Raw genomic sequence first — 573576 nt, 5'->3', positions numbered from 1 at the left:
ACTGATGCCCAATTCAATTGCTCACCACCTGTTGACTGATGCCCAGCCCATCATCGAGCAGCAAGTGGCAGCTCTCAGCCAACTCCCTTGGGTTTAAATATTAACCATGATGTTCTATAGTATGGAATATCCCTTTGGTCAGCTCAGGTCAACTGTCTTGGCCATGCTCCCCTCTTAGCTTCTTGTGCACCTGAGATACTGAAAAGTCCTTGACTCAGGGTAAGCACTGCTCGGCAACATCCAAAACGTGAGTCTGTTGTCAACATTTTTCTCATACTGAATCCAAACCACAGTTACTAAGAAAAACATTAACTCTATCCCAGCCAAAACCAACACAACTGCTTTTCTAGCAGAGGCATGTCTCTCTGTCCTGATGCTGAAGTTTGAATGCGAGCAACTGAATTCCATGTGCAGGTAATGGACTGCCTGCTCCACCTTCTAAAGGAGTGGAGCAGGTTGTGCCTAGGTTTCAGACAACATTCCACTTAGATTGTTACCTTGGACTGTGTTCACGTGTGCCTATTATGGGGCATTAAGGAAAGAGTGCCTGTAATCTTCTGGAGCAAGAAAAATGGAAAGAGAAGCACAGTAACAGTACTCATAATTTGCATCCTAAAGCCTTCCTCATTTGGTTTTCCTCTGCTTGTATTTAAGTTAGTATTTTTCAGTCTTTGACTCTGCTGCCTCTGTAAAAAGTGTGTGTCAATAATAGGTTCCTTGGCAGAATAAGTAGCTAGCAACCAGTACAGGTTAATATTTCAGTCTTGTTCTCTATATGCTTATTCTCAGGTTTATATTCCTTCTTTCTGGAGAAAGACAATCAGGATTCATTTTGAGGCTGAGTACTTCTTTGAGGCTGAAGGAAATGTAATTTCCTATTCAGAAGTGCTATTGGTACTTGACAGATAATAAGTTAAATCTTATAAAGCCACATGATGTAAATTACTTTCTAAAGATTCCTCAGCCTCCTACTGTGGCAGGAGGAGGGCAAGAGGGATGCCAAATGGAGGCAAATGTGCCTGAGAGCTTATTAATGCTGTTCTTTGGAAAGAGAATGTGTCAGTCGTCAATACTTGTGGAGGGGATTTTGGGAAGGAGCAAGAATAATTTCTTGTCACTTGGTTTTCTGGGGATGGGTTGTGATACAGAGCTTCCTAAACTGTGCTAGGGCTGAAAGGTGGGTGATTGTTTCAGTGTGATCCCTCACCCGAGTAGTGAGGAGGTCTAAAGGCAGAGTGTCTCACTTAAGGCAGGTCACAGGTCTTTGGTGTTCGCCCTGGCTTTGGGACATCAGCTAATTGTCCTCCCAGTAGCTACTGCTCTAAGGTGGAGTGTGGGCACTGCAACAGTTATCTCCAGCGTGACTCATCAAGTAGCTGGAGGTGAGGTGAGCCACTTTCTGATACAAGTATCTCAAGTGTTTCTTCCTGTCTTTTCTTGCTGTGGCAAACAGTTGAAATGCGTATGTTGGTTCCTGCAACAGAATATACATACACATTCCAGTAGTTACACATAGTGCCTAAAGATAGACACTAAGATGTTCAAAGTCATTACACCCCCAGATCTCCTTTGAAATCAAAAGAACTGCTTAAATACATGTCAGGATGTGATGGAGGTTCATATTCCTGCGCATGAGGGGTTCTCAAATCTCAAGCTGCAAATTCACAGCCAAAGACATCCCTGGCTAGCTGAGCCAATACCTCAGCTTCTCTAGTTTGTGAGCTCTTAATGTCTATTCCTCCTTTAAGAAGAGTGAAGCAGCTTGCAATGCAGGTGGTCAGTTTGCCTCCCAAATAGATAATATGGATAGGATTAGATTAAGCATTTCAATAATAGGACAGGAAGAAAAAAATCACTTGACTAAGAAATTGCAAGGCAAGTATACAGTTAGGGTTGTCACATAACTTAGCTACCCCACTCCAGTGTTAAAGCTGTTGTTAATTCTTTCTTCTGTGACACGGTTCAGTTTAAGTGAATGAACCCCCACTGTATGAACTTTAAGCTCACCCTGCAGCAAGAAAATGATGACATGAAACCAGAAGCCAAGCTCCAAGCATTTGTCAGGTATTGAAATAAAGCACATTATTTTTAGAGTTGGCTTTTTTTTTTTTTTTTTTTCCGGATAATGTGATGGTGTTAGTGCAAGCCGTAATTGCTGCTTAATATTCACTGCAGCAGCTGAACAGCGCTGCTCAGCATATTTCGTAACAACCATAGTAACCATATTAACAGACTGACATGCTGCTTTTGAAGGCATTATTTTTGTTCCATGAAATTAGCTAACTCCCTCCTACACGTTTTATCAAATGATAAAAGTCTCCAAATTTCTAACATGCACATGAATCATTATTTTATGATCCTATGCTCTAAGGAGAACCTCTCCTTCCCTGGAAAAGAAACAGTCCAAAAATCCCACTGTCTCTGATGTTAATGGGAACTTTATTAGACTGTAACCCACAGCAGTTCACTAGTCAGGTCAGTGACAGGAATGTTCTTCTCTGAGCTCTTGCCCGTCATCAACACAAGACAAATTCTATCTTAAAGATAAGAGCTTATTCACTTGGGAAGAAGAAAGAAATGCTGTACTTTACTTTTAAACAAAAGACCATTTTGAATTTCTGTTGGCTTTTGGAAAGTGCTTTGAGGACACAGAATGCTTCTGGGCTGTTTATGAGCCAATTTCTTATTTTTTGGCCATTCACACTCACATTTATCTCTCTGCAAACTCTGTCTCTTCCATTTCTACTGCCTTATATTTCTAATGAATAGTATCATTTTAGAATAATTTTCCCCCAATCAATTCCTCTCTGCTCCATTTACAGATGACCTGTTTGACACATGAAAAAGTTACTTTTTCCGATTGTGCTTCTTTTTTGTTTCATAACAAGTCTCTCTGTCCCAGGAAAAGTGCTTTTACTCACAGTTAGAGTTTGTGAGTTTAATGAGAGGGGAAAATAACCAATTTCAAACATTTAATGACCTTTTTTACAGTTAATTTTTGCTAGAAACTGATGATAAACACTATACCTGTAGCTAAAAGTATCTGTTTGTCTTTTCTGAAAAACTTCTATTTGCAATCCCTATATACATCAATAATTGCCCCATTTTTAGCTATATTTTTGTGCATAAACTACTATATATGCTTAATTTTCTTTTATCTGTTTTAATGTATTTCTGTGTCTAACTGTCCATGGTTTCCACCTAAACAAGTTTCTTTATACATGAAAACTAATGTTAACCTTAGGAATATATTTATATGCTTGTAGGACCAAATACAAATCTGGTAGTTTCATGAAGCTTTAAAAGAGAGACATTATTTTTGCCATTCATGTGACCAGATCTATTGAAACTAAAATGTTTAAGTGAAAAATGAGAAGTAAAAAATTAGGAAAAGAAAAAAAACCCCACCACCCTTGACCAGAGATTTTAAGAGTGACCCTTTGTTACATTTTTTTCTGCTAGAAGAGGAAATATGTCTAGATTATTGTACAGAACTGCAATGTAAGCAAGGCAACTTTTTCACCAAACTGGACTTTACCCAGGGAGTATTTATAATGTTCATCCTGCAAAGCCTGAGACAGCAGACTAACAAAGTACAGTTGTAACATTCAATAAACAGATTTGCAGTTATGATATTATCATCATCTCAGTAGAGAGTCAATGTCTGTCAAATTTTAGATTTAGGTTAATGATGCAGTATAACAAACCCCCAAGTGTTTAATGGATAATTTGTGTATGTGCAAAGTTCTCAGCCTCCAGTTATACCCCAAACCATTTTCTGAACATAAAAATATTGAACTTTAAGAAATAATGTGTAAAGCAGTGTCAGGTATAAAAAGTTTGAAAATGCTGACATGTTGCTTCACCAAAATTATTACTTTGAAGGGTGTGTTGGCAAAAGGCATTCAAAACCATTTAAAGTGATGCTGAAGAATCTGCTGTCTGGTACTTTCATCTTAAATTGCTTTGGAGTGAGTAGGTTCCTCTAGCCCTTGTTTCCTCTCCCCTCTTCCTCCTGTCTGTTTTTCCTTAAAGATGACCTAATAGGAACACCACTAACATAAAATACATTGTTACTGTTTGAATGACAAATGCTTTTCTGAAAAAAACACGTGTGGGGAATTCTGAGTGAGTGGATGAAAAAGTACTATATCATGCAAATGAAAAATGAGACAAAGAGAATTATGCAAGTGGCAAGGAAACTGAAAATTTGAAACGACTAAACCTCATCCTTTATTTTTAGTTTTCCTCCATGCTTTAGCACATGGTCACATAGCTCGGTATTATGTTTTAAAATATATACAGTCCTTTCTGTCAAAACAATATGCACAAAACCAACAGAATAAACCGCAGAATCCATCTTTTGATTTTCTGTAATCAAATTTTTGGAAGATTGTGTATTCTGTTTTTTTAACTCACTCCTATCTGGAAAATGACATGTACTCTTTTCCACCCCCTTTATTGTTCCTACAATGGCATTTTCTTGTGCAATTCCCATGCACTTTAGGTTTGTTTTCTAAAATAATATACATGGACTTCATTGATATATCGGATTCATTTTCAGCTGGTTATTGTTACGTGAGTCACTCCAAAATGAGATGCTCTTTCTGAAGCTACCATTCAGGACCTGGCACAGCACCTTTTTCTTCAGATTAGTCCCTTGTAAAGGCCCTTCTGGCTTGAGTGGGATATAAAGCACATAACCTGGTTTTGTCTGGGATAGAGTTAATTTCCGTCTTAGTAACTGTTACAGTGCTGTGGTTTGGATTCAGTATGAGAGTAATGTTGATAGCACACTGATGGTTTAGGTGTTGCTGAGCACTCCTTACTCTGAGCCAAGGACTTTTCAGTTTCCCATGCTCTGCCAGGGAGCAGGTGCACGAGGAGCTGGGAGGAAGCACGGCCAGGACAGCTGACCCGAACCGGCCAAAGGGATATTCCACAGCATGTAACGTCACGCCCGGGAGCCTGGGAGCCGCTGTCGGCGAGGCGCAGCTCAGGCTTCCAGGCGCTCCGCCTCTCCCGGGAAAGGCTGGGGAAGAGCTGGCGGGTCGGGCAGCCAGCCCCCTCTCCTGGGCAGCCCGGCGTGCTGCACCTCCTGCTCCCGCCAGCGCATCCCAGGAGGCAGAGATGGATTTCGGCGGTGTCAGCGCTGCTCCGGAGCATCCTCTCCGTACGCGGAGACACCGCTGTGTTCGTGGTACGAAGCGACCGTGACAGGCATCAACCTGTGGCCCAGCACAGCGATAAACACTGACTTACAAGAAAAAGCGGCCTCTCCCATCAAGCAAAAGATATCCTGGAAAGGATGGCAGTCAGAGATTCATTTATGCAGAAGCTGGATGCTGGAGGTGAGATGACTTACATAAGAACAGCACAAAAGGCCTTCAGATGTGTGAAATATCTTGTCAGCGTTTGTTTGGTTGTCATCCCAGATGAAACACTGCGCTATTCTTGTTCTTAGAGCTCAGCCTAGCAACCCCAAAACATTGAGCTATAAAGAGAAAGAAAAAAGAAATCTATGAAAATTTAAAAAATACTGTCTGACCCACAACAACTGTATTTGAGTTACCTCTTGTAGACGCTTTAAAAAAGAACAGGAAATATGGTTTCCAGGTTTTTGTCCAGGAGTATTTCCAGGAAATAATACACTGCAAGGGAAACCCCTAGTGTTACGCAGCCATCTTTTTATTAGAGGAGGTGTTTTCATCATTTGTGTCACAGTGGACTGCAATTTTCAGAAAACAGGGTTGTATGGAATCAAATCAAATTCACATGCATTACAGACATTAAAGGATTCTTAAGTTAGTGAAAACATATTGCATTTCACAATAATTTGTACCCATGTCGATTAATTTGGCTAAAGAAATTAACTAAACAGTCATTGAGAGCATAATCTTCTTCACTTAGGTATTAGAGAAAGATGATTCATATGTAAGTGTAGAGACCACATTTTATTCCCTTTTATTTTGTGGTTACATTCCACTGTAATTTATTTGCAGTAAACAGTCCTGCAATTTTAAAATCATACAGATTCTTATAGAGATGTATTTTGTATAATCTTATACAAATGATGCAATTGAGAATGCTATTTATATAGGCAATATATAGATAAGAGAATGCAAGTTAAAAAGGTAACAAGACTGTCAACTTCAAAAATCTAACCTTAGCTTTAGAAAATTAAGCTTTTCTATAGCTTAAGAAGATGGTGACATTAATTTGCATTTTTGACTAAGAATTCTTAAACCTGAGGAATTAAATTCCTAAAATAAACTACTTTGACATTAAGGAGACTATAAAGATAAAGCACTGACAGCTTGAGATTCTTTATGATAACGCTAATTATTTCAGTTGCAAAGTCATGTGCTTGGTGGAGCTACTTGAAAAGGAAGAGAGGCTGCTCTTCTATGCTGTATTGAACTCTGCTCCATACTACAGAAATGGGGAAGGAAATGCTTGGTTTTTTCAGCCTGTTATGGAAACATAGAACTGTCCTTGTAACAGTGGGAAATCCCATCTGTTAGGTAAAGGTCATAGAGCAGTGTAGGCAGCTGTGGGCTGCAACCTTTGTCATTGACTGTGGGAGCTGGATTTGATTTTTGAGGTATGTTTTGACTGGTAGCTCATTTAGGAAACACAGCTGATTCCCTTTCCAGCACACAGGAGAAACCCTTGAATCATCTCATGGTGTTGAGCTCACAAAACTACATCTCTTTTGGGGGGACAGGTTTTGATTTTGAACTTGATTGGAGTTGTTGCCGGGGTTGTGGCTTCATTTACAGCAGCCTCTTTTGCTCAGGAACACCTCACCAAACATCTCTTGAAACCCTCCTGCCTTGGGCAGTGTTACATCCTGCCACACACCTATAGGCCAGTGAGGATGTGATGGGCGCAGCACTCATAAAACAAGAGCTGATGGAAAAGATCTCTTCATCCTGAGTTCAGTGACTTCTTTCCTCTTGTTTACATTAGGATCATGCTGCAATTATGCATTTCCCAAGTGTGTTCACAGTTACTTCCACAATGGGAATGACTGTCTTGTTCTCTTTCAGCGATTGCCCTTGAGGGGAAGAAACGTGCAGGCAATTAATGGGTGGTTACTCAGCTCAAAGCTGGCACCTGCCGCTGCACAGTGGCTTTGACAACTTACACCTTTCCCACACCGTGCAGCAGCTCTGCCAAAAGCTGGGGTCTGACCACGTGTGGCAGCAGATGTTGCCTGTAAGAGTGTTGGGCACCTGGGTGCGTTACTAGCAAGCCTACAGCGTTCTGCAGATGTATTGGCTGGTGAAGAGGTGCAGAGGGTCCATCCATCATCGGCTCATTTCAGGTCTTGGGAAGCTTTGGAAAACATCCTCACCTCTGTTTTTTTTAATCACTGTGTTGGCAGAAAACATTCCCAGGACCTTCTTCAAAGGTACAGCATTTGAAAACCCCTATGCTGAGCTCCTTAAGATGCAGGCAAAGTTAACTTGTGTTTGAAGGTGGTAGCTAGATTTCAGGAGGGCTGGAACAGAGACTCTGAAGGGTGGATTTTTCTTGAACAATAATTCAACAAGTGAAGCATTAGTTGAAGAAAAGAATACTTAGCTTACTCTTGTACCAAATAAAATAATAAATTTGAAAGCTATATATGAAGATTGAAAAGTTAATAAGCCACACTTTGTGCAGCTCTGGGACAGAGACTGGGAGGCAGGGGAAGAAAGGCAGTTCAAGGTGATTAATGCAAAAAGGGGTTTAGACAAATGCATAGACTACAGCTCCATATACACATAGTAAATGTGATACTTAGATACTCTTTTATTCCCTTTCATGCAGAAGTTGCATTCAGCTGTAATTAATTTTTAAGTATCTTTAAGTATCTTACTGATTTTTATAGCAAGAATACTTAAAGGTCCATGAATGAAGAACTGCAGAAATGTGCATGCACTTCTTCTGGTAAATGCTTTCACAAATTTCCATAGATGTATTCCCATCAGGTGGTAGTAAAGAGCTCAAATCTGCAGCCAGCAGCAGTAGATCATGTTCTGAGAACCAGGTTACAGCCTTCAAAGAGATCTCAGCTTCCAAAGGAGAAATTCTCAGACAAAGTTTGTTTTAAAAGTATTATGTGCCTGACTCTCTATGTAGAAGAACTAGAGCTGATTTGTTTATTTTTTTCCCAGCCCTTGGGATCTAAGCCTACATGATTTTTTTTTTTTTTTTTTTTTTTTTTTTTTTTTTTTTTTTTTTTTTTTTTGCATGGTGCAGGGAATGGGTATAGTTCTGCTCTGGTTAAAGCTACTGTTTGTCCTTAGAAAGAGATTTCAGATGAATCAAAGAGTAACAAACATTGCAATATGAATGTATCAGGGCCAAAGTAAGCTTACTTAATGTTCCTTCAGCCTAAGCCACATGTGTAACCCAAACCTTTCCTCTTCTTATTTTGAAGATATAACTTATGACACCTTTAGGGATAATTAGAGAAACATTTTATTTCTTTAACTGGTGGTGAAGTATTAATGAACTCCCTTGTATTTTTATTTATGTTATCTAATTCTGAAAATCAGTGAGAACAACTCACTTGGCATGGACATGGCAATGCTGTTGCTTTTTGAAGGGGAACCAGACTGGCTCAGGTGTGCTGGTTATTCTGATATAAGAATGAAAGCATCACAGCAGTGAAGTAAATTTTTTATCTGTGCCCTAAATTCACAAGGCTAACAGATGCAGCTGAGGTACTGTTTAAGGATGGCAAGGCTGCCATAAGTACAAATAATAAAGCAACAAAGCTGTAGAGAAAAAAATTATAGTATGGGTAAATGGAAATGTATCAGAAACTTTCCTATTTAGTAGGTACCTTAGTAAAGAGGAGTTCAGCTAAGCATGTTTCATCAGACAGGCACCATACAGAAAGACAATCAGGAAAGAAAGCTTTAAAAGAGATGGGCAAGCCATAAAATGAGGTTCTATAGAATTAGGGCAGTGTTTTTATAGGTCCTTCTGCTTGAGAAAAAAACCCCAAAGCAGTAAGAACTTGAAAATTTTTGTTTTTATTGTTTGAAATCCTGTGTATTGGTCACTAGGAAAGAGTTACGGTAAGCCTGAACTTTTCACATCTCATTCACAAGTGATGGGACAGGATAGAAAGCTAAAGTTTCAGTTGTGGCTTGGTTCTACTCTATTGTGTTTTATTATAATTACCCTGGTTTGGGAGTGAAATTACTGATGAAGTGGTGCATGATTCCCATGTCAACATAAAACCTCTACAAACAAGGATTTGGTTGCTTAAATACACACATCACAACATACTATCCTATCATTTACATCTGACAAGACATATCCAGTATTTTGGTTGGCCATCAAATAAAAGGGAATAGCCAAGTTTCCAATAACTTCACTTTCCAAAGTTTAAATGAGACTTCAAAAGCTGTAGAAATGCAATACAGGATTAAGAAGTCCTATGAATACAATATCAAATCTTTCAAAAAGGAAGAACTGTGAGTGCAGTTGCTTGTTATACTGACTGACACAGTTTCTGGAAATTTCTTGGGATTTGGTACGAAGACTTTAAAAATCTTTTCCATCTGTTCTTTCTCTGGGTTATTTTAGAGTGAATTTAGAGAACTACATCACAATATATCATGGCCACAATACATAGTTAATATTTGGAACAGACATTTCTACTATAAAACTATGTTGAAAGTCATGGGGACATTGATTTCCCTAATTAGGTATCCAAAGTAATGCTAGGACTGAGAGTGACTGAAGAATCAGATGGATAATCGTGGCTAAATAACAGTCAGAGGAAAGAAACATTCACTTGGTCAATAGTTACAGAAGGCTGAACATTGTCTTCCTTTTCTGTGCAGATCTCAAGCCTGGGAAAGGACTGAGTTTTTCTTCACAGAGACATACTTGAGCAAAACAGGATCCCATCCATGGAAATACCCATCCTGCGAAAACTGATCATCTATCCCGCAAAAATTAGGAGGCTGCACATCCTGTGGTAGGAACAGGATAGTTATTACAGGTTAGTTATTAGCTAGCCAAGACGCTGACACTATGCAAAACACTCTCACTACAGTAAGTGAGATTAGTTAAGTATGGCTGTGGATTAGTTAAGTACATGTTTCCCTCATGCTGTCTTGATTACCCAAGAGATCAGGGACACCAGACCTTTTCTTCAGCTTCTTTTCAGGGCAGAAGTGTGATAGACATGTGGTGTCATACCCTTAAGAAATATCCACAGTAGAAGTGGCAGGTTGGCCAAACCTTCCTTAGTTTATGGAGAATGAACTTTGCTCCACTTGTCTGGAGGAATTCTACAAGCAAAGTAACAAAAAAATATAATCAGAAGGTGGTGGGATCTTTGAAAAAACCCAACACATTCTAGTCTACCAGAGTTTGTTTTTACAAGGATGTGTACACAAGGAAAGAGTTGTATTCCCTGGCTCCCTGCTCTTAGGCCTGGGACCATCATCTTCAAGCTATGGTGTGTAGCTACTCAGTTCCATGACAAACTTGCTCAGCCTCAGCTTCTTCTTGTCCTCCATCATCTGCAAATATACTGTCAAAAAAAATTGTTTTTTTCTTTTTAGACACCAGATGGAGATCCAGGCATGCAGCCAACTTCATGTATTCTTGAACAGAAATAATAAGATAGACTTTCTGGGAAGAGTAAGTGCCAAGTCCAAAGGGCAGATATGTTCCAGCTCCATTTATGTTATACTTACACAAGCCTCAGCACACACTACAAAACTTTAAAAAAAAATAAAATTGGAAAGTAAGATTAAGCCCAACTGCAGGTTGTTGGACTAGCAGCACGGAGAAGCAAATGGTTATCAATACACTAGTTGCCAAATAAATGTCAGTATCCATCATCTTTAGCCAGTCACGTTTACCAAAATATTTAGAGCATCATCATGTAGGGTGGAGGGTAATACCCCCAGGAGAAGCACCCAGGCCCAGCAAATGGCCCCCAGGCTGCTGAGTTCACTCCACCCCACTGCACTGTGAATAAATATCAGACATGGAGGGAAGGGAATGAAGAGCTTTATTTGCTCATGTGTGGGCTGTGAGGAAAAGCAGACATCTCTCTCTGCAAGAGAAACCCCATGGGACAGATGAGAACTAGACACTGCTGTTACAAATCTCTCTGAAGAAATGAAGTGCTCAGAGTATTGTTAATAAATTCCTGTTGGTTTGAACTGCTCATTGCTGAAACTGAGGGTGATAAAACTGCCTTTACTGAAGAATGTAGCAATCAAAATAACGCCTTTCATCTTTTTGTGCCAGCCTGGAACTTGCTGGTGGAATTTCCTAATGCATTTCCCAACCATCATTTATTTGTCCTTCTGTCGCATGCATCAGGGCGTTTGGTAGAATTTAGGGACATGGAGATACATGTGGGTGCTGAAGGGGCTGAAACAGATGTTTCGTGATGTCTGGATGAGAGGGAGGATAAACAAAGAACGTGGATCTGCAGATGAATAAGTTTGTGACCAGGTGGTTGTGGAGTACTGGGTAACAATGGGATAGTAACCATGTCTGCCTGGTCAGTGACAGGCTGACAAAGCAGTGGATATTGCAGTCACATGAGAGTTTGGTAGGCACCAAAGTAGTGTTGTTAGTAATAATTATTAGAGAGGTGCAGGGTAGCAAAGTCCCCGTTGCAACAGAAGAACTTGTTTTGATAATGATTTGAAAGAGCTTTTAGTTCCCTGCATTGCTGACCCCTCTCACTGCACCAAAAGGCTTAGTTCTGAGGTTCTCCTGGCCCACATCTTTGCTAGCACTTTACTGTCTGATTTATTCAGCTGGGCCTCAGAAGAGAAATATGCATGGAGAACCACAAGGCAATATAATTTGTGATATAAGCTGTGAGTCTGCTTAGTAGGAGGAGAAATACTGACCAGTTTTGGTGCACACAAAGTCAAATGATCAGAAGAGCACCCAACAGCAATCCACAGACACTTGCATCCTGCAGCATTGTTGTGCTCTATTCTGGAAGTAAATGGAATATTAGTGAGGCAACTGGCATGGCCACCATAAAAAAAAAGGTGACATTTGGGGATGTCTTTTGAACTAGGCTGTTCAAAATTTTGCAGCTTGGCTTCCACCATGATATGATCTCCATGGTCACAAAACTATGTCTTGTAAGACCCTGAACCAAAGATTAATACCATCACTGCAATAACACTCAAAGAGCAAGGTGTTTGTAGTTTTTTCTATACTGGAAGACACACACAGCTCACAGATCCACAGACAAAAAAGCACAAACCCATGAGCAGTGCATATTCCACATTAGATGTACTCCAAGTGATTAACACTGAATGCAGTACTCGCTTTGAATTTGTATCATGAGCATTGGGCAAGCACGTGTCAGGGTCTGTTGGTGTATTTGAGCTTGGATAGAATCTGTTTGAATTGAACCTTATTTATCATCCTGAAACTCAACTGTCCTTTACACATCAACATTACTACAAAGACCCATTTAAGTAACTGAAAATAATGTTTATTCATGCTGAATGATAACATTAACTGGAGACACTTGTCAGCCTATTTACTATTTCTCACTTGCAAAGCTTTGGCTGATATATTTATTGAACTCCAGATAGAAATTGTACTTACAGATCAGTGAGTCTGATGAAGGTCTAGTCAGTCTGGAGTGGTTTTACACTCACAAACATGATTAAGACACTCTGGGGCTGACCATCCTCTTTGTGGAGCAGACAGCTATGCTCCATGGCTCTCTATCTTTGGGCAGGTTCTTCAGTCACAAAGCAAGAGGACAGAATTGCAAAACAGTTTTGTGCCTCCCCAAGTCCTGAGGTCTTCCAGATCTGTCTGAGGTCTGGCAACTCCTATATGAAAGGATTAAGGGGAAGAGCAAGGTTTAGGAGTCTAAAAGGAGATCGAGGATATCAGCATTTATATTTCAGCAGTCAAGGTCTGTAGCGCCTTGTACTAGTTTGAAAACAAACCAGTGGGAGGCACCAAGTCAGAATAACAATTTAATGGAAATTAAAGAAAAGGAAAAGAAAGTAAAAGAAAACACTGACAGAGTCAAGATACAACCTGAGTCCCTGTTAGGCAGGGTGGTGGTAGCAGTCTGGTAGAATGGTGGCTGCAGTCCTCTGAAGCAGTGATCCTGTAGAAAAGGGTCTGCTCTTCCTCAGGAGGTCCAGTGGTGGCTGTGTAGCTCCTGTCCTCTGGAAATCCAGTGGAAAGGGTTGTCTCTGGTGTTCAGAGTCCCAGATTATATCCATGATGGGATGCTTGGTTCCTCCCTCTGGGTGGAGCATCTCACAATGGGGTAATGAGTCATGAGGCCAAGTGTTGATTAGGCTCATCAACAGAAGATAGTCCAGAGGGAGTTATCTCTGAGTCATGCGGCAGGACAATGATGGGCCATTAAACAGAAAGATAGTCTGGGGGGAGGAGGCAAGGAAACACTGCCCCACCTGATTTCCACAGCTCATGAGGATGGTAATAGAATACACCTCAACCCGGGACACGCCTGTTGTCCTTGACTGAGGACAATATTGTATTATGGGCTTCAGAGGCCCTCCAGTGATCTATTGAAGCAAGCCCATGACTAGTTTTAGGCTCCGTGAGTTTATTTTGACCCTTAGGTCCAATTTGAGAATGTTTATTCCTAAGCAATTTGATCAAAGAGTGCCTATGATGAATACTGAGGAATTAAATCCTTCCAAGTCTTCTTTTTCTTGTTACATCTCTGGTGCTGAAGAATCTGAATGACTTATTTCTATCAGCCACTTCTGTCTAGGCTTTAGAAACACCCATATTCAGATTTGTCAGTATTTTCATGACATGCCTGACTTTAGGAAGTTCTCCTGCTACCCATCCATTTGACAGAAGTTGATCATACCTTGTAATTTTTTAATGGGATCTTCTGTGCTTCAGATGTCTAAATAAATTTTGGCAGAAAACACATATGAAAGATCTGAATTCTGATGTGGAGTTTCAGTTTTGTCACTAAATCCTGCCCAACTGCTGAAGCTTTTAAGCCAGTTCTCCAGATGTCGCTTTCTATGCCCTTCCAGGCCAAGGATGCTGAAGTTGTCCATTGTCTCCACAGTTTGTTTGCTTTCTTGAATGCCTTGCATCTTTTTGGTTTGGGTAAGGAAACTGAGTTTTCCTCTTTGCTCAAGAAACCCTTGGGGCAAGTATTGCTGTTACACCTAAAGTTTGTTGGAACACATTTGAGATTTGTCCTAGCTAAATGAACTTAATCAGTTTTGTATATGAAAATATTTTAAATGCAAATTTATTCTTTGTCTTTAAAAGTGTATGTTACAGAACCTCAAATCCCTTCACTTAGAAAAATGTAATGCACAAATTTATGTAAATATGTGATAAAGTCAGGGACTATAAACATGGGAAATGTTACACCGAGGGCCACAGGATATTACCTCCAGGGTTTTGAATAAGGGTTTTGCGGTTTTGTATTTGGACAATATGTTTATAACTTCCATGAAGTGTAATTAACCAGACACTTCATTTATAATCTTTCCCTTAACCCTTTCAAGATTAACTATGCTTCATCCCATCATTTGCTATGGAGGAAACCAGAACAAAATATCATAATGTGGACATAGGGTCTTGTTACAACGATTAGGCATAAAATAAATCTATTTGTTTTCCAGTGGTCAAAGTGGGGTTGGAAACTTTATATTGGTTGTGGCAAAAAAATATTTCTGAGAGGCCTTTTGGTCACAAAGGGAGACTATGTACTCACATGGTTGGTATGGCCTGTGTATACAACACAGTGGGCAATAGAAGCTTTCCCTTAGCTTATTACAAAGTCTCAGGCATAAAATACATTAATATTTTTCAGTTTCATAAAATTTAAAAATTAAATGTAACTGAGAATGTTGAAGCCATTTTTCTTGTTAAATAGAATATAATGAATTTTTAGTACCTTTGTTCTACAAAGAATATACACCAGCAATGAAATACAATACTACGGGATTAAAAGAAATGGATTCTTTAACATTAAAAAACCAGTAAGAATTACTCTGATATTATGTTAAGTTTTGTACAATGGAAATTTTAATATGATTAGATGCAGAAATAAGAAAAGTGTTAAATGGGTTCATAGATGATACCTGTGCAATTGACCTATTAAAATAAGTGCCATGCTTGATAGACAGCAGCAGCCCAGGCAGCTGCTCCCACAGTTAGACATAAATCAGTACACCAGACAATTGCCGGGGAATTTTCTGAAATGACTCACTGGGAGAGCAGGGTGTTGAAGGATGAGGTCGGAAGACAGACAGCAGAGTCATCACTAAATTTGAAGCAAAAGGCAGATAAAATCCGTGAAATTGCTGGTCTTCAAAAATAATTGTAAACCCAGACTATTGAATAAATTGTTTTAATTAGAATAAGCAGCTCCATTTTCCCTGGAGTCAGCAACATGAATTGTCAGGCCAGGATTTTAGACCATATTCTGGCATGAACTGAAGGGAGACTTGAAACTCACTCAAGTGAAATTAAAATCCTAAACAAAGAAAGCATTAATGTAGCTGATTAATTATAATTATTTTTCTTTTAAAGATCTGTATTAGGTATCTTTATGAAGTACATTCTATGGACTGGCTATTGGGTTTTGACATCTTTGATCAGCCTTTGCTAAGGAAGTGATTGGTCAGACAGATTCCATGAAATTAGATTTCAAAGCCAGTGGTCTAACAAAACTGCTTTTCTAACAAAGTATTTTAAAAGGGTGTTCAGGAACTTGCTTGGATAGTCTTGTAATCAGTGGCATGGTATATGGTGTTTATTTCATGCACTGAACTTGCCATGTTTTCTTCCAGAAGGCACTTTTATTCAAAGTGTTCTCCTAATAACAAAACCCCTGTAATTTGAAAAAATAAATACTGTAACTGCAAAGCATCAGGGATAACAAGGAAGAGGTTCAGATTTGAAGCATACTACCACTGTTAGGAAAGGAACTAACAACCAAGAAATTGAAAGAACAGACAAATTTAGAAGATTCATAGCCTGTAACCACCAGAAGTTGAAAGACCAGACAGTGCAATGTAACAATGGACATAGGTTTGGTTTCTTTATGATCATCACAGGAACAGCCAATATCAAGTTCTTGGTGCAGAAAATGGAAAGAAAATATATTCCTCTGTGTTGCTGAGATGTATCAACTGAGTGGGCAAGGCTTACCTAGCCTGCATAGAAAATCACTGAACATGCCAGGCAGTGCTGCTGTGCTAGCAGCGGGAGATGAGAGGAGTTGGCACAGGAGAGGGCAGTGATTTCCTTTCCTTGGTGCTCAGGTAGAGCTGGAGGAGCAGATGCTGCTGACCCAAGCCTTGCCCATGAAGACATAGAACTGTCTCAATGGCAAGAAACATAAACCATGGAAAGGGGCATGAGAAGCAAAACACAAGCTCTTCCAAAACCACCAGAGAAGCATCAATGAATGTCCCAAGAGTAATGCCTTGTTGCACGTTTTACCTCCAATAAAGGTCTTGGTGACAACTGACCTACCCAGCGACGGTTCTCCAGAAAAATGCATCCTGCCCCATATGTCATCCCACACAGAAGATTGGTTGTGGAGGATATATGGCTGTAAATTTTTTTTTACCTCTTTGGTACTGTGGTGGGGAAAGAAGTCTGTCACAGGCCATAGAGACCTACTGTTACTGAGCTTTACTGCACCAAGGTTCCCCACTGGTTGTGCTTTTCACCGTGAAAGCCCATTTCCTGTGTTGCACATATTTGCATCTGTCTGGCTTGCTTGCTCTGCTCTTCTCTAGTTATTTCCCCTAGCCACGATGGTTGGGGTGGACCTTGTAGCAGTCCATGTCAGTCAGTGATTTCCTTAAAGTGGGTGCAGTGGCATGTGGGATCCACACAGAGTCCTTGCCACATAAAAAATGAAGGTTACCTGAATGGAGTCTTTTCCTTTCTTAAAAAAACCCTCTTTGCCCAATGTTTTGCTTATCTATGTCTTTAGCCTCTAATCAGGGTGGCCATTCAATCTGGGCATGTTGTGCACAGTGGACTTGCCTATGGTTTTCCCCACAGAGTAGTAAATACCCCACCTCTAGGAACCCAACGATTTTCTAGTGAAACATCCCAAAATACAGTAACTAGGGACATGAATTAGGTCTATGTAGGGCCACCCACTGGTCCATGTGCATTGGCTCTCCAAAGATTCCTCTGTGAGCCATCCAGCCAGACACCCTGGGCCCTCAGAGGGGAGCTGCTTTTGCCCCAGGCCATCAGCCAGACCTCTGCAAGGCAAAGGGTGATCGCTTAAGCTGGAAGTTCTGAGAACTACATGCTGGTGCTGGATGCAAAGAGTTTAAAAATATATAATTATATATTTACTTCTGCAAAATTTACAACAGCCATCACCAAGCTAAATTTCAGGTCGTAGAAGTAATGCAGCTCATGGCACTGCATGTTAATGGAACAGGAATTTCACCTTTTATAATGGTAGGGCATAGAGTGCGGGCCTCGGCGGATCGATGCCGCGTTTATCCCACGGTGTCCCTCGTGGACACGCTCAGGCAGCGCTCTCGTAGCACCCACGCGTGCACCGATCTCACCTTCGCAGGAGGTGGCGAGCAGCCGCTCACACCCACAGCCTGTGCACGAACCGGAGACAGAGAGGCGAGAGGGGCTCTCTGCTGCAGTTCCGAGGCGTTTAATGGCAGCAGCCCGAAGGGAACAGAGGCAGAAGAACCCTAAACCCAAACCCTGCGCCGGTTTTACCCCGAGAGCTCCCAAAGGCGGGCAGAGCATCCAAAACCAATGGTCTGAGGGCTAGGGGCAGAGGCAAGGTTGAGTGACATAACAGGGGCCAATGGGGAAAGGGATGGGAGGGGGAGAGCGCCAGTGACCAGCAGAATCTAGAGAAAGGGAGAACTTTCTAGCACAATGTTATAGAGAGAGACCACTTTTAGGGCAACTTGGGGGGTGTAAAGTGGACTTAGCCACTGTAACAGTAGAGGAAGTTTTCAAAGAACACTTACGGATATTATCTGAAGTCCTGCTGGATTTTTGTCTGCTGTTTCTAGGAACCATATGATAGCCAACCATAATCTTTAACAAGTTATCTTTCTTTAATGAATATTATCATGGCACATTCAGTGGATATTTTCACTGTATGAACCTGCACTGTGCTTTGCAATTCTCCCCAAAATCTCAGGGCTGCTTTTAAGCATACTCATAGGTTATGAAAGAATGTTTTCCTAGTCCCCTGTTCTTAGATTTTGGCCCTGATGTCCATATATGGCACTCTTAGATACACATCTGCAAAAACACACAAAAACATATATGCTCATATTTATATATGTATGCATATCTATATGCAGACACACAGATTAACTTGTTTCTCAAGAAAATAAAACATATCAGAGATCCTCTATCTCACTCTACTAGATATGCAGTCACTGACAATGGCCACATAGATCACTGTATTAGGACTAAAAAGTAAACCCATTCCTTTTGCACAGCAGAATAAAAAGTAAAGCCTTCAACCTTGAATCTAAACCTTTGGGTTACGATCTTTAGTCATAAATGCAGACACCCTAATGGTTACTATGATTTTCCTTTTGGGAGGTGGGGGAGGGGTGCACGTATTTAGAAAATTTCAAGGCTAATCTTAGAAATGCTTATTGTCTTAGTGACCAGTGTGGCTGCTTTTTTTGCTGTGTTTTTTGTTTTTGTAGAAGCTAAAAATAATTTAATTGGTTTGTGTTAGCAAGAAATGCTTGGGTTTTCTTCTGTGCTGCCATGTGGCATAGTCTGGGATGTGGGTTTTTAATGGCCTGAGTAGTTTGTGCTTTGTCCCCACAGTATCATCAACACCACATGCTCCAATGTACCCTCATGTTTGTACAAGGAAATGAAACCTCCAGGCACTGCAGTCTTTCTTTTAATATAACTGTTCCACCTGCCAGACCTGAGTCAAAGTTAGACTATACAGCTTTCTAGTGTTGTATAGTGCTTGGGCAGAAAGCAGAGTTTAAAAACAACTGGGGTTGGTCACAAATGTATTGGGTACTTGCCACAACCCTTTTTCGTTCTGTTTGCTATTAATATTTCAAAACTCCTCACACTGAACCTCAGAGATACTACCTTGACATGCTTAAAAATAATAATTAAAAGACATTCAGGTGGGGAACCATGTCTCAGTTTAAACAGGTTTATGGACAAAAGGAACTGTGCGACCTTGGTGCTGAGTTAGAATTCATTGCAGAAAAACTGAACTGCAGTTGCTTGCTTACACTGTTGTCTGGAAAACTTTTCAAACTTATTGCAGTAGTAGTTGAAATTATACGCTTGATTCTACAGGTGCCTAAATCAGCCAACCTCTTGGACCTGGGAAGGAAGAAAGGCAAGGATGGGGAGGAAAGAGGAAAGATCACTCACCCAGTAGTCATAAATTGCCTGGCATTTTTTTTCTGTTTAGTGTGAATCATCCTGTAGTAACTACGTCAGAATCTGAAGGATAAGGGTGGTTGTGTCTTATCCCAGAATATGTGAAGACCTTTATGCTATGCCACTGGTTCATGTTTCTTTTGATCAAGCCAGACAGTGCTTCATGTTTTAGTCTGTAAAATTCTGGCTTCCAGACTTGCTCAAGGAGCAGATTTCAGTTCAGGAAGGAAAGTGGGCAGTGTGACAGAGCCAGTTGTATTACTCAGCTCACTAGTGTGTCAGTCTGTTGTGTCAGGGCACTGTAGAAAAGTTATCTCTTGCAGATAATGATATATTGAAAAAAAAACTAATCTCTTCAGCTGTATTGTCTTTATACATTGTAGACAATTTAAATCCACAGAGTTTCTGAGCAGGAACTGTTTATGAAGATGAGATTAATTTTCTGCTTTCAGTTGCTGAACCTTCCTTCCCCCTCTAGCTCACAGTAAAACTGCCCTTGCACAAAAGATTTTGCTGCTGTCTGGCACTCTTAAAAGAGCCTGTGACTTATGCAGTTAAAGTTTTGTGTCAAGATTCATGCACTTACGGGCTTCCATTACACTCCAAATGAAAAGGCACAACGGCTTTTATTATGGTTGGTCCAACTGTGCTAAGTTTGCTTGCTCTTATATTAAATTCCTTTCATGTTTTCCACTTACAACTGGAAGAGCTCTAGTCACATCTTTTCAAGGAGCATTGTAAATCATATTCCACTGATTTTATTTGCTCATTTAATAAATATTACTAATTTGATAAATATTGTTTAAGATGTATCGTTTAATAAATATAAATCAATATTTTATTTGTGTATGGATTGATGAGTGATTTAAAACATTTCTTTACCATGAGGTTGTCCACTGATCAAAACTTAATTATCCCCATAAAAAATCTCAATTCATTACTCCTTAAATGAAAATGGAAATGATATCAAATGAATGATATTAAAAGTAACCCAATCTCTATCTCCTTTGAGTGTAGTGAAGCACAGATTTGTGTGTAAATGCTCAGGAGTGCAAGGAAGATTTTGCTTTCCTCTTTGTGCATTGCTCTCACCTGTTCCCAGTGAGGCGGCACAGCTATGGAGCTCCACTACTATCCCATGGCCAGACCATTTCTGTTAGGAAATAAATCATAGAATCTTTAAGGTTGGAAAAGACCTTCAAGATAGAGTCCAACCTTTGACCGAACACCACCATGCCAACTAAACCAAAGCCCCAAGTGCCATGTCCAGTCATTTCTTGAACACTTCTAAGGATGGTGACTCCACCATCTCCCTGGGTAGCCTGTTCCAATGCTTGACTGCCCTTTCTGTGAAGAAATTCCTCCTGATGTCCAACTTGAACTTGCCCTGATGCAGCTTGAGACTATCCCTTTGTCCTGTCACTGGTTGCCTGGGAGAAGATGCTGATCCTTGTTGTGCTACAAACTCCTTTCAGGTAGTGGTAGAGTAATAAGGTCTCCCCTGAGCCTCCTCTTCTCCTGATATGATATACTCTCTAGACCCTTCCCAAGCCTTGTTGTCCTCCTCTGGACATGCTCCAGCATCTCAATGTCTTTCCTGTAGTGAGGGACCCAGAACAGAACACAGGTTTTGAGGCATGGCCTCACCAATCCCAAGTACAGTGGGACAATCACTGCCCTTGTCCCACTGGCCACACTATTTTTTATACAAGCCAGGATGTCACTGGCCTTTTTGACCAGCTAGGAACATGCTGGCTCATATTCAGTCATTGACTAGCAACCCCAGGTTCTTTTCTGCTGGACTCCTTTCCAGTCAGTGGATGTGGATATTTAACAAACTCTTCCATTAACTTCCTGTGATTTTCCTGCAAAACTGTTGCTTTGTTGCAGTCTACCCAACACCTTAAAAGCTCATCTAATAACAATCTTAATTAAAGCACATATTTCTTCTAAGTCAGTCATTCACTACTATCCATGCTGAGTTTTCTCTGTGCTTACCCTAAGATTTGCTTTGGGGTTTTTTTTGGCATATGTATACAGTAACTGCAAGCAGACACAGGGTTGGCAAGGTACAGAAGAGCTGTAAAGGAAACATTACCACGATAAGACATGAACTATGGGTCTGACTCAGGGACCAAACTTATGAGTGAATGTTAGAATGTGGCTAGGAACTGGAGTACAAAAGCCACCATAACCAGCCAGTTAATGCCACTGTATGATGAAAACCATGCTAATTACATGCTTGTATTTGCCTTTACAGCCATAGGAAATTTGTGGTAAAGTACAAACTGAAAAGCCAGCACAAAAACACCATTAGTATCTCCAAATGTGTGTCAGATTTTTAGAAGAGCATAAATAAGTCATTTTTTAAAACTCTTTACCTTAATCTACTTTGCTGTCCTAAAGAATAGGAAGCCCAAAAGCTGTGGCTGTTAAGTCTGTGATCAGCCCTTAACATGCAATCCATATTGTCCTGCCCTAAGAGATGACGAACTGCTGTCAGAGCTGCTAATAGGGACCAAAAGGTCCCTGAAATTGCAGCCCGGGGCACCTTCTGCAGGCTGTGCTGAGACCTGAGTATCAGTAGCATCAGTATCAGCAGGAGCAGAAGGAGAGGGCAGCAGATGCATGTCCTGGAGGCAGCCCTGGAAGCAGGAGCTCACCTGCTCAGCCCTTCAAGGCAGAGTGCTAAGGCATGGCAGTCTTTTATGTTGTCCTGAAACCTTGACTAATCCTCCAAAGTTTCTGAAGTCAGACCATTTTCCAGGATTAGGCACCAAGAAGAAGGGCTACATACTGCTTCTTGAATTCTTTATAACCTTCCAGCTATATTCTTCAGCTACATAATGGTTTCTAGGGAAGAAACAGAAGAGAGTGTGTAGATTTTGCTGCACATCCTGGGCTTTGTCTGCAGCTTATTTTAGGGGTAGTCTTTGGTCATTTGCCTAGAGGCTAGTCCTTTTCAATAAATAGCAAAGGCTTGGGACATGTTTATAACTTTTCTAGAGATCCCCAACTTGATGTGAGCTCTGTTGTTTCAGGCGTCCCTTGGGAAGACCATGCAGCCAGAGTGGGAGGTGGTGAAGGCTGTCCAGCACTTGCTCTACTCCCTGTCAGCCATGTCTTTGCGGATCCAAAGGAGTTGTTGCAGTGATCAGGAAAACTCCCTAAAATACCTGTGGTTTTTGCAGACAGACTGTTACCTTTACAGCAGGCTGGGATCCTTCCCATAACATATTAAGATGCTTTTATAGGACCTGTCTCCCTTCAGCTCTCTGGGCTGGAAGTTGTTTTGTTACTCTGAGTTTGAAGCTTGGGGTGTGAAGACTGTGACCAGCGGCCCAAGGGATTCCCTGGGCTGCAGCCACAGCAGCAACCATTTGTTTTCTTTTGACAGCCTGTGGAGGCCCTGAAGGCAGCTCAAATCCACCAGTTGAGTACAAGCTACAAACCACAACCCCTCTCCACTGTTTTAGAGCATATACCTGACAGGAATACAAGCCCTGGAGGCCCTAGCTGTGCTTTTCCAACTGTTCTCTAGCATTTCACTGGCTTTTTACTTACCCAGGATTTGCCTAAAGGAGTTTGCTTGTATTTTGGCATCTCTAGAGCTCCAGCTGCAGACTTCCCCTCTGGGGACACTTAAGGGTGAGGTTTTCAGAGGGGTGGGAGGCCTTTGTACTTCTTTAAAGTAACTTGGGTGCCATAAAGGTCTACAGAAAATATGTTGTCCCTCTCTACAGCTGTCAAGAAAGTGTGCATGAACCAGGTTAGGAAATCACAGAAAGGATGGTTCATCCGTAAAGCTGTCTATGAGGTTGCTGTTTTCATGTCCAAGAACACTTCCTGGAAACTATGGCTAGAAGGAATTTTAGATAAAATTGAGGTGGAAGAAGGACATTTCTTCACTTTGTTCCATGTAAAATATTAGGCCCCAATGGTCTGTTCTGTCATCCCAGTATGTTCAAGCAGAGAAAGACTGATCAGGTTGCTAACACAGAGTTCATCACCACACAAGTGCCAAAAACTTGTTTTCCAAAACATGCAGGAAAAGCCTTGAAGGTCCTAGAAGATGCAGATAACTACTGTGGAGGTATGTTCTTGGAGTGATATTGGATAGATGCTGTAAACAAAGAAAACCCTCTTCCCACTCCCCAGTTTTAAGTAGATTCAAACCTTATTGATGACAAAGAAACAATAACAAAAAAAACCTCTGACCATATGCGTCATATATGAAGGTGGTCTGTAAAGCCCCAAACTTATTTATGGATATGGTCAGACATCATGGATCCTGCCACATCTTATGTCTGGCCTCTCAATCTCTCTGAAGATTGGGGGTTTTCCATAGTCTGCCTGTTAGTAATCTCCAAATTCAGCAGTCCAAAACCTGGCTCAGCAGCTGTTTGCCTGCTCTACTTAGCCTAAACAACCAGGCTGGAAGGATAGTTATTATTGCCCTGTGGTGTCTAGTAGGATGTCTTTTCAATCTGCTCCATGGTAAATTTACACAGAGGACCTTCGTTGTGGTGCACATCAACTTTTACTCTCAAACTCTCACAAAACTACTGAAGAGATCTAAACAGACCCGAACATCTTAAATAAATGGTGGCTATCCCACACTCAGTCTGCTGCTGCATGTTATAGTTAAGCCCTACTAAGGTCAGCAGAACATAGATCCTGCAGGGATGTGACCTAGACCTCAGTGAGGGGTTAAACACGCCGATCTCAGCAGGAAAAGAGAAAAAAGACGGTTGCTTATTGCTTGGGGCTTTGTTATAAACAGGTGTGTCTGAAAACCATTTTCTAGCAGTGCACAGCTACAAACACAGTATTATTTCTAGAAACCACCCATGGCCTCAGTGCTGAAAGATGCAGAGAGGCCTCAGCATTAGGAACGTCAAGTTCTCTTGTTCCAGACTGCGGTTTCCTTACACCTTTCCATTTTGGCATAAGTTTGCAAAGCCACTCTCCATTTTTAATATTTAAAGGTTAGCTGACGCACCCAGCATATTCTTGGGAAATGGAGTAGCTGCAGTTCCAATAGGCATAGCTGAAAGCAGGAGAAGTAACGTGGCTCTGTATCTCAAACAAATGGGGCGACAAGCGGCATGAGCCAGGAAATACATTTTTGCCTTGCCTAGGGAGTAAGTCTTAGTTTCTGCTTCAAACTGTAAAGATGATGGCTAAAATTAGATGATTCATGTTGATTCACTACAGGTTTAAAAACAAAAAGTCTCTCTGACCAAATTCTTCAGTGGGCAGGAGAGCCTTTTTTGTTAGAAACAAAAAAAATCCAAAAGGCAAAAAGCACAACACACATACACATTCACACATGCTTAAAAGTTACTGTTTTTTACCCTGGAAAATGTGGTTTCTGTAATTGAGGGTTGTAAAAAAGAAAAAAACCTTTTAAAGCATCCCACTCGATTAGTCATTCCAGGGTGGGTCAGTCTTATCATATCACGTGATGTCCAGTAATGGTGATGCAATAAAACAGATGCTGTCCGAATTTCGTGCCACCAGTCAGCAGCAAAACTATGCAAATCAAACCACTGTCCTTTTCTAGAAATTCCAAAACATCCCATCTTTTCCAGGCCCTGTGTTTAGTAGCCTCTGCCTTCCCAGACAAACTAAATACATGAGCATTTCTTCTTCGGCAGCACATGACAAGAATGATTTCCAGACTACTGGGAATACAACTCAGTAGAAATTCTCCTTGTGTACAGAGGGGTACTGTACTTTCTTGGAAAAAGAGGTGGGAAAAAATAATATTTCCATAAATTGATTACAGTCTGGTATTCTGTATACTTTTATACTACATATATATGTATTTATATATATATGTATTTGTACTTATATTGTGTGGCAAGAAGCACTGTACATAAAATCTCATCCTGAGACAGGATCAACCTGCTTAGTTCTTTCAAGGCACTGTATTGCCCCTGAAAGTTTTTACCCAACATAAAAGGATGATGACAAAGTGGTACCAATTCTGTTTCTATTTTGTGTATTTCTCATCTAACTGATATGTGGATACAGAGAAAGGAAAGGCAATGTGCTGTACAGTCAAAATTAATGGCTAATTTAGTTAAACAAATTTCTTTTAAGTAGAGGATGTGACTTTGAGTGACTAGCTATAATCAACTTCTATCCAAAAAATGAGAGAAAGCCCATTAAAAGGGCTACACACAAGATTTTATTGCCACAAAATGAGATAGTGTTAGGAACAGAGAAGTACAAGAGTGCCATCAGAATGGCTAGCAGCAAGCACAGCAGTGCCTATAAATCAGATTGTCTGAAAAAATGATAAGGTATGATTTTTACATTGAATCTGGTTTTACTTGAAGAAATGGTGGTATTTCTACCAGAACACGAAGCATGGAAATTATTTATGGCTGAACTTTTCTTCATTCTGTAGGTGAAAACAACAAATATACAGAAACACTGTCATCCCCCTTGAAACACTTGAGATACATGTCCTGCCAAGTTCTGGATAAGTTTTCTACCTTAAAAGTAAAGTTCTCTAAAAATCTCTGAAGCTACTTTGGGTATATAAGTAAAACTTAATGGGAATTTCCACAGTGGGAAAATGCACTCCGTTTCCTATTACACTTCTAAAATTTGTAGACATGACTTTTATACATTAAGAAGAGGTACCAGAGATTAATTTGATTGTGTGATAAATTCCTGAAGAATGAAAAGCAGAGTTTTCAAAATATGAACCCAGCTGCAGTGAAAAGACAGGATGTGATGGCAGCGGCCACATGCCAAATGCAGTTGGGCAAAGAGCCCATTACCATTGGCTTGCTACTGATCAGAACTGGCCAGTGCATGCAGAGAAGACACAACCATGGTCAATCGGTGCCTTCCTAAATTAAGCTCCAGAGAGGTATGTTGGTATTGGCCCCACAGGTTTGCTCAGCCACCATGGTATGTATATATCAGAGAAGTTGACTGAGCTGAATGCACAGCTGTGGCTGAACTGAATTGTCCCAGGACTTGAGTAGCTCCATGTTCTTTTTGCAATGGTGGACCTGTGAGGCTGAGGCATCAGAAGCTTGCTGTGAGACAGAGGTGTCCACTCCAGCATCCAATGAAGTCAGCATGTTGCTTGTGGGAAACAATTCAGGATTACAAGACATTTTGAGAGGTCTCTAAGTTCTAGCCCAGGAGTGGGGCTTGGGACTTACCCTGGAAAAGGCCTGGGGTAAGGTTTAGCAGTGGCTGATGAAATTGAGACTGAGGAAATAAAGTGTTTAGCCTTAGTAAGAGGAATAGGGATAATTCTGGCAGGTTTTTGATGGAGTAATGTTTGAAGAAGCTTGATTTGCAACAGAGTGTCAATAAAGTGAGTTTAAGGACTAAGGGCTGGTGAAGGAAACTGCAACAAAACCATTGCTTTTTACAGGATAACACCTTTTTTTAGTGTTGAAGTTTTCCCAGATCAAATATTCAAAAAGCTTCAGAAAGGCTTGCCAAAGACCCACAATGCCACCAGTTGTACCCTGCCACTGGGTTTCATGCTCAATCCTTTCTCTACCAGCACAACAATGATGTGTGAAGGCTGAGTCTGAGCGAGTAACAGCCTTGAGATGTTTAGGGAGTCATATATAGACTGGATAGCCAGGAAAGAGCTGCCAATATTGGGTCTTCTTGGCTAATAACTCAACCCCAAAAAATATCCTTCAGTGTCTGCAACCATGTGGTCCCAGATCCTGCATACAATAGATTTCCCCATCTCCTGTGTGATGCGGGATGCTCTAGCATGGCAACTTGGAGCAACTGAGCAGAAACCAGCAGTTTCCTGAGCTAGAGTGGAGGAATGCAAATGGTATTTGGAAGTGGAAGAGCAGGAGACCTGTCAAATGAAGATAGAAGGAGAATTGAAATATAAAGACAATTTCCCTCAAAACATGAACTTTGTACCAAATATTTCAATACAACTTATACAACAAATTGAGGCAACATTGCAGTCAGAAGTGGATATGCAATCTTTATGCATTCACAGGAATGTGAAAGGCTCAAAAGTGCCGTAATATTATAGTCTATGACCTTTATTGGAGACAGCCAGGACATGTAATGCTATGATGTTTAATTTGGGAAGGGAACACATTTTCTGGTTCTTTTGTACTTTTTCACTTACATTTTGATTGGGAGAAATAGTCTAGTTACATTTAGCATTTATGCCTTGTGAATTTACTCAAGTGAATTGTATGAAACCAATTCAGAAAAATGGATCACCCATTCTGCTTGGGACAGGCATTAGCATGAGAGTTCTGGAACAAACTGAAGGAGTGTGGCAAATGTACTGTGCTGCAGCAACATGCTTTGTCTTTTTATTAGCACGCTGTGTATTTAAGCAAGGGCCAATTTACATGCACTCTTAGGTTTTGCTGTCTGACTGCAAGAGCCAATACAATGAAGGAATTATTCTGGATAAATTTATTTTAAATGCCATCCTGTCAAAATGGTTAAATCACTTATCAGCTTCTGAACTGACCATGTAACAAGTGGGGTCAGCAATGGCAACACTTGTTGTAGTAATTTTCCTGCCTGCAACATTATGGGTGTAAAGAACTTTCTGGAGAAGTTGTGGAATCTAGAAACATTGTTGGGCAATTTGACAGTAAAAACAATAGTATTGCACAGAAATAAAATGCTTTCTAGGTTTAAAAATAGCCAGCATTAAACAGGTGATACTGCACAGATCTGTCACTTGGACAATATAGTCATAGAATTTATTACTGAACACTTGTATTCTGATGTTTCCATTTCCTAATAATTCAAAGCGCTTGTGAAACATAAGGAAACTTAAATTCCAAAGATGATCCGGTGCTATGCCAAAGAGGAGTCAATCATTTTCCAGTAGATGATATCCAGGAAATAGGCCTGCCAGAATCTCAGAATGAGGCACTGAAGTCTCTGTAACTGAAAACAGAGGCCAACTTATTTTACACAGCTCTTCAGCATGATTCAGTTTTCCAATACTCAGTATCTACTTTGACATAACCATGACTGTTTCATCTTGCTTTCTGTATTTGTAGTGTTGGATTATTTACCTTCCTTCATTTCCAGCTCTCAGTTGCAGAGCTTGTTAGCGGCTGACACTTGGGAATTTATATGCATGAAGGATGTTAGCCGTGAGCTGGTCATGGATTAGATCACCCATCTGTGTCTTCTGTGTGCACAGACTCCCAGAGTCGCTCAGGCAGGAAGGGATCTCTGCTCCAAGAAGGGTCAGAGCTGAGTTCAGATCATGTTGCACAAGCCTGTGACCTTTTGGGCCTTGAAGTCCTCCAAGGCGATTCCCTCTTCTTGGTAACCTTGTTCTGAACCCCAGGAGGCCACAGTGAGGTCCCACACCAAATCACCCTGCCAGGTTTGGCCTGAGGAGCCTGGTTGAGCAGTGCTGTACAGTGGAATGGTCAGGCAGCATTAGAACACAAACATTCACAGACTTCCTCTACTTTTGGGTCATGCCTTCACCATGTCTCATGTCACTGATGCTGCTCAGTGCCCTGGGGAAGGGCATTTCAAAGAGGGCTAGTGGAGACCTATGGATTCTCCCTACTGACCTAAAGAATTCTATTTAAGATTGGAAAGGCTCGGAGGAGTGCTAACACACACAATCATGATAGTAGCTTAGCACACGTGAACCCTGTGTGTGAGAAGAAAAGATTTCAAGGAGCCAGAAATAAGGACAAGTTCCATCATCCGTCTGCTAAAAGAGATTTTTCCTTGTTTTCCACTCTAAGAGCTGTGGACTTGGACAGGCAACAGAGGAAACCTTCCCTTCCCAGAAATTTTAACCAAGCTGAATGAATTTCTGCGAGAGCTGAAGTGGCTGACAATGACGGGAAAGATAATCAATGCTAGGTTGAATGCTTTGCTTCACTGACTCAGACATTGCTCAGTTAATGTTACATTCAGTACTTTCAAGATTCCGGCACAACCCTTGTGGCTTTCCCCATTGGTTTTCTTCACTGAATATCCATTCCTGGTAGGGCTGAAGTGGAAACAGGGGAAGAGAGGCATGCACCATCAGATGCAAGTAATATGGATCCCGACAACTGAGCATGTGCTCTTTGATAAAGTACAGCAAAAGATTATAAACTAGGCATGAATAAATTCAAGCTGGAAAGTAGGAGCTGTCTAGCTATTAGAGTAAGGGGATCTTGCAACACCCTATTCATAGGAGCAGCGGGAGGCAAAACAACATGAATATTTTTAAGATGGAGCAACCCTGTGCTTGTGAAAGGGGAGTGTAGTAATGCAATGACCTGGCCTTTGTGTTCCAAGAAATCCTAGTGCTCTCTTGATTGGTAGGAAAGGTGAGTTTAAGAAAGCTGCTTATTCACACAGAGAAAAACAAATTAATTTCCCTTTATTTTGTAGATGATTATAATGGATTCATGCAATGTGAGTCAGTGAGGAAACACTCGTAGCTTCAAATGTGGAATACTCCCACAAAACAAGGAATGCAGCTGCTCCATTTTTTTTAATTTGACTTGTGGTTAGTGAAGCCCTGGGAATATTTTCTTTGCCTAATTAAGCATCAGTTATAACCAAATGTTTGATGAGAAGTGTCATGTTTCTGGGCTCTTTGTTTTTTACAAAAAGTCCCAGCAACAAAATCTTTCAAAAGCAGATGTGTTACACTTATCTGCTATTGGGTAAACAATTCTTGGATTTTGGGGTTTGGGATTTCATGACCTGTTTGTGTCACAACAGCTACCAGTGTCCAAGACACGTCATGAGGTTTCAGTTTGGCTCATACACACATGTAAAATCCACAAATGTTAAAAATGTAACTGCCAGAGCACTTACCCTTGTCTCTCATACTGTCAGCCCTGGCCCAATCTAAGAAGGACCGCAACAATCTCCCCATATTTCTGTGTGAGTGTTCAACCAAACCTTCTTCATGTCTGGCAGACTTTCCCCTGAGGGTGGTCTGCAGGTGCTGGGCTGAAAATTGGTGATATGCTACTTATTTTCAGGGTGCATTTCTGGAAATTCAATTTATTTCCAATATGAAATACCAGTCAAAATGGTCCTTCTACAGAAGTCTAACAGGTTGCTGTTCACCACAACTGTTAATTACCTTTCTCTGCTCTTAGTTGTCTGTCAAGCCAATGTAATTTCCCATAGTCATAGATTTTGTGGGCAAAGCAAAAGCAGTAAGTGTCATATCTTAAACATAACACTCGTAAAGATGGTGGAGAAGCATGGTCAAGACAAACTGAAGATTCTGGGGTGAGCCAAAGCTTCTAGAAAACCACATCATCTGTGAAGTCAAATGGATGCAGTGAGCAGAGTTTCACAGGGATTTAATCTGAGTCTGATATAATGCAGTATTTCCAGGTCTGACCCAAGGATAGAATAAGGTATTGTACTAAATGTGCAAATGACACCAAGCTGGGGAGAAGTGCAAGGTTAGACCCCAATGAAATCTTGACATATTGGAAATACATCATGGAAACAAAATGAAACAAAGCATTTTTCCACAGGGACAAGTGTGGGGTGTGCAGATGCTGAGTGGAAACTAGGCAGCACACCAATAGGAAAGGGCCTACAAGCTGAACATGAGCCAACAAAGTTGTGGAGCTACAAGAAAAGCAAAAACTGGGCTCCATAGAGGATGGCCAATAAGACACATGGATGGAAGAGCCCAAGAACTGTGGCACAGCACAACCACAGCTGAAATTGTGTCTAGCTGGGGGGCTTGCACATTGAGAAGGACATAAGTACTTGGAAAGAGTACAGAGAAGAGTAATGACAAAGAGCATGAGCCTGGAAAATACAGTCTTGGAAGAAAGATTGGATTTATTTGTGTTTCTCCTGAAGAAGGAATGGCTAATCAGGGACATCACAGCCCTCATTTCCAAGCCATGAAAAACTGCTGATAAGGTGAAGAGAACAATAATTTTTCATACCCATAGGATAAGAAAATGTCTATGTGTTGAACATCAGCTAGGACTCTCCTAGGAGCACGGGAAGCAAAGAATGAGGTAAATGACCAGAGGAAGAATGTTTTGGAGACTTCTAGTCTGGTGAAATGCTGATCAGCAACGATGCAACTACGGCTGACCCAGCTGTGGGACAGCAGAGATGAGTTAGACAGCCTGCTGAGGTGGAAATCACTGACCTGGTAAAACAACATTTGGAAATAGGGATGACGGCTCAAAGCTATTTTAAAAATGAGCCCATGCCACTTCAAAGAAACTACAGCTTCAGAGCTCTTTTTCATGGCTGCCTGGAAACTCTGGGCAGTTATGCTCTGGGGAGATGGGGCTCTATGATGCCACTTGAGAGCAATTGACAGAAAGCATGGTTTAATGCTTGGCAATAAAAAGCTTCATTGTCTGGTTTAGTCACTCTCTTCTCACCATTGCAACATCACCAGGGCAGCATTAATCTCACAAGTCTTAGATTGCAGTATTTTACCTTAAGATAGAGAGAAACAGTAAAAGTGAGAGATGAACTTAGTTTGGATTGGTTTATGTTGCAGAGTACATGCAAAATACAGTACCTATGCCAAAAGGGCACTGAACTGCACAGAAAAATGCTTCTTAAATAACTTCAGAGGCTGCCATGACGCATTACCACCACTTTGGGTATGTTCAGTATGCTTGAGATCCTTTCAGGTTCCATTCAGGTCTCTCATAAAAATTGCAAGGCTTTGGGGGTTACAGGGGGAAAAGAGGTGCAGGATCAAGATCCTGAGGTCCACTGACCCAGGTAATCAAAGCTAGAGCTGCCCCCAGCAACACTTTCAGAAGTGGTGAGCTACTGTTCCCAAAGGTTTTGTTAGACAGGGCCCTCTCATGGTGTGAAAGGACCAAGAGTGGGGCATTTTCATTAGCCCCAGAAATGCATCTTTTATCACACGTTTATGTGATAAATGATATGTGACGTAGTGAAACACTGTGTCCCAGAAGAGCAAATGTGCACAATGATGTAACAGTGCAAGTTCTTACGGTGAAACAGCTTTTGATAATGACTTGGGACAAAAAGCAGTGTCAAAAAACTGGGAGCTGATGTGAAGAATAACACATCAATAACTTTTGGCTAAAAATACTGTGATGCTACATATACCCACTATTCTTTTATTCTATATTGTTGGCTTTACACATGAGATGTTTTTCTGAGGACTGGAATTGTGCCTTTGTTGAAAATTTATTATGAATATTTACTCATCAAGGTTTTACAAGGAATATCTTTGACATTTAACCTCCATAATGACTATAAAAAGTCCTGAAAAGACAGAATCCAATCTGAATGTCATCAAAGATCCAGCAACATGGAAGGATTGAGGTTAATCATGGAATTATATAGCCTCATGGTCTTCCTCATCCATTATACCAGGGCAGGATGCTGCAACAGAGATTAAAGAGATTTCCTGACTGGTACTAACTTCAGTGTCAGCAAAATCAGCAAACTACATCCTGCAGGGGAAAGTATTGCTGAAGTGGTCAAGATACTAAAGATCTAACAGATTTATAGAGCTGCATAAGCAGGTTTTTACATAAGATTTCTGGGCTGAGAAGATGTGCAAATTGCTGGAATGCTTTCATTGCAACCAGATGGTACACAAGACGGGAAATATCAAGTGTGAAACCATTAATAGAAGGAGGTCAAATATCAGCCATTGAGGTGGTAACATCTGGATGTTTAGTAAGTCTGTGTGGGAAGAAATTCAGCAGTCTGTTTGAGGCAATACTAAATTTCAATTTAAAGAAGTTCATAGGTGATGAAAAAACCCATTGACTTCTTTCACTAGCAAAATCAAGCAAGTTTTTTATTTTCTAAACAACAGTTTCTTTAATGAATAGCACCTTCTATATTTGAGTGTTGAAATTTTCCATCTCTTTGATGATTAACAGAATGAGGCTGATAAGTCTGTCTTTCAGCTCCACAATGCACTTTATCTCCAGACCTTAATGCAGTGGCCTCTTTTTCCCTCACTTCTTTCAGAATAGTGAAACCAGAAAATTATATTCAGTGTAGTGTCAGCACCAAGTTTAGTGTATTTAAAACTGTTAATGGAAAGAAACCTTATTCCACAGGGTTCTGTAAGAAGACGTTTGAGGTGATGTGAGTTATTCTGCTTGGGCATTTAAGCTAGTTTACATTGCTGCTAACAGCAATAATCCCTTGACTGCCCTCATTCAGTGCGTGGAACTTGAGAACATTTTCATGTATTACATGACAATTTCTGTTGACTTTATTCTCCAAACATCAAGGCATGATGAAAATTGTTTCATCAGCTTGAAATTTGTCATTAGTCTGAGTTTCAGACCAACAAAAACTGGAAAAGTGATGATCAAGAGTGCATAGTCTTCCAGGCACATCTGGCACTCTTCTATTTCATGTAACTTTTTGAACTTGCTGCAGTGCAGTTCCTTTGGGGAGCTCTTTATGTATGAAAGACTTATTTTCTTTTTCTTTTCTTTTATTTTGGAATAATAATAAAAACCTATTTGCGAAAAATATTGTCTGGTTTACAAACGGGGTGCTAAACCAGCAATCATTCACGTAATCTGCCACTGTAGATTTGGGAAGCCAAAAGGAGTCTGAGTCAGACAGGTCTCTGAGGTCCCAAATTGCATTTATTTTCCTAAATTCATGCTGAGCTCAAAAGGAACTTAGCTGCCTAAATAATTTTTCTTAATTTTTTTGGTAAAATCTCCAGACTTTTTAACAGTCATGTTCTAGATAATGGAAGAACTACAAACACATCTTTTTATATTAGCACGTAAAACCATCTGCAGATAACATGCTGGTGATTATTCAGATAGCAGTAACACTGTCAGACAATAAATCCTTTGTCGCAATTTCAGTTAAAATAATCCCCTTCTCCTAACCATTGCAAATGGTATTTTAAAAAGAAATAAATTGACCTTTGAGGAACAGTTTTAATGCCTTGCTTGGATATGCTACATTTCTCAACAGGAATCTGAAGGTGAAGCCCTTCCCTGTAATGGATGGAAACAAATAGAGATACAATGAACAGAACGACAAAACGAGAAAAGCTTCTCTAAGTAACTGGGAGGAGAAGGGTGTAGGGAGAAACTATTTTGTTGTCTTAAAGTTGGTTTGAAGCAGTTTTTGAAAATGTTTTATGCTTTAATAATATGGCTGGGGGAGTGGGGAGTTTTTGCCTAGAATAAAACTGGAAGAATGATTCACCACATGTCTGCAACTGTTCCTTGATCCCAGTTAAGTTTGACACCACTAACACCTATGAGTCAGCAGAGGCTCTTTGGGATGTGCTTTGCCTGCCCTGTTTTGAGACTGTTGCAGTAGGATCTTTACCCAAGGCTGGAAACTGTCTCCCAGCATTGCCTGTGTCAGTTTTTCCTACCCACTGTCAAATACCACCAGCCTCCACCAAGAGAAGGGATCTATTACTACATCTCATGATCTCTGCAGTACAGCTGTACTAGTCTATACTTTACTGTCTATGTCCAGGACCTCAGTACTGTTTATCATCTCTCTGTAGCCAAGATAACAGATGTTCCCATAGGGACTTTGCGACAGAGTGTTGAAGATGAACATCTGGAGTGGTCAACAAAGCCTAAAAAAGGACAGCTGTGATAACCAGCAGCCAAGCCATAGGAAGGTTTTGTGTGTCATGCTTGGAGGATCCTTTATTCTCCTTGAATTTTCATGTGCTCTGTGCTTAAGTGTAAAAAACAGTTCTGCTTCTAAAATGATGTGATGTAATTTGGAGATTTGACAAAGTAGAAAATAAGGGAGTTCTTCCATGTATGATGCCATCTTACAATCACATCTTGTATGTCTTTGTCTTGTTTGGTTCCAGGATTGCTCAATCTCTGAGCTGCTTCAGCTTTCTATCTGGACTTGGCCTACAATTCCTTAGACAACTGTTACCACATTTAGATTTTTGGCTAATGGACAGGCATCTATCTTCTGGAGCCATTTTCCGAAAAATGTCATGAGCAAATGGTAATGGGAATACTTGGAAGCACATTTGATTGTTTTGCTGGCTACATTTATGCCAAATTAGAATACTTTACAGTAGTTCTCATGATTTCTTTCAGTTGTATACCTACACCTAGTTGCTTGCTGATTTTGTTTTTTTTGTGAGGGTGAGATGGAGTTGTTAATGAACCTCTTACTAAACAGTCTTATCTATACTGCAGAGAATGTACTGCTGGCTGCTCTGCAAAACAAAATAATAAAAATAATTTCTGAGAGCCATTTTTCTCCAGATTTAAGTACCAGCCACAACCTACAATCAAAAATATATTTTATATATGGCACATGGTCTTCTTCTTGGAAGATAGATGTTAGAGAACAATATTACCAAATAATTCAATATATGTGGAAGCAAGATTTACCAACAGGCTCAGCAAGTCAACAACAGGTCTGGAACAGAAGGCATGGTTTTTATGCAAAGGCAAGTATGGATTCAAATTCCGGATTTCACCTCAGAGTACTCATTGTAATGTGAACTGATGGACAATGTTGACAAATAGTCCAGGCAACAAAGTTTTCAAATAAATCCTCATGTCTGTTGTGCTTGCTCTGTAGGTATTGATTGTAAGAAGTTGACGCTTAAACCACGACCGGCTTTGGGAATACAGAGAAAGGTGTTTAGGAGACATTTGGCAGATGCCTGAACAACTCAGCAAAGCTCTTCAGAGGGAAGGTTGTCTACTAAATTTTTCACTCTGAAAAAGCTGATGAGTAGTTTTCCATGTCAGTCAGTCTGAGTAAGCAATCTCTGGCAGTGATACCACCTGGAAAAGCAATGATTAAGGGGTTAGTTAGCATCCATGTCAGTCAGGTAAAATCATTGCTGTTGGTGATCACAGATCTCTAGTGCAGAGGAATGGTTTTCTTTCTCAGCTGTTTACTTTGGACTGATTTACTGTGATGCACTTCATTTACACCTGATGCTTTTCCTGAAGTGGAAGACAGCACAGGATTCAGGTTGCAGCTTGGTATGTAAGGCAACTTCTCATGGTACATCATGACCATCTGCTGGGAATCAAAACACTCATCTGCTGCAAATTCTGTAGAGTTTTGTCATATTGGGTTTAGTTTGTGAAGCCTTTAAAAGGGTTGTAATTATTTATCTTGGTCCCTGGCTCTTCCTGTGGCATTTTTTTTACAGTCATGGTCAGAACAGCGTTCCTGTTCACCGATAAAGGATACAGTTTTCTTGTGGAGACAGGGAAAAAATCCACTGGCATTTGGCTTTCTGGCTTTCCTGAAGGTACAGAGTAACTGTTGCATCTGACTTCAGGCTATACAGAAATGCTTTAGCTGCTGTTTCTTTGATTTATTACTGACTGAACAAAAACAGTGTCTCTAGAACAGATTATTTATTTTCAAAAAATCAGCACAAAACCCCCATGTTTTTGAAATGCTTATGTAAAGGATTTTTCTTTTTCTTTTCTGTTTTTAATTGACTTCAGAATTTACAATCTCAAAGACTGACATTGAGCACATCCTGCCCTGCCTGAGTTTACACTGCCCTTGAACTTCTACCATGTCTTAAAAAATGAGAGAAATGGACATCAATTCCTACAGTCATGCTCTCTTTCATTCAGCAACTTAAACAAAAAAATTTTTAAAAATGACAAACATATTGTCATTTTAAAAATAGGTACAACAATGATTACCATTTTGTCTGCTCACCACTTGTAGATTTAACACTCTTAACTTAAATTCTCCTTACAGTCTTCTGGAATTCTAACTGTGAAAGGTTAAATCTTTATCAAAGCATGGTTTTACAAGAAAAATTGAGATAAAATTAAAAAAACCCCTGGTTCCTGTAGTGCAGTCTGGGATTCTTGTACTTCTTCAAGCCCCATCTCCCATCTCTCTACTCTTCTAGAGCTTTGAGAGAAAAAGATTGAAGCACATGAAGCTATTACTTCGGGAAAAGTTCTTTTAACCTTTAAGGTAACTTTGCCAGTGCTGTAATTGCTGTTCTATGAGGTTGTACTATGTGATAATTAATTTGCAGGAAGTTTTGGATGTCTCAGTGTTAAAATATTGGTTTTGTTCCAACAAAAGACCTCATATGATTGCTAAATTTGCAGAACAAAAAGATTCAACAAACTGGTTTGTTTTCAAATAGTATGTAAAAATAAAGTTTAAATATTATCAAAAGGTTATTCGGGAGGAATTTCAAAATACTCCTGCCAAGAAAAATACATTTAGAAGCTGATGGCAAGGTCAATATTTACAGTTTTTATTCTTTAACTTTCTTAGCTGAGTCTTTTCAGAACAAAGATACCCTATAATTAGCCATCCCCTCGGACTGTCCTGTTGGATTTTCACTCTCATAATTCTGAAGAATGACCATAAGTCTTCATGAAGGAAGGCAACATTTTAATATGCCAAAAAATATATAAGCATGCTGGCGGTGAAATATTTATTCCATTAGGGGGTCCTATATTTTAAAAATAAATGGCCTTTTAAATGACGCACAAGAATTTCCCTTCAGACCGGTCTTGTGAAATGTAGTGGCTTTGTCTCTGTCGTGGTTTGGGTTGGAGGCCTTTTGGTAAATAATAAGTTTTTTTAGTTCTTGTCCAATTATTCCTTCAGATGCAAGTCTAATCTAGGGTTCCTTCTGGGGCAACAAGAATATTACAGTAAGTGCTCTGTCTTCAGAGCAGAAGGAGATGGATTTTAGGAAAAGACATTCAGCTACACCTAACTTTTGCTGTCAGCTGACCTGCAACTGTTTTTCTGTCCAGAGTGGGCCATTAAAAGGACTTCTAATTCAGCCTTTTATCAGTTCATAAGTCTCCTTATTATCCTGTTGACAAGTGCAGTCCTTGAAGGCATCCCCAATGGGCTGAGGATATGCATGTCATTGCCGGACCTTTGTGGCCAGGTTACAGACCAGCAGAGGAGAGGAAAAAGCAACCCTTCACGGGGTCATTAGAAAGTGCACATTGTCAGGGATGCTCAGCACTTCCCTTGTATTTTAAAATGGTGCATTAGTGGTGGTGCTGACAGCATAGACACTTCCTGCAAGGATCTGTATCATTCTTCCTATCTGGTGCAAGCTTTCTGAATCTGGGATGATAAATGCCCAAAGGCTTCACTGCAATTCTTTTATTGCTATCTGCAACCAAAGCTGCACAAATACCGTTGTTGCACTGAAGAGTTTGTGTTAGAAAATGTGGCTGTTTTGTACACAGGGACAAAAATTCACAGGCATGACCCTAAAGGTGCTCTTGATTTCTTGCCTGTCTGAGGATGACTGATCTACCCTGGCCAAGAAAGTTAGGGCTAGAGTTTATTGCCTTATATTGTACAGTATGGCAACTTGTACGTGGAAATTTCTTAGGTCGTTGGAGGAAGTGAAAATTAAATTTGAGGAGAATTCTTCATTTCCCTAATTATATACCCAGGTGCTTTACTTAGTTCTGAGGCGGAGGAACGCTTTACTTCAGCTAGAGTAACATATTTCCAAATCAAAGTATTGGTTATGAATTCAGAATTTACATCAGCCACTGAGGTTATGTTTGGAGAAGCTACTTAGGTTTAAAACTAAAATTTGCCTCACTTTTCCAAGTCTCTGTTCTCTATACTCCCAGGATTTATAACACGGGGTTTTTTTCTCTTTAAATTTATCCATCCATTTTGAATATTTTAATAAAAAACCCATAGCAGCTTTTACAGCTTTGATTTAGCCAATGCTCTCAGGTGATTGAGGAAAATCTGTAGAGACACTGAGAAGTGGAGCAGTTCACACCTGTGTATCTACCTTGGTGTTATGTTTCTGTGTCTGTCACTACAGAAGTAAAAGGCTTTCCTCAGTCTAAACCATAAACTTTTTTGCCTCGCTGAATCCAAAGTTGGAATATTTGCTGCAGAAAGTTGAAATTTCGGTTCAAGAGGATGTTGCTCAGTCTAAATGACAGTGAAAACAAGTCAAGTAAATTGAAATGATTTTCCTCTGTCTTCTGAAGGTGATCAGCTCTGATGGCTGCACTTGTGTTTTGTGATATTTTGAAAATGTCATTTGAATTTAGAAGACCTGAATTTTTACCAGTGTTTCTAAAAATGTAGCTGGTGCTGTTTAAGTTGTTTCCAGAGTAGTATTATTCATAAAGATCCTCCAATAAGAGACCATAAATTACTCCTCATTTTACAAAGTCTGTCTACTGGTTTACCACACTATGTCTGGGGACTTCATCTATTGCAGATGCCTCTTCATTCTTTTATGTGACAAAATAAGGTTCCCTTCTGTAATAGATCAACAGTTCCTTCCCAAATTCACTTGAAAATTAGACATCTTTGTTTCAAAGGGAAAATGGCAAATATTGTAAAATACTGATGAAAATATAAAAAAAGTCTTCAAATCTTCAGGTTTTTTGGTAATTAATTTGTCCTATCCTCCATTCTTTCAACTACCTCTTTAAACACACTTGAGGGATACTTAGAAGGGGACTAAGGTGCAGGATTCAATACCCAGACTTCGTAAACATCTGAAGGTCAGGTAGCAAGGTGGCAGAGACCAATATTTTGACACCCAAAAGAGGAAGGTGCTTCCAAGGATTTTGAGCTCTAGGAGCTTTTGGTGCATACCAGAGCCAGCAGTCTCCTTGAGTGGTGAGATCAAGAGCTACCTGGGCAGGCAATTGGTACCACTGACAAAGTGGTGATATCCTGTCTGAGCTGGCCCATGCAGCAGGCAAAGAAGGATGGTTGCTGTCCTTCACTCCCTGAAGTCTGGTTATAGAGTAGATGCAGCCAGGATCTCTGAGGTGCTCAGGGAAAGGTCAGAAAACAACGGCTGAGATTTGCAGCAAGGCAGAGGCTAGTTGGACATAAGGGGGGAAAGAATTCTCTGGGTGAGTGGTGCAGCCCTGAGTGAAAGAAAGCTTCATCCTTGGAGATGCATTCTTTGGAGAAGCTCAAGACGCACCTGGACATGGCCCGGAGCAACTTGAATTCCTTTTGGAGTTAGCCCTGAACCGAGCAAAGCTTGACTTGCAGGCCACCAGCAGTCACTTCCAGCCTCAGCTATCCCATGGGAAAATGACTTTTACATAAGACACCCAGGTAGGGTAGATGTGCAAAGGCTGAATAAAACATTCTCACACCCTTCAGAGAGATAAGGTGAAAGAAGAGAAATGGCTTCAGAAGCAAGCTTTAGAATAGAAGTCTTGTTCAGATACTGAGGTTATAGGAAATGCTCTGTAAAGTTCTCTCAAGGATGCACTTTTTGCAACATACAATGAGAAATCAGTTGTCTTCTGAAAGGATTTAGTTCAAATCCTTAAGTCAGCAGCAAGCATGACAATAGTACTGAGCAGCTGAAAACTGTTGGATATTCTGGAAGGTAATCCTCTTCCAATTCATTATGATATTGTGGGTTTCATTTTATTTAAGAGAAAGTTCTTGTTAGAAAACATTCACTGTGTCTGTAACAATGATATTCTAATAAGTTTAAATAAGTGGAATTTTTAAAAATCCTCAAAAATGTACTACCTTTTTTTCCTCTAAAAACTTTTTCCAAAAGCAGCTTTGCCTTTACTTTTGCTTTGTATGTTGTCTCCCTGAGAAATAAAAAGTCATTGTAGTGAAATAAGAAGACATAAATCCAGTTATAAGTCAAGTGATGAACATTTTAAGGCTGAAAATATTTTGACAACACAGGCAGTTCTCTCCTAAACTATAGTATAAATAAAGCTACCACAGTCTTCAAACCTAACACAAGGCTAGGCTTTATGAACATCAGTGGAGGCTTTCTAGTCCTCTGCTAGATATGCAAACATAAATTATCAGTTTTCTGAATTGAAAGTCCCACCTAGAAAGGAAGAAAAAGCTTGGAAAACTCATGACTTAAATGCAAATTAAAAACTTGATTCTATGAAAGAGTCCATGAGTAATGATTTTTTATACTGCTTAGGTTTAAAATTCCTCAGAAAGAGTGGTTAAAATGTTTTAAGTGCTAAATTACAAGTTAGCTTTCCAAACTAAATCAACTGGATGGTACAGAAGACTGCAAATCAAAGTTTGCATCTTTTCCTTGAGACACTGGTCCAAAGCCTGTTGAAGTTAACTGGAATCTTTCCAGTGAATTCACTCTGGACCTTGGAAGATAAACAATATGTAAGCACTTATGCCTTTTTAATCACCTTCTACTCCCATGCAGGATATGCAAAGAAATGGGAAACTAGAAAACGGATAAAAGCTTCTGAGTGTTGTGTCTGAGGGGCAGGGCAGTAGTGTTATGTGCTAAATATCCCATTTCAGGGCTCTGGCAATCAAAAGTTCACAAAATCCGCAGACAAGCATGGACAGCCACCTCTGCTGCTGTATGCACCGTCCACCCTTCCAGGCTGTAGATCTTACAGGGGCATTGGGTCATCCTTTGCAAGAGCAAAGTCTTTCCTGGCTCTGTCCCAAGCCTCCTGCAACCCCCTCACTCCCAAAATTAACATACCTGTAGGAGATACCTGAGATGTGCCCAGGGTTTACTTTCTCTTACTGGTACCTCTAGGTATCCATGTACTGAGTTTGACCTCTTTGCTTGGTGTGTTTGCACTGCTAAGCCTGGTCCCAATACTTCCAAGTCCTTAAAGTATAGTCCTACATCTCTCCATGGAGCATGACATTCTTAGTGCCATCTCATTCAACCACATGCAATGTGCTTTGAAGTCAAAAGGCTACCTGAAATTAAGATATTTTTGGTGCTCACCTGTCTTGTGGGTATTGGTATCATATGACAATTAGCCAGAGTTCCAATTCTTTTCTTTTTGCACCAACACAGATCAATTTTGCGCAGGCAAAATTCCAAAGCATGAAGGGAAGCAGGACAGAAGCTCGGGAGAAGCCAGATGCTGCTGCTGGGAGCAGGAAAGACAGGAGGGAGTGGGGCTTATTGCTTCTGGGAGATGTCCTCCCCATCCACAGCCCAGGCAATGCAACCCTCACCTCCTGACCAGCACTTTGTGTTTACACAGCATTTTACATAGGTGTGGAGCAGGGTTGAGTGTACTTTAGGTGGCAGGATCAGAACTTGGTGAAGAATTTCCATCAACTCCTGCCAGAACTTCTGCATTTGCTAATCACTACAACCTCATAGTGTTGAAAAGTGAATTAAATTGTTAAATATTTTTAAAGGACTGGAGGCTACCAGACCCCATGCCGGACATCTGTATCCTTTAATGGCAAAATCGCTAGTTTAAGACTCTGCTCCTGTCTGCTCTAGCTCCAAGTAATGATACACAGACATGATGTAACAATGGAAGGGTTTCCCAATAGAGTTCTGGGGATTTAGATCAAATTCAGTGGCAGTCTTGGTAATAGATGCTCTAATGTAGTTCAACAATTTTTGAAAACCTCTTCTGTGAAATGACTAGCTAAGGCACTGAAACGCACTCCTGATCATGCTTCTTTCTTAAGAAACACTTACACAGCAGGGCCTGAGCCCTCCCTGCCACCTGCTGCTGAGCTAGCTGCTACTTGGCCCCTGTGAAAAACTTCTCCCCTCTTCCTGAATACAAAATTGCTGGTTTGGCTCCTTTCCCCCACTTTGTTCTGCAGTTTAAACCAAGGGTTGGGGTGCAATCGCACAAGGTTCCCAGCACACATGCTCTCTAAGGCCAAAATTTTGGTGTAGTGCCATCTGATTATTATGCATGGTCTCTAAATATTAAATATGAGTCTTAGATCAAACGAGGTGTATTGTTTTGTTATCGTAGTTAACATTTTACTGTAGGAAACCTGAGCTTACTACCTCAGCTGCAATGAAAGGATGTTTATGGTAAAATTCCCTTCCCCAGTTTCCTAATTTACCCACTCCCTAAAAAGCCGAGGCCTTTACAGACTAATGCTTTTGTGCAGACCTGGACAAAAATTGTGAGTGTAAAGCAACCTACACAATGAAAAATATGTAATTTACAGGCTGAAACTAAAATTATGTTGCTTCAAACAACTATTTTCTATCTTAGCTGCTGGAGAGGCAGAGCTTCTAAAACTAACTACAGCCTAGTTTCCTAATATAAGAGGTTAAGGCATGAGACAGACACAAGACTAATGTGGAAAAGTGGGGCTGTAACTTTACTGGAACTAGAAAGCTGGCCATAGTCAAGATGCTCTCTGGGCATCATATGAGTTTCCTGTCTTTGGATAAAACAGCAAATCTAGATTAAAAGCTCCCCCTTGCTTCAGGAACACAGCCAGAGAGATTAGGCTGGGTGTCAGCACCTATTCCCAGCTGCTCATGCTGCTCAAGGGAGCCACGTGGCAAATGCTCTTCTGCTGTAGGGCAAGATCCAGAACTCTCTGTGTAGAGATCAGTCCTTGGCAGCGAGTCCTTGCTTAAATATTAGCTACCTGCCAGTCATACTCTTTGGAGCTGGCTTTTCAGGAAGATAAAAGCACCCAAAGCACCAAAGAAAAATCTACGCTCATTGACACTGGGCACATGGTCAGAGGAATGCTGTCTGGGCAAAATACAAAAGGCAGCAATAAAACATCCTGCTGCTGTGAAGCTTTCCTATCCAGCCTCATGGAAACCAGCCCAAAGCCAGAGAACCCTGTCTGTGAAGGAGGTGGAAAATTTCACAAAGTGAGAAAAACTTGAACCTTTGTGAAGAATCTGTGTTCACCCTCCCCAGCGCTGCAATAGGTGATAGCCCTGCACATGCTATGGGACCTTGTCTCGTCCCACTGGTGTGGACCATGGGGTATCTTGCAGCATCTTCACCACCCCACTTCCCTAGGCAAGCCTAAGGAAAGGAAAATCCCTTTGGGAAACTTGCCCTCATTGGCAGGGAGGAGTGTCTGACCATGAGTTGCAAAGAAACAATTGCATGTCCACTGACAATCTAACACACTGTAGATTTTGGGGCTTTAACCCACTCACTATATTTGGGAGCATTTTTCTTAACATTTGAATGTTCGGGGCTGGCAAAACAGCTTCAGTGGATGATATTTGGCGCTTCCTGGATTTTCCACGCAAGGTTAGCCAACAAGCCTGAAGCAGCTGGGTCTGGCCAAGTCCTCTTCCCTGTTGTGCAGGCTCATGATGTGCCAAGGAAGCTCCACAAGTGGAGGCTCAAAGGTGAGAAGGCATTGGGGGTAGACGAAACTTTGGCTGCCCATTTCACATCTCTTCAAATGACTCTTAACACCCAGGAAGAGAAAATACAGAGAAAATCTCTCCCTGCATGTGCAGGCTGGCAAACATGAGACCTTTCTACTGCAGCCCAGTATGTGATGGTCCTTTATTTGGATGCAACTTCTCTCCCACTCCCTCACTGTTGGTGACAAATACCCCCAGATTCGCCCCAGAGGTGTCATACCTGGCCATGTGGAAAAGGACAACTGTCTGTGGCAGAAAGAGCAGCAGATTGGGCTGTGGTTACTGATCCTGTCTGCAGCTGAGGGCTCGCTGGCGGAGGAGCCTACATCCAGCCTTTAGCGATACTCCTGCCTTCCAGAGGTGGCTGGCAGAGGTTGCTGATGTCTTTGGCTGCCCTGAGTGTCCCTCATGCAAGGTCCTGCATGGAATTCCTTCCTCTGCCAAGTGGTTAAAAAAAAATAAAAAGGAAAAAAGAAGAAAAAAAAAATTAGACTTACCATTTTTTACACTTAAAAAAACCAGTTTGGAAAATATGTTGCTTAAAATCAACCCCCATTTAAAAAAATTAGTTCAAGATGTTGTCACTTCCCGAGCCAGGAGACATTGGGAGCACAATGCAGGAAGCCTGTCCAGCCCCTGCACTGCTGTCGGACAGGGACAAGTTATTATAGTGTGGGTGAGATTAAAAAAGGTTCTGAGCACCCAGACAAAATTTTCCTTTGTCTCTGTGCAGTGTGCGTGTAACCCAGTCTGTGACCTGCGCTGACCAGGGGATGGAAAAGAGGTTCAAGAGTTTTACCTCTATGAAGTCATTTGTTTCAGACAAATTGCAAACAGCAACACAGATCCATCTGTGGTAAAGACTATTTCTGCCATGTTGTCAGTGGCATGTTGCTAAACAGGGCTGCCACAGACTCTTCACCCCACAGGTCGCCCTCAGGAGATCAAACTGTAGGACTGTCAGGGACAGATGCAGTAGGATGCTGATGCCAAGCAATCATAGAATCACAGAATGGTTTTAGGTTGGAGGGGACATTAAAGATCATCCAGTTCCAACCCCCTGCCTTGGCCAGGGACACCTTCCACTAGACCAGGTTGCTCAAAGTCCCATCCAACCCAGCCTTGAACACGTCCAGTGATGGGGTGTCCACAGCTTCTCTGGCAACTGATTCCAGTGTCCCACCACCCTCACAGTAAAGAATTTCTTCCTAATAACTGGTCTAAATCTACCCTTACCTAATGCAGGAGGACCATGAGTCAGCTATGAGAGATGTAGGAATAAGCAAATAATTTAAGTGAGCCAGAGCAGTGCTCTGTGTTTGTGTGTCTGTGCTTGTTAGGGCACGATACACACACCCAGAGCAATGAGGCATAAGGATGCCTGTTATCTGTTATTCTGTTACCACAATAGCTGTGTTCCAGCATGACCATGCAATCACATTCACAATTTATTTTAGAATTTGGGAAAGGAGAGGAGGAATAGCTTTTTTTCTCTTGAGCACTTCATGACCGGATCCAAATCTCTTTAAAATCAATGGGCACCTTTCCAATGCTTTCATTAGGTTTCAGCACATACCCTAGCTGCAGTAGAACAAACGGGGATCATTATTTAGGCATATAAACCTTCCATCACCTTTAACTAGCAGTAACTTTCAGTGTGACAGAGACATAACTTATATTTGAGAGTCAGTACATTGCTTGCCAACCCTCTAACAACACTGGGAGATACATGTTTTTGGAAGACTCCCTAGAACATCATTTCAAGGAGATACAAACTGGCATCTGCAGTGCATAAGCTGTTGCTTCCAGGAGCCCCTACTTTTTCTTCTCTTCTTTCTTTTTTTGTTCCTAATTTCCTTAGCTTCACCTTCTCCTTTCTTTGATTTATCCTACAGTCTTCACTTCAGTGATGCAATGCTCAATGTACAGAATATGAACTCCAATTTGAATTTCTTCATTTTAAGGCAACTCTAATTTGACCTTTCTCCATTTTTTTAGCTTCACAGCTCTTTTTAGCATCTTGTAAGTTAAAATACATGGTATTGTAGTGTGAAATAAAGATTTATAAGACACAAGAAAGAACCTAAAATTCCATTTTCAACTTATAGTAGGCAGAACCACTGACAGTGCTATGCTAATGGCTGGATGCAATAATCTGAAAGGTTTTTCCAGTCTAAACAATTCTAAACAATGAGTCTATGAGTAAGTTTAGTAAGTGTTTATTTTAATACAAAATTGTAATTTTTTATATCTGCAAGTAGAACTTACAGATTTTTTTTTCTAAGTATTATCTCTATACATTTCTGAAGAATAACAAAAATGAAGTTTAAGGGCTCTAAAACATAGTAACTTTCATGTATAGAATATTATAGCATTGAAGCTGGATGTCCCAGGATTGTCTGTAGAAAGGACTTTATTTCCTACTTTTAATTTTACCAAAGTCTCAACTTTAATATTTGAAAGTGAATGTCAGAAGTTATGTTTCAAGAGAATTTACTGGCAATTGAAATATTTATTTTTGGTTTTTTTTTTCAGGGGTTGAACATTTAATAAACCAGTCTTTGATAGTATCTTTAAAGTGCTTAAATATGAATTTAAGGAACTGAACTGTGAAAGATGAGTTGGTTTCATTTAACAATTTTTAAAAAAGATTGTTGCCTGTAAATTAAGATCCATACCTGCACACTGACAAGGTTTAATTTCCTACAGTGGTTTGAACAAACAGAAGTATTTTTCCCCTCTCTCTTAAAGGTAATACACTGCAGAAATTAGCAAATACATGTTATTTGCTTCCTCAGATTTTGCTAGAAGAGAAAACATTCGTTTTCTCAACAAAGTAATAGAAGTCTCATTTTATCATCAGCTGTAGGAGTATTTGCTCCATATTTAAGTAAATGAAAAGCATGGCTACAGACTTACAGGTTTGAATCTCAGATCAGTTGTTAACAATAATAATACCCCAAGAAATCAGTTACATGATAAAGGAGGATTAAAAAACAATCTAGGAAATTAATCACTTTGTGATATTTCTATCTCTATCTAAAGGAAAACTCATAGCAATTTTTGTTAAAATTTGCAGTATAAGGCAATAATACTTGCAACAACAACAACAACAACAACAACAATTTAGAAACCTGAATCTATGAATTTGGGTTTTTTTTTGTTTTACAGATACTGAGCTTAAAAATTCCTGAATAACTGAAATATTTTGTTTATTTTCATTAGAGAGATATGAAATGAGTCGCTTAATCTTTGACCTAAATGCCTGTTTGCTTGTGTATGATATCTCCAAAAGACAGAACAAGGTATTATTGGGCTATAGGTTATTTTTCAATGTGTGGGCTACTTTCAAAATTAAATATAAAAACACGTCCACTCGGTTATATATGTTCATTATCTAGTGCCACTTTGCTCTCTTTCATATGTACATTTCTCACATCAAAATAGGATTCACTCCTGTCCAAAATTTCTTCCTAAATTCTAAACATAAGAAAAGAAGGTCAGAAAATAAGAGGTTAACCATAACTTCTAACACTATAAATCCATTCGAGCCATAAATAGCAAGGTGATTTGGTTTCTTAATGTCTACCATGACTTTAAAATGAGTAGTAAAGAATCTCCAGTGCTGGAGAATTGAAGATTATTAAGGGTAATGAATTTCAACCAGAACTTAGATGTTAGAAAATGGGGCATAAAGCAGGCCAAAGCTGTGCTGGCTCTGAAGAAGTAAGGGTTAGGAGCAAGACTCACTGAGTTTATGCCAGAGAAATTCTCGTTTGAACAAAACATTCCACGAAATCCACTGTACCTTGTCTGTGTTCCAGCAGCTTTCACAAAGGCAAGGCATCACAGTGGGACATTTTCCTGCTCACCCCATGCAGTCTGGTGCTAAGCACTGATAAAGAGCAAACAGTGCTCATTTCAGACCTCCAGTTCAGACAGAGACATTGGATGTTGGGTGCCACAATGGCAAAAAAATGGACAGTCCTTGCCTGGGAAGGTAAAGCTTGATAGGGAGTTACCTTGATGGCCTTGGGTTAACTTTTGGGCTTGACTTCAAAAATGCCCACGTGCAGTGTTCCACTGAGGGTCTGGGTCTTGTTTTGAGTTCATTTACCTTGAACAGACAAGGAGCTCAGTGTTATGATGTCCTGGTGCTAGCACAGCATTACACTCTGGATTTTTGAGTAGATGACCTCAGTTTTGCACAGTTCTATTCACATCTCCTCTTGGCATCCTTGCAAAAATCCCTATGGCCTAAATTTGAGTAGTCTCAAGGAATTTCATCTAAGTGGAACTGCCTATCCAGATTATTAACAGAGGATGCCACAACCTACAGAACAGAAACTTCAAGCAAAAGGGACCTCTTGGAGTTGCACACATGCTTGTATGTGCATTACTGCTTGGGAGGCCCAACTTTTTCTGTTTGCCATGTCAGGATGACCTTTTGTGATGCTCCAGGTGCACTAAGGTTTGACCCATGGGCTCTGTGCACCAAACAGGACACCCAGGCAACATCACAGAGCCCATGAGCGACGCCGACAAGCGCTGAGTTGAGCATGAGTAAAGGAAATCCAATTTGTGCTGAGCACCAACACCAAGCCTTGACCTTATGAAAGGCACTTACTGGCAGAAGGCTGCTGTTTGCTTCCGCTTTCTTTTTTGCTGGAGCCAAGTCTTTAATCTCAGCAAGTGCCACCCCTGTGCAGTCTGGCATGTGCTCTTTGGGGGCTGCTGAGATCCCAGCAGACTCCTGCCAGAAGTTCATTAATTACAAGAACAGGAGCGCTGCCTGTGTGCTGTGCCAGCGTGTGGCTTCCAGGTCTTTGACGGTGTGTGTTTATGCAACTGCAGACAGTGCTGGCGTCTGCTGCACCTTGCAGGGTGACAGGGAAATGACAGTAAATTCAAGGGTGTGCTCGTTCATTGCTTATGTGAAAATATCCTGCCTTCATCATGCCGGAGAGGAGCCAATGTCAGCACTCAGCACTGTGAGGTCACTTCCCCCATATCATGTCACATATCCCCTGGGGCATTTGCATGGACAGACCAGCAAAGTCAAGGGAGTTCACATTTTGTTTCAGAGGCAGTTGACCATCTCTCCACTGCTGAGGTCAGTGGAAATGGAGACAAGACCAAGCCAGGCTGAGCCATGGAGCTCTCTGATATGGCCCTTGGAGCTGCCCAGCTCCAGAAGGGATGCCTTCCTGGATTTCACAGACAGAAAATAGTATGCAAGAGTCAGCCACTTGCATACTTTCCCAGAAGCCAGAGTAGCTTCACTGGATGCTGTGGACTGACACTGGTTTGCACTGCACAAAGATCTGGCACAAGGTCTTTTGTGCCTTCTGATTGCTGTGAGTCATCCAGATTCTAACTGATATGTAAACCCATTTTAAGACAGTTTAAAAATGTAAAATTAGTGCTTAGTTTCTTGCCTGCTAGCATCAAATCTTGCCAAGGCAGCTATCTGTAATTTTAGAATATATTAAGATTTATAGATCCCATGAAAACACTCTTTTCCATCTCCCTGGCAATTTAGCCTTCCACTTGCTTTTTAACTTCAGTCCATCTTTAGATCCTGTGGAAACAACACTAAAGCTAAACACAGAACAAAAATGAGCTCACACCATCTGGAAAAACTTCTTTCTTGGACAGGCCATGTTTAACTTAGGAAGACCCCTACCAGGATAGCAGGAGTTCCGATGAAAAGCTTTTTGTAATAAATGTATTTTAAGGGTTTATACAGTGGTACAGAGCACCACACTCTCTGGTAGCCTTGTCAGGATTTGCCACAAAGGAATATCAAAATAACAAAGAGTTTCATGAGCAGATGTCAACCCTTTTTAATGTTCGATTGAAACAAAGGGTTTGAGGTATAGGAACAGGAAAAGATGAATAAGACTGAAAAGGCTTAATATAATGGTTATAGGAGTGATGGAAACTTCCAAACATGCTGTTAAAACCATTGCATATAAGATGAACAGTAAACAACCACAGCAATAGCAACCACTGCTTTTGTGCCTGGTCAGTCACATATGTTAGTCTTCTACTGTACGTGTATGCATGACATACAACTGAATATAATACGGCATTAAGAGTCAGGGGTGAGGTTCTCAATTGCTGTCAGAAAAGGGATCAAGCATTTTAGTACCAAAGAAGAAATATTTATATATATATAATATACCTGGGAGTTTTACAATGCTCAATAAATGGAAGCAGCAGGATGGAGTAACTGGAAAAACAAAGTGGTATGAGAGAGCTTGGAGCAGAGGCCAGCCATAGGGCAGATCGAAGAGGAAGGACTTTGGACAGAAAAGTATAAGCTTAAACTTCAATGAGTGGCAGCTGAGCCCTGCAGCTACTGCAGATAACTTGAAATAAAATACTAGGAGCTATAGAGTGAACTGGCCTGTGCTCTTCCAAGAACTGCATAAATTACAGACACTAGTTTTCTTTCTTAGAGTTTTCCAGTCTTCCACTAAGAAATTTCACAAGAGGTATTAAAAAAATGCAATGAACAAATAAGGAGCCCAGGTCACTGTCATACTGGACCTGGAACCAAATGTATTTGATAGACTCTGTCATGATGCTCCTTCATGCCCAGCTACAGATTACAGAGCCGTTGATGCCCCTGCTACTGAGCATTGCAATACCAATCTTGAATTGTTTACTGGGATGTCTGCTTTCCTGTCACGCTTGCCAGAAAAATGTGGCTGAAAGTCTGATCTGAAGCTGAATACTTTATTTCTGTTATCTGATGCTGTGCAAAGGGTGAGAGTAATCTTTCATTGTCTGTCAGCAAAATAAGAAGTGGACTCTCTGAGTATATCTCCCAATGTCCTTGACTCCATACTGGCATAAACTCATAGAAAGTTTAGGCTTTCAGCTTTCTAAAAGATTTGGTGATGCAGTAGTCCAGATGCCCTTCATAGAAGGCTGTATTACAAGTATATTGTCATTACAACCAAGGAACAAGAACTTGTAGGCATTCTCAAGCACCCTTTTTGTAGTGCAGTTGGCCAATGATGCTACTTCAGCAAGTATGGTGATGGAACCAGGTGGTTTTATGCAGTAGAGCTTCCTGCTGACTGGAAGGCAGACAGTGTTATTCCAGTTTACAAGGGCATGAGGGATACTCTGGGAAACTACAGACCTGTTAGCCCAGCCTCAGTGCCTGGGAAACTTACAGAGAACATCATACTGGGTGCTACTGAAAGGCCTTTAGAGGAGAAGGCACAGACTACATAGTCCTGTATAACTTATTTAATATTCTTCTAGCATAAGGTCACCCACCTATTGGATAAAGGGAAGGCAGTGGAGGAAGCTTTTCTGGATTTCAGTTTATTAAGGCTTTTGTTTCTGTCCCTCACAACATTCTTCTAGACAAGCTGTCCAGCTGTGAAGTGAGCAGGTACACAGTTCAGTGGGTGAAGAATTGAGTGAAGAGCAGAGCTCAAAAGGTTGTAGGGAATCTGGCTTGGGGCCCGTCACCAACATTGTTCCTCGGGGCTCAGTTCTAGGGACAGTTCTGTTCAATATATTATCAATTATCTGGAGACAGGAGTTGGAAGTTTTCTGAAGATGCTAAACTGGGATGTGCTGTTGACTCAAGGGACAAGAGGCCTTGAAGAGGGATCTGGATAGGTTGGATCACTGGGCAATCATCAATGGCATGAAATTGAACAAGAACAAATGCTGGGATGAGAAATACTTTCCACAAGTATGAATTGGGAGAGGCATGGCTGGAGATCATCCCTGCAGAAAGGGGCCTGGGGGTGCAGGCTGACAGCAGGCTCAATATGGGTTGGCAGTCTCAGCACACATCAACTACACCACAACCAGCTGGTCAAAAGAGGTGATTGTCCTGCTGTATTTAGTGCTGGTGCAGGTTCATCTTGAATATTGTGTGTCCCAAAATTTAAAAAGGATGTGAAGGTCCTTGAATGTATCCAGAGGACGACAACAAAATGGTGAAAGAGCTGGAACCACATCCTCTGAGGAGCAGCTGAGGACAGGGGCCTGATCCAGTTTGGAGGGAAGGAGGCTGAGGCAACCTCACTTCTCTCTGCAGCTTCATGAGAAGGGGAAATGCAGAGGGTACCCAGTGTCAGCATGCATGGGAATGGCTCAAAGCTGCTTCCAACAGAAAGGATATCAGTGAAAACAGGGTTTTATTTTATTTTTCTTACTCTGTTTCAGAACAGATGTTCACAAGCATTATCACAATGTGCAGGTGTAGCCAGGAGCAGTCAATGCAATCCTCAGTTTAGCTTGAAAGTACATCATTTGAAGTCTGGCAAATTCAGAGTCAGAATTTTGCAAGTCTCCTACATCTTGTGGAGAGCCATTTGCTAGTGGGACTGCATGGGGAAAACAGATTTCTGTCTCACTCATGTGTCTCTTGTGGCAAGGAGTTAATGGCACGGTTTACATCCAACACAGTTGCTATGAACTCCACCTCTCCAGGCAAGTTTGCCCATAGAGTTTCTTGGAATATTATGAATTATGGGCTGTTTATCTTCCTGGTGAGTGTCCTTCACCCAGGCTCTCTCTGGAGAGAGTGAACATGATGGTCTGTAAACATCATTCCTTCATAAGACATACTTGTTTTGACCACACATCCTTCCTGGAGCCTGCCATATAGAATAACCCAAGCAGTGGGACTGCCTGGAGCCAAAAGAAGGGGTGCCAGGTGAACCCAGTCTCCTTCAAATCAGAGGCAGACACTGGGTCAACCCACAGATGATACAACAGTCTTGAAAATATGTAATTAATACTGAAAAACCCCTGAAAATTGTCTATAAAATATTAACCTTTACCAGAAACAGGAAAGTAGATAACTCACTGATGCACAAAGAAGGCTCTTTCCAGGAAAAAAAAACCTCAAAAGTTATAAAAATGTGATTTTCTCTGTTCAATAATGCATTTTTTATGTATGAATTTGTGTTTTGGCATTCAAAAAATCCAACCCCCAAACATTCCCCCACCTACTTTATATTTATTTTTTTCTCCTTTTAAAAATTATTTTGGTTTTTAGCCTTTGAGGAGGAAGAACAATAACCAATGTCATGTATTACTTTGGATGTAAAAGTTGAAACAATTTGGGTTTATGAACAGAGATGGAGTAGTCCCTGTTTCCTGAAGAGTGAGAATAAGGATTGGTAACAGTCACACACAAAAGGAGTAATGCTTGGTATTTTCCAAATTATGACACACCTTGATAACACAAAGCACACTTTTTGCCTTCCAAAACTTGCTCTGACATAGTTCTTGAGTAGTGATGCATGGAAAGCACTCCTGTGCCTGGCTGGTGCTTGTATTGCCCACATGGAGTGCTGAAAAGTGACATCTCCTCATGAGGGTGCAAGCCTGGAGCCAAGCACGGGCTGTTCTGCACAAGCAAGAACCCCTGGAGAAATGGAGCCAAGGGAAGAGCAGAGCTCACTCCTGCTCTAAGTTTGCAACGGGCCAGAGGGCCAGAGATAGCCAGGGCATGTGTACTGCCTTGGAGGCACAGGTGCAGCAGGCAGAACAGAGTTGAAAAGGCCCAGAGGAGCCCTGGTTAGGCACTGTGCTCAGTGACACACAGGACAGGAAGCAAACCCTGGGGGCCACCCTGGGAAAGTTGCCTTTGTCCAGGTGTGAGGTGCAAGAGTCACCTTTGGCAACCTGGTCAAAAGGGACCCTAGAAGCCCTGATCAGTGGTTATGCTTGATGCTGCAAAGGAAAGAAAAAAAGCCCAACTGTGGCAATCTGTCCTACAGGAAAATTCCTTCCTGATCTCAGCACTGGTACGGGCTATTCTCTAGGCATGTGAGTAAGACCTGTCTCATTGTCCCACAGATTGGTCACACCTCCCAGGAGATGTCCAAATCCTATTCTGCCTCAACCTGGAGCTGTCTCAGGGCCTTGTGAAAGTGGCCACACTCAAATGGATGCTGAACTAGCACATCCTGAAGCAATTAGCTCTGGCTGTACTATTTGGATTCCCATACTGTGCCGTATCTAGCAATAATCCAGACTGGAAGTAACAACTTCCTATATAATTGGCACTGAGTGCCACATCAAAATAAAATAAATAATCACATCTTTTAGCCACTGTAGGTGGAAATTTTTTTGGAAGTGCAAGTGAGACTTGATTTTTTTTAAGTTTATAACTATGGCCATTGATGGCCTGATCTGAGGTTTATGTCTCATCCCAAACATTTTCCTATGGCCTGCTGTTACATAGCAGGGCACTTTAGTGTGAGGGTTTTCAGTACAAAGCAAGTGCTGTTCACAGCACTGGAGTGCAGCAATTCTGCTCACGCCCTCGGGTTCAGGCGGCCAAAGTTCACTGTAGTGCTCAAGACACCTGACCAAACACACACCATGTATGTCTCCCTCCTCTACAGCCTTTGCCAGCCATGTTTCAGGCAGCTGCTGTAGAAATAAAGGAGGAAGCTTTAATGATGTATTGTGCTTGGCCATCCTTGCCTGGTGCTTTTGGCTGGCAGGGACATGTTTCACTGTCAAGGCAATATCCCACATTTCCTTCTGCTGTTTAAAAAGATCCTCTGGAGGGAGAGATTTTGTTAGTGAGCAACACATCTGACATCATGCTAGAGCTGCTCTAATATAGGCAACATTAGCCCCAGTCTTTGAAACACAATAATGCTTTGCTTCCTGTGGTTTAACTTTTGTGATTGCCCATTTCACAAGTCCAGTCGGGTGGCTCGGGAGAGGCAGCAGGTGTACAGGAACATGTCCTGCCTTGCTTCATTCTGGACTTCACCCTCTGATTATTACTCCCAATGCTTCCCACGGGGACCATCAGTTCTTTTCATCCACATCTGTAAGAGTGAGAGTGTTGGAACAAATAATCCTAAGGGCAATATCATTTTGGCAGTGTGAGCTAGCACAAGGTGGAAATTAAATGGAAGAGAATTGGGCGCTTTCAATGTCCAAATTCAGCAGCTCTGTTAAGAAAACTTTTCTTGGAAATGAAAGAACAGGGTCATAAGTGCCGACTGTTTATTTCCACCAGCTAGAGATTATTTCACGCCTAATCTATTCACTTCAGTGGGAGGTGCAAATGTTTGGTACTTCCCTGAAGCGAGCGTGAAAGGTCAAATCCATCCAAGGCCTCCTTCCTTCTGCAGGGCACCCAAAAGCCATGCACTGGTCCCTGCAGGGCCATCAGGCACTGAGTGACCAGCATCTGTGTGAGCAAAATCCATGAGTGCCCCGTCAGACTGGGCAGGTCTTTCAGGGATTTGTATCGCCCAAAAAGAAATGCTGATGTTTAGGAACCTTTGAATTTGGATTTGGTCCCCCATAATTAATGTCCTTTCTATAAACTGATAAAACAGGCTGAGAAGGGGTAGGCAAACATGGTTCTCCACCTTCTTCCTTTCTTTCTCCCCCCTGTTTTTTCTTTGGGGTGTGGTTGACTGGTTTTTTGGGCTACCACTCTGTTGGCATACTTTAATTTTGCCTTATCTAATTTTTTTTTTCACCCTGTTCTATTATTGCTGTTTTTTTCCCATTGTCACCTACACGAAACATGAACTTTACAGATTTCTGAATGAGATTTCCAATCTAGGATGTCCTGACAGGCTGGAAACAGGAAAAAGTATCTTCAGTTCAGGTAAGCTTTCTCCCATGGCAAGGGACACTGCCTGTTACTCACAGCCTGCTCTATGTTCAAGCAAGCGCATTTGACAAAACAAAAGATTCAGAACAGATCCTGTGCTGGCATAAAACATTGTATTTCTTTGGAAATCTGCAGAGTACCAAGCCAACACACAAGTAAAGAAACCCCACCACTTTGACAGGACAGGGTCTGCAGGAAGAGACAGTATCTTTAATTAGCTGAATTGGTATGGTTGCAAAAGCAGCCAGCTTTAGGCAAGAGCTCCTCTTCAAGCTTACAAGAGAAGCAGCTTCTTTCAAAGCTGAAAGCCAGTTGAGAGGGGTTATTCAGAGTTTAGTACTTCTGACAAGCTGCATTATTTATTTACTTTAAAGTAGAAGTTCTAAGGCTGAACATTTTTATATTAAAGCTTCAGATTGCTTTATAGATACAGCATTTTTTTCACGACAAATCTTTGGAACTTTCTACATACTATTTCTTTAATTCAAAAGTCAACTTTTCTGACAATAACTTTTACATAATTTCTGTAGAAGAATGCTGAGAGAAAATATCTGGTTTTCTGTCTCTCTATGAAGCAACTGCTCAAGAATGAGTTATGGTCATGCATACAGGATTTATTACAGGATCTATTACAGGATCTTACTTTAATAAAGTAAAAGCAATGTGGGCTGCCCAGCATAGTTCCCCATCTCCTTTGGAGATATGTGATGTGTTTCTTGGGGTTAAGTGTCTACAGACTCTGCAGATCCCAGAGTTTTAACACTGTCATCATAGTTGGTAGTCACTTGGGCCACTAGTAAGGGTATGTCTGCTGTCATTAGTCATCACTTTCAGCATTTCCGCTTCCTGTGCTCTTGCCAGTGCAAACTGCTGCCAACATCAAGAATGTCCTTCTTTATACAAGTCACTGAGGCATTGCAGCAATAAACAAGGGCTGCTACATGGCACCAAGGCTGTGGTAAAAAACCCCCAAACCTGACATGCATATGAAAAATTGCCCCATCAAATTACCAGCAGCAGCTCTCCTACAAAGAAAGGAAACAGGTGAAGAAACCAGGTAAAAAAATTCATTTCAAAGCAGCATGACAATGAAAAGACAGGAAGGGTTTTTCCCACAACTTTAAAAGCCCTGAGAAAGCAGAGAAGACCTGCCTGCCCTGTGTGTGGGTACAGCAAGGTCCCTGACAGACCTGGAGACTGAAGATGGGACAGTGGGGACAGGCTGTCACAGACTGCTGGACTGGGGCAGGCGGCATGAGGACAAACCTCCACCAGACAGGCTGGGACAGCAGTGGCAGAGGTGATGGGAGCGGGCACGCATTCTCCATGGAAAACAAAACTGAGTCACTGGCCTGGCCTGAAGGATAATTTTAGTGCAGAGGGTGAAATCCAACCCTCTCCTTCAGCATGACATGGGCTGTGACGTAGAGCTGGCAACTCAGCTGCTGCTGTTTCAGGAACGTCAAAGCTGTTTATCAGCCCTGAGCAAGCGTGGGAAAAACCTTGGCGGGGAGCAGGGTGAGCCCAGCAGGTTTTCCTTTCATTTCCTCTCCTTCCCTTTTGCTCACGAGCCCCTTGGCCTGGCGTCATGGAAGCCTGAGCTGAGCCCAATTAATGGTGATGGCCGGGTGCTGAGGGCATGAGCAACACCCTCGTGCATGGAGCGAGCACGCAGGGGCACAAAGGGTGAGCCCAGACGTGTAACACACACACGTAATTTTATTACACATTGCAAGGCGGGGGCTGGGAACCCTCCATGACATTGGTGCTACTGCATCAATGCCTCCAGGCCTCTGAGGGCCCCACTGGCTGAGGCCATGATGTTGGCCCAGAGTTACCACAATCAGGAAGGCAAGAGCAGGCGGAAAGCAGAATTGTTGTTCCCACCTTGCAGGGCAGGAAAGAAAGGACTCTGAAGTAGATTCCTATGGATGTAGCAGTGAGAAGATTAATTCTTCAGTCTTCAAAAGGAGCAGGGAGCACCCTTTTAAAGGCACACACATTCCTGTAGATAAACATGCAGCTCATCAGTCATGCACTCACGCCTGCAAAATGTGTAGTTCTGGGCTATTTGTTTCAAAGTATCATTCTGCAGCTATGTGAATCACTTCATTCAGTATGCAGTTTTGGGCTCTATGCTGAAATAGCCATACCGAACCACATGGATCTCTACCCTGGAGCATGTTAAACCAGTAGGCACTCAAGTAGTGTTTTGAAATTTACCCTAACATCTTCAGAGCAGCATCTTGTCCTACATTTCTGACAGTTTTCTGCGACTACTGATTGGATCAAAAGGTTTTTTCCTCACCCCTTACAAAGCAGTAAATGCTCAGGAGTGTTTAAAAAGCTTTTCAAGCTTGCTCCATTTGTTTCTATGCCTAAGTGCAAAGGTGAAGACTAAATCTGTATGTGTCCGAATCCATCCTGAACATGCAGCTTCCTGGAAAGGTACCTGATTGAGACCTCCAGATCTTTATAGTCAGGGACCTCTGTCTATTTGTGTAGGTGCCGTTTTGAAATCTTTATTCCTTATAGCTAGGGAGTAAGCTGCCGATGATCTCATGATGTGCCTTTCTGTCATGTGAGAACATCCTGCTGTTTGCCTCCTGCAGCAGTTTGTGGCCAAGGGTGCAGAAGATACAGGATGTGATACAACAGCCATGCCAAGACCTCTCATCAACTGGTATTTTGGGACAGCAGCAATTGCACATGAGCCAACACTGGTCTCTCTGTTGGACCCCCACATGTAGTTTAGCATGTGTTACTCATATCTACATATGGCTTGGACTTGAAACAGAACTGCTGGCAAAATAAAGGGGTCAAGTCCAGCTCAGATCCATCAGGTATTTAAATGCTCAACTCTGAAATACTGAAATAAATGCAATTGAGGGCTGCAAACACAGTTTGGAAGTGGACTCCATTGACATTAGGAAGCATAGGGTGGTGGGAAAAGAGATGCAAGTCTGCAAGGACTACATATTAGCACTAAAATGAACTTCAGGCTGAGAAATACATTGATTTTGTTATTGTCCCAAAATAAGAATATCGTATTGTTTAGAGGTTTCTTGACTAAAATTGACAATGGATTACTGTGTTTCTTCCTATGTTCTTCATGAAAGTTGGCATTCCCTGGTAAGTGGCAGCACTTCTATGGTGCGCAATATGGCTTGAGGCAGCAAAATCTGTCCCTAATAGTAGAGTTAAGCAAACTGTTAAAACAGGAACTGAACCAAATGCCCAGATCTCCTTCCCAAGCTCAAATGAAGCCTTTCTTTGAGGTTCAGGAATGTTTGGTTAACTTTAAATAAAACAATGTTCTGTTTCTACACATCCTGCTTTCAGCAAAGACTCCAAGCACAAACACAAAAATATGGCAGGCACATATATGTTTGCACTATTTCTGGCCCAGCTGAAACCAGGAAACACTGGAAATCTCACAAAATCAGCTTTGCCTCACCGACTATCCAGCTACCAGGTTCTGTTACTGTTACCCCACAGAATACAATATAACTCATGTACACACCAATTTATTATTAATTTTTCATCAAGTAAGTGTGATAAACAAGTTTCCCAGACTATCAGACATATGAACCCCCCCATTTTTATTCAAGTGTGGCAGCATACTATATAGTGACCTTATATCCCTTTTATGCTCCTTCTCATTGAGTCACTGGCGTAATTGCATGAAGACAAAATGTCTCTTGTGGTACACAACAACAAACCAAAGCACATCATAACAAAGATAACAAACCAGGCATACGCATGTTGTGCTTCATACTTGGTTTGTGGCTAATTTAAAATACGTAATCCTAAATTTTGCTGCTTGTTATCTCTTTGACAACTCTCTGCATTGGATTTATAGAGCATAAATATGAAGACAACAGCATTGTTTTAGAGGAACATATTTAGCTGTATAAAATTGTCCTGCATGTCAGGGGAAAATTTTTAAAGCACTTCTATGTACCAGGCTTTTGCAAATTTGCAAATTCATATTTAAAGGAACAACTAATGTTATTGCTAGAAACTATATCACTGTCAGCAAAACATAATACAGCCACCCTGATTACCCAGCTATATGCTTGACCGCACCGCAACAAAGCCATCCCAAACGATTCAGTACCACAGCTTCATGCTTGCTAGCCAGATTTATTATATTGTCCAGATTCTGACAAGACACATATTAAGAAATGCATGTTAATCATTGTCCTAATGAGAACAATATGCAGTTAGCATTTAGAGTGTCACACAAAAAATACAGAAGGCGAGTACTGAATAAATGCACTCTAAATTCAAGGAAACCAAACCCTTCTTTCCACTAGTGTGTTTCAGTGAAATGGCCCTCTCCAAGAGAAATTTTTAATGAACTAGCTAAATTTTAACCCGTACGTATATGTGCTTTCATTAGGCATGGGGCAAAGTAAAATGCCACTCTGACCACAACTGTGAAAGAAAAACAACCACTGTCCCACTTGCTTACGTACAAAAAGCTATGAGTATATAAAGCACTAAAAGCCTGCCCAGCATCTCTCCTCTGGAGACACCAAACTTCCCAGTGTTGCACTGTTTACAGCCAGACGAATTCTGGAGCAAACAACTACCCAACATGTGTAGGAGTTCAAGAATCTGTCTTTAAATTTATTTGCAAATAATAAATAAAATGCATATCTCACAGAATAAACCAGTTAATCTCATTTGGTAAAAGTGCAAAACCCATCACACTTCTGAGAGTCTCAAAGGTGCATGAAGGTTTGGTTTGAAATTTCTAACCCAAAATATGTGCACTTCCTGCGCTTTTTTGGTCATGTGGAGATAATAAGATTTAAGATGCTGATGAAACAGCAAATAAAAAAGGCATCAATGGAGTGGGTGCAAAAGAAAGCAAGATTGTCATGTCTGCTTAGACTGCAGTGCCTCACTGCCACACCGCACAGAGGACATCTAAAACCTGTGCCTCCCATTCCTCCCTCCTGCCTCCCTACACAGGTCACAGGCTCTGTCTTTCTCTCCATCCTGACCACCAGGCACTGTGTGAACACTGATCCAGCCTTTACTGACTGTGCACTAAGAACGGCTTTTCTTTTTTTCAAATCTCCCTGGAATTATGAAGGTGTTTCCACACCCTGAGTAAAGACTCTGAAAATAGTTAGAAAACATTAAAGCCGTTTAGAGTGCAGTACCTTTTAATCCCTTTGCATAGGTTAAAACTAGTATTGCCTTGAAAAGTGAGTGCTGAAGTAAAATGTGACTGAAAAATGTCTCATCACACCCTACTGGAAGCCTTCTCCAAAAGGGTAGTAAATGCACAAAAGCTTCGGCTTACTGTTTTTGAAGGTGTACCTCTCCCTCCTTCCCTTCCTTTCACACCATTCTTCCAAGAAAACAGAAAAGTACTTTCTGCTAGCGTTACATGAATAAAGCTACTCCAGTTTTTTTCAGAAAGAACAAAAATTAGCTTAATAATTGGACTACCAGCTTCCTGAAGAGCAGAAAGAAAAAAAAATCAACCAAAACAGAACACAAAGCAAAATAAAACCAAGAACAAATTTCCACAATTTTGATGCATATTGTTTAAAATGGCATTTTTCACTTAGGGATGAGGTTTTATGCAGGTCATCTTTCACTTCAAGTCTCCAGAAGTAACAACAAAATTCAGCTTTTTCTTCTAGACAGTACCATTGCTGCCATCTACTTATGCTTTGTCTTCCTGAAAAAATAAATAATGAAATCTTTGCAAACGGAAAATCAACCTTAAATAAATAGTATCTAGAAATATTATCTTAATGGTAACTATATCATACTGCAAGTGCATCACTGAACAGATTAAAGTGATTTAAAGAGATCTTTTGTGTTAAATATTTTACTCAGTTATATGCTTATGTTCTCTCTCAAGTGAAAACTTAAAAATTCCAAAAAGAGCAACAATTAGCTTGAAAAATCAGCTTAGATGTCAATAATTGACTACCAATAACCATCCTCTTGGCTAATATGTGTTTGCCCAGGGCAGCCAGTGTCCGTAATCAGCATTCATCTTTCATCCTCGTCAGCTGGGCTGTCTGGCAGGAGCTGGGTGGGGTGAACACGGAGGGGTCAGCGATGCCCAGATGGATGTCAAAGAAGCGAGTGGAGGTTGTCACGCTGTAGTTCTTGGTGTAGGTTTCCTGTACTGGGTAACAGTCTTTGACGGTGTAAACGCCGACCCAGGATTCCACTGCAACCAAGCAGAAATGTGACTACTTTAGGTGACAAAAACAGATGAATGTGTCATGATGATGTCAAGTCTCTTTTAACTCATTGCTTCTGTTTGACAGTGTCTATTCAGATCCTCATTATCCTGTTATTTTTTAAAAATTCCTATTCTTTTCAAACACTTCTAGCGGTTCATTATCTCAAGACTACACTCAACGATTATCTCCTTCAGGTATGTGATGTAGCAAGCCTGTCCCTTTTTTAACTTCAGTTTAATTCCACAATGTGTTAATCTCAGAGGTGTTCCCTTGCTCTCTTCCCCCCTTGTTCTCTGCTGCCATCACCTCTGCCTTCTCCACTATGCTATTTAGGCAGCGTCAGTAACATCACTGAAGAGCTTTCCTTTGAATAACCTTTGCTATTCTCTCTCTTTTATTAACCTCTGTGATCATTCTTTACCCCTTCAATCAAAAAACCTGTTGTTTTATGCATTTCAGACCTCGATAGCAGAAACTCATGATGTTAAAATTACCTACTGTGATCACAAACCAGTTCCTGTAACAAATTTTTCTAGTCCCAAGGACACTTATTTTCTCCCACCCAGCAGCATCCACACACATTTATTTTCTGTACTTCCAATTTTGTGTCATATGCTGTACCACAACCGCATTACCAGAAATAAATAAATGGTGAAACAAAACACACATATACTGTATCCAAAGAAAGGGTGGCAAGCTGAGTAATATTTGAACATACCTCTTCAGTGCATGCTAGTATAGCAAAAACATTCTGACCTAATTAATATGACCTTGAGTATACAGAAATGAAGGCACCTTTTACTCAACAAATCTCTCAGAATTTTGAATAAAAAATTATGGCAAAATATGATGCTACCAAAGTAGCCTGTATCTCCCCTGAAAGTTTGATAATTGTATAAGAAATATAACTTCTAGAATCCAAACCAGTATTAGCTGAAAGGTACATAGGTAGACACACAACTCTCAGACACTATGTTTATAAATGATCATATAGAAAAGCACTGGAGATACAAAATAATACAGGACATAAATCACACATAATTTATTGAACGTATCGGGATATAAAGTTCCACAAAAATTCCAAAAATATCAGCTCTGAAAAAAGAAATAATTCTTGGAGTGAGTGATAATTTGCCTCTTTCAGAATACTAGAGGATATATCGACCCAGTTACAGATGTCTAATGGTCTTATCCTTTATTCTCTACTTCATTTGTTCTGCTTTTATTCAAGAAAGAAGTATTTTCCTCTGGCTAAATGCTCAAGTTCATAACTAGCCTATATATTAGATGTCTATAACCATAAGCACTGCATTAGCTGAATAATCCCATAAATTTCACAGAGGTTTTAAAATTATTTTTATAGTTGTCTGGGTCATCAATAAACCATGGATGAAATTGAAGCCAAAGTGCTAATAAATTGCTATGCATTCAAAACTGACCATACTGTACCTCAGAAAAATTCACCTTCCTTCCTTTTACGGTGCAAGTGTTCAGCTGCCAAGTGCAGAACTAAGCCTTGCAAGCAGACATTTCTTGCCAGTATAGAGGATAACAAAATTTAAGCACATATTAAGGATTTCAGTGACTGCAGAACCATGTGTAGATAAACACTGACACCTGCTTTGTTTCTGTTTCGCAAACTCTAGTTTGAGTGTGCCCCTAATTATAGTACCAATTATTCTCTAAATAAATTTTGGATACAGGCTGCCAGATTCAGACATGAAATGATGCTTTTCCACACCAAACTCTGTATGATATGAAATACAATACAATCAAGTCCCTTGAACATTTTTAATCCTGCTGAGATATGAAACATTTTCCTAATAAAATGCATTGTTGTTAAAATGATAATCTGTGCACGGGGCATTTTCATTACTTCTTCCAGAGAATTTTATACAAATATGGAAACCTGGGGTGAAACACAAATAATTTTGTTTTTCCCTGTGCAGCAGAGACATTGATTATTATTAAAATAAAACAAGGGCATGAACGTACATTTCCTGGCTGGTTTTCTGTCAGACCATTCCTGTACCATAACTTCATCTCCAGGTCCCCCAATGTAGTACTGATCTTCATAAGTTGAATTGGCAGGAATATCATATGGATCCCATGGCTCTGTCAGAGCAATCTTCGAGCAAAGCTTTGTAACTTGTTCAATCTGAAACATCACTGCATCTTTGTAGAGCAATATATATTCAAAGAACCTGAAACATTAAGAAAAAGCAATTTATATATATATATATATATATATATATAGTATTTTTCTATCCTAAGCAAGGAACATTGCTGATATGTAAACTTGCCTTTGACTTCTCGGTATAAGAACATTTCCACTTGCATTAAACTTTGCCAAACTTTGAGAAATGCTAACCAGTTGGGCTGAAATTTCCCATGCTGAAAGTTTGTCTCAGCTGATTCTTTCCAAAATAAATAAATCAGGCTGAACTGGTTCAGCCATTTCTGAGAACAACAGAACAACTTTTCTGAGAACAACTGAGAGAAAAACATGTTATTATTCCTAGTTTTGTTTTGGTTTTTTTTTAATAACTGTTTCATTAAAAAGCTCTAGTGCTTCCATGTTTTGGAGAAAGGACTTAAAATTTTGGCAGGGGAAAAGTTTTTAATAAAAGTTGCCCAGATTTGGCTAAGTTATAAGCCTTTGAAAATATCTGCTTGCATAGCCTGGGTAGATTCACTTCTCCATGAATGTGGTAGAGCCGTTCTCTGTACTGGTTAAATGTATCTGCCATCCTCACAGATGTTCTTCCATGGCAACACACATAGCTTAAGTGGGACATGGTGGCAAAGGGGGAAGCACGTGGTCCCAAGTGCAGAACTGAGAGGTTCACCCTCCTAAAGGCACAGTTTCTCTCTGGAAGCCACCAGACCAAAGAAGTAGTGAAAGGAGAAAGCAGAGGAGCAAAACAGTAAGGCAGAGATAAGGAGAGGTGTGGAGCTCAATGAACTTGAGAGGCTAGAAGCTGAAGTCAACAAAATGGATCGTTAACAAGGCTTTAAAACCAATCTTCTATTGAGTATGAAGTGACCAAGCCATGCTCTGAGGAGAGACGATAAACATTTATATGGACACTTTCATCTGGTTACTGTTTACAGTGGTCTGGTCTGCCACCAACACTGTGACATTGCTTCCATACCTTTGCAGTCCTCACATTCTTTTGGGGAGGATGCAAAGTTTACATAAAATGGGGCTGAAACCAAAACAATTTACAGTTTTAATTCTTGCACTACACAATTGCAGCAATAACTTTGCCCACCACTGATACAGTGGCATTTAAAGGTTGCATAACGAGAAGTGTCTCAGCACGGTTAAGAGCATCTAAGCAACATTCCCATCACTTCTTGAGAGGATCATTTATCCAGCACGTGTTGAAACACAGGCAGGCTAAATGCCATTAGCCAAACTGAACGGAGTGAAAGAGAATATAAAATGAGACAAGGAAGCTGACATGATGTAAACTGGGAACCCTCTCTCACACACAACCTTGCAAAACATGGGACATAGCTGGTCCCACTTTCCACGTGGAAGTCAGTCACTGGGAACTTCCCCCACATTGACAAGACTCACATAAACAGGCTGATAAACTGCAAGGCCATGTATGACCTTCCCCAGGGTAAATCATTCTTCTGCCCATATCAAAATATTTCTGCTTCTGCCATGACTTTCACCAACCTAAACTTGCCTGCCATTTTCTTAAAGGTAAGGTTTCTGAAGTCATGGTGCACTACTGAAGAATTCAGTGTCTTTATATTTTCTTACATAAACCCAACCTGAGACCACATATGGACATACATAACTTTTATATCATATTTGGTCCAGAGAACATACAAGAACACTAAAATACATTTATGTGCTTTCAGTGAGAGTCTAGTGACCCAACTGCTCTCCAGCTGGCTGCCCATAAAAGTGGGATGAGAAATGCCTTACAGAGGAATCTATCACCATGTTTGAGACATCTGAGTGATAATTATATTGATTTTGTGAAAGAACAAAAAGTCCCAGTGTATTACAAACTGCTGAGAATAAAAATTCAACTATTACATTTCTTTTTTATTTTAAATCCTCACTTAAAACTTAATTCACACAGAAATTTTACTTGCATTTTTAACAATCTTGCAGACAGCAAGATGGGCATTATGAAACAACAAAGTAAATAAAAATGAGGAAAATCCAAACAAATCAAACTCAGCACCAATCATCTCTCTAGCACCCATTCCGCAGAATAAGAGGCTCCACCACATATATTTTTGGTTCTGGGAGAAGCACTGAACATATGTGTAAGAGCCACCAGTCCCACACCTCGATGTGCTGCTGGGATGAACTCTGCCTCTGTGGTGGCAGGCACATGAGAGGAGATCTGCAGAGTGTGGTTCTGCTCACATGTGCATTATGATCTCGCCCCTGGGTAAGCAGGGGCAAGATTTACACTGTCCTTGTTTAACCCAGATGTGCCTCACATCCAACTTTTATAGAGACTTGCTCTGTTGCACAGGATCTGAGTTTAACAGCATATGAAAGGTGAATGGTTAAGTTGTTGTTTTATAGAGAGAATTTACCAGCCAAAATTAATAGCAAAATGTGCACAAATAAAAAAATGATAACTTCAAAACAAAATATTTTAAAATAAGAAATATTTCCCCATTTTTGATTTTAACCAGCCAAGTCCTAAGTATACTGCCTCTATTTGTTTTAGGTGCCTGAGATTTCATTGGCTTTTTGAGGGGAAGCACAGAGTCCTGAAAATAGGTCTTGGCAAAGAAACAGGAGAGGAAATGATTTTTAATTAGTTTGTTTTTTCAGAAAAATGTAACATACTTGCAGCCTGCATCCACTTCTAATATTATTTTTATAATAATTACTTAAACTGTAACTCCAAGAAAGCCCAAACCTAAAACAAAGTGCCCCAACTAGGCCTCAATTAGGCAGCTTGAAACAGATATGAATAAGTTACTTGGACAATTATCCTATTTGCCTGACTGAGATTATTTCCCTTCCTTTCCTATCCTATTCCACCCTACCCTGTCCTATGCCTCACCCTCTTGTACACTATGGGACTCTCATGATCCTTAATGCTCCCTTTGTCTGTTCCTGAAAATGGATGAATTCCAGCATATAAAGACACATGTTTTTGCTCCTATGCTTTACAGAATCTCTTAACTCTGGACCACATCCTGCACAAATAATTCCATTGATTTTGCTGGAAGCAATCATGTCAGATAGGTGGGATACAGTCTGGGTTCAGTACTTTCTTCTCCCAAGCTAAGGAAAGTATTTTTCTGAATAAGAGACCAACTGAGTTTAATGGAAAGCCAGTACACCATGACCACACAATCACAAGGAGAAGCACTTGTGTTAAGGACATACTGCAAGGGGTGGGTGTGCGTCCAAATACTGTCCTGCCTCTGAGATTCCCCATGAAATCTGGGGACATAGTTAGAGGTCCCTCTCAGGACATAGCCCAGATAACATAAAGACCCACTCCTGGACCCCCATAAAGGCCTGAACCAATAAACTTGTCTTCTGAATGGGTTATTGTTTTGCATGTTAATAACACAATTCAGAACAGTGAACTATTTTTCAACATTTGTCAGAAAAAAACATCATTAATGTTAAGATCATGCTACCAGCTCCTTTTCAGGTGCTCAGTCTGCATCCTGTGCTGGGTCCTTCCCAGTCCTGAAGCACGCTAGCCTGCCCATCACCTAACATGTCTGCCTGACTCCCAGGGTTTACTTCTGCACTTCCAAGGGCTTTCTCATGAAAGCCAAGCTGACAAGAAAGGAGCTGCTTGCTGTCTGACTGCCTTTGTAGTGACTCAGAGGAGCTGAGGTCCTGTCAGTGGCATGGCAAGACCCCTGTGATGTACTGAAGAACATCAGACAAGGTCATTTGCTAGAGAGAAGCAAAATAATGATCTGAGATTGAGACTGGGTAATAGAAATTCCTTGTGTGCTGAATCTGGCTCTGCATCATTTTGCTCTGTGGGTTTGGACAAGCAACTTACAGTACAAGAGCCTTAAAATGCTGTTTGGTATTTTTCATTGATTGCTGTAGCACTGGAGAGACACAAATCAGTGATCACGAACCAGCTGTGTGAGGCATTGTAATAACAAAGAACAAAACCACAAATCCTGCCCCCAAAAAACGTTGAAACAATGGCAAACCAGACCCTCCTTTACTGCAAAGGTGTATTGGGGTTTCATGCACCTAGGATGTTAACCTGTTGATTCAGTTTTCCCAGCTGTAACTATTGTAACCTTAAAACTCTTACTCATGTTAGCCAGGATATATATATTACTTAGCAGTATAAAGCTATTGAAAAATGGAAGCAAAATTATATGTATTATTTGTATCTGAGATACTGTGTTACTCAGGAGGAAACAGTATTTGCTATTTAATACTTCAAGCTGAGGTCACTGCAATTATTTCCAAGCTAACTTTGCTTTCTCTTTTGTGATTAAATGAAAGCTTGAAGCATCTGTCTGCATTTGTGGTACTCTTTGCCAGTCCTGTTTGTAAAAAGACATTTTTTAACATTTTGAAAGAAGCTAAACCCACCTCTAACTAGAAGAAATTTCACTACAAATATCCCAAACAAATTCTCTGTTCTAATGTGCATGGATAGATACATCCATATACTTAATTCTTGAGTCATTTTGTATCCTCTAGATAAAATACCCCACAATGATACCACTCTTTTTTTACACATTTTTTACTGAAGATGGACTGGAAGAATGGGAACCTTTACTAGAAGTGTGACTACATAACCCCATCTTCTGAGGTCCTCAGATTAAGAATATTTCAACGGAGCAAAGCTGCCAAACAGATATGCAGACAGTTGATAAACACTCATCAGGTCAAGAACATTCATCTGCTTTTGGAAGGATCTGGCAAGCTCATTTCAAAAGGGAGAAGCATTCGTTTTTTAGTGTATTTCTGGGAACTCCTTTCCTCTTTCCCATGAAGTTTTCGGTAATTTCAGACTTGTGTTTTTCTTCTGGTATATCAGACCTCAACAACAACAGTAATTTACCATATTTGATCTCACATGTTTGGCAGTGGTGCAGGACTATGGTATATTGTACAAATACAGGACTGTGCAAATACATGTGACAGTAAATGTAATGTGATATTGTGTAAAAGCAGTATTTTTTTAGTCTGATTTAAATCACTCACAGATTGTAAAGGCTTTTTTTTTTTTTTTAATTTTCTAGCAGATCAGGCTCCCTATATCAGGTATCTAATTAGCAAGGTATATGAGGAACTTTGACCCCACTACCAGTTTCTGAAGCAGAGAGAATTAGCCAATTTAAGTCCTGTTAATTATGAAGTTTGTGTAGAAAGAAAACCTTAAATACAGGAATCAAAAGCTGCAAAGCCAAAGCTACAACAGCTAAAAGATGGCATATTTTTGTGACTTTAATTATGAAACTCAATAAAAAATTATGCAATTTCTTATTATTTTAGTTGTTTTCCCATAAATTAGTTATTTTGGCAAACACTAAGGGAAATTCAGCTCTTCAGCATGAAGGCTGTTTCCCCTGCTGTCCCTTTTTGGCTATTTGACACTTCTTAATAATCCACCAAGTCACACCCCTGAGAACAATGCACTGCAATTGAAGCTGAAATTCAGAAAAACAGTAATGCATTGTGTTTAAGGGAGTTGTGTTTTGCAAGGGGCTAAAAGATGCACTGCCCTTAATAGAGAGCATCTATGTTTTCATAAGTAACCATATATTCATAATTGGAGTCCTGTAGACAACAACACAGCTCAAAAGGAAAGGAATGGAAGATGTGGCCAGCATACCATAAAGCTTTCCAATGAATCAATGGAATCACCTCCTAGGGAATATGGTATATACTAGCAGAACCACATATCAAAATATACTTGAGGTCAGAGATTATTTTCCTGTTCTGGGTTTGTAAAAAAGTCTAGTACAATGACGCTTCCATGAATAAGTTAATAATAATAAAGGTTACTGGAAAATCACTGCAGGGCTTAGAGGAGACCCAAAAGAGGGGAAGGCCAGGACTCACCTCTCAATATACACAAAAGATCTTAGGAAAGATGAAATAATAGAGAGGGAAATGACAGAAGTACGTTATAATTTATTTATTTATTACATTTCTCACCCTCTTTGTGCCATATGCAGAAGGGCAGTAAATAACTCAATTGAAAGAATTGATGCTCCAAACTGAGACATGGAAACGCTCTTTTGAGAGGGCAATTATTTTAAGGCACTCTGTGAGCTTGTAAAGACGTAAGAAATAGGAAACAGAAATTTAACATGTAGCGAGAGCCAGAAAAAACACGGTTACAATGACTGAGAGTATCTCAAAAAGGAAAAAAATACATAACCAAACATAAAAGACATACCTGTGTCCTGTTTTTAATTTTACCTCTAGAGACCAGCCAGGAGCCTGCAGCTCGTGCCACAAGGGCTGGTGGGACCTGGGCAGGGCCAGGAGCAATGGTGGCCAAGCCCCCTATCACGTATAAATGGAGCCCACAGGGAGCAGCAAAAGCCAGGGCAGGCAAACAGGGTATGGGGCACCTCTTCCCGTGGAAGAGCGCTCAGCAAGGGTGCTGAACCTCTGGCAGCTTGACCAGGGAGCAACAGGATCCACCCAGCAGACAGGCACAGCCTCCCTAAGCTCTGCAGCTGCTACAACTGATGCAGCTGCCCAGACAGAGCTCTGATGGACCCAGGTGTTACCTGCAGGGGGGTCCCTGCTTGGATAGCAGCAGTGAGAATCCCTGTGGGAGCTGAGCCCAGGTCCAGGAACACCTCTGCTTAGTGACAGAGCTGTGGGAGCAGGAGAGTTGGCTGAGGAGTATCACAGACTGCAAAGACCTTTAAACTAGATTTGAAGTGAGAAAGAGAGAAAACCAGGCTTGCTAGAGATAAGCCAGGGGGTGGCACACCCATGTTTGAGAGATGGTGTGCTATCAAGGTCCTTTGGTCTGCCCTCTCAGTGGAGGAAGGGTATGGAGATCTACACTACAGCAAAGACACAAAGGTTATTGATGTGTTAGAAACCACAGAAATGCTTGAGAACAGTCACACAGGAATTTTTTCCCCTCACAAAATAGGTGGCAGGATCAACAGCCCAACTGAAGCACAGCTACACTGATGCACACGGCATAGGCAACAAACAGGAGGAGCTGGAAGCCACTCTGCAGCAGGAAAACTGATATAGTTTGAAAGACGGCAGGGTGACTTGCACAACTGGAGGGATGTAAAGGATGGCTTTAAATGCCTCAGATGGGACAGGAAAGGAAGGAGAGGTGGTGGAGTAGCCCTGTATGTTAGGGAGTGTTTTGTTTGTCTGGAGCTTAGTGACGGTGACAACAGGATTGAATGTTCATGGGTAAGAATCAGGGGGAAGGCCAGCAAGGCAGATGTCATGTTACAGACCACTCAACCAGGATGAAGGGGCAGATGAAATACTCTATAAGCAGCTGGGAGAAGTCTCACAATCACTGGCTCTTGTTCTCATGGGACACTTCAACATCCCAGATGTCAGCCAGAAATATAACACAGAAGAGAGGAAACAGTCTAGGAGGTTCCTGGACTGAGTGGAAGGTAACTTCCTGGCACAGCTGGTGAGGGAGCCAGCTAGGGAAGGTATCGTGCTGGACATGCTGTTTGTGAACAGCGATGAATTTGTGGGTGATGCAATGGTTGGAAGCCATCTTGGGCACAGTGATCACAAAATGACAGAGTTTTAAATTACCAGAGAAGTAAGGAGGGGGAGTTCAGGAGAACATCTTTCTTTGACTTCTGGAGGGCAGACTTTGGCCTGTTCAGGATGAGGAACTTACCCAGTTACTTATCCAGTACTTAATGCCTTCTTTGCCTCAGTCTTTCATGGTTAAGACTAATTGTTCTCTGGGTACCCTGAACTAGAAGACAAAGACAGGAAGAAGAATGAAGCCCCCACAATCCAAGGGGAAATGGTTAGTGACTTGCTACACGTGTTGTATTTGCGTGTGACACACAGAAGTCCACAGGGCTGGATGGGATCCACCCAAGAGTACTGAGGGAGCACATGGAACTGCTCACTGAGATAGTTTCCACCATTTGCTGACAGTCCTGGCTCACTCAGGAGGTCACTGTTCACTGGAAGTTAGCAATGTGATCTACAAGAACAGCAAGGAGGAGGACACAGGGAACTACAGGCCTGTCAGCCTGATGTCAGTGCTGTGAAAGGTCATGGAGCAGATCATCCTGAGTGGCATTATGAGGTATGTGAAGGATCGGTTATGAAAGGCAGATCCTGCTTGGCCAACCCAATCTCCTATGACTCAGTGGATGAGGGGAAGGATGCTGATGTTTACCTGGGCTTTAGTAAAGTCTTTGACACAGTGAGCCACAGTACTCTCCTGAAGGAACTGGCTGCCCATGGTTTATATGGGTGCACTGTTCACTGGGTTCAACACTGTCTGAAAAGCTAGGACCAGAGAGTGCTGGTGAATGGAGTTAAATACAGCTGGTGACTAGTCAGGAGTGGTGTTCCCAAGGGCTCAGTACTGGGGCTAGTCCTGTTTAGTATCTTTATGGACTCGATGACGGGATCAAGTGCCCCCTCACTAAGTCTGCAAATGACACAAAGTTGGGCAGGAGTGTTGATCTGCTGGAAGGTACAGTTGCTCTACAGAGGGATCTGGACAGGCTGGATCAGTGGGCTGAGGCTAATGGTATGAGGTCAACAAGGGCAAGAGCTGGGTCCTGCACTTGGGTCACAACAACCACAGGGAGTGCTTCAGGCTGGGGGAAGAGTGGCTGGAAAGCTGCCCAGTAGAAAAGGACCAGGGGTTGCTGGTCATCAACCAGCTGAACATGAGCCAGAGTGTGTCCAAGGGGCCAAGAAGGCCAATGGCATCCTAGCTTATACCCAGCCCTGGTGAGGCTGCACTTAAAACAGTGTTCAGTTCTGGGCCCCTCACTACAAGAAGGACACTGAGGTGCTGAAGTGTGTCCAGAGAAGGGCAACAGAACTGGGAAAAGGTCTGGAGCACAAGTCTGATGAGGAGCAGCTGAGGCAACTGGGGGGGTTTAACCTGGAGAAAAGGAGGCTCAGGGGAGACCTCATTGGTCTCTACAATTTCCTGAAAGGAGACTGTAGCCAGGTGGGTGCCAGTCTCTTCTCCCAAAAACAAGTGATAAGACAAGAGAAAATGGCCTGAAGTTGTGCCAGGGGAAGTTTAGATTGGATATTTGGAAAGATTCCTCCAAGCATTGTAGCAGGCTCAGCGGGGTGGTTGAGTCACCATCCCAGGAGGTATTTAAAAGACTGGAAGATGTGGTGCTTAGGGACATGGTTTAGTGGTGGCCTTTGTAGTGTTAATTTAACTCTTGGCTTCAATGACCCTAAAAGTCATTTGCAACCTAAATAATTTGATGATTATAATTGTCAGATTTATCTGGAGTTTTCACATCTTTCTCTTAATCAGGGTCTGAGACAGGACATTAAACTGGATGTTAGCTCTGCCCCCTATGAAAGTATCTATTTTACACATCAGAAAGGCACAGCAGAATGAGGTTCCTTAATTACAAATAACTAAATTTAAATACTCTTCCTTTTTCAGACACAACTTCAGAATAAAAGAATAATAAAATATAAAAACTTTTTTTTCAACTACAACTGGGTACTGCAGCTTCTTACACATCTTAACTTCTGTTTATAAACAGAGGAGGATCTTCATACACCATGAACAGGGATTACACGCAATTCAGGAGCCCTAGAATAATCTTCATCGAGATTGTAAATCCCATCATGCATATACTTGGCCAGTTAGTTGCTTTTCAATATGTGCTCCTGCAGAAGAAGTAATCATGAAGCAGTGTGAGGAACAGATTGCCCTTTGGAACAGATGGGGAAGAAGTTCCTATTCTGATAGAGCAAAATTTTCTTTCATGATGGAATATTCCCTGGAAAAATTTGTGAGGATATGCGCTCGTACCAGATTGCTGTCCCAAGATGTAATGATTTCCACCTTCCATCTGCAATGATTTCCTTAAGAGGGATGATTCAGGTCTATCTGATATCTGTCCAATATAAAAAATAAAAAGACTGTGTCTGTTTTCAAGGGAGTTTGGAAGTCAGTTTGGAAGTCAGGCCAGATAATCAGACGCAACGGTTTGGAAGCATCTTCAACTTTCTAACACCTCCATCTGAAGATCTGAGTATAGCTTACTGTTAAATAAACTTTGTAAAAGATGGAGATTCACTTCACTGGAAATAAATGCAACTGAACTATATTCTTCCTCCCCACCACCAATGTAAAAATAATTTCATTTCAACCAGTAGTCTTTGTGCAGGTCTTTTTCTTCTTCCTTCAGCAACTATCAATCAAAAGTAATATTGTTAGGTGAGTGCAAAAATTAATGACTGGATTCACATACAATGTGTCAGTGCATTAAAATTCCAGGTGGAACTGACTGAAAGTGTGAAAAATAGAAGAATTACGGGAAAGAATGGAATGTCTATTTGAAAGAAAACATATAATTAGGGAAGATGTTAATTGCACCATGGTTGTAAAGGAAGTGGCATTTTGAAGACAAATCCAAGTGGTGCACTACACAGTAATGATTTAGAAACGGAAGTTTACAGTTCTGGGTCCATTAGGGAGGTCATTTATTCTGCTCTGCTTAGTCCTGATGAGATCAGAATGCTGATGCTGCTTCCGGTTTTAGATGCCTCACTTAAGGGAACAGATAAACAGATAGGATATAGTCCAGAGAACAGCAAGGACTGTGGGATGTTTAAGAAACAGGACCTACGAAGAAACTGACCATGTTTAGTCTACAACAGCAAGACTGAGGTATGATGATAAGACAGCCAGCATATCAAAAGCTAAAAATTAATAGAAATTTTTCTCTATGGCACCTGAAGCAAGGAAGGCTTACTTAGGAGACATTCTGAAAATGTCTGTGTCTTCTTACAGTCCAGCTTTTACAAGAACTGGGAAGAAAATCAGGGATCAGAGACAATCCACGTAAAGCTTTTCTTCTCCAGGATGGAGGGACAGGTATGGTATATGGCAACTTGGAGACCTTCCCAGCCTTACACATAAGTGATTGGAGAACACCGACGGCTGCTGGTCTTTTTTTTGTAACAGACTAGCTCAGTCAGTAAGTCCTGATATTATAAGACCTAGATTCTTGTCACTGCTACCTTGCCAAAGATGTTGAACAACCTTTGGGGATGACTTCCTGAGACCTCCCAAATGCAACAGCAGCACTCTCTGAGGAGTCTCAGCAGAGGGCTCCATCTAATTTCACATGGGAATTGGAGAGATGGTACCATCCCCCGCACACTGATGACCTTCAGCTCTGTTTGCTTGCACAGTTAACCTAATTACACCTATCATACTATTTTCAGTGCCTGAATGAAGACAAATACTGTCTAAAAGCAGGATTTTAGACCCTGAGATAGGAGTCAAATGAAACATGTTCAGCATTCATAGGGAATAATTAAAAGGCTGAACTATCTGTTAAACTTCCTCTTCAGAAAACTGTTTTCCTTTGGTCCTCTTTGAGTTACTGTGCTTTTTATTATAACAAGAACTTTTCCACCTTTGGGGGGTGGGGAGTGGCTTTCAGCAGTCACCACATGCCTACTGCTTGTAGGAATCCTCCGCAAGCAATATCCATGATGCAGCACAAGAAAATGGCATGTCCTTAAAAATCAGCTGGGCTGAAAATACATAAATAATTAATAGATGAAAACTCATTTCAAAACCTTTGTCTTCAAGTTATTGAGTACTTGCTTTAGGGCACACAGTGTGTTTGACACAGAACTATTTCACAGGTTATCTGTTAGGCCATCACAGAAACAACAGTTGCTGAAGACACTGCAATCAGCTAAAGGAAGCATGATTAAGCACACATTTCTATTTTTAAGGATGTTTATAGCTGTATCAATTGTATTAAACCCCTGACATGTTTATTTTTCATTCAAGGACAGTTCTAAGAAGCAGTAGCAAAGAGGGCAAGATCTGTAAATAATATTGGTATAAATATACTACACTGGCACAGCTGAAAGTTTTCCATTACTCAGGAAAAGGTCACTAGACCTATTGAACATGTTTAGACTACCCATGCTGCTTAAAACATGACAGAAATAGCTTTACCATTTAGCATCTGACACAAATACAAACTGAAGTCTTTAGCAAACTGGTATGCTTACCTAATTTTGGGGTGTTTTCCTGACACAGAGCCCAGTGTCCTACACACACTGACAGGGAGCCACAGTTTTCTTTGAGCTTTGCTTAGTTATATGAATGTAGAACTTCTATGCATGCTAAAAGTCTTTTCCTTTATCATTCCTATAACCGTAACAGAAATTAAAGTAACAGTAATTAAACTATATATTTAATGGGCAAAATTTTCAAAACTGACCAGTGATTTTTAACAGCTTCCTATTTTGTTCATTCAACATGAAGGTACTTAAAAAAGGCAAATTTTCAGAGGGACAGCATTCAGTACTTTCTAAATTCAGTGTGTCAGAGTAATCATTGAAAAACTGAGGTGCCCAATTTTACTATACACTCTTTTTTGTATTCAAAGACTGCATAAGAAACTCCTGAATTTTTTCCCCAGAGAAAAATATGAGCAGAAATCACTTTCTGCCTGTCAGATTTTCTCTCTCATCTCTCAGGTTTCCCATTGTCGAGAGACAACTGTTCTCTCCACATCGTAAGAGCAGATCCTCATGTAGCTGCTGCTGTTTGCAACTTCCATCCATCAGCTATGTAATTAGAGAAAAAGTCTTCAAAATTATACATTAACCTGACCCAAAGTCTCGTGAAATCAGCCAGAGAAGTTTCACTGATTTTTACGGATGCTATATCAGGTGTTTATTAGCTGTTCCATTTATAAGAAAAAATAAGCTGAAAAATGTTTAAAACCTAACACAGCTATCAACTTATCTCAAATGGGCAACATAAGAAGATGCTGAAAGACAAACATAACATTTTATGCAATCTCAGCTACACAAAAATGTATTTCCACAAGTTTTATCTGACTTTTGCATATTCTTTTGTGATATTTCTTTTTCTTCTCCCTTATAGTGTTCTGGGCCTTGTTTTTAGGCAAAGTAATTAACATCTTTATATCCTTAACAGCAAACACTTAAATTATATGAAACATCTTTTTGTCATAAAAACTCCTGATTGGGAAGGTTTTTTATGTAGTCTCTTGCTACAGCTAACTGGACAAAAATCCTACAACTCTGAGAGTATGGAAACTCAGAAAAATGAATTTTATGAGAAATCTTTGGAGCATTTTCATTTCTCCATTTGTTCTCTGGTCTGCTGTATCACTTGGGGTACCTGATCTCCCACGTTCTCTGCATTGCATTAACCATGTAGTTGGACTCAACCAGGGAATGGGAAAGCGGTTTCTGAGGGAGGAAGGTACTACTGAAGCAATGAGGGCGAGAGAGGATGGAAGAAACTTTCTGCACCAAGCCTGATGTTACTGCCTGCCCCAGTGCTCTACACCATAGGTGTATCTCAAGGACATTGTGCCTGGAGGCTGCTATGATCAGGTCTCACAAAACTTAATTTCTACATGTGTTACTTCAGTATAAACAGTTTGGGTTATGATTTGAGCTGACTTCTTTCCTTATATTTGATGGTTGCTCATATACTGTACTAAGATCCTGGCAAACATTATACACATACTGTAATGATGAGAAGTTCTTTTACTTTTCATAATATTGTAAGGGACATTTTAAAAAATACAAAAATTATCTACAAAAATAATCTATGGAGTTTTACAGCCTGAAACTCCATTTACATATTTGGGGGGATGAATCAGGCTTGTAAGTTAATTTTTCCATTCTTTCAGAGGAAGAAAATTCAAAGAACCAAACTGTGTTTCAGACATGTTAGACTTCCAAAACACAGTAAGACAGAGGTCCCACTTGACCCACCAAGGATCCCTTTATCAGGCTCCAGCTAAGTAGCTGGAGGTGGTACCTCAAATATCATCTGACTGTACATCACTTTGACCTGGCTTGACTATGTTAGCACAACTTATGTGACAGACAGGATACTCCGGACATCTCCAAATTAAAAGTAATTTTGCCTTTCTCTCTAGTGAACAGCTGTTTTCTTCTTCTAATGACTTTAGGAATTTAGGAACTTACAATAACCTGGCTATGAGGTACATATGTTGTGAAGTCAGCTACTCTTACATTCAACGTAACTAAGCAAAAAATTATATAAATATGTCAATAAACAAAGCATACACATAAACGTATTGAGAATGAACATCTTCATGCTTACATTTGGTTTAGAGATAGGCAGAGCAGAAGTTAAAAAAATTAGCAATTTTTAATATTCTGTTAAGTTGAAGCAACTACATACAGGTCTCTTACATTTTCCCTCTTCAGTAACAAGGGAATAAACTTAATGCAATAGGGTGTCTCCACCCTCATACCCTTATCTCCTTTTACTCTCCTTAATTCTTTTTTTTATCTATAAAAAAAAGTACAAGAAATGCCTCACCTTCACACTTTATCAAGCACATTATCCAAATCTGTGCCTTCCACTATTTTCTGGAACAGACAGGGTAACAAACCAGTCTGACTTTGCAAATCCTGTGTGGTTTTGGGCACATGTATTTAAAATGATAAGGAAAATCAATGATACAAAATCATAGATTGGTTTGGGTTGGAAGGGACCTTCAAGATCACCTAGTTCCACTCCCTTGCCAGGGGCAGGGACATCTTCCATTAGACTAGGATGCTCAAAGTCCCCAGAAACTCTCAAAGATAAGAAAAAGAAATTATTTTCTCATACAGAAGATGTAAGTCAATAAATCTGGATCTAATTAAATAATGATACATTAATTTGGGAACTAATTATAGTAAGAATTCCTCATTCTGTACAGAATTCTCCTCCCCAAATACAAATCCTCTAATAATTACCATAACTGCACAGCATGAGTAAACTTTCCAGTGCTGGTTGCCTAAGTGTATGGCAGAATCTTAAGTTTCCTGGCAAGAAAAGTATTTGAAAATGATAAAACCACAGTTGCAAATAGTATTAGGAGATACTGAAAGAATGAAATCTTTCTTCATTGTGTTCACTGTGTTTAAAAGCCATTAGCATTGCCATGCACAAAACTGCCCTTGGAAAACTCTGGGGAAAATCTGGCCATTCCCCCTCAGAAACACGAATTTCTGAAACAAGAAGTATCCATACAAACAGTAGGTTTCCATGCAGGCAGACTACTTAAGGGGAAATTTCCAGCTGTTTAGCAGCTATACAGGTCTCACACCAGCTTTCTTGTGTAGGGGTTCACCAAAATAAATGGCAAAGCACGACACATTTTTAGGTGCCCTCGTACGTACTGATCCATCTGATTTTCAGATGAAGTAGCAACTGTGAATTCCCACAAAGAACTGAAAGAAGGACAGCAAATTAAGGCTTGCTAAGTCTGAAAGTACCAGAACTGACAGAGTAAGGGATGGGTAACATCAGATACCAAAATCTCAGTGGAAAGTCTTATTAGTGGTTTATCTTCATTGCTATCTTATACCACTTTTTTTTTTTTACTCCAATTGGTCCCATGCTCCAAATAAGAAGAGAGTAGAATGAAGACAGAGGTTTTTGTTTTTTATCTTGCTGATAAGAAGGATTGCATTATGTGGAGGTGTTTTGGGGGCCTTTTTATCTGACTCCACTAAATCCTTAAGAATATGCACATTAGAAAATGGTTTGTTCCAAATAGACAACCTGAAAAATTAATTACAGACATCACAAAACTTTTCCTGCTAAAGCAGTTGACTAGGTGTTTTGAACATAACACTCTAAAGTATGAAATAATATTTGGCAACAGCTATAAAGGAGCAGATACTGAAGAGCACGTTACTGCACTAGAAGTCAATCATTAAGGGTCAGTGAAGCCGGTTTTGGAATGATTTACTTGTGAACTATTCAACTGACCAAAAGGTAAATATGCAGGGTATTATTACAATGTTATTTTTTAAATTAAGTAAGAAGTAAGTAACCTTAATAAGAGATGTTGCAATACATGCAGTAATTTTGGTCTTCAGCATTGTTTGCTATCAGTCACATTATCACATTCCATTATGAACTGCCCTCAGGAAAAATAATACATATAGAAAATAAGGTAACTAGTACGTAGACAAAAGTACTTTCCATTTGAGAAGGGCAAATGAGTTTAATGAACTTAAGGATAAGCCTCTTTTTGGATGCTTCACATTAAAAAATAATTTGAACTGCAATGAAGACATTGTTTTTGTTTACAATTTAGGGAAGAGCTAGAGCAAAGAAAGTTTCAGACTTCTAATACCCAAAGAAGGCAGCAATTGAGATTTTTACTACTCTTCTAGAACTCAATAAACCTTATGTGCTCTTATACCTGTAGCTATTAGATCACTCTTTGGGGACAGTTGGGTTGAATCAGACAATTCTGCAGTTCTACATGTATTTCTATTAAAATTTGAAACATGTTTTTTTTTATTTGCCAAAAAAAATTAAAAATGCAGACAGAGCTCCAGAATCAGCATAATTTGGTATCTCTCAATGGTAACTGATAATCTAAATCTTCTTCACTGCCAGAATCTTACAGGTTACTTTTGTCAGACAAGAAATTAATAATGCCCCAAGATCCCTCTCTTTCATATGCAAAAGAAATAAGCTATACACATGCAGTGTGGCATCTGCACACATATTACCATGAATTTTCAATCACTCGTTCAATATGGCAGTGTATACCACTGACCCTCAGCCACAGGGGTGACTGACTGAGGTAATTTCCAACCTATGCATCCAGACCCTTCTGTTCCTCCAACATAGACACAGGGGCAGCAATTCAGAGGGATCTAAATTTCAGACAATCATTAAACCAACAAGGAGCTATTCAGTGGGGAAAGGCAGAAGGCTGGATGGAAGTTCCCTCTGGGCTGGATTTAGCCTACAAAACATAGTCTGGATGATGCCAGAATGGAAGGGTAAATTTCACAAGGAATGAAAGGGATAAAATAAGCTTTCATGGAATGAATAGGTAAGTAGCTCCCCAGACATATGAACTCTTAGTAGCCAAAGACTGAAAAATTGTAGTAACTACAGTGTGAGCACTGTACAAGAAGAAAATGCCTGCCAAGTTCATGTTCTGATGCCAGAAATTTTTAAAATCATGAAAATACATAAACAAAAATCTGTAAGAGCAAAATTACGGTCATTGCTAAGTTATGGGAACAACCCTACTGACTGTAGGAATGTTGCTATAAAATTCACAGAGTAAAAACAAGAATTGCAAACATTACCTTACCTTTTTGACTTTTTGTGATACAGGGGAAACATCCTTTAATAACTGAGTGGGACACAAAGCCAAATGTGTGCACATAACCCTCAAAACAATGATTAAACTGATTCTCAAATAAGTGTTTGCAAGGATCTTTATTTACAAAAGATGAAATAAAAAGCACGAGTTCAGATGAAAACAAGTGATTCCTTCTTTCTTACTACCACCTGTTATAAGTTAGGCTTTGGAAAAGGACCTTTAGGCTGCTGTTGGAAACCCTCAATTTACTCTTGGGTATGAAAGTATAAGAAGTACCAGCTCCAAAAATTAATACACTACTTAAAACAAAGACTGTCTCACATGCTGAACTGCCCGTGCTTTCACACATGGGAATAAACTCTTGGCAGAAAATCCTGTCCTTGGCCCATGAGGCAAGGGAGAATGACTATGATACAGGCAAAAAAGCATCCTTCGGAGCCTCGGGACGACACCAAAATTTCCCTGTGGAATCTAAGATCTCTAGTCAACATACATACATCTCCCCTGGGGCCAGGAAAGTGAGGCAGTAAACAAAAACAACTGAAAGAAACAGGGCTGCTTGGCAGAGGTGAGGAGAACCTTCACTGGCCACTGGTACCTTCATGTTATGCAATGCCATGCTGGGCATAATGCTCCTTATTCTAGAAGAGCCAAAATATTGCACAAAGTGGCCCTGTTTTGTCCAGACATCATCCCCTCCCCAGCACGTCAGACACTATACCATGCCTTGAAAACACTTTGGAGGAGAAAATAATTTCCCCTTTGAGTAAAGAAGAGCAACAGGTAAAAATACTTCATGAGAGAGAACTTGTCAAGTTGCTGAGCATGTGATGCCTTGCAAATCTACAGGTAAAGCTGAGATGAAACCTGTCTGAAGACAGGGATGAAGCAGACAAGGATGAGGTTCAGGAGTTGGATTGTTGCTGCTGCAGCTACACAGATTCACAGCTGGATGGCCTCAAGTCTGAATGGCTCAGTATTATTTATTATGCCATATCAAGCTTAGCCACCAGTTAGCTCAAAGCAAATGGGAGAGGATAGAAGGATACCTGAACCACACCTTTCAATTTTGCATCAACTAATGACTTGGCATGCCAATAAAGGCGCAATAAGGTACCATTTGACTGACCTCACTCATCTAGGAAAATGTCACCCAGTTGAAAACTTGACCCATGCAGTTAATAAATGGATAAGCCCGTTGACATGCAAAACAAATCAGGTCTCTATCTGGAAAACAAAACATTTTTTTTACCTCACAGAAGCCCTGTATCAGAAAATTCTGATTTATCCTTCCAAGGAGATACTTTTTCAGAATGGCCTTTGGTCCTGTGAGAATAGGTGTGATGTTGTCAGTTGTGACATCGGAATTGCATCAGGTCTCAAGCTGAATGGAGCCCAAATTAAGATCATGAATATAAAGATGTCTTTCATTGTGTTTGTTTAGCTGTGCAGTCACAGCACCATCAGCTGTCCGTGACCACAGAACACTGAATCTCTCTCTATTCATGTCCACTTTAAATCTCTACCAAAAAAACCCAAAAAACAAAAAAAACCCTGAGTAGAATTTGCAGTGATTTATCTTTTGAAAACACTGGTCCCCTGGTCTAAGTTACAGAGATGTAGGCCTATTATATTTTCAGTGCAGTCCTGGTTTTGCTTTACATTTTTTGCCACAATGTCCAACAGTACAAAATGAGCCATAAGTTTCAATGCAAACACATATTATTTCAAAAAATTCAAATAGACAAGGAAGAGATAATAAGAGGGAAGAACAAGTATTTCCCTAAATTTAGAGGGTTCAGATGGATAAGAGGCTTAAGCCAATATCCACTAGTATCAAGTACAATATGGTGTTAGTGACTACCATTTCACAATGTTTTTTAGAAAAACAAAACTTCTTAATGAAAACCTCTCTTTTTAAAGAACAGCCAGTAAAAAATATCTATAACTCATGTGGTAGTAATGACCCCAGTGAGTGTCTGACAGTGGTTTTTAAGTACAGCAACCAGCACTCCAGCAAATTATCAATTTGGGGTCACTGGACACTGTTTATCTACATTTTCTCTCTAGCTTTAAAAGGTTTTGTGGATTCTGCTATTTTGAATTTAAGAGCCAGTTTATTTTGTTCAGTTTGGATGTATGCTGTGTTTTGGTATTGTATGAAATGGCTCCAGAGTACTTAGCATAAACAATGGTTTCAAGAACACTACACTAAACAGAACAGCCATCTCAAAGCAATGGATTTACTTTATTCATACTCTGGTGTTTTTTTCTTTTTCTTTTTTCACAACTAACAAAGATGCTGTTGTTCAAGGAAGCATAGGACACAAGACAGGAAAAGCTTTGCTAAGCCAACAGTTCCCAACATCCTCTGATAGAGTCCACTTGCTTGTTACTGCTACAGTTCGATGGCTGAAGAACTCCAGCTGCCTCCCCTGAGCAGTGTTTTAATCTCTTCCCAACCAGCCCACCTGTAACAACAATAGCAATTAACTCCAGTGCTTTCTTGAACTGTATAGCCTGGCCGACTTCCAACAAGATCAAGAACTTGGAAAGGGAAATGATTGCTGCTGCCTGTGGGCAGAAACAAACAGAATGAACAGTTGGTGTGAGACAAGATGCTCCTCCACGCAGCCCTCTTGGACCACAGTTCCCTCTTTGTACAGTGCTCTCCTCCAAGGAACCAGCTGCCTTGGCAGAGAGCATCACTGGGGACTTAGTAAACTGACTTGTAAATGGGCTTATGATGGAAATGCATCAGAAATCAAGGCTTGTACAGCCAACCCTCCACACCCCACCACACGACTCACTAGGACAACTGAGGCTTGCTTCAGGCTATTGCCTGGCCTCTCTCTGCCAGTGTGCATCCAGCACAGCAGCTTTCCAAAGCCACCTTTCCAAACTCAGTCATTATCAGCAGCAGACACCTGAAACAACTTGACATCTATAGGAGGAAAGTAAGTGCAGGAGGTCTAAGTACCTTCCCTCAGTTCTTGTTCTGCGAAGTGAGTTACATACACAGCAGCTTATGAAGAATTTTAGATCCCAAGAACTCATGTTACATTTAAAGAAACTGCTGAAAATTCATTTCTGTTTCACTGCAAATTAAGGGTCTTACAAGTCTGCACACTCTACATAATCTTAAAAAATGGGGCTTGGGTTCCTGAGCAACTTGGCCAATTCTGAAAATTTTACCCGTGACAGTCTTTTATTCCCCAAAACATTAAACTCCAGAAACCACTCCCAAAACCAAGTCTGGGAAACAAATTTGCAGTTGCTCAGGGTAGCTCAATACTTAGGCTATTGAGTCACCACAATGACCACAGAACGGATGGATTATATGATTTTAATAGGTCAGACACCGCTGTTTTTTCCTTTACAATCACACATCCTAAAACAACTAAAAAGTAGTTGAGAGAAGTCAGACACACGTGCCCACACTCTGTTTATTTTGAAAAGTCATCACCTCTTCTCCAGATGAATGCTGTTATATTTGCACCTGACCTTATGCTGCTTCTCTTCAGTCAAGGACAGGGATTGACACACACAGGCAAAGAGCTTGCCAGAATAAGAGACTTATTTCTCTAAACATAGCTTTGTCACTCCTCTATCACACCAGCAGTTTGTGCTGCCCGGTGAGGAGTTCATCCTCCCCTTAACTGTCTCTATCTTTTGCAAATATGATTGAGCTAAAGGAATTTAACAACAGGCAGTTCTGTTTTTAAATTAACACCGATAGAATACCTCCTGATTGTTTTTCTGCTGTGCAGTTACAGTTTTTAAGACACCAACCCTAACAGTTTCAAATACACAAGCATCCTAATGTGCTGAGTACTGTACAATAGGCCAAGGAGGTTACTGTTGAAATACATGCATAGAAAAAAAAAAAAAAAAAGGCATTTTCTTCCTCCTACTGACTTTCTTGACCACATGGAAATTTTTTTTCTTCCCACCATCACATTTCTCATAGGACAATCTGTTACTGGGCTTTCCCTGAAAATCATTCTGCGGAAAAGAGTATGGAAGATAAGTGTGAAACTCTGTGAACACAGCACGTGGCAAGTAATACTCCAGCTCTCAAACATCACCTGCATTATTTCTGCTCTGCTCCTCACTTCATGCTTTTCTTTCTTCATAACTGAGCACTAACACCTGCTCAGTGGCTTCAGCAGTGCCAAACAGTACACCTCTTGCTCTGTTTCTCCAACAAAATGAGAGGTGATGTGTGACATGAAGTTCTGGTCACATTGCACTCAGTAGGATTTTTTGTTTGGACCTTTCTGTGCCAGCATTTCTCACCAGTTTGCAGTGATGCCATATTCAAATCTACACCATTGGAAATTACCTTAAAAAGAAACTTTTGCCCCAGCTGCAAACCTTGCTGGTGACTGCCACCCATTTTGTGAAGTGTCCCGAGACAGAGGCCAACAGAGGCCTGAACGAAAGTGAGTAAGGTTTAACATCCAGAGAGCCCAAAAGGAAGAAACTTCATGTAGTAGGCAACCAAGGATTAAAAAACACATTCTGTGTTTAACAGCATGAACACAGCTTTGCCTCAAGAGCTCTAGGGAGCTGTTTTAAGTGCTCCCCTTTCACATTGTATCTGGAATGACCTATTCCAAATGGGAAATGGTCAATAAACTCAGTGTTTGTTTTCTTTTCTCTTCTTCTGGTATCAGTATGAGCTGAGCACTACACAAAACCTTAAGATTGTCCCTGCCCACCTTGTCTATCCCCAAAAATTTGATCCTGAAGGGGAAAGAAGCAGCAGGGCAAGGCATGCTGAAGGAAACAAAAGAAGCAGAGTGTACCTAAGGCTGGGTCTGTAAAAGAAGTGAAAAAGAAAGCCCAGTAATGAATCCAACTGGAATAGGTTTTCCTCTAAAAATCTTAGCCTAGGATCACTGTTGGTAGTTTTTACAACTCCGAGCCAGAGTGTGGGAGCCAACTGTGTGACCTACAGAAACACCCACCCAACAAGCTGGCTGAAACAAGAGCTATGACTTCTCTAATGACTGAACTGGCTCTGTTGGTTGTCTGGCAAACGAGGTGTGTGCCCAGGTGGCAGGTGACACAGTTCAGCTGGACAATGGGGAGCAGGCAGTCTTTACCAACATGGTCACTGTATCTCAGGTAATCTCAAAACATCTGATGGGCAAAGAAGTGATGTCAACAAAGCAGCAATTGGGTGTTTACCCTAGGGCTACTTTTCTGGAGCTGAAGTAGGTATGTTTTACTGGATTGATGCAGGTATGAAAATGCCACATAGCAAATTACATGAATTTGAAACATATATCCACAATAAAACCTGAAAGTTTCACATTTTCCTGCAGTTATGAGCCTGCAAGCCATTCCACACAGGCAAATCTTTGTGTCCTTGATTAACCTCAGCCAATAACTCAAACAGGGCTGTCTCTGATTAAGGTCCACATTTGTAAGCTTCAGAAAATGCTTTGTAGAAAAATGTGGTTGTTGGCCAACCCTGATTGCTGCACATAAGTTACATCTGATAGGAGCAAAATGTGAGAATTTAGACTGAAATTTCCTTAGAGACCAGGGCAGCACTGTTTTTCTTGTTGATTTTGTACTTGCTGCCTCGGTGTAATTACCCCTTTCTTGTCAACATCAAAGCAGGGTGGGGAAGAGGTTATTTTTCAAAAGACAGGATAAATCCCTTTGCCTCCAACTTCTGAAGGCTTCAGTTCACAACTCACTGTGTCCACAGTGAAATGAAGTTGTGATCACAATTGTAGACCTGATCCAACACATACTGAAACCAATGGGAGACTTTCTGTTGACTCGAATGGAAGCTGGGTCATGCCCTGAGCAGACAATACTGCACATAAAACAAAACCCCTCTCCAATTTTGGATGGCAGAAAACATGGACAGCCTGGAAACAGTAAAGACCCCTAAGGTGAGAAATTGTCTGCAACAATAATCTAATACAGGAAAAATCAACAAGTGCACCTGCCTGCACTCTGCCTCTTTCTAGCCCTATCAACCCAGACAAAACTGCATCCAGAGCAGGTATTTATCAAAAATGTAAAAAGATAAGATCTTGGCAAAAGACAAAATCTGTACCAGAGTCTAAAAATGTAGAATAATTATTCAATCTTAAAATAAAGTTTTCAAATAAAATAAACATAAGCTTCAAGAAATGAGTGTAGTACAACTTAGAAGCTAGAAAAGACTCGCATCATGCTTTGTAACACAGTTTTTAAGCTTGTCAAACATGAAAGTCAACCTAGAACTTCAAAACAAGGGAAGCATGAGCACCCCGTGGCCAGTGTCAGACTCTTATGCTCTATGTCAGCAGACCACCAGCAAACACCTGTATGTTGTTTTTAACATTCTTCATATGGCTCCTAGGCAAAAAAAGTAATGAAAAAAGCTTACAATGAGGGAAAGCTAAGCCTGAAAATGAAACACACAAAACAGTTCTAAGAGTGTCAGGTGATTTGGAGAGAAAGGATCACAGAAGAGCATATGCTTTGGAAAGATTAAAACAATTACTGTGTGATGTTGGTATGGAATTGATTGTCAGGAAAAACAAGACAGCAGCAAAAAGGAATATTGATCTTGCAACATCAGAGACCACTTAGTTTGGATGATACAGCATTTGTAGGCTGGTCTTTACCTTGTCTCCACACATCCCCAGACTGACACACTGTTATTTGAACAATCTGTAGGTGGGAGAGGTGGAGGCATGGGCAGACTGGCTACCCTCACACTGGCAGGTGTTTTGACATGTTGTCTGAAAGTGACTGACACTCGGTGGCCAGAAATGTCTCACTCAGGAAGGCCTCTCTAGGCCGATCATTTCTTCCACCCAACCTGAGCTTGGCAGGCTGAGGAGAAAAAAGAGGCTCTTCTTCAGTCAGCTTTTTTTTTCACTTGTTTTTCAGCAAATCAAGGAACACACAATGACACAGGGATTTTTTGGGATTACTTATGGGTTTAACAGATACATCCTGTATAAATGAAGAACAGGGACGTCCTGCAGGGCTGTACAACAGGAATGAATACACTGTACCACAGGTAATGGATGCATCCTGAAACCCTGGCACTGACTTAGGACCAAGCACTGACAAGGACCCAGAGAACTTGTAAAACATAACGCAAACTTGTTAGCAAATTACTGAGCTAGAACCTCCTCCCTTACCCCATAACGTTATTCACGTTTGAGTATAACCTCTTCATTATACCTCATGATACCCATTATTCTGCACATTTTGGGCTGTATTTTTGCATTCGCTTCCAATTCCGTTTAAAAAGCAAAAGAGCTGGGGGCGGGGGGGGGAGGGGGGAATATCGCTGAAGATAAAAAGCTGACACTGTTGATCATAAATCTTTCGATATATATATACACATATATCTACGCGGAAGATTGATCCAAGCCATGCTGGGGACAGGCTTCCCAGCGCCAGTTGTTCCCAGTACGCCGGTGCCTCGCCTCCGCACTCCCCGCGCTCCCCCGGCTCACGCAGGGGAGGTGCCGCCGGCAGCGCAGGGCCCGAGGGAGACCCCCTCCGCCCGGCTTCGCATCACCCCACACCCCCGGGAGGCGCCTCCGGGCTCTGTGCCGACCCTCACCGCCCCGCCCGGCCCGGCCCCGCCGCCACCTACTTCTTGCAGGGGATGAGCGCCTTCCTCTCCTCCAGGATGCGGAGGCGCTGGTTGGGGCCGTCGTAGGAGACGGCGGCCCGCGTGTTGCGGCCCGAGCCGTGCTCGTAGAACACGGTGCGCCCTTCCCACTGCCGCGGCGCCTGGCACGGCTCGGCCCCCGCCGCCGCCGCCGCGCCACCGCGCAGCAGGAGGACGCCCAGCAGCAAGAGCAGCCGCAGCGGCAGCCCCGGCCCGGGGCGCAGCTGCCGCCCGGCCGCCGGCCGCGCCATGCTCCGCGCCGCGCTCCCTCCGCGCACGGCCGCCCCGCACGGCGCGCAGGCGGACGGGCAGGCTGTGCCGGGGGGCGGGGGCGGCCCGCCTCCAAACCCGCATGCATCACCTCGGCGGCGAGACGCGGCTGCCGCCACAGCGCCCGGACGCCAGCGGGACGCGAGGCAGCGCGGCGACAGGCGGCGAGGACCCTCGCCCTCCCATGCCTCCCTCCCTGCAGCCGGGAGGGTCGGGGCGCCCTGGCCGTGCCCACTGCTCCGTGGAGGTGCCCAGAGGGGCAACTGCGAGGTCCAAGCCTTGGGCACTCTGCGTGAGCTTAGGGAGCGAGGGGAAACGCGAACAAGAGGGACCTGCTGGGACAAACTGCTTTAATGTTGCCCTCGAGGGGGGAATTTTAGTGCCTCCCCACGGACAGACTGTGTCACTAAGCATTCCTTCACCACATGCATTCCTTCATCTCCCACTGCCCTCTTAAATTTATCAGCTGTTTCCTTCCCGCTCTGGGTGCGCTTTCCTCACCCACTAAGGGAGGGGGAGGCCTGTGCCCCACAGATGCTCCATCTCTGCAGCTCTGCTGCATCTTCAGGGGGTAACACTGGTACCTGGCCGGGACAGGCCCGGGAGCTGCTACCTCTGAGCCACGCTGGGGCTCTTTCGGGTCACTGGGATGACCTGGCATTGAGTTAATCTTAACTCAGCGGGTCCCCCAAAAACTGGGGAGCGGCACTTCCCACAGTGAAGAAAGGGCCCGGAGGTCATTCCGTGCATGGGGGAACAGAGGTGGCGTGTGAGGGAGCCCTTTGTCCCCTCGTGGGCACGCCACTCCGCTGCACCAGGGGCGCGTGGCCGTGGAGCACCAAGGAAAGAAAAAGAAAAAACAGCTTGGTAAAAGACTGAAATCCCTTCTTCCACTCGTGTGCAGAAGCGATTGGTGGGGGACAGAGGCGGGGGGAGCGGAGCGGCGGGCTGACTGCCCGCTCAGCAGCCCCACACCGGCCCCGCGCTGCCCCGGCCCCGCTGCCGTCTCTGCTCGGCCGCCGCCGCTTCCCTCGTCCCGAGCAAACGGGGCCACAAGCCACCACCCCGTCTGTCCGCCCGTCCGCTTCACGCCTTTCCCCATCCGTGCCGCTCATGGAGGGAATTCTGCAACCCCCTGCAGGTGTCGGGAACAGCCACCGGAGCTCCCTCAAAGCCGCAAAAAGTTTCTTCTCCCTTTAGGAAACGCGGCGTATAAAGTTCAGCCCCTCAAGGAGCCGTGGTCCCTCTCCCCGCGCCGGAGCGCAGAGCCCCGCGGCAGAACCGTGTGGTTTGGGTTTCCTTTTCCCCCGCTCCCCCTTCCACCTGAAGGAATTTATGACACAAATGAAAACTGAAACGGAGCTGGAGCGGCGGCCGAGAGACGCAGTGATGTCGCCGGGGGATTAAACGGGGTGGAGGTGATGTCACCGTGCCTGCACAGCAAAACGCACACATACGCGCACACCTCCCACCCCCCGGAGGAGCGGGGCTGCCAAGGGAGCGCGATCGGCCCCACGTCACTCGTGCCACTGGTATAAATGCGGTCCCGCGATGTCCATGGCTGTCGGCGCGGCGGCTCCCGCGACTTGACTGCAGCAGGGCTCCGGGAGGCAGCGCCGCTCCGCGCCCTTCGGCCGCCGGGACCCGCGGGGCGGCGGCGGGCGGCGGTGGACAAGGAGGAGAAGGAGGAGGAAGAGGATGCTGCGCGCCTTGGTGGCGGTGTCCCTGTGGCTGCGGGTGAGCCCGCGGGCGCAGGGCGCGCCGTGCGAGGCGGTGCGCATCCCCATGTGCCGCTCCATGCCTTGGAACATCACCCGCATGCCCAACCACCTCCACCACAGCACCCAGGAAAACGCCGTCCTCGCTATCGAACAGTACGAGGAGCTGGTGGCCACCGGCTGCAGCTCGGTCCTGCCCTTCTTCCTCTGCGCCATGTACGCCCCCATCTGCACTCTGGAGTTCCTCTACGACCCCATCAAGCCGTGCCGCTCCGTCTGCCAGCGTGCCCGCGACGGCTGCGAGCCCATCATGCGCCGCTACAACCACAGCTGGCCCGAGAGCCTGGCTTGCGACGACCTCCCCGTCTACGACCGCGGCGTCTGCATCTCCCCAGAGGCCATCGTCACCGACGTGCCGGAGGGTGAGAACCCTGGGGGCAGCGGGCGGTGGGAGGGAGGACTCCCTCCACCCCCGCGGGACGCCCCGTGGTGGGACGGGGGGGCTGCGGGACCCCCGCGCTCCAGTCCTGGAGCATCTACCGACAGTTTTCACTCCCTGACGCACCTCTGTTTGCAGATGTGAAGTGGACGGACTTCACACAGGGCTTTATGGTGCCGGACAGACCCCTGGAGCCTGACTGCAGGAGCCGCGGCCAGGGTGAGCCTTGGACGACCCCCCGCCTCCACCTCCCTGGAGACAGGGTCCCTCTGACACCCCTCAACCTTTCTCCCTTCTCTTCCTTTGAAGAGCGGTGCAGGTGCAAAAAGACAAAGCCTACGCTGTCAACCTACTTGGCCAAGAACTACAGCTACAGTAAGTGCAGGGGGGAAAATGCTTCACTTTGCCTGTACCACACCCTCCTTGTGTCCCTGCAAGTTGGGCAGCTCTTCGTGGGTGCCACCACACCAGGTCCCATCCAGCAAGTGTGGCAGGAAGAAGACTGCTCCAGCACAGCCCTTCCAAGTGGGGGTTTGCCTGGGGATACCTAGCTGTCCTCTTCCAAAATTCAGCTGTAGCACACATCCTGTGCAGGCAGTAGTAGTAATTGCACGGATGATGGTGTGTTTCTGACAAAAGCAGTGAACTGTCAGTAACGTGCACCGAAATCAACAGGTTGCTCTGCAGAAAGGGTGGTTGCTGCTGCAAGGGTCACTCTAGTAAAGGCAATTACGTTTAACGTGAGCGTGACCACTTGACCAGCTCCTGTTTTCATCCAGCAGGTAGAATAAACAGGGATTTGCTACCCAAATAAAACTTGTAAATGTGAACCAGCTGCAGCAAAGTAAAAAGTTTTTAGAAATTCATATATGCTTTTACGGTACTAGGCAGTGTTCTGTCTGGTGCAGAATTGTCAGAGATTAATGGCATTCAGTGACAATTTGCACCGTCCAGCCAAGGAGGTGGCTGATAGTTTTATTTTATGTTGCAGGACATATTGGCAATAAAAACATTCTTCCCCTTTGGCTTCCCTCTGCCTCAGTTTTCTGATGGTGTGAGTCAGGAAGAACTCTAATTAAGGTTAGATAAATGCCAGATTAAATGCCTCTGATGTCAATAGATACCTCTATTAACTATGGATTTAATATGCAGTATTGTTGCATTTTGCACTTTATGGGCATTTTCCCAGATGGCAGGTTTTTTTCAAGTCATTTATCCAGTTGTTCTGCAGTACTGTTATTATATCATTCAATCCCTATTTGTTTGATATCAAATGAAAGTACATTTGTAGTTACTTGCTTCTTTGTTAGCATGTTTGGTGGGAATAATCAAGCTGAGCATTTAACTTCGGTAATTGTACAATTATTTGTTCATGATAGCATTTTTATGCATTTGCATGACATATTCTTTTTATATAATTCCGTGATCTGTCTTGGTACAACATAGAGATACGTTTAGGTGGAACAATGAGCTTCCACAGTTGTCTGAAACATATGAAAAAGTAGTGATATCAAATGTTCCAAAATGAAATATGGGTGTTAGTCATGTAAATTCTGATTCCAGTGATTTCAGTGGGAGTGTTCCTTGAGTAAAACATCTATGTTTGGGTCCAAAACTCAAGATTTTGGTTTTGAGGTGTAAATTTTTATTCAGCACCCTCTGAGATGAATAGACCTGTTTATATGGAAAATGAATTGAGGGGTGAGATTTAATGAGTTAAAAATCAATATTTTTCTGAAAACCTTTAAAATAAGACATACAGCCAAACTGTACTTCTAGCTATCAGAACCAATCAGACTTGGAAATGGATTGTGAGTCTCCAAAACTGAAATTCCTCATGTGTTTTGTGTCTGTTATACATGTCCTGATAAAGGTAGCAGATAAGCCCCAGACCTCATTAAAAGTGCTGGTCTCCTGTTTTCTACATGTGAAATTTATTCCAAATGTTACGAGGTTCACTTGAAGGCTTTTGACCTGCTGGCTGGCAGAGGCAGGCTGATCATTCTGTGGTCCGTACACTTCTCATGCTTCTTTCACTGGAGAATTTTTGGACAGTAGAACCCTTTCTATTTTGACATTTCGTAGAGACAAAATCCTTTATGTAAAAATCGTACTTAATTTGTCAGGTTTGGTATTTCTCACAAGAGAGAAGGGATGAAATGCTGCAGTGGTAGGTAATACCAGGTTTTGCTGGTACAAATTTAGCCAGGGATCATTTCAGAGCCATCTACAGAATTTCACCTTCTTGCCTCCATGCAGACATGCAGTTTGCCTCAATGAAAGGTAAAGTACAAGTGGTTGTGTATTCAGAGTCAGAACAACCAGTTTCAGTGTCTGGTTTATATGTGGATCTCACAACTGGTAGAGAATCCAAAGGCAAAAGACAAAAAAAAGTATAGCTCAAGTAAATTATGGCAATCCTAAGATTCTTAGTTTTTTGACTATTGTTTCAAGCCTTCCCTTCTTTCTTATATTTGAGAAAAGGCTGTATTTCTTGGTTACAATCTACAGGAAATTATTTTATTATTGTAAAGACTGAATTAATGACAACTATCTGTGAGGTAAATTATTCATTACTTAATCAGAAATAGCCAGATGTGGCTGGAGAATGGGTCAGATTTACTCAAAGAGTTGTTCAAGTCTGAGTTGAAGGAGCTGTTTGTGTGTGTGATTCCAGGCAAGATTGGTTGGCCTGATCTGGCAAAGATTTAAGCACATGTTTAATTTCACAGTTGTCAACAGTCCTACTGAAAACCAAAGCGAGATCAGGCCTCTGTTATTCTAAGCCACTGTTTGTGCCCACACAAGCAGAAGTAGTTCTAGTTTCACAACCAAAACAACAGCTTCCAATTTAATATATTTTACTTAATTTTGAGATGTGTTTAAATTTCTAAGACTGTTTATTGTTCTCACTCCTCTTTTTTTCTATTTGCAGTTATTCACGCTAAAGTAAAAAGCATAGAAAGAGGGAACTGCAATGAGATAACGACTGTGGTTGAAGTCAAAGACATACTCAAGTCTTCAACACCAATTCCTCTGTCCCAAGTGCCTCTTCTTACAAATTCCTCCTGCCAGTGCCCACCTCTTCAACCAAAGCAGGATGTTCTCATCATGTGCTATGAGTGGCGCTCAAGGTGAGCCCTGACGATGTGGTGCAGAAAAGTGTTAGAGCTGGCTGTGATAGATGGGAAGGATGACCAGGAAAGCTCTCTTCCTTATCATAGGCTTCTTTTGCTGATAGTTTTTCTTAGGATAACTCATACATACACATACATGTTTCAATTACCTTCACAACTGACTTTCTCCATCAGCCTCAGCTCTGCACCATGATCTGGTGTGTACAAAACTTGGCTCACACAAAGAGCATAAAATCTGGTGGCATTAGGTGCTGACAGCATATTGATAAGGTGTCATGCAGCAGTCCAGGCACCTCCAGCTTGGGAGTGGCTTTTCTTAGGACCACTTCCCATAGGGATAAGTGCTTTGTGTGCAGCAAGCCCAGTGGTGGCTGTGGACGATGGTCTGTGTTGGCAGGACCACGTGGAAGGCATCGTTCTGTCTCACCAAGGGAGTGGGCAAGAGATGATACACATCTTCTGTCAGCAGAGCTGCTGGAGTCAGAGCTAGGCCTTTTCCACTGGCCTATCCATACTTTGGACCAGTGCCGTCAGCGAGATGTTTCTGATCCCACAGCTGTACCGGGACCAGCCAAAGCTGCAGCCGTTGGAGCTCCAGCTCCCGGATGGCAGATGAAAAGTAAATACTCTCAGAGCAGCTTGCCAGTCCTGCTGTATGATTAAATGAAAAAACAAAACAAAACTAACTTTACCCGACCGTTCATCTGGCAGTCAGCCTAGCCCCAGGCATGGAAGGAAATCCAGCATGCTGGTCTGGAGGGGAAGGAGTGATGAATCACAGCTCCCTTTTCTCCCTGGTTCCTTGAAGCAGAAGGGGACATCCCATCCCCATCAGCACCCCAAATGCACCAGTAGATGCCAGCAGGACAGGTTGTGGTGATGCCTTTTCCTGGTCTTAAAATCAAGAGTCAAACGCAGTTAGAAAGAAAAAAGGGATTTTACCTTTGTATTTATTTTAAGGATCCTTAGGTGCACCATGTCCAGGTGGAATGCACTTCAGTGCACACCGCAATGCACACCCCACAAAAGATCTGGTATCACATTGTAGGTCTTACTAATTAGAATATCTATCAAAGATTCCCCAGTGAGAGACTCGAGTGAGCCCCCTTCCTGAGGAACCTTCCCCTGGATGGTTCTATCTGAGTTTACAAAATGTGTTCATGAGAGGACCTTGGTGTCTGGGGCTTTCTGATCCCTAACTATGAAGCTTCTAAAATGTTTAGTCTTCTAGCTTGATAAACAAGTCCAAGAATGTAGGCTAAAAAACACTAAGAATACAGAAGTTATGAAAAGGTATAAAAGAAAAGGCAAAAAATCATCGTGGCATCAGTGGTGTTTTAGGTACTGTGTAGGCCTGTATTTTGTGGGTTGGAGGCAAGGCTGTCTGTAAAATGTGCAGGCTGGTTTTACATATGGTGAAGTTGCTGTTAGTTGGTCACTCACACTTGTAAGGACCACAGAACATCCATGTGTGGGACGTAATGGGCCGTATCCATATTTGTAATGAGTTTTGTGTTGATATTTTGAAAGCATTTTGTAGGTGTTTCTAAAATTTGCCATCTGATATCTTATTGCTTTAACTTATTGTTTTGGTGAGCTAGCAAGCACAGTGTTTTATTACTGCCCAGCACTTTGCCCCTCCAGGTCTGGAAGTATTTCACAAGTATTAATGTAGAGCACTCTATTTATGGTAGTCATTTTAGGGATACAAGCTCTGACTCATGTAGAAGGACCATGACCAAAATTGCAATGGAGGAGCTCTGGGTTGCAGGGCTTTGTTGGAGAGGATCCTCTGGAGGCTGTTAGAAAAGGGAGATTTTATAAGTCAAAGATCACAGTCTGCATCTCCGTTATTATGGAAGAACACACGATTCACTAATTATCTTGTGATGGGTTTTAAAGGTCATTGAGGTTTTTAATTTCATATAGTGTACTAAAATAGATTTGAAAAAGAAACATAAACTATTATATGTGCTTCCTGTTGAACTCAGTGGCATGCAAACAGAAGGTTTTGAGTTACAGCAGTTTTTTAAAATGACAGAGGCAAAATGGGTGGAAGCTGTACCTCCTCTACAGCCAATGGCAAAATACCTATTGCCTGTTGTTAGGGTTAGAGCCTCACTGGATAATTTGACCTGAACCAAAGCTGTGCCAGATGTACCCCATACTGTGGTTTCATTCATGGCAATGTGGCCCTGGCATCAGTCCTGTACATTCGTTCTCTAATCTCTCCTTGGAAAGAAAAGGAAATCTACAACATATTGGTCCTGATTCTCCAGGGTTTGCACTCACGTTAGGCCTTTTCTGTTTGGTCAAGCTGGATAAACAGTGGCTAATGACTACGAGAGGCAGGATTTTGTGCTGTGTTTGGGCTGCTAAGGGCAGCAATGCTATTCATAGAAGCTGGAGATCAGGCCCAGCTACCCTGTTCAAACTTCACCAGCCAGAACAGTGCTGTGTGATGTTGTGTGCATTTATAATGATATTTTGATATTTCCAGCCAACACTGATGTCTAAGTAAAAACCCCCAGAATTTTAGTGACATTTATATTAGGGCATATTAAGGCCTGGTATCTCAACCAACCAAACCTAAAGAACCCCAAAAAGTTGTCTCTAGGTTGGGACGTAGAAGATGTGACATCAGACTGCTTTAGAAGAAACTATTTTAGGAGCTGTTTAAGGCATATGCATTTAATAGTCACATTTTTGTTTTGTTAATTTCATAACACCTAGACTCAATGTTTTCATGCAGGAGCTAGCCAGATTTCATTGGTAGGCAAGTATCTCTAACCATACATCTTCCAAATTCACCTTAAAGCACTCATTAAGGAGTTAGGTGTAGGAAACACATAATGCCATCCTCATATATTTATAGGTAGAAATGGATACAATTGTAAGTGATCAGATAGTTATATTACTATTTTTCAGCTGAGCTGTATTAACTGGTGGATGTGAAACAGTTGCTTTTTTTTTTTAAATTCAGAAGTAAAATACATTAGTTTGATCTACTCGTCACATAAACACAGAGAAACATATGGCATGCCATCATTCCATACATAAAAACTGTCAGTGTTGGTACCTGTGGGTGCATTTCAACCTCAATCTATGTTAAATCATCAGGAATGGCATCTCAGGGATTAAAATCAGAAATATCTTTACCTTGTGCATATTTCTTAATTTTCAGGTTGATGCTTCTTGATGGATGTCTAGTTGAAAAATGGAAGGACCAACTAAATAGAAGATTTAAGGTAAATGCAACCAAAGAAAAGAATGCTGATATTCTTGATCAAAAGTTAAACACCTTTGTTTTACTTCAGTATTGATTAACTTTGATGACTTTCAGATATCTTTAACTCCTCTTGGTATCATTATTTCCACTTGAACATTTTCAGACCTCATAGTTACACAACTATAAGTGAAAATTTGAATATTTTAATCTTGTGTTTTAGGGTGTCTAAAATTTTATTTCTATTTAATTTTACATGGTGGGATGATCTTTGTGTGAACTCTGGCTTCTTACAATAACATCTCTAGGAATTTCTCTCATATCCCTGCTACCACAAGTAGTGATGATATGAAAGTGAAGGTGATATGTAGATGAGTATATAGCCCACATTAGATAAGAAAGGAAGTTAAAATCCTCCACACTGGATTAATGGTTTTTGCTGCATTAAATATTGTAGGCTGGAAACACACACTTCTCACCAGGTACTCCCTACAAAGACCCACTCAAAGGATTGGACATTGTCTCTGGATTCAGGAAACACTGGAAGGAAAAGTCTACAGTATAGAGACATGGGTGGCAGGCACAGCAGATGCCCCTGCTTTTTGGGGCTTCAGGATAGCATTTGATATCACTCTCTACTTGTAAACTCCTCGTTTTAGTGGAAAGAAAGGATGGATTGAGAGAAGGTCTTGTTCTTTCTCCCACTTTTAGGGATGGAAGAAAGTTATTATTGGAATTCAGAAAAGTTTTTAGAGCATTAAGGACACACATGTATGTTTCAGGGCGTACATGTATGTTTGTCTTGGTTATGAGTTGATTGGCAATTGATAGGAGGAAAAGAGATGTTGGAATCCATAAACACAAGCTTTTAGATTACAGACCAGCTTCTTTCAGGAAACTACATTCAGCGCTTCTGTCATACCCTTTTCACTTACTCATGTGAAACCCATGTGTGCAAAAGAAAACATGCTTTAAATCTTAAAAAAATAGATATTTGGCAACTTCAGAGGATACCATGTGGGATTTAGAAGAATATTGACATATGACTTGGACTCCTGAAATCCTTTAGTTGTCAACTTAATGGCCTGTTACTGGCACACAGTGTGTTTTATTCACCTCCTCACACTGTTTTGTCATTTCTAATTGTGTCTTGAAACATGTTTGGGCATTAGTTTCCAGATTGTCAAATAGATGCGTGACTGCCAAATAAAATACCCTTCAAAGCAGGTGTCATTTCCTCTCATATTAATAGTTTCATAAACTAAATCTCATTTAAACAAATTTGAGTGGGACATAACTGAATGTCTACAGATAGTTTTGGTTTTATAAAGATGCATAAAATGACTCTGACTACACAAAGCCAGTATAGAGGTATCACAGTGGCTTCATTTTGATGCCCATTGTTCATCTCTGAAGACTTGCATCCAAATTTTGTTGTGAGTTACCACTTAAAATGGATGTTTTGAGCTGTCTGTCAACCACAGAAGACAGTTGTTAACATAACCACAACATGGCTGGTCTTTTCTCTAGCCAGGACAAGAATCTGAGTTGCAACAGGGTCAGTGCAGATGTACTAAATTGGGAAGCTGGAGAGCACTTCTTTTGCTCTCATCACTGTGTAAATCCCCTGCCTTTAGGAGTTCCAGAAGAGAAGGATAATAGAGGGGAGAGATGAGACCCTTTCCAGGTTTTACTACCTACCTGTTTTCTTTAAAGTAGGTATTTCTGTTCCTAGAGGTGAAAGTCTGCAGTCTCAGTGGCTGTTTTATGGATCCCTCCATGTTTTGGAGACCTAGCCACTTAAACTCACTGTAAAAACCTGTTTTTTAACTAGTGCACTATTGGATTGGAAAATCTGACAGCTATTGTCTTTGGTGGGCTTGTTGATCTAATTGCTTTTCAAAATTTCTCAGGGATGCTACTGAATAAAGCTTCAGGTGCATTATTGAAACTATGCCATTGCAACTCTCAACACTGTGATTTCAGTCTGTCCGTAATATAAGCTGATTCATGCCCAGTCCTTTCCACCCCAGGGAAAAGCAGAAAGTAAATACCAGCTCCCCTTGTAGATGTGTGCTTAAATATATATTGTGAAAGGATAGTTTGATTCCTGCAGACTTTTCTGAGGCAAAGTCAAGCAGCACGTTCAGCAAGACAGCGAAGAAGGGCCTTGCGAAGGAGTTCCAGGGTGCTGATCCTGGCTTTTTGAATGTGTGATGCCAGCTCCCCCCCTGTTTCTGAAAAGACACTCACATGCAGCATGCACACGAGATGGGCATTTTTTTGTCATTTCCATCTGCTGGTGTTGTGGAAATTCCCTCTACCCAAGAACACATGGCAGGTTCTCCCTGCAAATAGCCATGCATGCTGACATCAATGGCCTTGCAATAGAGCACAAAACTGTTAAAGGCAGTACTAACATCAGTGGTCCAAGATAGCTTTGATTAAGATGTAATTATTTATGATTATGTCCTTCCCTAACTCATCCTCTTTGTCTTCTGCATTTCTACAGAGGTGGGAACAGAGACTGCAGGAACAAAAGCGGCGAACTGCCCGCAGTAAGAACCAGAATTCAGGACGCAGCGGTCAGAGTGGAGCCCTGAAACCGCAACCCAAGAACACCAGCCCACTGGTCAGTGGCCCCAAAAAGGCCATTAAAATGAGAAACGGCCAGAAAGAAATCAACCCTAAAAAAGTATGAGTGTGAAATTCCCAAAAGAAAGGACTTTCCCTGCACGACAAGGGTCACAACCTGGCTTGGTCAGCATGTTTTATTAATCTGGAGCTCATCAACTTAAAAAAATCATGTCAGTTTCTACATAGACCTTTTTGCTGCACTTTACTGTTAAAAGGTTTGCTTGTCCTTTCAAGTCACTACAAGCCATAGAGCATAGGTTTGCACTAATATGAGGTAGGCATATTCCAGCTGTCTGAGCTTTATCTTTGGGCTCTGATTTCCCATCTAGATAGAACTAGCCTTGCCTGCCAGAGGTTTTGACTCCTTGTACCAGTTGCCTGGTCTGCTTCCCTCCCACATGCTGGAGAGCTGCATGGAGTTTCTTTCCTCAGCTGGTGTAGTAGTCTGTGCCTTAGTCTGTGAATTAGCTGAGAGCTCACCAGACGCAGCAGCTGAAGAGCAGCAGAAGTATGGTAAACTCTGGCAGATATCTCGGGCAGCAATGACTGCCGCTGCTGGAGCTGAACCTATCTGCTGTTTGGAATCACAACCCTTGTTCAGAGTGTTCAAAAGCATAGTTTACCATTAAGCATCTGGGTATGCATTATGTGATTATTTTTGAATGTGCCGAAAATATGCTCATAGTGATAGTATTTGATCTTGGGGGTTTGTGTAGTAAAAATACATTCAAAGCAGACATTTAATTTTTTTTACTGTACTTCAGGCTGGCTTCTGTTGTTCTAATTTCAAATATATTTAAGCATCTAATTCAAAAATCAGTATTTTTCAAAAGGACAGATTAAAGTAAACAGATCTGTAGAATCCTTAAAAGTAACACATTTGCTGTAATATAGCTTTGCTATGAAAACTGGAATAGAGGCCTTATTCTAAAGATAACTGACAGCTCCTGTACAGTATTAAGGAGAAGATAGGGCTTCAAGTGGCTCAGTAATCATTTGGATAACTTTTTATCATTTGACACCGTATTTCTAACCTTTGTCTGAGACCAAATAAATAAATAAATAAATAAATAAATCAGCCTTGTCCCTATTAATGTGCTTCTCAAAGCAACTGGGTGTCTTCAGTTTTTCTTATCAGAAGGTAGCATTTACCTTGAAAAGGGTGAAGGAAAGCAGATGCTTTTGTTTATGTGGTGAGTTTACTGACTTAACATTTTCTGTCTGAGGTATTAAAACAGCAAAGGTGAGATAAATCTAATCAACATCCCTCCAAGATGGCATTTATGCTATTCCTTCCATGGTGTACTTGGATGAGGCAGCATAGATAACACATTCTGATTTCAATTTCATGTAACACACAAGAAGATCAACATTAAGATCAGAAGAGCTCATGATAGATGCCTGAAAGACCTTTCAGATTTCCTGCAGGAAGACTAAGGACTAGACTGGCCAATTCTGGTAAAATGAGGATTTTTATAATAGAGAAGTTCTATGTCAGAAAAAAAAAAAAGAGCTCTGTGTAGATTATTATAAGGAGCTACAATTGGTCATGTCAGTATGTTGATCTTTGCCATGACAAGAATTACAATGAAATTTGCATGAGTGAAATTCAAGGCAGACTATTCTGGAGTGATTTTAGTAGCAGTAGTTGTATACTTGGTAATTTGCTAACGCAAATTGGAGACATAGATGCCAAGTTACAGTGTTTAAAACAGATACAGGTGTTACAAGAAAATTGAATAATAGCATATAGAATAGTTCTATAGTTCTAAAAACCAACCTAAATGGTCACTGCTGAGCTTTGAGCAGTTAGTTAAAATATACAAAGGTCAGCATTTGAGTGTAGCCCTACTGGTAATTCTGGGCAGGTGCAGTACTTTGTTGACATGGAACACCTGCAGAATTAGATCTAAAGTTCATCCCAGGTGCCAGGAATGCCGAGCATGTATAGCATCTGTTGACTTTAGGAGAATGATGTGTATTTGACGAGTCTAAGAAAACAGACTACAAACTTAGATGCTTAAATACCGCCTATAGGTGGAACCTTAATCATGTTCAGCGAAATGGAAAAACTGAAATGGAAATCAAAGGAGACAGAGTTTCACTTGCAGGTGACTTACTTAGGTGAGTTTGAAAATGCTGATTTAAGTAAGCATGATCTAAAAGATCAGTATGATTGGAAAACTTCTGAAATAGTTTTATGTACTGTGTAGCTGGAGTTCTTAAGCTTTGATTACCTATTGATCCCAATTTAAAGTACCCCAATAAATATATATATGGTTAGCCATTAAAGAATGAGTGACAGTCATATCAATGTGATGTTAAAATAACAAATACTGAAGTCATGAGATATCACTTAAAGCAGTTTTATTGTGAACATAGTCAAGTGTGGTGTTTGTTAAATCAAAGTTTTGGAACAGCTACCTAAGACTCCACAGCAACATCACGTATTATTTTACAACTGTTAAAATCAAATTTTTTTCTTTTTGTCAGAGGAAAAAATTTACAAATTATTTTCTCCAGAGAATTGTCACCATTCCTTCTTCAAGTCGCTGTCATTAGATTGACCATTTCAGTATGCTGGAGTAAACATTGACGCACCAAGCCAGATGTTTCCAAACTCCTTGATGTTTTTGTGTATGCTTTATGCTGACTTTGATATGGTAAAAATATGGAAGAAGGAAAGGCAATACAACAAAAAAGCAGGGGATATGATAATACAAAGAACAGACGTGCAAGGGATAAATTAATAAGGTAGTGTGTTTTTCCAAACCCATTTTTTCCTATATTTTAAGAAGCCATGGGCTGATGAATTTAGCACTAATGCAAGTCATTCCATTTTGAAAATCCCCCCTACAAATATTAACTTCTTGTGACATCAAATGCCAGCTGAATCCAGACCCAGAACATCTGCACCCTCCAGCCAGATTTCCTTCCCTTCCCTTCCAAAGGCGTGAAATAGGTGTTGGAGCAGTGAGGGCTGTGAGAGCAGGCAAATTCCTCCCCACAGGGTCCACTCACCACCTCTGCTCCCTGGCATGTGGCAAAAGGTCAGACTCACCTCTTCTTATGCACATCCATGGCCAGATGTAGCCATTGCTCTGCTTGTTCACTCCAGCACTGGAGTTATCAAACCTAAATTCAGCAAAGGGGCAAATAGTTTGCTGCTGGATGAATGTAATTGCTGTAACTACTTAAAGATGAAAAATTAACAGGTCAAATCCTTAAAGTGTCAAATGTTTTTTTCCCAGTGTTACATCTGCCTTCTTACTGAGGGGCTTGGAATTTTTTTCATATAAAATAAAAATTGCCTGGAACACCAAGCATATGCTTCTAGTGAGTTTCTTACTACCTCCCACACACGTGTGCCCAGTTTAGTTAGAAGTGTCATTCAGTATTTTCACTGAATGTTCTAACCTCAGTTCCAAAAGAATGAAACCTGAAAAAATATTTACTCTACTTGTGAATGATTGGCACAATTTTAGAAGCTCACTGTAAATGCAAATCAGAGCTTCTTTATGAAACACATTTTTAAAAATCCCATAAACCCCCGTCCAACAAGATCCGAATGACCCGGTCACTTCAATTCAGTGTTGCAACTTTCGTCCAGTCAGTGCATATGACTGAGAAATACTTCCTAAGCAAATAAAAAGATTTTCCTGTCCAAAATACTCAAACAGCTCTTAAATTCTTTTATCCAGAATTGTAACCTAGATTCCAAATGAATTAAACCTGAAAAAATATTTACTCCAATTATGCACAACCGACACATGCTTTTTGGTTGCACTTAGCACTTGAATGTAAATGCACATCTGAAAACATTTCCTCAACCAGATTTTTCTGGTAAGCTACATCCGCTACAATTAACTTTGTAAATAAATATAATCCATCAATATGGGTCAACAAACATTCAAAATTATGTTTCCATATATAAATACCCCCTCGCCCCCAAATAACTTGCCAGTCTGTAATTTCTATAGAAGTTCATTACTTCTAATTAGAGCTAGCCAAGACTTTCTGTAAAAATTGCACTCAATTTCAACTGCTGACACTATATGTCATGTAACATCTCTGAAATTAATCAACAGCCTTATTGGAATGTAAAACAGGGTTTCAAACTTGCTTGCTGGATATGCAGTAAATTTGAGGGCTTCTAGGTAATCTATTAATATTAGATTGATTCCTGTTGCTGCCAAAAGGCTTGTGGATAAACCACTATGGAAATGAGCATAAAGGAAGGGCGGGCACACTCCTTTTCTCTAGATGAGGATACTAAGATCAAGCCCCAAAAGGACCTTAAATAGGTCAGGCAGTCTATACCCAGGCAGACGATTAATGGGTGTATCAGAGTGACCAAGAGATGCCCCAAACAGAACAACACCCTAAGTATTTTGATTCCTTGTGGTTACAATGTGATGAAAACTTCATGGTTTGTAGATACTCAGAGAACATCAGTACGTATTCTCTGAGCAAGGTAACCAGAAAGCTGATCATTTGCTCACAAAGAACTGTGGATAAACTGAACAGATACTTGCAAGGTCTGACTTGCCTGTGTAGTTCATTTAGCAGTCAGAGCAAAGGAAAAACAGTGCAAAAACAGTACAGAGCCACAGATTGGCTCCATCTTCTTGGCAGGGAAAAAAAGCTTTTTCTCCACTTGTCTTATTTTTTTATGTAGTAATTCAGTACAAAAACTCAGTACAATGAGACATACTTATTCTTCTAAAACAGTGTTTTGGGATTTATAACTCTCCTGTTTATCAGTCTAAACTGAAATAGATCTTTAATGTAGTCTTTAGTGTCAAGTTATGATTTCATTAAAGTTCCTAAACAAGGAAATATGTGGTCTGTGGTACAAATAAACATGCCCTGTGGTTCCATTTCTCTCCTGCTGGGAAAAAAATCAGAAGAATAATTATGTTATCTTTTGTTAGTGTTGGAAGAATTATAATCACATCTTTGCACCACCTAATTCTATGATGAACTACAAGATATTTTCTAAATAAACAGTTGTAAAGGCCATTCTCTTTTGAACTGGCATTTAGATATGAAATAAACGGACAGAGTCAGACTTTCTGTAAGTTTTGTACGCAGCAGAGTTGTGTAAATTTAATTGCAGGATGATTTTAATCTGTGAAACTCCATGGAGTTTATGTTGGAACAGAGTCCTTCTGACTCTATAAATCAAATGATTGCTGATCCCATCACAAATGTTCAAATTCTTAAAAATTGCATCTTTTTTTATGTCACAGTAATATAATTTTCAAAGAAGAATGGATGGCAATATAAATAATGTGTGCAATACCTACGGGGTGAGTTAACTTTTAAAGAGACAAAGAAATCTCTTAAAATACCGACAGTATTTTGATTGCCATTCTTTTGAATGCATATTTTGATAATTCTACAACGGTCTGTTTCTCAAAGATATAAAAGCTTTGCAAATCTGAATCTCTTCATCATCTAACTGAAACAGTTGTGTTTGATGTTTTAAGATGTATCTCCTTTCCAAAGCTGCTATTAGACTTTAAGATCAAGAACCTATTTAGGAGAAGAAAATGAGCATTAAAAAATGAAATGTTCTCACATTTCAATTTGAGTTTGGATACTCAGGCAACATGAAGAAAAAACTGTCATAGATCTATGCATAATATTTCAATGGAGTATACTGGATTGCTTTAACCAAGCACAAAGCAGGAATTGTAATTGACACACACAAATATGGGACCCCAAACAGACAAAATCCTTCAACATCCAATAGTGAAACCAAACTGACAAAAATGTTACATTGTTTAAGAATGATGTGATGCAGTATGAAGGATAATGGTTAAACAAGAGCAATAACTCAGTATACAAAGTTTTACCGCGCTTAAATTGGCAGAGGTGGAGCTACAGTACCCCCACAGCAAACTGAAATTTCTCAGACTAGAGCTAAGTGATTTCACAGTATTCATAACCCATTTATGATACTTATCAAGCTATTTGATTGTGAACTTCCACCAGACATGTTATGGGCTCTTAATAAGATGTAAATGCATTTTCAACATTTCTGCTCCTGTCAAAAAATAAACCCACCTAAACTTTCAGCACTGTATTTCTCCCACTGGTTTAGAAGACATTAACTCCAGCAAAGATCTGAGGAAATGACCTGGATTGATGTGTGTGAAATTGCTCTACTCAAGCAATGTGCTCTTTTCTGAGGCTGCTTCTTGGTTTAAAGTACAGTGTGCCAGGACCCAAAAGATCCAGAGTGGTTAAATAATGCCAGGAAGAACAGTTTTAATGAGTTTTTGAAGTAAAAAAGTAGCCAAAGAACATACAGCAATCCTGAATAATGTTTCTCAGAACTAACCTCAGTGAGGTGACATATAAATTCTGCACTAATTACAACCTCCTACAGGCTAGTGAACCTCAAGCTGAGTTTGTGGCAGTAAAGCAGTTGTAGGTGAAAATGGGCCACCAAGAGAATGCTCAGTCCAACTTCTGCTGGAGGAATGTCTATAATAACAAATGCCCCATCACAACAGAAATATTTGTCAGGAAGCTCTTTATAACAGCTAGTTGTATTAAATACAATAGGAACAATAAAGAAATTATGAGAAAGACTTCATTCTTTCTGGACTTCACACTTACAATCAACAACGTAAGTAAATTGCTTTAAGTGAATGCCAGTCTTTAGAATCTCAGCCTTCAACAGACTCAGACAGCAAAAGTGAGAATATATCAGCTACAGAATAATATTTGTGTTCTTCATGAAGGCCAGCCGAGTTATACTGGACAGGATATGAACTCGCTAGTTTGGCAAGGAGGTACATGTCAAGAATAGCTGTTATGTAAGAGCTGGCTTTGTATTTTAGTTCCTCTGATATATTTGAATTAAGTAAATTAACTGGAAAGGATCTTTTAGTTTATTATCCTACCTGTGACAGTAATCATTAGAAGATATTTAGGAAAAGGATAAATAAACAATGCCAATGTTTTTCAGGGCCCTGAGGGAACCAATAGGCCTTAAAAGCCCAGAGCAGTCTCACCAGGGATGCACACATATACAGTTGGTCAGTGGGCCCAGGAGCCCCATTTGGCTCACATTTGGAACTGCAGGACTCGATCCACATCACAGTGGATGTGCCATTAATAGTGTTGTAATCACCTTCCTTGACCCTTGTCCTTCCTTGCTCTTTTTAAGGTAGCTATACACAAAATGCTTTAGGATCCTGGAACTATTGGAAAGGCATAAATCTGTCAAAATGATAAAAGCAAAGGCATCTACTAAGCATATATATAGAAACCATTACTAATGTCAAACTTCTAGCAAGTCAAACTTGTTACATCGATATGTTTTGCAATATGGAAGACCTGATAACAAAAACTGCCCAACTAAAATTGGATGGAATATGAAGGAAAACAATTGTGTTTATGTAATCTTAAACAGAGTGGTTAGGTAGACAGATCCATCTAATTACATGAATATAAATTTTCAGAGATGGTATCTTAATTGTTTAGTCTGCATCAAGCTCTCCAAATGCGAACTTAATGCTTTTCAGTGCATGTTCTATATTAGATGAGCCATGAACAGCATTAGACAAAATATCATGTGCAAACTGAGCCCGAATTGATTCAGGAGAGGTCTTCTTTGCCTCTTCTGGATCGGTTGGACCCATTAGTTGCCTCCACTCTTCCACAGCATTTTCCTTTGATAAGACCATTATCACTGATGGACCCCTGTAAAATCAATATGAGGAAGCTCTTAGACTATTCTGAGCTTTCTGAGATGCAGAATTAGCTTTAATGTCAGAGGTACCATGAAGGGTTATAATAAGCATTGAACTATCTTAATTTTATTAAGTTGCTTAAATATTGAAATTTGTTTCTGAGTGTTTTGTTTAAGGAAATATCCCATAATTGAAATCCAAAGAAATTATGATGATCAGATATTTCGATTTGGACTTCTTGTCCTAAAAATATTCTCACCCAATAATTTCTGAAGCAAGACAACACATACTGTATTTATCAGCTATACTAATGATATTATGAGGAAGATATTTGTCCTGCATGAGGACAAAAAGGATTCCATTGGAAAGCAGTTCCTTTTTTAGAGAAAATAAAATCCAAAATAATACTACCCATAAGTTTGAGAAGTATTGTAAATCTCCCTTTTAAAGGAAGAGTACTCTGTGCTAGAAGCCACTAAATTTGCTAGAAAGAGTGACAGGTTGTAAAATCCTTGCACCACTTATGGTGTAACATGTTTTGTTGGCACTGTAGATGCAAAGTGTGATGTCTACTTACATACATCAGTACTGTAAACCAAGACACTTACTCAGTCATACAATTCACCAACTGTTCAAAAAAGGGTTTTCCTTCGTGATCCTTGTAAAACTGTGCAGCCATTTCACGAGTTAAAGCTTGTTCTTTTACCTTTGAGATGCTAAATCCAGCCTCTTTAACTTTTTTCATAATTTCATCTAGGAGGATAACAAACAAGCTTGTTTTTGATTGAAATGGTTTAGATGCAAAAAATACAAACTGCAAACACCCAAACTTTAAAAGTTTCGGAAAATACCAGATGCCCTTAAAAAAAAAATCTCCAACACCTATTGGAATTCTTCTTGCAAATATGAAACACCCATGGACAACATAAGAAACACTTCAACAGTCCTCTAAAATAGGCAGAAACCATTGTCAGTGCATTATTCATACCAATGCAGGTATCAAACCCAGACTGTAATTAACTATACCAATAGCATTCACTGTTGTTTCTCACATTGAACAGAAAGTGGACTGTAGTTGTAATGCTGTATCAAACATCAGCTGGCCAGCCAAAATCAATCTGGATTGTTACAAGAGGGGAAGAAAGACTCCCAAAAGCCAATGATGAATTAGCATTAGAAAGACTACTGAAATTTGTTAGAACAGAATAGAATAATGTTAAGTAAGGGGTCTAGATAGAGGCTTTTTAAAAAGTGGCAGCAAACATTCTTAGGGCAAGATTCCAAATTGTAAACAGTGCTCTTTTTACTTTTGACTTTTTCCTCCTTACTCCCTTAGTCTAACAGTAAGCTAAACTAAGGATGGGAATGCATCTAACTGAGCAATGACCCCTTTTGAGTCAGTAAATGTAACTGTCTGAAGTAAGTAATACAAGTTTGGCAAGTGTGTCTCTCCTTTGACTAATTAGGATGCTGGGCAGGTATTCTGCAGAAGTGCCTGGCTTTTAAAAGATTTAACTTAGCTAAGGACTCTCTTTCTTCAATTCACCAGTATTCTAATGAAGAAAAACCTATAGGCAGCTTTAGCAAAGAAAATGTCATATTTGAGATGTCAATCTGAATTATGCAAGCCCTGTAAAAGCATTTCTCTGCACAGAAAACATATTTCAGAGAATCAAAATAATGCATTTGAGGTGATTTACTGCAGTGTGCGTTGCTAATCTTTTGTAGAAATGCTTACATCACTAGATACAGCCCATACTTTCTGAAAGCCTTACCTTTATGATTCTTAGCAGCATCAGGCTTGATTAATGCAAAAGTTTGTTCCTCAGGGAAGAAGAACTCTAGTTCCTTCTGAGCATCGATGTGTGAAGAGCTGCCATGCAGCTGATTGATAGGTACGTTTTCAATCGCATACTGTGCACGCAAACTAGGAGTCATTAAAAGAGTGAAGTTACGTAAAAGCATAGCCATTTTGAGCTGTGAACTATGATTAGCCTTAACCCAGTGAATATAAATCAGTGGAAATCTGAAATATGAACACCCTCCCTCCCAACCCTCATCCTGTTGTATTTCCAAGAAATACCACTTCTTCCTTAATGAAACAGCACTTCTGTCAGCAGCAGGTAACATGATACCATGGCAGTTTCCTAGAGCAATGCGATAAGCAGGTAGAACTAAGGCGTCCGTTTATAAAATGTGTAGGAGAAACCTGGTCACAAATAAAATATTCTACTGATGCAAAGTTTTCAATAAGCTACAAGAAGAATCTCAGTGGTATTTCAAGAAAAGTAATGGTGGTATTTCAAGGAACCCCGCCTACTATTAAGAATATATATTACCAACACTTTTTCTCTGACTCAAGAATTCCCCTTTCATTACATTGCACTTCTTAAAACTCAGCTTTTAATTCTGTTTAGCAGCCTTTATATCTCAAAAAATTTTACAGTTTCTATGCATATTACACTACTACTTCCAAGAAAAAAACCTGCAGAATTGCATATTTGTTTCCAGATGATGGCACTATAGTTACACTAGTTGGAATGGGGAATGAGATGAGGAATGCGAAAGTAAGTTGGAAGCTGTTAATGATGGTTTACTTTTGTGACTATTACCTCTCTGGATTTTCCCTTGCCTCTTCAAGAGTCTTTGGGCCTAGTAAATCTCTCCAGTGTGATACAGCATTTTCTCGTGTTAGAGCCAATACAAGAGTTGGACCACTGTACAATAGGAAAAGTAGCATTAAAAAAAAAATTTAACTCTTGGTACTTTTAAAAAGCAATTTGATTATATATAGTCTGGACTAGCAAAATGAGCCCCAGTACTGGAGGACCTTAAAACTGATCTAATTGTTTAAACAGGTATAGTCTGATAAAACTTTATGGGGATTAAATATGAATTTGAATTGCAAAGTTACTGAGTTTTGTCACAATGGCAAGACAGAAATACTGATCATGCCCTAAATATGTCCCAACTTCATATGAATGGAATATCCAAACATGATTTATTTCTCTTCCCCTAGTATCCAGCACACAGCATGGTTGAAGATTTCAGAGTTCTCCTACAGACAACCTAAATGCAGCAAGTTCACACAAGTCAGTGAACTTGGCCGCTGAGACATCATACATACAGAGATACAGAGTAGCTACTAACTTTTAAAAGCTTGATTTATATATTTGTTGTACTTGGGAATTATTCCATTATCTGCCGTTATCTGATCCTGTTCTGTCTTTTACTAAACTTTTAGGTACATGTGTATCATGTATTATCCAGGAAGTGTTCAACACCAGTTTGGGTGGGACTCTGAGCAACCTGTCCAGGTGGAAGGTGTCCCTGCCCATGGCAGGGGGTTGGAACTAAATGGCCTCAATGATCCCCTCCAACCCAAACCCTTCTGTGAGTCTATTATTCAATAATTATTGTGAAAATGTCAGTCTTATCTGATCCAATATAGATTCTATAGATTCACTTTCTCCTTTTTCATTCAACATACCTGGTCATTTGCTCTAGAAGGACTGGGAAGTAGTCTTGATCTACATGTTCTTTGTAAAATGTACGTACTTGTTCCTCAGACAGAACTATTTCTTTCTGCATTGCTATTTTGAAGCCATCATCCTTTATCCTTTGCATGATAGACTCTGTTAAATATATTGAAATGATGCTAAACTGCCATCCATTCATTCCTTTGCACTCTTGTAGAGGAATGACATGGACTTTTCCATGATAATGTTAAATTTTTACAGGTGAATTTATTCCCTAACTAAAGAACAGAAAACTGATTTAAAGCAACTGCTAGAAGGCATCGCTAGTTGCCTGAACACTCCGAAAGCTGATCCTCATCTTCTTAAGGCTTTTTCTTGCTTCAGAAACCTCAGTAGGAATTCCTGACTGAGAAATATGATACGTGTTATTACCAGCAAAAGAAGGTCTAAGGGATTTGAATAGGTGAAATGTTTATTTAACTAAGTCTTACAAGACCACATGGGTAAGCGAGCAGTATTTGGCAGAAGTCAAAATTACCTACAAAATTAAGGTGTAATTACCTACACATGAACTGCAGAACTGTAGCTCTAAGCAACATGCTAGACAGCCATAATGAAAATAAATTCACAAGGAAAGATCAAAATTGTAGAGTTTCAGCTCTCTGCGTGTAATTTTGTTCAAGTACAGAGATTCTCAAGTTAGAAAGAAAAATGCTATCTGAAATCTAGCAAGAAATGCAAACGTATGACTGAGAAGAAAAGTAAACTTGTTTGGATTAAGGTTTATGTAATGGGGTAGATTTTTTTACTTGATCTGTGAAAATGCTGTCTGTTTAGACCTGCCCTTGAGCATCACTGCCTTATGCAGAATAGAACATCTTGGATTGCATATTTTTTCCTCTTGCATTGATCTATCTTGGGCCTGCTATTCAAGAATATCAGCTGCTTTACTATGGTGGGAGATCTAGTCCCCTATACTGCATTTGAAAATTCTAGCTTCTCTGAGAGGTCTTTTAGGAGCATTCCATCTACAGACTTTCTTGAAAAATTAACCAAAGGAACAAAATATCATTGACATTTGCATTCTCAATATATGAAAAACATTAACCTCATGACTTCATTCCAGACAAGATTACTGCTGGCCTGATGCTGGAGAAACAGTATAACCTAAAAACATTTCATTAATTGAGTTAGGATTTATAATTCAAAATTCAAAATAGGAGAATATTTATACATACTTGATAGAAAATATGGTTATTAACACTTACCTCGCCTTTCTTTTAAGAGACTAGGTCTAATTATCGCCAAAGTCTTTTCAACTTGTTTTGCCTTATTTACATTAAAATTTGGGAAAAAGAAGGCAAGTTGTCTGCTGGCATCTTCAACACTGTCTTGCACATCACATAAATTTACCAGACTCTCAGTTTCTGTGAGTCCTGGCAACCTGATGAAACATAAAGTAATACAGTATTTAAGTTACTGCTTAGTGTTAACAAACTGACTTTTTGAAGATGTACTTTCTTAAAATTTTGTGAAACATAAGGATAGAATGCAAAACGAAGTTTTTATTAAATTCAGATTCATGAGTAATATTTCTGAGAAGAGAATTATTAATCTTCTCAAAAAGTGCCTGATCACGTGCTCTGAAGGAGAAAGCTCAGCCAGGCTGCTTTAACAACTCCCCTCTAGGTTATCCAAAATAGTTTCTCTGTTTCATGAGACGGAATTACTACTTACAAATGTACAGTGTGTAATGAATGATCAGTAGAAGGCTTGTGCTTAATTCATGTACAGCATGATCATAAAAATGATAGCACTACAGAATTGCCTCTGACAGAGACACTTCTCATTTTTTCTGGTCTGTTTATTTAGCTATGTAAATAAAGCCCTTCTTGGCCACTTGTAGAAAATGCAGTATTCCTCAGCTGTACTAAATTAATGCAGACAGGGATGCAGAAGGCATTGACAAAAATGTCAGTTGTTAAAACAATCTCTTTTTTGGATGAAGTATTTAAGCTCACGTTGCTTTAAGTAAGTGTCTTGTCTAAATATAAAACTTGAGTTGATATTTGAATTTTTGTGAACACTCTATTGTCTGAGGCTGCATATACAACTATCATCCTTAAAATTCTCTACAAACCCTTGGCATAGAAGAAAAACACACATTTCAAGATATCATGGTTGTGAACAGCTAATCCTTACAATTTTTTTTGCATCTTGAAGTAGCATGGGGACACAACCCCCAATACCCTACCCCTTCTCTGCTGGCTTTTACAGTGTTAACTGGGAGAAGAGCATGCCTCAGGTGTGTCCTGGTCTGCCCTGGGCTTTATCTACAGCTTCCCAAGAAACATAGGGGTAAACATGGGAAAGAGCGCAACCTTCAACTGGCGGTGTGGGCAGTCCCTTGGTATGGGTGAACTCAAATTGCAAGGACTACATCAGCTTTGAAGTGTAGCATTGTTCCCCTCGTTCTGAGAACCCACTGAAGGTGAGTTCAAAGAGATCAATGACCTTTGCTTGTCATCTCTAACGAGGAAGCAAGGAATTTCTGAATTCCCATGGGAGCTGGGATTGCATCTCTAGTGGTGGTCCTGTGAAGGACTAGGTGATGAACTCTGCCTGCTCCCTGGACCCTGCACACATGGGCACATCTGCCTCTGTAGGAACATGCCTTGGTTTAAGGTGTGCTCTAAACACTGACTGAATCACAGAAACACATTTTCACTGGTACTTACTTGGCTGGCTGCTCAGGCTCACCAGACTCACTTTTTTTGCGTAGATCTGTCCATTGAGGAATAGCAGCAGTTGGTTCTTTTTTAGTGATTATCAAAACATGGCATGGTCCACTCATCATGAATTGAACAAATGCTTCAAAGTCAGGCTAAAAAACATAATTTTCCACTCTCTGAATTGCAGGAACTCTGAGTTTTTCATCAGTAATGAGACAATTATGCTTTTAAAGTAACTCATACATTCCTGTTCCAAACTGGCATTCACATACATTCCTCAGAACCCTGTTAGATTGTTTGGGAAGATTTTTGATCGATTATTTGAAACAACATTATCAAATGACTAAAAAAAAGCTAATTGAGATAAAGAAGGTCATATAACTACTTTAAACAAGTACTAGATGTTCTTCCTGGTTAAAATGCAAATAACAAGACTGAAGAAAACTATCTGGAAACTCAATGTGATCACTTTCTATGCTTGCAGTACAGCATGTAGTGTGACATAAGAAACTGCAATACAGTTTCATGAATAATTTTTGAAACGAAATTCATGTAGCTGGTTATAAATAGAACACAGAGCTATTTGCAAGACATTTGTAGGCTTTCCCTTCATTTGCTTTGCTATGTGCTTTTCACTTCTTCAGTTTCAACTTTCAATCCTATAAAAGTACATTTCCATCAGAAAAATAACTTTTGAAGCCTGTGGTGTGAGTTCTTAATCTCTTTTTTTTTTTGTGTGTGTATGTCACTTTTTTCTTGGGGATATCTATTCTCCTTTTAAATATTTGACTAAATCCTTACCAGTCAGCATCATGTTATTGCATATGATACTTTTTTCCTTTAGTAATACAAGGATGAAATATTCACATATAAGCTTTCAAATAATTGCTTTTCTCTTTCAATTATCTTCATATCTATGCATACACTTAACCAATTTCCCAAGATGAACAAACTCAAAAGAAACAAACTGAAGTACAAAAATGTTCAGTATGATGCAAAAAGGGTGTCTTTATACTGTGGTGGCTTCGAAAGTACTCTTCCTTATGTTAGAAGAACTACGTGTAACTGTTAATTTTGGCTGTCCTGGATCACCCAGCTTCATCATTAAAAAGAATCAATTTTTGCTTCCAGTTTAATCTGGAGGTCTATCGCCTTGAGTCCCCATTCCCTTGTAAAAGGCACACTCCAGGAATTCAGCAAGATTGTGGAGTATTAAATCAGGAGTAATTTTGTGCACTGAACACAAAGGAATCCATATGTTTTAACAAAATTATTTTTCAGCTTAAAATTAAACTTAAAGAATGCCAATTGATTGGCCTCTCAATATGCATAGGACTCTCTGGAGCCATATAGCTCATAGCAGTTTTATTATTTTCCTGTCCCAATGCTGGCAAGGATCTGCTATGGTGTAATAGTGTTGTTTTCCACTCTCCATGATATTTTAAAAGTCATGGCTGTCAGGTAAAGTCCCAGATGACTGAAAAAAAGAGAAACATTGTATGCCTCTTTTAAAAGGGTAGAAAGGAGGACCCCGGGAACTACCGGCCTATCAGCCTCACCTCTGTGCCTGGGAAGATCATGGAACAGATCCTCCTAGAATCTCTGCTAAGGCTCATGGAGGACAAGGAGATGATTTAGGACAGCCAGCACAGCTTCACCTAGGGCAAGTCCTGCCTGATCAATGCAGTGGCCTTCTACAATGGAGAGACTTCATCATGGACAAGGGAAGAGCTACAGATGTCATGTCTGGACTTCTGTAAAGCCCTTGACATGGTACCCCACAACATCCTTCTCTCTGAAGTGGAGAGAACTGTTTCTTATTGCTGCTCGGTGATAAGGAATTGGTTGGACTGTTGCACATCCAGAGGGTAGTGGTCAGAGGCTCAGAGTCCCAATGGACATCAGTGACAAGTGGTGTCCCCTGGGGTCCATACTGGGGACCAGTGCTGTTTAGTATCTTCATTAATGACATAGGTGAAGGGCTCGAGTGCAGCCTCAGCAAGTTTGCAGATGACACCAAGCTGACACACCCAAAGGACAGGATGCCATCCGGAGGAACCTGCACAAGCTCAAGAAGGGGGCCCATGGGAATCTCAGGAGCATTAAAAAGATTGAGTGCAAGGTGCTGTACATGGGTTGGGGCTACCTCTGGTATCAGCATAGGCCAGGGGATGAACAGATCGAGAGCAGCCCTGGGGAGGACCTGGGGGTGCTGGTGGATGAGAGGCTGGACATGATCCAGCAGTGTGCACTCACAGCCCAGAGAGCCAAACATGTCCTGGGCTGCATCCAAAGCAGCGTGGCCAGCAGGGTGAGGGAGGGGATTCTGCCCCTCTGCTCTGCTCTGGTGAGACTCCACCTGCAGTGCTGCATTCAGCTCTGGGATCCCAGCATGGGAAGGACAGAGACCTGTTGGAAAGAGTCTAGAGGACATTAGAAAGAAATTCTTTTTTGTGAAGGTGGTGAGTCACTGGAATTGGTTGCCCAGAGAAGTTGTGGATGCCTCAACCCTGGAGCCCTGCTCAAGGCCAGGCTGGATGGGGCTCTGAGCAACCTGTTCTAGTGGAAGGTGTCCCTGCCCTTGGAACCAGATGATCTTTAGGGTCCCTTCCAACCCAAGCCATTCTGTGATTCTATGATTCTATGATATATCAAACACTGTATGCTTTGTTTGTCTTTGTTCTTCTCATGTCTATCTCCACACTTAACTAGTCTCAAATTTGGCTGCTCTTCTCAGGAAGATGAGTTACTTTTACGTCTGTTTCAAATCTGCCTCTGTCAAAACTACAATCCCAGCTTTGCTAAAACCAAGCCCTTTATGGTTTCTTACAAGATCTCCCTGTTACTTGCTTTCTAAGCCATAATGCAGCTGCCTAGTGATTGCTATCAGTTTGGTTTTTTCTCTCTGACTTTAGTAGGAACCATCTCATCTCACTCTTATTCATTTGGAATGCCATAGGAACACCTTCCCACCTACTCCTTTAGATTAGGCTAACCCGTCCATTGGTCCCTCTAATAATATCAAACAAACTATTTGTCTGTATAAAATTCCAACCTCTATCTATCTTATGTATATAGCAGAAGGTACAAATGTTTGCTAAGAAACTTCATTTTTTGACCCAGATCCTTCTAAAGAGTTAATTTTAGCTATCACACTGCTGGAAAATATGACCATATCTTGGTGCTAGTTTGCTAGACCACTGCCATTTAATGGTGGACAGCCTAATTTAATTATTTTCTTGAACTTTATATCTGTCTTTAGCTATTTTTGTCCCCTACTGTAGGACAAGGCACAAAAAGTAGATTTCAACTGAGATGCTTTCCCTTTCTGCCTGTGCACATGCTTATTCCCAGAACTATCCCATGATAAAATCTGAAAAGAAATAAAAAAAATTAATATATTATATCACTTATTTTCTGGCTGGAAAAATAAATGTCAAATAGATACACACTGTCACATAGATGACACTGGATTTTGGGTTTGTGCCACATTTCAGCACCTAATAGGCAAGGTAGAGTAATTGCAGAAACAATCTATACAGGACTCTAATTTTCTTTCCTACAAAGGTCACTGGGCCTGTCATAACACATTTTAAAATCAGTATAATTTTAACTTGATAAATAGTGTTAGAAATTTAGCACCATGTCTAAGGATCATGCACATTTAGATAACAGAAAGAAGAACAAAATATTTTAATATTTAATTGGAGGTCAGTTTAATTTGGTTGGAATATTAGATTGCTACCTAGTGATATTTACATGAATCAGTGAAAGAAAAGGGAGAGAGAATACCTCTTTTTTATGTACTAAATCTACATTAATTCAGTTCTTCAATATACTTAAAATTGACCATACAGAGATTTGCAAGCACATCTGTTAACCATTGTAGATTTTACCTGTTCCTTTCACTTAGATTTTTAGTTTGTTTTTACCTGTTCTTTATTCCGGGCATAAAACACTCTGATTTGCTCTTCAGTAAGCATTCTCTCCTCTGCTGCTTTAATGTCAAATCCTGCATCTTTAATCTGCAATTATTCAGTTATTACTCAGGGAGCATTTGAAAATGGATACATACAAAATCATATGTTATTGTAAATCTAAAGATTGATTTATTTTGGAAGCTTTCTTAAGTTTAAAATTCTCCAAAATATTCTATCTTTGCCTAAACTGAACTTCCAGCCTTTCAAAACACCTCACTAAATTCAGGATTATAATACCTCTAAATTAATGTTTGTGAAAAAATACAGTGCAGTTCAATGTATGTAGTACATTCATTCAGTAGTTAATAATCCCTTTTATTTCACATTGAATAAACTCCTTTTGATCATTGTGACTGGTTAACATGCAACTTATGTTGCAAAATATTATAAATTTTATTATAATCATAGTAGTCACATAAATGTGCAATTGTCAACAATTGTTGTATTAAGCTAAACTATTTGGCTTTAGGAACAGCAAATAAGGAAAAATGAAATCTACTTTATGATTTTCTGTTTCAAACTCTGTTACTGCACCAAGTTCAAGTATTTGTGAGTGATGCACATTTGTATGACTTTCATCAAAGTTCATAGTCCATTGGTATGAGATTTGTACCATAAACTGATATTTTAACAACAAAGGCAGTACCCAGCCCCAGTACTGATGATACACCAATATTAATCTGTGTACCAGCACTCTGCTCTTTAAAAGCCCCTGTGGTGCTGCTGAGTGTTTTCAGACTGCCCCAACGAGGCTGACTGTGGACACAGTGTAGGAAAACACACCTCATAAGCCAAGTAGCAGCTGCTCCAGCTAAATTGTTTTCAAGCTCCGCCTATTTTTTTGCCTTTGCTGAGCTTCCTTCCTTTCCAGCTAAGGTAGAGCAATTGCAGAAACAACCTATATAGTGCTCTGACTTCCTTTCCTGCAAAGGTCACTGTCCCTCTCATAACGCTTTTAAAAATTCTTATATTTTCATCTTGACTTATATTGTTATGTGGCTTTTTTTTTTTTTTTGATAACAGAAACAATATCATTCAATGTCTAAACTCTTCTGCCATAGAATATTGATGCAACAGTATAAATTTGAATGTCATATTATTTCAGATAAAGATTATTGTACTTTTATCATCCTTAGCAGAGAAGCCTTATCAGATTCTGTTCTAAAGTCTGGGCATAAATTAGGATCTACTTACCCTTAAATTTTGCTATTATGTCCCTTAAATAAATAGAATGAATGACTATTTTAAAATTCTGTCTACCTTTTTTTTAATTTCTTCTATGCGTCCCGCTAAGACATCATCAGGTTTTATAATTCCAACTGAATAAGTGAGTACTTCTGAAAAAGGGATAAAATAATGCCCTAATTAACACATTCATCAAAATAAATGCACAACTAAATTTTCCATTACTTGGTTTCTCTAAGTAATTCTCCATTTTCATCTTGATATGGCCAAACAGTGGTCGCAAAAAAAAGACTCCTGCACTTAAAGCATGTCTTGGTGTGCAGGACCAACTTTTTCCTTCCCTGGAACCCACATTTCCCATGAACTACTGTTTTGAGGGGGGCTAATATGGTGGAGAAATGCAAACATGCAGCTGTGGTGGGAAAATATCAGTTTATGATGGAGCCCTTGTCTAGGGAGAGCTCTGTATGTACAATACTAGGAAAGTGAAAGGAATGAATTTTACTAATGAAAATTCACTAAGTGAAGATCTGTATGAATATTGGAGATTTCCAGTAGAACATATATTTCTCATCATAGTGAATGTTTGATTCCTTAGCTTTGTGAATGCTGAAGGCATTGGCAATCAGTATCTGTTGATGTCACACATGCTTGCTAGCACAATCTAATGTTTAAAACAGGGTGTTCCTTGCTGTAAAAGAGTAGACACAGTGTTACTACATCCATTGCATACAGGTCCCTGAAAATGGTCAGAAGGGAATAGCATCTTTACTGGACCTGAAGTTTACAGTGAAGCATTTGAATGCATATCAATCAGACCCCAAGACTGTAGAAGAATTTAAGATACGGATAATGAAAACAGCAGAGTACTGCTTGTTACCAATACTAGAAACACTTACAGGCAACTGCATATGTTAAGGAAAATATTACTGCCAAATGTTAGTGTATTACAGTGCCTGAGAGACCCCGTCTCCCGAAGCTGAGCTAAAGCTCTGTTTTCTGATTTTCTATCATGTTTAGGTTTTGGGGATTAGTGTGAAGTCTGTAGATAATTGCTAAATGATAATACTATACTAGTAAGTCTCACAGGGTTTATGAGAAAAAATAAAGGCTAAAGCTGAGGTCAGGAATATGTCAGTTGAACCATCCATTTGAAAAAAAGCATGAAGATGAAGGAAAAGGGGTGCCATAACTGTGATCTAATGCTTCTCACAGGGAAAAAAAGCAACATCCAGAACAAGGAGAGGATGGAGGAGTTTGTTCTATCTCAGTGGTGCAGAATGGCATTTTCTGCATATATGAAGCAGTAGGAACATTCAGTAGCTACAGATAACAATAAAAAAAGAAAAGATATAGGTCTCAGCTCATGAGAAACCTTAAATTAATCACAGACAGGACTTGCAAACAGGATGGTGCTTATTTTTCAACCTTTTTGGAAGCTTATCCTGCTACTGTGGATTTATGCTCTTATACAAATCTGTTCTTAAATCTAATCTGGTTGAAAGAGTTAATTAAAATAATCTGAGATAGAAGGCAGGCCATTGCTTCACAGATTAACTCTTCCAATCCTCTCAGGTTGACCCCATCTTAGTATTCCACCTAAACAGAAGTACACAGCTCACACAGGGACTGTGTAGAACTGACTTTCAGGCCTGAATTTTGCACAGCAGAATTCCCTGGCACATGTGACTTCTGTCTAAAGTCTGGAGGTTCTCAGTGTGGGGGTGAAAATATTGATCATGACAGTCCAATACATTAATTCCTTACAGAAGAAAGCTCAATCAAAACTTTCCATTAATTCAACCAAAGGAGAGCCTATTAGTGCTAAACATAGACAATTATTAATCAAAAGACATTTGTTCTCTTTCTTTCTGTTAGCATTTCTAAAATAAATCAAATATATTTACCCTCCTCTACAGCTCCCTCAGACCCTTCTGATGAATCCTCGTGGAAAACGAGTTCTTCTGCCTAAGGTAATTGCAAACGGAGTAAAAGAACATCAGCAGTACAAAGATAGAGTCACCAAAAACAGCTGTCGCATCTTCACAACACCTTTATCTTAATGTAAGAATGGACTTGCTACCCTGGAAAAAAAGCAATTCTAAGAAGGCCCTTTGGCCAGTCTGGTTTTCCCTAACTGACTTTCAGTTCGTTAAAAAGCTCTTTTTACTATAAGTGAAGTTCTTTCATCTCCATTTTAACAAAACAAGCTATGAGACATGACTATTTCCCATGTCTCTGTTTCATATGATGCAGTTACTAAGTTATATATTAAAAATACTTAGCCCTGAAAGAAAAAGGTTACTAAAACACTTATGATCTTGTGGCATTTTGTCCGTCTCTTCATTTCTTAAATCACTAGGCTAATCTGTAAATTTGTTAAGTTTTTATAAAGTACCGTAATGGAAATTTGGGGGTTCTGAGGAGAACAAGCAACAGGGGAGGATTAACTCTGCTACTACTGTGAATTCCAACAGTGGGATCTTTTGCAGTGCAGGCTACTGAGGTCAGACCAAGCTGTCCTTATGTCTTTATGTTACCTGGAAGTCAGGAGTGAAAGGTGATGGAATAAATTTTTTGAATGTCCTTTGTTTTTTGTAGCAAACTGGATTCATTAGGTACAGAGCAATCCCCATGGCTTTGGGCAACCTGATCTACTGAAAGATGTGACTGCCTGTGGCAGGAGGGGTTGGAGTAGATGATCTTGAAAAGTGTCTTACAACCCAGATAATTTTACTTGATTTCTAAAACAAAAGCGCATCATATATATGTCACTTTACTGTTAGGACAAAAATACAAAAAATTAAACATTATCTAAACACTATCACAGACATTTAGACAAATGGTGTAAGTGTAATAAAAATACACATTTATACATAAGTATCTTGTTTGTGAGTACCTCAGTGCGTTCCTTCTCTCCAGCTGCAATGTCCCTCTCTTCTTGCACTAGCTCTGTTACTGTCTTAGTTATAAGAGGAGCATTTACACCTTTCACTATTGCAAGAATTTTGCCATGCTGTCAAAGAGAAAATAACACTCTCAGTGAGTTTTCATCACTTAATTTACACATTTGCCTGAATTTTTGAAACCTGCAATATCTTGCTAATTTTTTCCAGCTACAGGGTCATTTCCTATGCCTGCTGAAGGGAATACGAAAGCTACTGCTGTGTCTGTTACTTCAGAATGAAACTTTTGTGCATTTATTTCCTTGCTTCCTTCTTTACCAAATTTTCCATGTTTATTTCTGGGCTCAGCACTAAGAGTATAGTTGGAAGCAAATGCAAATATGGATTTTACTTGTTCTTAATTTCTCTAACATGGAGTTTTCTGTCTTTTTGTGTGTGTGTGTGTGTGTGTGTGTGACTTCTCAGCGCATTCTTTACAACATTCAGGTGCATAGTAGTGAAACTAATGGTGACCAAAGTTACTGCTAACATCTCTAGGCAGCATTCAGATTCAAACCTGAAAGTGTCCTGAAAGTTTCATTATTCTTGGTCCCTACCTATGGAAATTCAAATCCTGGCTGCCTCAAGTTAAAAGAAACCCCACCTCTTCTTAAGTAAGCACTCTACAATGGTGTCCTAGGAGAACCAGCTTTCTATGTCCATCAGTGAGAGATAATAAGTATATGATGAATTGCTACAGTTCCTCAAGTGTGAAAAAATAATTTTATTTGTTATCTTAAAAATCTTATAATGCCAGGAAATGTAAACTCTCTTTCCCTGATGAAAAGTGGGCATAAAATAATAATTTCAGTGTAACCACATGTAGGCACTTTATGTAAGGCAAACCTCGAAAACTTACCTGGGTTTCTCAGTAACTACCAAAATAGTGACTACCACAATTCTTCTGTGGCTGTATGTGCAACAGCCACAACAAAAATGTGCTCAAGAACCACCAGACTCAGGCATAGGAAACAGCTCAAGCAAACAACATCTGATAGTACCATCCTACATACTTTAAAACGTAAAGATAGGATTTACACAGCCTCATAGCTATTTTATAATCTATTGAAATGTTAAGGCAAATGTAGGCAGCACATTAAAAGAAACTGCTGTGATGTACTTACAACACTAAAAAGAAATACAGGTTCACAGCTGTTCCTAAATGGTTTCAGACTTTCAATGCTGTCAGCCTCTGCCTGAATTCAGACAAAAAAGATTATTTGGTTACATGAGTGTGTATGCATATGCATATATGTATAAGGAAACCTTTTTACCCACAAGAAAACCCCACTATTACATACTTTGCTGTTGAAAACTCAAACTGCAGCCCTAAATACAACTAACAGGCCTTATAGTGATGAAGAAAGAACTGTTTGGATAACATGGGATTGTCTTCCCTTTGTATTACAGCAATTCATCATGGAAAAATATCTTCTCTTGATACTATTTTCTCATGTAGGTCATAATAACATATGTAAATGAAAAAGTAGCCCATGTAGTCTTGATGGAAGAGATTATCCAGTGTATTAAGTTCTTTGTGAACTGTGTTCAACTGCATGAAAGCACGTGAGATAACATCGGAACATAACTCCCTGCCTTTTTCACGTGTAAAAAATTCCTGTTTTTTTCTGAAAAGTCCTTTCATCATGGAATTTAAAGTTTTCACTAAAGTGAAAAAGGATGGACTTGGTCAACATCTTGGAGAAACTGAGTCTGTGAAACAAATTTATCTACTTTAAATATGAGATATAATACGTTCGTATATATATACTGCTAGTGTAAACAAATATTTTTACTACTACAGTTCTGTGATAGTTTTTTAAATTTCCCCCTTTTTGTTCTGTTAAAAATGAAATACCAGGTAGAATTTGCAAAAAAGATGCAACAGTTTTTCAGGGATGTAAGAATTTTAAATGCAATGGCCCATAATGCAGAGACTTAAAACCGAAAGTTGTATAGTCAGGCTTTTAAATATTTCTGCAATCTCATCAAGGAAAACAAAAATTGTGGGGTATCAGAGCTTTTTTTTTAATACAGCTTCTTACATATTTATTACCAGTTCTAATCTACTTCTAAACGAAGTCTTCTGAGGACATATGCAGGAAAAGCAACCAGGCCAAAATTATGGCAACTCAGTATCAGGACAGTAAAATGAAAGCTCTACATATGCAGATCAGAAGATATATTTAAACCAAAATGTAAATAAAGTCCCACACAGGATTTATGTCCTTACCATGGCAAAATGTAGCACATTGTCTTCACTAAACTCGTTCCTCAGTTTTCTGAATAAGTTCAGCACAGCTTTGCAAGGACCACACCAAGCTTGATACACATCTATTACTAAAATGTAATAGTTTGGGATTACAAACAGCTGACTTGTGGAACTTATAAAGTGAGACATTTATGTTTGGGTTGAAACAGCACTGGAAAGGCATTCACATGGATCTTTCAGTCCTCTTCTAGTCAATTAAAGTATCATGAATAAGTCAATGGATTCAGTGGCTATATTAATGGATACATACTCTTTTATTTAAATTACTTTTGACATTGAAAACCTACTTCAGAATACTATTTGAGATGATTAATTCAATAGGAACTTTTCTCTTATATTCCTTTTCCTTTTATTTTCTCTTCTTTTCCCCCTGTGATTTTTACCTCCCTGAGCCTTTGCCCATTACTATCCCTCTGCAGATATGATCCTGCTACAGATTTGTTCCTTTTACCAAAATACAATTCCTCAGAGACCTAGGAGACATGGTTACTGGATTAAGTGAACTGAAAATTGGGAATAATGCACATCATAGAACATGCACTCTCTAGAATGCTGCAGTATTAATTTAGTCTGGGCAAGATTTTACACACAGAAGTGTCCAACTCCCTACCATGGAGAATGCCATATTCGAAAGGTGTTTTCTAAACATTGGTGTATAGCAGTATATTAAAAATTAGGTAAGCATGATTTTGATGAGTATTTATCATATAACATACCGCATATTCATAATCTTAATATATGATCTTAAAAGTCTTTTACAACCTAAACAATTCTATGATTCAGTGACTCTGTGATATACATTTATAAATATATATAAATATATAGCCTTTCTTTAAAAGATATGGCACTAGTCTTCTAGAGTATCTATTAAAGATGATATATAAATATGGAAACCTGTACATATCTCCATGAGAGATTAAACAGAAAATATCAGCTGTTAGTACCTACTATACCGTTCCTCCGCAGCATTTCATCCCACTGGTTTTGATTGGTTATTACAGTCTGAAACAAAAATGAATGAACATTTTAACATTTTAAAAAGGCAGAAAAACCATCTGTTTCCCCGATAAAGTTGTTCCAGTAATTAGGATTTATACCTGGAGCTGGATTTCTTTCTTCTTGCCTGCCATTTCCCTGCGATTATAGGAAAAATATTAAAATCCAAAGCACTTTTGAAGTTTTTTAAAAGACCATGTGACATACAGAACTGATTTGTATAGTTCTCAAAATATCACTGCCTTCTGATTCCCTTAGTAATTAACTCAACTGAAGCCCCTACAACAATGATAGTTAATACTCCACTTCAGAATTTTGTGGAGCAATATACAACTTGTTTGCAAAACCCACACAGTATAAGAAACAGAAGAAAATATAGTTTGTTAGGGTGTTCAAAACTTTTGGCTTCAACAATTTTTCAAGCTTATAATTACTCTGCTCAGAATAGCCACAGGGACTTTGATGGGATGACAGCTGCCATAACACTGGACCATGTCAGAAAAGTATTGATTAAAGAGCTTCAACTCTGATAACATCAACTCAGTCTTCCTGTCTGCTGGGATACATAAAAAGCCATGACATACTTGTGCCCCATAACTAAACTCCCCAACTGAATCCTGATATATTCATCATTCTGTTGTTAATAAATTATGTCCTTTATTTATTTATTTATTTATTTATTTATTTATTGTAAATAGATAATTAACTGTGAACTAGGCAGAACAACAGTCTCAGTTAAGATGCATATGTGGATGAAGTTTGAGTTCAGCATGAGTGGCTTGAGTTTCTAGAGTTCTTGGTTAAGATGGTGGTCTTTGTCTTGGGGAAAATGAAAGTGCACCCATGAATGTGACCTCCTCTGGCACTGTTATTTGACAAGTCAAGCAAATATTTAACAGGATTTGAACTATCCTGATATACTCACCAAAGCTGCTCCCTTCAGATCACAGATTGAGGCATAGAAGCCAATATGAGAGCTCTTACCATCATGCTTGTTTCACATTTCATCTAAAAGTGTTGTTAAGGGTTAAAATTTTAAATGCAGGTTTTCTTCAAATCCTTTAAACCAGGTAGTGATACAAAGCATGGCATTCATTCCTATCCTTTAAAGACTAAGGAGATGATGCTGACTACTGACACTAGAGGCAACCAGCAGATGGAAATACACCATATTAGTAGGAAATCTTCAGCAAAAGAACCTATCTTTCATTGTTACCTTCTGTCACTGAGCAACAACAATCAATTCTTTGCAAGACTGGTTCTGCAAAACATAAAACCAATACATGACCATGGTCTGTACATCCCAGTTGTTCTACATATGCTCCCCAACTAAAAATATTCAGTCATACGCACTCAGATGGCAAAGCAGAGCACTGCAGAGTAGACGTGCTGCTGTGTGCAAATATACAAATGTGCACATTAGTCTGGCATAGCTGCTGTATGTTACAGACATGTGAAGCTACATGTAACATCTCTACTTTTAAACAAAATTTTCGCATAGCATTCTCTCAGTAAAGCAGTCAGTACTACACTGATAACACCTGAACAGACAAGCATGTCTTTTCCTTTATCTATGATATGGGCAACATGCTTCTCTAACCTTGACACAACTAACTCCCTGAGCATAAGCTCTTGTGTGTTAAAGTGGATCCTTGTGTGTTCCTAGGTGGCACTCTGATGGATCATCTGCCCACACACACACACATACACAGAGGAACATGTGTAAGTGAACAAATGCACAGACACACAGACCAGTTCAGGGCTGACAGTGCTCTACACCAGATGCCGTAACCAGGAAGAGCTCCCAGACACTCGTGCACCCCATGGTTTGACACACACCCTCCACACTAAGCACACCACAGCACAATGGGTTGGGTGCCACTCAGCCCTGAGGGGGGGCCCACTCAGGAGCAGACAGGCACCCCCAGCCCACCTGCACCTGTCCTGGAGTAGCCGCTCGCCTGGGGACACTCTGTGGCCACCCAACTGCCATCCCTCAACGGCTCTAACAGCCTTCCCCACCCTCTGCCCAGCCCCAGCCCCATCTCTTCTTGATCTCCAAGGGTCATTTTCCCTCCATCACCCTATTTTGTCAGTCTGGGGTAGACATGGCACAGGGAGCTGAGCTACAGGCATGCTGAGAGGGAAATGGGGACGGAGCTGGGGAGTGAAGGGGTGGGAGGAGGTGTCACCATTTCCTGCCCTGTTTCTCCTCTGTTTCCTTTAGCCTAGGGAGAGTCAACGTTATCCTTTTAACATGTGAGAAAATTAGTCTTGGCAGCTAATTAGTAATCTGCCTTCACTCTCTGTTACTTGCAAATTGTGAGAAAATGGAGACTCAAAGAGGAAGCTTTTAGTGGGTGTCCTGATGAACAAAAGAGGGTCTTGAAAGCTAAATAGTGGTGACTGCCCATGCTCATACGCTATCAGTGCGGGTTTGTCATCACACTGGTGCAGAACAAAGTTATCATTTTAAAGATGCACATTTGCATCTCAGCAGCCCCCAAAAAGTCACAGAAGATAGAGGCAAAGTTTATTTATACACATAGAAAGCACAATTGGTCCCGAGTACAGTGGGGCTATTTTAATGTGTTAACTCTTAAAGGCATTGCAACTGGTGGGAATTTCTTTGGGGAGGTACAGGCTTGAGAATATTCACAAATCAAATGCTAGTGTCTCTAAACTGCACAAATTTGATGAAATGTGAATTTCACATATGCACGTTGTTACAGAACTATAAATTGTCCGTGCATCCAACTTATTTTGAAAGCCTGCCCAGGCATACTATGTGCTATTATGTATATCTACCACATCTTAAGCAGATCTAGTTTCAGTGACTTGTTCCTTTTCTTAAGCTTTCTGGTACTGCTCACCAAAGCATGACTTGCAAAGCCCCAAAAGAAAAGTTCCTTTTATTTAATGAAAATAAAATGAAAAAAAGGTAGGGAAAACAAACTCTTAGAGGTGCTAGAACAGATGTTCTTCCTCGCAGTTAAATCTTCCCAAGTTGAAGGACATTCATTCTGCAGTAGTGGGAATGAGGCAGCGTTTCCACAGAGCTGCAGCAGTTTTCAATGCTGAGATTGTGCTATGTCCGAACAGCTTTGATTAGATCAACTAGGTGGCAAGACAGATTTTGTACTCAGATGGGAAAGAATGCATTTATATGGCCAACAAAAATTGCTTCCTACATTTTTTACTGGAAAACCCTAACATTGGAACTAGTACAAGCTCTGCATTGTCCTGCTTGGAAGTAGAGGAGTGCTCTTGAATAATCTTTATTTTCTTGCATGAAGAAGGAAAACAACTTTTGAAACCTTCATAGACATACAAAATTGGAAAGAACTACAAAAGATGAGATATTTAACCCAACCTCCATGTGGAAGTTAAAGACCCAAAGATTAAGCTAGCTTTTTGGGGTTTCCTTCACAAACTGCAAACTATTTTATGCAGACCACTTTCCTCGTGAACAGTCACTTTTTTACGTATTACAAAGAAACCCCAAAAAAGTCTTGAAGAGAAACACTAGAATGAGGTAATGCTCATGTACCGAATGTTAAAAGGCTGACACAGCCTATTTAACTGCTCTGTTGGAATGAATTATATGTATGCTTTGGATATCACAAAATAGTTAATGTAAAGGGATTTGGTATTTGAAAATGCTGAAAAATAAAAAAGAATATCCGTCTTTAAGTCAAAGAGTATAGTTCTATAACATTTTAAATTATTTTAATGATGACATACTTAGCTTATGCAGACCAGCATAGCTTTAATGGCCATTATAAAAGGCATCCAGAGAGAAGGGTTTAGGAGTTTATGGGGTTTTTCCCTGAACCAAAATGATTCAAGTTTTGTATAATGTATATGAAAAGTATAATGAAAATATGCAATGGATAAACCACAATGGATTGATGATGAATGACTGCATAATTTTTCTGAGTAACTTTTAAACTATTTCACTCCATTTTGTGCATATCACTTGATTTCAGGTCTGCTCTTTGTCACGAACTGTTAATGTCTGAAGTGACCTATTTTCAAATTACTAACATTGTTTTGCAAAGTAATGGAAAACATTTGTACACCCTGCTGAGACTTGTGACAAAAGTAGAGATGTGTTTTCCCTGCTAGTCAGTCTTTTTATGTGCCCTGGTACATGCTCAGAAGCCAGTGCCTGCGTAGCTCTGATGACTACCTGCTTGTAAACACAGTGGAAGCATTGATCACCTTAATTTATAACCTTTTGTGATCTCTTCTGTGGCTCTATAGTTCACATGCATACTGGTGCTACAGTGTATTCAATCTATGCCCTTTGCATGTTAGATTTCCTGCACATGCCCTGGTGTTCCTCCTGCCTCTCTGCCTGGATTCACTCTAGGATTGCTAGATGATGAGTGAACATCTTCGCAGCTCTTCTGCAGAGCTGTTCTTAGCCTGGCAGCGTAGCAGCCACTGTAACTTGAAGGCTCTGTATGTGCCTATTGGCTTTTTCTGCATCAGCCATAAGTAGACCAGGGATCTGATAGCAGTGGAAGACCTTTCTGATTTCTTGTATTTTTCTGGAAAACAGAAAGAAAGTATGTGAAATGGTGCACAATTTAATTTCTTGAAATCAAAAATAACTATTATGGTTGAAAAATGCAAAAACTAAAGAATATGATTTGTGCTGCTTCAAGTGCAGCTCTCTGTCACACAGTTGATGGTGGGATAATTCTGTGCAGTAGAACTGTTTTGGTAAATGAAAAAAGAGCATAAAATAAATAAATAAACAATTTTCTGTAAGGACTTACTGTGACACACCAGCTTGTGTGCTCCCAAGGTGAGAGAGACTGGAGGTGACTCCAAAACCAGGCAGTTCCTTTCTGAGTGGAAGCCCAAGACTACCACAAGTTCAAGTTGTGGATGTTTGAGAAGCAATCAGTTTTGCCCATAAGTGGTGACTGACACAAGGGATTTGACAGCTTGCTTTTAAAGAATGACCCAGCTCTGTCAGTGGTGGGTACGTTCCCCTAATTTGCCTTGCAGAAAACATGAATGGTAGCCCTAATGGAAGTTACTAATACATAAACTTTGCAGAGTTTGTACCATAAGAGAAGTTCCTGAATGTTAGTGTGGAATATATAGAAAATTAGCAGATGAAAAGGAACTGAGATAATTTAGTGATTAAGACATTTTTAGAAATATAGGCATTAATTCTTCCAAGTAATATGGCTATCACCTCTGGGTATCCTAGAGCAAGAAAAATCAGAGATGTTTTATTTTACCTTACCCTAGAATCTCAAAATTATGTGAATAACAGCATGGTTAGTAGTTGTGAATGTAGACATGATACTTTTATTTATTTTTACTTACAGCCTTTATTAAAGTTTTGAGTTTGGCAATCTGAGTATAAATATTTTCATAAATTCATTTTTTGTTATTCCTTATCTGTATATTGATTCATTTTTTGAGTGTATGAAACACATTCGACACCCTATATATTGATTTACAGAATATTAGAATGTAACTTTGAAAATATCCTTTGCAGCTATAGTGTGTGCAAACCCACAAACACAAGAGTTTAGTGAGACATAATGAGTGTTTCCCAACAGCTCAAGAAACTGGTAACTCTGATTTGGATCATACCTAAGCCACCTGAAAACAGACTAGTGGTTTGCTCTCTGGCAACATCAAATGCTGATTCACATACAGTTTTCCACTTGTTATGTGTACAGGCTAGCCCTCTCCTCAAAGAGAGATCGAGAAGACTGGTCTTTGCAATGGGATCTAGAAAGTGAAAGAAAATGAAGAAAAATATCTCCCTGTATATCAAAAAGCAAATCCCATGATATCAGGTAACAAAGGTGGATTGGAGTTCACATAAATATTTTTAATCAAAGTTGGCTGGTAAAGACACAACAGTGGTTTCTATTTTACCAAACCTGAAGATGTCCAGAGTCCCAGTTTAAGAACCTCCAGAATAGTTAAGATGGCTCAGTTGAACTCTGACCTCTCTGTATTTTAGGGATCCTCAGCTGGTAAAATCTTGTTGCATATTCCTGTTTTTACTGGGAGAACTTCATCTGCAGAGACAATCTGAACACACAAAAAGTATGTGTGAAAAGCTTGACTGTGTTAATGGTTTTAATTTCCAGCAGGACAGAAAAAACAGGGGGATCAAACAATTGAATCATCTTGATATATGAAGGTGAGCACCAAAATTTGCTTGAGGAAAGATTTAGGGGATTAGAGAGTACCAGGCCTGAAAATATGATGGAAAATTATGGGAATACTTGAATTGTGATATAGTCCAAGCAGAATAAACTGTTACACTCCTGTTCGTGGGACAGGTTAATCTGCACAGCTGTATTGGCTGGAAAATTCTGGAGTATGTTCCTTGCTAAGATAGGAGGGGAAATTAGCACAGTAAAAGAGCCACTAAAATCTTTGCCAGAGATTAATTGAGGTATGTTTATATGGACAAAATGAATAAAATAATCAAGCAATTGGAGCACACTTTGGCTTCTGTGAGTTTGTTTTGGTTTTGTATTTAAATTCCCTAGTAATTGGCACTATGTGGTCATTTAGAAGAAAAAGGTGGATAATGATTAGTTTATAAAGAAAAAGAGTGTACAAGGCAGAGACAGTTAAACAGATGACATTGAGAAGGCTAAATCTTAACAAAATTTTGTTAAAATATTCTGAGTCTAAAGAACATGCCAAAGGAATTGAAACTTTTCAAGTTGCATTCGTTCAAGCTTCTGCAGGAAAAATTACACTAAGTTCTTCTTTTTATTGACTCTTTCAGACTCTGATCCAATTCACACAAGTAAAAAAGACTATAAATTTCTAAACAATTTGTTGTATATCTGTTCTAAGTTAATAAAATTATTAGGGCCAGAAAACAGGTCTTGATACAATGTCTTCAGTCATCACAATATTTAGCCAACTGAAGATTTCAAAAATAAACCCCAGTCCTTAAAAGGCTGCTGGTTAGAAATGGTGAGTACTGGTGTGACATTCAGAAACATTTTTAATGCTGGATCCTGTTTCAGATGCCAGTTTCACATCCAAGGGTTTATGCTGGTTCAACTTGTTTAATTGATGCAGAATTTATCTGCATGTAACAGAGCTGCACAGGCCAGCAGCAGCCAAGCTTTACACCTGGCACAGGCCACCTTTTGTGCTAAGGGGATAAATTTGAGGGATAAATGTCATGTGCTTCCCCAGTATATGACAGAAGCATGAGATAAACCACAAGTGATCGTTTCTGTTGTATGTTCCTGTGGATGGGAAAAGAAAATCAGGAGTTTGGTCATGTAGTGAGCGCTCATACATCAAACAGGGTGGTCACTGGGACAGAGTGTAGTAGCCACTTGTGAGTAGGAATAGGACGTTTTTGTTCTGCTGGTGATGTATTTTTATCTATAGATGAAAGTCCCACTAGAAGAGGATGATACAGAGCAAGTCTGTGCCCAGATGACTCATCCTATTTGTGAGCTAAAGCTTGGGTTTCTCCCGGGGTTTCCAGGATAGCATGTACTAGAGGATCAGAAATCACCTCTGAGTCATCTCAAAAACAGATTTGCCTCTGCTGTTGTGGTTTCCTTCCTGTGTCTCTGCTGTGCACAGTGCATGTGTACATTTCATGTGCATAGGATGTGGTCCTGGCTGCAAGGATCCCTACTGCGCACGACTCCACTGCCAAACACCCTGCTAGTCCCAAGGGGTCATCATAGAGATTAGAGGTACAACAAACTTGTTTCCCCTGTACTCGTCTTGAATACAGATATGAAATACCTATATATCCCAATGAATTATCCTCACTGATCAAATTTGATGGACTTCAAGACAAATCTAATGAATTTCACTCTGGTGCCTAACTAAAAGTTTATAATCTTTTCTCTTTCCATGCATATTTTAGTTCCAGAGCTCTGTGTGTTACTGATAACACAGCATGTAAATATATAAATGTAATTATAAGGCCATCATACCTATCTGGGAGACTTTTGCTAATAATTTCTTTTAAACAATTCCTTCTCTTCTTCTACATAGACAAAGCCTCTATCATGTTGCCAGCAGCTATTTGATCCTTAAATGAGAGAGGTTTTATCTTTATTTCAATTATGGAAATAATTTTTATAGGCTATAAAAATGGTAATCTTGTTAGAAGTAAGTAAAGAGTCTCTCAGATATTAGTTTCAGTGCTTTTCTCTGTAAAACATTTCAATAGTGTTATACACGTTTCTAAATTCAGAATTTTATACCTACACAACAGGTCTATTTGTTTTATAGGAGTAGCTATAGATCTTCCTTCACTTTCAACTTTGAACACAAAGATAAAATAAGTTTTAAAATCTCATTGCACACATTTTTCACCTATATTTACTCAAAGCTCTCAATTATGCCCAGTTAATATATCTCATAACTGTCTCATATGCTTTCATTAACTAAAGCTCAGAAATTTGGTATTTTTGCGTGTCTCCTCCTAATGTCACTTTCACCACTTTGCCTGAAACCTTCAGCAACAGAAACACACAAAGAAGCAGAGAGTTACTTTAGTTACAAATGGCAGAAGTACATTTTTCACTTGTATAAAATTTATGACAGCTGTTTATTTTTAACCCAAGTCAATGGTTCTGTATAGCACAATGCAGTCATCAACACACCTAGAGTTTTAACCAACACATTTTATGAAGTCAGAAATTTTTTTTTTCAAACTCACTTGTAATTTTCACATTAAAATATAAATGCTGTATTCCAAAATAGTCACAATAAGAAATTTCATCTCCAGGCCCAGTGTCCTACCACATTGCTCAGCTTCAGTTGTTTTGTTTCCCTGTGTGATCTACATTAGACAGGAGTGGTGACAGCAACCTGATGGGTTCAACACACCTTAATCCTAGAAAGCTGTTTGAAAGAGAGTATTTGATATTAAAAACGACTGCCTAAGGAAGAATCTGAATTACAGAAATTTGTCTTTGTTGGATGCTTCCCCTGACTTGGCCATTTAGCTAGACCGAAACGTTCCATAAAACCTTTAAAATATTTTGTCTGTGTGTGTGTGGGAAATCTGGCAGTAAGGCCAAGCAAGTTACAGTCACACTGAGAGAAAACACCCAGAGATGTCTGCTCAAGCCAAGTGGAAGTTCTCAGATTTTCGTGTTTTCCTTTTAATGTCTGTCCACCATCCATTCTATATCATTATACTCCAGTTGCATTTATACTACTGAACCGAACCATGTGCAAGAACATTCCCTGGCACTGGGCTTGCTTACTAAACCTGTAAGCTCTTAGAATCATCTGCAAATGTGGTAAGTGGTCTCAGAAAAGCATTTAACCTGACAGCCAGCACTTTTCATGAATGTCTGCTCATGATGTGAAAGTTGCTGGGGCTCTAGGGACCCTGCTGTTTATTCCTATGGGTATGGCCACACTTGCTTGGATATGGTGCTCTGGCAATATCTTAGCAAGCCTTGGCCTGTGCTCTAGATTCTGCTGGACATACTAATATCATGCCATAAACACTCCTTTCTGCTTTTGACCTCAGGTTGAAGGAGGGCATGAGGGCATGGTGCTAGGAGGATGTCTGCCTTTCTCCTAACCAAAGAGGTCTGAAACGAGTCAGAAGAGTTCATCTCCATCTGGGACTCCCTGGGGACCACAGGAGCTCTGAGTATTGTGTCCTGTTTTCTCAAGACATGGAAAATGACAATAGTGATGTTCAGAAGAGCACAGAGTTGAAACCTCAGTCAGCCTCAGGTTGGTGTGTGTAAAGTCACTGTGTTGGTCTCCAGTAGGTCTTCAAATCTGAGGTCTGGTTTGGGAGGAGAGAGTCCCAAGCACACAGTCTTCAGCTTCTCTTTTGACTTTGTCACACTTCTCCAGTAGCATCATGTCAACCCCCAAGAAAAACCCGGGGGAGGGGCCTTTCTCTCACATGCTGACATCCTGCTCAGACCATCCTGCTCAACAATAGGATCTGGCCTGGGGCTTCCTCCAGTATAGGAAAATTGAGGTTTATACCTTAAATTTTCTCATGGGAGAGAGGGAGGCTGAATGCTGAGGAGGTTTAGAGACAGGTGCCTTTTTATGTGAGGCAAGATATGCAGAGGCAGGGAATGTGCTGTAGCAGACAGGAGGGTGGAAGAGGTGAAGTCAGCTGCTCCTCCTCAGCCAAGAGTCTCCTATGGCAACAGCAGCAGAGAAAATAGCAAAAACCAGAGCTTGCCTGCTGGCAAACAGCCGGGGTCCCCACTTGGACCTCTGCCCCCTATCATGCTTGGCACCTGATGGCAAGCACTTTAAATTGGTTACAGCTGCCAGCTGAGACTGACTTTGGCAGGCACGTGGAATGTGTCGGGGTACATGCTACCCCTGAGGGAGGAGCTTTCATAGTCTGCCCCTTCTTGATTTGCATGTGGGGCTTCCAGGGCTCTGCCACACTCTGGCACTCACCACAGACCACATCCTTGGTCATAAAAGGCATAAACAGACCAAGATGTAGCAAAATAAGGAATGCAGCCTGGCTTCATCTGTAGAGAAAAGCCTGGGGAGTGCCCGCCTGTTGTGCTGTGCTGAAGGACAGTTCCCAGGTGGAGGAGATGCAGGTACAGATCTGCACCTTGAGAAGGACTGTGTGTACAAGATCTTCTAAGGGGAAGAAGCAAACCTAACAATTTCCAAAAAGTGCAGGCAGGGTGGTTGCAAGGCTTTGGGGGTTCAGTGCAGTGATTTATTTGAGCTCTGTAGTGAACTAGGCCTAGCCTTGTACCAAAAGCACCTTCACGTTTGTGCAGCCAAGGAAGTGGCCTGCTGCACCCCTGAATTGCAGTCACCCCTTTCTCATGTCTTTCTTTTTTATCTGACTCTGAATACAGAGGAAACATAATTTTTTGTGGCATAGACAGCCATACCAGCAGCATCTTTAGCTTGCTTTTGATTAAATTTGCCAACAAGTTCTACAACAGTTTAAGAGGACCTGGAAACATCTAGCACTGGAGTCCCATATGATATGGTAATTATGTAAACCCTGCATTGCACATTTTAAAAAGGCAGATTATCCTGTTTCACTGGCAAGCAGCATATCTTTGGTTAAAACTGAGTGAAGATTCATTGTGAAATCTGTAGTGTATTATAGATGTAGTACTATTAATACAGAGAAAGGTTGCATATGGTATTTGTATACATGTGTACACAAACAGAATATAAACCTACAGGAAGGAAGCCATATTATTTTTCAACATTTGAACTTAATTCAGAAAATCAGCTTTGAATTTTCAGCATTTTTCAGTTGTCATGTTCTTCCTTCCTGTTGCTGATTTTTGTAGTTCATTCCCTCCACCATGTCCTTTGTTGGAGTTGAAATACAAATTATTGGTTTAGTGAAATCATTTATCCTGCACTGTTCACAAGTGCATTCTTTGAAATGAGTAGGGAAGTAAAATGTATACATTCAAAGTATATGAATGTACACATTCATATATTTTTGTATATGTATTTATACAAAATATATATACTTATATATATAAGTATATATACTTATATATATATACACTTAAATATATAAGTATAAATATATATACTTATATATAAGTATATATATTTTGTATAATATTCATCCTTATATTTAAGTATATTTATACAAAAATATACTTTTGTATTTATACAAAATATAAAAGCAGCTGCTAAAACATTGTCTCTTGAAAATAAAAAGGATAAACTTTCGAAAAAATGCTACAAATCCTAATATAGAAATAATTCTGAATTTCATAATGTAGCATCAATACGTGTATATCTTTAAGAAAAGCATCCTGGAAAACACATTTTCATATTTCAAACTATATGTATATAATATGCCAAAAGTAATTATCTTGAACTTATATAAATTAAATAGAATCTTTTGCAATCCATTTGATTAATTATAAATAGTGCCACCTGTAAATTTTCTTTGTGTGGAATCCATCAATCACTTTCGGATTGTCAAGATTTTCCTCAACGTAGTTTTCAACAGATGAAGTAAATAAACCACTTAAATGAGCCCGTTATGTCTCAGAATGCAGGTGGATATGTTTTGATTACCTGTTGCCACAACAGTTGCCAGGGCTGCTAGAGGTGCCTGGAGGCATCATGAGGCAATCCAGCTGTGCAATGTGTGAACCACAGGTGCAAAGATGACTTTTGGGGGCAGCTTTATGGGTACAGTGCTTACTAGCACTGCAAATTCATCACAAAGTTTGTCTGTATCACCACTAAATCATAAGGGCATGCTTGGAGAACACATCTTTTTCTTGGTCCTGAAATGTCATGTAGAAGTTCTAGAAGTGTCAGATTTATTAAGCTGTGTATGAGCTAAGCAGAGTTGTGTCATCCACAGAAAGAAAGTTTTTGCACCTGGAAATATATTGATGGATATTCTTTTCCTTTAAAGGGTAAATTTCTGTTTCTGGTATATATTCAGACATGAGCTCCTCAAAACACTTTCAAGCCAATCTGAGATTTTAATCTATTGAGTCCTTCCCCAGTATTGGGCACCCTGGCTTTTTGAGTTTTATTTCTATGGGGAGGAAGGTGAGAAGATTTATTCTACATATGCTATCCAGAATATTGAAAATTTCTAAACAAAAATATAATAACACTTTAAAAAATAAAATGAAGTGGTTTGGCTCTGACTGGTGTAGTTCATCCTGTCCTCTGTTTGTACTCTCTTTTTTTTTTTTAATTGTAAAAGTTCAAAACAGTAAGACAAGGGAGTTATGTGATGTGGTTAATGCCAGAGTCTTGTAGCTATGAATAATTTCAGAAGTTTTAAAAAAATTATATAATCTATCCTGAGCTGCTTGTAAATTGTGTTAGTACCTCAGCAGAATCGGATCCTGGAGAGAAATATGAATGGTGGAGGACTGGAGGGAGGAAATGGTGACAGCTGACAGAATGGTAGCAAGTTTGTACTAAAACTTCACACTTACTTTCTCCTGCTGTTCTGGAGTGATAGACATGTAATATCACATAAACACCCAAGCAGCAGTGCAGCTATAAGTGCTTCTCCTTTCCTGCAGTCAGATTCTTTCTTTAGAGATTCTTTGTCCTCAAAATAAGAACCAACTGGAAAAAGGAAGGAATAAACTGTTGAGTTTTTTTAATTTGAGAAGCTAGGTGGATTCTTCAGATACACCTCAGGTATCTTGTTAAAAAAAAAAAAAAAAGGTCTTTAATTAACATACACTTTGGAATAATTTCCTTAGTGGTACTTTTTCTAGAACTTTTTTGTTCTGTGATGCTTTCCTCTGTCATATTTTCCTACAAGAGTAGGAATTTTATACTAACACAACTAAGAAAACACTTGTACAATACTTATTTAATGCAAAACTACACTGCCTGCAAGTTGCCACTACACTGTGGTGTTGATATTTCCTGCCAGTCTGTCTATTTCGAGAACTGGTAGATGTTATATTGAAGTAATGTTTTGTGGTTAAGGTGGTGGGTTGTTTTTTTTTGGTTTTTTTTTTTTTTGAGCTTCAGTTTTATCATAATCTTAATTTCTAAATCTACTGAATTGAGTGGGATGCCCTGATCTTATTCTCTAGAGCTGAGTGCTTCATAGAAACCTGTACTGGCAGCAGGAAACCAGCAAGTGGCATTAACTGCATTGGAAGAGACTGGGAAAGGGTGAGCGGAGAGGCAGCAGCTCTGGGAACTGGAAATGGACATGCCTCAAAACCACACAGGTTGTGAGTAATGGTGGGACAGCAGTTTGATAATACCTGTGGATGCAACTCCCTTCTGTGGCAAATTTGAAATCACCCTTTAAACAAAAACCGCCAGAGTCAAAATTTAAGCGTCTTAATAGTAAGACTTGAGGAAGTTAATTTTTTTTTTTTCTGTTTGTTAAGGGAATCTCTTTATATATATCTTTCAGATGATAAGACAGTGATTTCGAGAATAACTATAAAACCAAAATAAAATAATGAACTGTGGCTACCATGTAAACTCATTCATGTCTTGTTCTTCCTTTTTCTGTCATGGAAGAAACTTCTTTACAAATGTTGTTTAAAAAGATGCCACAGAGTGGCAGTCTCTTTGTTTTTGTGGAGGAAATGTTTCTTCCTTTCTGCCTTTTTTCTCCAGTCTGTGTGTATGTTAAATTTTGCTTTTCTCTCTTTCTGTTGCTCTTTATCTTTTGAGTTTGGATAGTATTTTTATCGTCCTTTTATATCTTTCAGGTTCGAGAATCCATGCTGCCTCACTGGATTTCAAGCTGGATATTTTTGATTCATGTATGCGTATTTTTGTCTTCTGAAGTTTTCTTTTAAGTCAAAGTTCAGTTATAACTGAAAGAAGAGTTTGCTTTTTAAAGAAAATTGATTTATAGCCTGTGTTTAACCATGGGTTCTGGCTTGCCTTTAAGTCTTTATTCATGACTCATTGAAATGCTTATTTTACTTGTAACTTCCTTCTGCTTAACCAGGCTTTCTGTCATCAATCATATTGCCTTTTCAGCCAGAAGAGAAAAATGCAAAGAATGATAATATTACAGTAGCACTGATGTACATCTCCATAGCTTTAATAGGATAAGTGTCAGCACTGATGCACTTCAACATCATCTATTCCAACAATACCGAGAAGCGGAGGAAGAAGGCAGCCAAGCTGGTTGACATTTATGTGTGTATCTTATGCATGATCAACTTAGCATTTGCTCCCAATTGAAAGCAGGAGTGTATAAAGGAGAGGATTATGTAAAGTGAGGATTACTACTCCAACCACAGTGCTTACAAATGTAAAGCTATAGATGGAGGACTACCTTTCTATGAGAAAGGACAGAAAACCGAGGCAGACATGAGAATTCACTGTGTAGTTTTCTAGTGAAGAAACTTACCATTCTGAAGGAGAGATGGGGAGGGAAAAAAAATTCTTGAAGCATCTCAATGAAGCAAGTCAATTACAACTCATCTCAGATTCTCATCTCCTTGGCTTTGCTGACTACTTTTATTTTTAAATGTAGTGACTGATTTCAAGCATATCCTGCCTCTACCTGCTATGCAACTTGATTGTTGTGATTAGTGATTAATATTGAGGAAATTGAGATGGAATTCCATCTCTTCACCAGCTTCACTGTTATGTAAATAATACTACTTATAAATTCTTCATAGCTCCTTTCAAAGACCTCAGAGTTTAACAGGATTGCGCTGCCCACTGTAACTCACTGTAAACAATTCTGAAAGAATATAAAAAGGTATAATGAGGCCATGAATAGCAAATTTTAAAGCACTGGAAATTAGATCAGTTAGGCCATTTACAATAATTTGTGTAATGTGAAGGACAGAAGGCTTGAGTGTTTGATCTGGGAGTGTCAGAGGGATGGCCTCTGTTTGATTGTTAAATCCAAGAATGGATGGAGATTGGGTGGGCTCCAAAAGTTAGACGGAATAAGGCAAATATCTGGACTCTCTGAGTGGTGGTAATGACAGATTGGTGAGTTCAGATGTTAATTCTCCTATTTATCTGAAACATCTATTTTTGAAAGGGCTGGACTGCCTGCTGAAAGTACCCATCTCTTCAAGATAACTAGCTTAAACTACACAGATATCTTTTGGGTGGCCACAGCAGCAGTGAGTGACTTTGTGACGAACAGGAAGTTTAAACAGTGGAAAAACAGGGAGAGATAACACCAACCACAGAGTGATTCATTACAGCTGAATGGAAAAAAGATTTTGTAACCTTCTCTAATCTTTTTAAAAAACACTCTGTTAAATGTTATGCACTGGTGTTCTTTTTCACAGTGTGCTTTCTGACCAGTAGATTACTTGACATAATTAGTTTGCAGTAGCTCCACTGGTATGAGGGATACTCTATTCTGGGTGGGGGTTTTTGTGGTGTCTGTGAGGGATAGTGAAATGTAATCTGTTCAGAGGCCAGCTCCTCTTTAAAACCAAAATGTTGGAAGCATAGAAACTATCCAGGCAAGTTTGAGAATGTAGCTTGGTGGTTAGGCTACAGCTGAGGAAGAAACACATATAAACGCTTGTAAGATGCTTTCTGAGAAGCTGACAAGTGGGCAGATGCAACAGAACACAATGAAGAAGAAAGGGAAGACAGTGTTGATGAATAATCCCACTTGAGTATTTCATGGCACCAAAACCAACAAAAAATATCATGATACCGCCAAGTACCACAGTTCTGTTAAACAAGTTTGAAAATAATTATGTCAAAAAGGCTGCTAATGGTGTCACATTTTGAGTCACCTAATATAAATGATTATGATATCAAACATACAAAGCAGTTATTGAAAAATGTGTCTAAGTGACTTGAGTTAAAAATTGCATTTTTATAAAATTTCGTATTGTGGTGCTCTTCATGTTGTCATAGCTATTGCCTATGCACATACAACATTCTGGACAATAAAACTAGTGTGCCACTTAGTACAACAAAGCTGAAGACTTTTTTCTTTGTGACATTGCAGGAAAAACTACTTGATGAAACAGAAGTAAAATCAAAAGAAATAGTTATGTGGCTGGGTTCCCAGTTGCTGCAGTGCTTGTTACCTTTTTAATTAAAGAACGGGGGTCATTAGGTACTTAGAAGAAGGGCAGCTGCATGATGGACTACAAATAAATCCAGAACTGTTACACACACCCTGCTGCAGATTTGCTGCAGGGCAACAGATATTTCTTCACATACAAAATTATTCTGATGTGTGAGTTCATTGCTAGCTTTCTTCCTCACCAGAGAATCAAACTGTTAGCACCACTTCTGCATTACTTCCACCAGAATTTATATTGACAAGAATGAAACATTTTAAAATATAGCTGTGAGCTTCCAATTTACATCAATATTACCAGACTGCTCACATTTTCCTTAGACAAATTTTGGGTGTTTCAGCATCTGGTTGATCCAGCCACTCTCCAATCAAAAGCTGGTTAGCTGGATTTTCTCTTTTGTTTTGGATTTTTTCTTTTGTTGCTGTCAGAAGTTGCTTCAAAGGAGATGCAAAGGCAGTTTCTGACATGTCATCATTATATTGACAATTTTAGAGTCAGAGATAAGCTGTGTTCCTCTTAGAGTTCTGGTGCAGCCTTGCTGCTCTCGATCAGTTTTCACCGTTGGCACACTTTGCTGTGCAAAGTGAGGGGACACATCTGAGAAACACATAGCACATTCAGCATCTTCCACAGCGCCAACCTCAGCTGTGCCTGACTGAACTGCAAGGACATCTTGCCTTTTTCAGTCTAGGGCATCAATATTATAACAAATAGCCTTGAAAATCTTGACATCCCTTGTGCTCACCACTGCCTGTTGTTTCAATGCACAGTCACCTGGGGCTGATGCAAATCCTCTCTTGCTTGGCACATGGAGATTATACCAGTCCAAACAAGAGGTTCACCTACAGAATGTGCTTTTGGAGGTGATTGTTGATGTGGTCTGATGACATAGTCTACCCCACATTAGGATGTCCAAGAATGCTGCCAGGGATGCTCAGCAATCTCTTTCATCCTCACCACCATCACTTCTTTCCCAGTAATAAAAAAAATAATCAATCATCACTGCCACAAGTAGGTCTGTAGCTGCAGGCTGCTGTATGTGAAAACATGAAGCCAAAGTCAAAGACTGACAGGGCTACTGTGGCATTTCAGTTCCCACTGGGACTTTAATGGTAGATATTTCTCTGAAGTGCTCAAAAAGTTCGGAAATCATTCTTTCTCTGAAATGAAAATTGGGATTTTGTTCTTGCCAGTTAAAACTGTATCAATGTCTTAGTGATATAAGTGCTGTTAATACTTTGTGCCATTTAGTCTCTGCTGGCACCAGCACTCTTACCATGCAGACCTGCTGACTACTTCCTTCCTGATGCAGAGGACGTGAGGTCCAATACACCCAGCTTGCACCTGTGCTTTGGACGTAGTGAAAAACAGTCTTGCAAAATGTCTGCCTTCCCTGAACACACAGTGGGGAGTTGTTGGTGTATTGGCACACGATGGGTAAAGCTTCTCCGTCTCAGCACACACACCAGCCAAGTAATTTACTGACATCTCTTGCCTTACTCCTTTCCGGATACACGTATCATCTCCGAGATGCACCCCCTTCACATGTAGAGAATCTCTCCTGGCACTCTGATGGACAGGAAGAGGAAGTCTAAACATTAGATGGGAAAAACTAATTGCATCAGAATAGGACATGAATCATTCCTTGTCCCTTCTTCCCACTGCTGGAACAGAACAATCATGCAGCTAGAACTGCTCGGGCTGTGGTTCATACTGAGCCAGTCTGGAGGCTGTGCAAGGCAGAACACTGTGACAGCAGTACTGCACATATCCATACCTAATAGTATTAGTCTTCCTCAATATCATTTGGAAACAAACTACTCTCGTAACACTGTTACACAACACAAGAGAGTTTGGCAAGAGAAAAGGGGGAGTTCCTACAGCTCTGATGGATGGGAATAAGTGAAATTAATCCAGTAAAGAAGTCTGCGCTGTTAATTCCTTTGAGAGTCCTGAAAATCATTTTTCTGTGCATTTGCATGGTGCCCACTGGTTTGTCTGAGGACATGTAGTAGCATAGCCCCTTCAAGAGCAATAAATCACAGAGTGACAGGATGTTCTCATGGTATTGTGGTGTGGCACACTTACACTTCAGTTTTGAGGTTAATGAGTTCTTTCCTCTGAAAGCTTATACAGATTTCAGGAGGCATTCCCCAGAGCAGCTAACACGGTTGTTTAATGATTGCCAAACTGCGTGCTTGCGTCATTATCAGGTCTATTTAAGATATTTGCCAGTGCCTTTTCTAAATCTGTGTAGAAAGGGTTTCTCAGGTTACCTGAGAAATAACCTGAGGTTATTCTCATGGAGTAATGGTATATTTCAACTTCTTGAAGTCCTACCATATTTTTTTATATGCATTCACATATTTTTCTCACTGGCTAGAATCCATCTCATTTAATTCTCTGAAAGTGTGTTTTGTTGGTTCTGCTAGCTGCTTATACACTCATATTCCCACTGCCCTCCCTCCCAGGAACACATGCCCAGCTATGTTCCACTGGCCAGCTGGCAGCACCTCCTGAAATGCTCCTACTGCAAGGATATTGCTCACCAGAAAATAGAGGCAGGGGCTTACCCTTAGCAATAAGGAATGAGGGATATTTTCTTCTGGTTTTGCAGGCAGATTTGATGATCCAAGATTTGCTGGATTGCAGCTGTGTGTAGATTTTATAGGTGGGAAGCCCTGTGGACTCTCTGTTCTGACTTATAAACTCAGCAAAACACACCAAGCTCTAGCTATGTGCTAGAAGAGTGTTTCTAAAGTCCAAGGACTGTGACTTTACAGCCTGATGACTGGCATACCCTGCACCTATGAGGTGCTTAAGTCAGACTACCCCCTTACTCCTCCCTGGCTTCTCAAGTTGGTCCTGCACCGCAATCCCCCAGGCAGAGCGTGCCTGTGCTCCATGTCTGCATTACAGAGTGACACTGCTGGGGTGGAAGTGTCTCCATGCCACTTCAGCTGTAGCCTTCTCTGATGGCAGCTGCTCAGGGAAATGTCAGCACATGGAGAATGTTCAGGGTCTGTTACCTGCTGGCAGAAAACTTGAGATGCTTTGATCAGATCCCTGCTGGCTGATGCAGTGTGGGTGTGCAGGAACAAAGGTGAGCTGACAGCATTTTCCCAGGAGCTATTTCATGAGGAGCTCACCACTGCAGAAGTAGGTGTAGAGGATGTATTGCTTTCTTATTAGGTTATTATTCTCTCTGATCAGACAAGATCTGATTAAAAAGATTTTATTCCTTCTGATAATGAGAGAAAAGCATTCCTTTATAATTGAATTCCTTTTCAAGCTCTGTGAACGCCAGTAGGAGAAAAATTCTAGAAGAAAACTAATGGAATTTGTTATCATTATGCTTAATAATAGAGATATTCTGATTTCAGAGGTGATTTCAGAGGGCAATTCCACTCCTGCAAGGGCAATCCATGGGTTTGGTCTACTAAGACCCTCCTAAAAATGTCTTTTCCTAGTATTTCATCTTTCAGCCACCTCCATTTGTCTGAAAGCAATTGTTGCCTATTTTTGACTCCTCAGATTTTGTTAGCATACTTCAGAGACACATTTTAAGGTGCCTCTTTTGTCTTTTTTTGTCTTTTTGTCTATTTCTCTCTTGCTCTCTCTTAACTTCTTTGTCATTTTAAATAATAAACAAGTAAGTAGTTATGAGTTACACTATTCCTTCTTTTCTCATTCTCCCTTGCACTGTTTTATCTTGACCTTTAATGGCCTAAGTTTTATGATTGAACTGTTTCTCTTTTATAAAACCTAAGATATTGTTGGTTTTGTTGTCTCAATTTTGCAGACTTCTAAGGGCTCCTTCCTCTATGTGATTCTAATCTTTCTCTAATGCTTCACAAGAAGATACTGCTGTTGTGAGATTATTTTGTAAATTATTCTCATATTTATACAGAGTGTGCTGTCAGAGGAATCCACCACCAAGGCTGTTCAGGTATTTCAACAAAAGGCCCCTGCTTTGGCACAAAGACTATCTTTTGAGTCAGAGGGCTGGGTCCATTCCATATATATGGTATGGGTTTTAGAACAAAGCTTTTGAGTTGAGGTGGTTGCATGGTGGGAACCTTCTCACACTGCAGATGGCATGTCTGTGAGCAGATACCAGGTTGAGTAAAAGTATTTGTTACCCAAATAAACTTTAAAGCCGTATAAATCTTCTGGAAAATGATTGTAATCACACTGTAACTTTGGTTTAAGGCAATGGTTCTCAAACTTCATACTCTCCAGCTTCCTCCTGCCAGAACTTGACTGGCAACAAATCATGTAAGTCAAGCATTAGGGTAACCAGTAACAGACTAGCTCAAGTCTAGAAACCTGGAAAAATTACACTGAACTTCCTGGTGCTCGGTAAGTTAGTTTTCCCACCCACAAACATAAAACCAGTATTTCACCAAACAGATGAAAAGAAAACAGACAATGAGGAGATGAACCATGTGCCATATGATACCAAAGCACTCATCTTTAAAGGGAGTAAGAACTGCTTACAAAGGGTTCTTCATTCAGGTATTCTGAGGAACCACATGCTAAATCCATGTTTTCAGCTGGGATAGAGTAAATTTCCTTCTTAGTAGCTAATGCAGTGCTGTGTTTTGAATTTCGAATGAAAATAATGTTGATAACACAATGATGGTTTGGGTGTTGTGGAGCAGTGCTTACCTGAAGTCAAGGACTTTTCAGTGTCCCATTCTCTACCAGGTGCACAAGAAGGTGGGAGAGAGCATGGCCAAGACAGCTGACCTGAAATGGCCAAAGGGACATTCCACAACACAGACTGCCATACTCAGTACGTGCATAAGCTGGGGAAAGCTGGCTGGAAGTCCTCTGATTGCTGCTGAGGGGCAGGCTGGGCACTGATCAGCAGGTGGTGAGGTGAGCAATGTGTTGAGCATCGCTTGTTTTTCTTGGCTTTTACTTCCCTCTTTCCCTCTCTCTCTCTCTCCTTTTCATCACAATTATTGTTTTTATTATAATAATTGATATTATTGTTACTATTACTATATTTTATTTTATTTTAATTTTCAAACCATGTTTATCCCAACCCACAAGTTTTGCCTTTTTTCTAGTTCACCTCCCCATCCTGCTGGTGAGGGAAGGGGAGGAAGGGGAGGAAGGGGCTGTGCAGTACTTAGTTGCCATCTGGGGCTAAACCACACACACGGAATAAGTCATTAGATGTGATCATTTTTTACAAAGCAAAAGGTGGAACATAAGTTGCACAGAGAAATTTTGTTCATTAGCCTAAAATTTTAAAAACTTTTAACTTCTGCTGATGTTACTCTTCTCAGGGAGCTGGCGGGTAAAATGTCAAGGGAAGGGGGAAATTTGAGATTAAAAAACTGGCAGTTTTCACATGTCATTTGTCTGCAACTTTACTTCTCCTTTGAAAGGTTCTATGGGCTAGGGGGAAAGAAAAGGGCCTCCTTACAGATAGGAATGTTTTTAGGGTAACTGTAGAAGGTTGCAGTAGAGCTAAAGCAGGAAAGTGCCTGGTGACTGATGTTGCACAGCCTCGTTTATGGGACTGGCACCACCAGCATGAGCCCTGACGTTTCGTGCTTTCACAGCAGAGTCAAAGGACAGTGAGAGAGACACCAGGAGCAGGAGATGAGTCCATGTGTCATCTTGGTGTTCCTCATTGCGGAAAAACCTCTTTCCCAATTTGTTTCTTCATTTATTTTATCCAGGATACACAAGCCATCACCCGCTTAGGTTAAGTTTTGGAAAGGGGGCTGGAATGATTATGCCAATGGAAAAACAAAGCGTGGGGCTTGTGAAAATTCCCCTTTTCTTCCAGCTTTTTCCTAGTAGGGAGCCTTTTCACCTGCTGGTTTCCATATTGCAACATTTCAGAGGGGGTTTCCACAGATAGAGGATATGAAAGTGAGAGAGGAAGAATTGCTACAGGAAGTGGATTTATTAAAAAATGTGGCTGAAGGATTTTTTTATCACATCTTTGAGTAAACTGTGGTGGTGTGCTAATGTAAGATGCATCATTGGGTTTGATACTTCTGCCAAGCAGAGTATGAAAATAAAGCAGCATGTATTTTATGCTATTTTTTAAGATCATAGAAAGGTTCTACCTTTTCGTAGTGGTTTTTAAATTTTGTGACTCAAAAGATTAATGCAATTGATTTCCAAGGAGTTTTAGAACTTACAAGGTGTTTTATGCAGCAGTACTATGTCTTCAAAAGCACAGATCAGCCTTTCCAAATATTTGAGAGAAATCATGAATGAAAGAATCATCATGCAAGTCAATGCCTTCTAGTCTATATCCTGCAGCCTTCTTTCCTCTGACACATTCATCATCTCCGTCCTTGCCTGCCAGGACATAAAAGCAGACAGCTGTTCCTAGCACTACTCTCTTGCTAGCATTAAGGCACTGAGAACCCCCAACACATCTTTCCTTGTCAGAAAGAAAATTACTTCGTCTGGAGCCCAGCTTTCCCCTCTTCTGCTGTGTGCAAGTCTGCTTGTGTGTTTCTACATGTACCTCGGTGCTCCTGTGTGGTTTTCCATAAATGATTGTAAACAGGAGAGCTCCTGCAGGCAGGGATGCCACCTCAGTCCCAAGAGAGCTGGGTGCTGCAACTCTTTCATCGTGTACAACATCAGCATCCTCTTCCTGAGCTGTGGCTCTTGTCCTGTGATTGTCGATCTGATCACAAAATTTTTGGCTGATGAACGAGATGCTTCTGTACAACTTATGTGATACCCTTTGTGTGACAGCACATGGTCTTGACTTACCATGGATTTAGTATGTGGCTTCTCACTGACAGCTGAAAACAGTGTAGTAAAGAAGGCATGAAGAAATTGTAGGGGTTTTTTTGCTGGTCTTTTGTAGCTTTGATATTTTTTAAAATTATTTTTTTCATTATTTCTTTGGGTTTAGTTTTGTCTGATATTTATTCTTTGTGCAACAATCATTGCAACAAATGCTGCCCTCCTGTAGCTTTTCTGCGATGTTTTCACCCATGTGCTTATGGATAAAGCAATTTTCAATTTCTTTCATAGTGTTACCCACATGTAGTTCTGCTCTGTATGCCAGATAGCTGCTCTGTGGCTCATGGTGGCACTCAAAGCCCCAAACTGGAATGTATGTGATAAAAGGCAAGGACTGTAGTGTAGTTTTAGGTTTAGGGTTGACGCAGGAAAAAAAAGAGGTAGTTATGACAGTATCTGTTATTGTTAAGAGTGTCATTGCTTGAGGGAAGAAGAAACAAAAAGGGAGTGGGAGTGTGTCTTTGTTTATTTCCTAATGCATCTGTTCCTTCTGCTTGTTTGCAGAGGGGCATGTCCATCTGACAACGTCATCAGTATGACCTTTCTCTGTGAGGAGGCACAAGGAACAGATGAATCAGAAGGAAGATGTGAATTAAAACCAGATATGTCTCTTGTGCATCACCCTCAGCACTGTTGAAAAGGATATGCTCGAGTCAGGTAGGAACAGGCTACTAGTAGCAGTGTAGCTGTGACAGCAGTGAGCACAACCATTTGTGTGGTAAGAACCGCCTATAGCTTTCCATCAAACTAACTTAGGAAGTCAGGAATACAAAGGGGATTTTATTACAGCTGGATGATGGTGTCAGTGGCTCTGACCTAGGAAGAGGTGACCAGTCCGGGGAGATGGTCCCGAAAGGAATCGCCTTCCCGAGGCCCGGTGTCTTCCCTCAGCTGCTGGCAGGAGGGCCCATGCAGAGACTGTCAGCTCTTTAGTGATTGTCAGCTCATGATTTCAGCTCAGCTCTGCAGGGCAGCCTCCAGGCCAAGCCAGACCAGAGAGACATGAGAGGCCCGTGTGGCTGGTTCCGCACAGAGGTAGCTTTATTGTGGGTCCCCTCCGGCAAAGGGGAGAGCCAGGGACGAGAGCTCTCTCTGCACAGGGGCAGAGGGCTTAGCTTTTATAGGGATACAGGGGATGGGTGAAGACCAATGGGTTACAAAGGATCTGGGATGGGTAAAGGCCAATGGGTTACGAAGGATCTGCATAGGGTCTCCTAAAGGATTGTGGGTCTGTCTTTTCTCAAAGTGACCAAAGAAGTGGTTGCCTTTCCAGGGAGTCCTGCTGGGCGATTGCGAAATCTCTTATCTCAGCAGAGACCCCTCCAGGGCAGGGGCTGGGCATACCCCACAGGATTTTCGTTTTGGTCTGCTTGCCTGCTCTGTTTATACAGAACTTAATGCAGAGAACAACAATGGAAGATACCTAGAAGTTTGATATTCTTTTCTCCAGAATGTCTGAGGATTTTCCCAGTCTTCGTTGGATAACATTAAAAATGAGTGGGGTGACTAAATGGGTTACAATTTTACATGATCTCTTGATGTGAAAGCAATTATTAATGTCTATAATTATCTCCAGAATTACTTGGGTCCTGCAAATGGCATTAAAATCAACATTTTTAACTGTTTTCCAGGGTATGTCATTATATAATTCATAGTAAGTAATTGTACCCTGCAATCTGAGCTCAATATTACTGTTCTTTCAGAATTTAGTTCTCAGACCATCCTTCTAAAGAGTGGCCATTTTTTATTTTAACCAGTTTTTAAAGTGCTTTAAAGATCTCAGCAGGGGACTGGATATTGAATAGAGCTTATCTCCATCACTTTAATGTGAGTCTTAGATGTAACAACACTGACATCAATGCTTAATCCATTATCCTCTGAATTAAGAGGACCATAGTGAGATCTACACATTGCTTTCCTGTTGTCTTGTCTGCCCACAGCCTTACTGTGGGACAGAGTGGGAAAGAGAGAAAGCCTTGATGCTGTGCAAGTTGACTCCATTCCAGCCAGAGTTGGTGCTGCATGCAGCCCCATGGCACCCAGGCAGGGCAAGCAGGGCAGGCCCAGTGCCAGCCAGCAGCCAGTAGTTACCAGCCAGCTGTGATGGGCAACACAGCTTCAGCATCACACCAGGAAGTCAAGGCAGTGGGTCAGGGTTATTTCAGCAAGGTACACAGCCAGGCACAGGTAAAATATGTCAGGCAATAGCAAAGGCAAGGCCATCAAGGCATGATTTGTTCACATGGCTAAGGACATGCACGTAATTTCCCTTTTTCTCCCCCAGACTTGCACAGCATTATGGTGGACTGATAGATCATCAGCAGACTCACAAGCAAGGTCAGATGACTCTGATCTTTACTGGGTTGGTCACCTTAAAAACATTGGTCAGTGAGAATAGGCAGTGACACAGGACATTTCTTCAAGGAACAGATATTTTATTTAGCCCCAGCAGTACAGTAAGGGAAAAACCATTGTACTTGTTGCAAAACCTGCAGCTTTGCCAGTTTTTCTAAAGGCTTTGGTAGATCCAGCTTTAAAATCTGTCCCTTCACACTTCATCTCTCTGATACTGAACTCTAGGTCTACCTGCTGTCTTTGAAAATCATGATCTGATCAATCTATTGTTTGAGCAGGAGTGGACCTGGTAACCCTAGAGGAAGCCATAAGACCAGGATTCAGATTTCAGGACTTGCTGCTGGACCATGGACACCTCACACTTTTTAAAAGAGGCAGAAAGGATCCTGAAATGATCCGGAGTTTTCAACAAAGTTTTTTTATGGAAATGTTAAGGCAAAAACATTTATTCAGGATTGACAGAGTAGGTGTATGTTTTTTCATTCAAAGAAATGTCATCAATCTGAGGTATTAGTAGCATTACTTTTTAAGTGTACTTTATAATCCTCCCAAATCAAGCTTTAATCCATTTGAACCCAGGGATCATAGCACTTTCTGCAGCAGAGATTGCCAGACAAAAAATTATGGGAACTTACAGGGCTGTGAAGGAGGAAGTATAGCCTTGTGTGACTCCTAGAAGTCTGGGGTGGGAGAAATCTGGCCTCAAGCTGCTGGGATGCAGCAAACAACAGTGGGGTCTTCAGCAGAAGGGTTAGAGACTGTCTGCACTGAGCAGAGCAGGAAGAATGAATCATTAAAAAAACCTTTTAAATCATGAAGATAAAACAGATATTTCCAGAACGGATGTGATTCCCAAAGAGTATAATCTCTCTAATGGAGAAAAGATATACTTCAGAACAAATTTGTATATAAATGCACAAGAATATGCTGAACTGATTAGGCACTGTTCAGTAAGTTTATTCTAGGTCTGTTTTGTTACATGTGTAAATGGAAAAAATATGGCATCTGATAATAAATTACCAGACAACTGAAAGTGACGAGACATCAAAGGTTTTTGAAGGCTGATAAAATATTTCCCTGTCCTAGAGAGTGTCTGATCCTTCCCCTCAATTGAATTCCAGATCCAGTTATGGAACCACAGCAACTTTTTTGGCTGCAATGGACCTAAGAAATAACAATCAGATCCCATCCTGAGAGATATAAGAGAGTGATATAAGGCGGAAGTTTTGAATCCTGTTCTGCTTTCATTAACTCTAAATATATAATTATCACAATTCAGTGAGCTGTTTGTGGATTTGGAATGACACAAGTAAAGGTGAAGTTGTGATAATGATTAGTTTTCATATAATTTAGTTTAATATATACTTTGTATAAATTATACAAAGGGAGGTTGGACCAGATGACCCACTGTGGTCCCTTCCAACCTGACCCATTCTCTGATTCTGTGACTACTTCTCATTTGAATAGAGTTTATGTCCTTGCTACCTAAAATCTCTAGTACAAATATCCTGTAAAGGGATTTCCTTCTTCCATCTCTTCCCTTCAGTATCACAATAGCCAGAAGAAGTTGTTAGATCTTCAGAAAAGACAACTTCTTGGCCGCAGTGGGTTGTGGTTATTTTGAGACACTTTGAGGAAAAAAATACAAAGGAATGGATACTTGTGCTGTAATTGCTAGAGAAGGACAGTTGAGGAAAATCTTAATGAAGCTTCAGGGCATGACACTTGGGTCAAGACTAGAGTAAGACGCATGTGTGTGTCTGCCTTTTAGAGAGAAGATAAAAAAGAGTAGCTCGTGAAAGAAGAATCTTACTGGTCTGTAAAAACCAAACAATGCTGTAGACCTGTAGAGACATGTCATAAACTCACCAGTCCTCCTAGCTCAGGAAAATCCCAACACAGTTTTATTTCTTTCAAAATCCAGTATTGACACACTGCAGCTGGACTTCCTGGTAGTTCACAGTTCAGTGGGCTATTCCTGCTATGAAGCACAACATATCCAAGCAGCACATTGTTGTTAAAGCTAAAAAAGCCTCATTGTATAGGAGTAGTTTATGGTCTTTATCAAGGTTGTAGTTTTGGATATAATATACTCTGAATATATGATGAGGCATAAAGCAGACTAATGTTACCAAGATGAAGAAGAAACTCTTCGCCTGAGCCCTGAATTCCACATGAGAGTTAATGTCAGGCCAGTACTTCGCAGCTACTCTATAGATCACAGTCAGCTGGATTACAGTGAGCACAACACACACTGCCACCAAAATCCCAATCAGGCAGTAGTTTGCCATCACCATGTGAGCCTCTAGTAACTCCCTGTGGAACTGGAAGCATTCGGATGGCTTGTACGGCTTCGAGGTGCCATAGTATGAGAGAAGAACAGGAGCGATCACCAGCGCTCCCACCAGCCAGGCAGCCCCCACCCAGGCTGTCGTGTAGCACTTCCGAAACTCCAGGCGGAGGAGGCGGGTGACGATGATGGCCACGTAAAAGGCGAAGGTGGCATACATGTGCAGGTAGATGATGGCGCTCGCGAGCCTGCATGCAAACGTATCAAATTTCCACTCCCCCAGAACGTAATAGCTGAGGCGGAAGGGGATGCTGAGGAGCAGGAAGGTGTGCAGCACCAGGAGGCTGATGATCATAAGGGTCATCACAGATTGTGATCTCCTTTGAAACAGCTGTCGGGACATCATGATGACCCCGAGGGTGCCACCAGCCAGGCTGATGATGTACAGGACTATCAGAACAGCGTGGAGCTTCTCTGAGGAGTCCAGCGGTGTGTCGTTGGACGAATGGTTCTGTTGGGTTATGGAGCTATTAAGCATCATCATAAACTCCTCTTTTGAAGTTTACTGAGAAAGAAAAATAGGAGTTACACGTTTTCTTTGTTACTTCCATTATTATTAACTGGAATGTCATAGGTTCATGAAGAGACACGGTATTGTGTCTGAAATTATGTTATCCCATGTAGTATACAACTTTATAACTGTTGTCATACTGCATATGACAGCAGTAACCCATGCCTCTCAGTATTAAAACCATGTTTTATCTAAGTATGAATGAGATTTTGATTTACTAAACTGCATTCTAGGATTTTGTTTTTCAATTATTTGCCTCTAGGTTCAGCCATTTGAAATAATGAAGACACTGCTTGTTCATAAATTGTGCAAGTTTTATCTGCACTCATGTTATAAAGCTAAAATTGAAGGTGGGAAAATACTGAAATGTGAAATATTGTACCTATTGTGTGGCTACTCTATGATGACACCTGATCCACCTTTTTATCATCTTGCTGAGTGGGTACAGAATACTTATGAGGTAGCAACAGGTTTTTTTCTAGACATATGGATCAAATTAAAATAAAGTTCTGCAGATGAAAATTCAATATCTTCTGGCTTCATCTGCAAGTCTTTTTCCTACAGAAATTCCCTTGAGCTACCCTACCATGAAAAGTGAAGAAAAGCTAAAAATTACTTTAGGAATGATCTTCTGAAAGATATAATTCTTTTGGCACATGTTGAACATAGCCACGTATAGCTGCATTTTTATTTAGACTTAACTCAAGATGCAGACTTGCATACAGATTTCTGTACAAGTATACACGGATAGTATGCAGGGTAGAGACATAATTTTTCAATGAAATTTATCCTTATATTAAAAAGAGTTTTGAAAGAACAGCATAAGAGCTGAAAAATTATTTCTTAGAAAAGCAGCGTCATCTCTCTTGATTCCTTTAAAGTTTGAAATCAGTAACCTTGTTTTAATCAGCAATTCTTAATTCTTTGCACTCATCTGTAAAGTGATAGACTGCAACTGCAAAACATTCTCAGAGGAACTTTTTATTTATGAAGCATCAGGCAAAGCATCTTTAGAAAGTCAAGATCAGTATAAACCTTTCTGTTCATCTCCTTTTAAAATTCATGACCTTATAAATGTTTAAAATTGTTTACCTGTCTAATATTACAAGACAAGCACAAGAAGTATCCCAGAAACTTTGCTATACCAAAAATTTTACAAACCAATTAATTTTCCAACATATATTGTTAATATTTCAAAGTGGCTTTGAGAATGTACAAGTTTTAGTTGTTCTAAACAGCATAATTACAGTTTAATGCCAACATTTCATATCACTTGGAAATAGATTACAATTTTTTCACTATTCATAGCAATAAAATATTTGAATTTTACCTTGTAATCTCTTCTTTTTTGACTTCACCCTGAAATGTGCTATTTCATGCAGCTGTAGCATTTGCCGTACATAAGCAGAGTGAAAAAAACAGCCTTTGACCTGTTTGACCAAGATAACTGAGGGTTTTCTCAGCCCACACACAGGAAGGAACAAGCCTTTCTTTTTGCTTCACTGTGATAGCAATCTCATACGTGCAACTTCTAATGTCCTTTTCATCATCCAGAGAGAGCCACTGGAAAAGCTGCTGAGCTGTCAGGGACCATCAGTGTGCTGGGACAGGTAGAACAAACCCACAGATCTAGTCAGGACTATCTCTGACCACAATTTGGTCAGTCTTAAAGCCGAGATGGGCAGTGATTACCTGAGCTGTACAACTACCACCTGTTACTGGGATTCGCTACTAAACAGGTGAGAAGTGCCACTGATCAAGGAAAGAAATGTGCACCTGAGCACAGGTTTTTTTCCTTATACACACACTTTTCCCCAAACTTGCTTTATGTCTAATAATTAAGCTACATGTTCCAAAATAACAAAGGGTCTAGCAGAGTTAAAGGGATTTCACTCTAACATGTTATTGGATCATCAAGAACTCAGAGGAGATTTCTCACTGTTTAAATATTATAAGTAAAACAAGCCATAGGCATATGTGAAAAGCAACTTAAGAGTTCCCGCTGTTAAAAAAAGATGCAGAGAAGCCAGTGGGCCTTGGAAATTATTCCTGAACCAAAAGCATGAATGCAGGCCCTGAAGCATATCATTAGTACATGGCAGCTCCCTGAAAAGAGGAAGACTTTGAGTCACATCTCTTGTAGAGACATTCAAAAGCAGCTTCTTGACCAAAAATTAAACAGAAAAATGTTAGTCCAGTTTATTTTTCAACTACAGTTCTAGATTTCACTTGGAGTCATCCCTACTCAAACATGATAGGCAGCACATAAGGTTTTGTGAACAATAACATAAAAACCATATTCCAGCAGGGCTGAGCTAGCATTGCTCCTGCCATCAGTCAGCCACCTTCTGTTGTGGATGAGAGGATGGTACCCTTTGAGTGGCGTATCTCCTATTAAGAACAGTGCTAGGAAGAACAAGATATGAAAGAGAGCTACTAGAACTAAATAAATACAAAACTTAGAAAAATAAAAAGTCAGAAAGAGAAACAGGAAACTCTCAGGGTGAGCAAGAATGTGGAAACAGCAGTCTGGGAGACATTCTCAGGATAAACCCTGAAAGCTTTGAGAGAGCAGTTACCACTTCATCTAGACCAGGATTCAGAGTGGCAGGGATGCCCATTTTGGGCAGTGCAAATATTTGTGGGCTTGGGGTAAAAGAAATGTGTGATTGTTCCATCAGAGCACTGCTGGAGAACAGCTGCCTGGGTAATGGTACTCACCAGGTGTGGTTCCAGCATCACTTAATCCCACATAAGGACAGGCTGCTGCCCGACCCTGTAGTGGTGGTGGTTGGATGGCAAAATGATGATCAGCTGGTTCTGCAAAAATGCGCAGGAAGGTAATGAACAGCCTGGGTGTCAAACACTGATGGTTTTCATGAAACTAGAGCCTCAGCCTCTGGTTGAAGCAGGAAATGGCTGCTGCCTTCTCCACAGAGCTTGAAGGAATCCACAAACCTTGAACCACCAAGTAATAAAATCAGAACAGACATGAAGATATTGCATTCCTCAAGTAGCCGCTATATGACAGCCAGCACTCCAGAGAGTGCTGAATCAGACTCTGAGATCAAGAGCTTGGTGCACTGTTACCTTCTTGAGTCCAGTCTGAGCTCTTTGGATGTAAAGTGAGGCCAAAACCCAGCAAAGATGTTGCATGGATAATTCTCTTGTCACCTTGGGGACAGTGCTGTTGGCTGGCACCAAAACTGCGGAAGGTCAGAAACGGAACTTCTCCACTGATGTTTTCATACTTCTCAGTCTCTTCTTCCTTGAAACCTTCCTTGAAGCTTGTATGTTAATGCTGTTCAGTGTGCTAACCTTGTATCTTCATGTTCTTCTGATAAATAAAAGAAAAATTTAAAAAAATCACTCCACTCAGCTCTGTAATCTAGGTTTCAGTTTTTAGGTTAGTTTGTTATTTGAGTACAAGAGGAAATTGAGCCAGCACATAGCTTATCTTGACCAGTGGTGAGCATAAAGATTGAAAGAGGAATGCATCTATACACGACAGAGATCCAGGTCAAGATTAGAATTACAAATAGATTTTAAGGAAGGAAGAAACTGGGCATGTCTGATTCAACACTGGGGTAAACAGAAGACAAAGAAGAAGAGTGAAGGTTTCAATTACTGAGATGGAAAAATTAAACAGAAGAAGAAGAAGTAGCAGTTGAGAAAAGAGAAACAAGGCCTGTTGGATGTTTGAGGTGGGATGATTCTGTGTGGAAGTGTCACTGCTGGTGCCCATGAATGGGTGTAGAAGACTTCCTCTAAGCAGGGACTAGGTCCACAGTAGAACTCTAACTTCTCTATTTCATGCCTGCATGATTTCCTCTGCTTCTGTGTCAGTTTACAAACATATTATCTTTTCTGGTCAGTATAATAGCAACCAAGGTTTTACATGTGATTTCAAGAGCTCCTTTCTGTCTTGGAACAGGCGTAAAACTGTCCTGCCTTTTGCGACTGGATAGATTTTCAGTTTTAGCTACTTCCAAACTAGGGTGATAACAACTGATAATTTAAATGATTTATTAATATTAACCCTCTATTGCTAGCTGCTTACAAGAACTGAGCTACACATAGGTCATAAACAATGGTAAGAGGGAATACCTGTGTTATGCTTTAACGTACTGCTTTTTCTGGGATTGCAGATGAAATCACAGTTCTTGCTGTCTCACTCCCACCTTGTCAGACATGAGTCACAGGTACTGGATAGTGAACAAATCATACTCCATGGTTAGGGAACATACAGGATAATCCCTTTAATTTGCCAATCCCACCCACCCATGCATCATGACGAATTTAATAACTTCAGCCAGTAAATGCTCAACAAGTTTAGCAGAACTTTTCAGATCCTTGGACTACTCTTCTAATTATTTGATTACAGATTTCCTGAGAGATTTTATCAGGCTTTATCAGGATGAAAGAGGCTGTCTGACTTCTCTGTTTATTAGAAATTATACAATATAGTTGCCTTAGTCATACCTATTTAGTATGCCTCAAAAGTAGACATTATGCTTTATATAAATAGAAGTAATGCATCTTGGATTTCTGTGGAGGAATTTGGCAGAGTATATCACAGGCAGGCTATAACTTACCTTTTAAAACAAAGCTGTTATTTCTTTGGTTTGGTGCAAAGAGAAGTGATTTATTATTATAAATTCAGGAACTTGTCATTATTCTCCTGTCCTGGCACATACCAGTTTAGAAGTAAGTTAGAAGATTTATTAAATAGTTTTGTCCCACTATTTGGTCTAATTGCCTTCCAACACCTATAGTGGCAATTAAAGTTGTTGCTTTAGTTTACTGCAGAAAATTGGTATTACTGGCTATAAAGCCATTTTACTTGGAAACAGCTGCAGAAAACTGCATGCGAGTCAAGGATCTGGCACCAACAACATAAATTTTTCCTTATTCCAAATGTTTTCCTTTCTGCTTGATCATGCTTCTACTCACTGTTCTTTTCAAACTTCCCATTGTTTCAGTCTCACTGCCTTTCTCAGAAGTCTGTGTTTCAAAGAATAGCCCCACATAATGCTACTTCACCTCGTTTCTCATGTTCTGCTTGATAAATAAGGTCACAGCCACAGAGTCTGAATTCTTTCCTGATACTTATACACAGAATCAACAAGCCTCTCCAGGAATTAAATCCCTGAAACTAATTTTTGCTTGATACAGAGTTGGGCAAGGCTTAATCTTTAATAAAATAAAAAGCAGTTAGAAAGGAAGCACATAAACCAATTGACTCATTCAGGAAAGCATGATAACAGTTTTCAGCCAGTTACAGGAAGCATGGAGGGTGCCCAAAACACAAAGGTGGTGCTTTCAAGGTGGAGTGGAGAGGTTGTTTTTGGAATTGCTTGCCCTATTTACTCCCCTCTGGTGAGTACCCTGCTGGAATACTGCACCCAGTTCTGGGCCCCCAGCATAAGAAGGATGTGAACATGCTGGAGCAAGTCCAGAGGAGGCCACAAAATGATCAGAGGGGTAGAGCACCTCTCCTATGAAAAGGAGGAGCTGAGGAGAGTTGGGGTTGTTCATTGCAGAGAAGAGAAGGCTCTGGGGAGACTGAAGAGTGCTTTCCAAAGGGGACCTACAGGAAAGATAGAGGGGGACTTTTTACAAGGACAGGGAGGGGTAGGATAAGCATAATGGTAATGGCTTTAAAGTGAAAGAGGAGAGATTTAGATTAGATATGAGGAAGAAATTCTTTACTGTAAGGGTGGTGAGGCTTTGAACAGGTTATGCAAAGAAGCTGTGGATGCGCCATTTCTGGAGGTGTTCAAGTCTTTGATGGATGGGTCTTTGAGTAACATGGTCTAGTGGAAGGTGCTCCTGCTTATGGCAGGGATGCTGAACTTGATGGTAGTTGAGGTCCCTTCCAAACCAAGCCATTCTATGATTCCATGACTGGGTTTTGAATTTGGATTGTTTTCACAAATTCCCACTGATCTTAACCTCTCTGAGATCTTACAACTGTGTGTTTGTGACCATGTTTCACAAATATGAGCCTTATCTTCACTGAGGCAAGTTTCCCATTTTTCTGGAAGAAAAGCAAGTGCTCATGTTCTGAATGGGGCTGCAGAGAGAGCACTAGAAGACAGGGATGAGGACTCTGAATATGAAAAATGATTGAATTTGTCAGTGAATTAATTTATAATTTGATGAGTCTGGTGTCTAGAGGACTGTCACCCCAATTTCATCAAAATACACATCAAAAAAAGTCAGTTAATTAAAAAATAAGAGAAAAGAGGATTTCAAACTATTGAGAATTTGAAGTATCCTGTATCAGCTCCATAGGAATGAAACCTGGGCATGAATCAGAAAAATAGAATTAGCATTTATCCTTATGAGTGTTGGGTAGTAGGGAGTGGGAATGAATATCAATAGTGTGAATTCTAAGATACAAAGGAAATTAAATATATTAAATATCAGTACAAAATAGAAGACTTAGAGCACCTCCAAAATATAGTGATAATGTTTCATTCTGTTCTCAGTGGCAGAAAATGGACTGGTTGAGAAAGGAGAAAGTTTTTTAGATCCTTTCACTAAATAGAGGACAGAATACTAAAACTATGCTGCAAGCTATCAGACTTTTCTGATTTAATTTCCTGTGAGATATCCAAAGATGCCTAAAGAAGCAAAAGTGAATTTGAAATTTGAACATTTTGGCTAGTGGATGCTACTGCAGAAGTTGCTTCCTTCAAGACCTAGAAGAACAGGCAGGGTTAATCCTGCAAACAGAGAAAACTCTAAAGCTGAGGCCACTTGGCAGTGGATATAGTCCTGTATCTATAGAAACTGATGCTCTCAGCTTCAGAGGGCCTTGTCTGTAGGACGACCACCATTTGCAGAAAGTACAGCAGAGAAAAAAAGAGTTCTGCAACACTCGGCGATAGAAGTGGCTTAAAGCATTGTGCAGACAGGAATAATATTAAGGGATTTAAAAAGAAATGCTCACCATATATTTAAAGTGTACTTCCTCCCAATCCCTGCCTTGGAAAAGGTTCTGTTGACTCCTTCAGTGATGCCAATAGCAGCCAGGAGCAAACCTCTGTGCTGGTAAGTCCATCACCCATGGCTCCAGCAGAACAGTGTAATTTCTGCTGCCTTTTTTCCTAGTTGGGAAATCTCTATGCTTCCATTATACACACTGTTTACAGGAATGAAATGCAATGAATGCCACGTGTATGGCTGTTTATTGCCCATACTCTCAGCACATGGCAAAGAGAATATGTACAACCAACCAAAATGCTCTCACACTAAAATGATCATGATCCTAAGTACCATCAAACTGTCTATATAGATTCATTTAATAGCTTTCATGATTTCTTTGTTTCCTCAGTTCAAGCATTTGAACAATTACTGTAATTGTAAGAATATTTCTACATATAGAAGAGAGCGTAGATGGGCCATGCAGCTAATTAACATATTTTAGCCTAACTTTGTGAAAATGGAATATGTGATCGGTTCCAACTGAAGTGTTTATCAGAGTCGTGTTGAACTTATCTTTCCATTGTAACAAAAATAGATTGTAGAACAAAAGTATAGGATGGAGGGGAATATTTAAAATGGAGTGATTAACTTAACTGCTTTTTATTCAACCGCCAGTAGTTCCTAGAAATGAAGGGTGGGAGAAGCAATTAATTAATTTATTTATTGAACTTAAGACTGAGAGAGAGAAAAATTTGCCTTAAGTATGATTAATAATAATGTGATCTAAAGTGTAGATGAAAGCCAGGGAGGAAGATTACCTACGTTTCAAAGGTACACAGACTTATGTGCTCCAATTGTACATTTTCAGTGTACAAAATAACAGAAATAATTGTGTTAGAAACAAGCATCTTTAAACACATTATATTTAGCTGTAAACCTAAAGGCCTAATTAATCAAAAAATTCAAAATTTGGTTCCTTTACATCAGAAGATGCAAACGCTCAAAAATAAATCCTGGGATTATGTTCTCAGTTCAAAGGAGGACACTGAAAGGGACAATTAATTTTTGTCTTACTTTTTTTTTCCTTCTAAAAGAATGCTTACTAAGCATTCTTTTAGGCAAGACTGTCAAAACATTGTTAGCCAGCATAAACCAGTTGCTACCTACGAGAAGCTAAAGATTAATTAATTTAAAAGTTATTTTTTAGATCCTGCTGATATTTCAAAATCCTCCTGATTAAAGAATGAAAAAATAACAGGCTTCTCTGATTAGAGCCTTAGGAATTTTTTGCTTTGCACATTCAAATTTAACAATTTGAATAAAAATAAGATCATATTAAAGTCTAATTTTATTTTCTAAACTAAAGCTCTTTGGTACAACTCAAACCACAAGTTTAAGGAATTTCACAGTCTTTTAACACCTTCTTTTAAAATGTGGCTTAAATTCTGGCTGGCGGCTAAGCTAAGCCCTCACTCATTTCCCCCAGAGGGATGGGGAAGAGAATTGGAAGGGCAAAAGAGAGAAGAAAACTTTTGGGTCAAGATAAAGGCAGTTTAATGAGTGGAGTGGGATAAAGGGAAACATAAATTAAGCAATGCAAAAGCAATCATCACTCACCATCAGAAAACGATGCTCAACCAGTCTCTGAGCAACAGCTACTTTGGAAAAACTCCCCCTTCCCAGTTTTAGTGCTGAATGTGTTGTTATATGGGATGGAATATCCTTTTGGACAGTTTGGGTCAGCTGTCTCTGCTGTGTCGCCTCCCCACCTCTTGCCCACCCCAGCCCACAGGCCAGAGGAGCAGACTCATAAAAGAGAGAAGGTGTTGGTGCTATGAAAACCTGGATCAGCAAGGGCTAAACCATTGGTGTGTTATCAACACTGTTTTGCCACTAATCTAAAACACAGCACCATGTGGGCAGCTATGGAGAAAAATTGCTCCATCCCAGCCAGAGCCAGTACAGGAAAAGAAAAATACAATTGTGAAGAAAACAGTTTAAATATTGTGAATATGTAACAAAATATTAATAATTTCAAAATGTAAGCTTTTTTTTTTGGAACTGTTTTAAAAAGTAAGTTCACAATGTTTTTCTTGAATATGGGTTAATCCAGAAAAAAATCTTTCTAGGGTGAAACTTTCATCTGAATGAACCACTAATAAGGACAATACTTACTTAATATTTTCCTGAAAGCATCTGTCTCTAGTGACAAAACTCTCACTTGGTAGAAGAAGACAGGGACAGAGTGGGGTGTGTTAAAAGGGGTTTGGTCACTGGAAGATGGGGCATATCAGGTGAGCAAGGGCTTCAGTTGTGAGGGTCAAACATGGCACTGAAAGGCTTCCAAGAAAGAGCTGCCAGGCAAAGCTGGCAGTCATTTGAAAGCAAAGCTCCTCAGTGCTGGATCTGGTAACCTCCAGCATCCTGACCATGAGCCGTGTAACAGCACAGAGCTTTGTGGATAGCGTTGAGTAGGAGGAAGCAGCAACATGCTGGAAGGTGGGGCTGCTTTTCAGAGGGACCTCAGCAGGCTGGGGGAATGGTGGTCAGTCTCCTCCCATTGTAATTTAGTTAATTGTGCATTGGGGCAGCAAGCTGTGAGGTTGTTGGTAAAACATGCTTTGTAAATAAGAGAAAAGATAAGATTATGGAACCCCATGCATGTTGTTTGTCGGGTCACTTTATTCCTTCTTATTAAGGGCTTTGGGTACAATGAATAAAGTTTGGGTTGTGAACACTTAGAGGAAGCAGAAGGGCAGCACCAGTCTCTTCTCTCTTGTGACCAGCAATAGGGCCCAAGGGAATGGCTTCAAGCTCTCAGAGGAAGTTTAAGTTGGATATTAGGTAAAGGTTCTTCACCCACAGGGTAGTTGAGCATTGGAACAGACTTCCCAGGTAATGGTCATGCCCCAAGCTTGCCAGAGCTCAGGAAGCATTTGGACAACGCTCTCAGGCACGTGGTGTGATCCTTGGGGTTGTCCTATGCAGGGCTAGGAGTTAGACTTTGCATCCTGTGGGTCCTTTCCAGTTCAGAGTATTCTGTGACATGGCCTGAAGTTGTGTCAGGGAAGGTTTAGGTTGCATATTAGAAAAGGTTCCTCACCCAGAGGGTGGTTGGGCACTGGAACAGCTCCCCAGGGAAGTGGTCACAGCACCAGCCTGACCGAGTTCAAGAAGCATTTGTACAACACTCTCAGGTGCATGGTGTGACTCTTGGAGTGTCCGGTGTAGGAGCAGGGGTTGGACTTGACAATCCTTGAGGGTCCCTTCCAACTCAGCATATTCTATGATTCTGTGATTCTGTGATATTCGTAAAAATTTGAGAGTGGTGTAGCTGTGGATCAGGAGGCCCAGAGAAGGTGTTTGGATTCTCCATCCTTAAAGATTTTCAAAACACAGCTAGACAGTCCTGGGCAGCCTCATCTAACTTTGAGTTTAGCCATGCTTCAAGTAGAGGGTAGGAGTGGATGATTTCGACAGATCTCTTACTGTCCATTTTTGGCTGTGATTTTAACTCATCTCAACACTACAGAAGTGAATCTTCCTTCCACATCTTTATTTTGTGTTCACAAGTTTGGGAAGGTTCAAGTTCCTAAATTTGGTTACTAAATGTAGTTACTAACTGGCAGCAATTACTAATGTGGAACATTTCATAACACAAATTTAAGTTATCATTTGCTCCTACACACATCCTGACCTCCAGAACAAGATTTTGTCCTTGCTATTTTTTTATCATCTCAGGATTTTTCTGTTCTAGCAAAAATACCCCTTGACATTAAACTACATTAAACCACCTTGGTCCAACATAATTACTACTTTTGTCATCTTTACTTCACAAGTAACTGCAGTGGTTTCATACTCCTACACATTTTTGTAAAAGATGTTGTTATGGTGATACATTTCACATGCTGTATTTCTTCGTGTGTTTCTGCTACCACTCTTTTGTGTCCTTTGTGTATTTAAATATTCTCACAAGTGACCAGTTTGGGGTATTTAATCAAGGAACAGCTGAAGATTATTTTTTGTGTCACAGCTTGGCTTTACTTATTTCTGTGTGCACTAATGGCCTTGTCATGTGTTTTATTCGTTCTTGTAATTTTTCTGCTTCCTGTACTTCACATTCATTGGGGTGTTAAGTTTCCTGATGATGCTTGCCATCCTTGTTTATTGTCCCCACCCCACTGCTGCATTACAAAGAGCTCTAACTCTTCACAATCACTAGAGAAAGCTCAGCCTTTCAAACTTCTTAGTCAACTGAACATTAATACTGCCCAGTGAAACAGATATCAGCCCAGATTTACAGTCTCATATTAGTGGGAGACAGAATGAGAACTCCACTTTCAAGTGTGATTATTTTTCATTTTGTTATTTGTGAGTGAGTTTCCAGGTTGAATATGGTTGAGACAAAGCAAAGTGCACAAAAGTGTGCAACATCCATTCAGCAACCCAGAAAGGAGCATATTCTTGAATATCAGAGCAGTGCTACAGTAAATTGCCTCTTTATTATAACAGTGCATGCAGAGGAGATAACAGCAGAGCTAATGAGACTCTGCATATATATATGGGTTGCATTAGTAATGAGAAACAGCTCCGCTAATTAGCTCTGCTCCCTAATGAAATTAAATACATGATGTAAAAGACTTTTACAATTAAGTCAATACAAACCCAAAGTGTATCAGTTTCTAACTCCTTCACTATGACAAGGTGACATAAACAATATCATGATTTTGTATTGGCATGGAACAGTAAGCATTGTTGGTAGGCTGAAGTTGTTCCAGTTTCCTCAAAAAAATCCAATAGCTTCTTTTCCTCATCCCTTCCTTTCCTGCACTCACGCAGACTGGTAAATCAGTGAACTATTATTTCTCAGTTTTTAAGTTAATTTTTGAGAGAAACTTGATACATAAATTTGTCCATGTAAATTCATTAAAAGCAATATAAGCTCAAATTGTAAGCTTTAGTTTTCTTCCCAAGTGGTGAGCTGAATTCTTAGCAAACTTCACAAAGCATATTCACACCGACTGGTCCTACGAATTATCGTCTGCCTTCCACTCTGTGAGCATCTCCTTAATTTGCTGTTTGGATGTTCTTTCCTTCTAAAGTATCCTGGTTTTCCATGCTCGAAGCTGAGCTGAGACCACAAATACTTTAGTTTTTGCATTACTTGAGTAATGAATTATGTTCCATCATGACCCTGCAATACAAAAGGGTCTTCAAAAGCGAGAGAGATGTCAAGAAGCTGTAGAACCACCTCAGCTGCTTTTTTTGGTCATAAGTCGATGGAGAACACAAAATTTGGTGATGCACTCCTGTTGCCTCATCATCCACTTCAAACTGCCCAGACACATGGACAGCATATTGACAAAGTCAATTTACCCCATGATAAGTTCTCCTTGTTCAGAACAGACCAGTCAGAAAACCATTCCAAGCAGTGCCTTCTCTTTTCTTGACACACTACACAGAAGGACTTGAAGCGCTCAGCAGGATCTCTGGTGATGTTTACATACTCAGATGACAAGTGTTCCATGGCACAGTTGTGGCCACCATGGCCATATGTGCTTTTATGATTATATCATATGTATCCTTGATACTCACATAAAGGAGACTCCTCTTCTGTTTTCCTCCTCTCAATCAAATTCTCAGTGTGTCCACATGGAGAATTTCATATCTGAAATGAGGCAAATAGTGAGCAGTTTATTAGAAATAATTCTGTGTATCCAAACAGAGAAAGCAGTGACATATACACTCAGACTTAAAAAACCAGAGAGGGTGGGTTCTCCATCTTACTTTCTAAGCAGATGAATTCAAGGCTCAACTTTGACTTGGGATTCTGTGTTTCTTGTCTTTATTCCAACAATAGTTGCACAATACTCTCTCTTTGGGAGCATGTACCTGGAGCATTTCTTATTCTTTTTGTACAGTTGTTCTCTAAATTTAAGTTGAATGTCCTGGGGCAGTTTCAGGAATGATTACTTAGCAATTAGAGAGAAGTCTGATTCGACTCCCTCTGTTTATGAAGAACTGCTCTTGCATCAATTTCTGACATACGTTACGCTATATTGTGAAACCACACATTTTGTGAAATGAATACAATTTTCAATCATTTCTCAGAATGACTTCCAGTTATCTTGCAAAATGACAGAAAACAGTAGGTAGGTGTTATGCAAAATATCTAATCTCTAGCTTTTTGATCTTGTTGGTTTAAAAGATAACAGAAGGAGCTGTTTTCATTTTATTTCCCAGACTGTCTAAAACCCCAGGTATATTGCAGAGCAGACTACATATTACATTTTCTAAAAGAAAGAATCTTCTGAGGTGCACTTTACTTTGTAAAATTTACAGCTGTTATAAATGTTTTGTTCCACTGGATTGATATTTGACCTGACCTTCCTCACTAGAACACTAGTGATAAAAGGTGACATTTTGTGAGATGTTGGAAACCATTAGGTATTTCCGGTGATGACCAAGCAAAGGATGTGGTCCAGTGATGTAATAAAATGGCCATTATTTTCAGAAATACCTAAACGCAGTCGTATTATGTAGTTGAAACCGTCAGTTCATGAAAGAACAGCAAATTGCTAATATATATTTTTTTTAATAGCCACTTTCACAGATTCATGATATTTTATACAGATTGTCTGCTGTTCAGCTTTAAACTTCTGAAGGCCAGTTCACTGTACAGACAGTTTTATTCTTGCAAACTGAATTTAACTTATGAACCGCTTTTCCCGATGTGAAATTTTGTGATGCTATTTCTAGTGTATGGACACTTTTCATGTCTTGAGAGGATTCTCATTCAGCTGCTCCTTCTGTAGCAGAGGATAGGGACTGTGGTCTGTCTCCATGTATGTGAAATTTGCACCCATTTATGTTTCTCTCCATGCAGCCTCCAGAGAGGTGAAACTCTTCTCTCCAAGGGTATGATTGAAAGTTGTCTGTCACATATTTTCCCATTAATGCAGATAGAGTCTGCCCTTTTTTATATTCTCTCACATTTTTGTAGTTATCTTATTAGTGAAGTTTCTTTGAGGTCTTGCTGCACTTAGGAAAAGAACTGGGAAGACAAAGTCCTACGTGCAATTCTTACACGTCTCTGTTAGAGATCATGGTGCCACCACTCCATTAGTGTATGCCTCCCCCCTCAATCATTGGCTGGTTGTTGTGTTTTTCCATGCTGCAGACCTCTAAAGCAGATGAGAGGCTGTGAGCTCTTTTCCATGGGTCCCTCCCTCAGCGTGTGTCCCCTGTCGAGTGCAAGCCAGGGTCTTGCTTCCTACAGGTTCACATGAAGCATTTGGGATGCTATTAAATTTCTCTGCTAGCATCTGTCTTGCCTCCATTGCTGGCATTGGGCATGTGTCCTTTTCTGACTGTGACCCTGCTATGGGTGGGGTTGCCAGTGGATTTGATAACTGAGCCCCCAGCTGGTTGTGCATTACCCTTCCCAGCTATGGGACTGGCACCATTTCCATTAGCAAGACTTGTCTGAAGTTCAACAAAGGCAAACACAGGGTCTTGCACCTGGGGAAAAATGACCCACTGCACCAGCACAGGCTGGGGGCCAACCTGATGGAGAGCAGCTCTGCAGAAAAAGACCTGGAGGTCCTGGGTGTCCACGAGCCAGCAGTGCCTTTGTGGCCAAGATGGCCAGTGGTATCCTGGGGTGCATTGGGAAGAGCATTGCCAGCAGGTCAGGGGAGGTGATCCTGCCCCACTACTCAGCCCTGGTGAGGCCACACCTTGAGTGTTGTGTCCTGGGTACAAGAGAGACATGGGGCTCCTGGAGCAGGTCCAGTGAAGGGCTACAAAAATGAACACCTCTACAGTTCTACTGGAGCTTCTCTCTTATGAGGACAGGCTGAGAGAGCTGGGCCTGTTAAGACTGAGAAGAGTTGACTGAGAGGGGTCTTCATCAATGTCTGTCAGTATCTGAAGAGAGGGTGTCAAGAGGATGGAGCCAGGCTCTTTTCAGTGGTGCCAACCACTAGGACACAAGGCAGTGGGCAGGAACTGATGCACAGGAAGTTCCATTGGAATATGAAGAGGAACTTCTTTACTGTGCAGTGACCGTGTGCTGGAACGTAGTGCTCAGAGAGGTTGTGGAGTCTGTGTCACTGGAGATATCAAGGACCATCTGGATGCAATCCTGTGTTTTGTCCTCTAGGATGATTCTGCTTGAGCGTGGAGGTTGGATCAAATAAACCACTGTGGGCCCTTTTGACCTTACCCAGTCTTTGATTTTGTGATTCTGAGCCCCAATCACACGTGAATGACACACAACAGCTGCCAGAGCTCATGAGCAAAACCAGCCTGCCATTCTCAAACTGGAGGCATTATTGGGAAAGAGGGAAGTTACTGGTTGAGGGTGAAAGCAGCCAGCTGGCCTGTTTGCTGCCTGCTGAGAAAAAAGGACTATATATTACTTATGGTTAGCCTGCAGGGAATGGACATCGTATATTAGCTTTATTGGATTTTCTCTATTCAGCAAAAAATTTGGTTTATTAAGCAGCTGTTTGCAAGTGAAGAAGATTACTTCACTGAGTGCCAGAAACTTTAGTTCGATTTTCTGAAATTTCTTTCTGGGAAGTCAAGCTGGCGTTTTATTAATGACCCCTTGACTTTTGAAACCAGACCTTGCTTCCGATCAAGTCCTAGCCATAGGGTTTACTTACAGGGAAAATGCGTGCAAAGTTCTATTTCCCAGAAAATAGCAGAAATTAGTAACTTTATGGGTCAGAAATGTCCAAATCTGCAACTCTGTTGAGGCTTTTATTCAGGAACTGCTATCCCTGCTGCCTTCAGGGGTTGTCATGCCCATCTCTCTCCATCCCCGGAGAAAGCATCAAGTGCCTGAAATTCCCAAAACTGCTTTCTTGGCCTGCAGCTGTGGAGGGTACCTTCTTCCTCAACCAGCACCTTTAGTCTAAGGTACCCTGGTTATTTGGAATACATAGAAATGGAAATGTCAGGTGACACAGTCTGTGGAAAACTGCCTGTAAAGAAAAGATCTGCATCCTAAGGGGAATTAGACAAGTAAGATTACAGTCTGATAAAAGCCTCAAATCAGGATCGCTGCAAAAAGCAGTCTTGCTGTATCTGTCCTTGCCTTGACTTGATTTTCCATGATTCCCTGGTGAGCTAGAGAGGGAACTGCTGCAGCTGAAAGACATTCAGCAGGCAAATTCCAGTCATATGGAAAGAGTGATGCAGGAGAGGGAGCAAGGTGTGGCTGAGGGCAAGTTTGCTCCCATCAGTGAGAGTGCCACTTTTAGCAACTTCAAGGATTCAGTAAGTAACCTGAGATGAAGGCCAGAGGCACAGTCACATTGCCTTGTTGGTGTGTGGCAGAAATATGCTGATATTCTGCTCTCCTCTCCTCATTCCCAGTCATATTCTTCAGATCCTATCCCCTCTATGTCCTGTAATACTGTGTTTGTGTTCATGGTTGTCTCCTAGCCCAGAATGATCCTTTGTCATCCAGTCAGCAAAATAAGGGTCTCCTTCAGGACTGTGGTGCCTCTGACCAAGCAGATGATGGTAACTGGAAGTTCCCCTTTCTCTATTATTACAGCTGGATGATGGTGTCAGTGGCTCTGACCCAGGAAGAAGTGACCAGTCCGGGGAGATGGTCCCGAAAGGAATCGCCTTCCCGAGGCCCGGTGTCTTCCCTCAGCTGCTGGCAGGAGGGCCCATGCAGAGACTGTCAGCTCTTTAGTGATTATCAGCTCGTGATTCCAGCTCAGCTCTGCAGGGCAGCCTCCAGGCCAAGCCAGACCAGAGAGACATGAGAGGCTCGTGTGGCTGGTTCCGCACAGAGGTAGCTTTATTGTGGGTCCCCTCCGGCGAAGGGGAAAGCCAGGGACGAGAGCTCTCTCTGCACAGGGGCAGAGGGCTAGCTTTTATAGGGATACAGGGGATGGGTGAAGGCCAATGGGTTACGAAGGATCTGCATAGGGTCTCCTAAAGGATTGTGGGTCTGTCTTTTCTCAAAGTGACCAAAGAAGTGGTTGCCTTTCCAGGGAGTCCTGCTGGGTGATTGCGAAATCTCTTATCTCAGCAGAGACCCCTCCAGGGCAGGGGCTGGGCATACCCCACACTCTATAGTGGTCAATTCCTGGCAGAGTTAAGAGAAACTTCATTCTCTCAAGGCAAGGGAAGGCTTTCTCTGCCAGACGCTGACTCTCACAAAGCAAGACAAGTGGTAGACATAAAGTTTGCGTAGACAGTCCCATGACTTGATGCTGGATAATATCACCAACTTAAATAATGGAATTATGATCCCCTAATTTGCTTATTATCATGCTGAGTTAGTATTAACCTCATTAGCATCAATTTTTATTTGAGGAAAAAAGCCAGTACTGTTTTTTGTGATGCTATGGTGTAGGCTACTGTGAAAGTGTACATTTTTACAAGAATTAAATTGATAGGAATGAAATGGCCAATCAAAATTTATAAAGAAATGACATTTATTATGCGACCGAAATATCGGTTTCAAAAGCCACGATCGAGAAAAGCAGCTCCGAGCCCGGGGTCGGAGCTGGGTGAACACGCATAGATCTGATCTCTATCGCACCAGACCTCCCAAGTTCACGCCTGCTGCTTTGGCTGGTCCCTTCTTATACAGTTTTTGGGTGAAGTCCGAATTAATTCTATTCTTCTCGTATTCATGAAGTTTTCTTGTCCCGGAGTTGGGCTGCACAAAGCCTTTCCTGGGTCTGATGAATCGTCCATCCTGGGTGATGAGTGGGTCATTTCTGCTGATGGATGGGCCATCTCTGGTTCCTGGAACAGTTATTTTTAGTTCCCGGAAAGTCCAATTCCTTATCAGATGAGATGTAGATACCCGAAGGTGGTGATCAAAATCGTCATAGTGCAAATGTCCCGGTGATAAGATCCAACCCCACCTAGGTCGAATCCTCACTTATTGTGAGAGAACTTCTTTTGGTGTTGTGAAATTTTTCTCTCAGCCAAGCTGGTGGGGGGGGGGGGGGGGTTTGAAACTTTGTCTCTACATGGTCTGATTACATTCTAGTTTTATATATAATAGCACGAATTACATACTTTATTTATAACATAAATGACTTATGATTTTAACACAGGATGAACAAGATTAGTTGGGCTGTACGGTCAGGAGGTGCTGTTTGTAAAAACATGTTTTATGTTTCATTCCAGACTTGGATATAAAATACTTTTAATTTATGTGCATTTTTGTAGGAGGAACTTACTTTACTTTTTCAGCACATAGTCATTTTGTTTGTTAATAACTTTATTATAGTAGAAGGGTTATAATATAATGTTACAAAGCTATGCAGTGCCTACAGAATGCATGCAAGGCATTTTCTTTGACCAACCATGTTGCTATGGGAGGAAACAAAATTTTTGAGCCAATTTCCATCCTCTCCCACCACAAGGAGAAAAAAGACTTGTTTGTGTGGCTTTAAAACAAATCTAGATCACAGCAGTTTATTGCTTTCTTAATGACACACAGTTAACTAGTAGTGAACTACATATTCAAGTTGACTCCTTCTGTGTTTTGAAAGTCTGTAGTTCCTCAGCTACTGTTGAATCTGGCTGGTAGTTGTCATCCTTTTTACTGTGATCCCTTGGGAACAAACGCCTTCTTGGACAGATTTTTCTCAGATCCACACACACTGCAAGCTCTCACATTTCTTTCTTAACAGATGTGGTCCAGGCTTTTTGCCAAGGGTGAGCCATGAGAGCTGTCCCACATCTCACTTGTGTTGTGAACTTCAGTGATTTCCAACTTTTGGTGTGATACAGCATGACTCATACTCTGACCTGAAAATACCTTTTTATGATCAAACATCCTGATAGATATAAAGGACCTTGAAGCAAGAAGGAAGACAAGGTAGAAAGACTATAGAAGAGATGGGATCCTATAAAGTAACCATCTTGGTGGGACCAAAAGCAATGAGATTGCACAGGTACAACAAGATCAACCAATTGTTATTTTTTTGCTGTCTGATGTGCAAGAAATGCTGAAGGTGAGGCAGAAAGGAATGGAAAGGTTCAAAAGTGCGAAAAGGTGCATTTCAACAGCATCATGAGGAGAGACTGTCATGGAAATTGATCAGCTGATAACCTCTAATTAGTTAAATGATTAAATCATTATCCCACTAACTCTGGATAAAAAATGTGACCTTATGCAGATGGCAAGAAGAGGAAAGATATATTAGCCATTGGTGTCTTGAATTAGAGCAGCTGGAGATTTATATTTTTTGGGGGGGGTAGGTGTAAAGCAGCTGAGCTATGAAAGCCTGAATGTCTTTCACAGAAATATTTTACTGAATTTTCCATCCCTTTTAGTGGAATTTAATTCTGTCTTCAGAGACAGCAACTGATAATGCTTCACTGCAATATAATAAGCTTTTTAGCTACCCTGGGTCTATTAGCTTTTTCCATCCCTCCAATCCAAGAATTAGTATTTTCATTCTTTCTACCAGTACACGGTACAAAATTTATAGAATTGATTTCAAGCTAAAGATACTGTGAGTAACTAGTTATAAACTTCGTAACTGCACAAAATCAACATAAGACAAAAAAAGAGAAAGCATTGTTACCTTGGATACCCAAAATATTTGCCTTTTGAAGAGAAGGCAGCTTCTGTCTGAATGATCTAAATGAAATTGTTCTCATGGTAAAATATTTTTTAATTGCACAATTCTGTGAATAATAATACTGGCTTTTGTTTGAACTTGCAAAGTCCATTTCAGTAACAATGTATAATTTTTTTTAGACATATTTTCATAATGTGAGAAAGATAACAGAATTCTTTTGTTATATACCATCTCAAAAAGTGATTTTGAGAAAATATTTTAAGAAATAACTATCTATCACTGGTTTAGTTTTAAATAGGTGGTTTAATTGTTCAATTCACTTAGAAAGTTATGCTTCTCTTTACAGTAAAGAAGAAAGAAGTTGTTCTACTCAGGAAGAACCATATCTTCCCTGCTATTTTGAGAGCTTGTGGGGAATAAATAAGAAATGTATGGGAAAATGATACAGATCTTTAAATTTCAAAAATCTGTACCTTAGTCCATAAAAACCTTCTTCTCTCTTTGTGTTTCTACATTGCAGTTCTCAAGTCTCCTCTTAGTGCCTTTGACTTCACAAACCCTGATATAAAAACAGTAAGACAGAAGAGCCTATGGCCTTTCTTCCCTTTTCTCCAGGTCCATCCACAACTCACTGGGTAGCACCATGAGGAACTTGCTGAGGTCACCTTCACATTTGTCAGCTGAGACACTGGAGGCAGTTTGTTCCATTACTTCAGGAAGCTGATGTGCAGAGCCCTGTGCAAGTGTGTTGTACTGTTTCCAGGGCACACCTTGACTTGCTGAGGAGGAAGTTTGCCATGTCTGTTCATCACTGTCCTATCCCAGGTCCTGCACACACTGCAGGAGGCTGATGCTAGCAGCAAGGCGACCTCCTGTGGAGCATCCCCACACTTTGCATGAAGAAGCGGTTTCCACTGAGCACAAATGACAGCAGGTCGAGACAGCTCAGAGCTGTCAGGCTTAAGAAAACCTCATTGTAGCTTTCTAACTGGTCAAAATCACTCACATGCTGTATGTAGTAGGCTCTAAACAGGTGGTAGGGAAGGAACCAAATTATGATCACCCAGATGAAAATCAAGTTTTTTACCTGGGCCCAGAACTCTTGGTGTGAACAGAGGGAGGTGGAAAACTTTCTTGCCACTTTTACCAGGATAAAAATCTGCAGGCCTAAGAGGACACAAGAAATGAGAGCAACAGCTACAATTATGGTGTAGTTCAGGGCCTTCACGCTCTCCTGCTGTAGTTCTTTGTGGAACTTGAAGCATGTTGTATTATTGTATAAGCCTGAGCGTCCATACTCAAAGTACAAGAGCGGCAACCCAAAGACCATGGCAAAGACCCACACAGCAGCGCTTGCCACAATGGCGTGCAGCTTCCTGTAAAACTCCACCTTGTCCTTCCACTGAAAGAAGACGAGCCACCGGATCACCAGTGTGATCACATAAAATAGGAAGGTCAGGTACATGTGGATGTGCACCATGGCACTCACCATTTTGCAAAATGGCATATCAAATACCCACTTCTTTTTCACATAATAGTGGAGGCGGAAGGGCACCGTGAAGAGGAGGAGGCAGTGCACAACAACCAGGTTAATGATGGCAGTCGTGGTCACAGACAGACTGTTCATCTTAAGCAGCACAAACGCCATCATGATGGACCCCATTCCACCTCCAGCAAAGGCCACCGAGTAGACAGTAACCAGTATGGCACTCATGGTGCTGGTGTGTACAAAGGCAGAAGAGGAGTCACTGCTGTTCCTGGTCCCTTCAGTCACGTTCCTGAGATCTTCCTGGTACATATTCTAGAAATGAAAGAATACAGAAAGTCTAAGATAAGGTAGGAATGAGGGGGCCTACCTAAAAAGCCTGAAGGGCTTCCCACCTGGCTCTTGCTCAAGGAATAATCCTGAAACCTCACAGATGGTATCAGTAGCTGTAGCCTGTACTTTTATCCAAACATCCTCCAGCCTAGAGAAAAATGTATGAGAAAGCTGGGAAGATAGCTGCTCTAGTCCTTAAGACATTTCCAACCATACCCCTAAAAACAAGCATGAATCAATAACACGTTGGGAGAAATGATCCTTAGAGAAATTACATTATTGTGGTGTTTCTGTGCTGTGTTATGAGTTCTCCTCTCTTCTGAGCATCTGCATGCTTTTACAGTGAAGATGAGAGATATTTTTTGGATTCTGCTACTTATTCATCAATTTGTTTATTTGCAACACAAATCTGTTCTTCCCAGGCCCAGATAACAACCATATATTGTTCTATCTAAGCCACAAATTTTTGTTTGTTATCGAGAGCTGAGTTTTGCACACCTTACAGTCAACTTCTTCTCCATGGACAGTTTCTCTGAGCAAGGGATTAAACACCATGGATACCCAGACCCCATGAAAATCCTCCTTAGATCCTGCCAGGCAGAGTAGTGTGGGCAGTACCATCCTCGTACTCAGGGCCATTTCATATCTTACATGCAGTAACTGGGTGTTACAAACGGGCTGTTAGAAAACATTAGGAAAGGACATCCTGGGTGAGTGTAAATCATCCTGCCTGGCCCGAACAGAATTAGCAAGTTTAATAAGTATGCTATACATTTTTAATATACTACTCTCTAAAAGAGAGATTAAAAATAATTCTTATCAATCTAAAGGCAACTCCTGTTATGATTTTAAGTACTACAAGATCATATAGGAGGGGAAGAGTTCAGGTAGGATGTTATCCTGAAGCACTTTTACATCTATAAAAATGTCCAGAGGATGTTCACACTACAGTTACAGAAAAGAAATGAGGAAAACTGAACAGTACTGGGCTTTGTACTATCCCAGTTATACTGCTACTGCTACCTGAACTGTAATTTAAAACTGGCTCTAGTAAGTCATCCATTTCAGCAGTGAATCCCACAACATGAGAGGGAGTTTTCTCCCAGCTGAGTTTTTGTGATTTTTCATTTAATACTCAAATGCTTTTCGCTTCAGAAAGTAGTTCCTCAGTCTCTTAGTATGAATAGTGTTTCAGCTTTATTTTCATTTTTTTAGGTAGTACAAACTGCCAAAAGTTGGGAAGGGGAAAAGTTTTTTAGCAGTCCACTCACTTTATGGAAAAGAAGAAATGGTTATAACAATTTTATAAATTGATTTTGCTCATAGTGGGGAATGAATATCTGTTATGCACCTCAGGTGGTTTGTGTTGTTTCTTAGCAATATTTCTAAGCACTTACCCTTACAGTAATCCAGATCCCTTCATACATTGAAAAGTTATTCTCTAACTTCCCCAATGCATCCAAGACTTCAGATATCATATTATAATCAGTATAAATATAAGTGCCATATCTCAAATTGACATTACTGACCTTTTCTGTTTGATCTTGCGTTTCAGAGTTATGTGGACAACTAATTCCAGTACATTAAGAGAATTACAACGGGTTTCAGTGAAGGAGCTTTTCATCAAAGTCACTGCAGATTGGCACACTGCAGCTCTTGCATCAGAAATGGTGCAAGTTCCTGCCAGTTCTGTTCTTGTTTCTGAGACACTGCATTTCATCCTCATAAACATGCAAGTCAGAAGGGATTAGCAATAGCTCTTCATCAGTTTCTCCAGGTTGTTAAAATTCATGTTTGAAAAGATGTCTCTGAAAAGTGGAATTATCACACTGTTTTGATTTAAAATGCATTTTTAGAGTTTAAATATTTTAAAAGTGTCATAATGGGAAGGGTAGCACACTGGAAGTGTGGCTGCAGTTGGAGAGGAAGAACCCCTTGTTGTCACCCTTTGGAACCCAGCAGTGAAACTTGAACTGAAGGCAATAAGAACAGATAAGAAGTCAGGTAACTGATATTTTCCTTAGACATTCCGATGAAGGGGGCAGCAAGAGACCTATTTTTGTCTGCAAATGGGCAACAGAAATGCAGGTTTCTGCAGAATTTTGCAGTCATCGTTAAATCCCTACATACTAAGATTCTGCAGGAGTTGTAATTTTCATTAATCTTCCAAAAAAAAGTTACTAGCAGCTGCGATAGGAGATTATCAGCTCCCCAGTAGCACAGGCACCCCACTGAAATATCATTGCGTGATGAATACAGAGTACAGCATAACACAGGGTATGTTTCACAGAGGAAATGCTGCTTTCTGGTGAAATGAGATTACCTATCGTGCTGACATTCACAGAGCTATAACCTACTGACCTGAAATGCAACTAACAAGTCCTTTTGCCAGAATTTAGCAGGAGGCATGTGGAAAAAGAATTAACGTGGACCTTACACGACACAGCTGGTCTTGTTCCTGTGCCTTCCCACCCCCTCCAGCAACTGCCAGTTCAGTGATATTGCTCAAGTCTTGGAGCCAGGTTTGGTCTTCCTCTGTGTTAAGCCTCTCATGACTCGGCTGAACTTCTGCTGGACAGGAGCCTTGAGCAGCCATGAGGCAACGGTGGGCACCACTTCATTTGGATGCCACAGCAGCCACTGGTGCCAAGGGCTGGGGGACAGTTGCAAAAATAGCTGTTTCAGTTTGACAAAGGAGGTAGATTGCCAACAGGGTAGAGGCTGGTTTCTTCCAGAAATATGGTCAGCAAAAAGATTCTTGTGCATTCAAGGTTTGTCAGTTGTCAGTGTGGATACTGCCATCACACTCATTTCATGTGACTGCCTGTGCATCACAGTCTGCATGACTTTCCTGGACTGTTCTCTTCAGGACAGAAAAAGTCATAATGATCAGTCCCTGTCTGTGTTCAAGACCAGGTTGGATGGGTCTTTGAGCAGCCTGGTCTAGTGGGAGGTGTCCCTGCCCATAGCAGGGCTGTTGGAACTAGATGATCGTGAAGGCCTCTTTCATCCCAAACTATAGTGTGATTCTATGGTTTATGAAAACAATTTGAACTCTGTCAAAATTTTCCAACTCAAAAATATTCATTACAACCTTCAGGAACTTGTTTCTCTTTTATCTTACTGTTATCTATGTTACTACTTAAAAAAACCCCAACAACCTAAGAAAGAAAAAAAGATTAACCATACTTCTGGACAGAATTTGTACAATCTCAGATTCCAGGCATTTTATGTGCTTCTTGCTTTGTCTTTAGATTTAAAAACCTTTCGTCAAATTTTGACTTCCCCTGTCTCTGATATGGCACAGAAGATACTTCTGCTTTGATCCCAGACATACCTGTGGCTTCTCAGTGAACTGCCATTACTCTTGAACTTGTTTTTTAGATGAACAACTTTGCATTTGGCAGGAGTAAAATGCTTATTGCTAGTTTGAGCCTGATTTAGCAATCCAGATCAGCCTGTCACTGGCTTGTTCCCTTCATTGTATGCTATTTTCCCAACCAGGTCCATGAGTCACCATTATGTTACATCAACATTATATCAACTTATTAAAAAACCCACCTCATTTGTCAGAAATGATGACACTCTTACAATCTCTGTCAAACAGTGAGCTCTACTCTGTATAACAAGTGTTTGCAAAATTTATCCCCCCATACACGTCTGCTGAGAGACTGGCAGGCTTCACACTGATTTTCATGTCTTGTGACAGTTGGGTTCTGCAGAAGAAGCATTTGCTGCCTGCATGCACCCAACTGAGAAGTTTCATTTGAATTTGGAGGAGAAAAAAGTTCAATTCAAATGAAAGACTTCTATTTTCAACAGACTTAATAAATTGAAAAATGAGTGTTTGTCAGAACTGACACTTCTGCACTGAGCTAGACTAGGCTGGAGGCAGTGCAAAATACAAATATTTTTTAACAAAAGTCTGTTTAAAATCTCCATTTGTTTCACAGAGTCCTCATTTAGTCTCAAAGATGTTTTCTGTTGAGGGCATTGTAATTGCATTTCATTTTGTTCTAATTCCATGCTGTGTTATGGTAATGTAGGCTAAGCCACTAGAATAATTGCAGAATTCTTTTTATTTCAACATAACCACACACACCTGAAGCTTGAGGTATAAGAACCTGCTTAATGGAAAACATTACAAATAAAATAATATTAAATAGCAAGTGTGTTTTTACATTTAGGCATTGACTTTTTTCAAACAACTTTTCATGATTCCCCTAACTCATTCAGTAGCTCAATGGCTCATGTCTTGCAGGCTGTGTCAACATTATACTGGTATTTTGTGGTTTCAATTCAGTCCGTTGAAGAACAAATGGGACGGAAAAGCATGTTGAGTTAGTCCTCTTTCACTTGAGATTGTCACTATTTTCACACAAAAAAAATTGAAACCATGAAGTGTTCCTAAAAGTCATTATTTACCTCCTTATCTATATCATAACAGAGAGAACAAACCCTTCTGGTCCTTACAGAGACTGGGTGATATCAAACACACACACAAATATGGATGAAAGCAAAATGCACTGCCTCCCAATTTTAGAAGACAGTGTAAAACTACAGGGTAGCAATATGGAAAAGAATGAAGCAATGATGTCCTTTACTAGGAAATTACAAAACACAATGAAAAATCATTTGTGCAGAAAATGGGTTAAAAATAAAACAAACAGATCGCTGAATGCTTTCCCCCCACCCCCCCAAACTTGCAAGCATTCTTTTAAAAACTCTGCAAACCAAGGCTTTTTTTTTTCATTCTGTGTATACTTACAGATTAGAATTTCTCTCTACTCTTCAAGTGTTGTTTACTTGGATCTTCATTCTATGTCAGCTCTAAGAACAAAAAGCAAAAGACCTGATACTTTAAAGAGTCATTGCCTTACTTCCTTCTTTGAGCTTATGACAAAACAGTAACCTTGAGGCTGCGCTGTGTGAGGGTAGGGCTGCCCATGAGCACACAACCTTGGGAAGAATTTTAGTTGCATCACAGCATCCCTTACCTTGCAGCTACTTCTTAGCCATTAGAGGTCTTCAAATCCTCCCATTTCTGAACAGTACTTTATACTACTGCCTAAAATGACAAACTATACACACAGATGTGAGCCTCACAGTTCACAAAGACGCATTTGGAAAGGTTGTTCCCCAGAGTGGAGGGGATGATTTGAAAGAGTGTTTTGAGAAAACATGGCAGGACAAGAGCAAAATATGATCTAGATTGTAACTAAGTGTGGGTTTGGATGTGGCCAGAGACACCTAAGTGTGAGGGATGAAATAAAGCTCACTCTACAGCCCAGCACCATTTCTCATCTGCTTTCTGCCAAGATTTTAGCTCAGTATCTGGATCTCGAAGCATGATGCCATCGCTACAGCTGTACAGTGCTAGCAGGGGGAAACTAGGAGATTTAATTAAAAAATTATTAGCCATGCCAGTATCAAAGGCTCATCAAGCAATGATGGTTGCTGTGAGGTGTATGCATGGTAAATGATATTTTACTGTGGGACTGAGTCTCTGTAAGGAGTCTGTGCAAGGTCAGTTTTGCCCTCCTGTGGGCTTAACATGTTTCTGTCAGAACTCATGATTATATTTGAGTATACTAGTTTTGAAAGCAACAGTATAGGCATACAACTTTTAAATGTAATCCCACGTGAGAACATTTTAACTGACCGCATCCTGTTGCTTCACATTTGGTTAAAAAAGCACAAGGGAAGTCCTGTTCAGTGCTACTTCACAACAGACTGGTACGTGATGGAAATTGTCTTCTTGCATTTTGCAATTTTAACAGTTGCTGACAGCTAAAGAACTGTTTAGATAATATTAAAAGGTGATCGTAATAGTAATGCTTTGCTCTTCTCTAGTACCTTTCTGCAACCTGGTCTCAAAGCTCTGTTGAAAGGCATACAGCTAAAAAGCTGAAAACTTCATGGCAAAGCCATAACTAAAGCTAAGATATCCTTAAATCAAGACATGTGCCTTCTCAAGTTAGTAATTTTCTCTTGGCTTCCTCTACGTCTTGTTCTAGAATGAATGCATTCCAGTGGAGAGAAAGCTAAGGTACCTTTAAGACCTTCAGGTAGCATCTGTATGTGGGTTTTTAAATGATACAACATTTTTGATACATATAATAAGTTAATATATAGTTAAACGTAAGTTAAAACATAAGTAATGTTTTATTGTTTAATTTGGATATGTATTTTTGATGAAATATAATAATTACATAACATACAAGTTATATAATCTTGTTGATAAATAACAATGCCGTTTTCTCAAGCAGTCAAAATGAATTAGAGTTTTTCAGGTTGACTTCTTTCCGTATGTTTGCAGTTTGCAAATCTTCAGTCCTTTAATCCAGGAATAAACCAAATAGTGAAACACCAGAGTATGACCTGGGACAGACAGCCTCATTACCTTTGTTGGTCTCTAATTTGTAGTTAGCAACAAGATCTAGATAGGTATAGAGTGCTTAATATAAGTCATTGCAATTAATTTTCCCTGCTAAATTGATGCAATTTTGCCCAGGATTTACCAAAAGCATGTATAATGATTCCAGACTGGTATGTTTATATTTTCAACTGTAATGTACTGAGCTGGTGGCAGAATGTGATTATTTTAGAGCATCACTGGTTTTAAACACAAATATTAGAAATGCATGTAGTTTAGAAACATTAGAAGTTTTGAGTAATTGCTGGTAGTTTTAGCAATACCCTAAAAATCTAGAAGTGTGATAATGTCTTTTCATAGTGCTGTTGTATCATGTGGATTCAACCACCACCTACTTTGAGTTTGCATTACAGAAACAGTTTCAAGGGCTAGTTGATAAATCAGTTGTTTAATAATAGGTGAGAGTCTGGGCCAGATTTCAGGGACTACTTGTCCTGAGACTGATTAGCAACAAGGTACCTCTGCTCTCGATTGTGTGAAAGGTCCTTGAGGGAAGAGAACCATGCCCTTTATTGCTCAGGCTTAATACATGCTGTCAGTGATTTTTCAGCTGTTCCAGACTTAGAGTTGTACACAGAATAACCATGGCAACACAGGTGTTTTGTTTGTCTACATTTATTGTGCCAGGACTCAAGGATTTGGAGTGCTAATTCAGAAGGGGACTATATGGAGCTATGCAAGCATGGTGGTTGGGTCTTCTAGAAAAATATTCTTCTCCTTCACTTACATAAGTGGCAGAAAGCAAAAAATAAGATCCACCTGGAGACCATAAATTCACTGCAGGTAACCCGACTGTTAGTTAGTTGTGGGTAAAGCTTGAGTGATGGCCCTGACAACACTGAACTGATGTGGATTACATAAAGTCAGGGAGGGCATCATTCATAATAATTTGTGCTCCTTACAAAAAGTCTGCTTTTTGATCTGTTCAGAGTCCCTCCTAGTGCCAGCTGTGGTCCTGGGCCTAGTATGTAAGACTGGCTGATCAGTTATTAAGTTTCAGTTGTGACAGGTTATTTGCTGTTTCTTATTAAGTAAAAGATCAGCTGCTAATATGAAGAGCTGAAAGGTAGTATGTCATTTGAGTGACCAACTTATAGCTGTTACCAACAAAATCCTATTTTTGACTCATATTTCTAGTGTGCCTTACTCTTTCAAGCACCTGAATAGAAAGATATTAATTATCTACAAAACGAAAGACATTCAGTATCAATATCAGCCAAAAACATTTTATAGATTATAGGCTTCTTAAAATGATTCTATCTGGGCTCTGGATCAGTTGTGATTTGTGGCTGTCACCCAGGCAGTGCAAGGTGTCCTATGAGTGAGAAATACTGCCTGGGACATATCTGAAAGAACATTTTGGAAAAGTACAGGGAGTAAAATGTGACTTGCAATTCCTTGTTTCACACACCTTTGCATAGCAGAGACATAAATTCAAGCTCCTCTGAAAAACAGAAATACATCTGGAGGCCTCCTCCTAGTTTCTTTTCCTGATTTAGGGGAAAACATACCCACTTTGCAAGTTACTATCCTTGGGTATTATAACTCAAATTTGCTTAAGCATACCTGAGGCAAAGTGGTATGGATAAAGTCTGTTTCCCCTCCAGTATGTCTCACTACCTTTTCCTCCTACGGAAATGCCAAAATTGCACCATGTTGAAGTATAGCATATCAATAAAAACCCCTCAAATTTCTGTTCAGGTCTTACCAGAATCCAGATCTTTCAAAAGAGTACTGAAAACAAATCAAAACCTAAGTCCACATCAAAATCTGCAGTATTTCTTCTTTGATAGTATGGGAGAGATCCCAGATCTAGAAACCATCTGTTCTAATGCTAATAACACTATTTGTTATAGTGTTATTAGCACTTTCACCATACATTCTTCTCTTTTCTGCCAGACTCTGCTTTGGCCTCAGTGGTTGTCACCAAGGGTAGGAGGAGGAATCAGAACTGCATACAAAAAGTATCTGCTCAGCCTCCAGCCTAAGTGGACTTTTTGAGAAAGTGTCTTACTTACATTTAACAACTGCACCCTTCTAGCAGTCTATCACCAATTTTAATATTACCTTTTTTTGAAGAATTTTACTAGTTCATATCTGTTGCAAGCCAGTAGGTTTTTCAGAGGATGTGCCTTTCATCAGGAATCCAGCACAGCAATTCACTCACTTTGGGAGCTTGTTCTCACCAGGGTGAAGAAAAATGGAAGGGGAGCTGATTGACAAGGAGATGTATTACTCCTACCATAAAGATGACATTAGACTGCAGAGAAAGAAATAATATATGCAGCACCACGCCAATTCTCTAAGCATATATGCCTTTCTGAGAAGAAAAAATCCTTCCCCTCTCCTTGAAAAGACAGTGCTCATCCTAAAATTTGTTTGAACTTGGTACTAACCTCCCTAATTGCCTGCTGGGGTAGGCAGTGTGTTGTAAGGAAGAATATATTTTTTAAAAGGATTCCAGCACAAGTCTGTTGCTACTCACCTTCAAAATGTGTACTGCAACTACTAATACTGTTTTATTCCCAGATTGCTTATTTAATCTAATTTCTCACTGCAGAGGTAATGAAAACTCTATCATCAGGTGCATGGAAAAAATCATTTTACTAAAGATCACTTTTCTGCTGAATATATACATACAGATATTTATGAAACTTAGTATGCTGAAATGTGTTATCTGAGGAACAAACCTCCCTGCATTAGTATGAGTGTCTGCCTAAGAGCAGTACAGAAAGCAAAGCTTGCTGCCAACACTAATTGATAATGAAGATGATTTCCTACCTTAGCATAAACACAATTAAATACATAATGTTTTTGCTACAGTTGGGTTAGAGAGGAATTCAGGTTCCTCCTGTCATGTCAGAAAGGAGGAACTTACTGCAAGGGAATTTTTCCACACTGCATTCTAAAATGACACTGGTTTGCAAGAACCTTTCCTTAATGAGCACAGCTACACTCTGCATATTAGAGTGAGGCTCTGTGTGCATGTAAGTGCTCTGTTACATCAAATTGTTTGGGCTGAAATGATTCATTTTGCAGTTAAATCTGGAGGTTTCCATTCTGAACAAATGATAAGCAACTGTATTAAAGTAAGATCTTCAGTGCCAAACTGTGAAGCCAATTGTGTTGTCAATAATCTCAGTACCAATGCATTTTTAAAAACTTTTACCTATTTAAAGTTCAGTTTAAATATTTAAGAAAGCAGCTAGACAGCCCAGCCATAGGTGTAGAAACACTTATGGTAAGTGTTTCTGTTCTGGGCTGTGGACGAATACCCACACCTTCCCTTTGTCCCACTCTCCACCTAATATGCTTTCCCCTAGCTTCTCCCCATTTCATTGGCACAGGAGTCCACAGAAAATCTTGGGCCATGCTGCTTGTGGCCTTAATGATGTTTTGCCAGTCCAAATATTCTTATTCAGTTTTGGAGTGCCCTGTCCTATGGTGCTGCACTGGGCCCCTGTACTTGGTTGATCTTTAGAACTCTCTGTAGAAAAACAGAACAGAAACAAATGTTATGAAATAGCTTCCCTTTCTAACCTCCTTCTTTTGGTTTCATCCAGGCTATTTAATGCTCTGTACATCTTCTTTATCACTGAAAAGCATAAGAGCCCAATATTTTATGTCATTATTCACTGTAGCTCTAATGAAGCCTTAGGTGAAGACTGACAGACAGGAAATTCCTCTATGATACTATGAGCCCTACATGACAGATTAAAGAAAAAAAATCTAGTAAAATCCACATGGAGTCAATGAAGTGTGGTGGAGAGAAGACCCAAACAGCACCAACGTAAGCTGGTACAAAATGAATTGTGTAGGAGACACCCTGGTGCATTAGGTTTGTAAGGCCAGGTTTTGGTAGTGGGAGAGGCTACAGGGGTGGCTTCTGTGAGGAGCTGCCAGAACCTTCCTCCAAGTCTGTCAGAGCCAATGCCAGCCAGCTCCAGGATGGATGTGCCACTGGCCAAGACTGGGCCAGGTGGAAATGATGATAATGCCTCTATGATAAAATACTGAAGAAGAAGAAGTAGTAGCAGTACTACTACTACTAGTAGCAGTAGTAGTAGTAGTAGTAGTAGTAGTAGCAGTAGTAGTAGTAGCAGAAGAAGAAGGAGAAGGAGAAGAAGGAGAAGAAGGAGAAGGAGGAGGAGAAGGAGGAGGAGGAGGAGAAGGAGGAGGAGGAGAAGGAGAAGGAGAAGGAGAAGGAGAAGGAGAAGGAGAAGGAGAAGGAGAAGGAGAAGGAGAAGGAGAAGGAGAAGGAGAAGGAGAAGGAGAAGGAGAAGGAGAAGGAGAAGGAGAAGGAGAAGGAGAAGGAGAAGGAGAAGGAGAAGGAGAAGGAGAAGGAGAAGGAGGAGAAGGAGGAGAAGAAGGAGAAGAAGGAGAAGAAGGAGAAGGAAAAAAAGTTATTATGCAGTTTTGCTTGCTGCCAGAAAAGAGCGGGGTGGGAACATGCAACAAGGACAGCTCTGCAGACAGCAAGGTCCATGGAGAAGGAGGGGGAGGAGATGCTCCATGCACCAGAGCTGAGATTCCTCTGCAGCCTATGGTGAAGTCCATGGTGAAGCAGCTATTCCCCTGCAGCCCATGGAGGATCATGAAGATGCAGAGATCCACCTGCTGCCCATGGAGGAGACCCTTGCCAGAGCAGATCAAAGCCAGGAAGAGGCTGTGAACTTGTGGGAGGCCTGTGCTGGAACAGGTTCCTGGCAGGGATCTGCAGACCCATGGAGAGAGGAGCCCACGCTGGAGCAGGATTCCTGCTAGGACTTGTGACCCCATGGGGAACCCATGCTGGAGCAGGCTGTCCTTGAAGGACTGCACCCCAGGGAAGAGTGACCTACATTGCGGCAGTTTGTGAAGAGCTGTTTCCCATGGGGTGGACTCACACTGGAGAAATTAACAGAGTACTATCTCCCAGGGAGAGACCTCACGTTGGTGCAGGGGAAGAAGCAATGTGGCATGAAATGACCATACCCACATTCCCCATCCCCTTGTGCCACTGGAATGGGGAATAAAGTAGAGCTAAGAAGGGGGAAGGGGGGGGGGGGGGGGGAGAAGGTGTTTTTAAGATCTGCTTTTACTTCTCATTATCCTGCTGATATTTGAGTAATAAATTCAGTTAATATCCCTAAGCTGAGTCTGTTCTGCTCATGACTGTATTTGGTGAGTCATCTCTCCTGGTCCTTATCTCAACCCATGAACCATTTTTTATATTTTCCCTCCCCTGATCAGTTGCACAGGGGAGTGATAGAAAGGCTTTGGTGGGTGCCTGATGTGGTGGGCACCTGTGCATGTATGAGCTCTGGTCCCAAAGCAAAACAGCAACAATAGGGCAGCAACCTGACCTTTATCTTCTCAGCAGGATGGGTTAGATTGGCCATAGCATCCTACCTCTTTAGCCCCATTGCTTCTGGTTCTCAAGCCAGCACATTAAACACTAATTCAAACACATCTTCACAGAAAAGATTTCCCCAAAATAGCTCTCCTGTTGATATCAGTAATGGTAAGAATTTGAGGAGTTTAAGAAAATAAAGCACACAGTTAATGTGTTTAATTGTGCAACTGAGATGAAAATGAGAAGCATCAGCTCACTGAGTAGCAATTTCCACTGCTGCCTTTTTCTTTCTGCTCCATCAAATCAGGATCATCAATGAAAGTGATTCAATGATTTCTACAGCCCTTATGGTGAGAGAGCTCACCATTCACTACTAAGTACCTTTAGCACAGTAAGTGCAGATAAAGCAATGCCTATTCTGTACCCACTCCAGATTTTCCTTATGTCACTTATTTTGGCTAAAACTCTTTCCCCTTTATTTTCACTTAAGATGCAAACTTTCACTCTGTTCAGTGAGCTGACAATACAATAATGAATTCTCCATCAAAAGCTATCTCCACTTAATTTTCAGATTGTTTCCTCTATCCATGTTAATGGGTGTCTGACCTCATTCCATTCCCACACCTAAGATTATCCTCACATGAACTTAATCTCAGCTGTGCAACAGAGATCTCTTCTAGGTTAGGAAGAAGTTCATTAAACTGGTGAGAGGTTCTAGCATTACATTATGCTTTTTCTGAAGCATTTTTCCCCTGGACTTTCTTGTTTTAGATTCAGAAGCAGCCTGCACATGGCTTTTTTAGGGGTTAAACAGTAGAATTTATGGAGTCTTTCTGTACAGCATTGGATATAGAAGATATGCACGTTGCCATGTGAGCCTGAGGTATGTGTGCAATTCAGAACACAATGCTGTGTAGAAATATCTAAGCTAGCTTTAAATAGGTAGCTGGTGATAAATCTGTGTTGAAGTGACACTCCCTCCTCAGATTTATCCATGTTTTCCAGGCTTAGAGGCTTCAGTACTTCGGTTAGCTCCTCCAGAGCTAGTTTTGGTACCTCTGCATGACTTCGCAGAAAGTAATGCGCATATCCCACTCTGTGTCGATCGTGACTGTTAAAGCTTAAAAACATCCAGGCTGGCAGGGACCTCGAGAGATTTTACTGTCAAACCTCCTGTTGAAAGCAGGGCTATAGAATGAAGTGTCCAGAGTCCCATCAAACTGAGCCTTGAATATTTCCAGCAGGGGAAATTATGCTACTCTGAATTTTTCAGTGTCTGTCTTGGACAAGGAAGACAGAATCTGGATACCGCATCCCAGGTGTGGTCTAACAGGTAGTAAACGGAGTGGAATAATTACACCTTTGTCTTGACAGCTGTAGCCCTTGACCTGCTGGCTGGGCTCTTGCTGCTGCAGCCCGTGATGAGTTTTCATTTCATTGCTGAGTTATATGAGTGCCTGAGAGCATATGGGGCAGTGTCTAAAAGTGCCAAAGTGAAGGCAGATCTGGCAACCTTATATGAGGGTGGCTTGAGATGATCAGTATCTGAGCTGATTCTGAAAAATTTACTCATCATGAAAGAGTATCAGAGCCAATGAGGAAGCCAGTAGAATCATTATGGAAATTTCCTCCTTATTCTTTGTTCAAAGATTGATTGGCAAAACCGATAACACTTTCTTCCTGTCTTTTAATAAATTTCAGAAAGTATTATGAAAGTGTGGATGCTGTTGTAAAAGGAGACTAGCCTCCCCTTCTGCAATGCTGATTCCCAAAATATGCTTTAAATTACTACTTTACTTCCACTGATTTCATAAAATATGTCATTCAAAACTGCTGCAGTGGACTAAGAACCCAACTTCTAAGTTTTAATTTCTCTCCTGCCATGTTTCCCCCCAGTTCTGCTGTAATCTTACCTCCCACCAGGAAACGTTAAGCTCCATCCAGATCTGCAGCCTTCTCATTTGAGTTTAATAATATTTCCCTCCTCCTGGTCTGTCTCCAGTACTTTAGTACCTCTGCTGAGGACCTTTGCAGCACTTACCCAGCCACTCTCCAGCAGCATAGCAGGACACTCACCTCGCTCCGTGTGACTCCTGGACTTTGCAGAGAAGCACTGCTGAGGAACTGATACTGCAAGCCAGCTCTGTCTGCTTCCTGAAATGTCACCCATTGCTCGTAAACCACAAACAGCTGACAGACAGGGTTAGACCAGTTGTTGTCATCTAAATTTTCGAGTTCATTGATGAGGATGTGTTTTGGGGTTTTATTTATTCTTGTTCTGTTCAGTGTATGTGAAATATTTTCAGTTATTGCAAAATGTGTCTTTTTGCGTGAAAGTAAGAGGGCTAACTGTACTGAAAGTGAAAATAACACATGTGAGTATGTGTTTGTGGATATATGTAGACATAGGCATTCCTCTCCTGTGGTACGACAGCCACTCAGCTTCTCAACAGGATTTTCTCAGTTGCTCAGATAATGCCTAAATTATGATCTGAGAGCCCTTGAAGGAACTTTCCTCATGGTATAGTGGTAAAATATCTATAGCAACACTGAAGCTAGGTAGCCAGCAAGGCTGAAAACGTTCTGGTACTCCTGAAATGCTTTCTCTCTTTTTATGAAACAGTAGTCTTCCAGAGAGATGTGAGCATCCACTCTGCATATGCTTTTTGTATATTGCAGTCTTTTTATACCTGAAAAGTATTGACTCAACCTTTTTATAAATGAAGAGAATAAGGCATGTGAAAAGAAGAAAGATGTGAGGGGAATTTGCTATGAGATATCATGATCATCTTTATAATACACTGTTGGCTCTATTAATTGTATCCATTTGATATATCTGCTACCAGAAATCTGTCAGAGCAACACAGGTACGTGCAAAGCTGCAACTATTCCTTTGCCCCACTTAATTTCAAAGTCATTCTCTATCAGTGGTATAGCAGAAGAGCTGCAAAACCTGGCCATGCAACAAGTAGCAGAGTAGGACAAACTCATATTTCAAAATCTTGATGTTGCATTCCCAGGAGCTCAGTATGAATAATAAAAGTGTTCAGAATAAGAATGTTCTCTTTCTTCCAAATTAAGGGCATATGCTTGGGGACTTTTAAACCCAAAAGCTCATTAAATGTTCTGTCCTATCCCTATGTTAAGATTTCACAAAATAAAAAGCAATAGTTGTAGAAAATATAATACTTCCCCTAGCAATGTCTAACTGCTCTTTCCAAGGTTTGATAAGGAAACTGTTTTTCCAATAACCAGTTAAGCTTAGAAATACTCTTTTAGTGATCTGCCATTTAAAACTTAAAACCAGTTCAATGTTAAAAAGATATAGTAATACCTTTCATCATATAAAAAGTGCAGCAATATTTTCCATGGCACCCAAATGCAAAAATTAAAAACAGTGTTGAATTTATCTCATCTGTGTAATAGCGTACTAGTCCTATATTACAAGCTATGAAAGGCATGAAAGACTTCAGACATTTTCTTCAAAGTTACTTAACAAGTCTCCTACTGAGTCAGAATTAGACTACTTTTCACCTAATGTGTCTCATGCTTTAACCTATAGGTTGCATTTTGCCTTTCAGTGACAGGAGGGAAGGTTTCCAGAAAAAAATTCACACATTGTCTTGTGAAACCCAGTAACTCTTGTCTCAAGCAAAAAGCAGCTATGAGTTTTTAAGAAGCTGCTCATCCTCAGCAGTTATATGGAACATTAAATATTCCTGAGAATTTGATTATTTGAGAAGTAAAGTTTGCACTTTCCCTGGGAATGTAGCTTTATCCATTTTTTTTCAAGACTGATCTATTTGCATAGTCCTAGGATGTAGGATATGGATTTCTGGAGGTCATCTGTGTTAACCAGTCGCTCAAAGCAGGGCCAGCTTAGGTCAGCTTGCTTTGAGTGCCTGGTCCAGTGGAGTTTGAATATCTCAAAAAATGGAGGTCACATCATCTTCAGGCTCTAGTCCCAAAGTTTGACTGCTCTCATACTGTAGTTTTGTTTTTTAACATCTAACTGGAGTTTCCCATGCTGCATCTTATATCCATTGCATCCTGTCCCAGATCTATTTACCTCTGATACGTGTCCTTATTTTTCTGCTGCCTCTCATGAAGTAGCTGTGGAGAGTGATAAGATCAGCCTGTGTTTTTGGTAGTGCAGCCCAGGATGTGGTTGGCCTTCTTTTTTTTTTAATTTAATGTCCATTTTTGACATAGACAGAGGGATTGAGTGCATGCTCAAAAAATTCACAAGTGACACCAAGTTGAGTGGTGTAGATGACACACCTGAAGTATGGGATGCCATCCTGAGGCACCTGGACAGGCTGGAGAAGTGGGCCCATGAGAATCTCATGAGATTTAACAAGATCAAGTGCAAGGTGCTGCACCTGGGTCAGGGCAATCCTCAGTATCAACATATGCTGGGGGATGAACAGATCAAGACCAGCCCTTGGGAGAAGGACTTGGGGGTGCTGATGGATGAGAGGCTGGACATGAGCTGGCAGCTTGAACTTGCAGGCCAGAAAGCCAAACATGTCCTGGGCTGCATCCAAAGCAGCATGGCCAGCAGGGCGAGGGAAGGGATTTTGTCCCTCTCTCTCTCTCTGCTAAGACCCCACCTGCAGTGCTGCATCCATCTCTGGGGTCTTCAGCACAGGAAGGATGTGGACCTGTTGGAGCAAATCCAAAGAGATGTAGCACCTCTCCTGTGAGGAAAGGCTGAGAGAATTGGGATTGTTCAGCCTGGGAAAGAGAAGGCTTCAGAGTGACCTAACTGCAGCCTTCCAGTACCTGAAGGGAACCTACAAGAAAGATGAAGAGGAAGTAGTGACAGGACAAGCGTCAATGGCTTTTAACTGAAAGAAGGAAGGTGTAGACTAGATATTAGGAAGAAATTGATTACTGTGGGGGTGGTGAGGCACTGGAACAGGTTTCCCAGGGAAGCCGTGAATGTCCCATCCCTGGAAGAGTTTAACGTCAGTTTGGAGGGAGCTCTGAGCTACTTGGCGTAGTGAAAGATGTCCCTGTCCATGGCAGGGGTATTGGAACTAGACGATCCTTAAGGTCGCTTTCCAACCCAGGCCATTCTGTGACCATGATTCTATGATTCCTGGCTGCCAGATGGGCCCTGGTGAGTGTGTAGAGAAGGCTGTTGTCAGGCATGGAACCTCACTGCTAAGTCCACTCTTTGCATCACAAAGACTGGCAGCCCTGCTGCAATGTCTCCCAAGGCTGCATACCTGTAGGCACAGACATGTCCATACTTCTTCCAAAGTAGAACATCCCTCAGGTAGGCAGTAAAATATACAGCAGTTAAGTCAACAGCTGTTGCTCATCTGTTTCATTTTGGGAGTAATTTTTTAACATGGCATGGTCACATGCCAATAGGTCACACTAGAAACCAGCCTTCAACTGCCTCAGTTTTACAAGGAAAACTGCCTGATCCATACTGTCACTTACAGAGAAAAGCAACAGAACTCTGCACAGTTGCCCACTAACTACAGATCCATGAAGAGAGAGAAAAAAGTTCGAGCAAATATGCAGTCACTATAACTTTTAACTTTGGTGGCATTTCTCTTTGGTGTGCAGTTCTTTTCTCTTATGTTCAAATAGAGTCCTACAACACAGCAGGGTGAGGATTAAGAGTAAAGGATAGCAGTGGAGCAAAATGGGACAGAGAAAGGGTATGGGGTCAGGTGTGAAGACAAAGTCATTGTCACCAGAGGAACAGACCTGTACCTCCTGGCCTGTCAGTCTTTCGTTCTCTTTCTCTCTCCTTCCCAATCTTATTCTTTCAGACGAGAAACATTTGATTCTTTTTCAACTCAACAGCAGAAACATTTGAAGGGTCAAAAGCATATAAGCATGATAGGGCATTCTCCTAACTCCTAGTTAGTTGTAGAAAGGTTTTATAATCAGAACAACATCAGAGCTTGGAAGTTTCCAATTGAGTTATCATGGCCTTTCTCTGGCACCCAGAAACTGCACATTAACAGACCAGAAGTTCAACCCAATGTCTGTTGGATGTGCTATGCCACGGGCTAAAAAACCCTTTCAATCTCCTGTAGTTAATGCCTGTCTCACTGTGAAGAAGAAAGTATGAGCAGCACCAAAGTGCTTGAGCCAGTAAGTCTTCAGCTAAGTCTTGTTTCCTACTCTGTGCAGGAGCACTTCTCTGTGAGGACTACACCTGCATCTGGTGAAAATGGGAGTTGTAAACATAAATCCTTGGTGTTTTGTTGAGGGCAGATCAGAAGACAACTCTTCATTGCTTCTGAGAATCTATTTGAGCAATGAAGAGGAGGAGAATCAATAAGACTTCCAGAGACAGAAGCAGCCATTGTCCCTTTGTGACTTTTTTAAATCCAGGAATGTTTTATGAGTGAGAAATACAGTACAGTCTAGATTGAGGAAGGCTGCAAGGAGACCAAAGAGTTTCATTATCAAGATATCATCCCAACTTACATGAGAGATGTCTTCAGTATTTTGTACAAATTTTCTCTCTGATCATAGACCTTACCATATGTGTTCAGTACAGTCATGCTTGCTTGCATTGTCTTTTTACTATTTTCTTGAATATTTTTCTCTTGGAATCAAAATTTGGTGGATTGTGTGCAGATTATTGGAACACTGAAAAGATTATTGAACTTCTTCAGAAAAGTCAATGAATTGCCTTCTTAGAGCAAAAAAAGTTATTAATTCCTGTTAGAATAGAGCTCAGGTGATTTTAGCTGACCTTTACTAGGCAGAGGAGGCATGGATCCATTTTAAAAATATTTCTTGTATCTTCCACAAAACAGAAGAGCAACATGCAGTGGTCAGAGAACAGCTGCTCAAGCCTTGAGTTATCCACTTTGGCAATGATTTCTCTGGAGGGTTTATCATAGAAACAATAGGAAGGTTTGGGTTGGAGGGGACCTTAAATATCAGGAAGGGACCTTTCCCTTAGCACAGGATGGGACGTTTTTTGCTGCAATGTCTGAAGAACAAAGTTTGTTTGCTGTGCTGTGTACTGCTGTGCAGGGAGTGAAATAGAAAGCAACCTCTACTTCTGCTATTGCAGTAGCCAGGCTTGGGAGCAAGTGTGTCCATGGGCAGAGAGAACATGTTTTGAAGCAACAACAATCTAATTCTGTCGTTTGAGTTTTCCAGTGCTGCTAATCAGTGAAACCTGGTCAAAGAAAAACAAAAGCAGCTTAGACACAAGAAAGGTATATTAGATACTAAAAGCAGTGAAACCACTGAAAGTAAGAGATATATTCTGAAATTTTACTGCATGTCAGCTCCTTTCCTGCAGAACTGTGTGACTTCATTTTGCAAAGCAAAATGAAGATGCAAGGAACTACAAAGCTTTATCTGTTAGAGTTATCTTTTGTCTGTCTCCTCTCCTGTAACAAGCACAGAAGTCTTGTTCTGCTGGAAGAGTTACCAGTCTTAAGCATTGGAACATGCACCTGGGAATTTTGAGCTGAAAAGGTAATCTAAGCAAGACATAAAAATATCCCTTTTTTAAATTCCAGTTCAGAAGTTATCATGTGGGTTTCACGGTTGCCAAACCTAACCTAAAAACCCACCAAAAAACAAACCAACAAAAAAACCCCAAAAGGAAAATCAAGACTTTCCAACAACATGGAAGAGAAGAGGAAGTACTTCAAGCACTGTGTCTACTAAAAACAAAACACAGGCATCCACTGCCTAAGCATTCATTGCAGACATCTTTTTCTGAGCAGACTTGGACATAGCATAGAATTTTTTTAAAATACCATTGAATAAACAATGAAATTGAATTTTGAGAGGTCATGATGGATGCAGAGCAGTGATGAACTTAGATTTGGAGTACACAAACAAGAAATCTCTGTATAAATGAAATACAAATGACCATTCAGCTGCACAAATGGGGTAGACGTGTACCACAGAAGAGTTGAAACCCTTGCTTTTTTCAAGTGAGGCCCTCTGCATGTGGTAACCACAAGATTTCACCTTCCTCCAGAGGATGGGAGGGCTGTCCTGTGTGGGATTGCAAGTGGCAGCTCAGTGCTTTCACAAAGTGAAGTATGTGGTTTGTAAAGAGCCAGAGTTGTCTCAAAGAAAGAAGACAGCCATAACATGTAAAGGAGCACAAGCAGAAAAAGGAATTAGAAGTAAAGGCATGAAGTCAGGAATATGACACCAGCGAGACTGCAAAATGAGGCACACAAAAGTCAGGGAATGGGGAAATCTGAGCAGTGCAAAGCCAACCCTCTCTTGTCTAGTTTTTTCTAAGAGCCATGTTCCTCCATTTGGGAGACAGCATTTCCAGTTTTCTAAATGCTGGGAGAATAGATGGAGAGGGGGAGTTTTGGCACTACAGCTGCCAGCAAGCTGTTAGGGTTAGCCATATCTGTCTGGGATGCTTAGCCTGGAGACTCTGCCTCCCTTATTTGCATCAGTCACGCTGTTTTGGTGATATTTTTAGGAGAGCCAATGAATGGGATGACCAGGCTGATACTTTTCCATCGAGTCAGCTGAGCACTAAATCTAAACATATTTCATCTGAGCTATATCTGCTAAAATGTGCTTGAGGACTGGTGTTCAGCAGGAGAGCCCCACAGTGCTGGGTCTATGCGGAGTTTCGTGCGTTGCTGAGTCGATCGCTCCCTGACAGACCTGGCAGTCTGAGGCGGCTTCTTCAAGGAAATACCTCTTTCTGTTTTAAATTGAGCCAAGCCAACGTCCTCCTAATTACCTAGGCCCCTTGTCTCACCTCCTACACCATTACTGCCTCAGTCACGGCCCCCCCTTTACCACCCTGCTTGTGGGGAAAGAGTCTTAAAGCTTCCCTCCCACTACATCTCTAGTTAAAACATGGCTTCTTCCAGAAAGGCTGGGTGCCATTCCCATCTCTAGGGCTTCTTAGAAGTGGATACAAAGCCAAAAGTATCTTAGGCAGCTGTATTTTGTTGTCTCCCTGTCTTTCACATGCATGTATTCACGCACACATACCAACACAGCAATATCTTGGTTTAGAAAGGCTTGGTTCATAGTCCATAGCTGAACATTATCAAATACAGGTTTTCGATGCCTGGACTAAAAATAACCACTCCGTGCTAACACATCACACACCTACACAACAAAAACTGCATGCAAATTGCCATGAGAGCCAGCTCTCTGGTTCCCGTTTTGCAGTCACGGCAGTGGACTTCCAAAGAAGACTTCAGTGCATTGCACTAGCCCATTCCTAGGAACTGATGCAGAGACTCAGAATGTCTCTAAAATGCAAAGAGGCACCAAAACAAACTCACAATGAATATAAAACAGCATCAGTAGCAACAGCAAAATCATTCTTCCATTTAAAATTAAACTGAGAAATTAATTTGGGGACTAGTGGAAATACCACCAACTCCAGCTGGCCAGACATGGATTGCAGCAATAATTTGATCCAGGTTATTGAATCTCGTACATTAGCATGTAGCACCACATCTAACTTTAGCATCTGTAGCTCCTCAGAGACTGTCTCTGAAAAGTGACAGCCTAGCTGGGCTGCTCTAAACAGACCTCTGCTACAGCATGGCAAATGAAGCTGTCATGAGCCAGCAGATTGCTGTATCAACCCCTTCAAACACAGATGGATCACAGGTTTTGCCCATCGCACAGGTTTTGTTGAAAAAGTTGAAAGTTTTGACATTGTATTCATCTCCTATAGAAGCACAGCATGGTTTACTTAATAAATTCATCAGTTTATTTAATTTAGGATGTTTCTGTGCTTAATTTAATAGAGCTGTACAGCATAAGATATCATTTGCTGGTCAGCAAGAGCTCTGAGGTGATTTGTTGCATGATCCTGCTGGCAGACTATGCCCATATAAAAATATATCTGGCTTCACAAGGATGCATCACTTCTAATCACTACCTTCAGCTCTATGTGCATCACGATGCTGATAGCATCCTGTCTTTCCTGCTGCTCCCTGCACAGTTAATCCTTCTGTCACTCAGATACTTTGGGGGGGGGCCTACTGTGATGCATACTAGAAATCTGAGGACTCGTGATGTCAAAAAATACTTATTTTTCAGTTTCCACTGAGACTGTCTCAAGGGAGAAGGAAAATGCCCTGTTTAGCTGTTAATATATAGTCCATTTACTCGTTAAAGCACTTGATTGATAGTCACTGGAGTACTGGCACACTGAATTTTCTGCTTGGTAAAAGTTAGCAAGGAGCAAGCCACATTATTTTAAGTCTCTGCTGTGTTATATTGAGTGTTGATAGCTTTTTCAAGGCCCTATCTGCATGTTTCCCCTTTTGAGTAAAGAAAGTCCAGGGCATGTATTTGGTAGCAGGAGCTTGTAATTGAGTAGATTAATTATTTGATTGGCATGATGTAAGGCCCAATTTTAAAAGCACGCAATTAACTTTAAACACTATTATTCCCATTCAAGCTGGTCATTACTCCTTTGCCTAAGTGCTTTGTTGAACTGGGTCCTGAATACGAAGCAGCCCTGTGTTACAAAACTGATTGCTCCAGCAATCTCTGCTCCAGCAGCCTAGGTGCTTTGCTGACAAAACCAAACAGGGAAATTATATACACCCTTCACAACAAGAATTAATAGTGCCAATGATGGGACAGCTACCTGAGAGAATGACTGTCAGGAGAAAGAGATTTCAAGGTAAAGCTGAAAAATAACAAGACAAAATAACAAGTTTTACAGCTTTCTGGGTTGTATGGAGGGTTCAGATTCTGTGAGCTGCCAAAGGATGAGACCCCTGAGAGCAAAACCCTGCAGGTGAGGCAGTGGGGCTGGGAGCTGTGGTGGGATTGAGGGGGCAATGTGAGGAGCAGCCCTGCCTGCCCCTCTCTATCCACGCTGCACAGCACTTACCCTTCTGTCACCTCAATGGGGGAAATGCCCCTCCAGCAAGGACACTGGAAATTTAACTTACTTGCACCAAACCCACTCTGAAAAAGCCACGCCTGGGGCAGTGCCATTGCAGAAGTGATGGCAGGGCTTTATCAGCTGGGATCAAAACTGATTCTTCTTGGAGAAGTACAAAGGCAAGATGCTGAGTAGTGTCTGTTAACCAAGAAACTATTATTTTGCACCACCTCACTGTACCCAAGGGCCTGGGGGGTTGGATATCACCCCCCAAGATAACTGTAGCCATGCTTAGAAAAGAATTAATCATCAGTAAGGCTGATTGGCCTCTAATTCTAGCTGTTACTTTTTACTTCATTTTTTTCTTCATTTTTAATATGTTATGTTTTTTGCTGTCTTGGATGCAGGGTTCAGGTTTCTGGGTGATGTGTAAATAAGTTTGGCTGGCAGAATGGTGTGAAAGTGTAGAATAGGTTTCTGGGATTTTTTGGTGTGTTTTTGCCACATTTTTTCCCTCTCCTTGTTTGTTTCACAGGGGTGAATTTTGGTGAAAGGAGGTGTGGGGTACAGCCATGTCTCAAGGCCCTCTGGACCTCCACTTCCTCCTCTCCACAGTGCAAATACTTATGGGGTGGTAGAGAAAACAAACTTGTAAAAATCCAAGGTTGTTTCTTTGCCTGGATGGCCAAATTGGGAAGGTGCATAAAGCAGCTTAAATAATGCCATTTTTAGAGAGAGGAGAAGGTGTGGGATGTCATCCTCCCTAGGATTAAAGTGTGGGTATCTAGATTAGCAGGGATTCTCCTACATTTTAGAGGTGCTATGTGAAGTGTCCTTGATCTCTGTTCTCATCTTGTTCTCATGTTTAGTGAAAATTGTATAAATGTATGTCAGTGATTTCACACTGCCGGACTGAGGCACTTACATTTCCTCTGTCACTCACCTTTTGACTCTCACGCCGTAAATACATTTGTTCATTTGGAGCAAGCAGGGGGATTTCGGTTCTACACCCAGATGCACAGCCCCCAATCCTGCCCATAGACCCTCACAGGGCTGCAGGCTGCATCCACAGCAGCAGCCCAGCAGTTGCAGCACTCAAAAGGGCAGCTGTCCCAAGTCTCTCCTGCAGTTTATATCTGTCATCCTTGCTGTGAATGCCAGAGGAAGAGTTCAATCCTTTGCTGTATGAATAGGGTGGGTGAGCTATGCGTGGGAAATGCCTCCAAAAGATCCTTTCCTTCTGACTGCTTTGTCCTTGTAAGATGGTGCAGAATTTTAGCAGAGCTTTTTGTGCTTGGGATCAAGGGGAAAAAAATAAAATAGTTTCACAGCTTCACACAGTACTTCCTGCTGCTGAGCAGGGGCAAGTGAGCTGCCACAGCCTCCTCCCTTGCAGCATGCCTTGCAGCCTGGGTATGTAGTCCTGTGCCTGTGGCAACCTCCTAGCCAAAGCCTGAATGGGGACTTGTTCTTTCTGGCAGAGTCTCCTATATCCTGTATGATGGCTTCAAGCCTATTTATGCCTGAATGTCCTGTCAAAAAATGTAAATAGGGATAAATTCAGCAGTTACAGTACCAAAATTAAAATTAGACTTACTGTGGCTTAAAAACAAGAAAAAGATCCAAGGGGTTTTGTGTTTGCATTTTCCAATTTTATGGCAGTCAGTGCTATGAAATAAATTGTATTGCTCTGTTAGAGCTTAGAGCTTGGTATGAGATTGGTTTTGTACCAGCCTGTCTCAACATCTGAAGAAATCTGGTATTACAAACATATAAGAGACAACCCACTGTGAAGTCTGTCAGACATGAAAAATTTGGGAGCGGAAATTATATAGTCCACCTGAGCATCTCATTCCAGCTCTGCAGGAGCTGGGACATGACATAGTGTTTTGTGTGAAACAACAGATTTTTCTGTGCAATGTTTTGTAGGAAGATACTGCTTTCAGATGTGACCTCATCCACAGAGTGCAAAGACAGATCTCAGCAAGATGGGTTCCAAACTTCCCAATGAAAACAAGCAGCCTCTCAGTGAAAAGCGACATTTCAAAAGGTGAGTGCAACATGAGCAAATTCCCTCATTATTCTGTCTTCTAGAGCAAGCAGAAAGCAAATATATTTTGAGGAGCTGTCAACTCCCTCAAGGGCAGAGAGGTCCTGCAGAGAGACCTCAACAAATTAGAGAGATGGCAATCACCACCTATATGAAGTTCGACAAGGGCAAGTGCCAGATTCTGCACCTGGGATAGGGCAACCCTGGTTGTGTGCACAGACTGGGGAATGAGATGCTGGAGAGCAGAGCTGAAAAAAGAGACCTGGGGCTCCTGGTTGATGGCAAGTTGAACGTGAGTCAGCAGTGCCCTGGCAGCCAGGAGGGCCAAGCGTGTCCTGCGGGGCCTCGGGCACAGCATCGCCAGCCAGGCAAGGGAGGGGATTGTCCCGCTCTGCTCTGCACTGGGGCAGCCTCACCTTGAGTATTGTCTGCAGTTCTGGGCACCACAACATAAAAAAGACATTAAGATGTCCAAAGGAGGTGCCACAAGAATGGTGAGGTGGAGGAGAGTCAGTGGATGCCAGATAGATGGCTGAGGTCACTTGGTTGATTAGATGAGATGAAGAGATTAGAGTTGAGAGAGGAGTGATGAATGAGTGTAGATAGAGAGATGAGAAGAGTGAATAGAGAGATAGTAGATATGTAGAGAAGATAGAGAGAATAGAGAGATAGTGAAGAGAGAAGAGAAGAAGGTAGAGAAGAGTAGAGAAAGAGAGATAAGTAGAAGAGAAGAGTATGAGATATAGAGGATAGTAGATTGAGTTTGAAGAGAGAGAAGAAGAGAAGAGGGCCAGAGATTGGATTCAATGATCCTGATGAGTCTCTTCCAATTCAGCATTTGCTATGATTCTATGATTCTATGAAATAACTTTCAGAGAACTTAGCCTAATAAGGTTGCAAGGCAGACACTTTGGGGTAACGTAGGCCTGAGCAGAAGTACAGGCACTTCCCAGACCACTCAAATCTCACCAGGAAAACACAGTTTTTTCCTGAGCTTTTGTCAAGTTCCTTTTTCTTTTTCAGCTAAAATAAATGTGACATAAGGTTGTTCCTTATATATTCTGGTGCACCTAATTCTTGGCCGAGTTAAACAATGAAAAAGTGCAGAAAAATGTAAATGCAATAAAATGTTTTGGAAAGTTCAACAAAACCATTCATTGGTCAAAAATGGGATTAAGCTGGTGTTACATTAGAGGGCTTGATTCAGTTGTTTTATCATCATCTGTAACAAGAAAAAGCACAGGGGAGCAGGAATGAAATGCAAAAGGTATGGTGAAATTTGGATTTCTGCTTTAATGCTCCTTCTGCTGCCTTGCCTGTTTTCATGCAACCAGAACAGTGGCCCAAGCTGTAACCCTTTATCTGACACCCTAATCCTGAAGTTTTCAGACATCATCTGTGCCGCCAAGGACCAAGATGGGACAGAAAGGTGTTGCTACTTCTCCAGTGGGCAAGAAAGAATTGGATAGGCAGACAAAGGAGGTAGGATGGAGACTGCTAACAGGTCTGTGACCAAGGACCCCCAACCATCTTGTAATGCCTGCAGCTGATTCATGGTGAAAATGTGGACAAGTCATTTATACTGCCTTAGCCTCACTGCAGTAGGCAGAATTTTTGCAGGTGATTCAAAATGGCTTTCACCCTCTTTTTCATGTGCTTTTGGGTAGAGCAGGGGACAGAGCATGCATACAGTCACACACAAACATATTTTCTGACAGCACCATGTCAGAAGACAACTTCTGAGACCAGGCAATATTCTGCTTTAGCTAACTGCAATGAAGGAATGCATGTACGTTATGTACTTTCCAAATACTGTGAATTTCCAGACAGTTAAAGACAACTGGAAAATAATGCCAAATATGTTTTAAAGTATTTAAGGACTTACCTTGAGAACAGCCTTCATCTTTCCAGCGTTGTTAAGTGACACCTATTGTTATCTTGATGGTTCAGGCATGTTTTGAAAATCATGTCCTTGATAGGAAGCATAACCAAAATGGCTGTTCCTGCAAAGACAATTAGAAATTTTTACATTTTTGTGCAAGTTGATTTCATAACTAGGCTTCACAAGGGAATTTTCTGTCACTTCTTCTGAACAGAAATGCACAGGTCTAAAGAATCAAGAATCTTTGTATAAAGAGAATGGAGGAAAAATATTTTGCTGCATTTTTTGTTCTTGATAAAGCATTTTTAAAAAATTTTTTGTAACATATATTTCATTTCAATTTTTAGATTGCTGTATTCCATGAATATAAATTTCTCAAGCATCAACATGTTCTGTGTTCAGAGGGCATAAGTAATTTGCAGGCAAGTGGTCAAATTATAACTTATTCTGCTATTAAGGATTTGACAACTTCTGTAGCACACACATTTTGCACATTTTTACTTGGTGCCCAGCAATGTCCCGGCACTCCTATTTCTCAAGGATTGGTTCACTTGAGCAAGAACGTCTTTTCTGGGGAAGAATGTGGGTGGAAGACACACTGGCTGGTAATAAAACCAGAACTAACCTGTGGTATGCAGGATGCTCAACTGGGGATAGCATTTGGCGCACCGGGTGTTTTACACGAGTAAGGAAAAATCCAGTTCCTCATTTATAAGCTTCTCAGTTTTGACACAAGCACAAGAGCACTAGAGAGTAAAGTTGCTGCTATGGGTAAAAACAAGCAAGAGGATGTTTTTCCTGTTTAACTGGCTCTTCCACTGGTTTCCATGTATAACTGCAGCAAGGAATGGGTTGTAGGCTGAATTCATGAAAAACGCACATACATACACACACTTCCTTCATCTTCTTGTTTGTAAAACGAACCCAAATAACTGGCACACGAAGGACTTGATTTGGAATTTTTCCTGAAAGGAATAAAACCCAATGGCATAATTAATATTAAGAATGACTACAGTTAGGTATTGAGACATGCAAAATGTACATTAAGACTTGTGTTTGGTCTCCCATCTCACTAACTGACTGCCTTGTGTCTTGCTCTGTCCACCCTCACCCACTGCTAACCCTTTTTATTCACAGGAGTTTTTGCAGGAGCCATTGAGAAGATTGGAAGAAAAGAATAAGAAACTTATAAAGGTATGAAAATGGTCTTGTGAAGAATATAGGTATGATATGTGATGAAAGAGTGTGAGGGTCAACCATAAAATTATTAAAAATAGATTGTAAGTTTGGACTTGCCCTGGAACAATGAAGATCATGTCAGGGCAGCTCTGTGATGCACAACTCTGTCCAGACTCTAGCACAGCAAAGATTTTGCTGGCTGTCACTGGCATGACAAAACTCCCCCTTCACTGCTGTTTCTGAGTGCAAGGATGTCTTGAGAACAGACTTTTGGATGAGTCACAGCAGATTTGAGTTTGTGGCTCACTGAGTTTTTGAGGGTTCTTCTAATGTTGATCAAGGTGGATCCCAAATTACTTGGTCCCAAGGCATGCAGTTATCCACAAAGAGATGTACACAGTCCACCTTACTTTCACAAATATCAACTGGTTACTGACCAGTTTTCAACTGTACATTTTCCTGATCTCTTTTGTGGACACAACCATGACTTCCAGACAACAGGCTTTCTTCTCGTGTCTTACCACAGGAGCAAGTACAACCATGAGGGTAGCTGGCACCTTGGTTTCTCCTTCCAGTGGAAGGTGCCTTGAGTTTCTAAACACACAGCTGGGGTTTAAATTATCCTTCTAGAACTAAAATCTTCCATATTTCTTCAGCCATCATAAGAATTTGAAAAAGTGCAGTGCTAAACAAAATAGACTGTTTTGACTTACAAATTAATTTTCCTGCCTCCCTGCCTCCCCTTAACTGGCTGATTGTTTCTTTTTGTGCAGTAGAAAGAGTTGATCTCTTTCCCAACAAAACAATTAAATGCAAGAACTTGTCATAACAAAATCTACAGAAAAGTTTTGAAATGATGCATATATCTGTGATTTCATGCAAATCTACAGAAAAACAACACTTCTATACAGGAAAGGCCTCCATAAATCAAGCCACCTTGATTTATGAGTCAGCAGAGTCATGAGATAACAGAATATTTCAGGTGGGAAGGGACTGGGGGTGGGAGATGTCTTTGGTCTGACCTCCCACTCAAAGCTCAGAGAACAGTATTCAAGGCTGCATCCAACTGGGCTGCAAAAACCCCAGGGACAGAGCCTTTTCATCCTCCTGGCCACTCTGTGGCCTTACCAGAGTTCATCAACATCCATCAGGTACCAGGGGGAACGTAGCATCCATGTACAGTCTAACAAGTGCCAAGTGAAGGAAGAAAACCCCTTTTCTCGACCTACTGGCTGTCCTTCCGCCCACGGGGTGGAAGGTACTGCTTTCCTTCACTGCCAGGGCACCCTGGGGGCTCACACCCAGCTCCTGTTGCACCACCCCCAGGCCTTTCCCACACTCCCCAACTCCTGAGGATGTTTTTCTGCTCAGGATCCCACAAGTTACTGAGCCCCGCGCTGTGTTTGTGGTGACAGAAGAGCCAGGACGCTTGGCTGATGCGTGGCATCTTGTCCAAGCCCATGACTGCACAGGCAGTTGTCCCTCTGCCACCATCCCCTCAGCATTAGCTCACACAAGCATGGCTAAGCAGGGCTGCAGGTGACTCTGCAGCACCGCTGATCCCCAGTGAGCTGCCTGTCTCACCAGTCTGACACGTAACGCAGCCACTGCAGAGCATTACTTCCTGCTGATAATGAAAAAATGCCTTCCCAGTGGTCACAAGCAGCTTGCTTGTGTAGATCCTCTGGGTCTGATAAAAGCTATAGCCACCCTCAAAGCATTTATCTCAGCATGGACACTGGCTTCAGCTTCTGTCTTCTATCTTGCTTCCTATTTTTACCAAACACATATGAATTTTATTTTCTGTAAGGTTTTCCTTCACTGCTGATACCAGCCACAATTTCTGGGGCTGGAAAGACTGTCAAACACACAGCGTGATCACATCATCCTCACTTCTGATAAATGTTTGACGGATAGAAAGTGCTAGTTGGTAGATTTTTAGTAGTATCTTTACATTGAAAATTTAACCAACAGTAGTTTTAATACTAAAATTTTCCCTTAACAAGTTATATTTGTTTTTGTTGGTTTTTAGGAAAAAGCCAGAATATTGGAAGGGAGAGAATTAGCCATACAAGAGGAAAAAATCTTAAAGGTATGACATCTTATTGCATATCACAGGACATGCTCTTTCTTTTTTTAGACCATCACCACTCTAGAATAATTTTTACAAAGGTAATTACAAGGGTGTCAAACAGAGATGCAATAGAGTCAAATCTAACACAGGTAAGAGTGTGGAGAGTAGGCCTGCCATTAGTTTCCAGGATACAAAAATAATGCAACAGTGAGCGGTTTTTGGTTAGAAGTTTTGCAGACCATAGTCTGCAAACCAGCAAGAGTGTTTTTAAAACAAGTAACCTTGTATTATTGGGAACATAAGTCATCCAGAAAGTTACTGCAATATAAAACTAATATCAGGAGGGAAGATTCCTGTAGATTTCTATCAGAGCCAATTTGAGAGAGGAGAATATAATATCTGCAAGGGCAGCACTGGTGCTGATCTCATGCTAATAAGCTCCGATTTGACTTTTATTGCACACCAGACTGATGGACTAATACTAAGATTGTTTGCTTTTCTTTTGAACTTTAAAGGACATGCAGATAAAAATAAACCACTTGCAAAAGCAGCTCAAGCACCCTGAACTAATTGGGTCGTAAGTATTAGCAATGCCCTCTATTCTGGCTTTCTTTTTTATATTATTCAGAATGTTTCCCCATCTGCCATACATGAAGCACATGCTATTGATTGTAAGTTAATATGGTTTATGCAGCATCAAACAGGCACCTCATATTTATGTAGGACAGCTTCTTTTTCTGTCACATAATCATCCAACCACAGAAATGTAAATGAAATTTAGATTTGGGAAGTCCCATCTCATTTTTCAGCAGATTCCAGGAGTAGCTTATCTTTTACTCAGTAGACCAAAGTTGTACGGCATACCCTGGGTATTAATTTCAATTCACTTTCCTTATAACCTATAACAGGTTCATAGCATTACTTTGCAGAATACAAAGGAAAAGCAGCAGCCTGAACAGCAGCAGCAAAGCCTGCAGCTACACACTTATTTTCAGAGCAAGTGCTCTCTCTTCATGGCCAGAGTTCAAGTGACACTTAAACCATGCTCCTCCTTCACCTCACTCCTAGACTGTAGTTTCCTTTAAGTAACAAGGTTACACAGGATCTCTGAATTTCAAAACACCACATCTAAGTACAGAGCCCAGCACTGGGCTTCTCACTCTGACTCTCCCATTTCCCAACTGCACCGCAATGCAGAAATCCTCCAATTCCAGAGAACATGAGGGGTTAAGTATTCCTTCTAGCAATCACTCCCAAATTAAGCTCCAAGTACAATGTGCCAGCAGGAACTATGAGCCTAGTTTAAAAGCTCCTCTTTCAGTTCTCTGAAGTGGTTTGAGATTCAATTTTGTGCTCTGTGTTCTGCAGAGAAGAGCTGTGCAATGACATTATGTATGCACTGCATTAACTGTAAGAACAGAGGCTGAATTATAATACAAAGTCTAAAACAGCAAGCATTTTGGAGTAAATCTACTGCTTGCAATAGTACAGCTATCCCCACACATGAAGGGCACTACAGATACATTTTAATTACCGTGGTGCTTTCATCAGGCAATGCCATCAGAGAAGACAATACCAGATCTTACCTTGTCACCATGATAGCAGGTTTGATGGGAGAAGCACAGTAATACTAATACTTTCCTGCAATAAAACAATCTAAATAGTGTTAGCTCTATGCTGTTGTTATGTTCTCTTACCACTGTGTGGCAACTTTGGGATTGCTTAGTTTTGCCTGTTATCCAAGACTGGATGAACTCATGAATTCGGTTGTTCCATGCAGTAATTCCCATGAAAGTGCAGCAAATAAAAAGTGTTCCCACTTTAGGTGCTTACAAACGCACAAGAATACAATATCCCACCACAAGAAGTTTGAGGCGCTCTCTAGATGGTTGGATAACATGCAGCAGAGAGATGTATAACATAGCAGCCCTAAAATGATCATGGTGGAAATCATTCTCTTTCTTTCTGCTAACACAAAAAACTCAAAGGAACTGCAGGTTCCGATAGACGCCTTGGGAGCAGGAAGCAGGTAAAAGGCATGTACTTGGGTGGAAAAGGGAGTTTGAGCAGCCTGGCAGTAAAAGCTGGCAAGAAACAAAATCCTGATCTTTTTAAGACAGCCAAGTGATATCAGTGCTTGACAGCAAAATTTAGTGTGTGCCTCTCCTTGTCCTTGCTGTTGCTCCTGAAGGCTGACTGCATTCTGGGAATCCTTATTGGTGCTCCAGTGCCTAGGGGGCTGCTGGAGACAGATGCTTTCTGAAAGCTGTCCCCTGACACCATGCTCTTAAGGTCCTTGCTCCTGCTTAGTCAAAGCAAAGTAAAGAGAGTTTCAAAATGAAATGTGGAAGCATGTACTTTTAGAAAGAAGAAACCAAAACTTGTTCAGTCTAGTAAGGTCATATTTAAGATTCAGGGAATTAGGAGGGAGGGAGAAATTAAATATTTCTTACAAAGTTCTCAGAGGAACTGCTTGGCTTTGCCATCAATTTAGTTTCTACCTTTTATGCTGTTGCTGTGAGATACTTTTTAATGCAATTGCCTTTGTAATGGGAAGATCTAAGAAACTCTTCTCCACGACCAAGGCATCTTTTAGGTTGGAGCTCCTCCTCATGCTGTAGCCTTATTGTTTTCATTAATGAGCACTTGCAATGAGCTGAGTTAGCTGCAACCTCTGTTGGTGTATCTTTTTCTCCACAGCCATGAAAGAGAGAAGGTCTGCAACTGCCCCACGTGTCCCACCCAGAAGATAGCTGTGGTGAAACGGGTAAAAGAGAACTGCATTGCTCCCCTTACACCTGCACTTGCAGGGCACACTCCATCTCTCTGTTTCAAGCTGGAAACCTTGTTTCATCAGGTTCATTTTTGAGTTTTTCAGCCCCAGTGGTTCCTAGTATCATTCAGTTCCTGTGTCTCTGGCTCTCCACTTCTTCTTCCTCAGTTTTGTTAGTGTGCAAACCCTTACAAATTGTTCAATGTTTGTTGTCCTAGAAGTCAGAAGACTGACTTTCAAAGCGATTCATGTCTTTTTTTTTCCTTTCTAGACCCAGAAATCCAGCTACCTAAAAAAATTCTGCTTCTCTCTTGGGTAAGTAAAATGTTCTCATTGCATGTACATTTGCTAAGTTACCCCTGGAGCACCACAGAGATGAGTTGCTTCTGACTAGTGCTGGAACATCATGGGAGAAACAGTGTAAGCAAAAAAGAGAAAGGTGCTGCAAGTTTAGAGTGGTGTGTATGCAAACTTAGTGGAGCCACAGGATGAAGTAATCTGGGTGCAAACACTGTTCTGTCCCTTGGGCACATATGAATCTGCTCACCTGTCACCTCTGAGAAAGCAGCAATTACATGGATGTAGGTAAATGTCTCCTTCTTCCCTCCTCATGAAGAAGAAAGGGAGGAAGGCTGAAAGTTCAAGCACCGGTTTCGCTCCCCCCGGGTTCTCCTTTATCAGCCCTTCATCAAACCACTTCTCTGCCATACCCTCCTCCCCAGGTGGATACTGAGGGGTTGCTGGTGGACTTCTACCTGCCTGGACCAAAGTAATGTGGACTCACTCAGCCACAGAGCAAGTGATGCCATTTCTCTATTTCCCTGGTTTTGGCTGAAGTTTTGAGCAAAAGAACATATTTATGAGTGAATTCTTCAGTTAGTCACTTTGTGGTGAGGGAACAGCTGTTTCTGAAGCTATTTATAGATTGTTTGGTGAAGTCTGATGGTGTGAGAGTCACCAACTATGTCTCATTTTCTTTGTCCCTTTCCACTAGCACTGGCAGGAGTGTCTCCCAAGACACATTGTCCTTTCTGCAGTAGTCTTGTAGTGCCTTTGTAAAAGGAAAGCAGCTTTCAATTTGCTTCTGTATGGTAGGAAGCTGTAGGATGGACCTTGCAGAGAGTTGTCCAGAAAATGGATCAATTGGTGTTTTCCTTCCTGAGGAAAGAGAAGCATTTCCTTACTGTTGTGCAACCAAGCACAATTAGCAAGTGCTTACAGCTTTTTTAATTTGTGAAGCTTCGTTTCCATTTAAATTCAAGCATTTTCACATCAGGAAGATGTTCCTGCCAACATGGAGTGTTCACCTGTGGGAATAGTATTCTGAAAGGAGCACATAACAGCACTGCAGGGTTTGTCTGAACAAAACAATGGAGAAGTGGTGTAGACCAAGAGCACTGACAGGACTAACAATGATCCTTACATGACCTCAGGCAAATTTCCTTCCTTCAGGCTTCAGTTGCTCACCTGTAAAACGATGATAGGACTCATTTTTTCTGCTCTGTGTTCTTATGTGTTTACACTACAAAACCTTTGGTGGCAAGAGCCATCGTTAAGTGTCAAACTCTTGCCAAGGATGGACTCCATGATAATGTTGACAACAACAGGAAGAAAGGATTCTACTTTGACCAGGGCAAAAAATTGTAAGCTTATATGCTCCGATACTTTTTAATACTAATAAAGCTTTTTTACTGCATCTGTATATTTTTTTTTTTTGGTACATTTATCTTTCTCTCTTGTTGCAGGAACTCTATGTGGCTCTTTGTCAGGTACTTACTGTACTGTGGCTGCTTGTACTTAACATTTCTCTTGGTTTATAAACACCTACCTGATCCTACCTGGGCATACCAGCTGGATATACCGGACAGTATCTGCCATCAGTCATGGACACACTAACGCTAGAAGATTTTGAACACTCCAGGCTGGATTTCCGTAGGGTTGTTGTATTGCTTCTGGGAAGACCAGCATTTTAAAATAAAGCATCCATAAGCGCTAAAAGCACATGATAATATCTGTAGTTTCTGTGAGAAATTAATTAGCTCCTCAGAGGAAGAACCTAAAGCCCATGTATCTCAGCAACAGGGCGCATGCTCGAGAGCATTCAGTTATTTGCTGTAACAGGTGGGTCTGAGATGCAAAAATTGCTCCAACATCCACATTCTGATCTACTCCCCAAATCCTTGAATGACCTGTCCCCATCACCACAGGCATGAGTGTAGGAAATCTGTAATTAAATCTAAATAGGATCTTCTGTTAATGCAAATTGAAATGACCCCATTATCAGTAGGGCAGTGATAACTGATAGGAGCTGAAACTTTGTCTTATAAAATGCCTGGTGTCCAACTCAGGCCTAGTTGGCTCTGTGGATCTGCATGCCAGTCGGTCACCTTGCTGCCTAACAACAGAAGGCCTGCAAATGGCCTCTCTTTTACACACACAATACTTTTGCACACCCACAGCGAGCCCCTCATGAAGAATATGGGGTTTCCCCTTCTGATCACAACACAGGGATTACCTGCAGGCTGTGTCAAGCCTTGGAGGAACCTGTCGTACACAGACCACTAGTCGGACAGGGTGTAGATTTCAAGTGTCCAGAGATCATCCACATGTCTTCTGTGTGCTCTACTGAGCAGTCAAGTCTTCTCCAGTCACCTCAGCATACAAGAGACCTTGACTGGGCTCCCACTGGTCCCACAGAACAGCTCTTTGTGGATGCCTGAGAAGGCTTCAGTGCAACCCTCTTTCTGGGCTTGGCTGTCTTGAGAGCCCTCCATGTCCTAATTTTCTACCTTCCAGAAGGGCATTGTGCTCCCTCTGTCTTGACTAATTTTTGGAAATGGACAGACTGTGATCATGATGGAAAACACACTACCTCACAATGACCCACCCAAGTGTTAAAGGACACCCAGATTACTTGCCCTGGTTGCAAATTTCTGTGCCTCATCTCTGAAAGGAGACCAGGATGGTTTCCATACACAGTCCATGTCAACTTCTGAGCTTGAAAAATATATCTCAGTGCTTAAGCAAGTATCATCTGTTATCTGCATTTCTAAGTCTTGCAGATGGCATGTTTTTTCTGGGGTCTTCCAAATTCACCACCCATTGGCCCTGACTGGTTTTTCCTGAGTAAATCATGCAGCAATGAATTATAGCTGTTGAAAAGCAAAATAACCCAGAAAATTGCTTTAACTTCCTTCTCATGTTATCTTCTGCTCCAGATATTTTTGCTCATTTTCAAAGACTAGGAAGAGCATGAAAACCACTTTCTAATGACACAGTATCTTACAAGGCTGTCTTGTCATATGCCCAATTCCTTTTTGTGGTAAAGGAACACATCACCTGATGGAGAAAGGAGCTTAAACAATCATGGGAAAGCAAACCCATGTGAAACACCTATGATTGAACAAAAGTGTGCTGAGACCAAAGCACTGTAGCAAAATGTCCTATTCTATGTAGAAAATGGGGTTTTCAGATTTGAAAAAGAAAATTCACTAAAATTATGAAGAGGGGATACAGTTGAAGATAACCCACCTTACAAGACAGAACATTTGTAGGTATTCATAGAAAAAAAACCCTTGACATATTACAAACAACTGTGAAAAATTGCAAAAGTATCATCTTACTGATGTGAGATGTTACATGGTACAGCTCCAGCTGCTGCCTGCTTTCCTGCATGCAGCTCAGGGCATGCTTCTAACACTGGCACTCCACATCCAACTCCCCGCACTACATGTGAGGCTGGGCTTGTGTAGCCTGGGGGAAAATCTGGAAGTGTGGTCTGAGATGAACAGCTCTGCTTACTGCTCTGTCTCCATTTTAAAGAAAGGAAAAATCCTAAACCATCTCCATTATTCCTTGTAACTGCCATAACTTACAGGTTGTGATCCTTGTGAGAGGAGCCTTTTTAGCAGAAAAAAGTGTAGTGGGGAATGATTTTAGTACTTTTGTTCAGCTCCGTGAGTGCAAATTTTTGTGGACATCTTGACCACAGGGTTTAAAACACAGGATAAGACTGCATGCCACTTAATCGTGGTAAAAAAAAAACCCCAAAACTGATTGAACAGCCCAGTTTGCAGCTGTGCCTGGTGGAGTGGGTGGGCAGATGCTGTAAGGAGGGCATGTGAGGACAACAGTAGGTGTTACAGAGAGACCAGTGCCTGTTTGGTGCATAAAGCCAAAGCAATTTCCCTGTCTTGTCAGCTGACAGCTCCTCCTCCTCCCCCCACCTCTAGGCAGGAGGAAGGGCACTTTCATCCCTCTGGTGATGTGCAAGAGGGAGCCTTGCAAGGAGCTGCAGTGGAAGTGATGACAAAGGTGCTGCTGGGAGCAGCCTGCAGTCTGTCAAACCCCAGCATCCAGCCATGGGTGCATTACCAAATACATACTGTGCAAGACTTAAAAGGGGAGACAATACCACTGCTTATCTGTTTTCTTCCTTCACACATCCGAAATTTTGATTTCTGAGTTGCTACTCAGTTTATATGCCCCAGGCATACTGTGTTCAGTGAAGTTTGACTGTGGAATTGTGAAGTTGGGTTTGCTACAGATTTCTGTCTTTGGTTTTTCCTAGTTGAGTTTATCTGACCGGGACTCTCTCTGGATTTTTGGGTGAGCTCTTTCTGGTGTAAGCCTGATTCCATTGGTGTCAGGAGCAGCTTGGCTTCAAGGGCTCTGCAGCATCATCTGGGTTTGGCATCACTGATGTTTGTCATTTCCATTCTAAAGTTTCGTCTCCTCTCCACTTCTTCCCTGCTCAGGTAGAGAAAATATGGTTGCTGAAATCTGACCTCAGTATCTTGAGGAACTATGAGGTCATTTTGGTTCAGACTGACTTGCTTGAGAAGTCCTTCAAAATTTCTGTAGCCATTTCCCTCTGAACAAGGAAAAGATATTTAAGGGGTGTGGGGGTTTATAACTTTGAAAAACAATGGTGTTGAATACTCGCAGTCCCTCCTGTAAGTGCCTGGAGGAGATGAAGAAAAGGTAGAGGTATAACTGGGCACGCTGCAAAACAGGGCAACCTTTCCTGCCTGCAGAAGTACATCTGACCATTAACACTCTCTGGGAGACCCTTTCTTCACCGTTGCAGATTCTGACTCTGAGGCAGCTTGCTGTTGCTCTAGACTGGCTTTAAAAACTTCCAACGCATTGAAATTCATCACCTTAGGCAAGTAAACGCGTAGCTCATATGCTTGCATAACCTGTTCCCCAGCAGAACACTGCCTCACTGAATAATAGCCTTGTTACTCTGCATCCCACAAAGGACTGAGTGATGTGGATGCAAAAAGTTTAGGTGGATGCACACCTGAAAGCCTGAACAAGTAGTTGGAAGAGAAATATCTTGAAGGTGACTAAATAGGCAAACTGTATTAGGCTCAGAAAATCCTCCGAGCAGAAAATAGGTGGAGGCGGGGATAGTACTCAGGGGATGTGCCATATATATCTTTGTCCTATTCTTAATTTTCCCTGGATGTCTGACTGTGGACACCATTCTTATACATTCTTCATATTAGACATATTTATCAGCCTGGTCCTAATGAAATTAAATACATTTCCCTTTGACCCCAAAATATTCAGGTCCCAGAGAAAAAATAAAAAGTAGTGTATGTGTGGGATGGGGGGCAATAGGACAAATCAAGAAAAATAAAAGCCTACTACTCAAAACCAAAGTGGTTTGGGTCTGCCTAGCCCCACTAGACTGAAAGGGAAGAATAGAGTCTGTCTGTGGCTTTATGTAATGAGAACAGTCACAAGGGATGGAATGCCAAACAGAACTGTACAAGCCACCCTCCGGAAGAGGAAAAAAAATCCTCAGAATCAGCAAAAAAGGGGAAAAGGTCCAGAGCAGGACCTGCAGCAGCTGCAATGATGCAGCAGTAGGGCACTGTGCTCGACCTTGATGGGAGGTGCTGCATGTCAGCCCCATGGGTGCTTTGGGAAGCTCTTTCCTGACTTTTGAGGGTGGCTCATACACACTGCCAGGAATACCTGTGAAAGCAGTGGTAGTCTTGCCACAGCTCCTTTTGCTCGATCTTGGAGCATTAGTGATGACAGAGAAGCCAAGGTGTCCCTCAGGACAGCAGGTTAGTCAGTAAATGACCCTGTTGACAGGTCATATGCTGGTAATGCCTCATTTCCATTTATTACAGTGTGTCTAAGCAGAAATGCTGATGGCCTCTGGTTCAGACATGTACATGTGTTCCCTGTAGCGGTACCTGCACACCAGCCCTTCCTGGGAGAGTGGGCAGTACTAATTTGTCGGGTCTTGTACAGATACAGTCCTTGTGCTGGCAGGCAGACTCAGCTATCGCCAGAGAGAGGATAGGTCCAAAGAGGAACAGGAAGCACGTTAGTCCTTGATCACAGTGGGCAACAGGTCTAGGCATTTGCATGCATTGTCTGAGTTACCGGGGAGAGGCTGGGGGCTACAGGAGTTAACGCCAATGATTTCCATATCAAAGGGCTTTCTGAACAAGTACCAGGGCAGACATTTCCCTCTTGAGTGTTTTGGGTGCTTTTTTAGCTTAATCTTTTCAAAGGAACCTTGATAAGGCAAAAATCGGGCTCTGGAATGAGGTTCATAAAGTATCCACAGATGGACAACCTACAACAAGGAAGACACATGTAGGTTCAGAAAAAGAAGAAGTTTAAATAATTTCTGTCATTTTCATGAAAAAACATGCACAATGTCTTCTAAAATATCTTATATATCCAGTGTGCATTAATGTATCGGTTAAAAGTCGGAGAACTATACTTTAAAGTCTGAGCCACACCATCTGGTTCTCTCCCTGCTCAGTGCCCTAAGCATATGGCCAGAGAGAGCATATTTCCTTTTCCCTTCTTTCCTGTCTCCTTTTTTATTCTGCCTAGCCTCATTACCTTAGATTTCCTTACACTGAATTTATATGCATAAACCATTCGTTTGCCTTCTCTCTTAATATAGCTGCATGATTCTGAACATCATTTAGTCTGGACTGGCAACTCCACATTTTGCCTTGTCAGAAAAATTATTCACACTAATGCCTATTCATTCTCCTAAATCATGATCTACAGGGAAGCAAATTGGTCCTAAAGATGTTCTTTGTGTCATATTAATGCCTCTTTCTTGTCACCAACAACTGTTTTTGTGTCGATTCACTCTTCAGTTTTCAAACTGCCATGTTCAGAGAAATTGTGGTGATAAGGTAAAGCTGTTATCTGCTGATAAAAATGGCTTTGAGCGTTTATGTGCTATAGATTTTTTTAACTAGATGCCTCTTCACTTGAGTGAAACTCCTTGAATAAGACCCTTTTCATGCTAAATAACTTGAAAAGCACACTGAAGAGCATACTTGTTGCTAAAACTCCATTAGTCACGTTGGCCTTCAGGTGTGGATCCCTAGTGGGCATATTTCTCTGTCTTATGTATATAAATTAGCTTTAGCAAGAAGAAGATATGGCTTCACCCATCCTTGCCTCTAGGCAGTCTGACTGCAGCCATGCTTTTCTGTCTGTGGAAAATATCTCAAGCTGCAAAGAAATAAAACTTAACGAAGGTCCAGCTTCCTGATTTTTGTGATGGTTGTAGTGAAGAAGACATTGTCAGCACTGTACAGCATGTACTTCTATTGAACCTCTTCCCTGAACTTGTTATGTTCTGCAAATATCTCACCCAGCATCATATTTGGTTAATATTTCCACCTCCATCTAGGTTTGTGTACAAACCTTGAGGCATCACAGCCTCAAGATATTTTTCAATGCCTCAAGGTATTTTTCCACTACTGGGCATTGCTCATGACTGTTTGCAGAGAAACTGCAGAATTAATGCCCAAATGGGAATATCAGAGCAGGGCTACTCCCAGATTATTGTGTTTCTGTGGAAAGCAGTTCACTTTTAAGGAGAGACCCAGGTCCTACATAACTATCTCTTCAGCAGAAATTGAATATTCTCAGTTCTCTTTCTATATATGATTCTTGAGGGAAACAAAAAGGGCTTTCTTTCTATAGCCCACTGTAGCCTTTAGTACAGTGATTTGTCCAAAATAAGGGATGGAATTAAGATCATTGTTTTTGCTTCAAGGGAGTTGCTGTGGTGGCATCTCAGTTTTAGTGCTAACCAACACAGCCCACAAAAATGAACAGTGTGGGTAGAAGCAAATGTGCAAATGTCCTTAACAGAACTTCTTAATAAAAGGATGTTTAACCTTGACTGAGTTACCCAGATGCAGTAAGGTTTCATAAAATAACAAATACATCAACATATGGTAGAGACTCGATGTTTTCATTTGAGTTCCAGTGGTGACACAATCCTACAGCAGAGATTTGGATGAGAAATAAACCACCCCGGCTTGGAAAGAAACTACAGTACAACTGCTCAGTAGGAACACTGTGGAGACAGCCTACTACTTTCAGGGATGAGAGCAATTTTGCTGCCTTTCACCAGCAGAGTAGGAAAAGCTGAATGCTACTGGGAAACCATGGACACTAGTACATAACACATATGGAGCGTTTTGCACACGGTATGGAACAGCATGACCAACATACCAGCCAGGAATATTTTGTCTCCCTGGTGTGGGAAATGCTGTGTTAAATACAAATATTAAATTGATTATTTGAAGGAAAGATGTTGTTTAGGTCAGGGCTTTGTCTTGACACTTGGGGTGTGTCGAGAGTTTTTCCTAGCTCTTCCCAGGGCCATGGGGGAAGCATTTAGTATCCACCAGATTCAGGCTCATATCAATAAAATTCAGACCCTGATTATTTGTTCTGCTCTATCTTTTGAAGTGGGCAGGATTTTCAAAATCCAGTATGCACAGGTCCACAAAAGAATCACTGTGTATTTGAGGATGGCCCAACATGATTGGCCCCCTGCAGAGGGATGTCTGTCTGTAGAGAAGATAAGGGGAGTGACCTCTACAGATCACTTCACTACATCAGCTGCCCAGAGATGGCAAAATGCTTGCCAGGGGCTATCCTCACTCCCTGAGCATCCCAGTGAGCAACTGAGCTTCCAACAAAAGACCAAAGCCATGAAAAACACAGCAGATGTGAGATGCTTTCACTTCAGTCAATTTTGTAAATTGCTTCTCTTTCGGTGGCCCTGATAAATATCTTTCTTTTTATGTTGAAAAATTATTAACTGTGTTGTGAGTTGCCATGGATGCGGCATTCGGTTTATTGCAGGCTTTGCCTCTTACTGTGCAGGACCCCATTCTTGTCACTCTCCTGGGCTTATAAATATTGAGTAAATTGGCCCACTTTTTTCTCAGAAGTCAGAGGTAAAATTGCCACTAATTTAAAGGTGTAGGCTCAGGCCCATTATATCATGTTACTTTTTTTATAACATCGATCACCTCTGTTCTGGCAGCCCTCTGATTCTGCCTAGCAAGTCAAGCTTCCACTCAGGTACAAATAAATCTAAAAAACAATAAAAGAAAAAACCAAACCTTTCCCTCTATAAGCCAGCACAGGAGGCTGTTTGTCCCTGGGAACAGTTTTGCTTGGGACTCCATGGCAAGTATTCTCATGAGTACACAAAAAACTGTAGAAACTGTAGAGAAACTGCCTCTGCATTGCAGCAAGGTATTTGAAGAAATCAAAGTGATCTGCATATAGTATGTTTTCTAGCTGCAGTAGTTTTCCAGCCGGCCACAGTGTCAGGGACTAAGTGGATGGTGCTGACAGATAAATGTTTGAGAATTGCTTGGACTGACTATAGCTGCAATTACTGTAAATGAGATGGAATTTGTCTTTGGCCTTCTCAGAAGTTATTTCCAAAAAAATGGATAGTGATAGGGTCTAAATCTTCAAAGCCAGTTGGCAATATTGCTAAAAAAGTATTATGGAAATTTCCTTGTACTCAATTGTTTGTTCTTCCTCTGCTCTAAACCATTATCTTTCTTTTCAGAGGAAAGAATACTGCAGAGGCACAGACGTCAATATAAATAATTTTTTCCCTACAGTTAAATCTTTAGCACTTCCTCAGTGATTGTAAAAAAACCCAAAACCCAAGAACAAACAAATGAGATTCTCAACATTTAAGGGCCACTCTTGATTTTATATTTTCTGACCTCTGGTGCAAACCATCAGACTTTAATCTTCCTCTTTACCCACACGCTTAATTCAAGCCATGCAAGGACATCTTGGATTGCCATGGAGCAGAGTCTCACCAAGCAGGACCTACTCTGCAAGATGTTCTACATTCATAAAGCCTGGGACAGTTTTCATGCAGGCTTGCTCCTTTGTATTTTATAAGGTGGTTTGTCATACTTGCAGCGATAAAAACTTCCCGATAGATTTCCTTGTTTTCTCAAAATCTTTGAAGCTGTCTACAGTTGGTGATCCCCCATCCTGTGTGACTTTTGCATGCAAAATGAGATGTCTACAGCAGAGAACAAGGATAATGTAATGACTTGTCCGAAGTTGCTTTAAATAGTATTATTTTAATAGCTATCCATTATTGCTATTAGTTATTCTGTGCTGACAGCTTTCACTTGTTTTAAACAAAGAGAAGAGAACACAGAACTTCAATTATTCTCCCTTAGGACTTGTTACATCCCCCTCACTCACCCCAGTGTTAGTAACCCTGATTCAGGACAGCAAAGTAAAGAGATAATTAGATCCACAAGAACCTTCCCTGAATGGACACAGAACCCACTTCCTAACTGGGCTGGTCAGAAGGAGCAGCTGTTCAGTTTTCCAGGTTGATTAAACTGGTTCCCCTTTCCTCCCTGCTTCCTGCATCCATTTTGCACTCTCAGAACAGAGAGGGGCTGTGTATCCCAAGGCTCAGCCCCAGTCTCAGCTGGCACAAAGAAATAACTGGGGATGAGACAAAAGTTGGAGTGCTCCTGTGTAGTCTGAGAGGACTTGAGATAAGAACACATTGTATGCAGGGCCAGAATACAATTCTCAAAGGACTTATAGAGGTTAGGGTATAGCTTTGTCTTTCCTCTGCAGCCAGCCAGGTTGTGGCCTTGCTTCGTAATATTGCCCTGCTAAAATCATTGCTGTCCTGACACTGGGATATCTATGTTTCATCTAAGTAAGTGCCAACAAGTACCTATGCCCTGTCCCATCTTATGCCCTGCAGAGTGTCTCAGGTCCAGTAGGATGCCCTCCACAAGAGTCAGGATGGGAGTACTGGACTCGTGGCTTCATGCAATTAGAGCTTTAACGCTCCGGATTCTCCTAGCTCTTTTTTTTCCCCCAGACATGATGCCCTTGCAAAGGCATGTTTCCCACTGGAAGCCAGTTCTCTGGGACAGAGAGAAACAGACAGAGAGAAACAGCACTCAGGACTACTCAAGCAAAAAAAAAAAAAATTGTCTTGCAAACTGAGAGCTTTTTATCCTGTACTAACTGAAGTTTTTCAATAGTTGTTGAACATCAGGGCAAAGGGGAAGCAAATTCTGGAACAGAACAGAAACAACACACAAAGGACATTCTTAGTATTAGTGGACTGTACTGGACTCAAGGTGATGGGAAATAATGTAGGGCAAGTGCCACTTGATGAAAAATGTTATGGGTTTGACTTTCAATAAGATTTCATAAATCCAGGCTTTGAGGAGAGAGAGAAGAGTAGGAGAATGAATCATACCAAGCAATTTCAGGGTAGTTTACATAGTCTGACACTTTATGTCAAGCCACCCAGCTCTCCTATTTTTAGTACAACTAGAGATGGGTCTGAAATGTGAGGATTAGATGCTTCCCAACATTTGCAGATCTTTGGATAGAGATTTGGGCTCAACTGTCAGCAAAGATTTGCAGAGATTGGAAGAAAAATTGTTTTCTAAGTTTCAGGTTGCATTGTGTTTCAAAGCTTTGGCTCAGGAATGTTCTGCCAAATCAAAGCCAGAAGTAACTGAATTGTGAGACAACAAAGGAAACAAAGGTTTCATCCTGGTGATAGGTTTGGTGTTACTCAGTAAAATGCTTTATCATGATTGAAGCTAGCATATGAAGTCCAGGGTAAAGAAGCTATTAGCAGTACACTGTTATTCTTACTTCATAATTAAGCTATACAATAGCTACAGTAAGTTACACTGAAATAGTGGAAGAACAGAAGAATTGTAATAAGTAATATCAGTTTGTTAGACACAACCTGATTTTAGTTCTTTAAAGGTTCAGGTGCTCAAATTCTTATCACTTTTTCTTACATTAACGTGCATTTGGAGGGGGATTTCAAGTATATAAAGCAACAGTGATTCTTCCATCAGTAAACAGCTATCATGGCTGATAACTGACTGTTATGTCTATGAGGTGAAAACATTCTACCTGTAAAAATGAGAAATCAGTATGCAAAGAATGATTCTGAGAGAAACAAGTTTTGCTTCTTTCCCACAGACTGGGCTTGTTTTCCCTGGTTTGTTTGGCATTTTGTATTGCTCTGATGGATGATTTGTGACAGCGTAAAGTAAAGGCTGGTGTTCCTGACAGTAAGGCAATTTGAGTCAGCCAAAGGTTCCTTCTAGTGGAGTTTTCTATTCCCCTTGCTGTGCCACAAACACTGTCCCCTACAAGGCGCTCACCCTTTCAAGCTTTTCCCAAGCAGCCATATTTATGTCAGCCAGGGAAAGCCAGGCTGTCCTTGCACCTGCTGAAGGGAACAGTACAAATACAGGGCAGCAGCTGCTTCTGGAGACCATGAACCCAAACGACTGGCTTTCTCTACGAGTTACACCAGAGAAGATGACATTATGGGGCAAGATAATCCTATGATATTTCTTGAGAAAACAATCAAAAATGTGATTGTTTTCTGTAAGGCTCTCATTCAGATAATTTTGCAGCCACTTCAAGTAAAACCAAAGTCACTCTAATCTTGATTAGAGGATTTCACTTCAATGAAACTATACCCTTACCAAGCACATGTGTCAGAGCTGCTTATGTTCATGCCCACAAAGTGAAGTCCAAATTAATTGAAGCTAATGCATTAGTTAAACAAATGCATATGTGAAATAAGAGAGAAGAACAAAAGCAGGGGAAAGCTACTTTAAATTCCAGTTTCTGGTTTTGTCTGAGAGTCACAGGATCTTGTACATTCATGTGTCTTAAATAACAGGGACTTATTTTCCACATTATTTTGGCTTTGGATGGTTTATAGAGGGGAGTGATTATTTTGTTTTGGGGGGAGGAATCTATTTTTGGCATACTGTGAGGCATGGGAGAATTTAGCAAGAATTTGCCAGTTAACAACCAATAGATATGAGGGTCTTTCTAGTGCACAGAGGAAAGGTAGATGAAAAAACATCTTCACTGCATTATTCTTTCCTTGTTAGACAGTTGAGTTTCCCACTGAACAGGGAGCACTGAATTCATACCGGGTGCTGTACAGCATGTAAAAAAAATTGAATGTTTTAAGAATACATATATCTATCTATATCTATATCTATATCTATATCTATATCTATATCTATATATTTTTTTTTTAATAAACCACTTCCAGGGCAGCTTTTCAGCAGTACACTGGGACTCTCAAATGCTTTTCTGCCAAGCTGCTTTCCATCTGGGTGGCCCCTGGGATTCACGAGGAGAAGGCATAAGTAGAAGGAGCTGCTTCCTTCTCTGACACCAAGCACAGGTCCTTTTTTAGCCTAGGCTACAGGCACCAGTAACACTGTCATCCACCTCTAGTACCTCCTCCCTTGACATGCCACACTGTCCAACCACTTACTCACCTCAATGTCTCACTTTGATCAGTCCCATTCAAAACTGAATGAGCTGTGCTGAGGATGCATTTCCCTGGGGACATCTTCTACAAGGCAGCATAGAAAAATTTGTGCTAGAATTGACTCTCTTCTTTTTCACACTGCCCCAAGGCTACCCCAGCAAACTTCTCACAGATAAGAAATAGCTAACCTGAGTTTCATAGTGTAAAATTCTCCCCTTTGGTAAGTGACAGCACAGCCCTCATATTCTTACAGGCACTTGAACTGGAAGAGAACTCTAGAACCAAAACAATAATTGTGCCTTAGGGATACAAGAGTATCATTTGGGGCCCAGAGGAGTTATGGTCTTTATCAAGTGGTAAATGATACCCATGTGGACAGTGCTGCCTGCTCTGAAGGACACATCTGCTCCACCTGACCTGGAGGCCAGAACCTATTTGCTGAAGCAATTGCAGTTAGCAAGGCAGCTTAAACAGTAGGAGATCACATAGTCTGATAATAACAGTTATTACTGTAATTATTACCAGCCGAGCAATGAGAATGGAACTGATTTCTGTCCTTCAGCATCTATTATGAGAAGTTTGGTACATTCGACAGCAAGAATCTATTCTTTAGCCGTATTTACCAGTCAAAGCATATTGAGAATGTAGATATTTAAAACCAATCTTGTAAAATGACCATGATATGTCCAAATCTAAAGTATAAGTATTTTGTGGAGTGGTGCAGTCTGAATTCCTGAAACTGAATCTCCTGGCTTCTTTTGCTGCCCCACAAGATGACTCTACTAAAAGCATAAGGCTTGGCCAATAAAAAGTAGCAGGGCATATTCCTTGTCACTATATATAGGAAAGCCCATGCTCTAGCAATCCTGTGGCTGGGGCTTGGCATGCTGAAATAAGTCAGGATAATACAAGGTATGGTTCCCTCAGTAACTATATTTCAGTAACAGTACATGTATACAATAAGACATAAAAGTTACCATGGCATACTGTGATACAAAATGTTATGCATGCCCAAGGGGCTTTGAGTTATGATTTTTGCAGGAGTTAATTTGGTGCTGTTAGTGGAGTGATTCTTTTAAAGATGCAGTCAAGGTAACATTTTACATTTAATTTCCTCATTGCCGTTCTCTTTGGCCTTGTCAGCTGTAAGAAAAAATCAATGGTGCATAAGTCTCTGCTCATGTAACTAGGTAGTAACATTGGAAGATGCACAGTAGAAAGGGCACAGACATGACTGTATCTACTTCAAACTTCGTGAGGCTTGATAATGTGCTGTCTTAAGGATTTCTCTTTCCCTTCTAGATGCTTAACCACAACCAGTAGAAAGGAACCAACAGAGAATTATGTCTCAATTAGAGGCAAGTTACTTATTCACCAGATCTAATCACAGTCTTTGTCTTTTGTTGTTGGACCACATCACTGGTTCACCTTCAAACAGTTTTCCTCCAGAGCTCTTCACTCTCTAGCTACATACTCTCCATACACTAATATAGAAATACTCTTCAGGTACTGTTATTCATGATATGGCTTAACAAAGTGTTCCCTCTAGGGGTTTCTCTTGGAAAAAAAATAACCATAAAGCAAGAGGAAATATAACAAGCATTATAGTCCCACATTTGGGATGCCACAGACTGGTTTCTCACCAAGTGGCAGAACTCTTCTTATTATTCCCTCCCTCCTCCCCACTTGACTGTAACTCCAATAGTAAGTAGAATCAGGAAAATCAAGCATTGTTTTTGAGAATGTGTAGCAATAGCCTAAGAAGTCTTTCTTAATTTAGCCCTACCAATTAGTTATTTTATACATGACAGATGTACTCGCAGTAGTGACCCAGACATGAGCACATTTCTCAAAAAAGCAAGATTCATTAGCAGAGACACAACAGATGTGCTGTGAAATTTAGATGTTGAAAAGCAACTGGGATTTGTTGGTGAAGCTCATGTTTCCAAGTGATAGAAGAGGATAGCAAACCTCCTATCTCTACTGTACAATCCTTCATCTGTCACTAACCCTGATGGCTGGTGTTTTACATATTGCCTTTCATGTGCTGAGCCAAACAGCAGTGGGAATGAGTTACTTGCAGTAGTCCCAGTTCTAGGCAAGCAGTAGCTGAAACCCAGAGATTTCATAAAACTGAAGATGGAAGCCTGGTTTTTTTGTGGACTTCACCTGGAAGAAAATATCATGGCCTAGTTAAACAGCTGCAGCTATATTTTCACATGTGATTGTTAAGAAGCATGAGTTTTTGTTTCCAAAAAGGAGCAAGTTCATATAGGTCTCTTGGGAGCTGCAAGCACCTGATGTCTTTGGAAAGTAGGTCATTACTACATTTGTGCCTAATTTGAGGTAGCCAAATCTCCAGCACTGCCCTGATTGCCACAGAAAATAGTATGCAGCAGAAAGTTGAGATATTTGAGAATACAGACGGGGTATTCCAGCCTTCCAGTCCTGAACACATTGTGCTTTCCACCGAATACTGATAGAGAGAAAGACTGAAATGCCTCTCTTTTATTTTTCTGTGAATCAATTTATGCATTCCTCTTACAGAAGTGCCTGGGCATTATTACATCCGTATTTGAGGAGATAATCTTTACTGTGTTTCTGCTCTGGACACTATCACAGCCACAGAGAAGGGGAACATTTGTTTTTGTAATGAAAATTTTATGGCTTCTTTGCTCTCCTCTGTGCCTCTCCTAGCAAATCATACCCTTGTTATATGAGGTGGCAGGCCACAGGTGATGTAGCACTTTCTCCATGGGTTCACCCTCACCTCTCCTTCAGAGGCACTGCTTCTCTGCATCCACATCCTTCCTCTGTCAGATCCTGTCTGCTCACAGCTTCAGGGATTCCTAGTCCACAGCAAAATTGAGGCAGTGATTTACGGGAAGGACAGAAAGTCCAGAAAGAACTATCCATGTGGTAGTATACAGCATTTCTGAACCAGAGCCTCCAACAGAATAGGGAAGAAGGGAAAGGAAGGTTGAGAGTATTTAGTCATCTGGCCATACCCACCTGTGCATGAGATGAAGAAACCCACCCTCCTTAACCCTCCACTTCCTGAATATCTGCACTGGAGCCAGAGAACAAGGCAGCCTTCTGGGAACTCTGATGGCCTTTCATCCACCCCAGGTCAGCAGGAATTCCTGCAATGTGCTGGGTCAGTCACTTCAAACAGCTCTATCCCATGTTACAGAAGGAGTACGTCAAACATTATAGCAAAAAAAGGGCTTTTCTCAAGATAATGGAGGTACTTTCCCTGTCATGGGGAAAGCATGGTCAGCAGTGTGAAGAAGCTGCTCCCCTGCCCACTGCGCTCAGTGGAAGCTCAGGTGAGGTATTCAATAGTCTGCAGGGTTAAGAGGCTGTGAATTATCTGCATCCAGACAGAGGAGCTCTGCAATCCAGCCTCACTAATACCATCAACAGCAGGTGTGTGAACCCAATCAGAGAGCTTGTGCACCTCATTTGCTCACAAGCAATGATGGAAGAGAGGCTGGGAGCCGGCAGACCAGAGAGTTCACCTTTGCCATCTCTGTCTAATGCCGCACTGGCTGCTTGTGTTTGCTTTAAGATCATGCAGCTGCTATCCCGACCGGTAGAACTCTGCGTATTTGCACTATTTTGGATTGGGAAATTGTTCAGGAACAAATAAATCCAAAGCACTGTGTGATTTCGTACAGTGGTGTTTTTCCATAGTAAATTATATTTTGCTCAGTGGAATCTGAGCCAAGAAAAAAAAAATGGTTAGCACCAACTTCATTTATCACTGAGTATGCGGCCAAAAGCTAAAAGTAGCCAACCAACACAAGGTAAAAAATACTGTAACATGCAAAATTGCCTATTTCATGCAAGTTACTTGGTGGGAAATGTTTTCTCTGAGTCCCTGGAGACATGTAAAACTAGTGGATGAGCAGGAGGCAGTGCCAAATGAAGGATGAGGACCCAGAGGAGAAACCCACAACCTGATCAAAAGGACATTTTACAGGTAGTTTCTCCAAGCTGTCAGGGCACAGCCACATAAAACAGGAAGATGCTTGCTAGAAAATCCTGGCACAACGTCAAATGCTCCCCCCTATATGACACTTGCCCACTTGCCTATCCATCCATCCCTCTGTCTCCAGACACGTTTCATGTAAAATTTCTATTTTGCCTGCAATCCACCCCTTCACTGCTCAGTGAGCAGCCACCAGTGGCACTGACCTAAATGGGACAGACAGGTGTATTATAGAAGCAGCTGATTTTGGAAGACCAAAGCAAATATTCATCCTGGAATTCAGAAGCATTTTGGAAAGGTATGTCGAAATGGGACAGTAAACACTGTGGGTATCTTCATACAGTAGCCAGTCATTTCTCCAGAGCCTGCAGCAGGCAGACTGCTGGCAGTCCTGAAGTGAGTTAGGTGAAAGACAATTGAGTGATCTCTGCTTCACAGTGGGGCTGCTAGAGCTGTGGGTATAAACCTTCAAGTCAGAGACATGGTTTCTGTCAGCCTTTCAACACATAAGAGGAAAAGAGTTCAAGGACGTAGAAGACAAAATCAGTGACAGTAACATAATATTCAAGAGCTCACCACATCTAGAAGAAAACAGAGAGAGCTGTTTGCTGTCATCCCTCATTAAAATGCAAAGCAATGTCTTCGTGCCCTCTGTAAACATGACTCTTTCTTTTTTTCTGCTGGTGATCTTCAAACAGATATAAAACTCAGGTGTATCAGCTTCCAGAGGAGAGACAATCACTACAAAGAATTTTTTCCAAGAAACATCAAAAAATATATCTTCAGTATGTGAAGGAGTTGGAATGCAAAAAGGCAGGGAGTTTAGCTCAAGCACTTATCCTGCCCATTTTGGAGAATGCCATGGCTTAAAAATTGCCTGAGTACTCTGCAAAAGAGCCCTAACAGGGTTCCACATCATATTTATTCACCAGTAAACATGCAGTAGAAGAGTGTGTGTTGACTCTTCCTGCTGCTTTAATCTTTCCTGAAAAGTTTGTTATTCTTCAGTTAAGAACTATTCCAGCAGATAATGTTCCTCCAGGTACACTGCTCACTCTCACCTCTCCGCCTTCAGCAAGTCTAACTTGTAGTTTGCAATGGGTGATGTACACCCCTGTCACTGCAGGTTCAGTGCAACACCCCTTTTGATCTGCTTATCTAATGATGCCCCATGCCAGGGCAAGAGGCTCTTCATTTCCCTTAGTCCCACATCTTTTCTCACCCTTTGCTCTAGGTGCTACTCTGTGGTGCTTTGATTAACTTATTCGTATTTTCCTCCCGGTTTGCAGCAGTTTTAATGAGAATGTCCTTTGTAAACTCTGAGAGCTACGGACACTCCCACTGCTCTTAGAAAGACAGCTGAAAGATTGAGCCCAGTTTGGAAAATGTAGTGTCACCTTCTACTTTCAGCATCAGTGACACCATTTAGGAACAGAGCATGACATGTATCCAACCAAGTGGAAGTGGGACGGAGTAAAAATGAGAAATTAATGTAACACATATGGCTTTATTTTCCCTGTAAATCATGTTCAATTTAGGCCATAATGATTATTCTAAAAGCATATTTAACCCCAATTTGATTCTATATAGCAGAACAGATGGGGGAAATCCACAAAGCTGTGCTTTCCTGCATAAATAAGAATGATTGATTCATGGGGTATTTGATTTTTATACTCAAAATAAAATAAATTCACAAATAATTTATGGTCCAAATTTATGTGGTATTATTTGGGGAAGGGGGGTGAGTTTTTAAATTAGCAGGTAGCCACTGCTGCGCAAGAGCAACTTTGTCATTCTGCTCTGCCCTGTTCTTCCTCTTGTCCTCTATTTGCACACAAATACCATTGTTAGCATAGGGCCTACATTGTTTTGAGTTCTGCTTGTGAAGAACACACTGATCGGCGGAGAGAGAGGGATTGTGTGTATTCCCACAGCTGTGCTGGAACAAGTGGAGATGCCAGTGCATCAACATGGGAGCTACCAAAACAAAGGCAAACAAGGCTGTATTGTTTCAGTCCCATTGAGGAAAATGAGAGAATGTTTTCTTTTCCACTCATGAAGCAGGAGAAGAACAATATGACCACACTTTTGTAATATCCAGTAGGAGAAATCAGCATATTAAGGAATTTCTAGGAAAAGAAAAATCTCACCTTGAAAAATTAAGACCAGTCCAAATACCCTAAGGCTTCCTGTTTTCTTTGTGTTTGCCAGGTTTGCTTCCCAGGCCCACAGCCTCCGGCCAAAGCAGGGGCTGACAGCAATTGCTTTTGCCTCACTGGTCAGAGCTGAGGATGGATTGCCAGCCTGGTGCAGGAACTGCTCTGAGCCAGCAGCCCACTCTGACTCTTTCCAGCAAATAATTTTACAGCCCTGGAAATGACTCTGGACTGGCAAATGACATTATTTTTATGGGCCATTGCCTCATTGCAGCACTTTGCTCCATCCACTTTAGCATAATGTGTCTTTTTATGCACTCTTTTACCGCCCTGTTATCCCAGCTCCTTACAGAAACATCCTGCCACAACACTGGCTCGTACTATGCAGGCGATATGACTTGAGATCACCATACATTAGCCTCAGCACTGCTCACTGGGACTCAGGAGGCTGAAGACCATCATTGCCCAAGGCAGGGACTATTCGTGGGCCTCTGCAAGGGCTTTGCCTCCTCCATGTACATTTACACCCTGGCTCAGCAAATATCAGCACTACATTTTTGGTTGATGCCTCGCACCACCTCTGGTGGTCCCCCCAGATTCTCCTTCCACCCGGGGCAAAATGTAGCCTTATTCTGAGAGGCTTCTGTTGGACTGGAAATGCGCACAAGAGAAACGTGAGAGGGAGGATAGCTGGATTTGGTACAGCTGGCACTGCTGTTGTCACCTGTAGGGCTCAGGGAGATGAACTGGAGCTTAGTTTTCTCTTCGGGAGGAGAAATCTGAAACCCAAAGAACCTCTCTGAATTTGCCTCTCTTCTTTATAGAGACCTAAGTTCTTGAGAGCATGAACAATATCATATAGCTGAAAACTCCCTAGCTCAGCAGGGCAACAGTGGACTAAGAAATCTCACATATATTTTATATATAACTAGCCCAGTCACACACTTCAAAATTTCAATTCAGATATCTTTAGACTCCTTTGAAAGTTTGTCACTGAGAACAGCAGGAACTCAGAGAAGAGGACAATTGCTTTCCAGAATAGAGGGCCATCTTTGCAAATTTCAGAAGGTGTAAAAAATAAACATGCCTCTGACACTCTCACTCCTGCTCTGGCCATAGGTCAAAGACTGTAGGACAGGAACCCCCATTGGTCGCTGTTCATTAGCCATGCTTCCGGAGCTATGCCAGGCCTTATCCCCCTGAAAAATGCAGAGATATAGCTGGTAAGTCTTTCCAAAAGTCCATCAGCAAATTAGAAGTCCAAAAGTCCTTTTCCAGGAGCTCAGGAGTTCTTTTTCCAGAAATTCATCTATTAATCCCAAAGAATCAACACTTTAGAAGAGTGAAGGTAAAAGACACTGTTGGATGCTTTTTTGAACTAGAAAGATTAATACCATTGAAACCAATAAAAATTCTGTCAGATTTATTGATAGTCTATCCATGGACCAGAGTTCAGGAGGTGAGAGCTCACTTCTATGATCACTTTTTATAGTGAGCCTTCTAAGTATTCAGAGGTCTTTCTACATTTTTTTTACTTGGTATTTTCAGACCTGGCCCTGCTGGCTTTTACCTCCATCTGCTTCCTCAGCATGACTTGATCTCAATTTCAATGTACTTCTCTTTGTTATCTCTCTTACCCTCTTTGTCTTTCCCTCTCACTGTTTCTCTTCATAATTATCCACCCTCACCTGCTCTGCCCCCACTAATTTCCCAAACAACATGACCTGGCCTGTACTTGGGCCCCCTTGAGCTGCATCCCTTTCTGCTTGGCCATCTCTAGGCATGTCTTGCTGCCAAGTTCACAGAGGACCACAAGAAGATCGTTTCTATGCAGACAAAAGCGTCACTTCATAAGCTGCAGGCTTCAGAAAATTACAGGAGTTGGTAAATATATCCTGGGTACAAACAAATTTTGAAAAATGATCTGACAGGAAAAAATCAAGGTGGACATTCTAGCTAGTGGCTCTTCTGAGGAAAGCAAAGTTAGATTCTAGCTTGGCAGAGTCTGCTGTGCTCCATGGTGGCACTGACATCACCAGGACAGGTCACTGAGAAACAAATGGCATAAAGCATTTCATTCTGCCATAAAATTGCTCATAGATCAGTTTTTTATATACATACAAAAAAACTTACTTTTTTTTTGTACAGCTGTGCAATGCACATATTTTTCATCAAAGAAAGGTCAGTAAAGTAGAAGTAATAATGATTTTTTTGTTGTTGTTGTTGTTTATTTCCACTAGTGTTTTTCCTTTTGGAAAAACATTTTTTCCTTTTTCCTTTCCTCTGGCCCATAAAACACCTTTTACAAACATTTGTGTCTCTGGCCCAACTTCCAGCCCCAGCAACTTGTCCATTTTTCAGTGTGATGTGGATTGCCCTGGAGCTGCTCACCTTGATCCATGGGTAAGACCAGAGAACATTCTAGGATTCTTCACAAATGAGGGAGCCCTGATGTATTTCTTACCTGTCCCACTCCCTCTTACACAGAAAATCATCACCATGGTTTACCCTTATTCACTCATGGTTTGAGTACCTGAGGGAAGAAGATGTACAGGAAGTACTCAAGGCTAAGAGAACAAAACAAAACTGGCTGTAAAAGTCATCCTTTCAAACTATCAGAAACAAAAGGCTGGTCACCAAATGCTTTGCCTTGTGCAGCCTGCATACACTGATGTGCAGCTGTCCCTGGGCTGTGTCTTTGCACATGTTTATAGCCAGGGACTCCAGATTAGGATGGTGACTGTGCCCTGTTCACACAAACCAAACTAACTTTGCTGTCCCCAGAGTTCCATTTTGATACTCTACCCTGGAAAAGGATGTGGCTATTTGTACTCCTCTGGGGCAAATTTTGTGCAGTGGAGGAGGAAGGACTTTACACCCTTACTCCTGTCAGCTGTGACTGGTAGGAGGTTTGTCTCAGAGATAAGTGGGGATTTTTGAAGGGAACACCATACCTTCCTAAGAGGCTGATACTCAGAACGTGTACAGCTAAAGGCTAGAAAGGCTGAAGTTCATTACCAGTTAGGAAAGGATTTGGGGTTTGGGAGTTTTTTGGGGTGTTTTAGCCCTTTTCCTTTGTGCTCTTGGAAAAAGTAATGCGTGCAAACAACAGGGAAAGTACTGAGATAAATTCAGTATTCAAAGCCTTATATTTGTGAAGTTTTTTTTAATATGGAATTTGAAATATTTACTGGAAAAGCTTAAGTCAAAAAAAGGATGTATATATATCAGTCTTGAGTACCAAGGGAATTGTCCTGTGGTTTTCTGTCCCTTGTGTATTCCATTTGCATCATTCATATTTGTTCACAAACTTCCTTAGCCATCAGAAATGAAAACTGTTAGGAATCCAAGACTCTCTTTCCTGTCAAACATCTGCATAGAGCTTTGTTCAGCTTCAAAGCTAAAACCAACTGCGTTTAATATCTGAATTTGCCTCTGAAGCAGCAGCAACAGCAATTGACAGTAATAAAACCCTACAGGAAATAAACTCGGAGTAGAGCATATGTGAGCCAGGTCTTGGGTAGATCTATCTTAAAAGCCAGGATAAAAGGCAAAGCCAAGAGGACTTTGCATCAGCAGGTTAAAGCGTGGTTGCCAATTGCTTGTTGGAATTAAAGGATCTCAGAGAGCTGCTCTAATCATCCCCCTCACATAGTCACACAGAGACTGCTAGGCTTTAAGTCAGCCAAGGGTCTTATATTTCTAGCTATTTTGGTGCATTCTGAAATTGTTTCTATTCTTAATACTCTGTAGTCATTAAATTACAACCAGCTGTGTCCTGTCACTGACATTTTTTTGCAAACTGTTTTTAAAATGTAGTGCTTGCAGTTCATAGATGTTTGGTTATCTGAGAGCTGAATGAAAAAAAAAGCATATAACAGAGCAGAGGGCAACCCATGATCTTGTCCTGTAGTATTTTGCAGTTAATATGAAATGCAGTCAAAATGTGGAAGGCTCTGGACACTGAGGAAAACTGATCATGAAAGAGGTTTAAGGCATAGAGGAAATTAAAGCACAAACTGGCTTTTCTTAAGTGAACAGGAGTGATATTTTGACATGTCATTTAACATTTCCCATATGGCTTCAACTAGAGTTTATTTGAAACCTTTCAGAACTTTTTCCTTGTGTGCAAAATGAACCTTTGCAACAAAGGAGAAATAAAAAAAGCCCACCATAAACCATTTGGTCATTAAAGCCATTTTAATTAAACAATTGAACTGGCCTGTGTGGCTTCCAGGTGGGAAAGTCTGGGATGCTGCTTTTAAACAGCAGCTGCTGGCAGAGGTACGTTCACTGCAGGGAAGAGGTGAGAATAACCCCATGCTCAGACCTATCCCTGGGCTTCAGGCGAGCTCATTCAATTCTGACCACATGAATCTCCTTTCTGGTATGTGGTACACATGAAGATAGAGATTTTTAAAAATAACATCTGATGCTGAGGCTGTCAAAGTGTTTGTGCCCAGAGCTCGGGCTGCTATGCAGGTGCATGATTTTTCTAGCAGTTGGGAGCTCTGCGCTTTTTGAAGGTATGGGTCAGAAAGGGTATGACATGCTCAACAATCAAAACCAAACAGCTGCCTTTGAAAGCCAGGAGCCCAAATATGTGAAGATCCTAACGTCTGACTATTTCCTTTCTTCTTTTAGACTAAGTTTCCACCCAAAGTTCAGGCTGCAGAACAGTGTTATTTTCTGTGTGTCACTACATGGCTCCTTAGAAGGTAGAAACTGTGGCAGGAGCTGTGCATAACCCAGATATTGGCTGGCACCTGTCAGACATAACTAGTGAGCAGAAAGGAGAAAAAAAAAAGTTTTTAAAAGGTGTGGGGGAATAAAACAAGATGAATTTAAAACCACAAGAAACTGGGATACTTCTGCAAATAAGTAACCAAAGAAAGAAGAATTTTGTACAAAAAGCTGTTTGTGACAAGTAAACAAGTAGCATGCCCTTCTTCCCAAGTGACCTTCATCTGCCTTGCAGGGGGAATTGCAGCCTTAATTAGCCCTTGAAAAGCACCCAGCTTTGCTGAGGAGAGGTGCTCCCAAAGGGCAAGGGAATGTGAAGAGAGGTCTTTTGCTGTAGGCTTGCCATGATCCATCAGTGCTGTTCAAGGGCGCTGTGGGCTGGTATTTCAAAGGTCTTTCCTTTCCACTGCTGTGTGCTTGAAGTCAGGGGTTTCTATTCAAGGAACAAAGGCAGAGCTAAATCCACCACAGACAAAAACTCAAGGGGAGGGGGAGTGGTTTCTACCACTTTGCAAAGAAAATTGATTTTTTTGAAGTATAGAGTGCAAAAGGCTCAGAGGACTGCTGCTACTTTGCCGTAAAAATACCGCTCCTATGTGACGTTAATGCTTGCCTCCATACATGTGTCAGAGGCAGGTTGACATGCTCAAGGCTCTTTCACAGTGGACATTCCTGCAGCACTTTTTGGAATCCAAGTTGATTTGATTGCCCAGCTCTTCGGAACAACACCTGGTAAACAACACTTTAGTTTCCTCCTCTTTTTTTCTTTTGTTTGTTTTTTTTTTTTTTTTTTTTTGAGTTATTTCATGCAAAAAGACATAACCCACTGAAGAGCAGGGAATGTTCTGAATCCCAGTGGAGTAGCAAGCAGAACAGATAATTTCTTCTTTTACAAATTGTCTAATTTTCAAGCAACTGTTGCTGCCAAGCACTTCAGCAAATAGACTGAGGCAGTTTGGGTTGGAAAAAAAAGAAAGACATTGACTAAGATCCCCTGCATTCCTTGTTTTCAGCAGAAAAAACAAATGAGTATGCTTCTTCAGAAAACAGAAGCGAAGGGAGGAAAAGCAGTGGTTTGGGGGTTTTTTGTTTGGTTTTATTTAAAGAATTTTAAATGTGGATGAGACTGCAGTCAAGGTGATGATAGTTTCTTCAAGGGGTGTAATAGCCCATGTTATAGACACACACTTTTATCAGGAAGAAAAAAACTGAAAAATCACAAGATTCTCAAACAAACGGAATTGTAAGGGGGAAAAAAATACACACCAACACTTCAAACCATGAAGCATCAGTTCACGCAGGTTCTAATGAGTGGGTGAAACAGCAGCTATAAAACAACTGTATTGTGTGATAAATCAACTTGGCCATGACCGAGTCCTTTCCAGTGTCAGAGGCTTCCCTAATGTTGATATTCACCAAGTTTTTTCTTTAATGAGTCATGACTTGGCATGCTTTCTTTCTCACTCCTCCACAGGCGCAGCAGCAGGAGAAGCATGTCCCTGGCTGGCCAAGCGTGGGGTGGGCTCTGTGCCAGTGGCAAGCGTGGCTCCCTAGCCAGGCTGTGGTCAGAGGACTTCTGTCAGAGGGAATTTTATCAGCAGGTGGGTCTCAGTTGGCTGGCCCTAAAGGGCTTCTGTCTCTTTCTCTCTCTTCATTGCAGGCACAGCCCAAGCTCCCTTGCTTAGAGTGGGGTACTGAAGCCACTACACCAGTGTCAGACTGGTTACAGGGTATCCCTAATGGGACTTCAGTGAGCCTCGCTCTGAAGTATTTCACTGGTGGAGCTGCTGCCACTTCCCTCGAAATATTACTAGCCTGTTGCAGCACATGATTCTGAACATCATCCTCTCTAACAGGGATGGAAGTGCCTTCCTCTGCACTACTGTATTCAGAGTTGTAGAGGATGTGGACTGCTTTCGTAATTTTTTTGTGGTTTTATGAATGAGTTTCAGGACTTGTTTTATACATTGTATTGACTCATGTTTGGGTGCTAAAGCATGGATTTCTGCTTGGGAACAGGGGCATAAGAGAACAAGTGTCAGAAACCCTGTCAGCCTCTGAGAGCATGTTATTGGCAGTCACCAGACATAGTGTGGCTAGGCTGAGTACTGCCTGTTTAGGTGGGAACAGGGGTTTGGGAATTAAGAGAATTTGGGGCAGGGAGCAAACCAGGGGAGGTACGGCCCCAGTCCAGTGATCATGCAGATGTCAGGCTGATTTGCTAGGCATGAACCCATGGCATCTTGACAATGTTGCAGGGTTATGGTGCCCTGTGAGGGTTACAGCTTTGCACTTTATGCTTGACTCCTGGTATTCACACTTTCCTTATTCCTCTTAGCTCCGTAAAGTTGCAGTGGCACAGAGTAATACTCGAAAGAGTAGCAGGAGACAAGGTGCTAGTGCCAGAGCTTTAAAGTCAAGAGTTTTGACATACAGGGGTGGCAAGTTACAGGACCCCCACCCCCAACTCATATAAGGCTGTTCTTGCTTGAATATACTAATACAAGGACTAGTGATGGGCAGAAATACTCAATGTGCTTTCCCCACACCCACCGACGCCCCAAGTCTGCTCCTGCCCTTCCTGGTCCCACAGCAGGAGGAGATGGGCTGCAAGGGCCTCGGTGGTGGGAGACGGTGCAGCTGGGAATTTGGTGCACTGTGCAGAGCTGTGTGTAGCACGGAGGAAAAGGGCACAAGATTGGTATCTAACATAACTTTGCATCACCGGGTGGTTTTGTTCTTTGTATTCGGATCCAGCTGACTGAGACTTGCTCACTTTGGGAAAGCTGTTTATATCAGCCATGGCTGCTTTGTTGACATAGCTTATGCGATGTCACCGTCCTTGTGAGCAGCTGGGCTCCTTTAGACTCAGGTGTAGTGTTGTATTTCACACTGATTCATTTATTAAATGCCTTTCACATTGTCCCCCTCAACTTCCCTGCCCCTAGCCCTGGCCACTCCCTTGGGCTCTCCCTATTGGTTCCTGTACCCCAACTCCACCCATGTACCCCCCTGCAATCTGACAAAACCCTCCTGCGCCTGGATCACCAGGGCTCTCTGCCTCTGGGGGTCACTGGGGCAAGATGTAAGATTAAAGATCCTCTAAAGCCCTCGTAGAGGGACCCTTCTCGCCTCCTTTGCCGTCACTGTGTTGTAGAGCTGATAGCTGGCCAGAGCAAAACAGTGGAGCCATCTGAAAAGGACTACGGGAAAGCAGAATGGCTGCCCTGCCTTAAGAAGCCCCTCTGAGCTCCCAGGGAAAGCTGCAGCTTGCTAAACTAAACCTAGCACTACAACAAACTTAGCACTACAACACTCAGGGGCAGAGAACAAGAAGCAGAAGGGACTGAAAGCAAAGGTGGGACTCCCATCATTTTAAGACTTTTCAGCTGCAATGGCTTTCTGGGGATATTTAGAGGAATGACACCTAAAGATGAGATTTTTTGCAATGTCCAAGTCCATAAGAGTAACATCAAGAAAAGTAAACATATTTCTTCTAGGGATGCTTCCTACAAATGCAGGATAATCAAGTGTTGGAGGTAAGATATAGCCCACTGTTGAATGGGTCTGAGCCAGTGATGGCAGTTCCTGTGTCCCTACAAGACAGAATAATGTAATTGAGAGCCAGAGGAAGCTGAGCAGTGGGGACAGACAGCAAAGGCCTCTGGAATTTATTACTGCTTAGTTTACTGCAAAAAAAATTGCAATCTTGCACAAACGCAAATAGGAGGCAGGCAGCTGAGCATAAGCTGTGGAAAGAATGGAAAGCAGGCAGGGTATTACATATGAGATGAGAAATATTGATAATTTATTGTTATGGCTTTAAGAGAAATATACAACTTTTATGACGTGATTTTAATGAGGAAGTCAGGAGAGAAAAGTAATTCTAAAAATATTGCTCAGAGATTTGTACTAGGAATCAGTGAAATGCACCCAAAAAAACAGTGTTGGGCTGCTGAGGATGTTTGTGTGGGTATCGATAAAATATTTGGAGAAAACGACCTAACCTGAAAGTGCTGGCCCACTCCCAGAACCCCTTGGGATCAGACACTTGGTCACCTGAGGATGGTCTCCATAGCTGTGGTTATGTACACCAGGTGAAATGAGACGTGAGATCCACTAGGACATGGAAAATGCAGGTCCTATCCCAGCCTGCCGACATTTCCTGGTGCAGAGAAGGAGCTGAAGCTCTGTATCCTCTGCCTATATCCCAACATCTGAGAACATCTGGAGCAGCCATAGGAGTTTCTGAGACATCTCTTTCTAGCCAGCTTCTTCCTTTGGTGTGGTCCCCCCATTGCTCAGCTTCCTCCACTGGGTCCTCTGTGTCAGGAGCAGTCCAAAGAGCAGCTTTACATCTCCTTTAAAGTTCAGGCATTAAGACTCTCGCCTTCTCCCAAGGAGAAAAGCTGTCTTCTGCTAAGGCTCCCACATCCCCCAGCACAGCCTTGATGCACTCACTGAGTCTCTGAAGTCTGTCTCTCTCATTATGTGGCATGGATATCCACCACCAGAGAGTTTCTCAGAGTGTTGAGAAGTAAACAATTTTTCTGATGGTTTCATGTGGCCTCCACAGCCTGTGAAAAACTAGAGGCATCTGCAGAACAGTATTTTTGCTACACCTTTCTTTTCAGCCTTCCCATCTGTGGTACCTTTACTGGGCAGAAGATCTGAGTATCTTGGACAAGAGCCTACTTGACCATTGCTTTGTGCATCCTCCTCATACACTAGGCAGGAAGGACGGCTCACTTTTCTCCAGGGAACACTTCAGGACATCGTACAGACTCTGTTTGTTACTCCTCAGGCTATTCTGACCTTTTAAAGAAAAGGAATTCAGAATGCAGCTGGGTTGTAAGAATTACTCGCTTCTCTTCACCATTTCTGTTTGCTAACAATGGGTTGCCTGTTTTTAGATAAACAATAATTTAAAATAATAGTGAACATGGATATGTGTGATTTTTTCCAAAGCATGAATGTACAAGTGGCGTGCTGTTAACCCTGGAACCACAGGCAGATAGTAGATAAATAGTCGTTAGGGCTACTAACAGCTGAAATGTGATCCTAGACCCATTCCCCTACTAACAGGAAAATTATAAGGTCTGTCCTGATTCAGGATCAAAAGAGAAGGATTTGCTGTTGTGTTTTAGCCATGAGGAAAGGCAGATTTGTCTCATGGTGATTCCAATAGGCAGAGAGTTCCTGGACTAATATGTCGTGTTCTTCAAGGACTGTTCTGCTCTGGAGAAGATTACAAGCTCGGCAGAAGATGGTCTTCTACTTGCTACCAGTGTTTTATTAAAGATGATTTTTCAGGAGAAGAGCAAATCCTACTGATGACTTTCCCCTCACTAAAAAGCCATGCTAACTCATGGGTTGTTTTCAGACAGGTTTTGCCAGCTGCATTTGGGTCTTGTTTGACACCTGGAGTTCCAGTCTCCCTTTCAGCTGCAGTACAGTGTTGAGCAAGCAAAGCAGTTCTCTTCAGGGACTGCTGCCTGCCAGACTGAGCCCACGGGAGTGAAGGATATCCTTTCAGCACAGTTTCCGAGGAGCACAGTCCAACAGAGCAGCCTGTCTCAACCATTTGTAGTAAGATGAAAACACGGGCTAAGTTCCCCTTTCCTGAGGGCTGTGTGCTCTGTAGGTATTAGTAGGGCGAGCTCTTGTGCCGACAGCCTGCCACTCAAACTGCAAACACACGCACTCCAGAGGTCACCAAGTCACTTATAGGAAGTGAACCAGAATAAACAGCCTCTTTATCAGGCTTTATTTTCTAGCAGAACACTCCAGCTTTGCTCTCCAAGGGAAGTTGCCTGCGGTGGGGCGCCTGGGGATTTATCTGGCTGTGGTTCAGCTGACTTACACGTTTGGTCTCCTCTCCCACATCTGTTTCCTCTTCCACCTCACGCTTGGCACCTTCTCTTTCTGGCAGGCGAGCACAGGGGTTCTGTGAGAGCCAGTTCCCTGCTCTCTGGGTTCAGGTAAAAACTGTACTGGTGATGTTATCCTAGATTGAATTTTCCCAGCATTTTCCTCCTGGGAAATTAACTTGTTAAGGTGGCTTGCACTTCCATGAGGTACTGGGAACCCCCTGCCAGGATCATTGTATACAGTATATCTCTGATTTTAACTGGGATTTTTTTTTTTTTTTTTTTTTTTTTTTTGCAAAAGCTAGGTGTGCTGTGGTGCTGGGGTTTGCAGAGGGGAGTGGGCTGCTATATTTGCCCCTGCCCCATGGGTGACAACAGTGTAGTGCTGCTCAGGTCAACCCTGAGAGCACAATGACTTGTCGCGCGCAGGGCCATCTGACAGGAAAGGAAACAGGAGTTTTTCTTACTTCCCACTCACTAAAACAAAGGATTGTTGACAAGGTCTCACACTTTTTCCCAAACTCTGTTTCTCCATGGACAACTGCCACAGTCCAGCATGTACCGATAGCATCAAAGTTTTCCTAGGAAACTCTCCAAAGGACTCAGCTCGGTGGACCACACAATTATTCATACACTGTTTGGGAATGAATGATCTGCCTGAATCAACTAGACTGTTCCTGTTTTTTTCCTTTCTGTGACTTTGACCTCACACTTCTCTCAACTACCAGAATGCAGTTAGCATTTTTCATCTCTTTAGCAGCCAAATTTTATTCTTTGGGCTTCATCTGTGCATTGAATGGCTGAGTAAGTTGGTGTTAAGCCTGGAGAAGAGAAAACTGGGGGGACCTTAGAGCAGCCTTCCAGTACCTGAATGGAGCCTACAATAGAGCTGGAAAGGGACTTTTTACAGGGACGTGTAGTGAGAGAACAAGGAGGGGATGACATTAAACCGATAGTAGGTTTAGATTGAATGTTAGGAAGAAATTCCTTATGGTGACGGTGCTGACACACTGGAACAAGTTGCCCAGACAAGTTGCAGTTGACTCATCCCTGACAATGTTCATGACCAAGCTGGATGAGGCTTTGAGCAACCTGGTCTATTGGAAAAGTCCCTTCCCATGGTGGGGCTGTTGGAAATAGATGATCTCTGAGGTCCCTTCCAATCCAAACCAGTCTATGATCCTATGATTACTAGGCATACCTGCACCCACCCACACACGTGCATCCCGTGGAAGAACACAAGTCCCATTCTCCAAGATTAACCTCACTTATTCTCATTTTTAAAATATACTTAACAGTTACATGTGCCTGAGCAAGAAGAGAATGTTTAGAGAGTTGAAAGTCCAAGCACTTCTTCAAGACTTGCTGCAGGTCTGATCATCCAAACACAGAAAGATGGGACAGAAATGCTCAGTGGCTAAACACAGTACCTGAAAAATAAACTTTGAGACATCCTTGTTTCAAGTTGCAAGAAAACTCTCCATGGTGATTTCTAACCCTGAACTTTAGACCCATGAAGAGCTGGGAGAAAAATTGCATGAATGTGGGATGGCTTGCTGGGTAAGCATCTTATCATGCTTTTCTGCAGAGATTATTATTTGAAATCTCCCTGAAGAACTAATTGTGATGTTGTGGGGCCCATAATGGGGATTTGACCTTTACAGTATCCTGTTGTGGAGCATGTTTTTGGCCCTTTCCCTAAGTTATTGGTCTGTGATTTCACACCTTTCTGCATGTAATTCACAGGGCAGCATCTACTGAAAAACAAGAGGGAATTCTGCTTTCCTGGCTGACTTCAGTCTGTAAGGTAGGAGGCTTCATTGTCCAGTATACTGACAACCTGTACTTTCTCATGCTCCTGCTGTGGCACAAATGTCTACATGATTTCTATCACTGCATGATTTTATCTTGATGGGTTTATTATTGGAAGAATGCATTGTCTTGCAATATCTTCATTTGACACTTGGGATATTTACTTTTGGGGTAAGCACAAGGTCTGAAAAATGGTTTGGAAGCCTCATATTTGGCTAAGAGGTTCCAAAGCTGCAGACTGGGCCCTTTTCCTTGCTCACAGATCGGCCTACGAAGTGCAAAGCAGCAGTGGCTGCTGGAGGGGACAGTCAGTGGGGACAGTATAGCACTGTGTAGTCATGCTGGGGCACTGCCACTCTGATAAGTCTGAAGGGCAGTTCCACAGGGCTTTTCCTTAGGAAACTTCTGAAATCCTAGTTCTGTACATGAGAAGGGAAAAGAGCCTGGAAGTGGTGCTCCTTCCAAAGTGTTGAGCTTTTTCCTACCAAGCTTCACTCCATCTTGGCTTACACTGCATTAAAAATAACTCTATTTCCATTATGTTTAACACCTCATGGCTAAATATGCTAAAACAAGTCTGATTGCAGTTAAAATCACAGCAGGAATGACTCAGAAAAGCTGCTTGTTGGGAAAGGGTTGTTCTGTTATAGACAACTTGTATAATAAAGATGTCTCTTCAAGGAGTACCTGTAGCAGAAGGAAATCAAAAGCAGCACCTTGTGGGGAATATATGTCCTTTGATACTGTCCTGGATTGGAGCTTATAGAAGAACATCTTTACATTCATACAGTCTGAATATGTCACAATTTAAGTGTGCCCTGGTATGTAGCTATCGCTGTTCGTGTTTCTAGAAGTATTTGTTAGCAAAATGAAGCATGAGTGTCAGGCTCGAGCTGTGGGAGCTACCATGTACTGTCTGCCACTGCCTTACTGTGTGGCCTTGGGCAAGTTCTGTAATTACACTGGGACCTTGTTTCCCAGCCCTGAAACTCGTACAATAAACATCCCCCCACTCACACTAGTTTTCTGTTACACTTAAAGCCAACCACTAACTCTGCCTTTCTCCTTTGTGCCTTCAGCATTAATTTTGGTGAAGTTGTTCATTGTGATAAGGGTTCCTCTGGATAAGGGCAGCAGTGAGGTCTGAAGTGACTGGCCAGCATTTGGAGATGTGTGAGGGAAAGACACTATGCCACTGCAAACAACTAATTACATTATGATTAAGTTATTGCTGTTTCCCACTGAAAGGATCAGTATTCAGAGCCTGATGCATTCTCACAAGAAATCGATGGGATACAGCATTTGCATTCATTTCTCTGAGAGCTCAGTAGATCCTCAACCAAGACAGTGAATGACTTAAAATGGTATTTAAAACATAATTGCTCTATGTAGGAATATATGTGAAGTACAGCTTGAAATTTTGGGAAAATTTAGCTTTTTTTTTTTTAAATCTAAGGTCTTATTTCTCTCAAATTAAGCAATAAAAGCTTACAGCTGTGGGGTTTTTTCTAACAGGTACTTTTAGAATAGCTTAAATATATGTGCACTCTCCCTCTCTGTGAACTGAGCTGTGGCCTCTTTAGGATGCAATGAGCATTTTCCCCCAATTATATTCTCACTCCTACTCTCCTTTCCCTCCTTCGAGTCCTGTGGAAATAAACTGTTCTAGACAACACCACAGTCTGCACATATTTTGTCATTTCTGTATTAACACACAGGGATACAGATTAACAGTTTGGTTATTCGTCAAAGATTATCTTGGTATTGAATAGTCATTACTATTTCAGCTGCCCTGCAGAAGGAACACCAAGTTCTCAAATAAACAGAAGAAAAGCTGCTGAGTTTCACCCTAGCACTGGTACATGCCACTATGTATTTCTTGCCCTTTCTACTTCAGCTGGATAATTCTCTCTAAGTATGCTCCACACCCCAGTGACTGCCACGGTACACTGCTGAGCTAAGTGAGTAGTGCTCCAGGGATGACAAACTCCAGGACTGTAGAAAATTATTACCAAACTAAGGTGACCAAGAGCTGGGTGTTTGGAGGTACCAGATCAGTAGCAGGTATAACAAGGTGGTTACTCGCTGTGGTAAAGCACTGCTCCTTCCCCAAAGCATTATGTAGTTTTGCCATTTTCTAATAAAGTATCTGTACTAGAGGGTGCTAAGGGGAAGATGCAGGATAAGGGAATGGTATCATCTGTTATAGCATCTCGTTTTATGAAATATCAAAACTGAAAGTATCTCTCTGGTGCTCCAGCTATGCTAATTACTGTAATGTGACCACAAATTGGCAAACAGTACACGTTTGGTAAACCAGCACGGCTGGAGGAAACTGCATTGATGTGTTGCTGTTTTGCAGTTGATTCTCCCTGGGAAGAAAGTAAACAGCGACAAAATAGACTGCTGCATTTTATTCGTTTTCCAGGCAGCTGTATTTTTCCAGAGCTCGAGTTTCTCAGATCCTCACAAACCATCCTGGAGCTCATAACTGGCATAATATGAGACTTGGACAAGCAGCTGATATAGAAATTTATAACAGCACTCCTTTAGTTGGGACACAGGCAAATAATCATTGTTCTTTGTGGACTGTTAGTGCTTACATATAAAGGACACCTTTATATGTACTGTGGACCAAAAGATACAGATGATCTTTAAGGCAGAACTGTGGATTAGTCTCCCCTGGCTTATCATCTCTGTGTGATACGAAACCTGCTATTTCTCCATGCATTTTTATTTAGAGAAGAGGTATCATACTAATCCTTCAGGATCAAATAAGCAGTAGAGAATTTGAGACAACTTCCCCAAAACAGACCTGAAAATAGATGTTAGGAAGGTGCATTTCTTTCTGTTCCCCTTCCTAAGATGATGGATGAGTAATGCCAGGTTGTGCTTTGGTAGTGCATATGTCTGTGTTTATACCTTTAAAGAAAACAAGATTTAAAATTTTAAAGTAAAATAAGGTAAAAGGAGAAGAATGGAAAAGTAGATAGCCCTCTGGGTTGGTGCCCAGAGCAAACTTCTAACTCATGTTGAGTAAAAACCTCCTGGTCAGTAGCCAGGAACTTATTATTCCAACAGGTTTATTATCATGTTTGTTCTACAGTGAAAGATGGTATGAAAACAGGAGCCACCCAGGGACATTGTGTTTTGCTGGAACAAAGCAGGAAAATTCTCAAGAGGGCTTTGTGTTGTGCAATCCAGCACTGTGCACTTATCCAAGCATTAACAAAGGAAAAAATTCCAGTACTCATAAATTTGTCACAGCTCACATGAGATGTGTAGTGACACCAGACCAAAATCTGCTCCTGTGTGGAGACACCCAGAAAAATACCCTTCTCTCCCAGTGAAGAAACTCTGGATTTATGTGAGAGAAAATCGGCACCAAATTCAGCCTATTGTGTTCTATCTTGTCCTTGTTTTTTAGGCACAAAAGACAACTACATTAAGTTTTGTCTGAGCTGTAGCCCCCAAACCAGTCTGTTGTAAAAAGGGCTGCTCCAGTCTCAGGACACAGGATTGGTGATTTGAGGTATCTCCAGCCAAATGTTAAATTGCAAGCAACTTTTAAAGATGCAGGCCTCTAAAGCACATTACTGAATTGTTGTTGGGGTGATTAAATGAAAAGGCATTTTCATTAAGATGGAAATCCTGGCCCTGCTGAAGTCAATGACAAGATTTCTCCTGGGTTGGTTGGAGGCTGGGTTCCTTCATCCATATTTTAATGGCGTCACAGCTCCTTCTCCAGGAGAAACAATGAACCCTCAGGGAGAGATTGTATTTTCCTTAAATTTTGCCTTTCTGAATGATTCTTGCCCCCTTCAGCTAGCAGAAAATCTGAGCATAGATCCCACTTGTAGCTCATGCTTTGACCTAAGGAAATAAATGGGGAAAAGAACAGGGCAGAAATCCCTTCCTATTGCTTAATATGCGGTTTTGATTTCAGAGCCAGCAGAACCAGTAGTTTCAATTGAATGAGTAATGTTTTTCCACTATTCCTGATCATCTGTAAATTAATTACTCACTGTTTTCAGCAGCATCCATCTGTGACAAGTGTGATTAGGAGATTGAGTCAATTATGAGATCACCCCAGATTTATACCAAATGCAACAGGAGTGAGGGAGCAGCTGCCTCAAATGTGAGGTGAAAAGATTTTGAAGCTACTTCATGTCCCCAAGTAAGCAGACACACAACATGAATCCTTGTCTATGAATCACATTGTGCCTAACAATTTTTTTTCTGTGGTTTGCTTTGCAGAATAAATGAAGCTTGCTTAGGTTCTTTTGTCCCCAGTAACCTTGCTAAAACCATATAGCCACTTCTGGCCTTTATGTCCCCTGTTTTCAGATCCTGATTATTTTTTTTTTCCTGCCTTTTCCAGAACTCTTCTCAAGGGTATTTCATTTAAGGTCTCCTTTCTATCTCACACAAAGAGATGACTAAATGTAACACCTCAAAAGAAACTAGTCTGAACTGCTCATCACCTAGGGAAAACATTATAAAAGGTTCCTGAGAGCAAACTGTAGAGAGAAACTGGGACTCTGTAGAGCTAATATAGTTACGTGCTGTGCGGATACTGGGTTTGGAAAAATATACTGCTTTCAGAAATTCCAGAAATGAACTGCTGCAAAAATGTGATGCTTTTGATTACATATTATATGGTTTAGGTCTAAAGCATGTTCTGTCATTTCTTTGATCCTAAGAAAAGACCCCAGACATTGTTCAGTGTTGGTTGGGAATAAAGAAGTTTCTCTGATCCTATGTAACTCTACTGGCATTCTGTTTTTCCTGTAAGCGTGTACAACATCCCACATCAAACAGGTCTGTTTCACATCCATGATTGCAGCAGGCGGCCAAGGACCAGACGCCCAGCTGGAGAAAACCAGTCGAGGCCTCCTGATTTTAATAGGTGGCTGCTGAGCCACAGCACTCCAGCATCTGGCCTTCTCATCTGGGGATGCAACTAATTGCAGCAATTAATTAATTTCCTCATCCTCACCAGATCCATTCAGTAATCTGTTTTTAGTACTCCTTCCACAATAGGTTGTCTGCACCCTCAAAAATTGTTCAGAAGCCCCTTCTTTATAGTGATCCTAACAAGCAGTAGTTATTTTTATTTTCAGTCTCACCACCTGTCAAAAAAAAAAAAAAAAAGTACTTGGATTATTTGTAAACTATTTCGAGGGGGTGAAAATAGACCTTTCAACACCTTCATGTTTCACAGAGAGCCTTCAGGGTCCCTCTATTTATTTATGATGGTCTACCTTGCAATGAGTGGAAAACCTGTAACAACACATGCTAATAGTGGTACGTTACAAAAGAACAAATGTCTAGCAAGTGTTTGCTTAGTCCATCTCTAGGGAAATAAAACAAACTACCAACCCAAAACCCCAATGATTTCTAAGAACAAATGACCACCTTCTCTGTACCAGACTCTGTTAATTACAGCACAGCTGGTCTCATTCTGCAGCAAAAACTACATCAAACTGTGTGATACAAACCAGCGTGAACACATTCTTCCCACCTTTCTTTAGCTGCCTGTATTTTTAGCAGATATTATGAGGTCCTTGTTTTGATATTGTGATTATAGAAAGCAAGAAGAGCCAGAGAGCCATTCCCTGGAAAAACACTTTTAAAGTGCTTCAGCAACTTACTTGTTTCAGAACTACAGTTTGTAATAGGCTATAGCAACAGCTTAAAAAGGGAAAAAAGGACAATTTTGAAGGCACTGAATGGAGGGATGGTCTTTAGAATTGTCTGCTGGTGCTGCGAAGCATAGACATGGTCTTTCTTTGGTCTAAGCTTAAAAGACATACTCAGGAGTAAAGGGTTATGATATAAAGTCTCTTCTTCTGTTATACAAATGTTTTTCTGGTTTCTCCTGCTCATGTGTCTAGGGCCTTATTCTAAACTGTATGCAGGGTTTATGCCAGTGAGGGGGCTGTTTGGGTTTTCTGGAAACAAACCCATAAATTTTTGTTTATTCCCAGTTGAGAATGACAGGGAGTGAGGGGATGAAGCTGTCTGTGTATATGACACATACACTCCAGAGTAAGCTTCTCATCTGTTTTGGTTAGAGCAGCTGATTCTCCCAGATGTGCCCTGGGCAAGATGTCAAGGTGAGGCAGTGGGAGGAGGTGGTACCTGTGCTGCATGTGTGTTCCCTAACTGCCAGGAAGCAATGTTTGCAGTGCTTGATGGTGCAAAAAAGCCCTCTGAAAGCCTCTATCTTCTTCATGTAGAAACTGCCATCCTGTGAGTGCACAAGATGGCCAGGAGAGCAAACAAGCAATGATCTTTCATAAAGCACCTGGTGCCAGAAAGCACCCCTGACTGGGATAACTGGTTTGATCTCCTGTGGAAGAACTGTCCAGAACACCAAATAAACAAGCAACTGCCAGCAGATCCCATATAAGAAAGAATTTGCTCTGCTATTTTCAAATGGCAGCTTGGAGAACTCATCATCACTGAGCACAAAGCTCCTACCAATGTGTAGGATGAACACAAAGATGCATTTTATCTGCTGTGTAAAAAGGACTCTGATGGATTTTGTGTTGTGATGCCCGTATCTTGCTGTTTTATTGATGACTGTCAGTGTCAGAATCCATGAGTTTATGTAGTGGGACGGTGGCAAGTCATGGGAAGGAAGAGCCTGGGAGAAAAAAAACCCAAAAAAATGAAACTGCCTGGCTCTTGTCAAAACAACTCTTTGATGATGAGATAAGTGACAAAAAATGGGGAGGAAGGGGGCGACGGAGCTGATGCCTTTCTGAGATAAAATAAGCCCCCTCACTATATGATCCTAAAACACAAAGTCTTGAACAAATGTGGTTCCCAAGGAAGAGAATAAGATGACCTGATGGCTGTTAAAGCAACAGGATAAATGATTCAAATAAACACAAAGAACAGCATAGTAAGAGGAATAATATTTAGAGATGTGTACATGAGCAAAAGGGAAAACTGCTGCTGACACAATTAAGAATTATGCTACCAAGACAGTGGGCCAATCTACTGCACAAGAATGAGGTTCAGATCTCTCAGGGGACTCCCAAAGTGGGTTTAATTTCATGAATTAAGAGACTGCAATGTTTCTTTGGAAATTGTTGTTCCTCTCAGGCAGTGCCAAGACAGAAACCGACAGCAGAAGAGAGAGGTGTTTAAATCATCTCAGTGATGAAACAGATCTTAAAAATACCAAGAACCAGCAACAGGACAGTTAACAAGTAATTAGTGAGCACCAAATACTGTTCAAAAGACCAACATTAAACAGGCTGACTTCACTCCATTAATCTCTTCCATCTGAGGAGACTTCCAAGGATAAACAATGGAAGAGGAGAGAGTAGCATTGAGGTATTCACTGGAAGACAATTAAATGTATGAATGGCAGGACACATCAAAGAGGTAGAGATAGAAAAGCCCAAGCAACATAATTAGAGCACTGAGCAAAACATACAAAGAAAACTTTTGGACTAAGTATAGATGAACAAAGTCAGGTAGTCCATCAACTTGTCTTTTGTTGTTTGATTTCTGTTATACTAAAGGAAATGCAGTTTAGTCACATCCTCTCTAAATTGGCAAGTCTGCATCAAAGATAACTGATTTTGCTTTAGTATATCTTTCTAATGAAAAAACCCAAAACTGCAATGACAAATATTTGACAAATGGTACTGGGCACAACATGAAGTCAGAGCTAACAGTACGATGTAGATGATAAAACCAGCATCAGGACAAATAGGATATGGACAGAGACCTTATGTGATAGCTCGATTCCGGTTAACACGCAGCAAAGCAAATTAGTTTTCTTTTGATTGTCCGTACTTTTTCCAAACAAATATTTGCCTAGCTCCTCACTTGGAGCAATAGGGAAGCAGGTAGGTACAGGGAAAACTTCAGCCACATCAAAATTCTAAGCCTCGGGAAGCATTTCAGGCTAAGGCTTGAGCACCCCATGCCTCTAGTGATACTGAAGTGTAGGAACTGCCATCTGAGAAGCTCCTTTTGAGACATGGCAGTTCCTACATGCTACAGAGGAGGCCAGGTGAACATTCATCAGAAAGAAACATAGAGATTGGAGAAGTCCAGCCTCCTGGCAAAACAAAGCAGGGGGTCTCCACAGCAGCACTGAGAATGTCTTTCCAGCTAGGTGGCCCAACATTGTAGCGTTGCTGACTTCATCATTCTTGCAGAAAGCTCCTTACCCTTTCTCTGCTGAGCTCCTCACCAGGCCTGTAGGCCCCATTTTTCCCATGGAAAAGAAATTAAAAGAGGAGTCAAGTTCACACATCAGGTCAGCTGCCGCCCTCCAAATGCAAGGAAATGTGTCTGACTCAACAATATAACAATGACTGGGAGCTGTTCTCAACATGGATGTACCTAACATGCATAGATATTAAGACAAAAATTATGAAGTAGGAAAGCAAACCAAACCAAAACCCAAATCATTTGTAGCATGATCAAGCTTTCTAGAATTTTGCCAACTAAAAAATATGGGAGGAGGAAAATTTCACAGGAAACAGCACCATTGAAAGTATGTTTGTTGGGAGAATGATCAGTTATTTATGATCTTTAAAAAATTTTAAAAAAATCACAATTTCCTTTAGAAGTTTTATGTGGATACTGAAAAGCTAGGAGCAGAGGAATTTTCCAGCGGCTGCAGCATCCTGTGAAGTTTTTCTTTCTCGTGCAAGCCAGCTGAGAAACGGTTTGAGACTTTTATAAACCAAGGCTTTATCTCACAGCTGCAAACTTGTTTTCCAACTATTGTTTTTGGTACACTGGAGAAAATATTTTGAATGGGCGTTGTGGAACCTCCACCTATCATTCTAGAGGGTGGTCGATCAAGGGACCAATTGTATCATGCTCTCTTGTGGACCAAGTTATATAACCCAGCTTGTAATTTATAAAATAATTCCATTTATCCTTGGACCTCTATCGTGATTCTTGCCATTTCTCGGTACAACAGCGACAGGTTTATATTACTCTTTATCAATGAGTGTACTGTACTCATATCCGTAGGAGTAATCTGGATTCTACAATATTGTCCCTTGGAAAGTTATTCTGAGCAGTTCTAGTAGGCAGGCTTGCTTGATATGGTAAGCAAGGTCAGTCTGCAAAATCCTGCCTGCATTTTTTGCGTTCTCTCCCTCTGGATTCGTCCATAAAACACAAGCTGTATATAAGCATGGGACTATGGCTTACCAATTCTGTATTTCTTAGGAAACAATCAGCACAACCTTGTGAGCTGTCTTCTTGCTGGTTTTACACCACAGCAATTTTTGCAGCAGAGGATTGCAGTGCTGATTTTAGCCCAAATCATTAGTCATTATTTCTTTCAGCAAAGACTTTGACAGCTTGCTGTAGTGTAGTGTAGTGGAATATTCCACAGGATGACAAAGCAAACATATGTTCAAGGATCTGTGCAAGATGCTAATTGCAACAGGGCATGAGGACAGGTGGGAACATGGTGTAGTACACTACTTTCAGTGACACACAGACCATTCCATTCTCCAGAGGTCTTGCACTTCATTTATTTTTGGGAAGATATTCTGTAAAACTATCACAGATGGGAAGGAGAAGAGACAAGCAGAATTGGCAGCATTTTATGATATTTTACACTACCGCAAGACAGTAGGGAACTCTGGTTCATAAAGTCAATCAATATTTAAGGTTCTTCTCTCTGAATGCTCACAGCCAGAACAGAGGTTTTGGCCATCCTGTTCCCCCATCTGTACACCAGTTCATAATGAATCATCTGCACTAGTGGACAGTGAAGAGAGTCAGTGCTTCCACAAAACGGCTTTTTTAAGGAAAACCTTTAAAACTAAAGCATAGCCATCTGTCATGGTAAAGCACAGATACACTTTTCACCTTCAGAGAGCTTTTACAAGCATTGACTAATTAGTCCTTGGGACCTGAGAGGACCCATTTCCCCCCTCCCCCTCCCCCAATTTAGATTGAGAAGACAGCAGGGGCATCTTGTATCCTGGGGCAGGAATTCAGGTTCCCTGCAAGGCTGGAGAATTGCGATCCTTTTGTAGTAATCAATGCTTTCAAGCAGGAGGTGTAAAGTTGAGCACTTCTATCACCACTTATGCACTTGTGACAAATTAAGGGCTTCATTTTTTTTTTTTTTTCACAACTGCTGCACAACCAGATGATTCTATTGGCTTATAAATACTAAATGTCCAATTTCAGTAAGGGCTGCAGATGCTCAGTCCTTTTACTGTAAAGCCATTAAGAAGGGTGTGAATTAGACCTTCACAGTAAAGAGTCTGTTATTTGTTAATTGAACTGGAAAATATTTCCCATGCTCTGGAAGTTTTTGTGTCGATTTGAAAAATATTTTATTTTTAATAAAATTTAAGCATATTTATTTATATAAATATATTTATATAAATAATTATTTTAAACATTTTTTTTGGTACCAAAATTACCTTCTGGTAACGCATTTTATTGTATTTTGTACTGAATAAAATATTTAATTTTCTGCATTGTTTTAAAGAATAAGAACTTTAGATATCTTATGTCTTGAAAGATCATGAGCTTTGCCCTATTCTATCATTTGGAAGTGCCAAATTAAAAAATTGCACTTTATAAAAAAATAGTGGTTTAACTTAAAGTATCCATCAAGTTTGATAGGAATTCATTAAGAGTTGTTGTTGCCTTAAAACCCCACTTCAGCAAATAGATCATTCTCCTGTCTTTGACTTCAGGCTTGGAAACTGAACTCATGGCATTCACAGGGTGATGGTAACTCTCCAGATGAAAACCTTGGATTCAAACTCTGGTGGTTCAGGCTAGGGCATACGAGGGACTGCAGCCTCCAGCCATTTGCCTTGCCCTCTTTGCCAGAGATTACAAGCTCCACAGCAAAGAAAATTTGCCACATAGCTACAGCAGGTCATAAGTAATTGTAAATATCCACTCACAGTTTATTTTTAAATGCCAGGCTATTGACCAAGGCTGCTGCTTCATTGTCTGTACCAGTCTGACTGATCAAACCCTTACCCGACCCTTGTCCTCCTCTCACCCTAATCACTATCATCTGGGGAGGAAACCTGCCCCAAAGCCTTGCCAAAGGATGGCCTTGCTTAGATTAGGAGATACAGTGGGGAAAGGAACATGGAAAAATGTTGAGAGGTACAGAAAAATGTTAAGTGGAAGAGATGAAATGCAGTGACCACAATGTATTAGCAATGAAAAATATATATGAAGGGTCTAACTTCAAGGCCTTGACAAAAAAAGCTGACAGTGCTTTGAGCTATTGAATAATAGGAGGATGGCAAAAGTGAAAAAACAACAGGAGGCATGAAAGATGTAAGTACTTAGGAGAACCACATTAAAACACAGGGCTGTAAGAATGGTGAATCACCTTCATCAGTTTTACCTACAACACCTTTGCCTGAGCTTTTAAGATTTCCTCTTAATCAGTATAGTCCAACAATGATGTGAATAGTACATAAGACTTAAAACCTTTCCACTTCTCTGAAGAATTGCATGCATAGAAGTTGGTTGTTTGGAAAACTGCTAGCCAGTTTTTGTATATGTTTATTCTAAATGGACATTATGTAGGATACTGTGCTATCTAAGGAATGTGTGCTCAAAGGTCAGGATGCTTTAAAAAGTTCTTTTTAACCAGCTCTGAAGCCTCATGAATTTTTTTGGCACGGGCAGGCATTTTCAGCCATGAGCATTACGCTCCTCAAGAAATATGCAAAATAAAATGTGACAGCAGGGCAAAATATTTTATAGGCAAAGTGACTTTCCATAATAATGGAATAATAAATGCAGAAGGGAGAAAGGCCAAGTGCGAATGTTGAAATGCATTCACAAGTGCATTTGTGCCGCTTCTGCAGCTGATGGAGTGCCACTTGTTTATGTGGGTTCATTCAGTGAAGCAATTGGAGTTAATCACCTCATTAGGGAAGTGAGCATCCAGCACACCTTCGAGCAGTGAGCTTGTACTCTCCATCTATTGCTACTCTGCTGCCAGCAGCTGCTGTTGATCGATTAATATTATGAAAGAATTAGAATGGATGATAGACAGAACAGTCTGTTATTTCCAGCAAGAAAGTGAAAAATCTGTCAAAAGACTTGTGAGTAAGTCCTAGGGAGGGTTTCCTAGTGCAGCCCTATTTGTCATGCTGTGACCTGGGACAGAAGAACCTGAACTTGATAGGGAGTGATTCATGCTGTGTCATTGCTGGAGACAGACGTTGCACTACTTCTGTGACTTTGTACCTGCTTGTTTTCACTACATGTTAAACTCTGTGTTTTGGGGAAAGGATGGCATTTATCATGAGTTTGGGTAGTGCTTATCTTTCTTGCTTGTTGAAGTCCTTATTGCCTATTGAGCACAGCTGCTCCACAGAAAGAATGGAACATTTTATAAGGGCATGTAGTGACAGAACAAAGGGGTTTGGAAGATTTAGCTTAGATATTAGGAAGAAATGTGGTACTGTGGGAGTGGTGAGGTACTTGAACAGGTTTCTAGAGAAGCCGTGGATGCCCCATCCCTGGAAGTGCTCCAGGCAGGTTGGATGGGGCTTTGAGCAACCTGGTCTGGTGGAAGGTGTCCCTTCCTATGGGGCACCCAAGGGCGGATGATCTTTGAGGTCTCCTATAACCCAAACTGTTCTATGAATTTGTGATTCTATGAACTTTTCTTTAGTATTAAAGATCTGTAGTAGTACGTGGCATGGCTTAGCACCCTTCAAACCTCAACTGCACATACAACACAGCTGCTAAATTGATAAAAATAGTCCACTTTTATAAAATATTAATTTGTATAGAAGACAAGGTGACTAGAAAAGGGGTGAATGTTAAAGAAAGTTTCCAGCCTGTTGAAAGAGTAAGCAGTCCCTAAGTTTTGGAGCTTTTCTTGTTTAAATTTTCTGTAGTTTGTGTACTGGCCAGTAATGCTATTATCTACAAGGATAGCAGAGGGGTAAAGAAGTAGAAGTCTAAATAAAAATGCAGTGAATGTCTTCACAAGGCTAGCTTAGTTAATAATAACTTTGCTGCAGTTGTATCAGGAGAACCCAAATGAAATTGGAGGTGAAATATATTGGTTATCTACAAATACACAGAGAAAAAAAATCTGTCTTGGAGAACTTAGAGCTTAAACTGACAAAGTTAAAAAATAAACAAATAAGAAGACAAAACCACAACAACAGAACAAAAGGAAAAAAAAGAAAGGGACAGCAGAGGAAATTAATTCTTAAAGCTCATACAGTTCTCCCATGATTCTGTGGTGGATTAAGGGCTTACAGTTGAGTCAAAACTCAGGAGTCCCAATTCCCTGACTGCCCGGCTCTATCCTTTCAAGATGAGGGACTAAAAGGAAGACTAAAATGAGTAGAAAAAATATTGATACTTAAATGTGGTTGAAACACATAGGAGGCTTTATCATAAAATGTTACAGATATTAGGGAAGTCAGTGTGTGGTAGAGAAGAAAACATGGCATGCAGCAAACAACTCTGTTAGGTCTTGGAAAGGTGATCAGAATTCCTCCAGTGTCTGCTCCAAGGACTTTCGATACACAAAGCAAGGGGGCCAGCCCTGCCAGCAGCCACAAAGCCAGCAGCTGGCCAGAGCTGGGAGCCTGCCCGGTGTTGGTTGCTTTCTTTTGTCAAGGTGCACAACTGGATGTCATGGTTTGTTCCCTAAGATGACTGATAATCAGCATCCCATTCCCTAGGCCAAGCATCAAGCACTTTTCTTCATCATTTGAGGGTGATCCAAAGCTGTTTCTACTGTAAGAGCTATTTCTCCTCACATCTGTGATGGATGAATTAGGCCCTGGGAGTGAAGGGTGAAGCCCACACTTACTGGGCTATTCCTTCTATTGAATTTTCTTCTTTGAAGTTATAAAAATAAGATTTAGCTTGCACCAAGGTTTCAGAAAAATGCCTGTCTTGTTTTAAACTTTTCTGTTTAGGACCAATTTATGATAACCATTGGGCAGCTCCAATGGTTAGTTGTTTTCACAGCAGCAGAAGAGAAGCCCCTCTGAAGTTCAGAACTTGCTGAACTTCAACATGGAATTGTTTTTTGTTTTTCTTAAACTTTTATAGCTCTTTCCAAGTTTTTCTTCTTCACATAGAAGCACACTGTGATTAGGCAAACTAAAATATAGAAGTGCAGTAAGTGGCAGTAAAAACAGTTTGCAGAGGCGTGTCTTTCTTCATAGAAGTACATTAGGTTAATGGCCATTCTTGACCTCTTCATTTTCTTGCTTGGCCATACTTGGATTTCATATCTAGTGTGATGATCATAAGTATTATAATTACACAGTCTTAACTTCTAACAATTATTTTATTGTACATATATAACCAGATGAGATGGAAATAAGTCCACAAACAGACCAAAACTACTTTTTAGGATACGACTTTATAGGTTAATTAAAACCATTCTTACATGACATTTATTTCTTTCTTCATTAAGCTGGCTGTTCTGCAAAGGTCATCACTTTCTCCACATATGTTATATACAAATGAATATACAGAAGCAGATTTACAGTCTGAATAGGTACACTAAAACTGAGTCATCATCCTGACCTTTTGTAATTGTCCTGCACCAAATGCATGTATATATGTAGACATGAATATAAAATTAATACATACTAAAAGCAAACTGGCAACTATAATTTAGGGACTCAAGCATGGACATCTGCAAGCATACTGCATTTTAGAAAAATGAGCTTGAAGCTTCTGATACAGTTCATTTTTATTTATGCCATTTTTTATGAATTTAGGTTAGATCTTCATGACCTATTAAAAAAGATCTAATAGTGTATGCATGCACAGTTCAGATACTCAGTTTTTTCCATGTTCACTCTTTAATCTGTTGCAGAATAATTTACCAGGGAGGAAGGTTCACCACAGCACTGTCACCAGTAGAAGGAATGGCCCAATAAGCATTGTTTTCACATTCTGTTCCCAGAGCTTAATTCACACCTCATAGAAATGAACATATGCATAGACAAAATATTCTCATTAAAACACAATAGACAGTGAGCATTGTTAAAATAAAGGGAAATTTATCTGTGGATTCTAAAAAATAAAATGTAGTAATGATTCTTTATCTTGTTTCTGTATCACAGACAGCATTGTGATATGTTTTAATGGTTATGAATAAGCTTCTGTAGGTAAATACTTATACACCATTAAAATACTGCTATTCACAAAGCCTATAAGCACACTAAAATCCAACCATCTTTCCTATTGGGTGAAACAAAGGCAATCTTGGATAATTTTTGCATCAGGAAAGTTTTGGCCAGAAGAACTATAACAAAACTTAACTTCTTCAAAAATTGTCAGGAACTGTTTTATCTCAGGATCTAAGGTGTTCATTGTCAGAAGTGATTAATGGCTTTGATTATAGTTTTGGGGTCAGTCAAGGGGAGATTTCAACAGGCCAGGTTTCAACAGGGGATTAGGACCTACTGGACGATCCTGAAACATCATTGTTGTCAGCTGAGCCATGCAGTAGTTCTTCCTGGAAATTCTTTAATCTATCTATCTATCTATCTATCTATCTATCTATCTATCTATCTATCTATCTATCTATCCATCCATCCATCCATCCATCCATCCATCCATCCATCCATCCATCCATCCATTTATCTGTCTTTAAGGTTGCATCTGAAATAGGCCCACAAATTAAAAGGTTTCATTCTTGGTGTTTTCTGTTCCTGCACTCCCTCTTCTGGCTTTCTAGAATTGTCTAGCAAACATCTTATGCCCATGCCTTATGATCCACTCTGATTTTGGTTGTAAATGCATCAGTTGTAGTGATGAGGTGCACTTTCATAGCAGACATCAAAAAAAGGACTACTACTAAATAAATCAGGAAATTACCATAACAGCCAAGCACTTCTGTACGTATCTATCCCAAGCAGGGGTTCCCTGGACTTCTAGAAAGCAAAAGTAATCTCAATCTTGGTGCAATGGCTGCCATACTATGGATATTAGATAGGGATAGAGATAAACAGAGGATTTCACTGGAGTGCCCTCTCCAGTCTTCTAGCTTGTTCTCTTGAACTGTGCAGTAGAATTTTGTCTTGAATTTTATTTTCCCAGAAACTAGTAGAATTTTTTCACTAGCTTTCTTCTAAATTGTGTTACAATAGCACTGGTAAATAAACATTCTCCTGCACTGTTCAAAATCCAACTATTATGGTAATATACAGCTGAAATCAATTTTAATGATTTTCATTGCTGAGCCTGAGAGAAAATTAAAACATGGAGAATGAAATTTTGCATTTTAAATATTGTTTATTCTTAATATTCTTCCAAACATCTTTCCTAACACTATATATCTGTGTGTTTACCTCCCTTGTGACCATATTAGGAAACTGGTCTGAGCTAATATTGGAAAAAGAAGTAAACAACACTTTTTTGCACACCTTATGCTATATTTGCTAAGCCCTTTTCTAAGTTGTAAACACTCTGGTTTCTAAGTGAAGCACCAAAAAGCATGTAACAAATGCAGGGGAAAATCTCAGGATGATGGAGACGGTTCAAATGCAAACTGAATTGCCATTTACTTGCTCTGGATATTATCCATCTTTCAATAAACTTTGTGCATCTGTAAGAAACTCTTGAGATGGCATGATAAGTGTTTTCAGTGTATTTAATAAGAAATATATCACATTTTCAGTGTTGGAGTTCTACCTTAATAAAGCAATGTGAAAATGTGCTTCAAAATGTATATTTAACACAGGAACTAGCATATCCATTTCAGTATACACAGTCCAGCTTCTCCATGAATTTCAGCATTCAAGGAGGTCCTAAAACTCAATGGCTTTAGAAAAATGGTCCTTGATTTAAAGGAATTCCTGCCATGGAGAAGTTTCAGGATGCAGAATGGTGATGTTTCCTGCCCCTACTCCCCTAGTGTTTGTTGCTGTCACCCGTGCCACATACCTGCCTGAAAGGTGCCAGAGAAGCAGTGACCAGGCAGGCAGTTTCTACATGCATGAAAAGGAGCTTCCATAGTTTTGGGGTGTACTCTTAGCCCCTGTCATTTAGTGGAATCTCTGCTCTAGTCCTATGAATACAGCCATCTGTGACTCAGGTGAGTAATGACATTTATTGCCTCACACCAGCGTATTTGCTCAGATCTCACACAAAGTGTTTGCTTAGATCTGGTGTATTGCTGTCATGGTGCATTACAGTCTAAGGAGGGAACGAAGTCCCCTTCCTCTTCTGAAAGCCCCCAGCAATTCTGCTGGGTACAAAATCCTGGTAAGCAGCTGTGGGACTTTCAGAGCAATGAGCCTTTTAAATGTCAGCTGATGCATAACAGCATTATTGTGGTTTGAGGACTGGGTGTTGCAGGAGGGTGGTTTTATGGGAAATCACTGGAAATTATTACCCTGCATAAAGATCTTCTTGTACATAATTATATGTAAGATTAGAATCAGTAATTCTGCAGGTTTTGGTCTTCATGTATGATGGGATAGTTCACAAGAAGTAAATTTTGTTACACCACACAATAAAAGTTGCTGTATCACAGCCAGGCTTCATGGCTATCAGTTCTTATCAAAGTGAAATGTACAGGACTTCGGAAAAAAAAAAAAAAAGAAAGATAAAGAAAACAAACACCACCCTCACTATCTGGTATTAGAAGATATAATTTGATGGCTTGCAGGGTCACATACCCTATATAGTTCACACAGTAACTGTGGGTTAAGGTATTAAAGAAAATTAACAAAAAAAGCGCTTATTGATTACTTTTCTTTCAGGGAGACGGAAAACAAAATCAGAGCTCTGATATTTGACTTTTCCAGCGGGCAAAAGCCACGAGTTGGGCACTGCTCTCTCCCCGGCGCTATCGGGCTGCGGGGATGCTGAAGCGCCGGGGCCTGGGCAGCAGCCGGTACCCAGCGGCGGAGCCGGGCAGGGGTGAGGAGCGGAGCTGCGGCCGCCCCCTCCTGGCGAGGCCCCAGCCCGGAGCGTCCCGGCTCGACTGGGCTCCCCCGGCAGCTCGCTGGCTTCGGGGGCGAACAGACGTGCGCCGCAGCGTGCCCGCTGCAGGGCTGCTCAGCGGCTGCGGCTCTCTGGGAAGAGAAGCAGCATCAAAACATAAATAGCTTTTCAAAAGGCAAGGAGGCAGCCCCACATCCCTCATTTAGGAGCTGCAGGAGGAGGGACGCCAGCCGCACTCCCTCGCGGGGGAAGCGGAGCGGGAGCGGGCGGAGGCGGGAGCGGGTGTCGCCCCCCGCCCGCAGGTGCTGCCGAGCCGCGGGACCCCTCGGCCGCAGCCGGCCCGGGGCTGCACATCACGGCCCGGCCAGCAGGAGGAAGGAAGAGGAAGTGAGAGCGGCGGGTGCCTGTGCGAGCCCGGGATGGGATAGCGCCGGGGGCAGCCCAGCGCACCGCACCGCACTGAGGCGGCGGCGCGGAGCGGAGCGCGGCTCCCGCGGCGGGGGCGGCCGGGCGGCCCCGCTGTGCGCTGGGGCGGGGGGTGCTGCCCACGCCGGGAGGTAGGAGAGTCTCGGTCCGGCGCGGGGACGCGGCAGCGGGGCAGGCAGCGGCGCTGGCCGGGCGGTGCGGGCGACCGCGGGGAGGCACGGGGGGCAGCAGGGGAGGAGGACCGGGACGGGGCAGGCGGGCGGCCAGCCCCGCACCTGCCCGGGCGAGCGCCGCAGCCGATCCCCGCGGCGGGAGGTGCGGGGCGGGGGGCGGCCGCCGTCGCTGCGAGAAAGAGGAAGCGCAGCCTTGTGCTTGTCAGTGCGGCGGGGCCTCGGACGGCGGCTGCCGGCGGGGGGGCGGCCCGGCCCGACCCGCCTCGCACAGCGGCTCCTCCCGCCGCCCTGCCCTCTCCGCCGGCCCCCGGCCGCTGCTGCCACAGCCGCCCGCTTCTCCCCGCCGCGACTTCGCCGGCGCCTCCGCCTCCTCCGCCACCGCCTCCTCCCGCTCCTTCCCCGCCTCAGCCCCCTCCCGTGCCCTGAGCAACCCTGCCCGCCACCGGCTGCTCCTGGTGGCCGGAGGCCGCTGGCGAGGGGCGGCGGACGGGAGCCGCGCACCTCCGGGCGCCGGGGGTGAGTGGTGGCGGGGCCTCGCCCGACCCGGCGGGACCGGCGCGTCGCTGTGCGGGGGCGGGGGGCCGGGGGGCGGCGTGCGGGGCAGCGGCCGCGGCCGGACCCGTGTGGGTTAATGCGCGGGGTCAGGCCCGGGCGGAGACTGCGGCCGCAGCAAGTGTCCGCACCGCCGCGGGCGCTGCTCGGGAGGAGAAGCCTCAACTTTGAAGCAAGTGCATCCCCGCAGGCAGCCAGCTCCGAGCTCGGCGCTGGTACCCAGCCGCCGCCTCCGAGGGCATGCCTCCCCCTCGACCCGGCATCCGAGAGCTTTCTAGGGGGTTGGAGGGGGGTTGCGTGTGCTCCTTTTCCTAAGTTTATGCTCACACAAGTGATCAAACCGCTGATGAAATTCAGATGAAATGATTGTTCTGAAATGTGGGTGGCGATTATGCAAAGCCACAGTGTGCAGCCTCGTAAAGCAAGTGGGTAGTGGGTCTAAAAAGTTACATTTGTAAAGTTTTTTGGCTCAAAGCCTTTGCAAAGTTTATTTTGAATATCTTTTGCTTGCAGAACTAATACAACTGTTCAGCTGTCCCCTGAGAATGGTGTAAAGTAAATATAGGAGTTCCTGAAAAATAACAGTGAGTACATTTCAAATCAGCAACGTTTTGTTGCTAACTTTATAAGAATATCCTTTAACCTGCCAAGGCTCAAAATGTGTAACAAACACTGTAAGAGTGCCAATGATAATAACGGTGGAGGAAATGTACCGTGTGTTAATTGCTTTAGTACAAACATGGTTGTCTATGAGCTGTGTTTCATGATGCTGCAGTTATGGTGCAGTTTCAGCAAGGGATGTTTTGAAGTGTATTTATAAGCAAATGGGTTTTCTTTTGCTTTTTGTCCCTCAGCTGCCTGATTGCCCTTGGTTAAAATATTTGTCTTTTGAGAAGAGGGGGAAACTGAGTAAGAACTGTGCTGAGTTCTGTATTTGTGACTGGGGATGTCGTTTCCTCCTCTTTCCCCTTGTCTGGTTCTTCTCCTTTCCCCCAAATGCATGCACACATGCATGCCATCTCATCTTCAGTTATATAACCTCGTAGACATTTATGGATCATTCATTGTTCGCATTAGTCCCATTCTTTCTGTGTCATTCCTGCTTGATTGAGTGGCTTAGGCAGAATATTACAGAGGAAAGAAAATACATTGAAATTTACATAAAGTTCTTCCAGTTTGAGCTGCAAGTTTGCAGTCTATGAAGGTTTTCTTTCCCTGATGCCCCCCCCTTTTTTTTTCTTTTTTTTTTTTTTCTTTTTTTAGCTGTATAAGTAGGTGGTTGGGATCTAATCTGATGACCGGTAACTAGATAAGGAGGAGGAACAGCAGCAGTGACAGCTTGCTGGTAAAAGTCCCTCTTGTGTACTGCTAGCAAAATATCCATTAACACACGTCATAAAGCTGTTAAAAGTACTGCAGCAGCTTTTAAAACTCACCAGTCAGAGAAAATAAAGATTAATATGGTTAAAACAGGAACATGATGTGAAATTGGTATTAGTAAAGGATACTGTCAGTGCAGTCTGTGGATCTGAGCGTGTGAATTGACTCGTCTAGAGGCAAACCTGAATCACAATTTATTCATACTGGAAAGGTTGCATAGGGGTAGTTGACTTTCTTTTCTCTCTCTTTGTAATCACTTTGAAACTCAGTGTACATTACAATACACCTGCCTTCTCTGTAGCTTGCAGCTTTGCTATGAGTATCATTGTCTGAGGATTTGTTCTAATGAACAATTTGGTGATGGCGGGGAGGGGGGAGAGAACTGGTTTCTATACTTAACCATTTTGTTATTTTTCCTCATATTCTCCATATGCCAGGAAAAACTTAGTAGGTGCAGAGTTGAGACAGATTTTGGTGAGGGGAGAGGAAACACTCTTACCTGCTTTCTCTGTAGTCGTGGTCACCAAAAGTATCTGCAGTTCCGCAGTTGTCGTTATATAACCTGATCACGGGTGTTCTTAAAAGCAAGTACTTCTGTTTGGATGCAACATATTGTATACATTGTCCTACAAAGTTATTTTTTAATGCCATTTTACCCTGGTACTCGTCAAAAAAAGCTTACTATGGTATGTAAAGGTGTAACTGTTGCTGAAACACTGCTGTGTGCATTGAACTTCCTGACAGCAATGCTGTGAGGTAGTAAATTGCAGATCAAGAGTAACGTGGTGCTCCACCCTTCCTTCCGCTCTTTGTTTTTTCTACCTAGTAGAAGTCTCTTTGATTTTAAGGTTTGGGCTCACAGACATGCATTCTCACTGTGTCCAGCCTACAAAGTGGTGTTGGAATATGATCTCATGTTTTCCATGTTGATACACAGAGAGCAGAGCTCCTATGCTCACACATAAGACTTGTTGCTTTCTTCTTTTGATACTCTAGATGGCTTCAGTATGTGATGGAGTGAGTGGCTAATGTGTATAGATTTAACTAACTAGGAAAAGGTTTCCCCAGTTCTCTGCTAGTGTACCTGCACAGAAACATGCAGTGTCCTCCTGTTCCAATAACAAGCATTATTTGTTGTTTGTTTTGACATATTGCAATATTTCTAATTCTGATTCTCAGATAAGGATTTTCTCCGGACTTAGATGAGGCCATCAAGTACAATTTTCCTCTCGAGCTGAGATTTTGCTGTCACTTGATAGTCAGTTTCCTTGAAATAAACAATCTCCTTAAATTTTACAAGCTCTCTTTGTCATGCTGTGCTGTGAATGTGCAGCATGTCCTTGTATTAAAAAAACTCCCCACATTTGTAGAAGGTGATGGGATTTTGGGAACCTCGAGAGCTAGAAAATATCATATACCCTTGGATCAAGCAAAAGTACTGTTGTCTCTTCTGGTCTATTTCTCTGCACAGTTATAGCAGGGTCTGGTAGACTTTCTCTGCTGCTGTGTCCCTGCACTGTCTGGAAAGTACTATTTGAGTGAGAATGAGTTGGTCAGATTTGACTGCCCATTCAGTCATCATTCTATTAAAAAGAAAATTTCAGAAAAAGAAAAAGGCTTTACAGTTTTCCAAAAAAAGAAAAAGACTTTACAGTTATGTTGTCTTTGTTGTTGTTTGAACACTTGAATCTACAAATGGCTTGGTAACAGCTATCAGACCACTGTTCAGCAAGGTATGTGTTGTATCTTTAAAAGATTTCCCTGCTTCCAGTGAGGTCTTTTTTAAAAAATGTTTCTTGTATTCGTGGCAAGAGGAATGTGCCAAGTACACGTTGCTAAACTTGTGTCAATTTAACAGAGCAACTGTTTAAAGAATTTAGAATAATTTTTCTTCTACTCAAGTCAGTCACCTTTTTTTTTTAACTTTACTTTTTTCTCCTCTCTCTTAAAATATAACACTGGAAAAGGAAAGAGAAACTAAAAGCAATTGGCAGAAGTCAGTATGTTGGCAAGCATTTGATAGTACTGATCTAAGAGGTGATAATATATACGTGACACTTAAATAAACTGCATGCATATGGTTTTAGAGAGATTAATGGAATAGTCACAAAATTGCAGAGCTGTCTTTTGCTCAGCATTTTTGCATGAAGCTATTTGCAAGAATTTGGTATTGTGGTGTGATCTTTCATTATTGCTAATGTGAGACACAAAAGAGAGATTGAAGATAATGTCGCAACCTTCCTGCTAGCTTCCTCTGTTTTCTGATCACTGTTAACATTGAGGAAGAATATTAATGAGAAGTCTATGCTCCAGGGGATAGTTAGCATGCTTCCTCTTCTCTCCATTTCAAGTCTGACAGAGGAAAACTTCTATGTTCTGGGCAGGCACTAAGTGGCTGCTGCCACATGTGTGGTGCCCATCAGTAAGTAAGGTACTGATTTCTCACGCTGCTGAGCAGATTGGTTTGTAAAGCACAGGCCTGCACTCAAGAGCAAGGTGAACAGGGATTCATGTGGTGCATGCTTGCAAACCCTTGAAAGTGCATTGATTTATTTTTCCTAATGGCAGGTTTCCAGTGTATTTGATTTGTCTGCAGTAGGCTTGTTTTCAATGGCTGCTAGGAGAGGAAAGTTAATTGCGAGAAGTTAGTGGACAAGGCATTTTTTGTTCAGCAGTAAATCACACTATGATGAAGGCTTGAAGATACTGCCGGTAGGGATCCTCTATAGAAAAGTGTTTTAGTTTATGTACAAATGAACTCATTTTGGTGCATTTCTAGGGAGTAGCCTATGGAGCTTTTTGAAAGCTGACTATACTGCCTGGAGATGTTATGCAAATATGACAAGGGATTTATTTTTGCCACCTTTGAGGACATAAGTCTCCTAACTACTGTTTCTGCTGTGTTCCATTTACAGTCAAATAGCACTGATAAATTCCACAGAAGCTAGCACCAGCACAAGGGAGGGAGTGGGAACTACGAGTCAGTGCTGAGGGGAAAAACTTCCCCTCTCAGATGGAATTAAGTTGATTTAAAGTGTTTGTGAAACATCATCTTCAGTAAAGAGGCTGGGGATGGGGGGTGAGAGGGTGGAAAATAAGAAAACAAATTATTCCTGAACAGGTTTATTACAAAACAATAACTGTGTCCTAGCTATGTGCATTTTCTCTTTTGCTTCTGCTTTCCTTCTGATTTTTATTTCTTAGAGTTAAACTCTCCTTGAAACTTCTTCCACATTTGCCACTTCTACTTTGGCACCTTATTCTTCAGTCTTTTGATGTATTTATCTATCCCAGCTCTCATGATTTCAAAGTCTTTGCCCAGTCCTTGACTTCTTTATCCTGGGAACCCTTAGGTTATTATTCACATAAATAATTCTATTTAAGATTTCCAAGAAAAGCTGTGGCCTGAAGTGGGTATCATCTCCTATGTTCTTAAAATCTCTAGCTCAAAAAGTTTATTGTACAGTCCTAATTTAGAGTTTGCATAGGAAATGTAAATCTGTCTCTGAAATATTGTGTCATCAGGGATGGTGTAATTTCTTTATCAGCTACATGGATGCACATATAATGACCTGGCTCTTTTTCTTGTTGATCTTGCTTCAACTGAAAGTGAGGATGGGTCACTGCTTCTAAGAGAACTTCAGATTCTGGAGATGTGATGGCATTAAACTCCCATTCTTTAATACAGGAGAGGAAGCTTGCTAAAGACTATCTAATCTGCCTGAGCTTTTTGCAAATTAGAGAGTGTTCACGAACCTGGCCAAAATGCTTTGTGTGGACCTTATTTTCCTTGGTGAAAACGTATGAAATTGACAACCCATATCAAATACATCCAACATTTTGAAGTTATACAGGAAGAGGGATATGCAGGGTTTGACAACAGGCTCAAGTAATGCTGTCAGCATTTCACCCTTCCTCCTTCAGCTGAGATTTTTATGTGTGTTTTCTGAGACTAGATGACTTGTGCTATTCCGAGGTGGTTTACTTCTAGCTCATTGTCAGCTGCATAGTAAAAATGGGAAGATTCAGGTCTCCTGATGTAGTCTGTTGGAAACTTCCACAAAATTCAGTATGTAGTTGTCCTTTCCTGTGACCGTGCACACACTGTACGTACTTTGTGCATTCGTTTGTGGACTTGAAACCCATCTCTATTCCTTCTGATGGTGACATGATCTTTCGTGTAGTAACAGGAGATGCATAAGTTCTGGGGAAATAGGAGAATGATTTTTATTTTTTAAATGTAGTTAAAACAATTTTTCCTATGTTTTGGAGTGATGGAAAGAGTTTAGCAAAACCAATGTTTCAACAAACTCCTGCAAAATGTGGTTGTTTTAACACTTTCTTCCATAGATACAGACAGAGCTGTTTTAGCTAGCTATTCATATATTCTCAGTACATGCATGCATTCTGCTGCTTGAATTTGTAGCTGAAGTGAAACTATTGCTTACCTATTTTTCATTCTCTTCGGCCAACATACATTTGTCATATGGTCCAGTAGAAGTTTGAGGGATATGTGGGTTTTGGCAAAGATACCTCATGTGAGGAGTTCAGGCTTTCTGTCTGGCTAGACTGGAAATTTGCAGTATTCTTCATTGAATCTTGTTGATGTGACCGTATCAGGGGTGACTCTTTATATTGCTGCTTCGTATTTTAAGATAGGCAGTAATCTGTTGGGGGTGGGGTGATGAGGAATTTATAACTATTCATATAATACCCTCTGGCCAAACAATAAATCTGATTAGCACATTTTTTCCTCTAATAATAAGAAGAGAAAAATGTCTATGACACAGGTTGGTATAAAACAATTTTTACTCTTGGTGCCAATGAATGTACTTGTTACATACCAGTGCAGTCTTTTCCATTGCTTTGCTTTCTGGTACAATTGCCACATTAGTTTTCATAGCAACAGTTGTGGCTTCAGCTAGAAATTGAAACCTAATAAATGTTGGCTCTGCGCATGGACTTTTGGACAAACTTTTTCAGTAACACTGAGGCAAACAAACGGAAAAAAAAAATATTCCTAAATTTAAGTACTTGACCTTGCATTCTGGAAAAGAAATCTAGTATACCCTTTGGTCACTAGGCTGTTAAAATATTGGAGTATTGGTGGTTTTCTTTTTTCTTCTCCCCTCCCAAGATTTCTTTTTTTTTTCTCCTCCCTTCAAGCACCAGCAGACTCATCTGTTGAAACTCTACCCCCTGTGGTTCAAGTACATTCCTCCTATCAACCTTTTCACCCCACCTCCCGCTGTCCACATTCACACATGCGCTGAAATCTCTTCTGCTCACCAAATCTGCAAAATTCAGGCCTAGAAGTGGGGTCTAATTCTGAGCTCTACTATATGTAGGTCTAAAATCTCTTCTGTAGATATGCATAACTTCTCTTGTTGTCCTTGATCTTCTTTTTCTGGAAAAAAAAAGGCAGAAAATTTGAAGAAATAGGAACTTCCATTGAAGACCAAAAGACACAACATTTGGTGTGGTGGTTGGAAAAGGGAGAAGGCCGGGAGGAAAGGAGCCAGTCAACCAAAAAAGTATAAAAAAATGAGTGAAAATGTAAGGTCTTTTTCATTTTGGACCACTTAATACAATTGTAACCATATTTATGGCAAATAAAGATTTGACAGCTAGTGCCAGTTCCAGAAAACAAGAGAAAAAGTGTAACAAAAATAGTTCAGACCTTGAACAAAAATATCACGTTGTTTGGGTTTTTTTTTTTAATTGTAACTAATGTTAGAAGTAGGTCAGTTTATGTGGTCTTTTTTGAAAAGATTGATGTGCATATTTTAGAGCTAAAATTGAAACTTTTGTAAAAGTGCAAATGTGGAAAGCAATTTTAAAATTGGGGAATCATCTCACTGCCTGTATTGCTCTGAGCCTTTCTGTGTCCTGGCTTTTTTTCTCTGACATATTTGGACAAACTGTGGAAACTTGGGCATCTGTTCTGCCCTCTGTATGAAACGGTGATTTCAGTCTGTATTTCTTGGATTAGCCTTAATATGTACCCATGTATAGCATCTTTCATAAACTTTTTTAATATCCAGTGGTCTGGGCTTTTTTTCTTGACCTGCTAAAAATAGCCCATTTTTAACTTCACCTACCTTAGGGATTTAGCCTGTTGGAAGAGTGTCTGTGTGTGTGTTTGGGTAACGAGAGTTGGTCATGTCATGCTGTGTTGGGATGATTTTCTGGAAGGTAGAGGTTTCAGAGCCTTCATCCCCTGCAGCTGTAAATGACTCAGAAGACACATTATGATAAAGGAGAAATGTCCACTGAGGGAGAAAGGGAAAGAAATAATCTGCATAATTTTAAATCCACATTGGAATTAGAGTTCTATTTTGAAGCAAATACATAAATAAAAGGGTCTTGGGCAATTTATACTGGGATTTTAAATTGGTCTCCTGGCTCATAGGCCAGAGGGATCAAAACATCCACAATTCAGTGGTGTGTGGATTGAAATTAAACCAGTAGGTTTTAAGATTTTTTTTTTTTTCTATATGCTCCAAATTGCTTAAATTTTGTAAAATTATTAATTTCACTCAAGAGATGGAGAGGCTTTTAGCTTTTAATTGATTCTGTATAATTAATATATGAAGGTTGAAAAAAACAGCTGTACTGACCTATAGGCTATGTTTTCTAATTAAAGGGATGATGGCATAAGGGAAAAAGCAGTTGGACTTCCCTCCCCTAAATCAGTACATAGAGAACCACCAAAATAGACTAGAGAATCAAACTTAAGTCAACCCATAGATCCTTTGTTTCCAATGAATTGTTCTTGCTGTGTTCACTGGTCTTCATAAGCTTGACTAAGGGGATAAGCCTTGCTTTCCTGTCTTGAGGCTTTTTCTCTTATCTATTGAAATTCAGAGTTGAGGGCCCCCTTTAGAGAATATCCTGTCAGTTGCTGTCTCTTCTGTAACAAAGAAGCCCCAGCTGTGGATGTGGATTGAACAGAGAGGTAGCCTCTCAGGCCAGCAATTTGGAGTCATTTAGGAGAACCAGTAGTTTTAATCTAATTTGGAAATGGTAAGCCTGAGTCAGTGCCGTTTTCATACTGCTGATGTCTTGCTTTTGAAGTCAGACAGTACCTGGGCAGGTCCAGTGGTTTCTGCTACAGGTTGTTTATGAGATATGTAATTTCAATGTTATGACATTGTGGTAATATGTAGTTTTAATGTGATGGAAGAGATGTTGTAAATCACTGGTTTGACATCGGAAGAATGTAGTTTTGGTCTTTGCATCAGGTAAAGACTGGTGCCCTGAGTGAGTGCATCCTCAGGATGGCTGCCCTCCAATGTTTCAGCGCTATCACTGTTCCAACAGGAAGGAAGGAGAGGAGAGTTCAGGTGTGCCACAGTGCAGTTTCTGGTAACAAGTGCATAACACCAGTGGACAGGGCTCATAAAATGTTTTCTACATCTTCTAGCTTCTTCATCACAGTCTGTTTCCAGCAGCCTCCTCTGTGTTGGGATAGACAAGTGTTAGTTACGGATGTATAATTACAGCTAAGAACGTAATTAACTGCATTATCAGTAGTAGCCAAGCAGAAAGAGAGTTGTGAGTTTTCATTATGGTGGTCCATGTGTGTTGTCATTTCATATGCCTCACTGCATGAAACAAGAAGCATGACTTAGAGAAGCCTTGGGAGAAAAATATCTTTGTTAAAAATTAATCTGGATCACAGAATGGTTTGGGTTGGAGGAGACCTATAAAGATCATCTAGTCCGACCCTCAGGACCTATTGTTTTGTCAAAAGTAGTGCCACTGGAAAAAAGAGTTATTTAGTTGTAATACTGTTAGCTTGTGAGGGCTGCAGCAAGATCTCTTAATTTACGGTATTTGCTGAAAGAGAAAGGTAAGTCTGGTGCTGTCAGTGTGGTCACTTGATCTTTACCCACTCTATGGAGAAGTTGCAAGGGGGAGCAAGGCAAGGTTGTGTTCTGTATTGATAAAGATAACCTGAAGTGGTTAGAAAACTTGGAGGTTGTTTTGAGCATCTTCTCAAAGTTAATTTAAAAATACAAGGGCAGACAGTAGGGTGAATGTAGACACAAAGAGATATATTTGCAAGCTATTTTCTGAATAAAAGCTGGGAATTGCCTCCAATAAGGACAGCATGGACAGTATGCTCCAGATTGTAATATGAACTTCTTGCTGTAGTTGTAGTGTTTTGGTGAGATGATTTAGCCAAACAGGGCAGAAAAGATCTGCAATCAATTTTTTTCAGATACAGACAGAACTGAACTGCTCAGTCTATTGAATAATATAGTGGGATTCCCACCAGATACTGGGAAAAGTTCAGGGCAGCTCCATTTAGGTTTAGCTGTCCTGTGTTTGTATTGAGTAAACCTACATAGCTGTAGCTAGAAATTCTCGAACTCTTGGTATGCTAAAGGCAAAAAGTGTTTCACAAGTGTTAGATTCAGTTTGAGATATCTGCTACTGTTTTCGTTTTTTAATCTAATGGTGGCATAAAGCCTATTGAACATGAAGTCAAAGAAAAAGGCACATTTTAGAAGGCACTTTGTCAATGGAAATGAACATAAGTGGTTTTAAAATATTACTGGACAACTGAATGAGCTCTTAAAGGAGTGTGCATGAAGACTCTCTGGAAATACCTAGATTTCATGAGTAAAGAACCTGTCTTTCCCCTCTGAATTAGAGTGGATTGTCCTGAATAATTCTGTAGGCAGTGGTTCTGTCTCCTGAGCAGTACCTGCTGCATATTATTAAAGGTTGTCCATAGATGAAAGATCATAAAGTAGCAATATGATTTAGTTGAAAAACACTAACCCTTGACATTCTCCATGATCTTCTGTTTTGTATTCATACTGATTTTATATTGGGATATCTACACTTGGGACTGAAAAAAAACTCTGAAGGTTTGGGGTTTTTGTGTATTTGGTTTGGGGTTTGTTTTGTTTATTTCAAAAGAAAACCTTAATCTGTAACTTTTTGCTATCTTAATGGAGAAAGCTGTCCAGGGGTTATCTTGTTCTCATTCAGTGAAAGCTGGTAATAACTTGCCATAATACTTCCAATAAAAATGTTAACCAAATAATTCTGAACAGCTGGCATAACTCAGTTTCTCAGGTTCTTTTGCTAAAATAAAATCATTTGGTAGAGGTGCTAAGCTTCTAGAGTATGGCCTTTAGAAGAAGAAAGAGAATTATCTCAGTTACAGAGTGCTGTAAATGTTGCTTCTTCAGTTGAGAGCTGTGTGTAACATCTTTGTGCAGAGAATTAATCCACGTAGTCACAGTTCAGCATTTAATGCTTGAATGAAAAAAATTAAGTCAAAGAAAGGAAGGCACCTTCCTCGAATTGTGTAAGAAACTGATGCAGATTTAAAATATGCAGAGTTCCTTTTTCCTTTCTGAGGTCTAAAACTGGTCTTCAGCTACTTTTGGTCCCATTGAGGAACTCAGGAAATCAGTGAAAGCTGAGTGTGATACATGTGATAATTGCAAAGGCTTTTGCTATTTGCAGAACAATCTGGATACCTCAAGGGAAGAAGTTATCTGCTTCTTTCCCACTGGTGTGCTACTAAAGCAGAGTATTTAGAAAGAGAAGGAGCTTCTCTCATTTTGTGTTGGTAGAGCAACTATGTCTTAGGAGCAGCAGTTTCCCTGTTGTTACCCTTGTAGACAGAGACTGGGTTGCTTAGACATTGGCATAAAATAAACTGTCTTTCTGTGATAGTTATTTTAAAGTATTTCTGGCAAAAAACAGTGTCTTTCTGCAGTTGTCAATGGCTTGCCTTGCACAATTGTTAGAAGAAGAGCAAGACTGTAGAAAGAACCAACAGAAATTTGTAGCGTTTGGCCTCACCACTTGCTTCTGCAGAAATGACTACAGATACTAGAATGTTATTTACATCTGTGGGTATATGGATCCCCAATGTAATATGTTTTACTTCTATTCTGCAGAGCATTTTTATGTAGGTAGGAGGAGCAGGTATTCATTGCTGGTGAAAAGCATTGTACGTTACCTGCCCCTGTGGAAGGGAAATTTTACGTGTTTATATTTAAAAGCTGCCAGTGCCAGAGGCATTTTTTTATTATTCTCATTTTAAAAACCATGTCTTGGACTTCCTTATCTCCTCTTACCAAAACAAAAAAAAAAAAAAAAAAAGAAAAAAAAAAGAAAAAGAGATTGTTCAGTTTCAGGCTCTTTGTTGGAACTGTATTGCCAGGAGCCTTCCTGGCCTCTGGCACTATCAACAGAAAATGCAGCTTTTGAAAGAATGGAGTATAGTTTCCAAAGGGCTACTGGAGGGGGGAGAGGATACCAAGACTGGCAGTGAAGGGCAGAACTTGGCATTGCAAAGAAATGGCAGAAAAAACATTCAGGTTCCTTGAAGATTTTGACGATGGTAGAATAAGGCTGAATGAAGGCAGAGAAAAGAGAAATAAAACAAGTGGAAGGGGAAAACATTAGCAGGCCCCAAAAGGGGAGGGGAAGGTACTGTCAGGTTTATTTAGGTCCTGTCTTTCTTGCAAGAAAAGCCTGAAAGAGGGAATTGGTGTGCTCTAGTGCTTTAGTTTAGCAATTTAAATGTATGTGATATATAATTTTGGGGGTTTCTCCCACACGAAGTCACACAGGCTTAGTCTGTCAGGTGTCTGGAAACTGAGGTTGAATATGCTGAGCCGTTTTATAACTTACAACTGACTGAAGAGTAGAAGAGCAGAACACAATGGCACATTCATTAGGTAAATATTCCTCAGTCACACCTCACAGCTCTAACACATGCTCATTTTTATGTAATATATTGCCCAACGGGATGCAAGGTCACTAGCTAGTGGCAGGCAGGAGTGTAACAGGTTTGCAAACAACATTTGCACCCTCTGCGGAGAATGGGGAAGCCCAAGTGGCACCTTGGATTTTCCTGCAGGTCAGGAGGCACACAAACTGGCTGCTGCTTCAGAATGGTCACTGGGCTTTCTTATTTCTTTTCTTTGTATTTCTTCCCTCTCCATCCTTTCTGTCTGCTGTTGCAGAGCCTGTTTGAGTCCTCAGCAGACAGCGTTATGGGTTGTCTACCATAAGGCTGCAGTGGGAGTAAGGAAGCTCTTGAGATTTTAAGGCCAATCCTAGATTATTCTGGGTCTTTTAAGGTGGGTGGGTGGGCGTGAAGACAGGAAAGATTCTTATTAAATTACAATTAAATATGAACTTAACTTTTGCTCCTTTTAATTCAGCACAAACCAAGACAGATATGGGTCATATTCTTTTTTGCAGTACAGGTATGAATAAGGATGGAGAAAACAAATGCACAGGTCAGATCAGCTGAGTGGGAAGCACCCATCTTGTGCAGCTGCAGCTATGCTCCTGGCCATAGCTACTTTCTGAGCAGCTTGGAAAAAGTCTTCCTATGGAGATTTTTGCTATTTAGGCAACAAGAGATTATAGTCTGCATTCAGGAAGCATTATTTAGTCAAAATATTTGGCTTTTATATCCATGCAAACACATGCATGTGTGCAAGCCTGCAGTATAACAGCACAGTAAGGTCTATGCTTATTATTTTAGTGGTAGTGAATGTTAAGAAATTAGCCACTAAACTAGATGAAAACTGAGTTCCTGCAAATTTAATTGGAACTGTGGTTGGATAAAGGACACAGGCATATGGCTGCGTTCTTTATCAAAAGAATCTGAAGTCTGCTGGCTTAATGGTTTTAATCTCATTTCAGTGGCCTTTGACCCTGAGAATTTTGTATAGCTAATAAATTCAGCCACTAGTGAATTATTTGCTATTCATTTCAGAAATTCACTATGCTACAAAAATTGTGATGTCTGTCTTGTAGTGAGGATGAGCATTATGCTGCAGCAGTTGGGTGTCCCAGGTGTGTAGTGAGGCACAGAGTCAAAGCCAGGCTGCTCTTTGCTGCTGTAAACACATCTCTGGCTTGCTGTTGGAGTATGATTGCTTGGATTATACTGTTGCTGTCAGAAAATGTTGGGGTCTGTTTCCTAAGTGTCTCTTGGAGGGTCACCTTTTAAGCGTTGAACATCATTTGTAATTAAGGAATCATAGCATATTTTCTTAAAAGCTGAAAGGAAATTAAATTAAACAGTCCTCCATGCTGTTCTGACTTCTGCTTTAGGAAAGGATGCCAGATATCAGTGTAATAGGTAACACATTTGAAAATTTTTTCTAAATGTTGTTGCAAGGCCTGTGGAAATGACTGGATCTCTGGAGTGTTAAAAGAGAATAAAGTTTTATTGCTAGCTGTAAAGCTACTGGTGGAGGGAGTAGTTACACTAAAGCAAGATGAAGTTTAAATTTAAACAAAGCTGTCTGTTCTGCTCCGTATAGGTAGATCCATGTAGGTATACTTCTTCTGAAGTAAGCACCTTTTTAGAGGGCCTTGGAGAGGAAATGTGCTGTGTTGATTAGTTTATGGGCTTGTGGGTAAACTTAGATTCTTTCCTTACCCTTAATCCTGAAGAGGAGCCACACTATCTTCAGCATGTATCATTTTACTTTAATTGCAAATTTTGTCATGGAGGCAGGCAAAATGAGGGGACAGAAATAAGTGTTTGCAGATATAACTTGTTGTCCTGACTGGCAGTTCTAAATATCAGCAGCATGTGGATTTACTGGCAGGCCCTTCACGTAATGTGGAGCTCTAGTAGCGTGGCTGCCGGTGAAGCCAGCACTTACTAATAACTGACTAATTGTTTCTGTCACACCTGCACAAGGCTTTCTATCCCTCCAAAACACATTAGCATTCATGAGAAGTTACTGAACCATGATGAATCACAAACACATTTTAAGTAATTCTTTTGTGATTCTCCTTGGGCCAAGTACACCTTTTCTAAACAATACCTTATTTTTCTATCTGGTGAAACCTTGTGTTTCATTTAGCCAGAGAGCTGAAAATCAGAGGAATGAAACCCACTCTGTGTATTCAAGCTTACCTTTTAATGGGGACTTTGTATTCTTGCTTCTGACTTTTTACCTCTGAGCTTTATCATGTGATTAGATTAAAAACCTCTGGTCTGTGCTGGTTTTATTAATGCAGTAATATGGCTAGATCACATGATGTGACACATTAGCTGTGAAGCTTTGGATGCCAGTTCTGCCACCTCCCTGGGTGTTCACCCAGCTAACAGCCGGTTTCCACGGAGGGCTGTGTCCGTCTCAGTATTGCTCACTGAGTCAGATGATGGTTACTTGAACTGCATGGGAACTCCACAAGCCTTTTCCATATGAGAGTGCCTGTGCTATTCCAGGATCTTGCTGTGATCTCACCAGTACATGCCTGCCAAGTGCTTAGCTTGATTTACTGTTCTCATTTTCTATGTAGACTTAGACAATCATGAAAGGAATGATTAAATCAGAGTGGGAATGACTACACAAATAACTGATGGACATGTAAGAGTGAACAGCAACAGCTATAGAGTTTTTTAACTTCAGTTATTTATTTGAAAAGTTCAGTGATGATACGGTTGATCAAAAATGCTGTGTTTTGCTGGGGCTGGAAGGAGATCTTGTGCAATGAAATGTAAGTATTAGCTGAAATCACATATAAAAGAGAACCTTGGGTGTAACTGGTGTTTCCAGCATACTAAACCAATACTTTAGGATGGATTTCTGCTGCAAGGTAGTGTATTAGGTATGGAGAGCAAGCAGATCTACTGCTTGAAAGAGTTGAGTCATTCCTGTCACCCTCTGAAACAGCAACAGATTCTGTTGCTTCTATGTATGGGATCTGTCTCTCTTCTTTTCTGCTCTACTTATAAATTGTTAACTGGCTCAAACCAAGTCAGTAGCACAATAGAGGTCCCGAAGATACAAAGTTCAGACAGGTTTTTGAAAGTAAGACACTGGACAGAGCAGAAACTCTAAGGGAAAGGTTCTGGTGTGAAAAGCTAGAGGCCTGCACTAGCAATTCAGATGGGTTTGCCTTGACACTGCTGCTCACATGGAAGCTCTTTGCTCTCTTTGGTTAGACAAACGTATGAGAAAATGAGTCTTTCACTTTTTTAAGGAAAAATGGAATTCAAGTTCTGAAAGCCAAAACTGGTACTAAAATCAGATTGTCAGCTCTTAACTTACCTGATTTCTACCCTGAGACTTGGAGGGTGTGACTTTACTGTACACAATGTCTCAGTGTCAGAGTAGTTGTAGAATGCTCTGGATAAAAAAAGATTCAGGCTGCTCTAGCAGTTTCATCAAAGTGTTTAAATAAAAATACTGGTAAGCACTCACTTTAAACATTAAAAACTTAAAAATTCCAATGACTATATTTTAGACACTTTTAAGCAGTCCTGTTCTGCTCATGGAAGAGTATTGCTAATGAAGGAGACCTAACAAAACCAAAAAAAAAAGTACTCTATGTCCATATGGGAGAGTGCTGTGCAGATGGTAAACAAATACAGATGAACAGTTATAAAATCCTGCTGTAATGAAGAGCTCAACTAAAAAGAAATTTTCACTGCCCAGTAAGGATGGATTACAAATTAATTGTATGTGTTTGATAGGCAGTTGTTTGGAGATTTAAAACATTATAAAGCATGAACCCACGTTGCTAAGTTTTACTGTAACTGTAAAGTCCACAGGTTGTTTTTTGTCTTTTTATAATCACTTTAAATGCTGGAGGGATGCAGAAGTGAAGAACATGATGGTTAATGAAAATTAAGACATTAATTGTTTCCAGGTGCTGGCTTGCTCGTTAGGTAGAATTTATCTCCAGTTGGAAGAGCCATGTAAACTCAGATGGTCAGTAGCTATCAGGGCACCAGGCAAGGTCTTAGAGCTTAGGTCTGATAGTAGCTTTTACTATGACTTTCATTGGGCTTCAGGTGGTGGCTTTGTTCTTCCTTTTGACCTGCAGCTAGCCAAGGGCCTGACCAGGCTGACTTTTCTGGCTGGTGCTGGGAGAAAGAAATTGGGAGTCTTGGTTTTCCTCCTGGCCAGTAGTGCCATGACTTACTTCTGGTACCTACTCATCGATTAAATGAGTAGGTGTAGTAAGTCAGTATCTTTCAAATTTTTTAAATAATTACTTCCCCTCTCCATGTTTAGCGTAAATTTCTTCTTCGGTTTGAGCACAGCATGCTCCCTTGTGTTTATGTGTTTCCCCATTCTAACACTTTAGATTAGTTAAGGACTTTTTTTTGGTGATACTGTTCTACTCTAAGCCCTTGTAGTACCAAGACTCGTGGACTGTCATAATGTACATTCACCAATTGAATTATAGCTGTCACTGCTGGCTGTGTCTTAGTCCACTCCAGTCCCAGTTGCCTTTCTTGCTCTAGTCTCTGAGGTTTTGGTCTTTTCTGCCCTAAGTGTTTAAATTCTCACACGTCTATCTCATTTACAGATCTTAAAATTAGATTTATTTTCAAAGTCCTTTCCTAGAAGGAATGTGTGGGAATGTGTGTATTAACCATAAAAAATGTCAGTCCTTTGGGAACCACATCATTTTACAGTTTGTGTTCCTACCTACTGATGTTTTTAACTAGGCCATGCTTTCCTTTCTTTCCTTCCCCCCACTTCAGGGAACACTATTTGAGGTGAACTTTCTTCCTTTATGATTTTGAAACCCAGTTAGAGCAGGATTGTTTGTCTTTTACAGACATTAATTCTAGGTTACCACTTCTGTAGCAGTCCTGAATATTATGTGCCTCTTCTGGGTTTGTGGGTTAATGTTAATTTAATGCAATTATTTTCAGCTGCTGTCTATTCCCTTTAAATCCTGTACTCTGCTGTGCTAAGCTAATGAAACACAGCTATTGTGGTGTACTCTGCTGCTCTGCTTGCTAAAGTCTGTTGTAATGTGGAACGCACTAACTGAAAGAGATTCTCCTGTCTGCAGCACATGGAAGTTGGTAAAGGGCTGCAAGATTTTTTTTGTCCTTCTAAATACATTTTTTTGCTTAGTCTTTTGCCTCTTCCTTGCATTGGAATCTCCTTATTTCCTATGTGTCTTGGTTTTAAGAAAAAAACCCCCAGAGTCTTAAAGTCAGTTGGTGATGGTACGGAAGGAAGGAGATTAAAAGCCTCTGGTCTGCTGGTTCACCTTTCACTCTCATGCAGATGCATCCTGAGCATCTCTTACATGTTTTAAGAACCATATGTTCAGGATGGTGGAAGTTATGCTGGTTCTTATACACAGAGCATCTGGAAGATGTGTTTCAGGATATTTGTCGTGGTCAAGCTCTTGGTAGTTTATTGCAACAAGAATCACTATGTTCCCTGGGCTGGACTGCTTTCCAGATAAGCTAAAAATGCCCACCTACTTGAAGAGGGTGCAGGATTCAACTTGAAGTCAGCAAGATGACTTCACTGCTGTATCATGTAGGAGGAGAGGATTCACTGCAAGGGAGGCAACATATGTTTAAACTTAAATATCGTATAATTAGTCAAACTGGCAAAGGAAACTGTGAACAACATAAGGAATATGTATTAAGTCCATTTTATGATGTTTAAAGATTTCCCCAGTATGAGAACCCCCACCCTAATATTAATATTTTTAAAATGTTCTTACTAAGGTATACATTTGACTTTGTCAGCAGTAGTTATGTCAGCAAGAGTTGAAGCTTGGTTTGCTCAGTTTCTTCCCCAGGTGTGTTGATACACCTGTTGTGGTGGGGAATAAGCTCAGTCTGGGAACCCATCCAGGTTAAAAATAAATTTTTTCATTTTATTCAGCTGATTTTTTTTCTGCTTGCTGGAGGCTTGGATCAGTTCCTCATGTCACACCACAAATGGTTTGCCTAATGTGACTGAAGGGCCCTGCTAGAGGGAGGGGATAAAGCAGGAGAGAAGGGGGAAGAAAGGACATGAATGGAAAACTAGCCCCTGGGAGAAATGCCTCTGTAAATAGACTCATAGGGGAGATTGTAGGCGTTAGTAAAGATGTAGCAAACTTGTGAATGAGAGCAACATGCCACTCTTCCAGCTGTACATATTTTTAAATAATATTAACAGGTTTAACTGTGTGGGTATTCTTCATTATTTAAGTGAAAAGATGGTTTTATTCTTGGCATGGCAGATCCTAGTAGAATCAGCCCCCCTTTTCCTATTTTTTTGTTTTTTTTCTTTTCTAAGGTATTGTTCAAGCCTTTAGGCTGTTTTTCACCAACATTAGCAAGAGGCAGTCACTGCCTTGAAGATATTGGCCTAACTGGACAAGATCATACAGAATAAGATCATACAGAGTCTGGGAGAGGAGCAGTGGCACCAAAAAGCAGTTTGGCCAAGTTCTGTAAGTGGGTCAGAAGCTGAGTCAGTCACTGAGGCAGGTCTCTCATGTCTGTTAGACTTCCTATTCCTAGCCCTGTCACACTGCCAATCTCTTCGGCTTTCTGCAGTAATCCCCTTCATCCCCTAGAGCTGGACCTGAAGCTGCCGACACAGGAGAAAGAAGGGGGAAGCAACAAGGGGTTTTGTTTATAAACTTTTCTCTGTATAGCATGCGGTGTCTTGAAATCTGCTTGTTCTGGATGTGACATCCTTTTGTTGTTTATGTTTGTTCTGTTTGGGGGTGCCAGCAGCAGCTCCTTGCTTTGAATGTGCGCGTGCGAGGTCTCGGGATGAAAATCCTTTAGCAGTGTGATCTCTTACATGCACTGACTGAGAGCATTTCTGCTGCCTGCCTTAAACCCCTTGCTGTACTGGTGTTTGAACCAGGCTAGCTATCAAATCCTTCTGTCCTTAGTGCAAACTGTACCACGGGAGTGCTTGTTAACAACCTTTTGTACCGTAGCCAGACTTAGGAGGAAACAGTGGTTTGTACATCCTACAGCAACAGTGTTGCTACCATAATAGATTTTGTGCTTGCTAGCATCTTTTTTTCCTTTTTTTTTCTTAATGCAAAAAGAAAAGCCTGAAAACTGAACTTTTCTGAAACTTTTCAAACTCTCTTTGTTTTTCATGTGGTTTCAGTGGAACCATGAGATACCTCTTTGTCTGTGTATGAGATGCTGAGAGGGAATGGTTCTGTTGAGCTTAGCTTCATGGCTAGACCTTTATGCTTCATTGTAAGAGGGTTTCTTCTGTGGCCAGAAGAGTTTTACACAGCCACTGTTAAGTGCTGAAGAGCTGGTAAAAACTTTGTGAAAGTCTGGGAAGCAATTTTCATTTGAAGGCTCATGTGTAATTAAGAGTTGGACTCGATGATCCTTCCAACTCAGTACTCTGTGAATCTGTGTGGTGATGGCCTCTTTGGTAGTCATGTACCACCTTATTCTTTGGAGTTCTGATGTTGCGTATGAATCACACTCTCATATGGGTCTAATTTGTTTATTAACTCCACTCTGCTGTCATCTATCAGAAAAAGCATATTATTTCTGAGATTACTCAGAGATCTGGCACAGTAAAGTGTTTTATGGAAAAACAAACAAACAAAAAAAAGCCACCCTGTACAGTTGCCAAGAGTGTATCTGCTGTCCTTTTCACTTGGAGTACCACCAAACTGGAGAAAGACTGGTCTCCTATCAAGTGAAGAAAACAAACAAACAATGTTTTATTCTCTCTTATGTTTGTAAGTGATGAGAAAGGGAGAAAGTTGGTATAGGTTGATGATTTCAGAGTAGGGGGGAAAAAGACATTTTTTAATTAAAAAAAACCCATTTGTGTGAAGTCCATCTGTGACAGCAATGTTTTTACACTGCCAAAGGAAGTCTTGGCTAGTTCTCTCACAAACTTTATAAAGAAAAATGACATGTTGGATCTCTAGTAATGAATGTACTCCTGAGGCTTGAGAGGTTTCCCATAAAAAAAGATTGATTTATTTTTCCCTAGCTGCATAACTTTGTATCACACTGAACAGCTAATACTGGGTTCCTTCATCATCAGATGAGTCTCCTGAATAGCCGTGTTGGTTGTTCTAAAAGTTTTGTAAAGCAGGGTTGTTCTGGTCTATCTTTCTATCATTACATCAGCTTTAGCTGTGACTTCTTACAGCAATTCTGTCTTAAGTTTATATTCTAAGTATCAGGTTCCTTCAGTTTTCTATCCTCATCTTATACACACTTTTTTCAGATTACTTAAGGCATCCTTCATTCTTCTCCTCACTGTACTGATTCCAAGCTTATTGGGTTTTGTTTCATCTTGACTTTGGTTTTTTCTGGGCTACTTCTATGTCTGAAACGCCTTACCAAATTCTGTTCCACCACACTTGCCTACTTGTCAGCAAATCTGTAGCAAGAACTCTAGCTCAGAGGTGCTGACAGAAAGCGATCAGATCCAAAACACAATCAAAATATTCTTCATTCATCACTGGCTTCTTGCTGCATCTTGTCTATTCCCTTTTGTCATTTATATTTTCAGTTTCTTAAAGCAAAAGACAATTTTCTTTGTAATTTGAATAGCACTGAGCACTTTTAAGGTACTTAATAAATACCAAATCAAATAATTTATATCCACATAATAGCCTGTTTTTACACAAATCTCATAGACTTGTCTTTTATATTGCCTGTCCCTATTTTTTATTCGCCTTGCAAAGCAGCAATTACACAGTGCAGTCTAGCATTGGAAGACAATGCTTTGAATTAGGAACATTACAGGTAGATTTTCTCATAGTTCTATGGGGGTTTTTTGGTCATGCTAGTTTTGGGGAAGGTATTTTGGTTGGGTTTTTTTGTTTGTGGGTTTTTGCCTTTTGTTTTGTTTTGTTTGGTGTGTTGTTTTTTGTTTTGTTTTGTTTTTTCAATTGATTATGCCACTGAGGTTCAAGATATGTTGTCATTACAATGGTGCCTGGATGGCACCTTATATTACATAGCTCATTGTAACTGTGAAGCCGGTTGGGTCAGGGTGGATAAACTTTGACACTTCAAGATAGTTGTTGGGGACCTGACTGATGTCCCTACCCTTATCTTCTATATAGCTCTGGATCTAGGCATTACTAAGCATTTCTGCTGCTTTCTAATTAATTTGCTGTTGCTAGCTACTTTTTTCTTCTGCTGGAGCATGTGTTGACAAAATTATTTTAAAAAGACTGTGGACAGGAACATCAATCCACACTGAACTGGGAACTTAATAGGGCACCACAGCTACACCCAAGCTGTGTGACAGGTGTATATCATGATCACATCTTGGTTGTCCTGTGGAGGGCTGACCCCATCTGTCCTTCATATAGGAGTTTTCTTCTGGTGTAGCCTTGGAAGGTGATGGCCTTATCTCACAGATTAAAGGTGAAATCACAATGTGACTTGAGCTTAGAACTATCTTTAGGTGAAGATCCAGCCAAAGGCTTTAAGAGGCATCTGTGCCTTGTCAGGCCACCTGTGCTAATGGCTACTTCATTCCAGGTGAACTTTCTGTATTTCCTCACCACATACACCATTTTAATTCTGAAGGAGTCTGTTTCAGATGCCATCTCTTTTCGTCAGGGAGTGAATATTCTCCAAGTTTAATCTTGAAGAAACCATATCAGGAAAGAGAGAGTGGTTTGTTGTTTCAATGGCATTGTAATTCATCTTGCACCTCTTGGTGTGACACAAGTATTTGCAAATACTTTGTATTTTGTGCAGTGAACAGTACTAGTTGCATCTGCTACATGTATACACCCCATGAGCTCTGTAAGTTACCCATCTGTGTTTCACCACAGTTTTAGTTATTCCAGGCATATGATGAAATTAAAGAATCCATTTCTCTGGGTTATCATCTTGCATGTATTCAGTTAAGTTGCATATGCTTATTCTTGTTTCACTCCAGATTTTATTCCCAGGTACGTTTAATAGTCACAGGATGAATGCTTTTCATGTCACATTTATATTGCTTGCACGTTTGGTGAGAAGTTGTGTCTTTTTGACCTTTCCAACCCAAAGCAATTCTCGTGAGAACAACTGAAGTTCAGGCTCATGTCACTGGAGAAGATCCTGAGTTTTGTTTCTTGCTCCCAAAGTTGAGTAAATTTAAATTATCATGGATCCATTTGAATGCTGATTTTGCTCCTGTATTCTCTGCTTTTTGTCTGCTTCTAAAACTAGCAGTTACCTACTAGTTCTTTATGGATTTAGTAGATAATACTTTATAGTATTGCTGTCTAAGAGAGGCACTGTGAGAATAAATGCGTGAAGACTAGTCAAGCATTTAGTTCTGTAATAATGACCCACATAAGAATTTAGAAGGAGAGAGATTATTTGCATGTATGCAGTTAAATTTATTCAGGAATTCTGTGACTTTGCAAACAGTATAGAGTACTCAGTTAATGGAGCAGCAGCAAAAAAAAGCAACTACATAGCTACAGAATATTTTACTGGTATTAAGAATAAATTTACAATTTCAAATACGTTATTTGAGTGAATATCATAAATCTATGATTACACATTTGTGTCTGTAAAATATGTATACTAATGTTTGGGAGATGTAGTGTGAAATAGCACGGAAATAAAAAAGCATTGATGAAGTGTTTAGAAATGCCTTTAAGTTAATGAGAGAGACTTATTTAAATTAGATGATACTTCATAGAATACTGCTCTCCATTCTAGATTACAAATCCCTGCTATTTAAATATTTTTCTCTGGGGGTTGGTGATAGGAGTGGGAGGAGATGCATTTCTAGTTTCATCTATATCCTTGAATTAACTATGAAAAGGGGTGGGTTCTTAATTTAACTAACTTAAGCTAAAATCTTAGTGGAAACATGCCTTATAGTCTTCTGTACAAGCTTCCACAACTTATTAAAATAAGCGTTTCACTTTCATTAGTTGACCATATTGGGAATGTAGGTTTCTCACAACAAGACCAAGACTTCAAATACTAGCTTGCTGTGCATTAGTTCCTGCCACTTTTAATAGTTGAGCCTTCTTCGCCTCCACCTTTGGCCACTGACCCATTTTCCTACTTGGATAGAGACAGGCAGTTTTCTATTTTCCTGTTTGGGTGACCTGCGATGAAGCCTGGTAGAACTTCTTTGCTTGAGTTTCAGGTCTCACCTCAGCTGTGGCTGCTGGTGCTGGCTGCTTTTGAGGCCCACCTCACCGTAAGGTGGCTCAGGTGGTGGGGTGTTTGCCAGTGGCCGGCATGCAGGACCTGGCCTACAGAACCGTTTCTGTGGCTTTGCTGTGGAGTGGTGGCTGTTGTGGGAAGATGAGTTTAGGAAGAAGTATATGTCTAGCTGTAGCTGTGCACTGCCAGATGTTCAGAACTGCAAGACCAGAGTCCTCCTGCCTTTCACAAATAAGTTTGTAAGATGGTGTCTGCCTCTCATACAGAGAGAGCTCAGCTGTCTTGGTGAAGGGTGGTAGATACGACTTTTATGTACATGAGGAAGCTTTGCCCACAGAACAGTCAGCCTACTTCTTATGCCCTCCAGGAGCCTTCTCTAAGGTTGACATCATTGAACCTCAGAAAGTTGGTGAGGGAGGTGCATTTTATTTGTCTGAAGTTAAGAAATCTACATGAAATTAAATCTAACAAGATGTATCATCCCATCTGTAGGCAACTATAAATCTTGACAGTAGTAGATAAAAGATCAGATGTCAATGTGAAATCTTTCCTTTGGATTTAAGGGTCAGTAAAACTGAGAGATCTGGTTGGGAATTTGAATCTGTTTTTTGCTACAAGCTCAAAAAGAAATATTTGATTTCCTGTATATAGGAAACATTGAATCTGATATTCAGTAAATCTGAATTCTGTTACTTAAGTGTATTTAAGTGGGGTATTGATGTGTTATAAGGGCATTTATAGGTCACCAGCAACTTCTCAGTAATCTAAATCTTTTATCCTAAGTATAAGATAGTTTATCTTCTTTGAGAAGGCTGCCTATGCAGTTAGTATATGCTGAGGGTTTGTCTACACAGGAATGCTTGGAAGAATTAATCCAGACTAAGATATGCTTTGAAAGTGGATTAAATTACATAGTACTCCTATACAAGGACATTAAGCAGAATTTAAGTGGCTTTAGTTTTAGTTTCTTTACTTCCTTAGTTAAGTACACTAAATCAAATTAAAGGCATTTAAATTTTACTCAAATGCCTGTAGAAGTTTAATGTAATCTTGTTAACCTGCTTTTAATAAAGTTTATCTGCATTTACTTTTTTTTTCCTTGTAAAAAATTGGAAAAATGTTCAAACAAGCAGAAGTCAATATTACAGTTCAGTATAAATCCACAGTTTTTATATCTTCTACACTAACATTCTGAGGTTGACCAACCCTATTCCTCCACTTAGTGATTCTACCCTTCTAGTTCTCACATGCCTCATTTGCAAATTGTCAGTAATGATTTTGATGTCCTCAGAGAGCTCTCCATATGAGAAATGTTAGGTAATGGCCATGGTGGTATTTGGTTAGCATCCAGTTGGAAATCTGAAGTTTTGCCTTGTTCATTACTGTAAAGGAGGTTTGAATTGGGGAAAATGAATGATTTACAGGAACTTTACCCATTAGTATAGTTATTTTTACTGTGAAATTGTGTCAGACACAAACAAACTATTGTTTTAATACTACACAGAGTTCAGGAATCTACATCTGCTTTTGGTGCACCTGGCTTAGTATCTTTGTGTGAGATAAAATGTTGGTCTGTCTTTTGAACAGCATTAGATGAGGGGTGTATACATACATTAATCCCCAGGTGTTAAATATAGTGTTTTGTATCCTTTGCAGAAGTGGAGACAAAATGTGAGAGAAACTTTGCTTTGGCTGACCAGTACCTAATGTTGTAAAAATGGATTTGCAAAATGTCAGCAGAAGCTTTGGACATTTTAAAACACACTGCTTTTTTTTTCATTGTTTGAGGCTGGATATAAGCCCAGTGACATGGGGTACTTGAGAATAGTAAATATTGTTATGCACAAATACGAATGAATGGCTTGAAAGTTTAATGACAAATTACTCATGTTGGCATTGCAGTGTGAGGGCTGTATAATGCTGCTATCTGAGGAGACAGACAGTGATTGTAAGTGTTCCTTCTGAACATGCAGAATGGTGATCTTTGGTGTGTGTTTTTCCTGTACGCGGCAGCATCCAGCAGTGGGCAGTTGGAACATCTGATGATTTGTGTTTCCAAATGATGCCTTTACACTCAAATCCATAAGAAACCAACCTTTTCCTCTCCCACCCACAGCCCCATTGAGAAGTGAAATGTACTGAGATGCAAAAAGTATGTCAAATATGCATTTAAATGCCTTGCTTCTCTGACGTTTCATTTGATATGTGCTACATGTGACTTTGAACATAATAGCACATTGTCCTAAACTGATGGAGTTAGTCAGTGTTTGATCTCTTCAACTGAACAAATGGATTGTTTTAAGCTTGTTAATGACCTTTTAAACAGGAGAATTGATTTTGTACATTTTTAAAGGGAAACCAGGACATAGATGAGTCTTCTTTTTCTTTTGGGTTGGACCAAAGTAATCAGATTTAATCACAGAATATTATAAGTTGAAAGGGACCCACAAGGATCACTGAGTCCAAAAGTTATCAACAGCTTTGGAAATGAAGATCCTTAAAATACACATATTCTAGTGATAGTATTGAATTAGTTAGAACTCTATTTACCTGCTGATGTTCACAAAACTTCTAGAAAGTGCACTTAAAAGGAAGAAGCTTATAGCTTTACTTATTAAAATCACATTCCTGTGAATATATCATAGGTGAGGGAGAAGGAAAGAATACAAAAAGCATACTTAGCAAATACTGGTTTGTGCTAATAGCCTTTCTTGTCATCTTCTGGCAGCATTTTTGAAGTATCAGGTTTTAAGCCAGGAGCATCAGCTGAGGGTATAGGTAAGTCAAATGATAGCTAGTTTGAGTAGAAGTAGATCAAACATGCTCTGTACTTAGCCAGCATTTTTTAAATATTGCTAAAATTAGCTCTGTACAGATCTGCAGTTGATGTGAATTGGAGGTTAGCCCTTTTGGATAGGTCTGAAATAAGAATCTTGCCCTAAGATTGTTTTTAAAATTAACCTTGCTTTTGCTTCCTGCTCTCCCACCCACATTTTTAAAATAATGCTACATCTTGAGGTAACAATTTGGCTATTATCCCTTGCGTATGCTTCCTGGTTATACAGTTAGGTAAGAGCATGAGCAAAATGTAAATTCTTTGGTAACTTGGTAGAAGATACTATTTCATCACAATTGCTATTTAATTTTTTGCAAAAGAACCTCCCACACTGAATGTTCTTTTGAGTTATTTGAGGTTGATTTTTCATGAATAAAATTCTTAGTCATCTTCAGAATGTATGCAATATCTTAAAGAAATAAAGATTTTGCTCATTTCAGTAGTTCCTTGGTCTCCTTTTGTACCTCTCTTGAGTCCTTGCTTTTTATGTAAGAAGCTGCTCTTCTGGCAGTAGCACTAGCCTTGAATTTGAGCGTTAAGTGGTGAAATCCTTCCCTTATGGAAACCAACAGCAAAGAAATTTGCATTCATTTCTACTTTAAGCTCTGACATTGACTTTCTGTGTGACCTTGGTGTGAAGGTCTTATCAGCAGAATTTATGCAGATAATCTGCACCTCGTTCAGCAGAACAGGAATGTATCGCGGGCTGACACGTGGCAAAGTTGCATACAAGCAAATGATATGTTTGGCAGTTTATGTTTTCCTCCTCCTACGTGGCAGAACTCTTGAGGATGTGTGAGGTCCTTCATGTTTTGTCAAAATGCAGATAGCCTATCAAAGCAAAATGCATCTTCACCTCAGCTGTAGTCTTGCCTTGAAGCTCTGCCCCAAGATTGTGTACAGTTTTGGATGAGTAGTTTTTGGAGGGGAGAAGAATACTAGAATGCTGTGCAAATTGGCCCTTGCTGCAGTGAACAGAAACCCATAGACGAATCACAACACCTTTTTGTACATGGGTAATGATATATATTGGCATATCTAATAGTATATGCCAATAATATGTAAACTGGAAAGTTTCAGGACATTCTCATGAAGGATTTTGGGGTCACTAAAAGTTATCAATGAAACCAGCGCCTGTGGCTTTATTACAAATATCCTCTCTTGATGCTATTCTAAAAGCCTGAGCTGATGAATCATAGAATAGCTGGGGTTGGAAGAGACCTTAAGGACCATCTAGTCCCAATCCCTCTGCCATGGGCGGGTACACCTTACACTAGATCAGGCTGCTCAAGGCCCTACCCAAGCTGGCCTTGAACACTGCTAGGGATGGGGCATCCCCAGCTTCTCTGGGACACCTGTTCCAGTTTGTCACCACTCTTAAAGATATTGTTCCTAATGGCTAACCTAGACCTACCCTCTTTCAGTTTAAAGCCATACCCCTTGTCTTATCACTATATGCCTTCCCTATCTTTCTTGTAGGCCCCCTTTAGGTACTGGAAGGCTGCTCTAAGGTCTCCCCAGAGCCTTCTCTTTTCCAGGCTGAACAGACCCAACTCTCTAAGTCTGTCATCATAGGAGAGGGGCTTCATCCCTCTGGTAATCTTTGTGGCCCTCCTCTGGACCTACTCCCAACAGGTCTCAAAGGTCTTTTTCCTTTGGGAAGAAAAGGAAATAAGGAAGACCTTGGGAAGTACCAGTCCTTAAGTTTCAACTTTGTGCCTGGCAAGATCATGGGGCAGATACCAGAAACTGTGCTAAGGTACATGGAAAGTAAGGAGCTGATTGATGAGAGCCAGCATGGCTTCACTAAGGGCAATTTGTGCCTGACAAATTGGGTGACCTTCTACGAAGGGGTTACAGCATTGGTGGATAAGGGAAGAGCAAATGATGTCAAATATACCTGGATTTGTGCAGACATTTGACACTGTCCTGAAGGATATCCTTGTCTCTAACTGGAGAGACATGGATTTGATTGATGACCAACTTGTGGATAATGAATTGTGTGCAAAGTCGCAGTCAGAGAGCTGTGGTTAACAGCTCAATGTCCAAGTGGACAGCAGTGATGACTGGCATTCCTCAAGGGTCATTAATGGGACCAGAGCTGTTTAACCCCTAGGCCAGTGACACGGACCATGAGATTGAGTGCATACAGCGAGTTTGTTGATGACACCAAGCTATGTAGTGAGGCTGACACACTGGACAAAAGAGATGGCATCCAGAAGGATGTGGACAAGTTGAGAGATAGGTTTGTTGGTCTTGGTCTTCTTAAAACTCCTATTGTTGGATTCAGCCCATCTATCCAGCCTGTCCAGGTCCCTCTGCAGAGCCCGCCTACCCTCCACCAGAATGACACTCCCCCCCCAACTTGGTGTCATCTGCAAATTTGCTAATGGTAGGCTTGATCCCCTCAACCAGATCATCAATAAAGATATGAAACAGGACTGGGACCAACACTGATCCCTGAGGGACACCACTGGCCGCCACCTGGATGCAGCACCATTCCCCACCACTCTCTGGGCCTGGCCATCCAGACAGTTCTTAACCCACCAAAGAGTCCACCGGTCCAAGCTGTGGGCTGACAGCTTTTCCAGAAGTATGCTGTGGGAGATGGATTGAGGTTCCCCTCCCCCAGCAGCTTTAGTGTAAAGCCCTCCTCACCAGCTTGGCAAGCCTGTCAGGCTAAATGACTGCATTAAAAAAAAAAAAAAAAGTGTTGTTTGTGGGGGTAGTAACTCTCATTAGTCTAATTGCTGTAGCTGAATAAGGTAAACAATTTAAGTTGCAAAAAAATGTTTTCTGTCATGAAGTACAAGCAGCAGACTTGAAAGCTAAATTCAAGTTAGAAAACACATGCTTTGAACTTGCTTAGGTCTGTATCAGTCTGACAGGAAAGAATAGCTGGTATCTGCAGAGTAAAGAGCACGATGCAAAAGTAAAAGAAGGAAGAAGGCTGTTGTGTATGGGAAGGAGTGAGTCAATAACATATGGTCTGTAAAACATGAAGACATTTTATAATGTGCAATAAGATTATTGTCTCTCAGTCTCATCTTTTGTTATGTATTAGAGCTATGATCTAAGACTTGTTTCTGGAAGGCTGGTGGGGTTTACTTTTTTGTGACGGATTTTTTTTTTGTGTTTTTTTTTTTTAATTTCTATTTTTTTAAGTCTCCAATGATAAATGTTTTTTTTTTGTTACCCATGTGAGTTTGCTCTGGTGTAACTGTGTTCATTTAGCAATAGTTCATTTAAAATTACCATGTAAAGCTAATTAATGAAACAATACTTTTTTTTAAACAGCAAGAATAAATAGTCACCTTAGTAGTGAAGAGAACGAATACCAGCTGAGAAAGTAGTTCTTGATATATGTTTAGATTTTGGGGGGTAGCAAACTTTAGGGTTAAGTGCCTTTAGAATACACCTGTTACAGAAGGTAACAGTTGATTTGAAATGGGCTTTTACGAAAACCTAAAATTATAATTTTGAAGGTTGCTGCAGCTACATTTACTATTGAGCCTCAGAAAAACTCATGAAGGTCCAGCTAATTAGGAGGGCATGCCTTAATGCTTTGTAATGCAGTGTGTCTATTATGAGGGGATGTGTGCTGTATTTGGGCTCTTTCCTCTTGCACGGCTTGTATTCCAAGGTCCCTCTAAAATCATGGAACTTCTTGAGTGGTATAGCTGTGCCACACACACAGGATGTTTAATTACTTTATGAAATGCAGTTTTATTTTGGAAGTGGTGTGTTTCTTCTTAGACTCCTGACTGATCTGGCAGTCTTATTGCTAAGGGGAATATCAAAGTGGTTTTACCCTATGCTCCAATAGGGAGTATAAGAGAACTAAAGTGAACTATACTTGCTTCCAGAAGGAGAGAATGGAGCTGTGTAAACTTAGTAAATAAAAGTTCAAATAAAATCACAGTGGCTTTAATGTGAATTTCCTTTTTGATTAAAAACTCACTCGTTTAAAGTCTAAAATCATCTTTATTTTGAAGTGAGGTTTGTGTTTATGATATAACAAGGAAGTGTTACTCCATCTGACATATTATTTTACTGTTAGAGTTTTCTTTGCAAATGAAAGGAAGAAAACCTTTTTTCTTGATATGAAGAGCTAATTACTGGGTTATTGGGAAAGGGCTTTAATGACCCTATCTTACCTAATGAGAGCATTATCAAATAAACCCCCATTCGCAGATTTATAGGATGGTATTTTTTATTCTGAATTGTCTTTGCAACTGTCATTTAATCTCAAATTATTTGTAGTGCAGTAGTTGTTGGGTGGAATTTTGCTTGGGGTTTTTTATTTATTTATTTCCTTTTTATTTTTCAGGTCAATATGAAAACATTTCAGCAAGTTTTATTTTTGTTTTGGTGAGGCAAGATTTTTTTTTTTTTTGCCAAGTCCCTGTAAAAAGTTTAGCTAATGTTGTAATTTAGGTGCTAATGGAAAGTTACTGTGTTAGATTTATAAGAAACCTTTAAAAGTAAGCACATAAATAAAAAAAGAAATTCTGACAAACGTCCCAGTTCTTAAATGCTGAAGTTGCAGGGTTTTTTTTAAACGATGGAGAGGTTGGGTAGGGCTGGGACTGAATTTGTTTTATTTTCAGATTGTGGTAAGTTGCAGTTTTATTTTAATGGCAGAGGCTGGAAGAGGCAAATTTATTGCTGTTGTGGTGTAGAGGCATGTCGAAGTTTGAAGAATTATGGAGTTTGTGTTGTGCTGAATTGGAGTGATGAAGTACAGATAACAGGCCACAGCTGTAGCCACAAATTAGGCCTCTCAATTTGATGTTGAACGCGTTGCATTAGAATTGCTTTTCTAGGATTAACATGTGGAAAGTCTGATGAATAAAACCAGATCTGAAATAGGGAAGCTAAAAATCTGCTACTGCTGCTGCAAAAAGCGTTTTGGGGCTTCATTGTTGTGAAACAAAGGTGACAACTTTACTAAAGCAAGAGCAGTGCTCAGGACCTCGCTGGTCTTCAAGAGCTGCCGTTGGTGTTTGAATCTTAGCAGTTGCTTAAAGAACTAGAATTCTCAGTGATTCCCTCATCTTCCAGCCAGCATGGCTTGGGGGAGGATGAGAGCTATAGTCTGTCTCATGGTCTCACAGCACCTGTTTTTACATGGACTCCAACAAGAGTTGATAGCATGGGGTTTATGAGGAGGTGTTTCTGGAAGTTGCATAAGCTTTGATCTAACTAAAGTACTGTGCAGAGGCCTTCCTATATAGGAAAGATCCAGTGCGGAAATAGAGCACCAGCTTAAGAACTCTTGCAGGCATGGGAAACTTCAGCATACAGGTGTTGCTCTTGCATTCTGTGGAGCTACCCTATTGCTATGGGAATAATAACGCTCCAGGTATTCCCAGGCACAGGATAGCAGCAGTGTAATAACAGATCAGATGTAACATACAAGAATAATTCTGAGCAGTGATAGTTTTATTAGCAGGAATGTTAAAAAGAACCCCAAATTTACAGGCCTGCCCTGTGTTCAGGTTGGCTGTCAGACATGTTCATGATAGGTTCACAGATGGTTCAAGAGCAAGAGCATGAACTCAGGTGGACTGGCTGAAGCTGTCACAGCTGTTTCATAGTTGTGGGTCCTATAAAATTTTCTGGGACATCAAATTCTTATAATATCAAGGGTTATCTCTGGCCAAGCAAGAGCTGCATGCAAACTTTGCTTATGCCACAAAACAAAATCCTCTATAGGGCTGGAACCAAGAAGATGCTGAGTAATAAAAGACTGTGAAAAGTGGCCCCCTCCCCTTCCTCAAATGTTCTCATTCAGTGAGTGTAGCTCTATCCTGACCTGCAACATCCTGTTCATTGTTTTTGTGCTAGGAGTTTCCTGAATGCCCCATGGAAAATGTGACACACTTTAAAATTTAGAACAAATATCTTCTGCAAAGGAACACAACCAAAAGGATAAAACCTTGTTCTGCATTGTGACTTTAGTCCAGATTTGCATTCTAGTGAAGAACTCTGGTTGGTAAAGTATCTGGAACATAAGTTATTGATATGTAAAGCCACACAGTTGTTCCTTGGATTTGAGAATTTATTTAAGCACAACTTGGAATTGATAAATCTTTGACCTTTTCAAAGGACTCTTCCTTTTTTCTTGCTGATACGTTAATATTTTTCAAATGCATGTGGCATTTTAGTTGGTTGACAGACGACCAACTGATGTTTATATACAGTAGCTGAGGCTGTGTTACATTTGGGATATAGTATTCTACTCTTTGCTTCAGCCTACTTTTGGGACTTTCAAACTGGAATTCCCATCTAGTCCTTCAAATCTATAAATCCACATTTTTGAGAGAGGGAGTAAGATAGATGGCAATTCTAACATTTGGTGTATAAGGGTTTGGGATGGATTGTTTTCTTTTAACTCCTCTGTTCGTACTTACTTTCATAACTTTGAAAAGCAAAAACATTAATAAATCAAAGTGGGTTAAAGATCAGACACGTGGTTTTATTTTAATAAGGGATAAAGCTGAAACCTTACTGAGTGTACATTGTTCAGCACTTGTTCTCTGGGGCATATGAATCAGTCCCTTCATTACTGGTCTGGAAGCATTTCCTTTTGTGGTTACTGTGTATTTTGATTAGAAAAACCAATGCAAGATAATACTTGGTGCGTTACTTTTGATGATTATGTTCATGTGCAAAGTTGATATTTAAAAAAATTAGAAAGCAAGCCTTTTGTGGCCATATGAAGTTTGACTTCATGGAGTGAAATTGCTTGCTTGATTTATATCTGTCAGCAGGAAGGGGATTTTGAAAGAAGGTGTAGTAAGCCTGCAAGCTTGAGAAAGAGCTATAATTTGCATGGTTACGTCTTGTGTGTCTGGGACACGTTTTCCCAAAGGCTACAGGGTGAAGTGTGCTTTGGGGAATATTTGCTCTGTGAGTGTTGAGGAAGACAGCAGAAAATATGTGTTTCTTCTAGATTTTTCTCACTGCTGGTTGTTAGTATTTGGGGCAGTGTCCCCTGAAGAGGGTAAGGTCAGAACCTGGTGGAAGAGGGAGAGTCATAAATAAGAGAATTAAAAAATTGGAGACCCTTCGTCTCATCCCCCTTGCTGCCATACTTACACATCCGTTCTCCCTTTGGTGCCTCTTTATCAGTACTTTTGAGAGAGGCTGCTAAATGAAGAAACCAGCTTTCCTTTTTGAACTTTTAACCTTTGCAAAAGCAACAGTAATTGGCTTCTGCAGAGCACAGATTGTTTTGATCTGACATTAAAAAAAAAATACAGAAAGAATGAAATATCAATGTGCACTTCTGGATTTCCCAAACTGGCAGTGAAGGTCTTGCTTCCCCGTGCTTTAAAAGTGCAGAGAGATATTGGTGAGGGTTGAAATATCTCTGTTGCATCTCAGTTGGGATGTACTTTGGCTGAGATGAAAGATCAGCAGCTGGTACAAAATCTCCACCTGGAAAAAAAATGGTTGGTGTGTGTGTGAATGTAATCTCTTTGAGGAAGTGGGAAGATGGCTTAAAGGGTCATATAAAGGGAAATAAAACACTGTAGGAAAAGGAAAGGAGAAAAAAAAGTCAACGGGGAGAGAGATGAATTGTACAGCCTAGGCTAAAGGTATTATGCTTAGATTTCTTCTATGAATGAATGTCCTGTTTAAAAATAAATAAATATTTCCCCCTTTATCCTTGTTAAAGAGAACATGGTAAAACTACTGACAGTTGCTATTCTTTCTAAGAGTTGATCATGTGAAAATTTTATGTACTAAAAGCAAGGAAAGCACATTAAAGTCTAATCCATGCTTACTCTAGTGGGTCTTAAAGCTGTCATCACTTTAAAGTCATGCAAAAGCAGTATCTTAAATACAAATGCTTTTTGTCTCCAGTGACTTTAATGCACTTATAATAAGTCAATAATTAAAAAAATTCAAAAGCAGATCAAGGTCAAATCATGCTTTAGGTAACATTTAATCTAAAAGAGCTTGAATGATACCTTCCATAGGTATCATTGCTAGCTTTGTCATCCATACAGAAATGTAATATATTCTTGAAAACTTGAAAATTTGAGGGCCACAGTTTGCCAGAAGAGACCTGTAGCCCTTCCTTCTCACACACAGCCTAATAGTTGTGCTGAGTACATCATGACGTGTGGCAGCTCAAAAGGAAAACGTGCTCAACAAGGCTTTTTACTTCTTAGCTGCCAGAGGAAACTGCCAACCTTTGGCATGGTTAAGTTTCTCCTAACAGAAAGCAGCAATAAATATATAGGTAACTTGGCTGGTGACATGCAAAGCTACCTTGCTGCCTTCTTGTTTTTAAGATATGATTCTTCTTTCTTAAATAAGGTTGGTTAATGAACATGGGGAAATAGTAAAAGATTTAGGAAAGGAACTGTTAAAAAAGGCACCTCCTCAATTTACTGGCAATAGTTCAGTTTGATCTTGTTAGAGATGAAACAGTTCCTGGGAAAATTGGCATCCTTCGTAGCTGTGGGATTTTTCATCTTGCTGTCACTTTATGTGTCTTCAAAGCAAGAGGCGAGTGTTTTCTGTTATGTGCCTATCTCTTTTAACATCTGTATTTCCACTTCTGCAGTGAAATTATTCAAAGCAAAGGCAGGAGGAGAGTAGTGTAGCCAGCAGCCGTGCATTAATCCCACTGCGTAAACTACAGAGATTATTTCGGTTCAGAAAGAGGTAACTGTGACAGGACAGGGGTCTCTTCCTGTCATGTGTGTGCTGAAAGTAAGGCAGTTGCCAGGAATGACTGAACCAATGAACCAGATGACAGATTATTTCTGAGTAGAGAACAGCTTAAACTTCCAGGGCTCTAAAACCAAAGCCCACAGTGTTTGGCAAAGTCACTTGTATTAAATGATGAAAGTACTCTTCCTGAGTAAAAGGAAGAACATGGTAAAAAGACAAGCAGTAGTTGCTTGCTGGGCTGTTCCACAGTATTCACATTTTGATTGGCTCCACAGATATTTGTGTGTGCCTTGGGGATGCTTAACATAAGGAAAAACAGCTTTATATGTAAAGAAAAATGGCAATGAGATTTCAGACTTGGTCCCTACAGCATGTCCTGTGTGCTCTTTCAGTATTGGCTTAAATGAAAATAATGGTGATGCTTTTGTTTTGCCTAGGAAAATAGTTTCCCTTGCTGATTAGGTTTAAAGTATGTAGTCCACCTAGAAGTGTATTTGTCATTTTGTCCTGGTAATGACTCTTTTAATTTGGTGGAGTAAGATAATTAAAACACACTGGAAAATAAATATAGCCAAAAAAGGATTTTCTCCTTCCTGTCCCATCCCAGTGTGCATATCTGGGATCCTTGTGAGAAGCCCTGTTTGATGGATAACTGCTCTGAAATGCTCAAAAAGAGCACAGACCATTTCCAGCAGACCCCAAAACTGCATCTTCTCTTCTACCTCTCTGGTTTTAATGGAAGCTGTTGTATTGAGTCTAAGGACAGTGGCTAGAAATTGGTAAGCCAGTCTCTACTTTCAGGGCCTTGAGGGCTGGGAAGGGTGAAATACAGGAAGACCTGTGGGAGTAGTCTGTCCAATCACATGAATAAATAAGGCATCTGCCTGTTCTGGGTAATCTGTCAGCATGATTTAGATACAATCTCCTGTAGCCTCTAAATGCCTCTCAGCTGCTCTGAGGAAGTGTGGTGCTTCATTTTATAGTTGGTGGTTGGAGGCACAGAGAAGCAAAGGGCAAGTACATGGCCACACACCAAACCTTTGAATAAAAGAAAATTAAACACAAGTGTTCTTGCTTCCAAGTTTAGCATCTTTGAAGCAGAACTCTCTGTTCATTTAAACAGTGTGATTGCTGCTTGTGGTAGAGTCCTCTTTAATTAATGCTTTGGGGAACAAACTTGGAAGATATAGGGTCTATTTGCAGGTGGGTTTTTTCATTTTACTTTTTTGTGGTCTATCTCTTATACTATCTGCTCTCAATGACACTAAGGTCAAATGAGAATCTGGGGCTGTTGTGTCTCAAGAGCTTTGTTTTGCAAATGCTAGAATACATTTTTCTGACTTGTTTATACGGGAGCATTCAACTATGTCCTGGGCACTGATGCAGCATATTTACCTATGAGCACTTCTGCTTCAGAATTTTGCTCAAGTGCCTTAAGTAGAGCTAGCATAATCTTTGCAGCCCCCTCCCCAGTACTAGTCAAAATTGTTGGAATGGTGGGTGAGACCAGCAAGGTAAGAGATGTCGCTGAAATAAATCTAATTCTTTAACACCCTGAGAAGAGAGCTTGTGAAGGTAGTGTGCCCTGTAGGAATCTGCTCCAGAGTCTGGAGAATGAAACAGGTGAAAAGGAAACTTCAAAATGTCTTCAAAAGCCTATTTTCCTTTGTTCCTCATATACATTGTTAAGAGGTTTTGCATGCCCAGATCAAGAAGAAGCAGTTGGGGACTGCATATTGTGGAGAACATGTCATTGTGAGCCCTATGTGTATCTTCCAAGCAAGGTACAAGGAAGTCACATCCAGCTCTGAGAGAACAGCCAAATCCCTTGTTAGGAGAAGGGGAAAAAGGAACTCAAGTCCTGGTCCTCAGAGATGGGTAGTCCGCTTACTTGTTACAGGGCAGGTTGTCTGTCAGCTTTGGAAATGGGACATCTCTTTCCTGATCACACTCATCACTCCAGATTAAGATCTTCTGATGGGCCATGTCTGTGGTTCTGAGAATGCAGCTCAAGGACTGCATCAGTGAGAAAATAATGACGTATTCCTTCAGTAGAGATGTGCGCCGTGGCTTTTTGGAAATCTTGTACTTTCAGTACAACCTGGGAATATTGCTTAACGTAGTGTAAAATTGAGAGTGGGAAAGGCTCTGTGCTTGCTGTTGCCGCCATGCTGCCAAACCTGTAAAGCTGTGCTTTAGTCTCCACAGCAGAGTAGAAATGCGGTACTGAAGAGCAGAAAGAGGACTACATTCTCTTTTAAAATGATTGATACCTAAATCGCCCTCGCTGCTTGAACAGTAGAGGTTTAATGATGTTAAATTACTACTGAATTACAGACGAAAAGTGCCACAGAGTTACATGTTTGGCTTTGTTTCTGTGTTGCTGTTTGCACACAAAGGACTTTCCTGCCAGGTGTTAGCCCTCCAGGAAGTTCAAAATGGTCAACTTCAGTTGACAGCTTTATTTGGAAACAGTTCTAACATGTCAAACTGAGGCAGACAGTTACCTGAACAGTGATTTGCCACCCCTCACCCCCAAGTGCAATGGGATAATTTAATTTGGGAGCACTGAAGTCTAAAGGCAAGAAGGATGAACAGTGCTTTCTCTCACAGGGTACTTGGTGAAAGGATGTTACTCTGTATTGCTGAAGATCCAAACTCTGGCAATCATCAGAGCACTGAAAATGTACTTGGATTTAATCCAAATACTTTAATCTTTTAATGTCTGTTACAATTATAAAGTGGCTCATTGAATTAATGAGACGTACTGTGATGAACTTAGTAATTCAATACTTTTACATCATTCTCCTTTATGAAATTGAATCTCAGCTGTATGCCATGAAATTTGCACAGGTAAAAAAATTTTTTTTTGTCTCAGGACGTGTTTACATAATAGTTAAAGATGACCAGGTTATATTCCTCTTTTCCTCTTTGGCCTTACAGATTGCTTGTTGTGGTCCTGATGCTTGGGTGAGTGAGTGGTGAATACATTCAAGGAGCTAATCTGTCTGAAAATGTGTCATTATTTTTGATTTGTGTTTTACTTTTTGGGCACTCCATCTCTCTGAACTGGCCTGCTGGACAAATGCCAGTGCTGGCACTGGGGAGAGGGAGGCAAAGCTGTGACATTGGGGAAGCAGGTATCAGATCTGCTGTGGAACTGAACTTTGCCATTCAGAGAGCTTTTTGGAGCAGAAAAAAATTATTTTACCAGAGAACATAAAGATGGTGGCTCAGGATGATGTATATGTATGACAGTATTTTTAACATGAAACAGCTAAAAGGAGCCACTTTTTTTGGCTACATAATAAGTTAGAGGTATGTGCGTTATTATTCAGCAAAAGCATAGTGTCCTTTTGCCTTTTGCTGCCAGCATCTCTCTGTTCTGCAGCTAGCAATTGTAACTTCTTAGCAGGTAAAATGCTTGGCAGTAACTCCTGTGTGGAACCAAGTTGGTATTAAATATTTGAGGCGCTCTTATTTGTTTTTAGGATAATAGAGTTAAAGCATCACACAGCAAGTGCTGGTTCATTTTGAATGGGTGTTTTGATAGAAGTTGATTGAGTTGCAGCATCGTCGGTGACAATTGATGTTCTGGCTCTTGGGAAGAAAACTGCCTTGAGTCGTCTTGCTGAATAATGTGGCTGGCACAGTTCAGTCCTCAGTGCTTGTTGCTTGTCTGGATGCATGTATTGTGGAGAGGTTAAGCGCTCAGTCCGTTGATTAGCCAATTTGGAAACAGTGAGTGTTTTGCTCATTCTTGGCATAACTCTGCGTGTTCCCAGCGAGGCTGGAGCAAGAGCTTCAACTGGAGCGTGGCAATGCGGAAACACAGCTGTGCTGTCATCAACTTTTGACGGAGTATTAGCTCTAGTCTTCTCAGGAGTCTTAGAGAGCCTTTGAAATTATAGTTCCTTATGAAATAGAAGATACTTGGAGAAGCAGATCATATATACTACTAAGAAGGGGACTTTTTGATTGATAGAGACTTTTTACCTGAACAATGAAGTGAACATGTTTACTAGACGATCTGGTATTTTTCTTGAGTCAGATTTCTTCATTAAAGTATTTCCACTTTTTTTCTGATAGTAAGACACTAGGCAATCATAACACCCGTGTTTATCTTCAACTGCTGTGGCCGAAGTGGTGGCTGCCCTCTCCACCTTCCACCCCCCCCCCCCCCCTTTTTTTTTCTTAATAGCCCAGCATAATAGCATAAATTAGATTCAATGGGTGTTTAAGTTCACATATGGGTTGTAATTTCTGAGTGAACTCATTACCTGTCTTGCTGTCCCTGCTAAAAGGGAGAAACAGTAAGCTTTTTAACTGCTGTCTGCTGCTTAGATCGCATGACTCCCTAGAGTTTATGACTCAAACCAATAAAGGATGATGTTTGCATCATTCTTTCCTCTTTCCTCTTTCCTTGGGACATGCGGATTTTAATGTTGAACAGAGCACAATAAAATTATGGGGTGACCACAAATTGTCCCCAGTGCTTGAATGCCATGTATTAGTCCGTAACATAAACATATTTTACGGCAGTTTTCCTGTCAGAAGTAAAGTTCCACCTTGATCTTTAAAATTCTAGTTCAAGTTGGGGAAGCCTGGGATATTTTTTGAATGACTGCTCTTGGATGCCAGATGGGAAGAGTTATGGAGATTGTTGTTCCCAACTTGTAACCAATGGCTGGTTTTAGTGTGTTGCAAGAATCTTATTTTGGCATAGAAGGCAACCTGGTACAAAAGCAGGTCTTTTTGCTCATTGTGTGAATACTTAAGTACAGAAAAGGCACAGCATTGGTACACAGATGGGCAGGCTATGACTTCAAGAGTGCTTAGAGACAATATATCAGCGTACTCAAAGAATCACTGAATGGTTGAGGCTGGAAGGGACTACTGGAAGTCATCTGGTCCAATTGCCCTGCTCAAATGGGGTCATCTGCTGCTTGTGGTTTTGCAGTAGAGAGACGAGTAAGGGATAGTCTCATGTTGAAATACCCAGATCTCCTGTTACCAAGTGTCACATTTAATGCAGCTTACCAAGCTTTACACAGGACAAATCTCCCCTGGAAATGGGCTGGGTGAGCAGTGTTGGCACTGCTAATATCTTGCAGTCAGATTTCTTCTGAAAGGTTTCTTGGAGCCCTCCAAAATACGATCTGTGTTCTGTCTGCCTGAACCTGGAGTTTGCCCTGTTCTTGTGTTCTTTAGTATCTTTTTGCTTGTATATTGCTTTACAGTGATCTCATGGTTAACCTGACTGTATAAATGAAATGATTATTCATATTCAAGCTCCTCTTGACCTAGAATTATAAGCAATGGCCCCAAACCATGAGTCAGTATTGAAAAGGAGGATGATATCTCCTTGGGATAATCCCAGAACAGTGATTCCAGGCCTGCAGGTACGCCAACTGGGCAGTACTCAGCAAAGCAGGGTGGCACCAGTGTTAAGGATGGGCATATGCACAGTGGTTGTTTTGGGATGTGACTTGTCTATGTTTGTTTCCTTAGTATTCTGTTTCCAAAGTGAGTTTAATGATGTCCATTAAAACTCTGGCTTAGTCTTGACAATAGACGTACATTCTCTTTAATGCAGAATAGCTCAAGTTATTCCACAAATGTTAGCTACAGACAAGGTCTCTAATATTAACTGTGCCATGTGTTTTTTTCCTGAGTGGCCATCACTGTTTTTTCCATATGCTGTCTAGTTTTGCTGAATGTTCTTCAGAGAGCCGGCACTGGGAAGTCCACAAGTGGCAAATTATTCTTTGTGACTATGAGAGTGAACTGACAGAGAGCTAGGAGCCTGTAGGGGTGGATTCAGAGACTGTATAGTGCTGAGAAGTCAGGAAAACATGGGGTGTTTTGACTGTTAGATGTTTTGATGCGCTGATTGCAGTGAAGTGTAAGAGAAACACAGATGGGTAGGAACACCTCTGTACATGGAGCTGCTTTCTGCTGCAAGATAACTGACAGGTGGTTTCTTTCCTTCTCTTGTTCTCTGTCATCTTTCACAGTGTCATAGAATGTTCTGAGTTGGAAGGGACCCACAGGGATGACTGAGTCCAACTCCTGGCCCTGCACAGGACACCCCAAGAGTCACACTGTGTGCCTGAGAGCATTGTCCAAACACTTCTTGAACTCTGTCAGGCTTGGTGCTGTGACCACTTCCCTGGGGAGCCTGTTCCAGTGCTCAGCCCCCCTCTGGGTGAAAAACCTTTTCCTGATATCCAACCTAAACCTTCCCTGACTCAGCTTCATGCCATTCTCTTGGGTCCTGTCACTGGTCCCCAGAAAGAAGAGATCAGTGCCTGCCCTTCCACTTCCCTTCATGAGAAAGCTGCTAACTGCACTGAGGTCTCCTCCAGGCTGAACAAGCCAAGCGACCTCAGCTGCTCCTCATATGATTTCCCCTCTAGATCCTTCACCCTCTTCACAGCCCTCTTTTGGATGCCTTCTAGTAGTTTTATGATTCTTCTTATAATGTGGCACTCAAAATTGCACATCTCTGAAGAGCAGTGTCAGTGCCTGACAAAAGGCTGTTGTCTCAAATTGTGCCCTCCTCAAACTCACAAGTGGTTTCCACCCTTTCTTTTGCTGATTTTCTTACTTATGATGAGCATTACTCTTTGCTTATTGACTGTGGAATATCAATATTACTTTTTTCCATAGGATTTTTCTATGCAGAATGATTACATTATAAAATAAGGCTGTTTGTTTCAACCTTCAACATCCTGTCTGTGCTGTCAGTTAACTTGGTTGCTTCCTTTAGCATTCACACACCTCTGTTGCCCTCTCTTCCTCCATTTGACTGCTAACTTCCTAGCAGTTCCATTAGTTCCTTTGGATGTATAGTAAACATTGATAGGAAAAAAAAATCTCTTTGTGTTTTATAGTGCTGCTTCATCTTCCTTCTAGCAGGAAGTTTAGTGGTTTTCCCAACATTGAGCTTATCTTCTTGTATCTGTTATCTCCTTTGGGATATAGCCAGTCATCCTTGATTCAGTTTCTGCTATGTTATCATCTTGACTCAGGGTGCTCTTTTTGTGTGTCCTTTCTAGCCCCCTGATTTATCCAAATGCTGGGAAAGTATGAAGTACCATAGCCAGATCCTGCTAGTAGTAGAAAAGAGGACTGTGATCTTTTGTTATTTTTTACCTTTAACTGAGGTTTTATTCAAAATTCACAGCACTTTTGATGAAATTTCTCTGTTTCTTTTCAGCTTGTTTTCAACTGGCCTGTAATAGACTTATTCAATTTTCAGTTTCATGGGACTCCTTTGGAATGTGTTTAGTTTAAAAAGCACCACCCCTTTACCTGCTTGCCCTTCCCCAAACAAAAAAAAATTTGCCTACATCCTTTTGAGCTTTAATGTTTTGAATTGCATCATTTTGTTGTTTCACAGTGTCAATGTCCTTTTTCATTTCTTCTGCCCTCCAACTTTCTTAGGCTGAGAGCTTTGATTTTTAACTTACAGCTCTTTAAGAACAGTAGGACCACTGGCTGAAATTGAGACTTTGTGTTTTCCCCATTGCTTCCTTTCTACCTCACAGGGTATGTGAGACTACCCTGAAAGGCAGGAAAAGAAAACTGTATTTAACTGGATTTTGAGGGATATTTTTTGCTACTTGCTTCAGTTTAGAAACATCTGGAGTCAAGCCAAATGACGAGAAAGAACCCCAAATAAAGTGGGCAAGCCCTGACAAACTGTAAAGGTTTAAGTAGATTAAGTAATAGTTTGTATTCAGAGTTGCATTTCATTTTGATTCTGTACTAGATATCTGCCATGGTCTTTCCATTTCATATGCTAGGCAGGTACTCAGGATGGTTGAAAAATCATGCTTTTTTTTTGTGAAGCCTTAGATCTTTGACTGCTGGATTGCTATTGGTGTGGGGGTTGTGCTGGTGCCTTTTGGTTTTGTCTAGGTTTTTAATGAATATTAAAAAATTAATATTTCTATTTATTTATTTATTGGAAATGTCTTTTGAATAATTGAGTTTGATACTTTCCTGGTCTCTAGTTTGAAGAGCTCCAGTATTAATGTCTTTGGTGAACAGAGCATCTCTATCTGACTAGATGGTATACATGAGTTAATTAAATTGCCACAGTTTCAAACAAAATCTTGAATAATCAAAACTAAGTTTTTTGTTCTCTTAGGAATTACAGACATGTAACTAAAAGTTCCTTAGCAAAAGGAGAATGGTCTTCCAAGAAGCAGGAGAGTTCATGTTAAAGAAGAACCTGAATTTTTCTGGTATGCTTCAATATGTGGTTTTAGGAGCAAGACCAGACAGCCTGCTTGCTTATATTCCGAGTACATCCAGTCTGGTTTTTTTTCTTCCACCTTTTCTTTTGAAGCACCCTTTAAAGCTTTTCTTGCTCTCTAGTTTTGAAGAGTGGTCTATTTAAAAGTGGTCCAGCCTGTTAAACATAGTGAAACATCCACCATATAAAATGCTTCCCAAGAAGAGGAACAAGATGACTGTAGGTAGAGCAAATGCTTGGAATGAAATTGTGAAGAAAGGTTACAGGTAGTTTGGGGATGAGATAGGTGATAACCACACAAGTATTAGCTGTCTTTGCTGGGCAGCTTTAGCAGTGGCAAAAACTGTCCTGTTCTGTACATTTCACATACCCATAATCCTAAAATCTCCTCCAATACTAGTTCTCCACGTATTTTGGAGAGGAAAGGTGGTGTATTTAAACCTGATAAGGGTCCAAAGCTCATTTTATCCTAATATTACATATTTAATTCCTGTTCTAATGAGGCTTTATAGATCAGAGGACTTAGGGTTTAGCATCAAAGAAATGTTCCTGTTTGGAAGCTGATGGACTGCTCTGAACCATGGAAGTCAGTGGAGAGGGGTCAGGTGTTCCTGCAGTGTTGGTGGCTGCTTCAGAGGGGTAGCACCCCCCTCGGTTGCCTGCCTTTTGAGGCCACTGCCTTTTTTCCATCCTTTACTAGAGTATAGCTCATAGCTTCTGTACAGCTTTATCTTCCATTTGTGTCAAAACATCTCTAGATTTCATTGACATGGGACTGCTGGGCCTTTGACTCCTGTCTAGTTCAGGGGTGAATAGCACTGAATGCCTAAGAAGGGAAAAAGGCAGCATGAAAGCCTTTGTATGTACACAAAGTGTGCATCCAGCCCCCTGGCTTCTCTGCCCTGTTTTCATTTCTTGCGGAGATGGTAGCGCATGTTTACAGCTCCTTAGACTGAGCTGTTCAGTCATGCAGTCTAACTCCAAAAATAACTCTCTTGGGGGATATTAATCCAGCGTTGGATTATCTTTCTAAAATCGTTAATCAGACTTGGTCCCCGAGGGACCTTCCAGCTGAACTTGCCACTTAGTTTCTGTTTGCTGGGGCGGCAGGAGCCGAGCGGAGGAAGCTGATGAGGTTTGACAAGAAGTGGTTACTTACGTAAGGTGCCGAGCAGAGGGAGCTGTGCCTCTCCTCCTGCTGTGGGCCCGGCCAGGGCTCAGCTCCCTGCCAGCACCCTCCATGTCCTGCTCGGCCCTGTTGCCCTTACTGCCCTGCTTTCCCTTTGCCTTGAAGAAATGCCATGCAAAAACCTGCCTGTGTCAGGGGGTGGTGGGATCTGTGCCAGCTCCAGGTGCTGTATGTGCTGCCTTTTGTCCAGGGCAGAGAAGCACATGCTTTGTTTTATTAAATTCTCAAGTGCACATGGCATTCCTGCAGTCACTTTTTAATCATTAATTTTCTTACTCAAGCTGTTCATGAAATGAGCTGGCCTGCTCTTTGAATATTACCTCTCTTCTGTAAAAGAAGAAATAAGCTGTTCTAGGCTGCTGTTTACGAGTAGAGCTGCAAGTCACATAGCTCCTATTAGCCTTGCATTTTTCTTCTGTCTGTAGAGTAAGAATAGAATTTATTTCTTGAGAGATGTGCTCTGATAACTTTAAGTTATTTAAAGTACTTTGAGATCTTTGTATGGAAAGTGCCAATGAAATTGCAAAATAAGTTAAAAAAAAAAGAGTTCCACTGAGAACTAATTTCATACACGAATAAAATCCTGTTTTCCACATGCAGTACATAGGTAGAAGGGGAAAATTCAATATATTTTACTGGCATTGGTGCTAAATGAATCCCTCAGAGCCAGGCAGGTAAATTGAGAGCTTGCACATAGATGCTGATGCATTTTTACATTAAATTTAACATACTTTGATTTCCAACTTGGGGGTTTATTACTCTGACTTAGTAGACCACAGGAAGCCCTTCATGGTATGGTTGAAGTGCATAAATATACTGTATGTGGTAATAACAATAAATTGCAAAATTGACACTTTAATGGGATAATCTGTCATAGTTCTGCAAAACCATATTGATGGAATAAAGTATGTTCAAGTGGTAGACATGCTTTGGTTGTGGTTTCCTGAAATTATAAAATAGCGTGCTGTTGAGCATGTAAGTTGCTTAAACATTGTCCAGGTTACATCTCCTTGCATTCATTAGGGAAAACAATGGGAATTTGCCATCCATTTCCTCTGACCCCCTTCTCTCCTTCATATGCCTGCACATGCGCCCTTCTTGCCTTCAGATTCTGACTTGAAAATAAATGTTGTAAAAATGAGTTGGAAAGTTGCTCTTACATGTCAGTGCTTCTCAGATCCCACTGGGAGAGAAAAAGGAATTGTACTTAAGAAAACTCCATAACTAGACCCTTTAGCGACATCCCTGTCCTTTTCACTGCTTGACTGCTGCTGGCATAACAAAAAGAAATTGAAAACAGTTCTAGTTCTTCATTCATATAATGAAAATTGCTTACTAAATTGGAACCATTTCACACCAGGAGTTGTGCCTTCCTTATTTTGCTGGGCACTGTCTAACACACTGCGTACCACGGGAATAAATAGTAGGTGATTTTGAATTGTCAGCACTGTAGGTTGCAGAATTTTCTTTTCAGTCCTAATTTTGGGATGACAACTAAACATCTATTTTGGCCTTAAAAAAAAACCCAAAAGAATATTTGTTTCTGATGTTGCCACAGAAGTAGAACAAAACTAAATTATCTTTTGTGTACTGCATTGGATTCATCAGAGTATAAACTAGGAAAGAAGTCAGCGCACTTGACTAGGATGTCCACAGAGAAACGGAAACAAAGTGATGATTTTATATGCTTTTCAGCATTCAGACCACAATGTAGTCTTGGAGTTGGTCTTCAGTGGGAGAAGTGGGACTACACCCATTTGTATTAGTTAAAGATCTGTCACTTTGCTTTGTGTTTTATGACTCTATAAGCATACGTATAGTAATAATTATAATTATGTAGGAGATCTGTGCTAGTCTACATTAAAACTAGTCACAATGAAATTGTCTGCCAAATGCTGTGGCAGACTTCTCTTGCACCTTGCTTTGGAATGTAAGTGCTTATTTTCCATAGCTGAATTTGATTAACTTACCATCAGCTCTCCTTGACTCTTCTTTCTTAAACCTTTCTTCCTGTGTGACTCAAGGTAGCCCACAACTTGCTAAAGCAAAATGAGGGTCAATGCCCTCATATGCATGGGAAAATGGAAGTTTTCTGCAATTTTATCGCAGCGTAAGGTTGTTTTACTTTTGTACTCACAGGCAGTGGTCATGAATCAGTGTTTTTTCTCCAGCATTTATTGTGAGCTTTGGAGGGGTGGTATTGGGCTGCAAATTGCTGCTTCTTAGTCAAAAGAAACTGTGTTTGTCCATGCAATAGGTGGGTTCTATGGTTTTTATAGGTCTCCCTTCTATCTCTTTAGATATGTGGTCTACAGGTGATTTTTTTTCATTTAAAGTGTAGAAGAAACATGATGGGGGAAAATTAAACTGTTGAAAATATAGGCTTACTCAGCTGAAGCTATCCTCAGTCAAGTTTGTCTGGCAGGAGCTGCTGCTGCTCTTTTTGTGTTGTGGCCAGCAAACTCAGGCTCTGGCTGAGGCTTCCAGCATCCCTCCTGCCAGGGATGGGGTGCCAAGCCAGGGAATGTGGCGAGTAGCCTGTCGGTCAGGCACTGGGTGAGTCAGCCCCACTTCAGCGCTGCAGACAGTTTAATACCAGAACATCAGCAGGCTGAGAGTACCAAGGACTGCCCTGCTGAGGAGGTGGGAAACACCATCACTGTGAGTGTGGGAGCAGAAGGTGCCAAGGTCTCCGTTTCAATTGACTGTCGAGGTGGATTAACAGCTCATTGCTGCCAAGAAACCTTGCTTCTCCTCCCCTCTCCCATGTTGTATCACCTCTGAGTAGCTGTTTGACTTGAACATGGTAAAAAACAGATGACCAAAAATACTTTTTTTTCCTTTGCTGATTGATTGAGCCAGTGATTGATTGAGCCAGTGCACTGTGCAGCAAGGGGAGCACTGGTGGGAGATGCAAATGGTGGCCCTTTGATGTGTTGGGGAGAAATGGTGGGAACAGTGCATCTGCTAAGGGTCTACAGGGTAGAAGACAGACAAAAGTAAATGTCTGATTTTTCTCAATGACCAGCAAGCCAGCTGCATGCTTTAATTGTGTTTATTCCCTGTTCCTGTAACATCTACCAAATGTAGACAGTATCACAGTGTTTCTTAATCACATTGTTTAGTCTTTCAAGGCACTTCCTGCAATCCAGTATTATTTATAGACCGTCCATTGTCTTATTTACTGCCTTGCGCTTTGCTTTGTGGTGATGTGCGATCCTGTCGGCGTCAGAACTGCCATTGTTGCAAATAAATTGCTGGAGTGTTAAAGTTCATAAATTGCTTTTATAGTATGTATTGAGAACCCTATGTAGAATGTAGCAGGGCTTGCAGACTCAGAGGACTGAGCCTTTTCAGAGCAGACCAGAGGGCACGCAAGAAAAGAGGAAAGATGGAGACATCCAGAAGGCTGGATGAACTCCCACTTACAAAAGTAGTTTGAGACAAAGGTACAACATTTCCCAATAAAGGGATGATTTCACAATTTTATTCAGACTGATCTGAGCTCCTGCTTCTGCTGCAGTGGAAGAAAGGTCATTAGACCAGGTTGAAGCAGCAACTGAAGGTGGTCAGAGCCTTTTTTAACCTGTACATGTTTGTGTCTTTTGGATGTCTAGTATACTCAGACATCTTCTCTTGCCTTAGCTCTTTGAAAGGCTGTATGCGCAAGCATGTCTCCATGCTTTCACCACTTCCTTCTCTTTTTCTGCTAAGAAGAAGTGGTACTGCACCGCTGGGGATTTCTACAGCCTCTCTTGTTTTGTGATATGTGATGGCACTTTGCTGGGTCTCAGCAGAGTGTGCAGGAAACGCCATGGTTGGCATGGAGGGCTTGCCAAAGCAAGAAGGAGCCTCCCCATCTGCAGCAGGGTGCATGGGCTGCTGTGTCTGAGAACTGCAGCACTTTGCTACTAGAGAGGGTGTCCTGCCACCACCAAGCTGAGAGAGGGGTGCAGAAGTTTTGTTTGCAAGCCCAGAGAGGCACTACACACTCTTGAAAAACATTTGTTGCTGTTGCAAGGTTATAAACTTTGATGAGTCAAAAGAGACAGAACTTAAATTCTGCAAAACCTGAGGATTTGGTTCTTCCCCTTTCCTCTCTTTCCCTGAACCTCACAGCTCGCACTATTTGACACCAGATCCCGTTGATACTCATATTCTTGCAGAATTATGACGTGTTATGTAGCAAATTATGTCACCCTGAATGTATACTGCATCCTTGTGTATTCATGTGTCTGAGAGGTACCATAAAGAAGTGTTTATGTGTGGGTTTCTCTGGATCTGTGAGGTGAGGATGTGTGTGCGTGTGTGTATGTATATGTGGAAACTGCTGTGTGTTCTGCCTTCTTCCTGACATACTGGTTGCTATAGTGCAGTGATCTATTTGTGAACACCCAGAAGATCACTGCTATAGTTAAAAGAAACAGTGTTTCCTGGCCATAACTTCCTGGGCAATCTCTTCTCCTGAAGCGCCAGCATCAACCGATTCGGTCACGTTCCCTGGGACTCCAGGAGTGACACTGTAACAGGAGCTTCCTCTAGTTTGTCGTTTTTCTCCCACCAGCATATCTAATAATATTTAAAAATAGTTTTTCTATTTAAATCTAATGCATGCCTATTATTCCCCGTACATTTCAGTGCTTCAGCCATCTTTCTAACAGACTGTCGAGCTGTGCAGCATGTCGTGGCGTTGAGTCCTGTGTTTGCTCCTGTAATATGTGCCATTGTCCTGCTCCTGCACATTCTTACACACATCCATTTTCATCCACCTGCCCAGCCACGGGAAGTGTAGGAGACGGAAGCAGCAGTGCTGGAGTTCTGTCTGAACTGCTGTAATATTCTTTTTTCTTTTTTTTTCTCTCCCTGCAGGTGTGAATGAGAGAGACTCTCTGCAGTATTTAGTGTCCAGTTGTACTGGCTCCGAAGAGCAGCAGCGTCGCAATGCCCCCTCCTGCTGATATAGTGAAGGTGGCGATTGAATGGCCAGGTGCCTTCCCCAAGTTAATGGAAATAGATCAAGTAAGTGCCTGTGTACCTGTGTTCAGCTGGCCCTGTTCATAAATAAGTTCTTCTCTGCATGTTTGTGTCTCTGCATTTATGGTTACTTCAATGCACATGTGTTTTTCTGTGAGTGTATGTGGGGCAGAAGGTGTTTTTATAAGCGATGTAACCTTCTTCCTCTCTTACTGCTAAAGATTTTTGATGTGTTTAGCTGGTTTCTTCATTTGCTTTTTCCTTCTGAATAGCTGCTTAAATAAGGCATTTACTGCTTGTGTGACCCACTTAACACTTTTGTGCCTTAGTTAGTTCAGCTGTAAAATTGTGGTAATGTTGTTACCTCTTGGTGGAAAGTCTTTAAATTTCTAGTCAGTGCTGTGCATTTGGAGTAGAATCATACTAAATGGCTGCAGCAAGTGCAGATTTTGGAACTTAAGTAGTGGTGCCCTTTGAGCAGGAGGGTCTTTGTTGTTCTGTACAGGAATCTCGCGGGTTGTTCTTTTTAGCTGGTTAGTTCTAACTAACCCATGTCCCCATGGATGGATTGGAGGCAGTGTACAGAAGCTAACAAATTCAAAACAATGAATTAAAAACTTTTTAGAAAATTGGGGTGGGGGTAAACAAACAAAAACAAGTTATACAAGGGCCATGTTTTATATTCTGGACTTCTCTGAGATTGTTTTTGTGGCCCATGTTAAAAAGCAACCTCTTTAATATGTAACAGCTTACCCTTAACATTTTGAAATCCTGCAGCATGTTACCTGGTTAGAATTATTATGATTTCTGTAAATAGTATTCAGAGCAAAGAAAAGCATTTTATAATGTGCTTTAGACCCTGGTGTGTCTGGGGACTCAGTACATTATAAAGGTCTATTGGAGAGGAGAGCATTTGAATTCACACTGAAAATGTATTACTGAAATGGGTTAGTAATTTCTTCATGCAGTGCAACGAGTTTCACTTGTAGTTAACCCTTTTGTGGCACATGGCTGGGAAGTTCCTATGTGAAATTTGAAGAAACATGGTACTAGAGGGTGGCTGGAATCACAGCAGTATGATTTTTAAGCATTCTGAAAGCCCCCTTAGAGGAAAGGGAGTTCCCAAGAGAAACCAAACTTTGTAGATTGATTTTTTGACCTGCCAAGCTTTTCCATTTTCATTTGCTGAAATTTTTCAGTACGTATAGTAATCTTTTGCCTTCTGGAGTGAAGAATGTTTTACTTTTTTCTTCTTATATAACAAATGGTAGACCCTGCACACTGTGTTCAGGGAAAGATGCATGTTAGTCATGATGAACCAAGTACAGGTGACAAAACTGAAAAAAATATTATGAATTCTCCTTTCAAACAGCAGTAAAGTAATATGAAAATTATTTGATTTAATTTACAAAAGCTTAAAGTTACTCTCAAAATCCCTCACACCTTCTCTGTAATATTAGCTTACTTTCCTAGCACCTTGTTTTTAATTTTTTTATGTAAGATTTGAAGGAGACAAGAAAGATCAATGCTGAATTATATTGGGTGAAACTTCTCAAACACAGCCTGCCAGCTTATCTGCAAGCTTCCTCAAGCCCCTTTATGCGTAGGAGGAGGAAGAAGAGGGAAAGTAAGGCCAAAAGGGAGAAGACTTAACAGCAGCCTTCTCCTGATGCAGAGAGGAATGGAAATGAGGGAATGAAGTTTGAGAGTCTCATCCCTCCCCTTTCTGACATGGAAAGATGGAAAAGAAACATCCCTTCCTACTACCCATGCACGCAAACACGCATATTTATCTTTTTCAAGGTTGGGAGAAATGTGGGAATGAACCTTGAAAATATATAGGGTGATACATACTTCTGAACACACAGCTCTGCCTTTGATTCACTTAGTGCTAACTTTTCCTCAATCTGTTTCCTTTAAAGCATCTATTCAGTAGAAGAGCTGTAGTGGAGGAGATGATTCATACCTCAGATGGCTAGCTGTCAGAGATGATAAAGGGGAGGAGGGAAAAGGAAGGCAGAAAAGAGAAGCGACCTACCCACTGACCAGACACTGCAGCCAGTGCCTGTGTCCCAGGTGGGATCTGCTCATTCAGTCACCACTTGACACATATTCAGAAAATCCTAAAAAGTTTTCCATACTGGTTTCTTCTCTGTCTTTCTTACCATCAAGAAAAACAGTATTTAAGTGAACAGCACTATAATATTGCTTTAAAAAAACCCAACAAAACCCCATCACTGCATCATGACACAAGTTCTTTATCTTTCAGGGTACTGAGGCTATTCCAAAAACTGAAGTACGAATACCATATAAGAAATCTGAGGAAAATCTGGGAGGTTTTTTAAGGTTGCTTATTGCATATATTTGGAAGTGCTTATTTATATTCAGTTGCACATTATCCTAACTTACCTGCTCTGTGTATGCATGTTTTGCTTAGCAATGAAGAGAGTAAAATATTTTCAAAGTGAAGAAATGTCACTGTGAAAACAGAACAATTGACAGTGGTGTACTGGCAGGTGTTGGGCCTTAAAAGAGCTCCTGAATATTTTTTCCACCAAATGTTACTAAGCTTTACACTGCCCTTCAGATGCACGACTTCTGACAACTTGGACTTCAGGAGGCACAGAGCCTTGTCGGGTTGAGGCTTCCCACTGCATTTCTATAGGTTTGTCAACCTGGGTTCATCAATGATGGTTTTAAACTTAATCATGCAAGTCTCAGTTAGTTAGAGAGATTCTGTGCCAGAACAATTAATATATAAATAAATGCCTTTTGGAATTAGCCTCTGTGCCTGCTTCCAATGAATGTGAAGACAACTTTCTGCTCATTCATTGGCATGTATTATTTGATGTCAGGGTTTTACAAAGTGTTTTTTCTTGGAAAGTTGCTTTAAACAAGAAGAGCAAAAGTGCCTCTTACTTACTGCCCTCTCTCACTTAACAGGTGGGAACTAATTAAGTTGCAGTAAACCTGGACACTGGCTGATACCTGTATGCATTAAAACTGATTTTAAATCATGTCCCTCTTAAGAGATGGACTTGATTGAATTCAGCTACTCTCTTTCAGAATACTTGGGGTTTATTTGGGCTCCCCCCCCAATTCCATCATTTTCCTCAATTATAAATTTGAGAAATAGCATCTGGACTCCTCCCTCCTCCATAAATCTGTACTAGCAATATCAAAAGTCTGCCCAAAATTAATTTTTAATATGAAAATTTGATTGTGGCTTTAAGAACTGTGTATAGCGTTGATCTTTCATGCTTTAGTCTTTCTGTCATGTAAGGGGAGGAATGGAAATGAGTTGGTGTCTGAATTTGCATTGGGATCTTTTTGTGGACTTCTTAGCAATGCAGTCTGGGGAAGAAATGAATGGTGGATGCTGACTGTCTGTTATCTTTTTCTCCGCTCTTCTAGCTGATTATTCTAGAAGATGTTAAGAATAGGACTGCACAGGGTCTGTACAGTTGAACCAGGATGCTGGCTAGTCTATCCTGTCTTCTCTTTATTTGTCCCAGAAATAGCTATTTCATAAGAGGGTGTTATTTCTTGTGTTCAGTGAAAGTTTGCATGCTTTAATTTGTGCCCATTATGTATAATTCTTAGCTGTTGGGGCTTTTTACAACACAAATTATTTTAGGTATGCCAATGCTGGTTTTAAGTTACCTGGATACTTTGTGGATTTACAGTTACACTGTTCCTGCTGCAGGAGAAGCAGCTTCCATGAGAGGCACAAGATGGATATTTGGGGACAGTATCTATTTTGGCTTATCCCATTCAAATCCACTCCTGTGTCTTAACACAAGTTGTGCTAAAACCAGATTTCTGTAAGCTTGGGGATGAAATTCCTCAGCCTTGGAGGCAAATAACTGTTCCTACAGAAAGGAATAGTTTATTATTAAACTTGGCCATACAGTCTCTTCCTCCATGTTTGCTTTTACCTATGAGATCATTAAACATGGATTAAATTAGCAGATGTGAATCTTTACATTAGCAAAAAGAAATGGAAGGGAGGGGTGGGGAGGAGGAAATCTGTGTTTTCTTTTCAAAGCCCAAAATTTTATACAGTGAGCAAAATTTACAGGAGCATTGTCATATGACAATTTCATGTTAATAAAAGTGCAGCACATGGGTGGAGCCATGGGCTGCTTTACATTAATATTCTCTCTAGAGTTTAGATTTACTCAGCAAGTTTATCTTTTAAGAGTCTCTTTCAAGTTTTATCTTCTGACAGTGTCATTTTAACTGTGGTTGTTTTTTTGTCTTCTTCACAGAAGTAATTTTACTTTACTGCATATTAAAAGGTCACCAGTAAGGTTTGGGGTTTTTTTAAGTAGCTTTCAAACCTAAATCTGGTTTCAGACCTAAATCTGGACCCTTGGGGATTATTAATTGATTTAGTGCAGTGTTTCTCAAACTGTGGGGAAGAATGTATTTCAAAAGGGATTGTGAAATGCTTAATTAGAGAAAAGAAAGTGGCACATCGCTTCTGCCATGTCGGTAGACTAAGAATAGATAATAGTTTCTGCAAGTACTGTCACTAGTAATAGCAGTATACCGAGACAATCCTCGCATCACGAGTCTAAATGTATGCAATATTACTGAGCACCAGCATTGTTCAAGCAGTGAACAAGAAAGGGATATTGATGTCTCACTGTACTGCAAAATGTCACTCCCTGTGCTTCATTCTGGCTCCTTCAAAATCAAGGGGTTCAGTTCTTAAGGGAATGAAGGAAGAGAAAGGCACTTGCCTCCTTCCCACAAACCTGCAAATTTATATGAACTCTTACCCAGAAAGTGTAATGGTACTGCAGCAGCTGGAATTAGTGATGCTTTTTGTTATGAATATTGCTAAGATTTCCAGTGTTATTGCACATCCTGAGTTTATAATAAAGGGAAGTGTCAGTGCCTTTAACAGCTGACAAGATCTCAGTTTCTTGAAGATAGAGGATTATGAAGCAGCTTATGGGGAGAACAACAACAACAAAAAAATCTAACACTGACTTATGAAAACGTTCCCTGGGTTTGCTAGCAGCAGCTCCTTTCTGTCAGATGGGAGAAGGAGTCAGTGCTTGAGGCTGGCCACTGCAGCTGTATCACAGCCACTCTGAAGGAGGATGTCAGTTGCTGCTGATGGAAGACTTGCCCAAAGATAGATGAACTGAAACGTGGCTACCTTTTCAAAAAGAATTGAAAAACGCCTGGCTGTCTTAAGCCAGTTTGTTAAAGGTAGGGCTTGCTTAAAATCAATGTTTAGGTGCCAAACAGATGCTTTTGGAGTTTTATTGCTCCTTGTTGTACCTGTCATATTTCAGCTTCACAAAATTGAATGTGGAACTGTTCATAAAGCAGATGCTAATTGGCATATAAACATAGTGAAAATATTTGACAGTTTTATAATGCTTGCAATTTTGTTACCATCAGGAATTATTAATAGAGATGATAAAGAAATCATATCCCCTATTTTTACATGATTTTTTTTTCCCATTTTTTTTGCTGGACTCACAAAAGGTCTCAATTTTTTACTTTTATTTATTTTGTAAAAGCTGTTCAGCAGCAAGAATAACCTTGGAAACAGTAATGCAGATGTTTTAGTGCACTGGGTATAATTCAATGCACTGACACACTTGTATACATAGACAATGCTTCATTAACATAATGAACCAATTGTTAAATACAATGGAGTTTGAAAAATATGATTCCTTTTCTTAAAGGACTGCGGCACTGGAGTACTCATCATTAGAGCCTCAGTTCTTTGATGTGGTGGCAGCCAGCCAGCCTGGATAAAATGGGCAATGTTACTGTCACATGTTACATTTTATTAGTCTGGTTTGTCCAAAGCCACATTCCCACTGGTTGGCTGGAGTCTTTCAAAGCTGCAAACTTATGTCCTGTGGTGTATGTGGCTGGGACCTCATCACTGAAAAATACATAAAAACTCTGTCTTACTGCTTCTGTTGAATACAGAGACAGCAGCAAGGCTTAGATGGAAGAGGTAATAGCTGTGCAGAAGGGTTAGACATTGTAAAAGAAAGGGATAGGGAAAATAAATAGAAATGTTTAGTGAATTTTAGTCTAATGGATGCTATTTATACTTTCTACTTGGTGCTATCTTCTAGGTTAAGAACCATAAGTTCAGTGCAGTAGACAGGGTTTGGTTGGCTGGTTGGTTGGTTGTTTTTGTTAAATCAAAGTACAAGTAGAGCCAGGATACACTTGAGGTCTACATAACTAATGTCCCACTGTTCCTGATCTCCAGCATAAAGGATGTTCAGAAAATAATATTTTAGGAAAGAGATAAACCACTCTATTTATTCTCTTCTTGGGTTTTTTTTGTGGGTTTGTGGGGTTTTTTGTTTGATTGGTTTGGAGTTTGGTTTGAATTTTTTCATGTCTCTGATTTTACTAGCTCCATAATTCTTGCCAGAACCTCCCTGTTCAATTGGAGCCTGACTTTTGCTGCCTGCAGCTGATGGCATTTTCAAGATGAAGGCTAAACATGACTTTAAGGTTCTTGCATCCGTAAAATTTTTTAACTATCAGCAGGAGTCCCATCTCTTAAGTTAATTCTGCTCTTATTTAAGGGAAATGTGTAATGACAAGATTCCTGAAGTTATGGACCAATGAATTAACTCACATTCTGGCCAGCTGGAGTATGCAGGCACACTTTATGACTCAATTATATTCTAGTTATAGACATACAGATTGTAATACAAAAGAGAATAATACCAAAAACCCCACAGTATAATTTTTTTTCTGCCTTCATGGAGAAAATTCTTCCCTTGTAGGCCAGCAATGTGTCATTCATGAGCTGGGGGTTTGGGGTTTCTTCATTCAGTCTTCAAAGGCATGCTCTCCTAATAGGTTGTGTGAAAAGCCAAACCTTAAAGCCCTGCTTTGTACTTTGAAGTGTACTTTGGCTGTATTTTAAATATGTGGGGCAAGTGTGTTGCACACAAACATGCTGAAATCCACAGCTGTGGGTTGCCAGGTGTTTTTTAACAGTACTTTTCAGTACTCTTGATTGGGAGTTTTTAGTGTTCCTATTTATAGTTGAGAAAGCAGGAAATGTTATGACTTGTTAGGACACTAGATACAGAGTAAAAAGTATCTGTAAAATACTGTTTATGTGTTTTTTTTTGTTTGTTTGAGGTTTATTGTTAATAACATTATGTTTTGCTGCTTCCTTGTACAGTCATTGTAACATCCTAAACATATTATCTGTCAATGCTTAGATCAGGTGAAAGGCAGACTTAGGAGTGAGGGTCTCTTTGGGGGTGGGAAGGGAGTAATTGAGGAAGCTGTAACTGCAAGTGAAGTGGGAGAGGACACAAATACCTGGGTTTCCCTAAGTCTTGTGTGCTCTGAGGAACTCCAACTGCTAAATTTATATCAAGGTGTTGCTACTGACATGTTAAAACTACCACCTTAAGAGCTGTGAACTGAGCTGATAAAAGCTCTCTCCCATCAGCAGCTGCACTTGTTGAGGGTTTTGCCTGTCGGCTTTGAGGTGTGAATGTTTCCTGCCCTGGGTTGTGTTCTTGCACTGGCAGAACTGCGTGGTGTCGGCCTGGCCTTGGCTGGGTTTTATGGCCTCTGTTACTGTAGCACTGCAGTGTCCCCGTTCTTCAGGCATTCACTCTCTCTGGTGCTCTGCTGGGTTAGAGAAATCCTCTCTTTCATGTTTTACAGATGCTCGATAATACATTAGCCAGTCTGGTCTCACCAGTATTCCATTGTAGTCAGTGGAGAGTGTTGATTCGCAGAGTGGTTCACAGCAGGTTGAGAAGGTTGAAGTCCAAAGCACTCCAGCATCTCCCCCTTACAGAAGACCTTATCTCTTACACCACAAGATACCAGTGCTGAAGTAGCTAGTCATGGAGCTGGATCTCCTGGCATTTGCTGTTTGCCACCAGTCCACTGTGGACCCTGTTGTATGACAGTAACAAGTAAAGCCTCCACTGACTGTGAAAAGAGGTGTTTTTCTGTTTTTTCATAGGCATAAAAATGACTTCAGCACTGAAAGATTTATTGGTATAATGATGGCATTTATTATAAGACAGAATATTGTATTTACTGGCTTTAAGTTCTGTTTTTTTGACAGATGCACAGATCAGCAACAGAACTTTTTTCCTTAATGCTGTTTCCCACTAACAGATGTGCTGCATCTGCTATTTTTTCTGTGATAGGCTTAAAGACAGAAAAGTTAAGGGTTTTCTTTTTACTTCTGCGGTTAAAAGGTGTCAGACAGGGAGAGTGATATCCCAATGATTGTCCAAAAAAAACCCCAACAAGCACAACCTAACAAACCAACCCAGCAAAAAGAAAAAGCAATGAATCTCTGTTAGTCATGTGGAAAAGAAAGATATTCAGACTTGGCCTAAAAGAAACCTGTCTACAGTTTCCTGGTCTTGCTCAAAGTGTATCAGAACTACACATGTAAACACAGGTTTCCACCCGGATTTAGGCTTCTGTCTTCTTTACAGTTCACACATGCACATATACACGCACACTTGCTATTGGATTTGGAAGTGCTTTAAACCCAAGTTAGTGTACCACTGGTGGTCTGAACAGGACCTAGGGCTTGGTCAGCACTGGTGTATTGGATATTCTTTGTTACTTTTGCTCATCCCATGATTTCTCTGGAACAAAACAGTGATCTGGACTAACCCAGTTTACAGACCTGTAACTAAGCACACCTGTGCTTCCTGGTGACTGGCTCCCTATGAGTTCTCCATAGGAGTAGGCATGAAAGGATGAAACTGGTGAGGAAATTGGAGTGGGAAAACTCAGTCAGTGTTCTGCAAGTTACTTTGGACATACTACCAAATATTGCACAAGTAGCAAGGGCAGGTACTCAAGAAGACCGAGTTAGGGATCTGTGTGCATTCCAGCACACAAAACCTGGAGACACCATCCGAGACACGTGCAGTTGAGCACAGACAGGGTGCTAGGTGTTCCTGCATGGTGGATGTCACTAGGGCCACACCTGAATCTTGGACACCTGTGCTAACCAGTCAGTGCAGATAAAGCTTTACCAGGTGTGTAAATTCACATTGGCTCTAGTGCTGCCGATGCTCTGTGCCATTGTCAGGATTTCTCCCCTCGTGCAGATCAGTAAGTCACGAGGCCATAATGCCCCAGTGCCGTTTCCCACTTAACTTCAGCTATCAATTTAATACCTACCCTAGGAAAATACTTTTATTCTAACCAATGTGTTCTGTGCAGATACTGTGATAAGATAGCTGAAGGTGTTATCTCCTGTAGGGAGCATGAAGTTTACTTTGATCTCTGTTATTTTGTATATAAAAGCAACAGCCTGATCTTCTTAGAGCTTTAAATGAGCATCTCAGCATGTGTAAAAGCTCACTTCATTTTTACAAGTCTAAGAGAAGACACAGAGACAAAAAAAAAAAATGCACTAGCACAAAATACTCATTTCTGTGAAGGAAAAACTTCAAAATATTTTTGGACTGATTGTAAGAAATTCTTTGAAGTACATTGACTAATAAGGTAAATTTGACTTTTTGGGACTGTAAATGCAGCAAAGATAAGTAAATTTCCATAAACATAATTTTACTAAGCTTAAGGTAACAAAACCTTTAAATTTGTGGTCTTTGACGTCAGGCAGGTATTTAGAGCCAGGAAAGAAACAAAGTGACTTTGAATGGCCTGCCAAGTGGATTTACTCTACAGAGAATGGAAATGGGCTTTTATCTCATTTTTCATGGTTCAAAAAGAAAAAAATTTAATTCCTCCCTTTTCTTTGTTTTCTAGTAGTGCTGCATTCCCATACATGCGGTAAACAGTCGTATCCAAACATATTTTAGTGTCTTGCAGCTTTTGCTCGCAGGACTGAGACGAGATTCTGGGGGTGGCTGGCAAGCAGCCGTGGGAGCTGGGCACTCACCCGCCTGTCGCTCCCAGAGCAAAGCAGCATTCTGCTGGCAAGGGGGCCTGGCTGTGCAGGCAGGGTGGCAGGACTGCTGCTAGCTCTGCGTGCTGCCTGCCAGAGTCTCCCTGCAGCACGCTCTTCCCAACCAGCCTCCTCCCGGGAGAGTGCACACAGGGAGTTGTGGCAGCCCTTGCCTGCTTGCAGTGACACTCCCCTTGTGAACAACGTGCTGGTGGTAATTTATCTCCCTGCAAGGGGAGGGGAAAGAATTTTGTCTGGAGACTTATACACAGGGGGAGTGAAGCCCAAGGGATTATTAGGAGCAGCAGTTTATTAGTATTGCTAGTACTTATTAGTATTGCTATGGTGGTATTTATTTTACATTTATTAATTTGTAAAGTATTATCAAATCACTAATTGCAAACTCTGTGTCCCAGAAGAGTTCCACTTTGTTTTCATCTTGTTGCTTCCTTCATCATGAGCTGTGCTTACTCACATCAGTGCTGTAGCAGCAGTGCCACAGGAGGACCAAGCTGTAGCAGGAGAAACTGACTATATAAATAATTTTTATTGTTGAGGATCCATTTGCTTTTTCTTTTAGCTGTTCTTTACAGGTTCTAATTGATTTGTTGGAGGGGTTTTGTGTTTGTTTTGTCCAAGTTTTTAGTTTCAGATATTATCACATAATAATGCAAAGGTGGTGCAGAATAGGCAAAGGGGGTAGGAGGTGAATATTGACAAAAGATGTAAAAGTTGATGGTGTAGACAACTTAGAAGGACCAAAATAATGACTTGAAAAGTAATCTAATCCAGCCTTCCTGGTATTTATATTATTGCTTGTTTAGGTTGTTAAATTGTCTTTTTGTCATAGTTTCTAGTGGGAAACTATAGGTCCTTTGGGAAACAATGGGAAGAAAAAGCAGTTACTCTTTTTGCCTCCATTATATTGAATCTGCTAGCTGGTTTCTGTATACTTTGTAAAAGGAATTAATAACCCAGATAAAATTTTGTCACAATATGGAAATATCAGAACAAGACCTACAGTAGCATCCTGAGGGGTGAAAGGGATGCAGCATGCAGAGCTGTGCACTCTGCTTGGCAGCAGTTTGCCTACAGGCTGGCACACGTGTGCTGAATGGCAAACTGATATTATCCAGCTCCAGACAAAGCTGTGCTCTTCCCTCTGTCCATCCCAAAAGCATGGTTTTGTTTTTGTTTTTTGGTGTTTTTTTTTTTTTTTTTTTTTTTTTTTTTTAAAGATAGAGGATATAAAGCAGTTGGAAGCAGGGATTTCTCTCACAGGATTGCAGAAGCTGAAAAAACCCTTGGAGAGAAGGACAGCAGGTCAAGGTAGCTGCACAGAAATGACACAGTAATCCAGACTGAGGAACTAATCAGTCCAAAAAAATTGGGGGGAAGCCCCACTTTTTTAATGTGGCATGATCAGCTTGATCTGCTTCACAGCCTTGCTGCAGACATGCAAACAACTCAGCCAGTGCACCAGAGAGGCTGCTGTGGAGAAGGGACATGTTGCTGCTGCAGAATGGAGCAGTTTCCCACTTCTGCCTTTTCTCCCATGTGCTGGTGTTTGCTACTCATTTAGGTACATAGCAAGGCAGATAAGGAAATTGGTCCTGGTCAAAACTATTTTTCCCCCCCCTTCCTGGCCCAGCTTTTAGTTTGATTAACTTCTCTGGTGTGGATCATCTTGGGTGGTCATGTGAAAATAGAAATGGCAGTGAAAGAGGAAGGAAGGAAACCAAGGACTGAGACAATATGGTAAGCAGGAATAGAATCCTTTCAGCAGGTGCTTTCATTCATGTCTGATTAAAATGGTCTTGTGTTATGTTTCTGCCTGTTTATAAACTGGCTTTGTTGACTGGACTGTTGAAATAATAAATCCTTGCCTGATCCTTACCTGACCAAGGAGTCCTGTCTCTGGCTTTCTGTCTATGCTGTGGTGAAGTACAGAAAAAAAATTCAAGGGAAAAATAATTTTTCCTTCACATGACATGCCCTGATACTGAGTTAATTTTTCCACTAATCATTTTCTACAAAAATTAAAGGTAAAAAGCTTATTTTGACAATGGTGTTGGATTGTGGGTGGGTTTATGGTGAATTTTCTGTATTTTGTTTATTTTGCTTGCTTTTTAATAATTTGGTGAACTGTCATTATTGGAAGTAACTAGAGAAGGGGATCCTATGATGTTTAGGTTATTTGGGAAATTTTGGTGAAGCAACAGATATGTGTGATATTGTGTGGTCAACCAGTGTTGGAGCAAAAAGGCTCAAGAGTCACCCAGCTGGTGAAATTTGGTGTGTTTCTTTTTGCCATGCAATTTCTTCTATGGTTTGGGACATAGAAGTGCATTTCTCCTAGCCAGAAGTCTTCTAAAAACACTTGTGTATGCACCCTGCATTTATAACAATGTTCAAAACATTGCAACATCAACAGGCTGTTTTTTTCTTTTCTATTTTGGGGCCCAAAGCAAGAGAGCTGCTTTGAGTCAGTCCAAATGCTCCTGTGCTCACAGATGTAGAGAATAAAGCAGAACTGATACATCTGGGATTTTAACACCTTCCAGCTGGTGTTTTATCAGAAGGGGACTTGCATGTGTGCACTTAAGAGAGAGGATTACTGTCATCATATGACCATCTCTGAAAGGGACAAAAGAAGGTTTAAAATTTTTGAATGTCTTCTGGTTTCAGATGTCGTTCCTGGAAAATGCTCGTGTTGATATCTAAATCTTCTGTTTCTGTTGTCTAATGAGATGCAGTGTACACAAAAGACCCTTTGATTTCTCAGTTGAGAAACTGAGTTTATGTCATATGGGCTAAGGTTGACAAAAATGATGGATAATGTCATAATGCATATGTTTAGAATTGCTATATTTATACCTTTATGAGATCAAAACAGCAGAAAACTTTGGGATCTTTCACACTTAATGCTAAAGAAATAATGAAATGCTACTGGTTTTGTTCTGCATTTAGTGGCTTTGGAATCATATTCTAAGATCTCACAGGTATTCTAATTTTGTGATTTTGCTTTTTCTTTCTTTTTTTCATTTACCAGAAAAAGCCACTGTCCTCAATAATAAAAGAAGTCTGTGATGGGTAAGTTCTGCCATATAGAGCATACTAGATAAGGTGCTTTTTGAAGTATGAAACCAAGTAGGAGATAATTTTTTCCAAAGAAAATCTAGATATCCTGTATGACTAGTCATTAGTTTCTTAAATCTTTTTGTGTTATCTTCAAATTTTGAATTTGCAGTGCATTTTGGGTCAATTGCTTGCAAGATGAGGCTCCTAACAAAGCAGCTCTATCATGTGGGTGACTCTCATTGTGACTGTTTCCTTCCTTTCTGCACAGAGATGCATTTTGCCAACTCACTTTGGCTTGTGGTCCCTGCAGTTCATGGGTTAAGGGACTAAAGCACTGCCTCTGGCTTTAAATATTGAGCAGAGTGCAGTAGGTGCTGTAAGCTGGTCCAGTTGATGTGACTGTTCATATGAAACTGAAATGTGAATTGCAAATTCTGCAATATGGACTAATAATTGGCTAAGACAAATACCTTTACTTATGTTTAATGGATCAATTGAAAAAGCTGTTTTAAGCTTTTATGTTTTAAGCAAGTGCTACCACACAGGAGAAACTAGTTATATTCATCAAATTGCTGCTGAGCTAAAAAGGTGATATTTTATGCCTAATGTAATATATCAACTTAATACTATATGCACTGTATATTGTATAAGCTAGCATAAATTTCTGGTACTGTACTTTTTTTTTTTTTTTTTGGTCAGTTTTAGTGACTTTGTGATCTTGCTTACTGCAAACAAAGATCACTAGGATGTATTTGTACTGAGGTTTTCCATTTGTAAACAAGCTTTTAACTTTGGAACTCATCATTGAAAGCTGTGGAAAACTATGAGAAGTATGAGAAATACATGGGAATGACAGACACTTGTTTGGTCATACTAAAATTATGTAAAGGGTACTTTTTGAATTATTAAGATTTCATTTTGTGATTAATTTATTTTCATATTTCTAAGGTGGTCTCTTGCAAATCATGACCAATTTGCACTGCAGTATGCTGATAGCTCTAATTGCTACATCACCGAGAAGGTGGGTAAATCATTCAATGCAATTCTTGCATAGCCTGTAAAAATATTTGCCACAATCATTTATTTTAAATTAAAATTTATGAAAACATACTTTCCATAATGCAATGCCACTGAGAGGGTAGGTACTGGGAGACCTGATTTCATGACTTTTTAACTGATTTCTTCTGTTAGAAATAACAAATAAAAGTCTGAATGTGCAAAGTTCTTCATGACAGTTGAGTTTGAGACTTGAGCACTGAGTCCTTCAACTTTGGTATTTTTGTGTATTTAGTATTCTGCTAACAAGTGGTGTACAGGAAACTGAAATATTTAAAACATGAAGGGCTGTTTGAAGTCTGAGGAGACCTTCAGTGCATGTCTCTTTCCTTTTTGGCTGAGCAGGTAGAAATAAGTTTCAGTGACTGTGTAATATTTGCTACTTGCTCCTGCCTGCTGTTTTGTCCTTATCCAGTTCTATGTGTTCTGTTGGCTCACTTTTTTTAGTCCCCAGAGAGGGTGGCAATAGGTGATTCATCGAGTGATGCAATGATTTCAGCACAGAGTAATGAAATGGCTATAGCTGTAATAAAAATGGAATGTCTAGTATAAATATATGGGACATGCTCATCTGAATGGGACCAAGTAGAACATTCATTCCTAGCATTGCTGATAAAATTGTTGAAATTAAAAAAAGGAGATTATTTGGAAGAGTGTACCTGTAGTACTGCAGAGGTACGATTTATAAGCAATGGCAGAAGGACACCGTTTAAAACCTGCTGAAGTCCACATGCAAATTCCCTAATCTCAGTGGATTTTGAGCTAAAAAGACCTGAGCTCAACTGCATAGATATGGATCACTCTTGCTGACCTTGTTATCAGTTTAGTTTGGTTTGCTCTTAAGTGGAGGCATCTCTTGGTTTTGTTTAGCATTTTAGCGTTCTTTAGGATTTGCTAATATGACTGAGACATGAACTAAGTTTTCTCTTGCTGTCATTCTTACCCTCGCCCAAGAAATAAAGGAAACTTAGGCACAGTTAAGCATTCGGAAAGACTAAATTAAGCAAGACAGCAAGAACATTTGCTCATAAGATAGTGCTGTGCTTTTTTTTCTGAGCTCTTTTGTTTTGTTTTGTTTTTGTTTGTTTGTTTTGCTTGGTTTTTAACAGACCAGTTCAGTTTCAGTTTTTAATTTAACTTCTTGCCACCCTGGACAACTTTCTCAATAAGTCCCTTTTCTTTTTTTTGGATCTTCCCCTTTTTTTGCTTGTGTGTTGTTTTGGGGTTTTTTTCCTCTCCTTTCTTTTCAAGTTTCAATTGACAGATACTTCAAAGGCCACTACAAGGAAACCTGTTGAATTACTGACTTCTTTGTTTTGCCTCCACCCAAATTAAATAGTGAGATTGTTCTGATAATTGCCCTCAGTGGTGACACAACGTTTTCCAATAAAGCAGACAATTGAATTTTCCTGTTGGCATTTAAACTCTGAGCAGTGAGTATTTCCAAGAAGCAGGGATTGAGTGAATACTGCAGCTTTTTGAAGGTCTTTCTCCTGATGCAATTGGAAGGATATTTCAGGCTTTATCTCCACCTTTGGTGGATAGGATTCTGCAGCTTTGGAGAAGAGAAATGTTTTCTGTTCCACATAAAAGAGAGTCTGGTGGTTTTTAGCTGCCTTTAACTTGCAATAAGGATGGAAAATTATGGTCTTCTAGGACATTTTGGATTGTACTGCAGAGAGGACTTTGAGTTTGTTTATTCCCTGCTGGAAATATGCAGAGTGTCTGACTCTGAGTCACATAAATAAGAGAGAAGAGCTCTAAATGCCACTAGAATTACTCAGATGTCTGTGACTTTCATTAGATATTGTTCACTGTTTATAGCTGGTTGTTGGACAGTGGCTGTGAAGAAAGGCTTATATAGGCCATCACCCCTTTTGCATACTTTCCCTCATTTGTGTTCAGTAGGATGTTGTTGCTCTCTGAATTAAAACATGAAAATCACCAGGCAGGAGGACAAACACATGCACTTCAAGGAAGCTACAACACTTAATTGTTAAAGCCCACATTGTTTTAATCTGACTCTTACTAATGGACATGAGCAGAGCTTTTTTTGTGACATTGACAGCTTCTCATAAGTAAATATTTTTTGCGGCTCTTAAAGGTGAATTGTGTGTCTGTACGTATGCAGATAACATTTTCTATAGGTCATGTTTCTGCAGAGACTGAGAGACTGCCTTCCAGGTAGAGATGTCTCTGTAAAACATCCCCATCTTTAAAGTTACCAGAAAGAAAAGCAATTAATCAATTCTTATATAAAGTAACAAGAAGCTTTGAAGTGAAAATGTCCCAAATGTTACATGGCTTAACACTTTAGTTTTGGTTTTGGTGGCAAATAGCCCACCTGTGTTTTGGCTGTCATATGCTGAACTCTGTCTTTTGTAGCTGGACCTATATTTCCCAATTACACCATACATAAATAAAAACAACACCAAGCAGTTCTGTCTCTTAATTTATTTATGTTTTGGCTGTATTATTTGGAAAAATGCCTCTACAGAAGTAGCAATAACTCCTTCACGCAGTATAAGTGAGGTCTTTGAAAAAATTTTGATTCAGCCAGGGTTCCTAGTAGAGATAGAGCTTATCACAGCAGACCCAATTTTGGCTGCTGCCTCTGGGGTTATGCTATGGCTATATCTGTGCCCCTGAAAGTGCAGTGGGAATTATTAATTATGTCTTCAAGCCTTTTATTCCAAAAATGAGAGAAATAAAAGTAGAGGGCATGTAAACAAGAAAACCAAGCAGGCACAGTGCCTGTGCTAAAATCTGTCTCGTGTTCTGATCATGAAGTGTTTGATTTTTAATTACATTAATAGGTGTGTGTGTGTGTTTTTAAAGGCCTTGCTTATCATGAAGGAGCATTTCTCTGTTAGGTCAAATATTTAAAAGCCTGACTTCTGAGTCAGGGTCTTATCGTACTAGATACTACAAGATAAGAATAAATAAGTCACCTTTTCTTCAGTCTATCCAGGCTATACCTGAATTAGATGCTTGTGTACATCAGGTGCAATGGCTCAGGAATACTATAGCTTGGGGGAGCTCAGGTTTAGAAAAGAAAATGCTATATGGAGTGTATAAAATGGCTGTACAGTTTTGTGTGCTCTCTGTGTTCTCTGGCTGAAAACCACAGCTGTGTTCCTCTGCTGACAGTACAAGCAGTGCAGGGACAGACATTCCGGTGGCTGATGCTGTACATTGGGGGGAAGGCTGGTCCCTTATCACTGCTCACCCTTGGCATTGCAGACCTTGGCCACCTCTATCTGGTGTTTGGCTGGGGAAGGATTGGGTTTGATTGGTTTCACTGCTGGAGGCAGAATGTGGTGGCTCTTAACCCTCCACCTGAGCAACTATCAGAAATGAAGGGTTGGCTGCTGGTGCTGAGGGGTTTGTGAGCCAGAACTCAGCACACAGTGGTGACAACAGTGACTTGTTTTGTTATCTTTTAAATACAAGGACATTTCATTTACCTGTATATTGAATGCAACCCATTTTTATTGTCCCAATTTTGTTGTGTTTGTTTTTTTACATCTGATGCCTCAGAAGACTCCCTGTGGGTTTTACTCCCTTCTTTCCTGTCTCCCACATTTCCCTTTTATTCTTATTGCTTGAAGCAGAGGGGAGCAGACACTGAGTTTACTCCATTAGTTTTGGGAGACTTTTAATTCTGTTTTGCAAGAAGAGCTGTCCCACCTTCCTTTTGTTGTAATTATTTGGCTCTGTGCTGTGTTTGAAGATGGGACATCTTTCTATCCCCCATCTTCCCAATGCTGGCAACCCTGGGTGAAGTCCCTGCTGCTTGTTCTTTTTTAAAGGTGATTTTGCTCACGACCTATTTTTTGCTGAACACAACCTGAAATTCCACCGTGCCCTTACAGGCTCCCTGAGTGGGAGTGTATGCAAATAACAGGACAAGAAATGAGCCATTTGTATGGTTGGGACTTTCTGAGTTTTTACGTTTTTCATATTCGTCTGTTTTTACTGATTAATTGAATTTCAGTGAGTTGAAAGTAAACGTTCTTAATAGTGAAGGTTTCTGATTCATTGAAGGACCTGGTGTTTCTTAGGCAGCTGAGAATGAGAAGTAGCATGAAGGCTGGAAATTGGAGAAATGTATTAAGTGTGCTGTTTCATTTTCCATTTTACACTACCCCTGATAATACATTTGTTAATAGTGCTACATAAATGGCAGATTGCAGGTTTGACCTGGATCAAACCACGCCCAACTTTCCCTTTTCTCTGCCACTTCTGAGATGTGGTATTTCCCTCATATTCACAAATTTCTTACCATTTGGGGAAATCTGCAGAGCCCTGCAGAAATTCCCTACAGTAAGGGAAGCGCATGGCATCTGAGTGGCCGTGATCCTGCCTGCTTGATGGATGCTGATAACAGTGCCCTGTAGACTCCAGTAAAATCGAGTGGACACCAGTATATTTTTCAAATGAACACAGGTAAAACTTGCGTATCCAAATATTAAATCACTTTCATTCCTCCTTCATTCCTGCTGATTTCAAGAACAGTGGTAATAGTTATCCTTCTTTTAGTTCTCTTAGGACTCTTTTTGTAGAACTTTTGGTCTATACTAAATTTTCCAAAGAAAATAATTATGTGCTGTCGACCTGTTAGAATTTCTGGCCCTAGCAGAAACAGCTTAAATCTTCTGCTTGTTTCCTTTTAATATATTTGTTATGATAATCTTCTGTTTAGTTCCTTAGTTCCACATCAAGGCTGAGGACATGGATCAAGGGCTGTTTTTTTTAAAAAAGACTGCATAGATATTTTCTTGAATTAAGTTTATAATTTTGCTGCACAAGCAATCACTAGAGAGGAAAGGCTCTGAAAAGATTTCGCTTTCTGTTACAGCACCTGAAGATAGGTGGCATACCAGGGGTACAATACAACTATTTGGATTCTGCTGATAACAAACAGTTCTGTGTAAGGTTTGGCCAACAGAAATATACTCTTTAATTCATCTTTATACTTAAGGAACAACCTGTTTGAATGGGTAGTTTTCCAAAGTGCAGTGAACAGATATAACAGGTCAGTGCTGAAAGAGGGTCATTTTGATTTCTTCTCCCCTTCTCCAGAAGATCCTGCTACTACTTTTTTTTTTTTTTTTTTTTTTGACAATTTTTGAAGGTGGTGGCAAGGGGGGAATTTTTTTGTGGCATTTTGTTCCACTTTAACTCATTAAATTTGCTTAAGAAAAAGGGTGCTTTATCTGATGCAGGGATGAGGCAGGACTCTTCAATCGTGTCCAAGAATAGCCTGTACACAAGAAAGAAGTAAAGGAAGGGTAGGAAGAAGAATGGAACTTCGCTTTTTTTAACAGCTGTGAGCTGTCCCTCAGTTGTTTCTGGAACTGGGTTAAGCTGACGTAGAACAAAATTTTGTCAGACTCCAAATGTAGTGAAAAATGGAAAAGGGATGTTTTACCTATAGTCCTTCTGTGGGTGAGAGGAGGGGCACAGGAAGGGTGTAGGAGTGGGATGTATGTCCTAGAGAAGCCCAAACACCTGCAGGCTTCCCCTTAAACAAGTCTCGGTGTTGTGGTTCCAAATGTGGTGCTTGCAAAATGAGCTGGCCCGCTTTCCTGCCTATACTATACTGCTTATTCCTGTCTTTTACTGTGCAAACCAGCCAAACCCCAAAATGGTTTCATCTGGTTTAGTTCCCTTGTTGACTGATACAACTGTTTATGCCACATATAACAATAGTAGGAATGAGCAAGATGTTGAAAAGCAAGACTCTATGGTAGCAAACTGTGCTTTGATTTGGCAAAAGTGACTGTGAGCCACAGTCTTGGCTTCAGTATTTCAGCTGTTCTTTAAGCATCTGCTTAAGCAGCCACTGCTCCTGTGCTGACCCCTCAGGAGTGCTATGAGCGAATGTGGTGGGTGACCTGTGCTGAAGAGCTGACTTCAATTTGATAATCCTTACTTGGGATTATTTTACTTGGGATATCTTACTAATAATAGTATGAGCGCAGCTGGGTCAGTCATTTCCTGATGTTTATTTTTCAGGGTGCAGCTCTTACGTTCACTTACCAGAGGATGATAGGGCTGCTTGTCATGGGGCCACCTCTTCCGTGTTACTGGTACAACTGTGCTGTGTGTCTGTGTGGTTGCTTGAATTGGGGAACTGATCCAGGTTAAAAATAACTTGTGTGTAACTTCTTCTAATGTGTCAGAAGGATATCTGCTTGAAGTGTAATACCACTGCTGCTCTGCAGAACAAGTAGTGCCTGGTAATGTTATCCTTGTAGATCAGTTCACTTGCAGATGGGTAGATGATGCAAAGTTTGGTCTTTTTCTTAGGATGTGGTTTAAGTGGCAGTCAAGCTGGTATTACTTTGGGTTGCTGGAGAAAAAGGTAGTTGAGTTTCTTTTTCTACTCTGTTTCTTCCTTCCTTGTTTTTGCTTCACTAACATCCTAGTGACTGCTGCTGGACGGTGAGCTTGTTCAAGTCACAGATCTACCAAAAGAAAACTCTGGACTCTGGAATAGTTTTTATTCTCCTTTTTGTGAATGAAGGGGAGAGGAAGTGTTACCTTTCATAAGGTCAGGTGGTTGACTGTGCTGCTGCGTGTTGGTAGATCTGATGTAAGGGAAGTGTTGGGAGCCCACACACTGGAGGGATATGTGCAGAATTGTGCATCTCGTGGGCTGTAGAATTGCACTGGCTAAGGTACAGCCTGAAACTGCACCACTGGTCTAACTTGGTTTATTTTACTACTGTAATCCTTGAATAGAGACAGACAAATAGCATGCAGAAAACATCCTCTTTTTAGAAACTTCACACAAACTACTTCATTTTTTTCAGGAAAATTTTATCATCAAATTATAACATGAAAAACCAGAAGACATTTTCCCTTCTTTTCAACAGCTTCCCAGAAATTTTATCACAAGATTAATTGCCTCAGTATTTCTTCTAAAACATTACAATTCTGTCATGCCAAAGAGTGCAATATTGGCAATTACCTGTATAACTTAGCTTACATCTTGTTAAGTATTTTGGTGACTAAAAATAAATTTAAGAAATTCCCTACCAAGTCAGCCAAATGAAATCTCATCTCATAATCTGTCTCTCAGTCTCTAGCTCTAGCAGTAGCAAATGCTGTTCAGGGCAGTGATCTGATGATGGCTTTCAGTCTTTATGCCTCCTCAGTGTTTCCATTTGTACTACAAGTGTTGGAGGCTACATCTACACTTAGTCTCTTTAATATCCTGCATAAAGGCCATGCCACTCTCTCATCTCTTGTTGAACCTGCTGATATGGCCTGCTTATGTAACTCCTGACAGCAAGTTTGAAGAGTTTACTGCCTTCTGAATGAAAAGGGTATTCTTTATCTCCTTTAAATTTATCCCCTACTGATTTCAAGTACCCCAAAGTTCTTATACTGCAGGGTTTCATAAAAACAGTTCTGCATTCTGGTTGTCCACTACATTCTTTCTTGTGTCCTTTGTCCCTCCAAACTGAGGAGACCCTGCCTTTGAGGCAACTGCTGAAGCCCACTGGACACTTGCCTTTCTCTGCATTTTCTCAGAAACTACTGTGTCCTTCCTAAGATGTGAAGATCAAAGCTGCCCTCAGTGCCCTGTATGTGGGTACGTGAAGTTACTGTGCTGCGGCAAAGTGACACCCTCTGTCTTATTCCCAGTGCCACCTCTGATGACACCCAGTGTTTATGGGATCCTGTAGCACATTGAATCAGTGCTTTAAGGGGGATCTGCCAGCAAGGACTTTGCTTCTCGTTCCTGAGTGGAGAACTTAGTCATGAACTCTATAACTCAAATATTTTGAGTCATTTTGTCCTTATTTACAACTTGCACCAACTCATCCTTGTGGAAATGTAATGGAATCGTTAACTTAAAGTGTATTTCACAGCTCTAATTTTCTGTTGTTGTGTCCATTTGGGGGAATGTGTAACAAAATAACAGCAGTATGGAAATAGGAATGAATCAATTACTAAAGGTAATAAACACAAGAAGAATTTTAGATTTCTTGGCTGTTATTGTCTAGGGTGGTTAGAGAAGTCTGAAGAAAGCTGTTTGGTCAAGGTTAAAGAATAGGCTGAGTGAGCTATAACCATGGGAACCAATGCTTCTAGGTCTTCCTCAAATATGTTAAGAAAACATTCCATTCCAACCAGTTAAAGTGAGCTGAATGTTGAGTATAAGAGATCATTAAAATAATAAGACAAATGTGTGGCAAAATAAACTATTTTACCTGATAAATTTTCCAATGTTACTGCAGCAAATCTCTGAATAAATAGCTTCACTATTTTGATAGGGTTTTTTTAAAGTGAAATTGTTTACCTTCATCCCTCTGCATGGTTTGGTGGACTCTGCTAATGCTTGAGGCCTGCTTTCTAGATGCAAATCTCTGCAAGTCCCCTGCATGTGTTTTGGGCAAAGTAGTCTATAGCACAGAAAAGCAGTGCTTTGAGACTAAACAGAATCTGGTGGCAGATAGTCATAGAAGCATAGACTTGTTTATGTTGGGAAAGACCTTCTAAGATAATCAAGTCCAACCACTAACCCAGCACTGCCAAGTCCACCAATAAATTGTGTTCCCAAGTGCCACATCTTTTAAATGCTTCCAAGGATGGTGACTCAACCACTTCCCTGGGCAGCCTGTTCCAGTGCTTGGCAAAACTTTCTGTGAAGAATTTTTTCCTACTATCCAATCTAACACCCCTGGTGCACCCTGCCATTTCCTCTTATCCTATTGATTGTTACTTAAAAGAGACTGACCTCCACCTTTCTGAGCCCTGGGGAATGCCACTGATGACCAGCTGCTAGATGTAACCAGCTGAATGTACCTCCACTCATCACCACCCTTTGGGATTGGCAATCAAGCCAGTTTTTTACCCAGCAAGCAATGCACCTGTCCAAGCCATGAACAGCCAGTTTCTCCAGGGGAATGCTGTGGGAGACAGTGTCAAAGCCTTTACTAAAGTCCAGGTGAGCAACATCTACAGCCTTTCCCTCATCCACTGATCAGGCCACTTTGTCATAGGAGACCAGGTTAGTCAAGCAGAACATGCCTTTCATAAACCCCTTCTCGGTGGGCCTAATCATCTGGTAGTCCTGTATGTGCCTCATGTCACTCAAGGTGATCTGTTCTATGACTTTCCCTGGCACTGAGGTCAGACTGACAGGCCTGGAGGTGCCCACATCCTCCTTCTAGCCCCTCTTGTAGATGGGCATTGCATCTGCTAATCTCCAGTCAGCTGGGACCTCCCCAGTTAGCCAGGACTGTTGATCAGTGCTTGAAAGTGGCTTGGTGAGTACTGCCACCAGCTTCCTCAGTGTCCTTGGGTAATTTCCATCCAGCCCCATAGACAGTGTGTCTAAATGGTGTAGCATTTCCCCTTGGATAATGGGGATTGCAATCTTCTCCTTGTCTCTGTCTTCCAGCGCAGGGGACTGGGTACCCCGAGAACAGCTGGTGTTGCCATTAAAGACTGAGGAAAGAAGGAATTAAGTACCTCAGCCTCTTCCTCATCCTTTGTCACTTATGTGTTCCCTCACATCCAGATCACAGATCACAGGATATTCTCTGTTGGAAGGGACGCACAAGTATCATCAAGTCCAACTCTTACGTGAATGGCCCATATGGGCATTGAACTCCCAGCTGCTGTTCTTAGCTCCTTGCTCTTTCTTACCAAGCTAATCTCATCTGATGGATATTGTCCCTAGCCTTCCTTTTGTTCCTAATATGTTTATAGAAAGATGTTTTATTATGTTTTCCAGCAGTAGCCAGATTAACTTCTAGTTGAGCTTTGGCCCTTCTAATTTTCTCCCTGCATAACCTCACAACACTCCTGTGGCCCTCCTGAGTGTGCTGCCCCTTTTCCCAAAGGTCATAATATCTCCTCTTTTTCCTGAGTTCCAACCAAAGGTTTGTGCTCAGCCAGGCTGGTCTTTCCCACTGCCTGTCTAGCATTGGCCTGCTGCTGATCTTTCAAGATTTCCTTCATGCAGGATATGCAGCCTTCCTGGACTCCTTTGCTGCTCAGGACTGCCTCCCAATGGGTTCTGTCAACCAGGCTCCTAAACAGGCACAAATCTCCCCTCCAGAATTCCAGGCTAGCAGTTCTTCCTTACTTCTATGAGAAAGGAAAACTCTCTGACATACAGGGCTACCCCACTGCCTCTCCTTCCTTGCTTCTCCTGCCTTCTGAAGCATTTATAGTCGTGTAGGTTCACATTGCTCCAGCTGGTGAAATTAGAAGGCAGAGGGTCCTAAAATCTGAATGCAAGATGAACTTTCCAGGTATCCTCTACTTCCTGCTGTGTTCTGCTCTTTGTGTGTCTTCATGAAAGTATTTAGTCTGATTGAAAGCACATCTTGGAAATATTACCTACTCAATTAGACAGAAATCATCTTGTGATATATCATATCTTGCTAGATAAAATATTTCAGATGGGGCTCATTTGTATTCTTGATATAACTGCTCTCTTTGTCCTAGATAACATTTATAACAGATCTGTTTTCCCATTATAGAGATTTTAGGGACATTTTGGATGGTACCATTTCACTGGTTCCTTCCTTGCTCAGGATTAAGCTTTTCTAACACAGATCAACACCACGAACCTACCAACCTCATGTACACTTGACAAACGGGTTGGGAATATCTTGGAAGAGGGGTTTTTTATTATTTTTTTGTCCTGTTCTTTTCTTTTTTTTTAAATTTTATTTTTCTACCATAGGTGGGAATGAGATCTGTCCTGAGTAGGAGTGATGTTTATAAGTATGACTGCCAAAGCTGGGCTGCTGTAATGATGTTCTGTTATCCTGGAAAAGAAATCCACAGGATGCTATCCCTAATACTAAGCGGATTAACTGTGTGTAAATGTTACAATTAAAATTAACTGGCATGCTGACTACTGCATCACACAGTTAATGTAGAAAAGCCTCTTGGCTTAATTGGACTCTTACATGCTGTTTCCTGGTATGTGATTAAGCCAATATTTAGAATGGATAAGCAAAAGTGATTTTTTTTATTGTGTAACTGCTAACCTTTTCCAAATTTTGGCTAGCTTGCTGTGCTAGAGACTTTATGCTTTGAATACTTTCAGAGATAAGGTGTGAGCAGTTTTCCTTAAGCCTTTTTCTAAACCAGGAGTTGAAGATGAACTCTCTCTGTTGTGATACAATGATTGAATTTAAAGTATAGGACAGACATACACACCTTGTGCTGAGCTGGACACGATGAAAGGTCCATGGGCTTGTGTGTTGTGGGTTCTGACAAGCATTACACTTTTGAGTCTGAAAGCTTTGGTGTTTTAGATTCATCTTGATGATTAAACAGAAAGACTCCAAAGAAAATGGAGTTCAGTGATGCTTTTATGTACTCTTTGTGTTCCTCTGTGTTTCCTCTGTTCCTCCTCAAGTCTCTGGAGATCACCATATAACCTTCTCATGCTATGCTCAGTACCTCTTGTTTGCAGTGGACTAGGAGTGTTTGCAGAGATACTTATTGTGGCCTAGATGAAGTAACTTGTCACAAACAAACCACAAACTCGTTTGTACTCATTTGTTCATGTTAATTGTAGCAGGAAACATAAGAAACTTTAGGCCTAAAGTTTTGCTGCTTAAAAAAATAAGCCTCTATGTGTGCCCTTATTTATGTTTAGGAACAGTCTACTTCTAAGATCCAATATTTTTATAAAGATGTCAGTGAACTTTAAATTCTGAATGTGATTAATATAGTTCAAGTTGTTTAAATCTTGTTGATTCCCTGGTTTTCATATTGTTGCATGCTGGAATTTTCTGCCTGCCAACCAAAGCTGATGGAACCTTGTGCATGTGTGCATGTACCCGCTCTGGCCTAATGCAGCTGAGGTGCAGTAGTTTTGTCTAAGCTGCTGATGGACGTAGATTTAGCCTATGATAATTGTCTGTCCCAAAGCAATTACTTTTATTCAGCTCCACAAATCCAGGAGGTGGTAAGAGTTTAAGCAATCACAACTGTTTGTGAAGTGAGTTTGTTTCAGCACTGATTGAGATTCAACCACACAAATGTGCTATGGCCACTTCACACAGATTCCTTAGACATGATGAAATGTAGCTGGGTCTGGTGCTGTTTCACTGCAAGTGGAGAAAATCTGGCACTTTGACAGTGCTGTGGGAAGTCACCCACTACTTAGCTGCTCACCCTTCTTTGCCCCTCTTTTGAGTATAGCCTGGCTGGCCTCCCTGAGACTGTTCTGGCAGGAGGAGACAGCTGAGGGCTGAGGAGAGTTGCTGCATATGTAGGCAAAGATGCTGTGAGAAAGCTTCTCTCTTGTACCCCCTGTGTTGTCTGGCACTTCAATTATTTCAGTTAGAGTGAAGAAGTCTTTGTGGGTGGAGAGTGATCTTTAAGGATCTTGGTGGTAGCTAGAACCAATCCCACAGATGACTTGGATATCAAGAATGAGACAATGTACTGGAGTTTTATTTTGGGACTACTTGACCTGGTTTTGGGCAAGATTTATCTGTTTTTTAGCGTTTTGGATTTGAGATGTATCATAATGGGAACAAGAAGGATGAAATAAATTTGGGAAAAACTGTCTAAGGAGAAATACACCTTCATATTTTTTCTTGGCTAAACACCAGTCTGCAGAAAGCCTGCAACGTGGTCTTCAGTACAAAATTAGCTTTTCTCTCTCAAACTGTTAGGGATTCCTCCAATTCCTTTGACAGATTAGGGTGTCAGCCCATGAGCAAGCTACTGAACCATGACTGGCATTGTGCTCCACACAGTCAGTACCTGTCAGTATGTTCACTGCTGTAGGTACCTATTCTCCTACCCTGTGGTGAACAGGAGGTGATTGTTGAAAAAGGGGAGGCTCCCCTACACACACCACAGGGGGAGGCCATGCATGTGGGCTTTGACCACAAAGTCGTAAGGATGCTGTAAGTGTACACCACAGCTTATGCCATGGCAATGTGAGCTTAACCAAAAGAAAATGTTTAATGCCCTCTCTTTCTGACAGCCAGGAAAAGAGAAGGACTTATGACATGTTTGAACTTTACACTGCTAACAGCAATGCTTTTTTTTACTTGGAGGGAGAATGCAAAGTTGTGGTGGCAGAGCTCAGTGGGTAGGTTCCAGTGGTTTAAGTCAGCATGTTCTTGTTATAGAAAATAAAGAGCCAGTGGGATGAATTCTAAATCCTGCAGATGCTTAATGACAGGTTTCAGCAAACTTACGAACTCCTCAAGTATGTACAATGCCAGAGCCAGACGCCATGGACAGTATATTTCGAAAAAATATTTAGAAGTTACCAGTGGAAGCTAAATTTTGAAAAACATGAAGTCATTCTTGAAAGAGTTCAGGTTGGTTAAGCATCATGTGAATTCAACTGATTTGTTGAAGCTAATGTTATATGCCTCAGTGAGGAAAATAGATGCTAACTTACATCTGAAAGAGGGAAGTTTTGCATGCAGATGGGGAAAGCACTGTTGCAGGTTTAGCATGACATTCTGCTCAATGCATGCTTCATCTTCTTATGTGAGCAAGTCTTAAGTAAAACCTTTGGATTTTTCTCTTTCAGAATCGTAATGAAATAAAAAATGGAACCATCCTTCGATTAACAACATCTCCAGTGAGTCACTGTTCTGTTCTTCTCTTCCTTCAAAGTGAAGATTCAATTAGTAAATTGCTGTGAACTAATGTGTGTACTTTCAAGCTTTATCCACAATGTATCCCACAATCCTCCAGGAGCAAAGGTTATGAGTTATGGAGGCAAGGGTAATAAATCTAAGTGACATTTGGTGATACTGTTGGCACAACTGGGTGGGTTTTTTGTGTCTCACTTCCACCAGGAACACCTTTCTCATCCAAACCACCCTGCTTCCCTGCTGATATTGCAGCCTCACTCAAGTTGCTCTTTTTCTGCCTCAGAACTCAAAGCCAGGTGGAAGGTCAGGGATTTGAATCATGGAGGGTTCTGCTGGGTGGCTCAGGTCAGAGCTTTCCTGATCTCTGGGTTTGTGTTGAGTGAGTAGCAACTGTAATGTTGAGATTTTTCTGGGGTTTCTTTGTTGTTGGGGTTTTTTTCCTCCCACACCATCTCATTGCCAGCTCCTGAAAAGCACGGCAGAGTTGCTGGTTGCCCTGTAATGGCCTGTTTTCCTGCTGAGTTGAGCAGTACTGCTGCCACATGCTGAAAGCCACTATTAGTCCTGGAAGATATATGTCTAAGGCAGCAGCAATCCCATTTCCTCTCTGACAAATGTAGTTAGTGTGCCATTAAAATGGTTTACCTCTTCGTGGTGGTGTTCTAGCTTCTGCAGATTCAAAGCATTCTTATGGCCAAACTCTGCCACCCAGCTTCTCAACAGAAAGCACTTCTCAGCAGCCAGCTGGGCAAAGACAAGTGGTTTCCATTACTCTTCTTCATCTTTTTCAGTGGTCACTATATATGAAACTTTATAGACATTAAAAAAAAAAAAAAAAGCAACAGTTTAAGACCATGGCTCTGTCACTGGCTTTGTCACTCCAGAGTCTCTTGGCATATATCACCAAAACAGCCTTGTCCATGGGAAAACTACTTCCTGGTGGAGTCAACCCCATCTGATGGAAATTCCTCAGAAACAGACAGCCCCAGCACCACCTCCTTCTAACCTTTGGGACTTCTTAAGAACAAATATCCACTCCAGTACTGCCCAGACTTGGGATCTCTTGAAATCAAAACAACATCTGTGGTTCATCAAGAACCAACATAGTCCAAATGCACTGCATCATTCTTTCGTGCAACCACAACGTGGAATAACCATATAAGACAACCCATGGAATCCTCCCATCTCAAAATCCACAACCAGTTGCACTATGCAGCCTCACTGAAGAGAGGCTGTGCTGTGACTGATCTGTGGAGATGGCTGGCTGGCTGGCTTCATGATCACTTGTGCAATTGGAAATGTGACCTACAAACACAAAAGACAAATCTTGGGTGTGTAACACTTTCTGCTACTCCCAACAGTCAGGAAGGTGAGGCTTTGCATAGGACTATCATCTGCTTGTCCTGTTTCTTTGGGGGCTTTGCTTTAGGGTCAGTTAACCAAGACAGGAGTCCTTAGGAATTGAGATATTACCTGTTACCTAACCAATTATGGACCACTCTGGCACTGGCTTGCAGTTATGAGTGACTCAGCTGTCCTGTTTTAAGATAGAAGGCTGGTCTCCTCTCTATTCTCCAGTAGTGATATTTATGCCTGAAAAATAAGTATGCTTATTTTCACACTTCCCGATGTTTTAAAATTTTTTGTTCACTTTTTCCAGAATCAGAGAGGTATCTTGGAAGGAGGTTTTGAAGGAATGGATTGTTTTTTGTCAGATTAGCAAGTATTTGTATTCTTTAAATAGATATAAAATGAAGTTTTGCATGTCCCCACCCTACAATAGTCTCTTTGCTTTTTAAGGTATTGTCAAAGTGGTCATCATAGCAGTACCTGAAATAGATAGATTTAAGGCCTCCAAGCTGTGGTTCTTAAACTGGTGACCCACACAATGCTTGTAGTTTACCCTGAAAAGCTAACAGGCAATCTGTTTCCATATTCCCTCTGAAATTCTCTATGAGAGCAACAGTAGTTGGAAGAGATAATGTGAAGAACAGGCTGCATGATACACTTCTACAAAATGGGAAGGATGCTTTTCCTAGCTGTTAGTGCTGGGTGAGAAATGTTTTTCTCATCATGTGAAAACATTAAGATTCTGAATTCCCCCCCCACCCCCTCTGTTTTTTCTATCCTACAACAGGATAAAGCTGAAACTATCTTTCCTCTTCCCCCAAAAAACCAAAATCATACTCAAAAAAAAAAAAAAAAAAAAAGCTTTATGAAAAGGTGAAGGAATTAGGAAAGGAGAGAAAGATTGAGAGAAATGAAGAGAAGCAACATATGGATTATGTGGTTTCTGGGATGTGTCCCTGTAGTTTCAGAGGCCTGAGCTGCCTACTTCCTGGCTGTTGTGGGAGAAAAAAAAACCTGTCCTGAACTTCACAGGCTTTTTGAGAAAACCTTTTTCCTCGAAGAATTGAGAGGAGTTGTGTTGACCAGTTCTGAAGGCTGCATGAACTTAAAATGCTTTTCTAGTCCTTAATTTTTATGCAGCTTATTACCATGACAGCCAGTAGTCTGGCTGCACCCTTTACATTTGCATGGCCTGAGTCATAGAAAATTAGATGAGAAGGATGAGATGCAATCTTTTTGAGTTTTGTTGTCATTAGCCTCCAATTATTTATTGCTCATGCACCCAGAGTAGGTACTGTTAAAGATTAAAAAGAGAGAGAAAAGAAAGGTAGTTTTATCTAGAAATAGTAAACCAGCATTTTTGGGTTGACTTTTTTAAAATGAGGATTTGAAATCTAACTCCATGAACATAAATGCTAAATACTTTCTGTTTTCTAATCTCAAATTTAGATTATTTTGTGTGCCTACACAGGACCTTTATCTGAAAACCATTGTTAATACTGCAAGGGCAGAACTGCAGTTATGGTGTGCTGCTAAATCCATTATAAATGCTTGCCTTGAGAGATTTACAATGTGCCTATTTTAAATTTCTTTGAGTTAAAAGTTTGCAAACGCCAGTCGTTAGGCCTGGTGGGAATTTGAACTGCTTCTTTGTTTCCATAGGCCTGTTTGCTAAGTTTGTGAGATTCCCTGAAAGACTGTTTTTTTCTAAACAATGCTATTTTTTTTCCTCTATAAACCGCTCACCACACAGACACTCTGTTTCCTAGGTAACTTGAGTGCAGATTGAATTTCTCTCATATTATCTTTGTTCCTATATCATCTTTCTTATTTATTTTAACCTCTCCTATCATCTTTCTTACCATAATTCTTTGGGCTATTGTGTGTTTTTGCAGTTTTCCGTGACCTGTTTTCCCCCTTTGTCCATTTGCATTTCTGAAGGGACTCATGAAAAGTTTCTTATGCAACATTTCTTTGTATTTGAACATATGTGACAGTTGAAATGCTGTATTGCTATTGTCTCTTTTGTGATAACCATATTCCAGTGCATGGTGGGTAGGTGTATAAATGAGCTGTAATTTCTCCCAAGTGTGAGGCTGATCTGAAAGGACTTTTGTGTCCTGCAATGCAGCAAGCGAAGTCCAACCTTTTAGTGTGTGCAACTGCAGGATTCCTTCAATCAGATCCTGCAAATCCTCCTTCAAATGATTAATCATTTTAAAAAGGTGCTAAAATACTGGGAAAATTAAATTGAAGGAACTGGCATTGTTTTTTAAATTTAATGGTTTTCAAACATAACTGATTATTTGAGCCCTTACTGTTTATTAAAAGTGTCTTCTTGGGCACTAACAAAAAGAGCCTTGCTCATGAACTATATACCTTAAACCCTGAGGTAAAGGGGTTTTTCTGATGTGGTATTTGTGGGGGCTGATCATTTGCTTTTGTCACATGTTTATTTTTTTAATCCCCGGGTCAGAGGTCAGTTGAGTTCTCAAACCTGTAAGTTGTTTGTAGGCAGATGTATTAGCATTTGTAGCATGAGTGATCATGTAAATAAAGGTTTTTAATACGAGTCATCATAATATTTTCTCTGAATGCTTCTACAGATATGAGGAACATCTTTTTTTTAATTTATATGTGATCTAAACAGACAAGGAAGTGTGAAGAGTTTTTTCAAACTATTTCTGCTTATACATCTGAATCCTCTAAGCAAAAGTTTGAGGATCTAGTTTATAATATTTAATCTACAATTGCTTGAACATATATTTGAAGTTCTGTAAATGCATAACTTTTTGCAGTTCTAGCCTGTGATTGTGACCATGTTTATCATGTAATGGTGAATTAGTTGCTAATTGATACCAGAAGCACTGACCATGGGGGTCAATTAGCCACTTCTACATTTATCTGCTCATAGTAGATTTGAGAAGTGGAGTTGGGGTTTGTCTTTTTCTAGATAAAGGTTTAATCTGATATTTTCAGGTTTCAAAAGGCATATTTTGAATAGTAAGTGGAAGAGATTGTTTCAAATGCAGCTAGAAGAAAAAAAGGCACATAAAGCATCGAGAAGTGGCTACTGATTGCATAAACTTATTTTATTATTATACTATTATTAAACTTACTTATTATGTAAAACATGTGGCTATGCATCTGTAATGCTTTTGTCATTGGTTGAGTGAAAGACTCTAGAGGTAACCATTTCCCTCTTACTGCCTCCTTAATTGCCTGTAATCATTCTGTAGGACTTCTCCATGTATCACATCTGTACAGGGCTTTAGATGTAGAAACTGTGCTTCAGTGTTCATGTAAAAAATGTTAACCATTAATGTATGTACTAATTAAAATAGAATCTCATTGCTTATCTGGCATCAGATGCTAGTCAGCCTTGGTGGATCTGCTGAATCTGTATGTTTATGATGATGTCATGTATCCACTCCCCCATTGCTCTCTGGCATATATGCAGTTGTAGGTGAAATAAAAATCTAGGAAAAGGCAGCAGTTTAAGCCACCATGGTGTTTCAACATTGAATGATTGAAATTAAACCTTACCTGTTTGGTAAGGACAAATCTGTATTTGGTAGTTACTGAGGGTCTGTATGCCCTTTTTCTAGTTGTATGTTGACTAATGTGACTAAATCTACAAGGAAGATCACAATACTCTTACTTTATTTGCTTTTTGCAAAGGATAAAGAAGACAACTGATTACATACAGCAATTTAAATCAATGGTCCTTAGCACATTCAAGTTTGATAGCGGATATTTTCATTTGTATCTCTGCCCTCCCTCTTGTCCTTACTCGCTGTATTTTGTATTCTGTACAGAAGCCCTGCATATGTCTGGTTAATAAGTTGCTTTCAAATTTCAAACAACACATCAGTGGCAAAGAAATGATAATTTGATCAGCAGAATCCCTTGTTAGGACGATCTTGGGATTCTTAACCTCCAAATGGCTATTTGAGTCTCTAAGAAAGTCACATCCTGGATTTAGGTTGTTAGTTTTCTCTTTAAGCTGACAATCTCATCAAGCTGCTCCTTTTAAGCACTGCTACTCCCTAAGGGTGACCTTTCTGGATGTCCTTGGAGCAAGTCATTTAAGATTAGACATGCAGCTTATGCCACTTGACAGCCTTTTGAAATGCTGGGGCTTCAACAGCACACGTTTTAAAAGCTTCCTTCCTTCCTTCCTTCCTTCCTTCCTTCCTTCCTTCCTTCCTTCCTTCCTTCCTTCCTTCCTTCCTTCCTTCCTTCCTTCCTTCCTTCCTTCCTTCCTTCCTTCCTTCCTTCCTTCCTTCCTTCCTTCCTTCCTTCCTTCCTTCCTTCCTTCCTTCCTTCCTTCCTTCCTTCCTTCCCTCCTTCCCTCCTTCCCTCCTTCCCTCCTTCCCTCCTTCCCTCCTTCCCTCCTTCCCTCCTTCCCTCCTTCCCTCCTTCCCTCCTTCCTTCCCTCCCTCCTTCCCTCCCTCCTTCCCTCCGCCATATTTCTCTTAATTCCCTCTAATGACTCTCAGTTGCAGAGGTTTATATATTTATATTTATTCTTACCTGAATGATATTTCAGTAGGAATGCAGACATGGCAGCCAGCTCTGCTATTGCTTTAATGAGCTGTGCTCTCTGTCCATCCACTGATGGCTTGTAAATCATTAAAATAGCTCCCTGGTAAGTACTCAGAGCATATTTCATCTGGGTTTCATTTTTTAATGTGCTCATAAATGAGCTGTACATTGCCTAAGCATGTATGAGTGCTATGGCAACAAGAATTAGAAGGCTTGTGAGAACTGCATGGTGTTAAGCAAGGCAGTATTTTCACCCATCAGGCACTTGGGGATGACAACAGACAATATGACTTCTGTCCATGTTTCCAGTGAGACATGTGCCAGCCCTCTTGCTGAGACAAATATATGTTTACCTCTTTAATCAAGATCTCTTCTGTCATTTGTCTGTTCCTCTTCTGAGAGTAGAAGGAGCAAGGTTTCTTGGATCCAGTGCAAAACTTGTTTCATGTAAAAAAACTGCAACTGTGTATAAACTTTGCTGATGAAACATTGGCACAGTCAGGTAAAGCCGATGATGTTAGTAAGCCGTCTTTTATGTGCTTAAAACATGGCTGAACCACTTTTGTAGCATGGATTTTTGTGCTCTGTAGAGGGTTCCAAGCTGTCTCTGATCTAAGATAATATTTTGGTTTTAGTCTCGTGACTTTCAAAACTCTCACTGACTGCAGAGGAAAGAGGATTAACATATCTCAGTTGATAGGCTGGTCCTGCTCATGCTGCTGTTGTGCAGTGTAGGTGAGCTGCTAATGTATGTCCCTGTTCTGGTGTTCTCGGGTTTGGTGAGAGGGAGGGTTAGCTCTTTCCATGCTTGGTATGGATACATGTGTAATGGAAGTCTGGCTGACAGCAGCAGTTCACCACCCCCAGGTGTTGACGAAAGGTGAACCTGACCATAAATGATCTGTTGTCAATATGTATGAAGACAAAGCAGTGTTTACACAGCACAGTGTGTTGTGAAGGGGTTTGGAGGAGGATGTTCTCCTGGCTCTACTCACATACTTTTTTTGCCTGCTATTGTGCTACACAGGCAATTACAGTCCCCACCTGTTTGGCCTCAGCTCTGCTGCCCAAGGTTTCCCCACTCAGGCTTATTGGTTGAGCAGCTCAGGAGAGCTGCTCAGTCACCCTGAACTAGTTGTTTTGTTCACCTTTCCCATTTGTTTCATTTACACTTAATCCAGGAGCTTTTAGAGGACTGGATTCCCATGGAAAGTTGGAAGAATTTCCAGTTCAGTAGAACTTCTTTCAGTAGGCAGACAGTGGGAGTGGTAACTTTCAAGAACTATGGCAGGCAGGCCATGTGCGCAGATTTAATAGGCTTAAGGTTAACTTTGAGCAATCATTTCCAAAGATAGGGGAATGCAGCTGCCATGGCAGTATTGAAGTTTTCCAGAGTGTTTCTTTTCTGAGCTGGGCAGGAATTCATACATTGTATGTATTCAGAGAAACAGTAATATTTTGAGAATGCTTTGCATCTCTGAGTCTTTCTGGGATGTTAAAAGTGGGGAGTCCAGAGTCAGAAATGGCTTCATGAAGGAGGTAGTTTGGTAAGGTAGGAGCTGGCTGTTGAACTTCTGGTTCAGGTAATAATAGTGGTGAATTTTTGTAGCTGATTATAGAAGAGTACTTTAGCAAAGCTTTTTTCACCCCTCTGATGAAGGGAAAGGGCTGGGGGAAGTATTCTGTGGTTATCCTGGAAGCAGAAAGTAAGAGGTATCTATTTTTACCTCTTCCATGGGCTTCAGCAAATGATTTACCTTATCACCTGCTTCAGCTTCAGAGAATATTCTTTCAGTTTCCATTTGGATAGACCTTTCTATTCCAGAGAGACTGTATAAGCCATTGTTTCCCCATTACAACTCAAATCCATTAATAGAGTAGGTAACTTAGTGGCAGAAAGACCTTTTGGATTTTGGATTCTGCCTTTTTATAGGTAATGTAACTGCTATGGCTGCACCACCCTATACTTATGGCATAAAAAAAGCTCAGGACTAAAGATTTTTCATTTATTTTCAATTCTGTCTTAACTGAAGATGTTAACCACAGTCGTACTAACTAGAAGGCATTTCTCCCCCATACATGCTCCTTACCATGTGTGTTCTGGCCAAATACTGACTGGAGACTATGCATTCATTTTTCTTTCTAAAAACAAGAAGTAATAAACCTTGCTGATATTGGAGGACATTGGGACACTTAATTTATTCATGTTTTTGAAGCAATCAAAGTTATGTAGCTAGGCAGCTGTATCTGTAACAACACAGTGCTGGTTATTTTCTGGGTTCCTTGTTTAAATGTTCACTTGCACTAAAAGTGACTGCTTTCTCCGAATCTTGATCTTCAGAGATGACCATCTCTGTGAAGAATACATTACTTGAACAGAAAAGGAATTGTCTGCCAGCACAGCCTTTTCTTCTCTATGTCTTCTCGAGCTGAGAAAGAATAAGCATCATCTCAGAGAAAATAACTCTCAGCAGAATTTACATTTAATTTGTTTTCCTAATGACACATAGCCTCTCATTCACCTTTCCTTGGGTGCAGGTAAGAAATGAATTTTAGGAAACAGAATTTTGCAAATATCTCTATATGTAAGGAGGAGGATTATTTTTCTAAAAAAAGTATCATCTAGCTAGCTATTAACTGAAGCTTTTGGGTATTCTGTTCAGGTAAGTGAAAGCATCAAATTGAAAACGTGAGATGTATTTTAAAGTATTTGTATGGCTAAAGAGAGAAGCAATTTAATATGCATTATTTAAGTATTTCTTTAGCTTTTTATCATCAGTGTCTATTTTGAATTTCACTATCTCATCCTCTATTTGAAACATTAATGGGCAGAATAGCATAACACGAGGATATTGAACATGCAAAAAGATGTATGACAGATAATATCATAGTATTATGTGGGAAGTAATTATTCCTACATACCTTGTTAGGAGGGTATGTGAGTGTTTGAACTGGCTGTGAACAAAAGAAGAGGGGGAGGAAGGAGCAGAAGATCTGAAGTTGGTCTCTATTTGATGGAACATGGTTAGGGCAGTATGTGGTCTTTGTTGCTAAAGGTGATGAGAAGTGTGTAACCTGAGTAAGAGTTGACAGGAAAAGAAGTGCCACTATTATTTTACTGAGCTTGTCTGATGCAGTTTGTTTTATTTTCAGTTCTACTTTTATTGATGTGACACATAAGCTGTTCAAGCCAAAGGCTGTCTTTTGTAATGCTTACGTTTTTCCTGAGACAATAGGATGTCTATCCATTGCTCAGCTAATGATTCTGCAAGAGTCCAGATAATTATAGGTAGTAATGGAGTAATATATGAGTAATATACTTTTATAAAAGTAATTTGTATTTGAGCTACTGAATCTTTTCTGAGCTTAGAAGTGTTAAATATCATTAATATTAAACATGGCCATTGTTCTGGCTAACACTGACACTTTATTCATGGTTTTCGTTGTAACGAAAGCTGTTTTGTTGGTTTTGTTTTGTCTGTTTTGTTTCTCTCTTAGGCTCAAAATGCACAACAGCTCCATGAGAGGATCCAGTCTTCTAGTATGGATGCCAAGTTAGAAGCACTGAAGGACTTAGCCAACTACTCACGGGATGTTACGTTTGCCCAAGAATTTATAAACCTGGATGGCATTTCCCTCCTAACGCAAATGGTTGAAAGTGGCACAGAGTAAGTATTTTGTTTAAATTCTAGTGTTCCTTCTGTGTGGGGTGATTTCATGCTCTCTTTCTGAGTTGAGAAATTAAATATCTCAAGTGTTCTGAGCTGCTAGGATAGTATATTAATTATCAATGAGATATTGATTTTTTAATTTTCTCTAACAATGGGCTGGTCAGGACTGGGGATGAGCAAAATAGGAAGTCACAAGTACCCTCTGTGCCATAAAGTTTTGGGAGACTGGGGTCCTAGTTTCTTCTCTATTCATTGGAATTTCAATAAGCCATTGATAGTATATTTGAAGGCTGCTATTTAAGTGATGCCACCTAAAAACTATGTTTTAAATTTCACATTACTGAGAACATGTGGGGTAAAACCCACATGTAAAAAATGCATTACTTTATTTCCATTTTTTATTGTTTTGACTCTGAATAGGATTTTTTTCTAGTACCAGTGGGCTTTTTTGTCATGAAATTGAAAGCTGACCTCTAAAAATACACCTACTCTTTACCAGAACACCTTAACAAATTTCACTATTGGTGAAATTCAGGACCATAGTCCTGAGAAAGTGTCCATTGGCTTAATGTGGAGGGTGCAGCAGAAAAGTGTCAACTGGATTGTTGCACTATTAAATTATGCTCTAACAGTAAGCATTTGATTTCAAGTAAGAGATTTTGGTCAGTGTCAACCTCTACTACAGAGGAAGAAAGCAATACCCACACCATCTCCTGAGAGAAAGAAAACTGAAATCAGTTCAAATCCCCTCAAAATGTCCTCGAGTTCCCTTGGATTCAAGGATGTAAATAGTGTTAGGAGGTAAAGTGGAAGTAGTAAGTGGTCTTTGAAATGGAACACAAGTGGTCTCTGAGGGTCTTGTACAAGATACACTGTGGATTTTCCACAGAAAAATTAACTACTTTCTAGAATCCAGTAGTCCATAGACTGAGCAGTGTAGAAGAAAGCTCTCCCTGATCCCTGCCCATTATGTGGTTAATGGCTTATGGGACTCTGGAGCCTTATTGACTAACTACTGCTATATACTAGATTTCCAAATGCTCGTGGTTTAATATTGTTGGGGTGTTGGGGTTATAGTCTTTATTTTTTGCAGTGATGTGGTCTGTGGTACACGACATGTTATGCCACTTTAAAAAAAAAAATGCTTCTAGGTACCAAATTTGGGAACTTGTCTTATAGTCATGTGATATTTGTTGTTTATGGACCAAATTAAGTTTAAGAGCAAAGACAAATTTAAGTTGATGTAAACACATGTATGCAGTGGCTGTACTAGTGAAAAGTATTCTGAATGGATGGGCTCACATATGCCTGTGAAGGTCGGAACACAGGAAAATTAACAGTTGCTGCCCTTGTGGTTTATTTTGTCATGGCGTTATTTAGGTTAAATGGTTTAACTTGCTCCACTGCAGAAGGTATTTAAACTAAAGCATTTTATTTTCTATTGAAACAGATAGGGAACATTCACATTTTTTATAATATTTTCTTCTAGCTGCACTAAGACTAAAGCAAGTGCCCTCCTCAGCCTTCAGATGTGTTTGTACTGCTATTTTGTAGCTGTGGGATGAGCCAAGCTGTAGCAGACTGGTCTGGATTAAAAATAACTATTTGGGAGAGAAACTACTAAAGGCAACACTACTGTTGAAAGAACTGCCTAGCAAATTATACCCTGTAATAAGTCCTGACCGAAGGTATAAGTTTTCAAACCACACAGCAGGCTTGTAAACTGGACATATGAGCAGAGTTTACTACTTATTTTATTTTATTTTATTTTATTTTATTTTATTTTATTTTATTTTATTTTATTTTATTTTATTTTATTTTATTTTATTTTATTTTATTTTATTTTATTTTGTAAGTGGTCTGCATTTTGAGGGATTTAAATTTTTTCTTTTTTGCTGGTGTAATGTGTCATCAAATATGCATTGATTGATCTACCTGTCTAATGTATTTATCAGTGTTTCTGTCTGTGGGGAGAAACACTCTCGAGTTTGGGCACTGGACAAAGTCTCAGACTGTAAGAGTTTCCAGCAGCTTCACATGCTGATGAGCTCTCAGTACTCACTGCAGTCTTTCATGTTCAGCAGCCTAGACATTCTGCAGCTCCTGAGGGTGTCAGCAGGTCAGGTTTTTCCAGGTCTGGTTTTGCAAAGGGAGTTGTAAAGCAAGGACATCTGTGCTACGCTGTACGTTCCCTTCCACTTTTATACTGTGCATCACTGGCTGATGAGTGCATATTTAACAGAATTTGGGATTCAATGAAAGGAGCAAACATACACAGGCACAGCAGCCTAAGCCTGCCATGGTGCTGCTGCTTTCCTTTCTCATCTCACTTCAAGGTACTGAATCTGTCCCCTGACATCAGAGTCTGTCACTCACTGTGTCAGCACACTAAGCCAACAGACAAACTACTTCCTCAAAAGAAAGAAAAGAAACTTTTTTTTTCACTTAGTGTCCTAGGCTGTCAAAGAAAGGCAGCTGGATTAAGTCAGTTTTCCTCTCATGTTCTCTGTTCCTGCTTTTGCTTGGACTCTCTGCACTACTCTTAGTAAGAGGTCCCACACAAGCTGCTCACTGAACAGATAAATCAAATTGAAGGCCTCTTCACCATTGCTCCCAGCCTGGGCTCAGTGCCCTCAGCAAGGTGGTCTTGTGTGCTGTGCAGCTGACTGGGTCGCCAAAATGCTTCAGAACAAAATGCTCTTCTCTCTCCTTTGCCCTGCACCTGTACCTGCCCATGGTCATTTCAGTGTCCGTAGGTGAACCTACACCTACAATTATAGTAGCATTATAAAGGGCAGGGGGCAGGTATTAGAGGAGGAATGAGGATCCAGAAATTTCTGGGTGAGGCAGAAACTTCTTTCATAGCCCAGTTTTAGAAGACAATGTATTTTATAAGGATGCATTTAAGGTGTATCTTCACTATGGAGTTATCTTAGCCACCTTGGGGCTACTCCTGTAGAGCCAGCCTTGTTTGAGTGGGGCTGTGAGTCACCCATACAGCCGAGACAAACCTAATGTCTTGGTGCTGCTGAGAGATGGTCCAGCTCCCTGTCCTCTCCTCCCATTTCTTGTGTATTAACCCCCATTCTTCAGCCCAGTCCTGCTTTTTTCCAGGGGCTGGTTCCAGGAGTTGGTTCCAGTGTCTGAGTGCTTCACAAAGCCAATCCAGTCTGTTAACTTATTGCAAAGTACATGATTCTGTTAGAAAACTAACTCTCTAAAATTAATTTTCTGCTCAGTTATGGACTTGAAGAAACAAGAGAGGAAGTGTCATGAGTGGATACAGAAAAGGCAGCAAACCATTACATTGGCCTAGGTGTGTCACTGAGCCACAACCTGAGAGCAGTCATGCTGTGAAACAGTGTGAGGGTGATGGCTCTCCCAGCTCTTGTATTGCACCCTGGGGACTGGCACCAAGATTCTGGGAGAGCGGGAATGGGACATACCCTATGGGGTGGCTGCTGGGGTTCTGCAGAGATCTGCTCTGTGTGCTGTGCCAGCTGCCCATGGGTTAATGCAGCTGGGAACAGCCCTACATCTGTAAGTCCAGGCTGAGTGGCGCCTCTGTTCACAGTGTGCTGCAGCTGCACTAGAAATCGATGAATTTTGTTAATTCAAGCTTTATTCTCTATTTTCCCCAAAGGGCCAGGCACTGCTCATTAGAAGCACCATCGTACTCCATGCAAAGTTGCTCTGAAGTTTTCTTTGCACATGGATTTCATGTTAGAGGCAGGTCTTAAGTTATAATTTGAGTGTGTAATTAAGTTTTACTGGGTAGCCTCTGGAAAACAAGACTCCATCTTTTAATATAACTTTCACTGAGGAAATTACCTATGTTTTATTTATAGTTGGCTTTGTTTATTGCACTGCTTGGTCATTATTTCAGTGAAGCTGATGACTATTAAACTACAGCAACCAGAGTAAGAGAAGGTAAATCCCTGGATTTCTAGTTTCTTGTTTCCTTTTGCAGGTGATGAAAAGAAGTAGTAATATAAAAGTTGACAAGAAATAACAGTGGTTTCTAGTTAGTTTTCCATATGTTATATTCCTGAATATTGAAGAAAATTAGAATGTTTTAGAGAATAGAGAACTGTGGGCATGGTGTGTGCAAGCACAAAGCCACAGGGGGTGGTGGTAGGCAGATTGTAGGGTGCATGGGGCCCTAGTGAAGCTGAGAGTGCATCTTGTCAATATGAATATATTTATATCAGCAGAGATGCAGTGTCTCAGAAACTGTCCACATGTATCTTGATCTTGTTGATTGAGATGGCTTATCTTGTTTTTCCTTCAGGCTTATTCTTGCTTCCACAGCATTGCTATGCGTCTTATTAACTCAAAAAGGAAAAAAAAAAAGAGACAGATTTATGTTCCTTTTGGTTTGGGTGACCTATAAATTATAGAAAAGGCTGCACGAAAAGTTAGGTCATGAAGAAGTAAGTGCCAATTCCATTCTATAATTATCCATGATGTCCAATCATTTCTCAGACAGTGCATTTGTATCATCAAAGTGTGGGGTGGGTGTGTGCAGGCAGCTATTTTTCTTTTCTGAGACTTTTTGGAAAGTGATTTCCATAGTACTCCTAATGCTAAACCTTTTTTTCAGAAGCCAGTCCGTGCTTAGTTAAGAGGAGCTGACTGTGCAGTCCATCTGCTTGGATGTACAGACAGTCTAAAGGGGAAGTGTGAGGGTGTGCTGCTTCCTCTCCCCCATCAGGGTGCAACGCCCTAAAATGGGCAGCAAGTGAGCAATGCTGCTGAGTCCTAGATATCATGACTGATAAAAAAATATGTCAGGAACCAAGATGGAGGAAAGAATCATGTCTCCTTGCTACCCCGTCTGTGATAACAGAGTGCTCTTATTCAGAGTGGTATTCCATAGTTGAGCCTAGAACTTGTGTTTCAGAAAATCATGTCTGTACAGAAAGTCTTTCTGATGTAGCAGAAGACTGCTAAAGTTGTGGGGTTTTTTTCGTGATATGTTGGAAGAGTTCTGTGACTGGGACAGACTCTCAGCCTTCCTTAGAAGAAAAAAAATTCCTCATAATGACTTAGAAAGCAAGAAAAGAAAAACTTAATTCACAAGCTGTAAATATTGAAAGACCAAAGAGTTGATAAAAGGAATCTATAGTTATTTTTGCTATTTGTAGTAATAATAATAAGGATGATATCATGACTGGGAGAAAAAGGAGGAAGTCCTGTGCAGAATTTTCAGCATTTTTTTAATTGGCATTATCCTGATCTCTCTGACTTGCCATTTGGCTGAAATAACACACAGTTTCTGCCAAAAAAGAAAAAAGAGAGACTTCACTAAGCCTAGCTGTCTTGACAGTAACCAGAACAGAATTGTTTCTGCTGCTGTTGAGTATATTGTTCTCCAAACATCTGCTTCATCGATGAGGCTGTGCTGAGCAGCTTTATTGTACAGCCATGGCACGGGAACATGCTAGTTGATGTTGTTAAGACAAGTTTGCAGATAGCCTGGTTTTAATTATAAGGGAGTTGTAATTGCTTAGTGTGCAGATTGGAGAAAAAACTGTTGCTTTTCATTGTGATAGTGGTTAAATTTTGCCATCTTCCTATTGGAAATAATAAATATGCAGCTAGAGCAAGTTAATGTAAGCTTCTAAATAAATGTATATTTGTATGGGTTTTGTGTCTTGACTAAGAGGACGTTTCATTGAGCACATGCAGTTGCAGAGTTGGCTGCTGTACAGCTGGAAGTCTCTGAGAGATCAACTGTGCATGCTTTAAGGACAAATTGCATTGTTCAGTGAAATTCTAGCTCTTGGCTTGTCTTACAGAGATATAACTGTATACCAGCCCAGTGGAAAACTGAAGACAGATTGGTTTGGAGTTATTCCGACTTTAGCACACTTTTTGGGACAGTTGCTCAAATACCTGCTGGTGGTTTTTTCCATCCCTGTCTGATGAGTATTTCAGCAGTGCTGTCAAAACATTTAAGCTGCCCTTGCTCACAGTAACTTGTTCCTGTCCTGCTTCATCTGGAGAGTTATACCAGTACTGTTTCTACCAAGCTGGACTGGAAAACTGGTGTAGGTTATGGAAAGTGACAGTAGAAGCTACTTTTAATACAATATTCCTTAACCCAGTTTAGTTCCCTGATTGAGCTCACAGTTGTGCAAGCACAATTCATTAAATGGAAAATGAATTGTCAGAAGATCTGAACAATACTAAGCTAGTAGGTTTTTGCCACTATATAAAGTAGTCCTTTTCCACCCTTCCTGGCTACTGGCTGTGTACTACCTACTCCCTCTCTTGTTCAACTCCAATACTTATTTGACTCCTCAGTGATGCAATTCAATTTGCTAAACTGTCAGAAACTCAGCCAGACGATGGAGGGAGGAAATTAATTTGTATTTTTGACAGCACACGGTTTTAAACAGGCTCAACTATTCCTGTGAAGCTTCACCTGGAGGCACAGATTACTTAATCTGACATTGCTGCCAAAATCAATTCTTGTCCAACAGGCGTTATACGCAATCTTCATTTCTTCGTGCTTCTGTAATGTCGGGAGAGGGTGACTATTGTCTATGAGGCAGAAATCCAAAGGAGTATATAAAATCAGGTAATCCTACTATACTACTGTGGAGGTGGTAATGGCAGGAGAATGAGAAAGGGCTGCAGCCCCATCTTTCAGTGCATTTTCCATAAAAAAAAAGAAGGTGGAGTAGGATTTTTTTTCTGGAGTGGCTTTTTTTTGTTGCTTTACTTTTCTCCCGCTTGCTTTATTTTGGGTTTGTTTCCCCATCAGTCTTCAGGCTTGGATTACACCCTCCCTCTCAGCACACACAAGTACAATTTTTCTTATATTCTTTACATATGCAAAGCACACACTGTAGGCTTTAGATAAAATCACAGAATCATCTCACTTGGAAGGGACCCAGAAGGATCATTGAGTCCAACTCTTGGGTGCATGGCCCCTACAGGGATCAACACCACAACCTTGGTGTTATTAACACCATGCTTTAACCAATTGAGCCAATCTCAAGGTCATCTGAAGGTGGAACTGTCAAAGATCACATCTTTGGAGGGAAGAGAGGGAGAGTTGCTGATCCTCCCATCCTAAATGCTATTTCTTCAGGCTTGGTTTTCTTACTTTGCCTGTGTTTGAGAATATTAACATTTAAATGACTCCTTTTAAATGGTGATGTCAACACCCTGTTGACAGGAACAGGGATGAAGAGAGGAGACAGTTTTACTGGGTTTTGTTTGGCAACCCCTTTTGTAAAATGTTATAAAAAGAGTAACTCCAGCAGTGGATTTGTATTTCCAAATATTCTCCAGAGTACGAAGGTGGGCAAAATGAATTTTTTATTTTTTGTTAGCTCCAGACAAAATTGTAGTATTTGAGAAACCAACAGAAATAAGGGGAAGAGCTTAAAATCTCCACTTCTGCAACTTTCCAGCATGTTTTTGTCTTTTGGACTGTGGTGGCTGTGAGGAGTCTGAGGGCTGCTGTGTAACTTAATAGTAATAATAGTAATTTTGTAAATTATTTCAGGTCAAAGTGTTTTTCAGATTTCATATGCTTCTGATAGCCATACCTGTTACAGACAGAAGCCAGAAATATGTACTCTTGTATATTTCTTGTCATATTCCTAAACACTGCCTGTTATCTAGAATGTGGGTTATCCTTGTGTTTGCCTGAAAAGCAATATCCAAATGGTGCTTTAATGTGGTTAGCAGGTCATTCATCCGTCATCCTGTCAGTGTTTCTGTAGAGGAGGAAGTTTTTGTGAACATCTTCCACCTTTGGTAACAGTGGTCCTCTCTGGGGTCATACTACATGAAAAGCTTTTATCCTCAGTGGTATATTTATACAATTCTGCTTGTGTCCAAACAGTGCAGGCTCAGAAACATTTGTTGTGCTGAAGTGGTGTGACTGATTTAGCTCTTGGTGTCATTAGCTACAGTGGCTCCATGCTGGCTTCCACAATGGGACATTCTAATTTTTTCCCCCAGTTCAGACAAACCCTTACTGTGCACTGTGGGTTACTCCAGCTGGGAGTAAAAATTTGGACTAAAGATTTGGGGTATCTTTAGTCTTTGTACAGCAGTTTTGGCACATGAATATATAGGAGTTGATCCAGTCAGGTCCCTGCTAAGCTGGTCTCTGTTGGAAGCTGCTCGAGAGGTAACCTACAGTGTTTGAGCAAGTAGTAAGTCTGTGTGCTTGAGAAAGGGAACTCACTGCTGCTCCTTGGGATTCATTTGGAAGTGTATCACAAAGTTCCTTTGAGGCCAAACAGGGAACATATTATGGTAGCAAAATGTCTAACCTGGTAACTTGTCATTCATGTTATGTTTCATTACGTTGGCATTTGTTTTGAGATTTCTGCCAGTGTAAAAATTGCTGGTTTTGACTTTTGCCACTATAGAATCTCAAACTTTCACAATTGCTGTTTAATTTGACCTTATAATATTTGGTTTTTTGCAGTGGTTTTGTTCCCATCTGTGCAAATGCAATTGAGGGATGGTTTCTTAAAAAAAAAAAAAAAAAAAAGAGATAAATATAAGTATTGAGCTAATTACAGTGTCTAGATCAGTAAGGCTTTCAGCATTTTTGACCATACCTTGGTAACTCAACCAAGAAGGGCTCTACAGAGCTCTTTGGTTGCTACCACAGAGTCAGCCCTCTGGAAGAAACAACAGTTATTTATGTAGAAAGACGAAAGCTGATGGAGGTGGCAGACTGTAATTAGCTCCTTTCCAGGCTGACTTGCTGGAAGAACCAGCATGGCTCCTCCTTGGTGACTTCTGAGTGGTCTGTGGGTGAATATGAGAGGAATTCCTACTCATGCCAGGTCCTTCTCTATTATGTTTTGGCTCGATGATGGATGAAAATAGTATGTATTGCTCTAGAGAACAGTCTCCATCCACATCTTCAGTGGTAAAAGTCAATCTATAATCATTTGTTGCTGCAACATTTGATGTCCTAGATTGCTTCCTGCTCTAGTCACACCAAAAGCAACAAAAATCAGTAGAAATTGTTCGATTTAATACAACGGCTATCTTTCCTCTGAAGTCAAATTTTTCTGTCTTTGTATTGCTTCACCAGAAAAGTCTTATATAATTCAATTATTTCTGCACATTATTCTAAATCCGTATTTTCTTTTACTTTGCACACTATCTGACCTCAAGTTAACTGATTGCTGATTAACTCAGGATGGATAAGAGTTCTGCAAATGCTAAGACAGTTCCTGCCTAAATGTTTTGTTTTAGTACTCAGATGTTTGTTCTTTAATCCCTGTCTCAGTCATGGAGAAAATGCTCCTGATTAGAGCCTGTTGTGAAAAATCTCTGGCAAAACAGAGTCTGTCCTTTGAAGTGCTACCAGTTTGCAAACACCACACTTGTTTCTCTATCAGAAAAACACTATCCTAATTTCCAGTTTGTTTGCTGCTTAGCCAAAGTCAGCACCTGGAAGAAAGCAGCTATTTTAAAAACTGGCCTGGGAAGAGTGCTCTGAAGTTTGGCTGACATGCTGCAGAAAGTTGCAAGGATCCATGCACATTTGGGAGATGAAAAAACCCATTTGTGGTGGTGATTGTTCTTGGTGGTTTAGTTGAATCTGTCACAGCATGGAAGCACTTACTTTGCAGAAGCACAGGAGTGACATTCTGCTGAAGCTTGTATCTCCCACTACGGAAAATGTTTTGAATTTTACTGATCATAAAAGCATGTTGAGGGTATTTTCCCCTGCTTTTTAAGGCTGTCTGATCATCAGGATGCTTTTTGTTTATTCATTATTACTGGCTACGCAGATAGATGTTGTAGCATAAAAGAACCAAGGCCATGAAATCCAAGGAGAAAATCTTGTCACTTGTCTAATTAAGTTGATGCCTGGGGTGGTCACCTAAAGGCAGAGACTAGACAAGAATAAGGGAATAAAGGTAGGTATTTATTTGAAGGACCTTCAAGGTACACCCTGAGCAGTCAAAAAGGCTACACCCAAGATGGACCCTGGGTCATGAGTTCTTCACACTTTTGTAAGTTTGGTTCATTTGTATACCAGGGTTAATTCTCCAATTAAAGCTTCAGTTAATGATGTAATTTCCCCAAGTTTGCCCCCCTTCTTAAGATGTTAGTTTACACATTTTGGGCCTAGGACAATCTGGGTGTCCTTGGAGAGCAGGCCCAGAGAGGCTTTGTTATGTCTACCTAGCATGAGAGAGCAGAAATTAACTGGCTACAAGAAACTCCACAGTTATGCACTAGGAAGTACAGGATTTGAAAAATATAAAAGTTAAAACCTAAGGCATCAAAGTAAGAGATGGAATTTTTAAAAATTTCTTATTAGCTCCCTTATTTTTTATATGTTTAAGTGGTGTTTTAAAAAGAAGGTATCTATCTTTGGTGCTATTTTTACCATTTACCATCCTAGCTACACAACTTTCAACAATGCTGATGACTCAGACATCAGTATTAGTGATGGAGACTGCAAGTAAATAAGAGAGTTCTCCAGGCAATGGGCTACATGGCATTGAAAGAGGACAGAAGATGCTTAATGTGTGTAAACCTTTATTGTTTTGTACCAAAAGGCTTTTTACACAAATGCCTTACTAAATTAGAATGTCTAGATATGCTTTTTTTCCTAACAGAAGTTAACACAAGAATTCTGAACAAATATTTGAAATTAATTTGGAGGGTTCTTTACCAGTTACTGAACTGTTTCTGTTTCTGTTCGCAGCAAATTGTTAGCCATTTACTGCTTCTTATTGTATGCCTGTATGTGCATTCTATGACTCAAGTATGGGGGGGTGTATGCAGTAAATAGAGTACAGATATTTTAAAGTGTTTTTCCTCACATGCAAGTTTTAATTTTGCAGACGATATCAGAAATTGCAGAAGATAATGAAGCCCTGGTAAGAACTTGATTAGATCATCACCTTGTGTACTACCTCTTCTTTTGCATGACTGAGTTCAGGCCCTTGTGCTAATCTTTATATGTAAATACAACTGTGCATATTCATCAGCAACTCTTCAATCTTCTCTGTTTTCTGCTCTTTGATGCCTGTTAAAATTTTCTGATGAAGCCTTTTTTTGCTTTGCCTGTGGAATGAGTGCTTCATTTCTGTAACTTCAGCAGGGGCTTTTACTATTTCTGAAGTAAGGCTTTTGTTTTCTTTTCTTTTTTAATTTCAGCAAACAAATAATTTCCCCACCTTTCCCAGTTCCCCTCTTGAATTTCACTGGCTTGTGTGGTTGATAGTTGGTTGATAATGGTCAGTGTTAGTGAGATGAAAGGTAAGGGTCGCTGTCCCAGTTTGAATTCCTGTCATTTGCTGGTCCCAGGTAATGCTAGTTGTTGCAGATAGCTGCATAAAGGAAAACTGTAATATAGTAAAAGGCCTCATTTCAGGAAGTTCAAAAGCCTGCTTATTTCCCTGATGATTTTGAACAGAATACTTCCATTTGCTCTGAGTCAAGCACAGGCTTTGATAAATTTGAATCCCAAGAGATGTTCTAATATCTTGATTGGCTTGCAAATTTGATATGTCAAGTATAGCTAAAACCCAAGGAAGGAAAAGAATAATGAATTAAGCGTATGTCTGCCATTCTGAGAGCTTGATGTGATTTACCATGCAGGAAACGCAGCTCCCCCTCCAAACCCATGCTAAATCATACTTTTCACAAATCTACTGTAAACCAGGTTCTGAAGCATTTATTTTTAAATCATTGCTTAATAAATAAATTATACAGTAAGAATAAATTTGGCAGGAAATACAAACCCTTCTGCTAAGTTCATGTTCTTAACCTAATACAAAGAAACTTCTTTCATAATAGAAAAGTTTAGTTTATGAGGAAAATTGTTAAAGTGGCATAAGGCTTATGGAATTCTTGGCAGCATCAACTTGGCAGCATTACCTGAAGGCTGTGCTGCCATTCAGCAGGACTGTGAAAGGCTGGACAACTGGGCAGAGAGAAACCTAATGAGGTTCAAAAAAGGGAAGTGTGTGGTCCTGCTGGTTACTCCTGAGGAGAAATAACCCCAAGTACCAGTACAGGTTGGGGACTGACCTAGTAGAGAGCAGCTCTGCAGAGAAGGATCTGGAGGTCCTGGTGGATGACAACTTGACCATGAGCTGGCAGTGTCCTTGTGGCCAGGAAGGCCAATGGTATCCTGAGAAGACTGAGGCCAGCAGCTCGAGGGAGGTGATCCTCCCCCTCTACTCCTCTCTAGTGAAGCCACATCTGGAGCGCTGTGTCCAGTTCTGGCCTCCTCAGTACCAGAGGGGCATGGAACTCCTGGGACGGCCAGTGGATGGCCATGAAGATAATTAGGGGTCCAGAGCATCTCTCTTAAGAGGAAAGACTGCGGGAGCTGGGCCTGTTTGGTCTGGAGAAGACTGAGAAGGGATCTCATTAATGCAGATAAATATCTCAAAGGTGGGTGCCAAGATGGTAGTGCCAGACTCTTTTCCGTGCTTCCCAGCAACAGTACAAGGAGCAGTGGCTATAAGCTAAAACACAAGAAGATCCACCTCAACAAGAGGAAGAACTTCTTTACATTGAAGGCAGCAGAGCACTGGATCAGGCTGCCTAGGGAGAGTATGGAGTCCCCTTCCCTGGAGACATTCCAAACCTGGATATGTGCCTGAGTAACCTGCTCCAGGTGACCCTGTCTTGGCAGGTGGGTTGGACTGGATGATCTCCAGAAGCCCCTTCTGACCATTATAATTCTGTTATTCTGTGATCACTTCTGCTGAGACAAAGTATTTCCTGTCCTTTTTAGATGGCATTTTTTTCCTCACTGCTGAGAAAATAGTTCTTTGTGGAAGAATAGTTATAGTCCTTCAGCATCTCTCTGTTTCCGAATTTTACTACAGTGTAGGCTTCTATGCATTAAGTTTGTCCTCAGGACAGTACTGAAATACTGACAGTTGCATTGCACCCTGGTTTTAGGACCTGATCTGACTGATGACCTGAATTAATTTTTTTTTTGCACAGTTTAGCTTTGTTTACTTGTGAGAACAAGGTTTTACCCACTTGATCCTAACTAAGATCCTTATTAAGAGGATCCTGATTGGTCAGTATAGATGTATTGCATCAATGAATACAGTAGCAAAGAACGTTTCTGTGACTAAAGTTTATTCTAATTTTGGAAGTTAAATCCTGCCAGGAGAAACTTCAGTTTAATATTTTGATTTCCAGCAGTAGTATATGAGATGACACAATTAAATAACACAAATTATTGAATTTGGGATTTGCACTGAAAAAGATACCAGAGCCATTTTTGAGGATGTGAAACCAATAGTTCTGGAAACTGGCTTGCTCATATGTATGTTTTGAAGGTAAAGTTTACACTAGTGCTCTATGAGTGTAGTTATCGAACAGCCTGACTATTTTTCACCCATGAGAAGATAGTGAGATGAGAACTATAAAAAACCCCACAGAGATTGATATAATGAACTAAACTATAACACTTTTCAGCATACACTTCTTGTCTTCTTGATTAAAGATACTTAAAGGAGCCAAACGTTAATTAACAAAAACCAAGTTACTTTGGAGGTACAGGATGACATAATAAAGTGACAATATTTTGTTTTATCTCTAGTAGCTTGCACACACTGGCTTGGCTTAATTAAAACCTCATTTTCATAGAGAGGCCCTGTTTAATTGCATTCTGCACTGAAGGGGTTCTTCTAAAACATGAGTTTCTCTGTATTTTCAGTTTTAGGGGTTTCCATTTTGTTTTGGGATTTTATTTATCCTGTTTTGGCTGATGGATGAATTAAAAAAAAAAATCCCGTAAAACAGCTCTATGAATTGACTTTTGCATTGCAGTGCTAAATTGTAGTCAAACCAAGCTGATTGGAGAATGATGTTTTTCCTGTGTAGTGATTCCTGGGCTTTTAAGAAAAGTAGTTCATTTGAAGAAATTACCATGAAATGAACAAAACCAGGAATTTAAAAGATGAGGAATAAGAAAAAAAGGTAATTCTAATCACATCTTCAGTGTGTAATAGTTCCTCGGGGCTAGTTTCCCATGCTTAATGTACCTTTAAGTGGATTTAGTCATACTCCATAGTAAGAGTATCTACACCTGGATTTATTCAAGAAAATTTACAGTCATGTTTAAAATTCACACCTTGTTTTTCTTTATTGAGAACTAATTTTCAAACATAGTGAAACCCTGATACTAGGGTTACAGAGCTATTTCATGTTCTTGAAATGCAAGGGATTTGAAATCAGTAAGGCTGACCCCTTTTAATGAATGCAGTGAAACTGTACCACAAAGAAATATTTCAGTAGTGCTTAGCTAGCAGGATGAAAAAGAAAAAAATCCGTGTCAATTGCTGTGTAGCAGTTAAGTGCATTTTCTGTAATCATCTAGTAAAATAGGGGCAGCTACTACACAGATTGTTCCATCGTTTTCATCTGTACTAAGTACCAAATAGGTGTGAATTGCTCCTACTTTGATTTGATAGTGGCTTAGCTTTACCCTTGGAAAGGTTTCTTGAAGAAACAAGGCGGTGTAGAAGCAGTGAAGAGGACCCACAGCAATATAAAATTCACACCGTGCTGGAAAAGCATCCTGCTACATCATCAGTCTTCATTTTAGACTTAGATTCTTGCCCCCGTGGCTTTTCCAGAGCTCTTGTCCTCTGATGATTAGGTATATTCTGTTCCCCTGTTTAAATTTATTCATGGTCATTTATCCTTGACAGCTCCAATTTAGAAAGCTGTTCTTACTCTTTGATGTTGACCTCAGTGATGTCAGGCCTTTCAGCTGCCCAGTATAAGGCTGTGAGCCCAGATAAGGGACTCAGTTAACCACTCCTGCATTTAGTAGTAGGCTACTACTCCTCTGTTATCTCCTGCCCAATTAAATCGTTTCTTTGCTGCTTTTCCTTGCAAAATTAGAGCTCAGCTTTGGTTCTGTGTTGCCCATGAAAAGTGGTTTGTGTAAAGATATACATTCTTTGGCTTCTAGTCCAAGTGGGCTGGTGGCTGTACGCTGGTTGCGACAGGCAAGCAACGATCAATTTCCAGATTCTACTATGCAAAGGCTCTCTTTTCATATAAAACATTAGATACTCCATCTAGCTTGGTAAAAGCTTGTATTCCTTTGTTTGTTACCTGAGCCTGACTAATTATCTTGATTTACATAATCGTTTGAGCAGCCAAGTATTTTTCCCTCCATAACAGTGATAAAATGTTCATTTTGATATGTGTGCAAACCACGGATTGAGATTTTTTCAACTTCTTTTTTAAAAACATCTGGGGGATTTGGGTGCTAAACTGCCATTAATTTATTTTGAAAAGTAATCCAAGTTGCTCTAGGCATCTTTCAAAATAAGCACACAGGATAAAAAGATGGTTTAGCATGTAGAAATGATACTAGGAAGCATGTGAGAGACAGGTGTGGTAATCAGGGTCACATGCACATTCCTGTCATTTTTATTTTCAGTAAAGAAAACTAGTATCAAAATATGTGGAAAGGTTTGTTGTTTGTTTTTTTTTTTCTTCACAGTTTCATAAGGTAAAAATACAGAGAATTCTTAGGAATGTAAATTAACGTGTTTGACCTGATATTACTCTAAAGCCTAGAGATGTAGAATGCAGCTGTTGCCTTAATCTTCAGTCAGGTTTTTCAGAGAGCCACAGGCTGTATTAGAACATGGCCATTCACTGGAATGGCTCATGCTGGGACAGCTGATGGCATTGCAAACCTCAGCTTTCTGCTGTTTAACAGGCTTTTGCCAAGACCTGCTGCGAGTGAGGAGATGCTTCATGACCAGCTCTCACAATGGGGGTTGGAAGAGGGGAGTCAGCAAAAAATGGTCAAACTTCATCAGTTGTCCCAATGTAAGGCATCCAGGAGCCAGAGCCATCACAGCATTCAAGAGGGCTTTTAGAAGTAGCTTGCCTGAGAGCAAAGGTTATTAAGATGTCAGTGTTAATGAGATACGAAATTGCAATTACACAGTGAATTTTTCTGATCATTTTTCTCCTCTTGCTGCATTAAAAATCACCTTCATCAGGAATTATCCTCAAACTATTAAGTCATTTTTCCAGAGCAGCGAGGGTTTGATAGTTATAGAACTGTTGTGCCTTGTGCTATGGATTAGTCTAAAATGATTTTATGAAGAAAGAGGTCCCATTATATTTTGGACTTTTTGTATGATCAAAACACTTACAAAGACCTTGAGCCAAACAGCTCCTACCACGTTTTTTTTAAGATTGCTAATTTTATGAACCAGCTTTGATTCCCTTGAAATTTCTAGCCTCTGTTCTGTCTGCTGCTCTTAATAGCATGAGTGCGTCTGTGTGCGCGCGCTTTGAAACTAATTACTTGAAAGTCTATTTCTGCCTATCTGCTTGTGTTTAACCACTTCACAATGAATCAACACCCTTCCCCTCCCCCTGCAGATGCTTTAATCCTTATCTTGCCCTAGTTACCCTGGAGATTGCTTTCATCTTTAGCTGTGCTACTCCTAATGCCTACGCCTCAAGCCTGGCTTTTGACTTTTGCAGTGCCAGTTGGTGTATACGTGTGTGGGCAGGTGCATGTGTATAGCCATATATTTTAGAAGGACATAGTATGTATGTGTGGTGCTGCATAATAATAGACCTGAAGTATTTCTTGCTGCTTGATTAGTCCCAGTGTTGAACCTCTTCACTCACTAATTATTTGAAGCAGAGTCACTGGAGTGACATCTGATGAGGTGTCTGATCATTTTTAAGTTGAAAAGTACTTTCACCTTCTGGATCCGAAATGGTTGTATCACTGTCAGACCTACTAAAACCAGGTTTACACTTTAAAACCAGTATTGGCAGCTCCATTAACCCAGTTTTCCCCCCAAAGCTGTGGAGGAGCATGGATGAATCAGTATTAATCAGGTAGGATTGATCAATAGTTTTGATGAGAAGACTTAATGAGACTGGTGAATCCAGGTTAGTTTAATTCCCTTACATTCCAGCCACTGCTGTTCTGAAGACGAATATCCATGCACAAGTTTAATGTAGTTTAAGTAAGCCCTCTAAACTACACCTTTTGTTGAGGGGGATTAGTGTTCATGTAGAATTCATTTATAGAAGAGCATTCATATACTAAATACAGGTTAATTGACTAAATTTTAAAACAGATGAGAAAATATATCTCTGCCAGATTATGTGCTTAATTTAATGCTGGGAGAGATTTTTATCTATAGTTCAACCTACATGGCCTACCTTTTTAATTAAAAAAATACTTGAAACTAATTTTTTTAATATTAATACCTATAATATTAGTATTCCTTGTATTTGTAGAAGTATTTTGTCATGAAGATGCATTAGGATTTGGTGCCAGGATTTAGAAGGAAGCCTTTCCTAGGCTTGCTGTTTTATTTGTGGGTTCATAAATCACGGTATTATTCAAAAGGAATGAATTGGGCAACGTGACAGGAATTTCCTTCAGAGTCTTATTGTCATCTTAATATTAAATCCTTGGTTATTCCTTATTCATATTCCTTAATATGAAATCCTTGGAATGCTAATGATGACATTTTCAATCTAATGTTGTTCTTCAATGATTTGCAATATTAAAAAACCCCAAACAAACCAACTACAACAAAAAGGCAAAAAGTCATCCTCTGCCCCCCAAAACAAACCCCAGAACATCCAGATCATGTATTTGCTGAAGAAAGTATTCCTTGCAGAATTACAGTAGGTTTTTTAGAGGCGCAATTTTTCTTGTTTATTTTTAGGTGTAGGTTTTTCATTTTGTCATAAGTAATCAAAGCCACTGTGCATACCCATATTTACTGAAGGGAAAGGTGTTATGGTGTTTTTTGGGTTTTACTCACAAAGTGTCAAGAATGGCAAGGATTTTTTTGGTGGAGGGAATCTCAGGAGTTGGGGCAAGGTGTCCTTCCTTAAAGAGGCCATTTGAGATGCAAGGCTGCATCTCACCGTTGGAAGCCCCTAAATGGCAGATTAAACCCAATCCAGCTACTAGACTTGCTACATTGAAGCTGATTTTTCTGCCTTGTTCCTCTGTACTGCTGTAAAAGTCTTCCATCTGAGTGGATGTTCACTTATTTGTGTTGGGTTCATGCCAGATAGTAGGATAAACCACAAATTAAGGAACACCAATTACATTGATTAACTATGGCTGTACTATTGGACTCAAATTTTCAATATACTGAGCTTTGCAGTTCCAATCTGAGAGAAGAGGGTTTTTTTTATTCTGTCTTTTTATTAGGTGTAAGCTGTTGTATTAAAATCACTGGGACTATTCATGCTGTTTGATTGTATGATTTTACCTGTTAATGGCTTACTGGCAGAGAACCTTGCAGGCAGTTTGACATGCCCTGAAAGGTAATTCACTGCTCCCTTTCAGGATCTCCACACTGCTGTTTGTATTGAGTAGTTACCTCATGGAAGAGCTTCGCTGAAATCGTTGTGACTGCTGACTGTTTGGTGCCCTGACTATGTATAGAAATGAAGCTAATCATTACAAGCTGGGGTTTAACATGAAAAAATCTGTGCATCTAGTCACATTAGCCATGATGAGTTTAAAACCGTTTTGAATTTACTTGCGTTCATACAAAGATGTGTTGAATTTCAAATTTACAGGTGTAAAATGCAGGGTAGTGGCCTGCAAAACCTAAACAATTTGAGCTGCACGCTTTGCAATTTGGTTGCTCGTAGAAGGAAAAAGAGATGCATCTTCAGGTTTAAAGAAAGAAAGTTACTGCTCAAGACATATTACCTCTTCTGGTGCATTTTTAAAAATACATTTGCTTCCTTGTAAGAGAAGGAATAAACAATGCTCCAACTTCCCACCAATTTGCTTGATGCAGAGGTACCAAAATGTGACACCTCTATGTGGCCTTCAATTAGAAGGACTTCATAAGTGCTAAGGAAAAAAAGTTCACTTCTTTCTTCTGTTAGATCTAAATATATGAAATTATGAGAGAAGTTTAATTTGGACTGACTGATTTTTTTGAGCATTGCATGCAGTAGTCTCCTGGGGATTACTTCTTCTCTTACAACTGCTTTCTTCCAGTTGACTATTCTTGTTATCCATGCTAAATTGTTTTGGAGACTATCTATAGCACAGCCTCTCTTGCTCTTCTGCTACCTCTTAGTCCATAATTGGCTTCATTTTCCTGCCTTTCTGAAAGCTTCCTGCTGCTTTATTCCCTCGGTCATTGTCCTGCTGCATTACTGGTAAATGTTGTCATGACTCCTGTTTCTTGCAGCTTTGGAGATATGTTGTCCTTTACACTGACTGCATTTGTTGAGCTGATGGATCATGGGATTGTATCGTGGGATACATTCTCTGTGGCATTCATTAAAAAGGTAAATTTGTAATCAATGCTATCTGTTCTATATCACTTTAAACATTTGAGGTGAGTTGTAATTTGGGTTTGTTTTTCTTTTCTTCCTTTTTTTTTCCCCAGGTACATTATTTAGGTCATTGGTCAAAAAAGGTACATGAAAATGGGATTAAAGTGCTGTTTCAAAGTATAAATGTTTGTATCTGTAGAATCTGGCTCAACTTCTGTGGAAATCAATTGGAGTGAATTGGGATTAACACAGTATTAGGCTTGTTACATGAGAAATTGCTTATTCAATTGCATTGTGACCTCTCTGTGCAGATAAAGTACAGTTAAAGCAAAAATTAATATTTTGATGTAATGTAACCTAAAATGAGTAATGCCATATTTCTAGGAAAAAAACCCCAGCAGTGAAATGTTTCCTCTGGGGTATTGGAAGAAGAGAAATGAGTTAGTTTGCAATTTGAAATTAGGATGATATCTAGTGAGTTAATCAAGCTGAACTTTGCCCCCCTGAATCTTGCAGTTGAGGTATGTGGTTTTGAAACGGATCTGTTCACGATTTGCAACATATCCTTTACTTTCGTGTCAGAGATGCACAAAAGCAGCAGAAACATGGCAGTATTCTTTAGGTACAGAGATTTAGCAGACTTCAGAAAGAAGATTTGTTACTGATTTAACACTTTTCATTTACTGGGGAAGAAAAACCCCAAAACCACATAATTCTTCTTTACAAAGACTTTTCAAACCAGATTGAGCTTATCATAATTTAAAGTGCATTTGTACAGGTTCAAAAGATATCAGTTACTTCACTAAAATAATATCAGAAGCAGTAATGAAATTAATATAACCTGTGACAAAAATACCTTCATTTTAGTAGAGTATATTAGAGCAAGGACTTTAAATTTAGTTAGAAAATTGCTGCCACTGAAGGAAAGTAGAAGTTTACTTTTGTTGCCAAAAGTGAAAGAAGGATCAACTGTGAAAACAGCATTAGATACATTAGCTTCTAAAGCTCTGTTTTGGTCATTAAAAATGCTGGGTGCATTCTTAATAATAAGAAAAAAATAGTGTAACTCATATGGGTTTTGGTCTGGTGTTTAAATTTTTTTTCGAATCTTGCAGTCTAGATAGGTTGTGATGATGATTATTGTTATCTTCTCATGACAAAAAAGTTCTACAACTGCTTTTAACTGACTGCAGGAGATAGAAAGTCAAGTCCAGAATGCCTTACTTTCTAAGGGAGCCTGCTATGGAACATATGAAGAAACTTGCTATAGTTGGTTTAAAGTATCTACTTTGTTAATGGCTCAAAATTAATGTCTTTGGCCAACCTTATCAACATCTTTTGCCCTGTGGATTGTATTGTAACAACAGAAGAAAATGTTGCGTTCCCTTTGTTAATGGCTCATCTCTTCTGTCTGGCACTTCCATAGGTTTCCCTGGATAATGACCCAATTAAAAAAAAAAAAACAAACCACCAAAAGACACAAAAAAAAAAAAAAAAAGGCATTCTCACAAAGAACCTATGAAAACCAAACTGGCAAATAAAACTGAAAGTGAACCTGTTGAGCAAGAAAGGGACCAAGGAGAATGATAGGACAGTTAGAAGACAAACAGAAGGACAGAGAATGACAGAGATTGAAGAAAGAGGCCCAGGAGTGTCCTGACCTGCATGCAGTTGGGTCCCAGAAAGGCATAGCCCTCAGTGGTGCAGTGTGGGCAAGGGGCAAACCTAGCACAGCACCTTTGGACCACATCTCATCTCTGTGGCTGCAATCTACAATTTCATTTTCACTTTTTTCTCTGACCTTGGCTTTTGGCTGGACACTTGAGGTCCTTGGTGGGCTTGCTCAAGTGACTGACAGGATGGATAAGGGAGCTGATAAGTTTCTGCTGAGGGGGGAACTTCCAGTCAAGTGCTTCTGCCTTTTGAAGCTGTCTTTCATGTTAAATGAAAGCTAAACTGGAATAGGGTTGAATCAGTCCAAATATTTTCTTGAGTAGTTTTTTAACTTAAAAATGTAGAAGCTGGAGGAGACCTCAAGGGGAACCCCTGACTGCTTCTAATGAATAACTGCTGGTGTTTGATGCAGACTCTCTGCCATCCTTTGGGTACATAAAGACTGCTATACTAACTGCAGCAAATAAGACTGATGCTTTCAAGGACACCTTTGTTCCTTATTTTAAGGGAAAAGAGCATCATTTGGAAAAACTTCCTTATGATGTGAAAAATTCTCTCAAGACCTTTTTCTTGCTTATGGTGATATAAAGTTCATTTCCAGATTCCATAGTTGCCTAAAGGATTTGAATTCCAAGTTCTTAGAAAAAGTTGTGATTATTGGTTATCAAAATTGTCCTCGTTCTGGCCAGGACAGGGTTAATTTTTGCAGTATCCAGCAGTGGGCATGGCTAGGATCCAGATGTTATTCTATACCACCTCACATCATTTTCTGGGGACAGGGTCAGGGGTCCCTTCTGGGTTGGGGTGGCATGGAAGTGGTTCAGGTATTCTGGGTTTCCATATCGTAAACATTCTTGTGTCAATTGCTCACCCCTCTGTTATTGATGTTGTTGCTGTTACTGTTCCTTTTCTTATTTCATTGCTGTTTCCAGTATATTGTTCTTATCTCAACCCATGATGCTTACCTTTAGTGCCTCCAATTCTCCTCTCCACCTGCCACAGGGAGTAGGAGGGAGTGAGCGAATAACACATAGTTTGGGGCGTGTCAGTGGGAACACTACACTGGGAAATACCACTCCTAATCCATAACAAAAATGCACTACACAAATTTGGTACTTCCATCTTTAGTTCCTACAAGAGGAGAAGTAAAGTTTGTAGTATTGGTTGAGATAGTTAAAAAACCCCTTTAAAATTATTTATATAATTGCTGTTTTATAAGTGTGTGATGCAGAGCCTTAATGTTGACAAATTGTTTACTCTGCCATCTATAATGTATTCTGCAGGAAAACAGGGTGGCAGCCAGGAAAGTATTTCTGTGTGTCACAACTGTCAGTTGTTTTTTCTGTAGTCAAGTGCAGCTCTAGTTCCTTACTTGAAAATGATATGCACCCTTTAAAATTTTAATATGCATTAGATTTAACAGAGAACACAACTTAAACAGATTTTTCTGTACATTTCTGACAACAGAATAGTGTAGGCAAATAACTAATGAACATACATAATGGAAATCAGATCTGTTTCTTTCACTGTTTTTTTCATATGGGTTTTTTTTCATATGTTTTTTTTTTTTTTTCCTGGTGCAGTATTATTATTATTATCTAATAAAACCTTTTTTTTTAACTTTCAAATTCTCTCTTGTGCCTTCAGTGATGCTGAACCAGGAAGAGAACTCAGATGATGTAGCTTAGTTGGCTATAGGGTTTTTATCCACCCTCAGTTTACATGTTTTTCTCCTATTCCAAAACAGCATGAATGTGTAAATCCACAGTCTGATTCCTAATTCACCTTGAAATTGATAGGAAGTTAAGCAGCCAGACTCTTCTTTTGCATGTGACTATATACGTCCGAAGAAGACTATGCAGATTTTAAGGTTACAGGTATTTTGCTGAAGACAAAATTTTATCCTTAGTGAGACACACCCATGTGACAGGTTTTCATGTGAAAGTGCAAAACAATCAAGTTGCTTCTTTCTGGAAAAGATGTAGTATTTTGCTGAGCTTACATTATTTTAATCATCAGAATTTTTGATAAATGAATGCAGGATTATTTTTGGATGTCAAAAGGCCTCTCTGTGTGTGGTGCTTAATAAGCAGAAAACAGCAAATAACACAAATTTGAACTCCTTTTTATTCCTGTCTCTTCTCAAGAAGGACCTCTTTTTCTCCCACATCCAAAACTTCAAGTGTGGGAATAGAATTTCTTTTTAATGCAATTTTGTTCCCTCTGGAACTTGCATGACTTATTTTTGAAAGGTAGACAAGCCTATTACTTCTGGCCAGACTTCATGCCTCGGCAAGGTGGTTATGAATATACATAGATTGACATGCAGGTTACCCAGCAGATGTGTTGCATCTATGTTCGGTGTGATATGTCTTTTTATACACGCAAGACAGCTTTAGACCTTGTGTTTGTGTTTATGGTTAAAAGATGTCATGGTCCAAGGTCAGGAGAATAAATGAGGCTGAGGCAGCCTTTCCTAGACTGAGGTTCCAGTTATCTGTATTGTTATATTTCTGCAGATCCCTGATATGAATATTATATCCCAGTGAAGCATTAACTGCTTCACTTCAAGGAGCTGCTGCACCAAGAATAATCCATAAATTCCAGGGCTCCTAAAGAGGTGACAGAAATCTAGCAAATTGGGACACAGTCTTGTTTACCTGGTGCACAACCAACCCCTGGATACCAAGTGCCCCCTAAGGCATCCAGGAGGCACTTGGTTTAATGTGTGAGCAATGCAGAGTTGCTCTGTGCATACCCTGTCCCTGTCATGGGCCCTGTGGAGATCTGGCAGCTCTAGCTGCAATGCATCAAAACACATGTGGATTACCATTGAGAGAGGAGGAGTAGTACAGTGCTTCTGGCAGGCAGCTTGTTGCTCTAAAGAGCACATTTTGCTTCATACACTATTGTAAATATTATATGGGCTCAGGACTTGCTTGGAGCAGATACTCAAAGTCCAGAATAGAAAAAGGCTACTCGAGTTGCTTCTCTCCTCCTGTTTTCTGTGTGTTCGTGGCTTGGTTCTTTTCAGACAATAAAGTCAATGTATATTCTCTGAATTGAGTTTCATTTGGTGTAGGATGTTCCTGCTGTGGTAATGCAAACCAAGTAGTACAGCAAACAGCAGCCCTGCAATAGATTAGAAAAAGAAAAGTGTCCCTCTTTCTTTCTTGTCTCCAGCCAAAGTTGGGTGTTTTGCTCCTTCAATACTACTTATAATGTCACGAGTGCAAAACAATACCATTGCCCATGCATCAACGTTTTAATGTGACTTTTACAGGCACCCGGACAGCTTTTCCAAGCATAGGGCATGCCTTTCTTCCTCCTAAAGGAAAACAATTCTTAGGTCTAAGCAGGCATCCAGAATTGGAAACAGTATAACTACAGTAGTGGCTTGAAGCACGAGTACTGCAGAGACATGTGAACTTTTCCTGAAGGAACATATCAAACTTGAGATAGGGCCACTGTAGTCTGTTACTTGGCTGTACAGAGCGAGTAACTGTGGTCACACATTTCTTCTGTCTGTGCTTTCTCGGGTGCCTTTCATTTTGACTGTGCTGTATTGGTATATTTGAAGAAAACCCGTGCAGTTGTCGCTTCCTGCATCAACAGAAGGCAGGTTTCTTCCAGGGAAGCTGGGTACGTGGGCTGGGCAGCATGCAGAAGAACGCGTGTTGCCACATCTTACTGCACAGCTGTGTTGACTCTGCAGATGAGTGTGCAGCTTGTCATTGCCACACTGCAAAATAGCAGAGGTCAAACTTGGTTTTAATTAATGTGCCATTTGCTGGTGGCAGCTTGCAGTAAAAGGGAAGGTTATTAATGAAAAGCTGGACTCTAGACAGAGTTATGAAACCAGTTGTTCTGATCATCGACAAGAGTTTTAATTGGTAACCTGGTAAGAGCTTTCAGCATTATTGGTAACAGCAAGCAGGAAAAAAAGGCATGTTTTTCTAGAATGTGTTTTGCCAGAAAGCTAGATTATAAGTTTCTCTTTTGAAACATTTACTTTAAGCCAGAAAACTGGCTGCACAAATTTTTGATGGAGTGAATGAGAACTAGTTTCCTTGTTTTTCCCAAAGTTTTCCACACAAAAAATATAATTGTTCAATTTTTTTAATGTTGATTTGTCATGTTCGTAATGTAATGATGAGGCATACATTTCAGTCATGTGAATACTGACATAAACCTTTGGTGACTTGTGCCAGCTGTAGAACCTGTGCCACTGTGTCCTTTGATGGTACATGCAGTGCCTGGTTGATCATTTTCAGGTATTCACTGATAACTGGTATGTGGACAAGACTACTTTTTATCCTAGTGCCTTTCTGAACCACGTCCACAGTTTTCTTTCTTACCTTTCCCTGCTTTCATGACAAGATGTAAATTCTCTGAATGATTGTGTTTGTAGATAGCAAGCTACGTGAACAAATTTGCCTCGGACATCTCTATCTTGCAACGGTCGCTGGCAATCCTGGAATCGATGGTGCTCAATAGCCACGACCTGTACCAGAAGGTAGCACAGGAGATTACAATTGGGCAGCTAATCCCACATCTGCAGGGGTGAGTGTCTTTGACTGCCACTTGATATGGTGGATTTCCCTCCCCCGCCCCCCCCAAAACAGCACAACATTTGGGGTAAAAAAAGGAGTGATATAAAGACACTTCCTGAGCCTCCTTTATGATTCCTGTATACAAGTGACTGGATAACTAGTACCAATCTTTCTGGAGTTGCCTGGTCATTAGGAATTTTTTTGGTTGTTTTGTTTTGTTTTGTGTTTGTTTGTTTGTTTTTCCATAAGTTACCTGTGTAGTTCACAGTGGGGAATGAAGAGAGGAGCACCCTGTAGTAATGCAATTCTTAGTGCCATTAGCATACAGGTGGGGTTTTTTTGCTTGCCACACTCTGGGAGGTTTGTAAGACAAAAATTGCTCAACTTTAGCTGAATGTATATTTGAAAAGGGGAGGGCTGTTTCTTAAATAGTAATGTGAAGTGTGTAAATGGATGGAAACTGCCTCTTGTAGCATAGAGTAATGTACTGTGCAGTTATGTTTGTCTCCTACCTGGGACATTGTCATTGCACCTGAAAAGCTTTAATACCAGCAGGTTCATTTCCAGAAGCCCTTAGGGAAGATTCCTCTTCCTATCTCCAGCTGTTTTGCATCTGACAAACTGATTGTCAGACTCTTGCAATGATCAGTGGAGGGTCAGTGGCAGTTCAAGGGGCAGTTCATTCCACCTTTTTTGAATGTTGAGTCTCCCTTTGGGACATCATCTCTCTCTCAGTAGCAAAGACAGCCTGGTCATGATCAACCTTGGTCACCTAACTTAAATGGTTAACCTGAAGTGCAAACAGCTCTTCCACTTCTACCTGCAGAAATGCAGCTGGAAGATCAGTTTCTACAGCTCACGTGCATTTATGTTCTCCACTCACGTTTACAACATTGTTCCAAACAGGACAGACCAAGAAATCCAGACGTATACCATTGCGGTAATAAATGCACTCTTCCTTAAAGCACCGGATGACAAGAGGCAGGTAAGGTTGTTGGGGTTTGCATACCTGTGCATTTGTTGGAGAAAGAGTGTTTCATATTCATACCTGCAGTTGTCCCAGTCATACTTTCCCTGCAGTTAAATCAAACTGAAACTTGTTCTTTTGTTTCATGCTGGGATATAATTCATTTTAATGGAGCTACCTCCATCTTGCACCAGTATTAGGAGGGATTAAGCATTCTTCCATGCTTTTGTAGTTCCCTGTGACCTCATATGAACCATATTGACTGTGGCTGCCTGTAGTATTTATTGTACTGAACTCTTTGCCAGCACAGCTTGTAAAACCAGGCAATTTTTTGGTAGAATGTTTTCCCCCCAGGTTTTTTATTAAAAAGTATGTTCCTTTTGAAAACAAAAATATCTTGCTATGTAAGCATTTCATGACTTTTATAGTGTGCTATTTTAAGTTAATTTTAGTACCAGATATCAGGAAATATTTCAAGCTTGCTACTTGATGTTAAATGGGGATGGAATGTGAAGTGTTATGAAATAGTGAAGTTTTATCCATGTTTATTAGCCTGTGTCAAAACAGATTTAGTCATTTATTTATTTAACATTTCTGTCACCAGGAACAGTGATAATAATTCTTGTGGTGACATAATGTTACTGTCCAGAACAAGTTCACTGAGAGTTGCTGATCAGTTCTTACAAGGACTTTCGTTAGATTTATTTACATTTTTAAATGCTGGAGACTGTTTAAACAAACATCAAAGCCCTAATGACGGTTTATGGGAGACTTGGTTGGTTTTTTTGGGTTTTGTTTCTTGTGCTTAAAAATATTTTTAACATTGCAAACAAGGAAAAGTGTAACCATGGTTTAATTAGGGAAAAAAAAGGCACTTGCACCCCTCACTCCCCTCTTTTTTCCTTCTTCCTCCAATACAGTCTTCTGTAATTAAGGCAAGAAGGCACTTAATAAACAAAAATTGGAGTAAAAGCTTTCAATTTTGGCATAAGTCTATGATGGATCCTTGTAAGAAACCCAAAGATTTTGCTTTTTACATTTGTGAATAGTTGCGACTATGTTTCTGTGAAAAGTATGCTTTGTCATATTTGAAGTGGAGGAACAATATCAGATGTAGATAAGACTTTAGCATTGATCAGTGGGCATGTGTTCCTTGAATGACAGTAGTACAGTGTATTGCCAGCAAGCAAAACTGTATCTTGCCAACAGTGTAACCACCTAGTGAGGCTGGCAGTAAGCCAGGCAGACTTCACCTGTAGTACCTGCTGCTGTGACACAAAATTGTTAGTCATGGAGTTTACGATCATCAGGAGATAATGATCTGCTTTGGTTTGAAGGCTAATAGCTCTGACACTTGCAGAAAATTTTCCTCAGCCTTTAATGACCCAGAATATGCAGTCAGAATCTGTTCAGTTCCTCTTTATATCAGTCTTGTGGCTAATTAGTAAACCATACAATAAAGAAGGTAGGTGTCCATTGCCTTCCAAACAGCGTTAACAGATGGCACTTACTGAACTCTGTCTTTCTCAGAAAATGAAGGGAGGTGATGCAGTCTCATGCAATTATCTGGTGACGGGCACTCAAAAGTTAATGTTCAGCATTCACTTCTAATATGGTTAGAAGTGAGAAGATGCACCAAAACTCATATGACTCTGGGAACTTTGGCCCTCTCTCTGCTGCCGACTTACAGGCATGATGTGGATGACTGCACTGCAATTAAGGAAGCAATTTAAATTGGCACTGCTGTCTGAATTCTTTCCCATCTTATTTTTTTTCTCTCTCTCTGTTTCTGAAATGCAAAACCCAAGAAGTCCAAGATTTTTCTTTTTAATGAGGACTCACTGGATTCTTTGCTTCTTCTGCCCCTGTCAAGGACCAAATCATCTAGAGAAACCTAGGCTATTAATAAAAAAAGAAAATAAAAGGTCTATTGGGAAAGAGCTGAGAGTTTGAGCATTGAAATGATACTGTGAATGTTTGAAACACTTCCTTGGCATTTGTCTGCATTTTTTGCAGAGACGTTGCTATGGGAAAAGAGATGGCAAATTTGGTCAGATAATTCTTCTCATCAGTTAGTACTATACTTTTACTAGAAGAGGCAGCTCTTCTAGTAAAAGTAGTTTTTTATTAGTGCTTCTTATTAGTGCTAGTTCTAGTCTTCTTATTAGTGCTAATGACTATATAGCCTTTTTGGAGACAAAGCTGATTTTGATGAAAAAATTGGTTTTTGAATGCTGGTTGCTTCAATCAATTTTAGTCCAGTGGCAAAACACCCCCACTATCTCGATAACAGCTTTTTAAATGATAGCTATAAGAAAGAAATAACAATTTGATAGTTCTCTCAGAAAGTAAATAGAATCATTTCCTTTTTTCTCTTTTCTTTGCATTGAATGCAGAGAAACATCTTATATTCTGTACCTGTTCATCTTTTGGCAGTGAGTACATAGTTTGACAAAAATCCAGCCAGTCTGTTCCAAGTCACATTGAAGTATATCATGTGCCTGGCACTCCCCCTGCAGCTCAGCTGCGTATTTCTGAAAGAGATGGAGCCATCTGTATCATCCATTCCTTTGCTCCTTCGCTGTTATGAGCAATTGAAACCTGTGCAGCCAGAAAAGGCTTAAAACCTAAAGCTGAGTTTCTCTTGTCCTTGGTCCCTTGTTCTTTCTTTATCACTCTCACGTTCTGTTGCAGCACAGTACTTTACCTGGTACAAAGAAAACAGTTCAACATCTCTGACTACCTCTCATCTCACAATTAGAATTATTTTCTTTTTCCAAGCAAGTTCTCCCCTAACACTTGCTTTATTCACCCTGTTTCTGCAGATATGCTTTAGCCATCCATTCTTTGTATGTTTAATGTAACAGTCTCCGCTTTTCTGTTTTCTAGGGGAATTTTTAATCTATAAAAGTAACTAGTATGTATTCTACATCAGTCTTCATCTCTCACAAAGTTCAGCAGGAATGCACTGCATATGCAAGCATAACTCCTCACACATACACATAATACACACATTTCTATACTGATGGAAAAGCTCATGGAACTTAAAAATAGGGCATGCTGTTGGAGGTATGGTTAAGATCAGGCTCTTTTGCTTGGAAAGTGTAAAATATCCCCTCCTATGCATTGTAGGACAGTTTGCAGCACGGACAGTTGGGATCAGCTGCTTAAGCATTAAAGTAGAAGCATATTCACCTCAATAGTGATTTCAGACAGATCTAGAAAGACGAGTTAATTTAAAGCAAAAGAGTGGACCAATGTCGACATTGCTATTAAAATAGCAAAGGGGAGAATTATAATTTCTTAAAATGAAACAGTACTGAGTTGTAGGCTGATTTATTGAATGAAAGTTAGAGCACTTGATTTTAAAACAGCTGAAATATTTAAGTAAATAAGCGTTTAATTTGACATCTTGTTTTAAAGTCCTGGTTGGCTTCCAGTCCATGCTTCCTTCTGTATTGTTTGTGGGGGAAGGCTGTGCTTGAACAAGTGTGTTAATACTCTCTTGAACCCACTGAGGTGTCTTCTGAAGTCTTTTACTTCTGGTTTTGGACCACCAAAGGCCTCAGCTTGTGACATACTTTTAGCTTTCTTTGTCTCTCTTCTCATGGTAATCTGACTTTGTGATCCCCCAAATAATGCATACAGTCATAATGCTGATATGCTGCTTCCTTGCATTTCTAAGTAACAATGCAGAAATGTAAGACCTTTTAAGGCAGTGTGTTTTTCTAGGTATGACACTAAAATACCTTCTTCATGCTATTTTTAATTTTTTTTTTCTTTTCTTTTTTTTAACTTAATCAGGAAATGGCAAATATTTTGGCACAAAAGCAGCTTCGTTCCATCATCTTAACTGTAAGTATATGGTTTTCAAAGTTCCTGTTGAGTAGAAGAGAGAAAAGGTGACTCCATTTTTTGTGTTCACAGGTCTTAAAATATATCTTAATATATTTTAATTGCCTTTGTATTTTGATATGTTTTGAAGCCTTGTAATGTAGAAAATAAAGTTTGAATGGTGATTGAATGAGTTCAAACTGCTTTTCTGAAGGGTTATTTTCCCAGTCAAATAGATTGTGGTTTCTTCTGGAAAAGAGTATGGAATATCTCTGCGTTTTTTGGTTCTGTTGATTATTCCATCTTGATTGACACAATTTGTCACGACTTGCACAAAAGAAGCATGAACTACAGCTAATGAAATAGTTAAAGTAAATGAATATAATATGGAAGACCTTCATCTGCTACCATGGAAAATCAGGGATTTTGCCTTTGACTTTAGAGTAGATTACATCTTCAAGGGAGCAAGGGAAAATATTGATTCTCTGTAATGAGTGTAAAACAAACCAAACAAAAAACTCCTTGCATTTTCTCATTTACTATCCTAATTTCAGTGATGCATACAAAACCCCCAGAATTTATTTCACAAGACGTGTTTTTACACTTCTTGAGTTCATAAGAAGTTTGGAATAACCACATGGGTAATATTCTTAGGTGTTTATTTATTGTCATAAAATGCTCTGGTGCCTTTTGGCAAACAGATTCTTTTATTCTCTGGAAGTGTACAACATCAATTGATGTATCCATCTCCTACTTGATGACCCTTTCCTTGTGTACTTTGCCATGTTTGGAGGCCTGGGTCTGTTTCCCATGTAAAACTACTTGGTGTTTTTGGCACACCAGGGATTTTTAAATTGTCCATCAGTTATGTGTTTGCTTTCTGAATGGGACAATTCTGTGCATATAGGGCATCGTGTACTAATGTATTATTTCTAAGCAATCTTCCTCACACAGAATGGAGTTGTCTAGTAGAGGCAGGATTGTGGTGTGATGCTGACTCCCTGTTGAGCCTGTTAAATCACTGAATTCTCTAACTGTGTTTGCAGCCTTAATACTTTTCTGCTCAGACAGCTACTCTCTTAAATATTTTCTTAATATAATCTCTTAGAAAAAAATAAATAAAATACAGAGCTCTAATGCTCTTGGGATGGAATTAATTTTTCTTTGAAGTGACTACTCAGCACTGTTGTTTTTTTTTAATACTACTTCTGAGCATATGCATAGACCCTATCTAGTGTAAAGTCCTGTCTCCTTAAGTTACTCATACAGTATCTGAATCAGTAGTGCTAGTCCTGGCTTGATGTTTGCAGGTGGGGGTGGGTTTGTGTTTGGGGTTTTTTGGCTGTTTTGGGGTTTTTTGGCTGTTTTGGTTTTTTTTGTTATTTCTGGAGTATAGATACACTATTGCATAGCAAGGACATACGTATAAACATGGAAACACCTGACTGCACCCACTGTAGCTTTCTGATTCACCAAAATCTGTCTCTCTTTCTTTGCAGCATGTTATCAGGGCGCAGAGGGCCATCAATAATGAAATGGCTCACCAGCTGTATGTCCTGCAAGTACTTACCTTTAATCTTCTGGAAGACAGAATGATGACAAAAATGGATCCACAAGATCAAGTAAGCATCTGGCTTGATCTGGTCTTAGCAGGAAGAAGACAACTCCTCACTGATGTACCTACAGCTCTTCACAGAGGAAAAAAACACTTGCTAGGAACATAGTCATACACATAAGTCATTCATTTTCCCTCTCTGTGAAGTTGGGCTATTTTTTTGGTGGTAAGAAGATGCACTGGCTATTTCATTCCCTGTGCAAAAGTACAACAAAATGGCCAGGCAGTTCTCCTTAGCATGTAGTTCCATGAACTGAATTTCCTGTCTTCTTGAGCAGAAACTCTGAGCAGCTGTCCAGCATTCGTTTCCTTTGTGTCCTTCTCAGAAGCAATAGAGATGTATGATCCTTCCTAAAAGTACTTCTGTAGAGCTAAACTGAATGTGTGCATGAAAACCATCTGGCATACTAGAGTTGAAGTTAAATTGTGTACCAATAAACCCTGGTTTTGTTACTGGGAACCTATAAACTACTTCATTTGTTTATTGCTCACTGTGTGCAGACATCAACTTTGATATTGTTCATTGTACAAAAAGTGCCATTCCCCTAAGATATCCAAGAGATTTAAATATAGGGGCGATGAGCCATGGGGATGATGGGCTTTGTTTCTTTAATTTTTATGGCCTTCTTTTAGGCCCTGTACAAGGAGGAACCTAATTTCATTTTTAACCTGAAGTTATCTTAAGACTTCCTGATCATTTGGAGAAGAGAAGGTGGGAGAGTGAGATAGTTGTAAACATAAGTAACACCATGCTGTAGGATTTTATGCTTCGTAAGTCTGAGATGGGAAAGTTTGACCCTTGGGAATGTACATGCAGGCAATTAGTGCATGTCTCCATAGAGAGTGACTAACACAGTGTTGTTAGTATTGATGGTAGGGTGGTTATCACTGTCTTGAGATATTTCCAGCTGCAGTAATTCCTCTCTTGCCTATTTCTGTGGTAGCAGTAATGGATAGTTACCAAAATTAATGCAGAGTGCTGAGTCATTTTCAGTTCATCCGGCAAGATGCTTAATTACCAGCTTTATTTGAAACGTGTGTGCTCTTCGCTTCTGTGGTTAAAGTTGTGTTGTCAGAGGCCTTGTTAATGTGGGTCCTGCTTCTGGAAGTCAACACTTAAGCATCTGCATGGGAATCTCATGAATGTGAGGACTTTTGAAAGTGGGAACCATGAGGTCATTCTTGCTGACTGTCTCTCCAAGAATGAAGTGGGGAATTTAGACACAAAAAGTTTAGGCAGTGGCAGGGAATAATGTGTTTTGAAACACCTTTTGTGGTATTGTTTAATTAAGTGAGAGATAAGTTATTTTAACCAATTTTTTTTAACCTTGTTTTAACATAGGCTCAGCGGGATATCATATTTGAGCTCCGAAGAATTGCATTTGATGCCGAATCTGAACCTAACAACAGCAGTGGCAGTATGGAGAAACGCAAATCTATGTACACTCGAGACTATAAAAAACTTGGATTTATTGTGAGTATTTTTGTGTGATGGTCCTCTGAAAGTGGGTGAGGGCTTCCATTATAGCACATCTTTTCATCAGTCACTTCTCTTACTTGGCCTTCTATTTCCTGAAAGGGAGTAACTTTCCTCCCCTTCCCCAGAAATCCTGCTAACTCCAAGTGACAGCTTTAGCAGAAGCCAGGGTGCTGCAATGGGTGCTATAAACTCTTTACAAGGGATAGGCAAAGGATGGAGAGGTAGTGGAGTAGCCCTGTATGTTAGGGAGTGTTTTCACTGCCCAGAGCTTTTTGATGGTGACAATAGGACTGAGCATTTATGGGTAAGGACCAGGAGGAAGGTCAATGATGCAGATGTCAAGGTGGGAGTTTGCTACAGGCCACCCAAGCACGATGAAGAAGCAGGCAAAATATTCCATAAGCATCTGGGAGAAGTCTCAAGATCTCTAACCCTTGTTCTCACGGGGCACTTTGAACTTACCAGCTATCAGCAGGAAATATGATACAGCAGAGAGGAAACGGTCTAAGAGATTCCTGGAGTGTGTGGAAGATAATTGAGGCCAACTGTATGAGGTTAAATAAGGCACAGTGCTGGGTCCTGCAACCCCATGCAATGCTCCAGACTTGGGGAAGTGTGTCTGGAAAGCTTCTCAGAGGAAATGAACCTGGGTTGCTGGTCAACAGCTAGCTGAATACGAGCCAGCATGTGCCCAGATGGCCAAGAAGGACAATGGCATCCTGGTCTGGATCAGCAATAGTGTGGCCAGAAGGACCAGGGCAGGGATTTTTCCCCTGTATTTGGCACTGATGAGGCCAAACCTTGAATTCTGTGTTCAGTAAGAAAGACATTGAGGTGCTGGAGTTCATTGTCCAGAGAAGGACAATGAAGCAGGTGAAGAGTCTGGAGCACAGGTCTGATGAGGAGCGGCTGTGGGAGCTGGGGTTATTTAGCCTGGAGAAAAGCAGACTCTCATTGCTCTCTACAGCTACCTGGAAGGAAGTTGTAGCCATGTCAGGGTCAGTCTCTTCTCCCAAGTAACAAGTGACAGGACAAGAGAGTTTTAGATTGGATATTACATACAATTTCTTCATGGAAAGGGTTGTCAAGCATTGGAACAGCCTGCCCAAGGAAGTGGTTGAGTCATGGACCCTGGAGATGTTTAACAGACGTGTAGGTGTGGCACTTAGGGACATGGAGTAGTGGTGGTCATGGCACAGTTGGATTCAATGATTTTAGAGGTCTTTTCCAACATAAACAGTTCTATTATTCCAGCTGGAAGAAATAACTACCTGAAATATAAGCACATAGTTTTGCATGACATGCCATCATTAGAATTGAACCTTTAATGGTATCTTGGATGAGCAGGCATTGCCTAATGGATCTGTGAGAGCCCTGTAAAGTCACTGTAGTTCGTTAGCAATAATGTGGACTGATGAGCACAATAAATCTGGGGTACTACTCTGTGGTATTCACTTATAGGGCCTTGTCTTTTGCTTGCTTAAAGTCCTTCAATCTGTGCATAGGGGATGCAGAATCTCTTCTACCCTGACTTAATCAGATGAATTGGAGTTCTGGTCTTGCCTAGAACTGTGTTGGGGAGCAGAGAACAATTTGGCTAAACTGTTGCAGACGTTTATATTAACTAATAATGTGTATTTTCCCCCCTTTGGAAACAGAGTGTGCACATGTACACTGAATTAATATCTTGATTTATTGCTTACTCTAGGTTAGTATGCAGTTTTCTTTCTCCTCAGGTAAAATGGTATACTTCATATCTCCTGTGATTCATTACTGTCCTGTTGGCTTAGCAAATATCCATTGAATATTGTACAGTAGCCACAGTTACAGCAGAGAGGTTTTCAGCACTCTTGGTGCAAGCTGGAGCTTGCTGTGCAGTCTGAGTGCTCTGCCCAGCTCTGTGGCATAGGGCTTGATGCTCCCAAACCCACAAGGGAACTGGGTAGAGGCTTTCTGTGTTCTGATAGTTGTTTTCATTACTGATGAGTGAGGAAAAAATTACTGCTGGATCAGTGCTGTTGTATCTGTAAGAAGGAGTTATTAAGTAAATAGACGGGAAGGGAGGAACTTGGTATTTTGGGGTTGTAAGCATGATAGCAAAACTAGTGCTTTGAAGAAGCTTTTGAAGCTCAGTGTGGTGTTTTTTTGATTTGTTGTTTTTTTTTTTTTTTTTTTGGTTGACTCATCCCTCAGCTTCATTACTTCCATTTGAGCTGTTCATTGAGAAGCCTACTGAAAACACTCTGGCAGTTATCAAGGGTAACTGCAGCACTGTTTACTGCTTGATTATGATAGCCTTTCAAAAGGTAATGGGGAGCAAAGTTTAGGAGGGAATGGGAACTGGGATTAAAGCAGTGAAGAAAAGGTAGGGAAGCATAGTGGGAGATAAGAAGCAAGATGTGAAAGTAAGCTGTGAAAGAAGCACCATAGCAAGAACCCTAATGGGAGGCAGGTTATCCTATCAGCAGTATGATGAGGCACAGTACAAATAATAAAAATGTCAACAGTGAGCTGTGAGGAGAGTTATTTTACTCTTGTATGAAAGCTTTACTTTGAGCTAAGAGTCCAGGTGACACTGCATGTACTTTTTTTAGCAGCTGAAGTGGAGTATTACCTTCCTCACACGGCTGGGGAAGGAAGCAGGGCCTTTTGTGAAATCTGACTGGTTATCCCTAGTCTTGCACATGGGCAATGTTCTGACTCCTGGCTGCCTTCACCCCATCTGCTTCTTTTCAATAAAGTGTCTTCAATGCTTTCATCAACTGCAAGTTGAGGGTTGCATTAGCAAACTGATCATGATCTAAATAGTGTGAGGTTTGTCTCCCCTCTGCTTTGGCTGTTTGGCACAAGAAAGCTGCCAAACAAGAGTCTGACTTTGAATGCTGTCTTCATTCCACTGGTGCTAATGGTTAGGAAGGCAATTTCTCAAGCTGATTAAATATTCATTTCAAGGGAGAGAGTAAATCCATGTCTAGCTATTAAGTTGTTCCTGGACTGCTTGTTCTCTTTCTGTATGGGAAATGCAAGAATTCTGTTTATTTTTCTCAGCCACATCAAAAAGCCTTGCCCCACTACAAATATAATGTCAAAAATAGACAAAGTCCAGACATGGTTTCAGAAGCTTACAATGTAATTTGTAAAACTGCGTAGTTAGAAACCTACATTCAGCTAAAGCAACAACAGGGCCTCACCAGATGGTTGTGATGACCAAGTAAAGAGATTTTCAGATGAGACAGTCGTGAGATTGAATTATTTATTATTTTCTGAGTCAATTGCAAATTCAATAGCCTGAATACTCCCCCTTGCATTTGAGTAAACTTAATTCCCATACTGAGGTGGAAAATAATTACAAAAAAGCCCATTATTCTGTATATTTTCATCGTAATTCTTTAAACAGCACTACTGTCATTGAGAAGTTGTAGCGAAAGCGTTTGTTTACAGGCAGCTCTGAACATATTCTAAGAAACTTAAGTTAACATGTTGGAAAAAACAAATAATCTCATCCTAGAACAGTTTTTCTCAAATTTTCACTGTGCAGAGCTTCTGAGGGTTTTTGTTTGTTTGTTTGGTTTGGTTTTATTTTCTTCAATTAAATATAAATGGTTTGTATAAATGCAAAAAGCCAACATGGAAAGTGAGTAATTTCAGGATTTCACTTTGCTATACCAGAATTTATTGGTATAGCAAAATAAAATGTAAGTTAATGGAGGAGATATGAAATCAGTAAGGAACTGTCTCATAGAAGGTGACAATTAAAAGGGATATTGAGAATGGTGGGACATTCTTTAAAAGGCAGGCCTAGGCTTGACTTTCAAGATATTAGTGGTAGTGGCATGAGAAAGTGAACATATGCTGAAAAAAATCTTCTGATGAAACAAATAGAGGAAGCAGTGATGAAAGAATCACCATGTCATTCACAAATTAGATGACCTTTTGGAATGCAGAAACAGAAATAATGTAATTTTATGCAAACAAAGAGCAGTGGTGTTCATTTAGGACCCCGGCAAGAATTTAATCTGCAGGCAAGTGTCCTGTCTGTGGGAAAAGAAATTGTGTGCGATGTAGCCACAAAAAAAACCCCCAAAAAAGTTGAATGTTAAGCTAGGACTTATCTGGAAAGATATTTTCAGAGCATATGAACTGCTGAGGCCATTTTTTGCATTTCTTAGACATCATCTAGAACACTATATAATTTCAATAAACTCTGCAGTGACTTGTTGACTGACTGAATGCAAGATGTGTGCAGAGGGTGAGGCTCGTGCAGTGATGAGGGAGATATCTTACAAGAGTTTACTTGAAAAGGTTGCCCTTTTTTAGCCAATCAGCCTGAATGCTGTGGAAATCTCAAGTGTGTGTGCCAATGCTGAGAGGGAGAAAGCCATGTGTAATGTAAAAGGCGGTGATGGCAATTCATTTATGGGAGAAATTTTTAATTGGAATGATGGGGACAAAATTCACTACAACTTCAAAGATGGAGGCCAATCCTTTATGAAAAGGTTTATATATTTCACAATGGTGGGTCCAGGAAACAAAGTAGAACTATGGGAAAAATAAAAACCACCACCAACCAAGGTTGCTTAGAGCAGTCTGAAGTAAGACGAGTACTTCATTACTCATGAAGTAAAACATGAGATGGATGAATTAAATCGCTGCATAGTTGATTTGTAAGACATTGTAAAACCTTTCTAATATTAGGAGAAGCAGCACCAGAACAGATAATTTGGAGGATTTGTCCAAAAAGTTTTGGAAAGAAACTTCAAAAACAGTTGAAAGTTAGCTAAAGCATGCCTTAGGCAAAACGTAGACCAGAAGAGCTTCTGAGATTTCTTTCAGACTTGTATTTTTTTCTCTTCTTGACATCACAGATGATCAGCTATTTTGTTTTATCTTTTGATCATCTTCTTCAAAAATCCCTTGTTGTACAGCACAGTATCCAAGTAGCATTTTGAAGATAAGAACTAACAGTTTTCTCATAGGTTCTTCTGTGGTGCTGCTTGTTGTCTCTTGGAATAGTTCATGAACTGACTGTCCACAGTAACTCCCTTCATATCGTGATATAGTCCTCAGATGGAGTCCCTTGTATCTGCTGAAAGGAAGTTATCAGGAAAATAATTTGCAATAATGTAATTAATACCTTGTAATCATTACCTGCAAGAGGGGCAAACTCAAATGACTCCAACCTCTAACTGCTGTCCTCCTCAGCCTACCTAGTAGAGTTCTGATGTGTGTAATTCCATCATGCTCACTTGGGAGTCTCTTTTCCCCCTCCCTCATTTTCATGACATACTCTGTGTCCCACCGCTGACTCAGGATTTGAAAGTAAAGGATTAAGTTTAAGCTTTGGAAAAACATGGGGGAAAGGTGTTGTTTTAATGGTTGTTTTCACTTTTCAAATCTGTTTGAATTGACAGTGAATTGAATTGACTTTACAGAAGTCAAGTCTGTTTTGCCCGTGATGGATCAATTTCCCTGTCCTTATCTTGGCCAGCGAGCTTTTCCATCGTTTTCCTGCCCTTGCTGTGTTGAGGAGGGAAGTAGGTGAGCAGTTGGGTGGGTGCATGGCTGCTGGCCAAGGCAGACACACCACATCTCATTGCTGTATTTTGTTAACTCTGTCTTTAGGCTGTTTCTGAGTTTATTCACTGAGCTTTGGTGGTTTGGAGGTTGCCTGTACTGTGCTATCATGCCTTGATTTCCAACTCCTTAGCTCCTCTGGCCTTTCTCTCTCAATTTCTTCCCCTAGTCTTTGATTTTGATTTCCCACTCCCCTTGGGCTCTTTGTTCCATTTTGACATCCAGTTGGATATGTCTCCTTTCAGCATGTCTGATCACTCATCCTCCTTACCTCTTTCTTTCTTTCTTTCTTTCTTTCTTTCTTTCTTTCTTTCTTTCTTTCTTTCTTTCTTTCTTTCTTTCTTTCTTTCTTTCTTTCTTTCTTTCTTTCTTTCTTTCTTTCTTTCTTTCTTTCTTTCTTTCTTTCTTTTTTTCTTTCTTTCATTCATTCATTCATTCATTCATTCATTCATTCATTCATTCATTCATTCATTCATTCATTCTCCCTGAATTTACTTCCTCCTTGTGATGTGTTTCTCCTCTGGGTTTTCCCCAGTCTCCCTCTCTCCACCTCTTCATCCCATCCTGTTTGTTTATCCATTGGTAGGAAGCCTGCTCAGTAATTTCCAACTTTTGCACTGAAAGTTGTTACAACTTTCTAAAGACAGACACAAGTTGCATTTTTCCTGTGTTTATTTTCAGAAATGGATGGACTAGGTTTAGCTACGTGGACCAAATATTAATCTTTGCCTTGGTGTGAAAATTTCACTTACCTAATAAGTGCTGTCCACGATATAAAAACTGGGAACAGCATCTAGAAATAAGAAGTGTTGGCCATTGTAATAATAGTCAGCATGACGAGCCCCACCTCTTAACCGATCTATAGGCAAAATTCTTTCCTTTTCTTTTTGTTACCATAAGGAGGGGGATTCTGACTTAAATAGTTCAACCACAGTTAGAATTTTTTTTTTTTCTAAAGATAGGGCTTTTGCTGATTATTCTGAGCTGTGAAATAGTTGTTTACTAGGACAATTTAACTTCAACTGTTGATATATTATAGCCTACTATTAATGATAAATTATTTGACTGCAGATTTGAGTCACAGGTTTACTGGTGATGGTGAGTGTACTCAGAGAAAGTTCAGATTTGTATTGATATAAGGGCAGTAGATAAATAATTAGGTTGTTCTGTGATGACCATTCACCCTTTATTATTTACTGACAGAAAATAAAGAGAGTGAAGTCATGCAATGAAACGGCAGTGCACAATTCTAGGTAATTTGCATGAGTGTGGATGAGTGATAGTCAATTAAGGAGTAGATTGAGTTGGGCTCTAAAAAGTTAAAACAGAGCAAGACTGGGATGGGGTTGGGATGCCAAACCCTGCAGGAGTATGAATAGTCCTTAAATTCTATGGAGTTATTAATGTCAGATGGATCTCTGAAGCCCCCTTGTTCCAGCTGCTCATCTGGATTAGTGGTACCAGTTTTCCTGGCTAGAGAAGATAAAACTTCCCTACAAGAGTGGATGAGAGGGAGATGAGATGAGATGAGAAGCAGACCCCATGTGATGCATTTACTTAGCTATTCTTGTTGAAGACCTGAGAAGGGTCATCCTTTTTCTTCCTAAATAAAGGAAGGCCTGAATATTTGAAGTCTTACAATGTTATGAGTTGTAGGACTGGGAAAGCCCTGAACGGGAAGCCGAAGTTTTGTGATTTGAGACTGAAATCTGGAACTGGTGTAAAATGCAGAAAAACTCATCACAAAGATTTTGAATGGTCATCTTCAGCTGTTTAGTTCTCATCTTCCTGTTATTTCCTCTGGTAGATGATACCCTGCAGTGATCATAGGTTTTTATCCTTGGGATAGCTTTTCAACTATAATAAAAGCAACTCATCCTTATATTTAGATTCTCTTGTTGGCGTTGGCAAGGGCAGAGGAACACATTTAGAACAATGCTGCACATGTGCCAAACTAGATTTTATCCTTTTAAAATTTTAGATCTGATCCCTTTTAAATTTTAGGTTGATAAGACTTAATTGCTGGCTTAATGGTAGAACAGCATAGATGACAGATTGTCTGTACTACTGAAAGCTATTAGTAGTTTTCCATCCTCCTTCACTCTTTCTACTCCTACAACCCTCTCTTTCTCTAGCTACTATTTCAAAACTTGTGAAATCACTTGTTACTGTGGAAAAACCCAACTCTGGGAAGATTTTCTTTTGCTGAGCTATTCAGATACGTACTGGCTGAGGCTGCTTTGCCTCAAAACAGAAGTGGCAGAGCCTCAGGTCAGTTGCCATATTTCTATGTGTAACAATGTGGATGTTTATTCTAAAGTAAAATGCCTTGTCATTTAGTAATGACAGCTAATAATGAAACACCTTTCAGCACAGGGAAATCCATGTCTTACAGCACTCCACCAGAAAGGAGATTCTTCTTCTTCTCCTTTCATTGTAATACATAGTTTTCATAGATTTGAGTATCCTTTTATTTAGCAGAATTAAATTTGCAGATGGTATGTCCAGGTAAAAAAAACCCATGCTCTGCCCTTTGCCACTGAAATTCCCTTAATATTGGACCAGTGGGATAAGACGAACTGTAGATAGGGTTTATCCTCTCGTTTTTACCTTTACAACCACTAGAGGTTGCTCTTCTCCGTTGTTTGCGAGCTTCATTCTCCTGTTATTTCATTTTGAAACTGACATTTTTCAGCAGCTATCTTATAAATAGGCCATTACTGATTTATTCCTCAGGGCAAGTTTTGGAAGATGAAGACCAATCATACATATTTATTTCTAGGTGTTAAGAAAGACTGTAATTGTAACAGTGACTGTCACTGTCAGTATTTGATAATCTTTCAAGTAAAGAGACAGAGTTGGAGTTTCATATGGCTGTATTTGCTTTTGTAAACACCTATTCGGAAGTGTTTGAGACAAAACAGATCTTGAGGACCAGTTCTTTCATATTTGTTTTCACATAGTAGCATTTATCCATATAATCCTATTGCTGTGTGCAGGAGTATCACAAGAACATGGTCTAATCACTGGGCATAGCAGCCCAGGACCTCAAGTAATATTGATCTTAAAACAATGAAAACATCTAAACTGATGTGGATGTTTGAAATTCTTGTGAATTTTATTAATGTTGTGTGCACCATCTGTCTTGTTTTCTGCCCTAGCACTCTTGCACCTCTTCTTCTAAGCCTTTCCCCTCACAAATTCCTGACTTTGACACTCACTGCTCAATATTCTGTGTGCCCTTCTACTTACCCTCTCTTTCCACTCCACTCCTGGTTTGCTTTTTTCTCTAAGCCTGGAAGATGGGGCCAGGGAATGCTCAGGAGAGCATTCAGAGCAGAATGCATCTTCAGAAAAAACCTGTGTGTTCCAAAGAGATTCGTTAAGTTTAATTAATCCTGAGTGTTTATAATGCAGACAATTGCAGCCCATGTTCAACAGGAATTTCAAGACTGACACAAGAGCAAGTCTTAGAAGTTTTTCTTGCATAAAATGAGTGGGCTGGGATTTTGACAAAACAATTATGCAAAAATTGATTTAGTAAGAGCAATGCAGTGCTTAATAAAACATTCCTAAAAATGGTCAAATAATTTGCTAAAACTTGCTAAGGCTTTTAAACAGAAAGAAAAGGCTAGGTGTTCTGTTCTAACACTCAAAATAATTGTAAAGCATCTGAAATGAAAGTTTAAAAATGGAAAGTGTCAGACAACCTGAACTGCAGGTGGCACAACCAGATTTACCTGTAATTTAGATATTTTTCCCAAGTTTCTCTCTGCTTTTGACATCTTTCTTCCCTGATGTTTCTGTGAACATTGCTGCTTGCTTTATCTTAGGCAGAGCAACCACAAGAAAGGTGCTGAAACTTGCATGGTAAAGGTGAACAAAATACGTGAACTACAAGAAAAGAAAAACAGAATGGAAGAGTAAGGATATATAAATGAACTGATGATGATACTAAATATGTAACTCATGTTTTTATTAGTCTATAATGGCATTTGGAGGAGCTGCAATCTTCAAGCCAGTTGTTAATTTTACAGTTAATTTTTCTGAATCTAAATGGAGATAGTTCAGTCTGAAAAGGGACATTTTTAGTTTATTTCCTGAAAATAAACTAAGAAAGAAAACCCAAAACAAACCCACAAAGTCTCCATTTCACTTGTTTTTTCACTATGCTTGTTGAAAAACAAAGGAATGTTTTAATTTATTAGATGAATATTTTAGATTGTTTTACAATATAGGGCTCCAGGTGGAAGTCTCACTGATTGTTTTCTAAGAGAGTATTTAGATCTTCTCTTTGCAGTAATACTGAATGTCTGTCAGGATTGTTTTTCTTTATAATGCACCTATAGATAGAAGTACTTGGTTTCCCCATTGTATATGGCTCGATATTTTTTGGAGTATAGCAAAACCTCATTTTAAAAGAAAGCTGGTAACTGAAGTGTATTTGACAGCAGAGGGCACCAGTATCACACCAGCTGTCAGTTGCTCACCAAAGTTTTTCAACAGCTTGCTTGCATGGATGCAGAATCTTTTCAGCCTTAGAAATTGTAGAAATAACTGTTCTGGGCTGCAAACTCCCATTTCTCAGTTGAATGCCAGCAGATATCTGATGTTTAGGCTAAATTATACCTCTGTGGGTTACTTAATTTGGCTTACACATTATGGTTTGTTACACAGTGCACTGTAAATAGTTTTCTTTCTGGCACTTACTGATGAGATATTTTATCCCCCCCAAAATAAAAGTTTGTTCCCGTGTCTGAGTATTTTTCAACCTTGTGTAGGCTATGTGGCAGGGATGCTTTCTTGCAGTCTGAGATTTTTAGTTGTTGTTTTTTGAGGGTTTTTTTTTACCCCCAAGGAGTTTCTAAAAATCTGTAAAAGACAGGATTTTGTAAATGTAGTTATAGATGCAATCAGAAAAACTTACATTTGATGCCAACTCAGACTACGTTCTGCAAATGTGAGCATTAGCAGCAAAGCATCAATCTCTTCTCTAACCTGAGAGGGAGAAATCCAGAAATCCCGCAAGTTTACTCTCATGCTTGGTGCTGCTGGGAGCTCAAAGGTGTGTGACCTATTGCATTCTTTCCCATAAGCACAGTTTCGTAGCTCTAAGTTACTGTTTGCCATAAACAAAGCATTCCATGGTTCCATGCCATGCCGTGTGTTTGGTGCTAGGCTGTGGGAAACCAGGGCTGTGCTGAAAAGAGGATTTCTGCAGGCAGAATGGAACACTCCCCGCTGAGGTTTGCAACTGGGCAAAGGTCATGCTGAAACTCCACTCACCACACTGTGTTGCAGTGACCCAGCCCCCTGCAGGGCTGGGGCAGCGAGATGCCAATCAATCCCAGCCCCTCCCCTGGATCGAATTTCCCGAAGAGGCAGGCTCAGAGGTCAATGGGCGGCTCAGAAGCCTAAGCCGCACCCCCTGGGCGGTGCTGGGTCCAAGCCACCTCCCCTGATTCGGGAAAATTCCCGGTTACTCGGTTGTTCACTGGTTCTCTGTTTACAACTCCTGCCTCTCGGTTTCCCCCAGTGGTTCTTGTTAAATTGTATCCTCCCTCTGGCTTGTAACTCATTGGTCGTTTTCCCCTTTCCCCGCGGTTTTCAAACTCTCTATAAAACTGAGGACAAGCCTCGTGGGAGGCTCCCATCGCATTCCATCCCTTCTGAGCTTGTTCGGGTTGCGAAACTTCTAACAATAAACCTGTTAGGAGCCAGACCTGAACAGCCTCTCTCTTCCTTTTTCTCTGAGCTAATGTGAGCCGATACCATCAGCTCCTGCTGTTTCCCTCCGCAAAGAAGCCAGCTAGCTAGCTCAGCCAGCAGCTTCTTTTCCTGATGGTGAAGTCACTTCAGCAACGCACAGAAGAACACAGCTGGACTCTCTCTGACCAGGGGCATGCCCGAGCTCGTACTTCGAGCACAAGTACTGCCCCACATTGGGCGCCAATCTAGCGCAGTACTTGTTACTTCTTACTTGCATTCCTTCTGTGCATCGCTGAAGCGACTTCGACATCAGGAAAAGGTGCTGCTGGTTGAGCTAGCTAGCTGGCTTCTTTGCAGAGGGAACAAGGCAGGAGCTGATGGTACCGGCTCACATTAGCTCGGAGACAAAGGAAGAGAGAGGCTGTTCTGGTCTGGCTCCTAACAGGTTTATTGTTAGAAGTTTCGCAACCCGAACAAGCTCGGAAGGGACGGAATGCAATGGGAGCCTCCCCCAAGCCTGGTCCTCAGTTTTATAGAGAGTTTGAAAACCCCAGTGAAAGGGGAAAACAACCAATGAGTTACAGGCCAGGGGGAGGATACAATTTAACAAGAACCACTGGGAGTAAACCGAGAGGCAGGAGTTATAACAGAGAACCAGTGAACAACGGAGTAACTGGGAATTTTCCCGAACCGGGGGAGGTGGCTTGTACCTGGGCACCACCCAGGGGGGTGCGGCTTAGGCTTCTGAGCCGCCCATCGACCCACCCTCTGAGTTTGCCTCTTCGGGAAACTCGATCCAGGAGAGGGGCTGGGATTGATTGGCATCTCGCTGCCCCAGCCCTGCAGGGGGCTGGGTCACCCCAACAACACTGATAGTTAGATTTGCTGAGATCTTGTGTGGTGGTGGGAGATATCTCCTCTGGTATAACTTAGAGCAGGGTAGGCCACAGGGTTAGTGTTTGATCCACAAATCTCTTCATTAAGCCCCTGGAGCACTTTGAGCAGTGCAAGGAGGTGTGGGCAGATGCCTGCTAGGCACGAGCAGGGGAACAGCTTGGTTGCCCTACATGTGAATGGGGGTGCAACCCCCCCAAGAGAGAGGGGTGATCCCACAGGGGCAGATGATGTCAGGGGACTTCACATCTTCTCAGCCAAGTGTGATTGCAGTGTGGAATAAATATTTAAGGATGACAAAAGATGAAATGGGTTGTGAAAACTGTGACTTGATCCATGAAGCCCAAAGATAGTGCAATTTTTCTTCATTGTCAGACTGTTGTCTGCTGATCCTGAGTGCTAACAGAAGAATGCGAGAGAATTACTGCTGTTTGGAGGCATGAGGTTTTAAATGCCTGGGAGAAAACTTGAGGAACTTTGTCGTATTAACAGAAATGGGTTATGTTGTAACCAGGAAAGCCTGACCTTATGACATGTGCAATGGATGACATCTGTGCAGTAGAGAAGCTACTAATTTTGTATGAACTTGGTGCTGTTGATTTGAGCTGATATGCGCAGGATGAGATGCCTGGGTCAGATGCATCTTTATGGTGACCAATAATAGAGACCAGAAAATCCCTATGTTAAAGCTGCTGGTTTTGTTTACCATGCATGTGATTTCCCAGGACTACTTGTCAGGAGCTATGGGCATCTAGCAACTTGAATATTGTTAAAATTTATAAACCAGCCTTTTACCATGCAGCTGAATTCCACTTAACTTCAGTCCTTCCAGGGAGAAAAGACAGAAAAAAATCCCATCTTAGTGGGCCAGCTTCTTTGAACTTCCACTATCACTTTAAGAATAAGCTTAAAACTAACCAGAATTAAATATCTGTGGCTGTGTGTCTGTGAGGGTGAATGAACTGGCTCTGTATAATGTCAATTCTTTTGTGTTTTGATTTTTTAATTCTTTACTTCATGATTTTGTGCTTTTTATAAATATTAGTTGAAGGGATCATCCTTTAAATTAGTTTCTTAATGAAGGTAATTGTTTTGAGAAGGGAGAATAAAAGGTTATTATTTAGTATTTTTATACCTTTTTGGTATTTTCCATTGCAAACTTGTAAAATAAAAATATTAAACTCTGAGATTTGAAAAAACATGCTTCTCCTGAAGAAAATCCACTAACAAATGTAAATGTACTAATTTAAAATAAGGCACAATGGAGCATTGCATTTCTGTTTGGTTTTTGGTTTTTGTGGTTTTTTATATGTACTATTTATGGTTTCACTGAATTGTTTTTGTTATTATGTGCATCCCAGTTATGAACTCGTGGGGGCAGGCAAGCTCTGTGGATTTGAATGTAGTTGGGCTGAATAGTTTGTTTCAACCATACCGTAGCAAAACAATTGTTTTCTGACCCCTTCACTGGGAGGTAGATGGATCTTGGATGTCTTTCTCTGTATATTGTGTACCACACGTGTCTCAGAATTCACACACACACAGAAAAAGTTGGGGAAACATCCCCCACAAAACTGGTCAGACATAATGACATCTCTGTTCTTTTGTTGTGTGAGCTTCATCTGTTTCACAAGACTTGGCTTGGATAGCTGGTTCTAGACAAACCCTTGCTTGATATTAAATGATGGCAGTTTTGTGAAACTGTGTAAACTCAATTTAATGTTAATTACAGCAACTATTTTTTTTTAAGTTTATGCAATTTTTCAGTGTATACATGCTTGCAAACAGATATGTGTGTTACTTAGATGTGCATATTGCTTTTTCTTCCTCCTCTCATTCCTCATGGGGTACTTTTGCCTGTTGCAAGATTTAAAGGATGGTAAATAGCATAGCACACAAAATATTTATATTTTCTTCAGTTACAAAGAGTTACTGACATTCTTTCTGAATATGAGAAATCATTAACTGAGGCCTGAGAATGAATTCAAGGACAAGGGGAGAAAGGCACCTTATTTTTAAATAACCAGTTTATTTCCCCAAATTAAAAACACCTTCATATCTGAATTCTGAATATTTTGGTAGCTAAAGGTAGTCACAGCTTGTTACACAGCCCCTACATAAAATCATAGAATAGTAGAGATATGTCTTCTTTTAAAATGTCCTTATTTTTAAAAAAAATCTCCGTACGTTTTGGTGCAGCTCCATCCTCTTTTTGACATTTGTCTGGAGGAGACTGAAGGCAGAGCAGAACAATACCCAGATACACAAAACATACCAGCATTTAGCAGAGCCCAGCTCTAGTCACAAGAGCTTCATGTTCCTGTAGAGGGAGGCAAAGAAAACTGGAAGTCAAGGGAACTGAAATTCTCTAATGAATGGATCCAGTAATTTTTTAATCTTTGTGATTGGCTTTTTGGTTTGGTTGGTTGGTTGGTTTTGGGTTAGTTTTGTTTTGGATTTTTTATTACCTCACTATTGAGGACAGATGAGGGTATCCTACAGGATGGGCATAGGTTATTGTTGACTTAAAGCAGAATATGGACTCAAAAACGTTAGGAGGTATTCCAAACCTGTCCCTGACATCTGCAGAGCCTGGCTGTTTGTACTCCAGCAAGGGAAAGATTTGACTGTAGAGCTGGTAATTTTGTACTTGTCCATCCAAAGGTAGCTAAAATATCATATATATTGACAGCTCCTTTGCTGTAGATTAGTTTTAATCTTATCCTCTGTGATTATTAGATGCTTGACCTGGTCACAGGTAATAAAAGAAGTGTCAGTGTGTGAACCATGGAGCTCCTAAGTGGTGGCTGGCTTTTTTACCCAGTTTTGCATATGCCTGGCTGCAAAAGCCATTCCAGTTCTGTTTTCCAGAGCTCTGGGAGAGAATTTTCCATTTTAAATTTGGACAGCTGTTGTATCTGGCTGCCAGGCAGCCACTAGATTCACGTGGATGATTCATTTTGAACTGGGGTTTTCTCGGACACGGGGCTGACCTCTCTGCTCTATTTGAACTAAACACAGCCTTGGCCTTTCCTTTTGCAAATGACAGAGGTTTTAGCCAGCTTGCTTGGAAAGGAAAATAACAAAACCTTTCTACAGTAATATTGAAAGGGAGAGAAAGATCTATCCCAACTTACCTTGTGACGCTTGGCATTGGGTTTAGGTTCCTTTCCAAGCTCTCTGTTCTCAAAGCAGCACAGATTGTAAGGATGAAGGGATGTCCCCAGCCACCACCGTCGTTGGTATTAATGAAATGCCAAGAGAACTATAATTCACTGCACAAATGGAGTGTCAATCTTCTTGTTCTGTGGTTATGCCTACCATTGTACACAAGCATCATATCCTTTACTGGGGATGAGAGCTGCTGCAGCAGGAAGGATCCCATTCAAAATTTCACTCTTCAGAGAGATGACATATGAGAGAGGCCACTTCAGCAATTAAGTGGCTGCTTCACATGTGGCTTCCCTGTAGATACACATCCTCAGGAAAGTTCTAATGATTATTTTTACTTGATTGACTTTGATTTTACTTGATTGCCTATAATTTAAGTAATTTTTCTTTAAAAGGAAATACAACTGAAAGTTTTAATTATTGCACCTTAAATTACAGAAGCAAATATTATGTCAAAAAGGTTAACTAGATAAAAATGCTAGGAGTGCAACTGAAGTAATCAAAAATATTCTCTCCTACTAGTCTTAGGCTTAGAAAACTCTGATTCAAGCAGCCCAAGATTTGGCACTATTTGGTTTTGAAATTTTCATTTTACTTCATAAAAAGTGAAAATTTTTCCTTGTTGATGGGTAATGTGACTCATTTGTTTTGGCCATATGCTAAAATATATATGTACACTCATTAACTATTTTGTATCTTTTCCTTAAATTGTAAAAAATGTCTGTTGAAGAGCTCTTAATTTCTCCTGAATTATGGAGCCGTTATGCTTAGATAATGAGTGGAAGTCACAATCTACCTGACTCAACAGGCATTAAACTTTCTCAAACTCAAAAAAAAGCTTTTCATGACAAAATTTGACTTAGGAACACTAAGTCTAACTAATTGACACCTTTGATAGGAGTCCCAGAGATAAAATTACTGAGGTAGATTTTGATTCTTGCGGGTATGACTTCTGTCTAGTTGCAAACATTTAATCTGTGTTCGTTTGCAGTATCCAAGTGTAGATGGATTAATTTCTTTGGCTTGCTGTTCCTGCTAGCACTGTTCACACTGTTTTCTCACATAACTGTCTTCTTGCTAGCTTGATTATTCTCCTGCTGGGCAGGATGAGAATTTGCGCTTTAGATCCTGTCTGTATAGAGAAGGCAAACTGCTTTAATGACATTGGTAAAATTAAACCAGTCATCTCCTGACACACTCCAAAGTCATTAAAAAGCCTGTATTTATAACAGTTGTTCTTTTTAGGTTGGGGGTGCTCTGTGCCAGTTCTTACCAGTGTTCTTCATGGATGTTTTAGTTCAGACAATACAAAAGTGTCTTGCTGGTCAGGACACGGGGAATACACTCCATTGTGATTTTGTAAGAGCTGGAGCTATCTGAAAAGCTGTAGCTCTTGGTTGCTCTCCAGCAGCCCTGGCTGGAGGGACATCTGCTTCACACCCTTTCAGCTGGGCCTAGAAAGTCTCATGGGATGGGTCCCTAATTCCCTGCAGTGAAAGCCGTCTGGATTAGCTCACATCTCACCTGGCAGCAGTTTAATCTAAAGTGGACTGACTTTGCCCCAAAAGTCAGGGTAGACAGAAAATCTGGCAGGGTCTGGCTGTAAAGTGATCTAGTAATCTCAGTAAATAAACTAGTATGGCTTTTAGTTTTTTGACCCAGTCCAGCTATATCTGCAACTGGATGTGTGACTACTTATTCTATTTTTCTGTAAGCTTAGTGGATATGGTGAGATATCTGAAATTAATTTTCAATGCTGAAAAAATTTAATTGGAATTACCAGATCCTGTTGATTCATTCTATATATCCCTGAAAGAGTACATGACCTGTTACTGCTTGATAACTACATTTGCCCAGTAAACATTACTTCAGTAATATGAAGTCAACAATCTGTGAAGTGCTAAACATGTATCTAACTTTAAAATTTGCCCTTATTAACTACAATAAAACTGGAAAGGTGGCTTACAGTTTTCATGCATTGGACAAGATGTGATCATTCTGAGTTACAGCAGTAATTTTGGATTCTTCTAGGCTTTCAAATTATTGCCAGCCCATAGGGTTTAAGATTTTGGAATCCAAAGCATTAGCTCCATGTAATATAGGCATGTGTAAACTACAAAGAATTATGCAAGAGCTTTTTGTCTTGCTTTATAATGTGTAATTTATTCATGACTGAAAACATGTAGAGCTTCTGACATGCCTGTTATGTTCTGTTTAGTGATTTTTAGGTGATTTAATTGCACCTCCTTAACATTCAGATTTTTGCTATTTTTACCACCATAGCATCTTTTCATGACTGGGGCAGATTTCTGGTGGTGACTTACATAGAACTTTTGTTCTTTACATTACATTACATAGTAGCTCAATGAATTAAGGATATATGGTAGTCAAAATATTGCTTTTTATCTTTTGTAGGGCAAATGATGTGCAGATTGCACTTAAAATTTCTTTGCTGTTGAGAAGGTTGGGTCCATATTGGTGAGGTCAAACTTGATCCAGGAAGTCTGTTGCTTAACACGTTGCCTTGGTAGGAACGAGTTTCATAACATTTCTAGTCTACTAATATATATCCCAAAGCTGTCATGACAATAACAACCAAAAACAAAAACAAACCCCAGAATTTCTACCTGCTAGTAGAGATGGACAAATGTTTGCCAAAACAGAAAGCTAGAAAGAGCTAGAAATTAGTTAAAGGAAAAACCACCATCATTGTATACAAATATAATCTGTAAACCTTCATGAAAATTATATCCAGTACAAAAACATACTGGAGCTCTTTATATGTGGTGGGATAGTGAGGATGTGGTTTACATCACTTGCACTGAAAGTGTCTTAAATTATTTTCTTCATATTCTTTCAAATTTATAGCAGTTGCTGAGCTTTGGGTACTTCTCACTTGAGTTAGAGTGTGGGTGGTTTTGTGGTTTTGTTTGTTTGTTTGTTTTTAATTCAGGAATCCTCCAGGTACATTTTCATTGTAGCATTGAGTTCTGTTGTAAATTTTAAAAAAATAGGCTTCGGTAGAAAAAAGTATTCACATTTGCATATTTAAATAGTTATCAAGAGAAAAACAAATCTGCCAGCTCTTGCCTTCATTGATTACATAGAGGTTGAAAATTCCCAAGTCACTGTTATATCATTAAGTGGAATGATAGAAGCTGTGTGCATCATCATCATCTCTTTGAATATAGTGCTGCTAAATAAAAAGACAAAAATATTTCCTCATTAAGAATTTTAGCTGACTACCTCTTCACAAATGTTGGTTTTTATAATGTATCATTTTTCCTTATTTGTAATTCTTGTGTAAATGAACAGATGGGAACATTTTGCATGTAAAGATTCCGGTTTATTTAGAGAAGGGGTAAGTGGTGAGTCTTTGTGCTTGTTGATACTTCTAGCATAAGTTTATCAATTCATAATTCAATGTAAATCTCACTTTAAAAGTTCCCACTCTTCCTGTCCTGAGTTATTAGGAACAAATATCCATGTATGTACTACTGTGGTTTCCTGATTTTATCCAGGGAAAGTTTTTGCAGAGGTGCTGTAGAACTAGGTAGGTGATTGCTTTTCTTCCTACCCCCAGAACAGTGGTTTAGTTTTAAAAGGAAGAAGAAAATGAGTAAGAAAGTAATTGAAGCTGGGAGAAAGAAATTGCTGTCACCAGTGTTATCTTTGTAGACAGATTGTTCCTTTTTCTGTAAAAAAAATATGACCAATTTTGAGAGGGTTCATTTTAGAATGACACCATTAAAATTGGATTCTTCTGACATTTGGAAGTTCTTCTGTCATTGGTTTTTTTGCACTCCTGATTCTTCCCCGGAAACTTCTGACGTGTTTTTGTCATAGCACTTATGGGAGTGAGGCACGGAGAATAGGGTTTCACCTGAGCTGCTTTGGGATTTGGAAAACAACTGTAACTGGGTCTAGCACCTTCTTCAAGCTGCTTTCAGGACAAACTAACATGATTCAGCAACTGATTTACATGGCTGCACACAGCACCGGTGCAAAATCTGTGACAAGCTGTCAATACCTGTCAAGACAGCAATAAATTTGTGTGTTAATGGCCTAGAATTGCAGGGAAATAAGTAGTTCCTTTGCTTCGGCATATTCGCATGGAAGATACTGTCGTTGGGAATAACAGAAGGATTGAGGGGTCCTTATTCCATTAGCAATTACAGACAGTACCCCATTGCTGTGAACAGGCATCTCGGTGTGAGGACACATTCCTACCACTGAATCTATATGTGCTCCAGAGGTTGCTGCAGGAGCCAGAAGTAAGACAGTGAAGCCATTCAGGATAGAGAAGAAAGCTTTACACAGCTAGAACTGCATTGGAATGCTAGGTTGTCTGGATGTAATTACTGCACAGGGATTTAGCCAGAATAGCTGTCATATTGTGAAACACGCCACGTGATTTTTTTTAACTTTTTTTTTCTTAATGGCACAAGCAGACATGATTTTGGTTTTTCATCTTATCAAAAACAATGTTTTTTTGTTTCCACAGTATCCTATTAAGTTGGCTAACAAATTCTTGATGCTTCTGGTATGTTAACATGTACAGGGTAAGAGCAAAAGCTGTTAAATACTGTTTAGGTGCTGAAGCTGAAAAATACAAAGATATTGCTCAGACTAGTGGAAAAAAATCAAAAATTATCTGAAAAACTGGAGGTAACAAATCTGTCTCATTTGTATTTCTTACTCTTCTCTTTTCATAAAGTGAAAAATGCCATACATTTTGTACTAAACGGATGCAATAATATGCCTGAAGCACTGTGTTCCATATATTTAATAAATTATATTGTAGGTGGCGTGTTTGCCTACTTCTGAATTATTCACTACAGCATTTTAGATAATTTAGCTTTGTATCTCGTTTCTAAACCCACTCTTAATAACTTAATATTTCAACCACAAATATTCATCATGTTAAGGATGATTTTAGGGGGAGGGAGGAAAAAGGAAGGGAACAGTGTCTGACATTCCTTTTGAATTTGAAGAATAATTGAAGGTATTGTATTGTCTCACACATGCCAGAACTGTCTTGTGGATCCTCAGCTATTATCTGCTGGTGTATTTCTAGTTATTTAAATCAACAGTTGAAGATCAAGCCCTAGTTATCCTGGGATCCCACGTGACAGACGCTTTTGAAAAACAGAAACAAACTGAAAATAGCTCGGTTTATAGGCTTGACTTGGAGATAAAGTAAAGGTGATGGAAAGATGGCTTTTCTGATTGAACATAGAACTAGTAGTGATGGTAAGAGACAAAATGAGTCATCCTTACTAAATGTGGTGAGATTCCTCGTGTCCTTGCTGGTTTTTGTCAATTTAGAATGGGATAAAGGAAAGAACTGTTCAAGCAACAGTAGCTCAGCCTTTTTATTTGTGTCCTGTTTTTAATTTACCTTTGTAAATGCCAGTAAAACGAGTACCAGTATTGTAATAGCTGGAGAAATATAGTTGGGTCTTGAAACTCTCTGTGCTTGTCCGGTATTTATCCAAGTGTATACTACCTGTGCTGTAGCATGGGAGCCAAGACTGTGTGTTCAGCCCTATGCTGTAGTTCTTCCTCAGGACTTGTACTTTATGGCCAAAATGGATGCAATTTCAAATGCATTTGTGTGTCTGCCAGACTCAGCCTCTCTTGAAATGCTTGAAAATTGTAGGAAAGGCAGTTTTCTCCCCCCAGAAGCTGAAGTCTATAGGGCTTGTGATGTGTGTGAAGCAATTTTGTACTGATTTTAAATGTTCTGACTGATAAATGCATCAATGTGGAAGATGAAAGTTGAGTTGGGGAAATAGCCATGAAAGGCTGTTGTCTGTCATTCAGATGAGCAGACAAAAGTGGGGAAAAAAGTTTAAAGGGGAGTTTTTGGAACTTACAACTCAGTAAGACATTGGTTTCCCTTCCTAAATGACAATTACCCTTCTGAAATACCTATTATATAAATCTTTCTATATAAAATCTAGGGTTCCAGGCATCCTCTTGATTCCACAATGAGCCCGTGATTGTTTGGCTTGTACACCAGTACTCCTAAGCTGCAAATGTACAACCAACAGGTTGTGCATGCCATTTTCAGACCAATATATTTGTCTGCTTTTGAAGTTGCAGCAGGCATCTTAATGTATAAATTTTGCTTTCTACTATTTTTAATCTTTTATGTGACTGTGAATTATTGACTGGCTAAAAACAACGTATGATACATTTGAAGATGAAATGGACAAAAAAATGGAATTGCTCATTTCTACCACTTTATGGCCTGACAGACTCAAAAGAAGGAAAAGTAGTAAAACCCCTGCTTTTATCTATCAGTGAGGTGGGTGGATCAGACCCTGAACACACTGAAGAAACAGAGTAATGGAAGAAATCTGTGCTGATATTAGCCAGTTTTCTGGTAGTAAATGCACTTTTAAAGTCCCTGTCAGCTGGGTCTCACAGAATAGAAGTGCCATTGCAAAGCAGACAGGGAAATCTTTCTGTGTCAGAGTGATGAGTGGAGCAGGAGACATTGCAAAGGTGATACTGATAAAAGAGCATAGCAGAAGGGAGGCATTTCTTGGTGGGGACATATTCTTGGGACTTCTGAGCAGCTTCTTTGGTGTAGCAAGGCAAATTTTCATGTCTAAACCATGAAACTTGTTCAAATGTACATTTAATTCAATCCAATCAGATAATTAGCTGGGTTAATGAATATTTTGGGCAACTGTAGTTCTTCATGTACTGTGTGAAACTGAGAAATATGTATGTGCATGTGGAAGCTAAGGAGCTCTGATTACATTTGGTATGTTCATTCATTAATTCCATAGATGAAATTCATAGGTTCAGAATGTAACAAAAAATGTACCTGAATTCCACAAGATGAGTCTGTTTATTTTCATATAAAATTTTATCTGAGGCCCTTTGTGTTCAGGAGTCCACAAGACCCAATAGACTTAATACAGCTATTTAGTGTGGTAGTTTTTTTCTCCTTTTGGTGGTTTATTTGAAATCGTCCTGCAGCTGTTGTATAAATAGGTGTTTTGGTATCTGTTTGCTCAAACATCTGTATTTTCGTGTACTTTTAGTCTGTAGTACCTCCAAGGTGTCTATCTGCCACGAAAGACGTGGGTGTCTGTGCTTCTAAAGCATTCAGCCTTTGGGAAACTCCATTCCATAGCTGCAGAAGTGAATTACTGACATTCCAACTTCATAGTGTCTGTATTTGGTTTTAGAGTTCTTCGAGGCATGGACCATTTCCTTGTTAAGAGTTTTCAGCTCAGCAAAAAGAGCTCTGTTGCTGGACATTCTTTGACACAGCAGGCTGCCATGGTGCTCATCAACAGTGGGGAACTGATAGCCTTTGTAAAGGTGCTCATTGAGTGATCTTGCTCTCTTTTTGCAGAATCATGTAAACCCAGCGATGGATTTCACGCAGACCCCTCCTGGAATGCTGGCGCTCGACAACATGCTGTACTTTGCTAAACATCACCAGGATGCTTATATTCGGGTAAGGCTTCCTCTTGTCATGGAGGTCTTTGCAGTTCCCTGTTCACAGTGATTATGTCCTATTTACAGCTGACTTTCAAGAGGAGGTTCAAAATCCCCATATCATTAACAACAAACTCTAGGAAGACTAACCACATGACACTACAACATGACATGTCTGTAAAAGCTCTGGGAGAAAGCTGTAGATGTGTCTTGTCTGCCATTGCCGAGTCAAATATTCTAGGTATTACTTTTTGCAAATACTCCTTTTTGCTTAGGCCTGCAAAGAGAAGAAAAATGAGCCTGTGCCTTTGTCAGATGCATAATGGATGACCATAAACTAAAGCAGTAATTATGCAGAATTCTCTGACCTGCTTCAAGCCTACCAAAAACTGACAGGGTTTTTTTGTGGAAAGGAGGCTTTGATGATCAAATGCCTTGATAGGTGACTGTGTTGGCAGTGTCCTGAGGGTTAAGATGCTTCCACTAAAACTACTGCTGTAGGCAAGGTAATGCTTGGAGTAAAATATGCATCATGATTCACTTATATAACCTGTTCCTGCCCCCTGCCCACTCCACTTCCTACATCGGTTATTTCAAGGGTAATTAGAGGGGTTATGGGTTGCATCTGTACAAGAAGAGGCATACAACTGGATAACACCTGCCTCCAAAGAGAACAAGTTTTCCTGAACTTTATTGCAATCAAGTATTTTCCCAACATAAACCTAGCAAGCACAGATGGGAGTGGAGGAAACTCCAGAAAGTCAATGTCTGGATTTTGTAGGGATGGTTTAAGTCCTCAAGAAAATGCATACATGCAGACCTGCTTAGAGAAGGTTGTGTACACACACCAGTCATTTCCTCTAAAAGTCAAGAGTGAGCTTTTAATATACATTATCATCTGTTTTCTGTAAAAAGTAAATTGGTGTCAAAGCTCTAACAGGTTTGCAAGGGATGGACAAAATACTAGATGATGAGATTGTAGGATTTGCTCTTTAAATGGATCTTTCTCCTCAGTCTGAATCTAGCAATAACCCTTAAAAAAGACACTGTGGTAGTATGGAATACAACAATACTTACCAATCCTTATAAATCCCTGAAATGAAAGGATATCTCAGGTAATGAACAAAGAACATGTTTTCTGGATAAACTATGCTGAATAGTGTTTTTGTTTATAAAAAGAGAATTGGTTACTGTTTCTCATTAAAATTTTATAAGATCTGGACTATGTTACTTCTTATTTCTTCTGAAAATTGTAAGTTTAGAGAATTAGAGGTAGCCAGTGCTTCCAAATGAGCCAGACACATTTTAAAGAAGCTTGAAAATTTTGAAAGGGGACAGAAATTCTGTTGAAATAGAGCTTTCATTGGCATCTCTCAATTTTTTCTTATTTTTTCATGTTCATGTTGCAAATGCTGTCTTAAAAATTGGATTCAGTGAAGCACGTAATTAGCCACTTTTTGGAAAGGATTTTGCTGCTGGCTCAGCCTTGTTTTTATAATGCAGTATTTTTGCTGCTGCATTACTGAGAATTTTTGTTGTTTTGAGCTGCCTGTTTTTGTTCCTGCATGGTTCCTGTTAGGAGAGTGCCTGAGTGCTTCATGTATTTCCCTCCTGAGAAAGAGTACACATCCACTAGAAGTGCCTTATGGAGGCACTCTCAGATTGAATTGCTTGCCTAAAGCTGCTTTGGGACTGTAAATGTGCTTTGGGAGTATGTTAGTCTATCCACCACTCTGAGGAGTTCTGCTTAGTGTTTATACAGCATTGCTGGCACAGTAGGAACACCTCTGAGATGATGGTGTTGTGCAACTCCTACAGTGCTGATAGTCTTTGATTGCAAAAGACACCTACTTTCTATCTCTTCATCTCCTTGACTTACTAACAGGTGTACTGTAGTTTCCTGTGGGCCCTGACGTGCCTGTTCCTTTTTCGAGTTCCTTATTTTATATCTAACACTTCCTTTCCTTCATGGCCTTCAGCTCCCAAAGCTCCCACAACACCAATTTGCTCTACTGGTACAGCCTGTTGACCTTGCTTATTTTTTCAGATGTATTTCGACTCCTGTACCCTAATAAAATCCCTCTTGTGGTCAAGCTAAATTTTCCACAGGAAATTGTTAGCTATACAATCAGCTATACATTTGCAGCCTGAAAAACTTGTTTCACAGGAGCTCTTCCCTTTTCATTGTTGATCCTAGGAAATAGTCTGGTTCCTAGGAGGAGAGATTATTTTCAACTTGGCTCTTTGCAATGCAATTGATTCCTGTGCCATGGGGTTAATTCCTAAGCCCCAGATACTATCTCTGCTCTGCAGTAATTAGAAATTGAGGGTGAAAATCAGAGCTGGTTTGGAACGAACTGGGAATATCTGAAGTTTTCCTTGATAGAATGTGGTATATTAAGCAGAGACACTATCAGGAAGTCATAATGGTTTCAGTGAGTGTATTGGCAGTGCTGCATTTTAATGGGCAGCACAGTTCCCTGCAGTCTGACCTGTGACTCTTAGGATGCCCCAGCTGCATGACCCTTAGTTCTTGCATTAATGAAAATAATGGATAAGCAGAAGTTAGGAGAGAATACAGTCAATGGGTAATCTCTTCCCTTTTCAATCCTTGTTTTGCCTCTCATAAGAGATTCTGCATTGAAGTAATTTGCATAATAAATGGATTAGTTGGATAGGAAGGACATCTGAAACTGAAGTGTCCTTTTGGGGGCTGGCAGTGGGGCTTCAAAGACCAGTAGAAAAATAATGTACTTTAGCACACTAAAGTAGGAAGAGTAAATACAATTGCAATTTGTTAAAGAACATGGGTGTGAAAGCACTGGAGCAGATGGGTAACACTGCATCTTGAAAGCAAAAGGCATTTCAGGGTGAAAATATGGGTGTCACACGATGAAGGAGGAAACAAAAATAACCACACTTTCCCCCCCTGTTTTTTTCTTTTTTACCTCCTTCCCCACAATCCACTTCTTTCATTCACCTTTTTCCCATTGTATACTTATTCCTGAAAGTGCTGTAATACATTTTTTTTATTTGCTGTCTTCTTTCAGATAAACACAGTGTTTATACAAACTTTGAGTTAACAGATCTTGAATCTCAAGGTTTTGTTTGCCATACGAGATGACTGGAGCCTCCAGTAGAAAGGTTGTTTAGTGAATAGGAAAAAAACAAACATAATCTCTTTGACTGTGTGGTGTTGTTAGCTATCATTTGGATTTTTAAAAAGTGTCCTATTGAATTAGTTTCCTGTTGAGTTATCTTTTCTTTCTCTTTTAAATTTAATTGTCAGGTTCTATCAGTGACTGATATGCAGCGGGGTTTTTTTTCATGTTGCACTTAAATAATCAATCACTATCATCAGAGGCTTGGCTTTTAAACGGTGATGACTTAGTATATGGAATGCTTTGATGGAAGTAGTGTTGAATCTCTGCAAGAAATTTTAAAATTTTCCACAGGAAATAATTGGCAGCTTCCCAAGCTCCATAATTATAGGACAGCCAGAGTGTATAATTAAATTTAACAGAGAAGAAAATGATTGGAATAAAGCTTTGTGACAGATAATTTTTTTGTTCTTTTGTAGCAGACAAGTCACATGTTCCCCCAGTTTCAATTTACTCCTTTCCAAAACTACTTCAGCTTCACATTCTACTAATTTTAAAAATAAAACTGTAAGGTACCATTGAAGACAGACTTTATTCAGTATAGACATCTTGAAATTTTTCTTACTGATAACTTGTAGCAATGTGCCTTTTTATTTTTCTGGAGAAAAAAATTTCTCATTCTAATGAATTTGGTTTTGATGACTGACAAATTGGTTGGCTCGTCTATATTTTTCTTCTGTGTTTCTGACCAGCTATATTGTAGCAGGACTCACTGCTGCTTTGGGGTCAGATTCTGCCTTGAGAAGACACATACTGTGTCTCATAATTTTGTTTAAGCACAAGGGATTGGTGCTTCAGGCAGAAAATGCACATAAAATTAGCAGCTTTGTGTCTGAACATTGGCTGGTCACCTATTTTGGGTTCATTCCAGTTGGCTGCCTAAGTTTATGTCCAGTTCTTTGCCCTTTATTAGATTAGTAGACTCTTCATTTGTAGGAAGAAATATCATTTTATTCTAGTCTGAAATTCAAGTCTCATCTGCAGAAGAGGAAGTTTATGCCTGTTCCCACTGATTTTATCTATTTGATGCAAATATTCATTTGATATTGAATGTAAAATTTTCCATATAAAATATTATCACCAGGGCGGGAAAGCAGCGTTGAAATCCATGCTGAAAATTTTGGCTTATCAATCCCTTGGTGTATTTTATAGTGGATCCAATGCTACTACAATTTTGTGAGAGACATGTAAGATACTTAGTGGTATGCTCTTAGATTCTTTGTCCTTGCATTTAAATTTTTTTTTTTAAGTTATTAGAATGTTCCAAATAAAAAACCCAAAATGTGGACTTTGGTTGCACCAAGACTTACTTTGATTACCTGAAAATTAGAAGCTGACTTGGTTTTTGGTCAGTAGTAGAAAATCCCCCTTCCCCTGAATTTGCTGAGCTGGTGATTTGGTTATTCACACAGTTATAATTCAGGGACACTTCTTCCCCAGCAGCTACATTTGGGGAGGCTGAGGAGGGAGCTCTTTTGCATTTGAAGCTTTCAGAAACCAGAGAGGAGGAGCAGGTGCTGTTTGCAAGTGCCAGTGATGCAGGCAGGAAGATTGCTGGCATCCTGCAGAGACCTTTCAGAACTTCAATGGGTTGAGTCACAGTCAGACTGTCTGCCATATACTTTCTAACCCATGCAGTTGTTGTATAGGAGGCTGCCTACACATCCTTCCGTCAATTCACAAAGTCTCCTCGTGCCTACTCACTCTATCCTGATCAGATACAAGGAGTCCAACATGTAATTTCAGCATTTTCTGAAATAAAATTAAGCTTGATTTCTGCCATAGGGAAAGGGATATAATTTATTTTTGTTCTGTAGAAGGTAGAGAGAAAAGTGAGCTTTTTCACATGAGTCTTCCAGGTGAGTCTCGTGAAGGAATGCAGTTTTCTAAGAGACCTAATTGCCTAAGCCATGTTCCCACCCTATTAATGTGTTCTTGTCTTTTCTCTGCCAAGCTTTCCATTCTGTGTTCTTACTGTCCACTCACATCTCTAAGTGTCTTTCTGCCTGCCTTTTGTTCCTTCCCAAATATCACACAATGTTTCTCCTTTACATGCCCTGGGGGCCTCCATCACTGGCGGCAGAATTGAGATGGTTCCCTCTGCAGTTTGAGAGGCAAAATCCTGGTGTGGCTGTTAACAGCATAAATGCAAAGTTAGCACTGAGGAAGAGAATTGTAAGGGAGTCACGGCACTCTCTGCACAGCCCTGTGTGGAATGTGCAGGGGGATACATATGGCATCTTATAGTCCTGCATGTGTTCAGATCACTCTCCACCATTCATAGCACACCTAAACTTTCCCAAGTTTATGGAAGCTCTTGTCTAAATGATGTCCTGATCCAAAGAAATTGTTGCAAGTCTAGCAACTGTCTTCAAAAGGTTTTGAATCACACCATGTGTTGCAGCAGTAGCATATAAAGATTGGCCTAGTTTTTGTGGAGCCACAGTCCCTCCACCTGCAAAGCTGAGATGTGGATACATGAGGAGAGAAAACCAGCTCTGGATTGTTAAAGGTTTTCCCGTTTACTCCGTGTCCAGGGCATTTGTGATGTGAGTCTGGTTGCTGATGTGCTGTAAAGGTAGATGTTTTTCTCATATAGCCATACCACAATAATATTAGGGCACCCGTAGGGCCTGTTTTACATTATGAAAGAAAAGAAAATTCAAAACTTTGCTATATTCTGCAGATACTGCAGTTTTCTACCTTCTACCTCTGCCATTGGTGAACAAGGTGAGACCTTCGGGAAAAGCATTGCTGCCTTCTATTTGTGGGAGGGAGAGGGAGAGGAATACCTGGCTGGTAGTTTACAAACTGGACCAGTTCAATGCCAAATCCCTCTCACATACCTGTGACTGTGCCAAGTGAAGAGCACATCCTGGTGCTGTTCTGAAGATGAAAGGGCAATGGACTCTTCTCATCTTGGGCCTTACCATCAAGCTTTACAATTATTTGGTTGGTTCTTCATAGAGTGGCAAAGAAAGGAGGAAGATAAAAGACAAACCACTGCATATTTATCTTTAGATGGAAAATAAAAATTAAAATCATGCTTCATGCTAAGGTGTTTGTGTGAGGAATAAAATTTACTGCTAGGTGAGCACCTGCAGAACCATGCATATTTACCTTGAGATAGTTTGGAACTCGATTTGTTTTAAAAGTATAACTTCATTATAATTTTCCAGAAAAAAACCCAACTTTTGGAAATGTTAAGCCATCTCATGTCAGTGGCTCCTTTCTTCTTATTTTTCGATATCTGTAGAAGGTCTCAACTTTTCTTTCAGATCTTGGTTTAAATTGCAATTCTAGTGTCTTCCAGAGGCAGGCAGAAATAACTGTTGCTTTATTTTAGCTTTGCCATGAGAAATTTCTGTATTGACTCAGGAACATCAAGGAAGAGTGAGATAAGGGAGAGAGGAAGCATGGGAAATTAAAAATACAGCATCAGAGGGGACAGTGCAGAGTGAAGGATGTTGGAAGAAGACTGTTGCTGAAGCTGAAGCAAATGACAAGCTACCTTAGGAAAAAAGCAAATTTGGTGATGAGGATGAATGGAAACTGAGTCTGCAGTAGAGTCTCTTACCCTTCTCAGGAAGTATATCCTAAGGACTTGCTTCTTAAAGTTACCTAAAGCACCTAAAGAGGGAATGGTGAAGCCTACTATATGTGATAAGTAGGCTTAGGAAAAAGAAAAGCAGTGTCAAGAAAAGGAAGAGAATCCCGGCAATTTCTGGGTATTTAAATGCTGCTTGACCTTTCATTTTGGGTTTAAGGAGGTTTTTATGATCTCTACTAACTAGCTCTCTGAACCTCTTGATATTAACCTGCAGCAAAATGCTACAAAGCTTGTTCTCTATTAAGACAGGATCATTTTACAAAATTGATCTGTGGAAATGCTCCTTTTTAATAGTGCAGCAATATTCATTGAATTGCCTGCTGTGGGACTTATTAGAAGTATTAATGCAGCTACAGTGGATCTTGCCTTTCAGTTCTGTATTTATTTCCTAATCACAATGAATCTCTGTTTCATTGCCAAGCTCTGATTTTGGCTCAGGGATCTGAGAATTACATCTGCAGTTGCCATGGGCAATATGCTTTGAGACAATTTCATCTTTAATGTGAAGGATTAAGGGACTGGCTAAGTCGATATTTCTTCCCAGTGAAGGAGAAATGTTTCTGTCTGGTCGTTTCAGCCTCCTGGATTTTGATGAGGAAGCATTTGGAGATACCTGTCTTCAAAATTTTGCCTTTTGTCAGTCATTAACTCTTAGTTGCAGGTATAAGCTTCATTACTGAAGCTGATGCAGACTTTTAAACCCCTGGTAGTCAAGTGTGGAAAATCCTTCATTTAGTCCACTGCCTTCCTGAGGGTCTATTTTGAGCTCCTGAGGTAGTGACAGACTCAATGAATAATTCAATGGAAAATCATAAAGGCACACTGCCATAAATTGAGAAAATCTTTTTGATTTTGAGGTTGGTGTCTTGTTAGGAGTTTTTTTGCTACTGGAGAATTTGCATTATTTCTCTGTGATCTTGGCATGATACTTAAATTTATTTGATTTTAAACTCAAAAATAACTTTAAGTATATCTATTATGTTGCATATTTATATTTTATATATTTATTTTCTTTATTATAAGTTTTATTTATTTTTAGAAATTAAAAATTAGATTTAAAACCAAATTTTAAAATCTATTTTATGGCCAGGCCATGGGTAGATACCTTGTTGAATCTCACACAGTTGTCCTCATCCCATCCATCCAGTCTGTCGAGATCCTTCTGCAGAGCCTTCCTACCCTCCAGTAGATCCGCACTCCCATCCACCTTGGCATCATCTGTGCACTGACTGAAGGGACACTTGATCCCCTCATCCAAATCATTGACAGAGATGTTCAACAGGACTAGGCTCAATAGTGAGCCCTGGGGTACACCACTTGTGACTGGACACCAGCTGGATTTAGTTCCATAGATAGATGGATGCATATAGTAGGTAATGCAAAATAATAAAAACTGCACAGAACTGTATTCTACTACAAATACTGTCTATTTCCGTGCCTTAACAGGCTACAGAGTTGTGTCTGTAGAACTGTCAAGAAAATGGGTAACAATGATTTCTTAAACATTTCACCTCCTTACATTTTTAAAAAGCATTTTTAAACCTCTTCCCTTCTCCTCTCTGCTAGTCAATTCATCTAATTCTTCATTTTCTTTGTATTCTATGCTTCTCTCACTCACTTCATCTTTTTTTCTTCCATTTCTGAGCTGCTGTTGTTTTGTTCTTGTTTATTTTTTAAAGAACATCACTCAGACTTTTCCTGCCTGCCCTCTCTTTTCTTTTGTTTTTCTATTGAGATTTTTGTCTGGACATTTTTGCTTTTCCCTAAAGAAAAAACAATAATGTTGTTGAACATTACACATTATGGTGGAATTTTTTTTGGCCTCATGGTAATGGGCAGTATTGATCAAAGGCACAAGAGGAACAGAAGAGGATCTTCAGAATTTAATACTCCTGTACTGTGAGCTCATTTTGGTTTTTTGACTGTATATCATCTAGAGTATTAGAAGCTACTTTTCCATGTTTGACCTACCCAATTCTGTCACTTCACAAGGACTGAAGAAAGGCAAACCTGGCAGAAGTAGATTCATAGTATCAGAATAAAGGGTAGCCAAGTAGACCAGTGTCAAGATAGTACTGAAGGAAGATGGGATATGAGGCAGCAGTGTGCCCAGCTGGCCAAAAAGGCCAATAACATCCTGGCTTGGATCAGCAATAGTGTGGTCAGCAGGACCAGGGCAGTGAATATCCCCCTGTACTCAACAGTAGAGGCCACACCTTGAATCCTGTGTTCAGTTTTGAGCACCTCACTACAAGAAGGACATGGAGGTGCTGGAGCGTGTCCAGAGAAGGGCAACAGAGCCGGGGAAGGGTCTGGAGAACAAGTTCTATGAGGAACAGCTGAGGGAGCTGGGAGTGTTTAACCTGGAGAAAAGGAGGCTCAGGGGTGACCTTATTGCTCTCTACAACTGCCTGAAAGGAGGTTGTACCAAGGTAGGAGTTGTTCTCTCACAAGGAAGAACCAATTGGATAAGAGGAAATGGCCTCAAGTTGTGCTAGGGGAGGTTTAGGTTGGATAATAGGAAAAATTTCATCTTGGGAAGTGTTGTCAACGACTGAAACAGGCTGCCCAGGGGAGTGGTTGAGTCACCATCCCTGGTGGTATTTAAAAGGCATGTAGATGAAACACTTAGAGACATGGCTTAGTTAGTGGTGGACTTAGCAATGCTAAGTTAATGGCTCGACTGGATAATATTAAAGGTCCTTTCTAACCTAAATGATTCTGTGGTGCCAGGAGTTCTACTGCAATGTCCATGGTCTCTGCTTTTAAATATTTATTTTCCCCAAGCAAAATTTCATCACTGTAGCTGCTGATTGTGAAATGTCTGGTGGATCCACTCACTGTGGATTTGTGATGGGGAGGAGGAGGAAGAAAATGGGGTGGAGCACTTAATGAGCATTAATGATAGACCTCCATTTAAAGGAAGCTTGTGTGGGCTTGCAACTTCCTCGCTATTTTCCTTCCAATGGTAAAATAACTGTTGTGATAGAAATGTGACTCAAGCCAGGAGTATGCTCTATAGATATAAAAAAGTATTTTCTGTCTTGAGCTGTGTATTATATTTCTTTTCCTGGCATTGTTTTCACCAGTTTATGAAGTGAACATGTCCATTCCCTTCTTATTTCTCCTCCGTAACCAGAGTGATAAAGGAAATAACATTAAAATCATGCCCTTATCAGCTCTATTTATAGCATTTTATTTTGGAACAGGATATGAGTCGTGATGTCGTGAAAAGAGTACTACAAATATAATAATGAATGTTGTAAATCTGTTGCCAAGACTAGGAATGTTTTTTTTCTGGATATTTATAAGAACCTATTTTTTTTCTTTCCCTTTTTACTGTTGCTGTTTCTTGCAGAAGATCCGTATCTGTCAAATTTGCTTACGGATATTTAGATGCAGTAAAGGGCTGTCTATCTTCCTTTCTTAAAGAAATGTAACATGGCAGCACTGCTTTATTTTGTACAGCAAATGCTAAAAAAACTGATGCTTGTAGAGAGTGTGTCTGAGGATCATTTCAAGACTGCTTTACATATTGATTACTCAAATTGCCATTTAATTTGCTGTATAGCAATACACAGTGCCTTAACTATTTCTCTGGCATTCTTATTGATTGCTGTAATTCTGTCTTACATTATATGCATATATGGTGTCACTATTAAATATTTATGTGCTCATGAAATGTTAATATGTCGGGTTAATGTGAGATTCAACAAAGTGCATTTGCCAGAAGCGAGCAGGAATACATCCCAATGCTTCCCTTTCCCTCCCCCTTGCCCTTTCAATTTGCCTCTCCATTGATTTTATTACCAGTGTTTCTCTGCTGTATCTAAACCTGTGTCGAAGCAACCCCCTGCTCCAGTATGCAGATTTTATGTTTTATTATGTGAGAGATAAAACAGAGTAATAAAAATAACAAGAGAAGTGATCTTAGAGAGGTATTGAAACACACAGCTTTCCATGGTGTTTGAGCTACTCTGTCATTGCTCCTGCTTTTGGGTGTAGAGCTGTAGCACTATCCTCCATGAGAGAGACTGAAGCAGGATGACTCATCCAGAATATAAAGTCATATTCACATGTTTCTTGAACAGTGGCTGCAGCAACGTAAAACAAAAATAGCAGGGCTGTTTCTCTGATTTACTGTTACCCAGAGATGACACGGAGCAATTACATGTCATTTAAACAAAAACTTTTAGAAGGAAAAGTCCTCTTGGCAGACTCTGGAACATGACTCTGTAATATTGGAAAAGGCCAGTAAAAATTCGTGGTGGTAAAGTATATATCATATCCCTAATGACACTTCTGTGGGAAGTGTAAGCAATCAAAGGAAACATCACCACCATTGGAAAACAAAACCAAGAAAGGGATCATGCTTTCTCATAACACAGAGAGCATCTATCCTTTTACATCCCTGGGTGATGGGTTGGGAGCAGCTAGAGGCTGCCCTTTATACAGTAGGACTAAAATAGATGCTTGGTGAAGGGACTTCGGCATGTTGTGTGAAGCACATAACTTTCCTGCTTGCCATAGGGTTTTCACTCTTTTCCCACTTGTAACAGCTTCACAGGAAAGGCTTCTAGACCTAAACCAAGTCAAAACCAAGATCTGGGGAGTGAGGGAAAAGTTTTAGTGGCATCCAGCACTGAACTGCTCCTCCCCTCCTACCTTTCCTCCTGGTTTTAGGTGAAATTCCAGCCTTAAAGCCCTTTGCAAAGCTTTCTTTTCTGTAAAAATTGAAAAATTTAAAACAAACAAGTAAAAACTGCAAATAAGTCCACAATCAACAAAAACCAAACAAACAATAACCATGGTGAAGATGGGAGCTAACGAGACAGAAGGAATGCAAAGCAGAGAGCAGTGTCTAAACACCTGTTTGTGAGAAAAATTTAGAGATCCTCTGGGATTCTCTGGTGCTTGGCAAAATCTCTTACCTTTGAAATTAATTTCAAAGGCTACACAGCAGCTTTTTAGGATGTGGTTTTTGTTTTTGTAAAGTGACCAAGTTTGTTCTGCAAAGAAAATTCTTACTGCAAATTTGTTTTGACCATTTCATTTTTTTCCAGCCCCTATTTTGCTTTTTTCAGGCTCAATGAAAATGCTTCAGTGAAATCTATAGTATTTTTATAACTTTCTATTTCTTATTTAGTTGTAGTGCCAGGGAAGACTTTATCTCAACTATATCAGATATGGCAGAACTTAATGCGTATAAAAATGTGGAAGGAGTTATTTTCTCCCATTTATTTTACAGTGCCACTCAATAGAGAATGCAAAGGCTCTCCTTCAGTCTTTTTTGTAGCATTCATGGGCTTGATACAAAAGTGATATTTCCCTGAACTGTTTTGTACATGCACACAAGTTCTTTTCATAATAGAGAGAATGCAGACATTTTCTTCCTTTGTGAGCTTCTGTTTGATTTTTACAATTGAGCCTTCTTTGAAGACTGAATCCAACTATGAAAATTCTGTCTCAGTTTGGTTTTACTGATCCTTCTAGGTGTGTTCATGCCTATCAATAATTTTGCCTAATTTCCTTTAACCAGCACATTTAAAAGGAAACTATTTCTTTCTCTTTGGCTTCTGCTTCAGTTTCTCCAAGCCATGGGTGGTGCAGCAACATTGCATAGCAATGGCAAAACTTCCCAGTTGGTCATGGAGCAGCATTGCTTATGTGTTGCTGACTGCCTCAAACAGAATCATAGAATGGTTTGGAAGGATCCTCAGAAATCATCTAGTTCCAACCTCTCTGGGCAAGCAGAACTTCCACTAGACCAGGTTACACAACTCCCCATCCAGCCTGGCCTTGAACATTTCTAGGGATGGGGCATCCACAGCTTCTCTAAGTAACCTGTTTCAGTGCCTCACCACCCTCACAGTAAAGAATTTCTTCCTAATATCTCATCTAAACCTACTGTCTTTCAGTTTGAAGCCATGACATAAATGACATAGGTCACTTAACTGTGGAGGAGACATGAAAATACATTTTCCTAAATTCCACATACAGTTTCGTAAACTCAGTCTGGTATGTCTTTTAAACGTTGGATGTGGAGAACAGTGTTGCAACTCATGGGTTCTTCAAACTGATTATTTTCCATTTTGATTCCACCTTCAGATTGTCCTGGAGAACAGCAGTCGAGAAGACAAGCACGAGTGCCCATTCGGCCGAAGCAGCATTGAGCTGACAAAGATGCTGTGTGAAATTCTGAAAGTAGGAGAGCTACGTAAGTTGATCTGTTTGACGTCTAAGAACCGTGGAGTGACTTCAGTGACACCTGAGTTTTTTCAGTGCAAGAATTTTCTTTCAAGAAGCATTTCTTGGTATAGTTACACATTGAACACTGGCACTCAGAATGACTGTTTTCTCTCTCTTACTAGTTTGTGGCATACCAGGGATGAGGGTGGAAGAGGGGAAATGGGCACCTATTCTTTGACTCTCTTCTATAAGAAGCAGGGAAGCTGCACAATTTCTAGAGGAGTCAGTTTCCCATTGGGTGATTCAGTGTAGGAGACTTTATGGTTGTTCCATTCCACAACCTTGGCCATAGCTTGGTTTTATATAAGTATCATGGTCATTCTTTGTGGGATTGATCATCTAAACTGACACATCTCATTTTCTCTTAGATAGCTGAAGCTCTATTTAACTATCAGGTGCTAGATGTATCATTTACTCTAAAAGTGTGATATGAAATACTGTATTTTAATACAGAGTAAACAAGCTGTCTTTGGCTTCAATTACAGTCCTTTGACAAATTGTTAGATACTATCAAACAGAAGAGCATGTCTGTATCTTCATTAGTCTAGAGTGTTGGTGTTTATCAATATGTATAAACTTCAGTTACCCATCAGTAATTTTGGATCCAGCTGCAATCTGTTTCGGCAAGCTTTACCAACAAGTTTTGTTTTCTCCTTGCAGAAGCAGGCGGCACAACTGAGATGCTTTACTTCCCTCAGAGACATCTTCCTTTTGAATTTTTTTCCCCTTATAAAGATCTTTTTCTTTTATCTTTACACCCAAATCCATGAAATGTAATGAAAGAAGAGCAATGTAAAAGGCAGCAAGAGAGCCCATAGGTATCATTGTTCCTACTAGCTCTGCAACAGGCATCAAAAGCTGTTTTAAAAGTATGATTTGGCTGTTGATACACTTGAACTTTTTAAATGTAATGTCTTGAGAGAATTTATTGACCAAAGAAAAAAATCTGTCTCTGTGAAATGGTCCAGGATAAAACCTGTGCATTTCTTGCAGCTTCCAAACTTATATTTGTGTTTGACAGACCCAGATAAATGAGATAATATTGGCTTTTGAATACCATCCTAAGTAAAACAGAGTTATTAAGGACCACATTCACTATGTCTATAAATAAAGAGTTTAGCAACTATTTTAGATGTTTGGCAATGATAGTGTGTTGTATAAGGTTCAGACTGTAGCAGACACGACTCTTTAAAATAACCTTACTGCTGCAGTTGAGGTGTCTAATGCTAAATCACGCATGACAGATCTGTCTGAATTTTTCTGCTGGTAGATGTAGGAGGGACATATGATCTCAACAAAGCTGTAAGCCTACTTGAAATAAGTGCTAAAGATCAATTTTATTTTTACAAATGCACAGAAAAATATCTGAAATCCAAAGAACAGCTTTGTACATGGTGTTTTAATGCATGTCCCATCACTCCATGGGACTTTCACTGGAATTTGTTGCTAAGAAAGATTATTGGTCTAGAGGTTAGCCAAGTGTCTCAGATTTCCTTCTTGCTGTATCATAAGTCATTTGATAAATAAACTTCTTTTATTTCCACAGACAGGTTTGTCATCTGTATGCAGGAGGCTGTATGTAGATGATTTGCCATGTAGGGTACTGCTTGTCCTGATTGCTTGTGACTTCTGAAGATAGCTCCTTTCATGTTTTAACTTCTTCCTTATCTGTTTGGGGTTTTTTTAAGTGGGGACTGTGAATAAAATAAGAAGATTTGGAGCTCAGTTACCATATGTAGAAAATATCTTAGTTTTAAAAACAAAGTGAATTGTTATATTTTTAAATCTGTTTTTTGTTTTGTTTGTGGGTTGGTTGTTTGGTTTTTGTTGGTTTGGGGGGGGGTTGTGTGTGGTTTTCATTTGGTTTTTTGTTGTTGTTGTTAGAATAGCTCTATGGTTTGGAAGTGTGGGGTTAGAAAGAAAACTGAAAAGTTCCCTGAGGATGATTCTACCTAAGGGGTGTTACCTGCTAGTGTTCTGAAGCCACTTGTTTTGGTGTTACTGAGGCTGCAAGTCTCTGGCATGCTTGGTGTGCTGATGTGCATCAGGCTCCTGTGGTGGTCATTTAGAGGCGTGGGATGTTGTAAATGTTATGATGCTAAGGAGAGGTGTACTGGTGCTTCTGTTGATAGAAACCAGATGTAGCACAACTGACTTCTGTAAAGTCATGCTGATCTACACCCACAGAACATCTGTCTCTGGATGCAGCAATAGGACTGTATCATGGCCTTATATTCACAGGGGACAGAGCTAAGGTTACTTCTAACTCATCTTGACAATTCACCTGTTCACCAGTGTATTTCCGTAATGGTTTTGTTTATGTGGAACTCTAATTGTCATTTTAGAAGGCTGTAATAAAATGCACCTTTAAAATAATGTCCCTAAAATAGAGTTCTTGGAAATGGCTGTCACAGATGCACATCTTAAATGACCTGTGATCAGCAGTATATTTTGATAAGAAATGCAAACTAGAACTGACATCTCAGGAGAATGTACATTCAGGTTTAATCTTCACTCAAGATTAAATGCTGTATTGCTGAATAGGATTGGACATCTTAAAAATCAGTAGTTACAGTTCAGGGCAAAGATGCCCCCGTTAATTTGTATATGGTAGGTTTCAAAATATGTATTTAAGGCTGCCCGTGTTTCTCCAGATACTCAAAACTCACCATTACTGCATTGTGACATAGAACTTTTTTTCCTAACAGTTTTTGAATTGCATAATTTAAAAGCCACAATAAATGACCTTTTGCTCATGAAATATTCATCAGTAGAAACTTTTTTAAAGTGCAGAGTAGAAAAAAGCTGCTAGACTGTCCATTATTTATGAAGAGCACTTTAATGCTGATTATATTCCCTGCGCTCTGCTGTATTAAATATCCTTGGGCAACAAGAAGACATTTTGCCATTTCTTTTTGGTCCTCTCAAGCGCACATTCATCCCAGCAAGAACTCACAAGACAATGTTAAAGGCATGCCATTCTACTTTTGTATGTCCACAAGTCAAGGTTTTGGACTTCTTAATTCTTTGACTTTGATTCCAAAATGTCCGTTACTTGAAAATTCATCTTTTTCAGCAAAGCATTTAAGTGTATGTTTAGATCCTGTGTAAATAGAGAAAGCTCAAGTGCAAGCTGTGAGTTGAGCATATGGTAACTGCTTTACAGAGGTGGACTTGCAGAGTAGAGGAGGTAAAACTTAAGAGGAAGGTTGGTGTAGTGTTTTAGTAACATGGAAGCTAGAATGCAACATATCCATAAGCCTCGTCACTAAAACTTCTGAATCAGGAAAGAGTGGGATATTTAACTATACATTTTTTAATCTTGTGCTACTGTTGCTGTTAAAAAGGCATTGAATAGAATGTCTTCAATGAGTACTTGCCCAGGCACTCATCTTAGCAAACTCTATAGTAATTCTGATTTCTGCAGTAATAGCTTCCTTTGTATATCTTGGTTAACAAGAGGATTTTCTTTTTGTCCTCTGTGTCGTGGAGATGACATCAGACAGGAACACAGTGGCCCAGTGGTCAATCCTCCTCTTCCTGTACAGTGAGGTACTTTGACACTCCTTATTCCCAGTACACTGACAGGTTTACAAAGAGGAGAAAAGGTCAGGCCATAGTTCCTCCTTAGTAACTATGAAAGCTGAGGTAACCTCCACCTTCCCTCTTATTCAAGTTTTAGTACATGTCTCATGTGCTCAGAGGAGAAGGAATACCCACGAACAGACTGCCAGCTTTTCTGGGAGAGAGTAACATTGCAGGTAAATGTAAAAATTAAAAATGAGATCCAGAAAACCTTTGACCTTCCAGAACCAGAGTTAGTAAATTTAACGGGAGATTAAGAGTTCATTAAACCTAGTATTTTTCATGAGTAAGAAGCTCACCGTTTCACTTAAGTAGCCCCTAATGCTCTCTGATCTGTGCCTACAGTGTCCAGCTCTCTGCACCTCTGCTCAGCATGTGACACTGTTTCTACCCTCAGCATCCCTTAAGACTTTCATTCCTGGTGGGAAATGATACTGGACCATATTATCTGATTTACACAGAATGAGTACAACTTCTTGGATTTGTTGCCTTCTTTCCATACAGGTTCACATAAAATTGTTTAGCATTGAATCTGGTGAAGAGGCTTGTAACTGTCAGAGGAATGATAAATTAATGCTGTGTGCACAGGGGAAAGACAGTGCTACCAACAGAACAGTAGTCTAAAGATGTTCATAAGCCATTATCACTGCATGCCTGAAGTTCTTCTGTAGTTAAGGCACGTCAGACTTCACGTATTTTTCAGCGTATTTTTGAGCAGGACACAGATGTTTTAACTGCCAATGTTCCTATTTGATTGTTTTGATGGAAGGTGTTTTCTGGGGCTTTTGCAAAACTCTGCACTCAAGTTTTAGGACAGACCACAGGGGTATATGCCACATGTCAGATACCTATGTATGGATTGTCCTAAAGCTTCTGTCAGATAAATATCCTCACTGGGGCTTTTGGTTTTGGGTGTGGGTTTATTTGCTTTTCTGGCATGGGGAATTTAATTATCATGGGATTTGTTAGAGTAAAATTAATTTGCGGGATATTTTTTCCTCAGAAGAGAAGATCTAAATGCAATTGCATTTTCATGCACTTTGTGCTGTTTGTGCATGTTTTTGCTATAGATCTCTTGCTGCAGTTATTGCCCAGGAAATGCTCTAGAAATTCTTATATTGTCATCCCTTTCTCAGCGAGAATGTGCTGGGCATTAGAAGGTATACAGTGATATTCGTGGTTGTGCCCACTGAGATGAAGGTAATCAAATCTCATGCTTCGAGGAGTAAGCTGATTGCTGCAAGGGTCAGGAAGCATTTTTTCTCTTTGCACAATTTTTCCTCTGCACTGCACAATCCATAGTGTGCAGTGTAGTTTGTTTCTATTGGCCTTTCCCTGGAAGCATATTGGTCACTTCAGGATCAGCATTCCAGACCTGAGGGTTCGAGTGGTTTGATTTTCCTTTTGCTACAGCAAATGCAATATTTTTATGACTGAATGTCATATTTGAAAATTTTTTCCCCTTGCTTGGAAGCTAATTGCCTTTTTACGCTTTTCTTCCTTCTCCCTCAGTTTAAATAGAATAAAGCCCTAGAAATAGTAAATAAAAGAAGAGAGTGGTTTTTTTTTTTTTTTTTACTGTTCTGGCATTTCTTCTTGTAATTTCATTTTCTGGAGAGCAAAGCATTTTATGAGTCAAGAAATGTTTGTTAGGAAGTTGAAAAACTTTTCTGGTTGAAGAGTTATTTAGTGAAAGGTAGCAATTTTCTCTTTCATCATGAGCTTTCATTATGAATACAATAAAGAATTAAAAAGATATTATAACCTCCTTTGTTGGAGCTTTTTGCTGCGCTCATTCTTACCTGTCCACTTTTTTGTTGTCTTGCCCAAACCATCACCACAACAGATAACTCCTGTTCTGAACTCCTGTTCAGCAAAAATTAAGTAGATCATGACTGAAGGCTAGAAGTTAAGCAACATTTGAAAACCATTTCAGTAGCGGGAAGCGGGTGGGGGGAATAATTCCTTTGGAAACAGTGCTCACAAATCAGCTGTTCTTGACTATATGAAGTATGCTTGTCCTTCTTGACACAAAAGTAATAACTTGCTGAGTAGTCTTAACTGCACTTTTGTATGATAGCAGAATCTTGTCTTATCAAACAGTCCTCACTTTCTGTTTGCTAACACAATCCAACAGGAGAGACAAAATAAGGATTTCTTTTTCTATGGAGATAATAATTTCTTTGCAATTAACCTCTTCTTTGCTCTAAAAAGACTCAATCTCTTCATGATTATAGCAAAGTGTGAAGTCTACAAAATTTCTACTGTACTCTGTGAGAATATGAGCAATGGAGCTGCAGACACCTTCTAAGCCAGATGTTTCACTTTTACCTCTGAGCGACAGTGAGACAAATTTAGGAATGTTCTTTTCTACACTTGGTACTGATGGCTTCAAAGCTGGTGCGGTGTTGGCTGCTGGGTCACTGAGCTGGAAATGCTGGCCTGCCCAGGACCCTCTAGTGTTTCTACCATAGGTCTGCCCTATGTCTACTCTTTGATCTCTTTGGAGCAGGGATCGTAACTTGTTTTGTATGTGTAAAGTGCTTAATCTTATTGTGGGTTTGATACAGGATTCTTTAGCTTCTTTAAAATTACATTCACTCAGTTTTCAGTATTATTATTAATAATAAAGAGCACGGTGCAAGGAGAGCAGCTCAAAAAACACTGAGGGGGAAAAAAGAGATGTGGGTGTAAGGGATTTTTTTTTTTTTTTTTTTTAGAAAGTGATTAATCTATCCAAAAGACAATAAAGGTGGTTTGATTAAGAGTGAAGAACTCTTTCATCTGGAATTGAAAGGGGTAGCACAAATCAAGACCTGGAATTTAATAACTAATAAATTCAAACTGGGAGTAAAGTGTAGGCATTAGGGTAAATGTAAGGGTGCTGAACTAGGTAACTAGCAGAACAGAAAGCTGAAGAGTGGTGAGAGGAGGAAAAAGAAGTCATTATGTTGATTTCCTGCAGTTACTAGAAAATGTAGTTTTGGCAGATTTGATAGCATGATAAAATAACAGCTGTAATGTGTTTAATGGGGTTACTGGAACCCAATTCTAGGATTTTTGAAATGTTTTTAGTCGGCTATAGTGCATAATGTGGCAACTTAAAAGTCTGAGCAGATGTGACAATAAACAAGAAATATTAAAGTAATTTGGATTATTGCCATAGGAATAAGTTGCCATCGGTTAAAATACTTTTTATTTATTTCCATAGGAAAAAGTATAAAAATAAAATCTCAAAAACATCTCCCATTTCAAAAACTCTGCATCTCTTCTGAGACTGGAGTCTGTTCATTTGGTGTGTTCACACACTTCTTGGTTTCCCAAGCATATAAAAATACAGCAAATTTCCTTCTTTCAATGCTGAACCTTGGAACAGGCTGCCCAGGAAGTGGCTGAATCACCATTTCTGGAGGTATTTATGAGATGTGTAGATGTGGCACTTTGGGACATGGTTTAGTGGTGGACTTAGAAGTGCTGGATTTACAGCTGGACTTGATTGCCTTAGAGGTGTTTCTGGCCTAAATGATTCTGTGATTCTAATCGAGCCTTGAAGAAGGAAACTGTAGACAAAATCTTGTAATAAAATCCAGGGGTTTAAAGTTCACTTGAAGCACTGCAGATGAAAGGAGCTTCAGAGAGCTAAGATGTTTGCTGCTTTTCTAGAGCAATTTCTGTACACTTTAGGGGCTAGACATTGTTCAGGGACATTTTAATTCTGAGCAGGTTGAAGTGAAGAGAAAAATAATCTTTGAATCCACTTTGGACCTCCTCATTTCATTTTAGGGTAATATTTTGTAAATATAGATTTACTAAAAGTAGCCAAAATCTCTTGTATTTTGTAGCAAACTGTGCTTCAAATCTTAAGTTAGCCCTTATGGTTTCACAACACTGCTGCGCATCAGACTGGAAATTTTGCAGCTGCTCCTTTCCAAAGAGTAAAGTTGCTTAATGAATTGTATGGAGAATTGAACAATGTATAAAAGCCTTTTTTTTTTTTTTTTTAAATGGCAAATTTTAATGTACATTAATGTTGTTTTGTATATTCCTGAAATGTTTGCGTTGGCAAAGGTAAAGGGTTTTCAGGGTGAAAGATAAGATGTGTTGCAGTTGAAGAGATGCACCTCTTCCAAAGAAAGGCAGAATGATTTTGGGGGTTGAGGACAATTGCATTAGCAGGTTCTGTGATGAAATGAAAACAACATTAACTACTAATTCCTGTAGTTCCCGAGACCAGGCTGCACTTGAAAAGTAAATGTGTAGTATTCTGGGAAATGCACAAGGCCTTGCAAAAAATACTCCCTTCACTGAGAGGCTGAATATCCTTGTAAAAACCCTTTACTGGATTGGCTCTGAGGTAGCAAATGTACCACTAATTGTCTCTGGTTATCCCTGCACATGAAGATTCATGGATGCTTGCAAGGCACTGGCAGCACTTCTGGGTTGCTGTTGATTGTACAGTCAGGTTTTCTGTCAGAAAGTTTTACCCTCTTAGACTTTTAAGTTTTGTTTATTCTAAGAAAACTAGACACCTTTTAAAACTCTGAACCTGCAAGGGGAGTTTCTGAGCTTTGCAAGTATTTCAAATTCAAATTGCCAAGTGTCTGAGAGAGAACCTGGACAGAATGCCCTGGTGCAGTACACACAGGAGTAAGGCAGGCACGGAGTACAGCTTAGACACATTTGTCTGAAACTTTTCTCTGGTTAGCTCATGCTGCTTCTGGAGCCATGCACTGTGCACTGCAAACACACTGCATGTGTTTATTTAGGCTGCTACAAAAACCTTACTTCTGTTGCTTGGTGGACCAAACAGGTGAATGCGAGTTTTCTCAGGGGAAAAAACCCAACCAAATACTAAACCAGAGGCTAGTTAAGTTTTGTCATATAATTGTACTTATGTTTTGACATCACACAATATTGTGGAATGCTGCTTTAAACTTATTGATCGTATACATACTTGAAACTGGTAGTAGACTTGTTTTCATGGAGAGGTTATACTTAGCCATCAATCATTCCTAATCTCTTAAAAAGGGAATGTGCTTGAGTTTTTGGGGTTTTTTTGCAAGAGTGTTTTCTCAAAGAGTTGATCAAAACAATGAAAACAGAAAAATTAGAGCCTGAGATCTTAATATATTTTCTTAGAATTACTTACCATCCACTATAAATATTTAATTCTAAATTATTATCAAACAGCCCTTAATGTATTTTGTTGTAAATCTCTTCCAGTTGAACTCTTCTTAGCAAGTAAAAACAGTAATGGTGAGTAACCTGAAGGACTGGAGCTGTGCTATGAAGGTGACACAGATTTTTAACATTGGGTTACCGATGTTATGTACATGTAGAAATACCATCTGTCACCTTCATTTCTGTTGAAATGCTTGCTAATGAAAAGTTTAAGAAAATTAGCTTCTTACAATTAAACTTCTTGAAGAAGCACAGATTGGCTGGAACTGGGGCAGGAGAAAGCTACAGACCCTCAGGCCTCTCAAAGGCCTTAGAGATGTTCACATTCAGCAACAGCTTTAAATAGTGCTGGGTAAGTCAAATGAAAACAGAAGTCTGTGGGGTTGTATTTCGTTCTGCTCCATGAGGGGGGATTTAAAAGCGAGTACATCCACTCTTAAAACTTCCCTTTCAGCTTTACTTCTTTAGTCCTCAAGTTTTATTCCATATTCCTGCATTGGCAGAAACTTAGTATAAATGTTTAAATGTCATGAATGAATTTTCATGGCATCTTTCTTTATATGTGGGAGGGAATTGAATTTCTTGTTTCATAACATTTCTGGTCTCTTTGTGCTGAAGTTTTGTCATGGCTATCTTTTGTGAATTGAAAAAATAGCTTCAGTGTAATTTTTAAATTTAAAGCTTTAATACCTGAAGGAAAGGGGGAGGGAAGAGCGCTTTTGATTTTGGTAGAGGAATTCCACATAGCCCAAAAAACAGGATTATGGCATTACAACAACTGTGACTGTGATGTAATGTTGTGGGGTGGAGACAAGAGGTGAAACCATGACCTGCTAGAAAACTTTGCATAGGTATCTATCACATCACTCCTGTAGGAAATGTAAGCAATGGCATGACTGGCACGTTTTTAGCTGCACTTTCTATTTTGTTATTTCCTGGGAGTTTTGAAAAAAGGTGGCCCTAGTTCTTCTTGAGGGCATACAATTCCTCTCACATTTCTTTTCCTTAATGTGTCAGGAGGTCCATAGGGGCTCTCAGGACACCTCTCAGAAACAGGAATCTCCTGTAATTCCAGCTCATCAGTTTTTGGACAACTTAGACCTGCAGTCTTTGTACACACTAGTTGTGTGCCTATCTATGCTGATAAGTCATTAGAGGAATATAATTACCTGCTGCTTACTCCAGGATCTTATCACGGTAGGTATTTCATTAATAGGGAGACATGAATGCAAGCACCCATGCGGATGCTTGGTCTTTTGTCTTTGAATCCCGGTGGTGATACTAATCTAGGCTCCTGTGATTTTTCATCTCCTCTATTGGAGATATTGTAATAAAATTGAGCTCTCTTTGAAGAATTATTAGATATGTAAATGCTTTCTGACAGAAGAGGTGTTAGCTGCCACTGAACACCTTTTACTGTACTATGTATGTCCTTGTGGCACAGCCCTGAGACTGTCTTCCGGATCTTTCCAATTGTTTTTTAAAGAAAAAAATTGTGGCTCCAGTTAGATCCCTATTTTTTCCCCTATGCCTTTTTTTAACTGAAGTTTTTACACATAGTTTATTCTTTTTCTTGCAGTTTCAAATGCTGTGAATTAACAGACCTAAGGCCTCCAGCACTTCTAGGTTCCCACTCTTCAGGACTAAGCACTCTGCTTATTTTTCCTGAGCCTTTGTGTTTTTTATGTGCACAGCTTGCTAAGTTACTTGCTAATAATTCCCCAAACTAGCTGGTGGCTCTTTCTTCTCCCCCAATTACCACTACAGAGCATCAGTTTAATTATTCTATCAAGCCTTTAAGAAAGGACTTAAAACATCCATCAGCTCTATCCAGATCTGTTGTCTCTTCACATCAAAGACCCACTTGCTGACAGACACTTAAAAAACCATAGCATAATGATGTTAGCTACAGGCATGTATGAAGTGTCTGATAAGGACCTAAGGAAAAGTGTTGGACTCTGTTCATCTGAAGCAGGTTATCGAGCCACAGAAAATCATTGCTTGTTTGTGAGTGGGAAAGAGGTTGTTGGCACAACACTGACTCTCTTAAGCTTTTTACAATAAATTTTCTTCTGGTGGTTACTAAGTCCTGTTTCATTGTGCTTTGACTGGCTGTGCTTCATTTTTATGTTTGTAGCTTCTTAGCACAAATATTTGCATAGTAAAAATCTGAGGGAAGATCTCTGATAGTTCCTTGGGCCTCTCCCAGCTCTGAATTACAATTATGCACAGAACTGACCAAAACAGAAAGCATAGCAAATGGCTTTATTACCACAAGTTTCACTTGTGTTCATCATAATATATTTTGTCCTTCATGTGTTTAGGTCTCCATGGTTTTTGGTATCTGGTATGGAATACAATATGTTTGTCCCAATGGGTAACAGGACATTGTTTAGCTGTACAAAATGAGACTGAAAACCATAGAATTCAGCATAATTTTGTCACAGGGTGGAGCAGAGCTTGTAGAACTGAAGTTCTCATTTTCCAGGCAGGCTGGACAGTATCTCAGTGAATAGCTCAGTTGTTAATCATTTGAGATTTTTAGCAAGCCTTAGCTGAGACATTAGAGAAACTTCAGGAGATATCCCTAAGCAGGAAAAGTTACCTTAAGTCTTATATAGGCAAAAAACTGATAGAGCCATAACACAGGATTGCCATTGCTAGTTTTGCTCAAGGGAGATGCTGTTATCAAAACAAATGGAACCATTTTCTTAGAGGAAAAAGTTATCAGAGACAGTGCCAATGAAAAGAGACTATAAAGAAGTGAAAAATTTTCCACAGAAAACAGTTTTGAGTATGTCTGTCTAGGTCCTGTATTTATTAGCTAATCAGTATGCAATTACTTTTAAATTAGACTTTTGATTTTTATGCTTTGCAATACAAAAATAAGATTCTTGACTTGGAAAAAAAATTCACCCCACAAACAAGAAATGCCTCATTTTGGATTCTTAAGAAATCTTTGGTGAGACCTAATAGGTAAAAATGGAAAATGTCCAATCTCTTTTCCACTTTTTTTTTTTTTTTTTTTTTAACATTAAGCCTTGTGATTTCAGAGGTGATAGTTTTGCAGCCATGGTGCAAGCTGACCATTGCCATGAAAAATTGTGAATCTTCTACTATAAAAAGACTTCAGACTGTAAGGACAGTGCAGCCCCCTCTTTTCTACTTTTATCACCAGCTTTTCTTGTATCACTTTTTTCCAGCTATGTTAATGTCAGGGGCTCGTGGTAAGACTACAGCAAGACTACTATGACCAGCTGCAAGGTGCTGTTAGAACTCAGGGGCCTGATACCAGCTAAGGGCATAGATGTTGGTAGTCTTTGCCTAAATTAATGTCCCAGAGTCCAATGTATTTCCAGTTGGGAAAGTTCACTGCATTTTCATACAGTAATTCATTATGAGGGTTGTTATAAGGATATCATCTGCAAAGTTTAGAGGATCACTGATCTACAATAGTATTTTGGTCATGTGCTATATTTGAAGGCATTAAAAATCTTGAGGATTATTTGTAAACTATTCTTGAGCTTTACAGACAGGTGTTTGGAAACCTGTCCTGGAATTCTTCTCTTCCTTCAGCTGCCAACAGCAGAGCCATCATCTACCCCTTTCTTTTCCTTCCTCTTCTCAATAGTGACAGGTAGCTGTAATATTTTCCAATAATTATTTCCTTGTGTTCCAAAATTATACATTTTAGGTTTTGTGAATAGCTAGGACAGCTACAGGATTTTCACTGCAGGTGGTCTGGAGCTCAGTTTCTTGTATTCTCTGGCTGTGGTTTGTTTGTGCAATGGTGAGGTTCCAATTGATTCACCCCACCCCCATTGTTAAATAGCATATCTTCATGTTTTAGGAACATTTGGGTTGCCTTTTCAATCTTTTTTTCCTAATATTTGCATATTAATACGTCATTGAAAAACATTATGTAAATTTGATATCATGATGAATTTATTATAATATAAAATGGCCTTAAAGAGTAACTGTAGAAAGCTACTACCAGCTAGGGAGATGAAATTTGCTTATAGTTAACTTTTCTATTTTCCTTATAGGAATTTCAGAAATACCTCTAAAATCGTGGAAAGGAGGCATACTTTCTTGGGCTTTTTAGGGAGTTGGTTTGGTTTTTTGTTTTGTTTGTTGGTTTGTTTGGTTGGGTTTTTTTTGTTTTGGTGGTGGGATTTCTTTGTTTGGTGCTGTTTGGTATTTTGGGTTTTTGGCAGGAGGGGTTGGTTGGTTGGTTTGGTTTTTCTGCTAGATTAGCTCTCTGGTTTGGAATTGTGGGATTCGAAATAAAACTAAAAAATTCCCTGAGGATAGCTCTGGCTAAGGAATGTTACCTGTTAATGTTCTGAACCCACTTCCTTTGGTGTTATTGAAGCTGCAAGTCACTGGCATGCTAGATGTGCTGGTTTGCAGCAGGCTCCTGTGGTGGCCATTCCATAGATAGAATCAGTGGAGCAGTACAGAGAAGATTTGAGACCTCAAAGGTCTGTTTTGTTTGTTCAAGTGAGGACATACAGCTGTTCCTATCTTTGCATCCACAAAAAATTTTGTGAATGCAAAAAGTGTTCTCTTTACCAGGCAATAGAGAGCAAGGAGAAGAGACAGTCTCTTTCCAGTTTTAAATTAGGAATGGACACCCCAAGATAGATTTAAAAATCTCAAGATCTCTTGTTTGACACTTTTTGTCATCTGAGATTGTTTTCTCTGCACTTATCAAAGTGAGCTAAGAAATAAACTATAAAAGTGCAATTTTTTTGATCTGGGCTTTCAAGATGACACTAAGTATGGTGCAACGTTAGAAAAATTCCATTGTTGGAACTTCTGCGTTAGGTAGGTGGGGCCTTAGGTAATTATAGATGTGTTAGGCTGGAATTTTCAGGGATCTTAATGAGAGACACAATTTAAAATCTCAAGGATTTTATATCCTTCAACCTTCCCAGTTAGCAGAGGTACCAGCAGCATCTTGCACTACTTAGTTTCAAAAAAGGTGAGTTGACCCTCAGACAGAAAAATTTGCACTGGAAGAGCTATTTCTGTCCCTGCTCACTGACAATGAACAAATAACAGAGCTTTTCCATCATCAACAGTTCTTTTCCTTCTCTTTTCCACCCTCAGATTCCAGGGGTGGGTGGTGACAGCTTGAAGTGATTAGATATATTTTCAGATATCTATTCATTTTGAATTTAAAAAAAAAAAAAATAAGTGTTTTTTCATGCCACTGCTAAATTACAACTTTTTAAGTGTTTTTGTAGATGCTTTGGTAAAGCTGCCACAGTTATTTTCTTCTATTATTCGCTCCAGTTTAAAACTTCTTCTGCAGTGTGTGTGTGTGTGTTCCTTTTGTTTTCTCATTAAATGAACTTCTGCAAAGTCCAGATTACTGTGCAAGTATTAATGGAAAGCAAATCTCCACATGCATGGACAGTCACACCACAAGTGTGGGTTTTATTGGAGATTGGATTTCACTTAGTGCAGCAGGGGACAATATTCACGAAGGGCCTTGCCAAAGCATTGGCATGGAGGCAGCTGTAAAGGCTGGAGAAAGGATCAGATGTCACACTCCCCCTTCATAGCAAGGTATGCACAGCACACATACATACACCTAACAACCAATTTACTGGGATACTAATTCCCGCTTCCCTAAGAAATTCAAAGTTGCAGTAAACATCTCCTGGTTTTTTCCTGATTTATTGAGTTCATGTTTATCAATTCACAAAGGTGATGCAGTGTTGTATGAGTTGCATAAGGAATTGAATTTCAGTGTGCATTTCTTGAAGTATTTCTGATCCCAAAATGGTTAAGTAAAACCTGTGTGTTATTTTTGAAGTACAAGAAAATCTAAGCAAAAATAAAGGGCATCTTGTCCCCAAGAGATGACAGGTGAAAAAAAATTTACTATTCCAGCTCATTGTCATTAAGCTAAGCTGCCCCAGTGGAGGAAACATTTACATTTCATACAATGATTTCATATACCATTATTGTACTGGGGTACAAGAGGATGTGGGTTAGAGTCTGTTTCTACACCCTTTGTGTCCCAAGTTTCTTGACCACCCACAGCATAGAAAGCTTTCTACAGATGTGGATATAATATTGTCAGATTTTGTAGCTAAATGAAAAGTTTGTACCTTAATTCTATCAACTTCCATAGTTTGCTGTAGATAGTGACCAACTGTGTGAAGATTTGCTGTCCTGCGTGCTCTTCTAGTGTCAGCTCCACTGGAAAGACCATGGGTCAGCAAACAGGTTAAAAGTGAGGTGAGGAAACTGCTTTTCTTCCAGCTGAACTAAAGATTAAGCAAAGGCAACACAGGCAGTGAGGTTTAAAACACAGATGCTGCCTGAGAAGAGGTATGTTCCCAATACATTTCTGAGGATTTGTCTTTGTACTTAACTGAGCTGAGACATGATCTGAGGTCTTTTCCAAGCTTTCAGTATGAGTCTATGTTCCCTCTATCACCCTCTAGGTCTGATTCACAGAATACTGCAAGCATTATATACACTTTTCAAGAGCCCCAAAATGCCTCAGAAGGCAGATGAGGAGGCCAAAACTGCATCCCACTAACAGTTTCAGGGAACCCTACGACTTATCGTGTCTAAGATAGCTAATCTTTTTTAAAAAGTTTAAAAATAAAAAATCCTCCTGGTATAGTTTTACTGGGGGAAAAAATAGTATGCAGAGCAAGCCTGGTTTATTTCCTTTTTATCAAGCATTCATTTTGAAGGGTAAGTCATCTCATTAGTGGGAGCCCATCTGCTCCCATTTCTTGAAAGGTAGTCTGATTTGTGTGTGTTGTGTGTATGCACAAAGGTTTTCAGTTCTAGTCTAGTGTTAATTCCCATTAGACTTAGGAGAAAAAAAAAAGTAAGGCAGAAGAAGCAGAAGCTTCAGGAAAAGAAAAGTAAGTTGCATGCACTCAAAAACTTATCTGTAATGGTCTAACTTCTTCCCCTCACATAACAGCCACCTATGAATAATGAGAAATTTGCTCATTTAAGTTACAGTAATGATGGTTCTTATTGATTGCACCTGAGCCCTGATGTGAAGCAAAGCAAGATTTGTTTGTCATGTGCTTATATATCACAGAGTTTTTCATCCAATTTTCAAGTTGTGCCCTGCTTAGTATTGAGTGACATTCTCCATTCAGAGAAATATTTGTTCTGTTGTCTTGAGTCTTGCAGTATTTCCATCCAGAGAAGTCATAGCACAGGACCTGGTGTGGCAGTGTCTGTTTTACTGCACTGGAAAGATCCTTCTGAGATCTGAGGGAGAAAGTGTTCATTTCATTTCTCATTCTTCCCACTTCTTTCTGAGAAATGGAAAGAATGATACAGCAACAGGACTTCTGTTTTCTGACTTCTGTTTTATTACTTAGACATTTTAGAGTTGTTGTGAGCTATGATTTGAGAATTCCCAAGAGCAAGACTGCAGCTTTTTCCCCTTTACCACCTGCATTTCTCAAAGTGCCACAGACTTTTATTACAGCCCTATCGGAAATCTCAGGGGTGCCATTCACTCAGAACAGATTGATGGTGCTTTCAATCCTGTGGTCTTAAGAAAGTATAATCGGTCTCATTTTGGTGCAGATTATTAAAAGCTGATCATGTTATTAAGATGCAAATGAATCTATTTAATGACAAACCTTTAACGCTGATAAACAGCCTATTCCCATTTCTCACAGATGTGTTATCTTTTTTATTAAAACCCCTTTGCTCTCATACAATAAACTTTGAATTTCTAAGGTCAGATCAAGGACGTTCATTGAGATTACTGAGCTTGGAAGAGAAAGAAAAAAGTATGACATATATAGGACCTACTTCTATAAAAAAGTGAAGATCTCTTCTGTGTCTCTTTTGTGTCTGAAATGAAAATGATAGCTGTCAGTTCTGTTCTAGCTGATCCATGTTCATTGTGTAATCCTGTTTCCAGCAGCTCTGCAGTGGGTTACAGTCAACTTTCTTGAGAAGATTTTATCTGCAGTCGCATGTGCTGGAAGCTATAATTATTTTTTTTAAATAGAAGCTTAAAATTTATGTACACTAGGGGATGTCTTTTAAGTGCAGTAGACATGGATACATCACAGCAAAAATAGCTAGGAATAGGCAGTGGCTGAGGCTTTGTCCAGCAGTGACTAGTAGCCTTGAATGCTTCAGTTCTGGAGTATTTTGGGCCCTAAGTCCAGGGGCTCAATTTTCAGAGTGTTAAATCACCTTGTTGGAAAACAGGGGGTTTGCTGCTCCTTACCACCCAGGTAGAGCCCCAGAAATTAAAAAAAAACAAGATTCTAAAAACCAAGATTAATGCACTCAGTAGAGATTTGGTAGAGACCTTTCTGCTCTGGAGAGATTGACAGTCTCTTTGAAACACATTGAGTGCAATTTTTTCCTCTAGGAAAAATGTAACAGTGGCAGTATTACATATGATGAAGACATTACTTAGGGAGGTGAAATATCACTATTGCACCAAATTGAAATCTTTGTGCTGAGAGATCCCTTTCAAGGAATATGCACGAGCCTATCACTATCTCATTTCACCTTGACTAGGGGGGAAAAGTACAACCTCCTCAGGTGGGAGAGATGGGAAAATCCCGAGTAACTGTAGGAGTGCAGGGTTATAAGGAAGAAGGATTACAAGAACAGAAACAGAAGGGGGTGTTAAGTGTATGATGTAAATGGATGCTGACTGCACATAACAGTAAAAAGAAGTTAGTTTTCCATTGAATTTTAAGGGTTTTTTGGTCTTTCCTTCCTGTCTCCTACTTTTAAACTCATCCTGTTTCACAGTGTGCATTGATCAGTTGGCTTTGAGATAACTGATTTCTGGCAAACCAGTTTAGCTTTTGTGTTGAATGAAAATAGATTTGAGCAGATAGATGCATGTGGCTAGAAAATGAAAGAAATGATGGATTTTGTGATGGTAGGAGCAGAAATCAAATTGATCTGTGCCTCTTAGAGAGGAGCAACAGTGTGACAGTGGCACAGGTGGATCAGTAACTAATGCAAATGTGGCTAAGATGACAAAGAGGAAGAGCTGTTTTGTGTGAAAATGTGTTGAGACTTCCCGATGTTGAATGCTTGTAGGCTCATGCTGATTTATTAAATGATGTAGATTTGCCAGCTTGAGCTCACAACTTCAATTCCACTAATGAAATTTAATTTTTCAGTGTATGACTTCTAACTGGCAGGTTTATAGCCTGCCTGGTATTGGCACTCAGGGCAGGAGCCAGATGTTGCTGAGGCAGGTGTCACAAAAGATTCTGTAAATCAAATCTTGGTGGTTGGGGACCTGCTTCTAGTTCAGCTTTCACTGAATTGAGTCACATTCCTGTGTGGTCCTATGAAGGTTATGGTTGTCTAAATATTCTTGTAATAAGTCCTAACATTTCTGACTTTTTGGAAAATTTTACTGGTTGTTATGAAACATTTCAGGTTATTTTAAGTGAGGGCTTTGTCTCTTTTTCTTAGGGCTTTTCATAAAATATACCTTAGTACCATTAAATCCAGTTACTCCAGTGTAACTCAGGGCCAGGGCAGTAATTCTCCCAGTATTTTGTGACTGGTTATTGCCAAGGGAGATGAGGCCAGGTGTGGGTACAAAGCTGGCCAGAGTCACTTAAACAAAGCTTAGCAGCCCCTGGAGTGGGGTGCTAACTGGGGTGACTGTGGAAGTCCCTTGACGTTCTTCCAGGCAACTTTTGTTGGGCTCTGCCACACTTGGATGAGGTCTTAAAGGAACAACTGAGCTGGGGAAGTAGAGGAAAACTCATGTAGAGAGTAGATGTGGTCTTGAGCAGGGGAAATGTGTCTTTGGTAACTAGAGTTAGAAGCAGGAGCCAAGGGCCTCTGAGGATGGAGGCTCTGTGCAACAGATTACAGGGATTTCTTGGGGATCTTGGGTTAGATTTTTGCCTTGAATCATGTGTGGCTTCCTTATCTTCCCTCCCGCTTCTTTCAATAACAGAAGACAAAAAGGAAAAAAGCATGCAAGTAAGCAATTTGGGGAAAACACTTCACTAAGCAAAAACCGACAAGATGGAGTGTAATAAGTAATTATTTAAAGACACAGGCATTTGGTGAGAGTAAACCATGATCTACTTGTGTGATTGAGCTATGGCACAGGTTATTGAAAGATCTCAAGAATCTCAAGCTAGATTTGGAGGTTTGGTTTCTTTTAGGGCTCAGCACAATTCACAGCTGTGAGGAAGTATCGGTAAAGGGGCATGTTCTGCTTGTGGTTGTTTTCTTTTTCCTTTCCCTTGGGCTAATCAAGCTCAGTGGTGAAATAAAAGGAGTTTTTGAAAATAAAACCATGAATTGTTATGTAAATTGTTTGTTTGGCCACACTCTGCAATTATGTTTGCAATATTATGTATTTTTTGGAGACATTTTGCAAGGAAAAGATCTGAGTACTGATTTGCACTTTTTGTCTAGTGATACTACCTCAAATATTTACTTGAGTCTGCAGCTAAAATGAGATGAAACAATTGCAAGTACACTGCATTTTAAAATCTGGTATGTTTACAAAAATTAGCTGGTTCGTGCTTAATTTCATCTCCTTTTCTTTATAGAGGTTGTTTTTTGTGATCCAACAACTATCCTAACTAGATAGGGAAGGCAAATTCCCTAAAACTGCTGTTTGTTTTCCAGTATGAATGTGAAAAACATCTCTTTTCATTTGCTATGCCAAGAAAAAGTTGAAAGTACTTATTCAGCAAAGGCAGTTTACCTCATTGTCTAACTGTATCTTAAACAACAACAGGATTGGAGTCCATTTTTCCTGATTCAATGCTACCTTGCAAGTTTGAATGTAATGCTAACTCACGCTGTGAAAATTGTAGGGGTTGTAAAACAGTTACATGCAGTATGCTTAATTTAGGCACTTGCTTGACACCTAAACCTTATACACCTTCCCATTGCTTCATTAACCTGAATGAAGCATTTATAACCTAAATAGTTCCCACAGGTTCCTAGGTCCTTTGAAAGGCCTCCTGGGAGAACTTTTATCTCTTTACCTCAGGCTCTTAGCTGAGCAGACACACTTGCCCCTTCAGGAAACAAAAACATTAGTTCCCTTTATTTTAAACATAGCAGAAGCACACACAATTATTTTAGGAGAATATGAATCTGATTAACTGTTGTGAAGTTGAGCAATGCTGACAGATGGGATGGGCAAAATTGTCCATGAATTCATAACCAGGGGGAAAATGGTTACAAATCTAGTGGTTCTCCAGATGATTTATAAAGTATAGACTAATCTAACCCTCAGTTCCAATGAAATCACAGTCCACTTCAGATTGCTCTCACATCTTCTTATAAGAAGTACTTTTAAGAGGGAGCATTCCATCAATGATAATTGCTTGTCATTGTTCAGAAAATGCTAAGCTGCAACAACAGACCATGAACTTGTGAGTATTCTGTGCTCAGAACACTTGTAAGATAGTCCCATGGGCTCCATTGTTAAACTTGACTTCAGTTATTATTTAACTTCATCTGATGTTTTGTAGGAGAGCTTGACAAGGCATAATAATAAGAACAACAACAATAATTTATTATTATTAGTCTGGTGTCTGGCTATTACTCTTCAACGTATTTTGTATCATGTTCATATATTACACATAGTATTTAATCAGCTGCTTTGCTAATATTCAAGGATCAAGATCACTTAAGTGAAACTGGCTGTTTTGTTTGATTGTTAGAGCTCACTATTGGCAGCAGCAAATGCCCTTCTACTGTATCATGTTAATCTTATGTTTCAAGGGAACAAAAGGAAGTGAACAAAATACAATCTTTTCTTAAATCAAAAGCCAGCATAAATCAATACAGGCCAGGTTCTTTCACTTGTTACCTGACAACTGATGCACAGCAGACCCAATGGGTGTTATCTTCATCATGGTCTACATTTAGTAGTGACACAGACAGAAAAGGATGCCCATTATCACACTTAATGGCAAAGGAATCAATGCAGCATGTACATCATATGCAGGAAAGGTGATATAGAGCTTACGGCTGTCCTGTACAGCCTCTTCCCAAATGCAAAGTCAGGAGCACTGCTCTCTGGCCACCGTAGGAAAACACATTGGGTCTGCAATACTTCTCTGTAGAGCAGCAACAGATGAACTCTGGGAGTCAGTGCTTGTCCAGCAGTCAGAATGGCACTGGGGTGCCCCAAAGGCAGACTTGGAAGAAAACTGGCGGCATTTAAAGGAACATGCTTTTTTTACGCATATGGACATTGGAACATAAGCCTTTGTTACTCCCCCATATACCTTGGAGCCATCATATTTTGGCATCTTTCCCATGGAATGAGTATGTTCACTCTATAAAATGCGTAGTGTCCTGTGTCAGAGACTATCATCATTTGCACACAAACAGAAGTGAAGGGAGAAGTGTGTGAATGTAGACACAGTGTAGAATGTAAAGGCACAGCCTGTGTTTCCTACAATTGCTGAGGGATTTGCATTGGGTGAGTAATGCAGAAACCTGGATGCCAGGCTCTGAATACTGTATCTAAGGAAGATTTGAAATAGCAACAGACATTAACATAATCACTGTACTAGACAGGCATATTAGTTCACTGAACTTCTATCTTCATTAAATTTGTAGTTCACTGCTTATGCTTCTGACAGGGAAGTGTGGATGTATGCAGCCTGCTTTTGCTAAGTGTTTTTGTGTATTAATTTTTGCCAAATAACTACTACTATTTTAAAATACTTATTTAAAAAGTAGTTAATGTCTTTTTCAGGCTTGTTCAAATGAGTCAGCTCAGACATTTTAGAGCTGCTCCCAAATTATTTCAAATGTCCACTTATGAGTAATTAATAGTAACCCAGAAAATAAATTGCTTAAATTTTTAGGGAATACAAATATACAAGGCCTGAGCAGGGTGTTAGTAATTTATTTGGAATTCTGTGCAACTTCTGTGTGTTTTAGTGAATTTATCTTTTTCTCTTTTGATATGAGGGTCTGAGAAAATCAAAGACCAAATGTGAATGTAATGATTTTACAGCACATAGCAATAAAATGAGATTCAAGCTGCATCCCAAGATTCTGGAAAAATACAACGAATACTTTAAAAGCAACTTGGCTGAAAATTATAGCATATGAGCTGTCTTTTAAAACAATGGTATATGAAATGTTCCTTGGGGTCTGTTTGGTATGGTTCCTTATATTGCAGAAGGAAAACAAACGTCATAGAAACTGTTGGGGTTTACTTTGCAGGACTGGGACAAGAGAAACCACACCAAATTTCAGCTGTTGCAGTCCTAGAAAACTCAAGGACTGTCTTTCTGGTTTAGGGTTTGATTTAGTCTTTGTCTCTGAAATGTCTAGGATAGAGTATATGAATTATGCAGAAGACAACCCTATTTAATAGTATAAAATGCAGTTTCTCTGTTTGAATTTGCACATAAAGTTCTTCCATTTTCTCAATGGAGACTGCAGTCTGCTTGTGCTTCTGTTTCTGGATGTGTCTGATGTCAGAAGAAAAAACAAGAAATACTCTTCTTTCCTGTTTACCTAAATTATGGCCTGCTGACACAAAATCAGGGAAGAGCCTGCAATATACTGAGTTGTTTTCTTCCATTAGCCTCTTAAGAATCTTACTTGCAACTAACCAATATAAGGTTTAAAACAGTTTTTATATCATGTTATAATACTTTGGGTTTACTATGTTTTCAACAACTTGTGAAACTTAAAAATAATTTGGATAGACTGGAGATCCCTAATATTCAGGGCATATTTTAATAGCTCAGTGAGGATATGTATCAAATCATCTGTGATGCCTATCAGACTGCTAGCTTTCTCTGCCATATCCAAATTAAAAAAAACAACAAACAACCTTTTTGGAATGAAGAGACACTGCTTTACTAAAGTATAGGATAGGAGGTGGCAAGAACTGTGGGATTATTGGCATGAGGAAGAGTAGGTCTCTTGTAGATAAAGAAAGCAACCACCATATGGGGCAGTTGTTTTCTGTAGTGAAAATACGTTTCCAATGTTTTTCATTGTGAATATTCGCTGATGTTGTTGCATGTACCAGCTTCTCTTTGACAACCCATAGAAACAACACCAAGATTGATGATTTTCATCATCTGAGTCTGCTTCACTGGCATATCATAATGAACTTCACTCCATGTAGTGCTGCTTTAGATATTCAACACAACCTCAAGTCTCATGCTACTTGTATTTGCTTTAAGATATAAGGTGGTTTTAACAACATGATTCTTGAATATAATTCTTTATGTTGGAATTAGGGATAGGTTTTCTTCTTTAGTCTTTCTCTTTTGCAGATTTCAGCCTTTTGCGTTCATATTTTTATTCCACACTTAAAATGGGAAAGTTTTCTTAGCCTGTTTTATTAAGAAAATGAGCCAGATGTTACCTATTGTCTATCCGTGCCTGTCCTTCCTAATAACTTGGTTGCATGAGTCAATATCAACCCAATATAACAAAGAGAACTGTGAAGTCATAAAAATATAAAGAAAATAACTTTCTGAAAACAGTAGATATTTCCTTCGGTGTGAGGAACATCTTTGGAGTGATCTGACAGTTAGACATGAACAGATCCTTGGGGGATCTTGGGGATTTAAATAGAGGTCTAAAGCCACAAGAAGACAATTCTCATTGATCCCTCTGAAAATCAAAATAAAATTTTCCATAATGTTTATTTCCCTTATGTTATTGATTTTTTTTTTTTTAATTTTGGGCTTCAGATGAAAGCTTAACGTGACTGCCATTAGTCCAAAAAAAAAAAAAAAATCACTACTAGCATTTATAATATAAATATTGATAGCAGGTGACACAAACAACTGGTAGATAAAAAGTGCACATGAAGGCCAGAAATTCCATGATGTTCTAATGGAATTCCTGGCATTTACCATGCACCCTGTCTATGAGCTCAGTTTCACGAGCCTCCAGGTCTGATGGATGTAAGTTTTCAGCAAAAGAGAAGATGAATAGGAAATTTCATGAGACATAAACATGACCACAAATCCTTTGTGTGGGAAGTGAAGGAGTCGAGAGATGCTGAAGTGGTGGCTGTCAAGAGAGGTAAGGTCAGCACAGTGAGGATTAAAGGGGAATACCAAAGTTATTAAATGCTGACATAGGATAATGGTCTCCCACTGGCACACCAATGTGGAGATATTTGTGGGTAATTAATGTCAAAGCCAGGCAGAGATGTTTGTGTTTGAAGGAGATATTGATCCCCTGGCACAGTACCAGCATATAATGACTCTATTTCCCTTATACCAATTGATTGGGGCACTATTTTATCTGATGGATGTTGGTGCAGTAGAGTGACAGTTGGTTGCTATAAAATCACTGAGTTTCTTGGTATAACATTGATCACTTCAGCTGGTTTATACTTCCTCTAGATCATAGCCAGCCATGGAGTGCCACTTATAAAATACTCCATTTTTATTTTGGGAGGATTAAAGTAATAATTCTAGGAAAAAAGAATGTGTATCTGAACACTTGATGTCAGGAAACACTTGTGCCTCTAGAACTTCCTCATTTTTGCTTCTGTTTCTATGCAGAGGAACATAAAAGATGAAATTTTACCCTTGCATTTGGTGCAATGCAGAGGAAAGTGTGGATTCCCTTAGGAAAAGCAGAGTCTAGCCTAAGTTGAATCCGTAGAAAATTTTTGACATAGGGTCATGAGAGTCCAACACCCTTGTAAATCTGAGCTGCCAAAATGATTGATGAGAACTCTTGCAAATACAACTGTAAGCCAGAGCAACACTGGATATAGTCTGGAAGAAGTGACCTGTCAGCCACTCTCCTTGGACAGTGAGGTACAAGCTGAACCCTATTTAGATTTCGAAGATGTGTCCTCCTGAGTTCATCAGGAGACAGATGGGCTTTTAAGGAGCTATGAAGTACATTGGTCCTTTTCCTGAGAGAAGTATACCTTCTGGAGAGGAGATCTAGAGAGCAGGTCTCCCACTTAGATGTTTATGACAGATCCTGAGTATACAGAGATTTGGGCAGGGTCAGGGGAAGGGTTGTTGTCAGCTTTCTTTTGTTTGTATGTTTTTTTGCTTAGTATGGGGGGTTGGTTATTTGTTTATTATATGGTAGGTATGCTTTTTGAAGACTTCTAGGCCGAGTCAGCCGGTGATAAATGACTACATATTGTCAAATTACCTTCATCAGATTATCTATTGCTATCTTTTTCTCAGATGCAGGCTAGGTCAGTCACAGTGATCAGAGACTCTCCCATCCTTTCTTCCATCACTGAGCCTGTTGGGCTCTTTCTAATGCTCCTCCCTCCTGTGTTGTTAAAAAAATATATATAAAAAACCATGGGAAATTAAAAAGTAAATTACCAATTCTACTGAGATCACAGCCTAGGATGTTCTCAGAAGTTATTCTTTAACCTTCTTTCATGTGTTAACTAAGATACTCCTTGCTGAGTCTGTGTATAATTTCATCCTTTTCCTGCAGACCAGATCATGGAACTTCCCATGTATCAGTTTTAGCAAAAGTTTCTCCTTCATATGAATAAGTGAATCCTAAATCTAAGCCTGTATAATTTCACTTGGATTGCTACCAATTAGTCCTACACATTTAAGAAAGACCTCCAAAAGTACTATAATAAATGCAGGGCTCAAAATATATCCAACTGTTGTCTGTGCAAGAGTGCTTCATCTTCTTTAGACTTTATAACAGACTTAATCAAAACTGAATATGCAGAGGGGAAAAAAGCCAGCACATAAAGCAATGTATTAATGCTGTTCTTCAAACACTGTTGCCAAAGACTTCCTGACACTTGTCTGTTTCAATATATGTACAGTAACAAAGTTTTTATGTGAATAGTCTCTTTGACTTTATATACTTGCTCTTCAAATTAATTAGAAGACATTCCTGTGGAAATATTTGCAAGATATACTCTGTCTTGAGATAGATTATGCTAGTAGAACAGGGTAAGCATTTCTCACCTTCTCTTTTCCTTGTTTTATCATCAAAATGGTTTGTTTTGATGTTTCAGGTTCCTGACCACAAGTGCCTACGCATGCCATGTGGTCTTTCTTCTTTTTAACTGTGTCAAGCAATGCTCTACCTTTTTCTGTGAATAATTCTGTTGTGCCTGCTAGTAGAGCAGTATAATTTTTTTTTATTTTTCAATCTCTTAGGCAGGAGTGTTTGAGTCATAAGAATGGCTTGTATCCAGTAAATACACAAATAACTATTTTATAAAGTGGAGGAAGAAAGTTTAAAAAGAAAAAGCAACCAAACGCACACACACATACATACCACCTCCCTCTAACTGCTTCCTTTATCCACCCCCATTGAATTCCCACCACAAAATCTGTGCTCAGGACTCTCTGGTTTTCTTTTTGTTCCTGTTTAATCTTGTGTTTAGTCCAAGTACTCTTTCACATGATTTGGACAGTACTACTTGGGCTACTTTAATAAAAAACCACCCCTTACATGTGCCAGTGCTGCTGCACTTCTGAACCAGACCAACCAGCTACCTCCTCTGCATATGTCAGATCTAATGGAGCTTGACCTGCACATATCTGAGACTTTCTGTTTGGGCTGTGATAGCAGCTGACTATCACAAAATGTTACCTGTTACTGCTGCCTTCAGAGCACTTACAAAATTGCTGGTACCAGTACTGATGTGATTCAAGAGCCTGTGGGTTCTTCTGCACTTGGCTTTAGATGGTATTCATGCTAAAACATAATTGCTTTAACCTCTTGGGAGAGGATGAGATTCCAGCCCAAGCACTGAGGCTTGGAATCAGTGTGAGGAGCCCTGCCAGCACGTTTCTGCTGTGGAAGTAGGCACAGTGCAATGGAGATCAAGTGCTTCAATTTCTAGACATCCTGACAGGATTAATAAAGTAAATATTTAGCTTTTGAACAATATTTGCTCATGTGCCTCTATTTGAAAACATATAAAATGGAAGAAAGAGCACACACAGCCATGTCTCCATCTATCTCTCTGAAGGAATTCTAGTTCTTCCAAATCAAGTCCAGGAAGGGCTCATTCCAGGATAGTGGTAGCTATTTGCTTTTATAGTATTATGCACAGGTAAAATGCTAATTTTTCTGTTATTCTGAAAGAGGCAAAGTTTGTTAAGAGAAGTAAATTTTTTAGGCTAATGGGGGGAAAAGTTTTTACAAAATAATATGACAAGCTTTTAGCAAAAAGCTTGCTGCATTTCTCTGATTGTATCAGAAACAGAAAGGAAATGCTCCCAAGTGTGCAAGCTCTTCCTTAAGCCTGGAAGTTGGTTGCTCATCTTTGACAACCACTGTCTAGTACAGTTGCCCCACTGTTCTTCCTCTGTTTGCATATCAGACATCTGACAGCTCTGTTACTGCAGGTTGGAAGATACTGCTTTGAGAGATCAATGACAGAGAAAAGCACACACACATACACACACCTCACATGTTGCATCCAGCTCTGGGATCCCAGCACAGGAAGGACATGGACCTGTTGGAGTGAGTCCAGAGGAGGCCACCAAGACAATTAGAGGGATGGAGCACACCGCCTATGAGGAAAGGCTGAGAGAATTGGGATTGTTCAGCCTGGTAAAGAGAAGGCTCTGGGATGACCTAATTTTGGCCTTCAGTACCTGAAGGGAACCTACAAGAGGGATGGAGAGGGACTATTTACAAGGGAATGGGGTGACAAGACAAGGGGGAATGTATTCAAAACAAAAAAAAGAGTAGTTTAGATATTAGGAAGAAATTCTGTATTGTGAGGGTGATAGGGCACTGTAACAGGTTCCCCAGAGAAGCTGCGGATGCCTCATCCCTGAGGTTGGATGGGGCTCTGAACAACCTGGTCTAGTGAAATGTATCCCTGCCCATGTCAGGGCTTTGGAACTAGATGATCTTTAAGGTCCCTTCCAAATCAAGCCATTTTATGCTAGGATTATTTTGCTGAAGCTTGAGTCATTAATGCCCGACTCATTATTATCAGCACAGTTTACCAAATTGCAGGCAACTTCTCTGCAATGCAAAATGAGTCAGGCAAAATGGGGAGCAGAACGATTCATAATAAAAATGGCCCAGAAGATACTTCAAAAAAATAAACTTCTCTTGTGATATAAATAGTCCTCTTTTTTTTGGTCTCATCAGTATACCTATCATAGCTAAAGTACTTCTCATGGAGATGTTGGTGTATAATAAAATAAGGAGATTTATCACATAAGCATGCATTGGACTACTCTGCTTAGTTCTGCCATTGGATCAGAGTTAGTTTGCTTACCTCATAGCTCTGCTCGGCATGTTCATATTAAGCAGGAGTTCTTTTACACTCTGTTAAAAAGCAAGTTTCCTATTTCTGGCTTTTTTTTCCAAATAGTGAAATTTGGGTAACTTCTAGCTTAGTTTGACAAGAGTTTTAGGGCAACTGGAGGCCTGTAGTGACCCTCAGCAGCGATGTTGTTCAGCATGGGGAAGGTGAAAGTTTGTAGGCAGTGAACAATATATTCACAGCACAATTAAAGAATCTTGTTTGTGGCAGATTCAGAACTAGATGTGTCAGCACCTTCATTATGGGCTGCATGGCTGGGCTTAACATTTCCTTGCATTTATGTAATTTAGGGATTTACTAAAAAATAAAGCACCAGCTGGCAAAAACTGGTGTTTAAATGAGAGGTGACTATTAAGACTCTCTGTGATGATTTATCAGAGAGATAATCTTTTTAACATGAAAATATCAGTCAACTATTCAGTAATAGTAAGTAATCTGTTTAATAAGAAGAACTATTGCACCTCATTTCCACCTGCCTGTTCTTTTTTCTATCAGTGGGAGTCTAAGGTGGAGCTGACTTTTACACCATCTTACTGGAGTGTTGGAGAGCTGATTTGTTATAATAGCTGAGTGTTCCACCTCCCATCAAGACTGAATTGAATGATGAGTGCCCAGGGCAAAGTTGTTTCTGAAATAGTGGTAGATTTACCATGGCAAGTGATATGTATTAGACCATCTGAACAATCACTCTCAGAGGAAGAAAGACAACGCTAACCCTATTCTATACTCAAAGAAGCTGAGTTGTGGTGCATGATTCTTGTCTTAGCAAGAAAACCTCGAATCAGTTCAGTCCCAGTTGATATATTCGGGTTCACAGCTGATGAGAAAAACCTACTGAAGACCATGCTATTTTTGGTCCACCTCTACACTGCAGAGGAGGTGTGAGCTTTGTTGCCAAAGGTTAGAAGGTATTGCAGTGTTTACCTGAAATTCCAGCCACTTCAACTAAAAGCACAAAGTTATAAAATCTTAACATACTGATAATTTCAAAGGTGATCACGTGAGAAGAGTAGTTGGAACTGGGAAAGGAGAAAAAGTAATAATGCAATATTTGTAATAGTTATGAAACTGCCAGAAAGAGTGTGTGAGTGCAGGGCAGATTCCTTAGTTTACTTTCCATTTTTGTACATTTAATAGTGCACACAATTATTGTTCGTTAAGATGGCAGTGTCATAATGATTGTTGAAATGTTCTGCATTGTCCCTGAGTTCCCTAATGCTTACTGTGACTGATGATGTAACACTGTCATTAGTGCAATTTAGTTTCCAGTAAAGTATTACAAAGGTTTAAATAAAAAGGATTTATGGCATTGTACAGGATGAGTTACTTCTTTTTCTTGAAACGTGCACTTTTTTTTGTGTATGCCTTTTACGGTCAGTACATTTTCTTACTGTAGATTCAGTAAATCAACATTAGTCAAATTAAGGCAGAGCAAATGAATGCAGCACTAAGGGGTAGCTGGCCTGGCTTTAACGATGTAAATGCAGAAAACAGCACTACTTCAGAAGTGAAAATGAGGGGTTAGAACTGGATCACTGCAGGTAGACACAACATGTATGCCCATTCATGGATTTACTGAACTACAGTCTTACACTAATTACTGTTCTTTTCATGCATGAGAGGGTTCAAAACCTTTTCATTTCCAGCCCAAATATATTCAGAAGTAGTTTAAATCTGTAAATCTTTGTGCCAGATTTGTTCTTTATTTTACAGGTCTTCTCTTTCTGTTTCTCTCCTCTCCCCCAAGTATTTATATTATTTCATTTAGCCCTCATGCTGCTAAGCTAAACAAACATAGACATTTCAGTCCATTTCAATACCATTCTCCATTTGCTGACCATTTTAGGAGCTCTTCTTTTCATGTTCTCATTTAAGTCCCTATATCTTGCATACGGGTGCCTAGAATTGCAGGTGTTAGTTTGTATTACCAGTGTAATCACATCATTTTTATACTTTACTACCTGTGACAGAAATTTCTCACTGATCATGTTTTAGGATTACTGTTGCTTTTCTGAGGACTTTTGTCATAATGGTGGCTCTGTATAAAAAATGTCTTTTTTCTACTGTTTTTTTTTTTTTTACAACTGATGAGTCTCAGAGCAGAAATCCTTTTTATTACTCAAAATCTTTTCAGTGTCATACCGTTCTGATTTCTCTGGGTCTCAAAGTCCTTCCTTTACAACAGTTTGATCTTTCTTATGATACCATCAGCAGTGCCACCAGTTTTGGGCTCCAGCAAATTTTAGAGTTATTCTTAGATTTTTGTGTCAAAGTCAATAACGAAAATCTGGAGTCTGAGACTGACTTTTGAGAAATTCTAGCAGTACTGCTCTTAGCTTGATACCTCCCCTTTTCTTTCTGTTATTTCTGTATGTGGTCTGCACCTCACACACCACACTGATTCTTGTATCAAATCCTATTTTCTCCAGATGAATTACTGATTTTCTGCCTGGCACAAAGAGTTATATCAAAATGTTTTTCTTAAATCGAGTCAGATGCAGGAGAACTAAATTGTCTGCTGTGCTGATAAAGCCCACCACATTTCACCTATGAGAAACGAGAGTTATTTTTTCAAGGATTAGATGAATCAGAATTGATCCCTTCCTGGTAAGCCTGTGCAATATTTATTCCAGTCTCTATTCACCTCAATATGTTCTTACTTACTTTCAAAATTTGTTCTGAGCTGTGCCTGCTATTGAGATCAGCCATGACAATAACCAATTTCACCTTTCCCTCCTCTCTTTGTTAAGTATAAGCCTTGTGTTTGCTTTTGTATTCCTCTTGCATGACAAAGTTATTAAAAATCTGCCTTGCTTGCAAGGCCTCCTGTAGGTCAGAGGGACTGGACTTCATGAGAGAAAGGCTGTTTTATGGTGAAGGAAGGGGCATGATTTAAGAAAGAGGATGTTTTATATAAATCAGATTCTCTTGCAAATTATATAGCAGTAAGTTTGGCACATAGTTGGGGTACCTTCGTGTGGGTAGCTGTGAAAACTGAAGTTTCTGTGAGACCTGAAGCCTTTATAAGGGTAGGAAGGAACTGTGGCTATTTACAAGTTTAAGCACCAAACTGGGGGACTGAAGTCTCAGTGTGACAGGAGCAAGGTCCTCTGCTGCCTATTTTCTGGGCCCAGGGGAGGCCAGGCCAGGCACCACAGCAGGGTTGTGGCACAGAAATATGGCACTGCCCGGGTGGCTTTATGTCCCCAACTGTGTGTCCGAATTGCTCCTTTTGGGAGGTGGTAGAAATTCCTTCTCTGCTGGTGTGGGCATCCACTGGAGCATAGCTTCAGCTGGAATGACACTTGTGCTGTCAAAACCCACTGATAGCTTGGACTTACATCTTAAAAACATTAACTGTGCTGATTTTACTTTCAGAGAAATTTCCCTCACGTCATTCAGGCATGAGGAGAAAAACAAGAAGGCTGTAAGTTTGAGCTTCCTGTTAAATCTACTAGAGAAAAGTGGAACCCCTTGCATCTCATTGTTTGAGGAGGTGTTGACCTCTGAAATAGAAATGGGTAACACAAGGAGAAATCAGTTGAGTCTATTTTGAAAGGGTTCCAGTTTAACCTGGGACTCATCTGCTGTACTGTGGGAGTGAGATTGTTGCTAATGCTACATTTGGGCAGCAAGAGGGAGAGGAGAGAGGAGAGGAGAGGAGAGGAGAGGAGAGGAGAGGAGAGGAGAGGAGAGGAGAGGAGAGGAGAGGAGAGGAGAGGAGAGGAGAGGAGAGGAGAGGAGAGGAGAGGAGAGGAGAGGAGAGGAGAGGAGAGGAGAGGAGAGGAGAGGAGAGGAGAGGAGAGGAGAGGAGAGGAGAGGAGAGGAGAGGAGAGGAGAGGAGAGGAGAGGAGAGGAGAGGAGAGGAGAGGAGAGGGAAGTAATGTACTCTGACCCTGTGACACCAGATACACATAGATACATGGAGCAGTTTGGCTGCAAGTTTTCTCCATCAGGAGCAGAAATATTTGCAATGACCAGGTTTTAGTTCTCCAAGCTCAACAACTTGCAACTGGGGATAGAGTGTTTCTATTTTCAATTGAGCCATTCCACTGAGCTGCCAAGAGCAATGAACTTCCTAAGTTTGTGCCAATTCATGCTCAGGAGATACTTCCAGATATTGAACCAGGTTGGGTTCCAGTTTAAAAATAATCCAAATACAATCCCTAAACCAAAACCACAGAGGTTTAGAATTCAATTCAGTTCAGACTCTGTAATTCCTTGCTGGGAAAAACTCCTGGCTGCTGAATTTTAATCTAATATAGGTAAAATTTTTACTACTTTTAAGAAGTTTAAATGGGAATTTTTTTGGAAAAACATCAGTCCGGTGCTTCATTTGCCTTAGTAGTTTTGAAAATTGGAAAATGGACAACATATCCAACCTGTCCTATTGACAATGGAGAAATATAGATATTTCTTCAAAAGCACATTTGAAATCTCAATTATTTGGTTTTAGAGTTTTTTGCACTCAATGGTTGGTTTGGAAATGTTATTTCTCTAACTTGTCACAGTAGATTGGGAAACACTTTCCTTTTCCAGATGTATTCCTTCACAGTTTTTGAATTGATGCTAACAACCTGTACATACAGATGTCACAGATGGTCAGGTTCAGCCAAAAAAAAATTTGAAAAATGCTTTCTTAGGTCATTATGGTATTTTTTTCAGATTAATATATATTGTTTAGCTTGTGTTATGAATGAGTTTATTTTAATAAAAGTGAGGATAGTACACTTGCCTCATATGCAGTATCTCTTGAGACATGAGTGGGATAAGGCTTTGTAAAAAAACAGCCAAGCAATAATCCTAAATTTTGAGAACTAATTTTAAACTGAAATGCAGAAACAAAGAGTAGTCTTATATATACAAGATGACTTTCATTTTCCTGTCTGAAATTGCTAAGCATCTGCAATGGGAGTAATAGGAGAGAATTTCTGAGAAGGTTAGTTTAGATCCTTTTTCAAATACAGCCATAGTCCAACAGAGAAAATTCAGCTGAAGGGTTTTGCCTGCTTCCTTTTTGTTTGTTTGTTTGTTCTGAGAAATCATTATTTTCATCTTTCTATGTCTCTATTCTGTGATCCTCATGCATACAGACATATTTCTGGAGTGAGTGATAGTATACTTCAGCAAATAAGACCTTCAAGGAAAAATTAGGCAATTACTCATGGTCAGGGTGGAATAAAGTGATTGAAAAAATATAAATGTATTCAGGAACCTCAAGGCATGATGTAAAAATTACTTTATTCAATTCTTGCCATCAACAAGGACAAAACAAATAATAGATTTAAAATACAAAAGAGAAAAACGTATCAAATAACAATGGCAACAGCAAAACTAGAGAATACACAAGTAATGGAACAAGCTGCCAGGGAATGTTGTGCTGTTATTAACGCCTGAGACATTATAGTGCAGACTAAATTTCGTCCTTATTGTCCTGATTCTGGTCTTTTGCAAAGATGTGACCTCAGCAAGTCTTAATGTGTTGTGTGGGCCTCTTTCCTCTCCCAGTCTTCCATGTATTCACTTGCTTTATATTCAAGGGCTTTTTATCTCCCAGCATCCTGCAGTCCTTTTATCTTCCAGCATCATGAGGAGACAATCTGCACTACTTCACTTATCCTGAACTAGGTGATTCTCTAAGCTTCTTTAGAAACTATAAGGTTTGGAGTTATAATGAATTATATCTGTTAGTATACAATGCAAATGCCCTAGGATATAGGGCAGGAATTAATTTTAAAATGTTTGCACTCAAAAATACCTTTAAGCAAGGGACCTGTTTTTTCAGACTAAAATGCAATGTTTTAAACTACTCTTTTTTTATAGTGGTATGACTGAAATGCTGGTTTAATGTTTCAGCCTATAAAGAAGAGCAATAACATAAAATAGGGCAATATTACAGCCTAATTAAACATTTCTAAAACATAACTTTTGATGACAGTAGTTCTACCTATCCAAAACTATGCTCTGTCAGCTGTAATATTGTACAGCTTAGTTCATATTGGTCTATGAAGTGAAAAACTCCAGTGGAGTAACTTATGAGCTGAATGTGCCACTTGGAAATGTATTATTTAAATAGCTTCTCTTCTTGAGCCTATGGCCTAATTAACTTGATTTTCCGTTTGCCTTTCAAGAGGTCAAGCTTGACATTTGAAGAGTTAGTGTTAACTACTGTCCTTCTAGAGGTTGATTAATGTTCACAAAGCCATTCGAAGATGCTTGGCACTTAGTGTGTGATGGTGATTATTGTGGATGAAAACACTAACAAGCACTGAGGTTCAGCATGTCCTGAGCAGCTTGCACCCTGCCACATCACTGTTTTCCCATTTTGTGAGTAGCAATTACTCAGTTTGGTCTGTGTTAAAAAGAGTATGCTTCAGCAGTTTTATTTTTGTTCTGTCAGTCTGACTTTGGGACTCTAGCCCAGAGAGTTAAAAACATAATTTACAGATTAAGAAAATTTGTAGGGGGAGAAAACAATTTAGCTGGTTGCAGTTAGATAAGTAAGGTGCAGTTTTCACTGTAAGTTAATGACCTTTGCCTCAGCAAGTCCATCTGGGTTCCAGAAAGGATTGGGAGTGGGAAGATTTGCCCACAGATTTCCCCACAGATCACCATGTTGTCACTGCCATGCTTAGAGCTGCTGGTTGCCGGTGGCAGACCAAGAATGGAATAGAGAGTGGGCTGTAGACATGGTAGGGAGTGTTCCCAGCCTGGGGCTTATTGCACAGGATTTTGCCTGTGCAGAGAGTTGTATCCAGTGGCCAGCTTCTTCTTTCTCACGTTTTATTTTCACCTGGGGGGAGAAGATGTTATTTGGCAATTCAGTGCATGCATGTATAAATATGCATATTTGAAAGGAGGTACAGTTTGTAAAGATGCAGAAGGGGAGGGAGGAGAGGTGTTACTGCTAAGGTGGGTTGTCCTATGTGGAGCTGTAGTAGTGGTGGCACCGCACATATTTTCAAAGAAGTCAAGGACAGATACCAGTTATGCATCTCCTGATTCTTAAGCAAGCAATGTAGTTTCAGCATAGCTCAGAACAGATCTGACATGAAAGATGAGGTGCTGTGCTCTAGGATGTGTGATATGGTGAACTCCCTCACCTTAATCACAGTCTTTTTTTTTACTGATATTGATGTAATTTCCTCCCGTGTCTCAGTCTGTTACCTTGTTTGGCATTTTGAGTATATCTGGGATTGATTTAAACAAGTGGTTGAATTTAGAGTACTTTTGTCCTGTCCCGTTTTCTGTGATGGCAGAGGAGCTGGGTGAGTTCAGCTCACTTTCTAAGTAACTGGACCTTTGTCCTCACAGCTTTTACATTTTGGAAGCTGGCCTGACTGATTAGGCAGAGGTATCAGGCAGCCAGCCTGTCTCATACCCCACCATGGGGACACTGAAGGCAGCCTAACAGCCTGTCATAAAAGTGCAGCAGGGGAGGCATCTCATTTACAGACACCTCTGATGGTGAGTACAGATGGTTTGTGCCAGGTCTGCATGGGTAATTCAGTTGTAACCTTTTTTCTAATACAGGAATGCCTTGGTACCAGGAAAAAGATTATTTTCCTTCCTGACTTGACTGTTGGTTTTTTGGCTTCTTCATCTGCTCATTTGGTTTTTTTTCCTTGCAGTTGTCCTGCTGTTGCTTACCTGGAAGACCAAATACCCCCAAAAAATATGTTCTTTACTCTAGTTGTCTTACACAAGGACTACCTAGGTTCTTTGCAGTATAGTTTTAAAGACCTGATTTTAATGAGGAGGTTCTTGTCTGGGAACAGGGAATGTGAGCTGCTTAGGTGGCAAGGGGGAACCTAAAAAATCCACAGACTTCCCAGGTTACTGTTTGCAGTGTTTTTCCTGCAGCTTTTCATAGGCTCCTTTAAGTTTTGCTTAAGGATGGAACCTTAGCCAGCCTACTTAAAGCAGAATTAATTTTCAGTGACAGTTCCTCCTCTCTTGTGAATCAAAACAGCATGGTCTGTATTTCAAATGGTAACCAGAGTATATTCTGGATGAAGCATCTCACAAAAGGTCTTTGGAGAGGCCTGAGTTATAACCTGTAATACAGTCTGTGTAACTTCGTAATAAAGAAAAGGAGTAATTAGAGGTAAGTGTTTGCTTTTTAGCAAGAATCCCTTCAGGAGAAGCAATAAGCTGGTGCTCTCTAAACCAGTCAGATTAAGACATGAAAAGTCAGCAATTTTGCCATGAAAGGCAGTTTCTCATTGTAATGCTTGTGGGGGGTGACATCAAGAAGATGAACAAGCAGAGGCAGAGCAAGTGCCCACTTCTTCTGCACCCAGAACTTTTTACCCCAGCCCTCACAGTTCTGTGTCTGAGGTGCTGCAACATTTATTAGAAATTGCACCAGAATGTAGCATTTAGCAATAAATTTTGCCAATGGGTACTGTAGGGCTAAAAAGGGTGTTTGCACAGGGTAAGAGATTGCCTTTACACTGCTCTTTATAAATGCTGCATATATATACCTCCCCCATTGCCCCTCGCGTTCTTCCTGATTTGTCTGGAGATGAGATTAAGTCTGGTTTCTCTGAGGGCTTAGGAGAGAAAGGGTGCAACAGGTAAAGGAACAGGGTGTCAACATGGAACAGATGTGAGAAGGTGCTTCCCTTCATATATCTGAGCTTAACTGGCCTTCTGTCAGTGCCACTACCTGTGTCTGCTGGACTTCAAGAAGACAATCTGTGGGCCTAGAAATTGTCAGAAATGCTTTTTTATATGGGGGTTTGGTTGATATTTTTTAAGCTTTCATGTAGCCATCATTACTTTGTGTGCTTTACAAAATGTCAGGAACCTGATAGGAACATGACAGAGAAGCAGTGTTAAAGTTTGTAAGAAGGTTTCGAATAATATCTTTATGTCTTAAACAACCTTCTGTAGATTTTTCTTGATATATCTACTTCCCTCTTATTCTATGTTTGCTAGAAGTGACCATAAAGACTTCATAGGCCACAAGCAAATTCGTCACACTAATCAACTAACATTCTGATGATCTTGAAGGTCTTTTTCAACCTGGATAATTCTGTGATTCTGTATTGTTGTTCAGGGATACTGTAAATATGCCAGAGCATAATTAGATATGTGCTTGTGGACCTATGTCCTTTTCTTCCCAAAAGACTATTTATTTTTGGTATGATGAATACAAGCTCTTGCTTTTTCATTCAATTTCCACTCTCAAGGACTTTTCTTCTAGCAGTGCATGACTAATTCATATTAAGTGCTCCCTCACTTCTGAAAATGATATTCCAATTTATCCATCAGGTTTTAAAACTACATTTTCTTATTGTTATTGATTACTGTTTTTTTTTAATACTGGAAGTAGTGGAGGAATCAAGAGGGAAGCAAAGCACTTTCCTGTTGCCCAGCAGTGTGCTGTGACAGATTGCAGAGGCAGTTCAGATTTATTTATAATTGGCACCTGTTTTGTCACAAACAAAAATAGGCTGCTCTTGAAGGAGATGGGGAACTCTTACCAGCATGATGATCTTTGTAATCTTTCTCATTTCCTAGTTGCATATAAGAGCCTTTTTTAAAATTCTCTTTGTACTTTGGCTTTCTGTTTGCATTTCCAAACTATAGTGTTCAGTCTTCAGGTCTGTTCTAAGCAGGAGACGTGCAGTAAAGAGGGCGTTATCTTTACAAAGTCAGCCTGCCTGTGTGGACACCAGTGGCTCCATTGGTTTCCTTCAGTTCACCATCACCTTTGGATGTGGCAGAGTGAGTCTGCTGCCTACTTATTGCCACCTCTGGACTGCTGGATCTGTTAGTAGCGATGAGTGCAGAGATTTATTGACTTGTGCTGCAATAGTCTGGGTTCTTCTTTCACCACTTTTATTTCGGACAGTGGGAGAGGTGAATTTTTAAAGAGTAGCTCCCTTATTTAATGATATACTGGGGAGAGGATATGCTTTTCTGACATAGCAGCAGTCACCTTTAAAGCAAATCTGGGGAAGTTACTGAAGAGCTTGGGGCTTCATATGCCATGAACATCCTAGTCCTGAAGTTTCATGGAATTCTTGTTTGTCATTGCATGTTAAAATTTATTCTCAGCCTTGAGAAAACTTGCAGACCGTAGGACGTCTTTTATGTGTGCTTTTATTTCCAGTTTCCCTCTATAGCTCCTTTATAGATCTCACAGGTTCAGAGACATGGTATTGCCTTATGTTCTTAGGTGTTCGAGTTGATGGCTTTTGCTGCATGCTTAGCAATTCCTTATAGCTTCTATTCTGACTAAATATGTGATCAGGTAAGGTAAAATGTTGAAGCTCTCTTGTAGCCCTGTGTTGCTAGGCAATTTTGGTGGCTTTTGTTCTAATACCAGTGGAGTCTTCCAAAAAGAACTGTTCCCTAGGAAAGAAAATTACACGATCGGCAGCAATATTACTACTTCATTACTGCACTAGCACTGCCAGTGACCTTCCTTGCTTTAAATTACACTCTTTCCCTATCATGTGCCAGAAAGGTAGCCAAAGGTTCAAATTATTGCTGGAAGACCACAGGGATCAGCAGTATAGAAAACTGGGCAATCACTGTATTTCTGCAGTATTAGGTGCTCTTTTTCTTATATGTTCTTGTATTACTGAGAGAATTTTTGATTGCATATATAAAAATGGTCATGGCAGTAGTTATTTTTACTGTATTGCATCTTGAGGGAGAAGCAGAAATTACAGTGCTTCTCCTCCTGAGAGCTAGTAAGAATTAGTTGCTCTTTGGTCCTTCTCTTATTGGCAAATAATAATCCCAGAGGAGGCCATGCCAAGTGGAGATGGTATTTCCAAGGTCCGTATGGCACCCTTCATTTGTGGATTTTGCTGCACTGCTGAAAGTGCAGTGGTTCTTTCCACCCGCCTCCTCTCTGGTGAAATATTATCATCTCCATTCTGTGAAATTCGGGAAAACAACTGAAGGGATAAATGACTCACGCTGAATTAAGCAGCAGCTCAGGAAGAGAAAGCACAGCTCTCTTTGAAAATTGGATCACATGGCTCCCAGGTACCTTTCAGACAGGGAGATGTTCTTGAACCCCTCTCTCCCTGGGACATTGCAAACCAGTTTCTCAGGGTTCTGCATCACTGCTTCTCTCACCTCACAATTGTTATGATGTAATTTCAGGATGCTTTTCTTGATGAGTTTCAGGGTGCACAGGATCTGTTGATACCATCCCCAGCACAGAGGCTGACTCCTCACCACAGGTGCCTGCCTGCCTCTCTGCATGACAGTATTTTTGCCAGCTGACTGTGTTTAGATGGCTGACTGAATAATACAATTGATTTAAGCTGACTGCATGCTTTTGAAATATTTGAGAATACACAGCAGCCTTATCACTTTTATTTACTATCTACTTAATCAGAACTATTCAAGTTCTATTTTGTAGACCAATTGGCTGACATTCTTGAATGAAGTGTCTCATTTGTGATTGTCTTTCATATGCCTTCCCAATTTCATGGGTCCAAGCCTTAAATTTACAGAGCAATGACTGTTTAAGTCACCACATCTTGGTCTCCCAAAGCATCATGAGTGGATTTTCTAAATAATGGGTTGGGTGGTTCCTAATTTCAAACATTCCCTTCATGATAGATATGGTCTTCATACCAGTACAACCTTTTTCATTTCTTGAATTCAAGAACTTCACAAGAGAGGTCAGAATGACCACATGCCATTTTAAAGACACGGTGGGGGATGAGTAGTATCAACACAGGAGTTTAGCAGAGTCAGAAAGAAGGCAGAGTTTTCTTTAGATCCAGGGCAGTACCTTGCCTACAGAGGTGTATTACTGTGTCTCTGCCTGCTGTTTTAGCTTTGGGGGCAGGGACATCTTATCTCTGTGTTACTCCCAAGTATTCCACAAAACAATCTAAGATAAGAAATTGTATTAACCTTTTCCTTCCCTTCCAAGTGGAAACTAGTTATAGATATCTACGTGTAGTCTACTTTTTAACATGGGGGGAAAATGTAACAAGCCCTTACAGCAATCAGCCACTTTCTGTTGAACTGGTGGTCTTTTGTTCATACTGCTTTGGACAGTGAGGTGACACAGCAGCCTGCTGTCTGGTCTGGTGCACTGGTCCTTCCCTGGAGTCTGTCTTGCATGGAGAAATCCCTGTTGTCCATATTCAGTTCCCCACAGCAACATTGAAATTTAAATCTCTGCTGTACTTCAAGAAAAACACTTATTGAAACACCATCACATAATCTGTGCCCTTTCAAGACAGGCTTACACAAATATGCAAATACCTAGGTGCTCTTGACACAGCTAAAAGAAATTCAACCCTGATGATAGTCTGTCTCCTGGAAAAAGGTGTTTAGAGATGGGGTACAAAATGAAGGTGTAGCTCTTTTCTTCTTTCTCACTTTTTTTTTTCCGCCTGTTGTTTTCTACTAATCCACAGAGGAACAACGTAACATGTTTGTGGATGGTATCTTTTCAGCTTTATACCGGCTAGCGCTTGTATTTCAATGCCTTAGAAAGCCTCGAGCAGCCCAGAGAGGCAGCACAGGCGATCTAGCACCTTAATAGCTCTAAAATCGGTACCTGTATCAGCTGCAGAGCAAATACCATCAGCAGAAGCAAAGAGGGAGAAATATAGCTCCCTGCCCGCTCAATTCCCTGCAGTTAGAAGCCTTAAGAAAGAGAGAGACAACCACAGATGTTCACAGGAAGATAGCTGAGCTGAGAGAGGGCGGAGCCTCCCCTCGACTATCCTTTATTCGGAGAAGAGGGAAGGGGAGGACCTGGGGTGAGTGGCCAATCAGACACTGCTGAAGAGTTTGAGTTACATTTGGTTTTGCCCGCGCTTCGAACAAAGGAGCTCGGAGCACGTGGCCGGAGCACGTGTCTTTGGGAGGGGGAGGGGAAGTTCAGAACAGGCAGCAACAATTCCCTATTTTTTTTTCTTTAAAGCTGGGTTGTAACTCTTAGTAACTTAAAGTGCATAGAACAGTAACAGAACAACAGTGCAAAACATAACTGGAATCTATCGTCCCTACAACTTCGATAGTACCTAGGATGCCTTTAAACTAGTTCCCCAGCAAAACTCAGGGGGTTAGTTAGGACATCTATGGTATGGAGTATCAGGACGAAGACTTACAGAGTACAGTGCAAAACCTGAGTGCAAAACAGTGCAACTTAACTCAAGGGATTAACATCAAAATCTGCAGCAAAGGGTTTACATGAGGGTGCAAAATTAGGATCCTTTTTACGGCGTCTCTTCCAGGAGGCAGTTTTAACCTCCTTAATTTTTGAGGAAGTGACATAAGGCTTTACCCATTTCCCTGGGATCCATCTCAGTCCTTGAGGGGTAGATACACTGGCATACCCACGTCCCCAAGTTACAAGTTTGTATGGTCCTTGGATTTTCTGAGTCTCTGGGTCCCGGATCAGGACTTCTGGATTCTCCTTCAGTTTCTGTCTCCCGGTGTTCTGGAAATGACGATAGATGGGAGGGTTTGGATCCTCAAAGGTGCCATTCAGGAAGTTTATGGTAAACAGTGCTTTGCTGAGTCTGAGGACAGGTGAATTGAGTTTGGTGGTCCCTGATTGTTGTAGCAGCATTCGCTTGAGGGTTTGATGGGCACGTTCAACAATGCCTTGTCCGGTTGGGGAGTGAGGAATACCTGTAACATGTCGAAATCCCCACTGCTGACGGAAGTTTTTAAACTCCTGAGAGGTGTAGGCAGGTCCATTATCAGTTTTTATCTCCTCAGGTATACCGAGCACAGCAAAAGCTTGGACAAGATGTTTTTCAACGTCCCTAGCTTTTTCGCCTGCATGTGCAGAGGCATACATAGCACCAGAGAAGGTATCAATAGAAACATGAACGTATTTTAATCTCCCAAATTCAGGGAAATGTGTGACGTCCATCTGCCACACTTCACCGCTATTAATGCCTCTGGGATTGACTCCCATGCCCAGTGATGGAAGCTGTAGCTTCTGGCAGTTGGGACATGTTGCCACTATTGCTTTTGCCTGCGTCCGTGACAGATGGAACATGCGGATGAGAGCAGGAATATTTTGATGGTACATAGCATGGCTCAGTTTTGCCTGTTCGAAAACTTGGGGGAGCTTTGGTAAGTCGGCTGATAGAACTATGTCTGCTGGCATAGCCAGAGCATCAGCTCTACGATTACCTTCCGCAATAAATCCTGGCAGGTTTGTATGTGACCTCACATGCATGACAAAATAGGGATGCTCTCTGTGGGAAACCAGATAAATTAATTTTGAGAGTAAATCATAAATTTTTTTGTTTGAGATTTCTTTTAGGAGAGCATGCTCAGCTCTAACAGTTACTCCAGCTACATATGCTGAGTCTGTGACCAAATTAAAGGGTTCTTTGAACCTCTCAAATGCTCTAATGACAGCTGCTAATTCAGCTACTTGTGGTGATCCTTGGATTACCTTTATGTCAGATTCCCACTTTTGTGTCTTTGAATTTCTCCACGTGACCACGGACTTCTTACTTTTCCCTGATGCATCAGTAAAAACAGTAATCGCATCGAGGGGTTTTCTGCTTTGTATCTCTCGAGGGATGAAAGAGAATGCCAGATTAAACATTTCATGTTTTGGGTAATGATTTGAGATTTGGCCTGAGTAACTATCTAATGCAAATTGTAAATTTATATTATTTTGGAGTAGGTGATCTAATGTGTCTGTTGTTACCGGTAAGTAGATGCATGCAAAGTCACATCCTGCCAGGGTGCGGAGCCTTGCTCTACCCTTCATGATAATTTTTGCTATTAATTCTTGTGGCTGTGTGATGGTTTTAGGAGGCTGGAGTGGAAGGAAAACCCATTCAATTATGATGAGGTGGTCCTTCTGCTCTTTGTCCCACTGAAATATGAGGCCGTGAAAGCGTGGTGCCTTCCCTAGAATGACAAGCTTAAAGGGTAGGGAGGGCTGATACCTGTGTGCTTGCCTGGTGGAAATGAGCTCTTGTATCTTTCTGAGAGACTGCCTTGCCTCTTCTGTCAGGGATCTGGGGGATGCTGGACCGCCTTCCCCTTTTACTAGGTTTGCAATAGGAGCTACATCCTCTGTGGTGAGTCCTAACCAGCGCCTTAAATACTTCAGTGTCCCACAGATCTGTTGCACTTCCTCTAATGTTTTTGGGTTATTATTAATGGTGACGGGTGTTGGGGTGATAGAGGTTTCTGTGATTTTGAGTCCGAGGTATTTCCAAGGGCTTGTTCTCTGCATTTTTTCAGGTTGTAATTCAAAGCCCTTGGCCTCTAGGGCCTCAATCACCATGTTAAGTGTCTGCTCAAGATACTGATTATTGGGAGCACACACCAGCACATCATCCATGTAATGTAGGATGATGGCTTTCTCTGCTTTGGCACGGATGGGAGATAGAATTTTAGCAATGTACTCTTGGCAGAGAGTTGGGGAATTTTTCATACCTTGGGGAAGCACAAGCCAATGGTAACGTTCCATGGGGGTTTCATGATTAAGAGAGGGTACAGAAAATGCAAATCGAGGGGCATCTGCAGGATGGAGTGGAATATGAAAAAAGCAATCTTTAATGTCAAGAACAGCTAAATGCCAATGTTGTGGGAGCATTGAAGGTGATGGCATACCTGGTTGAAGGGGTCCCATGTCTTCAATAACTTTATTAACTTCTCTAAGATCTTGGAGTAGCCTATATTTGTTCTTTCCCGGTTTTTTTATTACAAACACAGGTGTGTTCCATGGGCTGTTAGTTGGAACTATATTTCCTTTAGCCAATTGTTCAGCTACTAATGTTTTGAGTGCCTCTAAGTTTTCTTTTTTTAAAGACCACTGTCTAACTTGCACGGGTTCATCTGTTTTCCAAGTTAATTTTTGTGGATGGCACTCTGCTTCAGTGGCCTGCAGGAGAAAATTTTGATATCTAGGGCTGATATCAATTTTTGTTCCCCACTGAGACATGGCATCCCTTCCCCACAGGGTGAATTTGGTGTCCAGGACATACGGACGAAGAGTTGCTATTTGTCCTTCAGGACCTTCAATTTGGATGGTGTATTTGGATTGCTTTGCAATTTGGGTACCTCCAATCCCTTGTATGATGCCCTGAGACTGCAATTCCCATTGCTCAGGCCACTTATCAAATGGAATGACAGTCACATCAGCACCTGTGTCTATCATTCCCATTATACTGATTTTTTGTGATTTGTGACGGAGCTTACATTCTATTATAGGTTTGTCATTTCCCAAAACCTCAGTCCAACAGATGGCTGGGATATGACCATCTGTGGGCAGGTATTTGGGCAGTGGAATGGCCTGTGCAATGACTTGACCCTTTTGCATAAAGTACGGCGGATATATACATTGTACCATTAGGTTAGAACACCCATTCTGATCCACTTTCATGAGTGTGGGTGTAACCTCTATCCCAGCAGGTGTTACCCGAGTGTCCCCAATAACAAAAAGGTATGTAAAGTCTTGCATGTGGTCCACATTCTGGAATGAGATGGGTATTGCAGTCTGTTTGTTGTTGTTGAAATGGTGTGTTTTGGCACAGGTTACCTTAAACCTTAGTCCAGAAGTCCAAGTTGCATTGTCTGCAGCTCTATTTTTGTCTGAACGCGGAGCTGTTAGGACGCGTTGAGTCACTAGTTTCCCTGCTGTTGACCTGGGGAAACAGTCTTTGGAGAGTTTTTATCAGCAGTTATAATGGCTCTGCAATTGCGAGCTACATGTCCCTTTTTCTGACAACGATAGCATATAAGGTTACCACGCGATTGAGTTTCTCCTGTACCCATAGCATTCTCCACAACTTCCCCAACCATCCCCACCTTTTTTAAAAGGGGAGCAGCTGTGTTCAGCTGCACCTTCTTTGTACAGACTTCGAGGATGGATTCAACAGTAGGAGGAGGATGAAGAGGGAGAGTGAGGATGACTTGTTTGCAAGCATCATTGGTATTCACTTGGAGAAGTTCGAGTAGGAGCGCTTGTCGGAGGTCAGGATTAGGGACCTGAGAAGAGACAGCTTCGCACAAACGGTTATAAAAGTGAATAATATTTTCATTTGGCAATTGCTTGATGGCGGTATAATGAGAGTTAGAAGTTTGAGATGGTAATAATGTTAAGGCCTTTTCAGCAGCACGTGTGATTTCAGTAAGAACTGGACGAGGGATAAGCATTGCTTGTTTTTGAGGATTTGCCATATTATTGTCACCAGATAAAAGGTCTAATGTGATATAATTATTCTCAAGGTCCAGGTAATTATCTGGAGTTTGCCACAAAATTTTTAGTAAATCAGATAAAATTATTTTCCATTGCTTTTTCCACATCATAAAATCACCAGCTGTTAGAAGAGTTTGCATCAATGTAAGTAAATCATGAGGTACTAGTAAGTGAGTTGCAAAAGTAGCACTTAAAAGGCTCTTAAAATAATTACTATGCATTCCAAACTCCTTAATGGCCTTGCACAAATCCTTAATATTAGAGTAAGGTAAGGGTTTCCAGTCAGGGTTTGCTACATTGCTAGTAGGAGAGAGTGTAGTAGAAGCAGTTGGAGTTACTTCCTGGTAGCCATGGGTTCCCGGATTTAAAGAGGTATTTACAGGATTGTGGGAACCAGGGACGGGACAAGAGGAAGCAGGGGCGGGGAGTGGAGGCGCAGGGGCGGGGAGTGGAGGCAGGGACGCGGCCGGAGGAGGGGAGGGGTTGGGGGCGGGGTTGTGGGAGGCAGGGGCGGTACTTGAGCCATGGGCGGGCACAGAGGGAGGGGTGAAACACGACGCTGTGGGGGCGCGGTTAGGGGCGGGGTCAGGTTGTGACGCGGGAGTGGGAGGGGATGGGGACAAGAAGGGGTTTGTGGGGTGGGGGAGAAAGGGATTGTGGGAGGTGTAGTTTGGAGAGGAAGGAACATCGCGGCCGCCATTATTGGAGACGAACAAACTCGAAGAAAAGGGGTTGGGGGGAGGGGTTTTTCCCCGGGCTGCGAGCACATGGCAATGGCTCTCCCTGGGAACAAAGAGATCAGGGGAGAAGGGTTTTTTTCGCGCGCTTGAAACATGAGGGCTAGAAACTGGGGACAAGGGAGTGGAGAAAAGGGGTTGGGAAGGTCCTGGGACGGGCTCCGGATTCCCGTCCGAGGCAGGGTGCTGAGGAAACACGGGTGAGCCAGGAGGACGGTAGCTCTCCTGTGCTAAAAAGCAGTCTGCTCGAGCTGTGTTTACCAGCGTAGGGGAAGAGGGGTCCGGGACAAAGGGGTTGGAAGAGGGTATAAGGGAATTAACAGGGGTATTTTGCAGAGGCTTTTCATGTACTGCCTTTTTCTCAGGCAAAGTATAACTTAGTAACAGGAGAGGAAAGAATTTTGAAACTGTTTCATCTCCTGCACGCCTAAGAGAGGAAAGTTTTCTGCCCACCTTATCCCAAAATTCAGGAGACCTTATGTCTTCGGAGGTAAGATTAGGAAAGTACTGAAAAAGCCATCCTACAAAAGATTGAACTAGATTTTTAGGGTATTTATGCCCAGTTAAGGAAAGGTAGCTTTGAACTTGGTGGTATATTTCTCTATGGTGTGCAGAAACTTCAGATCCCATTATGAAAGCAACACCACAAACCTCAACCCAACTCGCCCAAAAGGAGAAAAAAAGAGAAAGTTTGAACCGGCACCAGCTTAAGACAGGAGCCCCTAAACCAGCAGGGAAATACTCACCAGAAATCTGGATTTTACCACAGGAAAGCAGGTCCGGAGAAAAAAAACATGCGAGAAGGGTCTTCTGCTTTCAAGCCGTTCCCTCGCCACGTGGTGTGGGGGAGGTACAGGCTGAGCCTCTGGGCTCACTGTTACGCAAAAGTAACAGCTCGCTACACAGAGCTGGCACAGCACGACGTGCAGAGCTAACTCCAGCAGACACACAGCTGCCGGGACACCCTAAAAGTCTCTCAGAACCGGAGTTCAGAGATAGCACGTTGGGCGCCAAATGTGGATGGTATCTTTTCAGCTTTATACCGGCTAGCGCTTGTATTTCAATGCCTTAGAAAGCCTCGAGCAGCCCAGAGAGGCAGCACAGGCGATCTAGCACCTTAATAGCTCTAAAATCGGTACCTGTATCAGCTGCAGAGCAAATACCATCAGCAGAAGCAAAGAGGGAGAAATATAGCTCCCTGCCCGCTCAATTCCCTGCAGTTAGAAGCCTTAAGAAAGAGAGAGACAACCACAGATGTTCACAGGAAGATAGCTGAGCTGAGAGAGGGCGGAGCCTCCCCTCGACTATCCTTTATTCGGAGAAGAGGGAAGGGGAGGACCTGGGGTGAGTGGCCAATCAGACACTGCTGAAGAGTTTGAGTTACATTTGGTTTTGCCCGCGCTTCGAACAAAGGAGCTCGGAGCACGTGGCCGGAGCACGTGTCTTTGGGAGGGGGAGGGGAAGTTCAGAACAGGCAGCAACACATGTTTACTCCTCAAACAGTCTGGGATTCTTGAATGTCTTTACTGTAATACAGGAAGCAACTGACAGACAAAATTGTGTAGAGTAGACACTAAAAATACACACTGTAGGAACCACATAAACTCCCAGGTACAAATTAGCTCTTTTTTTTTGCCAGTGCAATTTATGATGAGAAATGAACTAAGCTTCTTTCTCAAAGTTCCAGCTACAGATCAGCTAGAAACTTGAGGGACTACTTGTATCCTGAGAGGTGGCATATTGATCTACAGCTCCAAGAATTGTGCCAAGAATGGAAAATCAACAAGATCTTCACCTGATTTATGTAGGCTAGACATCTGTGGCTTGCCTTTTGAAGGTGATCTCTCAGAGGCGTAATTAAAACTTGATGGTGAATAATCATGATGATTTGTGTCCCCACATTGCAGCCATGTAGATGTTTTTATGTGGCTGTAAATGTGATTGGTCCCTGCTTGTGAAAAGGATGGTTAGAAAGTGCTGGGCTTAAGGGCCAGAATTTTGCACGCAGCACTCTTATGCAGAAGGTCTCCAAATTTTTCTGAGGCTAGACCTCTGTTTCAGTTTAGAACTAGTCAAATTTCAATTTAGTGGAAGAATAAATTCAGGAAGTTTTTAATTAGTAAAACTGAGCAGCCTCTAAGTTTGCTAACTGTGCACAGAGAGGCAGTGCTGTGATATTGGAGATGCTGCCTTGGGGCTGGAGAGTGTGGGCAAAGACAGCAGTTTGTAACTCAGTCTTACTTTGGTCTCAACACAGTAGCAACAACAGCATCACCTTTTCCTTCATCCTCATCTCACTTGCCAAAAGGAGAAGGAAAGTATTGGGACAAGGGTAGTCTTTCATTGGATATTTAAACACTCTGAGCAGGACATAGATTTAACTAGAGCTGCAGCACGAAGGTTTTTCCATTGAATTCTATTGCTTTGTATTAATGTGGATAGAATTTTCGAGGCATACAAAAAGCTACTGCTGAAGCAGACTGGATTTCTTTCTTTTCTCTGCTATGTGGATGATGTTGGGAATTTTGGAGAAGCTGTTTATCATTTGGTTTCAAATTATTCCTAAGATCTGTTTTGTGCTTTAAGACATTTATCCTGCTTTCTACTGGCCCACCTTTCTCCATTTATATCAGTAACAGTGATTTTTACTCTTTCATTTTGAGACTGAAAGGCATAAAACACCATACATTGCCTACTTATAAAATAAGGTGGGGAGAGGTGGCATCTCCAATTCTGCATGCACAACAGTCAGCATAGTAGATACCGTTTGAGGCTGATTATCATAACGAGCATGAGTTAGAACCAATGATCAATTTTCTGAGAATCCCTAGCCTTTCCATTAATTTTGATTTATTGATTTTTATGAGCAGGAGCAGTGAGAAGCTCAGGCTTTGAGGAGGATCAGAAAGGCCAGTGTGTGTCGAGGGTTATTGCCTTGTTTCGTGCTGTGATTTATACAGTGAAGGTACTGGCTGCATTCTTCTGTTATTTTATTTCTACTCATCATTATAGTATTTCATTACTTAAAGACAAGTGCCCTCTGAGAATCTGTTCTGTTGTGTCTCTGACATTATTACAGGCTGAAGGTCTGATTATTGGAAGTGCTGAGCCCTTGCAGCTCCAGTGGAATGAATGGAAGCTGAAGGTGCTCTGAAAAGCACGCCTGAGGCATTTTATTCCTTTAAAGGGATTGAGTTGTTCCTCATAAATATAGGTCCCTGCTTTGACTAATTCCCTCTTGACTGCAAATCCTTTGAAGTAAATGGAGTTTACTTGATTAGAATTAAACCTATGTTCCAGATTTAACTCCCATCCTTGCCATGTAGCTGAAGAATTGATTAGATCTTAGTAAATCTAATGTTAAAATTAAGCTTCAAATTTACAATGAAACGTCAGAGTTTTGCTTTATAATTGGAATACTGCATGCTGGGAAAGATCAGAAACTTTTTTTTTTTTTTTTTGAGGGTTCAGGTGATTCTAAACACAGTTTATGTTCCTACAGCAGAGCTGCTGGTGCAGCAGAGGTAACTAAACACACTGAAAGGATGGTTTTGTGGCTAGAAGAGGTACCAAGACCAAGTGTCTGCAGCTGGTGCAGAGTCAGCCTGCCTGAGCCATTCACATCCTCCTGACCAGAGTCTAATTTGTCCAGTTCCAGTGAGAGAAAGCAAGTGTCAGACAGTGATTCAGCCTCGGGAAAATGTGATTTATCCCAGTGCTTGATTATCCCAGTGCTTTATAATTCCTCTGTTCTTGGACAGGAGGAAGTTTGCCTAAGTAATGGCTGTTTGATCCTGAAGTAAGGAAAGATGATGCTGTTTAGGCATATGAGTGGCTGCTGGAAAAGTTCAAAGGAGCACTCATGAAGGGGTGAAAGCTGAAGCTGAGAGGTTTGGGGACTAGGTATATAAAGAAAGATTATTCAGCTTGACTTTTTTTCTTTGTCGTTTTAAGAACATAGGTATGCAACCTAATGAAGTGGTCTTGCAAGTCATGGCAGAGTCTGAAGATTTTTTTCAGCCCTTGACTAAAGGTCCTTCTCTGCTCAGGTTGCTCAGATGTGCCCAGAGGTCAGCATTGCTTCAGTCCTTAGTTTTTGAAAATTCATTCTTTGTTCAAGGAGAATCACAGCACACTCCTGCTTTTCCATTTTGGGATCGTCACTACAGTATTCCTTGATTTTTTTTTTCCCCCCCCTTAAAGCCAGTGTTTTATTAAAAATAAGGAAGTTTGGGGATTGCTTTTTGGTTTTGTTTGGTTGGTTTTTATTATGTCAGTCTCAGATAAGGGACAGATTATAGGAGGTCCATTGCTTTTGTTCCTGGTTGTTTTCAAAGAACAAATTTAATCGGTTATATTCTCATCATTGTATCTGTCAATGTTTTTCTTGTTACCTCTTTTCTTGTTACCTTGTACAATATGGTAGACCATCTCCTGTGTCAGCAGAGCTTCACATTTCAGTGTGTACATTGATCTAATCCTATTTTGTGAGTGATGGGCCCTGGTGTTTGGTACCCAGCAGGCAGGATGGAGCATGCTGTTAGCAGTGGGGAGGGCTCTTGTTTTGATGAGGAGAATTGTGCTTTTTCCCTTTGTCTCTCTGTCCCAGAGCAAGCAACAAAACTTGGCACAAACAGAAAACATTGAGAGAATATTCAGGCAAACAGGTAGTTGCTTCCTCTTCTTGCTGTCAGTCTCCTAAAGACAGGGTCTATTCTGTGTTTTGTTGTCCTTAAGACTGTAGACTGAGGCTGGCTTTTCTCAACAGTGTTTTGACATCCTTTGCTGCAAGAACTGGGATTTCACTCAAATACACTGCTTTCTAAATTTTGTGGCTGATTGTATTTTACATTTATTTTTTGAAGCTCCTGCCTGTACATGTTTTATTCCACCCCCCCTTGTTTTTCTGTTTTTAGCCAGTGAGACCTGCAACGATTTCCATCCCATGTTCTTCACCCATGACAGATCGTTTGAGGAGTTCTTCTGTATCTGCATTCAGCTTTTGAACAAGACATGGAAGGAAATGAGGGCAACTTCAGAGGACTTTAACAAGGCAAGAAAAAGGGTGGGGTGGGAATGACTGGGAAGAATGGTGAAACAAGGCCATATATTCTTCCCTAGAGGCACAGGGATTTACTAATTCCCATTCTGATGAAAGCCTAGGGATTCATCCCTTTGGATGCTTTGCACATCGGAATTGCCAGCATTTAGATAGTGGTGGATAGGGGATGGGAGAGGTAAGGAGGTTTATAGATCTTTTTCAGTCATGTTGCACTGCAGACTACGAGACTAAAATCCTGGCTTGAGGGGAAATTCTGCCTTTTTATGTTAGCAATATTATGCTGAAGTGCTGCAGCCTCCAAGGTTGTAAATAATGCAGAGAGAGTACTACAGTTATAATTTTGTGCATCCCTTTGATTTCATGTGAGCACTAAAGTGATAAATCATTAAAGAGTGGACACAATCATGACAGAGTGCTGTGCAGTTTAACCTGCTAAAACAAAAACAAAACCCAAAAAAGCCAAAAACCAACGAACCAAACAAAAATCCAACCAAAACAAACAAACAAACCCACTCCCAAATCCCCAAAACAACAACAAACAAAATCAAAAAATCCAAAACCACCAAACCCTGAAAACCAGTGAAGTAATAATTCAACCAAAAACCTCCTCAGTAAGAGTTCTGGAAGCTTCAGCCAATCTCCTGACCCTCAGAAAAGCTATAAAGAACAGGTCTGTCTTAATGGTCCCTAGACATCCAATTTTTACCTAATTTACCATGAGGCTGAACAGTATCCCTAGCATTTTCTAAGAATGACAAACTCATGCTTTTGTGGCATCCTTTTCTTCGTTGGGATCCTCTGACTAGATCTTGAGCCTCTCCCTGGGAGATGTTTGTTATAGAACTGTTGGTTGGGAATGAAAAGTGAGACTGTTGCTCAATGTCAGCATGTGCCTTACAAGTGCTCTGGAGTCACCAGACTCAAATGTTGTGTGAGAGCTACTAGGAATGATCATGCCTGACTTGTAATTGGAACTGTCTATTATTGAAGTGCCCCACTGTCCATCTTCTACTGCAGAGTGAAGGGGAATTCTTAGGTCACAGTGAAGAATGACCTTTCCGGAGTTCTTCCAGGCAAGTTAGTTGGCAGCAGTACCCAAGCCCTGGCTAAAGAGAGAAAGGAAGTCCAAAATGCATGCTGTTGTAGCCAGATGACCTAGAGGCTTGTTCTTTCATGGGATTTCTGACATGCTTCTCCTACCTAATGATCCAGGAACACAGAAGGAGCAAGAGCAAGATAATTCACTGAACAGTATAGGGCTGCTATAAAATCAAGAGCTTAAAAAGCAACTTTATAAAGACTAGTTCATAGTATGTGGTTGTTTCAAATAAATATATTAACAGCTGCCTATTACTTACAGGCCTTCTGTCTCAGTAGAAGAAGGATTTGTCTACATAATTTCCCACAACTTGACTTGAAATATTATTAGTAATCCTAGGGAATTCAAAAAAAGAATGGTTCCATTTCTGGCACTGACACAGGTCACCCTAAAAAGAAAACAAAGTAATTTACTTTGCAGTGTTAGGCATTGTTGTGGAGGTTCATAGAAGATCAGGGAGTTTTTTCTCTGATCTGACTAGTTTGCTACTTGTGTTTTCTGTTGCTGATAATCCTGTGACTTCGCCTATCAGTTCTGTCAAGTCCAGCAAGATTGGCACTATGTCTTACTGCATGTGTCACTGAAGACATGGGCAATTCTTAACTCCGTGGGGCAAAGCTGAAACATTTGCCATTGGGCTACCACGGTTTGTGTCTGGTGGTGGCACTGTGCTGCATGATCCTGAACCCCGGATCTCTGCCTGCAGAAATCACTCTTGATTTTGTAACTGTTTCCGTAAAGGGGAGGGAATGCTAAGCTCTTGCGTCTCTCATTCCTAACACTTCTCTAATTATGTTTTGCTTATCTAAATCCTTTCTTAGAGTCATAAGGAGATTTTTGCGCTCTTATCCACTTCAAATGACATGTGGTGGCGATGTGCATTACTCAGCTGATAAGCGTCTGAAGGGATCTGTGAGTGAAGCAAACTGTGTTGTTGTGTGGGCTTGTGAAGCACTCGAGGGTTTGTGGGGGCTGAAACGTTATATAGTGGTACCCAAGGTTTACCCATCTGGCTGGTGGGTGACAGCTGCCAGTGCAGCCAATGGCTTTACCAAACTAAACACCACCATTTTTCATCCTTACCTGGCAAGAGGCTTTGGTGATCACAACATGTTAGTATTCTGCCTGCATCTTCCCTGCATGCTCAGGGTACCCATTTCTATGCAGCCACTTTTGAAAACTTGGCAGGCAAGGGCCACGTGGGCCTGGGGAGCATTCAGCCCGTCCTTTCAGAAGTGAACGGGAAGAGAGCAGACCTCACAAGATGCAGTAATTTACTTGTGTGAAGAAAAAAAAAATCCTCCATCTTTTCTTTGTGCTACTGTTTTTCAGTTTCAATAACTTGATTGTCATGGTAGTGTATGAAACACCACTTTGTTACGGTTTACCATCCACCTGCCTGATGGGGTCATTCATTTTATTCCTTTCTCCTTCCCTTCCTTCCCTAAAACCTCCAGAACAAAATTGGACACTCTCAGTATATTGATTGGTAACTCTTGAGACCTGGAGATTCTGCTAAAAAATCTAGACTGCTTGCTTTGATGTTTAATCATAATTAAAGAAAAGGAGCTTCTTAGTTTAATTTCAAACTTTTGATTAATCACAGTAGCTTGTGCATTGAGGGTCTGTAGGAGGTCTGTGTGCACATACAGAGAATTACTTCCTCCTCTCTTGAATTGGGGAATGACAGGCACTAAAAGAGGCGAGGTGACTGAATTTCCCCTCAGGTTTTAGTGCCTGTTCTCAAGGGTTCTTTAAGCCACATATTAAGACTTCCTTTTGATGACAAAATGGCATACTGTGCCATCATGGTTCTTCAATTTATGTTGTGGACATTCCATATAGGTTTATTCCTTTTTAAAGTTTCAAAAATTATTAAACCAGCACTTGGTTGGAAGGATTTTATGGTGTTTTAGTGAAACATTTATGATCTCATGCTTTATCCAACTCTTATTCATTAAAAAAGACATGTTTTGTCAAGTCTTGCATGAGAAAAAGTCCTTTGATCTCTATGGTGATAGTATGACACTGTCAGACCTAAAACCTTTTTTTCAGTCTCTATATACTAGTAGATATCTGAATAGAATAATTCAGACAGGCAGCTAAGCTTATATTATGCCTTTGTAACATTTTAAGACATACATAATTCATGTTTTGTGAGCTTCCTAGAGAAATTAAGATGCAGTTGTATAGATAGACATGCAAGTGGCAACAATTCCATTTGAAACCTTTTTGTTTTTATTTGAGCCTACAGATTATCAAAGGACACTTTACAAGTTTCTCCAAAGTCATTTGTGAGCAGACAGCATGGTTTATGGCTTTGAAAATATAATCTAGTCTCCAAGCTTTACATAGTTCTACATGTTTTATTAAAGCAGAAGAAAGCATTGTGCATTGATTTTAGGAGTCAGTGCTGACTGTAGGAAAGCTGGCCTGTTATCTTACATCCAGCATCTAGAAACCTTCAGCAGCAGCCTGCCCATTTAAATTGGTGCCCATCAGTCAGATTTCCCTCATGGAGGGACCACCTACACTCTGCTCAGGGTAATCAGGCTCTGCTGCCACACGGACTGAGATGTACTTAAATTGGTTTGGGGTTTACTGTTTATTTTTAACATGATGGTAGGTGGAATGCAAAGTACCTGCCTGACATTAAAAGTCCTCCCGTGGGGCCAAATTAAAGCATACTCTCAAAGGAAAGTTTTTTGTTGATCCCCACTAGAGGTACTTTAGTAAATGCACCTGGGTTGCCCTAATGTGGATTTACATTGCGATTGGTATGTCTTTAATGAACTTCTTGTAAAGTACACCTATTGTTTCTTGGGATACAGGGAGACAACAAGTAGGACATTATCCTCTTAACTCTTAACTCTGGTTTCCAGCGATTTCAGTCGGCTGCTTTTCGTAGGTTTGAAGTTCATATGCTAATACGAGGAAGGGTGAGCAAATGGATATTTTAATTGCAGCCATAGCCTGTCTTATAAAAACTGCAGAACAGAATGAGCAATTTGCTAATTCTGTACCTAGTGCCATCTTAAAAAAAGCAGATTAAGAATAAAAATAACTGCTTCCTGTCCCAGTGTGGAAGGAAAACGACAAAATTTTTTGACTTGGCTAGCAGACTGTTGAAGCTGCATTGTAGAGAATGGGCACAATGTGGCTACTTTTATTAGTATATTAATGTAGTTTTTGGTTTTTAGATGACCAAAAATTACAATTCATAACAAGATGCAGATTATCATTCCAACATGGCTAAAGTTAAATAGGAGGAGGCAAAACTGAAAAAATTGTAAGTACTGTCATGTATGGTGCTTGAAAACAAAATCCACTGCATTCACTATAACTACAGGTTTGAGAAATAGGAAAGTGGGATGAGGTTGGCTAATGATGCTGCCAGTGCATTTTTCTTGTTACTTAGAGATTCGGTTAATTTGGCCTCTGGACATGTGTTTGAGATCATCATGTTATAAAACATGAGCTTTTAAATGTTTTGTGAAAACGTATTTTGTAATAAGAATATATAATAATATTATATAATATAAAAGAAGAAGAAAATATTTTGTAATAAGAAAAATCTTCTCAGAAACCTCAAAAAACTGGTTTCAGCATTCAGCTAGCATCCATTTCACAGTGGCAGACCTGGTATCCTGAGTATCTGGCTATTTCAGGGACACGCCAAGCTGCAGCACCAGATCCCCCTGCAGCAGGGGGGTCTGCTCAGCAAGATGATAAAACATGTCACTGACAGGGATACACATAACAAACTGCCTTTGTGGTGATCAGAAGAGTAGACATTGTTCACAGCGGCAACAGATGCAAACAATAAATGCCCTACGTGAGTCCTGTAATTAAATAGCAAAGCAAACACGGAGGCATTTGATAACCACAAAAGATGTTTATGGCTCATGCTCAGACTCTGCGAACATTATTCCTTGCTCGCTGACAAGATAACAGAAAAGGTAACCAAGCATAACATAAAAATGAAAAATACCATTTCCTTCCTGGGTGGAGGTTGGGAAATGCCATGCCACAGGTTTCTCAGCTTCTCCAGTGTTGTCATGCTTTCGGCAGCTGTAGGGATGAATAATTGTGTAAGGCTAGGTTCAAAGTATGACTAAGTGTTCAAGGACAGGCTCTTAAAAAGCAGACTTGTGTGAGCATTTGTTAGTGTGAAAACATGTGTGGTGGGCCAAACCCACTATCAGATAATGCGAGTTACCCATGAGGAAGCAAAGGCCTAGGGGGTCATTTTGAAAGGGCCAGAGCAGCAATGTGGCAGAGGAGCTGTCACCAGCTTTGCTGGATCCACTGCAAACTGGGGAGACTCAAGGAGCAGGTTGTCCATAGATCCTGTCCAAAATGCCCCCCTGCTGCAACTTTGTTGTCCTAATGCTAGTCCTTGCCATGGCAGCTTTGTGCCTGACCTGGAAGTGACCGGGCTTTGCCTCCCTCCTGTGGGAGTCGCAGGTCCCCAGCATGCTCAAGTGATCCCCTCTAGTGCCACTAAAAATAGTCTGCACTTTTCTGCTCCTTGCAGGCTTGGCCTAGTCTTGACAAACCACACTTTACAGGAAGGAGGCAAAGGCACCCAGAGCTGAAGTGCCTTGGCAGTGAAGCAGCTGCAGGGTCAAAATCAGAACCAGGATGTCTAGCCACTGGCTCCAGCCTCCTCCATGACCTTGCCACAGATGTCGTAGCAGCTTCAGCCCCAAAGGGGTGCTTTCCTCTCTCTGTGCTCCTCTTTCCCCCCATCCTGCTGCACAAGGAGGCTAGGAGAAGGATGGCAAATTGTAGCTTCAGAAAGGGAAAGAACCAATACGTCAAACAGGAGAAAAAATAATTCTGACAAACTTGAAAGTAAAATCCTTTGCTTAGTCTTTAGACCTGTCTATCACCTTCTCTTCAATTCAATGAAAGAAGAAAGGAAAGGGATGATAAATAGCTCTTCACAGATGCCCTCCAAAGCATTATTGTTTTCTTATGGGTCTGAAGCAGATGAATTTAACTTCTTTTGGGAGAAGCTTTGGAAGGCTGTTCTGTTTGCATTTTACCGTTGGGAAATGCCGGGCTAGTGGAATGATTGCACCTCTCTGTTAGCTTTATTGCACCTTCCCTTGAGAATACTTTGTTTATATCAGTCAGGGATATTGCAAATAAATTATTCTCACATAGAATGAATTCAGTATTCCCCAGGCTGGGGCAGATTAGCACAAATTAAATCCCACATTTTCACACCTGAGGCCAAAAGCACTTTATTAACTTTTATTGGGAACAGATAATTGCCATAAATATATTGTATCATTAATTGTGTAATGCACGAATTTATAAAAAATTTGTAGCAATTAACATTTTGAAAGTCTGCTGCATAGATTACAGACAAAATGAGACTTTTTAATTGAAGAAATTAGTCCCTTCAAATACAATAGGAATCTTTTAGAAAGCATAATTTGGATGCAGAAGGATTGTCAGATCTATTCCATTATCAACCTCTTCCTTGAGAATGGTCTGCTTTAAGCAGTGCAATTTAATGTGATACAGAGAGAGCCTGTTTAAGACCTTTCCCTAGCATTTGGTCAATGTTGCCGCTATGCTTTTCGTGGCCTAGATATTCCAAATGTATGCCTTCATCAGCTGCTCATTTAGGAATGGCTCTCTTTGGTCTTCTCTGTCTCTGTGCATTTATCTCCACCTGTCAGATCTCCAAATGTCCCATAGCACTCATCTGCTGCTCCTGGCTGCAGGAAACTGAGATGGGGTATTTAAGATGCTGAAGATGCATCTTTCCACTTACTGAAGCATCGGTCTGTAAAAATCAGATTTAAGTATTCATACCCCAAAAATCAGGGCTGTCAAGCTCAAAAGAACTGCACAACAGTATCACATTTTTTAATCTAGATGGTTTCTTCCTTTTGAAAAATTTTCAGTCTGAACTAGCATTGTCAAGAATGCAAATACATTTGAAAAATTAATTTGTGAAAAGTAAGTACTTAGACTGCATAATGAAGCAGTCTAATTTGTCCTTTTTCTGCACTTTGTAGCTTATGAACTCTTTTTCTAGTTCAAAGACTTTTTTCATTTAAAATAGTATCTTTACTATTTTCTATCTTTGCCACAAGGCTTTGGAAGTCTTTAGTAGTAGGGTCAGATCTAGTTATAGAAGAACGATCCTTCTGCAGTGATCACATATGCAATAATTTCATGGAGGGCATAGCCGTAAAAGGAAAAGCATTTCCAAGCTTGATTTCTCCCATTTACACGCCAGGATGGGTGGACCAACAAAGAGATGGTTTCTTCAAGCCAAAAACAAGGAAAGGAAAGGATGTTTCAACAAAACATCTGTTATTTAAAACAAGAAAAAAGGGAAAGAGTATTTTAGTGTAATCCATTCCTTGGCCAGCAGCTTGTCTTGTCCTTTCCCCAGTGATGAAAGCCTCTGTTGGTCTCAGCAGTAGAATCTCTTATTTGTAGAAAACCTAGCCATCATTGGCAGAAGGGATTTTATCCCCCAGATTTCTAGTGAAGTCTGTGTGTTACTGTAGAACACATACAGATCTGTGTAACACCCCGGAGATGACAATTTTTTAAAACTGCTGGTACTTCATACTTTCAAAGCACTCTTCATTTTCATCTCTGTGGGTGCTGATCAAACCAATAAACTTCTCAGCCTTCAAAAAGATGATTGAGTGGAAAGTCTGATAACTAGAGGAGAAACACTGAGTGTAGGTTATCTGTGCTAACAGCTCTTTTTCTACTCCACATAAACCTTTTGCACCGGAAAAAAAAATGCCTCACTTGCATGTAGAATGTGTTAGCTGCGAAGGGAAATGGTATAACCTAACTGGAAATGTCACCAAAACAGCATATTTTGTGATATTGCCCCTGTCATTCCTGTCTAAAAGTGTGGATAATAATCAGATCCCAGGAACCTCTCTTGTCTCTGTATTTTTATTTATTCTTTCTAGGGTATGTTTTTGTAGTACAGTTAAATCAGAGGTGCATGGCATATGGCTTTTTGCTGCATGAATTGCTGCTGATGTGAATGTCAGTGGGCATATAATACCAGATTTTCATTTTGTGAATCACAATCCATGGAATTCAGCCTGAGAGCTCCCCAGACTACAGACCTTATTATAGGCAAATAAAAAAGGGAAGGAAGGGGGGAGAGGTGATGTCTCAGATATTTTGTTTCGGTTGAAATGAGTTTATCATGACGAATGATGCAGCTGACAATGAGATTTTTATAGCCTCTCTTGGAGTAGCAGAAGAGCTTGTATTATTGTTGGTTTGCTTTAAGTAATTGTAATCCAAATAGCACCGTGGTTGAAAAGAGCAGCAGAAATCTTTCATACGTGTCTCATAAGCAAAGCCGGGGTGCTTATTTGTTTTTTGTCTCATCTGTCCTTACACAAATGTCCTTCATTGTTTGCAGCTTACACCTCGTGTATTGTCTTGATTGAGTATGTCAGTCACCATTAAAGAGGCGTTTGCCAGTCAGTCGCTGCTGCTGCCTGTCTCTATTTTTAGCACATGAGGTAACTGGCCAGCATCTGACAAGCTGAGCCTGCTACCCGATGCACCAGTGTAAATTAAGGTTGGCTGTGATAGAGGCAGATGGGAGGGAGGGCTGCTGGAAGGCGGCGTGAGAGGAGAGGATGGTGTGTGGGTGCAGATGGGCTCTCCTCTCCCCCCCTACACCAGCTATCTCAGTCCATATCCACACCATGCACACTGGGCCGACACAGGTACCTGCCTCTGCTGGCTCTCTGTAGGTTACCTTTATTAGGCTAATCACAGGTTAAACTGGGCCTTCGTGCGCTAATGTGAACTGTCCTCAAGTTCCCAGACACTGGATGAGAGGGAAAATGGAGGAGGTGAGGGGTTTAGCATGTACTTTCTGCAGGAAGTGTTAGGTTTTGCCCCTCAGAGTATTTGGCCTTGAGACCACAGCAGAGGCAGTTGTTATTTGGGATGGTGGTGAAGCTGAGACGTGTGAACTTGGGTTCTGCCACTTTTCGCCTGAGAGCTAAATAGCTTACTGGGGGATGGAAGGTGTTGTGTGTCCCTCGGAAAGTGGTAAGGCTCTTTTTTCTTTGCCTTTTCCCCTCTTCACTGTGGATTTGAATAGTATGCAAAAAATGTTGCGGATCTATTGATGACTAAAATATAATTTATTGAGGGGCTCCATTCCAGTTCCTAAAGTTGCCTTCATATGTTGGTCATGGTAAGCAGAGAAGCAAGGCCCTCAGTAATACTGACACTAATTCCCCAGAAAGCTGAGGAGTATCACCTTAAAAGCTGAGCACAGGATGGGAGACAGATTTGATACCATGAAAGTATATTAACCCAAACACCAGAGAGAGGTGAAGGAACAAATACCAGAATCCTTGAAAAAGACATTTGTGTAGATGATTAAAGATGTTGCCATGTCAGCTGAATATGTCAGCTGAATATTTGTGTCATGGCCATTAAAGATGTTGCCATGTCAGCTGAATGACATGTCAGCTGAATATTTGTGCCATGGCCATGAAATCGAAATGCTCAAGAACCAATCCTTCCATCAAGAATGTCAAGTCTGCTTCTAGAAGATGTGTGTGAAAGCATCTGGAGAAACAGTTTCCACACATGCTTGAATTTTATGGTAATTTTTTTCTCTGGAGAGGTGTCTTCAGGTTTCAAGCATTAGTTTTCTGTCTTAGGGAAACTGACTGATGCTAATTGTGTTGCTGGTAAGAGAACCTCAGCAGCAAGAACTTAAAAATTGCAGTTCTGTCCATTTTGCTTGAATAGTACATGCTGCCTAGAACTTTTTGTTGTACTTAACCAAGAGCCCAAAGGAAACCATAGATCTCATCATATCATTGTTACACTGTCAGCCTCTTCAGAAGCAATTGACCAGCCCTTCATAGTGAAAATAACGTCTCTAAAGTCACCAGGTGGAAAAATGAAACATCCTTGCTTTTGTAAAATCAGATGTGTGAGATAAAGAATGTAATCTCATAGCCGTCAAGATTTTCAGATTCCTTCCAAGAACTCATTTTTATGTAAGCTAGGGATCTGGAAATTGCTAAAGGACTGTTTCCTTCCCTAGGGATCTGGAAGTTGTTAAAGGGCTGTTTTCTTCCCAGTGATTTTCTTTTTTGGTCTGATTGTCATATAACTGATACTCCTGCATTTTAAGACCTATATGTGATTTTTTTAAAAGCTAGTTACTGGAGGTAGAAATCTTACTGAATTTCTCTTTCTGTTTTAAGTGAAGTTTCCTCTAGCTTCTCTCCCTGTTCAGTACTCCAATCTTCAATAGGATTTATTCCTCCAGACTTTCTGCCTGTCCTCTTTCCTTGGAATAATGGCATGGCTCATAGTACTTCCACCTGCCTTAAGGAGGGTGTTAATGGCTTTTCTCACTTTCTAGCTGGAGACACCCACTGACTACTTTGGACAGCCACATCCATCAAGACATCAGAAAAGATCCTTTCAGGTCATAGAATATTGGAAGCCAGTTTTTGGACCCAGGATGGGTGTTACTGGCAGCTATGTATTTTCAGCAGTAGTAGAAATCTGAGGGCCACTGTTAAAACTGTAAAGTACAAAATTACATGCACACATGTGTTTCTTATTCCTAAAAATGAATCTGTATGGACAAAAAAGTCTTACCTCAGAAGCAGTGGTATAAGTACAACATTTAATAATGATGGCAGAGAACAGGATATTCTTTTATCTAGCCGAATTTCACACACACTGGGCTTCAAAGTTTAATTCATTTAGATAAAAGAACTGTCTTCACCAATCTGGGAGATGAACCTCAGGTAAAAAGTACTGTGTGTGCAGCTTGAAAATGGATACAATTAGATATATGGCCTAAATGGCCCTATGCTGTGTAAAATCTTTAAAGTACCAGACAAAATCTTTAAACTGGTGGTTCTACTTGAGGAGAAAAGAAAGAAAATATCTCCATAAAACTTATTTACCTTTGCATGGGTTAAGGGTGTTTTATTGCCTTGTTGCTTTTAAGCTCCAGAGAACAGGATGTTTCATAGCTGCTCAATTTGCTTTAGTTATTATAATTTGAAAGAGTTTGATGATTCAAATTTCCTTCTCTAAGCTTCTTGATTTTAGTACTAGAGTAACACTTCAGTATCTTGCATTGATTTTTATGATGGCCAGGGTTTTGATATTAATTTCTCCAGATATTTTCTTTGATACTAAAAGCTGAGGATGGGTGATTGCCAAAGCAAATTAAGGACTCAGAAAGGCTAATTTCATGTTTTACAAATATCTTTGTAGGTGCTTGCTTGCAGGACGGTCACTGGGCTGATGAGTACCATGAATCACCAGTGCACCCTTGTGTGGTGTGGACTAACTGCATGCTGGGTTGCATTAGCTAAAGCACAGCTAGCATTGCAGAGGAAGGGATTGTTTCCCCCAGCCTGGCCTTTATGAGGCAGCAGCTGGAAGACTGTGTCTAGTTTTGTGCCCTAGAAATGGGAAGAAACTGACAAAAGGGCCACCAAGATGATTAAGGGGGATGGAGCATGTGGTGTTCAAGGGGAATCTGAAGGAACCAGATTTGTTCATCCTGGAAAAGGCTGGATCCAGGGTGAGTCCAGTTGTACCTTCTGCCATTGTTTGAACAAGAAGGATGAGGAGAAGATGCATACTCTTCTCAGAAGTACACAGAGAAAGAAGAAAAGAGAAGTTGCAATGAAGGAAACTGTTAGGATGGAAGGATAAAACACTCCCAACTACTGATACTGGTGCAGCACTGGAGAGAGATTATGAAATCTTTATCCTTGGAGAAACCCATAACTTGCCCAGATTTGCCCTGAGGAAGCCAATTTAAGTATGAAGTTTGCTTTGTTGTGTCTGCAGGACTTGATGCCTAGAACTGGCTAGCAACCTGAATTATTTTGTAGCTATTTATGTGTAAAAACTACTTTCTTATGCAGTAGGATATCTTATCCAAATGGGAAGAAATAGTAATTCATATCATTAATCATAATTGAAATAAACTCAGATGGAGCATCAGCCAATCTCATACATTTTTTCTAATGTTAAATAAAGTGTAAAAGATCCTTGTGATGAATTCTGTAGCCACTTCAAGAAGTCAGGCTTTCCCCGTTAACTGCAGTGATCCCTTTAAAGCAGTTTTAGCTTGTCTTAGCTCTGACAGCTGAACTGTTATTACTCAGGGGCATTCAAGCTCCTTCAGAAATGTGATGTTGAAAGCATTTCTTCAAAATTCCTTGCCAACATTCACAAAAGTGTGTTTTACTAAATGTTTACCACTGGCTACTACTACAGCTCAGCTGCCATGGTAACTTCTCTAACCACAGAAATTCATTAGCGTATTTGAAGGTCCTGTGTGTAGAAGTTGCAGAGCCATGTTTGGCTACTAGTGGATTGGTTTTGGGGATGCTTGTTGTCTTGTGTCTGGCTGTTGGGTTTTTTGGGGTTTTTGTAAGTGCTTGTCTTGTACACAAACGTTTGCTCTTGCTAAAGCTCTGTTGCTTACAGGTTCTAGCTTCAGGTGCAAGTTGTGATTTCACCATCCCGGGAAGTTTCAGGTATTTCTTTTAAGCACAAGTTTATGACCAAAGGAGAACACCATTTAAGTCAACAGAACATACAAAGGGTAGAAAAGGAAAACAGAAAGGTGATGTTAAGTGATTTTTAGTAGGATAATAAGAATACATAAATGATGTCTTCCTGCATATTGCCTGAAAAGTTACTGGTAGAGATGGGAACTTAGCCCACACCTCACTTGTCAGTGCTTTGATGACAGGGCAACTATGTCTTGGTTTCTCTTCTCATATGCTGATGCACAATTCTGTTAGCAAGGAGAGGTTTTATTTCCTCTATGGTGGAAAGCATCTTCCACATTTAAGCAAAATATTTACTCTTTGTTTACATCCTTTAAAGGTTAAAGTAATGAAGTGGTTACAGTGTTTGCCGCACTTTTGGTGTAAATGGCTGAAATGAAACTGTGTGGCAATTTGAGACAGTAATGAGAAAGATGATGATAAACTGAAGAGATGGCGCTCACACTGTCTTTTTGTGTACAATCTCTCATGCACAGTTAGAAGCAGTAAAAATTTGAGAGCAATTACAAGAGAACCAGAGCTGCCAGAACTTTTTTTTCTCTCTCTTCAAATGACCAGAAAAACTGCAGTCATAAATGACAAATTTAATAATCAAACAGTATTTACCAGTATGTGCATATGTGAGCACAGCATCTGCAATGCTCACCATGATTACTGAGGCAAACTAGGGCACACTGTGCCCACAGTTAGCCCAGCAGTGCAGCTGGCTTTGGGTGGGTGGGCTTCTGTGGCTGCCACAGGTGTTACAGATGCTCTGGATTGGGCAGAAAGTAAGGCAGGACCTTGAGTATAGAAACCTGTATATTCCTGGTGCCTGGCTCCAGCACAAAGCAGCAGTGCTGTTACTTCCAAGGAGACACTATTGCGTCGGCCTTTCCGGAAAGAAGTTCCCTGTTGTCCAGATGTGAAAATTAGTTTCAGGCTAACACAGAAATATTGAGCACCACTAGAAAGGACAACAGCTCAGATGTGGAAGGCAGCCAGGCCTCACTGCAGACTGTGGCGAGGGTAAAAAGGTTGTCGTCAGTGACTGTATTTAAAAAAGAGTTATAAAAAAGCTTCCAAAAGCTGTGCATCCTACCAAGCAAAACTACTCTAATTAAACTGATAATTTTAAAATAAAAGGGCTGCAGAGAAACCAAGAAAACCAGCAAATCCCTTCTTTCTGTTTTTTCTAGATAATACAAAGTGTTATTAAAAAAAAAAAAAAAGTATGTTAAAAATCTATTTATAAATCAAAAGAAGAAAAGCAGGCAAAAAATTGTGCAAGCAGCATTAAGCTGCAAAAATTTTCCTTGGACACATTGCAGTACCTTTTCAAAGCAGCATATGGGGTTTATTCTGGTGACTCTAATTTTAACATGAATGAGAGTCACGTGGAATACTCCTGGCATACTGCTTTGAAAATAAATCCCTGCATGATTAAGAAAGACTGAAATCTTTTTAAACATCTATTTTTATTTTTTTAAAACCGATTCTGAAATGTTTTTAAAGGAAAGCATTAATGGAATGAAAATGGTCCAACCCTGAACAAAGCACTAATGTAACAGGTAGAAATACTACTGGCTTAGCCCTGTAGATATGTTTGTGTTTCAGAGGCTGGGTAATGAAGAGTGAGGAAAACTTGGAGTTTGTATCCACTGTTGCAACTGCCTCTGCATTGCTTGACCTTTGTAAATTTGTGTCTTCACTTGGAAAATGAAGTAATCACTCCACCTACCATGTGCAAAGAGCAGAGGGTTCAGCAAAGAGAGTACAAGGCAGGATTTGTCTCTGCAATGGCAAGCATTGCCATGCTGCAGTATTGACACATCTTTAGCTCGTGGATGGTGGAGACTGAAGAAATATGTACTCTGAAGATCAATTAGAGAGAGACTCATTAGCGGGAAGGAAGTTCTGAGCAGATGCAACAGCCCTGACAAAGTGAGCCAGAACACTGATAGAGCTGGGCCTGGTGTGTGGGCTGAATGTGAAGCAGGGTTGCTGCAGGGAGGTTCAGAGAGTCCTTTCTGACAGCCGGTCCTTCCTACCCATCTTCAGAGAAAGCAGTCTTAACAGCTTCTTGAAATGTTTTGAAAAGGATAAGACAGAAAATGTCCATAAAACCATATTGAGGAATACAGACATGAGCACAGTGAGGAGTATGGACAGTCATCTGGTGTCCTTCCAAAGATGCCAAGAAAGAGGGAAAAGTTACTTTTCATTTTCTAATTCTTTTTGCTTTTTTTTCCCCTTTTTTTTTAAACTGAGAATGCAAGGTTTATTTTTATAACTTTAGTTTTGTGTGGGCTGCTGCTTCAGTGCTTGAGGATCTCCTCTGATTGTTTGCAATACCTTATTGCCTGTCTTACTAATATTTATCTACCTTGACATCAGAGACACTCATGCAAAAAAAGAAATTGCCTGCCTTTTATTCTTTTCACAAAATCTTCAAAAGTGACATCATGATGCTGAGCTCACCTGTCCTTCTTATCTGTTGACTTTGAGTGGGGTTTTTCTGGTCATTTCCACAGAGTTGCCACTTTCCAGACTTAAACATGAAATGAAACAGGCAGCATAAAGAAAGAGTATTTATGCCAGCCTTATTTAAGCAAGAGACTTCATTTAAGCAAGCCTATTTATATAGTGAGGTTATTTATACTACATTTGGCTGTGAATGGGCGTGTGTGGGCACGCTTCTGTTGTGCATGCAACACGTGTTTGGGGTATGTATATTTGGCTGCACATTTCCATGTACAGGGATTGAAAAAGTGGCTGTTAGTGTCTTTGAGAAAGGGATGTTGCAAAGCCTAGCTCAGGGAGATTTTGAAATCCTCAGGAACAGATGCCTGCTGCCAGAGGCTGACACAGAATAGAAGCATCAGTAGCTCATTTTGTATACTCCAAATTTACCTTATGAGGTTGTGGATGGAAGATATTGACCTTTCTGGCTGAAGCTAAGCGTTCACTCAGTAAATTGCTCCTATTAGAGCACACTTGCAATAACTCCATGGTAAACAGCCCTAACTGTTCATTCAGCTTATGTGAGCATTCATGTGACTTTCATTCCTGCATGAGGTGGAAGCAGACAGAACACGTTCTTAGGAAAATTTGTTGGGTGCTTGCTGGACCTGGAAACTGGACTCATGTTTTCTGTTCTTCTCATTAACTGTAGTCTTGGCAATCCCTTTCTGCACCACCGGAGTCTTCCGACACTTACCCTTCCCTGCAAGCCTGGGATGCAAAAGCAGTGCTAAGGTGATGTGATAAACATGGATTGGCACTCATCAACAGCTATTAAAATAATAGTCTGAAGGTCCTTCAGCAGCAGCTGGGAAGGTGAACCAAGGCAAAGATAACTCTGTAACTGAGTTGTTTTCAGTATACTCTTTCTAAACATCATCAACTAGCATTGTCAGTCTGGCCTTAAAGGTGCACAATCATGGCAACAGTTCCTCTTAAGGCTGCTGGGTGTCTGATTGTTGCTCTTAAATAACACACAGCAGAAGCTTCCAAAATTAAAATGCACACATAGAAATCTCTCCTCAATAAAAATCCTGGGGTTTTTTTCCAGAGTGGCTAGGCGAGTAAATACTGGGTTTTTAGAAATCCAGAGATGTTTGCTAGCATCATCCATTGTGACAGTCTTAAGGGTCTGTTGGATTAAACCCAAAGCCCCTGCTTCAGGTCTCACACTACTAATCTCTTCTCCATTAGCAAGGGAGAGCATGAGTTTTGTGTGAACAGATTTAATCTTCCTGTGCAGCAGATGTGCTGACACATGGGTTTCTCCAGTCAATGGGGTAAATAATCTTCTGTTTAAGTAGTTCCTAAGTACCTATTTATGTAATTAACATTATAAAAAAACATGCATCATTATTTAAACAGTGAACCATGACAGCATCAGACTGAGTTCAGATAACTGAGACAGATGATTTTTTCCTTTATTTTGTCCATCCTATTTTTCTTTGGTTTTGTTAAAATCAGAAAAGCTAAAGAAATCATTCTGTTACCATTTCACATTATCAAGTAGAGATTTAACTACCATCTTCTAGAAGAAAACTGCAGTGCACTAATGAATAAGATGGAGGGGAGCATGCATGCATGAAAGAGAGACAAGAGCAAGAACCTACAGGGCATAATTTGCTTCAACAGTGTTAGTACGATGTACATTCCACAGTGCCCGTCCTACAGAGACCCAAGTATTAAATGGAAGTCTTAGACTGTTTGGATTGAAGATAAACCCAGCTTCTATTGCTTGTTTGGCGGCCCGTGCAAAGTGCGAGCTGGAGAAATAGCTAAAGATGAAAGGCAAAATACTGCAGTGATGTGAAATTGTTCTGTCCTGGCCACATGTACTCCAGACAGTGATTGAATGAGAGAACTGAAATTACAATGACATGACTGAAAATGCTCTCAGTATGTTGCAAAGGGTTTTCACACAAAATTATGATATGCATTTGAGCAATGTAGGCAAAGGAAGGAGCAGGGAAAATCCTAACCCCACCAGTGGATGAAGAATATGTGATAAATTTGGCAGATAATGCTCATATGGTCTGAATGTACTGAAAATTTTAAAACTCACAAGGTGATTTCTGAGCCTCTTGCAGTTGTGTATTTAAGAGTGCTATGTGAAGAATCCTGAAGCCGATGATGTGTACTGTGAAACCTTCTGCTGTCTACTGTCTGGATTTATTATAATTGATTTGAAATTCTTCAGTGCCCTCTCATGCTATATGACTGCAATGTATGTTGGAAATGGCAAGACTTAAAGGTTGCAGACAGCTGCAGGGGCTTGTGTATTTTAAGAGCTTTTTTAATATGATAGCTATCCAAAGACAAACTAACTATGATTGTATATGACACTGCCGCCAAACCTAAACATCACTTGAGGTTGTTTGTCTGCTGTATCCAGTATCAAGGTTAGAAATAATTTTCTTTTTTTCCTTGTGCATGTATCAAAATCTATGCAACTCCAGATTTGTTCACTGTAACAGAACAGTCTTCCTCTAAGCAACCCAGTTTCTCCTTCTTCCTTTTTCAGACTAGGTTTCTTATGAGGGGTTGTGGTGCCTTTCTTCTTTTTGTTTAGTTGTTCTTTGTTTTTTTTTCTAAGATGTGGCTATTTTGGTTCTGTATCAAAGGCAAGGCATTTTAGATCTTCTTGTAGTGAACATTGGAGGTGGAAATGGAGCCTACAGTCATGTTGTCTAGACTAGGAAGTCTCCTTTCACTACTCAGACTACATGTAATCATTTAGCAACAGGAAAACTGAGAACTATTCATGTCAGTTCCTGTAGCCAATTTCGGGATCGTTTGTAGGCTGTCTTTGGCTTAGCTGAAGAGCTTCAGTTGTCAGAGATGATGAAGAAGAATTGCAAATTCAACACCCCTAGACAGTCATCATCCAGACTACCGTTGTGTATGTCCAGGACTGTTGCATGAAATTCTATAAAGCTCTGATTTAATTTGTATAACACAAGTGGAGACTTTCTTTAATGCATGTCTTTGTTCCTTGCAGTTTTTTAACTTGTGTATGCATCCTCAGAATGGGGAAACCTATCCAGTGGCGCAGGAAGAGACTTGAATGCTCCCTGTGGTCACAGCCCAGGGGAAGGTTGTAAACACTGAAGGCGCTCCTTGGTGCTTGGATGGTGGAAATGCTTTGCAGAATGAAAGCTTCTGTGGTTCTGTAATTCATGTAGACCTTCTGGGTGCTATGGTGGCAGATCACCTCTGAAGGTCATGTCTAATCTGATTTGCAAAGCTGTGTTCCTGACTGTTTTCAGCAGCTTATATATCACTTGTGTGTTCCTAGTCAGATAAGCTTTGTGGTTTGTAGTAAACCTGTCGTAAATGGCAGAAAGGATAAATGTCTCTTTATGCTCTGGCCCAGCATTTTCATTTGAATTTGTGTTTTTGTGTTACTATGCAAAATCTTCTTTCTGATACAGTAGTATTAGAAAAAAACCCCAAACCTTCAAACCTGGTCATTTGAAATAAAGTGTAGGGGCCTCCTGATAAAAGAGTCATGAAGTTTTCTGATTCTAAGATTTGGGAAAAACCAAACTAAATGTGAAATATGGCCTTGGAAGTCTCTGAAATACTTGTTTGTATTATCTACAGAGTAGGTCCTAATTGACACTTCAAGAATACAGATGTGAAAGGGAAATATGTCAGTCTTCCTGGAATAAATCAATAGGACTAACTGTTCCTGGTGCAAATCAGCTGCTTCTAAAAATGGACTTTTGAAAGGGCTTGAAAGTTTACTCAGCATTATCAGGTAATTTATGGCACTGGAAGAGGAGTCACTGGGAGCCAACCAGCAAGTCTGTGACTTGGGAACTGTTAGTAGGTTAACCATCTTCCCCTTTAGGTATCTAGGCTAAAAAAAGAAAAAACCCACGATCTAGAAGGATGAGTAAGCATTATATCATCACTGATTGTTCCTCAGCTCCCACACACAAACAGGTCTTAGCCCATGACAGCATACTGGCAGGAGCTGCTGTCGGATTGACAAGTAGCAGCTTTGGTGTGAAGCCTTCCTGGAAATCTTTTATCCTTCTGATTGAACAGCATCATTTTATCCTCCTATCTTAGAAGATTTTTTCACAAATCTTATTTATTATGCTGCTTTGAAAATGCCTGGATTTTTCTAGCCTTGAATTTTTGATCTCCCTTAAAAGCTTTCTTAGGTGTCTGTGTCTTGTCCTGCTTTTTAGATTGCAGTGAAATACTTAGTGTGTTTATTCTCACAACACAACCTTGTGAGGAAAAGAAATGCAATTTGCAGGGGAGATTACTAAGGAAAGAAAGTGACAAAGGTGAGATTTCATAACCTTAAATCTAGTGGCTTGCTGTTGTCAGAAGCAGAGATCTCTGTCACTTCTGCTCCTTTCCTATGAAAGAAAACACCTTAAAAATGTGTCTTCTGAGTTCTTGACTGGTTGCCCTAATCTGGGACACAATCTTCTCCCTGTGAGCATGTGAAATGCAGATGGGAGTTTTGGAAACTGGGCCAAGGGAAATTTTCTCCAGATACATCAAAAGTTGCACTGCTAATCGTTTTTTTTTAATTGCAGTGGGGTTTTGTTTAGCAAAGCACAGCCTCATGAAGAGTTTTGAACTCTGTGCATCACATAACAGAAAGGAACAATGTATTTCATAAGGAACCTCTTCAATTTAATTTTGGCTTAAAAAATTAATTGTAGAGACCTTCTAGGGATGTGCCATTTGGTTTTCATTATACAGTAGCATTGAAACATTTATTGTTGGTTTGCATGATTATTTTAAGCTCTACATATTGACAGTGCATCCAGTCCATGACATGACAATAGCAGCTAGCAAAAATAACCTTGGAACTGCTGAAGTGTTTCACCATTCACAGAAAAATGACAGAGCATGCTCCACACTCTCAGACCACCCTCTTCCCTGTGTGATTTAGGTGGAAGGAGGAGTGGGAGAGGGATGGAACTGGACAGATTGCTTTCTTCCACAGCAAGTTCTGTCAGCAAATCTAGGCTTTTTAATTAGCCCTCATTTCCTTAAAAATGCACACTGAATATCTTTCCACAGTTTAATATTTCAAGACTGAAAGAATGACCGCAAAAGCTGGCAAGCTCAGGGTAATCCTTATAGTGATGGTGCTGCTCCAAAGGCAAATGAAAAGCTGAAGGTACAGCATTGCCAGAAGTGGACCCTTACAGCATCCTCAACCATTACGAATACAGTTCGCACAGAAGCTCACTTCTGTGTCAAGAATTATAGTTGAGTCACAGATGGCCTGAAAAGCCAAATCTCTGATGTAGCTCTCTGTTATGGCCTTGCTCTTGAGCACTAGACCAAGAGGCTTGGAAGACCTTCCTGGACTCTGGGTTAGACACAGGTAGAAGACATTTAACAGGGAGTGGCCTTTATTGTACAAGGAGATGAATCTACCTGTAAGTCTCTGTCATGGTGCATTTTAAAATGCTTCTATTTACTATGACAAATGGAGTGGATTTCTGTTACTAGTGCAATATAGAAATGTTGAGGTTTTTTAAGAAGATCTTTCATTTTTTTTATTCTTTTTCTTTTAGTTAAATGCAAGTAAGGGTTCCTGAAAAAGGAATGTATCCTCATTTTTTTTCCATCTGAAATTCTTTCTTAACACCATAATGATAGTATGTCAGTGTCTCATGGTCTGTCTGAGGTTATCTTTTTAATATAAATGCATGAACTTGACTTTTCTCCTCATCTTGCCGTTTCAGTAACAGGAACATGGAAAGAATGAAAGATTTTGTTTCAGTTGTCCCCAAAAAAGTCTGAGGAGCAGCCAGAAAATACCCCCAACTGCCAAACTGTTCCTTTGCTGACTGCATTGTTGGCTTGGGAATCTTGTCTCTCTCCAGTGTTCCTTTCTTCTAATCATCTCTCCTTCCTTATATTGTCAGAGGTCAGGATGGAGTTTTTGTCAATGACTACCAACTCTTTTGTGCATAAAGATTTCCTAGTGATGTGTTTCATTAGGCCCTAACAGGACAGGAAATACCCAGTGTAGAATTAGCTGCTTGAAGATGCAGGTCACTGTCTGTGGGTGCCAGATGCATTTTTGGAGGTTTCCGAATAGCTGTCTCAGATTTTCACCTTGTTTTGGAGAGATACAATATATGGAACTGGAAAACAAAATACAGTATTTTGACAGTAGTCTTGTCTTCTGCTGGTCAGTTAAATAAAGCTGAAATGTGCATAAGGTGTATTACTTGTTAGAGCAAGTCCAAAGTGGGGCCAAGAAGATGATCAGAGGGATGGAGCACCTCTCAGGGAGACACTGGAGCACTTTCCGTAGCTGGAGAGGGACTTTTTACAAGGGCATGGAGTGACATGACAAGGGGTAATGGCCTTAAAGTGAAAGAGTGTTGATTTAGATTAGATATTAGGAAGAAATTCTTTACTGTGAGGGAAGTGGAGGCACTGGGACAGATTGCCAGACAAGCTGTGGATGCCCCATCCCTGGGAGTGTTCAAGGCCAGATTGGATGGGACTTCAAGGAACCAGCATTCATAAAAGATATCCCTGCCCATGGCAGGGGGGTTGGATCTAGATGATCTTTAACTATTCTGTGATTCTGTGATGTGGGTACACAGGGAGTGTACCTCCTTAGCATATGCATGCATACAAGTGAACTTGGGGTATGTGCACACGTGTGTCGTGTGTGTGTGGTGTGTTTGCACAGGGAGAAAGTGAACACGTACACAGCTCTGTCTGCGTGTACTTTCCCAGCATGTACGAAAAGAGAGAGCAAACTCACAATCAAATAAGCAGCGAGAGCAGAGGGAAAAAAGATGAGATTGCAGTTGATTATGAGCCTGGCAGCAGATGTGCTACACAAATCCAGCCCGCTGCATCCAGGCTGTTTCCATGGCGATGGAGCGAGTAATTGTGGAGCTCCGGCGCGCTCCCCCGCGGCCCCCGCCAAGGTGGACCCGGGTGCCGGGTCCTCATCAGCGCTGCCTCTGGGTGAGCGCCGGGCTCTGGGACAAAAGGAGCGGGCGGGGAGGGGGAGCCCCAGAGCCGGAGATCTCTGATCTATTCATCCCCGCCGTGCGATGGCAGGATGCGAGGGAAGCTGCGCTCTCCCTCGGAAATACGGTCTCCCGAGATGCTAAATAAGCGGGCAGGAGTTTCCCTGCCGCGGGAGTGGGCTGCCATTGGCTGCCGCCGCCCGCCCGTGCCAATGGGAGCCCGCCGGGCGCCCGGCACATAAGCGGAGCTACGCGCGGGGCGCGGGCAGCGCAGCGGGCAAAGGTGCGCGGCCGCGGGGCAGCGCCTCTCACATGGCTGCGCCGGGCGCGGGTCTGCGCGGAGAGCCTCGCCACGGACCACCTGCCGCTGCCCGTGCGCACGGTGCCGCCCGCGGAAAGCAGCATTAAGTCATTCGCTCGCTGCCGTGTGGGAGGTGAATTTGTCATCGGGAACGATGGAGCTACGAGATCTCTGTAAGTAGATCCGTGTACTTTATCTTGCTATTTCAGCCTGGGCATGGAGCGATTAATGGTGTCGAGGAATGGGAAAAGCAAATTAGTTACAACTGTAAATAGCGTGAAGGATTCCCCGGTTTTGTTTCGCATGTGGCGAGATGCGTTCTTCCAAATGGTTTCAGGCATCGGACAAACTAGTTAGCTGTTTGCATTGCCTTGGGCGATTTTTTAGCCTAATTAAGGCTAGTCTGTGGAAGGATGCTGTGTTCTTTGGGGTATTTCAGATCACCCCTCTGTTTGAAAAGGAAAGCAAACCACATGGAGCAGAATATCTCAGGCACAAAAGTCTGGGGTGCCCGCATGTAGCCACCAGCGTTTGTGGTATCGGTATAATAATAAATGGTATGTTATTACATTGGTTTGTCGAATGCCAGTTCAGACCCTGAGCCAAGAAAACACAAGTTGCTCATCGTTCATCACTGTGTTCAGCACAAAAAAGTCATTGCTTTTCCTACCCTTCGTGTTCCTTTTCTCTTTTTTTCAAATTGATTTCTTCTTCTTTGAAGGCTTTTAAAAATGCATTTAATTCAAAAGCTTTCTTATTTGTTTATGAAACCTGTGGGTATGTGAAAAGTGTGGAGAGTTTCCTTTTTCACCATTGTGGGGCATGTGTTAGAAGTTGATTCCTTTGCCTGTTGGGACTCTGCTTTTGATTCTGTAAAGCAGAAACAGTATATTTAGAAAGGGGAGGGAAGTGTGTGTGCAAATCTGTCCCTCTGTAACCCTCTGGGGTTACTTCAGTTACACCAGCCATGAATTCAGCTCAGCATTGTTCATGTTTTATCATGACAGGGAGCTTTGCTGCATGGAGCTCACAGTTGTCTCTGCTTAACCCTCTCAGAGACTTAGTCCTCTTACCTGGTTTGTGGAAATACATAGGAGAAACAGCAGAAATGGGAAGAAGAAGATTTAGAAACACCTTTTTTGTATTTTCACCCTGTGCCTGAGCTAGTCAAGTGTATCAGGAATTTTATAGTAACCAAACTGGGTGCAAACATCTTACGAAGCTGGCTGCATTTTAGGGATCCATTTTTTGGTGTCTTGTGTTCATTTTAGAACTTAACATACAGCTTCATTTCCCATCATTAGGAACTGCTGAGAAGTCACATTGCTGCCTGGGAATCTCAGGCTGAGGGTGTAAATTTTTTTTTTATACGGTTTAAAAGCTGGTGAGCTTTGCTTTTGCCTTGCAAGTTGTGGCAGGAAGGTGTGTACGTGGAGCTTATCCCTCCAGTTAAAGGAATCAGCGTTGCCTCAGAGTTGATGCCAAAAAAAGAATTGTCAGTGTTTTCAAGAACTGCTGGATCAATATAAATTTTAAAAAATTACAGAACATAGAATTCTGTGCATCAATACAGGAAGAGTGTCTGTTGATGAAAGCTGTGTAAAGCTCCTCTGTGTAGTTTTGGGTGTTTAACCCAATGTATCACAAATGCAGGAGGGACTCCTTATTAAGCTTGAGTTATTGCTTTTTCTGAAGACACATATATAAGTCACTCTTCCCTGTGTTTCCCAGGGGTGTTTGGGTCGCCTTTTATTGAAATGATGGCCCCAGGCATCCTATGGCATTGGGCTTAGAAAAAAATGCATTTTCCTAAGGTACGCAAAAAAGAGATAACTGTTAGCTCTTATTGCAATACTTATTTTTGTTTGGCAGTGATGAAAGTGCCAAGAATGAATTTTCTTTTTTAATGAAGAAGGTATTTTGCTGCTATGTCACCTTCCCCAGGGTCTTGTATCATTCATTTGTATTTACTTAGCACTGGTGTAGCTGAAAATCCCATTGCGTACGGCAGTCTAGGCAAAGAGATGTGCCCACTCCCCATCTTGAAGGTGGATGCTTTGATCTAGGCTGAGATACTCCATAAAAATCTGTGAGAAAGCTTGGACCCTTGCACACCTGGGCATGGGTTGTTCCTGGCTCCAGGCTGGTCATTTTGAACACCTTTGGGATGCATCAAAATGAAGCTTAATTGCACCTTTGAGGGTTTTGAATTCCATCCCTACTGCCTTCTGCTTTATTTTCTGATTGCTGATGGTGAAAGCCTAGGAGAACATTGTCTTTTAAGGTCACTGCAACTCTTAAGATGATATTTTAATTCTTGTTAGCACTCCAGGGATATAGTTCAAACAACACAAACCTCTCAAATTTAGTCACCAGTGTTAGGCAAATACCGTATGTGATAGAGTTCCTCTCTCTCCCATAACCTTGTTTGAAGGGATTTTTTTGTCTATCCCTGTGCATTAGCAGATAAAAGGAGGAGACTGGGGGGGAGGGAGGGAGGGAGGGAGGGAGGGAAACAGTGTATAACTGCTAAGCACTGGATCAGTCTGTCTGAGGGCTTCACACCACAGTGGTGCCTGAGGTGGAAAAGCTCGTGTTGCAGTCAAAGCCATGCTTGCATTAGATTTTTGACCTGATGCTGCAGAGAACAGTTGCTCGTCGTTAGTGCTTGGGGAGGATCTATGTGGGAGAGGCATTTCAAATTCCCAGGCTATAAGAGTTCCAGCAACAGAGGAGTGAGTAGGCTTCAGTGAGAGCTGTGGCATGCTGGCAGCAGTTGGGAGGATGCAGAAGCTGAAAAAAAATGCTATCTTGGGGTAGCTTTAATTGGTTGCGTTGGAAAACACTTGGTTTGATGGGCTCATATGTCTTCTAAAATGCTTGGTGCCAGACCAAATTGGCATAGCTCCATTGACTTACACGAGATGCCACCAGGCATTGATCTGATCTTCAGTCTTATGCTTATATTTTTCTTGGAAGAGAGAGATTTTCACAAAGGCAGTGGGTTAATTTTTTCTTTCTATTTGCCTCAGTGACAGTAATATTGAAAACCTAAGTGGAATAGGCATTCCACAAGTTTTGTTTTGGTTATCCTTTATCTGCTTGTAGAGCCTCATACCCATATGTTAGTCTATACTGGAAGCATAGAGCAGAAATTCTGATCTGAGTTTTATATGTGTCCAGAGATATCAAATTTGAATATTTCATTATTTCCCTCCTTCAGTTACAAAAGCCCTGATGGTCATTCATGTTCTAGATAAACAGATGCTAGCACCACCAGTCTTCAGTTTTGCCTCAGATGTGTTTGGTTTTCACCCCATGATTCAAGTGAGTAGGTACAAATTTTTACACACAGGTGTAAAAAGGTGGCTCAATATGTTCACCTCCAAATGAATTGAAGACAGTTGTAACTCCAGTTGAGACTAACCACACAAATATAAACAGTTCCTTATTTTTGTGTTTGCAAAAAAAAAAAAAACAACCAACATTTTTAGGAAGAGTTTCTCCATGCTAAGACTTGCTTACATGGAACATCATGCCATGGAAAGCTCTCACTCCCTGTTCAGTGCATGCACACTCACGTCTCAAATGGCACACGCACGCAACAAAGCAACACCAAGCACAGAATAAAAGTGGAACAGCAGTAAAACAAAGACTTGTGACTTGTGAAAAGCCCATTGATTTGCTTGACACCCATTTTGTTCAACATTGTGCAGTGCTAATCTGAAAATTCCTGTGCGTCACGAAAACTTTTCAGAACAATAAGAACTGTCAATTCCAGCAGATTTTATAGACCTGTCATTATTCTTCTTGTCTTGAAGCACTAAGTGGCATATAGAGAGATTTTTGGCAGGAGTTCAGGACTACTCTCATAAAGAGGAATCGTGTGCCACTACCTCATGTATGTTATCATTTGAAGCTAGAGTTCAGCCCAGCACAGGCTCCTGGAAGCATGTCTTTCCCCATCCAAGTGTGCTGCTTTTATGGATCTCACTTATTTTGTCTCTTCAAAAACCCACAACTACGAACCACTGCTTTTTACTGCTTTTTTAGATGCAAAAATGTAAAAGAAAAAAATTGTACATTCTTTCTACATTTTGACTTGATATCTTCCAGAAAACTAGAATACTTTAATGAAATCCCATCCCCCTCCCCTATACCTGCTGCTTCTTCAGAAAAGAAAAGTGGGGATAGCAGTACTGATGGTTACAAGCAGAAGTTTTTATTAACTCCCTTTCTCTTGAGGTTGTATTGCTGGTACTTTCTTCTCTTGGAGCATCTGTTAAGAAAAAGCTCACACACCTTACATCCTTAGGAACTATAGCCCCCCTTAGACACATGCTTCTGTGAGGAGAAGCAAAATGATGGGAAGGAACACTGACTTTGTGTCAGAGAGGCTCAATTTAAAGTTCTTTTTCCAGAATGAGAGGGCATGTAACTTTACAGTGTTTTGTCTTCCATACTTACACTTCCCAGTGTAGCATCATCTGCATACATACCTCACCCAAATTAAATAAAGTTTCAGTGCAGTAAGGGTTGGGATATTCATTCTGAATACGAAAATACTCATTCAGTTATGCATCCTTGGTTTTGGTAACGTGCAGAATCCATACATTTTGCAATAAACCTTCAGCATTTTCAAAAGTCTGCCGGGCACAGATCCATTTTTTGTGGACTTGACAAAATTCTACCAGGTTTTGCAACTTAGGAATTCAGTGGTTTCAAAAAAGCATGTGAAAATCAGACCTCAGAGGACATGCATGACCTTCATCTAAACTAGAACTTTGATTAGCTCTATCTTGGGCATTTTAAACTTCTCTGTAATGCACAAAAGCAATCTTGTAATGGGGTGAAAAAGGAGATCTTCTTACTAGTGCTAGCCCACTGCTGAATTAATACATCAAATAATATGCTCTTATCCTGAATCACTGGATTGCTTTTATCAGAGCTTTTGATGTGGCAAAAAAAGTGCTTGTTCCATAGCTACAAACCTAACTTTCTTAGTCTTCCCTTCTCTTTGAACTTCAATTTTTTTAAGACTTGGAACATCATGATACAGAGAGCAGCATTCACAGCTAGGTGTTTCAAGACTCACATTCAGAGGCATATTAGAAGCCACACAAAGGGATTTTCTTTAAGTGAGGTTTTCAAATATATGTAACCTTCTGGCTTGACCTCTGGATCCACTCCCAGTCTGCATTTCAAGAAAAAGCATCTACCCATATATAGTTATCTCCAGTAAGATCAAAGCTGTTATTGTATTCTGACACCCGTGAGAAAGAAATGGATATATAAAAAAAAGTGGGGGAAATTGTGAAAAGATTTGAATGAGTTCACATTTATGAAAGACATGAACCCACGGATCTTGGAAGCGAAGGGAAGACTTTCAGGATAGCTGCAGAACGTTTCTTTATTGGTTAGCTTTGCCAAGCTGATTAAACAGACTTGCAAACATAAACAAAAATAGATTTTCTAGATCCCTACAAATATAGCTCTGCAAGTGCTTTGCCATGAAAGTTAATAAGGTTCTAACTTTAGACTGGGGTTTCTGCCTGGTGCCTAACAGAAGCCACTGCAAAATGTGGTGTTATTTCATTCTACCATTGCAGCCCCTCATCAAGGTGTGGTGTCTTTCCCAGTTTCCTCCATTTTTCTGGCAAAGGTATAGATTTATCCCCGCTCAGGCAGATACGTCCTGGAGGACTGAGAGGAAGTGTCTGCAGATTGAGAAATGCAGCTCTGTTTGTGTGCTCGTATTTCTTGCTGTCCTGTGTGAAGGCACCAGGAAGGCTTTGCAGTGCTTGTCCTTCCTCTGTGTGGACGGATCATCAGCAAAAGGTGCAGCAGAGTCAACGTGTGTGTTTTGCTGTGTTGCTCCCTTGCCTCAGCACGACCAGCCACAGCAGTGCCCCTGGCTTTCAGCCAGCTGGGGTGTGCCAGAACGTGCTGGAGCTAAAGCTTTGAGTGCCCTACAAGGGAAGCGTGTCCCAGTTTTTGGCAGCACCACAAGGTTATCACCTCCGCATCAGATAATTGAGCATGGTGCTGAGGAGTGTTGCGTATGGAAGAACCTTGTCCTACAAGAAAACTTCCTCACCCTTCCTGTGTTCAACACAAGGAGTTAAAATGTATCTGTGGCGCTAGCCACAGGGAAGGGAAGGACTGTAGATCAACCAGGCTTCCCTCCTGATTTTTGCTGTGCCCTCACAAGGGATCTTCTCCTCTGCCCCTCCCCATACTCACCTTTTGGAGGCTGGAATTAAGCCACTTGGCCAACAGAAGCTCCTCTCATCTTTCAGAAAGGGGAGCCTCCCTAATGTGAGACTCTTTGTTGTCTGTTTAAGCTCTCAGGGTCGTGCTTAGGAATAGCTATGGCTGCAAAGACATACAGAATGTCCATGAAACCTCTCACTTTTACACCACCAGTTGCTTTGGTGCATGGAGTAAATAAGAAAAGGCTTGAGTTAGGAACACTTCTGATGCTTTGTAACTGCAGTGAGGAGCTGGGTTATATTTATATGTTAATAGTTGGTCTTGAATTTTTCTGCCTTTAAATGCTACTATAACCCAGTTAAATATTTAATAGAAGAATGGAAAGTCTATTCACAGCAGTTTCACAAGTAAGTTCCTTTGTTCTCACTTCCCAACTTACCTTTTAAAATCCCCTATTCAAATTATCACCCTATCTCAAGCATCAACAGTGTTTTGCCATTATGCTTAGAATGTCATAAGTTCCATTTTCAATGGCAAGTGGAATTATGCTCATTTCTGATGGTACTGAATAGGTACAAGTGAGTCTTAAAATAAGTTCTGCTTTTTCATGCATGAAATTATGTATCAGTTCACCTCTGCATGCAGGATTTCCATCATTCAAAAGTCATGGGCATCTACTCCAGAATGAACTTTGCACCAATCCCAATAACAATTTTCATTGCTAAAGGTTCTAGCCCAGTGAATTTCAAGGCTTTGAATTTGTATTACATATTTAAGGTATAAGCAAAAAACTTTCTGTCTAAGAATGTCTTTGGTGGAGTAAATATCAAGTGTTTCAGGCATACAGTTCTGACCATTATCGTTTATCACTGACCTGGTAAGAAAAAAAATTGCTGGATTGTGTCAGATTTTTTGGTTTATAAAGGACTTTCTGTCAGGTTTCAACAAAGAATAAAAGAGACACCTGTCTAATTTTGTCAACTGTTATTGGGTACTAGTAATTGAATGAAATTTGGGGGTTTTTCAGTCAGAGAGATGAATGACAGATTTGTAATGTGAAAAGTATAGGAAAGCCCCACAGTTAATTCTATGATTTTAAAATTAAATGCCAGAGCTCAGTTGCTGATTGTTCCAGAAGTTTGCCTAAACTATGATTTAAAGGCTTTATTGCACCAAAATCCTAGAGGTTATTGCAGTTTGCAGCAGATAGTCACACTGTGTGGTTCTTGGGATTGTGAAGAAATGTACACATTTCATCATGATCTCCTGCACAGGCAGACATCTGGGCCTGAATCCAGATCCTTTCAGATCATGCCTTTGATCTGGTGTTCTCACCATTACTGCTGACAAACCATTTAACCTAGCAAGGGTATTGTGCATCTCTGATGCCACAGCCCATTTGGAGCATCTACGTGTCACCAGTGCCACAGAGCACCCATAAAAGGTGAACCCAGCAGGTTGTGGGGCACTTTTAGGGCAGAGTACAGTGGTCCTGCTTCACGATTCTGGTCACCTCAGCATTATTCATTGCTTATATGAACATCATGATCAGGGTGCAAACTCAAGAGCTGCTTAAAAGGAGCACCAGTCCAGAAGGCAAAACCTTGACCGTGTTGAAACAAGTGCTAGAACTCCCATCAGTTTTAGGCTGGTCCCTGTAATTAAGGGGTTGAATTCCTCCTGGGCTGAAGTGGTCAAATTGTACCATGAAGTCAGTCAAAGGGCATCTCCTCCTAAAGAAAATGAGAGATGTCAGAGAGCTCTGTGTGAGTCAGTCACAGAAGAAGTAACAATTTTGATTACTGATACACAAAAAAGAATGTTCCACCAGGGATAACAGCTTGTTACTTGCTCTGCTCTCGGGATGCAGGGAGAAAGGAAGAGAAAGTGCGTGCTTGTAGCCAAGCTGGCTGCTACAGTCCAGCAGCACAGTCAATCAAATTGTTCCATCCTTCCAAGTCATTCTGTAATATCACTGATTTATCTTGCTGCCATGCTATTGTCCCCTGTTGATAATTCCAGTTTTGTCAAGATATGACAGAGATTTTGCAGAAAACCTGCAAGCTACTCTTACCAGCGGCAAACAGTAGGAGAGCAAAGTAAGATTTCCTCCTTTTCATTGATGCCTATAAATAGCCCATGCTAACCTTAACAGCCCTGAAGACCTAGGGAATCTTTTTTTCTAAAAAAAGAATCCATTATTTTTAAAACTACATTGACTCAGCAGAAGTAGACGTGTGTGCTTTAGATCATGGTAGGTTGACAATCAAGCCCTGCTGTGAACGCTTAGCTCTTCAATTCTGGCTGTAATGTTTTACATTTATTTTAACTCTGCAGTGTACTGGCACAAGTCTTGATGAAATGTCCAGAAAGGATACTGCTTTAGTTACTGTATATATTTAAAAAGAAAGGTCTTATTTACAGTTTTTACAATTTAGTTCTCTGTTTCTTCGATTTTTCCCTATGTACATGAGACAGAGAGGAGATAATTAACCAAAGCGCATTTAATTTATGTCTAAGAATGGGTTGCTTAATAACAAATTTTGTAGTTCTCTGTTGTGCTAAGCAGAATTAGTCACAGGAGCCATTATATGGACTTGAGTGGTACTACTCTAATATGCAAGTGCTATCCAAACATGATTTGAGCTACTTTGAAAAGTGTAAGAAGTTTCTTAAGAAAGCTGAGTCCCTTGGTCTTTCAGATGGGAGAGTTTTTTCAATATGGCATTAGTATGCATGCATCCAATTAGAAATTAATGGGAAATCCAGATTTATGTAGTAGGAGGAGATAACTAGGATGCTTGCCATTACTGATGCAAGAAGAAAAATGGTTGTCTCTGTGTGTATAGATGTTATAAATAATCTGGGCATACATCACCTTTTAGTTTGCTCTGTAGTCCTACAAGACTTTTTAATAATACAACTCACAGGGTCTTCAGTAGAAATGTAAATTTTTGCAGAAGATGCAGATCTGTGTTTTTCCAGATAATTTTAATTTTTCATGGGATTCTAGGCAGATTTTAAAGGTATCTCCAAAAAAAGTAGTTTTATACATATGCCATACTGACAAATGTTTACGTGAAACAAGGCTGTAAAACAACATAAAGATATTACCTACCAATCAAGTTATTTCCCTGCTGTTATCAGTCTTGAGAAGGAGTTCTGAAAATACCATAAAGAAGTATGAGTTTGAAAAGAAAGAAAAACTGCAGATTTCCACTATTTTGTGTATTTTTGGGTTTGATAGAAAGGAACATTAAACTACCTGGGTTTGATGGGAGCATTTGATCACCTGAGATTCTGTCTGCCCTGCTCTTAATCCTGTGGTATTTCAGGATCCTTAACCACCAATTTCTAAAGACGATAATCCAACCCCATGCAGTCAGTTGTGTTCCTCTCATCAAGAGCCACACTGGAGTTACTGGTCTTTCAATGGAAACTGGCTTAACCTAGCAGGTGGTTAGATTTTGTTGAATTTTCTTCTATAAGAGTTAGGCTGGTCTATTAGTTGGTTTCAGTGTAATGCTTAGATGTCATTCTTTTATTAGGGTCTTTTGAGGGTAGCCTTACTTCAGTGATGATGAAAATCACCCCTGCTTAGAAATCTCACCTCTGGCAAAACCTCAGTTAGCATCATGAAAAAGAACTTTCCTGTACAGGCTGTTCACTTTTGCTCACTGATCTGGCAGTCCACTGTCTCCCCCAGTGCTTTGCTTTGATGTGGCTTGTCTTACCACATGGTAAATAGGAGAGAACACCTCCTGGTAACCACAAAAAATTTCATACAGATATCAGCATGATCTGATTATACCTCCAGTGCAGATATCCTACCCTAAATGTTCTAGTTTGCTATAAGAGAGAACAAGAATGGGAGCCAGTTCTCAGGCATATTGCTCTGCAACCCCTTCCTCGTCCAGAAGCTGCTAATGAGCCCTCAGAATTAGATGAATCTCTTTTAAAATACTAAATCATAGCATTTTACATTCCTTTCTAGTTTATTTTAGAAAATCAGTCCTAAGATAAAGGACTTTAGAAGCAAAAATAACAGGATGATGCAATAAAGCTAGTGGTCGTGTTTGCAGCTGAGCAAGTGTCAGGAGTCAGGCTGAAGATGTTTATAGATGCCATCTAGTAGCTTTCCACTGACATCAGGGGGCACTCAGATTTGCTTCAACTTATAGCTGGAGAGGCATAATAAATTCTCTGTTGGCCAAGTTGATCACTTAGAAGCTACATTCCAAGCATATCATGGGAACAATCCGCAGATGTACATGACACTAGCTTGCAAGTTTCCTATTACATACAGGCCAATTTGATACATCTCTTCTGGAAATCTTTAGTATCCTTACTTAAAACTAGGAAAGCTAGTAAAGGGACTTGTCTCTAAAGCTCTGGAAAAATGAATTAAAGTTGCTCTGAATTTTACCAGAGCAGAATAATAGCCAGAAAGTACTCAGTAAAATCCAAGGGAGGAAAGCAGGGTGCATGTCCTTGCAGCCTCTGACGGCAAAGAAGAGTGAACAGTGGGGAAAGGCAGAACAGTATGCCAAGATTTGTTCAAGCTGGCAGTGTGTGTTGTGAAGGGAGGAGAGAACATTCATATCAGAGTGCCATATCAGAGTGGAAACACTAAGACCAACCTTGAGCAAGAAAGTATTATTTGTATTTGGCAGGCATCGTGTCTCTGAGAAGTAGGAAAGGAGAAAGTCCTGTCTCACGGTGTGGTTGATGACTACATCAAACTGACACAATCTGCTTCAGTCCTTCCATCCACCACAGATTTGTTGTACCACCTTGAACCAAGCAGGGTAACTTCCCGCCTGGTCCCTGGCTTTCTGCCTCTGTCACCCGTGAACAGTAGCACTGTCCTGACTTAACGGGATATTGCAGATATAAAGTGTACTGAAGATTCAATTCTGTGATTCAGAGCAAGCAAAATCAGGCTTGAGCCCTTAGGGTTAAGATTTCCCTGCAAAAGAGCTGCAATAAAGTTTACAGACGTAAACACATTTTATTAGCCAAGGATGCTTTTGTAGTTAAAATACCACAATTCTAGTTTCTTAAAGGAGATGTGAAATTTCCTGTAACACAAGAGGTTTTGTAGAGAAGCAGGAGTAACCAGTGCTATGTGCTAACCCTGAAACTGTGTCTTGTGTTCTGTCAACTTATTTCTGGCTCACTATGTCCAAATGAGGGCTATCTTTCTTCAAAACTCAATTTTATCACTGTTTCAGCCAAATTTGGGTCAGATAGAGCTAAAATTCAGGTAAGCATACTATATAAAGTGAAAATAAATGGTAGTCCGTAGCTGGACACTGTAAAGGTTTAAACTAGACCAGTGATGCCAGTTGTTTGTTGAGCAGTGTTGGGTCACATAAAAGTTCCAGGTTGTTACATGGTTCGGTGTCCCCCACCACTAGCCAGTGTCTCCTCCTTCTGTGCATATCCCCTTTCTCAGTGCAAGATGCAGGCCTGCTGTGTGATGGGAAGATGTGCAAGTTGGCTTATTGGGGAGGAAGGAATGAGGGAACCCTCAAGAATAAGGAGAGAGGGGGAAGAAGAGAGAATAGGCCATGTTGTTTTGGAGACCATAGGTAGGTCACCTTCAATTAGGTATCTATTACAGAGGTATTTTCCACCTTGTTTCTGCAAGTGCTAGGATTGGAAAAAGTATTTGAGTAACTTCTGTATAATTTACATTTTTCCAGTGCTTCCATTTACATTGGGATGCTTTAGTTCCTCAAAACAAATAAAAGACAATGTGGCATCTTCACCATGCTGACCAAAAACCAATCGTCTTAAAGGAAGAAAAGATTAGAAATATAAATAGCTACCAAAAATATGTCCCTGATCTTAAAAAATGCTGAGTCCTAGGATGTTTCTGCTGTTAATGCTTTGTCTCTCCACCCCTTTTTTTTTCTTTTTCTAGCCTGGTAGTGGCAGCCCATACAATTATGAGCTACTGCACAGTTTTGCACCTAAGGTACACAGTCACATTTAGAATCTGACAGTGTTCTTCTTCTGAAACAGGAACACTGCTTGCGGCCCACAATTGAAACAATTAGCTTCATTTAAAAAAAAATAATTGTTCTCTGGCTTACAGATACATTTTAAGAATTAGTTAAAAGGAAACAAAAGAAAAAATTTCAAGTAGACAGGTGAACAAGCCTCAGTACTTCACCAGATCTTAGGGTTTTGAAAACATAAATGATTTAAATTAAAAACCATTTGAGAATATATAATAGAAGAAAGGGCTCTGACAACAGCAGATGGAGCAAAATAGAAATGGTGATGTTACTCTGTGTACCTGCTTGCACGAAAAACAGCAGCTGTAAGGAGGAATTTGAACTAAACTCTATCAACATGTATTCTTATAGCTCTTTTTAATGGGTTATTCTGTTCCTCTCCCAGTTTCTCTTGACCCTTTTCTGAGGGTTAAATTAATCCCTTGTGCAGCTCAGCTGAGGATAATGAAGTTGTCCTATGGTACGGATGTAGCCTTTGGGTTTGACCTACAGAAGGCTGAGCCTCTATTCCTCACTATGTTTTCAGGCAATTTTATTTATGTTGCATTAATTAAAAACACCTTCAACATTCCCCAGGCTTATGTACTCTCCTGTGCAGAATAAAGGAGATTCCAGCATCTGCGCTCTCTCAGCCCATCCATGCCGATGCAGACAGTAGAAAATTCTGCTAATGAGGGGATCTTAATGACCTTGATCATGTTTGTGAGCAAAAAGGCTCATGTTCTGATAGAACTGGCGTGGGCATGGTTTATGATGTGAGGAACAATTTGGATTCCTTTTTGGAGCCATAGGCACAACTTGCATTTGGCTAGTAAGGCAGAGCCTTTTTTGCTGTTGGTGAATGCGAGGCATTAAACCATGTGGTCATCTGGAATTTGATACCGGGTAGGCAGACCAAAATGTCTGTTCCAGTTCCTATGTGTTATGTTTTTAAAAGGTCTCAAAACAGATGCTTTTATCTTTAACATTTTCAATACATCAGTGTCCATGAACAGTACCATGGGGTCTGAAACCTGGCTTTTTATCCAGTGTGAGAGACAAACTGAAATCTGGTCCAAAGTCACCCCATTATTCTGAGAATTTTGACTGCAGTAAATTTTCTCTCTCTCTCTCCTTCTCTCTCTCTCTCTCCTTCTCTCTCTCTCTCTCTCTCTCCTTCTCTTTCTCTCTCTCTCCTTCTCTTTCTCTCTCTCTCCTTCTCTTTCTCTCTCTCTCCTTCTCTTTCTCTCCTTCTCTTTCTCTCCTTCTCTTTCTCTCCTTCTCTTTCTCTCCTTCTCTTTCTCTCCTTCTCTTTCTCTCCTTCTCTTTCTCTCCTTCTCTTTCTCTCCTTCTCCTTCTCTCCTTCTCCTTCTCTCTCTCTCCTTCTCTCTCTCTCCTTCTCTCTCTCTCTCTCCTTCTCTCTCTCTCTCTCCTTCTCTCTCTCTCTCTCTCTCTCCTTCTCTCTCTCTCTCTCTCTCTCCTTCTCTCTCTCTCTCTCTCTCTCCTTCTCTCTCTCTCTCTCTCTCTCCTTCTCTCTCTCTCTCTCCTTCTCTCTCTCTCTCTCCTTCTCTCTCTCTCTCTCCTTCTCTCTCTCTCTCTCCTTCTCTCTCTCTCTCTCTCCTTCTCTCTCTCTCTCTCTTTCACACTTTTCTAGCTTTCTTCTATTGTTTTCTCACATCCTTCTTTATATATGCCAGTGTGCAGATAAAACACAGTGGCCAAATAGAGGCTGGTACTTTGCTCTGAGGCGTCATAGACTTGAGAGAGAAAGAGAAGTTGCCATCATGAGATCACAGCAAGAAAGCACCTAGTTTCTATGCCACAGTGCCATGAAAGCTGGAGCCAGCCAAATCTACCTCCCCCATCCCCTTTTTCTTCTTTAGCCCTCTAAATTGTCTGTAAATTGCTGCTTAATCTGGATTTAAAATAGCCCATGTATATTAGCCCATGTTTATTCCTTCACAAATCAGGAGACTTCCACATCTGTCTTAGCATAAGCATTTCATTTCAGTGTTCAGTAGAGCAGAGATGGGGTTTTTTTGTCATGGATAACAGTGGATGGCTTCTGACAGCTTGGAAATCTCTAGAGGTATGGAGAGCACCACTGCACTGAAATTTGAGAAATGTTAAGCTTTCCTTCTGCTCAAAACCAACCTGTGAACACCAAGAGGGAGTTTACAGACGGTGTTTAACAGATGCCGCTGATGTTTCTGATGGCCAGGCTGTGTTGTGTGCTACATGTAAATGTCTGATTACTTGGCTAACATCTGTCAAGATGGTATTTTCAGACAAAAGGAAGCGTGGTGGCTAAGACTTCTTTCAAAGTCTGTAGTTGTGTTGGATTTGTTTTGCACTGATTCTAGAGAATGCTGATTAGTATAAATCATCTTGCATTGCAACACTTGACCAAGGCCTATAATCATGTCACTGCTTCATCTATGTCTGATTGAGAAGTCCCCAGATTAAGCAGAGTACTTACGGTGAGAAGTCCCCTCTTTGCCAGCTGGGAGTTTGAAACCAGCTGCATTCCGAAATTTGAAGGAAAGAATCCGTGAATTGCTTTGTAAAATAGTCTCTTTCTCATTATCCTAATCACACTAGCTGAGGGCTGAAATCAGCTCTTTTGCTTTTTTTCTTTCAAATCATACTCACGAGGGAAAGACTAATGAACGCTGAACTGAAAAGGATCACTTGGGTCATCCTGGTCCCGTTCCTGGAATTCAGTAATGGACATTAGAGCAGAGGACACCATTAAACTCCTATTCCATCTGTCTTGCTGCATGCTTCAGGACACAACATTTCCCAGTGCCCTCTAAGCCACGTGGATCCTTTTGGAGAACTAAGTGCCTGTGTAATGTGCCGTAGTATAAATCAAGGCGATTGCTTATCTCAGGATTTCATTTCTTAAACAAATAGTATCTCAAAGTTGCATTTCTTTGATTAAGTTCTTGGGTAATTCAGAGGAAAGCAAAAGTACCCCACATTTTCAGTTGCCCTCCTGGATCTTGTATCCCAAAGTGGCATTGGTTTACACCCTGAGTGGAAGCAACATGTGCATGAGAGATACTAATACTACCTATAGCATTAGTTTCCTCTCTTTATTCTCTTAGATGTGGTAGTTGCCAGTCTTCAGTGCTGGAGAGTAAGACAAAAGGAGAATGAACACATGGAATGATTAAATTATGTGTCCAAGGTCATACAAAGGGACCTGTGGCAGTCAGCAATTAGATATATGCAACCTAAATGCAGCATAAATTAAAGGGATGGCTGCCTTTCAGTTGTTTTTTGGTATTTAAAGTGAGAAATGAACCTTCAGACTGTGGTTTTTGTCAAGTTTTTAACTAACCTTTAGTCAAGTAGTGAAAATTGGTAATACTGTGCTATAGGTAGTTAAGGAGAATTTCTGGGTATTCATGGACATGTTGAGCTCCAGTCTAGTACTTAGATTCAGCCACTGCTTTCCCACTGCAATTTTCATGAGGTTTCTCTTCTTTTGGTTGAGTGTTCTTGTTGCTGTGAGACCTGTCAAAGCTTAATAAAAGAGGCATGGCTTTACCAGCAAAGACTTTTGGGATAGGGACACTGTTTGCTTTCTGGTAGGATAGGACAAACATTTATCTAATCAACAAGGCATAGACTACATCTGGCAAAGCACAATAGAAGCCTTAATATTACAAATACAAAACTTGGTTAATAATGAAGTGCAGTGAAAAGTACCGTGTTCTGGCTATGGATAAATCTGAGTGCAGGAGAACTCTGAGCCCTGGAGGTTCCATAGTATGTTTCAGATGCATATGCTAAGGAAAAGAATTACACAGTTGTGGATATAGTGCACAAATGACAAAAGCATTTGTCACCAGCAGATTGAATTTGTGAGATCCTGAGAATTACCAGCTCTCAAAAAATTTAATGTTAATTGCTAGTGCAGGCGACAAGACTAGAAAATTCTCACCCCACCCCCCCCCAAAAAAAAAAAAAAAAAAAAGAAAAATCTAGGAGACTTTTGTTTTGGAGGAAAGTCTGTTTTAAAAATAGTACTTTTCATAATTGGTTATCTCTGCCTTGTATGTAACATCCTTGCTTTGTACACCAGATGAAAGTCACATCTGTGGCTCCATTTGTCTAACAAGCAGTTTTCCTGCAGGCTCTCTAATACTTACCCCGGGGGGAGTTTGTGGACCTTATCTAAGAGGAAGAATTACTTTGTTGTTGCTTTGACATCCTCTTTAAATAATATTCAAAAACCATCTGAAACCACATTATATAAAAGAGTGAGTCTCAGTGGAGAAAACAAGAATGAGAAATTTCCCTGTCCCATTTTCTGGCTCTATGCTGTTTCTTAGCCAAAGGCTAGGAAGCTGTTTAAGTCATAGGGCTCAGTAATTAATATTAAAACAAACAAAAGCAAATCTAAAAGATTTTCTGCTTCTCTTCAGTGTCCTTATTCACCTGTTCCCCATGTCTTTACGATGGCTTCCAGACTGGCTTGTATTTAAGCACTGTCCTATTTCCACTGCTATTTGCTGTGCAGATCACAGAATCCATTCTTCATCTGGCAGAATAATTTAATCCTTAATTCTCTGAACCACTTATTGAAGAATGCTTCTACTGGTCCTACTTTAAGCCCTGCTCTGCTTTAAGTCCTGCCCTGCTTTCCCCAGCCCTGTCCTGCAGGGACGCACAGATTGCTGGCCAGTGGTGTGGCCAGGTGCTGCCCCATTGGGTGATGGTATCTCAGAGCTAAACCCTGGGTGCCCTCAGGAGCTGGCTTTGCACCCTGAGCCTCTGGGTGATTTACAGCAGCAAATACACTCTTTCATTGAAATGAAAAATGGTACAGCTTTATGACACTGGGTTTTATTGCAATTTTCAATAGGACTTCATTACCAAGAACTCTTATTTTCAGAAAATTGACAACTGAAAGCTCTGTGAGGCCAGTTCTAGTTAGTGACAGCCTTTGAATAGCCACCCGAAGGTACTGGCAGAAGCCATCCCCAGTACCTCACACTGCCCTGGTAGTGCAGCCCAGTCTCTGACCTGAAGAAACTGGGACAGAAACCGAAAGTCTGCTCCTCCTTCTTGTTTCCTTCGGACGTGCCTGTAGGTTGGTGATGTAAATGTCAGTCTGCAAGGAGTCAGGATTGAGACCACCCATGCACTTAATTTTTGGCGTAGAATTTGAGTTCAGTTTTAAAGGCAAATACACTGAAATTTCGCATGAAAACTTCTTGCCTGCTTGAAAATAATGGTTATGGTTACAACAGTAACAGCAACAGCCAAACATTCCAAAAGAAAAAACCTTTTCAGTTTGCAGAGTGGGAATGATTGTTTTTTTGTAACATTAAATCTCAGCTCGGCCTTGGCAGGGAGATGCCGTGCTGCTGCTACTGGAACAAGAGAGAAAAATAGGCTCTTTAGGTTTGACATCCCTATAGTTTTCCTGCATTCTGGAGGATCCCCAAGGCCCCATGGAAAGCAGATGCATTCCTGCTGCAACAATTAACGTAACCAACCCTTGCACGAAGGGAACGTTTATGGTGGGGGGAGACAGTACAGTATTTTCTTTTGGAAAATTCCACTATTGACATGAAAAACAGCAGGGTAACAGCAAAGATGGATTGCAAATTTTGACAGCCCCGACAGGTAAATATTGGCTTTGTGCAAACAAGTTTCTATAAATAACCAGTCTGCTTCAGAAACTCCACAGATGGCAGCAGGGCTGCCGGGGTATTGATTTACCCACTGTGCTCAGTGCAGAAAAGCACAGCTGTCAGTTTTGCTGTTCTTCTCGTTCTGAGTGTTGCTGCTGCTCCTGCTGAGAGCTGCGTGCCTTGTTCACCATTTTTCTTTGGCAAGTGGAGATGAAGATTAAGAGCCCAAAAGAAATTATTTGAAAGAAAAAGCTGCCAAAACAACGAAGAGTAAATGAACAAGAGCAAAGAGTAACAGTAAAGAATGCTGCATACATGTATTTGAAACACCAGCAAGAACCTTAGTCTGTATCAGGTAACTTAAGAGAGCTCACCAGAGTTGTTTACAGAGAGTGGTCCCAGAGACCATAGCGGGAGCTTGAAGGGGAGGAAAAGCTTATGAGGAGACAATATAGAGTTTGCACATGATGAGCAGTAACAGGCTGAGGTTAGAATTGAGGAGTAGAATTGGTGCTAGGAGTAGAACTGGCTTTACATGCAAATGGTGGTTCTGCCAAAAATCCCGAGCAGCTGGAGGTGACTTATAAATAAATACCAGCCAAATAGGCAAACACCTAAAATTGTCATGATTAGTTTTTGGGTTTTTATGACCCATTTGAGTGCAGTCTAAATCTCAGGATTATGATTTTCAGACAGTAGAGTCAGCCAGTGCAACCACTGTCTCATTAACGAAAATGTTGATTTGCAGGCATAATATCTAGAATTGCTTTTTAAAGGAACAGCTTAAAAAGACTTCATAACCTCAGTTCCATTAAAATGTTTGCCTTTGGTGCAGATTTGCTCCAACGACTCATCAGTAGCAGAACTGTGCATCTCCTGGGGCAGATACAGTGTACGCCATTTGAGGGCATTTTTCTGCTGGTTTTCTGTGTAATTTCTGTGTAGTTACACAATCAGCCCAGGCAATGAAAGTGCCTCTGTGCTACCACTGCATCAGGGATTTTGCACAGAGTTACTGGGTGCAGATTTTGGTTGTCATTTTGTCCCATTTGGTAGCTCTGGAGTTTTTTGTTTGATTTGTTTGGTTCTGTGGTTGTTCAGGTTTGGGGTTTTTTTGGTTTTTATTTTTTTACACTTGCATAGAATCACAGAATAGTTTTAGGAAGGGACCTTAAAGAGCATCTAGTTACAATTAATTAACTAAAATGGCAAAAAATTTAATAAGTAGGTATCCAGACCAGTTGAAATAGGCGGTTATGTTGGGATTTTTTGAAATTTATTTGTTTGTTTTGTGGACTTTGGGTGGTGCAAGCTGTGTTTCAGTTCCCATGAGCTGGCTATGAAGTCCAGAGCAAGAGAGCTGGCCCATGATTTTCAGCAGAGTTCCTGAGTGGTGCCTTTGAGTTAGTGGTGTCTTTGAGTGCTCGCCTGGATGGAGGCCTGGGTCTGTTCATTAGTCCTGTTTCTGCCTGAGTTTTAAATGATTACAGGAAAAGACAATTCAGTCTACGAAAATTATAAATCAAGAGTTATGTGCTTACATAAATTTCAGGTTTGACATGATTCTGTCTTGATATTGGAAAAAAATGAGAGTTGCCAAATGAGCGGGGATTTTTCTCAAGATAGACCAAGAATCTTTTAAAGGAGAATGCGAAACAACAAGGCTGTGAAACAGACCACAGAATTTTTTTAGATAATTGGCATTACTTTAACTATTGCACAAAGTACAAACATAATAACTCTATGCAGACTGGATAATTTATAAGAAGTAGGGCATAAGAAATTGTCAATAAGAGACTTCTGTCAGAGTTACTGAGTGTTGCTGGGTTGAAGGAGCTAGATGCCAGCCATTTCTAGAAAGTCTGCAACTATTGTCTTTATTTTTGTAAAGCTTTTTTAAGTATTGAGTAAGGTATCTCATGTGTATCTTGTAGAAGAAGTTACATTGTTCCATCCAAAGCTGTTCTTTCCCTATATTAAACTTCTGCCTTGGTGAGCTGAGCTAACAGGCAGAAAGAATCTTGCCTTCTGACGCATAGGTCAGTTAACAGACAAATACAAGTACAGATCAGGAAGTGTTTGGACAATGTTCTCAGGCACGTGGGGTGACTTTTGGGCCTGTCCTGTGCAAGGCCAGAAGCTGGACTCTGTGATCTTTGAGGGTCCTTTTCAACTCAGGAGTTTCTATGATTTTAGGTCAACAAGCTTGTTGTGCGTGCGTGCGTGTGTGTGTGTGTGGCTGTTGCCCATTGTGGTCGTAGCTGAGTCCCACACAACTTACACTGACACTGAGGTACCCATGTCCTACCCCCATCACCACCAGCTTTTCCAGAGCTTTGTGAGTCTAGATGCTGAATTCTTTATCTTTGGCAGCTTGATGCATGTAATGGTATGCAAACTACCAACTGAGCTGAATATGATGTGCTAAAGGTTCCAATGCTGAATACATTTCAAGCTTTTTGTTAGATTTTTCTCTCTCGTTACATAAATATGTTGTTTTACTATAAATACCTAATTTCAAGCTGTCTCCGAAAACAGAGTCCATTCTCTGTTTTGAAATATCATTTCTCATGTCAGAGATTTGACAGAGGAATAAAATACCTATATGTAGGTAGGTCTGCTTAGAAAAGGAGGGGGGGGGGAAGGGCATCCTGTAAGAACATAATGCAAAGAGATGCCACTTGTCACTGCCTTACACTCGTGATCTTGTACATTAGTGACCTGAGCTACCATTTCCTTGCTCTCTCATTTGAAGTACAGTTTGAGACATTTCCACTGTACTGATATTGCTGTCTTTTTTCTTAAACCTGACCTGGGGGAAGAGAGGGAAGAGTTACATGTTCAAAGAAAACATCAAAAGTGTTCCCAGCAGCCAGTCAAAGCTTCAGCTGATACTAATACTAATAACTCTGTGGCTGGTGATGTGGACTGTTTACATGGGTAACAACCTGCCTGATACTTGCAACCTTCTCTGAGATGCTTTTTGGTTTCTTTTTTTAGTAGATGAGTTTGTGTTTTCTAATAGATGTTAATTGACAATACAGAACCAGCAGCATTGGATGCAATGTTATTGTAATAGCTATAACAGAGTTTGTTTGGAATTACAACACTAAGGCTGATAGGAGCCTCTAAAACGTTGGAGAAAAACACTGAATAAAATTAAAAGGTAGAAATGAACCTCTGTGCTCAATGTAGTTACCTAAAGAATTTTAAAAGCCTTTCCACAATATATATGCCTATGCTAGTGCTGAGCAGTTATTAGATTTTAATTAATGTGATTTTTATTCAGCATTATGTTCCTTCTTCAAGTCATGAAAGTTGCTCCTAGTTTATGACTGTGAGACCAGAATAACTAAGAGAGGGAAAAAAAGGGATAATGTTCATTGTGTATGATTTCAACTCAAACTGTCACAATTAAAGGGAATGTCTAAATTGCCAATTGAAAAATTTGCAAATGTCATCCATTGATAATTGAAGCAAACATATTGCATGCATTAATGTTTTAATTGCGCTGTGTACTGAGTCTACATATATATGCTGTATTGTACATGAATTTACAACAGACCTGTACATCCTCTGTAGTATTTTCTTGGGCCAATGAGTTTTCATCTCTCTGTCGAAACATGTCATGCATTACAGTAAGCTAATGTTTTCCTAGGTTAATCACTAATCTGCCTATGTATTGGTAAATGTTGCCATGGGCACAGCAACAGCAGAACTGAGAGATGAGCTTTCGCCTGGTTGGAGATGAAAAATGGCTATTTTTACTTTTTATACCCATTTGTTACATCACAAATGAGAAGAAGAGGATAAAGAACGTTCCACTGCCTTTTTAAAATTTAATTACAGAAACATTTTTCATATGTACTTTGCAATATGCAGATAATATTTACTATATGTTCATTACTTGGACAAAGCTCTTTTTTTGTTTGGCTTCATATTCACCAGATTGTTTTACGAAATGCAGTATCCTGCATATCATCGGCAAGGAGAAATCTTGCCCCTTTTTTCATTCCAGCATAAAAACCACCTGTTTTGGATATTGCTGAGTTCCATTATTTAAAACTTAATTCCTTCCCTAAAGTACTCCATGCTGCCACAATGCTGCATAATAAGTTACTTAGTTGTGCAGATTAAAATCCCGGACTGACTCTAGTGCCCTATTTGTGGCTTGTTTTTCTGAAAGAAAGAAGATTAAACTATGTAAATGGAACATGATTATGGTTTATTTTGTTAGCATGTGCAGTGATGAGTCTTTGACCTACATTTCTTGTGTGTAGTGTGCTCTCGCCCTATATCTGGATAATGAATGACAGAAACATTGATATGGGTTGACCTCTTTTTCACATAGTTTTTGGTCTTTTTTATATACATAAGGAAAATCCTGAGATACAAATCTTCAGCTGAATCCTAACAAAATCCCAAAGAAGAAAAACACTTCTTTCATCAGAAGAAAAAAGAAAATATTTAGGCACAGTGTCTGATACATCAAGTTATTTGAAAAGTACACAAAGGGCAAATATGGTGTCTGCTCTTACATTATCTGAGTATTTGATATAGAAGCTTATGGATGAGATTATGCGACTTGAAGTTGCATCCTACAGTCTCTTTGTGTTTCAAAAGGGGGTTTTTTAATCAAATTTTGGCAGTTAACAAAGCATGCTCAGAAGCTGACTTTCTCTGGATGCTCCAGAAAGTCAGGCTAAGTCTTTATGCATCTATCTTCAGATTCTTAGTGTTCTTCTGAAGACTCTGACCTCCAAGAAATGCCTGCAAAAAAAAACGTCTCCTTCATGATGGCCTTTCTCTCCCTGATAGCTGTGCTGTTTTGATATGTTGAGGGAAATGTACATATGTGGCCTCAATTAAGACTAATGCTCTTTGCAGTTCAATAGGTGGATATAAGCCTGCAGGACTCAGCGCAATAGTTTGTCTCACTGAAAATTACTGCCAAGGTAAACAGATTTTTGAGAAAGCTTACCTAAACCAAGACAAACATCTTCTGCTTGTTTTAAAGTAGTTTGTTGCACAGTTTGTCTAGGCACTTGTACTGGGAGCGTGACATGAAAGAAAAGAATTATTGAAGATATTTAATATTGAAACCAATATGATAGTTTGATTCCATTATGTCTTAGAAAGTCTTGATAGTGATATATAATTTTTTAAAAAAAAGAGTGCCCTTCTAGGGGAGGAACTAGCAATGTCTCTTTGTCCTTCATCAATCTGTTTTCAAATAGCTGTCCAACTGAGCTCTGAGATTTTAATATTTCTAGAAACACCTACTGTGTATAACTTACTTTAAATTGGCACATACATCAACAGCATGAAAAAAATGTTCACAGCTCTGGGAAACTGAGCTAAAAGGTCACTTTTTCAACAAATCCATCAGCTGGGAAAAACAAACCTAGCTTTCCTTTGAATTTTTAATAGCTTTCCTTTTTCTGTGTGAAGTCTGGGGGGGCAATATTTGTAGTGTAAAGGCACCATCTGAACAATCCAGTGAGTGTTTCACGCAGATTGGCATGCATTTGTTTGTCTGCTTAAGTTTAGGTTTGTTTGAATTTGCATGTCATGGATTTGATAGGTATGTTCAGCTGCTCTACTTATTTTTATCCTGGGTGCAGCATTTGAAGGCTTTCAGGGAGGCATTTTTTCTCTACAAGAAGACAGTGACTTGAAGGCCTTCAGTTAAAGACTGAAAACATTAGGAAAGGCAGTGGGAAAAATGTATTTGAACAGCAATATGGGTCCTCAGCAAACATTACTTAATAAAAGTTTCAGGTGAGAGGCATCTAATAGGAATTTTAGCATGGCTGGTAACCAATGTAAGTTATCACCCAGGTGCAGAAAACTTCTGTCCCTTTGTTCACAGGAAAATGTGCAGCTCAGTTTTTTTTCTTTTCCATTCTAAGTATAATGATTGCAGAACTCCTCGAACAGTAAGTTATATAGCCATACGTAAGTCCCAAAGGCTTTCTTTGGTGCTGCTGCATGGAGAGGTCAACAGGTGACCAGGCATTTATTTCAGCTTTTCTTTTCCTCTTTGTTTAGAGTACAGCTTTTTTTCAAGGCACTGAGGTGCTAGTACACGGATTTTTAGGACATCCTGAAAAACCTGCTGTTTTCAATAACCTCTCCAGATGGATGGCTGCCATCAGTGTCCTCTGGCCTCACTTTATCTCTTGATCATACTCTTTCTCAGGCATGGGGGGTGGTCTGTTGTCAGAAGCCAGGTCCTAACTTCTAGAGGGCTTTAACTACCAGGACCATGATTTCAGATAGGTGAAGCTTTATTTAAATCACGAGCTGAGACAATTTAGCTGATTCTTGTGTACCAGCTTCTATGAGAAGCCAAATGAATGGTGCTCAGCTTTAACATTCACTTCTCCTGCTGCAGTCAGCAGACCTTACACTTTTGAGTGCAGAGATCATCCCCCTTCCCCTTTCTTTTTCATACTACTTCTTTTTGAGAGTTAATTGGAAGTGGAAAAATCATTTTCTCAATTTTCATAGTGGAACCTGGCATGCTTGAAATTTCAAGGCCAAGGGGTGTGGAATTTTCAAAAGGACATACCTTATTTCTGTGTTGTCTGTAATTGGTTGAAGCCTGAGAGAAACCTGGGTGGAGGTAACTCTTCCTTACACTTTTGAGAGAAAAAAATACATATTTTTGGTTTTATTTAAAGTTCAAGTAGCAGTCAGGAATAAAGCCAGCAGGCAGGTTAAATTAATGTATTTCAAATAATAATATCAAGTACTGTTTCCAGTTCTGCGTCTCCCAGTTAAATTACTTTTACCAAAAATACTGATAGCACTATAATGGAAACTGGTTTATAATAGAAACAGTTGAAAATATTTTCTTTTAAATACAGTTCACAGTATGGTACCTCATGTTCCTCTCCAGAGTGTCTAACTTCCTATTTACCAGGTTATGTGACTTTTTTGAGGGATGAGTAAATAATACGTTCAGAATTCTCATGGTAGGGGGCTTAAAGATTCTCTCATTTCACACAAGTATGACCACACATACAGATGTGCATGTGCACACTTTGCTTTCTCTCTCCCTACCAAGTAATTGTGAAAATATTTCATTTTTACAATTTTAAAAGCAGTTGCTTTTAGGGTATTTCTGGTCACATCTGGATGAACCCCTGATTTTTCAGACTTAACCTTTAATTTAAATTTAATTAAAGATTTTAAAGAATTAAATCTCTACCATGTATTATGTCCTAAAGTGCATAATCTAAGTATCATGAGCTGATTAAATTTTTATACAAATACACTGTTAAAGATTGATCACCTTACACTGGAAAATAATTATGAAAAACGAAATGCTGAAGTGATAATAGAAACTCAGCAGATAGAAACCGATCAGAATTTAAGTGGCAAATATGTAGACTTGGAGAGTAGTTCACATATTCCTAAAATGGACTGGGGAACAGGGTCTTTGGCATTTGACATCTGTTGCCTCTGTCCTGTTTCTGTGTGCTTTGAGTTACAGTTTTCATTCATGGAAAGAAACAGGTGAATACAGAGTACAGTACTTTACAAAAGCTCATTACAACCAGGGGAAACTGGTTGGGACAGAGCCCATACATCCTTTTGTATAACTGATTATTTAGTTGCTCTGATTTTCTAGTGATTCAGTTAAATGGTTCCAGTTACTACTCTGAACTTTTAAACGTTATGCACTGATGCTACAATTTCTTGTTCCGCGTGGGAAGGTATTAAGTTGCTGCTACAGATCCCTTTTATAACTGCCTACCTTCCCCCTCACTCATTTAACCTACTTATTATACCTCCTCTTCTTCAGGAATATGGCAGCCAACCATCCAGTCTATGGGTAACCAGGGTAGATGATGAAGTGTCTTTTCGATCTCCCCAGAGCAAGGAGGTGCTTTAAATATTATTCTGTCCGGTGGATATCAGGTATTTATCTGGTGGACATGCAGGTTCATTCAATAGTAAGCCCAACAGAGATCACAGATTGCTGTCTCCTGTAGTTATTCATAGAGTAACCTGATGGCTGTCGTCTTCTTGAGGAAGAGGAACATAGATTAGACTAACTGACAACCTGACAACTGAAAGTTAACTGTAGGCAATCTGCCACTGGCAGGATGTCTACATCTAACATCAGAAGAAAAATTTCCTATAATTACCTAGAACATGAGGAACTTTTCCATCAAGAATTGGCATGGGAGACAGGTAACAGACTAAACAAACTCCATGGTACATGGCTTACTCTGTACCATGACTTTGAGGTGAGAAGTCATTTTGAGTTAATACTTTTCTGTGCTATTTATAAGTTTGTTGTGATGATTACTGCCTGAGTCATTCTTGCAGTAATATACTTCTGTGGGTTCTAGATCATCTATTCTTAACAGATTGCTCATACCCTTTAGCAAAGCCTGGACCTCTTCTTTCACTTACAAAAAACAATAGCATTTGTCTAGATCTCCAGGCTGGCAGATTAAGTTTTGGTTGACTCTTTCATCTTGCTGAGGAGGAGGAAAATCTGCAATATGTGAAAAGGTCATTTTCTGCAATATAGTGAGGATTACTAGAAGCAACTGTTTCAGAATCTAAATGCTTTGGGAGATTTGCTGAAGTGCAACAACCATCTACCACCTCTTTTCCAGTTCAGGAGGATAACAAGGCATGCGTTTCTGTATTGTAGTAGAACTGTATGTACAAGTACGTGCAGAGTTGCTCATTCTGATAAGTGTCCATACCAACTAAGTGAACAGGCCATTAAAAACAAGATTTAAAAAGACCTCAAACAGCAACAGAAAGTGACAGCGATGAAAAAATGCAGCACTGCACTTAAAACCACCCATTCTGTTAGTCAGGTATTTCATACATGCGCTTTTCCTGTAGTGTCATGTAGTGGTTATAAAACTTCAGAGTTGTAGGATTTTGCTGTGATGTAGCACAATTGGTCTTAGCTGAATGTGTCCCTATTAAGTTGAATTTATGCTAATTCTGTCCCATTTAAACTGCAGACAGTGTTATTGGCTGCACTACTAAATTGCTTTCCTAGGAGACATTCCATTAGGTAAGTGATGCACCCAAAGTAGAATATAACGAATTACATTTTTACTTAAGCTGAATATGTTTTACATCTGTAATCGGGATAGAATTATGTCCACTGTGGATGACAAAAGACTTTTTGGGTTCTTAGTGAGCATAGAACTTACTAGCAAGTGATTTGTCCAGCTAACTTTTAAATAGCCTAGGCTATTTCTTCTATTTATATTGGAAGGTAATTCCACAGCCTGACACTATTTTTCTGATATTTAGCTGAAATGTTGCTTGCTCCTGTTTCCATTTATGTCTTCCCAATTATTCTTCTCACAGGCTGTTTATGTGCCAAAAGCATTTAGGCACCAATCCATTCAAATAAATTCCTTTAATTTTCTGGATAGTGTTACTCCTTTAATTTTCCTGGTAGTCTTACAAACAAAAATGGCTGGGTGAATTACATTGCAAAATTTGACCTTTTGATCATTACAGACTTTAGCTGCTTGTTTCAGGTTATATGTTTTCTATGGCAGCTTTTTATCCTGGCTGCATCCAGGAGGAGCACAGTCCCCTACTCTCATTTCAGTTATGAGAGCACTCATTGGGAGAAGAAAAAGAAAGCAGAAGGTCTTTTACCAAGGGGATGGCTGCCCTTCAGCAGGATTTATTTAGTGGTCAGTGACATTTAAAATAGATCAGCATCTCAGCTAACTTGGATATGAAAAACACTCCATTTCCCAGCAGGCCAGTCGTGGTTATAATTCATTAAGAGGGTGAATTGTAATCATGATGCTTTTAGGGGCAGAGGTTTAGTTTCCCCAAAGTTCTGTTGATGTGGTTTTGTTGGCTAACAGCTTAGAAATGTGCTCCCATGTTTGAGTTCAGGCTATGCAGCCGTGGGAAACTACACAAAGTCAGGACATGGGGCTTAGAGACCAGAGAACTGCAAGACAGAACTCCAAATTGCAAATAGGGAGTGTTTGCTAATCTGCTTCATATGCCAGACGGAGCAGTGTGGAGCACTAGAGTGGGTATCAGGCTATGTAAAGGACTCTGAATAAAAGATTCACTGTCTGTGAGAAAAGGTAAAAGCCACTTGTACCCTAATCACTAAGAAAGAAACAGCTATCAGCTACAGAACCAGCACGTGCTTTCCATTCATGCTGTCCAAAGAGGAGTCAAACAATTATTCCCAGGGATCCTAGAACACAATAGAAAGCCATTGTATGCAATCCATGTCAATTGTGAGCTCAATCCACAAAATCTTTTCAAGAGTAGCAAGAAACATAGTGATGTTTAGTTGACTTCTGGAATGTGATAGTTGGTATCTTTCCTCGTGAAACTGAAAGCAATACAAGTTTAGTAAGCAGGAATCCTTAAAGAAGATAAATAAAGAATGATTTATTTGCATCTCATCTTCTGCCCGTACTGAATTTTAATATTTCCTTGACATTTGGGAAGCTGACCATTTGAAAGGCTAGTTGTTGACTTTGAGAGGTGATTCAGTGGAGGCAAAGCTGTACTCTGGTGACTGGTGGTTGACAGTGTGTGCTACACTGAATGTGAACAAGAACAGTGGTTCAAGGGTTCTCCTCATCTTTTTTCCCAAATGCACACTTTTTAATAGCTGGTATTCTGTAGTTTCCATATTTTCATACACTGACACCTATTCTCTTTAATATTTGTAATGAGTTTATGGTCAGAACAAGCAGAACTCCATACAATTCAGCCTTCTGAGAGGTTCGACATTTGCTGGGCTCCAATTTCTCTACAAAAACGCAGCAGTTTCTATAATACCCCATGTGAGGAGGGAGATTCATATGAATTAATAAGTAAGGACCAAGAGCTCTGTCTTAGGAGCAAAGAGAGCTACTGCACAGCCTTTTGATTTCTCTTCCCTCATGAGTGTGTTGCATTGTATTGTTTGCCTGACCTAAACTACAAGTTTTTGCAGTGTGGAAGTATCTTGCTTGCTTGCAAGGTGATCAGCACATGCATAAATAAACAAGACAGTGCCTTGGAGAGTTCTCCCTCGTGTTCTGTGTGGTTGACAGAAACAGAAGTGTTGGATGGTAGAGTAGGCAGAGAGGTTATGCACTCATTTTTCTGGAAAACTTATGGAATAGATTTTGACGTGTTAGATACAATACATGAGTGAAAATCTCAAGAAGTCAGTTACTTGGCAGTGCAGTACAGCATTCTTTTTCAGATTCCATCAACTGCAGAAATGGTCTTGGAAAGCTCAATTGAGAAAGAAGGGGTAAGATTATAGATAGTAGGTTTGATATCTGAAGAGTGAAAATCACATTGCAAAACTAATATTAGAAAAAAAAAGACCAAAAAAAAAAAAGACAACTAGAGTATGTATGACAAGGGTAGATGCAGAGATAGCCTATTTTAATGTGGCAGATTGGACATCATACCTTCATCAGGAAGTACAAATATGTATGCACTTTTCTTGTTTCTGGTCATTTTAAGCATTTCACAAATCATGACTGGGAATTTGCAAGAGCTTTTGTTGTTTTGTTGTCGTGTTCTTGTCAGAGCACCACAGTTCAAGCATATCATTAAGCCATCGAGCTCAGGACCTGAATTCTTCCATGTGCAATTTCAAATGTGCTCTGCCACTCATGTTATTAATATTCTCTGTCTTGGCTCACACCACCACTTAATGCATTTGCAGATGGGTGGAGAAAAATTGCAGCTAGCTCAGTTTTGCATTTTGAACTTCATTTTACTATCCTTCATTCCCAGTAACTAGCCAGCCTGAGAAAACATACCTTGCCACTTTGGTGGCAAAAACTAGGGAGCAGAGTGTTGCAGGGCAGGCTTGAAGCAGACATAAGAGGCATGTGTGAGCCTGCATTACTCTATCTCAGCACCTTACATCCACGCAGACTGATCCAAGTGTTGGCAAAGGAGGATTTGTGTAGGAAGAAGGGCTGCCTAAGGCAGCATCTGTATCTTCAATATGTTCCCACAGTAATACCACGCTTTCAGCATGAATGCACTCCCACCTATGGCTAAGACTTAAAAGCATCTAAATTGGGCCCTGTATATTATATGTGCATTTGTTTAGGTATGCATTACTTCCTTTCTGATTATCATTTCTATAATTTATACTGTAGGTAAATATCTGGACGTATTTCCTACATTCACAATAAAAATTAATGACCTTGAGTAATCAACAGTACAACCTGTCATTCAATGTCTTTTTAAACAAAAACCTCTGCACAATAATCACTTTTAAGTTGGTTTCAGGTTAGTATTGTATTTGGGGAAGGAAAGTCATATTATAAATAAGGCCTATTGCAAAAATATAACCACAAAATGATGCTACATTTCTCATAGAAAGTTAACTCTGTTCTTGCAGACAGTTCTAACTGAAGGAGGGAACTCTTCAGAAATTCTCATGAACAACTTAGGACATGGAGCCAGCTGTAAGATACAATAGCTGTTGTCTTGATGTTGTCTAGTGGAAGAATATGTGTTCATTTGTAGATATATATGGCTGAGAGATGGATCTTAGACAGAGAAAAAGGGAAATTTTAAGAGCATAAAATATCTTCCCCAGTCTGTTAGCAAGAATGTGAGGTTTGTTCTAGTCTGTTGTAATTTCCCCAGTTTTCAAGTATTTTTGCCAATTTGTGTCTGTGAATACAGATGCTGAAGGCCCATTATAGGTTGTTAAGTGTTATTTCTGAAATCAAATTAAGGGAGATATAAACACTGATAAAATAGTCTCCCTGATACCTCTCAGTGTCTTCCTCTCTGAGCCAGATGGTAGTCTGAGATGGTTCAGACTAGATGGTCTAATGGTTCTGTCTGAACTGAAAGGCTCTGAACCTTCCATGTCAAATTACCAAGACTGAAGAAAAGTGAAATGAGGTTATTGTAGCTGCTACAATACATAAAAGAAAATGAAGTTAAAAGGTTTATTAGGCACTGTGCTCTGTTTTTTCTCAAGCTAGAGAGCAAAATTTGGACCCTCTCCTGTAGCAGAGATGGCTATTTGGCAACAGCAGTCTGCAATATTGGCCATACCTGGACAGTAATAGTAGCTTCAAAAGGAGATGCTCACCTTACTCATCTGTCAGGAACAATCTCAGTTCAGACAAGTACAGAGAAAAAAAGAACTCTCGTGACAAGCTGCATTTGATACAGCATTCCTGTTAAAAGCATAAAGATAAAACATAGTTTTGAGGCCTATTCTGTAAAATCATCCCTCAGCATGGTTGCTCATAATGTAACAAAACCTCTACAAAGTGGATCACATGTAACTTCTAGCTCATCCTAGTATAAGCTGGACAAAACTTCGTTGGAATAAATTAATGCCATTATCTTTACTCAATGGAGCTAAGCTTATTTACCCCAAAAAGCAGTTTTGCCAGATGTATTATAGCAGTTGCAGCAGAAAACATTAACAAATGGGGTAGTCCTGCTCTAAAATTTCCATTAAGATTGCACTATATTACCCAGTGAATGTCTGTCTGTGCTGGGGGTACTTCTTACTAATATGATTTCCCTTTACTCCTGCTTCTGTGCTTATGGCTAGGAATACTGCACAATGCTGTTTGGTTTATAGCATGTATCATTGCTAGTTTTGGAACTATCAGGTTTTGGAACTTCTGGATCGGGAGCAAGTCCCATCCACTCAGGAGAGATTCCAGAACATGAAAGCAAGGGAACCAAGCAGATTTAAGTGCCCCTACCGGTGCCCGCTGATATGTTTGTCAATATGACTTTTACAATTATAAATACGCAGACTTCTATGCTCTCTGTCATATTTAAAAAGTCACATTCACAATTTCCAGAATGGGCTGTCTTTGAATGGAAGTATTTTGCTACTGCAGGTATTTCTGGTGACCACAATGAAATCAGCATGGCTACCAAGCACCTGAGATGTTAAATACTGTCATCACTGGGCAAAAATCCATGTGTGCTACTGGTTAAAGAAAGCATAACAGAACCTTACACAGTAGTGGTTTGCGTTTCCCATTTTACCAAACTGCTGGGAACTACCAAAAATAACACAACATGATATGCCTGAAATAGCATCATTTATTTCACTGCTCTGACACATTTGAGGTTGCACAGAAAGAACAGATCCATGCGTTCCTTTCCTTTCTGAGGAACACTTAACAGCTTTCTCCCAGTAAAAATGGCTGTAAAATCCTTTTTGAATTAGAGTGCTCTGGACATGTCTGAAAACGACCTCATTTTCATTTAAATTATAGTTGTGTGGAAGATAATACCAATTTAAGAGCGCCCTTTTTTTAAAAAGCAAAGACAGAGGCACAGCAAAACGGCAGATGAACATTGTAAAAACCCACAGGATGGGTTCTGTATTGACAGAAAAAAGCTTCTCTATTCCCATCAGCAGCTGTGAGCAGCTCTGTAGCAAGTTGTGAATCCTGATCAATCTCATCTTCCTCACTTCAAAGAGGAAAAAGCAGCAAAAACCTTTCCGTTCTGATCTGTGTGTGTACTGTGAACCTCTCTACCCAGACCCAGGTTCTTTCTGGGAGGATTTAAAGGGATACTTTTTTTTACTAATACTTTCTTAACACCCAAGGAAGAGCAAAAGACTATTTATCTTTTAACAGCTAGTAATTACTTAGTACTCAGCTAGATGTCAAGCAGAATTCATAACCAGTCTCACTGTGATAGTTTTGTGTACCAGCACCATGCAGGGAGTATTCTGCAGCCAAATCAGCCAATTGTCACTCCCCAGGTCTCTTGCCAAAGAGTGTGGGGGAAAACCTTTTAATTAGCTCTTCCCTGAGTAGGTCTTCCTTGATTAATCCTATCTGAACATCATGTTTTAGAAAGAAAAAGCTGTTTAGAAAGGGGCAAGAGTATGCTTTAGAATTCATAACTGTCCTTTGCATCCTTTGCAGCGGGAGTTCAGTTCACAAGAGGCCGGTATGATGTAGCAGCAGACAGAGTGCAGAAGGCATGGTGGGAGTCTTGATATTGATGACGTTAATTTGCTATGGGACAAAAGGAGAAAAAAAATCATGCTGACCTAGCTAAGACAGTACTTATGTGTATGTGTATTTGTGTGGCAGGGGACAGCAGTGGGAGGAAGGCTGAGGAGGAAGCAAAAATAAGTAAAACAAGATGGATTTATCGGCTCTGAATTGTTCATCTGTATTCCGTTCTTCACTGTGCTGCAGAGGAGGAGAGCATCTCCAGCACCGTGGTTGGGGAACAGAGCAAGAGAGGGGGAGGAAGGTGATACCTATCACAGGCATCAAAAGTGTTTAATTTTCCAGAGGCTCTGATTAAACAAATGTTTCTGCTTCCTGGCAGCCCTTGCAGACATTTGTTGGGACAGAATAAATCAGGAGGTAATTTGTCTGCTGCAATGATCAGGGTTGGCTTGGTGGCACTGTCTTGTTGGAGATTTTTTCTGAGTTTCCTGGGAGCAGCCATATTTCTCAAACATCCTTCTGTGCCCGAAGTAATGCCACCAGCTTTCCTAGGGATGTCAATTTAATATTGATGGACCTAGGCAGGGTAAATGATGCTTGCAAATAATGATGTGTGACCATGGATAAGTTTATTATGGAGCCCTGGTAATTACAAGGGAGAAGGTCGAAAGGAGTGAATGACTCTTGGGACTGACATAAGGACTGCTTTCCTGCAGAACTAAATGGTGCTGAAAGAGGTTAGGCTGGGACCCATGAATGAATGGGAAATTATTTCATTGCTGGTGCTGCCATGCATAAACGGGAGCAGAAGGCACCAAGAGGCAAAGAAGAATAGATTAAGAATAGTGCATGGTGTCTGGGCATGAGCAAGTTGGGAACTGGGTAACCAGCAAAGACATACCAGTGTTTCACCTGTTTGCCATCAGTACCTAAGGTAGCTGAACTCACTTTGCCCTTAATCCTTTCATGTCTTCTTCTCTCACATATTCTGTGTAATTCTACCTCCTACTCTTTGTCGTTTGTGGGTATAAAAGTGGCTGTACAGCAAATAAGTGGTCTGTATGAGCTTGCAATGGCCACACTGTCCAGGAGAGATGAAGGCACAGTTTAATTATGCAGGCCACTCATGGGAGTGATTATAAAATCTTCATACCACTCTGTGAAGGTCAGCAGTATTATAAAAATCGTATTTCTGCAGTGAATTAGGAAGTAAAAAAATACATTCCTGCAACTAAAAGGCAGTCTTCCTGATTAACCTTTAGTCCAAAAATCCAGGGCTCATAGGGAAAGAAAGATTAATTCTAACTGATGTAAAACAGCTACAAGAATGATTTAACATTCCCATTGGTGAAAATGCTGTCATTTTAACACCTTTTAACTCTGCATGACTTGAGGTAAGCACTATCAGCCCTTAAAGGTAGGAATGTCACTCTTGCAATGTCCTTGACCTCCTTGTTTCTAGGCCTGTGGAGCTATGAGATAAGAGGGAACCTTAAAGCTCTGATCGTCTTTTGTCTGGGAAACCTGTTACAAGCCTGAGACTGAGTCTTTGCCTCTCTTGAGATGGCTTGATGTCCAATTTTATTTGTTTGTGGGTTTACTCCTTTCTAATGGAAAGGAAATAAAATGCTATTGTTTATTGTTTCAGTAAAGATACTGGGAATATTGCTTAATCAGCTGTCCTTGTAGAATAAAAAAGGTGTTGCTTGCTGCAGTGCCCATGGAATTGCAATGGATAGATAAAGTCACAGAGATCCATTGAGAAGGGACAAGTGATACCATCAAAGCTAGTTCTTCTTGTGCCTTTCACATAGGTGCCATCTTGGCTTCTGTGTGGCACAGCTGCAAATACAGGGAGAAATGTGCTTCCTCAGAACAGATTTTCCTCTCAACTGTACTTAGACACATTTGCATTGTCCTCCAAAGTTTAAAGAAGTTGTCCCAGTTGGCCAAGTTTCTGAGCATCTCAGGAGTGGAAAAGCTTCCTCCTTTTCTCACTTCTGATTAGATGGAAAATGGAAACTTTAACATCTGCTCCTTTTAATGAGTGAACTTAGTAAGTCTGAAGGTGATGCCTTTTGATATGCAGGTTTATCAACTCTTTGAAATGGAGAGCTGTCTGTCCTGTCTAGCATTCTATTTTCTGTCCAGTGGAGCTTAAATATAAAATTAAGAGGAAAATTCTGCAGCACGCTCTGCTGAGCTCATTTGGTAAGATAAGACATTGTACAGTCCTTGGGAATTAAATTTTCTCTGTATACCAAGGAAAACCTCCTGTTCAGACAGGGCACGGGAGCATGTGCATCAGAGGCCTTAGTGCTGAAGCCACATTTGTTCTGTACAACTGATGTCAGCACCAAACACTGGGGTTTGCATTTGAAAATGTGATTCCTGATGGTTTAGAAGGGAAAAAATGGCACATCTTTCTCACACCAATTTGTGCTACAATCCTTCAGATTCACAGCTTACCTCTTCTGATATTAAAGGAGAAAAGAACACCACGAAGGAGAATTATAGGAGCACCATTATGTGTGTGTGCCATGTTTCAAGTGTGGCTCTTGCTCGAAGATAAGCAATCCCTGAAAAGCATAGTGCCAGAGGAGAGCAAGGCGAGTAAAAGGGCTCAACAAACACACCTAGCTTTAGATAACAGCTCCTGTTAGTTTGGCCTTAGTAAGGGAGGGCTGCTTGTGGGAGCCTGTAATTAAAAGGCTCTGCCTTGGCCCAGTGGCAGAGGTTGACCCTCTGTGCCCCAAAAATCTGCTGCTCTGCAAGAAGTACTTGCTGTCTGTGAGTGCACGGGTGCTTTTTCCATTCCTTTGAGCCAGAGCCTCCATTGCAGTGGGGAACATCCACTGATCTTTTTGCTCCAGCTGACATCCATCCCTTTCACCCTGCAAGCCTTTAGCATCCTTGTGAATAGTGGAGAATCCTTCTCCCTCTTTTCCCAGGTAGGGGAATGTGTTGGGGGAATTTATTAGGCAGTTGCAGTAACAACAGTAGTCTGGGAAGAGCAAGGTTGTCAGAGGTGCTGGAGGTGCTTACTATAATACCTCAAATCCTTAGAGTGGGAGGAGGGAATTGGGACTGCAAGAGAAGCCGTGAGCAGTGGCAGTTCAATTGGTCAGGCTGAGAGCTGAGGCAAGAGGGGTTGATCCTGTGTTTTATCTCCCACTAAGGGGCTGTGGTTGTCAGGTGCCCCCTTAGGTATGCTGACAGTCACAGTGCTGGGAAGAAATGTATGGAGGGCTCCTGGTGACTCTGCTGCTGCCTGCCCCATTCGGATGTAGAAGATCCAGGGGCTGGCAAGGCATGGTGGGGATGCTACAGCTGTGGCACCCTGACCCTTGCAGATTGGCTTCCTGAAGAGACACCACGCCCTGATATTGTTGTTCCTCAGTAACATCCTCAGAGCCTGAGATGAGCCTGCCCCAGTAATACTATCCACTTCTGAAATCAGTCACGAAGGATGTAGAGGGAAAAGTATGTTAATTTACATCCTTTATGTTCCCCAGCATAGGCACATCACAATAGGGCTCCTGTTCTTTCTCGTCGCCTTCCTTTCCCCAAGCAAAGTGAGGTTCCTCCCACCTGCCCACAGCCCTTCAGCAAGCGCGAGCACAACTCCTACACAAGTCTCTTTGCCAGAGTTTCAGCTGCTGGTGCTGCTTCCATGTGCAGCCTGCTCTGGTTGCTGGGCTTGGGGAGTTGGTTTTTAAGCTGTCTGTTGAGACAGGGGGGTTTTTTCCTTCTTTTTCTTAGCTGTATTTGGCTGTAATTTGTGCTCCCTCCTCAACAGCCAAGCCCCAGTTTGGGAAAGCAAGTGATGCCTAAACACAGAGGGAAGCTGAAAGCAGGAGCTTCTTGGTGGGGTGAGAAGTTTGCACATTTAGTGGTCTCTGCCCCCTGTCCCAGGAGTCACATCCATTTTCCTGCCAGATTGTCCTTGGGTGGTCATCCTATACTCATCTAGTCTGAATAGACACCTAAATGCTTCCTGTTGCCCAAAATCTTTTGGGAGTTGAGGGCATTTTAACTTCACAGGTTTGTATATTGTGGATATGTTTGGTATCACCCATCACTCTGGAGATGTCGTACCGTAGGAAATCTCTTATCCATACACAGATTTTTGTGCTCACTTTCACCTCTTTTCACTACTTGCTGTAATTAATAGCAAATTGGATATGCATGGAAGTGTTGTCACTGTCAGCTCTCTGCTGAATGGCATATAAAAACCCATTAGAAGCTGATTCTTTGGATTATTAATTTTTTTCCAGGCCATCCTATATCTGATATTCTTTCACTAATTTGTTACTGATTCTCTAAGATGCTCTAGTCTGAAAATGAGGAAATATTCCTGATGCCTTCTTTTGCTGATGATTCCTGGTTTGTGGCTTCCCTTATTTTAAGAAGTTGTTCTGGAGGCACAAGCAGGAAAAAAAGAAAGATTAAAATTATCAAATCGGCCAAAAAGATTAAAATGACAAATAATATGTAGGCTGCAGTCTTCCAAAAATCCAAGAATAAATAAGGCTTCTTTTAAAGTACTTTGAGGAGGAGGTTGATTATAATTTTATATCTGGATTTTTTTCAGTGAAGTATCCAACTTCTTTAGATAAAGTGCCCTAAAAGCTAACCCATGATAACAAAAGCCCTTCAGAATAGATTTACTGGACTGTATTTCTGAACAAGAATTTGAGATAATGAAAAAAACTATCCAAAGGAACTGAAGTATTGCAATAGCAATCTAGATTGAAGCCTGTTGTGTGCTAGAGCTACACATACACATAGAAAGGATTGTATACAATAGACTGCTGATTGATGGGGTTTTGGCCACTGCCTGCTGTCTCTTCAAATATGTTGACTTTTGAACAGAGCATTCACCAGGTTCTTAAGTCCAGTGTTAGTGGGACTTCTCAGATGTTTCTATCGGACATAAGTATTTCTTTTCAGTCCTTTGGTTTGTTTCTCTCTCCTCAAGTTTTATATCACTTCATGGAGCGAGCAGAAAGAACATAAATCTTAAGGAATCTCAATGGTTTTCTGGTCTCACTAGCTTGATTAAAGTAACTCCACGGGTAAGTTTGGCCCCCTGATTTCTCTTCCTGTTGTCTCATTTCAATAGGCAACCCATGGCAGTGGAAAGCACTGGAAACCAGTGTAAACCAAGGATTTTTTTGTTGAGAACTTGTGCCCAGGTGAAGACTCTCCACATCCACAGGGACCTACACTGCTCTTCTGATGAAGTTAGGCTTGCACTGCTGCCTGAGCAAAATCTGTTAGAGCAGCAGTACTTCCCTTATCATCACTCAAGCCCTCTTAAATCTTTCTCCTTTGCAGCCATTGGAGCCTATCGTGCCTGTTGAAAAAGGCTGCCCTGATTTGGGCAAGCTGGTTCCTCTACAGCCTTGGCCTCCCCTGGCCACCAACTCTGCCTCAGGTGCAGGGCACCCAGGACCAGGATCCCTCCAACATCCAAGTGCCCAGGAGCTCTGGGGGAAGTGTGCTATCAGGGAATTTGCTGACTTGTTTTCCCTTCAGTACCTTCCTCAACAGAAAGTGCTGTATCTTGGTTAATTGAGGATGTAGCTCCACTCACTGATGGCATTTTTAGCATTTTTAACTATTAGGTAGTGCTCGCATCCAAATGTGCTGTGTTACCTGTCAGTAATGCCAGCAGATAGTTGGGGGAGACATTTAGTTGCCACTTGTGTTCTTTATGTGGGTATCAGAGACTCAGAATTGGTGAGTTTTATGAGCAATGTTCTGCAGATGCATGAAGATGACGGCTTCAGGGAGGGCAGGTGGCTGTCACTGGGGTGGGAAGGACTTTGGTATTGTACTCAGCAGCTCAAGGATCCCCTTCCAATCATCCTTGTTGCAGTACAGGCCTGAATTTATATTAAGAGCAATGTTTTCTGGGAACACTCTATAAGAAAACTAGAATTTTGTTTTTATTAAGAAATATTTGCCTATCTTGGATCCTATCCTGCTGGTTGTGGAGGTGGCTGTGTCAAATAGTGATTTTGAGGACGTGGATTTATGTACATGGTAACAAGACATTTGCTGTTCTTAAAACTTTTGTGCTTTCCCTTCAGAGCTCTTTTGTCTTAAAGAGGATGCTACTTAGCTGAGATTTCTACTGGAATGGTGTACTACCTTCCCAAGAAGCTCTAGGAGGAAGCATTTTCCCCCGTTCCCTTCTGACAAAAATGGGAACAAAGCTGTAAAAGGACTTTGCACGTACATAAGTTCTTCTGTCTAATGAACTCATGTGCATTATAGGTATTGGAAGGATCTTGTAGTCTTACCATGAATGCAATAAATACTTTTCTACCCATTCTACAGCAGAGAAAACCTGACACAAGGCAGGTGCATGCTGTTTTCACGAGAGCAAACGGTTTATATGGTGCAAGGGAACATTGTGGGGAGTCAGATTTTGTATTACTTTAATTCAGTAATATTCCAATGTGTAGAAAATGTATGCCCCAGCTAAATGTTGATGCAAGACTCGGATACAGTGATGCTCATCAGTACTGGATCAGCACAGAAGATTCTTATTTTTGCTTCTATGAAAAATACTGGTAATGGGCAGAACCCTGCTGTCAATAGGCTGTCTCTCCAGCAGCCATCACTTTTGTTGCTTGGTAGGAAATGGCCTGTGAGTTGCGACACCAGCTCTGCTAAGATGATGTTTAGTTTGGCAGTGATTAAAGATGTGCAAAAGACCTTTGCAGGGCCTTCGTGCAGAACAGAGGGTGCCAAAAACCACCAGTCAATCAGCTTTGGGCTTGTGCTGCTTTGCTAGATTTTTTATTTATTTATTTAAAGCTCAGGCCTATCAGTTTGTGCTCCTTTAAATCACTGCAACCCACCAAACCAGGCACAGCACGATGTATTGTGAGTCATGGTCCTCCCCCAGAGGAGACGAGACCGAGGAAGCAGAAGCTGTAAGTAGATTTGAACCGAGCCCCCTGAAGATGTGGGTGTTGATGGTAGGTGAAATAACAGGAGGTATTTCTCCTCCTCATGCCAGCGGCCAGCAGCAGTGCCTCCCGCGAGCTGTCTCTCCTGCCTCCCTGGCTCACTCCTCCATGGAAACCAGCCGTCCTGCGCTCGCTGCCCCTTGCCACGGGGCCCCTGGGCACTCCGCCCGCTTCACAGCTGCTGGGGGGAGCTGCTATTTTCCTCTCTCCCACTATAATAGCATCCTTATGAGGCTTCCCTCAGCCCGTCTCTCTAATAGAAGGTTGCATGTTTCCGCATGTGCCTTATGCGGTGATATTTGGGTTCACTTAGTATGCTCCTGGGAGTGCATCTGAACTCAAAAGAGAGGGGGGGAAAAAAAAAAAAAAAAAAAAAAGCCAGGAAGGTCAGGGAAATCCTAGCCTGTAGCAGGCAATAGAAGAAGATAAAAACAAGAAGTAGTTTTGTATAGGAATATTGCTCTTGCTGAACTGGCTGTGTGGCTGTATGGGGCAGTGACAGTGCAGTCATTTGCCTTCTGCTGGGCAGACTTGGGATTGCTCAGAAAATACAGGCCAATCCCAATTTTCCAGTGGAAAGCCACTGATAAGGGTAGCTTGTTTAGAGAAAATGCCAGAGATGGCTGACTGCTCTTAACAGTCTTTGGACTTGATGTGTTTTTGATGTGACAGAGGGTGTGGGAGTTTCCAAAAGAATCAGGTGTTTAAATATTGGGTGTATCTTGTTTTACAGGAAAATACCCACTTTGTGTTGATGCCAGCTTCATCCGTGCTTACATCCTTTATCCTAAAAATCAGGCAGAATTTAATTCCAGATGCGTTTCACAAAGTCATTTCCAAGTTAGGCTTTCATCACCTTTCCCTCCCTGAATATTTCCTTCCTCAGACTTTACAGCCCTGATAATACCACCCCTCTCCCACCTGGTGTGCCTTGCCTCTACCCAGTGGTTTCCCCTTGACTCTAACACGTTGTCTCTGTGAACACTTCATACACGGAAACACAGGTCGCATCATTCCCACCAATCTTTCCCTTACAGGAATTTCCTCCCCCTTTCTGCCTGACTTCCACTGGATAAAATAGTAGAAAAGTTTTACAGAAACTTCTGTTGTCATTGCCTCACATGCCATTCTGCACTCTAATTACAAATAGAGCCAAAGAATCCAAAGGGGGGTTAACCTCCTTGTATCTGTAACCTCACTTTTAGACTCCCTGTTACCACCATGTGAAACAAGGGTCCGGACACACCATGTCTGTTCCCTGGACCATGACATCTCCCATTTGGCTTCTTTCTGGACCTGAGCAAATTTACCAAACAAATCCTTTGTGTAGTCACATATGAGGCATTAGGGAAATTGCAGAATGAGTGTGGTGTCTTTTTTTTTTTGTGACTGCTGCAGTCTGGAGTGCACAGAATCCGAATCTAACCTTTCAAAGGAAAACAAATATCTTGAGTTTAATTCTGAATTTATCTCCTGCCTAAAAACTTAAAGTAAATAATTATAGAGTTGTAGAAAAGAAAGAGTCTGCTGGCTGATTAGAAATGTGGATTAATGGCAATATGGAAAGAAGTGCAGTGATTTGTGACTGTGGAAAAAAGTGCAGTGATAGCATTCAAGTTATCAGAGAAAGGATCTTTCATTACTGGAAGATTGTAAGCCTTTATCCACCCATAACTCACTAGCTGGTTACTAGAAATAGCACTATTTTAAGACATTATTTAGCCTCCTAGGCAGGATCGATGTGTTTCTGGAGATGTGTGTTTCTGTGTATGCCATTGATAGTTTCAAATCGATAGTAGGAAGTAAACTTGAAGCCAATCTTGTTTTAATCCTTTTGTGAGAAAAATTCCTTTGGTTCTGATTTAATATGAGTGAAACAAAAAGGAGGAAAAAAATAAACTGAGAATATGGTATTGACATAGTATTTGCTGGAGGGGAAAAAAAAGTGTGATTTTTTTTCAGATGCCTCCTATGCATGTAGTGAAGGGGATGGAGCAATGGGACCAGTCCTGATGGTTACTAATATGTCTTTAGTTAAGATTTCATATAACTGTGGATGGCCTTCCCTGTGCTTGTGGAAGTCTATCCTGTTCCCAGAGCATTGGGTAACTTAAGTAGTTTCTTGCATTCCCAACTTCCCTGGCTAGCAGATCGGCTTTGTAATCACAGTGAGGTGACTGAATGCTTTTGAATTGTTGGTGTTAGTATTAGGTGTCATATAAATCACTGCTCACTGTCCTGGGGAGTAGTTTATTTTCCAGTACTGCATGGAGATCCCAAAAAAGCTTCCCTTTGATCTGCGGGGAGAAAAGATTGTTCCTTTGCAGCAATGAAAAATACAGATTTCTGAAGCCATAAACCATTTCACTGCAGTTCTTCAAATGAGGTATAGCAAAACAAGTCATCTGTGCCTTTTCTTCTTCTAAGAATAGCCTGGTTGAATTCCTTATATTCTTGGTTATGTGCCACAACTCAGGAGGGAAAATAATGTGCATTGTTCTTATGTATATGACCAGCACAGTAATGATATAAATACCTGAGGCAAAAATCTCATTGGACTAGACAGCAAAAATTCAGAATTTTCCAAAGATATTACTCAGTCATTCTAGAACATTTTAAAATGGCAATGAAAACATTTTTTTTCCTTTCTCTTGGACATACACATTTTGTGTATGTGTGGCAGTTCCAAGCAGATCTTGGTTTGTAATAGTCCTGACAGCACTTATTATGATCTGTCAAGTCAGTAATTTGTGAGCAGCAGATTTACAGAATAGTATTTATAGCTGGCATCTCACAAGTTGCAATGGGTTTAACCTCTTCATTGCTTTGTATATTTTTGTGAATCATTCAGCTATTTCATGCAGCTATTTTTATTATTGTGGCACAGACTGGAATCTCTGATAACAATGCAATTATCACTTGAAACAGTTATTAATATGATATGTGCTAAAAAATTGGTGTTCTGTAGGCATGTTTTTAAGCTCACTTTTCTTCAGGGACATGAATATGAAAACAAGACTTTGCCTAAAAATTATTACAGCTTACTTTTGCTATAAATGAGGATGGAAAATAACATGTAGGTTCATTCAGAGGCATGGCACATCTGAACAAATGACTTTTTCATAATTTCTAGATGCTCAGCTTAACCATTTACCTTAACTATTAAGGGCATGCAAATAAACGGGACTGAATTAAATAGTCTAACATGAGCCAAACACTGGGTTTATGCATTTATCAGAAAAGCCTAAATATGTGATTTAGCTCTCTAATTCAAAGAACTGAATCCAAAACCACATTTTCAGTCTTTCATGTTTTTGTTAGGTAGAAACTTTGGAATTTTCACTTTTCTAATAAAATGCCCAAAATATAAACAAATAAACAAACAATTAAGAAAATAAAAAGGTAGCAATTAAATGGTGAAAGTCACTTAGGTCATGTCCAGAAAGCAATAGCTGAAGCTTCCAGCTTCTATTTATAATTTTCTTTTTCTTTGTTCATGTGAATAACAGAATAAATGTGAGGGGGTACTTCTAACTAAATAAGAAATTTTACTGTTTGAGTGGTGAGCCAGCTTTTGGGCTTGCTGAAGGAACAGCAAGTATTACATAAGCAATACATAAGTATTAGCACAGCCTGGCAAAATTGCAGAGCTTTTCCATATAAAGTGTTTAATTGTTGAACATTTTTCACAGGCAAATCTCCTTCTCTGTGAAAAATGTACATGGGGAAATTTTGCTGAATTTGCTACTGAAAACAATTCGGAATATGTGGACACACTAGATGGATTTTCCAGGTCTGTCTGGCCTGGGAGAAGGTTAGCAAGGAGGAGAGGTATGAAGTTGAAAGGTAGAGAAGCTGTACCCATATTGCCTGGTGCTTTGTGCTAGCTGGTGTATTTGTTGGTCACTTAGATGACTAAGGAACTCCATTGGTATTAAAGGGACATGAACCTGCTGCACTGGCTCCCCTTCCATTTAGGAATTAGGCCAGAGGGTCCCTGGAGACAAGGAGAGGGACAACACAAGCAGGGACAGTGGCAGGCTTGTACCACGTGCAGTTCCATGTGGCCATTCATACCTCGGACGGGATGGACCTCAACACTGTGGTTTCAGCTGGTGAAAGAGCCTGGAGATCTTTTCAGCAATGCAGCTGGTCACACCTTTATCTGGTTTTGTCTCAGATAAAGGAGATAGGAAGATAGGAAGCTGTAATGCAAAGTGTTGGTTTTTAGGGTTTTATCCATTTATCAGATGTACTGTGTAATGACTCCAGACCCTTCTGTTCGGCTTTTTTTAAAACAAAAGTCTACTCTGCCACTTTTCCTGGTTTTCTACCCATTTAAAGAGTCTTTTTTTATTCATCATTAATATCTAGAACTTGAGTTCTTTAATTTTTGTTTTCCTAGGGGGAAAAAGCTAGCTATTAGAATCTTGTCCTTGCTTTCCTCCTGTAGAACCAGGAGTTTGCCAATGTATTACATTAATTTTCATTTAGTATATGCCATTTAATGTAATTAAGGGAAGCAGCACCCAAATGTGTGTTCCTAATCATGGGTTACTCTCATATTGTTTTCTGTTAAAATTTACAAGTGTATTATTTGACATGTTAATTGTTACGTGGGTATATGACTAAGGATACAGATATCTCCTCATTTCCCCCCTCCCCTCACTTAACATTTTGTTTGAGAAGATCAGTACATTTTGTCTATGAAAAGCCCTGGATTAAATGCCACCCACAAATGATTTTGTGCATGTTTTATTTTGCCAAAGGAGGTTGTCAGACATCGGGGGAAATAATGTAATATTGTCTGACCTAAGACTTCAATTAACTAACAAGAAAGTTTACAAAAACTGTCATATTAACTTTACACATCATTTTACTGGGGTGGAAACATTGTCACACAGAACTTACTTCTTGTTTTGTCTACCTCAAGGCACAAAGCACAAAGAAGAAAAGAATATTATTCCTTATTTCTGATGCAAATAGTTTTCTGCAAATGTTTAATGCAAAGGAGAGGTTTCCTGTCTATCAATTATTCCTGTTTCAGCCCAATATTACCCAAGCAAATGATATTTGACCTGTGTGTTTAGATAAGCACTGTTTTGAATGGAACCCTTGCATTTGTGGGTGGCATCTGGTTTTAGTCCTGCAAGAAGACAGTGAGCTTCTTCCCCATTGTGTTTTATCAAAATGAAGACATTATGGAGAGTGTTTGCATATATTTTGATGATGATTCTAAACCCACTCGCATTTCAAGTTTGTAAAGGACTGCTGTTCCCTTTCTGTTACTATTAATTTTAGCCTTAGCTTCCTCGGGCCAGTCCTTAAGGAAGATTTCCTTTCAGTCAGCTGCTTCCTGAGCCATAATTTTAGAAATACATAATTTCCCCCATATTTTACCCTTTCTTTTCCTGTTTCCTTTTAACTGAACTTCTAATAAAATCTCATTTCTTCTCTTCCTTTAGCCTTTCTTTTCTGTTGAAATACAACATCTAGCCTCTTTCTTCTTTAGACTTGTCCCCATTTTTATTTATTTTTTTGTGAGCCATCCTCCAGATGCCTTCCTCCTCATGCTGATGCTCCCCCCTGCAACCTTTGTTCCTGCTCTGGTCACATTTCCATATTTATAACACCCTTCCTACTAGCTTGCTTTCTTTTTCCTTTGTGTAATCCAGTCTGTTCCCATTCCTTGTAAAAATCATCTTCTTGCCCATTCCTTTAGCCATACTACCCTTCAGTGGAATTTTGTGACCGCTCTTTGTCTTTTTCTCAGTTAAGTTCAAGATGCTTTTTGCTCCCAGCCAAAGCCTCTGCCACTGTTACTGGGTTTAACTGAGAAAATAAATAGTAATGTTAAAAGAGAACTGGAGACCTCCATGGGTATCCAGTGGTTCTCCATCAGGATCTGTGTATCCAAGGGAAAAATAACCAGCACAGCTAACAGAATTCTGGGAGCTTTTGGAAAGTGCCAAGTCACGCTGTGGCCACAGACTCTCCCTGTAGAGATGGAGTAGCCCAGGGATGTAATATTAAAGAGTTCGGCAATAAGTTGTCCATTTCCTCTGAACATGATTTAGAAGGTGCTCCCATGCAATAGCACAATAAGCTGGGAATCTCTTGGCAGGGAACTGAACTTTTTTACATCAGCTTCTTCAGATGGAGGCACTCCTCAGACCCCTTCCTTGTTTTTTCTCAACCTTCCATTCACACTCTCTTTCATGGTGCTCACCAGTCTCGTGCTCATGACCCTGGTGCTCTTATTCTATCTTTCGTACAAGAATGTAATGAATCCTCAATCTCTTCTTCCATAGTCTTGGATTAAGAGTAGTCTCAACCCATCAGTTCCCAGGAATCGTGTGGTTTCAGTCTGTTTTCCCACACCTGAGATTCATTAGTCACGGGAAAATAAAAAGCAGAAAAATCAAGTTCTCTGAAATGTAAAAACAATTGTGATCACTTAATCTTCAGCTTTTTCTTTCTTTGCTTAAGCTTGACCTTCTGTATCTTGGAATCCAGTGCAAGGTCAGGCTCTTCAGGTTCTCTTCCCTCTTTTCCTCACTAGAGGGCAGGCAATTTTTTGGGTCCTGAGGCTCTGAACAAGATTTCGCATTGATGTATTGCTACAGCACCAGGTTTGCTGACACCTGCTATAGACCTTTTAAACACCTTGTGTGGAACTGCTGTCACATCTCCTATCTCTCAGCGCCATTGTCACATCTGCTAGGTGTGCTCGTTTGTTCTGCAAAATGATAGTCACTGCTGAACTGGATACTGATACTGATCCTGCATGGAAACAGACTGCGCAGCTTGATCAAAACCATTGCATTGTTTCAAGCCTCTTTTCTGCAGACTGAAAAATATCTTGGTTCATACTAAAAAATTATAATCACAAGAAAGAAGGAAGGAAAGAAAGAAAAGCAAGCCAAAACTGCAGCAACACAAACTTTTTTGCAATGGGTTTTAAATTCTGCAGAAAAATGAAGAGATAAAATGTATCAGAGCTTATATCTGCTAAATCCTCTGACAGCTGCTTTCTCATCCTGCTTCCTGAAAATGAATCAACTTAATTATTCCTGTGGCTACGTACATCCAGACGGCTTAGAGTTGCCTCTTTATTGCTGGCTACAGTAACTGTCCTTGTGTTCTGGAATAGCTAAGAAGATTGAAAACTGGGGGGTTTTTGTAATTCCAGAGTACACAGACTGTAATAGAAGTAATGGTCTGGAATTTTGGAGTCTCTTGTCAATGGTTAGATTGTGCCAGCACTGAGTTTAAATTTGCTTGTGTAGGAGGGCATGTTTAGATTAATATTCTAAAGTAATGTGGAGTGAATGTTTGGTACAGGCTGTGACTGAGAGACTAGTGTAGTGAATTCACAGACTGCAATATGTGGAGATTGGGGTGGGGGGTTGGGGGAATCACCATTAAATTATCTTCCAAGGACCTTGAAGCCTCTCAGGATGACTCTTCTGAGTACTCTGAAAACATAACCATTGGTCTAGTTATAACAATTTATCCTTTGGAACAGTCTAAAAAAAAGTCTCAAATTACCTGGTGCACACATTAAACATGTAAAGTTTTCATTAAAGGAGTTGACAGGTTGCTTGTATACGGAAGTCATTTCCTTTCCTTTCAGAATTAAATTTTCTTTACAGCCTCCTTTGTCAGTAAGCACTGTTCATTAAGAATTACTTGGCTGTTTCATTCTACAACCTTGTTTTTGCCTGCCTTGTGGATTTAACTGAAGGAAATTTCTTTGTGACACTGAAGTGATAAAGCTGGATCTCAATCAACAAATGTTTCCTCCTGCATTCTTTAATCTATATAAACCAAGGTACTTCTTTTCAGGAACATTTAGATAGGAAGGAAGCTAGGTATGAATTTTTAAAAACCAGTTTGCAAAGAGATGTCTTTCCTCCAGTTCTCTGTTTGTTGGCTGGATGATTTTTAAATGGTCACATGAAAAAGCTACTGAATGAGGGCTTAAAACTTCTCACATCTCAGGTTCTTCAAGTCTGGTTGTAGAGAGGAGTCTCTGGTTGCAGGGCAGCTCAGTGGCTGCTCTTTTAACGTATGCTGCAGTGAGGTAGGGGAATCACACCTTGCAGTACTTGATAATGTTGAGCCAAATTAGGAAAGCACTGAACTAAGCACATCATTGTAATGTGGGTTGTTTATACCTAAGTCTTGTCTGTTCAGAAGAAAGGTGAACTGTCAAGATGAATAACAGTCAGCCAACATAACACACTGACACACCCAACCCCCCAAGTCACCCATCCAAGCAGCAGTCAGTGCAACATGTGCCCCAAGATACAAGAGGTACAACTTGGAGGCTTCTGCGATGGCATCCAGATGTGTTCTTGCTGCTGTCATTGCACATCAAAGGGTGTGCTTATCCAAGTGCAACATTGATATTGTGGGGACGTTGTGAGGAGGGTTCATCTCCTGTCTGGTGCTTCACAGATCAGAGAATGATAGCATGACTTGAGACCTTAAAGATCATCTAGTTCTAGCCCTACCACTATGGACAGGGACACTTGCTACTAAACCAGGTTACTCAAAGCCCCATCCAGCCTGGCCTTGAACACTTCTGGGGATGGGGCATCCACAACTTCTCTGGGCAACCTGTTACTCTCACAGTAAGAATTTCTTCCTCATACCTAATCTAAACCTACCCTTTTTCAGTGCCAAGCCACTGCCCCTTGGGTAACACCCCAGATGGGTTGTTGTGAACATCCGGGCCTTCGGGCTGTTCTGAGGGAGGTTTCTGAAAAGATTGATGCTGTGAGTTTGTAGAAGGAACAGATCTGGTGAGTGGAAGGCTCAGACTTATATTTCCAGAATCCTGCAGGCTAGTGGTAGGTGTCTGAGAGGGTTGCCTGGCTTCTCTTGTCAGTATCAAGAGCAAACTTTGCTTCAGTACAGGGTGAGTAGAGAGGTTTGTGCTTTCTGTAGCTGCAAGCAAGCTGCAAAAACAAGGTCAGTGAGAAGTTTGCTGTAGGGTTTGGCCCTGATAAATCCCTCTTTTTGGTATTAACAATTTCTCACTCTTTTTGTTTTGACCCCTAGTTGTAGAGCCCAAGTTCAGACCTCTCCTCCATCCAGAAAGAAGAGACTGTATTTGCACAGGCAAAAGCTGTCGTGGCAAGAGAGAGAAGAGAGGGGGTAATGTTGGAAAGCCAAAGTAGTTAGAATATGATATGACAAAGGTGAGGTCAAATAAGCAAAACACACAACAAGCTAGACTAAACCAACTTAATGAAAAACACGTAATGGCAGGATACTTGCTATTGGAATATGTTACATGGATACAAAATCTGGGGAATAAGGTCCTATGTGTTTAATTTTTTTTAAATTGTTGATTTTTTCCCACTGTCTTTCTCTTCATGTCTTCAGTGAATTTACCTGTCTTAGGTGCAATGTAGAACTTGGATTCTCTTACCAGTACAAGAGGTCGTTAGATGAAAAGCACATGATTTAAGGCAAATGCGTCCTCTGAAACACTCATTTCTCAGTAAGAGTAGCAAAGCATAATGTAATTAAAACAACTGTCTACAGTGTTTATGTACAATCACATTGAGTGGAGAATATCTTTAATTTCATTGTAAGGTCAGATACATGAGGAGGAAAGGTTGTTGCTGTCTCTCAGAGAGCAGTAATCAAAGGCTGGCAACAGAGCTTTGAAAATTGAACAGATTAGAAGTCCTTGGCAGTGATTCCCAAATGCTCAGGAGACTTACTGCAATCAGCAGCTTTGACACTTTGGGCCAGCTAGTTAAATAGTGTTGGCTATAAACATTTACAAGGCCAGTGATCATCCCCTTATGTGCTGGCCCTGGGGCATTTGCTTCCTGCCTTCTCTCTCGGGGGCAAGGGCAGCCTCTAGACCAAGGGGCTCTTTGATAATACCCTGTGAGTGACCTTCCCCACAACAGCAAAGAATAGGAATTGTTTGCATGTTAACCCAAAAAATGAATTACGGAGAAGGGAGTCAAGGGTGTAGCAAATAAGCATAAGTGACAGTGCTCCAAATCTACTGAATTTGAACCTCCTTTGCAGATTTTAGCCAAAAATGAGCACTGCTCATCACTATGTGGATGGTTTAGAGATCAGACTGGAAAGATCTTCATGCATGCAACTCCCTAAAGTACAGTATTTATTAATTTGTTTGTCCATTTGTTTTATGAGAGAAAGTGCTCATAAGAGACAGCTTCCCTATTGTGAGTGCCTGAATTTAGGAAACTAAATCTATATGTAAGCAACAAAAAATCAGATCTGTATAGATATTGGAATGAACTCATGAAACCAAAATTACATGCAGGCATAAGTAATTGCAACGCAATATTTACTTGCAAATCTGGTTTAGTGTGGAAAAATCAAGGTGATATGGTAGTGATAGTTGTTACATGGTTAGTTTAGCAGTTATACTATGCTTGGCTGTTCGAAATTGCAGTAATTTGTTGCTTTCTAACAGGCAGGAAGTTTGATCCCATGAGCAGCTGTGAGAGTTGCGTGTTTCAGCTGAGCTGCCTGGTTTTGCATGCTGCTTCTGCATGATACTGCAGGAATGATGGCTGCAGGCTGCCTGTAAAACTACACGTCACAAAGTAGTCTGGCACAACTTCTCAGCAGGCCTGAGAATACAGAAGTGATGCCAGCAGCTCAATGTCATGTGTAAACACCTGGTTCACTGGGAGCCCAAGCAGCAGTGTTAGGTGGTACCAATAGCTGAATACATTTTCAGTGGGTGAGTTTGCAGTTTCCCCCCTCTTCTCCATTCCTGGTAATTAATAGTAATTAGTCCTAATGAATAATATATAAATATATAACATAGGGATTAAAATTAATTAGCAGTGAGAGGTAGTCATTGTCAAGAAGGCAGAAAGAGGAAGTCAGAACAAATTTTTAAACATCCAACTTGACACTGGAATTATCTGTTTCACTCTTTCCTGCTATTCCTTTGAGGATGTTTCCTTTGTGAACATATCCTTCATTACATTTCCTAAGCCCTTTTAGTTGTTAAACCAAGACCCAGGGAAATCAGTAGGATTATGCCACTTACCTTGTTGGGCATGATCCATCAGCATTCAGGGTGTTTGGGTTTTGTGGTGGTTTGTCATTTCTGTGGTGTGGCAGCACATTTCATAATTGGACTGGTGTGGACCAGTTGAGTGCACTGTGAATGCAGGCAAGGAGGTGTTAATTCCTCTAAGCAGTCAGATACCATTCAGGAGTTCATGTTTCAATGTGGAAGTAGCTAATTCTCACTGGTAGACAGTTAAGTTATTCTTCAGTTCTTTAGTTGCTTAGTTTCACCTGCTGAACACAGCTAAAATGAGTGCTTAGATCACATCTGAGAAAGAAGTTAACGTCTCAGGAAGCAAAAACAGAAAACAGTACAGGCAATGAGTTAGAAGACTGAGGCAACCATGTGAAACAATTAAATATTTCTATGAAAAGAGGAGGGTTTGGAATTATTAGGGAACCTCTGAGGGGCTGGGTTTCTGTTTTAAGACATGTATTTAAGATGAAAGAATACAGGAAAATTAACAGCACAGAAAAAGCTTTGCCCTCTGTGTAACTGTTGCTTTCTGGCATTGCCATTTTGATACTGGGGGCTGCTACCATTTCCTACTGGTTTTTAGCTTTGGCATTTGGGTGAGATGGACCTTTCTAAGTATGATAAATTGTTCTTTCAGCCTATTTAAGCACAACATCAGATAAATATTTCTAAGTGTGTGACTTTCACCATCAACAAGAAAATGAGTCTAGGATTATGGAGAGAGAGAGAGAGAGAGAGAGTAATCTCTCATATGTATTTCTCTGAACTAGATCCAAGCAATTCTCCGTAGTTAACTGTGTCTCAGCAGTTTTCTCCTGAAAAAATAATTATTATGCAGAATAGATGGCTGTTGCCTAGCCATCCTTCATTCTCGTTTTTTGGTTTGCATTGTTTATGGAATTTATTAAAAAGCAATCCTGTAATATCCTTGGCAAAGTGATCTCTTTCCCTTGACTAATGGTCTCTGTTAGAGAGTTCTCTTTCCTTCACTGTGTATGGCCATAACGTGCCTGCAGTGTAAAGCTCTCACGGAATCTCAGAGTGGTTGAGGTTGGAAGGAACCCCTGGAAGTCATCTGGTCAGCCTTCCCTCAAGCAGGGCCACACAGAGCCAGTTGCCTAGGTCCATGTCCAGACAGTTTCTGAGTATCTCCAAGGATGGAGAATCCATCACCTCCCTGGGCAACCTGTGCAAGTGCTTGGTCACCCTCACAGTGAAAAAATGTTTCTTGGTGTTTAGAGGGAGCCTCCTGTGTTCCAGGGTGTGCCCGTTGCCTCTGGGTGTAAGGGATAAAAGGAAGCAGTGGGCCAGTTAGCAGCTCCCCACCACCCTCAAAAAAGCCCCAGTTTTGTCACAGAGCAGATGAGCTTTTGATGTAGGCTTTGATGCCGTGTCACAAGTTGCCTTATTTTCTGGTTATGTTGCTAAAAAGTTGCCAGAGACCACATATACCATCTTCTATACCTAGAAACCTTAGTGTGACCCAGAATAAATTTGAAACAAAACCACAGAAAGTGTTAACACAGCTTCTTTTTCTTTCCTTGTCACCTGCAGGTAATGCAGGTAGTGAAAGAACAGATAATGAGAGCACTCACTACCAAGCCTAGCTCTCTGGATCAATTCAAGAGCAAACTTCAGAATCTCAGTTACACAGAAATACTGAAAATACGCCAGTCTGAAAGAATGAACCAGGAAGATTTCCAGTCTCGTCCAATTCTGTAAGTATTGTCTTCTCTCCCCACTTTTTTTCATGGAAGGATTAACAAGGGCGAATGACAGTTGCACGCTGTTCTGGGGAATCCCAGGGAGAAAAGCTGTCCAGGGAGCTGTGCTCAAAAGCAGTAGTGAGGCATCTGCTTAAAGTACATCATGTTTTCTTCTGCTGGGAATCGTAACTTTTTCCTTGAGTTCAGCGAAACCAGATTTGGTAAATCCCAGCAGGATTTCACATGGCTTATTTATATGAAACAGTGCTTCACCATTTCCTAGCTCTGCATGATTGTGAGCCTGATTTTGGTGCTGGAAGTGGCTTTCAAAAAAAAGATCTAACTAGTCAAACACCACAACTTTGTCTTCTGTTCAAGGCCTCTCTGAGCAAGATAGGGAGAAGCCCAGAAAAAGAAGAGCCAATACACACTGACTTTCCAAAAGAGTTGTCTTTGTTTAGAACATTATAAATTGGTGTTAATGACAAGCAGTCATTTACTTATTTGTAAATAGCAACATTCTGGCAGCTAGCCAGTCCTTTGCTTGTTGTTTACTGCAAAGTATGAAAGGCTAATATTGCCTCCATAGCTCCTTCTCATTTCTCAGAATACTCTTTGTTCTGTTGTATGAAAAATGGGGGCCGCGCCTGGCTCTGGACCAAGTCTGGGCTTGTGGCTGAACTGATGGCACAGGACAGATGCAGACTCTGTGCTGCATAAATGATGCTCTGAGGATAGCAGGAACCTTTTGAGATCAGCAGAGAAATGGTGAGGACTCAGAAGCATCAGCTGACATATCATGAAATCCTGACTGTGTTGCAAGTGGAATGGCTCATGATACTCTAAATCACCTTTTCCAAGGCAAAAGTATAGAAACTGATTTGGACTAGAGCATTTCAGGATTCAGAAGCAGGATATTAATTTTGATTTGTTTCTAACAGATGCAGATATCTAAGTAAAAGCTCTTGGGACAAATTCCTCCAGGGGCTGCAGGGCAACAGTGGAAGCATAAACTAAGTAGAATTACAAACTAAATTTTAACCATACCAGTGTGGATTAAAGGGGGAATGCTTCTTTTATGTTTCCAGTGTTTTATGTTTCCATTAGAATATATGACCTAATGCCCAATTAGAACTGATGTCACTCATAGTAATGCATCAATTAAAAATCTACAAATGGTTCCAGTTAGTTTTGCATCGTTACACTGCTCAGAAAGCCCCTGCAAATCCCCTGCAACATTTAGCAGTTCAAAGCTGCTCAGAACTGCAAAGCTTGTCACCAAAGCTTCTCATCTTCCCTGCTTTCCCTATGAGTCAACAGTTTAAGTATGATAGAGGTCAATTATTTATATTCTCTTGCACCATCACCTAGCATTGAAAGACTTGCCAATGCCTTGTGCAAGCTCATTTCCAGTGTCACTGTGGCTAGTTGCTGCCACAGTGCAGTCTTCTTCCCCATCATGGAGCAAGTGAAACAGCCAACACAAATAGTTCAAAGCAACTGTAGTGTTACCAGAGAATCATTTCAAATTCAGGACAAAGGCTAAGCCTAAAGGCTATAAAGGCTAAGTAAATCAATAAGGTGTTTAAGCAATCACATCTACATTTGCAGAGATTTAACTCCATGCATTTGCATTTTGATTACATCCATGATCACTTGTTCTTGACTCTGAAAAGAAAGTCCTTTCATTTTGTGCTTTGATTTGGTTCCCTGTACTGAACTCTCTCAAATTGCATAGATGGCACAGTTGATAGAAGTACAGAATCATGGCCCCATTGTGGGGAAAGAGACTGTGAGTGAAAAGAGCAATCGTGCCTGTGCTGTATATTCTAAAGCCCTGCAGATATGCTAAAAAAGATTGTGCACAATGGTGACTGTAACATCAGCAGACCCTTGTTTAATTCTGCTTGAGAATACAGCAATCAGGGGATGGGTTTTCCTGCCTTGAACATGATAGAAGTCTTTATTTTGCTATTCATTGTATGAAGCACTGTAGTTTTAAGTTTTCAAGCTACTGGGTAAGAGAGGCTTTGGTGAAGTTGGATTTCAATGTAAACTGGAAAATGTTTTCTTAGATCCTGGTAACTACAGCAACCTTGTTTTCCAAGGATTAGTTGTTTCTTTTATATGAGCATTGTTGTATCACATGAAGTAATACCTTATCAATATCTGCTTTTGATTAGAAAAAATTAAAAGTCTTTCAGAATAGATTCAGGGATTTGGGATCATTACTGATCGTCCAAACTGCCATTCCATAATGGAATTATAAAGTACCCCAGTTTTATTTTGAATGGCTGCAGAAGTTGTCTAGGAATCCTGTGGGCCTATAGAGGACCAGAGATCTCCTTGAAAAATTAAATAGCAACAGAGATGGGTTAATGCTAGATAAAAATTTGGCATCTAATTAGGGACTTGCTGGTTAAAGGAGAGTTAATGGCAGCTAGGGAGCCATTACTAAGTAACATCTGTGTGAAAACCAACAAGATAGAGGGAAAAAGAGGAAGGTGTCTAGATGATTTTCTGCTTTTTATCTTACATGTTTCTCTACAGTGTTAGAAAGAGTCACTACTGCCTGCTCTGAATGCATGATCAGGAGAGGGAGCATAGCTATATGCCAGAAAGATAAAAGGACAAAACACATGAAACCAGTTCTGGGATTACTTTCCCATTGTGTTTTAATAATTTAAATATCTGTAAAATGCCCCATCCTGGAAAGAAAACCACTGTTGAGTGAGTCTTAACTATAAGGTGGAAAGGTAAAGGCTGGAGACAGTTTTAACTGGTGGTGAAGAAGAATTTGTGTAATGTGAAAAATTTAAAAATAATTTCTAATGATTTTCAGATATTTTAAAAACAAGTAACTGTTGTTAGTATTGCCTCCAGTGTTAAGACCAGTGAGATCACAAAATTAGCAATCATATATATTAATGTGTGTTTCCCTCAACCCTTCTGTCTTACCAGCACACTAATGTTTTACATTTTTATGTGACAGAAACACAGTAGGAAACTAATGGCAGTTTTTAAAGTCACTGTCTCCTTAGACTTAGTCTGTTCTCTCTCTTCACAAGGCACAAACTGTTAAGCAAATGTCATCTCAGGGGCAATAAATAAATATTCACAAAATGTATTTGCATTTATGATCTTCCTTTAGCTCATTGTTCCTGATGGATTTTAAAATTAGGCAGGAGGACCTATTTCTTGCACAAAGATTTTCTTTCTAGCCCTCCTGTCTTTAGACACTGATCACCAGGAACAGAACTCTGTTGCCTTCAGATGGCTTTCAGAAGGAAATACAGAGTTTCAAAGAAGCATATTTTTTGTTTGTGTGCTGTGGTTTGATTGTTCTGACCCATTTCTGTCACCTCCAAGCGGTGGAACAGAAACCTTGACAGTGAAGAGCACTGAGTGGCAGGTTCACCTTGCAAAAATATATCTGGAGTCATGATGTCAGAAAAATGGCTGAGAACCAAGAAGTCAGAGTAACCTAACGATGTGTTGGCATGAGCTGCTGAGGACAGTAAGTGCACTAAGTGACCATGGCAAAGGCTTGATGGTCTTACAGGCTTTCACTAAGTCCAGAGTTACCAGAGACTGTTTCTCCATGGAGTAATGGGTTGTCTCTACAACCTCTGTGTGATCAAGTTCAAGGACCATGAAACAGAAGAGAGTAGCACACTGAGCTTCACAACTGTGAGAGCAAATACATGTATGTGTGCAGAGGGCCTCCAGAACATAACCAAAGAGGCAAGAGGTCCCTTCTTTCTTACCTCCACTTCTCCCATGCAAAGTCTCCCTTAGGCAGTGAAGTATTTTAGAGAGGATTACCTGGTTTTTTTTGGATTGGTTAAAAAAAACCCTTCTCTTCCTCTGGTTTGTAAAGGGCAGGTGGGGCATTAGAGGCCAGAAGACAGAATGTTATGAGCAAACAGTCGGATGTTAATGAGCTGGATGACCCATTCATTTTTGGCTTTTTGGTAGTCTTACAGATACAATGTTATGATATCTATAACACCTATTTAATGATAACCATCCAATTTCTGAATTAAACTACCTAAATATCAGACTGATGTTTATACCACTCTTGAATGTTTGAAATTAGTCCAGCTGGAGATTTAGTCAGCAGCTTGGACTGCTGAGTAATCCACACTTGTGTTTTAACACTGTTGTCCTCAGCCCCTGCTCTCAGGTTGTACCTGAGGAATAGGGAAGCTCATCAGCTCAGTAAAGGCAAGACATTTATTCAAGCACAAAATTCTTTTAATCACAGTATTTAACCATTCAACATATTTATATCTTAGATCCCAATGAGAAAACAACAGTGCTTGAAAATTCAAGTCCTAAAGGACTAATAACACATTTCCAAAACATGGGCTGTTTCTATAGTTACAATGCTTCCTTGATTTTTGACCAGCTAGGTTTTCACAGCTTGTAAATATGCAGTGGGTTATGCATCCAATCATTTCGTTGACACCTAGGGGAAAGAGGACATTTTATTTTAAAGGCCTGATCTTTCTAGCAGAGGATTTGTGGTGATTTCAGTGGGGGTCTGGCAGATCAAAGGCACAGGATCCGAATGAGTGTGGAAATCAGAAGAGAATGGGCTTCCTAAGTTTTCAAGAAGAGAAAATTTTTTGTTGTCTCTGTGGGATACCACAGCTTAGCTTCCTTTTGATGATGATTGCTGGAACATTATGCCGGGCGGAATGATTTTTGGTATTACCCAATTTGCACAGCAATGCAAAATTATGGTTCTGACAAAGTTCATATTTTACAAATCTTCCACACATTTTTTTTTTTTAATCTTAGTAGGCTTGCTGTCGAGTTGATGTTTAAACCTGTCTTTTATGTATTCTTAATGAATCTAAGTGAGGATATAACTGATGAATTCAGACATCTGTGAATCCATGTGATGGTGTCTGAAATTAAACTTTAAATATTATGTGCATATGTTTTCTGCCTAGTTCTTGACATGTTGAACTCTTATCAAAGTAAGATGGAGAAATGCATTTTCTGAAGGATAGAAGATTATTTCTAGATGTATTGTGGGTCTCTGCATTCCTAGGCAAAAGTGAAGTTGGAGCCTTGAGTGATCCCTAGTCATGAGTTAGTCTTCCACAAATTCTGATAATAATAAAGTAATCAAATTATATGAAATTACGAACAAGAATATAGTGCTGATCGTTAGTTTAGCTCATTGGCATTGCTCCCTGATTTTATTGTTGTTTCAAAATGTTTTAGCCTTCTTGTGTTGTCCTAAATAGCAGTGCTAGTGAAGTATGCTGGCATAGGATTGTGCAACAAAAGGTGACAGACCCTCAAATAAACTTCGCAGGGCTCCTATGATGAAAGAGCATTATTTGCTGCAGATAAATCTTGTTGATGCATTATAACAAGTGTTATTTTTAGAATGAGTAAAGTAACATAAAAACAAGCAACTTGCCTGAGTCATACACTGATGTTGTAGCAAGGCGATGTCTACAACAAAGATATCTTGAGTTCCATTCTTTGTTTAAAGAAAAAGGGCTTTTTTTCTGGGGCAGACTAGATTCTGACCTGGTCTTGTCTGTTACTGATGTCCTCTTCAAACGCCTTGCAGAAACATCTTGTGAGACTCTGTTTCAGGGGAAGGAGGATGATCTTTGATTGAATTTGACAAGTGCCTACTTTCTCTCTTCCCAAGGGAACTAAAGGAGAAGATTCAGCCAGAGATCTTAGAACTGATCAAGCAGCAACGTCTCAATCGACTTGTGGAGGGCACATGCTTTAGGAAACTCAACAGTCGACGTCGACAAGGTACAGCTCAGACTCCCTAGTCTGGCTTTATATTGTCACTTTGGTCTAAAAGTTGAGCTGAGGAATACTATTTTCACTGGCAGGACCCTGAATTCTAGTGCTGTCTTGACTGTTTTTACCAGGAGGCATCTGAAGGCATCTCCAAGTTACAGATTTTCAGGATTTCCTGTTTCCCTGAAACCGGTTTCAGCCTTGATCTGGAACAAGTCCAGCCTTTGACAAAATCTCAGGCAGCAGTGTCACATTCTGAAATGAGTATTTTTTATTTCTGCCTGAATGTCCAGGCTTCTTGTTCATCTCAAAGCAATATCTTTGCAGGAATAGCACCTGAAACTTGAATTTGAATCTCTCAGATTTTGATCACCTTGATGTATGCAACAAGTTCATTCTGCATCCCTCCCCCTGTCCTTTGGTTTGGTCTTACATAGCCACATACAATAATTATACTATGGTGTCTAAACATGCTTTTTGAAAGTAATTTCAAATATCAAATATCAGTAATTTGTGTACCTTTATAGGAATACTTGATTGATATGAGAAGATTATTTTCCCAATTCTATGAGTCATTGCTCAGTGCAAGATGCATAGCTCATTCTGTACAGTAAAACTCCCCATGGTTCTTTTCCCCTCAGAGAGGCATGCTTCTTTCCCCAGATAACATAATGGGGACGTAGTGTAAATTCAGCAGATTAATTAGAAGTCGTATCCAAAAAATTCCCTTTAAACCCCTCATTTTGTGGGGACTCAGAGATTACTATTTGTTTTCCTCTGTAAATACAGAACAAATTAGAAAATTACAGAAGCTAAGAGTAAGAACTGATAAAGATCAATATTTGAGACTTTCAGATTAACTGGGGGAAAGTGCATTCTTCACAGAGAGAAGTATCCCTGCAATGCCTCCTTCCTTAGAAACAAGGAGGCAATTTTCCTTAATGTAGGGAGGTTATTTATAACCTCTCTGTCATGCATACAAACACCTAAGAAGCCCACTGCACAGAAAGATGATCAATATTCCACTGTGCATTTCTATACAGACTGGATAGAGGCATGATACATGTTTTTCCTTCATCAGCATACTCATGGAGGGAAAGTAGGTAAAGTAATGTGTAGTTTGGCTGCCAGTAGTGAGGGTTGTTGATTTTATTCCTCTCAAAGCCTTAATCCAAATGACTCAAATTCTAGGGAAAGAGTAGGATTTGTAGCAAATATTCTTCTTTTGGCTGATCTCCAAGAGGAAGATAGACTGTTTATTTTATCTTAAATTGTTGTTAGCTCATGATTTATAGGATCAAGAGCCTTAGGGAGTATAAATTCATTCAACTTATATGAGTACAGTTAAGTTAATTTTTTTTTTTTTTTTAATCAATGTAATTTCTTGTCCTCAGTTGAGAGGGTTGCTTCCTATTGTGCCTTGGAGTGAATTCTATAGGCCACCAGATTAATTGCTTTGATGTCATATTTGTACAGGGCCAGAAGTAATTCACAATTCTTTGGAAACAAATATAACATGCAACCATGCCTCAAAGAACATTATCTTCTCTGAAATAGATCATTTTTTGCAGATGGAAGCCCATTTAGGAGGTCATGTTCCCACATGCCCTTAAGAGTTGTGTGTGCTTTGTGATAGACTTCCTGTATTCCCTGAAACAGAAGGGTATATTGCCATCTGGGAGGGAGGAAGGGAGGCAGTAGACACAACCATTATAGAGGATGATGATGCATGAGGCCACTAGGACTAAATTCAGTACAGCCAACTGGGGTGTATCAGGCACAGCATCACGAGCCGGGCAAGGGCGGGGGGGGATTGTCCCACTCTGCTCTGCGCTGGGGCAGCCTCACCTCGAGTGCTGGGGGAAGTTTTGGGCACCACAATATAAAAATAACATGAAGCTATTAGAGAGCATCCAAGGGAGGGCAACGAGGATGGTGGAGGGCCTTGAGGGGAAGCCGTATGGGAAGTGGCTGAGGTCACTTGATCTGTACAGCCTGGAGAAGAGACAGAGGGGAGATCTTGTTGCAGTCTGCAACTTCCCCATGAGGGGAAGTGGAGGGGCAGACACTGATCTCTTCTCTGTGGTGACCAGTGACAGGACCTCAGGGAATGGCCTGAAGCTGAGTTCAGAGGAGGTTTAGATTGGATATTAGAAAGAGGTTCCTCACCCAGAGGGTGGTTGGGCACTGGAACAGGCTCCCCAGGGAAGTGGTCATAGCACCAAGCCTGACAGAGTTCAAGAAGTGTTTGGACAATGCTCTCAGGCACATGGTGTGACTCTTGGGGTGTCCTGTGTAGGGTTAGGAGTTGGACTCAATGATCCTTGTGGATCTCTTCCAACAACTCAGCATATTCTCTGATTCTGTGACCTAACACTGTGCAATTTAATGAAGCATGCTTGGCGTATAAGCCATTCAACTGGGATCCTTTTTTAGGTATGTACAGTTCCTGACACAGTCCAAATAGCAAATACTGGCAGCTGACAGAAAGCGAAAGAAGCTCTCTTGAAATCAGCATTTATCCTTCAGGGTCTCCTGAACCCCAAAGCAGAACAAACTGTAAAACCAGGGCTGTCATGATGTCAAGAATTAGAAGATGGAGTAAAGTGAATGGAGGACCTGACGTTTAGCTAGTGATACTAAACATCATGACAGTCAATCTTTCAGATAATTCCTCTGAATGTTCTGATAAAAATAATAGAAGTCCCAAATTCTGAGCATATCTTCTTTTAGCTTCATCCCACATCCCCATCTCCTCTCTCACAACCCACCTGCCTGTACAAGTGCCCTGTACAACCTCAGGGGGTTCAGGAGCCCTGTCACCTGTCTGGTGCTCCAACAGAATTCACTTGCTGTGGAGTTACCAAGGCTCTAAAAAATTGGCCACGGTCCATCCAGGGTGACATGGAACTGAAACAGAAATGAGTACTGCTCTGAGGCATCACGATTTGCCTGTTATGTGGCAACCTACTTGTAAGAGTAGCATGATCAGGTAGGGGTTATACTAAAGTGTGTATATGCTTTTTGTACTTCCCTATGATTCTTTTGTTCCCTTAAGACAATCCTGGAACAAATGTCACAAATCTGCAGATTGTACAAGAAGAACCTGAACGTGCCCTACACAGAAGCTGAAAGCATTAAATTATCCATTTAAAGATAATTAACAGGCATTAGCCCATGATAAAGACTCCAGAGCAAACTTCTGTTAAGATTATTGTTTGAACATGTGGTAGGACACACATGGTTAGCCACAGTAAGTTGAACAATTTGACTTAAAAAAAATGAGAAGGGAGTTTACAACCTCTTATGGCCTTTTGAGAAGAGATTAAGCACTTTCATATATGCTTAGCATTGGAAAGCCTCCAGTCCCAACAGGTGATTCACTGGGGGGATGCTGAAGATTAGGCTGTGAGGTATCTGTATTCAGATCTCTGCTTTTTGTGTTTCAGCACAGGATTATCATAGCAGGATCTCTCTGTAGCTGAAATTCAGAAATACCATTGTTGTCCCAGCAGGATCCTTAGCACTTCCGAAAAATACCTGGCCTTTCCCTTGCAAGGTTTTCATAGGAGAACTGCAGCACTAACTCCTGGGTTTTCATTGAGTATCTTAATCAGTTGGAAATGAAACAGCAAAATCTAGCCTATCCTTCTGATCACAGCTCAAAACCAGATCATCAGGCTCTGCAAATCCCCACTTTGTTCCTGGACCATGAACATCTACTGAGAGACCTCTTCAGCTTTCTCCTTCCTTAGATAATTCCTAAAAGAAAAGGGAGAAGACTAGAGCAAAAACCTGCCAAGTACTCTACACCCCCAGTAGTTATTATTTCCAGTAGAGCTAAGTAGCAGATAAAGGCATTTTATTGAGGATAATAGATGCTTCTGATGCTGTCATCCAGTACATTTGTAGTATACGTTGCTGGGTGCACTCTTGGAAATAAATTCCCCTTTTACCTTTATAAAGATTATAGAGAAATTGCATGTTATTTAAGTGGTTTTGCAGCCAAAGATGACGTTTCTCTAACAGTAATTTTTGGAAGGAAGGGAAACCCTGGTGATACACACCATTAAATTAAAACCACAAGGCACCATGGAAGTAACCTGGGAAGAGAAAGCTTAAACTGAAACAAAAAACCAAGTGAAGACTGGTTTTCTGTCTCTTGCTAGGATAAGTAACTCGCAGTTCTGAACACCACCACACACTTTTGACTTTTTTCTGCCAAACCCTTTTCTACTGCTACTTCATCCTACTCTCCATAGTCCCACAAAAAACCTCTGTGAGCGTGAGTCTCTGAGAGGAACCAGTTAACCAAATAAGCCTCCACCAATGCCACAGGTCAATTATTTGCCAGTCATTTGGAGAGCTCCCTGGCTTAATCTAGGCAGCTAAGACTAGTTGGAGTGAAAATGTCAATACAATTTTATTAAAGACAGAAAAAAGAAAGAAAAATAAAAAAAAATATATGCCCACATGCATATATAGATATAAAATCTACACAAATACATATGTTTTCACAGATATATTTAAAAGCAAGTTCCTGTTGCTAAATCTGTGAGGATGTTTTTTCTTTGGACGAAAAGCTTCTAGAGTGTATTGGGTGAAAATACATATTCTCAAGACTTCTGTCCATGCATATCTGAGCTATTTTCTCCTCAGATTCTAACAATAGATCACTTCTGTACTAACCACAGCAGTCGTTTACCTGGAATAGTATTGTTAAAGGCATATGAGTCATTGGCCATTAATGCACTTGGAAACACACTGTGTGAATGGCCAGGCACTCTGTAGCCCATCAGCAAAATGTTCTGTGCTCTGCTGTTTGTTCACAGCCCTGAATATTACTTTTGTAGCCAAATTGTAGCTGATTTTGTTATTTGGGAGGGTTTTTTTAACCTCATCTATAATCTTCAGCAATGTGCTGTGATATATTTGACCCACTGGTTGCTTTAGCAATTATTTGAAAAATCAGAACAATTTGCTTGAAAACTTTTCAGGTTAAAAACCAGAATGACTAATTCTGTTTCCCAAAGACGAATTTCTACCACTCTGATGTGATTGCATCAATGGTCAGTTAGCTGAAAGACATAACGAGTTGCCAGAAAGTGTAAATGATGCGGTCTCTGAAAATGGTGGTGAAATATCAAGTCCACATCATCTCTAAAGACTGTGGTTAGTGGCCGCCCTCCCTACAGCTTATTGCTCTGAGCAGGAGGTAGGTGTAGTAACACTGAATCCAAAATGGGCATTGTAGCTCATAGAAGGGGCCTAGTCTTTGGGGAAAATTCTTAAGCTTGGGCCTAAAACCAAAATGAACCCCATTACTTCCTGAACATGCAGTTGCCCCACTCCAGCTGGGCACATGCACATGGATCTGCCTGATGTGGAGTATAGGGACTAATGAGGATGGTCTGTTCCAACTTCAAAGCTTTTTGTGACACTTCAACTCTGCAGATTTTGGTTTAAGAGTTTTGGAGGGTTTGGACAATAGTTTTTCTTTGTTTCATAAACACCACTTTTGAGTCATAGTAGAAGAGAGCTTTTTCTTCTGTTAATTTATTTTAATTTATCAATTTGGAGCTCAAAGTAAATGCTGGCCACTTCCCATGTGCTTTTCTGCAATTAAGACTTCTTCACCCTTTTTCTTGGTAGAAGCAATTTCATATAATTTTTGTTTTGACTGCAGCATTACTCTATACACTACTTTTCTGGTACAATTGTGTTCAGCACCTGCACTACAGTAAAGTAGCTGCATCCAGTTTCAAACTGTTCCCCTCCAAGGCATTGAAATCTCATGTGAGTGGGATATTTTCTCATACAGTGGTTGTAGTGTCATGGACAGCTGAAAAGAAAACTGCAATGGGTAAGGCTGAGGTGGCTGTGGAAGCAAGGGTTGCTTCTCCACACTGACATGCTGTCCCCCTCCTCAGCCTGGCTGGTGCAGTCATTTAGTGGCTGTGGTTGAGGAAACCTCGTTAGTTCCATTTGTAGCTTTCATTTAAGGGCTTTCCCCTTGACAGCAAGGCTATGGCAGAGCAGCAGTTATTAATGAGCCCACAGGAGAGTTGTGCTGGACATGCTTCAAGCTACAGTCTATGGCTATTAGTTTTTAATTAACCTTGGGTTATGGGCAATTGCTGAAAAGGCTCCTCAAGCATTTAGAGCTTGGGTTTCTTCCCATTAAACCACCCCTTCCTAAAATAAAATAAGATATTTTCATGGAGGGGTATTCCCCTCTTTTATTATTGAAGCATGTCATTGAAAGAGAACCAAGGTTACCAAAACATCAACCTCTAGGAGATAAAAGAGCCAAACCCTTGCGAACACCAACCCCATTTGTGATAAATTGAAAGGAATTCATGGTAATTCATATTTTTTTTCAGTTGCACCATCTTTTTGCCCAGGTCATTGAGAAGGTAGTGAAACCATGTTGGCTTTTATTAAGCAACAAAATGACTGTTTTAATCTTAGAATTGGAAAGTTATATTACTTTGTACAGTCCAATAAACAATGAGATTAGAGTTAAAGCTAGGTATGAAAGCCTCCTGCTACAGTTACTGGAGGCTTTTCTTCAGGCATAATGGTCAACCATGAGATTCAGTGGGGTATATTCTTTTAGCATCAGGCTTTGCTATGGTTCTGGTAGAGTTCCCTGCAAAAAGGTATGAATCTAGAAAATTTTCATACACATCCTGCTGAGATACACAAACTGTCCAACAAGTTGCTTGTGTGTGTGGTCTTCAGATGAGAGTCTTCTGAATGAGGGCTCCTACTTGCTCTAGTTTCAACTCCAAAACTTACAAAAGTTTGGTGAGTGGGGTCTTCTTCTCAATCCCATACTGTGCCACACTGTATGTTCTGCTTACAGTCCAGGAATGCTTACATTTCAGCAGCTCTTTTTGTATGCTTCACAGGATCATAATCTCAGGCTTGCTACCACAAATCTTTCAGTGTTGTGCATGACTGTGAATCTCTCCCATGGCCATTTTGAGCCTTTGCCAGAGGTTTGTAGGGTTTTTTGAAACCTTTCTGTAGAAGGGGCTGCACACTCAGAAAGTAGTTTGAAGTGTGTCGGGTTTTTGCCCCAAACCTTTTTACCACTATGACAAATTTAAAAAGGCATGTGAACGTGCATTTTTACCACTCAGTTGTCTGTGTTTTACTGCATTGCATTTTAAATGACTGGCCAGGGGCCTGGAGTGTCCTTAAGGAAGCAGCTGGGTCCATGAAGCCAATGCTTTACTCACAGAGCCAAGAAACCCTTCCTTTGCTAACACCCCAAATGAGCTCACATATGCTGGTTCTACTGCTCCTCCAATGTTTTATCCAAGCTGTGGCTCCCAGCGACTGCAGCGCCGCAGGGCTGTGTCGGTGCTAACGTTTCCCCTAAATGGCCCCTCAGGCTGCTGCTTGGCACAGCATCAGCACTGCCAGTACGAGAGAAGCACAGAGCCAGAGAAGCCCTCTGCCCCCCTCCACTGGCATTTTAACATCCAGCCTTGCTCTGAGCTTTCGGAGATTTAGTTTGGATTTAACAAGATTGTATTTTTGACAGCTTAACATTATGTGATCTACTTATTAAATAGAATGTGCTCTGACAAGGAAGGGTAACCTCTTTCTTACCATTTCAGAAAGGGAATTGGCAAGCACCATCCTTGCACACCAGGCAGCGTGGTGGCCTGGCTCTGCAAAGGTGATGTTCTTCACAGGAGCAGATTTTAACAAATGTTGTTGAGGGGAATTATATCCTGTGAAGCACAAGTTGTCAGGAGATGTAAATGTACATCTCTTAGGAAGGACTAAAATGCAGACTGGGGTATGAACTGCATGGTCACACATATATTTGTGTGAGTTATCTGCAGGACAAGGGACTTAATGTCTGCTTTTTAAGTCCTTGCATGTTTATTGTGTCCAGTCTCTCCATAAATATGGGGGTGTTCTCCTATGTCTATAAAAAAAGACATGAGTCATAATTTTCACAAAGTATGGGATATTTCAAATTTATCAGTTTTTGGGTGTCCCACACAAGACAGCTGGTAGGGCTTGATTTTCACATAGTGGGTGCTAAAAATGAATCTTTTATGGGTAAATTAAAGTTATCCACTCAAAGTAGTTACTTTGTCAGTCTTCTGTCCATGAGGGTATATAATATCTGGTAAAACTAAGTAATTTTTTTCTCACTAGTATTTTTTTTTGATCCAGTGACTAGGTCCATAAAAAAACCCCTGCAGATTAATGCCAGTTTCATTTAATCAAGTAAAATTACTGAGCAAAGTCCCTACACTTGTTATATATACCCCACACATTTCTTCTTCTGAAAGAAAAGACAGCCTTTCCCTGTAGCACCTTGTTTGAGTAAGCTTTCTCCTCTGCTGTTGGTAAGGCTGATGAAGAACATGTTAGTGACCTTGTTTAATGTGTTTATTTCAACAGACAAATTTTGGTATTGTCGACTTTCACCTAATCACAAGGTCTTGCACTACGGAGACTTGGAAGAAAGTCCACAGGGAGAAGTCCCTCATGATTCCTTGCAAGATAAATGTAAGTCATGCACAAAGATTGTGACCACTCTACTTCTTTTATGCTAGTTCTTCTTTATAACTTGCAGTAGTTTTCTCTTAACATCGGACATCATTAACAGCTCTCTTTATGAAGATAGAGAGCAGGGGACATTTCCCCCTGCATTCAAACACTGCTCTCCTGGGTTTGGCAAGTGTGTGTGTGGGGACTGAGCTATGCTTTCCAGCAAGTTCATAATTTCATTCAGCTTGGAAGCATCATGTCTTTCCTAGGGAGGAACACAGTTTACTTTCATTGCTCATCTAACTGCGGGTGTCAAATAAAAATACTTAGGTATATTCAGAAGCACTGCCTGTCCATGGAAACAGGCAGTCTAGTGCCTGGAAGAGGAATATGTGGCAGAGGTCTTTTTGGTTATTGTGAGGAGTAGGCTTAGAGATGACACATCACTGTGAACAGTATTGAGAGGACCTCACTGTTTCTGTGTACCCAACAGGGACAGGACATGCTTCTGTGGCAACTCCTACCAGGGGATTTATTGGGATTTTTCTTATGTTTAAAAGTAATTTTGGATTTCTTCAGAACCCTCATACTCTAGTGAGTTCTTCTTCTTTACCTTCAACATGAGTTGTAGGGGTTTAACCTGCAATCCAGGAAAGATTTTTATGGTAATGGAAATAATGAGTATAGTTCTGTCACTGGGAGGTGACTTCTAGAAATCCAGCATTGAATAAGGGATAATTTCTTTTTGTTCTTCTCTGAAAATTCTTGGCATTATCAAATTAGACACACACAGGTATTTCAGCTGGTAGTTCCACTTCTTTCATGGAATGGCAGATAGAATAATTTTTCAGAAGTTTGAAATTTTTCCAGCCTGAAAATTGGGGAATGATTTGAAATTTTCTCCCTTGACCTGTCTCCAGGCAGCACTTTTTAAAATGTCTTAGTGCTCCCAGATCCAGTCTGAGAGGGAAAGAAGAAAAGCCTGTGTGATGCTGGAGCCCTGACAGTTTGCAGTCACGTTCCCTTGTTTTCCTTGCCTTACAGATTGCCTCAAGGATGTTCCACAGTCTTACTGCAGTCTTGGCAGAATGTAGGACAGGGCCTCACATTGCTGCATTGGCACAGAAAGAGCCTGTTTTTGTGGACAAGGCTTAGAGAAATAGCCCTAGAATGTTACAGTAGCATCAGGGTGACAGAAGAATGAAAGTCACACTTGAACTGTGGGCACAGTTACAAGACCAGTAGTTCCCAGATTTGTTTGCTTTGAGCACGCTTCCACACACAAACCGCTGACCCTGACTGTGAGCTTCATCTGGCACTTGCATTTTCCATAGGCTCTTGAGCCTACTCAGGAATGTCAGCATCCCATGGGGGCAGAAGGCTCCTGCTTTAGAAACCATTGGGCCAGACCGACACGGTTCCCTCAGCATGGCTGCTGGCAGAGCAAACACCGATGCAGTTTCAGAAAGAGGTGGTTATTTTATCAATATCTCAGGTTTTCAGTCTATGAAAGACACAAGATTTACCATAGTGCTACCCACATCAGATGGAGTTTCATTAAACAAAGTTGAGAATATTGCAAGTCACAAGATTATAAAGTGCTACTATTGTTTGAAACATATCAGACCAAACTGGCTTGGGCATTTTACAGAATACTTTTCATAAATGTTCTGGTTTTCTGGATAGACTTACTGATTTTTGAATTCTTAAATTTTTGAATATGATGATCAACTTGTCAGCGTTTGGAGCCAGGTCTGCAGGTAAAAGAGAATAGTTGGGTAAGAAAACAGAACGAAGAGAAGCAGCATCAAGCATTTTGTGTACTCCTTGCCAAGCCTGAATAATTAGTCTCTATCTCCAAAAATAAATGTGTGGGTTTTTAACCTTTTCACTTCTGTGAATGTCACCCTTCTCTTCAGGCTGGCAGAGTTAACAAGCCATGCAGACCCCAGCTGGGACAGAAAACAGCTTCCCTCTTTCTCAAGGCTTTCTCCATAGTGAGCACATCACATCTGTGCTCATGCCCTCCAGCATCTTGTAGTCAACTTCTGATGCCTCCTGAAGTCTTTGATTCTATTTTTCTAAAGCAAGGCATAAGCCAAGTTCCAGGTAAATAAAGATTAGGATGTCACATCAGTCTGTGATGTCCCACAGTAACTGCATTTCATATCATACAGATCAAGTGTATGAAACCTGGAGAAAAGCCTTCTTGGCTGAGAGGTCTGACCTCAGAAAACCCTATCTTATGCAAACAGAGAAATTGTTTTTCTGGGCCTCTTCAGGAACACTCTTTCTTAAGAAGACCTTTCTACCATAGTTACAGTCAAATATCTCCTTAATTTCGCAGTTTATCCTAGCTCACTCTCTCCTCTTAAAAACAGTATCTCTTCTTCACCAAAAAGTAGAGTACTGTCAGAGACATAAAAAGTCAGCAGGCCCACAGCATAAAATTCCGAGACTAAAGGAAGGGGAAGTTGAGTAGTGAAGAGCCAAATTATTTCCATTCTTTTCAGTTTCCCATGCAAGGCAAATACTTTAAAAATGTCTTTTACATCCCATGCCATCCATTTGGCTGTACTGCTGAGGTAATCTGTCATAAAATATATAGTGCTGATGTACCCAGTAGAAGCGTAAATGCATTTCTCCTCTCCAGTTATTTCCATTAGAGTTTGTAAAGAACTGGGCAGTAACAGGTTTTCATATTACTATCCTGTTCTATATATAAGATACTTTTCTGCAGCCACAAGGATAATGGATTATTTATAGATCGTAGAAACTGTCACTCAGGGATCATATTGTATTGTAGAGCATATAGATTCTCCATAATGTAATTACCTTTGGAAAATTGACTTCTGCTTGAAACTCAGAGAAATTTATCTTTATGCTACAGTGACCTCACTCTGTGACTCTGAGTGGCAGCAGATTCTAATATTTTTTCTTACCTTTTTTTTCCCCCCAATCATTTCTGATCACATTTTAAAGCAATTGGAATGGCTCATTATAAGCCTTAGTATTCCTTACTCCTGCTAGTACCAGAAAGCAACTAAACTGCTGATGGGAGTGAAATAGAAAACTATTTTAAAAATTCATACAGGCTTTTGAAAGAAGGACAAGAGCATGGAGTGAGGGGTCCAATATGTCCAGTATCCTCTCTCCAGCAGAGACTTTACCTGGATGCCTAGGAAAGAGCAACAACAGAGCAGGCATATTACATTACAAGGAAGAAAACAATATGGTTTTGAGATACATGAGTACATATACTGTCCAGATACGGGTGCACATTTATATGAAACACTCTTACCCAAGGTAGTCTAAATAGGCAAGAAAAAGCATTTTCAAACTTTTATCCAGTTGCCTGAAATTTTGTCAAGACTCACTCGTTCCTGTGTTAGTTGCCTTCTTCCAGTTTTCTTTCTTACAAAAGGCTGGAAATGGCAAAGGACATGGCAATTTAAACGCATTAGTCTTGCCTCTTTTTAGGCTCTAGTTTTTTCATATTTTGCTTATAACTAATTTTCTCGGGTTTTTTTTTTTTTTTCTTTTTAATGTAGTGCCAGTGGCAGATATAAAAGCTGTTGTGACTGGGAAAGACTGCCCACACATGAAGGAGAAAGGAGCTCTTAAACAAAACAAGGTATGGTTCTCAAATTGTTATGGACACATACTGTGCAGAATACAAAGCTTGTCAACTTGACCTCCTTGAAGTAACACAGGTATTTTTCATTCCAGCCTGCCACATTTCCATGTATGTACATCCTTTGTTTCCACCTCAGACCATATGAGTTAAATTACTGGGACAGCTTACCCTTCTTTACTCATATTTCATGGCAGATGGGCATTGTGTTAAGCCCAGAGCACAAGTGGAATAGTCTTTAGTAGTGATATTTTCTGCCTCTAAAGCAAAGCAGCAATGGCTGTTGGTACCTGCTCCTAATTCTCTCTGATAAATAACTACTTTGTTCCAGCTGTGTTCTCTGATGAGCCCGCATTCAGTGAACACATGCCAAAATTGCAATTAATGTCCAGCTGATGATACCTGCAGGTCCAGTCAGGTAGATAAACAACTGCCAACAAAATGATGTAAGGTAGATCCTGGGCAATTGAGGAGCCGTATAAGGATGTGCTCAGCAGTGCATTTGGTAAGAGATAATATTCAGCTTAAATTAGATTCATACTACCTTTCAGAGTTTCAGATCAAGAACTGTAAGCTGACAGTAGTACTAAAATTGTGCAGTGCCAGAATCTCGCAGAGTTTTTGTTAGTAAGAATTGTCTCCACATCAAAAAGAAATGGAGTTACTAGCAAAGTCTGCCATCATTAGTGGTGAAGGTCTTCATACCATGTTCTGTGAGGTATGTTCATAAATTTTCTATCAGGTTGTCTCTCTGACCTTTACAAGAAAGCAGTGAGACTCTAATGGTGTTTGGTCTGACCTAGAACAACACCCTGAGAGGTCTGGGAGCCAGATCACAGGTTTTGATACAAAATTTCTGATTACCTGAAACTTAAGACATTTTGGGTCCGACCAGAAGGAGATTTTGATGGACAAAATAGTGATGTTAAGAGTTCCTGCTTCAACACTTCAGGTTAAAATTGGAAAAAGCAGTTCTGATGGGAGCCATAAAAGCTGAGAAGGCACTGTCAAAGCTATGTCACACAATTAGTTTTACCTTCACAGCTGCAACTTTCCTTAACTATGCACAGATTGGCAGAGCATCTTGAGTATTTTTTGCATTTGTTTTCATACAGAGAAGTTGTTCTCCTTTCAGCATTGGCTTTACATGGTAGGAAAGGAAAAAGTCATGCCAAGTGAGGAAGAAAAACTCCCAGGAGTGTTTTTCCTTGTTGATTTCCTGAATCAGGGCACAAACGGACACACATGAGCACAATAGATTACATACAACTCCTACCTCATGTTAGAGCTGAACCATCAACACATTTGGCTGGGACATTTTATGATGCATATAAAATATTTTTAGTGCTTCCTTGTCTTAGCATTCATATGTCCACGCAAAAGGGAAAGATGGAAAGCAGTGGGTGGCAGTGATGGAAATGTGTCATCGTTATGGAGCAGTAATGTCTAGATAGTATTTAATGCGAAATAGGAATGCTGCAGATCAGTTTGTCCTCAGCTCTCAGCATTGCCCCATTTCCTTAGGTAAAATTGCTTTGGACTGGTATAAAATTTCTGGCTGAGAATGTGAAGATCAGGAATTCCTAGGTAGCATGGCTGCATCCATGGCTGGAGCATATTTGTGACCCAGGCAATGGCAATTTTGATGGTTTTACTATTTCTGATGTGGTGCAGGGGTTTTAATGGGGTTTGGGGTTCTTGGTTTGGTGGCTTTTTTTTTTTTTTTTATTTCCTCAATTCCTTGTTTCTTCCCCTGAGAAGCACAGAATTTTTGAAATTATTTGTCATCCCAATCAAACTGTCAGGCACAATATTGCAACTACTTAACTGACATAGGAGGAATAACGTGTTGTTTGCAGTATATCAAGTCGTATATGGGTTATGAAATTAAAATTTACAAAAAGGCAGACACAGAATGCAATTCAGCTGAATTTGGTGTATGAAACCTTTCACTTTCTGAAATTTTACAATCAGTGATATATTTTTTAAGAGGCCTTTTCATCCTGTGCTTTCTTTGTACGTATTATAACATCCACCTCAATTTTATTCATTGACAGAAAAGAAAATTGAATGGCAGAATGCCATGCTATGAGCATAGCTGGAATTGGCAAAATGTCCATAACAAAGGCTTCAGTGTCTCTTCATTTGCCAGCACATGGCCATTGTTCTTCCAGCAGGACAATTTAGAAAGAAATAAGAGTTAAACTGAATTGGAATTTGCATGCATATGAAGCTGGAACAATGTGATAGGACTAGACCTGAATCCATTGCTGTTTGTCTTGCCTGTGTTTTAAAATTAGGTTTAATTTTGAAATCCTTGTTTCTGACTCTCAAGTAGTATCAATGAATTTCAAGGAAATTAAGTATGTCAGATTTTGCAGCCTTCAAAAGAAAGCATGATAAAAGAATTAGAAAAAAACATTGCCAGGTATTTTGAAGTGTTCTCCTATCACCCTTTATTTTCTGATGTGGCAGGTTTCAGGCTTTGTGCCTTTTTAGTCAGCTGAAATGGTTGCACTCACTTCCTTGATGAATGATGCTTATCTCCTATTTCATGTTGGTTGAACAAGTTCCCTGCTTCTGCCTGTCTAGATAGGTCTTTGGGGCAGATCTTCTGACTCTGGCAAGCAAACTCAACATGGCGAGGCCTCAGCCTTCAGTAAAGACACGGGTATTTTGAGGGTATTGAAGACAGAGCAGGCAGAAAGTAGTGAGGTCATTCCAGCTGCATGGGATCACTTTGCCATAGGCACCCAAAATGCCTGTTCATGAAAAATAGCTTGCTTCTGGCCTGTGTTGGGACCAGGGGAGACTGCGGTAGAGAGAAGCTCTGGGCATGGGAGAGCAACCTTCCCTTCATACCACCTACAGCAGCTTCCCCCACAGAGCTGAAGCCAAGGAGTGAGAAGTATCAGCCTGCCCTTGCAGAATGTCTTGTTCTCTGTTTTCAGCACAGCTCAGAAGAGAGGCACATTGTGGGTCCCAATTCCCAACCTTTGAGAACCATCTAGGGAAGGGCAGAGGTCTGACATGTGGAAGGAGCTAGGAATGCCAAGAGAGTGAGTTCAGCAGCTAGAGGTGTGGGAGGAGGAAAGCAAAACAAAGAAGAAAGGAACAGGTTGGAGGGAATGTAAGATAAAAAAGACCAGAGGGATAGAGAAACAAGTGGAAAAAGCTTGAGTGAAAAATTACTGAGAAAGGTTGAGAAGTAGAACAGAAAAAGGAAGAGAAAACTACAGATGGCTCGTAAAGACTGACCATTTCTCCTTTAAGAATTGCCAGTTCCTGCTTGTCATTGATGGGAGTGTAACAAAACCAGGTGGGGGTCCCTGACAAGTCAGCCAGCTCAACCACTGAGACCACTGTGGAGGGCTAGTTGGCAACTCCAGCTCCTTTGGCTTCCATTTTCCTTGACAGTTTGCTGTGCATAAAGCAGCAGAGATGCTGGCACCTGGAAGCTGTAATTCCCAAGCCTATAGAGTCCAGAGCAGCCAGCAAAGAAGCTGAGCTGTAGCCAGGCCTGCCAAAATAACACTTTTCCCCGGAAAGAGAAGCTTGGTGCCCTTAATATAGTCCTTTCTCATTCTCTGCCTGACTGGAAATGACCAATCCCTTGATTTCCTGACACGTTTCTCTTCCAAGCAGAGATTTTTGTCTTCCTTTTTCTCTCTTTGAGGTGAAGAAGAAGTTATATTCATAGGAGTTTCCCAAAGGAAAAATTACAGGAGTCAGGCCTGTTGGATTGTTGATCTTCATGAAATTCAGGAACATCATCATATAGCAGTACAAGCCCTTTTTTCAGAGCTGCATTTTATTTTCACAACCTCAGTGGCATTACTTGGTATGTTCTGTCAGTAATTTATAACACTATGTGAGGAGATAATGCTGGGTTCGTGTGGGTAGAGGTAGGTTTGTTTCTGTAATGAGGGACATCACTCTTAATAAAGTGTGGCTGAGAGACATGCCTACAACACACAAAGGCCATGTGAGCCCTGAGCCATTTGTTTGCTGAGTGCACCAGCACTGTTAGTACTTGCAGCCTCCATGGGGATTTAACACAGTGAGGATTTAACACAGCTTTGTCTCCTGTAGCCTGGCAATACATCAAGTCGAACCTAGTAACTAAACTCCAGGAAAACAAGAACATTTCCCATGAGAAGTTTAATCTCTTATTATCCAAGATTATCCCTAAGGATTGCAAGTTTTATGGTTCAGACTCTGCTCTTAATCATACAACTTCAAAACCAAAAAAGCCCTTACAGAAATCCGAATACATATGTCTGTCTCAGACTGGGAGATCAGGGGTAGAAATCTAGAACAATGTTTATGCTGCAGTCCCCACACTCAATTCTTCCATTTTAAAATTTAGTGTAGCAAATTTAGGAAGCTCTTCTGTCACTGCTGGCAGTGCAGGGACTGCTGTCAGCTGAGAGTCAGCAAAAGCCATGAGTATGACAGGGCAGAGGAAGCCAAGAGGCAAAAAGAACAGGACATGTGATACAGATCATAGTTACAAGTCAGCACTCTGGCTCTGTAGCTGGGTCTCTTTTCCACAGTTAATATACCCATAACATCGAGCTTGCAGATTGTGAGATCCTTGTAATGGCACCTGTAGTGATGTGGGCAGAAACCATAATATGACAACAGATAAGACAACATCTTTGCATGCTCACTGCTGGCCACTGAAAGTTCATTATTTATTCAGATTGCCTGTGTTTCCCCATGGGAATTCAAATCCAGGTGACTTTTAGGGAAGGTCAGCACTTTATGAATTCTCCTAGGTACCTTTTACAATTCCAGCTTCAGTGCTTAGGGGGAAAAGAAGATAATTGCTTTTTCCTTTCCCAAAATTCCTTTGAGTCTTTAAGTAACCGGCATAGTTTGGCTTGACTGAGGCTGACGATTCTGGTTCAGATGGAAACAAAATTACAGAAATCTCCTGAGAGTGAATAATTTAATATATTTCCAGCAGTGAAAAGAACGTAAGTATATACCAGGATATTAATTGTCCTGACAAGATTTTTAACACAAGGAATCAAACCTTGCAGAACTTTGTGAGTTTAATCTATACAAACTGAAAAAAACTGTGAGTCTTCGTGAAGAGTTTCTTGCACGTGTACTATTATTCATTATATTGATTTCAGTCCTCACCATTGCCTAGCTCAAACTTAATTGCTAAAGTAATGCATGACCCAGTGGGCTGCAGTAAACACTGAGGTGGGTGAGTTTGTTTTTACTGAAGCATCTGTGGTGGGATTCTTGCTGTGCCAGTCTCTTGCAGTGGTCTGGTACTGCTGCAGCTTTGGCCAGACAGGAGACTACCATAACCTATTTTGCAACTTGTTTTGGGAAATAAGGGATAGTAAAGGAGGACAGACCTGAATGTACGAATGCTCTTTCATGCAGCGTTAATATGTGTTTCTTTGTATTGTTCCAGGAGGTGCTAGAGCTTGCTTTCTCTATATTGTATGACTCAAGTGGCCAGTTGAATTTCATTGCTCCAGACAAACATGAGGTAAGTTTAAGTTCAGAGTACAGAAATTTCTTTGAAGTTGTCTTAGCTGCTTTAAGGCACCAGATGGCTTTGTAAGAACATAAGAATGGGCATCTTGGCCCAGGGTATAGGTCCGTCTAAATCAGTGTCATGTCTCAAAACAAACTGAAATTCAAGGGATTAGTACAGGAACAAGATCTGCAATTTTCTTGCATGAGCCACAGAAGAAATATGTTTTGTATTCCTACATCACAGAGCACATGAAGCTCCAAATTACAGGTCAGTATTTCTAAGCCCTCCTGAAATATGAGCCATAAGAAGGAGAAAAGAGAGCTTGGGCAGACCTTGAAGTTCTATAGACCTCGTTCAGCATTTCCTCATTTCTTGTGGTCTGCTGTACTTTAGACACTAGAGAACGTTCAACACTGAGGATTTGTACAGCCAAACTTTCGAAGAATCTCTGCCAGCCTCAGTTCATCTTGACAATAACAGCATAATCAGGGGTGGTTATGCCATACTGGGTCTCAATTTCAGCCAAAGAGTTGTGGTCTCCATATTGCATATGGAGTCTGGGTCTCCATATATGCATTGCATATCCCCTTTTTCTTACTTACACGTTGCTTAAAACCACTCATGACAGGTGATCATAGAAGGCCCCCTCTATTCCATTTCTACAGGGGAGTGTTTTGCAATGGCTTTCACTTGTCGGAAGACAATGTAAATAGCAACAGCAAGGATGAATGATAGTCCCTTCCCTGCTCCCTTTTCTTAGTAAAAACCACAAGGAAATAGACAACATCATTGCCTTCTGGCATGTGATGGGATTAATTTACCTTAGTTGTGTTGAATCACTGAATGTGTTTCTCTCAAAGAAATTTCAAGTAAAGGTTTAGCAGAATGCACTGTATTTAAAAAAATCCTTCTTATTTCTAAAGCAAGAAGAGTTGTGTTCCATTTGCACACTTATTTTGAGGTATCACATTTGGTCTCAGTTCACGACACTGTGTTAAGATTATGAGCTACAGAAGATTACTTTAAACTGCATTATACTGTAGTGTTTAAAAAGTGCATGAAATTGCTTTACAAGTGAAGTGCATTAGTTATGCCACTTCAACATTTGTTATTCTGGACTAAAACCTTCAACTAAATGTTAATTTTAGGAGAGGAGATAAGGTTATGCCCATTTGGGTCTTTCTGTGGATTAATATTTGAGTGTCATTTTCAAGAATGTTCATTCCAGAGAAGTATTTGCTGGTCAGTTTTCATGTAAGCGGAAGGAGCAATAGTATCCCAGGCACAGTGTGCCACTAGAGCTGTAGTTCTAAGAAAAACATGGTTGTCTTCATCCTCAGAACTGAACATATGTTCAGTGGTATCTGATATAAATCCTCCAGAAACTCAAATCTAGACTGTTTCAGCTCATAAGAGCAAATGGTCATAAAAACCAACAATTTTTTCAGCCACTGTATCTCAAATATAGCTTATAGCTACAAGTGGATTTTAATGGCCTGAATGTTCAAAAGCTGCTACTGCATCCCGCTGACAGGAAGTAGCACTGAGATGCACTAACCCAATTGCTCATGATTGCATTAAACACACCTTTTATCTTCATTTCTCTTTCTGGTCTTGTGCAGCTGCTTTGAAACAAAATTAATATGTTCAAAAAAATGGCCAGAGGCAACAGTCTCTGCTGCCACTTGACAGTTCCCAAATGAAAGTTTTTAAAAAGATATCTTGCTTCCTCTGTATTTTTCCATGGCCTGCAGAAGAGTGAGTTGTGATGAAAGTAGAAAGTACAAGTGTTCAGAGGAAGCACCCACAAGGAAAGGCAAGTAGCATGTTGTGAAGCCCGTGACTCTTCATCAAAGTAGTTGGGGTGCCTGTTGATAGAAGTGCTGGTTTAGCAGCATTGTCAGTTTGGGAGCTTTGGTGGTGACAATTCAAGATTTGGAAAGCTTTGTGTGAAGCACCAGGAATGATGTTGGTACATGACAATTTCAGGTCAGACTTGCAGGGCTTTTTTTAAGTACTTGTGCAGCCCTCGTGATTGTAGAGTGAGGTTGAAACGTGGGAGTTGAGTGTCCTAAAAAGAAAAATTGAATGAGGCTCATAGGATAATTCTGGCTGCAAGGAACCTTGGAGGTGTCCCGAGTCCAATCTCCTGCTCAAAGCAGGTCAGCAGTGAGCTCAGACCAGGTTGCTCGGGGCTGCATCCAGATGCATCCAGATGGATGAAGCCTGTGCAACCTTTCTAGTTCTTGAGTCCCAGGGCAATTCTTTGATAAAATCTCATTACTGAACCAGTATCATTGAAATGTGGACCTCATTCTAGCACACTTAAGTTTGTCAATTCCCTTAGCCATCTGTTTGAGCTTACTGCTAGCCAGAGGATTCAGTACCATGAGATCACTCCATTGTATTTGTTTATAATTTAAATACTAATAACTGGTTTCAACTACATAGCAAAAAAGGTGGATTAATCTTACCCATGATTTTTGACAGAGAAACTGATGAGAGAAGCCATAATTAGGTTTCATTGGAGTTTTATGAAAATGAATCTCGTAAATTAATTTTTCAGTGGCTCTTCGTCTCTTTTGCATATTAAGAAGAAAAAAGCTTCTGAATGAATGCCTCTGTTTTCCCACCATCTCATTAGGATGTCTCTCTGCTCAACATGTGCAGGAGTTTAATTAGGTGCATTTGCCAATATGGAGATTAGAGAGGAAGCCCCTTTTCCAGGCCATTGCACTTATCAGAATTGTGGCCAGAATTTGGTTTCTCTGGGCCCTGAACGAGTTGTATCTGGAAGAGGGGAGAACTGCGGTTCTGCTTTCTGGCTCTCTGGGATTCCTCCCCAGAGGGAGCGCTGGCCGCACTGGCTGTGCAGGTGATGGACGATTTACGTCAGGGGCTGCATCTGTTGAAAAGATTCTCTGCTCTCCTGTAACCTGAGCAGAGCCTTTTGCTTTTCTGTTCCTTTCTTCATAATGAATTCAGGGAAAACTTTCCCGAAAAAAGATTTCAAGTAAATTGTAGAAGATGATAGTCTGTTCAAATATAACTATTTTTCTAGAATAGCTCCTTTCTTTTCCTGATGTTCTGCATACGCTCCAAAAAAATTACATGCTTTAAAAGTCTTCAGTGGTACACTGACAGCCTAGAATAAGCAGGCTAAGTTGTTTATTTAGTACTGGTCAGCAGGACAACCTGAACTCTAAAGTCTCTTCTATAGAGCTGATCTCATATTAAAGCTGCAGCTTGGCTTGTCCACACCCTGGGTGAAAAAGCTCCCTCTGCTACTGTTTTGTTACTGACTTAAGTGGGTTGGATTTCACTTCGGATGCTGAAGTGTGCTAACCCATCCTATTTTTAAAATATGCCCTTTTTCTGGATGAAGAGGGGGGCTTCTCTCTCTTCCTTAAAAATAATCCTCATTTCTGCTATGGGATGAAGTCAACCATGGCTATCTTTAAACTCGGCAGCATCATGTAGCAAATGGTCAGCTAAATTTAAAAACCTTTTTTTTGGCATGAAATCCAGCAGAAGTATTTGTAAGATAAAAATGCAGTTACGGTTGATTTAATTTTTCTCCTGCAAACTAGGACACAAGTTCATGATTGAAATCTTTATTTTTAGATGACAGCATTTGAGTACTTCTGTTCATAGTTGAATAAATGGCTTGTAGTAATAAATGAAAGTGACTTATTCAATAGAAGTTGACTCTAGATCACCAATCTCCCTTGAATTTGTTGCTGATTTAAAATGGTTATTCAGCCCACGTTTATCACAAGCTGTCAGCTGTTGGGAAAGATGGCATCTCTTATTAGGAAAAAGCTACCAGTAAGGAAAAGGTTTTAGAGGCCAGTTCAGCATTTGCAGCATTTAGTATTACATCCAAGCAGCTTGGCATTTAATTTTCATTAAGGACACAGCATTAACTGACTGTAGCTTTCACAACATGTTATTTTGTGTAAAATAGTGGTAAAGTAGGCATAGATATATGAGACAATCAATTGTAACAACTTTGTGTATAGGAAAGCAAACCATAATAAAAGTAGATAGATAGCATAGGATTTTTTAGATAATGAGTCAAGAAGGATTTGGGGTGGGATTCAGTTCACCTAACTTAACTGTCTTGGAATTAAAAGTTTAGTTAGTGTAAGATAATCAGGCTTTTTTGATAGGTACTGGGGAAAGAGAATGAGAGGAGTGAAGGAGATTTCTCCAGAGGTTTGTTGTCCTAAGTTAGATATTGTTCCTTCTCCAGTAAGTCTGGAAGAACATTCAGCAAGAAGTTTGGAGGAGATAGCAAATTGTCAAACAACTAAATACAGTCATTTCTTCCCATTTTCTGGATTTTTTTTCCATTTTCTGAGCAGCTCAGTGAAAGGCTTTTTCATGATACGAGCTGATAAAAGGCATCAAACTAATTTTAGGTCTCTTTGTAAGTCGCCATGGGAGCAAGAACCGTAGAGGACCAGACCAGACAAGGAGTTTGTGTATGAAAAGCCTATTAATGACAGTTTTTATCCTTTTCCTGTGCAGTATTGTGTATGGACCGATGGTTTGAACGCCCTCCTTGGGAAGGATATGTTGAGTGACCTAACGCGGAACGACCTAGACACGCTGCTCAGCATGGAGATAAAGCTACGCCTCCTTGACTTGGAAAATATACAGATCCCAGATGCTCCCCCACCTATCCCAAAGGAGCCCAGCAACTACGACTTTGTTTATGACTGTAACTGAGGCAGTCACTGAAACTTGCTCTGAAACTGGAAATACATTATAACTGGAGAGAGATTAAAAAAAAAAAAAAAAAAAGAAGAGTGTGAGGAAAAAAAGAAACCCACTTTTGCACCTTGGATTTTGGCTTTGGGGAGGGATGTAGAAACACTTGCATTCCTCCCTGTTCCCTGCATCCCTTCCTTCCCCATTCCCATCTTCCCCATTGCTCATCCAAATCCACATTGCTTTAATTAACTTGTAATTGCAGGCCATTGGCCTTGCTTAAGGCAAAGACTGCCACTAAGAAGCACCCTCCTGAGGACTTTTTTTACATTTTTAATACTGGAACAGACATTCTTAACTAAAGGACGTTGTTACCAAACTGCATGCCTGTGAAACCCACTTGGCAGGGCAGAGGCTTTAACTGGAAGGAGGAGGGAGGTAGGGAGCAAAAGCAGCTACTGTAAGCAGAAGATTCCCCCAGACACTCACAAGAGTCTGCTCACCACTGAATCCAATGTGATGATGAAATTCGTTAACTGCTTCCCCGTGCTTGCACCATCCGTCACTGTCATTATTCTCTCCACCGTCATCTCAGCTCTTGCCTCCAGCCTTCACCCAACCGATCGGCTCCCAGAATGGAAAGTCTGCAGGTTTTTGCTGTACCATATGCTGCAATGCTGCAACAGCTTTTAACTTCTTTTCCTCCCAGCTCTTACAATAGCCCCACACTAGCAGATCACTCGCACAAACCGTGTATGAAGCCACTAGTGTGTCCCATTCCTGTAGCGTTCCCTAAGCCTCAGTTGCCTCTGAAATTGGCTTGTTGCTATTTGAAGTGATTTTTATTTCCTTGGTCCAAAGTTCAACAGTAATTTTCACAAATTAATTACAACTGCCAAACATCCAGGTTTACATTGTTGTCATTGCTACAGTGTTAGAAATTTGCAAGGGATTTTTTTTGTACGGGTTCTAATTTTTTTATTTTATTTTGCCAAACAAATATATTTAATGAAAACTAATTTCATTGTGAGTACTTTTGGGGAACAATATTTTTACTTAATTTCCATTTGGAACATTTGCCCCGAAGGGAAGAAACCACCTTTCCCTTCAACTTCACTGTTGAATAAAAATCTGAGTTGTGATGATTCTTGGAACTTTGTTTTTCTTCTGAAGTTGTCTCTTATTCCTTATGGTTGCTAGCAATTCTGAACTGTTTAGTGCAAAGAGGAGTGGGAAAACCTTTCTTACCTGCATCTGATTTAACGTACTTGTTTGTTAGTGGTGACAAGGATGAGATGCATCCAGAGATCTCCATTGCCATGGTTACATGAGCCTTCCTGTGAGAAGGGCCCGTGTGAAATCCAAAATCCCAGCATACTGATGTGCTCATGGTCAGTTCAAGGCTGCTGCCTTTCCTGTGTTTGCTGGGGCAACTGTCTTCCTGTATTTCATGTATTTCATGCCTGTATCTTCATGTATTTCTATTTTCTCCACTGAGAGTGTTTATGGCTGCAGCAGATTGGTATTTGGAAGGTTTGAGCTTTGTAGGATGGATTCCCTTCATCCTCATGTTTTTCTAGATATTTCACTGAGTTCAACTCCTAAAGTCCGAGTCTAGAGGAACCTGCCAGCTCTTTCCCTCCCACTGCACATGCTGGAGACAGATGTTTATCAGTGTAAGCTTCTCTCCTGCTCAGACCCAGCTGAAAAAGACTGTGGAGGGGTTTTATCAGAACTCATGCAAGTGAGAAACCCAGAAGGTGGTTCCAATTCTGACAGTCGTAGAAGTTCTCGACTGAGGTGGCCTTTGCTCCATCCACATGGCCCTGGGGAAAACATCCTGACTGGCCTCACACCAGTTGAGAAGAGAAGTGATGCAGGTGCAATGAAAAGGAAGATAATGAGAACATTGTATGAATTTGAGCATGAAAGTTTGAAGGAAGGTGCCTTCCTGAAGCTGTGCTTGCAGCATTTTATGAATGCCTTAATGTAACAGAAGATATAAGTTGGTTTTGGTGGTAATGGATGATAAAGTAAGTTAATAAGAGAGACTGAGTTAAACTCTGGAGGGAAAAATTATGGGAGAAAGTGTGGCCTGAGAAAAGGTTCAGTCTTAATGAGAACAGAGATGTACAACATGAGTTGTGTGAGTTTGAGATAGTTTATTCTCCAGAGCTTTGTCAGACTATAGTCTGACAAAGTAGTCATGGTCAGGAAATAGGGGAAGCAAAGGCACTGCCTGCCAGAGGGAATTTTAAAGGAGTCTTGGGGGTGAGGGATGGAGGTAGGAACATGTTTCTTTACAAGAACATGTTTCTTTACTGATGCTGCCTCTTACCTTCTTGCAGATAAAACATGGAGCAGAATGGAGAGCCTGAGTTGTTTTAATTCCCCTGACCCAGCTGGATTTGCTTTTTATTCACAGATTTCATAGTTGGTGCTTCAGATGGGTATTGCTTTGCTGGCAAAAGTAACACCTTTCATTCCTAAGCTATAAGAGCCAAACACACTCTGCCAGCTCAGTGGCACTGCAATGCTGTGGTCTTAGCAGGCAGGCATCTACATGACAACCAGAGAGGAGCAAACAAAACCCCTGCTTCAGGGGACAGGAGATAAAAGTTAGACTTGCCTCCTCCACTAAGGTGAGTGCCCCTAATTCCACCCTAAGAGCCATGGGAAGGTGGTGGGAAGAGAGCTGGCGTCCCAGCCCTCTGTTTCTACCAACACCTCCTGCCCATCCACATGACACTGAGGCACATCAACACCACTCAGGCAGCGTGGGGCCCTTGAGCGTGAATGGCTGGGAGCCCTCTCCTTTCACAGCAGGTGACACAGCCCGTCACCCTCTGTACTGCCTTGGGACCCCACAGGGTGGGTGCAGCCTGACGAGGGGGATCCCAGTCCAGGGCCAGAGGCATACCACAGCACTGCTGCGTGGCTCTATCTCACCGCTTCCTGCAGCCCTACTTTGCAGAATCCCCAGCTCCCCACATGGCCTGGCTCTTTGTATGGGTTATGCACAGTGTGGGATGGTCATGTGAGCAGGAATGCTAAATTTGTATCTGCCACCCTGCCATAAGAAAGAAGAGGCTCAAGAGATGCGTTGGCGTAATAGCCCTTCCAGCTATTTTAGCAGCACTCCCACAGCAACATGAAAGGCTGTGGTGCAAAGAAGAATCCTGCCTTCAGTTTCTAGAGCTGTCATACAGGCTCACTTCGTCATTATGAAATTTAAAACAAAACAAAACAAAAAAAAATTTAATGATGAAGAAATATCCCGCTGCTTCCCATTCTTTAAAAAAAAGAAATTGGAGAATGAAAATGGCAAATTCATTTGCTCATGCTGTTGTGTTCCGGAAAAGCTTTTAAATCTTCACATTCAAAGAGATGCAGCAGGAAAAAGAATTGCTATTGGAGTTTCTTGTATAATTTCAAAACATTAAGTGGGTAATTGCTTGTAAAAGCCATAAAGGGGAGAAAGAACAAAAAAAAAAAAAAATCAGTCTAATTTTAGCTCCTGTTTTGGAAATGACTTTGCTTTTGAAAGTTAATATATTCTTTTACCAGAAGACTTGAATCAAGAAAAATTCGTATCTTCCTAAGTCAACTGCTTGCTCTACTTGTAAGGACAAGGAGAAGAGCAGCAGTTCTAAGTAATCCTGTACAAAGCAAGCTATGTGTCAGAGAAATGGGGTTTTACTACCATTTTTCAGAAGCAGTTCTTTTTTCAGTATGGAGAACTCTTTCATTACACCTTACATGAAGAAATA

At 40.4% G+C, this 573576-nt stretch overlaps 6 protein-coding genes and 2 long non-coding RNA genes across 33 annotated transcripts; 4 read left to right on the top strand and 4 right to left on the bottom strand.

Annotated features, from left to right (window-relative positions):
* Positions 1-59658: 59658 nt before the first annotated feature.
* EPDR1 (ependymin related 1) lies at positions 59659-89629 on the bottom strand. The gene is made up of 3 exons (XM_069007642.1): positions 89346-89629; positions 64367-64575; positions 59659-62355 (listed from the first exon to the last, which is right to left on the bottom strand). Exons 1-3 carry the CDS (start codon positions 89612-89614, stop codon positions 62165-62167), a joined length of 669 nt encoding a protein of 222 aa, XP_068863743.1. The 5' UTR covers positions 89615-89629; the 3' UTR covers positions 59659-62164.
* A 1543-nt stretch (positions 89630-91172) lies between these two features.
* SFRP4 (secreted frizzled related protein 4) lies at positions 91173-101865 on the top strand. The gene is made up of 6 exons (XM_069005858.1): positions 91173-91773; positions 91929-92009; positions 92100-92165; positions 94726-94924; positions 98112-98175; positions 100666-101865. The coding sequence occupies exons 1-6, from the start codon at positions 91332-91334 to the stop codon at positions 100852-100854; spliced, it is 1041 nt and encodes a 346-aa protein (XP_068861959.1). The 5' UTR covers positions 91173-91331; the 3' UTR covers positions 100855-101865.
* A 6421-nt stretch (positions 101866-108286) lies between these two features.
* Positions 108287-126222, bottom strand: NME8 (NME/NM23 family member 8). The gene is made up of 15 exons (XM_069005857.1): positions 126190-126222; positions 126037-126094; positions 125054-125160; positions 123945-124016; positions 122775-122891; positions 121783-121843; positions 119951-120027; positions 118643-118735; positions 114717-114862; positions 113247-113422; positions 111990-112134; positions 111112-111216; positions 110275-110426; positions 109108-109252; positions 108287-108509 (listed from the first exon to the last, which is right to left on the bottom strand). The coding sequence occupies exons 1-15, from the start codon at positions 126220-126222 to the stop codon at positions 108287-108289; spliced, it is 1710 nt and encodes a 569-aa protein (XP_068861958.1).
* A 10206-nt stretch (positions 126223-136428) lies between these two features.
* On the top strand, positions 136429-141027 carry LOC138105751 (uncharacterized). 3 transcript variants are annotated; one of them, XR_011148660.1, is made up of 3 exons: positions 136429-136674; positions 139651-139791; positions 140287-141027. It is a non-coding gene; the product is annotated as an uncharacterized lncRNA (long non-coding RNA). The 3 variants fall into 3 exon arrangements; XR_011148661.1 differs by having other exon boundaries at positions 139651-139794; XR_011148659.1 differs by having other exon boundaries at positions 136430-136674; positions 139651-139732.
* A 10822-nt stretch (positions 141028-151849) lies between these two features.
* On the bottom strand, positions 151850-156248 carry LOC138105750 (probable G-protein coupled receptor 141). The gene is made up of 2 exons (XM_069005856.1): positions 155944-156248; positions 151850-154607 (listed from the first exon to the last, which is right to left on the bottom strand). Exon 2 carries the CDS (start codon positions 154584-154586, stop codon positions 153717-153719), a length of 870 nt encoding a protein of 289 aa, XP_068861957.1. The 5' UTR covers positions 154587-154607; positions 155944-156248; the 3' UTR covers positions 151850-153716.
* A 16353-nt stretch (positions 156249-172601) lies between these two features.
* Positions 172602-189728, bottom strand: LOC138106663 (probable G-protein coupled receptor 141). Of its 7 annotated transcripts, none has more exons than XM_069007635.1 (4): positions 189628-189728; positions 180712-181011; positions 176442-177751; positions 172602-175925 (listed from the first exon to the last, which is right to left on the bottom strand). In XM_069007635.1, the coding sequence occupies exons 3-4, from the start codon at positions 176580-176582 to the stop codon at positions 174978-174980; spliced, it is 1089 nt and encodes a 362-aa protein (XP_068863736.1). In that variant the 5' UTR covers positions 176583-177751; positions 180712-181011; positions 189628-189728; the 3' UTR covers positions 172602-174977. The 7 variants fall into 7 exon arrangements, with proteins under 7 accessions (XP_068863736.1, XP_068863738.1, XP_068863737.1 ...); XM_069007637.1 differs by having other exon boundaries at positions 180712-180773; XM_069007636.1 differs by lacking the exon at positions 189628-189728 and having other exon boundaries at positions 180712-180773; positions 180941-181214.
* Positions 189729-232613: 42885 nt separating this feature from the next.
* On the top strand, positions 232614-242403 carry LOC138105749 (uncharacterized). 5 transcript variants are annotated; one of them, XR_011148657.1, is made up of 8 exons: positions 232614-232700; positions 233687-233788; positions 234531-234657; positions 236557-236595; positions 240225-240486; positions 240673-240733; positions 241420-241559; positions 241818-242403. It is a non-coding gene; the product is annotated as an uncharacterized lncRNA (long non-coding RNA). The 5 variants fall into 5 exon arrangements; XR_011148654.1 differs by having other exon boundaries at positions 241420-242403; XR_011148656.1 differs by lacking the exon at positions 236557-236595 and having other exon boundaries at positions 241420-242403.
* Positions 242404-258856: 16453 nt separating this feature from the next.
* Positions 258857-570951, top strand: ELMO1 (engulfment and cell motility 1). Of its 14 annotated transcripts, none has more exons than XM_069007621.1 (23): positions 258857-259229; positions 260337-260407; positions 308968-309117; positions 322038-322078; positions 323015-323087; positions 336672-336722; positions 346135-346304; positions 357158-357193; positions 365522-365621; positions 371695-371846; positions 372743-372821; positions 376608-376658; positions 378137-378259; positions 379595-379726; positions 402459-402563; positions 415424-415532; positions 466436-466572; positions 541492-541655; positions 547324-547436; positions 555861-555968; positions 559502-559584; positions 565022-565099; positions 569624-570951. In XM_069007621.1, exons 3-23 carry the CDS (start codon positions 309040-309042, stop codon positions 569822-569824), a joined length of 2184 nt encoding a protein of 727 aa, XP_068863722.1. In that variant the 5' UTR covers positions 258857-259229; positions 260337-260407; positions 308968-309039; the 3' UTR covers positions 569825-570951. The 14 variants fall into 14 exon arrangements, with proteins under 14 accessions (XP_068863722.1, XP_068863724.1, XP_068863721.1 ...); XM_069007620.1 differs by lacking the exon at positions 258857-259229 and adding an exon at positions 259584-259787; XM_069007622.1 differs by lacking the exon at positions 258857-259229 and adding an exon at positions 260229-260248.
* The last annotated feature ends 2625 nt before the right edge of the window (positions 570952-573576 follow it).

This window comes from Aphelocoma coerulescens, chromosome 2, assembly GCF_041296385.1.
Source record: "Aphelocoma coerulescens isolate FSJ_1873_10779 chromosome 2, UR_Acoe_1.0, whole genome shotgun sequence".
Taxonomy (NCBI): domain Eukaryota; kingdom Metazoa; phylum Chordata; class Aves; order Passeriformes; family Corvidae; genus Aphelocoma; species Aphelocoma coerulescens.
Note: the sequence above shows the minus strand (reverse complement) of the source record. Positions and strands in the feature narration are given on the sequence as shown.

Coding starts and splice junctions, on each gene's coding strand:
- NME8 (XM_069005857.1), bottom strand. CDS start 126,222: ATGGCAGGCAAGAAGAAAGAAATCCAGCTCCAG. Junction 111,217..111,989: donor CTTCTAGAGCAAATGACCAG/GTATGTTGAATG, acceptor CCTATTGTACAG/TGGTCCAACTCTTGTATTGG. Junction 109,253..110,274: donor TGCTGCTAAGAATCATAAAG/GTAAGGCTTTCA, acceptor TTATCCTCCTAG/ATGAAATTATGAAAAAAGTT.
- ELMO1 (XM_069007623.1), top strand. CDS start 309,040: ATGCCCCCTCCTGCTGATATAGTGAAGGTGGCGATTGAATGGCCAGGT. Junction 365,622..371,694: donor CTGTGGCATTCATTAAAAAG/GTAAATTTGTAA, acceptor TTGTGTTTGTAG/ATAGCAAGCTACGTGAACAA. Junction 372,822..376,607: donor CACCGGATGACAAGAGGCAG/GTAAGGTTGTTG, acceptor TAACTTAATCAG/GAAATGGCAAATATTTTGGC.
- LOC138106663 (XM_069007635.1), bottom strand. CDS start 176,582: ATGGCCCTGAGTACGAGGATGGTACTGCCCACACTACTCTGCCTGGCA. Junction 175,926..176,441: donor GAGAAGAAGTTGACTGTAAG/GTGTGCAAAACT, acceptor TTTCATTTCTAG/AATATGTACCAGGAAGATCT.
- SFRP4 (XM_069005858.1), top strand. CDS start 91,332: ATGCTGCGCGCCTTGGTGGCGGTGTCCCTGTGGCTGCGGGTGAGCCCG. Junction 91,774..91,928: donor CGTCACCGACGTGCCGGAGG/GTGAGAACCCTG, acceptor CTCTGTTTGCAG/ATGTGAAGTGGACGGACTTC. Junction 92,166..94,725: donor GGCCAAGAACTACAGCTACA/GTAAGTGCAGGG, acceptor TTCTATTTGCAG/TTATTCACGCTAAAGTAAAA.
- LOC138105750 (XM_069005856.1), bottom strand. CDS start 154,586: ATGATGATGCTTAATAGCTCCATAACCCAACAGAACCATTCGTCCAAC.
- EPDR1 (XM_069007642.1), bottom strand. CDS start 89,614: ATGGCGCGGCCGGCGGCCGGGCGGCAGCTGCGCCCCGGGCCGGGGCTG. Junction 64,576..89,345: donor GCGCTCATCCCCTGCAAGAA/GTAGGTGGCGGC, acceptor TTAATGTTTCAG/GTTCTTTGAATATATATTGC. Junction 62,356..64,366: donor CAGAAAACCAGCCAGGAAAT/GTACGTTCATGC, acceptor GCTTGGTTGCAG/TGGAATCCTGGGTCGGCGTT.